Consider the following 471,780-nt stretch of genomic DNA (forward strand, 5'->3'; position numbering starts at 1 on the left):
GCATGGACATGCTGGGAGGGTCGACGAGAAAGTTTGATATTGATACGGATACCACTACTAGAGGCGGGCATTCGTCTCATCTCATGATGGCTCTCTTACCTTAGCTCACCTCACCTTGCTAGTCAATTAGAATTCCGAACGCAACACACGCAAGCAGCGCTCTTGCACTATGACCCTATACTGTCTAGTTCATACATGCAGTGTTAGTGCTAGTACACATGTAGACGCAAAGACAAAGCCAGCCATGAAGTGCAACGAATGATGATGACTGGGAACCGCTGGTCAAAACCAACCATCACGGCCAGACACGAGACCAGAGGGAAACAATGGGCGACTGTTACTGGGTGCTAGAGACGGCCACTCGACCGGGGGTTAGACAAGCTAACACCCAAGCAAGAATTCACTTCCATGATGCATTGGGGTCACGTCGTGTTTGATCGGATCCTGACACTCCAAGGACTGGACCCCTTCAACGCCAACAGGCCGGACCCCCCCCACACCACCACCCCTCCTACTACGTACACTAAGTCTGGGCAAGGTCGCAGACTCCCACCCACCACCCGTGCCCGGGCCAACAACCCCCGTCAGTTGGTCCCTGTCGCTAGCATAGGCTGGTCTGGTTTGGGCTTGACAAGCCGTGGCGGCGGTGTCTTCAAACATGATTGGCGTGTGGCCATGGTGCCGCCTTATCGAGCCTGTCAGAGGCTGAGAAGCTTTCCAAGACCCCTACCGGTAGCGAAAGAGAAAGAGAGAGAAGGAGAGGCCTTCCACCAGGAAACTCGCGTATGTGGGATTTGCCATGCTTCTTGTAATAGCGCAGCAGTCACGGCATCCTTTCCTCCCCCACCGCTCATCCTAGCAGGCGTGACACTGTCGCTGTCGCTGTCGCTGTCACCGTCGCTGTCACTGTTCCGAGAGCACCTTTGCCTCGGGGAGGTGGGGGTTCGGTGTGATGTCTTGTCTGCCAGTCAGTCAATTTTCGCAGACGCGGGCGTATCGTGTTGCCTGTATGTGCATGTGTCTGTGTGCGACCCGATGCATCTTTCACACATGCGCTCTCAACCACTGGCATCAACAGAAAGTGTAGATAAAGATATAGTGCAGGGCAAGGATAGGATGGGGGGGGGATAGCCAACCAGTGTGGCAGCCGATCCGATGATGCGGATAATAGGGTTGATATGGGCAGACGCACACTCTGCATCTAGGTAGCTATCTAGTCGATACACAAAGCGTCAAGCCATCAACAAGAACTAGCGCACCTCGGCGGAACAAGAAACATGGCAGATACACACATGGAGGAGGACGCCCACTCGGCGGTGGGGGTTTCCAGAGTTACGGCGTCCTGAAAGGCTGGAACAAGACGAGGACGAGAAGCAGGGGGGGGGGGGGGGGGGGGGATATATGGCCATCTCCCTTACACCCCGGTTCGAGCTGAAGGAGAAAGGGACCTCTTGTCAAGCCCAAAGTAGAAGTGCAGGAGACTGACTACCTAAGCTGTGCCGTACCTAGCGGTGGAGGTACCTTCGTTTCGACGTTGGTTTGAAGGAGGTTCCCATTCGCGTACGCACACGACGACGACAATCTTTCTCACCATGTCCATCCCATCCATGCTCACTCACCACCCCCCCGGACCATCCAGTCTAGGCCTGCGGATCCAGTCTACACTACGAAGTATCCGTACGGAGTACACACACCTGCTTCCCTGCCTGCCATTCCTACTTAACCAAAAGTCCACCCACCCTTCAGAAAATTTCACCTTTATTTTTTGTCTGCAGATTTTTTATTTTTTGACCCCAGGCCCCAAGTCTTCTCTTGCCCTGCTTCATTTCCCATTTTTGTTACGGATCGTGCCCCCAACTTGCTGGACCAAGGGGTCAAAGAGAACAACCAACCACCCGGGCCCTCCTGTACTTCCCTATTTAATCCTTTCAGCCTCTGCTTCTCCAGCCACCCCGTTCGTTCCACACATCCTCGTCCCCTACCTCTGTTCGAAACTTGGGTACGGGATCCCCGACGACTGGGTGCGCGGGCTATTATTCATTCATCTCTTCGTCCGAGTGTGGGTGCAAGTCCAACGGCCGACGCAACCAACAGACCGTCCAAGACCAACAGACACAGACCAGACCAGACCAAACCTTGCCGGCGATAGCCACTTATAAGCCAACGGCATAACGCAACGGTCAACGCATTTCTCCCCCGGAGAATCCAGCCTCAACCATCCCCGCCACCCATCATCCTCAAAACCTAAAGGTCAAGGACGAGCAACGTGCGGTGACGTTTACGCGCCGTGCCCATCGTCAGAGCCCCCCCCCAGAGGATATATAGAACGAACCGACGGTCCATGTTTCGACCCCTCCTACCGTGACAGGGTCTCTCTCGCTCTTCTCACACATTATACACCATACACACCACATACACGCCAAAATCTCGACTTATACTCACGACGCCAGCATCCATCCGTCTTCTATCCAGACCTGTCGATGCCGAGCCCTCCTACGCCGCGCTTATCGTCTGTCGCCAGCTGCCGCCACTAAAAAGCCAGCCACCTCCAACCTTTTATGTTTAATTTTTATTCTTGTCTCCCATTTGCAGCTAATCAAGCTGCTTTTATTGCCCGTCCCCCCTGCCACAGGCGCTTCTCTCTCGGCAGCAAATAAGGCGCTTATAACTCGCGAAGCGAAGCGACCTTCCCCCAGCACCATAATACGCCTAACCCCATCGAATTGGACCGACCCGATTGAACCGGCAAGCCAATAAGATGGAGTCGCAGCACCACATGGGCATTCGCGAGCTCAATGTGAGTAACTGGCACTCACACAACGCCCTTACCGACACCCTCAACCATGCCGTTCCAGCTATCAAGACAAGTGCAGGTAAGAAGAGCCAGTCCACTTTTCTTCGTCTTTTTTATTGTCTTGCTTTGGAGCCTCTCCCCACGAGTATTCTCTCCTTTCTTTTCCTTTGGCCACTTGTTCTTCAACACCTCCCCTTGCTGCATCTTGGCATGTACCGACATTTGAGCCGCCACAAGCCGAAAGCCGTCATCGTGTAGCACCGTTCCAGCGCTTGGGCAAGCCGTTTAGAACCTTCTTCCGAGTGCTTCTGTGCGTGGATTCTGCGTCAAAAGCGCCGAAAGTTTCCACCGCTCTCCCGGCTCCGCCTGTCGGCTCTTCGGCGACTCGACCAATCTAGGAGTGAACCTGGACGTGATCACGCACACCTCATCTCGTCCGAAGTTTCGACAAGCTTTTCATCCTGTCTTGCCACTACACATAACCCAGGCCTCATCATCCTAGCGCGCCTCGATTTACTTCGACTTCTCACGTCCTTGATTTGACCTGCCTTCATCGACACAACTCTCTACCTGACCTCAACGTACCGTACTGACAGCTGCCTCAGCATTCTTCACTTTTCTGCGTGCCAACCTGGTTTTGAACCCCTCGGCAATGTCATCCCCAGTACTCCAGCCCACGGCTAGTGCTGCCCACAACAGCCACCGACCCGCCGCACCTTCTCCGCTGGCAACGTCTCACACACTTGAGCCTCTCGATGACATTCCTCCTCTGTCACTCGAGGTCCTTTCCACCCGCGAGGACAAGGCCGAAGCGCTGCGCCTCGTCGCCGACTCCGTTGCCCAGCAGCGCCAGCAGGCGTCCTCCGCTCTCGTCTTCCACCCCGTTCCACTGGCCGGCCTTGCGCTGGCCCTCGCCGTCGCCTATCAGTACTCTTACGGCCGGCAACGGGACATTGGCATGGCTCTCACCCTCCTCAGCGGTATCATCATGTCTTACCTTCTGGCCATCCGCTGGGTGACGAGCGGCTACCTGCCCCTCGCCGAACAGATATCTTGGTCCTTCATCCGGCCTCACCCGGACGCCTCTCCCGACGAGGAGGACCTCGTGCTCGGCACCCGCTTCGGCTCTGAGATCATAGGCGCCCTCGTCCTGCACCTCGAGCCCGCCATTCCTCTCGCCGCCACGACCTTCAGCAGCAAGCGTAGGAACAAGGCCGGCAGCTTCCGTGGCGGCAAGGGCATCATCCGTGCCTGGACGACCAAGCTCCGCTACCGAGGCAAGGGCGTCGGCACTGACATGCTCGACGAGGCCGTCCGCATCGCCCGTGAGCGCTGCGGCAAGGACGCCGAGGTCGGCTTCGCGCTCGAGCATGCCAACAGCCAAATGGTGCTGCCCGAGTTCTTCAACGGCACCTTCAGGAAGAGGGAGCGCTGGGCCGCCAAGACACTCGACGGCGTGCTGGCCGAGCGGGATATGGCCAAGAAGAAGAGGTGAAAAACCCACAACTCTCTCTCGCCTTGAGCTGTGTACTCGGACCTGGTTTGGAATGATACATATCTAGGGCTGATATTGCTTGCTGCGGGTTGTTTCTTTCTTTTTGTGGCGGAATGGCGGTGACGGATTGGACGGCGACGTCGGATGGAACGGTTATACCCCAGGATCCCGTGCAGGGCAGGCAGCCACTTCTCGCGGCATCTTTCTTCGTGTCTTTCGAACTTGATTTCTTCGACATTTTTTTCTTTTCAAACGATACCCCTCGTTACTGCGGCTGCCGGCGGTGTTAATTGATTTTGCCTCACATGAGAGCGGAAGGTGGAACGGGAAACATCTCCGTGTTTGATTTCGGAGATACAGGGATGGTCGAGAGATACCATTAGTACTACTAGATTTGCAAGGAACGTAGAACGAAGCTCGAGAGCTTCCTGTTCTTCTTCGCCTTGTCTGCCTAATTGGATCCCTTCGTTTGCCATGCTGGCCTCTCCGCCTACCTAGTTCGCTTCCGTGACGCTGACGACGTAGGTGTACCCTCCCTCTTCTCCCCAGAGCCGATGGATCTATGCCAGCCGGCCTGCTTGAAGATCAAAATCCGTAGAACTGGGGTTGGGGAGTGCTGTACGGGACGGTATGTGGTGCCGAGCTGGGGCCTCGGTGCTGTTTAGCCGACGAGGCAGATTCTGATTTTGATCCCCCTTCCTCGACGCGCTGGGTTTGTGAGGGAGATAGTAGTAACGGAGCTGGCTGTGAGTCAGGATCAGGCGGTTTTCACAAGACCGGGGCACCGGCCTATTCGTAAAAGGTCCTATCGGCTAGGTCGAGGTCCGGGACCGGAATCCCAAAGTCGGCGGCAGACCTGGCCCGTGGGCAAGGGTCGGCCGCCTGGATGCTTCGGCGGCGCCGTGTTCTTCTTGCGGAGAAAGAGAGGAATTGCGTTGTGTTCAGTGTTGGGCAAAAAGCCTGTTGCCCCACGCCGTTTCCGCCTGCGCAGGCTCCCGGAGGGACCCAGCCGCCCCCGGCTACGTATGTCTGCGAGAGTCGGGCAGATCAACGGAAAGCAGACGCTTCGTTTGCTCATTGACCTATCCCACGTCATCTCCTCTCCAACTAGCACGTGGGTTTTGCGTCCATTCCGGTGCTCAAACTATGTCTCTTCTGTTCATTTTTGCGTTCAATGGGCCGAACACTGTCACTCATACTGTGAAGAGATATCGTCCCGCTTATCCCAATCCCGATGTCCTTTGAAGCCCTGGTTACCAGAGTAGAGCCCCGTTGGCTTCCGCCCAAGCCCCCCTCTCGACGTCTAGCCTACACAGGCAAAAACATACATGCAGGACCTGTGCTTTCTCTGTCAGTGATGAGCAGCTCGGTAACTCTGTTACGAGTTTCATTTTCAAAGCCGGTAACATACAATCGTCGTTTCCGAGACAGTTAAGCCATCGAGGCGAAGATAAACCGTGGTTACAGCTTCCATCCATCCCCTTTTGATGTCCTTACGATCGAAGTTCAGGGTCATCTTCCCCAGACCAGAAATTAAAAATCGACACATGTCATTGTGTAGCCACCACTTTGCCCTCGTGTTATCGCTTGCGAGGCCCATAACTCCAAATACGCCATGAATCGAGGAAGAATCGAGGAACAAACAAACGCGGCGGGTTGTCAGAATTTCCGTTGGTATAGGCAAGGCGCTCACTCGCCGCTCGCCGCCGCTGCCTTGCGTGTCTTTTGTTCGACAAACGTATCTGGATCGAATCCATAGATCGGCGTTCCTTTACGTCGGAGTGCGTGAAGAACCTGGTAATGCGTTAGCAGCATGACTTGACGTACCCAAGGGTACTAGGATGCTGTTTGTCAACTCACGTCATGGATGGTGACAGTCTTGGCACCACGATGCTCAGTGTAGACCACGCAGTCTCTAAGAACCTGTAGATGATGTCAACTGTGGCCCATAATATACGTCTTGGTTCGCCAGGAATTTGGCGGTGAGACTTACACCTCTCAGCCAGGCGTCAAGTGCGGATCGTGCGTCGTCGTATATTGTGGCAGAGATACGTTTGACACCGCCACGACGAGCGAGACGACTAAGTGAGGTGACAGTTTAGCACTCTGTAGCGTTTGCGTTGAAGAAAAAGAACGATACAAGAGAGAGGGGTTGAATTAAAATGTAATGAGGCAACAATGGGGTGCGTGAGCGAAGAAGGCCGGAAGGCTAAGACCAGACAGATCCCGGTGAGGCAAGTAGGTAGGATTGGGTTCTTTCTCCTCTTCTTCATTATATAAGAAGACAGAGATAGACCCATTAACGAAGGAGTATGGGAAGCAGTAGTGAAGCCCATTAAGAGCTTGATAAACAAGGAGCTCCTTGAACATACCGGATAGCGGGTTTAGCTATAGTGAGGTCAGCGTGGTTCGGTTCATATATGTGTGTAAGCTCCAAGTGGATCAGAATTACTCACTGATACCCCGGATGCAATCCTTGACGATTTTGCTATTCTCCTAGTCAGTAGCAAAATCCCACTTGGGAGAAGCGAAAACCTGTGAGGAATAACTTACCGATGTCGCTTGGCACCCACTGCGCCGTGAAGTATCGTCTTTCCTTTGCCTCCAGCGGGCACTTTAGACGCAGTACCCCGTTTAATGCCGCTGGGGCCGCCGCGCGAAGGTATCATCGGCGGCATTGTGAATGATGGTCAGTTGATACCAAGGTTTTTGTAGGTTGCTATGTTGACGCAGAAACAGTCGTGTTGCACGTTGTTAGGCCTAGGCGCTGGTAGGGTATTGCGTGGTGGAGGTAGGTGTGGCTTTGGGGAGAGGGCAAGGAAGGAGGTGGGGAAATCAACGTTGGAAGGCGCGTGCAACACACACCTACCTACTCCGTACAGTGTACCCTGGATAGGTAGATATCCTTATCGAGCTTATCGGAGGCCCTTGGCCTGTGCTTGGTCACCTGTCCCGTGCAGAAACACCGTGGAAAGCGTGGTTGGTACAGGCACTCACTGTACTGTACGCCAATGTCGCGATTCCATTGGCAGGTGGTGTCGTCTCTGCCTGTCAGATGTCTTGTTTCAAACAGAACCTTGGGGCTGGGCTCAGGGTCTAGGAGATCCCCCGGATTCAGGCACAGTCACGCCGGAGGGGCGCCGTTGTATTTCTGTCGCAAAGAAGCGGTACGGTGAACAATTTAATCAGAACATGGAAAGTGTTTATTTGTTATTAGAACGGTTTTATAGAACAAGGATACGTGTAACCAAGGAACGAGTGACCATAGAGCCACCGTCTAAACGCCTAACCAGACCGGCAACATCTACCCAAGCAGTTGCCGTCGTCAATTCATTATTCAGGTCTATTCGGAGATGAAAGTGGCTTCACTGAAGCAAAGACCCTCCTCGGAGATCTCCTGGTCTCCAATCTTGAGCTTCAGGGTGAGCTTGTTCTTGGTCGGGCAGTACTGCAGCTGTTGTCAGCAGATTCTACACAACTTGGAATGGCGCAGAAGGTGGCTTACCTGGTAGATGTAGGGCTTGGTGCCGGCCGTGCCCGCTACAATCTTCTTGACGAAGCCAGGAACCTCGGCCAGGACGTCCACTCTGTCGAGGCGCTCTCCCAATGGGCCCTCGATGATGGCCTCCACGGCCTTGCCCTCCTTGTCCTTGCCGGACCACGTGAACTTGATCTCCTCGGGCTCCGGCCACTCGTTGACCGAGTCGTTCTTCGCCTTGGTATGCGTGGCCGTCTGGGTGACGCCGCCGTAGATCATCTCCCCGTCCTTCGCTATACCACCAACGCTGACGACTGTTGAGCCGTACGAGGGCGGGGTGGTGTACTCCATCATGACGGCCGAGTAGTTGGGGCCCTGGAAGTCAACAAAGTTCCACTTGGCCGCCGCGTGGTGAGGCTTCATCCCCTGCAGCGCGTAGACGTAGAACGCACGGCCGGTGAAGTCAACAGGGCCCTCCTTGGTAGTGATAGTGCCCTCGACGACGCATCGTGGCCAGAAGGCGTGGCGCATCGTGCCCCAAGGCTTCGACAGGTCGGTGCCGAACAGTGTCTTGCCCGTCTTTCCGGCGTGGAAGCCTGGCGAGGTGCGGGTGACCTTGAGGTTGACGATGGCGTTCTCCGAATTCATGCTCTTGATCGTGTAGTAGGAGCCGTCCTCAGACAGCTCGACGGCGCAGTCATCGGCGTAAAAGGACATGCGGTCCTCACTGACCTCGTGGTGGTTAAGCTGCGTGGTCTCCCAGAGGGTGGGCTTCGACTTCTCGGGATAGAAGATCTTGGCATTGAACTGGCATGTGGTGCGGATGCCGCTGTTACGGGGTAGGAAGGTCAGCCAAAACAGAAGACATCATGATTGCTGAGAGGCGGAAGCTATCCCGTACCCGACGTTACTGTAGATGACCTGGGCCAGTCCAAGGTGGCCGTTGTCAGCCATCAAGTAGAAGCTCTGGGTCTCAACCGAAGTTGAGTCGGCTGCGATCCACTTCAGGTCATCCTTGGTCGTCTCCGTATGTGTAGTCGTCTTGGCCTCCTCGGCGACGGACCTGATGGCGGTTGGACCGTAAATGGGCTCTTGGGTACCAGCCACATCGGCGAGCCTGAAATTATTGAAAGATTAGCCTTGAAAGACGTAAGAGAGGACGGCAGCAGATGCTTTACTTTTGTTGCGCCCACTTAAACATGTTGGCGGCAGGACACGGGAGAGGGAGAGAAATGGACAAAAAAGGAACGGAGTGGTTCAAGAAGCGGTTGTTCGGCTGTGAAAGAGCAACGAGTCTATACAGTTCACAAGGAAAACAAGCTTCTCGATGTGTTCTTAAGAGAAAAACCCAGTTGAGAGAGGAAGTTGAATTGACCGCCCAAAACAAGCGCCAGCGGAGGGGCGAGGGGCCGAGGGGTCATCCCAAGACCCAATGACGGTGAAGCTGTGGCTAATGCAATCACGGTGGGTCCAGCGTTCCCCGGGCACCCCGGTCGCTTGGGCCTCTGGTGCGTGGCTAGTGCATAAGGCTCCTAAATTTTTCCACATCCAAACACCCGTCGTTCGATTGAGGGAAGCTGTCAACCGCGGCGCATATACTTGCCTCACCACCCACACCCACATCCACACCCGATTCCCTTCTAACGACCAGAGCTGCTCGCACATACGCCATCATGTCGAAACGAGGCGCGGCTATGGCCGACCAGGTCGTGAAGCTCATCGTGGGCGCTGGCCAGGCGAGCCCGAGTCCCCCCGTCGGTCCTGCGCTGGGTAGCAAGGGTGTCAAGTCGATGGACTTTTGCAAGGTGAGTCTCCTCCTGGGGCACGATCAACACATGCCACCCTCTGCCCAACATCTGTGCTTTTTAAGGGGCACGATTATGCCATGGCCGATATCAATGCTAACATGTCTTTGCTCACTATAGGAATTCAATGCAAGAACAGCACATATCACCCCCGGCACGCCGATGCCGTGTCGAGTTACCGTCCGAGGTGACCGATCATTCCACTTCGAGATTCGTACGCCGCAAACATCGTGGCTTCTCCTCAACGCCGCCGAGGCACCCATAGTTAAGGGCAAGCGGAAGGGCGCAAGCAATCCCGGGAAAGAGACGGTCGGAACGATTAGCTTGAAGCACGTCTACGAGATTGCCAAGATCAAGCAGTCCGAAATGCGCCTGTCAGGCCTGAGCCTGGAGTCACTCTGCCGGTCTGTCATTTACCAGGCCAAGTCGATTGGCATCAATGTTGTGCCATGAGAAGGTGCCCGTCCTATGGGAGTCCATTTTCAACCATGTATAAACACGGAGTCAGGCGCAGAACGCATCCTCTTGTATACCATCTCCAACGAGAAAAGCGCGCCTTTTATGTACTATAACTGGGAGGTTAGAGGCGAGGGCAAAATAGCAGGAGGCATTGTACGATGAGAATCCTAATCGCCCAGCCCAAAGGCAGAGCACGGCACAAACGTTCGTACACTAGCGTCGCGTGGTCAGAACATAACAGACCAGAAGAGATGCATCATGCACCCCATAAGTCCCAGCTGGGCAGTGGCGTCGGACGTATGGTCTCATTTGGAGACGAAGTCCGTTCTCACCTTTGACGTTTGTGCGAGACAGTGGGTTGTCAGCCGCCGTCCGTGGGTGAAGTACGGGAACTGGCGGTCTGATCGATGCAAGTCAAAAGTCGTTGAACCGAACGTAGCCTTCTGTACGGGGTAGTCATCGCACATTACACAATGACGAACAACAAGCTGCAACGCCATATTTGGAGGATATCTCGAAAGGGTTTGTCCAGGCCTTGGTGTTACTGGGCCGAGAGAGGTTGGGCGAAAGGCGTCATCGTGCCGCGTTGAGCCAATGCGAGAAGTTGGATCAATGGTAAACACACACAGTCACACAAACACAAAGCGTTGCAAGCGGCCTGGGCCAGCGCATCAGTGGGGAAGGTCAGGCCTGGCACAAAAGAAGACGGGACTGACACATTAACACCACCTATACTATTACAAACAGCATAATATAAAATAAATAGATATACTTGTATAAATTAATTGAAATCAATACCAGGCTGTTTTACTCACTGGCAAGTACGTTTTCCCCTCTATCGTGATTACATCTTGTAGTCTAGTTACTATTAGTATTTAATTAAACACTTGTTAATAGTCTCGGGGTGGATGTGGTATGGAAAAAGTACTTAAGGCGTGCCAGGTTTTTCTTTCTGGGGGGGGGCTGGTCAAGTCTTTAGAAACCCTCGCCATCGAGATCTACAGGAGGTTGATGCGAGTAAGAAGCTTTGATAGTCAGCCGAAGCTCCGTGTGCTGCGAGATGCCAGACAGCAGCTCCTTGCCCTGCGTCGCAAGACTTGGTTTAGAGCCTTTGTGGTGCAGTGGCGTTGGGGTCCCGTTCTTCAACACATCAGCTTCCCCGCTGGGTGCGACAAGCTTGGAGTCCAGATGCGGGTGCACTGCCAGGCCATAGCAATCCCGACGGATGGCTTGTCCACCTTTTTGCCCTTGAACAGCGGCCTTCTTTTGCATCGTGCCTGAGTAAAAGGTTCCATCGAAGCAGCCTGTCATATGCAGCAAACGCCCCCCAGCCTCATTAGAGTGGAAACGATGCGATGCCGGTGAGGTGACGGAACGTCGACCGTTTTCATGCTGCAGCTGCAGCATACCAGCATCCACACCACTGGGCTTGTCGGTCTAAGAGCGGAAATCCGGCGGTACTACGGAATGGCAAGTGAGGTATGTCCCGGCATGTGCTCTGAATGAGTGCTGTCTCGGCCCAAGGAACATTTGAGAAGAGGAGCAAAGCTCAGACTTCTGATGCTAGTCATGTCGCCAGAACACCCTCCTGATTGCCGAACCTGACGGAAAGCTGGTCTTTTTAAGCTTGTGTAAGCCGACAGATGGTAGGATGTCAGGCGTGCGTTCTCATAGGTAATGGTTCCGTTTGTTGTGGAGGGTGAAGACGGGTTGGGATTGGATTGTATTTGTTTCCTGGCGGGCTTGACTCGTTCGTCCCGATCTAGGTAGTGCATTGTGGAATTAACCGGCGGGCATTGGGTGTTTGCTGACGTGTCGGACGGGATGTGCCCTGGATACTGTCGGGAGTTGGGATTCGGGAGGCGAGGAACTGAAGGGGGGAAAAAAAGATTTTCTAAATAGGGAAGAGTCATCTGCCTTGTGGAGATCGGGCTGCGTCCGAAGCAGGCCGGGCCATTAAGATCCATGGAGTTTGTTTCTTGGAGGTTGGTTTCCCTGCGAGCCTGTGGGATTCGTAAAAACGATGAAAAAGTGACTAAATGAAGTGGTTGAATGGCGCTTCATTGCCGTCGCATGTGGCGGATGCGAAAGCCGAGAGCCATAAACCCAACCCCTGAACCATAACTACACTGGGCATTTCGTAGAGCAGACGGCCGACGACGGCATGGACGAGTCTAGAGCCGGGGTTGGACAAAATAGAAGATTCCGATCATCACAGGGACAGGCAGGGCCAGGAGTGGCCGGCAGGGGGCCTTTCTACCAGGTTCCTGATGCAGATATGCTCAATGCATCCATGATTTTGGGCGTGCTGCCAAGTATCGTTTCCCATTCCCAGGCGTGCCAGGTCCTCTCCCAAGCCTCAAAGATCTCCTGCCCACCTCAGTTAGAGGCAGTGTAGCCCCCACCTCTTGGGTCCCCTCTCAGCGACCCAGATGTTCCAGTGCGATGTCACGGTGCCTTATCCGGTCTGCCGCTTCCCCGATGAGGCATGGGCAACTATGGCGTCGACCAGTCATATTGCACCCTTTCCCTACCAAACCATCCCGCTCATGTATGATGTATCCTTCTCTTTCCGGCGTGAAATCCCGCGGCGCGAGTTACGGGCAGCAAGAAGAGCGCCCGCGAACAGCCTCCTCGTCCGCCTCGCCCATTTACGATTCTTCTCCTTCTTCTCCTTCTTCTTCTTCTTCTTCATTTTATTCTACCCCTAGTGCGCAGAAGGATCCTGAGAGGCCGACCGGGCCAGCGGGAATGGTAGAGACAAGAGAAATATGAGCAAGAAGCGGTGCGGTGGTAGAAGTGATCCTGTTCGCAAGGGCCTTGGCCTTACCTCATGTTTTGAGACGCTTACCCATGCGGTGCATTTTAGCTGTTGTAAGAGTGTAGTGTACCCAGTGCTTTTGCCCCACCATCCGCAATTGGTGGCATCCACTGTCTGTCCTGGGTAACAGTACTTTTCTCCCTCTCTCTCTCCCACAAGCCCGACTTTCTGTCGTTTGGTTTGAATTTCTTTCCTCCTGTTACTCTTTCCCTGCCGTTATCACCATTTCTTGACGATAGACGACCAAACACCCACAAGCAGCTGACCAGCGTCATTCCGTTGGGGCCATGGCTCCCCCGTCTCCCTCCCGCGATCCTCTTAAGGAGGAATCACGAGTCCCAGGTACAAAACGCCCTACTTTCCGTCTGTTCCGGCGCAACCCCGCCCTCGGTTCGTCTGTTGCGCATGTCACAGACAAACACTATCGCCCAATGTTCCGCGTCCACGCTCACGCCCCCCCCCCCCCTCCGAGCCCACACCCACATCCTCATCCTCTTCGCCAACGCAGATCTCGTGCTGACCGCTGCTCTTGTCGCAATGCACAGAAATCTCTTGCAACGCCTCTGATAACACCAATGTCAACCGAGACAAGATGCCCCCTCAAGATGCGCCCGCCGTCCGCTTTGCTTCTTCCGTCCAAGAGATCGCCCCAACCGTCACCACGACATCACCGACAGATACCCAGTCTCCCACCGACGCCGCTACCGGAGCGTCCTTGGCCGAAGTTACGCCTGACGAGCTGAGAGCCCTATCCAAATCCCTCCAAGGTGCACCGTTGCAGCAGCGCCGGATGAATGTCTTCGGCTTCGAACCATACTCGCTACCTGCATCTCGCGTATGTTTTCCGTCTCGTCTCTTTGTGCTTGGCCTCGGCAGCCTCGACGCTGTTTGCTTTCTGCTTAAGCGTTTTCTATGCGTCGCGTTTCACACTCTCTGCCTACCCCCCCAGACTGAGCAACACCGCTTCAGTGTTTAGACCCCTCTCCCAGTCCCCCTTCCAAACACCTCGTCTACACCACGATTATTCGGGCTTCCTCTCTATGGGGGCTTCTACCCGGGGGCTCCATTGATCAGTCTCGTGATCGTCCCAGGTACCCTACACACCTGTGATGACAACTCAACTTCTTCATTCCATCGCGCGCGCCAGCCTGCACAACCCGCTCCGTTACTGACGTGTCACTTGCAGGTTTGCTCGCGAGAGGACGAGTCCGATAACAACAGCAGATTACCAACCCCGAACTCCAGCGGGCCAAGATCGCCGCGTTTTGGTCCGTCACATCCAATGCAGTCACCTCCTTTGACACCGGCGGGGACTGATCCTTCAGATCCGGCAGCAAAGAAGAACGAGGATCAGGATGGGGACAGGAAAGCTTCCTCAAGCGAGCCCTCCGTCATCACTCCTCAAGCATCGTCCTCCCGTGATTCACCACCATCGTCGGCAAGAAAGTCCATGCCTATCCGAGGCAAATCGAGCGAGGAAGTCGCTACACGGTCAGCGTCTGCCGAGGAACGAGAATATGACACGAGGTCCCACAGGAAGGGCATGTTTTCTATCGGCGCAGGAGGATCCGTTCCTGTCTCGCGAGAGTCCAGCCCGTCTCGAGCTTCTCTGTATTACTCCAAGCCGATGACGCCCGGTGGGGACGCCAACGATCCTTACGCCGCCCACAAACGCCAACCGCCGCCGTCGAATCCGCAGCGGGGCCAGATTGACTCGAGATTTGTATTCTCGCGTAGGAAGAACAAGCATGGGTCGCCGTCTGGTTCTACGTCGAGCTTGGGCCGAGCAAGCGACAAACGACACTCGGGCCTTCTGGGTGGCCTGAAGGGCCATGGCGATGAACTGCAGGTGCCTCACGACGATTCAGCTAGTATCTCAAGCAGGCAAAGCTCATTTGCGGACCTCAAGCGGTTCTTCAAAGTCGGTGGGCATAACAAGATGAAGAGGGAAGCTTCGCCCTCCTCTGTGAGGTCTGGTGCTAGAACCCCTCCTACGAGAGGGTCGCAACACCAGCTTCCCTTTGGGGATGACCATGGTCTTTCTTCCAAGTATGGAAAGCTCGGCAGGGTGCTCGGGTCAGGTGCTGGAGGCTCTGTTAGGCTGATGAAGCGAAGTGACGATGGCGTTGTCTTCGCTGTCAAGGAGTTCCGGCCGAGACATTCATACGAAACCGAAAAGGAATATGTCAAGAAATTGACGGCCGAATTCTGCGTTGGATCGACTCTGCACCATGGCAACGTCATCGAGACGTTGGACATCCTCCAGGAGAAGGGCAAGTGGTACGAGGTCATGGAATACGCTCCGTATGACCTTTTTGCCTGTGTCATGACGGGCAAAATGACGCGTGAAGAAGTCGGTTGCTGTTTCTTGCAAATCCTCAACGGCGTGACATATCTCCACAGCATGGGCCTTGCGCATAGGGACTTGAAACTCGACAATGTCGTGGTTAGTGAGCACGGTATCATGAAGATTATCGACTTTGGTAGCGCTCATGTCTTCAAATACCCCTTTGAGAACGACATTGTGCTCGCCTCGGGTGAGTATCTCTTGCACTTAGTTTGAGAGACAAGACTGATGAGTTGTAGGTATCGTGGGATCCGATCCATACCTGGCACCCGAGGTTTATGACGAGCGAAAGTACGACCCCCAGGCGGTCGACATCTGGTCGCTTGCCATCATCTTTTGCTGTATGACCTTGCGAAGATTCCCCTGGAAGGTCCCTCGCATGACCGACAACTCATTCAAGCTCTTCGCGGCGGAGCCGACACCGGGTCACGACCCCAAGAAGCTCATCACGCTTTCTAAGTCGACCAACGATCTCGAAAACACTCCGCATCGAGATTACTTCGAGGAAGGCAAGCATCAAGCTCGTAAGCAGGAGCACAAGGAAGCTGAAGGTCGGGCATCGCAAGGAAGCTCAGCACAAGCATCAACTCGTGCCGATGGGCAGCAAACGGAAAAGAAAGAGGTCATACGGGGCCCTTGGCGAATTTTGCGCCTGCTTCCTCGCGAATCTCGGCACATCATCGGACGCATGCTTGAGATCAAGGTTAAGGAGCGCGCAACGATGCAGGAAATATTGGATGAGCCATGGGTTGCGAATACGGTCATCTGTCAGCAGCCAGAGCCTGGTCGTGTGATCCGCGCCGAGGACCACGTCCACACCCTTGAGCCACCTCAACCACCCAAGTAGGTCTTTGATGGCTACGTGGGATAAGAACTTTAGATTGCATGTTAAATGGCGTTCCGGTTGTCAAGGGACTAGGGGTGGGAATAGCTGGGACGGAAGGGGGATGCGGCGGATTATCATGATACGAGCGTCTGGCACTGAGAAAAACAGCGACGCCGCTCCCTTTTTTTCTTTTTTTTTCTTTTTCTTTTGAGCGATACAGGAGTCTCCTTCGAGATATGTAGATGCCACACTGTCGGCTCAAAATAGGTTGTATCAGGCGATTGAAGACTAGGTAGAAAGGTAGATAATGTCATTCGGTACAAATCGCACGCCCTGCGTCACCTTAACTCGAAATTGACTAGGACAGACGCAACGAGAACCGAGGAAGAATAAAGTACGAGAATATGCTCACGCCTCTTGTTCGTCAAGCGAATGCCGTGTTATGGGATCAGTATTCGACATCGACCGGACGGGTGAAGCAATGGCTGCATGAAGCGTACCCAGTCCACAGTGCTTTCGGCCATCACATTGCATATATGCACGGTGGTCTACGTGGGGCATCGGGAAATCTTTTGACCGATCGGCCCAAAAAATTGTTGACATTCTGGAAGCTCTTGGAATAGCTTCAAGGCTTAAAGCTCGCTCCTCGAATTGACTTCTTTCTCGACTGTCTGTCATCCGCCAGTTTCTCTCCACAGCCAATTCTTGCGCATCCATCCCCATTCAACTCTACAGTCACAATGGTAGGATCATGTCCTCAAGGTCCCCCTTGGGCCAGCTGCCAGCATCCTTCCCTGACCGGCCGCAGTACTTGTACTCGGGACCTCGGTAATCGCGGAGTGATGCTACGTTGGCCATTAACATCTTAGCCACTGCGATATATTCTGGTCACTAACTCGAAGTGTGTTTGCAGGCCACCTCCGTCCGCTCTATCCGCGCCCTCGTGCCCCTTCTGGACCGCGTTCTTGTTCAGCGTGTCAAGGCCGAGACCAAGACCGCCAGCGGCATCTTCCTTCCCGAGTCCAGCGTCAAAGAGCTCAACGAGGCTAAGGTTCTCGCCGTCGGCCCCGGTGCTCTTGACCGCGACGGCAAGCGGTTACCCATGGGCGTCAACTCTGGCGACCGCGTCCTGATCCCCCAGGTATGTCGAGATGGATGAATACATCTCCTCCTCCCCCCCCTCCCCCCGCCTTTGTAGTTACAAAATGCACCTGCGACCTCGGGACTATGCAGGTCGCCTAGAACGACGCATTACTTGTCAATCCTTTTCACGCATCTTGCTAGGGAGAATTGCCAAGTTGATGGGAGGGACGACGAGGAGATGGGGCGAAGACGAGTGAGACATTGAGACTTTGACGGCTGACGAGATAAATGCAGTTCGGCGGCTCTCCCGTCAAGGTTGGTGATGAGGAGTACCACCTCTTCCGCGACAGCGAGTAAGTTTGAACCCCCCCCCCCCCCCCCCCCCCCCAATATACAATTGTGGCGCAAAGCTGCGGCTTCCCATGCCCTTAGGAGATCAGATGAGCTGATTTATGTGCTTTCCCACAACAGGATCCTCGCCAAGATCAATGAGTCGGCATAAGTCCAAGGCCGCTAGGGCCGTAATAGATACCCACGAGATTTTGGCGTGTACAATACCGTGTATCAAAAGAAATTACAAAACATAAAAGCGAAAGGGACAACAAGGCCAGCCGTTGTTTCGATTGGATAACGTGAAAACTGTCTCTGGAGGAATTGGAAGAGGGCAGCTTTTGCATAGACCATGTTGTAATCTTTAAGCGTGTATTCTCAGAGTTACGATGACGCCGGGAGACGAGGGTAGTGGGCATGGCCTCGAGGGAGAAGGGAGGTTACTCCATTAGTCTTCGCTGTCGCTTATGGCCACGCCATGTCTCAATTCGCCGGGGTTTTTGATTCACGAAGAAACCTCTCCTCTCTGTCACTTTGCAAGCACCCCATTAGACAACGTGTCATCTCGGCGTGAGGCTACTTTGAATGATGTGCTGGGCGTTCTGCATATTTGCAGCATTGGGCCGATGAATGATGTGGGGCGAAAATGTCGGGAACCCATGTGCTCTCGTTGATAGTTTCAAGCTAGAGTTTGGGAGAATGTTGACACCCGTATGATGGCCATGGACGCTGCTTCTATCCAGACATGCTAGATGACACCCTTGGCGAGGGCGTGCAAGCCCGTCGTCCTCTGCACACCCGCCCGACAACTGACCCAGGAAGGGAGACAAGAAGAGGGTCAACTGCGGGTGTCCCTTTCGAGGGTGGAGACGCCAGTGCCTCGATATAACTGTGGGCTTTGCGAGATGCGAGCTTGTAGACATAAAGAGGATCAGATACTTACAGCTACTCGGTGTGCGCGTGCGTGCGTTTGTGTGTTTGTGTGTGTGTTTGTGTGTGTCTGCCCGTTTCCACAGTCTCCGTCGGGCCCGAGACGGAGAGACAGCCAAACAGACGCAAGACAACCTCGCCAGAGACGGGGTTGCTCCGATGGACTCAGATGTCTGGTGGCCACAACATGATGTACGTCAGCTACTCACTATACTAACGGCCTGTCCCTTTTCGCCAAGGCAGACTTGCTGTGCTTCTACGAAGCGCACCACAGCGTTTCTCTCCCTTGCAGGTGCACGCACATAGCCATTGTTGTGTTATGTCTGAGCGGGCTGGGCCCTCCCCGGGACCCGCGACTATGGGTAGACAGGACCACGGACGTCGGCGGCCAGGCAATCAATCAGAGTGCATGTAAAAAGAGGTTCGGCCAGTGGCCGAGCAACTCCTGTTGTTTCACTACCCGTTTTTTTTTTTGTTCTTTTTTCCCTTTGGCATGTTCCTCCTCGCACGTGGGTTCTTGCTGGAATGAGGGCCTAGGTGGAATGATGTCGAAGGTGAGTGGCGGTCGGTCCCTGGAACAATGGGATTGTGAATGGATACACGGAATGGGGGCCCGGATATTGGAAGCTAGGTACGAAGTAGTCGGCCATGTTGGAGCCTGAGGTCCTTGTCCGTGCCCTCGCCCAATACCAAGGCAGCACTGGGGGATAAACAAAACAGTTACGGGGGGTATATAGCCAATTTCAGGAAATCAGGGAAGAAGCAACAGCAGGAGATTGTGTATTGTCCACAGAGATGACAAGAACTCCGGGTCAGAGGGGATGGATAGCGGACGGATCCCAAGAGGACGGGGAGCCCAGCCGCTGAACAGGACCCCTGACGAGATGCCTCTCAACCCCCTTTTTCTCTTAACCTAGTGAATAGAGAGGCCAGGGGATACGATCCATGAGGGAATTGGAGGGAATTGATGACATGATTGTGGAGAATGCGGCTGGGCTGCGAGATTTTCGGGATCTTGTTACGATCAACGGGAGCGAATCGATTGGTGACTCTCTCTTCCCGTTCTGATTCAGGGGAGGGGGCGGCGGCTCATCTGTAACAGAAGAGCGGAGTTGCGAAAGCTTGTTGGTGTCACTGCATGCAGTAAGATGTGTACGGAGTGTTTGTTTGTAGGGTCTGGAGGCGGCGGCTGCTGGCGACACGGCGGCTGCGTATGCGCCATGTGAGTGTTTCCCAGCTGCCAATCGGAGCAAAGAGGCGTCTGTCTGTATGTTGATCCCGTGAACCCCCCCCCCCTTCCTCCCCCTTCCTCCCCCCTTCTCTGAAGAGACAAAGATGGAGGAGTCCTTGTCTCTGGCTCTGACAGCGCGGCGGCACGGCATATTTGGGACGACCCAGTCAGTGTGTTTGCCGCGCGTGACTCCTGGTCGCCAGCTAGGCCGCTGGAGAAACAGAAGCAGAGGAAATGGGTGAATGAAAGAAAGAAAGAAAGAAAAGAGAAAGATTGTTGCAACGAGGTAGAGAAACAGGGAAGGGATGTAGACGGGAAGGAAGAGATGGGAACTTTGTTTGCGAGGGAGGATCAGGAAGGAGCCCATCTGATCGTGGATCTGGTTTCTGGTTCCAGTCCTGGTCCTGGTCCTGGTCCGGGTGTCTGAAACTCCCTTTTGCCCCTCCTTGACCTGGTCTTTGCTTTTGTAGCTTGCGCAACTTTGCAGTCAGGCTTAAGGACGTTATGAGTGCTTAAGTGTGCTTAAGTGTTCGTTTCTAATTGTTTCAAAGCCGTTGGTTTAAGAAAAGGATGTGCAAACTATACTGTGTTTGTGCGTGTTTGGGGCCAATTAAGGTACGGATGGATGCCGTAAGCATGCGGCGGATATGCCTGGCGGGAGCCCAGCCGTCAGCCCAGAAGCGGGAGTTAATTGAATGTCTTGTTTCAATACTGGAATGGTTCGTCCCGTCATCTTCCCACCTCGATGCAATGACATGTGCTTTCTTATTCTTCGCTACCCCTGTACTCCGTACTAAATAAAGTGAACCGTCGCGACTTCAGACCAACGAAGACTAGACTAGACTAGACCAGACCAGATGTCGATAGCTTGCCTATCCAGGAGACAAGTTTCTCCTGCCGACACTATTATCAACAGACCAAACGCCTCATCTCGGCACAACGACGCCAAGTGAAACCCCAAAGCTGGGGAGGTTGGAAGCTGGCATGGCTAGCGGCGCCTCTGGTTCCAAACCCCTGGCTCCTCCCGTTGCCTCTATCGATTTGATTTGACTCGTCTCATTCCACGAGCCTGGGCCATGCCGGCGCTGGCATCAACTAGGCCAGCTCTACTCAGTAGTACCCAGGGAGATCGGCAAATCTTAAACCCTGATTCAATTCTGGTTTGACATGTTCCCTTGCCTGCTCAGACAAACACACAGAGAGCATCATCGTCATCATCGTCATCATCATCCACATCATCCACATCATCCTCTCGGGACGAAAAGAAAAGGATGAAAAAAAAAAATCGAATTCCTAGCGCGGCATGGCCAAGACGACTCCATCTGCAGCTGCCGCCGCTTCGCTTCCTGGGAAAGGAAGTTTCCCATACAAGAGCGCAGACCGTTGTGCGGGTTGCCAAGTACCGGTATACGTATGGAGGCGCTCGCCTGGCCCCCACGTGTACAGCTCCTCTGACCCCTAGGTCGGAGGAGACTTCCTCTTCTCCATCTGGAATACGTAGTGATAGCAACAGTGCGCGTCTACACTACCTAGGTAGTCCGCTATCTCGGCTCCTGGTCGATCCGTTGCTTCTCTGGTTTGCCCTCTGCCTTGGAATGCCACCCACTAATTCCCCGGCGGGACGGGCGACTCGGTGCCACGCCACGTTTTCTAGGGGTAACGGGCAAGGGTAAGGGTGGGTTGGGACGCCATCCGTAGCGCCGCCCACTTTCGTTTCATGTTGCCCGCCCCGTTTGTTTACCCACTAGCGCACGCCACGAGGCCCTGCAATAAGAACATATTTCGGCGTTTGCCAATGCTGGCCGTCTTGGCAAAAGGCACACAAGCGGCAGCATCCTTCCAGTCGGCCAGGCTTCCTCCACCTCTCTTACGAGCGAGCGCTTTGCTCTTCTCATTGCATATCCCCTGTATCCCGGCCGTACCATGGCCTGAAATCCTTGGGCCGGTTCCTCGGTTAGGCATAGCTGCGGATGGCGACATCTATCACTCTCGCCCCCTTGCCTCTTGGAACGTCGCCCAGCGGCGACAATTTTCCTTGTCCAAAGCTTGCCTCTTCGGCAGAGGACCGCGCTAGCGCCGCTCCATGTAGCACCCTCCTGCAAGGCGGGAACCGGTGCGGAAGCCCAACGCACCATCAGGGGGAGAAGAGAAGAGGGGAGGGGAGGGAGATAGGGTAGGGTGAGGACCCGGACAGCTGCAAGGTACCAGAGGCGCCAGAGATGAAATGGATAAGGGCTGACCTGCAGGAGCGGAGCTGTACGGATACATCCAATCCAGTGTAAGGAGGGAAGGGGGCGGGCGGGCGGTTGTGCCTTTGGCGCACAGCGAGTTGGGGGTGAGAGTGCCACTATTCGCTGCGCAAACCCCAGCTAGTCTTATTTTTCCTTCCAGCAGGATGACGGAGCCTCGGAGGGGGCCAAGGGCCACGGACAAGGGGGCAGAGGGAAACGACCTCCCTGCTTGGGTCATGAAGGGCCGCGGTCTTGAACGGTTGGTTGGTTGATATAAATCCATCTCTGGCCCTCGATAACGGGCCTCCCTGTTTTGTTTCTCAACCCCATCGCGTTCTGTACACAGCTGGTCGCTGATCCACACTCCCTTATTGTTCGCTTTCTTTTTGAACGAACCTTCCATTCCTTATACCCAGTTGAGCCTCGATATCTTTTTGAGTCGTTGCTCCCTTCAGTCTCTCGTCCAGCACGAAGTTACTGTTGACCAGTCCGTTCCTTGACACAGGCAAAGCCCAGAGCTTACACCTCGAAACCAACTACATTTCAGTCCTTCTAGACCGGTCGACTTCGCCCTTTTTCGAAACTCTTATCGATTTCCATTGATCTCGACTTCAGCAGGCCTGCTTTCAGTCGCATACAGAAACGCCTCCGTTCCACGCAACCAGAGAGCAAAACACTCACCAGGATACCCAACTCTCAAACAAACCATCAAGATGAAGTTCTTCACTGCTGCCCTCGCCTTGGCTTCCGCCGCCAACGCCCATACCCTTTTCTCGGAGCTCTACATCAACGGCAAGTCCCAGGGCGATGCTACCTGCATCCGTATGCCCAAGGATGGCGCCACCTCCACCTCCCCCGTCGCCGGGCTGACTAGCCAGGACATGGCTTGCGGTAAGTCACCCATCCTCATGGCGTCATAACGTCCGGACTTAACCCCCTTATACTCATCCTTCTCTCACAGGCAAGGACGGCCAGATCGCCGCCGCCTACACTTGCGCCGCCCCCGGCAGCGCCCAGCTGACCTTCGAGTTCCGCCAGTGGCCCGACAAGCGCCAAGAGGGATCTATTGACCCCTCTCACAAGGGCCCTTGCGCCGTCTACGTCAAGAAGGTTGACGACATGACCTCTCCCGCCGCCGGCCCCGGCTGGTTCAAGATCTGGGATGAGGGCTATGACGAATCCACTCAGAAGTGGTGCGTCGACAAACTCATCGACAACAAGGGTCTTCTCACCGTCGAGCTCCCCTCCGGCCTCCCTGCTGGCTACTACCTTGTCCGCACTGAGGTCCTCGCCCTCCACCAGGCCGTCAGCCTGAAGGACCCCCAGTACTACGTCGGCTGCGCCCAGATCTACATCCAGAACGGCCCTTCGGGAGCCCTCGAGATTCCCTCCGAGTACGCCGTTAGCATCCCCGGCTACATCGATGGCTCTGAACCCGGCAACAACTTCAACCTCTACGATAACCCCAAGTTCCCCTACCCCATTCCCGGCCCCCAGTCCTTCAGCCCCACCGGCACTTCCTTGAGCGTCAAGGCCGTCTCGTTCGAGGATGGTGTCCCAGGCGACTGCCTGATCAAGAACGCCAACTGGTGCGGTAAGGCCGTCGCGGCCTACAGCTCCGAGACGGGCTGCTGGGCCGGCGTTGACGCCTGCTACGCTCAGGGTGATGAATGCTTCAACTCGGCCCCGCCGACCGGCGCCAGCAACTGCTACATCTGGAACGACAAGATGTGCAAGGGCCTCGAGGCTCAGTGCCGGGCCAAGAACTTCAACGGTCCCCCCGAGATCGAGATGGAGGCGACCACCTCCTCCCCGCCTGGCCCCATCCCCGCCGCCGTGAACCTCAACCTGCTCGGCGGCTCTTCCAACTCTAACACCGGCTCCGCCGCCGCTTCCCCTGCCGCCGCTTCCCCTGCCGCCACTTCCCCTATCGCCGCTTCTGCTCCCTCCAAGGCCGCCGTGGCTTCTGCTGCCGCCTCCTCCGCCGCTGCCGCCACCCCCGTGGCCGAGTACGCCCCCGAAGAGCCCGCTGCTACCAGCAAACCCGCTCCCACCTTCGCTGCCGTCTCCTCTGCGGCCCCGGTCCCGGCTACTTCCACCGCTGCCGCCCCTGCCGCCCCCACCGCCTCTAACGGCCTCAAGATCTCCACTGACGGCACCTGCGGTGGCGAGACCGGTCTCACCTGCGAGGGCAGCAAGTTCGGCGCCTGCTGCTCCTCCAGCGGCAAGTGCGGCAGCAAGATCCTTCAGTGCAGACCCTCGTGCGGCTGCCAGAGCAAGTTCGGTCTCTGCCTCGAGCCGGCCAGCCTCCGCAAGAGCACACACTAAGAGAGAGGCCGCGCCGCTCTTTTCATCACATCACGACAACAAGAGAAAAGACCGTGATTATGACGATTATGAAAAAGGAAACAAAATCACAACCGAGGGTCTTTTCCATCGCCGGATACCTTCTCTTCGCTTTGAGATTTCTGTTTTTGCAATTGTTTGCAGCCCATAGTTCTTATGGGTTCTACTAGGGGAAGGGAATGCCGAGACTGGTGAACATATCACGGCTAGGGGTTTTAGGAGAGCGGTTTATAAGTGACGGTGTGGGGGAAAAAAGGCACCGGGACAAGAAGTCATGGTCATGTTTGGGGGGTCTTTTCGCTGGGTTTGCTTTTCTCCTGTAACATTCTTGTATATAGTCTGTACAATTCTTTCCAACATTGGATTTTGAAGCTGCGTCTTTGCTTGCCATCACCGTTATTTGTCTTGTGTTTGCTTGGTACCAGGCTCTCCACCTTATGAAGCGGACACCTTTGCCATTGAATTCTCAGGATGAAATGCAGTATAGAAGAAATCAGATGCCTGAGATTGAGAGACGTGTTCCTGAGGCCCTTTCGCTTCTTACATGCGAATCTACATCCCATCAGCTTGACTTTGAATCACATATCATGTGGACCATTCATGTCTTCCCGTTTTTTTTTTTTTGAAAGGATGAACAAGAAATGTCCCTTATGCCAGGCCAAGAGATGCAGAGCAAACATAACGCCATCGATACGGGCGCTGTAAGACTGTATTGCATCAAGGCCCTCCAAGGCAAATTGAACAAAGTGGGCGTGAGTTTGGTTCCATTGCCGGCTAGTAGCTCGACCGTAATCGAACCTCTCGAATTACCTGCTTCTTAGACGGTTCTTGATCTGCTGACTTGTCCTTTGTGACGGCCGCTCGATAGAAGCCGTTGGAGAACGTAAGCCTCCCGTCAATTTCTAGTATCAACCAACAAGAGGATGACCGTGGCTTTCACCTAGCCGAGGCCCGTTTCACCATTCAAACCCGCCTGAATCCAACTTGATTTATTTCTATTCTATGAGTATGACTGGGCACAAATCCTAGGTCGGTTTCAAGTGCTTTTGAGAGATTGCAGAGCTCAGACGTATGTTCTTCCATGTGGGATGTGGTGCCGAGACACTGAATACCGATATACTGCCTGCAGATTAGGATATGGCATCCAGAGCTTCCAGTGTATTTGGTAGGACCAGCATCGAAAAACAGACCATGGCTCAAGGTTGGGTATCCAAGCCCGCTTAAATTTCGATGTGGAATATTCTTCACTTTCAGCCTTCGAACCAAACCGTGTTTGGCTTCACACCGCGATGGCTTCATTATCTGAGGATCCCTACCTTCTACTCCCGCGTCCCGAAGACTAGAACCCAGATAGCCAACCACACAGTTCACTTAAGCAGCAGACCAGGGACCCGTCGCTTCCTACTGATGAGCTCGTCGTCAGTGCACGCGGTCCCACGTAATGACATTGGCCCCAGTGATTGTTCTCCTCCTCATATTCCCCGGTGACGTTCGGCCGGGTCACCACCAACTCGTCAAGATCTTCGACATCTCGGCCACCCCCCTGAGGATTTTAGCCTATTGATCCGGGACCACGGGTGGCCGGAATCCCCGGTCTCTCGTCTCGAAAATGAATAAATAGGTCGATCCGGAGCACCCTGCCTCCTTCGTCGCAGTCTTCTCTCATGGAAAACAAAAATCCATGCGAATCGAGACACGCATGTCATCTGAACACGACGATCCCCACAGGGGGTATCCTTATCGCGACCCGCCAGTTGCAAAGACAGCAAAAAAAAAAAAAAGAAAAAAAAAAAAAAAGGACAAACTTTGGACGCAAGAATTACGGTACACTCCAACCTCCCCCCAAAACGGCCTAGTAGTGGCTTTCCCTGCCTGCAGCCCCCGCGATTCACCTTGCCAGTGGGAGGGGAAGGGGACGGTCGGAATTACCCTTCGGCCTATGAGCTCATCATAGTCGCGGGCTGCCCCCACCCCCCCTTCGCCAAGCTTATCTGCCCTCCCTTGCACAGGTCCCCTGGAAGGGATGAGATGACAACCAACCGCGGAAATTCTATCTTGCCAAGTGTCCCTGCGCTTGCGAGAGAGCTTTCCGAAAAAACACAACACTACCCTAGTAAACCGCACCTCGGATTCCCGCAGCCTATTGACGATCCCAAAAAGCTCCATATATATATATATCGAAGTACGCGGAGGAATAAAAAAAAGGGACAACAAAGAATGGCTCGTTCTTGGAAGCCCGTCTTCTGGGCCCTTTTCCTGCTGGTACAGCTGGGCATCGCGTCGTCCGTGGCCGAGAAGCTTGGCTTCTCAGGCAAGACTGTCGCCGACCTCAGTCTCGAGGAGCTCGACGAGCAGCTGCAGGTGAGAGATGGCTTGCCAATGGGCGCCGCATTCACATTGCCTCGCGTGCAGAAGCAGGAGAATAGGATTGATACGCAGGCATGGAATGCTAACTACCCGTCATCACGCAGCAATGCTCTGTGGTCCAGAGCCTCACGGCCGATAAGCTGTCCAAGCTGAACGACACCCCCTCTCTTCTCTCCCGCGCCTTCGGCGTCCTCTTCCCCGGCTCGCCCGCCGTCAACGCCATTCTCGCCACCCTCTACATCTCCGGCCCGCCCAACTTCCTCTTGGCCCTGTGTCCGCCCAACATCGACCCCTCCTCGCTCTCCGTCATGGTCGCCTTCGCCGTTGGCGGGCTCATGGGCGACACCCTCTTCCACCTGCTGCCCGAGATTTTCCTCGGCGAGGATGAGCCCGAGCGCGCGCGCCTGGTCCTCGTCGAGCCGAACCGCAACCTGCTCCTCGGCGTCGCCATCCTCGTCGGCTTCATGACGTTCGTGGCCATGGACAAGGGCCTGCGGATTGCCACCGGCGGGGCGGGTCACTCCCACGACCATGGCGGGCACTCGCACGCCGAGGCAAAGGCCGAGGGTGCGTCGTCGGCTGTGGAGAAGACGGGCGAGCTTAAGTCACGGAAGAAGAAGGCCAACGGCGCCGGCCCCACCGGCGTCGCGGCGGACAAGACGGACAAGGAGATGAACCCCAGCGTCAAGCTCGCAGGTTACCTCAACTTGATGTACGGCCTTCCTCTCTCAACTCCTTGCCGCGGGCGGCGACTATGTCACCGATTATGGGGCCTCGGGCAACAGCCTACCCATTTCTTGAGTATTCGACTAACCTCGACCTTTTAGCGCCGACTTCACGCACAACATCACCGACGGTCTGGCCATGTCAGCTAGCTTCTACGCCTCCCCAACCATCGGCGCCACCACAACGGTTGCAGTCTTCTTCCACGAGATCCCTCACGAGGTCGGCGACTTCGCTCTGCTGGTGCAATCCGGCTTCAGCAAGAAGGCGGCCATGGGCGCACAGTTCGTGACCGCGCTCGGCGCACTCCTGGGGACCCTCATTGGCATCGCCGTCCAGGAGCTCGGGAGCGGCTCCGGCGACGGCGCCATGGCGCGCAACGCGGGGCTGTGGGGAACCAGCTTGGTGAGTCCAGCAGTTGTGCTAACGCATACGTATATGGCCATGATGCAACGTGCTAACGATGTCGGCAGACCTGGGGCGATATGCTTCTTCCCTTCACGGCGGGTACTTTCCTCTATGTGGGCACGGTTGCCGTTATTCCCGAGCTGCTGGAGACGGGCCCGAACAAGATGGCCGAGCTACGTAAGACGCTGGTGCAATTCGCTGCCATCGCTGTGGGCGCCGGTATTATGCTGTATATTTCGTGGCATGACTGATCCATCCCCCTGCACGACTTAGATGTTCCGCAAATAGACGTGCCTAGGACACTCCCGACGGTGAGCAGGTTGGGAGGTCAACAGAATAGAAGAGCCGGATTCCGCTTTCACGCCTACGGCGCAGTAAGCTTAGGGACGCGTTAATGGCTTGCACTAATCAAAATGGTGTAGACGTGGCAGAGACCGCGTGGACGGCGCCCCAACGACTTGGTTGAAGGATTTTTCTTCCTAACTGTCTTTGGTAGAAAGGTGCGGGCGCAAAAGATGGCTTTTTCCCCCCTGGAGAAGTTGGGGTAAAGTACACCAGGTAGAGGGACATGTAAGCTCGAGTACCTTGGCCGGAATAGCGATACTTGGTGACACGAAGAAACAAAAAACTTGCAGAGACTGGCGGAATGAGTTCGTGATGAGGATGCAGTGCTCCGACGACGCCTTCTTCGCAATGGCTGTTAGGCGAAAGACGACAACATCAGGCTGGCCCAACACCCTCCTGGGACTGCGTGTAGATGGATGGCATGTCATGAATTTTTAATTTTTTTGGCAGAGCACGCAATAAGGCCAAGCAAATTACTGTACTGGCGCAATGCGGCCCCGGGTATGATGTTTGTTCCAGCCACCTACCTAGGAGAGGATTATGATTCCCGGGCGGGCAAGGCACCCAGCACGGATTGATAATGATAGGGGTCGGTCGGTAAGGCTATTGTTGACTCTTTGCGACTGCCACCGGCTTAGACAGTTGGTCCAAGGTGAGCATGTGAGACCGACCACCCACACTGTTGCTAGTGCTGCAACCCGATTGACATGAGGCGCCCGGCAGGGCGCGCACTGAACAAAAGTTGCGTCGCAAGGCGGCTTAGTCAACAAAGAGGTCAGCGCTTGTTATTGAGATCAACATGAAGGCATCTCTTCAAGAAGTCTGGGAATGAACTAATTAGTGAGCATACCTATATACCGCTCAGTTGGCTCTCCCGTGCCTCCCCTCGGTTGAAGACGGAACCCATCATAGGGCGGTCTAGCCATAGACGTCGAGCAATCAGCCCATGTTTGCGGAAGTGCCGCACTTGGGTAATTCATCCAGCCTTTCGTTCCGGGTATGGGATATCAACGGCGCGTTGGTGCTCTAGTAAACGTACATCGTGGTTCGATCGACGATCAGGCTTCCTTCATCTCAGGAGAAAGGAGACTAGAACTCGCCAGGGAGGGGGAGGCTTCACCGCCGTCAGACCTCAAGACATCTTGACAGAAGATGACGGACACTATTATGCCGCGGCCACCCACGGTTTCGTTTGTCGTCGGCTGAAAGTGGATATACAAAGGGATTGCACCAGTTTAAACTAACATGGTCCCCAAACCGACTGGGAGAGCCCACAATTATCTCCTGTTTTCCCAGACGCATGTATGCTTCTGTCCCATATGCACCCCCCTGGCTCGGGATGGGCAGTCGACAAAGCATCGCAGCTTTAGCTGCTGCTCACTTCAGAGCCGCAAGGTATGCAGCGATGGGCCGTGTGCTGTCATCTGAAGAGCCCCATCTTGTTCCGCGATGGAGCCGTAACCGTCTGAAGGTCCGTCCGCTTCCGTGCCTTGGCCTGGCGTGCCTGGCGGTTCCAGAGTTCCATCGGACGTTCCATGCCGTCTAGTGTCGTCACTCAGATGGATCTCATCAGTCAGAAGCTCGCCATGTTGGTGCGGATGCCATTTGGTGAGACATCCAATTGCATTCCTGGTTGGCCACAACGTGGTCGGCTGCAGGCCTGGGTGGAGCCTCCTGCTGCCCCCGGGAAGGTAATATAGGCGATCGGCGATAAAAGGGCTCTGGTGTCTTTTCTCGTACGTGTGTGTACACGTGTGAGAAGAGAGAGAGAGAGAGAGAGAGAGAGAGAGAAAGTCATGCAAAATCCAGGGGGGCGGCGTTGAGCAAACTAAAAGGTGTCGAACGTGGGATGAGTCAAATTTTCACTTCATGATGGTAATTGTCGCAACTTGGATGGATCTCATTACCGCCGGTTTCCCCTAACGTTAAGAGTTCGCGAGGCACACCCCATCGGCGCATCCTTGGGGTGGATCGTGCCACCTCCAGACCACCGGGGCTCCACCGGCGTGACAGAGCGTAACGACCGCTAACGGGAGGCCGAACCGGGTCGCCGATATGTTTCCGCCGGCGGAACCCACCCTCAACCGTGTACGTTAAGGGGACCCGATGGCAGGGGTGTCGAATAATGCCAACGCGCGCCGCCAGGCACCTAAAGGCAAGGCGCGGCGCCCCTGGATGGATCTCATTAGACATCAATTCCGTGTACGTAAAGCCCAACCGGTTGTCATGTTTTAGTTGGAACTTTGCATCTCAATTGGTTTTTCTTTCGTCGCCTGCCTGCTGAATTGCGATATCCATCCACCCTTGCGGCTTGTTTGAGTGTGGAATCCATTGACCGAGACCGAGAGGTAGAGGTACATGCGGTACTTGTTGCACACGTCGTACTTTGTACCGTTCAACCTGGCCAGGCTCGCTCGCCCTTGGAGGGCTTGTTTTTTTTTCTCTTTTTCTTTTCGGGCAACGAACGACACACAACACGCAAGGTTGGCCCTGCGCTCAGGGGTGGGAAGCCAGTTGGTCGTGCGTGTGACATGAAATGCAGCCGTGACGAAGCAAAGAGCAAGGGGAAGAATCTTGCCATCCTTGCTTGCAGTTGTTGTGTAGGGTGACGACCCGTGTTGAATGGTTTGGAGTCGTGGCCAGCGCTGAGAGTTTCCTCGGGGGCAGGCCGGCTAGTGCGGTGATGCTACTGCGTCGTGCGCGCCTTATCACCGCGCACTGTTGGCCGGGAATAGTTGGATAGGTAACGAGAGACGGCTTACAAGAGACGTTGGGAGGCTGGCGTGCCGCAGTCATTGGCAGATGGAAGATGGGGTCGTAGATCTTGAACCCATCACGGCTCCCCGCGTGCCCGCATCCTCTCCTCGGGTTGAGCTGCATGTTGCGTGGTGTCGCGGGGAGGGGGGGCGGCTGTTCTAGCTTAATGCCCCGTCCAAAGACAACAACAGCCGGAGTCTGGCACGGCTCCGATTGCACTCCAAGATGTCATGTCCCAAAGTCCAATCTGATCGACCAGTTCATTCAATCAAGCTTGTGGACTCGCCTGTGGTTGATGAAGAGATATCATGTACTATAATATTCTTTTTGGTGCTTTTTGATGTTTGTCGGATAGCGACGAGAACCTGCTGAGGCAGTCGAGGCATGGTTTATCGAGTGGCATGGACATGCATGCAGGAGATGGAAAACTTGATTATCGGGCCAATTGAGCATTGAGGGGAACTGCAAACAGACCTCGGCCACTGTTGCAGCCAAGGGGCTCGGTGCACTGCTTGTTGATTCTCGTCGTTCACGGTGTTTCCTGTCAGTCAACGATAATCAGACAGATTATCGCTTCCAAGAGTCCTGGTCATCGCCCTATTGGTAGGCACTGGTAGACACCAATGTCACTGGAGCGAGCAACACCTGAGCGCATTGGGATGTCAGCAGCCACCCTGGAGAGCAAGAGAGAGAAAGAGAAAGCAATAGGTACGCTTTGGCGACTGACGGGAGATTGGCGTGTCAGACAAAACAAAGTCGGTGCGTTTCGAGGGCATCATCGGCAAACCGAAAGTTGACCGTTTCGCAGCGATCCCGATGTTGGCAGCTACCTAGGTAGGTACCTACCGCAGCTAGGTGAGTTTGGGAGGAGTCGGCAACAGGAGCTTCGAGGGAAGGGCCTCAAGCCGTGAGCACCTGCCGACCATCGGCGCCGTCCTCAAGGAGAGGAAGGTCCAGTGACACACAGAAGAAACAGGGTGTCATTGAAAAGCGGGTCCTACGCCTTCCCACGACTTGGGCTTGACATGATGTCTCTCCGGTATTAGCGACCAAAGTGCGTCGCGCTACTGGGTTGGACGAGTTGATGGATTACCAATCTGAAGAGATGCGAAGCTCGTTTGGAAAATGCAGTTCACCTGCATTAACGAGAGCATGGATCTACGGTAGGTGAGATGGTCAGACAGAAATTAGCGGTCGGACGCCGCCGTTGAGGGATGATGCGAACTGTGACCATAGGCAAGAAGGAAGCCCCAGCTGTAAGTTTGACCTGAAGGGCGTCAGTTGCCTTTTCGCTAGCGCATTGCCATTGCCGGTGTGCGCCCGCTAGTCATCAGTCATCTACCACCTTATGGGGATTCTCAGTATCTTTTTTTTATAAGTGTATTTGGTATTTTCTTCTTCTTTCACGTTGTCCTGGTCCCCACTCTTCCACCACACACGCACTCACAGATAGACAAGGAAGGTAAGGTACCTTGGCTACGTATCCAATGTACCTTCTTCGTGTACCGGTACCTTTTCCCTCCTCCCTCCGTCTCGCGGGCTGATGATGAGCAGCCCGCCTTTTGCAATTACAAAGGCGTGGAGGGTTCGTTTCCGGCACCGGCTGGCGCTTGCTCTGCCATGGGTTTGATCAAGCCGAGTCGAGACCAAAGTCTTCTCGTCCTGGGGGGGGAGGGGGACCTGCCCATCCTCGAGACAACCCAGCCTTTAATAAGAGAGCCGTCTCGCCCTTCCTTCCTTCTCTCAAGGATGAAATTGTCTGTATCTCTCTGCATATCACTCACAGGCAGGCTTTTCTCTCGATCCGTCCCCATCACATCACTGCATTTCCAACTCCACCACACAAGCCAGCCAAAATGTCGGGCCGCAGCGACATGAGCTCGGTCATCACCTTCGCTCGACAGCCCGCATCCTCCCGGAAGCACAGCGTCGAGGTCAGGATTAACGACCACTACCACTCCAAGGTTTACACGTCCGGCGACCCCATCTCCGGCGAAGTGACCATCACCCCTGGTCACGACAACCGATTCGACTATGTTCAGATCATCCTAATTGGCACCTCGAGAACCCGCCTGGACGCCTTGCAGATTCCCCAACTCGCCTCCCACACTTTCCTCAAGCTGGAAATGCCCATCCCCGACTCCGCTTATCCCGTGCCCCGCATCTTCGAGGCCGGCTTGACTTACACCATTCCTTTCAACTTCGTCATTCCCCACCACTTGACCATCAGCGCATGCGCTCACAAGGCCCAGTCGGACTACATACACGACTACCACATGCGCCTCCCCCCGACCATGGGTGGCTGGGAGAGGGACGACATGGCTCCTGACATGGCCCAGGTCCAGTATGCCGTCAATGCTCGCGTTGTGCGACAAGACGAACTCGGCGGTAAGCCCACGAAGCTCATGGAGGGCACCCACCTCATCAAGGTCCTTCCCCGCTCCCCCGAGGACCCCCCTTTGAACATCACCAAGCATGACGGGGCCTACGTTCTCAGCAAGACCAAGGCCGTTCGCAAGAGCCTCTTTTCTTCCAAGCAAGGCCGCATCACTGCCGCTACTGCTCAGCCGAGCGCTATTCACCTGACTGCCGACGGCCGCTCGGCCTCCGAGGGTTCTATCCTGGTGAACTTGAACTTCGAGCCCACCTCTGCCGACAACTTGCCCCCCAAGGTGAACACGGTGTCTGCCAAGCTCCGGGCTCAGACATGGTACGGCGCGACCCCGATGACGAAACTGCCCAACATGGGTGACATCCAGGAGGCTTTTGCCATGTCCCAGTATCACGTCTACACCACCTCGACCTCCTTACTCTCAACGTCGGTGGGCAAGGTAGCCTGGCGCCAACAGTTTACTTCGGCCGCCCGTCGCGATTCCGGGTACTCTAGCGATGGCCTGCGCGAGAGCGGTCACTCTGACTCGGATAACCAAAACCACAGCCAGAGCCGTCGTCCGAGCCGGGACCTATCGTCTCCCATCTTCCACATGGCCGCCCTTCAGATCCCATTCAAGCTGCCGACGTCCCGAAAGACTCTTATCCCGACCTTCTATTCCTGTCTCGTCTCCCGCACCTACGCTCTGCAACTGACGCTAGTGGTTGCCGACTCCAAGATCAACTTGAACGTTCCCTTGCAAATCGCCCTCGAGCCTCCCGTCCCGCAGGATCTCCTGGATATGGGCCTGCCTAGCTTCGATGCTGTGATGGCACAGCAGGAGGAGGCAGAGGTGGATGCGTTTTTACAGCCCCGGCTGTTGCAGCAGCCGGCACCCGGGTTCCAAGGCAACGCTGTTTTGCCCAACTACGGCGATTTGGCGACGAGACGGTCGGGTGTCCCCACTGCATGATGCAATCGCATTGCGGCAATACTTTTTCTATAACGAGTTATGACTGATGGAGAGTTTTGCATGCGATACCACACACTCCTCGATTGTTTCCTCACTTCTATATAAAAGTATACATTTAAAGCCCGTGGATGTAGCTTAGACTACATCCGGTGGTCTACGCGGCATGTGTATCGCGCATCGGAGTTTGGGACAACAAAAGGGACGATTTATTGTGAGGGAGTGGGCGTTTTCCCCCGAGAGTTCCGTCAGTGGCTCGTCGGCATTGTAGATACCCAAGAGAGCAAGTGCAAAATTTGATACACACAACCAAGCAGTTATTATGATGAGAATATACATGTAACTTTGAGAAGCTTCAGCGCACCTGTGCCGTATACCGGCCACCATGAATTCCGACTCACGACGGCGACGGCCTGTTTCCGGCCGAATCAAGCGGCCGGAGGGGAGTGGAGAACTCGGGGGTCCGACAAAGGGGAAAGTGGGGAGCAGAAAGTTCTGGACCATCACGGTGCCTTTTCTGTTCAATTGCGGTGGAGTCGCCTTTCCCGCTTTTTCCTCCCTGGCCCCCGATTCCCCAGAGCTTGGACAGGAAGGTCATTGTCAATGGGTAGATGGGTGGGGAGAACAGGTGCATTGCCACATTGCAAAGCATGAATGGCCCTTTCGTGACATTGAAGATGGAGATGTGGCTGGAGTGGGCATCAGATGACGGCATCCTGGTTTCACCCGCCAGACCACCCCCTCTCCTGATCAAGATTGCTCGACGTGCCGTTGGATGTGAGAGAGAGGAAGAAGTACTCCGTAGTGTAGTGGGTTACTCCCGGCATTTCTATTGATACCGGTAGTGGGATTGTACAACGGCGTAGCGTGGGCGGGAAGCAGGGTGAGCGCCGATCGTGTCCACTTAAGTACCAACAGCAACGTGCGTAGGTCAGCCTTTGTGTTCGACTCCTGGAGGATTTCGAGGGATGACATTGTCCCCTCCCTCCCCCCTTTGGAAGGAAATGGCACGTGATGGCGCCAACCCCCTTTCATCTTGGCCTGCAATTTGAGCCACCAAACACTCCGTGTCGGTTGGATTTAGATTCCCAACAGGCCGCCTTGATTGGTGCCCTTGACAGCGGGCAGCGGCAGATATAGGGGCCAGAGGAATTGCTGCACTAAGTGATGGCGATAAGCATCCGCCGCCGAGTGTCTTGGGAGCAACATGGTGAGATAAGCAATCCTTGACCATATGAGATGCTGAATGGACGAGGGTGGAACGGGGTACTCGATGCCTACGATGGCAAGTACGACATCTCTGGACAAAATGTAACCGACGAGCTGCACTACACTAGTTATGCCGTGACGGTGGTTAACACACTTTACCTTACGGTAAGGTAAGCCTTGGACCGTGCGCCCGCCCCCGTATCCGTCCAGGTCTAGCTCGCTCGTTCTTCCAATTGCCTCTTCTTCCTCATTCCCTCCCCGTCCCATCTCTTGCGCCATTCCGTCGACTGTCATTCCTCTCCTCTGAATGCAGGTTGCAAATCCGCTCGAGGTTGATCCTGCCTCGAGGAACATTTCCGTGGCCGAGTAGTGTCATTCCGAACGATACTGCCTTCTCAACTTCGAGCTTGACACTTTCCGACTTCTTTTTGGTACTTGGTACCAGTTCCACTCGTTTCTCCCACGCAACCCTTTCGTCTTCTCCCCAAATTCTCTCTCCTCTATATCTCTCTCTCTCTTCCTCTCTCTTCCTCTCCCCCTAGTCTTTGGTGCTCCCCTCCCCCCATTTGCGGCGTCGTGGCGCGGAGAGACACCCGTGCAGCCACCACGGACCTTCGACTGAAGGCGACCCATCGTTTTACCTCTATTTCGATCGCGTCCTTGTCCTCAATCCCTCCAGTCACTTACCATCACCCATTGAAGAACCAGCCGATAAGTCGGCCATATTCATTGCAGACACTCGTCTTTTCTACTGAGAGCTGTTGACTGCGGTACATGCGAACACAGCCGACGACTCGCGACCAGACACATCACGATGCGACAGGTGCTCAAGGCAGGCTTGGGATGCATCGTCTCCCTGCTGCTCGCCACACCGGCTGACGCCTTCTACATTCCAGGTTCGGCGCCTCCCCCCTAGGAGTCACGGACCATGACATGCCAAAAGCAACGGTGCTGACTATAACGGACAACAGGCTGGTCGATCAAGAGCTACAAGGACGGCGAGCAGATACCCTTACTGGTCAACAAGGTCTACTCGGACAACACCCAGCTGCAGTATGCCTACTACGACCTCCCCTTCGTGTGCCCACCGACAGGCCAGCGGAAACCCGGCACTGGCTTGCTTAGCGGACAGAGCATCCCTCTGAACCTCGGCGAGGTCCTCCGCGGCGACAGGATAAGGACGTCCGACATTGACCTTGTCGTCGGCCAAGACAAGCCGTGCAACTTGCTGTGCAACCGCGAGATCAGCAGGAAGGAGATGCGCAGAGCCAAAGAGATGGTACAAGATGGCTACGTCACCGAGTGGATCGTCGACAACCTTCCCGGTGCGACGAGCTTCGTCACGGTCGATAAGAGCCGCAAGTACTACGCCGCCGGCTTCAAGGTCGGGTTCACCGACTACTCGGCGAACAGCGGCAAGCCGCGCTACTTCATCAACAACCACCACACCATCGTCATCCGCTGGCGCAAGGCACCTGGAAAGGCCGGCGAACACGGCGGAAAGGTCGTCGTGGGATTCGAGGTGTACCCCAAGAGCATCGGCCCCAGCAACAAGCGCGATGACAAGGGCTGCCCCGCGGACCTGCAGAACATTGACCAGAACTTTGAGCTATACCTCGCCCCGAACAAGTCGTCCGACACGTCGAAGCATAACCTCGATTCCTCCTACTACCCCGCAGCCGAAGAAGACCTCGACGACGACGCCAAGCTTATCATCCCCTACACGTACTCTGTGTACTTCCGCGAAGACAACAACGTCGAGTGGTCGCGACGCTGGGATTTGTACTTTGTGAACCAAGAGGAGGGCCAGAAGATCCACTGGCTGGCCATCGTCAACTCGCTCATCATCTGCGGTCTTCTCACCGGCATTGTCCTTATGATCTTGGCTAGGACGATCCGCTCGGATATCAAGGGCTACAAGGAGGTCCCGCTCGAGGACGGCAAGCCGAGGCTGAAGCGCAAGAAGACGGGCAGCAGATCTCCCAAGCTGTCGGAAAAGACTGGGGGGCTGCTCGATCAGGGAAACGACGTCGAAAACGACGCGGATGTGTCTTCAGACGACGAGGCACTGGAGGATGTCACGGGTTGGAAGCTTCTGCATGCCGATGTTTTCAGGACGCCCCAGTACGGATACCTCTTGGCGCCCCTGGTCGGATCGGGAATGCAACTCCTTTTCATGGCGGTGGGGCTCGTTCTGCTGAGCGCGCTGGGCATCCTCAATCCCAGTTTCCGTGGTGGATTCATCAGCGTGGGTGTCGGCCTCTTTGTCTTCGCAGGCCTCTTCTCCGGGTACTTCTCGGCGCGGGTGTACAAGACGTTTGACGGACAGGATTTCAGAAAGAACGCGCTCGTCACGGCCGTCCTGTTCCCAGGCCTCCTCTTCGGCATCGTCTTCATCCTCAACCTTTTTGTGTGGGCACAAGCTTCCAGCACAGCCATTCCGTTCGGAACCGTCGTGGGCATCGTCTTTCTGTGGCTCTGCATCCAGGTGCCTCTGGTCTACGGCGGCTCCTGGTTCGGGTTCGTCCGCGGCGGAAGCTGGGAGCACCCGACCAAGACGAGCACGAACCCCCGCCAGGTCCCACAGCAGGCATGGTACATCCAGCCGTGGCAGTCGGTGCTCCTCGCGGGACTCATTCCCTTTGCCGTCATCTTCATTGAGCTGCTGTTCGTCTTTCAGTCGGTGTGGCAAGACAAGAGCGGTTACTACTACGTGTTTGGGTTTCTGGCCGTCGTATCGGTGATTCTCATCCTGACGATTGCCGAGGTGACGGTGGTGACGATCTACGTTCAGCTCTGCTCGGAGAACTACAACTGGTGGTGGCAGTCGTTCATGGTGGGCGGCGGCAGCGCCGTGTGGGTATTCCTGTACTGCGTGTGGTACTACTTCTTCAAGCTGCACATCACCGGCTTCGTGAGCAGCATGCTCTTCTTCAGTTACAGCTTCATGGCATGCTGCATGTACGGTCTCCTGACGGGCACCATCGGGTTTCTGAGCGCGTACGCATTCGTCAGGAGGATCTACGGGTGAGTTGTGTCGTGTCACTCGACCCCGGATTGTCTAGGCAAAGCTAACACGGCGACAGTGCCATCAAGGCAGACTAGACTAAGCCACGACGTCGGCCATGTTCGGGAGATTGACGTGCCCTAATGTTGGCCTTGGCACGAACAGGGGACGATAATGCATTACTCGGGGCGTCAAAATGTAAGGGATGGGAAAGTCCAAGGGAACGGGTAGGCTGGCGTTTACTGGAAGTGAAAGTGCTCCCAGGCCCCGGTTCGGGGCGGGTTGATAGATTATTGAACAAGGTACATATAATGAACGGGAGCTTGACGGGCGAAAGCGTGGCACAAAAATTGAATAGGTAGTTGCGAGTATATACTTAACAAGAGTAGTTTCGTGTGCCTACCTTGGGGGACGACGTGTTGTTGATCAGCCAAGAGGCATGCCGAATGTGTGGCGATGAGGAGGGACGAGCAACAGCAGTGCCCGATTCTTCTAGGATAATAGTTTCGTGGTGGCTCACGGTTTATCCAATCAGATGAGAACGAGCAGGACCTGCCTCTTTTGGGGGAGGCAGACGAGATAGATAGATCCCTGGCGGCTGATAGCTGAACCACCACCCCCCGCCGGTATTGGAGTGTTGTGGGCCGCCGGACACAGTCTGACAGAGAGGCAATATTTCACCATATCTGATGGGAAGATGAATGAGTTTGCGACGGCGGGGGATGCTGGGTTTGACGGGCAAGGTTTCGCGTAGGCCATCACACGCAAGTAATTAATTGACCGCCAACTGATGAATCGAGGCGAAACACGAACAGACGTGAGACCCGACAAGAGACGGACACGGGCGACCAGGGACGAAAAAAAGAAAAAAAGAAAAAAGGGTGCGGCCCTCGTTAGACAACCGGCGGCTGCCGGGGCTCGGGCTACGTGTTTGTGGCTTTCTGTTTCACACCGCATATTGGAAGAACCATGATGCTTGACTGGGGAGAGAGAGAGAGAGAGAGAGAGAGAGAGAGAGAGACAGATGTTGGAGAGAGGTTGGTTGGCCGTTTACATTGGCCTTTCCCTTCATGCATCAGGTACTCCAGCTTTCGCCGGATCCAATGGGAAACGACCCGGAACGACAAGCCACCGCGGGAGCTAGGAAAGCGGTGGAATGTTGCAGGGGGGAGGGAAGAGAGAGAGAGAGAGAGAGATAGAGACCGCTCACCGTTTCAGGCACTCTTTTTGCTATCGTGGTCTTGCTCTTGGGGTGAGGGAGGAGGGAGGAAGCGCGATATCGGAGGGGGATGGGTTGAAGGGTTCCTGAACAATGGGCGTTTCCGGCGCTCACCGATCGAAACCTAGCGTCGATTCGTTGGCATCTTGGGTCTCTCCAGAAACACTGCACTACACTGCACCACGAGCAACGCAACACAAAGACAAGACAAGACAACACGCCGGTGCCGCTTCCGAAGTGTCTGGGGTCCACCACGTACAGATAGACCCCACTCCAACCCCCACCCAGCGGTCCCGAGCCCGGCAAAGCTGCTTCCGCGCGCGCGCGAGAATTGTGTTTTGCTGCCGCCACCACCACCGCTGCCATGTTCGTGCCCAGTCGCCTCGTAGCAAATGCCAGGAACCGGACCCTCCCCCGGGCGACTGAACTGCACGCGACGAAAGGGGACGAAGGCATCCACATCGGTGCCTGCCTGCTCGGCCGGGGTAGCCTAGCCTGGCCTGGCCTGGCCTGGTTCGTCTGCTCTCCTCATTCCACTCCCCTGCTGGGGTGCTTGACAAACCCCCATCGCTTCCAAATCCGACCGTCTGGGAATGTCCATTTCACCATCTTCAACACTGCTCTCTGGACGTCATTCTTTGGAAAATCGTTTCTCTCTCTCTCACACGCTGTCTTTTGGGCTGTCTTTGCTTGTTACTTGTCTTCTTGCTTGGCCGTCCCTAGACCAGACCATAGACATCACTCGCGTTTAAACGGGATTTTTTTTGTTGCCATACATACATGCCATACGTGCTTGCTCTCTCCACCAAGTCGCTCGCTCATGACGTGCTCGTAGCAAATCAAACAGCAAACCCGCCCTACTCACTCACATACACATCGCGAAACCGCGAGGAGTCCGGGGACACACGCACGACCTGGACACACACCACGGCGCCTCAAGGGTCTTCGCCGTTCCTCCGATGACGGTAGCGATGGACTTCTTCTACGAACGAGCCTTTGTGCTCGCAGCCGTGGCGCGCTCGCATTCCCAGACCCTGCTGGTCAATATCCAGAGGTAAGTGTTTACTGTGTAGTTTTTCTTTCTTTCTTTCTTTCTTTTTTCTGTCTTTTTCTTTTCGTATGAGTTGTACCGGTGAAATATCCCAGGCCAGGGTCGGCGGCCCATTGCAGCCGTCGCAAAGCTTTCCCGCTGGTTATATGGCATCTATGGATGGGCTTTTGCCTACCCGGATCTCTCTCTTCAACTTCGAGGCGCATTGCGCATTAAGCGCGCACGCGCAAAGCTCGCTCACTCACTCTCACCCTCACTCAACACACTCTACCCCGGATCAAAATCCATGGGCTCAAACAAACTGACAAACCCCCAAATAGCCACGGGCAACTCCCCTGGGTTGACGACGTCATCGAGTTCACCGACTCCGGCTACCTACAGGTGCTTATCCTCGTCCTCTCTGCCGTCTGGACCACCTCCCGCCTCTTCCGCCGCCGCCACGCTAGGCCGTTGTCGTCATTACCATCACGGCCCTACATCCGAGCCGCAGCCATTCGATGGCCCTGGGAGCTTGCCGCCCAACTGTCCCGCGCCGCTGCCCTTGCCTTCCTCGCCCTCGCCGGCGCTCGCGGCCAGACCCCGTGGCTCAACGCATTGGTCGTGGCCTACGCTTTCGTTCTCGGCCTCTCGAGACTCGTCAACGACCTGCAGTGGCGGCATGTCGCGCTGTATCAAGTCAACTTTGTCGTCTCGGCCGAGGTATTGATTCTAGCCGCGTCATCGGTATTGCCGTGCATTGAGGCCTCAAACGAATGCGCCATTGCGACCCCGGTCCGCGGCGGTCTCGTGAGCTTGGCAGTTGCCGTCGTCGTCGCCATCACCACGCCGCGGGAATGGGTACCTCCGTCGCTGATGCACGACGTGCCCGAAGAGTTTGCAGCTCGCGGGCCCGCGCCCGAGGAGACCTGCAGTTGGGCGACGTATTACCTCACCTTTGAGTGGCTCACGCCGCTGCTGTGGAAAGGCATGCGGAAGGACATTGTCCTCGAAGACCTACCCCAGCTGCCGTGGTATGACGAGCCGCTGCTTCTCCTGGAAAGGATCAAGAAGGCGAGGGCCAAGGGCGTGACGACAACCTGGACCCTCTTCTACTTCCTGCGCAGCGAGGTGACGCTCATGGCCTGCTACATTTCCAGTGCGTACGCCTGCGAGCTCATTGCGCCTTATGGTCTGTATCAGCTGCTGGCATATCTTGCGGACCCCAAGGGCGCTCTCATCCGGCCGTGGCTCTGGCTGGTGCTCATGTTCTGCGGCCCGCTGTCGCGTTCTGTCTTGTTCCAGCAGTACGTCTTCACGTCGACTCGCTTGGTGGTGCGCCTAAGGTCCGCCCTGACTCAGGAGCTGTACCACCGGGCCATGGGTTCTATGGAGCTTGAGGAGGACATCTTCGCTCCCAAGGAGGATTCCGGAAAAGCCCAGCAGAAGAAGGATGGGAAGCCGGGCCGGTCCACGACCTCGGCCGGCCGCTTGGCCAACCTCATGGCCGCGGACGTCCAGGCCATCTTTGGCTCCCGGGATATCGTCATGGTCTCCATGGGCGTGTCCACAGGCACCGTCATCGCCTTTATTGGCCTCTACAAGATGCTCGGATGGCCCGCCCTCGTGGGCACGGCTATCCTGTTCCTCGCCGCGCCCATATCCGTGATCGTGGCACAACTGATGGCCAGACAGACCAGAAAGGCAAGAAGGGCGCAGGACTCTCGCATCTCGCTCGTGTCCGAGTACCTCGCCTCCATCCGTGCGGTCAAGTACTTTGCATGGGAGGATGCCATTATCAAAACCATTGAGGAAACGCGTGCTAACGAGCAGCGGGATCTGTGGCGTGTGTCGCTCATCTACGTGACCCTTAACCAGATCACCGCCCTCATGCCCTACATTGCCATGATTGCCATGTTCACACTCTACGTGGGCGTGTGCGGGCAGCCCCTGACAGCCGCCACGGCCTTCACGACGACCTATCTCGTCAAGACCATCCGTCGCAACGTGACACAGCTCGGCTTCATGTCGAGGAACATCACGAGCGCCATGATTGCCATTGGCCGTCTGGATCAGTACTTCGAGACCACGACCCCGCTGGAGGAGTATCCCGAGGGGGCTCTTGAGATCCAGGACGCCACGTTTAGGCGGAACAAGACGGCCTCGTTCCAGCTCAGGAACATATCGATTGGTTTCGTAGAGGGTGGCGTGAACGTTGTGTCGGGCGCCAGCGGCAGCGGCAAGACGACCTTGCTGCTGGCGATACTGGGAGAAACGATCAAAGAGAGCGGCACAATCACCCGACCGAAGGACGTCGCGTTTGCGTCACAAACGGCATGGCTCCAGAACGAGAGTATCAAGGACAACATCCTCTTCAATAGTGCCTTTGAGGCGGTGCGCTACAACAATGTCGTCAACGCATGCTGCCTGCCGGTCGACTTGAGGGAGATGGAAAGCGGTGACCAGACCGTTGTCGGCGAGAACGGTGCCTCTCTGTCGGGAGGGCAGAAGGCCCGCGTGGCCCTGGCTAGGGCGCTGTACTCCAAGGCGCCGCTGCTCCTTCTCGACGACATCTTCTCGGCCCTCGATGCAAAGACTGCCGCTTCGCTCTGGGAGCGGTGTTTCTGCTCCGACTTGCTCAAGGGTCGGACCGTTGTTTTGGTAGCGCAGCAGCCGTGGGTAGCCGCGCAAGCGGAAGTTGTCGTGACGTTGGAGAATGGCGCAATCAAGGACGTCCAACAGAACATCGGCGTAGCCAGGCACCCCGTCGCTGTCTCCAAGGACATTGAGGGCGACATCACCGACGGGTCCGACAACTCGGATACGGAAGTCGAAACGCAAACAGATTCTCTCAACGACAGGAGTAAAGTCGCGGACGACAAGGGGGCCAAAGACGCGATGACTCAGGAAATGAATGCTAGCGGAAAGAGCGCGCGTTTGATGTGTAAGTGTTCTTGTTAGCATCTCGAAAGGTCCAACTGACATTGGCGAATAGTCTTCAAGTACATGACCTACTTCGGCGGCCCATGGTACGCCATATTCTGCATGTTCATGATGCTCATCTCGCAGCTTGCCGTCATGGGCGGCTCCCTCTGGCTCTCTGTTTGGGTAGAGGCATATAGCAAGGAGGTCGCCGTCGACATCGCCTTCTATCTCGGCATCTATGCCGCCTTCACCGTCGCCGAGTCGGTGCTCTACGCCGCCGTCTTCCTCGTGTTCGAGAATGGCGCGTGGCACGCCGCCCGCAAGCTGCACAACGACTTCATCCGCGCCGTCATGCGCGTCTCGCTGACGTGGTACAAGAAGACGCCCGTCGGCCGCATCATCAACCGATTCTCTAGCGATATGTCGTCCCTCGACCTGACGGTAAGCCCGCAGCTCCGCGCGTTCCTCGAGTGCGCCATCTCGTTGGTGATTCGTATCTTCGCAATCAGCTCCATCATGCCCGTCTTCATAATCCCCGCGGCTGTGACCTGCGCTATCGGCATCGTAGTGGGTGAGATATACACGCGCACCGCAGTGACGATCAAGCGCCTGGTGGCGTCGTCGCAGTCGCCCATCTTCTCTCAGTTTGCGGATACGTTGGCCGGGCTGGCCATCATTCGTGCGAGGAGCGGCATGCCGCAGATGTTTGGCGACGCGTTGGCGGACAAGATGCGTGTCTGGTCGCGGGCGGCGGAGGCCAACTTCAACTGTAACCGATGGGTGGCCATGCGTGTGGACGTGGTGACTGCTCTGGTCGGGCTGAGCGCGGGCATCATCGCCGTGTCCAAGGCCGGTCTTGTGGGCGCCGGGCTCGTGGGGTTCTCCCTACAAAACGCCACGGGGTTGAGTCAGACTATCCTGCAACTGGTTCGCAGCATGAACGACCTTGAGGTTGAGCTGCAAAGTGTAAGTGACAGGTGTAACGATGGATGGCTATCCAAGCACTGACAAGGACTAGTTCGTCCGCATCAAGGAGTACGCCGGTCTCGAGGCCGAGGAGAAGACAGACGACTCTTACCCCGAAGAGGGCGAGTACACAGATAACCCCTCACACGTTGTGCCCAAGAAATGGCCGTCAACCGGTGAGATTGAGTTTCGCGACGTCACGATCCGATACGACGAGGACGGGCCCAACATCCTCACCGACGTCAACCTCAAGTTCAAGGCCGGAGAGAGAGTTGCCATCGTGGGCCGCACCGGCAGCGGCAAGTCTACGGTACTTTCCCGTTTCCCCTTGTCATACACCCCCTTCGGAAGCCATGCCCCCGACTGACCCTCTGCCGTAGCTTGTACTCTCCCTCCTGCGCTTCACGCACATCGTCTCGGGCCAGATCCTATACGACGGCATTGACATCACCAAGATCCCGCGCCGCCGTCTCCGCGAGGCGCTGACCATCATACCGCAGGAGGCCGTGCTCTTCAACGGAACGCTGCAGTCGAACCTCGACCCGACGGGCAAGATCGCCGCGCCGGTGCTCGAGAGGGCGCTAGAGTCGTGCCAGGGCATCGCGTCGTTCCAGTACCACTCGGAGGAGGACGCCGACGCGGCGGCAGCGGCGGCAGCGGCCACGGCGGCGTCGGAGCCGGACGCGTCGGGCCTGGCGCTCTCGACGACGGTCAACGCCAAGGGCGAGAACTTTTCGCACGGGCAGCGGCAGGTGCTCTCCCTGTGCCGCGCGCTAGTCCGGGGGAGCCGGCTGATGCTGCTGGACGAGGCGACAGCGAGCATGGACTACGAGACGGACAAGGGCATCCAGCAGGTGCTGCGGCGCGAGGTCGACGACGACCGCACGCTGGTGACGATCGCTCACAGGCTGCGGACGATCGCGGACTACGACACGGTGGTGGTCATGGGCGCCGGGCGGGTCGTCGAGGCCGGGCGGCCGGCGGAGCTGTACGAGGCGAGGGGCGTCTTCTACGACATGGTGTATCACAGCGGCGAGAGGAGGGACCTGGAGGCGCTTTTCGGGGACGCGAAGCAGTAACGAGGCCGCACGGCTGCTCGGTGAGACAGAGAGCCAGGCGGGAAGGGGGCTGTCGCTCTGCGGTGATTGGAAACGGCTTGGGCTATGACGAAGAGACGCGACGACGTATAAACTTTAGACACTGGGAGGGGAGAGGCGCGCTTTTAGATGAGTGGCTTGGCAGTTGCGTCTGGCAGCCCGAGACAAGAAGAGCATATGAGGGGGTTTCCAATGTTGGGTTTACCATGTTAGCCCAGCAGTTAGAGAACGGTCCTTGTGATTACTACTTGATTACTATTATTTCGTGATTCAAGTCATCCGCAAGACCCCCCCCCCCCCCCCCCCCCCCGTTCTGCTCGAGTATAACTGAAAATTCCATGGCTTGCACCAGTAACCGCAAACTCCCGGCCGAGTTGCCAAACGTGTTTTTACTTGTTTCCCTTCCCTCCCCACCCCTCGACTCACAAGATGCTGAGCCTGATGTTCTTCTTCCTCCACCTCGACGCCTCGGAGTCCCAGATCTGCCTCCGGAGCACGACGGCGTCGCCGTCGAAGACGATGCGGTCGGCGTTGGGGCTCTGCTCGCCGCCGCCGATGATGCCGGCGGAGGCCGCCTTGTCCAGCCACTCCATCATGACGAGGAAGGCATGGGTGTCGAGCAGGCTGTCGCGGCGCGGGTACTCCCTGAAGAGGCGGACGATCTCGCGGCGCACGTCGGGCGACGTGCACAGGCGGTACGAGCAGGCCAGGGGCCAGGTCAGGCCGTCCTCGACGGTGAAGACCTCGCCGTCGCCCGGATCCGACTGCCGCTGGGCCGCCTGCTCCGCGAGGAAGCGCCTGCTGAGGGCGACGATGTCGCGGAAAGCCGGCGTCAGCCTCGCCGTCTCGGCCGCGTCGGTCCAGCCCGCGCTGCGCACCCCGGTCCAGAGGCAAAGGTAGTGGATCCGCAGGTTGAGCGCCTTGAGGTACTCGGCCGGGTTCGCCGCCCTGCCGGCCTCGGCCCTGATCGCGAGCGGGGCGAAGGCAGCGGCCCACGCGTCCAGATAGTGCATGAAGGTCCGGATGCGCCTCGCGTACTCGGGCGAGCCGTGCCCGCACGGCGGTTGGTCCACCGCCGCCGTCGTCGCTGCCTTCCCGGGCGGCGAGGACCCCTTGACCTGGAAGTTGTTGTATAGGGGCGCGCGGTGCTCGACGTGGTGCCGGACCTGGTTCCACCACCAGTTGGCCCACTCGAGCGTCTCGAAGGCGGCCGGCATCTCCTGCACGGCGTACCGCGCCCGGCGCCCACGGCAGCACCACGGCACGCGCTCGCCCGTCTCCTGCAGGCGGACGCCGTTCATGGCCCAGGCTTGGAAGTTGAGGTGCCGGAAACTGTCGACGAGGGTGGTCGGCAACGAGACGAGCGGGCCGCCGCGCTGGTGGTGCAAGCAGTGCTCGATGATGCGCACCCCGTGGTTGACGTGGATCAGCGCCGCGGCCGTGCGGCCCCGGACGCACTCGAAGGCCATGAACAGGATGCACATGAACAGGAACCTCTCGGGGGAGACGGGCACCGAATTCAGCAGCCGCAGCGCCTTGCCGTAATGCGACAGAGCGGCCAGGTGGGCACCTCCCTTGCCCAAGATGCGTTGCTCCCGCGTGGTGTTGCTGAAGACCGCCGCACCGATGGCCAGCGTCGCGTGCCGGACGGCCGAGTCGTTCCAGAAGAGCTGCGGGACGATGTGGGAGAGGAGCTCGCAGTGATACAGGGTGCTTCTATCTATGAACCTCCGCCAGCACTCGAAGTGGTCCCTCTCGAGCTGGTCGGAGAAGACGAGGGATGCATACTTCGGGCGCCGCGTCATCAGCCCGTCGCACTCGGCCCGGTCCGCCACCGCCGCTAGCTTGGGGAGGAGGGGCCGGCTCTTCTGGGCTATCGCGGTGGGTTGCGTCTTGCTGGCTGGGTAGCCAGGACAGTACCCTTGATACTTGAGGCATGTCGCGCAAGCCGGCTTGCCTTCATCACACTTCTTGCGGCGGTTCCTAGCGGCAGTGAGTTTTACGTTCTTTTTCTTTCTTTTTGATTTTATCGTGGGTTTTCTTTTGTTTTTGTTTTAAAAGGCGCGCGCCGGCATCATGGGGTCGAACATAAGCTTACCTGCAGGTGATGCACCCGGTGCGGACTTTGGGGTTGCTGGCCCTGGTGAACCGCGGCCTCTGGTTGAGGATGAACCTCGTCGTCCCAGGCAAGCTATCGCTGACCATGCTAGTCCGCTTGGCGCAACTGAGAAACCGGGGGCGGGTTTTAGGTAATTGTAACGACTGTCTGGAGTCTCGGTTGTCGAGGAGAGTCTCGGGGTTCTCTGATGCGATGCTATGCGAAGGGGGAGAGGGGGATCCTGCATCCTCCCCGTGTTGCGAAACGGGCCGGACTTTTTCGAAGCGGGATGCTTGGAAACCTCTAGAGCTGAAGCAGGACAATGTGGCATTTCTGTTCTCAGCCTTGTCGAGATCATGTTTTTGCTGGATTGGTTGCTGCCTATCTAGCACGTGCTGCGATGGGAGGGAGCAACCGGAATAGGAGTTCCCTCAGGCTGACCTGCCACAGCATGCATGCATGCAAGGCCCCCCCTCCCCTTGACCAGAACGGGCTATGCTTGATAACAAATCTCTGAGAAAGCAGGATACAAAGATCATAACGCTCCCGGCCAGCAATGGGCGGGGGTGTTGTTGCCGCTTCTGCCCTGCGTTACCCAAGGTATTGTACTCCGTATAGTCAACGTGATATCAGTACGGATACCGGGCGAACCGTGCCAACTGCCAATCACCTTCAGACAATAGACACATGCCCCAGTAGTGGTGCACAGGGACTGCCAATACGGAGAAGGGACATGGGGGATTTGGCAAACGCCCGCGGAAAAATACACCGCCCGCCTAACCCCCCCTCTCTTCCGGGCCAAACTTCTCAACCCCGGCTCTTTGAGGCCCATGGCTGGCTTCGAACAAGGACGGATAGAAGCCCGGGTATGCAATCATGTGCGGCGGGTGTGTCTGCTCCAACGACTCGGCTCATCGTATCCGATTGTACCAGTGCGCAGACAATATGTACCTCACTGCCTTCGTCTTTCAAGTGGCCGACGATGGTCTCTTCAGCACGCGATAGAGATCTTTGGTTTGGTAAAGGTCAAAAACTTTTCATTGCTTCATTCGTGGCGTCTAATTCGCATATGTAGGGATGCTATGTACCTCGAAACGGACTTGGTGCTTACGTCCAACTGACAATCCTGAGCTTCGTCCACCCCCCTCAGCCCCGGGAAAGCTCTCTTTTCCCCTCAGCACATTCTTAGGCGTGTAATTCGGCCCCCGCAGCTGACCATTGCAACAGTGTACAGTAAGCAGCTCAACGCTGTGGACGCTGAGAGTCAGATGCTCCATTGGACCGTGCCAAGACCTCAGAACATGGCGAGGGCAATCATGCCGGCAAGAATAGCCATGCTGAAGCTTGTTGCGGCGGCATTACTGCTAATGACGGCGGTGGGTGCCGTTGTCGGGACGCTAACGGTGGCATTAGTACCGGGGCGGTTAATGCCGGAGCCAGAGCCAGAGCCAGAGCCAGAACCAGAGCCAGAGCCAGAGCCAGAACCAGAGCCAGAGCCGGAGCCAGAGCCGGAGCCAGAGCCGGAGCCAGAGCCGGAGCCAGAGCCGGAGCTAGAGCCGGAGCTAGAGCCGGAACCGGCGCCTCGAGAAGCAGACGGCGCGGCGCTAACAGTAGCAGTGGCGCTTCCGTCGGGGCCAGAACCTCCGGTTGGCACGGCAGTTGCCAGCGTGGTAGCAGTGGCTGCGGCGGAGCTTACTTGGCTAGAGTTCGAACCGGAGCCGGAGCCACCGCCAGAGCCACCGCCGGTCGTAGTGACAGAGGCAGAAGACGCATTGCCGTTAGCTTGAGAAGAAGCAGTGGCGGCGACAGTCGTGGCGGGCGAGGCAGAGGCAGAGGAAGACGAGGCGGTGGCTGCCTTGTCGCACGAAAGGTCGTACAGCGGCTTGGTGGTCAGAGTCGAGCCAATGACGCCGAAGCTGGGGTTGGGGGTGGTGGGAGAAGAGTCCTGGAAGGTGTACCACCAGACGTTGGTCTTGCCGAACATGGGGCAGCCGACATCGTCCCAGAACTTCTTGGCGTTCTCGAGCGAGGGGACGGCGGCGCCGACAGTCTTCCCGCTGACAGGCCAGCCAGTCTCCGTGACCCAGACAGGTTTGCCGCCGACGGCACCTTGGGTGGCAGCCAAGGCCTCGGCCCAGCGTTGCTTGCTGTCAGAAATATCATTGGGCTGGGTGTTCTCGAAGTAGGGGTAGGCATCCATTCCGATCCAGTCACAAGCGTCGATGACTGCCTTGTTGCTGCCATTAACCCAGGCAGTCCATGTGTCGACGTGGCCGAGGGGAGCGGTGCTCAGGGGCGAGCCCTTGATGACGTCGCGGACCTGGTCAAGGTACTTGACGAGAGTGTTGGGCTCGGCGCCAGAATATTCACCGTTGGCAATGCCGGTGGGCGAACGGCGGTAGAGATCCTCGCTGCCGACCGAGATGCCGGCGACGAGGCCGTCGAGCTGGCTGCCGTACTTGTCAACCGTCTTCTTCAAGGCCTCGAGCTCGTTGGCGAAGGCAGCGTCGCCGGCGGAAGCCCAGAGCCCGAGCAAGAGGGTCGTCTTGGTGGAGATGGCGGCGGGGATGGCTGAGATGAGGTCGTTGGTGGTTCCGCCCTGGACCATGGTGTAGAGACGGGCAGAGGTGAAGGCGCCGTTGGTACCCTCGAGACTGGCTGCGGTCTTGAACTCGGATTCGAAGTCGGATTGTGTCTTGGCACGGCCGTCGGTGAAGGTAGATCCGTAGTTGAAGCCTTGGAAGGCAGTGGCGGTGGCGGCGGCATATACAGCCGTCAGTGTGAGAGAAGTGCGCATGGCTGCGATGGGGGGATATGGTGTGCTGGGCCAACCCAGGTCTTTTGGTCGTTTAGCAGAGAGGAGGAAATGCTCGGGGTTGGGGTTGAAGTGAAGAGATGTTGGGGTACTGTTTCAAGAAGAGAGCTGACGGTATAGTAGAAGAGGGATGGTGTATTGATACCCAAAAGGCCAACAAAGCAAACGGGCAAGCAGCTTCTAGGATGTGAACGAGAGGCGGGTGGATGGTATGCCGTAGGTACAAAGAAGGCGGAAGCTGTGAATAATTGTGTTAACAACCTAGGTAAAGAGAGGAGGTGAAGAAGAAGAGGAAGAAGAAGAAGAAGAAGAAGAAGAAGAAGTGAACAATGGCGGGTGATGAAGGGGTAAAGAAGGAGAAGCTGTGGCAGCCAGTGAGTGAGTGCCCATACATACATACACACAAGAAAGAAAGAGCGAGGCGCTCGGTCAGATCACATCACCCGGTCCTGTTCCTTTAGACCCGGTGGCGGAACTCGTCTTGCCATCCTCGTCACTTGTTTTTGTTTCTCATCCCAGTGTGTGTGCACATGCCCTCAGAAAGCAAGTACGTAAGTAAGTAAGTAGACAGTCCGTAGCAGGCATTTGAACTACCTAACCAGGTAAAGTACGTTTCTACATTGGAGTCAGTCTTGGTCCAATGAAGAAGTGGTGGGCAGTGCAGCAGCAGGTGGGAAAGGTATGGAAACCTTGAAGAGTGGACGCGAAGAAAGGTCTCGAAGAGGCAATTGGGAGGAGTGGCTGCATATTCTTAGACAACCTAGACAGTCAGGTACCAACCATGCCTTCCAATTACGATGTACATCGTATAAGTACTACATATGCTAGGCGCATAGTAATAGTACTTTGCAACGTATGTACAGTAAAAAGGGGTAACTACCTAAATACCGTACCTTTACCAGCTTACCTATGCATTAACCAGGCGTGTCCACGTAATCGACCTAGTGTACGGATAGTGTACCGGTACCCAGGTCAGGTCAGAGGTCTCCATAGCTCCGTCTTGTTTGTTTGTCCGGCCATGCCGTGGCGCCCCTCCCCCGTATTTTCCCAGCAACCACCATGCCGCGGCTGAACCCTCCCCGTTCCCCAACCAGATCCCACCCACACTGCATGTGTGACATCCACGCTGGCCGGCCGGGGTTATGTCTTCATCCACAAGCGCAGCGTGTATGTGTGTGTGTGTGTGTGTGTGTGTGTGTGTGTGTGTGTGTGTGTGTGTGTGTGTGTGCTCGCCTTTGCAGATACGAGTTCTTGACAGACTAGATCCACCTTTTAGTACTAGTACTGTGTAAATAGTTCGTAGCCCACGTCTGATCCGAGACTGACCAAAATACCAACAGACGGCTGAGGCAATGTGTTGATGCGTCCTCACGGTAGGTCGTGACGTCGGTGAACGGACCCTCGGCATGACAGCTGCAGGTACCGGGTCTTTCGTCTCATTCCTAGAAATCAGTAAAAAATAAAATTAAAAATAGACTTGAAAAAACATTGTCCGCATTCCAACGACAATCTCGGGGACACACACACACACACCTCTTCCGGACCAAGTCGTGTTGCAGCCGTACAGATGCCGACTTAAATCTAATCTTTCGAGAGACCACTGCGCGCTTGTCGAGATGGACCATCAGGACTGGGCAGAACAACCCGAATCACAAACCACCATGTTCCCGTCCATACCTGCTACCTATAGTCATGTTACCTAGGTAAATCAGCCAACTTACATTATCTGGTAGGTGGCTGACTAGGTAAGCCGATTGTATTATACGTAAGCGAATACGCTTCATTGTCAGCCACCCAACCAACCGCAGCCGTCGCCAGCTGCCTGATTTGCTTGATGCTCGTTCCTTCCGTCCGCCTCCTTCGCGTCTGGTCAGCTTTGCCACGACCAGTCATTCATCGTCGACTTGTCGCCAACGACACTAGCAAGAGGCAAAGGCCCAAACAAACATGGCAAAGCTCAAGGAAATCCTGCCTCTCAATAACAAATCGTAGGACATGCTCATACTACCAGAGTATAAGCTGCGTTTCCGAGTCTGACAATGTCCCAGCTTCGCCTCTCCTGAGCCAGGCAGCACCAGCTCGAGGAATGAGCCGACCGGGGGCCGCAAACCCAAGCTGTCCCGCGCAAGCACGCCCAAAGTACGGACCGGCTGTATCACTTGCAAAAAACGCCACGTCAAATGCGACGAGGCAAAACCCCGCTGCGGTAACTGCCTTCAGAGTCGACGTCGGTGCGAAGGTTACTTTGTAGGCCCCAGGAAGAATACCTCGGCCCCTGGTCAAACCTGCTGGGACTCCAGACGAGTCGTCCGCCGAGCCCATGCCCCGTCACCAGCGGCACAGACGAGGCTGGACACCAGTGCCCGAGACTTCCCGCACGACGCTGGCCTGCTCTACTTCCAAGAGTTTGTCCACCTGCTCAGAGGGCCTTGGATGGGCGCCGCAGCCGGTGGTGACTTGTGGCTGGTTATGTTGCCCCAACTCGCCCGCAACAACACCACCCTTCGCTCTGCTGCCATGGCCATAGGCGCCCTGAGCGTTTGGTATCGCCAGTCTGCGTTCGCATCTCTTCGCGCCGTGACTGCGCCTGATCACCCGACTCGCCAAGGAGATGCCCATTATTTCCAGGCCGTCGCCCACTACTGCCACTCGCTCAAGCTACAGAGAAGGCGGTCTTCCCTACAGGACGCCGTCTTCTTGTCGGTGCTTTTGCTCTTCTTCGAAACGCTCCGCGGTGACCGAAAGGCTGCCTTGGACCATGTCAACCACGCCCTGTCTCTGCTGCTGGCCATCGTGACGGATGCAGATGCCGCTACCCATCTATCCAATTTGGCCCCCAGTCCGAGACCCGTCATCGGCGCCGTGGCAGAGGTCTTTAACCAACTGGCCAGACAAGCTCGCACCGTCTTTCGAGGGAGAATAATCGATGGCCCCCCCCTTCCCGACTTTAAAAGGAGCTTAAGGAACAAGAAGCAAACCATGGAGTCTTTCCTGGTCCTCCTAAGCCAGATGAAAAGCGATTGCTCCACCGAGAGCACGGTGCCCCTCGTCTTCGGGAGTCTAGATGAGTTCGAGCAAACCTGGCCTGTCGTGCGACGTCACCAGGCTGCGTTGAATTCCATTATGGAAGACATCGTTCGCATCGCGGATGTCAACGGCTTGCATGACGACGACCCATTTTCGCGATTCCAGGTCCATCTTCTCGAAAACCCTCATATCAGGGAGTACTGCACAAACTTCCAAAACTTCATGGACAGGTTGGACGCCGCGTTTCAGCCCCTTTTCAAAAACATCCTCTCGTCCGACATCGAGTCGCCCAGCTACTTACGAGTCGTCCTTCTACGCTTGGAGTTCTTGGGCGCTTACATTTTCAATAACGCAGTCTCCTTTATCACAGTCGACTCTGTCGCAGCTCTGGCCCCCTTGTTCCGCGAATACCTCTCCCTCAGCCAGATCGCACTAACAATGGCCAAGGAGGAAGCCCGGAAAAACCCGGCGACCCAGATGTCTCTGCAACGCGGACTGGCATGGTACATCCTGTTCACGTCGCTTTTCAGCCTCGACCCCGTCATCCGCGACGAGGCCGTCTGCATGCTGAGGGACTACCCGGGCCAGGACGGCCTGTGGAACACGCGCGCCCTCTACGCCCTCGCCTTGAGGAACCGTCACATCGAGCGCCTGAATGCCGTCGAGGGCACGCCTGAAGAACAGTGGCAGCGGTTGTGGCGCCGGGAATTCATGTTTGAAAACGGCGGCGACCGGGTCGTGCTGCGGTATAAGGACAGGGACGAGTCGACGGGCGCGTGGCATCTGGTGGAGGAGACGGCCGAGATCCAGGGAGAGGACGAGGCCGTGCAGTGGGAGCGTCAACCCATCACGGGACACAGCGGGCTGCTGCTTCTTGACCTGTACACGGCGTCGTCGCAAGACACGGCAACGGTCCTGCCGTCGTGGAAGTAAGCAGCAGGCACAGTCCCTCAAGGAGCTCAAGGAGGTCACGGGGGCAATGCCGAAGTCAAGGTTGGTTCTTCTAGCTACGACCCAAGCAAGCTTTCTAAGATGCTAGCGTGATACCCCCATCAGACGAGAAGACATAATGGAAAAAGGAAAAAGCAAAAAGAAAACTAGACAAACAGGGCACAATATAACGCCTGATGAGGATGATTGTGTCGAGGAGCTTCTTGGTATTGCTCCATTTACATTCGGCTTCAACATTCTTGCCAACTTCCCCCAGCAACCGTTTGATCGGCTGCCTATTGGTCCAGAGCCTGGCTTTGGCACTACGAGCGTTTGTTAGCATGATGCTCTTGGAAAGGATAGGACGGAAGGAAAGGAAGGGGGGGGGGGTTACCATCTCCCAGTAGACACCCTGTTTCCTTATGAGCTCGTGGTGAGACCCCTTTTCCACCACCCTCCCCTCGCTGAAGACGAAAATAACATCGGCGTTCTGGATGGTCGATAGCCTGTGGGCCACGGCCACCACGGTCCGTCCGTCGCGCGCCCTCTCGAATGCGGCTTGCACAATCTTCTCCGACTCCGAGTCCAGCGCCGACGTGGCCTCGTCTAGCAGCAGGAGCTTCGGCTCGCGGATCAGGGCGCGCGCGATGGCGATACGCTGCTTCTGCCCGCCAGACATGGACACGCCCTTGGCGCCGACGTCGGTGTCGTAGCCCTCGGGCAGAGATACAATGAAGTCGTGAATAAAGGCCTCAATGCAGACCTCGTGGATCCTCTCGTCAGAGATGGAGCTGGGATCCTCGATGCCGAAGAGAATGTTATCGCGGACCGTCCCTCGGAACATGACGGGCTCCTGGGCGACGAGCGAGATGTTTTGGCGGTAGTCGTACACGTCAAGGTCGTGGATGTTGACGCCGTTGCACAGGATTGACCCGTGGCCTTTGCCCAACTCGTAGAAACGTTCCAGGAGCGAGATGATGGTTGTCTTTCCGCACCCAGAGGGGCCTACAAAGGCCGCGTATTGCCCCTGTTCGATGGCGAGGTTCAGCCCCTCGAACACGACAACGTCACGTGTGGGGTACTTGAAATGGACGTCTCGCAACTCGACCTGGACGCCGCCCTCGGCTCCGGCTATTTCCTCACAGCCCCTTATCGCGGCTTGGCCGACATCAGCAGACTCCCTGACGTCGAGGATGCGGTCGGCTGCCGCCGCCGCCTGCGCCGCGCTAGGAGCCACAGCCAGGATCTGGCTGGCTGCCTCCGCACCCTGAATGATGGCCATGAAACAGACGAAAAAGGCCTCCATGGAATACTCGCCACTGGCCAGGAGCCTACCGCCGTACCAAAAGACCAGCGCCTGACACCCGAGACTTACGCTGTCTGCGAAGCCGTAGAGCACGGCCGTCCATTGCGCTTTGCGCCGCGCCGCCAGGATGTGTCCGCTGAGGAGCTTTTCGTATCGAGCATTGATGGTGGATTCCATGCCGAGGGAGGAGACCGTCCTGATGGCCCCGATCGCTTCGGTGGCGAACTGCGAGCTCTCCCCAAAGACTGCCATGTTCATCTGGTCGAAGTGCACCTCGTGCCTATACTTCCATAGCCCTGCACCCAGCATGATTGGCATTGTGATGAACATGGCGACCAAGCCGAGCTTCCAGCCGAAGATTAGTGCGATGGTGACGCATCCGACGACGGTGAAGACGCCGGAAAGCAGCATCGCCAGGTTCAGCCCCAGTAGTTCCTCCAGTAACTTTGCATCGCCCGAGATTCTAGCGCTTAGCGCACCGTGAGAGTTCTTGTCGTCATCGAAGAAGCTGAGGTGCTGATGCAGCATGTCGGTGAGGTATTGCTTCTTGTACGCCGCGCTGACGGAATACTGCAGACGCAGGCCAATCCAGCACTGGGCGATGTACGCCAGACCAACGCCCCCGGCGAGGGCAAACCACATCAGCCCCCAGAAATCCGACTGTCTCTTTAGGTCGTCGCCGGTCAGGAGAAATACGGAGAGTACCTTGGAGAAGAGCCACGCTTGTATGGGTGTGCCTGCTGCCGTCGCCATGCAGGACAAGATGACGGCCACGTACGAAATCCAATTCGCTTTATGCTCGTAAAGGAGCTTTCCGAAGCTGCGTACCAGGCCACGAGACTTATGGGATACGTTGTTCTCTGAAGTGTCCGCGAAGGCTGCCGTAGGGCGATGGTCTTGATCCATAAACACCTTATCCTCCATTTCCGAATCGAGCCCCGAGGCAGAAGCCTCAGACACCGACTTCTCCGGTGTAGACAGATGCAGCGCTTGAGCTCGAACCAAGGAGCTGTAGACGCTCGAAGGATCGCTCAAGAGGCCATGGTGGGTGCCCTGCTCGACAGCCTGCCCTCGTTGAAGCACGACAATGTTGTCGGCCTTCTTGATTGTTGATAGCCTGTGGGCGATGGTTATGGTGGTACGCCCATGAGTGACTCTGTCGAGCGCGGCCTGGACAATCTTTTCGCTTTTGGCATCTATTGCGCTAGTTGCTTCGTCGAGGATGATGATGCGAGGCTTCTTGATGATACTCCTGGCGATTGCGAGACGCTGCTTTTGGCCGCCGGACAATTTGGCGCCTCCATCGCCAACCCGCGTATCGTAACCCTGGAGGATCCGGATTAGCATTCTACGGAGATAGATCAGGTGCAGCGTTATATCCGCTAATTTGAACTTACGTCGGGCAGTCTGCTGATGAACTCGTGGGCGTAAGATTCCTGGCAAGCGTCACGAACAAGCTCTCGCTTTACGGTTTCGGGCTCGTTTTCCCACTCGGTACCGATGAGGCCATTTGCGACGTTGTTAAAGATGGTGTTGTTGAAAAGGAACGGCTCTTGCTGAACCAGGCCGACTTGAGCTCTCCACCACTTGAGGTCGAGGTCCTCTATGTTTACACCACCAACGCTGATGGTTCCCGAGAGATTGGGCATAATGAGCGACTTCAGCTCCTCGTTGACGCACTCCACTGTTTCGTCATGCGGCTTTTCTGATGACTGATCTTCAACCACCCGTGGCAACGCGTGTTGCTCTCTCAGGGAATACCATCGCTCCAGCAAGCCAACGATTGTGCTCTTACCGGAGCCAGAAGGACCAACGAGAGCTATGTTCTGGCCAGGCTGGATGCGGAAGTTGAGTGAGTTCAGGACCTTGACGCCGACTCGGCTGGGATACTCGAACGTCACGTCTTCAAACACAATGTCCTCCGAGTCGATTTCAGGCTTGAGGGTGCCAGCAGGGGGCAGAGGGGCATCGATCACCGTGAAAAGCTCGCAAGCGGCTACCATGGCCTTGCTGACGGCGATGATTGGTGTTGAAATCCGCTCCAAGGAGGTTAGTATCATCATGACGGACATGAGCACCACGACGACCACGCCGGCGTCGTTGAGGGCACCGGCGATGTACCGCTGTGTGCCATACCAGAAAGCTAGACCGAACGCGCCGAAGACGCCAAAAAACTAGTCACCACGTCAGCACTCATGCTCGACTCGCGTTTCAGGTGATTGAACAGCAAACTTACGATGAGGCCAAACTGAACCGCCACGACGGGAGCGGTCCTCTGAGCTCGTTTCATAGCTTCCTGCACCCAGCCCTCATAGCGGGAGATGATGTGGCTCTGCGCACCGCAAGCCATGACCAGCCGGACGCCCCCAAGGGCCTCGCTGGCGATGGCAGTACCCTGTGCATCAGCCTCGCTTGTCGCGGTCTCTCCCTTGACGATGATGGGCATGACCACGCCCAGGACGACCAAAATGTACAGGATCAGTGACGAGGTCACCAAAGTGAGATCCCAGCTCCAAATGAAGGCAATGACCAGGGCGGCCCAGATCGTACCGTTGAACTGCAGGAAGGTTCCCAGGCGGTCGGAGATGCCGATCTGCAACACAGCCGACGTTCCAGTGATGGCGGTCGCCGCGGCGCCGGGGGGCATCGAGTCGATGACGTGAATGGGCTGCGCGAACAGCGACTGCAGGTAGTGCAGGCGGATGGCAGACGAGAGGCGGATGCCAATCATCCTGAAGCAGAACTTGTTGATGGCGTTGAGCGCCCAGCGGCCGACGAAGAGGGCCATGATGTAGAGGGCCTGGCGGTTGAGGATGCTGTCAAACTGGGCGCGGGAGATGGTGGCGTCTTCACTGAAGTAGCTGCTGAACTGGCCGACGAGCTGGCCGAATATGATGTTCATGAGCGGCAGGGTCACGCCGGCGGCGACGGACGCCACCGACGCGATCACGTACACGCAAAAGTCCCATTTCGTCGCGTAGGTGAAGACCCTGAGGTAATCCGTGAGCTTTGGTTTTCGCACCGGCGTTGTTGTTGTTGTCGTCGTCGTCGTCATCGCCGTCGCCATCGTCCCCTTATCCGGCGTCGAGGTCACGTCGGTCCGGAGCGGGCTTTCCGCCATAGCTATTTGGGGGGGGGAGGCGTGTCGTCCTTGTCGTCGTCGTCGTCGTCGTCGTCGTCGTCGTGCCGTGGGTCCTGCTGTTGAGGCCGGTCTGGTCTAAGTAGATTGTAGCACGCCCTTCCCCGTGTAAAGTTTTGACAGCTGCCTTCTAGACCTTTTTTGGGGGCAGAAGGAAGGGGGGCTACGCTTTACATTGGGGGGGCCGTGGTGAGGGAAAGGGGGGGGGGGAGGGGAACGGCCGAATGTTTTCCTCGGAACCGGTTCGTTCATCGACTGGTGTTTTGACGTCAAGAGGTCCGACCTCGTGCTTCAAGGAGACAGGACGCTCTTGGGCCCTCTGCAGAAGTGCATGCAGCAACATCGAAACGAGGCACTGCTTTGCATGGGTTCGTGTAAGTGGAGTGGAGCCCCGAGAACACTTGAAGATGAGGCTGTGGGAAAGGGATGTGATGACAGGCAGATGCAGATGCAGTGCAAAGACTTACATACGCTGGTTTCGCCTTTTCATCCTGATCTCCTTTCACGTCGAAGGAGGAGGACCCATCCGAGACTCTCGACGGCCATACGACCCGGGGTTCCTATCACTATCCCTTTCCAAATGGCTGCTTGCACGACGTTTGTTCCCCTCCCCATCGACGATATCTACCCACGCCACGACGAGGAGCCGTTGCATTAACGATTGCCGCATTCGGACGGTCACCAGCCATGCGTTCGGAAGACCCGGGCGCGACCCACTGGTCCGGGCTCGGATCCCTGGGGCGGGGGTCCGGCCAATCAAGTGGGCCCGTCTTGGTGTCCGAGTCTCCGTGTACTTCGGCGGCGCTATATGGAGATGCTGCCGCAGGTTGGGGGGCATGTACTGTTTGTAACCGACATTGTTTATTTTTTTTTCTTTCTCTTTTTGGCCTCTAGCAGGGTCAGGGTGCCTGCTGGTGGGAGGCGGGGGTTTGCTGCTCGCTGTGCGTCTCGCGGCACTTACCTGCGACATCAGCCAGTATTGTGGCAGTGTCGCCGGACATCAAATACACCCGCGTCGCCGTAAACGCCGCCCCACCCGCCCCCTCTCTCTTGTTGTGGCGCGGTGAAAGGGGAGGGGGGTGGTATCGATGGAAACCTGCCGCGTGTAAGGTCTTCGCGACTGCCCTTCCAAGGAGCCGGGCGGGGAGCGGCATGATGTTTTTTGTTTTGTTTTTTTGTTCTTGGGGCGTCCTTGCACGGTCGCGTCGCGTGGCCGCGGGGGCGTCTAGGCTGAGCTGGTTTTGGGTGTGTGAGCGGACGGTAAGAATGCACGCTCACTCAATGTCTTTTTCTACAGGAAACTTTTTTTTGAACATTGGCGCCACGTCTGCGCAAAAGATTACATCCCCTACCCTCGACATGTTATGTTGGGTGAGGGAAACGTCAAACCAGGCGGCAAGAAGCCGAGATGGATGCAGAGCTGTCGAGCAAGTCATGTTCGAGGCATAAAAGTCTTCTATGAGGAGCCACCACACATATGTTCATGCCAAGCCCGATGGAGGGCTTGGGAGGGGGAACCCGAACAAAGAATCACGTCACAGGTGTCAAGACGTACGTCGCTGACATAGCGGATCTCTCTCAGCCAATTTTTGAATTTTTAAATCTAGGACCGTGCTCGAATCCGGGTGACCCTAACTCTGATGCAATGCTCCTGAACGGGATAGAACCGTGTTGATAACAAATGAAACGTTTGAACGGCGAGCGGCTGTCCTCAGCAGCACTCGTGCTCGACCTCGACGTGGGCCTTGCCGTAACCTTTGATGCCCTCCTTGCCGCCGTCCAGCTTCTTCATGACTTCGGACTCGAAGCCGGCGGCAGCGTACTCTGCGCCGTCCCGGCCCAGGCTTTTGCCGTTTGACAGGCCGTACTCGGGGGTCGAGGAGCCGTTTGATGAGAGGCCGTTGGAGGAAGTGGCATCGTCGCTCGCGACGACCTTCTCAACGCCGTTCATCCCCGTGCGCGACTCGTCCTCGACGGAAGCGCCGTTGATCGTGTAGCCCGTGTCGCTGGCGTCGACGTACGCCTCGAGACCGGCACCCCCGCGGGGGTACTCCTTCATGAGGTTCTTGTGCACCTTGAGGGCGGCGCACATGTCCTTGTGGGAGACGTCGTTCAGGAACACGCACTGGCCCAGAGGCGAGGGCACGGCGGCGCGCAGCTGGCCGTCGCGGGTCTTGAGGATGGCCGACGTCGCCTTTTCGAGCATGTCCTCGTCGAAGAGCGGGTGGTCCATGGAGAGACCGGCGCGGGAGAACAGGTTCAGAAGGCGGCGGTGCTCCTCGGAGGAGAGCTTGCCGAGCACGTGGGCGAGTGTTGCGGAGAAGGCCATGTCGATGGAGATGGCATGGCCGTGGCGCAAGGGCACGTCAGGGGAGAGCTCGTGGAGGGGGGACCAACTGCATGCGGGTTAGCTCCCGGGCTCTCGTATGTAGCTTAGCTTCAGCGAGGGGCAACTTACGTGTGGCCGTAAGCAATGACACGGTCTAGCATGATTTCGTGCAGGTTGGGGGTCTCAAGCTTCAACATCTCGTGGATGCCGTTGCGGTTGATCTTGTCAGCGGCTTCTCTGACATCCTGGCTGGCGCCATCGCAGCGCCCGAAGCCGGTCTTGATGAGCTCCTCGCAAAAGCGGTCGAGCAGGTCGAACGTCTCAAGGTGCGCGCACGTGGAGATCTTGATCAGCTCGGCGAAGCCGTTGCGGATCTGGGCGGTGGGAAGTGTACGCAGGAACGTGAAGTCGAGGAAGGTGTGTGTAGGTGCATGATACGCGCCGAGACGGTTCTTGTAGTTGCCGTAGTTGACGGCGACCTTGATGGAAACGGAGGCGTCAATCAGGCCAATGACCGTGGTGGGAATGCGAATGAAGGGCGTGTTGCGGCGGTAGGCGGCGCATGCGAAGCTGAAGCTTGTTAGTAGGACGCCGGGGGGGAGCAAGATTGGACGGGAGGCTAGTCGACGTACCCAGCAACATCAGTGACGAGGCCACCGCCGACAACGAGAACAGGCTCCTTGCGGTAGACGCCAAACTCGGTCATGGAGTCGACGATGCTCAGCAGCGTCTCCATGGACTTGGCCTTCTCACCAATCATGGTCTTGTGGATCTTGAGGTCGATGCTGTAGTGGTCAAAATACTCCTTCATCTCCTTGCCGTAGAGGTTGAAGATGTTGAGGTCCATGACGGCCAGGCACCGCTTCCAGCGCGAGTAACAATCGGCCAGCTGGCTGTTCTGCTTGTTGAAGACGCCATCCAGAAACTCAAAGTCATACTCGATCTTCTCGTAGCCGCAGACGGAGAATCCCTTGTTGGTGGGCTCTACCGTCGCCTTCATGTCGGAGGCCATCTTGAATGATGGGGGTATAAGAAGGGGGATGTTAGGGGTTGGGTGCTACGGGAAGGGGATAGAAAAGGAAGGAGAGAGAATGATGGTGGTTGTCAAGACGGAAAGATCTTGAGAGTTGTAGAGTAGTAGTGTGTGTGTGAGTGAGGACGAGAAGGACAAAACTCCTCTCCCTAGGTGCTTCCAACACCAGGCTTTTGAATAAATTGCTTGACCATGATGAGCATCGGGGCCACACCGCACCCGAATGGGACATTTGGAAGCTTCTTTCCGCAGTCATACACTCTAGTCCGCATCGAACTGCCCAAGAGGGTTGTCGACATCATCACTTGCGCCTCGAACGTTCGCCTAGGTCCACTCCTCGAAGCATTGACCGACTTTCTCCATCCTGGGGAGGGATCGAGTAGCAGCAGCATAATTCCATCGCGGACGAAAACGAACGACCGGGGAAAATACAAGCAAGGTCAAGGTCCATGTCTTGTTTCGAGCGTTTAGAGCCTTGCGGAGATGAGTCAAGGTACAGTCTTTTGCCTCCTTTGACCGGCGGGTGAGGAAACGAAGGCAAGTACCCTCGACTCGTCATCACCTTCAGACTTTGGTCGCATAATGGTGTTTTCGGTACAAAACGTCAGTCCTCGTCTAGTCTCTTCTCCCTGTCGAGTCTCTCCTGGGCACGCGGTTACTGTGTCGCGACAACGGGTACAATGGTAAGACAGGGCCATGAGATGCATTATTGACCAATGAACCCAATAGCAATCGTCCGGAGGCGGTTACATACTCCGATGACTGGTGCCGGTCTAGACTAGCTCTGCATGCCACGGGGTGGTGCCTCTCTCGGTGTAAGAAGGAGCCAATGCGGCTTCGCGGACTAGGTAATTAATGTATTGCGTGCTAAATTCGGAGTGCAATGCGTACGTTTTCCCCGCAGGCAAACGGGGCAGAAGCTAGAGAAATCCCATGTTTCACCGTGCGGGAAAGGGGGAAAAAAAAAAGTCGATATCATCATCGATATGCGACTTCTGGGTGCAAGATGCGTAGTCTAGCGATGTCTGGTTAGTCTCGAAGCCAATCAACAACACGCAAACCGCCGGCGGACTACCCGGCCCATTCTCATCTCAGCTTTCCCAGTCAATGATCGACACGAATCGTGAGATCTAGATACTCCACGTGGGGAAAGATGAGAACAAGACCAGGGGGGTGGGGTTGGTTTCTGGCGGGCCGCATACGGGGATGACTGACACTTAGGCAGCCCGTCCACGTCGGCTGGTTGGCGAGGAGAAGAAGAGCGAGGAATACCAGCCCGGTATGTACCTTGGTTCATCGTATCAGTCGAATCTGGCGGTGGGTATGTGGAAACATGGATCGGATGAAAGCATAATGTCACCGAGATTGGGTTGGCGGCGGTTGCCCTCCCCTGGTTCTGTGCTATCCGCAGCCTTAACCTTTTTGACTCAACCATACAAGCATTGCAAGGAAAGGTCCTAGAGTCGGGTAGAGAGAGAGAGAGAGAGAGAGAGAGAGAGAGAGAGAGAGAGAAAGAGAGTGAGTGAGAGAGTAAGAGAGTAAGAGAGGAGGGAAAAGAGGGGTCTGCGTGGGTAAAAATCAAGCCACATTATCGAAACGGTTTGGTGAGGTATTGTTGGCGTCATGACTTGAAAGCGCCCAGCCCCGACGGTCGCTTACCGCGTGTCAGCACCCGCACCCGATCGCGAAAGCACCTGACATGTACCTCCGTACCGCCGCATTTAGGTAGGCCACCTAGGTACCGGTATGTATGTAGTCTTTCACCATCTTTTACCGTGGGAGGTACCGGGCTGGCGCCGGAGGTAAGGTCCGGTCCCCTTTACCCCGCCAAGATCTTCGGGGCTACGTACCTCTCTCCGCGTGGCGCCTTTACCTTTCGATAGCTGAGAGCTCCTTTCCCGCCAGTTTATTTTTGCATTGGGATACTGTGTGAGAGGGACTTTGAATGGAGGTGGGGGAGCGTTTGCAAAAGGTCATCAGGTTCGTGGCCATGCCATTGCTCGGGCTGCTTTGCTTGCGGGGACGAGGTTGGCTGCTGGGTGGGATGCTGGGCTTCCGTTCCGTCCATCGTGATGATAACTACTAGACCTTTCTTCTGCCTTTAGACGGCTGCCCGACCCTTGCGTCTGGTCGATTTCCCTCTCTTATTGCTTCCCTCTTCTCAATTCCTTGCATTCGTAGTAACTCTTCCATTCGAGACACGTCGAGGCGATTGAGACAAAAGAACAACTGCAAAAAGAGAAGAAAAAACACCGTGACACTGTCGCGTCCGCAAAGAATAGCACCTCCCCACAAGATGCCTCACTTTGACGAAAGCAAGGCGTACGCCGTCCAAGAGGATGTCTTCTTCGACGACGGTCGTGAGATCGAGCTCCTGCACTTCGTTTACAGCCAGCCAGACCTCGACGAGATCCGGGGCTCCCCCGAGCGCGTCCTCAAGGCCATTGACGACTTTGGCCGCACCAGGAAGTATCTCATGAACGTCGGTGAGGACAAGGGGAAGATCGTGACGGATCTGATTGCCGAGGTCAAGCCAAAGGTCATGGTGAGAAGCCCCCCCATCCCAACCCGCAGGTCCCACAGTCACAATTGAGTTTGTCCATCATCCGATGATTTTCGGCTTCAATCTGAAAGCCGTGAAACCCCCCCGCCCGCCCCCCCGGTATGACCTTGAGAAACTTCATCTAATGTCTGAACCGTCCCTTCCCTGCCAAACAGGTCGAACTGGGAGGCTACGTGGGCTACTCCTGCATCCTCTTCGGAGCCGCAGCCCGCGCCGCCGTCGCGGACGCGAAATACTACTCCCTCGAGCGCAACCCCGAGTTCGCCGCGGTGATTGGCTCCCTCGTCGACCTCGCCGGCCTCTCCGCCACCGTCAAAGTCGTCGTCGGCCCTAGCGACGCCTCCATCGCGCGCCTGCACGCCGCCGGCTCGCTCCCCAGGGTCGACCTCATGTTCCTGGACCACTACAAGCCCGCCTACACCACGGACCTGAAGCTCTGCGAGCAGCTCGGCGTCGTCGGCCCCGGCTCCGTCCTCGCCGCCGACAACGTCATCAAGCCGGGCAACCCGCCGTACCTCGAGTACGTCCGCAGTTCGGTTGCGCAGAAGCGCGCCGCTGCCGCCCGGGACGTCGGCAAGGCGAGGGGGGGGCTGAGCGGGTGGCACGACGACCGCGCGGCGAAGCAGTACGAGAAGCGCGAGGGCGAGGAGAGGCTGGACTCGTCGCGCATCGGGAACCCGAACCTCGAGTACGAGAGCCGGCTGGTCGACAGCTTTGAGCCGACCGGCGTGCCTGTGAGTTCGCTTCCTACAGCCCACCGCCGCAGTTCCCCCTTGCTGACCATGTCTATCTAGGACGGCGTCGAAATAACGAAATGTGTCGGCGAGGTGAAGGAATGAGGTATGAATCATGAACAATCATTTCCTTAAAGCTAGCTTAGCTGTAGCACGCGCGCCACCCGCCGAGGAATGCGGTTGAGAGTACCTTGTGCAGGTCAGCAACGACGGTGTAGGTAATAGGAGAGTCGGACCACGCATGTAACGGAACAAATACAATTGCTTATTCAACAATTGCAGTATACAGTTAGCCGCCATTCTAGCGTTCCATCATACTCCTGTTCCCGAGAGACTGCTCCTCTAACGGCGTATTTCATAAAAGTAAAACCAAAAAGAAGAGCCCCACGAATGCTTGTTTGTTCCCAGAGTGTCCCAACAACGCCAAGCTCAAAACAGTCTTCGCAACAGGATAGCTGGTCTAGATTCTGAGCCACATTTTGGCGCGCTCGTACGTGTAAAAAGCCACTGCCGCCATTGGCACCACCTTGACATAGCCGATCGTCAGGCCCACAAAGAACCCCGGCAATCCTCTCTCTCGGAAAATCATGGCCGCCGTCTCGCTGATACGGAGTCGGTGGCCGTCCCCGACGGCGCCGCCAACCTGCATCCGCCGGCGAATGACCTCCAGAGGGTACGACGCAGTCTGAGATACGAGACCGGCGACACCGCCGGCGAGGAGCTCAGCCCAGGACCGCAGCGGCACGGCCTTCCCCGCGGGCGAGTCCTTTGGCTGAGGGATGGTCGTCCACTTGGCGACACTGGGGTGGCGGAGAAGGTCGCCGGCGGTATCGTGCGTGAGGAAGGACATGCCGGCGTAAGGAAGCATGCCCAGCAAAGTCGGCGTGAAGCCTCTGTAAAAGTTGATCAATCCTGACCGTGGCGCGACGGCGGCCACTGCCGAGGCGACCGTCGCCTCGGTTGCCGGGGTACTTGCCGTTTGTGCTGCAGCGGAGGCCCGCACAAAACGCTCGTTGTAAATCCGGCGGCAAATGTTGACTAATGAGGAGCCGCCATGTTTTGTCTCGAAAGCCAAACGGACACGGATGACTTCGAGGGGATATGTGAAGAAGACGGAAGTGACGCCAGCCATGGAGCCGCTGATGAGCCGGCGCCAAGGCGTCTCTTGGTCCTTCCGGCGAATGACGAGGGAGCGTATTTGTTCATAGGCAAGGAACTTGATGCCGGCGTAGGGGAATATTCGGATCAGCGTCGCCGAGTGCCCTCTGAACAACCCTGTGAGGCCTTCGTGGGAGCGGATGTCCTTCATTGCCGTCACAACGCCGAACCACGAGCCCGTATACTTTGCGAACTGGGGGTTGCTCGCCTGGAACAGGATCTTGACTCGATCGAGAGGTGCGACAACCGTTTTTGCCTGCAGTGTTGGCCAAGGTCAGAGAAGCCGCCATCGTAGGTAGGGTGTTGAGAGATATAACTCCGTGGGTTTTCTACTTACTGCACAGCCCGCCAAGCCTCCCGCGACGCCGGACCGCCAGATGTAATCAAAGGTCCGCGTCTGATTCCTCGTCGCTACCGTCCCGTCATCGTCGGTGGGGCGTACGGGAGGCGCCCTCGGGGGCATGTCCGGCTTCAGTCGCACAGCATCTCGTTGTTTGTTTGGTGCTATCTCCGACATGGGGGCATGTTCCAGCAGCGCTGACGGCATTCCCTGGTTAGCACGATCGGCGGCTCTCGTTCGTTGGTAATTTGTGGTGAGGGAACAGCCCGGTGTTACTCGAGAAGCATTCCACTGCTTGCGTTGTCGCAAGAGTACGGTACAGTTGACGGGTGGTTCCGGGGTGTCGAATCGGAACAAGACAAGAAAAGCGAAAAGGGAGCAAGCAAGCAAGCAGCTGTACTGGTACGCAAGCAGGGTAAGGATCGTGGGGTGGTGAACGTGGAGAAAGAGCAATGCGGGAAGGGATGGGAAAAGGTCTTAAGCCGAAATGCGATGGGGGCGGGACGTCATAAAGGCGAGGTTTTGAAAGAAGGCTCCCTCTCATTGCACTGTTGTTCCTTTGGGGGGAAAGCCGTGGGCCGTGGCGCACGAGCGGTAAATTGGGGAACTTCTTGGGGCCGCTGAGCGGGCGGGTGAGGCCCGCTGAGTTCTAGTACAGGGGTCTGGGCCACGAGCCGAGGATTACCGAGCGTCAACAACGGGCAAATGGTCACTTGAACTCTTCAACGACGACTGATGTCCTTTGTGTCTTAGTCAGCTTTCGTTTTATCTTTTTCTTTCTTTTGGGTCCGGAGTTAGACCCACGATACCCACGATACCTCCGCATCCTTCAATTGGGTCCCCGACGCAATTTTACAGGCACACAGAAATAAGACGATTTTACGCTGAGTGACTAGTCGTTGGAAGAAAACCAATCCCTGACCGCCTTCTCCCGCAGAGAAGGCGCCAACGCAGGACCTCGGCACCAAAGTCAAGCCACCAAGTGGCACTTGGACAGGGCCGTGCCGCGGGACTCGTCTCCGGGGAAGACGCAGCTACTATTCGTACGTGACTGTCCAGATGTGTGCTTGCGCCCTGGTGTTAGCTAACTAAGCAAGCGTTCGGCTTGCCCTGCGCTGCGACCTGCATGAATTTCCCGCGGACCCAATAGCGATCCCACGCCAGCCATGGTTGAGACTCCTTTAGAACTTTTTGGGGGCCGACGTAGCAGGAATGGTGGTACATGTCAATGTGTATGGCATGTCATCGACTGGAGTACACCAGAGCGGTTCGCTCTCGGATCCAGAAGAGCCTAGAGAGGTCTGTCGATAGCTCTGCGCAACATTCGGACTGCAGACGAGTTCCGGTGAGATGCCGTCGCCATCATAACGGATCGCCTGCTTCTGACTAGTGGTCTCGTCATGTGATTTCAGGAATACGTCCTTGGCTTCGGTCTTGGACATCCGTGGCTTATGTCTGTGCTGCAGTCGATGCGTATTATCGCTGAAAATAAGAAACAATGGAGAAAACCAGGAGACCGGGTCTCGGTGCGTTGTGCGTGTCTCGACAGACCGGATCATACGTAGCGTAGCTAAGCTACCTCCCACGACAACTTGAGGTCGGACAGATGCGTCACTCGCAGACGATGCCGTTGTTTATCAACAACCAGGATCACGCAGGCATCCTGTTGCCGCCTGGAAGCAACAACAACTGGGTTAGGGATGTTTGACCTGAACCATTGCAGTGGATGGCCACCGATGACGTGGTGTTTAGACTCGTGTACCCGAGTGGTGTACTCCGTAATTGTACGACATAGCTCGAACGTCGTATTGTTGAACCCCCGTGAGACAGAAGACAGGGAGAACCCCCGGCGGCTGGCAGAGCCGTGGCGCCAGGTGCCAAGGGTGCACCTGACATACAGCCATCAGGACCAGGACGCGGGCAAGGGTTGCAGCGTTCCGAGAGTGGATCCCCGGCATCTCGTTGGCCTGGCAACATTGATTACGCGAAGCTGCATATCAACAAAACCCTCCGCCCGCTCTTGCCTGGCTTTTTGAGCTGCCAATCTATCCATCACAGCATCATGTAAATACACAACAACATAACGCACGACAAAACCTCATTATACTAACCGCCAGCAAGAACTACGCGACCTCTTCTACTCCATCTTTGTTTCCTTTTCCCCTGACTTTCACACACGCACACACACACCACACAATGGAGCCCCAATCGCCCCCTAAGCGCATCACACGCTCCAGAGCTGCAAAAGTTGGCGAAACCACGACGAGCACGAAACCCACAAGAGTTGTTACTGCTGCGGCCAAGGCCAAGTCAAGTGCCACTGCTCCGACACGATCCACTTCAGCCAAGAGGAAGACCCGAGCCGACGATGGCGAAGATGAAGAACACGATGAACAATCGCAACAGCCAGAAACAGCTGCTCGTCCTACAAGAGCGACAAGAGGCCGTCCAAAGAAGGTCACAGAGGAGCCTGCCGAATCAACGGCTTCATCATCATCAAGCGGCGCAGCAGGTAGGGCCACGCGTGCACGAGCTGCTACTCGCAAGGTCTCCACCACAGAGCCTGCCGCCCCCAAAGAAGAGCCTATGAAGCCCACTCGCGGTCGACCCAGAAAGACGGCAACTGCAGACGCTCCCGCCAAGGAGGAGGAGCCGGTGAAGAAGACGACGACGACGAATCGTACTCGCACAGCGCCGGTCACAACAGCAAAGCCCGCCGTCAAGAAGACGGTAACATTCCAAGAACCCGAAAAGGAAAACATCGCTCCTGACGCAAGCAAGAAGACGACCGAAAAGCCCACGACTGGCACCGGCCTCCGAGGCAGACCGGTACGAAAGCCCCCCGTCCCCAAGGCTCCTCGTATCATCAAGGCGCCTGCCGCTGCCACCTCCACCTCCAAGTCGGAGAAGACTCCCCTGAGCCCTAAGAAGGTCACACAGGTGTCTATGCCTCGCGACTGCTCCGACGACGAGTTGGCCGGTCCGGACACGCCCCCGAGACCCCTGATGAAGAGCCCTGTGAAACCCCCTGCCAGCGCCCTTGCCTCTTCCAAGAATCTCAACCTGTTGCCCCTCGATAAGGCCCCCGAAACTAGGAATGCCGAGGACAACGAAAATAGCACCAAGTCAGAGGCCCAAGAGGATGAGGTCACCAACACCCTCGCCTCGCCAGCCAAGAGACTGCCTACCTCGCCCTACAGAGATACGATGAAATCTCCGGCCAAGCGCGCCGAGGGCGTGTCACTGCTGAAACCCACTTCTTCCGTGAACCCCAGTGCTGAAGACGGCTCCGCCTCGCCCTTGAAAGCCTCACTTCTTCATTCCCCTGCCAAGCGCCCGCAGTCTGCCATGAAGGCCTTCACTTTGCCCCCGGCCAATGAGGGAGAGAGGAAGATCTCCAACTTCAAGGCATCTCTGCTTCAGTCACCGGCCAAGCGGCCGCTTTCACCCATCAAGGGTATGAACATGAAGCCCTCGGAGGTATCAGAGCAGACGCAACCCTCCGCCACAAAGTCTCTGCTTTTGTCGACACCGACAGCTCTGCGTCCGGTGAAGCGCTCATCCGAGAAGCTCATGGCCGAGGAGTCGAACGCTCACGACGACGACGACGACGGAGACGACGAGCTGGATGAGGTCGCGGAAGCCATGCTCAACGAATCCATCCACCTGGAAGAGCCCATGCAATTCCCCGGCCGTCTTTCAGCTGTTCTTCCCAGGCATGCCGACCCTGTTCTGAAGAAGAACATGCCGGTTTTTGAGGCTGCCAAGGAGCAGGCGCAGCAAATCAAGCAGGACACATGCTCTCAGCCAACCGGCTTGGTTCTGGAGTCCGATGTCTTCACGGACAACAACCTTGCCGATGATGCCGAGTTTGACGGAGAGCCTATGATGGTTGACGAGGAGTCGTACTTCAAGTCCCAACCACAAGAGGCTACACGAGCTGCTTTCAATGCACCCAGCGGTCTTTTCGGTCTGCGTCAAAAGGACATGGACCCGTACAACAACATAGACTCTGATTCAGACGACGAGCTTGCCAATAGTCCCCGCGTTTCTGCAGCTCACAAATTGATTCCCGCTACTCCTACCCCCGCCAAGTCGAGAATCTCCAACATCGGCTTTACCCCTTTGGCACAGCAGCTGAACGCTTGGTCTGCTGCCAGTCCCGTCAAGACACCCAGGTGCGCCGTCACCCCGGGGCGCTCGTTGGCCCAGGCACCTGAAGGACTTACTCCGGCTGCCGGGGCTCCTCGCGTAGAGGAATCCCCTCTTCGAAGCACTTACTTCGAGGATGAGATGACTGTCCGAGCGGACATGGATGCGCAGAACGAAATTGAGGCCGCTATTGATGCCGAAATCGAGGCTGCTGCAGACGCAGAGGACCCGGAGTTCGACGACCTCATGGTCACCGCCGAAGATATGGCCTTGGCCGCTGAGGCAAACGAGATGTCTCTGCTGGAGCCCGAGGAGCTAGACGAGATCGTCAACACTTCCAACAGCTTCGACGACACTCTGTCAGAGGCGAGCCAAGAATATGGTGATGAAAACGAGATGCCCGTTGATCCTGCCATGTTCAATGTCGATGCTTCTGTTCCGCCCATGACTCCCAACCGAGTCATTGCGCGCGAGTTCCATACCGTTTCCAAGGTTCCTCTCAAGGCCTCAGACGAGTCCACTCCGCGCCCCAAGAAGAAGCGCGCGGCCAGCATATCCCGACTTCCGGCCAGCCGCCCGAGCCTCAACCGAAGCGCCACTGTCATATCCTACTCGCCCAGCCGGAAGCACAAGGCCGAGGAGGGGCAGGAGCAGGAAGACGAGGAGGAGAGCGAGGAAAACCAGGCTGAGTTCGCGCCCGTCACACCGGCCAAGTCCGATGTCTGGTCGAGTCTGGGAACACCAGCTCGCACTCCTCGCAGAGACCTCAACCCCAGGCTCCTCCGCGGTGCCGTCGTTTTTGTCGATGTGCACACCACGGAGGGTGCGGACGCCAGCGGCATCTTTGTCGAGCTTCTCGCTCAGATGGGAGCACGATGCGTCAAGACCTGGACATGGAACCCCAGCGCTACCAGCAGCTCGGATGCCGCCAAGATCGGCATTACCCATGTCGTGTTCAAGGATGGTGGCAAGCGTACGATGGAGAAGGTCAGAGAGTCCAACGGCGTGGTGCAGTGCGTTGGTGTCAGCTGGGTCCTCGAGTAAGTGCCTCCTCTCGTCCGTTGAAAAGAATGCCATGCTAACCAAACATGCAGCTGTGAGCGTGAGAACGAGTGGCTTGATGAGGCACCTTACTACATTGACACCTCGTTGGTTCCCCGAGGAGGCGCACGCCGCCGCAAGAGCATGGAACCGAGGGCTCTGGCGAACCAGAATGGCATGCTCGTTCCTACACCCGTCAAGGCTGGCCGCGAGGCCAGGACGGCGCCGAACACGCCCATGAACCGACGTGACAGCACCGTCTGGATGCACACGCCTTCGGACGAGGCCGAGGACGACGAGGATGACTGGCAGGGACTGATCTCTCCTGTTCCCGCCACGCCGGCACCGGAGGCGCTTGCTCGCTATGCTGCCGAGACGCCCTCCGCATCAACCGAGTATGACTCGTCTCCGACCAAGGCGCTGTTGATGCAAACATGCCCACCCAAACCAAACAACTACGCTCAGATGGGCGATGGCATCCTCAACAGGGACAAGGACGAGAGCGTCATGCAGCGCCTGATGGCGGCTCGTAGAAAGAGCTTGCAATTCGCTCCCAAGGTGGGAAGCCCGTTGGCCAAGGCCTGGAAATAGATAGCTGTGTTTTTTGTTATTGTCCACCCCCGGCTGTCGGTTGAGCAGTGCGGGCATTGTTTTATTATGGCGTTGGTTTGTTTGCACACGGACACGGATTTAACGGTTGGGTACGGCGTTGAGGTTACTATTAGATTGGTTGTACATGGCACAGAATGCGATAGCAACGTCGCTAAGTGTACAAGGAACTTGTTTCGAATTGTTGTTCCTCGCAAAGCCATTTTGATGGGGTGCATACTGACTGTCCGTTTCCCATGCTTTGAAGCCCGTCAGACAGATCCTTGTCCGTTTCTGGCAAGGTGATGCATGTTGCCGCGCGTTCAATTGATTGGACCAACCAACTCCCGGGCCAAACTTGCCTTGAGTCGGGGCCTTGATAAGGAATTCTATCGGCACACATGAGACCAGAGCTTGAATGCTTCGGTCGCGGGTGGCGAATATATCATTCCAGAGTCGCCTCTTGTTCAATTCGCGCATGATATTGCCATCACGATGTATCCAAGCAGTCTATTGTTGTTGTTAGCGAGCAGCGTACTCGCGGCGCAGCCGGCCCTTGCTGAGGCCGGTTCGCAAAAGCGCCTCGGGGCTTTCCCAGACGCCAAAACGCCATGGCCAGCCGGGGCGGCACCCATTCCGTCGTGGCACGCGGCGAGGCTGAATTACTCGTCGCCGGGGCCGCACCTGTTCGCGTCGACGTACGGGCTCCTGCAGCAGTGGAGCAACACCGTGTTTCCGAACGGGCACACGATGGCGGCGGTGGAGATACCGGCCTTCACGCTGTTTTACCACGGGCGGATGGACGAGAAGGGGCCGCCGAGCCCCGAGTGGCTTGCCTTTGATTTGTGAGTCCGGCGCTTCCTCGCCTTGCCCGTGTGCTGCTTGGTCGTTTTGATGCGCGGGAGATTTGAGACCAGGCTGTTCTGCGTGCGGTAAAGGGATATTACATGATTTTCAAATCGTCCAAACGTCTCCTTGGGCAAACATTTGTATTGCAGATAGATCCCTGAGCTGACACAGCGAATCGCCGCAGAGAAATGGCCTACGGAATCATGGGAAGCACACGCCAGAGCTTCATGCTCACCTACCAGACCACGCGGCCCGTCAAGGCGCTCTACTTTGACGGCGAGTCCGCGACGCTGATGGGGCTCGGCCAGCTGGACACGCAAATGCTGCACCTCTACGGCAACGTCTCCGGGCCGGGCCGCGGAGACGGGCGCTGGCGCGGGCTGGAACCCGAGTACGAGAGGGCAATGGGGCTCTGCGACTGGCTGCTGGAGAGGCGGTTGAGGGGCGACGGGTGGGGGATCGAGGGCGTGGTGAGGATGAACGCGGGCTTCGAGATGATATGGTGCAACTTTGCAGGCGGGAGCCTGAGGCTTGTCTCAAAGACGAACGTGACGGCGCCACAGACGAGGAAGATAAGCGGGAAGAGCGGAGGGGGGAGTGGTGGTGGGGACGAAGAGGTTCCGGAACGGAGCGAGCAGGACCGGGAGACGGCGCCGACGTCGGCGTACCCCCTGCCGGCGCAACCGACGTTGACGGACCGGCCCGTGAGCCCGTCCCGCCCTCCGATGCCGCCCAACTGGCGCGGGATCATGGGCCCCGTCGACCGGGAGCCGTTCCTGCAGAGCCAGGGGTGGGGGTGGTTCTCGGCGGCGACATGGCATTACGGATCGAACGGCGACGGGGCGGGACAAGGGGAGACTCGGGCCCGGGTCCTGAGCTGCGGAATCGCGAGCTGGTACTCGAAGGACGCCTGGGGCTCCATCGTTGGCGAAGAGAAGGAGAGGCTGAACCTCACCGGGGAGGGGTACTGGGCCGGAGGCCAGGGTGGCGGCGGCGACGAAGACCGGGCGGTGGCGATGAACGAGCTGGGGAGGCGGCGTCGGCTGCATCACCTGGAGGGTGCGACGGCGGCGCAGGCGGCGGGCATGAGGTTCGAGACGGAGGTGATGCTGCGGGAGGCTGTGGCGGGCGGCGGTGGGTGCAGCGGGATGGACTGGGTCAGGACGATGGGGGAGATCGTGCAGCGGACGGCGGGTCAGCTGACGGCGCTCGAGCAGGGTGCTCGGTTCGGCGGCGACTGGGGCAACGGGACGGCGGTGGAGGAGTGGCTGTACCGGGTGCGGGGGCAGAGCCACAGGTTCCTCGTCTCGTTCCTCGAGTACCCGCACGAGGTGGACGCGGGGACGTGGGACACGTCGGGCGCGGTTTTCGGCGAGACGTACTCGCTGTGCCGGTACCGGTACACGAGGCTGCTGGTGGGCGTGCCGCTGAGCACGAGGGAGCGGGAGCTGAGGGGCGCGGCGGAGGAGGTCATGGGCAGCATCTGCGGGGTGCTGCTGGAGGTCGGCTTCGGGATCGAGGGGGCGTGGTACGACCTCGAGGAGGGGCGGCGGTCTGGGCTGGAGGCCAAGGCGGCGGGGTGGGCGGACGCCGTGCGGCGGCTGCGGGCCTGGGTGGGATGGGAGGGGGAGTTCATCCGGTGCGGCAGGGTGTGCGGGTGGGACGAGCGGTGCTACATCCCCATGTGGCCGCTGGTGAAGTCCGTCTGGGGCGGCGGCGGCGGCGGCGGGAGGCGGCCTAGGCCGGCACCGGAGTATGGGCTGGGCGGGAGTCGGGGAGGGGATCACACGGGGCCTGGTGGTGGCATACCGGGGCGGGGCCGCTGGTGGATGGGGGACGAGACGGACCTCTGGGAGCCGAAGTGCGTCAAGATGGAGAACGTGATGCCGCGGCGGCGGGGCGAGTAAGCACATGTCTGTTCAGGTTGAATAGGACCAAAAGGCATTCAGTTCCCGATCCGATCTATGGTTCGCAAGACGCGCTGGTTCGGGGTGGTAGGTTTACGATTGGCTTCCACATTCTCGGGAAACGAGTTGATTTAGGTGTCGTTGTGTCGGGACGAGAACCCAAAAAAGAAAAAGAAAAAAGAAAGAAAAGAAAAAAAACCTTACGAACAAACATTACCGATGCAGAATAACCACAAACCTTCATGTGTGTTGGCTGGAGATGCCTACCTAGCCTCGCAGGCTTGCGTAGACGGAACTCTCCTGTCCACGGGACTCAACGATGGGGTCCGGGGGTCTCGATCTTCCGAAGAAGCAAGCCATCTTGGTGCTCCCCTTTCGCCGTAGCTGGCGAAGGGCTCGGCGTGGAAAGGTCGCGCGATCGTATGAATGAATGGCGGATGTGCACACCGTCATCCCGAGAGCCGACGCAATAGACGGGGCTATGGCGGTTTCACAAGGCACTCTTGCTTCCAACACCTACTGTGGAGCGGTGTTGTGTTTTCTTGTCCTGTCGGGTAATTATCATGCAGACTTGACGATGATGAGTCGACAAGAGGGGTTGGTTGGTACCCTCCGGGGGCATGATGGCGGTTCCCGCACAGCCGAGGTAACCGAGAGTAGACTGTCTAATTACGTGCTGCACTGAACCTGGGGAGAAAAAAAAAGAGAGAGAGAGAGAGAGAGAGAAAACCGTTTTGGCGTATCCACAGCCAGCCGAGCAGCTTCATCGTCCGGAGTCGAAAGCGGAGTAGTTTAAGTTGTGTAACGATGAAGTATCGGATGGGGATAAGGGATGGATGGATACGTAAAGGATGCCAACAGACACCGTCATGGGGCCAGAGAGCAGAAAGCCAAGGTCTCACAAGAGCGGCAGTTTGGGACGAGCAACCAGGGATGTAAATGCAATGGGGGCCGGCGGCAGACATTGAATGAAGGCTGGAATGGGCATATTGTACGGATACATACGGTACATCGTACATGGCAAACTGCCGTGTGCCCACATCATCTCGCTTGGGACCGGGCAAACCAAGGAATTTTTCAACTAACTAGTCTTTATTAACGAGCGGCTGTTTGCTCAGGTTAGTGTAAACTGCCACTAGTCAATACGTTTGTCATATGCACCCCTGCCTATGGACTGATGGCGATGCGCAGCCCCCTTCTTGGTCTCCACGCAGCAAGGTTCCGAATCCAAGTTATGTTATCCGTACGGATGCTAAACGAGGTACGCTACTTACGACTCCAAAAGGGCGTTTCACGGGTCCCGCGCGACGCCCTAACAACGCGACGTTCAGCTCGTCATCATAAATCACGAATACTATGTAGTACATTGTAGTAAAAGGGGGCGGTGGAGTGATGCGACGGCCCCCTGCCTGCACGTGACAGAATCTGCTTGCCTGCCTGTCTTGCCTTGAATAGGAGAAGGACCCAAGTATAGTGTAGGTATGTATGTCTTACTGTGTGTCCTTCAGACTGACCGTCGTTCTGTATGTGTGTGTGTGTGTGTGTGTGTGTGTGTGTGTGAGACGAGATGCAAGACGGAAAGCTTGTTTCGGCCGGGTTGTCCTGACGGGGAACGGGCGTGTCGTGTCTACTATATTACTACTTAGTCTATCCGTACATGAGATGGGTGCCGTCCGCCGACTCCAGGAATATACCGGTACACGCCTTTACCACGTCGGACGGGAGATTGATTGGCTCATCGCGGGGGATCGAGTCAAGCCGCGCCCCTGTGGGCTGGGGAGGGGAAGGGAGCGGAAGAAAGTGGCAATCTTCAATGGAACCCGTCCTGTCCACAGGCACGGTACGGCTACTTCACGTAGAAATAAAGTAGGTGAATAAGGATCTTCCTCGTGCAAGGCAGCCCGCTTGCTGGCTGGTCGTCTGCTCGTATTCCTAACTGGGAAGCACTTGGCAACGCTTCTCGCCCAAGGCGCCCAGAGCTGAAGCCACACTAGTAGTAGTTAATGCTGCAGGGATCACGATCAGGGGTCATGACTGTCGACCCGTCACAGCCGTATGGGGAACTTTCTAGCTTTTCCCAGCTCCTGTCACAACACACGCGCCTGGGCATCTGCTGAGGTGGTAACCAATCTTTTACGTTGCCGCAAACCCGGGCAGAAACAACCCAGATCCTCACGGCCCCGTCCGAAGGAGCTGGCTGGGTAGCTGGGTAGCTGGGTAGCTGTGTTGTTGTGACAGGCATCCAATCCATTCATCCATTCATTCATTCATTCATCCATCCATCCACCCAACAGCCGCCGCCGCTCACAGTGTTGGCGGCCGAGCACACGCACAATCACCATCCAACGTGACTGGGGGGGCCCTTCCATCATGACTGGGGGTGGGGGGGGGGAGGGAGGCTTCCATCTCCTTTTCTTTTCTCCATGCCTCTTTTTGTATTTCATCTCGTTGCTGCTGTTGCTGTAACTTTCCCAGTTTCCTTCTTTCTTCTCCTTGCTCCCCTTCCGTCGTCTTGTTCCCTCCCCGCCCGTTTCGTCGTGAGAGGAAGCCATGCCAGTCATCTTTACGCTCATTGACTGATTGTTTCTTCTTGTTTGTTGCACTCGACACGCCTCTGACCAACTCTCTCGCTCTCTCTGTCCTCCCTCCCCCCTCCCTCCCTCCCTCCCTCCTCTCCATCTCACCCTCCCACAGCATGCGCCTTGACTCTCGACTCGGCTACTCGTTGCTAGGCCCTGAGAATGGTCGTCTAGTCAAGGCTGCGGCCCAGCCGCTGCTGTGGTCTCGACTGTTGGTGTCTGGTCTGGCTTCGCGCTTCACCAACCCTCGTTTTGTCTTCAGCTTGGCCGCCCTCGCCGTCCTCGGTGCCAAATTCATCCACATCGGCAGCCACGCCTCTGCCATACCGACGGTGCAACTGGTGCAATGGGGGTACTCCTTTTTTGCTCAGGACTTGGTCTTGCTGGTCGTCCTGCGGCTGCTGCTCGGGGGATCGCTCTTGTCTGCCCGCAGCGAAGGGTTTCTGCGCCGTATGGCAGCCGTGACGAGCTGGATCTTCGTCATTTTCGTCATCAGCCTGAACGTCATCCACATCTGTTTCTTTGCCGTGGCCCGCTCCGAGATCCACTGGCAAAACATAGGGGTTGCGGGCGACGCCTCCGGCCGCGCTCTTTTGCTGACCGGCATGGTCTCGTCCATTCTGGTCGTCGCCGTCATGATCCTGGTTGCCTGGCCCTTGAAAGACATATTGTTCGTCGCCGTGGGCCTTTTGGCAGATGTCGTATGCTGGCCCCTCGCGTCTGTAGCGCGCCGCTGTCGCCTCCGATCCCAGGACTCCCCCGCCGCAACATACCTCAGCGTCCCTCAGCAGGATGCTGAGCACGGTATCAAAGAGGAAGGGGACGGGGAGCAGAAAAAATTCGGCTTCCCTGGTGGCTGGGAGGACATCAAGAACTGGCCCTGGGTACGCTTCTTCTGGATCGCAGCGTACGCTCTGGCTGTTGCTGCGCTGCTCGCCCAGGCCATCCTGTGCATCATCCGTCCTCGTGAGAGCTCTCTGATTTTCATGTCCTGGACCCCGGCGCTTCTTCCCTTTGTTGACTTCAAGAACTCGTCTCCGAGCCTGGAAGAACTCGTTCCCCACTACAACTCTGGGATCAACCACAATTGGGATAAGCGGACAGCCCTCACCGACCCAATTCCACTCTCCTGGCTGCCCAAGGATTCTGTTCCCCAGGGCTTCGAGGATTGGTACAACAAGAAACCACACTACAATGCGGCGGCAGACCCCCTCAAGATTTCGAACCTCGACAGCGACCTGCTTCCTGAGCTAGGCAACCTCAAAGACACGGTACCGATACGGCATATCGTGACGATCGTGCTGGAAAGCACGAGGAAGGACCTGTTCCCCATCAAAAACGACGGGATCAACAAAGCACGCCTGCAAGCCTCGTGGGAAGACGGCAAGATGCCCGAGGAGGCACTTGAGCGTCTCAGGACCCTGACTCCCGTTGCCAGATTCTTGACTGGCGACCACGACGACGGCTTCGACCACGGGAGTGAAGAGAAGAAGAGCAGGGGCGGCCTGAATTTCAACGACGCATACACGACCTCGACGTACACCATTAAGAGCCTCGTAGGAACCCTCTGCGGTATCTCACCTCTACTTGCCGACTTCAACCTCGAGTACGAGCACCACATCTACCAGCCGTGCTTGCCACAAGTCCTCGACGTCCTCAACACTCTCGACCAAAGCGACGCCCCCGGTTTTACCCCGTACAAGTGGAACTCATCATACATGCAGTCCGTGACGATTACCTTTGACAAGTACGACAAACTGTTGCCCAAGATGGGCTTCCCCGCAGACGGCCTGATAGGCAGCGAGTACCTGAGGAGCGCCGCCGCCAAGTTCGGCCGAGTCACCCTGAAAGACGTCAACTATTTCGGCATGCAAGAGACACCCCTCGAAGACTACATGCGGGACCGGTTCGAGACAGCCAAGAAGACGAACGAGCGAGTCTATATCTCGCATCTCACGAGCACGAGTCACCACCCGTACGGAATGCCCGCAGACGAGAAGTACGTGCCGCTGGGGAGGGGCCTGGACGATCTGTCGCACTACATCAACGCCATCGGATACGACGACCGGTGGCTCGGCAACATAACCAACATGCTGGACGACCTCGGCGTGGCCAACGAGACGCTCTTGGTTCTGGTGGGAGATCACGGCCTGTCGATTCCGGAAAATGACATTCTCGCGTCGTACTACAACCCCAACATCGCCAGCAACCACATCCCGTTGGTCGTGTCCCACCCCAACCTTCCGCCCATCACCATCGACGACGCCGTATCAGCTCAGCAGATCCTACCGACGATACTAGACCTCCTCATCGAGACGGGCTCGCTATCGAAGCCTGCTACCGACGCAGCCAGCGACCTCCTCAAAAACTACGAGGGGCAATCACTCATCCGGCCCGTGAAGAAGTCGCGGCCGGGAACGGCCTACAAGGGCTCCCCGCTGCCACCGGCCGAGGTGGGGAACTGGCACTTCACCGTCATCAACCCGGGCCGCGCCATGGTCGGCGTCCGCGACGCGCGCCGCAAGTCATGGAGGCTGGTGGTCCCCGTGGTGGACAACATCGAATGGCGCTTCACGGACGCCGAGAAGGACCCGCGCGACGTGGACCCGGTGCTCGGGTTCGAGCTCACAGACTTCCTTGCCAAGGTCGAAGAGGCCCACGGCCCGGAACCCGCGCGCTGGGTCGAGGAGGCGGCGTTCATAACGCGGTGGTGGGTGGAGGAGAACAGCAAACGGTGGCGGTACGGGCCGTACGCACCATATTAAGGGACAAATAGATGCTTGGTCCCATGCTTTTTCGTCTAGTCTTAGTAACGCCTTTCTAAGAAACAAATATTCCCACCATGTTGTAACATTTTGCAGAATAACCGGCCGTCTCAACCGCGAATGGGCAAAGAGAACACGGCGACCTTGCATTATTTCCATATGGTCAGGGGCCATACATAGTTGGGATCGGAGATTCGGCAGTGGACAGGCTTCGTTCAGCACTAGGCGTTCAGGGACCGAGACTTCTTGTTTTTTACGAGCCCGTTTGACATGGGTAGAGTAGTATCATGCTGACTCGACTTGACCTGCATCTTCAGCAAACGGAATCCAGGGGCAAGCCCTCACCCCTGTCTCGCTAAAAAAACAAGCGATGTGACTCTAGTGAGTGGGTTGGAAAAAGCTGGTAAACAAGGAGAAGAGACGAGAAAAGAGAAGAGAAGCAAGTCGTATACCGTATCTCCTCGTTTAACTGACACTCCACCTTTTATTTAGGTTGACCTATCAAATGCTTCTGTCAGCATACGATGCGGATTTGCTGGCTCTTTTCGGTAATTACCTTGCCTATCATCGTTGGCCAGAAAAGAAGTGGAATGTCAGCTAAACGAGTGTACCGTATACGGCAGAAGAAGTGAAAAAAGCAAAGCAAAACCTGGGGTAAAGCAAACCAATAGCTTGCTGAAGAAATCATCCCTTTTTGATTCGCGTTTCAGAAGGCACACACGTCCGGGGATTGAGAAATATCTCACCTGGGACGATTTAAGCCTTGATGAAGCGAAGCTTGGGGGAGTAATGGCATCCCCCCCTACCCCATGTGTTGTTCTTTTGGACCGTTGTGCAGGCGGAACTGCTTCATGTCTTCACTGCTTAATCAACACCATCAGGTTACTTGCGAGCCAGCCGCCCGTCCGTCACCACGCACGGCAGGCGAATACAGGCAAGATGGTGGGTGATCCAGACGGCGGGGCTGGAGGCGGAGCTCGGAGACCAGTAGTTGATGAACAGGTTAACAGTTGACAGCCCATGGCGAACCCAAAAGCTTTGCGAGACGTACTTGCTTGCTGTCGTAGTAGCTCATCCTACCGCCGGTCACCGGGAGGGACATGTGGACCTCGGCGATGACGGTGGCAGTTCCGTAGACCAGTTCAAGACAGAAGCAGGTTGATATACCATGAGCACACACAACGGGGAAAATCGTGCAGTTTCGCCCATCGTCGGTGATTACACTGACTTGGTATTGTTTGAGACACTATCTTCATGCATGCTATACTGAGATGCCGCGTCCGATAAGCTCGTCCGGAGAGGCAAGGGGGCCACTTATCTCCATGCTTGGAACCCCAGATTTGGGGTCGGTGTGGGAAATTGCCGGTTTCTTGGCAGCCAAGTGAGGACGGCTGAGATCCGATGGCGAGATTAGCTGGCGTTTTGTCACCTCGGGTCGGCAGATCTGCTGCAAGTCCATCAGAGCCGGCACCGACCGAGTCATGTGGGGCCGAAGGAATGACCCCACCGCGCCGATAGCGCTGTGCATGACTACGTGACCTACGCTATCTATCTTATCATTGACCGACCCCTTCCCATAGTTATCCCATCTCCTGACGTTGCTGGCCCAGGCTCCATCCAGCTTGTTCGCCTCAACTCCCCGTGTTCCTTGTCTTGTTGCCCCGTACTGCCAAGGCCCGAGCTGTCGCTCTGAGCTCTTGTGAAAACTACCCAAGACCTGGAGTAATGTCCGAGGGGGGCTCCGAAGGCAATCGTTCCGCCAATGGCCTACCCAAGCAAGAGCCGGGCCGTGGAGGCCGCACTAGGCAAAGGAGGGGATGCCTCACCTGCCGGCATAGGTACGTGCAAAGCCGAAGGGGGCAACCTCCCCCCTGTCTAGAAAGTAGCTGATAGCGTACTCGAGGGAAGAAGAAGTGTCATCAAGAGCACCCCATTTGCAGCCATTGCCCCCGCTTGAACCTTGTCTGCCGGTGGGAAGGACCCCGCGATCTGCAACCTGACGCACCCGAGTCACGCAAGATACGTAAACCCGGGAGTTCGGACGGTATACAGCGCCCCGACCTGGGGCACCTCGGCATCTACGATTCATTCGCCTGTGGCTCTGCCATCGGCTCTGATGCACGTGGAAGCTCGGGCGACATCGTCGGCAGCCGCCGGATGATGCTTCGCTACTATACAGCCAGCCACCTTGGTGTTCATGTTGACAAACAATGTGCACAACAACTGCTTCTTGTCAGGTAGTAATGATGCGATACTGCCCTCCGTACTCGGCGGATGCTGACGTTGCTGCTTTGCTCAATGGAATCTATATCCTGCGGGACGGACAACTGGGTCCACCACCTCTCTGGGGCCGCAGCGTGCCTCGAGGACGAGAGGGACGAGGACCGGCAGCCTCTCGGAGGCTGCCAACCTCGGGCAGAAGATCCTAAAAGCGCGCTTCTGCGGTGCTACGAGGGGCGCTGGCTTCTTCGAGACTTTGCATACCATGACATAATCATGAGCGTCTCGCTTGACCGCAGGCCCATGATCGGCGGAGACGACGGAGCATGTCGAGGTCATCAGGGGAGGGCTCTGCTCTCTGGACAGCCATCGAAGGTTCCGCAACGTGGATGCCTGCGTAGACGTCCTCGACGAGGTCTGGAGGCTGGCGGCGGCCAGAGCCCGGAAGCGGGATTCAGAAAAGGTGGACTGGCTGGATATCACAAAGTCTCGCGACTGGAAGCTAGCGCTCTTCTAGTTCGACTACTCGGCCCGTCTGCTTCTCTTCCGGTCCCTTTTTGTCCGTTTGGCTTGTAGCAATATTGTTTTGCAAGGTGCATTGATGTATGTCCAATTCTTACATCTCATTGATCACGCTACAGAGAATAAAGACCCCTGATATCTCTCAAGTGGAGTTACTATTTAACAATTTTCTTTTTTCTTTTTTCTTTCTTTTTCTTTTCCCTTTTGGGAATTCTGTCGTAACCCCTCAACTAGAGTCGAGAGGCGCCGCTGGTGCTCGTCAACGCCTCTATAACCTCGGCAGCAGCACGCTCTCCGCTCCGGACTGCACCCTCCATGTAGCCCTTCCACTCGCCTGCCGTCTCCGTGCCTGCGAAGTGCAAATCTCCGCAAGGCTTCCGGAGACTGTCCCCGCCGAGTGTATCGAGCACGCCGGGCGCGAGGGACGTGCAGGGGCAGCCCCAGCCGGACCACTCGTCCTTTACCCACTCGTACGTGCTCATCCTGACGAACCGGCCCTGGATGTCGTCGCAGCCGAACAGCTGCGCCAGCTGGCCAAGGAGGCTCTTCTCCCTGGCCGGCGTGTCGAGCGCCGCCCACGCCCTGCCGCGGTCGCCCGCCACGAAACACGTCAAGACGTGTTTGGAGTCGGCGGGGATGGACGTGTCGCGGATCACACTGGCAGGGCCCACGAACGACTGCGCGAGCCCGCAGAAGCCACCATCAACCCAGAATGGCGATTCGAACTGCATCATGGCCTTCGTGTAGTACCCGTAGTTGAGGGACTCTATCCACGCCTGTTTGGGGAGTGGAAGGGCCGGCCGGAAGCTGATGTTCTTGAGGGCCGGGCCGGGGATAGTCGTGATCACCTTGCGCGCAGCCAAAACCCCCTCGTCCGTCTGGACCTTGACGGCATAGGGGCCGTCTCCGGGGTGGCCGTCCCGGACAACAGCACGCACGGGCCGGTTCAGGCGCACGACGCCCTCGGGCAGCGACGAGGCCAGGCCTTTCGAGAAGAGCTGTGTGCCCTGGCGGACGCGCAGGTACTGGCCGCCGTCCTTGCGGTCGGAACGCATCTGCAACAGGCCCCCGCCCGATTTGCAGTAGTTCAAGAAGTAGAGCGCGGAAACGTCGGTCGCCTCCTGGCCCAGCATGGCGCAGGTCCACACGTTGGCCGTGGCCATGGCCACGTCGTCGGCGCCTCGCAGGCGCAGATACGCCGCAAACGTCAGGCTGTCCAGGCTGGCGTCTTTGGGCTTCCATGTATCGACGGCCTGGCAGTCGGCCTCGACCATGTCGCGGATGCCGGCCAGTGCTTTGCGGGTGGCCTCGTCAAACTGTGACCGGGTGAGTCTCTAATCAAAAAGACCGCTTTTCTAGTACGGAGCGCTGTTCAAGACACCCCCCCCTTGGCTTCGTGCTCGAACGTGATAGGGAACGGGGGAGGCGGGTGCTTACAAAGGGAAGTTCCCCGTAGGGGAAGGGCGAGCACTTTCCATCAAAGTCCTGAAGGACTACGTTCCCGTTGGTGTTTTGCTCAATCAGCTCTGCCCCGTACTCCTTGGCCAAGGCGTAGACCCGGCTTTGGTTGGTGTCGTTGATCCATGCCGCACCAAGGTCGACGGCGCCAGGCTGCCCGTCTTGCAACGGATCGCTCCACGTCTTTCCGCCGACGCGGTCGCGCGCCTCCAGCACGACGCAGGAGAGGCCGCTCCTCAGGACGTCCCGGGCGGCAGACAACCCGGCCAGGCCGGCGCCGATGACGACGACGTCTACCGACTCCTTGGCATCCGGCAGGGCAAGGCTACGCGCGGGCGCCGGGGTTTCGGGCACGGCGAGGACGGCGTCGATCTCGAACAGCCATGACGAGACGGCCAGCTTGGACACGGGGACGAGGGTGATTGCTGGCCGGTGACCGCCCAGGAAGCGCTGGATGTGGCGCGTGTGCTTGCGGGCCGAGCTGTCGTAGTCGACGATGAGGAGCGTGAGCTTCACAACGTCCTTGACCGACGCGCCCGCGACGAGGATGATCTTGCGCAGGTTGAGGAGCGCCAGGTGGATCTGCGACTCGTAATCTTCGGGGACCAGGCCGTCCTTGGTGTTTCCGGGCTGGCCGGAGACATGAACCAGCTTTGCGCCCGGCGGAGCCACGGTTGCTGGCGCGTAGTATGCCGTGGAGGTGTTGTCCAGATCGAGCGCGCGGACCTTGGGCGCCATCGTGGAATGTGAGTGTGTGGAAGCACGGGTGTTGCAGGATGCCTTCCAAGAAGATGGTGCTATCTTGCAGAGTAGAGTGAGAAGAGAGAGAGAGAGAGAGAATGTGTGTGTGTCGGGTAACGGTTTGTGCAAGAGAGTCTTTAGATTTCCGGGCAGATCTTTCTCAATGGATCGACCAATTTATGAATAACGTTGAGTTTGCATTTCACGGTGTAATAGACAGGTTTGGGGGGGACTCCAGACAAAGTTGCAATCGACTCCCTCCCAGCTCATCCAGCTGTCTCCAGCTCAACATACATGATATGTCACCGGTATGTACGATGGCTCCACCAGAACCTTTGATACGCACGGTAATCTACCTATCTCTGGCTCCCTATCTGTCTATTGTTTCTCCAACAGTATCCCGGCATGATCGGGGGACCGGGGTCGAGTGCGGGCACTGCGGGGCAATGCACGGCGCTATCGGCGGCGTGGGGCAATCGATAAGAGACTGCTATCTCCGTCCTTGCCCGCGCCCCGGCGGTCTAGATCCGATATCGCGATGAGCATTACGTCGGTTTTGGGGGGGGGGGGGGGGTTTCTTTTTTTTTTTCTTTCTTTTTTTTCTCAACTGCCAGGTTCCACGTAAACCTGAGTTCGTCTGTTGGGAGGTAGGCTGCCGCAAGCTGCGGTGACATGCAATCAGGCGTGCCCTAGGTCTTGACATTCCGATATCGTTGTGCGTGCAGGTGGCCGTTGCTTTAACATGCCACGATTCGACATCACCACCCAAGACTTGCCTAAACCCATGTTCCTACAAGTGAAAGGTGACACCGCGTTACTGTATGCAACAACATTGTCTTACTCTGTGGTTGAACCCCTGAGGCCGTACCTAGCTCCCTCGTTCAAAGTTACACATACATAGACATCGCTTTCACTCTCTCCGACATGGCCCCTGTACCTCAACTGAAGGATGAGACATTGCTTGTCGGCAAAAACTTCATCAACGGTGAATGGACGGGCTCGGTTTCCGGGAAGACGTTCGATGTGACTGGTACGTCCATGTTCTTCGTTCGCTCTCCCTCCCCCCTTCTCATCATCACTTGCCCCTTCCCCGGGGTTTCTTCCACCTGCTGACTGAAGCCATAGATCCCGCCACGGGAGACCTGATCGGGTCGTGTCCCGAGTCCGTTGTCGCGGACGCCGATCGCGCCATAGAATCGGCGGCCGCGGCGCTGCCGGGATGGCGGTCAAAATCCGGCCGGGAACGGTCGCGCATCTTGCGCCGCTGGTACGATCTCGTCATCGAGAACAAGACGGACCTCGCCACGTTGATCACCTGGGAAAACGGCAAGGCGCAGGCGGACGCGGCCGGCGAGGTCCTCTTTGCCGCCAGCTTCCTCGAGTGGTTTTCAGAGGAGGCGGCCCGCGTCTACGGAGACGTGGTGCCGCATAGCAACCCCAACATGAGGATAACCGTCTTGAAAGAACCCGTGGGTGTCTGCGGCCTCATCACACCGTACGGACCACTCCTCTCTCTCTCTCTCCCACTCCTCGACTTCTCGGGATATTGAAAAGTGCTGACATGCGGGGCTGCGCAACAGTTGGAACTTCCCGGCTGCCATGCTCGCCAGAAAAGTCGCGCCTGCTCTGGCGGCGGGCTGCACGGTGGTGGCCAAGACGGCCGGAGAGACCCCCTTCTCCGCCAACGCGCTGATGCTCCTCGGCGAGAGGGCCGGCGTCCCGAAGGGTGTCGTCAACATCGTCTGCGCGCTGCAGAACACCCCCGAGATCGGCGCCGCCCTCTGCGGGTCGAACGTCGTGCGGAAGATCTCCTTCACGGGCTCCACCCGCGTCGGCAAGCTCCTCATGCAGCAGTCGAGCCAGACCCTGAAGAAGCTGAGTCTCGAGCTGGGCGGGAACGCCCCGTTCCTGGTGTTTGACGATGCCGACCTGGACATGGCCATCTCCGGCGTCATTGCGAGTAAATTCAAGGTCTCCGGGCAGACTTGCGTGTGTGCCAACCGTATCTACGTCCAAAAGGGCATCTACGGCGCCTTTGTCTCCAAGTTGAAGGAGGCCGTTGGCCAATTCAAGCTAGGCCATGGGTTCGATGGCCATGTTACACATGGACCTCTTGTAATCCAAGGCGCTGTCCGGCGAGTCTCCGAGCTGGTCGAAGATGCCGTTGCCAACGGTGCCCGAGTGGAAGCAGGCGGCAAGGCACGCCCGGATCTTGGTAGGCTCTGACGGGGGGGGGGGGGGGGGGGGGGGATCCCACGCTCCGCCGAGGGTCTAAAGTAGGCTGACTCAAGCTCCCAGGTCCCAACTTCTTCGAGCCTACCGTCATTAGCAATTTGAGCCCGACGGCGAGGATTCTTCACGAGGAGATTTTCGGCCCTGTGGCACCGATCCTGTCCTTTGACACTGAAGAAGAGGCGGTTGACGCGGCCAACCGGTGCGACGTCGGCCTCGCGTCGTACATCTTCACAAATGACCTTGGACGCGCCGCGAGAGTTTCTGAGCTGCTGCAATTCGGCATGGTGGCTTTGAACACCGGTGTTATTTCTGATGCCGCTGCTCCGTAAGCCCCCCCCCCCCCCCCCCCTTTTTTTTTTTCTTTTTCTTTTTCCACCTAGATCTCGTTCGTTAACGTGGAACTATCCACTGCCAGATTTGGAGGAATCAAACACTCTGGGATGGGCAGAGAAGGAAGCAAGTATGGGATTGACGACTATTTGACCACAAAGACGTTGGTGGCGGGCAATGTCGAGGTTGTTCACCGGTCGCACCTTTGAGTTTTTAGACCAGGTGGTCGATAGCCAGCAGCTGGCCTAAGAATGACGAAAGCAGTGGGGATTATACCAAACTTGCTGGCGACGAAGACGTTTCATACAAGACTGCCAACCGTGTTAGATGGCTTGAGCAGTGGCTTCTATATCTGCTTGATATACACAAGTATGTACTGTTCGGCATTCAAGTACACTAGGATACCTAACTGAGGCACCGTTAAGAGAGCAGGCAAGCTTGTGATCATTGCGAACTAGCTGGAGCAGGTTGTGGAACCCAACCGTCCTTTACTTCTCACACCTAATCTCCCATCCCACTATTCGCTCACCCACCCATCTCAGCTTGCCAATCACTCCAGAATACAGATCGTTGCAACAGCAAATTGTGCCACATAACATAAGGAGCTTTTTGGTCATCTGCTATGGCGTTGTAGTTAGTCTTATAGCACGAGGCATCTGAGACATGGGGACTTGACGCACCATTGAATAACATGTAGAACCGTCGGGAATCTCAATAAACACAACCTAAGCTTTTCTTTTTGTTCCGGTGTCTATAAACAACGCCAACCACCATATGCCTAGTCCATTCATGAGCGCAGGTATGCCTTCATCGCCTTGACCGCATCTCCGTCGTTGGCCTTGAGAAGCTCCGTGGCCTTGGGCTTGGGAAGCTCGAGCTCGTCGACCTGGCCAGCTGTCAGCATTTCCATAGTGACAATAATCTATCCTCTTCCCCGTGGCGCAAACGGCTGGGTTTTCTTTTGCCGCATGTCACTCGGGGGTGGGGGGTGGTGACTGACCAGCAGGGCAACGTCGGCAGCGTCGACCTTGACGTTCTTGACCTCCTTCTTGGCTGCGGTGGCGCCGCCAAGGCCCTGGATGGCCTTCTGGGCGGCCTCGGCGTCGACCTGGGTGTTACCCGAGTCGTCACCGCCGGCGTCGAGGCTGGCGAGGGCGGAGGCGGCCTTGCGGTCCTCGGCGGACTTGGCGGGCTGGACCTCCTCCTCGACGTCACCGGCGGGGGGTTGCTTCTCGGACATTGTGTGTGTGATTGTGAGATGGCTTTCGTTCGGCGGATCGGGTTGCTTGGAGGGGAGGGGGGGGAGGGCGTAGGCCAATGCGGACTCGGAATGGTGGTTCGGTCGTGTAGAGGGGGAGCTGTGTGTTGGAGAGATAGTCGAGCTCGATCGCAACAACTGGGGGTGCAGTGATGGGAATTTGTGGTGGGGCAGGTCAAGGTGGGGGCGGGGAGGGGGAAGCTGCTCTCTCTCACTCTCTCTCTCTCACACTCTCTCTCTCTCACACTCTCTCTCTCTCTCACATACATACACACCCACCAGCGCTGAGACTGACCGACGGTGAGCATGTCGGTATGCATCGGCACAAGATACTTATACATTTGTATGTAACCTACCCAAAGTAGGTAGCAGAACAACTCAAGGGTCTAACGGATGGACTGGTTCCTGAGATGCTTTTCATGGTGCTATTTCTTCGGCAGTCATTGGTCAATGCTGCTTTTGTGATGCCATTGTCCCATTCTTAGCATCGGAGCGTCCTAATTCGTTCACATTGTTCCCTGCACAGACAATTAAACAACTTTGGAGTTGACTCACCACCTAATACTACAGCTGTCCCCTTCTCTCTATTCTCTATTCTCTATTCCATACACGGTTCATTCCGGAAAGCTCTTCCAGCCTTCACTTTCATCTTGTCTCACTTTTTTACCGTTCCGGGCCTTGACAGACAAGGCCGACACTGTCTGTCTCATCGCTTCTAGATTTGACCCGCCACAACATCACATCATGTCGTCCCCCGCCTGGTCACCCGATTCCTGGCGGTCAAAACCCATCAAGCAGGCGCCGGACTACCCCGACAAGACTGCGCTCAACAAGTCGGTCAAGGAACTCTCACGCCTCCCGCCCATTGTCCACCCCAAGGAGATTGTCGCACTGAAGCAGCACCTCCGCGATGTCGCCCGAGGCGAGGCTTTCCTGTTGCAGGGCGGTGACTGCGCCGAGCTGTTCGACTACTGCGAACCCAACGCCATCGAGTCCAAAATCAAGCTGCTCCTGCAGATGAGCCTGGTCCTCGTCTGGGGTGCCGACAAGCGCGTAGTGCGCATTGGACGCATGGCCGGTCAGTATGCGAAGCCGAGATCGAGCCCGACCGAGCTCGTCAACGGCGTCGAGCTTCCCTCATTCCGCGGAGACATTCTCAACGGCTTCCACGTCGACGAGCGCGACATCGACCCCCAAAGACTCGTCAAGTAAGTGGCCACATCCGAAAGAGAAAAGGAAAAAAAAAAAGCACAGTGAACGAACAGTGTGCTAACCGCCACAGGGCTTACCAATACTCATCGGCAACTCTCAACTACGTCAGAGCATGCCTCTCGTCAGGCATCGCAGATCTCCACAGGCCGCTCGACTGGGGGCTGGGTCACGTTCGGGACCCCGAGCTGAAGAGGAAGTACTCCGAGGCCGTCCTCTCTCTCACCGACATGCTCCGCTTCCTTCACACTATCGGCGCCGACAGGAGCGACAAGCTGGACACTGTCGATCTCTTCACGAGCCACGAGGGCCTGCTCCTCGAGTACGAGCAGCCGCTGACCCGCCTGCTGGAGACGCCGCCGCCGCCGCGACCCACAACCAACGGCGCCAGCAACGGCGACCGCGACAACAAGCCGGCAGAGACGAAAAAGGAGTACTACAACACGTCGGCCCATTTCCTGTGGATCGGCGACCGCACTCGGCAGATCGACGGCGCCCATGTCGAGTTCTTCCGCGGCATCGCCAACCCCGTCGGCGTCAAGGTCGGCCCCACCACGCCGGTGGACGACCTGCTCGCCCTGCTGCGCACGCTCAACCCGGACTGCGAGCCCGGCAAGATCACGCTCATCACACGCTACGGCGCCTCCAAGGTGCGCTCGCTGCTGCCGGCCCACATCCGCGCCGTCGAGGACAGCGAGTATCACCGCTGCGTCGTCTGGCAGTGCGACCCCATGCACGGCAACACGCTGTCGACAGGCAGCGGCATCAAGACCCGCCGCTTCCGCGACATCTTTGAGGAGCTCCGGGAGACGCTGCGTATCCACAAGGAGCAGGGCAGCTACCTCGGCGGCGTGCACCTGGAACTCACCGGCGACGCCGTCACCGAGTGTCTGGGCGGCAGCGAGGGCCTGGACGAGGATGACCTGTCGACCAACTACACGAGTTTCTGCGACCCGAGACTGAACGAGAAGCAGGCGCTCGAGCTGGCCTTCTTAATTGCAGACCATTACAGGAACGAGAGGCGGCCGGTTTTGTGAGTGCCGTTGCTCGGCGAAGGGCAGACACGAGCAGAGTACGGACGGGAACATTGGGCAATGATAGCGATGCTAAAAAGCAGTCTGTTTGTAAATAAATCCATCTGATTTTACCTCGACACTTGTGCCACACACACACACACACACACACACACACTTACGTACTGATGCCGGGCACGCTTGTTTCCACGACATCGTCATAGCGCAACCTGGCGGCGACAAGCCGCGGATGCCAGGCCTCTTGCAGGTTCTGGCGGGGAACGTTCGGCTGGCTGTCTCACCGTTGGTGTCCCGCCAGACTATTGTTGTTGATGAAACATGCGACCGAGCCTGGCAGCAGCAGCAGCAGCAGCAGCAGCAACAGCAGCAACAGCAGCAACAGCAGCAACAGCAGCAGTAGCAGTCAGTATCTCGATCGCATCTCGGCTCGCATTCAACTCACACCGACCGACTTTGAACTTTGGGAACGAGATCGGGTGGGGCCCCTGCTGTGTGTTAACGGCAGCAGGGAAGTTTCAGGCGGGTACCAGCGGGCCAGAGATAAGGTACATGGTGCTGCAGTACGCCTACACGCCCTTGCGCCCTTACGCCCTTACGCCCTTTTACCCCAGCGACAGATAAGGTGAGAGAGCGGGGCTTCCCCGCGACTCCAACAGCGAGCGGCCCCCTCTCCCGTGACCGTGTAAGTACATCCCTCTCTCTCCCTTGCTTGACTTGACTTTCAATTATGCATCCTGCATCTTTTTCACACTCTCACTCTTACGACTCACCTCAATTGATGCTTGTACTGATGAAGTCGAGATAGCTTCAAGTCCAACGCTTACCCCACCTCCTGCTGTCACATACACACTGCATGCCAAGATGGTCTACCCGTTCGACTATCTCCAACACCGACGTGACTGGTCTGATACCCCAATGCCCCAAACGTTCGTTACCCGAAATGCGCCTAGGTTCACTAACACCAACGCTCAGCCAATTTAAGCAGTCTGAACGCGCGGATAGGATCCGCCGCCTCACATCATACCATGGCCCCTTTTCGGCCCAGGACCGTCAGATCCTGGACCGGCCTATCGAGGAGCTTGTGCAGGATGTCCACAAGACGGTGCTGAAGCCCATCGACATCCTCAAGACGTACGGTAAGGTCGCCCTCAAGGCTCACGAGCGCACAAACTGCCTGACCGAGGTCATGATCGCCGACGCCGAGAAGTGGGTCGACGACGGCTCCATCAACATGAAGGGCCCGCTGGCCGGCATCCCCGTGAGCCTCAAGGACACCATCGTCGTCGGCGGCTACGACACCACCGTCGGCTTCAGTAGCTTCGTCGGCAACAAGACCCCTGACGACGGCCCCGTCGTGCGCCTTCTCAAGGACGCCGGCGCCGTGCCCTACGTCAAGACGAACCTGCCCATCACTCTCCTCAGCTTCGAGTCCACCAACGACGTCTGGGGTCGCTGCAAGAACCCACACAACACCCGCTACTCCCCCGGCGGCTCCACCGGCGGTGAGAGCGCCCTCCTCGCCATGGGCGGCCGCATCGGCATCGGCAGCGACGTCGCCGGCAGCGTGCGCGCCCCCGCCCACTTCTCGGGGTGCTACAGCCTGCGATGCTCGACGGGGCGGTGGCCGAAGCTGGGCTTCTGCACGAGCATGCCCGGCCAGGAGGGCGTGCCGTCCGTCTACAGCCCAATGACGCGGACGCTCGACGACCTGCGCTACTTCACGCGCGCCGTCGTCGGCATGCAGCCGTGGAAGTACGACTACAGCGTCCACCCGATGCCGTGGAGGGCCGACGCCGAGAAGACTTGGCTCGAGAAGCCGCGGTTTCGCGTCGGCGTGATGCGCACCGATGGCGTCGTCGACCCGAGCCCGGCCTGCCGCCGCGCGCTGGAGATGGTGGAGGCCGCCCTCCGCAAGGAGGGGCACGAGATGGTCGAGATCGACCCGCCGTCGCCGTACGAGGGGCTGCAGATCGCGTCGCTGGCGCTTAACGCCGACGGGTGCCAGATGTTCAGCACCTTCTTCCGCACAGGAGAGTGGAACGACCCGGGCGCCGCGCAGATGAAGTTCCTCATGAACCTGGCGAGCCCGCTGCGGTACCTGTACTACTTGTGGGTCAAGTACATCCGCAGGGACGAGGTCTGGGCCGGCCTCGTGCGGGATTGGCGCCCGCAGAGCGCCTTTGAGAACTGGAAGCTGGTGGCGAGGAGGGAAGCGTACCGGGCGCGGTGGTTCAGCTGGTGGGACTCGGCGGGCGTGGACGTCCTGATCACGCCGCCGAACGCGACGCCTGCCGTGCCACACGACGGCATGAAGGACGCAGTGAGCAGCTGCGGCTATACGTTCCTGTTCAACCTGGTAAGTTCGCGCTGCTGCTGATCGCTTGTCTTGTTAAAGTCCTCGGGCTAATCACGTCACCAGCTCGACTACACCGCCGGTGTCCTCCCAGTGACGCACGTGGACGAGAACCTGGACCAGCTGCCCGGTAACTTCAACATAACTAAGCTCAATGGCGTCGCCCGGGGCGCGTACAAGCTGTACGATGCGGAGGACATGCACGGCCTGCCCGTCGGCGTCCAGGTCGTCGGCAGGAGGTTGGAGGAGGAGAAGGTGCTGTCCGTCATGAAGAGGATCGAGGACGCTCTGGGCGATGACAAGTACAAGCTGCTGGAGGTCGATTGAGGTTCGGGTCTCGGGACTTGGAGGGAGATGCACGTCGTTTGGGCAGTGCAGTAGCTTTGATAGGCTTAATCGCGGCCCTTTGACTCGGCATGGCATGGCATGACATGGTACGCCGATTTCGCTACGAATCGGCAATGGCAAATAAAACATTCGAGATCAAGTGCTTAGAATCGACATCGTCCTGGCGAGCATGAATGCGATCAGGTCCCTTGTAAGTCGGGTCTTTGGTGCCCGTAGACTTGTTGGTTGGCAGCAATGCGGGGGACGGCTGCGGCGGCTAGGTCCGAGATCGGACAGCCGTCGCATCCTTGGATTTCATATCCCACCTAAATAAAGGATTGCGTGTAAGTCGTCCGGGAAGAGTTCTTGACAAGAACATAAGAAGCAGCGCCCGCTTCCACAGTGCATCAACTTCATTCTGGTCATTCTCATAGAGAACCCAATTCAAAAGCCTCCCACAACCTAGAAAACCATGGCGGAACAGAAAGAAGACAAGTGGTCGTCCGAGGTGCGGGCTCTCTTATCTCATACGCGCTGGTAGTCGTGCTTTCCGATCGTGACTGACGCAGCCCAGGCCTACCAGCACTCCGCCTCTTTCGTGCCCAAGCTGGCCACCAAGGTGGTGCAGTGGCTCGACGTCCAGAAGGACGATGTCATCCTCGACATCGGCTGCGGTGGTGAGTCGGAGCCCCCGGGCTTTTGCTCCACACTCAAGTTCCTCTTCCCGAAACAGTCCTAGCAGATATGGCGAGAGAAGACGTTGACATATGAGCAGACGGCGTCCTCGACGTCGAGTTCGGCAAGATCCTGGCCCAGGGGACAGGCTCCCTGCACGGCATCGACGCCTCGCCCGCCATGATCTCGGCCGCGAAGAAGGCGGTTGAGGGGGCGGGGCTGTCCAACTGCGAGTTCGAGGGTAAGCTCACACAGCCCCCCCCCCTCCCTCCATCCATCCATTCATCCCCGCCCTCACTCTCTCCCCGACTAACACGCGCGCGCAGTCCTCGATGCGACCAAGATGGCAACGTCCCCGACCCCGGCCCTGCACGCGCCCACCTTCACAAAGGCCTTCTCCAACGCGGCGCTGCACTGGATCCTCCGCGCGCCGGGGTCGCACGTGCCCGTCTTCTCGTCCGTCCGCGACGCGCTGCGCCCCGGCGGCGCGCTCGTCCTCGAGATGGGCGGGCTCGGCAACGTCCTCGAGATGCGGACGGCCCTCGTCATGGCGGTCGCGCGGCGCGTCGACGGCGGCGTGGCGGCGGCGGCGGCGGCGGACCCCTGGTTCTTCCCCGACGAGGCCTGGATCACCCGGGCGCTCGAGGAGGACGTCGGCGGGTGGCGCGTCGAGCGCGTCGAGCGCGAGTGGAGGCCGACGCCGGCGGACCGGGGCGGCGTCGAGGGCTGGGTGCGGCTGATGGGCAAGGACCTGCTGGACGCGGTGCCGGCGAAGGGGGGCCAGAGGGAGGAGGCGGTGCGGGAGGTCGTCGAGGTCCTGGAGCACGTCTGCAGGACCCCCGAGGGCGGGCGCGCCATCGGCTACGTGAGGCTCAGGTGCTTGGCGAGGAAGCTTTGATCACGGCCGGGAAGTGGAGGGCGAAGGAGAGGGGGGGAACAGGTACGATCCGTGAACTGCTTGGTCTCGGGCTGAATGAAGTAGTTCGACGGCGTGGTACTGGCAGCCTGTCTGGCGTTAGAGACCGTGTAGAAAGTCTAGCAAGGAACCGCCGTGCGTGTTCGGTTGTCAAATGACCATGGTCACATTCGGAGCTGATTGGCAACGATTCCATTCAGAGGTCGAAGAGAAAAGAGCATAACGTAAGGCATTAATTCATATCTATCATCTATATTGGAACCAAGAGCCTTCCCAGCATGCGACCCAGCGCCATGTACCACTGGGAATCAACGACCGGCGTCCGTTACAGTGGCTTGGTCGCAAACCCCAACTGATTATTGCCGCCGTGGAAGACGACGAACTGCGACTTGAGAAACACGTCCCCGTAGATCGCAAAGGGCAACTGGCCGACGCTCTGGATTCCTCCAAAGCACATGGACGACGTCTCGACGGTCTGCCCGTCCACCGGCGCAAACTTGATGAACTCGCCGGGCACGACGGCCTTGTACGTGCCGAGGTCGACGGTGAACGAGGGGATCTGTTGCTGGCAGCCGAAGACGAAGCCGCCGTTGGTCGCGTCAAACTTCGCGCCGGGAATGTTCTGGTAGTACGCCGAGACAATGGCGTCGGGCAGAAGCATCAGCGTCGTGCCCGTGTCGGCAATGGCCTGGTGCGGCATCGCGGTTGTCGCGCCGCCGTCGCCGACGCCGAAGCCCTGCGCGGTGAACTGCCAAAAGCCGGCAGTCGCGTTGGCGGGGATGAAGTTGATCTCCCCGGTGAACTCTGTGGTATCCAGGAAGCCGAAGTTGTAGCTGCCAGCTAAAAGATAAAAAAAAAGGGCTGTGAGTGTTCTGGTCCGGTAAAAAGGCACGAAGAAGGAAACAGGAGGGGGGGGACTTACCTGCGCCCTTTTTGAGGTTTGCCGTGAAAAGCGGCATCGCGAGGTTGGCCATGGCGTTCTCGAAAAACGTCTTTTGCTTGGCCGGTTGCACGGTGTTGATGGTTCCAAAGGCGAGGCCAACCAGTCCAGACTGGTTCGCGTTTCTGGTGAAGGAGGCAGATACCTGGGTCGCCGATTCGATGGCCTGGCTCTCAACCGTCACGCCGCCGATGGTGACGGTGTCCATGTAGACGTTGCCTTTCGACGAACTGCCGTCACCGTAAGAGATGGACCATGTCGCGCCCTGCAGGGCTTTGGCACTTGAGCTGGCTTGAATGTTATATATAGTCTGTCCCGCCACCTCAGTCACCGGCGTCTCGCTGCTAAAGACCCAGAGATCCGAGGACCCGGTGTCGAAGTCCAGGTTCAGCGTTTGAGGCGGAGTGCCGATCTGGACGGGGCAGAGATACTCGCTGTCGAACTCAGCAGGGATCGCCGCGACCTCTCCTTGATGATTGTGAGCTCGAATACGATGCGGACTTGGGCGTACACAAACTTACCCTTTGGAGGAGTTGCCGTGCCGTTGCCCTTTTTGCCGCCTCCATCCCCCCCTGGCGCCGTGGCTGTGCCGTTGCCTTTCGAGCCTCCAGCTCCCGCGCCTCCTTTGCCTTTTCCGTGTCCCCTGTGTCCACCGTTCCCTCCATTGAGCAACCCAAGTTCCGCGAGAATCTGGTCGATGAGCGAGAGTAGTTCATCCGGGATTTGCTGTCCAAACTTGGAATAGGCTCTGGCCAAAGCAACGGGCCCTCGACGAGAACCGTAGTAGAAGTTGGGGTTAGGCACCTGTTCAATCCGAAAGGCCGCGCCGCCCAAGGTGGCTATTTCAAACTTGACAGGTTTAGCATCCGCTGGATGGGCCACAAAAGGAATGAATGCTGCGACTGCAGCTGACAGCCGCATGATGACTTGGAGAAGGGAATGGCCTGGCGAAGGAATGAAGCCAGGAAGAAAGCTCGCAGAGCTGTATAATGACAAGACCGGAGAAAATGACCAAAAATCGTTCAACGAGTTTAGAGAACAGAAGGCCCATAAGAGTGGAGGACCATCGGGAGTTAAGCAAATCAAGCTTCTGCCAAGTTCGCTCTTCTCTGTGGCAGCGCATAGATCGACCAAGGGGGCCGTTTCGAATTGCGCGGAAACTCCATCGCGAGTTGGATCGCCAACCAGGCAATGACGAATCACAAGGGAAAAGAGGACATCCCACTATTATGGGGGTGCGACAACTGGATCTTGACTTCAGCCCCGGGAGCAGCATCTTCCGATCTTTGTTTTCCCGCCTCGTCCTTCCGCGGTTACGGGGCGAATTGAACTCGAGAAAGAGATTCGCGTCAAAGTAGAGGACCTGCGACAGTCGATCATTCGTATCCTCTCAGAACGAGACCGTCCTGCGGACACTGTCCTGTACAAAGAGGTGGCCAGCTGGAGCGGCCGTACACTTGGTCCGAAACACTACGAGCCAGACATGCGACCCCTGGCGAGAATCTCGTGATGCCGAAGTTCCGGGGCCGGGGTGAGAGCGCCGCCTCAGCCAACATTCTGTCCGCGGAAATTGACGAGGTCCATGGAGTAGAATCATGGCCATCGGTTGATACCGAAGAAGAATGGAGGCAGATACCCATCATCTGAACTCTGAATAGAAGCGAAAAGTTGCGATGAAGGCGGTTGGGTCAAATGTTGCCCTGCTCAGCCAGAAGCCAATCAGCACAGCGTGCACAAAGCCCGATGGGGAGCCCGACCGCAACTGTCCGACGAAAAAAGTTGGTCAGTGTGCGTGGAGGTTCATGCGGACTGAAACACCATCAATCCTCAATGGCCCATGTGAATCAGGACACCTCCTTATACCCCTCCGACATCCTGAAATGTAACGGGAAGCCATCCATGAACGTCTTAGCAGAAGTTGTCCATGGACACCGGCTACCCCCGAGGTTGCTTGCTATATGATATGGCCTCGGCCCCGGGGCTCGAGCTGAGCGTTGTACCTAAGATGCTGTCAATCCTCGGCGTAGCAAGGGATGTCGTCGGAATTGAGGCCAGGAACAAGCAAGGGATAGATAGTGCCATCGCTTGGCGGAGTCGATCGCTGCAAGTTTAATCTTTCCAACATGCCGCTGCCTTGATTTTGCGCCCAAATCCTACCCATCCTACCCATCCTATCATGTATTGGCCACTTCCTGAGTAAGAGCCTCGGTTGAACAACCAATAGCTGTTGCCGTCGGGGATTCTGCTTGATTCAAGGTTCAGAGTGTTGTTGTTCGTAGCCAAGGTAAGCTAGAGTTTACAGGTCGGTTCAGTAGTCCCGGCAGTGCACTGAAGACAGAAAAAGAAAGCCCCAACCAACTGGAGTCTGAGGCTGTAGCTTCCAGAATCTATGAGCTCGATTAGTCATCGACTGCCTGCCCCGCCACCCCGCCGGGACCTTTGTCGGGCCAGCCAAGACCTACGAAGCCAGTGACATACTAAGCCTCGCCGCCCGATTCAACGTCCTATCTCCGAAAAGGCATCCAGTCTTGTTACGCGTCTTCGTACGTGTCATTCACCACTTACCATGCGAATAACTTCATATCCGCTCTTCCCGGCCATCTACCCTCTGGCGCTTTTCTTTCTCTCTCCGATGCCCCGCCGTCATCTGTGACTTCATCCTACATTCTCTCCTGTTCTGTTCTTCCCGATTTCGGATATTGTTCATCGCACCTTTTGCTGCTGACGACAACACTACAACACCAAGATGCCGGAGCACGACGCTCTTGTTGCGACATACTCCCATTTGGCGGACTTCCCGCGCGCGAGCGATGCGCTTCGATCGCTGAAGAAGGTGGCTTCTCTGGTGAAGCCCATCATGCGAGCGCGAGGATGGAAGGTGCAAGAGCTTGCCGAGTTCTACCCAGAGCAAGCAAACCTTCTCGGTTAGTGTAAGAATGTGGCCTCCCTTGACTGGCGACTAACTTTGCTCTAGGTCTCAACATCAACAGGGGCCAAAGGATCCTGGTCCGTCTGCGATACCCCGGTGACCGATCCCTCTTCCTACCTATAGAACAGGTTGTCGACACCATGCTTCACGAGCTTTCCCATATTGTGTTTGGGCCACATGATAGCAAATTTCATGCACTTTGGAACCAACTAAGAGACGAACACGAGGCACTCGTACGCAAGGGTTATACAGGTGAAGGCTTTTTGTCAGAAGGTCACCGGCTGGGAGGCGGCCGGATACCCATGCATGAGGCTCGCCGGCTTGCTCGGATGGCCGCTGAGAAGCGTCGTTCGTTGACAGCCGGTTCGGGACGGAAACTCGGTGGTTCTGGACCTAGTATAGGCTCGGACATCCGGCGAGTAATAGTTGGTGCCATCGAACGCAGGAATAGCACTCTTCAAGGATGTGGCAACACCAACCACAACGACCGAGAAATACAACAAATTTCCGAGACAGCCACAAGAAACGGCTTCCGCACCCAAGCCGAAGAAGATGCAGCCAACGAAGCTGCCATCGCGCAAGCGCTGTGGGAGCTCGTACAAGAAGAGGAGCGTCAACGCTACGGCGGTTACTACATCCCGCCGAGCGCACAGAACCCCACCGGTAATGGCGGCGGTTCGGTCATGGGAGTTGACGGGACCAAAGGCAATAGTGTACCGCCTTCGATCCCGGGACCGGCGACTAGGCCTCCGCCGTCGCCGAATCCTCCACCATTGCCGAGACCCGAGACCCGGCCTCCTGTCGTTTCTGCACCAGCACCCCAGTCGGCTCCGCAACAGGGTTGGACATGCGGGGTCTGCACCCTTCATAATCCCGCAACGTTCCTCTGCTGTGACGCGTGCGGCACAGAGCGCGGCCAGGATGCTCAACGTCAGGCGTGGACGCCAAATGCCGAAAAGCGCGAACGTCAGCGGGCATCAGTAGCCGCGACGACGAGAAAGTCATCAAGGCCAGAGACGATCGACCTTACAAGCAGCCCGCCAAGGTCAAACGGCACCGGCAGGGCAAACGGCGGTATCCGTCAACCCCTGGGCCCAGCTGTACAAAAACCGGCAACTTGGCAATGTTCATATTGCGGAACGGTGATGGAGCGACAATGGTGGACATGTTCGACCTGTGGAGTCATGAAAGACAATTCACGCTGAAAGAGCGGGGATATCAGAGGAAGCAAGGGATGGATGAACTCGGAAGGCAGGAGAGAAGGGGGTCGGTCCACCGCTGGGTCCCTTCAGGGTCCAAATGACGACATTGTCGATGATACCCCTTGCGCGTGGAGGAGATGTAGTCCATGCACGCAGCATCAACGTCGTTTGTATTGTCGGAAACACGAAACGTAGGGCTGTGTCGCCAACCCGCGACGAAATGACATAAGAATCGGGCGGCCCGAAAGAGGAGACCGCACGTTGTGACCCTTGTGCCATGCTGACAAGACTAGAATGAAGGATTGCAATAAACACGAGTCATTGCGCGGGTGTGACATGAGTGGCATCTACCAAGCACGTGCATGCCAAACAAAGCGGCGCCATCGCACGGAAGCCCTCGAGTGGCACAGGTTTTCTCCTACGGGGCTCCGTGTGTCTGTGAGGTTGGCGTCTCCCAAGGGCGGATTCTGATAGTTTGGCGGCTGAACGGGCACGTTCAAGTATCGAGGGGTGGGCTTTGCTTATGACATCATGACGTCGACGTCTGACAGAAGCGCTTGGGCAGAGCCCGTGCAGTCCGGATCGATTGGTCTCAAGCCCAGGGTCAGATGATCTGCGTTACGCCATGGAGCTCTGGTGGCACTGCAGGCGCGCCGGTATGGAGAAACCCACCAGGGGCCCTGGTCGGGGCCATCGGCCATCCCAGTCTAGGCGTCTTGAGAGCCTGCAAGCTAGACCTGTTGTGGTGACAGATCTACGATCCATGGAGAGACTGCGAAGTCTAGACGCAGGGCAAGTGTCGGCAACCCGTGCGTCCTCGGACGGGACAGAGCCAGTTCTTGCGTTTATCCGGACACAGCGTAGCAGGCACGACCTTCCGAGTATGGGAGGGCTTGTGAGTGGACGAGGGATGCTACAAAGACTCACCAAAAGATGTGATATATGCGTGTGTGTATGTGTACAGAGTATGTTCCAGTCATGCGCTGGAGAAGAACCCAAACGAAGCGGTAACGCGCTGCGGATATGCAACTAAGCAGCACAAGGCCTTGCGAGCACAAAGTCGAGAATCGATGTGCGTACAGAGTACGGAGTACCTGGCAGGCGACAGCATACGCAAGAATGATGGGATCGCCATATACGTAACGTTGATCGCGCTTTTGCGACAGCTGGAACGGACGAGGACGATGATGGGAACCAGCGGCGTAGGACGGTGTCCCTGAACGGAGATCAATTCTCATTTGATGGTGTGTTTGCGCCCCGTTCGAACCATCTCTCTTCCGCTACGAAATACGATACGGTACCACAGAGTGTTGGTCGGGCCTGCTTGGCTCGGTGTATGTCGCATTCACAGCCCCGATAAAGAAAAAGGGCAGAGAGCAGAGACACAGTGAGAGACCGAGACCGAGACAACCCTCACAGGAAACAGCCTAAGGAAAATGGCAACCGGGGTTAAAAATTCTGGCGGTTAGGGGACGCCTATCAGACTAGACAGGCCTCGCAGACCGGGCTAGGCACGCGGATCGCAGCGGGATGAAGGAATGATCAGCGAAATGTCGCCCTCGGCGAAAGAAAAATGCCCCGAGTGCTGGCCGTAATGCGGTGGGAGATGCGACCTCAAGAGGGGCGCCTTTTATTCGTACCTCAGTGGGAGAGCTCGCCTGGTGGTGGTGGTGGTTATGGTTGTTGGTGTATCTTTGGCCCGTCGGTCTGCACTCCGGAGCGATATGAGTGTCCTAGTCGGGGAAAGATGGGCAGTTGGGGGGAAGCCCGTTTCCTATTTTCCCAACTCATTCCCCGACTTTCCAACCCGGAGAAAGCACGCTGACTGTTGTTGAGGTTTGCCTCGGCGACTGGGGATTCCTCTATTGCCGTCATCGCGGACGGACAATTTCCAGACCCATCGCCGTCGTCACGCAGCAGCAAGGCAAGACCAAGTGTATGTAGGCCGACCCACGCAAGATTCTGTCGTGTGCTTGGCTGGGGGGTTTGGGCAGCATGGGCAGAAAAAAAAAAAACACAGAGGGAAGCCCGACGCCCTGGCAGTCGTGCAGTGTAAAACGAGGCGATACATCGGCGGAGGTGCCCTGCGGATGCACAACTCCCTCCTTCCCCGTGGTTGGGCCTCTCATTTCTACCACACCACACCATGGTCGATTCTAGTGTACAGGCCTCTCTCTCTCTCTATTGTGGGGTATTTGTGGGTGTTCCCAACGGATATCATCGAAGCCGTTCCATGCAGAGCAGGCGAGGCGGTTTAGTACATACGGTGAACTGTGTGTGGTGTGTACGTTCCATGCCACAACGAATGGGAGACCCCGGGGACTGCAGCATCTTGATCGCCTCACCGGCGAATCAGGCAACATGGGGCGATTCGCTGGCAAGACATATGTACCGTTGCGGCAGCAGCACCAGCAGGCATCTCCAAGCGACCCAAGCTTCGAAAACCAGTGTAAGGGGGTGAAGAGCATTTTGGTCCCGAGAGGAGCTTGGGGCTGTTTGCAAGGCGAAAAAGAAGTGAGGGACCCCCCTCCCCCCCCCCCCACCCCACGATTCGGAGGGAGATAGGGTTGAAATCGGGAGGCAAGCCGGTCGCTGGCGGCGTCTGGTGTCCCGAACAGCGTCGAAACCATGGAAGACCCCCGTCTCTTCGTGTCCCTCGACGCTGAAAGGAAGTTGGCACGTCGGGTGGTTGAATGGTAGAATTGGACTGACGCAGGCAGTGGGCAGAAAAAAAAGCGAGAAAAAAAAAAAGCCAAGAAAAGTCTGCCCTCGTTATGGACTAACTTATGAGGGCAAGGGGGACGCTCCTTGACCGGAGGCATGACCCAGGCACGCGGACTCAGGGCAAGGTCAGAGTTTCCAGCGGTCAGCACAGGGTTACGGTCCACTGAAGCATAGTGGGTGGGGGGCTAGACACGGCCATAGTACGTACCTACCTCACCACAGAGGCGCATACCTAGGTATTATCTATGCTTGATAGTTTAACATTAATTGCTACAGCATACGTATCGTAGTACTCCTGGATCATATACCAGGCGAGGAGAGAAACGGCGATATTTGGTGCCAAAGAGGGGAAGAGGAAGCAAAAAGAAGGGTTCGCCGACTTCGCCTGGACTATACGTGTAGGTATCAGGAGGGTGGTAGCCAGGCGACTTGGGTAGGGGGGGGGGCTACGTACTTTTTTGACCCCATCGACGCCTTTCACCAATTCCATGTTGTCCTGCGCTCGACTTGTGCATCCGCCGCCCACTTTCCCATGGGCGACAGGTCGGGAATGCGAGTCCTTGTGCCTTTGTGCCTTTGTACCCCCCCTTCCTGGTCATCTCGGATACAAGGATACCCTACGTACTACCGTACCTTACATGATTGGTAGGTAAGCTTAGTAAGCTAACGCGTTTTTGTGTATATGCAGAAAAGGGAGACACACAATGTAGCCAGTACCAGGCAGTTTAGCCCATCGCCTGCGGTTGCATTGTGTCAGTGTGGCCACTGAAGATCCCTCCTCCCCCTTCTTTGGAATGCTGGAACGGAATGGATGGCCACCGGCTCGGTGGAACACTCTGTCTGAGATACTGCTCATTGTCGCCTCCCCACGCCCGCCCGTCGATACCTAGTATAGTGTAGTGTAGGTAAGGTACCCTGGACTGTGGATTCTGGACTCTGGAATCCTTCCTCGCTTGACCGAATCGGGAATCGGGGACATTGACCCATGGAATGGCGAGAAGCAAACGGGTCAAGGTGTGCGGGTTGTAGTGTAAGCCTGCAAGGCGAGGACGAGGATGAGAGCGGCAAGATTTGCCTTCGCGATGCGTCTCGTCCCACGGTCCGAGCAGAGTCCAGATAACAGAACGAACAGAACAAGAGGACAGAGAGACCAGAGGATATACGTCGTAGTAGTACGGATACACTACCGGTATGCGTACTACGAGCCACCACCCGGCCGAGCTTGGCCTCCAGATTTGGGAAACCCTCCCCTCCCTTTCTCCTCTTTTTTCCCCTTGCTCCCTGTCCTCCCATGAACCAGAGCCACGAGCCCAGTCCGGTTCTGGCCCATTGTTCCACATTCTCTTCCACCGCCGCCGAATCCCCCATCTAAGCACGCAGAGAATCCGCAATACGTGGGCCATTGTAGTCCCTGCCCAGTCACTCACCGCGTTTAGGTGCCTAATGTACGTAAACTACACGGACTGCGCGTGTGTGTTGTACCACCGCCCCCCCCCCCCCCCCCCCCCCCCCCTCCATCCCAGGTCACATACCCCCCAAGGCCTTTGCATGGGTTCGGCCACTCTCTCCTGCATCCCCTGATGCTTGATCGGTGTCGACGGGGGATGCAGCGCCTTCACTCTAAACAAAGTTTGGACTATGACGGTCCCCGATTCTGTTCGAGGACCTCTCTCTTGCTCTCTAGTAATAAACGTATACCGCATTCTTTGCGCTTCGATTTCCTAATTCCCCCCATCTTCCTTCAAAACCACGCTCCCCATGTTCCGATCCTCGAATCGTACACCCAAAGAAAAAGAAAAAGAAAAAAACCACCCACTACTACTAATCACCTACTGGCCTTGGTCTGGTCTTGGGCGATTGAGTGATATTTTCTTCTTTTTACCCAACGTGAGTGTGTGTGCCCGGTCCCTCCGTTCGGTTCTTCCCCGTTTCGCGAATCCTTCCGTTTTACCATCATCGCCATCCATCCATCCATCCATCCATCTACCTAGCCAGCTCCACTTCACTTCACTCTACTCTTCCACTTACCTACTCTGTAATCTTCTCCTCTCCCGAGAGCCAAGACCAACGGCGTAATAAGACTGCTGCAGACTTACTGCTGCACGCCGGCGTCTGAAGCTTGAGCGGCAGTCGTCTTTTGTATACCCCACCTCCATCTCTTCCCACTCCGCTGCTCTGCTCGTACGCCGTGTACATGGCATATCACCTGCTTTTCTGCACCTTCACCTCCTTCCGCTTCTGCTTCTGTTTCTTCCATCTCCCCCTCCCCTCCTCCTCCTCCTCCGCCGCCGCCGCCGCCGCCGCCGCCGCCGCTCTTAGCTCGCCACGTCTTCCTCGTTTCTCCTTCTCACATGGTTGTTGCGCTGCAATCTTAGACCTCTCACCATACCCCTTCCGGATCCAAACCCGCCATCCGAGCATTTTACTTTCTCCGTCGAGACAACCGCCCATCTAGACTAGACAAGACGGCGAGGTACTGACACGGACACACCCGCTATTTCTTAGTAAGCCGCTGCTGCTTCCTTGCTCACCCTACCTTGACCCTTCCTCCTCATTCCTTCGGCCGCTTCTTGTCCCCTCGACGACGCCACCGCCGTTTGCAGCTGAGCCTAACTTGTTCGAGAATCCTCTCCGCGGCGCCCCAAGTCTCATCTCCTTTCACCTCGACCGCTGCCGCAGGCCGTCTCGTGCCTGCTTGCGCCTCCCTTGTCAAGCAAGCCCTGACGGCTCCGATCCCAGCCGCCGTTGTCGCTTCCGCCAGTGCTTGATCCTTTGATCCAGGCCATCTTGAGAGACGTGCGGACTAACAGATAGGAATAGCGGCGCCCGCGCACACCTTCATACTCAATATCTTGTAGTGCCGAGACCGAGCCTAGGCAGTACACAATCACACCGCATTCCCAGCGAGCAGACCCGTCCGGAAACCGGTCCAGAATACGGCAGTCTAGAAGACCACACGCCAAGGGAAACTCACGCAAAATCGACTTGAACCATCACAAACGAGGCGCCGCGCCATGCTCTGCTCCGCCTCCTACCCCCCCACGATCCTCTAGCAACCTGCTTTGCCGCCACCGTAGCTGCTTCCTTCCTCCCCCGCCCACTCGACGAACCCGCTGTCTGACTTGGCTGCAATACTCGCCCACCACCTCGAAACCTCCTCTCCGCACATCCCTACCTTCCTACCAATTCGCCCTCACGCCGACGAGGTTCACCTGCGAGCCGCAGCTTCCCATGCGCGGGCGAATGCCGTCATGTCACCCCTCAAACCTCTCGTCGCCAACAACCACGCTCGTGGCAACGCTCCCGTAGTTGCCCCCCTCAAGACGGCTCTGCCGCCTTCTTCTGGAGAAAGCGGCTTCAACTTCGACACAACATCGCAACCCGAGATCGGTTCAATGCGCAGCGATGGCGCACCAAGCACGACCAGCAGTAGCGGTCGCTTCTTCCGCGAGAACTTGAACCTGGCAGCCGCCGACGGCAAGCGCTCACATTCTGCAAGTCCGTTTCGCATATCCATGCCTTACATCACCCCTGGCCAGCTCGCATTCTCCGCCATGCAATATCTTCCCGTCCCGTTGTTGGTCCTCAACAATCTCAAGACCGTGGTGCTTGCAAACGAAGCAATGGGCAGGATGCTGGGCATGACCGATGACGCGTTAGACGACAACTCCTACGTCGCCGAGAGGTTGAGGGGGCAATCGTTGTCCCAGGTGGGTATCGACATGATCCAGGAAGGGCGCCCCGTGTGGGTTGGGTGGGAAGCGTTTTTGGACTCCCTCGTAGTCGAAATGGGCGCGAGACAGACTTCCAAGGACGCCGCCGACCTGTTCGACCAAGGTTACGGCGGGGAAGCGACGCCGACACCCCATTCTCTGGCTCCGCCGTTGCTGGATACCCAGCCGAGCCCGTCGGCGGTCAAAGATGCCGTGGTCGATGTTGTCATTTCCAGGAAAGAGCTTGGTAAGCCCGGATACGATTCTCGGAACAGGTCAGGTGCATCGGAGCATCAGGTCTATGCCAAGATGATTGTGACGATATGGGAAATCGAGGATCACCAGGTCTACTTCACCCTGACCTTTACGAGCTCTCAATCACCGTCGTCATCGCTCGTCTCGAGTCGCAAAGCCGTGGCAAAGCCCGCCATTTTGGAGCAAGCGGAACGCAAGACCATCTCAAATTCGAACCCGCCCTCCGTCAGCTCTAGTCACGACTCGAGTTCGCCGTCGTTCCGTATAAGCCCTAGCGCGGTCTCGCTGTCGTCGAGCCCGTTTCCTCCCATGGGCCCGCCCTCTACAGCAGCACACGCGGGCACGCCTTCTATTTTGCAAAAAATGATTCTCATGAGAGACGCCCTGCTCGACAACACAACGATGCCCATTCTTGCCATGTGGAAGGATGGCAGCGTAACGTTTCCCAACCGGGCCGCCCGTGCCCTCCTGCGCCACGAAAGCGATTTGGAAAAGTCCGCGGATGGATTCGACCTACTTCCCGGGTGGACAGTATACGACGCTGAGTTTTCTAGGGAGCTGGATGTCAGTGAGTACCCCATTTCCGTCCTCCTGCGGACGGAGAAGCCGTTCAGCAATATGCGTGTCGGAATGATCGTCGACAACGGCGAGAGGAGGGTTTACGACGCCTTGGGAGAAGCGATTCGAGACGATAGCACGGGCGAGTTTTTAGCCGGCGTGGTCACCTTCCGAGATGTCACTAAGATGACGGAAGAGATTACTGAGATAAGGGAGCGGGACGAGGAGCGTTTCAAGCTGATCTGCGACACTATGCCACAACTAGTATGGACGACGCGAGCAGACGGCTATCACGACTTCTTCAATACTCGTTGGTACACTTATACGGGCCTAACACCCGAAGACTCTTTGGGGCTTGGGTGGAAACATCCGTTTCACCCGGACGACATGCCCGAAACCATCAAGAGATGGAGACACTCACTAAAGACAGGCGACCCGTACGTAACCGAGTATCGGTGCCGCAGCAAAACTGGCGAATGGCGGTGGATGCTGGGCAGGGCTCTCCCGCTGAGAAATAAGGAGACTGGCGAAATCGAAAAGTGGTTCGGAACCTGCACAGACGTGAACGAAGGCATCGAGGCCAAGCTCGCGGCCAGGAGCACCAGGCAGCAGCTGCTAAGCGTTCTAGCGCACTCCCAAGTCACGATTTTCACCGTCAACACCAACCTCGAACTCACAATGTTGGAGGGTGCTCTCATCTGGGACAGCAACGGAGAAGGCAGCAAGCCTCCTCACTCGAGCTGGTTCATCGGACAGAACATGTACGAAGCCTTCAACCATCTCAACCCTCAGCTCAAGACCGGGGAGCACCCAAAGTTTCTGCGGCCCGTCGAAGACATCCTGGCAGGCGGGAAGACGGAAGAGGTTGCAGAACACGGCATGGATGGCCGTTGGTACCGCACGCGGTTCCTGCCGATTCTCGGCAAAAAGACCAAGGAAGGCATCAGCACCAACGAGACGTGCATCGAGGGCGTCATCGGTGTCATCATGGACGTCAGTGAGCTCAAGGAGAAGGCCGAGGGTCTCAAGGAGGAGTCCCGCGAGAAGAAGCAAGCGATGGCCAATGAGGCGGCCGCGAAAGAGGCCAACCGACTGAAGAGCCAGTTCCTCGCCAATGTTCGTGGTAGCCTATCCCGATCACAGAAGTACGCTGACAGCTGCACAGATGTCCCACGAGATTCGGACGCCCATCACTGGTGTGATCGGCATGGCCGAGCTGCTTCGGGACATGGAGCTCGATGCCGAGCAAACCGAGTATGTGGAGAACATACAACGGTCGGCCAACGCGCTCTTGACCGTCATCAACGATATTCTCGACTTTTCAAAGGTCGAGTCGGGACGCCTCGATATCGAGGAAGTCCAGTTCTCCCTGTCAGTCATCGTGACGGACGTGAGGAAAATGCTGAGTTTTGCTGCCGAACGGAAGAATCTCGACTTCCGTTCAGATATCTCCGGAGAGGTAGAAAACGACTTGGTTGTCATTGGAGACCCCGGCCGCGTACGCCAGATCATCACGAACCTATTGACCAACAGCATCAAGTTTACAAACCAGGGCTATGTCAAGTTCTCGGTCCAGAAGGAAAAGGAAACATCAGACAGCATCGTTGTCAAGTTCATCGTCGAGGACAGCGGCATCGGCATCGAGGAAGAGGTTCGGAAGAAGCTCTTCCAGCCATTCAGTCAAGGGGACGCATCCACAGCGAGGAAGTTTGGCGGTACCGGCTTGGGCCTGACGATTTGCAAGAACCTCCTGGAGCTCATGAACGGTAACATGACTTTGGAATCTACGCTGGGCAACGGAACCGTCGCGACATTCTGGGTCCCGTTCAGCAAGCCCCAACAACAACGTGGTGGCCCCTTGGTGCAAATCGGTTCTATACCGGACAGGCTGCAGTCCGAAATGAGCGTGTCATGCAACAGTTCTGAATATGAGCCACTGCTCAATACACCCCCCGCGTCTGGCGACTCTTCACAGTTTCTTTCGGACAAGAGCAGATCGCCCGCTCGACGGCTCTCCGTTCGAACGCCACCAGCCTCGGAAGAAGAGATGCTGCCTCATTCCGAACGCGCCAAGATCCGTGTCCTGGTGGTCGAGGATAAGTAAGTTATCCCTCAGTCCGTAGTTGCGCGTCGTGCTCTAACCTTAGTTTTCAGTGCCATCAATCAACAGATCGCCACCAAGACAATCATGAAGCTTGGATTCAGCGTGACGGCCGCATGGAACGGAAAAGACGCTCTCGAATACATGGCGGCAGCCAAACAAGGTAAGCACGCCAAGCCAGACATCATCCTCATGGACGTCCAAATGCCTGTCATTGATGGCTACAAGTGTACGCATCTATTGCGGCACCACGTGCCATACAAGGCGTACTTGCAAGACGTGCCCATTGTGGCAATGACGGCCTCGGCAATCCAAGGCGACAAGGAGAAGTGCACCAGGGCGGGTATGGATGATTACCTTGCCAAGCCAGTTAAGAGCAAAACACTGGAGAGGATGTTGGTTCGATGGAGTTTGGCCAGGAGGCCACAAAGACCCGTCGTCAATAAAGGCTCAGACAGCTCGATGTCGGACTGCTCAGACACGGCCGAACACTGCAGCAATGCGGAAATTCCCGGTGTCGGGCACGATCTGCCGGATTCGACGTCGCCACTGAAATCGACGCAAGCCGCCGCACATTCGAGGCGACAACAAGACCAGAGCCGAGAGGCAGACGTGGACAGCCGGGGTGATCCGGTGACGCCTCGGCCTCTGACCAGGAACAACTCGTATGAGCCGTCGCCGTTTGATCCCCCGACTTCAGGAGACCCCATCAAACCGATGCGACGGTCCGAGACGGATGAGCTCGCTTTGCAGGCCCAGCAAGGGAAGCTTATGGACGCTGCCGGGGACAAGAAGCTCCCGCGGCGAGGAGAATCGTTTCAGACGGTAGTCGCGGGCGATTCCTTGACGGAGGAAAACGTCGAGAGATTAGAAAAGGAGGAACATAATCGAAGATGATAACCACGAGGAGTTCGAACAGCCTCGTATCTTTCTGTGTCTACCAAAGACAGCCAGCACTACAGCGAGGCGCAAGGATGACGTGCCTCTTTTAATTTCTTTAGCAACACAATAGGACTGTACATATGGGTAGAGGAAATAAGGGAACAAAGGGCCGGAGCGCGGCAGGTCATGTTGCAATTTGGCATTTCGATCAGCATTATCATCATGAGGGGCAGGTTGGGATTCCCCGGTGACCGGATCGCACTGTGGAAACATATACAAAAACGGAGTGCCATCTTTTCCTTTTCTTCTCGGAAAACATGCCTATTTTTTTTCATTCTATTACTTTCCCCCTTTTGGCAAAGGAGAAGGGGAGAAGGATAGAAGCGGTTTGAGGCGAGGACCATTTGAGGGCTGGCATAACAAGGAGGGAGAGGCGCGAGGGGATGGGTCTCATGGCACCGAGCGGTTTTTTTTTACTGTATGCGTACATCTCGGTAATGCGTGCCGAGACAGGCCATCGATTGGGGATTGGCAGTGACGAGACTCTGCTTCCTGTTGCTCACGAGCTCAGGCTTTATTTTATTCAATCGAAAATTGTAATTTTCCCTTACGATCAAGACGATGCGGCTCGATTAAGACTCGAATCTCCAAAGATTAACTATGTACGGCCGAACGATGACTTGTGTTAGTTACCTCGAGCTGTGTCACCAGTATGGGCGCTTTGCTACCTACCCGGGAGGGGGGTTCTGGGCAGTGGCCAATGATTATGACCGGATGAATATACTGTACATTAATTCAGCTGGTACACATAGAGTAATGTGTCTGATTTTATGTCCCTTTTTGTATCTAGATCCACTCTCTTCTCCAAGTCTTTAAAAAAGCCTGTTAATGTGGTTTAATATTAGCTTGGTCTGAATGACTACACATAAATATAAAAAGACAACAATGAAGAGAACAGTCAGAGAAGGAGCTATAAATGACAGGAGTGATATACACGGTATATATATCTGGTACTTCCTATGTCAGGCGGGCAACGCCTGACCCCTAAGGTCACTCTAGGCATATTATGATGGGGCACTGTCTAACCCCCCCCCCCTCCTGCGTAGGTATGTAGCCTCCCACATCTTCCAGGCTCTATAGAGTGTGCTTATTTCTTTCCCTGCAAGTCAGAGTGGTCAACGGAGGATGCCCACGGTAAGGAGTTTCGGGAGTTGGTTGGTCAGCCTCCAGGCTACGCTGTCTGTCCTACCTCATTCCAACATGATATCCACTCGATCTTGCTTGCCAGAGAGAACCTCGCTATCCATTATGCCACTGACGTGGGCGTCTCCGATCAGCTCGTACATGCCCCGTCTCGTGGGTCTAATGACAAAGGGGACCTCGAACCCGAGCAGGACGCAGATCACGTCGCCCACCCTCGCCTCATTCGGTGACATGCAGAGCCTGCTCTCGGCCGTGAGGCAGAGCCGCCGCAGGACCCCGAAGCCGAGGATGCTCCTCTCGATCGACAGGCCGGTGGCTATGACGTTCAAACGCGCCTTCTCCGCCTCGCCCGGGTCCTCTGAGGTGAACCACGTGTCCATCCCGGTGACCATTGCCTCGAACTGCTCTGATAGGTCGACGTCGATGCGGTCGCTCAGCTGGGCCCGCTCGCACGTCAAGGCCTTCCACAGGGACGCAAGCCGCTCCGGGGCCAGGTCCCGGACGTTCTCTGAGCCCGAAGGCGACGCCAGGCGCACGCACGCCCTGTAATAATCGAGGTGCTTCAGCACGTGCCGGGCGGTCAAGGTGTTCATCTTGTCCAGCGGGTGCGGTATCCGTGCGGACTTCGGCGGGAGCGGCAAGTCAAACATGAAGACGCCGCGGTCCTTGACCATGTCCACCACGATTCCACTGCAACGGAGAACCTTGTCGTCAATGACTTGGATGGTCCCGGCCTCGGCTCCGCCGCCCGAGAACTTACCGTATCTGAAGGTGTAGGCCGGCAGGGTTTCGGCCTCCTGGAGGCGGAGGTCGGGCACCCAGGACGGCAGGCCGGGCAGCCGGCGCTTCTGCCAGCGGACGTAGGGGAGTCACCACCAGGGGTAGGTGGCGGTCGAGTAGACCGTTTGCGGCGCGAACGACAGCACGGCGAGGCTGCGCCTCTCGAGCCTTGGCGAAGCGGAGGTAGCACTCCTGGACGGGCAGCGAGGTTGTCGCGATGAATGTCATTGTCTCCCGGCCTGAAGTCTTTACGAATTTGCAAGCGAAAAATATTCAAAACATGACCAGCGCAAAGAATATCCGGAAACGGCCTCGGGGACAAACCCCTCATATCGAATGCTCGCCTGAGGAAACGCATTCTGCCAGCTCAAGTCCCCAAAAGCGATTGCATATGCAGAGAGCAAACTCTCAGGAGGCCCGAAATCTATATTCGAGTACAATGGTGTCGGTTCTTCACCGTGCTCGGTGCAGAGGGCAGGCGAACGGCCATACAAGCCACGCTAAGGACACTGTGTACCAGAATGTCCCCCGTCTCTTCAAAGAAGACAGCAAGGCAAGTTCTTTGAGGGGCAAAGCACCCCTTACTGGCTTTGGGAGAAGCGTGGAATCTTACAGGAGCGCCAATCTTACCATTCTTCGACTATACGACTGCGAATTGTTCCACAAAGATGTAGAAGACCGCTTTACCCGAACCCCATCACCATGCCTGGACCCTCCGATCCCCAAAGATCTTTGGCCTTATTTTGATGTTCTAGACGACGACGACACGGAACTCGCGACCTCAACGAGTGAAGATATCCGCATATCCAAACAGCTTCGTCAAGCGATGGAGGCTTTGGCAAACGCCGAACCGAAGTTGTTTCCCGGATGGGATGAAGAGCTTCGACCTCCTTACGTGCAGATCCATCACGCGAGCTCTTTCATCTGAATGAGGGCAGATACTGGAGATCAAAGCCGGCATGCCATTCAGTTGGTGGACTACGTAGAGGACACGTTCGGGCCATTATACGCCGAGGCTGAGCTGCTGTTTTCCCAAGGGCTGATGAAGAAAAGCCACATGAGGATGCTTTTCCGCCCTGACGAAGCTGTTGTCAGTTTTGAACAGGAACGGCCAAGGGGATTCGTCACTTCTGGAAGCTTGCTCACGTCGAAAGTCCCCTGGGAGCTGTGCTACTTCAGCTGGGAGTTCGACGAGGGTTTCACTAAATAAGAGAGAGTCTTCAAACTTGAATGGCCATCAAAAGAGGAGGGTCCCCTGAACATAGGAGAACTTTCAATGTACCCGTTGCGGTTGGATCGAACGGGTTCATTCGAGGCTGCATTGAGGAGATCCGGCGAAAAGTTTTGGTCGTGTCGAACGCGAAGATTCGTTGCCTACGACGCACCAAGTCCGCAATTCGAAATCCGTGCGGTGGGAAGCCCGTGTCTCGTAATATCAAACCATTGAAAGCTGACACCACACAGTCTAACCCAAGATACATGGTCGATATGGAAATGTACAACACTCTTCATTCAAGTGACGATGAGCAGGAAGAGGCCCCTACAAGTACACAGACCTTAGCGTACGAAGTCATGTGCCGAGATGAGCCTCCAAGTGGGCATTTCTTACTGCTACTGCCGCCAACGATTCTTGGTTTTGGCATGCATGACAAGAAGTGGAGTGAGTTGTGACCAGTAAAATGACGAGTCTCTCAATGGACGTGACTGATGAGTCTTGACTTCGACAGGAACGTTGCAGGTCGAGCACATCAGTGCCATCGAATGGAACAAGAACGCTTTCGAGCAGCTAGTACTAGATTACACCCATAAAGAGCTCATCGAAGCTGTGGTTCGGGGACACGTCTCGTCGGATGCGTCTCCTGATATTGTTGAAGGCAAAGGGAGAGGCGTCTTGCACTCATACGGTACAGTCGTTTTGCTGGATGAGAGTGATATATTTCTTGAGGAGCGCGAAAAGATGGATCTGAAAAGGAACGCTCTGGTGTCTGTTTTCCTCCGTGTCTTGGAGTACTATGAAGGTATCCTAATATTGACTTCTAACCGAGGTATGTGCTTGGCGACAGGAAACTGCCGGGCCCCGATCAGTTTGAAACCTTTATATTGGAGACTGCTAACCGGTACCAGTTGCCCATTTCGACGAGGCTTTCAAATCACGCATGCAGCTTACCTTGCATTACCCACCCATAGACCTAGGAGGTCGCAAACAAATCCGGGATAACTTCATCGATCTCTTGAAGCAGAAGGAAGTACTAATTGAAGCGTCACATGGCTCTGACCGCCCTGAAGGTGAAAAGGTTAACATTGCCATGTTGAAAGCAAGACGAGACGCACTGGCCGATGCAGAGTTGAATGGTCGCCAAATTCGGAACGTCGTTTCGACCGCACGCCAACTCGCCAGATTAAGAAACAAGGCAATGAGCTTTGGACATCTGCAAGCAACTATCAAGACCGTCAACGCTTTTGAAAAGCATGTGGAGCAGACACACGGCCATAGCGCGGAAGAATATGCTCGGTCAATACAATCACGGCTTGAAAGACAAGCAGCGATGAATCCGGCAATGAAACCCAGTTTCCGACGCTCTGGAGCAATTGCAACGTGCTCTGCGTTCGATTGGACCACAAGTTTGTTCTTGGAGCGAGAGACTTGTGCTTGATAAGAGCGTCTTCTGGCGAGCGTATAGGTCTCAGCACTCCTAGAACGTGACTGAGATGCATGTCTTGCAGCCGTGGTTTCATGTCTCCAATATCCAACTATATCCCTCTGAGACTGGCAGTGTCACCTATTCAGCTGGTTAGAGTGTGATTCTTGACTTAAGGGTTGGAGAAGAACAATGTTACGTTGCGCAATTTGCAGTACCAAACCAACCATGCCTGCTCCGAGACGTTTGGTGGTATTGGATTTCTACTTTTTGGGTCGCGTTCTGCAACTCATCCAAAGCTGTGCATTTGGCCTTTTGGAGCCAAGCACTCGCCTGCTCATCTCCATTGAGTTCTGTTTCCAGGTAGCGAACCGCATCCTGATATGCCTCTGCTGCGATATCTCTGGACCTATTACTACGTATTAGCTTCTGAGATGGCCATCTTGCTACAGGCAAACGTACATCTTGGTCGCTTTGAATGAACCCGAAGGCACCACGCGGCGGTTGACATTCAATAAACGCTATTGACTGACCAATGTGAGGTTAACGACAACAGGGATCTCCACGAAGAGTCACTTGTGGAAGCTAGGTCCCATTATTGATACCACAAAATTTCGGCCAAAATTGCCGCGGATCAATGTATCCAGAGGCCGTCTGAAGCTGGTTGAACGGAGATGTCTGCTGCAGCTCATATTTCGCCTGTATGATTTGGGTTATCGTTGGCTCGCGGGCCGGATTGATGAATATCTCGCTACCGACGCCCGAGCCGGAGACGAGTACCTCTCCTTTACCGACATGTATCTCCACCACATGGCTACGGAGCTCGCGGCCGCGATTATGGCCCGCCGGAAGTTGAGACTTGGTAGTATTTGGCCCAACTCGAAGCCTAACGCATGGTACCGCGCTATCTTCGTATGGTCCGACCGGGACGAGGATGGGTTGCAGCCACCGGCAACTTGGGCTTTTACATCGGCAAGGAAGGCCGCTGCTGGCTCACAGGCGCTTGACCATAACGACATCGACCGCCACGTCTCTCTCACAGTCGATGCGGAATGTCTACAAGGGGGCGGCGCGCCTCAACTTCGCGTACGCGGGTGGCTTCTGGGCATGTGCTTCTTCAATGGCCGTCCACGTACTAAGGTGGTCTTTCCATGGCCACGAGTGCTGTGGGAAGTCAGACCGTAGCTTTGGAGAAAGCTGGTTGTTTCTGCAGCTACCATGGCTGTGAAACGCTTTGGATACCTCCTCTGGAACCAATCATTGTAGCTGGTTGTGTGCCTGTTGGAGAGGTTTATGGACGATGACTTCCAGAAAGCAGTGGGGAATGAAGACGTCGAAGTGCTCGGCTCCACTTGACGTCCGAACGACGTCTTCGAGGTGGAGGAGCTTCTCAGGTACTCGTTCACCTGTCTCCGCGGAAGGAAGTAGCTCATCGTCGACAGATCAGTCGCAATCAGCGAACGTCTCTTGCAGTATGTATTCATGGCAAAAAATCAACTCTATTTCGATCATACCAAGTACAATGCTAATTCTGGAGTCGAGTGTGGTGTGAGTCACTCAGGACAGCCAATCGTAGGTCGGCTAAGCCGCGCGCCGTTCCGGGCGATTCGCCAGGGCTGAACGAACGACGTTGGTGGGATGGCCTGTGGGCAAAGATCGACGCCGGATGGAGCTCCGGTGCGGGCAGCGCGACAAGAGGGGTAGACGCACAGACCGCAGTAACCGCCGGGACTACTCTCAGCGGAGACCATGTGTCGTTTAGCCGCCGACCTTGGACTAGGGGTCTGGAAGATAAGGCGGGTGACGGGGATGGAGAAGCTTATAATCAGTGGCAGACGTCAGTCAGCCCACCAGTGTTGTACAAACTCGTAGAAGAGCATTTTCGTTCCCAACCGATCCTCCGTTCAAGAGTCACACAAGCCAACAATCAGTCCGGCCGAAAATACGGCGTCAAATGGACCCACTTTCCATCGGGAGCGGCGTTCTAGCCGTTGGAAGTTTCGCCTTCACGGCCTGCACTACGCTCCACAGCCTCATCCGCAGCTTGCAAAGTCAGAACAAGGACGCCCGCGCGCTCAAAGCGGAAGTCGGCGACTTGGCCGGGGTCTTAAGCTCGCTTCTGGAGACAATTGCGAGCAACCCAAACCTCGACTTTGAATTCCTCCAGCAGCCGCTCCGACGGTGTGGTCAAGCTTGCGAGGAGTATGGCAAAATCATTGCTCAATGCACAAAGCATTCCAATGACACATCGCGACCCAGCGTACGCGACTGGATCACGCAGAAGTATCTCCAAGGAGATATCAACGACTTCAGGGCCATGCTTGCCGCACACAAGTCGACCATTAATATCGCTCTTGCGAATGCCAACTTGTGAGTGAAGCTGCGTTGATTTTTGGACATCGCGCTGACCTCTGTCATCTCGCAGACGCATCGCCGCCATCTCGCCCGAGGTTCTCGACAGTTACAAGGACATGATTGCCGACACCACCAACGATCTGCAAACTCACCTGCAGGATATGCAGGAGAAGATCGACCGCCTCAAGGCTGGGGATGTTGAAGCTGTTGACCAAGTGGCACTAGAGTGGCATGCCTTGGCGGAAGAAAAGGAGAGCACCAAGCAAGGCCTCGAAATGTGTGCTCGCTTGTCTGCCCAGATCAATCAGTTCGAAGCGGCTTCGGCGGAGTCTGCTCAGTATGCGGAGCGTCCCTCGGCACACAAACACATCAAGACCGGCCTGAGTCAAGCTGGACAGTCCATTAAGTCACTCGTAGACCGGCTGCAGTCCCATGAGGCGCTCATCAGCAGCCAGCTGGAAGCGATGACTCTACAAGGGGCACTATCTGAGCCCGTCGCTTCCCAGCTCGAGCGCCTCCAGCAGACAAAGGAGAGCCTCAGCCAGTGTATCCGCATCGTGTCCGAAGCTGGCGAGCTAGCCAATGAACGCAGCAACGTCTTTGAGGACCTCACCTTGGCAGATAATAGCTACGCCTTTTCTGTCTCGACAGTGAACGATCTCGTGACAGCCCGGCGACTAAACCTCAGCGGGCGGTCTCGGCACTTTGGTGGGCAGGTCACAGACGAAACTGTACAAAAGTCTATAGACGCTCTCACACAATTGGACACGGAGCATCTTCGATACTCAGCCGGGGTGGATGGCCCTCGAAAAGCGACATATTCTGCCACGACAACAAATGGCTCGACGAACTCCAGGACTTTTCGTGATCGTTTCGGGCGGGGAGTCACACTAGCAGCAAAGAATGAATAAGATAGCGTCCAAGGTGTAATCCCGATCATGATTGCAGTTTGACACACTTGTATTTCATGTTTATACAACTACACAATACTTAGCATGCTTCGGTCCAAGCAGCCGCCGCTAACCTCCAGCACCTATTTGAAAATGACTCCCTGACACGAAACTCTGTCCGGACCCCAAGGCTCTCAGCAAATACGGAGGGTTTCTTTTGCACCTTCCCTCTGCTGCCTGTTTGGCACCTGCCACTTCCACGGCAACCACGAAGCAGCTACAAGTACCTGCCTAGGTTAGGTACTTCATGCCTCAGGGTGTACCTAAGTACCCGTCGGAGGTACGTACCTTACTGATTGCGCGTACCTAGCCTGTGTGTAGGGTACCTATATATACCTGCCCATCCTCCCACCTTTTCAACCTTTTTCTCTTCTTCTCTTCTTCATACTTACCTTCATGGGGGTGCTGGGGATCAAGAAATCCGGCATCCAGAGTGGGAGGCCTGCATTGCACATCGCGGTGTCGACCGCTCTCGATTGTCCTTCGGGACCATCGCTGTGGCAATTTTTGATATATCAAAACTCGAAAAGTTTTTCATTGTGTCCGCTTGCCTGGTGCAGCGATACGAAGAAGGACGCGGTGGCTTGCATGGCACCTCGATGAGGGCTGTTGCTGATGCTGCGGAATGAAGTTTTAAACCTGGATTGACGCAGTTGTTCCAACAATGAGTGCACACTGGTTCATTTGGCCCGTTTATCATGCTGAAAACGCCAGGCAGATTTCTATTGAGCGCGGAGGGGGCCCTCATTGACACAACGGTTCTATGTTGACGAGTCAAAGACACTCATTATTGTGGCCGGAAAACGCAGCGGTCCATCAGAGAGACACCTGCGCTCAAATGCGACCGAGGATCCGTTAAACACAGCCCGTGATAATATTGATGTCTTTTGAACATCTAGGTGGTTTGATGCACCCCAGTGTAGCTCACTTCGCGGGGAACAGCCCAAGTGGAACGCTGGAACGTCGCCCCGAAAATTGCATTAGGCGCTGGCGCAGAGTGCTAGCTTTGGAAATACTGAGCAGAGACAGGTGTTTGACGGTGTGCAGCAAGGCAAAGATTCCCTTACCGAGAGGAGGTCCCCAAATAAAACACTCGGTCCATTTTTTGATGACGATGTCTCTTCGTCCGTTGGCCAAGACCACCTTAGAGCGAGCTCTTATCTTAATATCGTGTCCATCGTCGTTTCTTTTTACATAGCTAGGCACCTAGCGTTCTAGATTTCAACTCTGCTTGTGTCGCAATATCTTCGTAGACCAGATTCTGACTTATGTTGTCACGTGCAGCTTGCAGGCCTGACGATCGCCTTCCACACCTGCCTTGCTAGCTCAGCTTTGCATCTGAGCCACCTCTCGGCTCTCACATTTCCTCGTTCAACCAATCCATCTCGCCAATTTATCTCGCGCGATTCGTATCTTTCTCACCGATACCAATTGAAACGGTGCTGGCTAATTGTCGCTGAGTTTTACTCATTTTCCTGCCCTCAAATTGAATCCCACATCCGGGCCGGCTTCCCAAGTTCCCCTCTGTGACGACATTTACAATGCTCGGCTGGTGAGCCTCATCTCAGCCCCGGTTTCATCAAGGATGTGTCGCTGAAGCATCAATTCCAGGTATCGGGCAAGACTCGCGGCTCGTCCGCTGCTCACCCAGAGCATCACCACCGGTGTCCTCTTCGCGACCGGTGACATCACCGCCCAGCAGCTCGTCGATAAGCGCGGCCTTGAGAAGCATGACCTTTCCCGCACTGCCCGAATGGCCCTTTACGGTGGTGGTATGTTCCATTTACTCCATCGTCGTCAATCGTGATGTCTCAATTGCATTGGGTGTTAACTATCTCAACAGCCATCTTCGGCCCCATTGCCACGAACTGGTTCAAGTTCCTCCAGAACAACGTCGTTCTCAAGAACAAGAACGCCGAGATCCTCGCCCGTGTCGTCGTCGACCAGGGTGTCTTCGCTCCCGTCATGATTGGCGTCTTTCTGTCATCCATGGCCACCCTCGAGGGTGGCTCGGTCCAGGAGAAGCTCGACAAGAACTACAAGACGGCGCTTGCATCAAACTACATGCTCTGGCCTTTCGTGCAGATGGTCAACTTCAAGCTCATCCCTCTTCAACACCGCCTCCTCTTTGTCAACGTCATTAGCATCGGGTGGAACTCCTATCTCAGCTTCTTGAACAGCAAGTAAGACGTTTCCTTGCGTGTTGCCTGGCTCGAGATGGGCAATAGGCCGGGAATGCTCATCTGGAGAGAGGGAGATAAGAGATCTTGGTTTAGGTTCAACATGGATCTTGCATTTTGTTAGCTCGGGTTTGGGAGCGTTAAAGTCAGCATAGACTGCATTTGGGGAATATAGATGGTCATGGGCACGACCAGCGGGGACATATTGCAGCATTCTTTTCTGCGCAAACTGAAACGACGATGTCTCCGAGTCATATTTCAACTATCATCTGGCTGATGTTGTAGACTGATGGACCCCGCAAGGGAGCGTGCCAGCCCAGCACCGACCAAACTCTGCCAGGCCAATAAGCTTGAAGGCGGAGCAACTAAGAAACACCGAGGAATCAATGATGTTTCCTTCTTCAGTTCTTGGAAAAACAACTTCATAGTTGACAGTATTGATGAGTGCCAAAAGACCGAATCAAGCCTCCGATTTAGCTCTCCTATCAAGACAGCCAAGTGGGCACTTCCGGCATAGCGCCCCCGTATTCCTTATCTCAAGTCGGACCATTTGCTGCAGCAAGACCGCCCGCACCAGACTATCCCTTCCACACCCCACCTTGGACCGGGATTCTTCCGCGACGGAGTCGGGCGTTGCAACGTTGCAAGCCAACCTGGTGCCGGCCTGGGAACTTGAGGGATACTGTCCCGAGAGCGGCTTTTCATAACACGCAAGTCTCACTTTCTTTCCAGCATTATTTACCAAAACGACCTATCCAACATGCCGGCTTCTAGTCTTCTCGACCGCCTCAACAGAGATGGTTTCGCTATTGTTCCTTCGATCCTTACGGAGGAACAGCTCACGAGGCTCCGGGACGCCACCCAGCAAGCCACAGCGCTGGCCCGGGCTGGTAAATGGCCGAATGTCCGGACTCTTCCGAAACAGTTCCCTCCGTGGCCTGTTGCTACACCCGAAGCACCCCCCGAAGGCATCTGGGGAGTGCAGGGCATGATGCACCCAGACATGCCCAATAGCGATGTTTTCATCCAAACCTACTTCTCGGATGCCGTCATCGAACCCACAAAGCAGCTGTTGCAATGCACCGATGATGATCTTGTCATGGAACTGTTCAATCTACTTGTCCGTCCGGACCAAGACTTTGAGCTTCGATGGCATAGAGACGACATTCCGGCGACAGCTACTGCTGAAGAGGAGATGGATCGCCTGAACCAGCCCGCATACTCGGCGCAGTGGAACTTGGCCCTTTACGATGACAACAGCCTCATCGTCGTTCCGGGTTCCCACATCAAAGCCAGAACGGACGTGGAGCGCAATGCAGATCCGTATGAGAAGGAAATTCCTAACCAACTATTCGTTGAGTTGAAGGCAGGCGACATAGTCTTCTATAACAACAACATCCTGCACCGCGGCGCGTACGTTGCCAGCAGGGAGCGCATGACGCTGCATGGAAGCGCGGGCCATATTAAGGGCAGCACCCTGCGAGCACGCAACGTCCTCCAACATGGCCTCAAAGGGTGGGTGGATAAGGTCGACTTGGGTGTGCTAGGTGAGAAGGAAAGGACGAGGGCAGAGAACATGCGGAGAATGCTTGTCAAGATGGGACAAGAAACGGGGGAGGTGGGATACTCTCTTGAGGGGTAAGATAAGCAGATATGGGTCCTTTTACGAAGTCAGCGTGGTGGTGTTGGTCAAGTTAATGCAAGAGATGCGGGAGTTTCCAAGGACAAGAGTCTTGGGGTTTGCCGCGGGCCTGGCGGTGTGTCATAACCGAGCGGTGAATTGCGTGAATTGCAGGAGTCACGGTCATGGGTTGTCGGCGCTTAGCTCAGTTCCCGTGACAAAGGATCCCAAGACCGTTTCGATCCCGCGGACGGACAATAAGAAGCGTTTCCGGCGTCGAGGTATTCTGGAACGCCAAACAACGTCATTCTTCTGGAATCAATACCTAGTTCAACGGACGAGAACGCTGTTTCAACGCAAGTCTATCGTCCATCTCAAAGCCTGGGGAAAGTGCGTAGTTGGCCTGTGCGCAGCTGATGCCTAAGTAACGAGGTGTCTGTGGATCCCCCGTGAGCTTTTCCTGTGGCGCGGCCAAATTCGGGTTTGACAAACATCAAACCGACTCTGTCGGCAACAAAGCGTAATCCACAACCACCTCCAACCCCCCTCGCAGCCGCCTTACGACTCCTCGAACTCTGCACCTGGCGACAATGTTGCCCTCATCGGTGCGGCGCGTGGTCGCCTCGGTGCCGCAGTCTCCTATCGTCTCCTCCCTCACTACCTCCGCTCCGAGAGCGGCTACGGCGACCATCACCCTTCACCCAAGACCTGGCGGCCACCAGAGACGATGGTCCTCCTCAAGCCCGTCCAGTCCGAACAACAACGGTTCCAAGGACATACCCGGTCAGGGCCAGTCCGTTCACGCTTCGTCGTCGTCCAACTCTAGCAACAGCAAGTTGACCGGCGAGAAGCGGAAACGGAAGAGCAAGGATAGCGTCGAGAAGGAGGTCGCGCAGAAGCTTCCCAGCGTGCCCAGCACACAACACCTGTCTCAAGAGGGTATGGCCCATAAAAGAGCCATCGTATGATGAAATCACTGACAAAAAAACGTGCAGCCCTGGGGTTGTCGACCTTTTTCTCGCTCCATCGACCGATATCTGTGACCCACAGCATGCCCAAGTCTGTGACCGAAGAAGCCTTCGCCGCCATCTTCAAGCCCCGGACCAAGGCGAACAAGGCCACCGACGTCATCTCAACACTATCGAGGACGACCGACGATCTTGAGGGCGCCATGGCTAAGATGACCATGGCCAGCCAAGAGTTGGATGCATCAGGCGAGCCCGTTCAGAAGATCGACCTCAAGCACCCCGACGGCAGCGAGTCAAGCGTCTACGTCCAGCTCAACGCCATGGCCGGACAGTTCATTCCCTTCCGCCCACCTCCCGCGCCCGAAGCCATGGGCGTCGCCGATGCTCACGCCGAGTCCGCCATAGAGGATGTCCTTGACGAGGCTCCCCACCACCGCGTCTACAAGGCCATGTTCACCATTGAGGAGACTACCGATGCCGACGGCCAGGTCCAGGTTCTTGCCCACAGCCCTAGGATCATGCAGGACGAGGCCCCCCGTTCGTTTCTTGAGCGCATGGCCCTGCGCCAGATGAAATTTGACGAGGCGCAAGGCCACGACACCATGCACGCGCTCAGCGTCAAGCGCCAACGCAAGTTGAAGATGAAGAAGGCGAAGTACAAGAAGTTGATGAAGCGCACGCGCAACCTGCGCCGCAAGCTGGACAGACTTTAAGTCGGGCGTGGCTGTATATACTAGCCCGCGGTTTTTCTCACTTTCTTCTCGAGCATATTTGGGCAGACGCTTTCTCTCATAATTGGTGTTCTCGGCAGGGCATCACTGACGGTTTCATATCTTTTTTTCTTTTGGCCAGTCCTTGGGCTTCATAGAGAGAAGAGAGAGACAACTTTGCATCAGATAGCAATCGTCCAACTGTTTGCATCCAGAGCCTTCACTCATGACCGTGCTGCAACCTCCAAAGAGACTCAGGGCCCAGACGGTGTAACAGAGAAAGGGAGATCCTGTACAACACAAGACTAAGAGTGTATTACTAGTTCTATGGGGAAGGAGAAAGGAATATTTCAAGTCGTAAAAGATTCCCCCCCTGATAGTGTCTTGAGATTGATTAGTTCCCCTGTGAATGTTGGTGATCGGCGAAGGGCGTGGCGATAAGTGAGCCGTGGGGTGGTCATAGTCGAAAAGGTTCTTGCACCCCACCAAGGTGCAGCCGCTTCTCGGCTCACCGCTCGGCAGAAAATGTTCTCTCCGCCAAATTTTTGGATTTCCTCGAGTCCGAGAATTGTAAGTTTGCGCCGCCTTCAGCAAGCCCGTACCCGCCAACTTCTGCTACCCCTCGCCAACTGCGAGCTCTGTCCAAGATGTCGCGCAAGGCAGTGTATGTTATGCCGCTTAACCCCGTCATGTGATTGAATCATAATACTGACGTTTTCGTACAGAGACCAGCGGATCCCCAACCTCATCTACAACGGCTTGCAGGAGAAGAAGCGCAGCTTCTTCGTAGTCGTTGGAGACCATGCCAAGGATGTTATTGTCAACCTGCACTATTTGATGTCTCAGAGAGACATCAAGCACAACAAGTCTGTCCTGTGGGCATACAAGAGCAAGCTCTTGGGCTTCACCAGGTACGATACGCTGCTCCGAGGCACTAATACAGGACTTGAAGCTGAAACCTTTTCCCTGCTAGTCACCGCAAGAAGCGCGAGAACAAGATCAAGAAGGAGATCAAGCGCGGCACCCGCGAAGCCAACGAGTCAGACCCTTTCGAGCTCTTCGTGTCCCTCCATAACATCCGATATGTCTACTACAAGGAGACCGAGAAGGTGCTTGGAAACACCTTTGGCATGTGCATCCTGCAAGACTTCGAGGCCATGACGCCGAACATTCTCGCCAGGACGATTGAGACGGTCGAGGGTGGCGGCTTGGTGGTTCTCTTGCTCAAGGGTATGACCAGCTTGAAACAGCTGTACACCATGTCCATGGACATCCACGCGAGATACCGGACGGAGGCGCACGACGACGTCGTCGCCCGTTTCAACGAGCGCTTCATTCTCTCCCTGGGAAGCTGCGACTCGTGTCTCGTCATTGACGACGAGATGAACGTCTTGCCCATCTCTGGTGGTAAGAACGTCAAGGCACTTCCGCCGGCCGACAAGGACATCGTCAAGACCGAGACGCAGCAGGAGTTGGAGGACATGAAGGAGGCCCTACAAGATACCCAACCAGTCGGCTCCCTGGTTACCCTTGCGAAGACGGTCGACCAGGCCAAGGCGCTGCTGACTTTTGTGGATGCCATTGCCGAGAAGACCTTGAGGAGCACGGTTACGTTGACGGCCGCCAGAGGACGCGGAAAGTCTGCGGCCATGGGTGTGGCCGTTGCAGCTGCTGTGGCGCATGGTTACAGCAACATCTTCATCACTTCCCCTTCGCCCGAGAACTTGAAAACCCTCTTCGAATTTGTCTTCAAGGGCTTCGATGCGCTCGGCTACGCGGATCACGCCGACTACTCGATCATCCAGTCTACGAACCCCGACTTCAACAAGGCCATTGTCAGAGTCAACATTCACCGGGCGCATCGCCAGACGATTCAGTACATCAGACCTCAGGATGCTCACGTTCTGGGCCAGGCAGAGCTGGTCGTCATCGACGAGGCCGCTGCTATCCCCTTGCCTCTGGTTCGCAAGCTGATGGGACCCTATCTGGTTTTCATGGCTTCCACGATCAACGGCTACGAGGGTACTGGCCGTTCGCTGTCGCTGAAGCTGATCAAGCAGCTGAGAGAGCAGTCAAGACCCGGAGCGAAGACGAACAGCGACACAGAGGTTGCTGATCGCACAACAGGCAAGGCGGCCAAGGACCAGGGCTCAAGTCACCAGGCCAGCCGCTCTCTTCGTGAAATCACACTCTCCGAGCCCATCAGATATGCCCAGGGCGACTCCGTTGAGAAGTGGTTGAACAAGCTCTTGTGCCTGGATGCCACCCTTCCCAAGGCTAAAGCTAGCAGCCAGGGCTGCCCCGACCCGTCCCAGTGCGAGCTATTAAAGGTCAACCGCGATACTCTGTTTTCCTTCCACCCTATCCCCGAGAAGTTTCTGCAGCAGATGGTGGCCCTTTACGTTGCCAGTCACTACAAGAACTCTCCCGACGACCTCCAGCTGATGAGTGACGCACCTGCTCATGAGCTCTACGTGCTGATTGCACCTACATCGGACGGAAAGCTTCCCGAGCCTCTGTGTGTTGTTCAGGTTGCCTTGGAAGGTAAGATCAGCAGACAGAGCGTCATCAACAGCCTCAGCAGAGGACAACGTCCTTCTGGTGATCTGATCCCCTGGCTCGTGAGTCAGCAGTACCAGGACGATGAGTTTGCCTCTCTGTCGGGTGCTCGCATCGTGAGGATAGCCACAAACCCAGAGTACGTGTCGATGGGATACGGGACCAAGGCTCTGCAGCTTCTCACCGACTTTTACGAGCAAAAGTTCACCAACCTGTCCGAGAACGCCGATCTCGTTATGGAGGAGACGCTGCCGAGAGTGACGGATGAGGAGCTTGCCAATACTTCCCTGCTCACCGATGACGTCCACATCAGAGATATTAAGAAGCTGCCGCCGCTGTTTGCGAGATTCTCTGAGATCAGACCCGCTGCCTTGGACTACGTCGGTGTCAGCTACGGTTTGACGCAGCAGCTCCACAAGTTCTGGAAGCGTGCCTCGTTTGCCCCCGTCTACCTTAGACAAACTGCCAACGACCTGACAGGTGAGCACACGTGCGTGATGCTCCGACCCCTGGAGAACACTGCAGACCAGTCATGGCTCGGTGCTTTCGCCAGGGACTTCCAGCGTCGCTTCCAGTCGCTACTGTCCTACCAGTTCAGAGAGTTCCAGTCGGTGGTCGCGCTCAGCATCGACGAATCCGCCAACTCGGGCGCTCAGCTCGATGGCACAGAGCCAACAGCTCTTACGAAGGAGGAGCTCGACAGATTCCTGACGCCTTTCGACCTGAAGCGTCTCGAGTCCTACGCCAACAACATGCTGGACTACCACGTCATTCTTGATCTCGTTCCCACCCTTGCTAGCCTGTACTTCTCTGGTAAGCTCAAGGCCGACATCAAGTTGACGGGTGTGCAGCAGGCTATCCTGTTGGCCATTGGTCTGCAAAGGAAGGATATGGACGTCATTTCCCAGGAATTGTCTCTCCCGTCATCGCAACTGCTGGCCATGTTCATCAAGATCTTGCGCAAGATTACGACTCACTTCGGCGGCTTGGTTAACGCTGCTGTCGAGGCTGAGCTGCCCAAGGGCGATATCATTGGTGTCAGCCGGGAGAACGCGTCCGGTGCCCACGATGATGAGGTTGTGGACAATAGGTTCGCTCCTCTCGAGACTTCTCTCGAGGACGAACTTGAAGAGGGAGGTGATGAGGCTCTGGCCAAGCTGCGTAAGAAGCAGCGCGAGCTCATCGACTCCCTTCCCCTCGACCAGTAAGTTTCAAAACACCCCACAGCTCTTGTGCGATCCCGGACTGACAGGTTCTCAGATACGAGGTAGAAGGTGACGCTCCCGCGTGGGCGGAGGCAGAGCAGGCTGTCAAGGAGGGCAAGACGGGCGTTGTCAGCATCAAGACGAGCAAATCGAAGCGCAAGGCCGGACCGACGGCGGCGGAGATTTACGAAGAGGCCTTTGGGGATAAGAAATCGCACAAGAAGGCCAAGAAGTCCAAGAAGGACAGGGACTAAAGAGCTGCATGAGATGGGGGGACGGTGTGGCATAAACAAAAGTGTAAAAGCATTCTCACTGAGAGAAGGGTAAATCGGGTTTTGTCCCACCATTTGGGGCACCTCTTGTACGGAGTTGGCTCGGCTTTTTGTTATTTGTTCAAATTTGAGAGGGCTGTTTATTGTTCTCAGTTGACAGAAATGAACGGCATTGCCATATGAAGAAGCATCAGGGCCCTCGTGGATCCGGTGAACATGGCGACTGGTGACAAGTGGCGGATGACTGACGGAGCAGGGAGTGCAGTTCCCAATGAGGAAGGAAACGAAGGTGAGTTGTAGATGTGCGCCTTCCCTCGCCCTTGCCTTCCTTACAGACTTCAATACGAAGTAGCAATGGCTCATTTTCCGTCCGTCAATCTAGTCACTCCGTCACTCGAGTCTCGTTTGCAGAAAGACCCCCTTCTGCGTATTTGAAGCCTCACCAAATACACCGATGTTGAGCTTATTTTACTGCCGATCCAACACAAACCACACGATCGCGTTCCCTCTCCCATCACAGCGAAGGTCCCATTGCAGCCCACAGAAGAAACCACGACTGGCATACTCTCGGCGTACCTGCGGACTCGTGGTACAATCGTCGATATCCAGAAATGTGCCACGAAACTACCGCCCTCTGCGGCAGCTGCGGCTTCCAGAGACACATACACTACCATCGTTGCATGGCCTGGCTATGGAGCTATCGCCAGATCAAGTGGGGGTTCACCACCCCCCTCGGCTCGATCCCGAAACCCAAGAACTGCCCGTTCCTCGACGGCGAAGTCAAACTCGAGATCCAGCCCGGCCGTTGCCCCAATATGCAATGTCCGGGCCACATGGTCAAGGTGGAGATGGACCGGGTGTCGACCGACACGCGAGCAGCCGCGGACAAGATAGAGGAGCAGCGGATCAAGCTAGGCCTGAAGATGAGGACGAGACCGCAGGGGTTCCAGGATCCGCTGGAGGTCGGTCGACCACATCAGCGGAAAATTCCTGTCGTCATCTTAGATAGACGGCCTGATGAAGGATCGGGGAACAGCCAAGGAAAGCAGGGGGTCGAGGAGGAAGAGGGACAGGAGTCGCAGAACGAGATGTCTGGTCAGGAGCAGGAATACGCTGGAGGAGTTGGAATCCCAGTAAGGTCTCCCGTTACTAGAGCATCGGCCACGAGACAGAGGATTTTCAACGGGCCAATGATTATGAGGCCACACTGAGGCGAATGCCGAGAGAACTGCGACGCGTATATCAGGAGGGGGGTTCGCCGGCATGCTGGATGACACCATGCGTAATGAGAAACAACTTTGGGGAGACCGTTGATCCCACCCCACCAGCAACACCGAAATGGGATTAACGGCATTGATACCAAGCATCAAGCAGGCGGTTTGCTTATAATGACACTACCCTAGTTCATCCTCTTGTCCAGTGTTGAGAAAGTGAAGACCAAAGTCGTGTAGGTATTTGTTTAACGTTGTTGGTCTTGTAAGACATATGCCTGCACCTTGCTTCCAATTGACCAATCAGGCCGGTCCAGTCTGGCCCGTTCGATCGCCTGCCTCGACCGACCATGTTTCTCCCTGTATTAGCGTAGAGAACCGGCAGGGTTCGATTCAGTCCGTCCAGGCCAAAGCGCCATCTAAGCCAGTTTCCAACGCCCAATCCCATGGAGAACCAATTTCGGCAGTGGGGACCTCCCCCTGTAGACAGCCAATACGGCACCCCCACAGCGCCCAAGCTGTCTGGAAGGATCATGCACGTCGCTTCCGCGACCTGGGGTAACATTTCTTAACCCCCCCCCTCGACCTGTTCGTCCCTTGCATGTAAACATTGGCCCGTCCAATCTTTTCTTCTCTCCTCTCCCTCAATCGCGATACGTTCATCCGCTGTGGACGAGAGCACCCTCACTCTCGTTTTCTGCTCTGGTAAATTTTGATTTGATCTCGATCCCTTCATTGCCGATCTCCTCCCAGCACTGCGTTGAATTCACCTTTTCCTCTCCCTATCGCCACGATGCACGCGCTCAACCTCGCCGTTCCGGCCGCTCTCCTCCTCCAAGGCGTCGCTGCCGTCCCCGCGCCGACCCTCGTTGCCCGTGCCGATGTCCTCGCTCCCACGGCCGCTTGGGTCAGCGTCAACGACAAGGGTGTCCCGACGACCGTCACCCCCGTGCCGACCACCATCTCCGGCACCCCAACCTTCGCGTCCGCCGCGCCCAACGCACTGACGGGGAGCGTCTTCACCATGACCGACTTCCGCCTCGTGCAGGTCACCACGAGCACAGGCAGCCCGCCGCTGGCTACCGCCGACAGCAAGAGTGGTGCCGGAGCTTTCGCCCCCTGCAACAACGCGAATGGTGACTTTTCACCCTTTTGCGATCCTGTCAAGGATAGTCAGCTCTTTGTCGATGGGACGTACTATGGTAAGCGACTCTACTGGTCTTTTGCACGCCAAAAGACCCAAGATGCTGACCTCCTCTAGTGACCTGGGACCCCACCGTGCTCATCAAGGGCAACAAGACCAACGTCCACGTCAAGATCCAGGGCAAGGCGGTCAACGGCACCACGGTCGGCGACACCGTCCTCAACGACGACACGGACAAGACCAACCCGGCTGCGTGGGGCTACTACGCCTGGAACGTTGATGGCAGCCTCATCCCATCCGGCCAGGATAACGCCACGATCGAGCTCGTCATGTCGTACACCATCGACAACGTCGCGCAGAATGACATCACGGGCCCCCGCGTCCTCGTAGTCAAGCGCCCGCAGTTCCACCCGCAGCCAACCAAGCTCCCCAAGGGTGCCGAGCTTTACATCGCCCTGCCGGCCGTCTTCGGCTTCATCGTCATCGCCGTCATCGGCGGCTGCCTCTGGAACCGGAGCACCCGCAAAATCGGCCTCGGGAACGTCATGAGCCGCTCGCGCCACGGGTACGGCATCGGCAAGGCGCGCGCGCAGCGCCTGGGCGCCCGCGTGCGCCAGAGCGTCTTTCACGGCCACAAGAACCGCGGCATCCAGCTGCGGGAGCGCGAGATGAACCTCGGCGACGACGGATACGTGTACCGCGACGAGCCCCTCCCCGGACAGCGGCCCGCCGGCCGCCCCAGAAGGGACAGCGACTCGCTTGGCAGCCTGGCGAACAGCCCGATGTCCACCCACTTCCAGGAACAGGATGTGCGGGGCGCCGGCGGCGGTAACGCTTTCCGCGAGGAGCTGAGGCGGCAGGAGAGGGAGAGATTTTAGACGAGGCGGTTTCTTAGCTCAACGCGCGCTGGCGAGACGGGAAGGAGAAAAAAAGGAGTTGTTGCCGGGAGGACCTTCATGGGACATGAGGAGAAGGATGTGTCAACAATATTTAGACGACGCCAGCTTCAGGGATGACGATGAAAGGTCATCTCTATGTAATGTGTAACAATAATGAACGCATGAAGTCAACTGCCAGCGCTATGTTTTTCTACGCCCGTCCTGGCAGACATGATATCTTGTCTTCTGATAGTCGTATTCGGCGGTGTGTTTGTTCAACAAAGACGGAAAAGACTCGGTCGACTTCATAGTTATTCTTCATCATACTGTGCAATCGAGTCTTCTAGAAACGCACTATTGGGGAACAAGCTGCTCACCGGTCCCGCTTATGCATGGGAACATAGGATAAACCGAAGCGTATTGCGGAACATAGTGATGCTGCGGCAGCATTGGCGGAAAACGAAACTTTGCACTTGTCATCGTTTCATGCTAGCTTCCTTACCTGATATATCTTACCAGTTGTGCCGACATTGTCTCGGGAATCTTACCGCCTCAAGAAGAAGATAGTGATCGCTCTTTGTAAGGCCACTTGACTTCTTCGACGTTCACAATGCCCTGAGGGCAAGGAGGATACCGCCGGCCAAAAACCCGGCCAGACTCTAGGGCTGCTCCAAACATGGCTTCATTGACGTCAGCATTATGGGATTCCAAATTCCGTGGAAGAAGCTGATGTGATTGATAAGATTCAGCGGTATGAGTGAGAACCCTTGTGGACTTGCGATCGGCTTCCCAACACCGTACTATGACGATGGGCTGTCGTTGCTCGGAGCACCGAGTTGTGTCACTCGGAGGAGCCTCGGTAAGTGGAGACAGACACACTGTTGGCCACCAACGGGACGGGGGGGGACTCGGTGCTTAGTTAAGCCGGACAGGACGGCAAAAACGGCTCTCCGATCGCGCAACACGCATGGCATTGGATGGCACCATGGGCTGGTAGGCTGCATACGTGGGCCACTGAATCGCGCGGCTGCCCAGAAGAAAAATCTGGAATTCTGGAATCCACCACGGAAGCCGAGCAACGAGATCCCGGCACCATTAGAAATCCAACCGCAGAGACATTGCTTGCGCCCACTTTGGAGTCAACTGCCGTCCACTGAGAAGCCGTCCCTGGCAAGCCCAGCCTTTTGTAGCACATCCATCCAGTTCGCCGTCCCCCTCCCCCCCCTGGTGTACCCGTTGACGAAAGCAGTTCGGCGAGTCTCGTAGGGCCTTGATTGGAACCAAAGCCCGCAAGTCCGTCACCGTCGCCGCTCTCCTTTCCGCGTTTTACACCGCGTCGCCCCCCTTCCACCCCTCCCACGCCCCCCTCCTGGTGGCCGACCCGCCCCCTCCCCTCCCGTACATATAATCTCCCTTTTTTTGATACCCCGCCATCAAAGAGGATAGTGCGTGTTCCAAACGCGCATATCACCGCCAAACTGTTCTCTTCAACCTTTAGACGAACATTTCTTCGCTCGAGTGCGACAGGACTGTCCTTTGCCGCAGCCACCACTTCCCTCAAACAGAACACTGCAAATCCTGCCGAATTAAAGATTAGTGCCCGCAACATGCACAGCAAGGTCGTCAGTATGTCATGTCCCCCTTCCACGTCACCGCCCCCTGCAAGCCATCTCATCTACGATCGAGCTACGATCGAGCTACGATGGCCTCACCTTGCACTGCGCGCACCTTTACTGACATGGCCACACAGTCATTGGCTCCGGGCCTGCTGCCCACACCGCTGCCGTCTACCTGGCGCGCGCTGAGCTGAAGCGTAAGCATCCCCTTGTCCACTGTCCCTCCCGATTCGGCATCACCAACTGACCATCTCGGTCGCAGCCGTCCTCTACGAGGGCTTCATGGCCAACGGCATTGCCGCCGGCGGCCAGCTCACCACCACGACCGACGTCGAGAACTTCCCCGGTTTCCCCAAGGGTATCATGGGTGGCGAGCTCATGGAGAACATGAAGGCGCAGTCCGCCCGCTTCGGCACCGAGATCATCACCGACACCGTTTCCAAGCTCGACCTCTCCTCTCGCCCCTTCAAGTACTCGACCGAGTTCTCCCCCGATGAGACCCACACCGCCGACGCCATCATCCTGGCCACCGGTGCCTCCGCCAAGCGCCTCGACCTTCCCGGCGAAGAGAAGTACTGGCAGAACGGCGTCTCCGCCTGCGCCGTGTGCGACGGTGCCGTGCCCATCTTCCGCAACAAGCACCTCGTCGTCATCGGTGGTGGTGACTCGGCCGCCGAGGAGGCCCTGTACCTCACCAAGTACGGCAGCCACGTCACCGTCCTCGTCCGCCGCGACGTCCTCCGCGCCTCCCAGATCATGGCCAAGCGCCTGCTGAGCAACGACAAGGTCACCGTGCGGTGGAACTCAGTCGGCAAGGAGATCAAGGGCGGCGCCGACGGCCTCATGAGCCACCTCGTTGTCCAAGACACCGTGACCGGCAAGGAGGAGACGCTCGAGGCCAACGGCCTGTTCTACGCCATCGGCCACGAGCCTGCGACGGCGCTCGTCAAGGGCCAGCTCGAGACCGACTCCGAGGGCTACGTCGTCACCAAGCCCGGTACTCCCCTGACCAACATCGAGGGTGTCTTCGCCGCCGGTGACGTTCAGGACAAGAGATACAGACAGGCCATCACCAGCGCCGGCACCGGCTGCATGGCTGCCATGGACGCGGAGAAGTACCTCGCCGAGCTCGAGGACGGCGATGCCAAGGACCCCAACAACAACCCCCAGTGACTAGATCACCACCTTTAAGCCGCAATAGATTTCGGAGCTGCTCAATGCGATATAGAAGCCCTTCTAGACTAGATGAACGGTGGAAAACATAGACTTTGAATTCAAGCGTTAAAGAAGATGGCCTTTTTTCTTTCTCATTGGTCAGAGCCCTGTCCGAGCTACGCCGAAGCAGATCTCGGAAATGTCTTTCGCGAGGGCCGGACCGACTACCCCACGTCCGAACCGAACTTGGGGCGATCCAGGGTTGCCTTCCCTTGCTTGATTACTGTAAGCAAAACGTCAGAGTTTGGGGCACAAGGTATTATTCGAAGAGCCGCTGCTCCCCGCGCATAAATCCAATTGCCTCAAGTCCCAACTTTTCCCAGAAAACGAGGGCACTGATCGTCAGCCCCCCCTTTTGACATACAGTACATACATTGCAATATCGCATTCGACTTCTCCCTCCACCTCTCAAGAACCTACTTGCTCAGGAGATCCGATGTGCTGCCAGGCTTGGAAACCCCCCCCCCCACATGAAGCCTCGAACCACCGCACCTCATGACAAGAACCCCGGCCCCCCCCGGATGCATGACCGGCTGCCAGCGCATGCTTCCCCCCGACTCGCTCGGTCCAGAAGATGCTTTCCGCGGTAGGGCCGCACGGCTATATATGTTATTAGTATCGACATAGCTATCTCCCCCCGCCGTCCCCGTCCAATCTTTGAGTTCAATCAAGTCCTTTCAAGCGCCCAGGGGCGGGGTAGAGATACGTTTCAAGATGCGCGCACCACAGTGATCAGGCCATGTGAGATGGAGAATTTCCCTCGTACTTAAGCTAGCCTGTCCCATCTCCGCTTGCGTCGAGCGTCGGAGTTCTCGTGCTCACTCTTACACTGCCTTCATCCTTCAATGACTTGATCCAACCTCGCGCTATCCCCCAAAGATCCGGACAGTAGGGATTACCCACCCCATACCGACGATATGGCGAGCAGCAGCAGCAGCTACGCATACACGAGCTCTGGGTCCAACAGTCAGGTACCTAAACTTCCCTATTACCCTTCCCCCACCGAAGCTTGCTTTCTTCCCCTTGGGAGCTATCTTAGCGCAGTGGAAACTTACTGAGGAGGTAAAAGGGTAACCCTATTGGCGCCCGCGATCAGGGCAGCCGCTCTTCGAACCCAAACTCCTACTCCTACCACTACACCAACACGTGAGTATCTCGTTCTCGCCTCCCCTTCGTACCTACATTATTTCCCGTTGAGCGGAAGAACGGCTGACATGGTTCACGGACAGAAGCGAACCGCTCCACTACAACAATCCGAGGAGCGGCGCGTATTCCAACAAGAGCAACGGCCGGACGACGTATACCTCTGCCAGCGGGTACCGAACATGCTCAGGGTACGGCAAGAAGTAGGTTCGCTGAAATTCGCAAGGAACAAACCTCTCGATATGCTCCGTAGTGGCCTGACCGAGGCTAACGTCACGATAACAAGTGTTGGAATGAGATAAAACACCTCGAACGGCGACGACGACGACGACCGGACAGGCGAATGCGATCATGTGCGAGACATCGACCGAGGGCACTAACTAAGCTGGAACCCTGTAATGCGTTGATTGCAGCTGCAGAATACGTGGAAGAGGCCACGATTGATGCCGTGTATTGGAGATGAGGTCCAAGTGAGCTGCATATAGTCAGTCGATCTCTCCTGCTGTGGCAACTGACTCAATCCCTCGGTATTTGTTACGTGGAACCCTACGAGCGAGGGGATTTCGGCAACTCCTGACACTTGCATCTGTACGTTATATTATTCAACACTTAGCCATTGTCGTCATTCATCGGTGAAGACATGAGAAGTATAGCCTTGGATGTGGAGAGGGCCTCTCGGGCCAATAAACCTCATACTACAGTTCAATCGGGCGTCTCCCCCTCCGGATGTTTTTGTTGAGTCAAAAGCTAACGCGTTTGAGCTTGAGACTACCACTGGGCCTACGTGGATAACCCTTGTTCATCCCACGATGCTTTCAGTTTGCAGGACATGGGTGAAGACGAGAAAAAGCAAGCTGCCCGGCCTCATGATTGCTACTTCGCCTGCGGCTCCCAGCACAAAACCTGCTTGTTATTGCGCATGCTGGCCAATAAAGTGTCTTGATTCCCAGACAGAAACGCCTAGTAGTAGATGGGGACGTGAGCTTAAAGCACCTTTGTCAACCAAGAAGGATGCGGTGTAGCCGAAGCAACTTCCCGCCTATCTCATTTGCCCCGCATGGACAATCAACAACTTACGATGCGGGGCAGCAAGGAAGGAGATTCGAGACACCCAGCAGGCGCTCCTTCCTTCCCCTATTTAACCTCTCACCCGTCTGCCAAACGGCCTCACCTTACCCTCGCCCTTCTTCCCTTCATCACCTCATTACCAAAAAACCTCTTCCAAACCAACTGCCCAACCAAGCACCTCCCACCCAAACACTCACGATGCCTAGCGGATACGAGTACAAGAGCTCCGGCACCAACAGCCAGGTACGATCTCATCTCAATCTTCAGAGTCCGGTGACTCGGATGGAATAGCTGATTGGGCACAGGGCAACCACTACTGCGCCCGCGACTACGGCAGCAGCGCTTCCAACCCCAACTCGTACCATTACTCCAACACGTAGGTCCTTTCTCGTGCAAGCAATCGCCAACTGATTGCATACCAGCCTTACCTGCCTCCGGTTTCAGCTTCTGAGACTAACGCCGTGTGCCGCAGCGATGGATCCTACTACTACTCTAACCCCAACGGCAGCAGTTACTACAACAATGGTGCTGGGGGCTCGACCTACACCTCCCCCAGTGGCGACCGGTCCTCTTCTGGCTACGGCTACGGCTCCGGCTCTGGCAACTCCGGCAGCTCCGGCAAGAAGTGAGCTTCTGACCTGGCGGTCATCCTGGTGACCCTCACCTTTACACAATGGAGTCTGGGGTTGGAGTTTCGACGGAATGGGCCGGGGTGGCTTTGAGCGACGGATCGGGATACAGACGAGTCTTTGGGGAAATGACGATGACATGAATTGACTAACGCTTGCGAAAACGATGACATGATGAGACCGTATCGTGTTCGATTGACATTTTGGCCGTTCAATTGGGATTGCTAATGACTTTTTGGTCACGCCCTCTGCCCTTCGTGATTGGTAGTTACTAACATGCCGGAACTGTGTCGTGGAACATGAGACGAGCCTCGGGAATACCGTACCGGCAAGCCCCAGCCAGGAGCCCACTTTCATATAACTTTGACACAACTTTGGCGAGATGGCTGCATGCACTGAGAATTCCCGACATCAGCCCAGGCTTAACAAAAAGCTACAACTTTTTCAATCCGCCCAAAGGGGTTGTCTAGCCCGGGCTGACAAGTAGCTCTCTGCAGCAGATCAGACGTCTCATTCAGACGCCTCGGCACAACTCGGCAGTTCTACGCTCATGCTGTCCAGTCTGCGTGGCTTCCTATGGGGACGGTCCTGAAGTTGAATATCATCTTAACAAGCCGCAACATTAATCAACATGGCGGTTCCAGGTCAATGTTGCAGCTTCAACTTCAGTTATGAAAAACCTTGGACGCTCTCTACAACGGCTCAGTTTGCGTTTCTCTATATGGCGATTTTAACTTTTCAAGATGGGGCAGTTCTCTAATAGTCAACCCCTACTTAGTACAATGCCTAGACTTGCCACATTCCAGCTCGATATTACATGCACCTATAGCTTATACGTAAGTGTTCTCCGCCTGGAGTCTTGGATGGATGGTTTTTTGTTCCCCTACTACAGGGAATTGAACAATAGGTTTAATCGCCATGCGGTTATCTAAAGACAAGACCAAAACGAGGGTTCATGTCCAACTGGGCTTTCCGTCGTATCGCCACATGCCATTGGCATGCCAAACCTACCTACCTACCTGGTAAGCCAGAGATGACAATGGCGCTGGTAAAGTCCTAAGGGTGTCCCTGAGTATCCATCTTGCTGGTCTCGCCGGTCCCGTTCTTCAGATAGCAGTACTCCCCGGGGAGCTTGATCATGGCGACGGATCGGCAATAGCCTCCGCCCGCCACGTTGCCCGAGGCGAGGTTGCCGCTGTACGCCTGGTTGTACGCTGCGCACAGGTCCATGCACTCCCGGAAATTCGGGACGTAGAACCTTGAAGACGTCGTAGAGATTCGGGTTCCCGAGCTCGGCGCTGGACGGGTAGTTGACCTCGCAGAGCTGCCGGAAAACCAGGGCCGAGTTGGAGCCGACCTTGACCGAGTCGCCGTTGGCGTCGGTCGGCGTGTAACTGGTCCGGTTGATGTTAGGGCAGCCGTCGTCGGTCGGGGCGGGGCGGACGCCGGTTGGTGGCGGAATGTATGCGGACGACGCCGCGGTAGATGCGAGAGGTATGGAGCCGGAGCCGGAGCCGGAGCCGGAGCCGGAGCCGGAACCCGCCTCGGAGGCTGTGGGTATCGGCCGAGACACGACTGCGGCCGTGCCTGAAGGCGACGGAGCGCTGAAAACCGCTGTTAACACAATGGCATTTCCTAGCAAGGAGACTTGGAAAGCATGCTACTTACGCCGCCGAGCTGCTGTTGGCTTTCTGTGCCGCCAACCCACCCGCAACCCCTCCGGCCATTCCTCCAGCCAGGATGACAACCAGAGCGGTAACGAGGGACCAGAAAACAGGCACAGTAAGACCAAGAATTCGTCGTCTTTTCAATGGGGTAGCGGGGGCGTCGGGGTATGACTGGTGTGAGGTCCACGCTGACTTCTCCGTGGGGTCGTACGGGATCGGCAGGGTGGAGTGTCGAATTGGCACTGCCTCAAGGCCAGGCTGGTCCAGCTGGGCCGACCGACCCTCATTCACGGGACGTATGTGGTCAGCCATCCCGTTGTGCTGTGTTCTGCCCACTGAGCAAATCCGCAGCGTGGTGAGCAGGAATTTGATGCTTGGAGGAGACGAATAGCGCGCCAGCGAAGGCCGCTCGTGAAATTGACGATCCGCCGTAAGGGCCGGAAAGACAAGACGCAAAGCAGAGAGAACGTACATATGCAATCATACTATATTAGTATTCTTGAGGCCCTGACGCCGTATCCCCTGAGCTCCATGCAGTACAACGCCAATCTTACTGTAAGCAGGGGTGGTGTGAGCGGGTACATGCTAACATTACGGAGTATGTTGTCCAATGTGCTTGTTTGGTGGCCGAAGCAACTAGTACGCCCTGACTACCTACTTAGGATGGCTGCAGGCAGTATCTTTAGGCCGGTTCTAACTCGAATCGGTGGGTTGAGGTGTGTGAACTTTGATTCCAAGAGGCCGACGAGCGTAGTGCGTAGTGCAGTGGCTGGCACTTGTCGCGATTGCAAATCGCGCCGTTAGGCGCCACACGTGGTCGAGAGGGCCACGCCTCAGCCCTGGAACTGTACTAGACCAAAATTAGAGAGACATTTCGTCCTTCCGTCACACCATCATTACAATACCAGGAAAGGCGAACCGTCACACTGGCAGCGTATGCATGTATGCCAGCCTGTTCTATTGGTATATGCCGCTTCAATCCCGGCTGGTCGCCGTAACCTATAGGAAACAGACGATGCCGTCATTTTCTTCCTTATACAAACCGTTTCCGTCTTGATAGTTCGTTGGTTAATTGCTTCTGGGTTGCGACTGTCCCGCGAAACTCATGAATGGGACAGATCCCTAGTAGCTGTTAAGCAACGAGACGTTGAAAATTCATACGCACGTGTGGAACATTGGCTGAAAGTGTCATGTATTATCTAAGTGAGGCTTTCAACCCTAAATTGTGTTTTATAGTGGCTTGGGTAGTAGTGAGTCCTTGTAAGGCTATCATGACAGTCTCATATAGTCCGTCGCATTTCCATATCTACAAAGCCGCGGACGATGGCCTCTTGTGGGGTCTGCAGTGACACCATTCGATCGCATGCCGGACGAGTGCTGTCTCCCCTGCCCAACACATGCCATGGTTGTCCGTCCCACACATTCTCAGCTCTCTCTCTGTCTCTCTCTCTCTCTCTCTCCTTGGTCAAATCCAATTCTGAAACCATGTACGACCCCAGGGCTCTCTCCTTTCAGGAAAGCTCGTGTCTACCACGGTGGTCGCTGGGCAGTTCGGGTGGCGGTGCCTGGGTTGGGATCTCAACCGGCGCGTAAGTCGTGTGTTCGGATTTCGCCCACGGCGAAGTCGGGGCGATTTCGGAGTACACCGGCCTCGACAACGCCTGCCTCGTCTTCTTCTTCTCGCGCAGCAGCAGGACCGTGAGCAGCCCGACGGCGAGAGCCAGCGGAGCGCCAACGCCGACGCCGATGCCCGCCGCCGCGCCGGTTGAGATTCCGCTGCTGGCCGCCGCGTCCGCCGGCGTCGATGTGCATGTCGCTTCGGTGGCTCCGCCGGCGCCGTCGCCGACGCTCGTCGCCGCCGTCCCCGTCGCGGTTGCGGGAGCCGTGCCGGCTGTGCTGGCTGTGGAGGCGGTCGCGATGACACCAATATCCGATTTCAAGTACAGGTTCGGCAGCATGTTTCCTGCGGGCACTTCGAAGCTGTCGGTTGCGCAGTTGCTCGTTGATTGGCACGCATACTGCTTGTTGGTGCATTTCGCAATGCCGGCGTGAGCGCCCCGGACTGCGAAGCAAAAAAGTATCAGTCATTGCGTTCACCAGTTGGAAGAGAGAGAGAGAGAGAGAGAGAGCTGTCATTTACCAGCGCCCGCGACATCTTCTTTGTCGCAATACGTCGGGCAACCGCTTGTCGACCAGTCCTTGGCTGTACAGGCGCCACGGTAGAAGCTCAATTCGGTGTTGGAGAAGCAGACGCCGTTGCTCATGCAGTAGTGGCCCGCAAAGCAGCACGCGGCCGCCGTGCCGTTGGCGACGGGACAAGCCACAAGACTCGCGTCATTGCCGTTGGGCCAGTAACACTGCTGGCCGGATGCTAGCCCGACCAAGATGCCGGTTGCGAGAGACCAGCGCGGAGGGTGCATCGTTCACGATGGTTTCTGAAGACGGAGAAAAGGGACGGAGATCGCACGGGAGGGGGGCAACGCCACGCGGGAGAGACGACGATAAATACTTCTAGCCGCCGGGCTTGGCCCAGCTCGCCAATGCCAGTAAGCCTGCCACTCAAGCTTCCCTGGCCGTGTTTACAAATTGCATTGAGTGAGATGTGATTTGTGTACACCGAACGTGGGCTGCGAAGGATCTTGGCCCCAACGTGGATTGCGAAGGATTCCCCCACCTGATTGGGTGCATACCAGCAGTAGGCAGCACTAGCTGCGCCCCTCATGCAATTACTCTACAGGGCAGATTGGAGGTCCTTGTTGTTCCGTTGCTTGTGCGGCCTTACTCTTGCTAGGCACGGCCTTGGCGACGCATCTTGGGGTCAGCAAGTCGCCGTTTTAAACCTGCGCAAATATCCTAGCCGAATGCTGACCGTTCGAAACAGGGGTGGATGGTTGGTCGGCTAGCTTGGCTACCTTACCAGGGGTTGGAATGGAGCCTCGAATCCTGGCGTATTTCAGCTTGGGGTTGGATGGCTTGTGGCTTACATGGAATCATCGCTAGCTTGCAAACACATGGAGCAAAGGACGGGTGTCTCAGAAGCTGCGGATCATCTTCGACACGTGGAATGATCTTCTCCATCAGCCAACACGGCTCATCGTTCATATTCATTCAACTCGTGCGCTCGCTATCTATCCAGCTTTCTTTCCTTTCACCGGCTTCCATTCCATGAAGCAAGCCGCGATTGCCGACACGCCAGCCAAGGGAATCGCTGCCGTGAACGCTATGCGGAGAGCCTCGTTGTACACGGTGAGCAGCATCGGGAGCGCGCTGGCCGGGACCACGTCACGGAAAGCCGTCGCCCCGACCTCGAGCACCGCGCGAATGTCGACGCCCGGAACCATGTTTTGCGCCGAGGCCTGGAGGAGGTGATTCTGGAACAGGGTGTTTCCGACGGAGACGAAGATGGCGCCGCCCAAAGACTGCGAGGCCACGACGGCCGCGGTTCCGATGGAGATGTCGTCGGGGTGCAGGATGGCCTGGACGGCCGTGAAGCCTTGCTGAATAGACATGCCAAAGCCCGCCGACACGAGGATCTCGAAGCCGATCCACTGTGCCGTCGGCGAGTCCGGCGACAGCAGCAAGAAGACGCCGCACCCGGCCGTGGCGATCATGCCCCCGACCACGGCCGGCGGCACGAAGTAGCCGACGGCGGAGACGAAGACGCCTGAGAAGAGGGAGAAGAGGGCGTTCGTGGCGGCGTACGGCATCATGTCCACGCCCGACGAGATGGCGCTCTCGCCCTTGATGGCCTGGAACCAGAGCGGCAGGAAGTAAGAGTGGATCAGCAGCGCCCCGTATGTGGCGAACGCGCCGACGCACGACGCGGCCACCGTCCTCTGCGTGACGACGGCCGGCGGGATGAGGGCGCCGTCCTGCTTCCACCACTGCCATGCCGCGAAGACGGCCGCCGTCGCGCCGGCCCCGGCGAGCAAGCCGGCTACCCGGGGGCTCGACCACGCCTCCCCCTGCGCCGTGAACTCTAGCGCTAGGAACAGCATCACGCAGGCGCCGAGCAGGAGCACGTTGCCGACGATGTCGAGGTCCATGAACCTGTCGAAGAAGGTCTGCTCGTGGCGCGGGCGTCGCTTGGGGTGAAGGAACAGCAGAAAGACTGCGACGGTGACGCCCCCCACGGGAAGATTAATGTAAAAGCACCATCGCCAGGTCTGCCAACCGTTTAGTTCAGGACGCCATGACGTTATTCTGGGGGACTACTCACGACTAGCTCTGTGAACACGCCTCCAAGTAGAGGACCGACGGTGGCTCCGAGGCCAAACCTGGAGGGTGTTAGCGTCAAACATTTGGGATGATTCTCTCTTTTCAGAAGAAGAGAAGAAGAAGAAAAAAAAAAACACTTACGTCAGACCGACGATGGCGGTGTAGATAGGACGGAGGCGCAAGGGCACCGCCATCGCCATGACGACGAAGCTGCCGGTGAGGACGCCAGCGCTCCCGAACCCGGCCACGGCGCGGCCAACGATGAGCGCCACCGAGTTGGGCGCGAGGCCGCAGATGAGCGATCCGGCCAGGAACATGAACATGGCCAGCATGTACGACCACTTGACGGAGAAGAGCATAAAGACCCTGCCAAAGACGGGTTGGAAGGCGCAAGCTGTCAGCAGATAGGCTGAGCCGTACCACCCGATGTCCACCGTCGACTGGAACTCGGAAGTGATGTGGGGAATGGCCTGCGTTTGTCAGTTTCAATAGACCCCCTTTTGCTTTGCGTGCGGAGTCGGGGATTTCTCATACCGTCGTGAGGATGGCGCGGTTGACGGATATCAAGAACACCACGAGACAGATGCCCAGCAGGAGGAACGCGAGCGGCCACCCGTCGACCCAGTCTTCCCTCTCGCCCTTCTCGTCCGCCGTCTGGGTCAGCCCCGAGTCTTGTTTCTCGGCCCGCGCCGTCTCCATGTCCATCACCTGCCGCCGGTACCCCGAGCCGTCGTCCTCCTCGTCAATGTCCGGCTCGAACGGCCTCGTGAAGCGGCTGATTCGCGCGCCGGCCTTGCCCGGGTGCCTCTGCTCCGCAATGGGCGTAACGCGCTGTTCCGCGCTCGTCGCCGTGTCGGTGGACAGGGAGCCCCTGAGCGACGGGTTGCTCGCAAGGTGCCGCAACGGCGTGGCGAAGATGGAGGATATGATGGATGCAGTTTCCGAGTGCGGCTCCGGGGAGTGGGCGCCCCCCTCCTCCTCCTGCGCGCTGTGGAACGTCTGCGCGTCCGACACGGCCTTGGAGGGGACGCTCTTAACGGACAGGGGGAAAGCGCGCTGGGTGCTCAAGGGTGAGGGTGGTCTTGTGCGTGGGAAGAGAGATAAAGATGCCGGGCGTCCGAGGCAGGATTCGTGTTGATGCTCCGTGGGCAATTGCGTTCCGTTTCCAAACGTGGTCGAGGATCGTATGGAATCGCGGCGGTAGTGGCCGCATTGCGAGCAGCGGGACCCCGCGGAAGAGATCCTGCTCCCCCGCTTTGGCTTATCATCTGCCACCGGCTCGTTGACTTGAGTCTCCTTGCTCTCGTCAGCCGCCGCTGCCGGCCCCGAGGTGCACTCCTTGGGTAGCTGGGCCTTTTCTTGCCAGGCCTCGGTCAGCCACGCTGGGAGGATGGCCTCCCCGTCATCGTCCTCGTCCTCGCAGTAGGACGACAAGGAGCCCTCGTCGACAACATCCGGCAAGGCGATCGTGCTCTCGTCCGAGCTGGGGCTGATGATCGAAATCCGCCATTTTTCCTCGCCGAGAAATTCAGAGGACGGCCTCTCACCCATGGAGGGCCGCTGCGGGACGTCTTCTTTTCTGGGCGTTGTGTTATTGCCACCGCCTTCCGGCTTCTCGGGGTGATTATCGCCTGCCATATCGGGCCACCGCTGTCAAAATGTTTCTTGTCTTCTGGGAGCAACGACGTCTCGAGCGCCTGGAACGTCTCTGCGGCATCACGGCGACGACCGTGTCGGGCTGGAGGTGCGGGGTGAGGCTTGGTAGATATGTTTGGTGATGGGCAGTTGGCTTCTTTTGTTCCGCTTTCAAAGAAACAATCCGAAACAACCAGACGACCTTTTTTTGGCCAGGTTTCCGTGGGCGCCAACCAGATCCCCGGTGTCGGGTCGTTGGTGGCGCCCGAAGACCACCTCAGCCTACGAGACGGAGGCATCGTGCTAGCAGCGATCCAGCGTCGGTCTCCTCACAAGACTGAATACCAAATCTAAGACAATCGTGGCCTGTAAGCTAGCAGAGCTGCGTCGAACTCTGGCAGAGCAGCTAGGCAGTGAATAAGCGCGCTGATTGGTGGTGGCCCAAGAGACGCAGCGCGGCCCGGCCAACCGGACATCACTGCGCCGACCTAGAGCCCGTCTGATAGTCTCGCCGGGGACTAGGGTCTCCGGTTCTGGCATGGCCGAGGAACTGTCAGCTCTGCGGGGAGTGGGGTTGATGTCATTAAGACGGATTTTTCCAGCCGAGGACGAAACAAAGGGACACAAAGGGCGAAGGGGTAGACGCGCTAGGCGATGGTTGAGGGGATGTGTGGCGGGAGGTCTGGGGAACGAGGGGGACTCTCGATTCTGAGACGCGAGAACTATCACTTAGTGCCTGCGGTTGTTCAGAGATGTTGCAACGCGAGGAATATGAGACATATGTTCTTCGCGTGGTTAGGCGATCATTGCGGGAGACGTTCAAGGTGTGAGACAAGAGAGGGGTTTTCAACTGCTTAGATGCTCATGATTATAAAGTTTGACTCGACTAGCTCAGCTGCTACATATCTTCTGCTCCGGAATCCTTGCGAATGAAATCGTTACTCTATAAATACCATTTCCTCCTTAGGCCGGCCAGCTGCAGCAGCGTGAGGACCACACCGGCGACTCCTGTCCCGTCCATGTGCCTTCCGAGCACCTGACCCCTCACTGTCGTGGAAATCGGCTTCGAGTGCAAGCTGCTTTTCCTTTGCCAGCATAGACGCGAACTTCAGCCCGCACTGGCGCTGTTCCTCGATGTCCTGCAGCTCGCTATCGGCCTCTTCGTGTGATTCATCAGACGAGGCGCCGTCGTCGCCTTTGGGCACGGGGCCGGCCATGCGCAGCATATCCCCCGGAGAGACAGTATTGAGGTCCGATTTCGACACGAAACGGCTCAGGGCCGCCGCGTACAGATCTCTGTCCGCCTTGAACGCTCGGCGGCGCCCCGCGGGCTACGGTCAGGGTACAGGCTGCTCGTGCCTAGCAGTTGGGCTGTTGGTTGCGTTTAAACTGCTGAGCCCGAGTATGTCCGACATAGTTATGGACAAACATAAGAAGGCAGGGGATTGCAGGGTGAGTGTTCCGGAGTATGATGACCACCCTGTCTTGCTCCATGCTCTTAAAGATATGCGTCTAGGCACCCGTTGACGGTGATGTTCTCGTGGAAAACACCAACCGCTGAGCCATTGACGGAATCTCACCACCGGTGATCGCTGGATGATCCTGCCTTCATCCAGGTAGTATCACGAGCGAAACAGAGTATGCGTACCGACATTGAATCCGCGATGAAATCTTTGGCGTTCTTGCGTGGAGATTCGATACGACCGCGGAAGCCGGTTCTTCGACAGTAACCCAACGCTATGGACTCCCCAAAATGGGGGATCATCATCGCGGTAATTTTAGGTTGCTTATTGTTCACTTGCAGCGAATTGGTTTCAATGATACGAGTTACGGATAGTGAGAGCGTATGATTAAGTTCAATTTAGCCTGCGGCGTAGCGTCATCATACGTATGTTATGGTCTCTGGTCTTGCCCGGGCTCAAAGAGGGAATGTGTGTCATTCCGTTAATCTGGTAGATTCTTGGCATGTAAGCTGCCTGTCTGGCTGGAGAAGGGCTTATTTGAAGTGAGGCGTATTCTTGCTTGTTGGAGTGGCAGAGTCCAGAAAACGGATGGTTAAGGCAAGTTTCTGTCGTCAAATCGAGACCCTCGTCACGCACAAATGCGGCAAGCCAGTCAAGATTGTAAGAATCGTCATAGGTGGCTTCAACATCCATTACAGACTCCATTTTCAAGGAGAAGAGCCGTCGTTAGACGTCATGGTGCGAGTGCCTTGGCCATCGACAGTCCAGTTCCCGGGCGAAAAGACTCTTTATGAGGCAGCAACATCCGAATATCTAAGACTCAACACGTGTGTTCCCGTTCGACAGGTCCTCCACTATGACCAGGAGTCTAACATTGGGCCAATCCTCATCATTCGTCATGTTGAGCACGGAGGCGACATGACGGATTCTCTTGCTGTCCATGGACGAGACCCCGGCTTGACTCCAGCTTTGAATCTAAGTTTGCCGGAGAGCAAGCTCAGAAGCCTGTGGGGCAAGATGGCATGGATTCTGATGGAGTTGGCGAAACCGGAATTCCCTCGCATTGGGTCTCTGCTAGAGGTGGATGGATCTTTTCAGGTTACTGGCCGGCCACTGACGCATAACATGAGCAGCCTGACGCAGCTTGCTCATATTACTCCGGCCATCTTCACTGACGAAGGCAAAACTTTGGCAACGGCTGATGAGTGGTACCTGGAGCTGTCCAACATGCATCTGGCGCAGCTGCTCTTTCAACACAACGACCTTGTCGCCAGTGAGGATGACTGCCGGAACAAGTACGTCGCCCGCCATCTCTTTCGCAGACTTGCCAAACAGGGCCGTCTATCAACCTTCGGCTTCGTACAAGACAACTGGTCCACTCCTGGTTCCACGAAGATGACGCGCCTAAGAATTCCTGCCCCAGACGGGTCGGCGGCCTTCCGCCTCTGGTGCGACGACTTCAGGCCGACCAATGTCCTTGTAGGCGGCTCCAGCCCTGACGGTGAGGTCGAAGTGGCTGCTGCGATCGACTGGGAACTCACGTACGCGGCACCAACACAGTTCGTTCTCGACCCGCCCTGGTGGTTGTTGTTCGAAACGCCGGAGATGTGGGAGCCGCCAGGCGTCGACGAGTGGAGCAAGGCGTATGGGCTGCAACTGGAGATATGGCTGAAGGCTTTAGAGGAGCAGGGGAAAGGCGCTGTGTTCCTGGATGGCGTAAAGCTCTCGGCGCACATGAGGGAAAGTTGGGAAAGTGGTCGCTTCTGGCTGAACTACGCGGCGCGGAAAAGCTGGGCTTTTGACGCTGTCTTCTGGTCCTTGACGAGCGCTTTTTTGGCGCACGGGACTCGAAGATGCCTGATGAGGAGCTGTGGAAAACAAGGCTGGACCTCTTAGGTCGTAAAGAACAGCAGGCTATGGAACCCTTTGTGAAGCGGAAGATGGAAGAGTCTCGGGAACGCATCTTGGCGGAATGGGAGCCGGCTGAGGCGAGACGTCAGCTATCACTGTTGTTAGTGGAACCCATTACGTGAGGGCGTCGGAGTCCTCCATCACTGAAGCCGCTCGCTGGAGGCTTGGCCTCAGTCTGGCGCCTTTTAGTGCGGTTGATCCTCGTGCGGACCACGTGCTGCCAGACTATATAGCTCGGCGTGTCATCATTGGGTTACACACAGGGAATATGAATGAAGAATAAGTATGGCCCCTTTTTTACATGTGATCTGCTTGTGCTCTCTTGAACGATGTGCAGCGACATGTGCAGGTGGATGACGAGGATCGACGGCTGTTCTCGTTCCCAGAACGATGGAATCAGTACAAGGATAGATCGAGGAACCGATGACCCACGCGTGAGCGAAATGGATAAATGAATAATGCAAAACCCAGTAATGAATAGGGCTTTCTGCAAAACAGCATTCATGGAAAAGAGGGGATGGAGCGAGGAAAAGGTGCTGGTCGAGAAGAGGGAGGAGGAAAGAGAAAATCCCCCACCGAAGCGACCGGTACGTACCGTATCGCGACCATACCCAATCGGGCTAGCGCCATCTTACCCTTTGGTCCCCCGTGCGTTCCCGCCGCGGGTGCGCTAAAATGCGGCTACGCAGGGGGGACCTGGACTGCTAGGTAGCTTAATTCCATCGACCAGCCTCGTTCTGCTCCATGCACATGGCATTTCACTTTCGCATATACACCACACCCTTTTGACTTCAGATCAACGATTGGATCTCTCTCTTTCTACTGCGTCAACTTGCTTTCCAAGCCGAAAGTAACTGCGCCTTAGTTTCGGCCCAGCCTCTTCCGCATTAAAACTCCATTGCTCCCTCCGTCCGTTCAAGGCCACCCTCCCCCCGAAATATGCCACCAACGTCATCATTCGTCCGATAACGCTCTACTCAGCTAGGCCTTCTAGGACGTTCTGGCTCTTCGTCGCTTTACTCAGCGAATCATTCTTGCTCAGAGTAAGCGCCCTTTACTCTCCAACTCGGCCCGTGCGCTATTAGCTGCCACTGCCGGAAACGACCTCTTCTCGCTGGGCACGGCCGACTTGGACTTTTGCGCGTCCCTCTGACCGGCCTTCTTGTAGGTCGAAATGTAAAACATGATGAATAGGACCAGGTACGACGTCAGGATCGCGCCGCCCGTCACCGCGGCAAAGAACTCGCCGCCACACCGGCCGACGTGGGGCAGAATATCCTTGAAGTAAGTATCCGCGAAGACATCGTAGAAGCCGAAGTAGACGAATCCTTGAAGACGAACGAAGAGTCAGCAAAAGCATCTATTCCGTACTCTCGTTGTAGAGAGGGCCCAACTTACCCAGGTCAAGCACGAATTGCGCAATCTGCAAGCGAGTGATCCACTGCTTCCACCACACCTTGACACCCCGCGCGGTCTGGAAGTAGTACCAGTACATGACAACATGGACAGTCAAGTTGAGCGTGATGGGCACCCAAGAGAGGGGCGTGCCCCCAATCATCTGGGAGAAGCAGAGAAGCGCGGTCGCCGGGTGGTGGTAGCAGTGCAGGAAGGTGAGAGGCTTCTTCTTGACCATCAGGAAGACGGTGTCGATGAGCTCGTAGTACTTGGTGAGGTAGTTGATCTATTTCTCGTCGTAAGCTCCTGCTTACGTCCAATTCCCACACGGTTACTTACGTAGTACAGAAGAACGAGTGGTTGAGTCCAGCCCGAAACCCCGCATATGTTCTCATAGAGGCCGCCGCGCCACAGGCTTGGCACGATCTGCTCGATGAACAACACCAGCAAGGCACCGCTTAGAAGAGACAGAAAGAGGTTGTGTATCTTGAAGAGCGTATTCAGCTCTACCGGCTTCCGGTTGCGCATCAACTCACGGCCACCAAAGATGACCACCAGGTAGAGCACAACCATTCCCACGGCTCCGCCCAGGGTTGAGAACGGCGTGTGGCCAGGAACGAACTCGAAGTCCTTGGTCGGGTATCCCATGACTGAGGTAAAAATGCTGTCGAACGTTTTCCATGGTGAAAAGGGCGATGCGGAAACCTGCCTTGCCATAGTCAAGGGGAAGGTGGTGTTTCCTGTGGCGAAGTTGTCGTTTAACATGTTTGGGTCTCGTAGGATTTTCGGGTAAGATATGCGGAGAGAAGTCTGTTGTCAGAAAATGTAGATGGTTGATGCAGATGCAGATGCTAATGTAGATTGACGCACATTAAACATACCAAGACTGGACGACGGGTCAGGCTCGTTATACGCTCCAAGCTTAGCCATCTCGATTCCTTGTTTCAGAGCGCAACTCAATTGCTTACAATGTCCCTCGATGACGGAGCCTTTCACATCTCCAGCCATTCTTTAGGGTGGCCAAGCGGGAGTCGCAACTCCGCCTATGGGCCGCCGTAGCAAACAGTCCGGCCTTGCGGCTTTTCGAACGGCTGTCGTTTCCATCGCTTCATTTGGAAATTGCACATGGACGTACCTCGCTGTCAGTGAGACGTGGCTCGAGCCGGGCATCTCCTGCCATATTGTCTTCGCATACTGGAGATGTAGGTAGATAACCGGTGGCCACCAGAGCATCTACTTACTGACCAACCTCCCACAGACGTCTGTCTACGTGAGCGAGGATCTTCAATCCTTCTTCCCGCAACATCTGGTATGTAATAATTCAAAATCACCAGCTGCCGATGGATTGGCGGTGCCGGTTCCTCCCATACCAGTGCGCCTGGAAATAACGCCGTTTGTCATGCAAGACTGTGCTAACAACAATCGGTCTCGTGAGCCGAGTACTGTCTTCCGCGGGATTAATGTTTCCGAGGTCGACCCATGCACGATGCGCCTAGAGTCGGCGCCTTGGATGGAATATGGCTAACGGCTTTGGTGCCATGGCCTGCTCCTATCCATATTCCCAATATATCACAACGGCGTCAATCTCATTTCCGACGACGCGATCTGCGAAACGCTTCTAGCGAGGACATGGCGATGACAACCATCGGCGGGATGTCTCTCTTCCTTCTTGGTATACAGATCTAACACAGAGATCTACACCTCTGACTCAACGTTATCGATCCCTTGAACCAGACCGCCGATATTGTCCTTGTTTTCGAGGCTCAATGAGGGGTCGGCGACCGACGTCATGATGCATCCTCCCTTTGTAAATCGGAGACCAACAGGAATCATTCCTGGTTGAATATTGTATAAGCTTACAACCTTGCACGTATAAAGCTCAAGCTCATCAATCTGTCGATCCGGGCCATTCCGAACGTCAGTACCGAACACCACTGAAGAAGCAACAGTAATCTTCCGTCGTCGTGCCCTTCACAAGCATTCTTCCATCTTACAGTCAACGTTATCATCCCCGTTCAGCCCACATCTCCTCTCATCTCCCTTTTGGTCCCGGAATCACCTACTCTTCCCCCCCCCAACTCACCCTCAAGATGGACAAGATCTCGTTCGGGTCAGTGATGGTCGCCGCGACAACATTGTGTTTTCTTGCTGCTCGTATGCTAGAACACAGCTTACTCCAAACAGTCGGCATCGCCTGGGCCACCGTTATCCCTGTTTATGTCGTCGTCTGGCAATGTTACATCTTCCCCTTCCATGTCTCTAAGATGCGGCATATCCCCACAGTTGCTGGTTTCCCACTTTGGGGCCAGTTCTTTGAGATCATCTCCTACGAGGTCGGTGAGCCCCAGCGCAAATGGCACAACCAATACGGCCCCGTCATCCGCTACTTCTTCCCCTTTGCCGCCGAGCGTCTGTCTATCGCCGACGACGAGGCCCTCAAGCATATGACGCTCAAGAACCCATACAACTACCCCAAGCCTGTCCGCGCAAAGCTCTGGATGGTCCGGATCCTCGGCGAGGGCGTTCTCCTGGCCGAGGGGCAGGAGCACGTCCACCAGCGCAAGGCCCTGGCCCCCGGTTTCTCTATCCAGTCCATCCGCGCGCTGACACCCATCTTCTGGGAGAAGTCACTCCTGCTAGCCAGATGCTGGCGGGAGGAGATGCGCGCCGACGGTATATCGACCAAGTCATTCGAGGCTCTTGACTGGCTCAACCGCACGACGCTCGATATCATCGGCAAGGCGGGCTTTGGCTACGATGTGAACTCCCTCGAGAACCCGGATGCGCCCCTGCGCGAGGCCTACCGCCTTTGCTTTTCCTTTGATATCGTCTCTCGCATCCTCATCGGTCTCCAGGCTTTCAGTACCATCTTTAACCACCTGCCGTCCAAGGTCAACCACGACTTCATGCGGTCGCGCTCCATCATCCTCGGCAAGGCGACCGAGATCATTGCCGAGAAGCAAGAAGAGGCGGCCAACAATGTCGGCGGCAAGGACATCCTTTCCCTCATAGCGTGCGACAACAAGAAGCTCAAGGAGGCCGGCGAAGCGGGCCTGTCCTTCGAGACGATGCGCGACCAGGTCATGACCTTCCTCGGCGCCGGCCACGACACCACCGCCACGGGCGTCGCCTGGACCCTGCACCTCCTCTCCAAGCACCCCGTCATTCAGTCGCGTCTGCGCGAGGAGATCAAGGACCATCTGTCCTTCCTCCTAGACAAGAACATGCGCTTCGACCCGGACCTCATCGTCGCCGCGGATGCTGACCGGCTCCCCTACCTCGACAACGTCTGCCGCGAGGCTTTGCGCTTCATACCGCCCATCCCTATGACAGTGCGGCAGTCGATCGACGACGACGTTCTGGGCGGGTACAAGGTCCCCGCGGGCACCGTAATCTACGTCCTCGCCAACGCCATCAACCGGCTGCCCATGTACTGGGGCGACCGCGCGGACGAGTTCGACCCGGACCGCTGGGACGACCTGCCGACAACGGCGACCCCCAACGCTTTCATGACATTCCTACAGGGCCCGCGTGGGTGCATCGGGCGTAAGTTCGCAGAGACGGAGATGAAGATCCTGCTATGCTGCCTGCTGAGCACGTACGAGTTCGAGCGGGACTTTGACACGCCTGATCCCGAGGACTGGAAGATGTGGCGGCTTGTGCTGAGGCCCAGGGACGGTGTCACATTGAGGGTGACAGCCATCTGATGATTGTTAAGCGCGGATGTCGATTTAACCCAAAGGGTTTGAAAACAGAGAAAACACAATCTTATGTTACTCCTGCCAGCATGGTTTCATTCACATTCACCAATCATGCTTTGCTTGGATGTTCTTATTTTGTCGGGTGTGTCACCAGGTTTGTGGGGAAGAATTGCCAACAGAAGAAATATGGAGCGATGATGACGAAGAACCGAGTATGAACTAGAAACGCGAGTGTAGACGTCTATCACTCTGCAACATCGAAAACTCTGCCGAAACCAGATTTGGAAAACAACCGGTGAGGTCTTCAATAACAATAGAGCGATATTCGCAATCTCTAGGCTCATCACATGCAAAACTAAGTCAGGAACTGGGTAGCTTTCATTTGGGCCTTGTTTGGCCATCTTCCGTCGAAGAGTCTGTTTACTGTGAAGCCCCCCTGATGTTTAGCGCAAAGTCGACTCAGGTTTCTCAAAGCATTGCTCTTGGTTCGAATATAAGCAATCGCCAACCGGATTCCTGCTGAGCAGGCCAGCTCTAGAGAATATGAGATTTCCAGGGTATGAGCTGCTGCCATGGAGGGCTACCTTGGGTACTCCTAATCGAGCTGCACAAACATGAACCGAGACAAACAAAGTGTAATAATGACCGCTTTGCCTTCTCCGACTCCCTAAAAGTTCCTGAGATTTGCCAAAGTCCACTGCCGGCTTGTTCCTCCCGGACCCGGCCGGCTTGCATCAACCCCACTTGTCTCCATCGCTCGCCACCCGAGCGGAGATGGCTAGGGCACAGCTGAGACTCCGCAGCTCGCCCACAACCTCAAGAAGACAGCAAAAAGAACTTTCTGCCATTGAATGGCTGATGATAAACTCCTCGACGGGGAATTGAACCCCGGTCCCCTGCGAATCGTGAAATTGACAAGCAGATATCCTCACCACTAGACTATCGGGGAATTGGTGGATGTGTTCATCCAGTGATAGTTGGTTGACGAGACTGGTAACAAGAGCCTTTATAAACCCTTTTGCTTATTTTATAGAACAACCAATGGATTGTTTGAAAAGCTATAGCTTTCGGGAGAAATGTCGAAGGAGACATCTGCAGTACGTTTACCAAGTCGTCCGGGTACCGCATGGGACCGACAGGACTACTCAAGCGCCAACCTTCCCAGTTGTTCAGCAAGGACAGGTTTTGACGCAAATTGGCAGCATTTCAATCCATTGTTTCCTTGGAGCTGAGAATTTTCATTCCCAGAATCGAGGCCGGGTTTGGGTCTTGTTTCCATCGCCAAAGTAAGGGCCAAGCAGACTCCGAAGTCAAGCGAGTTTCCGATTCTGCTGTGCAACAGAAAAAAAAAAGCTATTGATCAACGATGAAGTATCCCTAGAATGCTGTAACGATCAGATTCCTTCCTCTTAACTCTCCATATTATGAAGCCGCCTCACCCTAGTTTACAGTAACCGGGTTACAAGCCACAATACCGACACAATCCAACAGCCCTGGAAGAGTCACACTGGGGCTGAGAACCGGCGCGACGTTGATCAGTGAGCCGCCTCCGTCGGATCCCGCCTGCTGCTGCTGCGGCGGCGGCGGCGGGTGGGAGGCGGCGTTTGTTTAGGCCGGCTCAACGGATATGGGCTTTGGGTCCCGTTGTCCACCGTGGCCGGGTTGCAGATGGCAATGCCCAAGCAGCCGACCACGCGGCTGGGCGAGCAGATCTTGGGGTTGACTTTGGGATAAACGCTGACCTGGCACCGCGCGATTGGCCGGGCGGTCGTCGGTGCCAAGAGGAGTGCGATGGAGACAGGATGCATCTTGTCTTTGGGATTGGTTAATGGGAAAGACGTTGGTTGGACGAGAGACGAGACAACGACAGATAAGAGAGGCTCGGACAACGACAGATAAGAGAGGCTCGGACAATGGGTAACGAGACTCGAGAGACAGTTGCGCGCGCGACATACAACTCACCTCCCAGAATCTGTTCTAACTGAGTGGTCGACTTATAACTGCCGACCCGGCTGGCCCACTGACTCTCTACACCCCAGCACTTCTAAGAACGGAGCCTCATGACGTACAGACGGCGCGAGCCTAGCTGCCAGCCTCCCGAACGGCGAAGCAGTCGCGCGTCTAGCGGCTCTTGGAGGCCAAGGCAAACAGCGGTCCTGCGGAGAGCCGTCATCCGAGGTGAGGCTTGAGCCAACCGGGACCCATGTTGGCCGTGGAACGGCGTTGTGTTCTGGCAGATCTTGGCGCCGGCAGTTATACGCCAGTCGTCCTCGATCAAAATAGCCTGGCTGGCCCCCAACCCTCCCACGACAAAGGCAGCCGTGCCGAGGCTCGTACACTGTTTCCTTTGCCTTGTTGTTCCCCCCCCGGAGCTGTTGTTAGACCTGCTAGGTACTTCGTTATTGTTGCCATTGTTGTAGTTACTTGGGGTAAGAGTATCTTACTCGGGAACCAGTGGGATTTGACGGTCTGTCAAGCCAAACGAGCACTAACTACTGTGGCCGTATGGCTGTCTTTTAAGGAATGCAGCTGAACTTCTTCCCCAAGTTCGATGGGCTTGCGGCATACAACCAAAGGTCTCGCAAGTATGGATGAGCTTGGAATCTTCAAAATTTTCAATGTCGCGGGAGAGATAGCAAAAAAGTGGACACATCGTCGCGAGTTGGTGAGCGTACAGAGATTCGAAGGTCCAGGTCAGTCAGGCATTGGAACACGGCCGAACCTAGGAATATGTCACTGGCCTGCATAAATTAGAAAACGAAGGTGAACTTTCAGACTGTTGTACCCAGCGACCCATGTCGTCTCGAAGTCTTTTGATGGCGAGATTCTTCTTGCTTCAGACACCGCTGATTCCTTGCTGCGAAATAATGTTGTAATATGACCTCTCGCCATATTGAGAATATCCGAATGAGTCAACAACCAGAGCCTCTGGATTAAAGAAAAAGGAGGAGTGAGCCGACTCTACAAAGCATCAGGAGCACATATCAAAAAGAACGGCAAGAGTGATCTGACTTCCAAGTGAGGCATCTAGTAGTATTGACGCCGATTCTTTCAGTCAACAGGTGGTCAACGAGCATCGTAAATATCCAGTCGCTCTTGTTTCAAACACCCTCTCGATAGGTAGCAGCGGTTCCTAACGTGTAAGTTGATTAGCGATATGTCAACGTTTCCGGGCAATAAAGTTGATGCATGCATACAACACAAGACATAACGCTAGAAGCTAGAGTGAGGAGTGCAGCCTCATCGCCGAGACCTACTGGGCTTCTTCCTCTTCTTATTCTTCTTCATTTTCTTCTTCTTCTTTCTCCTTGAGCTAAGGAGCCTAGATACAAGTACAAAAAAGAAAGTACACATCAGTGCAAGGCAGTTAGTGACCTCGCTAACGTTATTAAAGAAGTGAGAAGCTGATAAAGGAAGAGTTGGATTCCTTGAGCTAAAGTCTTTCGGCTGGAAGACATTACAGCTTGCCAGGGAACCTAATAATTCATCGACTTTACGTAACCCCCCCCCAAACCATCGGAAATACTAAAACAGTTTGCGCGTTGTCTCGGTTCTGCCAGAAGCATGATTCCATCGTGGGCGCCAAAACAGGGGTGGAGTGGACTTTGACTGTACAGTTCTGTCAGGAAACGGAACGAGGCGTGTCCGTGTGACTTGGTGATATACCATTGGAAGAATGTGAGAAGTCGCGAACTGTAAGCAAACAGACGAAAGCCTCAGAGGGCTGGAACCGGACGGGGTAAGCCGCATCAAACGAAAAGGCCAATGAGACCGGCACGTTGACGGAGCAGCATGCGACGTACCAGACACCTTGATCTCCTCTTTCTTTTTGATACTGCAACATGATTCCCCTTCCGTCATGCGAGAAAAAAAGTCTCTCCGGGCCGAGCTTTTCAACCCAAACCCATGTTCCCTGGAGCAAGCACCGAAAGCGTAGATGAACAAAAGGTTGTGGCTCACGAGCGATCTGGGAAGGTCTCAGCCAAACTTTCATGCTCAGGCTGGTATGTCGTCAGAACCGTAAGAACCCCCCTTCCAACCCCTCCCCCCTCCTCTTCCCCTCCCCCTTCTGAGATGAGACAAGTGATGTGATGTCAAAACCTGACGAGGCAGACGTGCGAAGTTGAGGCGTTGATAGGTGCGATCAAGCCACAGGTGCGTTCTGCTGGGCAGGGATCCACCTTCCCGCTTTATCGACCTCTGACGTCACCCCGCCTCGAGCTCACCTTGACGTTGCTCCCCTCCATCGTCCATAAGAGGGCCCTGGTCGAAATCAACTTACACGCCTCTCTCCTCCATATATAAAGATACCAAAAGGAATCCTACACTTCATGCCAAAAAAAACATACCTCAATCAATCACTGAAGAAGAAAAAATATCTCTTTCGTCCCCTAACACAACCAAACAACCCATTTAAAAGACCATCCACCATGCCTGTCGGAAACAACGACCAGAACACCGGTGTCACCGGCGGCGCCAAATTCGTCACCTCGGCCCTCGGCAACACCGTCGGTGGCCTGACCAAGACGGTCGGCAACGTCACCAGCGCCGCCACCACAGGCCTCGGCGACACCATCACGAGCGCCACCGGCTCGGCCGGCCGCCCCGTCGGCGACGGCATCACCAACCTCGGCCAGGGCCTCGGGGGCGCCCTCAACCAGGTCGGCAAGGGTGTCGAGGATGCCGGACAGTGGAAGAAGTCTTGAACAGCGGCGAAATGAGCACGGTGAATGAGGAATAACTGGCGAGGATGGATTGGGAGATTATTTACTTGTATTATTAGGAGCGTTAATGGAACAGGGACTCGGAATGGAGTGAAACCTCTGAGAATGATACCTAATTTGATCTGCTTGGACATACGTTATGACTACTGGTGATATGTCATTGCTTTGTGTTGGAATACTGGGTACAAGACACGTGAACTTATTCCATCGTGGGTTAGACCCAAAGAGAAAGAGACAAAACATGTTGTTGCCTCTTATCATCTATTTCTCTATACCCGCGCCGTAATGATGCATGAATGTAGTGTACAGTATATTACAGATATGTGACGGTTTGGTACAGCAGACGATGGAGTGGAGTTGGCCGTCCAGGCGCCTCATTCCTTCTTGCGGAACTGAAGGTTATACGTCTCGAGCTGCTCTTTGGTCATCTTCCCCGGGCCTCCGGCGAACTCGTCGACGCCGTTGTTGTTCTTGGGGAAGGCAATGACGTCCCTGACGGACGACGAGCCGCTCAAGACGGCGACGAAGCGGTCGAAGCCGATGGCGAAACCGGCGTGCGGCGGGCACCCGGCACGCAGCGCTTTGAGCAGGTGGGAGAACTCCTTGATCTTGTCCTGGCTCATCTTCAGGATGTCGCGGAAGATGAACTCCTGGATCTCGGCGATGTGGATACGTCGGCTGCCGCCGCCGAGCTCGACGCCGTTGAGGACGAGGTCGTAGTGGTCGGCCTTGGCCTTCAGCGGGTCCTTGAAGAGGAGCTCAAAGTCCTCCTCCGAGTGTGGGGCCGTGAAGGGGTGGTGGGTCGCCGAGAAGCCCGAGGCCCCGCCCTGCCCGACGTCGCCCTCCTCTTCCGGGGTGAACATGGGGAAGTCGGTGACCCAGAGGAACTTGAAGCTGTCGTCCCTGTCCAGAAGACCGGCCTCCACGGCGGCGTGGTACAGCGCGATTCTCGTCTCGCCGAGCTTGGTCGAGCCACCTTGCTGGGGCTGGTCCTTGCGCGCCTGGAACAAGATGATGTCGCCGTTGTTCAGCTCCGAGAAGCCCGCGTCCTCTGGCAGAGCGCCGAGAATGCTGTCCAGTCCTTCCGGCCCCAATGCCGAGAAGCCGTTGAGCGGCTTGCTGCTGTCAAACACCAAGGCCGTGGGTGCGCCGTCCGGGTTCTGGGACAGGCCCTTGGGGAGGTTTTCCATGAAGTCGATCACAAACTTCCACACGTCTCGTCTATCAACGTCTTCGTGTGGGCTGATTTTCCAGACTTCGACAATCGGTGACTCGAGGTCCGTGATCATGCTGACAAAGTTCTTGTTGAGGTGCTCGTCAACCCGGCAAATCTAAGTCATGTTAGTAGCCGATATTATATCTGCTATCGAATGGGACTGACTCTGTTTGGGATGCGCAGGTCCGGTTTGTCGGATCCGTAGAGATCCATGCAGTCGGTGTACTTCATCCTCAGGAAGGGCGTAGAGATCGCGGGGTACTCTTGGTAGATGGGCGCTTTGGCGTCGTCCTTGGCGCTGTCCTGGATGCTTTGCTCCCAGTTCTGCATGCAGTCAGATTCGGCGTCAGAAGCCACGGAACACTCGAAGATACGGACTTGCAATGATGCTTTCCTGACTGGCGCGAACGAGTCTTTGCCCACTTCCATGACATATAGTTCTCTCAATGTGTCCCACGCACGACCCACGACGTACTCGACGTCCTCCATGATGGTCACACCCGTTGCGAATGACTTTTCCATATCCAGCTGAATGGACGACGGGTTAGCAATGGGATTGGGATTCGGATGATGTACTAGACGCATACCTGAGTAAACTCGGGCTGACGGTCCGCGCGATGGTCCTCGTCGCGGAAGCAGCGCGCGAACTGGTAGTAGCCTCCCATGCCAGAGGCCATCAGGACCTGTTTATATTGCTGGGGGCTCTGCGGCAGGGCGTAGGCGTGTCGCGGGCGCCTCGTAGGAACAATAAACTCTCTCGCGCCCTCCGAAGTAGACTTGAAAAGGATTGGCGTCTCGACGTCCATGAATTCTCGATCCACCATCGCCTGTCCCATAGTGGACTTGAGCTGGGCACGGAAGCGGAGTCTCTCCCTCAGCTGCTGGTGGAATCGCAACTGCAAGTGACGCTGTTCGGGGGGGAAAACGGTATCGGGGCCGATGATGATGTCCTTGGGAAATGGGTTTAGGTACTGTATCGACTCCATGTCCATCTCGAAGCGTGCGGCACCTGAGGCCTCCGTCACAACACCCTTGACCAAGACGGCGCTGAAGGGACGTATCTTGGCCAGAACAGCCGCATTCTCGCCTTTGGCACAGATCTGCCCGATTCGTTCTCCATTGCGCTCCAAGTGGGCGAAGGCTAGGTTCTTGCCGACCTTTCTTGTTCGACCGATGTGTCCGCTGACAACAATTTCGCTACCTGGGTTGGTCCAAGTGTCCGGGGAGGACATCTGAGGGAAGGCGACTGTTTGAGAGAGAGAGAGAGAGAGTCAGCAAGACGCTTCCCAACTAGCCTGCCATCCTTGAACTTGCTCACAGCACTCCTTGAATTCCCCCGATAACTGTGTATGCCTCGACTCGTCTTGGACATTCCTCGTTTGTGTTGTTGACAGACAGCGTGCCCGGGGGCTCCGCGAAAATGATGCGCTACATGACGGTTTCTGTAGGAGAGAGGTGCATCGGATGAGGGGTTGCGACTGCGGTACCCGGGGTTGCAGGGCAGCCAAAGTTCTACCGCGACAACATTGGCGAAGCATCTGGAGGGTGGGACAGAGGCGGGGATGGGACAATCAAAGGCGCAAGAGTTTCCGTTGAAGCTAAGGATGTACGGCGACCGCCTCTGCAGCTTCAATGGTTTCCAATGGCGAGGATCAAAGTCGTTATGGCTGGCTCAAGATTAGGTGCGAATTTGTGACATTGAAGCTATCGCAGCTCAGCCCACTACTGTAACGAGACCCTGCAATGATTTTTGGATCCAATGGGGCAGAGGTGGATTGCCGCTGTACGGCGCTTCAGCTAGATCGGTAGAAGGGCACCGTTAGTTGGTGCTTGCAGGCTGCACCTGAGGCAGCAGGCAGGCAGGTCCCCACCAAAAAAAAAAAAGTGATTGGCGCGGGGCAGATGTTCGATATAAAAGTCTTTGTCGCGAGCGAGCTCTTAAAACTTTCTCTCCTTTCCTCTTTATGATTCTTCCATTTCAAAAAAGTGTACGTTTGGTCTCCCCTCACCACCAACCACCCTACGGCAACCAGTGCGAAGATGACAAGCTAACAGAACGGTTTCCAGGTGATGATAGCCACGTGGATAATATGATGCAGCCACCTCCGTCTGAGGCATCCGAGCTCTCCCCTTCGGGCGGCTTCAGGGCAAAGGTGCCAAGGGCGGAGGGGGCCATGAAATAGGCGTTCGACACGACCTTGTTACAGCATCGGACGCGATGAAAGGCAACTCTGATTTTTTTCACGAAATGGAAGATTTTTATGTGGGGTCTGGGGGATTTTCTACTACAAGACGTCTGTCGCGGCCATTGGATATCAAGTGATGTCGAGAGTCTCGTCAACGTCACCTTGCATGAAGGCGCAGCCTCGGTGGGATACGTCGATACGTTTTTCCCTGACGCGGCACTGCCCAGAGAAGGCGGTGGATTGCAGCCACACAGTTGAGATGGTCGGCAATTCCTTTCGAGCTGTTGGAGACTGCGTGGCAGACAAAGAATGGAGAGTCTATCCGAGACTGAGGCCCCGGTAAGAGATGGCCACAGGTTCTGAATACGCACGTGTACAGTAGAGTGTTTAGTCTCGTCGATGCATGTACATGGACGAGGATGGCGCCCTGAGCGGGCTGCCAGTGTCTATTCCTAGACTAGAAGAAGCATCAATAAGACCGATGATGAGAGCAAACGACAAGGTCTGTGCTCTGAATGCCGTGCGATTGCGATGTCGCTGCATGTGAATGGAGATGATTCAGCGATTCAGCAAACCCCATGTCCCCCCAAACTGTTTCAATGTCACGGTTTTCTGTTAGATGGGCTATACATGCCCCTCGCGCTGTTGACTGTGAGGACGTAGGGCCTTCAGGCATTGGATGGACAATGGCCAGCATGATACTTGGCCGATTGATGCTCTTATTTTATTTCCGATGAGAGAGGCTCTCTCCGAAGGGCCAGACATGAATGATGAACCGTTACTGAGTGCTTAGAGGCAGAAACGGAACAGCAACGGCAGGCAGACGATCAATGGTGCCTCTCCCGGCCCTCCCCACACACACCTCGTCAGGTCGTTGGAAGACCCCGGCTCGCCGGACCTGCCAATTCTCGCCCGTGTCATGCCGCGTGGGATGGTCCATCTGTGTACCTTGACTATAGTGATAACACTGCCTCAGTGCTCCGTATCCGCATAACATGATGGAACATTCGACATTCATTGAAGACATGCACTTCGCGGGTGACTGTGCCTGTGCTTGTGACTATGGTGACAGACACGAGCCTCAACTCAAGTGTTCGGGGGGGGGGGGGGGGGGTTCACGTCGCGCGGCCCACCTCGCTCGCAGAAACGGGCGCTAGATTCGAAGGAGCATCGCCCTTTACCATGTACTACTTACTACCTATTTTGGAGAATGTCTTCAGCGGTCGACTTTTGGTTTTGTCGCAGATGCCCTCTCTCACCGGCTGGCGCAAATGCACAGACGCCGGAACCACCTTTTGTTCTGATGGGATCGCTGTGACAGTGACGGTGTGCTGAACTCCCTGCTTGTCACGACGACACTGCGAGCGAGCCCGTCAACGCAGGGTTCCCTACCTATCGCATCAGGTTACGGCCGGCCTAACCGGGGAGTACGTACCTGTACCTGGTACATCATTCATTTGCGCGGACTGCCTGTCTCCCGTTGGTTGAATGCACGGCGCCTCGGGCTTGTTTGCAAAGCCAACACATCAGAGAAACAGATAAGGACATAGCGAAACGGACAGACAGAGGAGGGAAAGAGGGAGAGAGAGAGAGACAGGACACTCACGCCCACACACACATCACACCAGGAGCACACCTCGGCCCGCACCCATTCACCTACATACCTACACTATTACCGCGGTACCACCATCCATCCCATCCATCAACCAAAGCATACCTACCCATCTTCTTACCTAGCAACAGGGTCGCCTTACGTAGGCTCAGCCCAGCCCAAGCCCGACCAGTCGACCTCTCCAAACCAAGACCGTGGCCCGCCCACACACACACACTTCCTCTCCACCCAACCAGCCTGGCCAACGTCGACGCTGACGCTGACGCTGTCCGTCCGTCTGCCCGTCCGTCCTTCATTTCCCGCCCACCCAACGAAGCAAGTCAGGCCTACATCGCGAAACCGATATCCCAATCCGTATCTTTAATCGAAATCAATCATTGCGACCGATCCGACGCCCTGTCATGGCCCCAGGTTCCAACTCCGGAACCGAACCATCCCTCCTGCATTAAAGCATTGAAGCTCCTCGGGGCCCAATTTCGCCCAGTCGAGGGTTTCCCTGGCCTGCAACCTCCGTCGCGCCCCCGTCACCGATACGTCTCCACCTCGCCTGTCACCCACGACCCGAATCGCACCTTACCTACGTCGCCACCTCGTCTTGCTCCAACTCTGTCGAGGAAACCCAGGTTGATCGCGATACTTCACCGAGGCCCGTGACGGCACGGCCAGTTTCTGCGACCGCTTCAGTGCGGCTTTCGTCCGATCCGCCAACGACAACTAGCTTTTCTTCTGTCGCCAGGCTCACCGACTGCCACGAGATCCTCACCTTCTCAGACCGCCCCCAATATCCGCCAACATGTCGAGCTCATTTGAGAAATCAGTCAAGGGGGCCACCAAGATAAAGGTCGGTTGAAGAGAGGGCTCTGGTTCAGCCAGCGCCCCCGTGTCACTCTCCCCGTCGTGTTGCTGACTTTGCATCTCCAAGGCCGCGCCCCCCAAGACCAAGTACATCGAACATATCCTCGTCGCGACACACGCCGGCGAAGCTGGCGTCGCCGAGGTCTTCCGCGCCCTGCAATTCCGTCTCCGAGACTCGATATGGACCGTCGTCTTCAAGGGCTTGATTACCGTCCACCTGATGATCCGTGAAGGCTCCCCCGATGTCACGCTCTCCTTTTTGGCAAGGCACCCGAATACGCTTGCTATCAGCACCTTTACAGATGGTGAGTTCTAGCCTTGTCCTCACCCGCTATGCTGCCCCCTCATACACTCTGATGCTGACGTGGTATTGCAGCCCAGACGCAAGGCCGGAACATCCGCCATTATGCCAACTACCTCAGCGCGAGAGCCAAGGCCTACCGCGAAACGAAGTGCGACTGGGTCCGGACCAAGGAATCGAGGTTGGAGAAGCTCTCGGTGGACAAGGGCCTCCTCCGAGAAACCGAAATCCTCCAGACTCAGATCACGGCACTGTTGAAGTGTGATGTGAGTTTGGGATCCGCTGTCGCTGAGTGCGACGGCTGCTGACCCTCGCTAGGTCCTCGAGGGCGAAATCGAGAACGAAATCACGGTTACCGTCTTTAGACTGCTTGTGCTAGACCTCTTGGCTCTCTTCCAGGCTCTAAACCAGGGAATGATCAACATTCTTGGTAGGTTGGCGAGGTCGCTTCTCTTGTGACAATGACTGACACCAATAGGCACATTTTTCGAAATGTCCAAAGTCGACGCCGAGAGAGCCATGTCAGTCTACCGCAACTTCACAAAGCAGACAGATTTTGTCGTGCAGTACCTCGGTGTCGCGCGACAGTATGAGCATCAAACAAGAGTCGAGGTCCCCAAGTTGAAGCATGCGCCGGTGAACTTGGGTCGACAGCTGGAGGAGTATTTGCAAGACCCAGACTTCGAAATCAACCGGAGGCAGTACATCGCCGAGCAACAGGCCAAGAAGAGCGGGAAAGGAGGCATCTCAAAACCGTCAAGCAGTGCGTTCGACTCGAAGCCGACGCCCGCAGCCAACAACCCTTTCCCGAGCACCAACGGGTCTGTGCAACCAAAATCAGAGACCGCCAAGGGTCCTGCGCCAGATTTGATTGACTTCTTCGAGTCCATTGAACAGAACCAAACGACGATGGCTTCCAACCCCCAGCAACACCAGGAGAATCAGCAGCAGCAGCAGCAGCAAATGCCTATGCAGACCGGGTTCGCATCCAACAGCCCGTTTCAGCCGCAACCTACGGGTTTCCAGCAGAACGGCTTCGCACCACAGCAGACCGGCTTTGTACCGCAACAAACGGGCTTTGGTGGTAACCCGTACCAGCCGCAGAGCACAAATCCATTCGGTCAGCTTCAACAACAGCAGCAGCAGCAACAACAACAGCAACAAGCGCCGCAGCCGCAGCAACCCAGCTTTACCGGAGCTGGGTTCGGCGGCTTCACCCCTCAGCCAAGCTTCCAGCCAGGCACGCTTGGCTCAATACCTCAAGACTCGGTGGCAAGCTTCCCGACGGGCAACACGAGCATGCTGAGTCCCCAGCCCGGGCAGCAAAACACCAACCCCTTCAGGGCATCCATGATGATGGCCCAGCAGACGGGCATGTCCAATAATACCGCGCTTTCCAACCCGACGAGTTCCAACACCCAGAGGCAGTCAACGAACCCCTTTGCCCGATCATCACCACAGGCGCAGCAGCCTTTCGCTCCCGCCCCTAGCAACTCGCCCTTCCAGTCGCAGCCCCAGCAACAGCAGCAGCCGCTGCAGCTTCCCCCGATGGCTCCACTGCAACCTATGATGACGGGTACTAATCCTTTTGCGAAAAGCTTCACCGCATCTCAGTTACAGCAGCAACGGCCCGCTACTAGTTCCGGAGCCCTTGCCCCGCAGCCGACAGGGACTACGAATCCTTTCCGTCAGGGCGCTTTCGTTAATCACCAGACTGGTATGGGTTGGCAGAATAATCAGCAGCCCATTGGCGGCGGTCTGGATAATCTCGAGACGGTACCCGTCTTCCCGCGACCCATGCAGCAGAGCCCGTGGCAGACGTAATAGCATAGGCCCCCAACTAATTGGCCGTCCGTTCCGAATACACTACACCTGTCCATTAAGGCAACCTATTTCAATATTTCGAATCAAAGCGTGGCGTTTACCAGGGTTTTGCTTGTACACTTGAACTACACGTAGTAGACGGCGAGGGCTTGTCACCAAGACAAGAAAATGGCCCCACGACCCGGTGGTGGGACTGGTCTAGGCCGGCAACCATCAAAGCAAGAGTTTGAAAAGAAAGAAAAAAAAATGTATTATCTAGTGAGCATATTCAAGATGTAACTTCTTGCATAGTGGGACTATCGTTCCCCCTGCGCAAACATTCCTGGTGACTTGCCGGGTTCCAGGATAAGGGCAGTAGCCTTTTCTAGTCGTTGTCTTGAAGTTAATTCACATCACATCCCGTTGCCCAGATAACCCCGAACGCCTTCGCTATGCAACCCATGTTTTATCTCTAACCCCCCTCCCCCCAAAACCCAAGAGGTGAGGCGGCAGTCGATCACCTAAAAGACGTCGTCCACGTCCATCCTCTGGGTGGTCTGGCCCGTGGTGGCCACCTGCGCGGCCTCGGTGGTGGCCACCTTCTCAGGACCCTTCTCGTCCTCGATGAAGACGGCCAATCCGGAAAAGGCTTCGAACATGGCGCGGCCGAGGTACTCGTTGGCGCTGTATCCACCGACGACGATGTCGTCCTTTTTCCTCGCCTCGTCGATCCAGTGATTGCGATACTCCTCCGGCGGCCCCATCGCGTACCTCTCCATATCGAGCTTGAGGCCGCCAAATGGATCGTACGGCCTGTTCTCCTCGACGACGCGCTTCTTCTGCTGCTTGAGGCCGCGGATCGACAGACCCGGGGCCGTTGTGGCGTCGGACAGGGACCCGACGGCGGAGGCAAGACGGTTCTGGCCCCGCTTCTTGAGCAGGACGCGGTTCAGCGTCTGCTTGGCCTCCCCGGCGTCGCTGCTCGCCAGGCCGTCGAGCATGGCCTCGCGCAAGCGTTGGCCCTGCTGCTTCTCGGCGGCGTCCTCCTGCATTGCCTGCATGCGCCGCAACCGGGCCTCCTCCTTCTCGGCCTCGAAGCGCGCGACGCGCTCGGCCTCGGACTCCTTGGCCAGCCGCCTGTTGCGCTCGATCTCGGCCTTGTGCGCCTGCTCCCACTCGATGAGGCGGGCCTCGGCGGCCTTCTTCTCGGCGTCGGTGCCGGAGATGAGGTCGAAGGTGAGAGTCTCGACCCATTCGAGGTAGCCGTTGTAGTCCTCCAGGGTCTCGAAGTCGTCCTCGACCTTATTGAGGACGGCGGCGACGCGTCGACGGATGTCGACCTCGCGCTCGACGGAGAGGTCGCCAAAATAGGCCGACTTGAAGCCCTTTTTACGCAGCGTCCGGTGGCAGCCGGCGTAGGGGCACTGGTTGGGCCCGTCGGAGAAGATGCGGGCGACGCAGTTGGCGCACATGGGGTGGTAGCACTCGGGATTGATGAGGAACTCGAGGTCCTTGTTGAGGTAGCGCATGGTCTTGCATACGGGGCAGATGTCGTTCGTCGAAGTGGGCGCGACGCTGGCGGTGTTGGAGGCGCGGCGGGTCGCCATGATGGCGGCGGCGGCGACGGCAGCGGTTGTTCGTCGTGTCGCGGTAGAAAGGCGGGACGGGGGTTTCGAGAATGATTCGAGGAGAGTGGTGAAGATTGATCAGGGCGGCATTGGAAAAGAAGAAGATGTCCTGCACGATGGTTTGCTCCTTCCGACAGGTGTCAAGAGGCAAGGCTCCTTCTTGCTTGCGTTGGAGAGGGTTAATTGTATTCTGAGAAATATCGCGTGAGGCCCCCCCAAGGTTCTTTGATGTAGACGTGCAAGGCTGACGGACAGATTTTATTAAGCGGGTATGATTGGCTGGAGCTGTCGAACCAGGTGCAGGGGCCTGGGTCAGGGGTCTTCGCAGCTACCCCTCCAAAAGATTCCATCAGCCTTTCTGTTCCTTGCTGTTTCCACAGCTTTCGACCTTACAAACCCCCACCGTCTCAGCAAAACAACGAGAAAACATGGCTGACAACGACAAACCCGGTGCGTCGCCCATTCTCTGAGATCGCTTCTGAATACCGGAAGCGCAGACGGGACGTGTAGATTCTTTGGAGCTGACGCTAACCGTGGGCTCTCGACAACAGAACCCACCCCCGCCGAGCAGGCCGCCGCTCGTGCCAAGGAGGAGGAGGAGCAGAACGCGCTCCCGTACAAGTGGCAGCAGACCATTGGCGACGTCGACATCACCTTCAGCGTCCCCGGCAACTACAAGAGCAGAGACCTCGTCATCGACCTGAAGAAGACCAAGATCTCGGCCGGCGTCAAGGGACAGGAGCCCATCATCAGCGTTAGTTGGCCCCCTCCCTCCCCCCCATCCTTTCTACTCCTCGGCCCAACCGCCAGGTTGTTTCCCTTCTCGAAAGAGCGTTTCTCTCCACTCTACCCGCACTACGAATCCGCAACGTCAGGCGCGTGCGTGAGACTGACGCAAGACGCAGGGCGACCTCTCCCACCCCATCACCGTCGACGACTCGACCTGGACCCTGACCTCGGCCCCGGATGGCACCAAGACGGTCGAGATCCACCTCGACAAGGTCAATAAGATGGAGTGGTGGGCGCACGTCGTGACCACGGCGCCCAAGATCGACGTCTCCAAGATCACGCCCGACACGAGCAAGCTGTCGGACCTCGACGGCGAGACCCGCGGCATGGTCGAGAAGATGATGTGGGACCAGCGCCAGAAGGAGCAGGGCCTGCCCACCTCGGACGAGCAGAAAAAGCTCGACATACTCAAGAAGTTCCAGGCCGAGCACCCCGAGATGGACTTTAGCAACGCCAAAATCAGCTAGATGGCTTGTCCCATTTGGAAAAAAAATAATAATACACGAGAGATACCACGCGAGTCCGTTTTGTGCCCACACCACTGAGACGCATGCAAGTCACGATATACAGGAGTGTGCGTTTGAGCTTGATCAAGTCGTCTTTATATTGAGTTGCATCATCTAATCCAGCCCGCGACGGACAGAACTGTCATGGGTGAAACGAATCGCCAAAACCACGGGATGAGCAAAAGCTAAGGGTAACGGCGTCAGAGAGCCCATGTGGAAAACCATTGCTCTTGGATCCGCTAGTAATGGTGAAGCAGATTGAAAGCTGCAGCCCATCAATTGTCAGATGTAAGAAGCGGTCCGTATTTCCGACACGGCCAGCAGTAGCCAAAGCTTTAAAAAGAAGAGGCATACGGCTCAACACCTCACACACTCGTCATCACCAAGAGGCTGCGTGTAGATTAGTAAAGCAATAGCAAAAAAGTCTGAGAAAGCAAGATACGCCAGGCAGGATCCATGGACTACAGAATCGCTGACCCGCACGAGACCCAAACATGAGGGTCTTCTCTATCAATCCATGTTTTCTATCCGCTCTATCCACCCTTTCACGTCCAGATGGATGGCGTGTTGCGGGAACAGATCAAGATGAGGAGGCGGCAATGTGGTCGCCACGCAGGGACTCAGTTGATGTGGGGAAATCACTTTTACCAGAGAAACTGCCAAAGTACGTTAGCCACGACATCTCCCTGATTAAAAATGCAAGCAAGGGGGTGCAATTGGCAACGAGATCAGAAATTAGAACCATATCCACACAGAATGATTGAGATAGGGATAACTGTATAATAAATTGTCTTGGTCATCACTTCGAAGAGGGGGGGTGTGCGAAGAAAAAGTGCAAATCTTACCTGTGCATGACGTGTCAAGGCGATTTACCACTTCAGATACGGCGCGCTGCCTGTGAGGTGAGACCGAGGTGGGTGAAAACTGAAGGATGTGTTAGCCAGACTTCTAGGTAAGAATGCCAAAAGGAGTTGAGCAGTGAGTCCAAAATCAGAAATTAGAACCATATCCACACAATGAGATTGAGATAGGGATAACTGTATAAAAAATGTCTTGGTCATCATATTGGAGGGGAGAAGGGAAAGCGAAAAAGGAAGAAAAGAAAAAGCCTTTTACATACGTAGTGTTTTCGAGGTCCGGCCCGGTTACTGCCTGGAGAGACGAGCAGCCTTGAACTTGCTGATCCGCTGACCACCGTCAGCTTCGTCAAGGGGCCGGACCACAGACGTATCTTCTTGCAGAAAGCCGCCTTGCTTCTGGATGAAATTACGTCGTTGACGGTGGTACTCGTCAGCAAGGTCCTGGTCGATGAACTCGTCATCATAGGCGTCTTGGTCGTGAGGCTTGGGCTCCTTCTCGATGATCGCATCCGCCAGCGTCTTCCCTTCAGGACCAGTCGGGGCCGTCGGTCTGTCCTGGTCGAGGAACCGCGAGGGCACGTCGCGCGGGCCCATGGGAACAAGGCCGTCCTCGACGACAGTCGGGGCGGCCTTCTGTTTCTTGAAACGAGACACCTTCCGGTCGGACTTGGCTCCTGTCTGCTTCGCAGGGCCAGAGCGCTCAACAATGTCGCTCAAAGGCTCCACGAACGGCTCGGGTGCAGCCTGCGCCACAGCCGGTGCCGCGGTAGTTGCCAGGACTTCTGTATCGGGGGCGACATCCAGGCTCCGGGAAAATCGAACACTCTTTTTTTTGTCGTCCGCCTCTGCCGGCGCAGTGCGCAAGATAGATGAGGGGGAAGGTGGTGGCTTGGCAGACTCCACCGCCTTGCCCTTGTCGCCGTGGTTCACAACAATGCGGCCAATGCCTTGCGTGTCGTCGTCGGACTCATCGGCCTCTGCCTCAACTTTCTCAGTGAAGCGAGACTTGACTCCGAGCCGCTTCTCGAGCTCCAACATGCGCTGGTGGTATCCCTCGTCGAGCACGCTAGTCTTGGACCGTCCATACTGGTCCTCTTCGTCGTCGTCGTCGAGGTCAGAGTACTCGTACTCCCAGTCGTCGTCATCGTCAGAACCTTCCTCGAGGTTGAGTTCGGCCACCACTGCTCCTACTTCTTCCATGCCGTACTTCAACATTTCTCGACGGAGAAAAGCATCTTCCTCGGACTCGTCCTCGGGTATAACGGGCGGCTGGCGGCCAAACTCTTCCTGAGCTTTGGCGGTTCGCATGATTTCTTCCACGCGCTGCGCAGCCCTCGGAATCGGCGGCTCCGTCGGTGGCTTGGTGTTTTCGGCGAAAGACACAGACTTCTTGACGGCGACAGTGTCATCCGCCTTGCTCTCGGGCTCCGCTGCTGTTGCAGCCGCGACATGCTCGGCTGGCGCAGTCGTCGCGGTAATAGATGTCTCAGGCACCTCAGCGGTGGGCTCGTCAGAGATATCTTCGACGATGGCCTCCTTCTCGGGTTCTCGAGGCCCCCCAGCGGGAAGATCCTTGACACCTGCCTTTTCTAGGATCTCCTTGAGCTGGGCGCTGGAGTCGCCCGGCCGCTGCAAGCGGCTATTGATGACGTTGCCCTCTTCGTCAAGCTCCTCAATGATCTCCGTTATAGGCAGACCATCTTCGTCCCGGACATCTGGGTTGCTGACAACAGTGGCAGCAGCGTGCTTCTGTTTGGCAGACTCGAGCTGTTTTTCGAGCGTCTCGATGTTCTTGGATACGTAGTCGATACGTCGCGACAACAGGTTGACGATCTGCTCGGCTGGCTTGAGATCGATGCGGCCAAAGAGGTCGTTGATTTCCTTCTTGTCAACGACCTCGCCCTCGAAGTCCCTGCGAATGCGCGCAAGATCCTCTCGACTGGCAGGTTGGGGGACAGACTCTATCTCCTCTTTCAAGGACTCATACTCTGCATCCCATTTTTGCCAGTGCAGCAAGGCCTTCTGCAGCTTGGCAATGTTGTCCTCCAACTGCAAGCGATGTCTTTCGAGGTCGAGAAAGCTATCTCTGACTGCTGCCATGTTGAAGAAGAGGAATGAGGTTGAGAAACGAGACGGGGGGAGCAGAGAGGTAGCGAAGAAAAAAAAATTCCTTGGACGGTAGGGGTTCGAAGCTCGAGGAAAAATTAGGTAATCGATTGACGGAGCGATCTGCATTAGGTAAGCGAAGCCTGGTGGGTAACTTCGCTGACCTCGGACCTCTTCGTCCAGCATTCCTCCTTCATCACCAGGTGGGACAAACTTTTCCCAGGCTTTTCAGTCAAATGCACCGTTGAGGTACTCATTCTTTTGGCAAAATCTCCTGTTTTGTCACAAATTTGTAGAGGTCCAGGGTTTTCAAACCAGTCCTTCCTTTAAAAAAACAAAAAAAAAAAAAAAAACACACACACAGAAAATAATAACAATAACGATTTAGCCGCTGGTCACTCCTTTTGACACCAATATCCTTACACACAAGCTCAAGCAAGCCGTTCTCGCATCTTTCTATGTGTCGTGAGTATAACGGCCATGGTTCCAGCTGCAATTAGACGCCGTTCAAGTGGCTGTCAACGTGTCTCTGACTGCGTTTCATCTGATGAATAAATAGGCCGCGGTAGCCCAGCGACCATGAGATCATTACCTGACAAAGAAAGGCTTACCCACACGTACAGTTCTTAAAACTTCAGCAGCACTTTGTTGATCTATTGTATTAAGCACCAGTCGGCTCTTATGTATCTTCCTTCCCGGCCAACCGTCTAAGATATTATTTCTCTTCACTAGCCAAAGAACACGGTGCCTGAGATACGAATCATAGCTCGGTATGACCATGAAGCCCCGAAACGTCACACCTAGTCTTTTTCTCTTTTAATCTTGATATCTTCTCCTGGTTATTCAGCCGTTGATGAGTTGAGCATTTTGTTTGAATGGCTGACTTGAGGCTGGCCGCCAAGGAAGCCTACTTTACCCATCTATTAGGGATTCAGGGTCATATACCCCGGGGTCTACGACAGGTCTAGACTTGACGCCAGTCTAGGATCTGGAAGATTTGCCACAATCATATCCGACCTATAGGCCGGGTTGAATGGTGTTCGGAAGAATCGGCAAGTCGATTCGGTCCAGCGTACGCCAGCAGCGAACGGAAGCCCCAAGTCCGGCGGTGCCCACCAGTATAGTCCTTGCTGCGGATTATGTCTGATTTGGCATATGCCGTAGTACATGGATTCGACGTCCCTGGTCAAGCCGTAGAATTCGGTGATGATCTTTGGAGTGTACAGCAATCGATGGTCTGGCTGGGTGAAGAAGTGCTGGCACCACTGTGTGAGTCGTCCGATCTCTTGATGGTTGAGGAGCATCACCAACTTCGGGCAGTCTTGAAACGACGTCGTGGACAAGGGTCCTATGGGTTGCTGAAATGGAGCCGGATTGATCCAGTGACAGAGGAAGGTCTCCAAGTTTTCTGGCTGTGTGACCTCCGCAAAGAGTGTTGCTGCAGAGTTCCCACTCAGCCTCGTGCCTGGCGGGCAGGCCAGAAAGACGAAATGCTTTGGTGTTTGGTTCATCATGGGTGTTCGTTAGGGTGGTCTCGAAAGATGGTTATATGAAGTAAAGGTTCTATGTTTGCGTGATGACGGGGGTGTTGGGATCTGCTGATATGGTTTCTGGTGTGCCTTTTCTCCGATGGCTGTGTGCGCAACAATGCCTTTTGATGCTTCGCGAAGGATGCAACAGCAGTATATTTCTTAACGCAAGTTCATCTTATGAGGGGCAGCAAAAACTGTTCGTACTTGCCATCGTCTTATGATTTAGTAGTTCCATAGTAACGACTGCGGTTATGTTGAACCTACCGGCGACATACGAAAGCATCGCAGACTGCCGAGAATCAAGCTTTTCTTATTTGGAAGATTTTTTTCACGTGGGATATAAGGTGTTAATCACTGCCTGTAAATAACGGCCTCTTTTTCGCGTGACACGTTTTGCCATGATTACCGATAGTTAATTGGTTTTGAGGGGGAGATACAAACCACCCGACTTTCAGATGGCAGTTGTAAGGCAAGTCGTTGAAGTGCATCGCTCTCTGCCAAGACGTATAAGTGGCATTTACGCTTCCAGATTGGATTGGCAAGCAGGTCTAGGCAGGAATGAAGGCTGCTCGTCACTGTTTGGGGGAAGGGGGATAGACAACCGGCTCGTTTGGGAAGAACAAGGCAAGCGAGCAGCTCTCACCCCGGCTCTGCGAGTGTATTTCAACGATTATTACGGACCAGAACCCAAACTAGGTCCTGGCAAGCGATTGACTTAGGCGCACGCGGTCTCGCGCTTCTTTTGGGGGAGAGACGGATAGACGGATAGACACCCCATGGGGTGACAGAGCCGCGCGCCGTCGGCGAAACTCCGCAAGACTCCGCACTGATCTCCCATTTCGTCACTGTTCGTTTACACGTATGTAAATTGTATGCATGCTCCGGCCGGCTCTTTTGTCTCGCAGCTTCTGGTCACCTTCTCAGGCCAACCATTTTCCATCTTCGCCCCCCCCCCCCCCTTCTGGATTAGCCTTTGCGGGGAAGCTTAGCTACACCGCAGTGCGGTTCGCCCCTTGTCACATTCAACATGGGTTTTTGCTTGCTGCGAGGCAAAAATCAGCAGATATTCGCTGTTTACTGGGCTGTGAGAGTTGCGCTATTTTGCTCCGATGACAATGACGCCTGATAATGACTGGTTCAATTGGCGGCGATGGAAGGGTATAAGAGAGGATGATAGTATGACGTTCTGGACGACTTCGATATGGTGGCTCGCCGCACTCATCGCCCTCTCGCAGTGTCTCTGGATGCTGTGCTCGATCCGAAATCCTAGAAAGCCGTATGGCAAAGCAAAGAAGTGGTACAGCATGCCCGCCCGCGCCCCTGTTCTCCTGTCGGCGGTCGCCATCATGGCGCTCTGCGCGATGGCGAGAGTCGAACCTCCGCTTGCACAACAGTACCTGGCCTCAATCACGACCAGTGACATCACTGCCAAGTTCACAGTGCCTGCATCGGCAGACGAGGGAGCTCTTCTCATCCCCAACGTCAAAGATCCCGAGGCAGTTGACCCGCAGAGTGTCTGCCCGGGCTACACTGCTTCAAACGTCCAGACGACCTCTCATGGGCTCACCGCCGAACTTGACCTTGCCGGTCCATCTTGCAACCTCTATGGGAATGATATCGAGGCATTGTCGCTCGTCGTGGAGTACCTGGCATCGGACCGTCTCCATGTCCAGGTTCTGCCGCGATACATCGGCACCGAAAACTCCACTTGGTTCATCCTCCCCGAAGAGCTCATTCCGAAGCCCGCTGCAGACGGCAAGGCGAGCTCTGACGGATCAGACAGCGACTTGGAGTTCAAGTGGGCGAACGAGCCGACATTCGGATTCAAAGTCTCCAGGAAGAGCACAGGCGATGTCTTATTCACGACGGCTGGGACAAGGCTGGTGTTCCAAGACCAGTTCTTCGAATTCGCTTCCCCGCTCCCCAAGAACTACAATCTGTACGGACTTGGCGAAGTCATTCACGGCTTCAAGCTGAACAACAACCTGACCCGTGAGTCTAAACCCCCAACCGAAGGACTTTCTTTCCGCTCACTTTGCTAGGAACCATCTACGCAGCGGATGCCGGTGACCCCATCGATGGGAACATTTACGGCTCCCATCCCGTCTATCTCGACACGCGCTATTACCAGGTCGATGCTAATTCCAAGGAAGCCGTCTACGTTGCCGAAGCCACCGACAAGAATGCAGAGTACAAATCGTACACCCACGGCGTCTTCCTACGGAATGCTCACGCACAGGAAATCCTGTTGCGAGAATCCAACATCACCTGGAGAGGACTCGGCGGCACCATTGATTTGTACTTCTATGCCGGCCCGACTGCGGACGCCGTGATGAAATCGTATCACAAGACCACCGTCGGGCTACCCGCGATGCAGCAGTACTGGACTTTCGGCTTCCATCAGTGCAGATGGGGCTACACTAGCTGGGACAACTTGCAAGAGGTTGTGGACGACTTTGCCAAGTTCAAGATCCCGCTAGAGACGATTTGGGGTGAGTTGATATGCACAGGAATTGAGAGAGGATCAATGCTGAACCACGAACAGCCGACATTGATTACATGAACCAGTACCGGGATTTTGAGGACGACCACAACTCATGGGGCTACGAGGACGCCGCCCGTTTTCTCGACAGCCTGCACAGAAACGGACAGCATTTCGTGCCCATCGTCGACTCCGCCATCTACGCCCCCAATCCCAAGAACGCGAGCGACGCCTACGCGACATTTGACCGCGGGGTCGACGCGGACGCCTTCATGCTCAACCCCGACGGATCACTCTACATTGGCGCAGTCTGGCCCGGCTACACCGTGTTCCCCGACTGGGTCGGCGCCGTGTTAAACGGAAGCAGGACGTTCGAGTGGTGGAAGTCGGAGCTGATGGCCTGGTTCCAAAAGGTCACGTTCGACGGCATCTGGATCGACATGTCGGAAGTATCATCCTTCTGCGTCGGCAGCTGCGGCAGCGGCAACCTCACCCTCAACCCCGCCCATCCCCCTTTCTCTCTGCCCGGCGAGCCCGGTAACGAAGTCCTCCAGTACCCCGAGGGCTTCGGCAGGACAAACAGCACCGAGGCCGCCGCGGTGTCTTGTCTCTCCTCCTCCCTCGCCGCCGCGACCCCGTCGTCGCCTTTTTCCACCACAACGTCTTCTTACCTGCGCACGACGCCGACGCCCGGCATGCGCAACGTCAACTATCCGCCCTACGTGATCGACAACATCCAAGGCGACCTCGCTGTGCACGCCGTGTCTTCCAACGCCACGCACCACGGCGGCGCCCAGGAGTACGACGTCCACAACCTCTTTGGCCACCAGATCCTCAACGCGACCTACCATGCCCTCCTCTCCGTCTTCCCCGGCAAGCGCCCCTTCATCATCGGCCGCTCGACCTTCGCCGGCTCCGGCAAGTGGGCCGGCCACTGGGGCGGCGACAACGCCTCGCTCTGGGCCTACATGTTCTTCTCGATCCCCCAAGCGCTCAGCTTCAGCATCTTCGGCATGCCCATGTTCGGCGTCGACACGTGCGGCTTCGACGGCAACACTGACATGGAGCTGTGTTCCCGGTGGATGCAGCTCAGCGCCTTCTTCCCGTTCTACAGGAACCACAACGTAATAGGGGCGATCCCGCAGGAGCCGTACAGGTGGAGCGCCGTCGCGGATGCGTCGCGGACGGCCATGGCGATCCGGTACGCGCTGCTGCCGTACATGTATACCGCCTTCTACCGGGCGCACACGTTGGGGGACACGGTCATGAAGGCGCTGGCGTGGGAGTTTACGGACGAGCCGTGGCTCGCCGGTGCGGACCGACAGTTCCTGCTCGGCCCGGCCGTCCTGGTCACGCCCTGCCTCGAGCAAGGGGCCAGCACCGTCGACGGCGTCTTCCCAGGCATCGGCAAGGGCACCGTGTGGTACGACTGGTACAACCAGTCTGCGATCACGGGCGTCTCGGCCGGACAGAACGTCACCATTGACGCTCCCCTCGGCCACATCCCGGTCTACATCCGTGGCGGCTACGTGATTCCGACGCAGGAACCGGGACTGACGACGAAGGAGAGCAGGTCTAACCCCTGGGGCCTGCTGGTCGCACTCGATGGCAAGGGCGCCGCCACGGGCAGTCTCTACGTCGACGACGGCGAGAGCCTGGACCAGGAAGCCACGCTCACAGTGGAGGTACGTTTGCTTTATCCCGACCGCAGATACTTGACGCTGACCCCTTTTGCGTAGCTCTCCGCTTCCGATAAATCTTTGAAGGCCACCCCGTCTGGTGGCTACAAGGACGCCAACCCTCTCGGTACCGTCACGGTCATGGGAGTACAGGGCGATGTCTCGGCGGTGACTCTCGACGGGCAAGATCTCGACGACGCAAACTGGTCCTTCGACTCGGTCACCCGCGCCCTCCGAGTGACTAACCTGGGGCCGCTGACTTCCGAGGGCGCGTGGTCGAAGCCCTGGGGGCTGGCCTGGTCCTGAGAGTGGCGTACGAGTCTCGGAAAGCGCGTTGCGGCTCTCTTTGTGCTGGACAACGAATAGGAGCATGCGTATTTGGGGAGATGCGCTAATGTAGTCCGCCAGATCACCTGGGGATAGTGCGTGACTTCGGCATTGAGGGCAGAGTGGAAGCCCACAGACTGGCCACTTGTAGCTTCTCACGGCGCCATGCTTATCTTTACGGGCCGAAAAGGTTCCAAATACAATACGAGCATTACTTTTGTAACAACTTGGATCTGCGGGGTGTATTCGGCGGGGGTCCGCAATCTATTCTAGGCCTCCAACGCCACCCGCAAGATGGGTGATAACGTAGCTTCTTTGCCAAGAGCCTCATGAGTTTGTATTGAATAGACGCCAAGCCTAGCCGGATACAAAATGTAGTTCAGGCCAAGCTGCACGTCCTTTTGAGCGCGCCGTGACATCAGGGCCCCGGGCAAGTCAGGTCATGGGTTCCATGTCTCATATTATGAGGGAGCGAGTGTTCAGAGACCGGCGGCTTGAATCTTCCTCACTATCTGGGAGATACTATACATTCTGATGTGCTTGCTCAGCCAGTCCCGTGAAAGTCCGTCATTGCCCTACAGCTTTTGGCTAGCCAGTCCTGCTTTACGGCAGGTCGATGTGTATACAGACTCGGCGTGCGGGTGAGCAAGTTGAGGAGATGCTTCGGGGTCACTACGTGCCCATCAGACTGACGCTATCAAACTGCCTCTCGAGGCGCAGCGTCTTATCATAGCGATACAGCATCCATCCGTTGAGAGGTAGTCATCGTCATTGAAAAAAAAATTGGTATCATTCAGCGTGCAACGGTCCTGAGTCTGTCCATGCTGCTGTACTTCGCCGGCAGCTTCTCCCGCCGTCATCCACGCTGGTTCGTGCTCCTCACGTGCAAAGCTGGAGGGGGGGAAGAAGAAGCGGAAGCCGTGAACCCAAAGACTTTCTCGGCACCACCTTTTCCCAGCGCCTGCCTGCCTGCTCAGTGACCTCGTCCGCGGAACCTCCGGTTACCCCGGTCGCGCCACTTGCCTCCGCCGCGACCGGCGTGTCTCCGATCCCCGTGCCCGCGGTCATCGTGCATGTCCCTCTGCCTCTCGCGTTGCTGCTGCTGCTGCTGGAACGCCTCGCCGTCCTCCCTCTCGCCCTCCTTCTTCGCCTCGTCCTCGCCCTCGACCTTGGCGCTCGGTTTCTCCAGGTCCGTCCTCCACCGCGGGTGCGCGCCGTGCTTGCAGCCCGGGCCCTCGGGGCAGAAGCCGACAAGGTAAAACGGGCACAGCTTCCTCCTGACGTGCTTCTTGCTGCAGCGCGGGCCCAGGGGGCAGAAGCCCTTGTCGTAGTGGGGGCAGGGCGGCAGCTTGGACTGCGGGTCGATGTGGAGGTACAGGCACTCCTCGCCGTTGGAACAGTAGCCGTTGCGCATGAAGAAGTTGCACTCGGGCATCTTGCGCAGGTTGTACTCGTGCAGGAACTCGCACGACTCGCCCTTCTTGCAGAGGCCGCGGAGCCAGTGCTTGCAGACGAGCGAGGGCCCGCCCGACGGGTTCGACGAAGTCGAGGAGGCGTGGCGGTCCGGGCAGGAGGCGCCGAGGGGGCAGTGGCCCGCGAGAAAGGACTTGCATTGCGGGCGGTCGGAGGAGAGCTCGTGGCGGTAGGTTTGGCGGAGGAACGGGGTGAAGGAGAAGGAGGTCGCCGTCGGGGCGTGGTTGAGGATCTGGGCTGTTTCCGGTCTGGAAGCGACGGCCGCCATCTTGCCGTTTGGTGCCCCGGTGGAGCTTTTTTGTACGCGCGAAGGCGATCTGATCTGTCTGTTCTGGTGTGTTGTCGTCGCGGCGAGCCGTGCTTGGGGGGGGGGGTTTGGTATCGGAGTCGCGTGTCGTTGCGCTGCTTCAGTAGTTTGCGGGACTGATGGTCGGGAGGTATGGTTTGATTATTCGGCAATTAATCAGGCGATATGTTTTTGGGTTGGTCGCGCTACTACTGGAATTCGTGCTTGATCCTCTTCAGGTTCTAGAGACTCTCGTGTTGGGAATTATTTCCAGCCCAAGACGATTTGCGAAACTCGGCCATTGTCGTTGAAGCTTGGGCCTCGAAAATATTAGTCATCACATCTGCTTTGGGAATTGGAGCTGTGGTGGGGCTCAACCTCTTCACGTCTTGCGCAGTGGCCCAGGCCCGTTCATGTTCCTCTTCAATTATCAGGATCCACGGGGAGGCATATTGATGTTTAAGAGACCGATATTACTTTACTCTGCAGATTATAAATGACATGTGGCGGCCGATATCAGCTACCAGCTTTGCGATCTGAGTGGAAAGCCAGTATATCATGTTTAGGGTGAGTAGCCCGCCTCTGAACCTTCCAGAGGCACAGCGCCCACAACAGCCATACAACGAACGCCTCAGCAACGCCGACGACTGCCACTTTTATGAACTTTCCGACAATGCTCTTGAGCAATATTTTTATGGGAACCTCTTCAATCTCGCACGATTCGTTATTAAAGCCGGCCGCTTCAAGACAAGGCCCCAGATCCAGACGTTGTTCCACGGCAGGCCGATGCGCGGAAGGCTTGGCAGCTCCGAGGTACGTCGGACTTGAACAACTCCAGCACATGCAGCCCACGCCAGACTTGACCTGAAGAGCCCGATTTGCCATGCGTGGCCCCATCGACTGCTGCGTTTCGCCCACTGCAATTCTTCAACGGCCTGCTGATAAGCTCAAGAACAGGGGTTATCTGCGGAATGGGGCACACTGACTCGTATGAAATGCCTTTTCTAGGACACGATCTAACTTGCTGAAGACAAGGGCAACGGAAGGCAGGTGAACAGAATTGTACCCGTCCCCAGGCAGCCAATCTTCGTGCTCTACATCACCAATGTAGAGTTGGAGATTGGGGGGGGGGGGGGGGGGGCTGCATCCTGTTGCATGGGAGACATGAGTGCGTGTTACGGTAGCTTGACCACTTCTTTACCAGGGTTTACTTGGTTCTTAGTCAGAATTGGATTGCTTGAGCTGAAGTGACCTTCGTATGCTCTAATGCCTAGCCTTTGGTGTCAGCACGAGAAGTAGACATGGTCAACTTCGAGGACTGCTCGCTAGTCTCTGTTCCGATGCCGAGTATCCTCTGACGATTATGTCCAACCGACTAGTAGACTACTACTAGTGCTCCATGCTGACGGTTCGGGGCAACTCCGAGACCCACGCCCTTCTCTCGCAGATGGTTCAAGGCAACATAGGTAGCCGGCGGGGTATAGACATGGATACCTGGCTATGGGCTGGGAATCCACGAATTTATCAGAATAATAATCCGTTGGCGAGTGCCACACTAGATATAACGAATCCTCAATCGGCATTGGCGGCATTCTACGTTGTCGAAGTACATGCAGCATTGGGATCCGGCTGCTGGGTGGCGGGTGCAAGCAAAAAGCGGGCGAAGAGACCGAAGGACGAGGTCTGCAACACATGTAACTGGGTCAGAGTTGCGACTCGATCAAGTCTCAGCTGGTTCGCGACAGTACTTGGCTATGATAATGAATGGTGTCGAGGGCAGGCAGACAGGCATCCCGGAGCACCTGAGAAGGGCATGCTGGTATGCCTCGAGGTCTAGCTATTGCCGTTCGCCAATTGTGTTTCGTTGCCGATGGCATAGTTGCATAGTAGAAGACTTGAACCGTGACCCCCAAGACGATAGATATCTAACTTGAGTCTCAAGTAGGGCGAGTCGATCGGAAGTAAGAGCTGTCCTTGACAGTGCTCTCGTATGGCAGAGCATGGCCGAGTCAAAAGTGGAGAAGGTGTATATGGGCGGGTCAGGTTGGAGTGGAGGATCTACTTGGAGGGGGGGGAAGGAGGAGGAGGAGGAGGAGAAGAGGAAGGAGAAGAGGAGGGAGAAGCAGAAGGAGAAGGAGCACTCAAACGTGGTCAGGAAGGACCCACGTTCTTTTGGCAAATAACCCTTTTAGTTCCTTCCTCATCCACTTAGTAATACCAAAAAAGGTAAGTACCCTACTCATACTCGGCCCGCCAAGACTGCCCGATGAGATGCGTTTTACCAATCTTTTTCCTTCCTTCCATTTTTCCTTCTCTTGCATTGAATTGACATTGGGTGTGGACCCCCAGCCGTCGGCTTCTGCAACCCCTCCTTTCTTTCGGTGGGATCCAAAACAAGCAGGCAAAGGAGGGGCCTTTTCTCCATTCTACTGCATTTCTCCTCCACCTACCTTGTCTTTACCTACCTACCTACGAGGGCATGTCGGCAAGACATTCCGCTGTTCCTTCCCGAGTAAAAGCCATGCAGTTGTTCAAAGGCACGCCACGTCAAGTTCCTGCCTCTGGAACGGCAGGAAATGAATGACATGACGCTGCACTTCTCGATCGGAAACAGCAATAGACACTCTTCCCTTTCTTCTTCCTCTTTTCCTCTCCGTCATCCCTCAATCCGTCTCGCGCCTCTCATTAAACATGAACCACAACGGCTGGCCAATTTCTCCTGCTAATTTCGGTCCTACGTTATGGCGGTTCTAGCGTGTTTCTTCCACCTTCCTGCCTCTGTCCGAATCAGTAGCTTAGGCCGCCGCCAGCTCAAGCCGTTCCCGATACCCGGGCCGCCCGGCCCTCTCTGTGTGTCGAGCCTAATGGCATGCATCACTTACCGACGTGCAGATGTAGCCATGATGCATGGCGATGCTTGTCGACCTCGACTAGACTTTGCTGATATCTTTACACCCAACTGGGAAGTCTTCTAAGCCCAATGGATGGGACTCGACTGCTGCGACTAATTTACATACCGAGTTTGCCCGCATATCTTTGTATGCGGAGGCTAGACCATATGGGAATACCAGGGTGCTGTTGCACCCACATATGGCACGCACACGGATACAGCATGCAGCCACAACACGGATTAACGACATATCAACATTCGGAAAAGTCAATCGACCTGTTTGGGTGGGCAAGGGCATTCGTGGATGGGTATACATCTCCTGTCTCGTGGGACCGATGCGACCAAGATGGCTCCGCCGAGACCACACCAGACTAAAGGCATAGCAAAAGCCGACATACAACGCCATGCGTGTCTCAAAAAGTCTACCCGCGCCATTGATCGGCTGCCATTTGCGCCCTCAACGAGCAAACAAGACAACAATGAACGGCCCATTACACCATGTAATGCAGGATCTTTCGTCGATACCAACTCGATCCTTCCTTGCGCAATGACCTCATCCGTCCAGTTCGTCGGATTCTTCTAGGTCCCAGGGCCATTTCCAATGTACGACGGTCATGTGCTGCCAGCGTGGCATGCAGCCGTCTGCACCTGTCCTCCACCTCAACCCATCGACTCCGTCGGCTGTTTCCATCCTTTGGCGGGGCACGCATACTGTATGCAGCCAAGTCCGTGGTGCCCTGTGCCCCCTCGACTTGCACTCCCCTACCATTGGGTCTCGTGCACATTGTACCGGCAGCATTGTTCAAAAAGGCCAACACCGAGACGGCCATTTCTGCTCGCCATGTCATGGTGTCTCGATGGTGCTCGGAAAACGATGCTGTCTGCCCAGGCCGATTCGCTTCGCGTCGAACCTCACCGCCTGGAGTCGATTTTCCATGCGTGTCCGCGTGTGATTCACTGGCTCCACCCCGGTTTCTCAGCGCGCGTGAGCTGGGATCTCCCCACTCCACAGCGCCAGACACCGCCGTGCTAGTTTACCGCCCAAGGGTTTCAGTGCATACCAGCCCGCCAGTTGGTCCACTCTTTGCACGTCAGTGTTACGGGCACTGTCTATAAACTGCTCAGCTTAAGATTCCTACCTCGTCGTCGCATTGAACCGGCAAATCGCTGGATAATAGCTGGGGCAATCCCCACAAGATTACGAGATTGCGAACGGATGGCAGACGCCGGTCGTTGGAAGTATCGTTGGGTGCACGTCCTACATTCCGAGCAATGTAAACAGCTTACTTGGCCGAGAGAAACGACATGTTGCTTTAAAGTTGGTGCACTGCTCCAGGCAGTGTTCACCACCTGGCCCCTTCGCAGCGTGTTGTCTCATTTAGCATGGGACCGCCTCGTGGATTCTCCAGATAGGCTTTCTTTTCTCACTCCGGGTTGGTGCGTGCTAACCTGGGACGGATGGGGCCCTGGAATGGCAACTTCTCCGCTGGTCTTGAACTCTTCCAGCTACTCTACCACCCCCCCTCCTCAGGCCCAGGCACGGCCCCAGTTCAACCGGTCTCAAAAAGCAACTTGTCGAGTTCTGCTCGTCAACGTTCTTCATCTCAGGCTCACCTTGCGGCTGAGACTAGCCCGTGTCGAGACAAGGACTGTATTTGGAAGAGGGGGAACTATGTCTCGAGCCCTGATAATATCCATTCAGGAATTGAAACCGAGAGCCCCTCGTCGCCTCATCTCGTAGATGGAGGTTGTCTGTCCCGACGGCCAGCGAACAAACACATCGTCTCTCTTGCGACGGACATATCTGCCCGGCCTGTGATGGCCAGAAAAAAACGAGCACTGTACGTGCTGGATCTCCCCCTGCAAGATACGGCAGCGCCAGGATAGCCGTCTCCGCTGCCGCGGGTCCCCACGCCACGCTTGCATTGGTCGGGCAAGAGAAGGCGTGGGAGGAATGCGGCTATCTATCACCAAGTTTAGGAACAACAACACAGAAGGCACAGGCACGGGCGGCGGTAGCCAGTAAGCTTTCGAAACGCCACCGGCTCCTTTCGATGCTTTACAGCTAAGACCTACACGCACGGCCGGGCGGGCGTGTCGAAAGCGGCTGCAGGATGCAGAAGAAGTGGGCAAACAACAGAGGAGGGGGAGGAGCGAAAGTAGCGGTGCGGTGCACATGGGTCACTGCTGTCCCCCTCCCCCACCACCCCTGCAACCCTGATCGTCAACTGCCGCCAAGCAGCGTTTGCTGTGGCCGTGGCCAACGGCCCTTCAAGCTACGAGGACAGACTCGCGCCGGACTAACAACTCAGACAAGAGAACCGGGACGATAGTCAAAGCAGTGGCGCCATAGTAGCGCAGTAAGGCGGCCGCGCCCGACTACGATGCCTTGCAATCTCTCGCATTGCAGCCCTCGTCACCTCTCTTCCGCTCTCTCACCTTGTCTTCTTCTCTTCTCGAAGGTGGCGACTCGGGGCTCCTCGTGCGTCCAAGATCCTCATATAGGTAGGTATACGACTTGACAGAGAGTCTCACCGGCATCCGTCCACCTCCCCCACCCCCCCTGGCAAGCGCAGGCTGCATCAAAGTACCGTCCTCACACCCCCATGATCCATATTCCACCCCCATCCCAATTATGTCATGCATCGTGGCTTCAAAGTATCCTGGGCCCTTTTGTAATTTTGATACCCCGTTGCCCCCACCGCTTCGGGCAAGGCTTCTTGCTAATACGTTCCCTCGCCGTAGCATCTCCTTGTCAGTCCCGCGCTGTGGTGTCTAGCTAGTCATATAGACCATTCACCCTCCGCGCTGATGGAGCCACAGAGGTTCGCGCTTGCTGCCCGAACGGACGGCTCAGCTCATTGCTTAAACATGCAGCCTTGGGTCCAAGTCTTTCCCTTCATATACCGACTGTCCTTACCACGTTCCCCTTCCGGCTTTGACTCTACGAGCTTACTTACTCCTCTTTTCTGCCATCTCATTTTGAATCTCGTCTGCTTCCGGCCATTCCATGGCAACCAAAGTCAGGATGAGTTTGTCATCGTCGTCGTCGTCGTCCTCGCGCAAGTCGCGCAGAACAACTAGCATCTCCAATGTCATGTACACCAACGCAGTCTACTTCCCCAACGAACGCATATACCAGGGCGATACGCCCGCCGCCATGAACTATGGCTGCATCAATCATGTATACTACGCCTTTGCAAACATTTCGCCCGACGGCGGGGTTTTTGTGAGTTTTGCAACCATAACAGCATATACCCCGACTGACCGGATGATATTTTAGCTGAGCGACGAGTGGGCCGATGCCCGCGCACCGGTTGACGGCGTCCAAGGTGGTCTTGGCTCCCTTATGCATTTGAAGCAGAAGCACCCGCACTTGCAGGTCATCCTCTCCATCGGCGGCGGTAGCTCAAGCGCCATCTTTCCCTCGGTGGCTGCCAACACGTTGTATAGAGACAACTTTGCCAGGTCTGCGAGGGGTCTTGTGGATGCGTCGGGCCTCGACGGCATCGACAGTAAGTTTGCCATCTTGCAGTAGTGGGTGAGCTTCTGACGTCTCTGGGCCAGTCATGTGGGAGTATCCGTGTGACTCCGAACAAGGCCACCATTTCCTCGCCCTCCTTGCTGCGGTTCGCCTACACATGCCGGAGAGCCATTACCTTCTCACGGCTGCGCTTCCCGCAGCGAGAGCAGTGCTGCAGTACATCGACCTCCAGCGGACGGCGGATTATCTCGACTACCTCAACCTGATGGCGTACGACTTTGCCGGCACATGGACACACAGGAGCGGGCATCACGCGCAACTGTACGCAATGAGCAAGGACGAAACTTCGGGTGCCTCGGGAGTTCAGTATCTGGTTTCACAGGGCTTTCCCTCGCAAAAGATCCTTCTCGGCATCCCCCTGTACGGCCGCAGCTTTCTGCATGCCACCGGACCGGGCCAGAAGTTCAAGGGGGCGGGCGGGAGCAACGGCACTTTCGAGTACAACCAGCTGCCCCGCCGCGGAACGAAGGAGATTGTGGACAAGAAATCCATCGCAGCTCAGTGTGTCGGCGCGGACGGCGGCTTCGTGACGTACGACAACCCCGACACGGTGAAGATGAAGGCGGCGTTCTGCAAACAAAAGAGCTTGGGAGTATGTTTCCGGCAGCATGCGTGGAGTGGTTACACTGCTGACATTTTCGCCAGGGGTTATTCTACTGGAGCGGGCCAGCAGACGCGAAGGACAGCTCACGGAGTCTGATAGCAACCGGGTTCAGGGCACTGCACAGCTCCTGATCGGTATCCCGTCGGGGCGATCGACATGGGATACTCTCGAGACACTTAGCAACAGCCTGCCGTCCTGCGTCGGCAAATGTCGGCCTGACGGGCCGGCGACCAGCTACAGAAGATGAACTGCATTCGCACGGCGCAAGGAGGGGTCGACAGCATCTGACAGGTCACACAACGCATTTAGTTTGGGCGGCTCTCGACATGGAGTTTGGCGTTGTAGCTTGGGGTTGTTGGGGTTTTTTTTTTTCTTTTCTTTTTTGCGGTCGATCCCGTTGCATTTTGCATGGAAGCATCTCGGATAGCGTGTGTAGAGAGATGTTTTTATTTTGAAGGGGGGAGGAGGGTTTCTTTTTTTTTTTTTTTTTTCCACATACCCCCCCTCGTAGGAGGGGAAGTTGCGGGGGGCCGATCAATTATCAAAATTCTGGAGCAGTTGAAGATATCCCGCATGGACACGAAGGTAAACAACGGGCGGTGTGGTGTGGCTTGCTTTTCTGCATGGCATCATTTGGCTTGGGTTGGCTATTCTTCATCATCCGTATCATGACTCACATTATAGATGGGTGAAAGGAGAATCGGAAAGGAGGTTTTTTTCTTCTTCTTCTTTTTTCTTGTGTAACTTTGGTAAGCATCTATCTCCTCCGTCTGGGTCGACGGAAAACAACGTTGTCTGAAGGAAAATCGCACGAGTCACGGGTCTCTTTATTTTCCATGTTCAGAAACTTGGCTTGATTCGTGGACCTTTGCCTGATTCAGAATTCCCGCCCCGTTGCTTGGTCTGCCCGTGGTGAGAGTTTGGTGTGTGCATGTGTCTGGGGCGGGTTGGGCTACCGGTACCACTGCGGTGGGTGTGGATTACTGAAACTGCGCGTGTGTGTGAGGGGGGGTGTGGTGGTAGTAGTAGTATTCTGTATGGGGTGTGCGAGAATGCGAGGTGAGTGCGGTACGGTACGATACCATGTACATAGTAGAATGAACCCACATCGATGACGGGTACCCTGCGTGTGGTATGTGTGTGGTATGTGTGTGTGTGTGTGTGTGTGTGTGTGTGTATGTGTGCGCGCGCGCGTTGGTTTATCTGTGTTCTCATTTTTCATATTTTTGGCCCGGCACACGGGTGGGAAAGTGAGATCGGAGCGCACTCCGAGTCCGAGATACGGGATGCGGAAACTACTCGGTGCGGCGGGCGGGTGCAGGGCAGGATTCGACTGCCTATTCGGGGGCGAGGGAGCGCGGACCCCACTCAGCAAGTGTGGGAAGTTGTACGATTGATTTCTGGGGGCTGGCGTTGGTGCTGTTTGTTCTGTGTGTTGTCTTGTCGTGCCCTTCCCCGAGGCGTAACGTGCTGTCGACTTACTTATTGCCTATCGTGTCTATCCTTGGGGGGGGGGGGTGCGGTTGTGGTTGTGGTTGTGGTTGTGCCCGTTCTGGAAAGGAGGGGGACATGATTGGGTTCTTTTTCGGAAACAGGCCCGCCCAATGAGGCGCCGGGAAGGACTATGCAACACGACCGATCCGGTATGTGATCCTATCATTATTACAGATTCATTTCGGAGAGGGTGTGCGTGCGCGCGCTGTCTCTCTCTCTCTCTCGTATTTTTCTTACTGCCTAAATCGGACATTGGCCGTTGTTGCGCATATTCCGCGCATCACTCGGATGAAGCGAAGAGGGGTCCCGGGGCGACGGCGCCGTTCTTCCTTGATTTGACGACATGTGGCTCCCCGTCCGTCCCGCGCCACCTGTGGGGAGGGAGGGAGGTGGGGGGAGGGTACAAACGGTTCTTGTTTGTTGAGTGATCGGTATCATGTTCCGATTCATGACCCTTTTTTGATCTATTCACTTTCTTGTTTTGTTGGCCGGACAGTCAGTCGCCTTGGACTGGAGATGGGCAGAGTCATGATACTGCATGCGAGGCTTGCATCTGGTTCATCACTCCCAGGGGGGGGGGGGGGTGTCGCTGGGATATCTGGCGGCGGATCTAACTCAGCAATGCCAGGAAGGGTAATTCGTTTGGGCAAGGGGGAGTGGCGGCCACCTGCAGGACTCCCATGGTATGGGGGGGCGGTACATGCGCAATCTTTTGGGCATTCCAAGTCTTGCATCGAGGCGGAAGACGGACGAGAATGTGCTTTGCATCAAGACGATGGCGGGATGCTGGATTGAGACGGTAGGTGGTAGCGAGACTGGGGCGGACTCAGCCTGCGAAGGGGGGGAGGGGTCGTGGCTAACGACGGCATGAATAGGATGGGTGTGCTGCACACGTGGGATAGTATCACGAGAACAGGCACGGCAACATGGGGGCGATGCAGTAGTGCCGATGACGGTGGCGGTGGAACGGTGAGGTTTCGGTGAAAGGCGAAAGGGGATGAGGTGAGATTCTACCATCCTTTGGCCGTTAGTAACAGGAGGGTTGTGGTGAGTTGGTTGATATGGGACGTGATGAATGCTGGTCCCTGGTCCATTATCACGCTAGTCTTGCGCGACCTAGTCACATACACAGCATCGCGTGCCGGCAGGCATAGACCTTGAGGTGCCGGGTGTGCCTAGCGTTGGCGTCCTCCCCGTGAAAACTTGTCAGGGCTGCTTGCTGTAAGTAAGTCGTTTGCCGAGCCACGTCCGAGCGTCATCTTGGGCGATCCAAGGCGAAAGTTTCTTGCTGCGGCACGGGGCTAGACATTTAGCCCCCCAAGGAGATTGGCTACTTGCAACGCAGAAGACGTGTTTTGGCAGGTTTTTGGCAGCCCGATGCTTTGCATTGCTATCGGGAGCCCGATATAGCGAAACATCGGGCTCCCACGCTGGTGAATGAATCCCTGCTTCACAAGAACGCCTCACTTCTCCTCCCGCTGGGCCCTTGGGGTCGCCTCCTAGGTACTGGCCCCTAGCTTTACTAAACCAGAGGAGGGGGTGTGTGCAGCCCACGAGCCGCCTTGTGCTCATTGGTAGGCCGAGAACCGCGAGGGAAGGAAACCGAGGCGGGTACGCACTGACTCGGTGGGCTTGTTGGATGGGCTGTCGAATGTGTTGTTCTCCACGAGGTGCGACGGGCCGTTTGGTTTGGCAGCAATGCATATTTTCGTCGATTGCATCCCCGAGGGGCACATCGCGGTGAAGTATTTGGACGGGGCTGTTCTGCTGCGGCAGGTGGATTTGCAGTGTACCCGAGGTGAGGGTCGGTGGAAGGGAGGGTGGTCATAGAACGTCGCCATCTCGGCAGGTAAGGTCAAGGCGCGGTGTACGCTACCTATGACGGATAAGATGTACGTGTACAATCGGGCGGTGGCCGCCGGCGGTTTTTCTTGGTGAGGCTGCGGGATGAAATGGGGGGATCTACGGCGCTTCTCGGGCGAGAGGGGCGGGGAGGACCATGACCGGGGGTGAGGATTCCATAGGTTACATGACTCGGTTATCGGAGAGAATGATGTGCTGAAGAATTTCTCGGGAACGGCTGGCCAACGCTTAAACTGACGTAGGTGTAACGGGCCCGGTAGTACAGGGCAGGCGGTTTCAAAAGAGCATTGTGAACCAGGGGGGGCAGAGTGGTGCTGGCATTGAGAATGGGAACACTTGGTCCGGCATGTTTCGCTTGGTTCGCTGTCAGAATTGTGGAGGAGGGAGGTTTTCAGACCATCGTAGTCGATAACATGCTCACATGCCCTTGGAGGGTGATGAGGGTGATGTCGGATCGGAGGGAGGAATTTGTGTGCGGTGCTTACTGCGATCGATTGCTAATCATCCGCCTGGTCCGAGTCGGCGATGAGAATGCCGAAGCTGAAATATCGGAGGTCACGAGGCGGACAGGGATCAAGCCCATGCCGAGACGAGCCGGGCTTGGAGGCTTCTTCGAGTACGCAATGTGGAGGCTGAGCAGCGACTCAGCCAGAGTTGCCCGCTGGACGACCAATTCGGCGTCAGGTTGCAGTGAATGCAAATTCAAACAAAGTTCTGACAAGTCAGCACAGTCGTCATCACGGGCTCTTTTGGGCCCAAGCCTATGGACGAAACCCTTCACGATCCCGTGGGCTGACGTGTCATGGAGAAGACATCCCGGCCTTGGTGATCATCTGGGTTATGTAGGAGGATGGCATTGGGGAGAACCTGGTTTTGTCTGACTGACATGTCTTCTCTGATGCACAGTAGGTCATGATTGGTCAATCACCAACTCGCATCATCCCTGCGGAATGATCTGATTCAGGGTTTTGACCGTCTTTGGCTCGGGCAGGGATACCCAGGTGAGATGTCGGATGATATGGTTCGTTATCTGACAAATGCCAACCCTAGGTTGGTCGGTTGGCGACCGAGATGACTTGTGATTCATGTTCTTGGACAGAACTCCGCATGTGGTTTGCTCGTAGCGGCAACTGCAAGCGTAAGCTGGGTCGGGGGTTTCGATCCATTGGTAAATGATGTCAGGGGAACTGCAGCGCAATCTTGAGGAACGAGGCGTGGCCGATCCACGCAGATGTCATACTGTATGGTGTGGTGGTGGACAGAAAGATCCATCAGCTAACGAAATTATCGGCGTAGGCTGTGTAATCGACCGATAGAGCTAACTCCGGTATAGGGCACATGTGTGTGTATGTGCTCCGAAAACCGGAGACATCGATTCGGCTTCTCTGTCTTGGAGCTGTTTCGCACTGTATGTCGAGAAGTTTGTTCACCATCCAACAGTCCGATATCGTAACGAGACTATCGCTTGACTGTTATGATTTATCTTGCTGGTTCGGCCTCGGGCGGGCCACCGATTCAGAAATGCCTTCTTGGGCCGGCCGACATCTTCAGTGAAGCCGAGGACTGAAAGAATGGCGGATTCAGAGATCCCAGCCGTGTATAGAACTGCAATACCTGCGTCGTAGAGAGATTTGTGCACCCGTGAGACGATACTTACCAATAAGGTGCCAATGTGGTAGAGCGCACCGTATCCGCCAACCATCTCACCATGTCGTCCTTGACCGGCGCAAGTGTCTATGGCCCAATTCCCTTCCCAGTCTTTGTGTCGTTGGAAAAGCGACAGCCTAAAGAGAGCACATGGCTACTTCCTGGGACGCTCGGGATTTGGTACCGGCACTCGGCCGAGACGGCACTGAAGATTCGGCCGAGGCAGCAATTATTGGCGATCCAATCGCTGTGACGGATGAAGCTAACAACATATGTGCCAACAGCTTCTTGGCGCGCTATGAGGCATCAGCTTTGCTCTGATCTGTTCGGATATGACATTCTGTCGGGCTCACATAGACAAGCAGCACCCAAACTGAAGCGGTGTCCATAATCTTGACAATCGGCAAATCGTGCCATCTTGCGTGGCGAAGAGCGTAGTGACCCAAGAAATCAGGTTGCCGGCTCTCTCTGTGTCTTTTCCCACTGCACCCAATGGATGATGAGCACTGGTGAAAGGGAGAGAAAACACCCATGCTCACTGGAACGTCATCTTAAGGTTTGGCTGAAGAAGGAGGAAATCCGAAATCAGATGTTCCCCAGACTCCCCAATGTGGGATGACCCAAATTAAGGAAAAAATGGATTGAATGGGACTTGCTTCCAGAACATGATAGGATGGCTCGGGACGTAGGCCGACTGGTCCGGCAGATCCCGTCGCAGAATCCCTGCTTCGCATCTTGACACGTGACGACATATCGACACGGAGCTCGGAGCTCAGACACGCAGCCCGGTTTCGGGAATCTGACACATGCAGCAAACCGTCCGATAACTAGCAAAACATTGCACTGCGACGATTTGCACTTCCAGCTTAACGTGGTCAGTATGAACGGGACATCAATTGGCGGGAAAACTTCCCTCGATGCTGGTACATTACCCTGTCCACGCCCCGCGCAGCTCACATCTGACTTGAGGCAGCCGACTACGATCCCATCGACCACCTCAATCAACTCTTCCCGCACCCGTCGACCGTGAACTCGGTTAGCCGTGTCTCCGATACTCTTCAAAAACACAAAAATGATATCTCGGTCGAGATATCCGAACTCGAGGTCGCCCAGGCCTACGGGCCCGACTCGAGCCTCGAGCGCATGCAGTCCGCCCAAGCCGAACTAGCCCAGCTCTTCCGCAAGATCGAGACGGTCCGATCTCGGGCGATCCAGACCGAGCGAAACATCACCTCGATGACGGCCGATATTAAGCGACTCGATGGCACCAAGCGAAACCTGACGCTGAGCATGACGGCGCTCAAACGACTACAAATGCTGACGACGGCATACGAGCAGCTGAGAGGCCTGGCCAGGACGAGGCAATACAGGGACTGTGCAAGTCTACTGCAAGCTGTGCTGCAGCTTATGAAGCACTTCAACAGCTACAGGAGCATCGACCAGATCGCCACTCTGAGCAGGGGTGTTTCGGAGCTGCAGCGAGAATTGTTGGAGCAGGTCTGCGAGGACTTCGAGATCGCTTTCGCCAAGGGAGAGGTCGCCCAGCGGAGAGGCATCCTCGTCGAGGCCTGTCTCGTCATGGATGCCCTCGGCGACATGGCGCGGACACGGTTGATGAACTGGTACGTGAATACCGAGCTCCGCGAATACCGTTCTGTCTTCAGGGGCAACGACGAGGCTGGGAACCTGGACAACATCGGCCGCAGGTATGCGTGGTTCAAGCGCATGCTCAAGACCCACGAAGACGAACATGCCGCCATTTTCCCGCCCCATTGGCGCGCCAACGAGCTGTTGGCGATGGCTTTCTGTGATGGCACCAGGGACGACTTCAAGGGCATCCTCGAGAGGAGCATGCGGAGGACGGATGGGCAAAAGATTGACGTCAATCTCCTGCTGAGCTGCCTGCAAGAAACCTTGGACTTTGAGCACGGTCTCGAGAGGCGTTTTGCCAACGAGCCCCGGGCTAGCATCGACACTTTGAGCTCTTCCGATGACAGGGCATCAAACTTCCACGGCTCCATATCCGCCGCGTTCGAGCCTTACTTGAGCCTGTGGGTCGAGTCACAAGACAAGCAGCTCGCCAGCATGATACCAAAATACCGCAATCAGCCCTTGCTTCCGGAAGACGAAGAATTCTCGTCGCAGGCCGTCATTTCGTCTGCCATTGAGCTCTTCCACTTCTACAAGGTCACCCTGTCACAATGCGCAAAGCTGTCCACCAGCGACCGGTTACTGGACCTTTCCAAGATCCTGATGAAGTATCTGGACGAGTACGCGCAGCAAGTTCTCCTACATATTCTTCAAAGAGCGGGGCCTCAAGGGCCGCCAATACAGGATGTCATCTTGGTCTTGAACACGGCCGACTTCTGGTCGACAAACACTACCCAGTTGGAAGAGAACATCAAGAAGCGCATCGACAACGAGCTCGCCGGCAAGATCGATCTGTCATCACAAGCCGATGCATTCCTCGGTGTGGCTAGCGCCGCTGTTTTGACACTGGTGCGCAACGTTGAGATTGCGTGCGAAGGCTCGTGGCGCGAGATGCGGAACACGGGCTGGAGCACAATGGAGAGCGTGAGCGACCAGAGCTCGTACGTCGGCGAGCTGCTGTCCTCGGTGAACAGCAAGACCGAGGAGATCATGGGCCTCGTCGTGAAGCAGCAATATGCCAGAGCATTCTGCGACAACCTCGTGGATCATCTTGTCAACGCATACATCAGCAACATCGTCCAGTGCCGTCCCGTGTCCGAGGTTGGCGCTGAACAGGTAGGCCTTCATTCCTCCCATCGCATTTGGCAACCGCTGACCATTTTCAGATGCTGCTCGATAAGTATGTGTTGACAAAAGCGTTCGAGAATCTCTTATCGTACCACAACAAGTCGTCCACGACGACGCATACAGCACCGGCAGGATATGTCAGGAGGGTGAACCAGACAATGAACCGTATAGACCCACTCCTAAAGACGCTGCAAGTCCGCCCGTCGCCACCGGAGGGTCTCGTGCAAGCCTACCTCATCCATATCGGCGACCGCTCCGACACCAACTTCAGAAAGATCCTCGACCTCAAGGGTGTCCGCAAGGGTGACCAAGGCCACCTGGTCGAGCTCTTTGGCATCCACCGCGAGGGCAGCATGAGCGACAAGCTCGTGCAGCAGTCCCCGCTGCTGACGCCGCTCATGGCAACGGCGGGGCTCGGCAGCTCCAGCCTGGGCGCCATCAACGCCAACACCGCTCTCACGAGCGCCAGCAGCGCCATGCCGGGGCTGCCGAGCAAGTTCGACGCGACGTCGCTGGGCGAGAAGCTGCTCAGCGCGGCCAGGGACCTGGGGCAGGGGGCGGGGCCCGGCGGCATCGCGGGCGCGGAGAAGGCCACCATGAACGAGAACCTCAAGAACTTTGGCAAGTTCTTCCGGAGGGATCTCGGAGGCTTCGGGGCGAGGTTCGGGAAGAGGGACGAGAGCGCCGACGGGAACCGGTGATCTGGAGAAGGGTTTTCTTCCCCCCCCCCCCTCCCCCAGCGACCAAGGCTCTCGGAATCGAGTTCGCGAAAGATGAATATACTTGAGTGACTTGTTTCCCCTCCGCACTTGCTCATGATTTTATAGTAATGGGCGAAAGTTAGCTATGTTGGGTATTCTTCCAAATGAGCGGGTTTGAGCGGGTATCGCGACGGGTTCCCAAGGCTGCTTCGGTGGTAGTCCGGTGGAGTGTGTTTTGGTTCAAAGGGGGCGGGGGGGCGAGCCGCTCTCTCCGTTTTCTTGCTTGGAGCTCAAGTCTTCTGCACATGGAAGTCGGGGGAGGGAGCTTTCTTCCCGTTTTGGCGAAAAAGTCTGAGAGGATGGGATCATTTGAGCAACGGCGGTTCAGGCAGTTCAGGCAGCGGCAGGAGATGCGCCTTTGATGAGCCGCAAAGCCACAGGTTTTCACAGAAGCTAGAGCAAGATCCGGGAACACATGGTAGCTGGGAGTCGAGAGTGTACACAGTTATCCCGGTGTTGGTCGAGGTTTCAGACCAACGGACCACGATTATTCGTTAGGCCAATTGCTCGAGAAAGATGAAGCTAGACGGAGCAATATCGCGGAATACTCAGGCGGCATGTTCACACGCAGTGCAACCGGTTTGGCGCAACCGCGACATGGCACTGCATTACTATCGTAATCATGCTATTCCAACGGGTCGCGGACCCCCTTCCTTTCGAGTGGAGTCATCAATCATGTGCTTTTCACGGCACTAATCATGCCGTTTACAAACTGACCAGAGTGGCGTCTTCCCCTCCGAGGTACATCATGCCCTCGGTGTCGTCGGCACGACCGGATGGCTCATCATCCTACAAATCGTTCGAAACCCGGCCGCCTCCGCTGCCACTGTCTCCGTCCGTGTGTTGTAGACACTCCCGCGTCGTGGGGGGAGTCTCATCGGACTTTTCGTTGATAAATGCCGTCATTGTCAGACGGCAGGGGAAATTACCTCCGAGGTCCTTGGCTTGGGGTGTCGCCTTCTAAGATGACTTCCACACGTTGCTATCCAGCTTCTCGTCTGGCACCGCAATGAAGTCCTGGCCATCCCCGCTCTCACTGCCGTCGAGCGAGCCGTCGTAGGAACTAGTCTGCCATGCCGACAACTCGTCGACGCGACGAATGCCCATCATCCACGAGACTAGACCGCGCGGCACCCATCGGCCAACGAAACCGTACACGCTGGCGCCGAGGCCGACACGGACGGTGCCGCTTGTGATGGAGCCGTCAATGACGTCAAAGACGGCGTTGTGAAGATGACGAAGGGAGCTTCCCTTTAGACCACGGATGCGGCCGGCCGAGATGGCGGAGGTGCTCTGCATGACGAAGTTGCGTCCGTAGGCATGACGGGCGTTTTCGGGCCACATGAGAGTCTCGGTGGCGTCGGCATCGATGCCGGGAGCGCCTTCGAGAAGGCCTCTTTGCGAAGGATGGCTGTGTTTCGCGGGCTGGAAGCCGGTGAAGTCAAAAGTGCCCAGCTGCATGTGGGTCACTGGGATGCCCAGAGGTCGCAATTCCGCCGTCAAGACTTCGGTGAAGGCCGACAGGGCGGACGAAACGGTAGCCTCGGGAGCGTGGAAGGGGGGGTTGATGGAGGAGATGATGGACGGCGTGAAGACGAGCACCTTTGGCGGTGTCCACTTCTCTCCGGGCGGGCTCAGACGGGTGGTCAGGAGCGGCAGGAATGCCTGGATGGTAAGGATGGGGTGGAGAAGGTGGGTGTTGAAGAGGTCTGCAAAGCTGGAAGGCGGGATGGTAGCGATGGGTGACGTCTGGTAGTTGAGCGAGGGGATGAGGATGACGGATTTCAGCTGCAGATGGTTGGGTCTCGTACGAGGTGCCGGGGCGTGGGGTGACTGGAGGTACTGGGCGAAGCTGTCGATGGCCGCGCCAGCTCTGGGGGGCTGCGTGATGATATGTCAGTAAGAGGCGATACCCCCAGTAGGGCATCTGTGCAACTCACATCCGTAGTGTCAATGGTCAGAGGCAGGATATCCGGTCTGGCCAAGCTGTGCACCATGCTCTCGTCTTCTTGGGCGTTACAGACGATGTAAACGATAAATCCCCTCCTTTCAAAGTCCAGAGACAGTGACCTCGTCAAAGGCAGAGCGGGCGATCCAGCAATAACAACAACCTCGAGGCGTCCACCGTTCCTAGCCCGTTTCGCGCGGCGCGTCTTCTTGCAAAACCTGCTGCTCCGGTAGGATCGGTAGGCGACGACTCCCACGACGGCGACGATGACACCGGTCAGGACCTTGTTCTCCTTCACCCAGCCGTGAACCCTCTCGAAGCGGCCCATGGCTATGACCTCGATGGGGACATGACGGACTGGAGGCTTCGGTCGCACCGAGTCGGGCAGCCATTCTGTGGACGCAAGGGTCTCCCGCACCGCTTGCGCTGCCTTATCTACGTGCGGGTTGATGAGGTTCGCGAGGTCGTCCGAGTACCGGCGGATCTGGTTGGGCAGCGAGGACAGCTGTGGAGGATGGTAGCGTCAGTAAGAGCCCTCGTGATCACAAGCTTTAAATGGATAAGAGGGGGGCGCCTACGACGTCCAGGAACTGCTGGTCGTCCGCTGACATGGTTGCGGTACTGCACAAGCAGGTATTATGTAGAGAATAACTGTTTTGTGAGGAGACGTTGAGGCCCGAATATGACGCTGGAAGACCGGAATCGACCTTTGCAGAAAGGTAGGTAGGTAGCTCGAGGCAAGGTCGGTCTACGTTGACAGGTCGGTAAGTGGACTTGCGGCCCGGCAGGAAAAAAAGGGCAGCGGCAAACCAGGTTCGCCCTTTCCCTTTTCCGCCAAAGAAATGTGGAGAAGTACTCCGCCGTGTGGGGCTAGTTTCACTGGCTGCCGGTGCACCGAATTCTCGCGGCCCCGCCCGCCGCCAAGTAGTGATTGGTCGACGTCATCACCCTGCCCACCTAACTTTGTTTTGTTTCTGCCCGCAATGTCACTATTACCGATTTCAGTCGATATGCTCAGTCGCCAAACCCCCCCTTTACGTCCTTTTTTCTGCTCCCATGAAGCCGGTGACGATCGTGGCGATGATGTAAGCTGGTTCCCAGTTGTCCGGGGTCATGTTAACGAGGGGGAGTGACAATTAAAGTTACAGGACCGTTGGATCATAGCCGACTTGAGTCACGAAAGATGGTCATCGTGTCCGTTGTTCCTTGGTTTCTTGACTTACAGCCCTAAAAGCTCAGGATGTCCGCATCATTGGCGTTAGCATACATGTCTGCCACATACCAGAAGTTCGCCCCTAGATGAGTAGATGAGTAGTGCGCAACGGAATCAGCATGGGGCAAGCCTAACAGTGACAGACATGAGCCAGTTGCTCTGGTATGAAGGGACCCAGCCAAGCTCTGGTTTATATTCTGGTATCGGAGACAGATACCTGAGACTCTGGAGTAAGAATTTGTCTGGGACAGGTCGTTGTTGCCGATCCTCAGATCTCTTCTTGGTGTGCTTTACCCACAACACCGGCAATCACCGGCAGCTCTTCACGGAGAAGAAATAAGGCCGCTCTAGAAGCAAGCGAGCTACCTGTCTGTCGGCCCAATTCACGCTGCTGGGCATCGAGTCAACATCGCAGCCAAACTACTTTGAGACCAATGGTACTCAATCCACAGAGGCGTGCTGCATATAGGCAACAATGCACATGTCGGGGTAAGACACCTGAACAGGGTGTCGCTTACCGATGGAGGGAACACATCCCGCCTGACGCATATGTGCTGGACGTTGTTGTTTCATTTAACGCCAGTGCTGTTCCTGAGTATATATGCTGGACGTGGCAGACGGATGTGCACATTTCGCATATTTACAAGACTTTCAAGCTACACAGCCACCACGGTACCATCGCAACTATCCCGTCCTCGCGTCGCAAACATGTCTGATCCCTATAATTACACCGTCGGCTGGATCTGTGCCACCCCCACGGAGCTTGCTGCTGCCCTTTCTTTTCTCGACGAACGACATTCCGACCCTGAAGGGATCGCTCAGAATGATAGCAACTGTTATACTCTCGGTACAATGGGCAATCACAACGTTGTGTTCGCCATCATGCCTAAGAATGAGTATGGAATAGCAACAGCCACTGCAGTAGCCGTACATATGGTCCACAGCTTCCCAAACGTCCGTGTCGGCTTGATGGTTGGCGTAGGTGGTGGTGCTCCCAGCCAACAACACGATATTCGGCTGGGTGATGTCGTTGTCGGCAGTCGTATCATACAGTGTGACTACGGAAAAGCAATGCAGAACCGAGCGTTTGTGGAAACCGGGTTTTTAAACCAGCCACCGCCAGTATTGTTAAACGCAGTCGCGAGACTCCAGATTGACTACATGAGGGAGGGCCCTGGACTCAATGTCAAGGTGGAAAGGGCCTTGAGTCAATGGAATCGACTGCGAAAGACGCATTCCCGCCCATCTGCGAGCACAGATCAACTATACAGATCCGACTTCGTACACCCCTCGGATTCATCTGCAGCCTGCTCCCAAGAGTGTTCTGCCAACATTCCCAACGTGGTTTTTCGAGACGAGCGGGGCGACAGCCCCGCCATACGTTAGGGACTGGTTGCTTCTGCAAGCCGTGTGATGAAAAACGCCGAGACATGGGACAAATTTTCAAGGGAAAGGGGAGTCTTATGCTTTGAGATGGAAGCCGCCGGGGTGATGAACCACTTTCCCTATCTTGTTTTGCGGGGTATATGTGACTATTCCGACTCCCACAAGATCTAACTCGCCGAATCTGACCTAACAGCCTTGAGGCCTAAAAGAAGATCAAGGAAGTCCTAGAATATACTACGTGGTCGATGTCTTTACTCGAGCAAAACTATATCTAACGATGATAAGTGAATGAATCTTTGGCTTTCATCGGATCAACTATAGCCGAAATCAAGACTCAAATTGACACTATGAGTTCCAACAACCACATCCAGAAACTCAGACAGTGGCTTTCGCCCCCTGACACATCCACTCATTACAATATTGCGAGAGAAAGCCGACACGAGGGAACCGGGCCATGGTTTCTTGAGAGTGCTGCCTTTAGAGAATGGGTGCATGGATCTCGTAAGCACCCTGTGGCTCCATGGGATACCTGGCAGCGGCAAAACCGTTCTCATCGCTACTGTCCTTGATCATTTGGCTCTGATGGATGACCTGATTACGCTCGAATCTTTCTTCGACTTTAGCGACACAAGCAAACAGAAGCCGGAAGACACATACCGGTCACTCGCCTTCCAGCTCTACACTAAGCGCATCGGATCAAGAAAGCACCTCGATAGCCTATTAGTATCTCATGACGATGGTCGAAGACAACCGACGGCGCAGGCCCTTTTCCAATGCCTTCAGGCGATTATACAGGCGCAAGGGAGACTTTGCATCGTACTCGATGCTCTAGACGAGTGTATCAAGAGATTCGACTTACTCAGGTGGATAGAAAGCGCCATTTCTAGCTCGCATCTCCCCCATGTCCAGCTTATTGCTACCGGTCGGCCAGAAAAAGAATTTATGTGCGACTTTCGCAATTGGATTGGCGAGAGTTGTCTCCCACTTGATGTAAAGTCTACGTACTTGGATATACAGTCCTACATCAGTAACAGACTCACAAGAAGCAAAGAGTTCAGCCGGTGGGCATCAACGGCGCATATACTGCAACATATTCAGGAGGAAGTAGGGGGTAAAGCACAGGGGGTGTAAGTTTTGACAGCATGGTTCCGAGAAGCAAGCGATGTACCATCATGATTCTAAAACCAATTCCGGGTTCAAGTGGGCGGCATGCCAGCTAGACAGGCTGGAGACATGTCTTGACCGGGAAAAGCTTGAAGCCGCTATGGAGCCTCTACCGTCAGATTTGAATGCGACCTACGCCCGTATTCTTCAGAGCATCCCGCAGAGACGGCGGAAGAAGACAGTTCGACTACTGCAATTTCTCGTTTACTCCGAGCGGCCCCTGACTCTTAGAGAGTGCATAGATTTGATGGCTATTCGCGTCGACGGGAGACGATCCTTCGATCCAGGAGACCGAGTGCCTGACCCTATGGACATTGCCAGATTTTGCACAAGCATGGTTGTTCTAACAGAGACTCCGGACGCTGCTTGGGGAGACTACTTGCTACAACTGTCTCATTTTCACAGTCCAAGAACATCTTTTACATCACTACGTCGAAGGGTTCCGGGGGGCCGAACCCCGAATCAGCATTACAGAGACATGCTTATTCTATCTCGCAAACGTAGAAGAGATGGAAGCGGCCGAAATGAGAAGGCTGTTTCCACTGGCGACATATGCGGCAGACAATTGGATGAACCATGCCAGGTTGGCCGAAATCTCAAGCGGCACGGCAGCAGCAATCGCGAGCTTCCTGCAAAACGAAAAACGACGACGAGCATGGCTTAAGCTATATCATAGTAGTCGGCGAAATTTTGATTCGGGATCCGCCATCGCGTCTGGGTTGTACTACCTACGCGTGTCTCATGGAGCTCACGGCAACCGCAAGAATCCTACTGTCAGATCGGCCAAACGTCAATGCCACGAGCGACGTGAGGTACTGTACTGCTCTGCAAGCCGCTTCAATAAGGGGTCACCGAGGGGTTGTTCAATTGCTCATCTACGCAGGAGCAAACGTTGACGCCATAGGTGGCGAATGCAATATTGCCCTCCAAGCCGCTTCAACAGGGGGCCACCGAGAGATTGTTCAGTTGCTCCTCAACGCAGGAGCAAATGTTAGTGCTAAGCGTGGTAGTACTGCTATTCAAGCTGCTTCAGCAAACGACGACAAGGATAGTTCAAATGTTTCCCAACGCAGGAGCAGTCGTCAATGCACAATGCGGCATGAGATGGAGTAATGCTCTTTATACAGCCTCGTCGAATGACCACCAAGAGGTTATTCAGATGCTTCTAGGCGAGGGAGTAGACGTCAAGGCTATAGCTAGCACATACAACACTGCTCTCCAAGCTGCTTCCTTTGCAGGCCACCAAGAGGTCATTCAGATGTTGCTCACATGCAGCTGTCCGAGGCAGTCGTCGTACGAGGTAACGGTGGGGTATCAAGAGGACAGTTGCGAGTAGTGTCTCCCAACTGCAACTCGTCTCCCTAAAACACCGTTTGCCCATCACGGATAACCGCAGTCCGTCTAAGCCCAGCAGCCTATAGAACCTTGCTCCGGCATGACCATGATCGGTCGTCCTAGGCTTACTACGAGCGTGTACGGGGCAGCCGACGAGGCTGAGAGTGAGGAACCCAGACGGCCAACAACTCGGCTCCAACTGGCTTTTCGCAACAAGCGCCGCTCAACGTCGACCAGCCAGCAACTCCTTGCGGCTGGACGTGCCCGGCCTCCCTGTCGAGTCTCGATCATACACGCACACCGTACACGGCCATCCCAAACCACGATCTCCGCAGTATAGACTTCTCACAAACCGCTTTGCCAACGTTGACCAACCCCGTATCCGCCACCGCGTCCTCTCGACACGTCAACCGATACTTCACATCTCCATCCGCCCAACAACCAATAACGGGATCTCTTCCCATCAATGCGTTCGATAGTTCCGAACATGTACACGCACCCCCCCGCCTCTTCGCGGCACACACATACACCCACACCGTGTACGGGGCTATAGCATAACTCCGGATCTAATAAGATCAGACGAACGATCAACACAACCCGTACGCGTCCACCTCGTCCCATCTCCCGCGCCGCCCTCGACGATAACAACAAACCGCAGCGTCCATCCCCGTCACCGTTCGGACCAGGGTGAACGCCAACACACACAAACACACACGGTCCATCCCCGCCAGCCTCCGGAGCAAGGCGGACCCCTGGACCGCACATATCCGGCGGCGCATGCAAAGCGGGAGGTCTTTAATGAGCCACCTTTGCAGTAATCATCATCTGCACACTAGGACCACACAAGTCCCATTGAAACCTTCAATGCTCGGCAAATCGACAAATAAATAAAAAGCCCTCCCCTCTCGTCACTGGCGGGACACACCGACACCTGCCTTTCGTTCTCCACGCCCGGCCAGAGTACCGGACCCGCGGGGGGGGGGGGGCCGATCCAGCCGCATGACGGTCGTCAATGCACGATCCGCCCCCCGCCCCAAATCGAGGAGGGACCAATGGTCGAAGGGAGAAGCATCAAGCATAACCCGGATCGCCGAACCGCTCATCTCAAAAGAAGAAAAAAAAAAAACAGCTCTGAGCATTTGATGAAGTAGACTCGTTCGTATACCCAGTTCACGGTACGACCGACCCCCCTGTTCTTCCGCCCCCATTTCATGCTCTCTACCTCCCGCAGCCCCCCTTTTCCAAAGCTCCCTGCCTGTAAACGGCATCAGCAACATGCGGTGAGGTTTCTCTTGGGTGGTGGTCTACCAGAAAGCCTCCCGCTTGGCTCCGGGACCCGAATTCCTTCTTGAACAAATCTCGCCCAAAGCCGTTACATCAGAGAGATAAAAATAAAAAAAAAGACCGTTACAGCACAGGATGGAGATAGCATAGTAGTAGAGAGGCTTATTACACTTCCCAACCTCCCTGTTCCTCCCCCCCCCCCCCCGGTCATCCTAAATCTGCCCCAAATCTCAATGTACCCCCGTACCGTCCCATCCGGACCCGAAAGTGGACTAGCCCCCTCATAATGGCGCCCCACACACACGACATCACCTTTACCGCCCCCCCCCCCACATCGGGGTCACTCTGTCTCAAGCTCCGATCAACTCCATTCAACGATGGAAAAACCCTCTTCCCAAAAGGTGCAATGAACTCTCGAATTTCACGTTAGATAGATGTAAACAAAACAAACAAAAAAAGGGAAGAGAGAAAAATACTAATAATAACAATAATCAGCATCCACAGCTCCTTTCCCCCCTATCCCCAGACCCCAAAGGAATGTCCAAAGATGAATGGACGGCCAATCCCCCCCCCCCCTTATCGCATTGCTGTGGCTGCTGCTGCTCCGTCCCGTCACGTGCTGCTCGCTAATGCATCGTCTTTGATTAGCAACTGCCTGATCAGGGGGGGGGAGGCCAGGCAAGGGAAAGGCGAGATGACTTCCCGTCTCGTCATGCTGTTTCTCGTCTTCGCTGTGTGGGTGCAACCATTGTCATTTCGGACTTCACAAAAGGCAATTCACCATTGAAGCAACATCAATCACACCAAACAAACACATAGGGGGGGGGGGGGGGGGGGGGGGGCACACACACACCCATCACACATATCAATGGACAGGCGAGGGGTAAGGTTTGTTAGGATGTCGAAAAGTGCAGAGAATTTTGTCTTTTGTTGTGCCTTTGTACTACCTTACACAAGGAGGGAGTGCAAACGCGGGTGTACGAAAAGTCTCGCTGGCTCTCTCACCTCGGCTGGGGGGTATCAGACGACCTGAACCACACAGGCCATCCCCTTTTACACATCTCCGTGCCCATCCAGAAGTTTCCTTCCGGCCAATGAGTACGAGAGAGCAAAAAAGAAAATCCAGCCGTCTCTCCAAAAATAACACTGTGACCCAAACCAATCACCAACCCCTTACATCCTTCATCCGTATCCATTGTTGGGCCCATTAGGGGATATCCGGCCTTCCAACGACACTAGGAAGAATGGGGAAGCGATCTGGTCCGTCCACCTAATTCCGGATCGGGAACAACCTCGAGGTGCAGACAATGAAGTAAAGACCAGTCTGGAGGTCTTCGTGTGTGCGCGGGGGCCACACATGTCCCTGCCTTGGACCGACCAGAGGAGCCTCTCTTTTTCGTATGGTGGAAAATTCGTCCAAGCCTGGTCCATTCCGTCAAACGAAAAAGACGAATTTCACTTCTTTTTTTTGTTGCTCCTCGAGGTTGCCCATCCGGTCGGGTCTCTTCTCGAGACCCTACAATCTGACCCTCGCTGGTAGTCGGGTGCAGTCGCAATCGTCAAGTCGGGTCGAGGTGTCGATATCTCGTCTCCTGGATCCGTCTTCCGATGCCGCAAAGATCGACCGCGATATTTCCAAATTCACACCCTTCCTGGGGTGACCTTCTCGCGAACGTAAAACTCTTTCGATGGGGAGTGTTGTTGGGTAATAAAAGCCGCTGAATGCTGTTCGAAAAAAAGGAAGGAAAAAAAACGACTAATTGGGGTAGGGGGTTTTTGGGTATGATCCGTATTCCTTTTTTTGGGACACTTCTGCTGAGTGAAAAATAGACTTATTGCATTAAAAATCAAATCGCTCGATGCCGTGGACGTGTTGATAAGGAAAAAAAAAAAACCATTCTGTATGCATGCGGCAAACAATCTTCTTTTTTTTCCTCTTTTCTCTTCCGCTTCCTGGGGGTCGCTCAAATGCCTTGCCCACTGGGGTATTGAGTGGAAGGCTTCGATTGTCCGTACCGCTGCGGAGACTCCCTGCAGGCGGGCCGATAATCAAGTCAGCCCCTGGTATCGACTCGGGTGGTCCAAGTTAGGCCAGGTGTTGTTGGCCTGTCGTGTGTTGGTGTACAAACGGGGCGTACTGTTGCTGCACTTGTTGTTGCACAAACGCCGCCGTGTTGGGCTGAGGGGTGGGGGTGACCGGACATCTCGGGGGCAGCGGGTAGGCGTCCTTGGAAACGGTGCCGTAAGCGGCGCCGTCGGGGGTGATGGGAGGGGTCATGTATCCTTCCACTATTCCCTGGACGGCGTGGCCCTTGTGGGGGGTGCTGTAGATGTTTGCGTGTTTTGAGGCTGACTCAGAAGGCGGACTCGGAGGCCCCCCCGACTGCGCGCGGGCGATGCTGGCCTGGTGGGCCATGAAGGAAGCGAGCTTCTTGGCGACGCCCGAGAGGTGCTGCGAGGCGTACTTCCTCGCGAGGGCGACGGAGGGGCTGTGCAGGTGCTGGGACAGGGTCAGGAGGGTGACGTTCTCGACGTGGTCCCACTCTCCATCGTTGATCTCGGGCTCGCCCAGGATCGCTCTCGCCAGTGCCAGGGAGGAACGGGCCATGATGGACGGCTTGGTGGAGACGAAGTCGCGGTGGTATAGGGCGATCTCGCAGATGTACGATGCCATGTGCTCGACCTCGACCTTGTCATGCTCCTCGGCGACGATGAGCTGGGTGAAGAAGTCGACGGTCGGGTGGCCGATGGTCCACTCGAGCGTGTTGAGAACGTGCATCTCCATCTGGGTGAACATGCCGGCGTCGTACAAGCCGCAGCACATGTTGTTGAGCTCGTGGATCTGGGGCACGCGGTCCTTCTTGTCTCCATACTTGGCAGCGATCAGCAGGGCAGCGCAACCCACGAGCTGGTAGTGTTGCTTGTAGACGACTCGCTTCGAGCAGTACCTGTCGAGGAGGTTGACGGTGAGGAAGAGAGTCTCGGGCAGGAGGGCGAAGGCGGCATGGGCCTCGATCAGGAAATCGATGAGGTAGGGTCTCATGTACCATTGAATCTCTCGTTGCATGTCAATGAGGTTGGCATCAGGCATTGTCTCGTCCTGGATGTGGTTTCATTGTCAGCATTAAATTAACGACCAGCGAGGCAGGCAGTCGCTCCCGTCCGTTCTTGCTCACCTCCATGTGCCTCATGTGCTTCATGATATCCTCGAGGTACTCGTCGCCGGCTATCCGGGAAAGCTCGCTGGCGATAATCTCCTGCCGTTGCCTCGCAATCATCTTGGCGGCGTCCCGAGAACCCATCCGTGGCCGTTGGGGTTCATCGTGGCCCTCTGTGAAGTAGGACGGATCCGAGTGCAGCTGCTGTTGTTGGTAGTACGCCATTGTGAGATATGGTGTGAGAACGAGTCGAACCGAGGGTGTGAAGGGGGGTGGTTGGATAACCGAGTGGAAGTTCCGTAAGGGTAAAGAATGACGATTAAGTTCTCCAGGAAGCTTTTTTTGGTGGTCGGAGACGGAAAGACTGAGGGGGAAAAAATGAAAAAACGAAAAACTATCGAGATCGGTTACGCAGAGAAAGAGTGGAATTGGGCGAGACCGAAAAAAAGATTAGAATATTAGTATTAGAAGGAGCGTGGTGTTGAGAAAAAGGCGAACAGGGTCGGGCAAAAGAGTGACTGTGGCTGGGTGAGAAGCCGAAATGGTGCGAGACCGGGTTCCTCGTACGAGAGGACGGAGGGAAAACGGTGGCAGGGAGACTGGTCGTTTAAAGGAGAGGTCGACTGGGAGGGCTCTGGACAAGGGGAGATTTGTTAGTTAGCGTCTCGAGGTTTCTTTCAGGCCACTGATAATACGCGGTCCAAGCAGGTTAGAGCGGTGGGCGGTACGAGACACGCAGCTGTCGGATGCTGGCAACGGGGGCTTGGTCCAGGAGCAACGGGCGCGGTAAATATCGCCGCAGTCGATCCAAGGGGGAGCCGATTCGTGAATTCAAACAGCGTCGCCCTGATTCGACCACTGGGCGGCGGGGACGGGGTTGGCACGAGGGGAGATGGAAGAAATAACGGGATTGGCGTGTGCCGGACGAGGGAGCTTGGCAGAAGAGGATCCAAGGGGAGGAAGGGGGTGAAGAGAGGGAAAGGCTGAAAGATGCGGGTCGAGTGTGCAAGTGATGGCGAGGCTTAACGCCACGAAGGGTGAGTGTCCCGCTGTCAAGACAGACAAGATGAGACAATTCCAGAGGGCTGTACGGAGGAAGCAACGAATGAACGGATCCCGCTCGCAATCCTCACCTCAAATAGGGTTTGGTTTGAGGGCGTGGTGAATGTGGGGGGAGAAAGAGTTGGGTGTTTGTTTGGTCGTGGACCGCCGTAGATATTGACGGCCCACGCAAATCTGCGAGGGAGAAGGAAAGGAAGTGAAGTTTAGAAGCCGAACATGGGCCCTGATGGCAACGGGGGGAAGGTTTGTGCTGAAAAAAGGAATATGGTTTGGACGGAGCTCGGGGCAGGGGTTGGACATGGAGATGGAGGTTCATCCCGTTTTCGAGGCCCGACGGCGGCGGTGGCCTGGCCGTTTCTGGCGTCGACGGATAGGCTTGCTCACACACATATTTCATCCGAACTGCATGTCATTGTCAGAGAACGTACCTTCACAGACGATGCCCTAAAGGGACGGGGTGACGACGGATGATTCTGACGGGATCATGTATGGTGTCTTCTCGATGGTTGGCAAGGGTCGAAAAGGCGATGACGAACCGAGTCCAGTTCGCTTCTTCTTTTCCGTCCTCTTTCCTTTTGTCGTGGGGAGGAGACGGGATCCAAGGTAACACGGGTGGGCAACTCTCGGATTGGAATGCGAGCGGAGAGAGTGGGCGTCGGAACGAAAGGGAGCGAGTCGTCGTCGGGCGAATTGGGTCGTGGGAGTTGCACGGCTGAGTCGAGTTCCTCGTCGTGGGAGCGAGGAATTCTTCAGTGGGTGGTTGATTGGGTGGGAGTTGACGTCGTCGTCGATGCGGGTAAGGCGGACGGTCGCGAGGGAGATGCAAGGAACGTGGAGGGACGTGGACTTGTTCTTTTGGGGTTCGATAAAGAGGCGAGGAAAATACCAGTCAAGGTCTTCTTCACTGATCTTTATCTCTTTTTTTTTGTACTTTGCTTGTGCAAATCCAGTCTCTGTTCTTTTGCAGACTCGGGGGGGCGTGCAGACTCGAAGAGCGTTGACAATGAACCCGATGGCGAGAGAGTCGGAGATGGAGGGGGGGTGTGTGGGCTGCAAAGGTCGAAGCTAGTCGTCCTTTGTGACTTGAAGGTTGGTGGGTTTGGTGGTGGTGGTGGTGGTGGAAGCTGGAGTCGAGGTAGAGCTTTATTTGGAGGGTCAGTCGTCTCGGCAGAGGGAGGACAGTCGCCAGATCAAGTCTCTTTCGTTCCTTCCTCTTTTTTCCTGGTTCTCTCGGGTGGGAGATTAGAGAATGGAAAGACCCTTTATTCGATTAGGACGAGCAAAGGAGTCAGGAAGGTTCTTGACTTCGCAGGAGGGGGGAGGGGAGGAGGGAGAGAGGAGGAGAGGGAATGAATGGATTGAGAGGGACGAGGAGGAGGAGAGCGAAGGAAGGGCAGAAGGGGGGGACGAGAGGGTAGGTAAAGGGTTGGAGACGAGCGGAGGAGACGAGAAAGGATTGGCAGAGAGAGAGAGCAATGGTGTTTTAACCGGCCAATGTCACTTTTGTGGTCGGCGCGCTGTCGGAAAGGTGGGAAGGGTGGGAAAAGGTACATGCGAGTGAGTGAAGGAGAGAGAGAGCGAGAGAGAGAGAGAGAGGAGAGCGTGGGGAGTGGGAGTGAGTGGGAGTGAGAGTGAGTGGGAGTGGGAGTGAGTGAGAGTACGGAGTACCTACACCTAGGTACCTACCTAGTAAGAGTGTGAGTGGCCCCATAATGAGAGACCCAGCCGCTCTCATGCAGCAAAGACGCACACCACACACCACACACCACGCTACCTGTATCTAACTGTGCTTGACTCCGGTACCTCCCTTGAATGCTTGGCAGAAGTAACCGGAGGACGTAGGTATCTACGTTTAGATACAGCTTTGGCTCTTTTTTTTTTTTCTTTTTTCTTTTTCTTTCTCTCTCTCTCTCTCTCCTTCTTGTTGCTTCCTGGAACTGTAGATAGGAGAGAGAACTGGCGGAGCACCCGGGTCCAACAGCAAATGTGAGAGTGAGAGAGTGAGATAGGAGGAGATGGAATGGGACGAGTAGCAGGGGGGACAGAGAGGCAGGGCGAGAGTTCAGAGCTGGGAGCTGGTAAGGAACTGGGGAGGGGTGAGGGTGAGGGTGAGGGTGAGGGCGAGGGTGCCAATGCAAAGCCCGCCCAGTGCAAGTGCAAGTGCAAGTAAGCAAGCGATTACATTGTGTACACACAGAGCACGTTATGTACGGCCTACGAGTATTGCACTATGTACGGATAAGGAGCACGGAGTAATGACAATCAATGTGCTGGTGCAGGTGGATGGAGACGTGTAATTCCCGTGCTAAGGCGATATCGACAGGGAACAAGCTCGAGCAGCAGCCCGGTCAGGGAGGGCACCGAAAAGAAAAAAAGAAAAAGGGGGGGGGGGGGGGGGATGTACCTGTCACGCAGGCCATGTATGGCGAGATACATGCGCGCCTAAAAGATACGTATCTTTCGCTTGATCGACCTAGGTACCTATCCTGTCCTGGCAGGTGGTGGTCGTGGCCTACTGTGGCCTGTGTGCCGCGCGCTGAGGGAACGCGTTGCTGATGCGCTGATGCTAACCTTTTACCGGCTTTTACTGGCCAGAGAGAAGATGTCTTTCCCTGATGGCTGTGGCGCACCGCTGCCGGGTTGGCTTCCAACGGGCATGGCCAAGAAGGCAACTATGCCTTGCAGACGCAAGCAGGCTGGAGTACCCGCCATCACAGGTAGGTATTCCACCTTGTAGGTACAGCGTAGGTAGTTAGTTACTTGGGGCTGCAGCGACTGACGATGGACGGGTAATGATGATGATGATGAATGTATGGATGGATGGATGGATGCCCGCCTACAATGGCCACCGCCTGTCTGCCTACCCGCTTCTCGGGCCCTCTCTCTCTCTTCGGCTGTCCGTCTGTCTGTCTGTCTGTCTGTCTGATTGTCGGCCTCGCTGCAATGGCGCCCGCCTTGTCCTGCTACAACCCGTCCGTCTCGTCTGGTATTCCTGTCTTCGGAGCTGCTGCTGCTGCTGCTGCGCTCAGCAAGCCGGATGGATGCCTGTCGACAATCCCCCGTCCCTCTGCCTCTAGTGGGCCGACCGTCGATCGGGTGCGTTCGAGAGGTACAGCAGTGGTCAGACAGACACAGCTGGCAGGCCCTGTTGGGACTCTCTGGCAAGAAACTGGGAACAAACCCCCGTACTTTGCATGTATGTGTGTGAGTGTGCTGCCACTGGCCTACAACGATACAATGTCCGGTTTCGTGCAGTCATGCCCGCCGTTTCCTCCGCCCCTTGTTCTGCGCGTTGCTAGCCTCGACGCCCGACGGCCACGCACTATACCTCGCTACGCCGAGTCGTCTCCCTCTCCCTTTGTGTGTCTGGGAAAGATGGTGCGTTTCCGCGATAGGAACCGTCAGCTCACCACGGCCCGGCACAGCGTGAGGGGTGTGTAACCCCGAGACTTCAGCCCCAACGTCTCCTCCTCCCCCTTTGCTAAGAAAGAAAGTTGGCCAACAAGAGATCGGCCAGTGGTGCCTCGCCCGCCCGCTCGCTCGCTCGCTCTCTTTGTCGTCAGCCTGTAGCCCGCAACAGTGGCGTAGGCGGGCTTGGGGCCGTTCCGTGGAACAGGGGCGGTGACGAGACGGCTCAAACTGTCGTCTATTCCAAAGGGCCCCCCCCCCCCCCCCCCCCCCCCCTTCCTCCTCGCGAACTGATTGGTCGTCAGACACACCGGCCAGGACGAAGAGAAGGGCAGGGTGGTAGTCGCGCCGGCGGGCGGTGATTGGTGCGTGCCGACGTGTGGAGGACGATGGCTGAGCCGGCTCATGCGCACAGAAAGGATAAATGTGTAATCAACTGAAGCGAAGCAATTTGAACCATGCTGTTTGTCATCATTGTGTATTTGCTATATGCTGTGCTGTGCTGTGCTGTGCTGAACAGCCATACCAGTGGGTGTTCAAGAGTGGAGATTTCAACGCATGGTATTAGCACTATGCAGCATATGTACGCATGTATGTATGTATGTGCTACATAAACCATACAGTGTGGTGGTGCATGGGCGTGGGACTGGCGGGGAGAGTATCCGCCGGTTCCTCGTGTCCTTTCTCTCAGTGCTGTGGATGTCTTGGAACAGGGCTGGGTGCGAGATGGAGATGCTCGTACATAAAATGAGAGTGCAATAAGGCGCCCGCCTGTTACGGGGCTCCTGCGTGGGATAAGCGTGTCGTGGTGCAAGGGTAAGGAGGAGCCCCAGCAATAAGTAGCGTGTATGTGCGCGCGCGGTGAGTGTATGCGTCGTGTGTCGTGTGTCGTGTGCGTGTATGTGTGTTCGTGTGTATGCGCGTGTGGTGTTTTTGATTTTACTTTATTATTTTTATTTTGGCTTTTTTTTGGTGATGGTGCTGGGGGGGTGGGGGGCAGGGATGGACGGGAAGCAGCACGGCGCTGGCTGTGATTGGCCCGCGACGCGGTACCGCTCTCGCGGGGGGTGCGTGTGCGTGTCTATGTGTGTGTGTGTGTGTGTGTGTGGATTCCGTGGACGTGTGTGTCAAGGTCCATCCCGTGAGAAAAGAGTGCAGATTATAGATTATTCCTGCCGCGTATCCCCGAGACTTGGGAATTGAGCACCACCCAGTGAAGGAACCCATGCAGTACTAACGGTACTATGCGAGGTCCTCCAGGGGGCCTGTCTGCATTGACGGGAAACACACTCACACATGGCGGTGGAAGGTGGAAGAGTAATCAGGAATGGAATGAATATTGGCACGTTCGTGGAGCAGGTCCTTTTTTGGCGACATTAGAGGGGGGACGGGGCGATGACGACAACGATGCCTCCTTTGCCCGGACAATTGGGATAGGCGCGCGTCATGCTTTCATGGAGACAAGTGCGGCGGAGTAATGTAAAGTGCAGAATAGAGAAAAAGGTCATGACACTTGCGTTCGAGACAAGCTCCTGGACAATTTGCTGCCGATATTGAGACATGGACATTGACATGGACATTGACATGGACATTGACATGGACGTTACTCCGTATCATTGACTTGGGGGGGCGGCAGTAACTGCATTTGACAGACAGCATCGACATGGACATGGACATGGGACATGGGACATGGACCAGGCAGGAGGAGACGTGGAACCTGGTTAGACGGCGCGAGGAGTGCGACATGGAAAAAAAGACAAAAAAAAAAGACAAAAAAAGAAAAAACGGAAAACGGAAATGCAACCGACTGCGGCTTGTGTGCCGTGCGGACTGGCCGTACCAAAACTACGTACGTGCTGGGCTGCACCGTCGCGTTTACCTACGTAATAGTCACGGCGCATGGTACGTCCTTTTCGCCGCTCGAGCACCCGGGTCGCAGCCGTGTCAGGCGTGTAGAGTGTCAGTCCTATCGTGTAGCAAGGAGGTGATGGAATATCGACTCCTGATATGCAGCACATCGTGGGTTCATCCATCCATCGCGGATGGACGGACCCGGACCATCCGCCTTGTTTGTTGACGGCCCATTCATCTACACCTTCACCTCCGCCACCTCCTCCCCCTTTTGCCGTCACCGCTCGCGCAGAGAGTCCGGGCCTCGCCGGGACGGGCCTCCAAAACAGCAGCGCAGCAAATCACCACACGCGACCACGGCCCCTGCATGCACACAGCGCACGTCGTCGAGTGTCAACAGGGAGACCGCACCGGCCGGCCTGCCGTCCGCGCCCCGGTCTACCCACTCAGAGGCCGAGCTTCTAGAAGGAATGGCCGCCGACCGTCCCAGCCTGGTGGGCCCCCCGACCAATGAGTGGGTGAGCGATCCATCTTTCTCTCTCACTCTCACTCTGACTCTCACACACTCTCGCTCTCACTCTCACTCTCACTCTCACTCTCACTCTCGCTCTCACTCTCACTCTCGCTCTCGCTCTCACTCTCACTCTCACTCTCACTCTCACTCTCACACACTCTACCTCCTTGGACAGTTGGGACAGCCGAGCGTCGTCGCCAACCGAAACAAGCAATTGTACGCTTTGCCGACACGACACGGCCGCGTGCGAATACGTGATGATCGCTGCGACATGCACGCAACACCACGATGCAGGCCGCCATCGGGGCCGCCTAACCCACGCCCGTCCCATGCCGCGGTGCGCAGGACACACATGCCAAAGTGACAACTGCCTACTTGCCGTTTATCCCTTTGCTTTTTGATTCCCCCCCTTCTCCCTTCCCCGACAGAACGGGGGAGCCGTCGTGGGTTGTGGCGGCAGGGGTCGTCTAATGTGTCTGATGTCCAAGGCCTGGTGTCTGATGTCTTGTGTCTGATGTCTTGTGTCTGGCTTCCCCCCCTCCCGACTGCGTCGCGGCGTCTCTTAAATCTGTCGGTTCCCTGCCGAGATGCGTGCGTGCGCGTCGAACCCACTGCACGCGCGCGTTCGATACTTGGACACACCTCCGGGTTCGGCCTCGGGCTCGAGCAGGGACGGTGCCCCGGGATTAACCAGACGGGGAGCCCGGCCCAAGTTTTGGATCTTGGAATCGCTCGCCGCGGATCTACCGCATCATCTGTCTTGGATCGACGTCCGACCAGCCCCGGCGAACGCGCGACCATTTCGTGCTCGCGTCCCATCCCATCCTATCCCATTTGCCCATCTTCATCCCAGCCCGTCCACCGCGTCGAAACCGAGCCTTTGCCTCTCCGATCCAGCCCGAGACCCGGAGCAGCAGGAGGCGTAATGCGACCACTTACGAGTCGCATGTACAATGACGGGAGTCTATCGGAACCATTACTATTGCTCCGTGACGAGAAACAAGGCCAAACACACACACACACACACACACACACACACACACACACACACACACCTCTTTTTTCCTATCCTCTCTCTCTCTCTGTGCACGCCCAGTCAGTGGAGGAGGAAGCGCTCTTTTGATGGGCCAACGGAACCCAAGACGCCCGCCCCATCCTGTTCAATTTTTTTTTTCTCTCTCACTGGCCGAGATTCGCTCTGCAAGGGTGCGACTCCCCCCCCCTCCCCAGACAGATGCGCAGGAAATTCAAGAGAGGGACTGGCAGAGCTTGCCAAAGCAAGGCTTTTGTGAGCTTGGGGCCTTGGAGGGCGCCCTGCTGATGCATGCGACATGCACGCCAGAGCAAGGCATACGCATACGCAGATGCATCGTGCATACGATCCATCACCATGATTGTTTCCGTTTCCATCTATCCGTCCGCCCTGCATCTTCCATCATCTCCTGTCGTCTCGTCCGCCCCTGTCTCTCTTTTCTCGATGGCCTTTTCCAGGCTCTTCCGATGGGCGATGATATGGAGCTCCCACCATCGGCACACATACACACACATTTAAAGCCGGGTATCCCATCCATACAGCCCATCCACCATCCAACACCCCGGACCCCTGTCCGTATATGATCCCAGGGCTGCCGGGGACGGGGGGGAGGCTTGCCTGCTTGCTTGGAAGCTCGGCGAATGTACTCCAAGTACCTCGCTGTGCTTGCAATGTCCCAAGCACGGCGCAGCTTTGCCGTGTTCCACCGGCGCTAGGTACTTTTGGCTACATTCCCCATTCGCTCTTCTCCCCTTTCGCCCTGTACGTGTGTGTGCCACGTCCACTCGACGGGCGTGGCCCAGTCGACGTTCTCCCACCTCGAAAATGTTCAAGCCGACTATCGAACGAGCTGTCAATGCCGGTTTGTGCTCAGAGGAGGCCATGCGCTAGCTGGGAAGAGGCTGGGACGAGACCTATACGTGGTGACGGGCGACATATATCGAGATGGCGTCAAAGGAGTTGACACGAAACAAAAGTTTCGAGGACGGATAGGCGGGCCAGCCATCAACGCTCTCTCCACCGTGCTTTTTTTTTTCTTTTCCTTTTCTTCTTCTTTTTTCTTTCTTTCTCCTGTCTCGATGAGCTCCTTTCGGTGCATGTCTCCACGTCGAGGGACCCCCCCAGCCAGCATTTTTTTTTCCCTCTCTTTTCTTCACTTGTCGCCCATGTGTTGTCCACTCAGCGGTAGTTCCGCCAGTTCCAGTCCCCGTCATCCATATGTGTTGCGTATGTGTCTCCGTATCCATACCCATAGCCATAACACAACCCCCCCATACGCGAGCTCCTTTTATTTTGTCGCTCTCACGAATTCGCCATGCTCCCCTAAACCCCCTTCGAAAATGATAATCTGAGCCAAGAAACCAGGAACAGCATCACACTGCTAGGAATAGCCACACATCCCTTGAGCCGCGACCTCGTCGAAACCAGGGGCCCGGACAGGAATATACACGCTTTCCCTCTGCTCCCTTTTTTTTTTTCCTTTGCTCGCTTTGCTCGGAACCAAATGTCATGCTACACACTGCCAGCCATGCGGCACCAGGCACACCAGGAACCCTACCAGGCCGACCAATCATGAACCCGTCCGAGCAAACCACCAACACCCCCCGTCGCAGACCCCGGCTTCCCGAGCCCTCGGTGGTCGCGAACCACGCCAAACCGTCCCATCCATTCCATCCATCCCATCCGCTCCCCTGAATCTCCAAAAGATGACCATCCTTTCCCCACACCGCGACGGACCAATCACGGACCCCTGAAGACGCGGGAGCACGCGAACATCCAAACGGGAAACGGTACGTACAGGTAGGATGAGCGACGGGATTTTCCCAGATTTCAATTTAACATGTTCCAGATGCGCGTCTCTTTCGTGTTTTCTGCGAGTAAGAAGGCCGGGTCTTGGCGTTTTTCCCTACACGCGCACACACACCAAAAAGCATTGACGCTTTCGGATGAAGCAAATCTCGCCTCGGGCGTTGATCACAAATAGGTAAAGGAGAAGTAGAGAGAGGACGAGGAATAGGAAGGGGGGAAAGGAGAGAGGAATCCTCGTCCTGGTTATCCCCCTCCCCCCGGTTACCGTGCATCTTCAATCATGGCGGTCAGACTCTCAGTCCCTACGCAGCCGAAATGGACACACAAACACACACTCGCTCCATCGGCCACCAAGGAAGTGAAAAAGACGGAAATCTACCCAAAAAGGAGACGGTTACACTGAGATCCGTTTTGGGGGGGAGACCCATCCGCGATCCCCGATGCCTTCCCCTTACTATATATTTCCATCTCTGATGGCCAGACAACGACCGGGGGGCAGCAAGCCATCCCCATCCTCTTCCATGACGAATCCAAACCTCCCGACGCCAAGCAGCCACCGCGGGTGCCCGGAGCGACGGGGGGGGGCAGAGACGGAGGGAAAAGCAAAATACCGCGATACCACCGTGACCCAGATCTCCGCGTCGAGAATCGTGTTGCGAGTGTCGTCGCCCTGGGTAGTTTTTATTTTATTTTTTAAGGGCTCCGTAGAAACCACGTTCCATCGGGTGGGCGAATCATAACCAGTCCTGTTGTCCTATCCTACTCAGTCACCCCCCCCCCCCCCCGCATATACGCACTCGCACACACAGACGCACAACCAACGTCACCCACCGTGTGTACATGTCTCTCGCTTCTGCTACACGGCACTCCTCGACGAGACATTCACGTCCTTGCTTCGTCTTCGTAGCCGCATGGCTGGGCCCAGCCGACAGGAAACGCTCACTCTCTCTCTCTCTCTCTCTCTGCCTTGCTTGCTCCTCTCCCCGCGCTGGGGTCATGGCCACATCACATTGACTCTAAGCGACCACAGGGAGAAGGGGAAATGATACTCTAGGCTAATTTAGGAAAGAAGAAGAAATAAGGGTAGGTTCCCACTCACTCACACACTCACACACACATAAGAAAAGAGTCGCCGTACCCGCCGGCAGGCCAACGGCGTATCCTACAGCTCGGGAACAGAACAGGAGGATACACATCTACCTGGCCTAGGAAGAGACGGCTCAAGGGGGGACGGACTTTGAGAGTCCAAAATGGCACGCACAAGCGACGCCAATCACACACCGTTTTCCGAGCTATGGAAGGCCGGACGGAGCCCGTCCGTCCCGCACATCCCAGCCCGATCGCGATCGTCGCCGGGGCTTTTTTTTTTTTTTTTTTTTTTTTCCCCTTCTCCAATTCTGTTCTGTCTTTTGATCCTCGTTGCGAAACCACGCAGCGACGCCACGATCTCATTGTCCCTTTATCTAGTGCACCTCCTTCCCCCCCATGGCATCGAGGGGATACGCTCGGCCTGCGGGATCGTCGTTCTCGAGTGCGCAGCCCAGCAGGATTGGAACATGAAAAATCGCCAAATAGCCAAGCCATCGCAACCCACTGACTCGACCATGTATCGTCCCCCCTTTTTGGTAAAACACTGCCCGTTGATACCTGCGTTTCCCCCTGCGTTGGGGGGGTGCCTTCGGGACAAAAATACTACGTGACCACCACATGCCGTCGCGGGTATACGGATACTTTTCTCGCACCTGGCCAAGATTGTCCCCCGCGAGAGAGAGAGACACGAATGATTCAATAGTTACCGTCTCCCAGGGCTACGATGCATTCCTCCAGCCCGTCCCTCATCCCCCGCGCGAGACATGCCTACCTACCCGCAGGGCTCGAAATCGGCCCCCGGTGGACCCCTACGCCCCCGGAGAGTGGGGGGGCCGGCGGGTGGTTTCATTGGGGGACTGAGACGGCGCAGCTCCACGCGGCCGGTGCTTGCTTATCCCGATGCCACCGCTTCTTCTCTTCCTCCCTTGCCTCGATACCCGCGTTCGCGGGATGACGGGTGGAGGCGGGAGAGGATGTGGCGCTCGTCACCGCTTCGCGACTCAAAAAAAAAAAAAAAAAAAAAAAAAAAAGAGAGAGAGAGAGAGACATCCTGCGTCTGCAGAGAAACCCTTCTCAAAGGGATGGAGAAGGGAATTTTTTCTATTTTAAAAAAATACCTCCCGCACGGGGGGAAACGAGTAAAATGTTTCCTCGAGGTTTTAACAGCTCCCCCCCTATCCCGATGGCCCACCTGTCTCGCCCGGGACGCCGGCTTGGACACCCGCGGGCCGGGGGGAAACAGCCCTCTGGGTATCTATCGTGTTTGTCCGTCCTGTTGCAGATGATCAATATTGAGACTCAGACTCATCCTAGTGCGCGGGATGAAAAGCCTCAACCGCATCCGTACGTAAGAATCGCCCACTCTCGGAGCTCTGCTCCGTCGTCATCCCCCACAGTTTTTTTTTTCGGGGTTTTGGAGGGGTTTTTTTTTGGGGGGGGGGGGGGGAGGGAGGGGGTTCGACACGTAGTTCTCATCGCTATCATACGCGACTCATACCGCCACAGAGAGGTAGAGATCTCGATACTATTTCCTTGCCACACGCACACGAGAGAGCGAGAGAGAGAGCGTGCACGTGCCCCTGCTTCCTGACGGTGGAGAGGGACACACAGCCATAGACGCAACCCTCCGTCCGGCCCCGGCGTCTGGCGTCTAAATCGAACCCACCCGCGCGCTTCCCCGGCGTCTATGCACATCCCAATACGTCTATTGTCCTACCATTCCAGGTTATGCGACGCCCTTTGAAGCATTCCAAGCCTCCTCCTCCCCCCCCCCCCTTTTTTTTTTCTTCCCCCCCAAACCAACGCGCTTATCAGGCCTCTGTCCCCCATCCGCCCGTATGCCTATCGTCAAGGGGGGAGAATCCGAGCCGTAAGATTGATGATTGATTAACCCCCCCCCCCGCGGTGCCGGGTTTGTATACTCCGCGTCCAGTGAAGGGGGAACGGGGGGACACACGCACGAGACACGTTGTGCCAGTATCCGATATCGTACGCAATTAGAAATGATCCGTCCCCTCCTCCCTGCTCAATGGACGTGCACCCAATTTCGACATCACATCCACTTTCCTTCCTTCCTCCTCTCCTCCCAGCATCGTCGGAACGCCTAAACGACACTGTTAGTCTGTAATGGAAAGCTGTCGGGTCCGAGAGGCACGCAGGACCTTCGGAATGACGTCTATCGATCGCCCTCTGATATGTCAAAAACGCCTCTCTGCTCGCCCCCCCTCCCCCGTGACTCGCGCTTCAGCCCTTTCGTCCCACCGGCGCGCGCGCGCCCCGCCGCCTAGTAGGTAAGTAGCCCAAGGCTGGTGGAGGAAAAAGGAACGCCAAGGACTCGTCGCGACTCAGGACACGCTGCTTTGTTCCCTGCCGTCCCAGCCGTAGGACACACGCGCGCGCGCGCCGCTGCTTACTGCTAGTTAGCGTGCGAGTGACGATGACTGCGTCCGTTCCTTTCATCCTTGGCCCCGCCTCTCCCGCCGCCGTCGTCGCCGCCGCCTCCGGGCTACGGTAAACCCTCGACTTGACAAGGACGTAAATAAGCAGATAATAGAACCCCTTCAAAGCGGGAAAGTGGGGAGGAAGGGAATTGGCTTCAGACGTGCTTTCTAGAGCAGTTTCGCTTCCTCTTCCCGCTTTGTTCTCCCACTTCCCTCACCCATTTGTCCGTTGTAAACAAGGCCCATCGCCCACCTGTAACGTCAGACGGACAAAGGTCAGTGCCATGGCCATTGCTTTTCTTTTCTTTCTTTCTTTCTTTCTTTCTTTTTTGTTTTTTGTTTTTTGTTTTTCCTCTTCCGTGCTTCCCCCCTCGTCCCCCTTTTCCCCCGCTACAACCAAGACCTGAAGCACCCTAAAACTAGCCTTTGAAGAAAGAAAGTCGATGACGATGCCCTTCCCTGTCATCCTCCTCTCTCCTTCTCTCACCCTTAGCTGGGTGGGGACTACCCCTAGTGAAACATGCCACTTTACGCGGTCCTGATTACCCCTCAACGCGCGATGCGTCTCCAACACGTCTCTGTAGTTTAATTATCGCCGAGTCTCGACGTGATCGTCCTGCAGTTGCATCAAGCGCGCCGGGCCTGTTCGAGACATTTGATGCGGGGACGGGGTTGTGGGAAAGCCTCAGTCTCTCTTCGGCGAGAGTCGTGTGTCCAATCCGTTCCTTTTCAGCTCTGTTTGATGCCACCATCTCCGCGACCGCATTCGAGGCCTTTCCACCCCTACATCCCTAATGTACTCTGTAGATCGGCCGTCATCAATCCCCCCGTCTCGGGAGTGCTGTCGTTCGACCGTGTTCCCGCGGCCGCCCGCCACCCATCAACGGTTGTCTGCGTGTCGGCCCTCCAGCGGCCTGTCTTTGTCGTGCCTTCGTCGCCAATTGAGCAGCCACACACACGGCGCCGTTGAAACCTTGGGCCCTCCCCTTCCCCGCCTCCTGCCAACGCAGCAAGCGAGTTGGCGTTGGTAGCCAACTGCTCGGTTACATTGGCTGGTTGGATGGCTTGCTGGCTGGCTGATGGTGAGCAGCTGCAGGTCGACTCGGTCACCCTTACTAAGCCTTGGCCCTGTCGGTTCGTGCAGGGAGGCTGGACGAGTAGAAGCGCGCAGACGCCAAATCCCCCGAGGCGATGGGTGACAGGGGCCCTTGTCCCGGCAAGGAGCATGTCCCACGTCTTACCCCTCACCCGGCCGGCGACCAGCACCAAGTAATGTAGGTAATACTACCACACACTCTCTTCCTCTGCCCAATTCCCTGACCTAGAGGGATCCGGGTGGGAGACGCTGGTCTCCAGCTCAGGAACGTCGCGAACCAGCGTCAACCTCCCTACACCATCTCCAAAGGGCCGGGCGCGCCAGAATCCGGGAAATGGAGATGGGCAGAAGGGAGAAACACGCAATTATCTTCCCGAACCGGATCGCACGCGCCAGCCACGCGCGCCAGTCAATCCTGTCTGTCCGCTGTTCTGGTGCCACGCACGCAACACCCGGGAGGGGGCGGGCCGCGCAGCTGATGGCCGAATGCAATTCGATTGGGCCGAGGTTCTGATGACCGAATTCCGCGAGAATCCCACTTGCTCGTTTCAATCGCGAACTCTGGTCGTGTCGTGTTGGTCCGAGCAAGTATAGCCGTTCCCACTCCACCAATTCAAACAAACTCAGACACATCCCCCCCCCCCCCCCCCCCCCCCCCCCTACCTCTCGCGTCATTCAGCCAGCCTGGGGGGGAAGGGGAGAGAGAGGGTTCCCTTGGCCGGACCGTCGATGATTCATGCTGACCGGCCATGATGGGCACATTGGCTCATCGCCACGCGGTTAAAACAAGGCCAAGGGGAGCCAGGCGTGCTGGGTTTTGTGTCGTGTCGTGTCGTGTCGTGCCGTGCTCCGTTCGTGCGTATGGACTGGCCCTGTCGTTACCCTCGACGCAACGCCAACAGCCAACCTCCACCCCAGTCGGACGCCGAGTTGGAAGCGTAAATCATGAGATGAAGTCCTGCCCCGAGACGCAGACGCGCCACAATACGCGCCCCTCGAACCACCCCCACGCGACGGGCGACGGCAGACGGCGATCTTGACAGGTGGAGGGCACGCTTTTGCCCGGAGCACCGGGTCCGCGGAACCCACCCCGACCCCCTTCTTCTCAATACAACGTGACGACACTAAGTTACCTGTCATGCTGACGCTGCTGCTGCTGCTCATCTTCAAAAGCCCTGGAGGATCATGGAGCTAAGCATCCGTCTCCTGTACGTTTTCGGCCTGGTTGTGGCTTCGGGGCCAGCTGGCTAGTCCGGCTATCATAAGGCACGCAATCCCGCCCGGCGTGTCATTGAGACCGATCGACAAGACCTTCCAACATCCATCTTTGGGGCCTGAGTCGGATTGGCTCCCCAGAACCTATCCCGTGTCCGCGTCTCCGTGCTCACGCGTAAACCTCGCATCTTGTAACCATCCCCCTCATGCCGAGTGGCTTTGTTTTTCCTTCTTTGGAAAAAAAGAAAAAAAACTTTTTTTTTCTTCACGTCACTGGGGCTCCTGCATGCGAGCTTTTTCGACGCATGCACGAGCCAAAGTGGTTGCATGCACCGTCCTTTTTGTCTATCGTGTACACCCCCCCTCCCCTCTCAAATACCCTTCCGAGCTCCACGCCCACGGCCGTCATTTCGTGCGGCTGTGGATCGCGCGTCCCTTGGGATCTAGACGCGTCTACCGGCGACGGTCGTCCCGGAAGAGAGGGTTTCTTGTACAGTCGAGTCTCCCCCGCAGCGGATCCCCCCCATCTGCCGGTACCTATCACGAACTGTAAGTTTTCGAAAGCTTCAAACCGGGGCCTGGACCCTGAGTTCCTTCCCCCCAGAGAGACAGTCTTCACGGTCTGTTGCAGTGCGTATCGGTGGTTTCGAGGCTCGCCCATCTATGTGAAGCGTATCCTGTCTTGCCGCGGCGTGCCGAGTCTGAGCTAAAGCATGCATGCCCTTAAATTCTACCGCGAGTCGAGAGTGGAGTGGCTCTTTGCTACCAAGCCATCAGTCGCTTCTTCTCCCCGACTTGCTGGAATGTGATCGCCACGAAGGGCCGTCTGAACTTCGGGCAAACAATGCATTCAGAATTTTTGTCGTGCAGACCGTCCTAGGCCATCTTGACTCGCACATCCATCACCGCTGGTTGCTCTCGGCCTCTCGGCTGCACCTCGTGGGCGACCATGGAAAGAATCTGAACAGGACTCCGTTTTTCCCTTCTCTCAACCCCGCCACTGCCCCTCCTAACGGGTACCGTTCGTCCTACGTAGCAGGTTCAGCAAGCTTCGGCGATGGTCTAGACGCCAGCAGGCAGTCCCCGGCCTGCGCTTAGTGAAAGCATGTAGCAGAGAGGAGGTCGGCCGGCGTCAAGAGCCACTTGCCAATTGCGCCGTGTATGAAGGCGAGATGACTCGCGGAATGACCTCACGCGAGCGGGTAGCCGCATCGTGAACCCCGGAGGTTCGGAGCTGCTAGAAGGGAAATCAAGCCGTCTGGTACGTCGGCACGACGCAAGGCAAAAATGGATAGAGACACAGCCCGCCGTCCGCCGGTCACGACCCTTGTCCGCCCCGCGATCTTTATGCCGAGTCCCGCACCGTGACGCCTCTCGAGCTCCTCTGCTCGCCATCTGCTTCAACGTGATTTGCCGATGGACCGACGGGGCCCGCGGCAGCTGCGGCTTAAGTGCAACAGTGAAGCTCCGATATCACGTAAATTTTCCTTCTTCGATCTCCTCTTCTCCATTGGAAAAAAGAAAAAGAAAATTCAACTGTCTCGACGGCAACGGGACGACATGAAAAGTTTGGAACCACCGCCCCGCCCCAGCACTGGTACCATTACTGATGCCGAGACTCGGAAATCCTCCTGCCCTGTTGCATGCTGCGGTGTTTTGACCGCCCCTCCCCCAACCTCCTGGACCCTGGTTTCACCGCAACACCACAAGAGCTGTCCACTTGGGCGATGAAAACGAGGTGCAAAAACCGCAAGAAGTTTTTTGTTTTTTAGATTTTTTAGAAATTTTTTTTATTTTTATTTTTTTGCGGGTCAAAACGAAGCGGTCTGCCCGTGAGACCGACTTTTCGATTCCAATGTGGTTGCCGTGGAGGCACTGCACTGCACTGTGTGAGGTTGCCCTGAACACCCGCTGGGTCTGGCAGAATGATGGAGACGTCGCTTCCTTGGAGGTGTCTGACTAGGATGCTTTGAGGTTACGCTTGCCGATGTTCATGTTCCATGCCGACATGCTGGTTGGGTCACATTGCAACTCTGTGACGTTTCGAGGTAGTCGTCGGATTTAAGCCGCTTGGCCAACCGCTTCGGTTGTATCGACGCATCAGAGTGTCGGTCCCGGATTCGTATGGGGTAGCAGGCTGCGACTGTCATGGATGATTAGAGACACCACGACGAGCCGGCTACACTGCCCGGACCGCTCGTGGCCAATTGCTGATAAGGCGGCGTCGGGCGGTCAATCGTCGAGTCTCAGTTGAGCATGCAAAATCTGCCCCGGGGAAATCAAAAGCGAACACCCGGCGGCGGCCATGTTCAGATGCGTGTCCATCCTGAGACGCTGAGCGGCATTTCCGAGAAGGTAAAGGACCGTGGGCGTTGATCATTTGCCATCCATGACCCGCCCAGCGGATGGCACGATGGGATATCCGAGTATCTCGAGCGGTGCTGAGCACGACAAGCCCACCCCGTCTGGGCCCATCTGCCCTCAACCGTTGACTTGACAAGGTTGCTGCATTCGATAGTCTGTCTCTTTGTTCGGTTGTCGTCTACCCAGAAACGAGAGCGGTGACGGGGGAGGGGCCAACACAGTGGACATCCGATGCTCGACAGGATTCGATAAGGGGGGGATTTTGCAGATTGTCCTGGAGTTCGTGTAGAAGGTTTTCGCTGTTTTCCCAGGGGATAAGAGAGATGCGAAGGAAATGAATATTCCGTACAAGCACGAATTCGCACATGGATATCGCACCCATCTACGTACCGTAGTTGGTACGGCACCTACCTTCCTATACAGTTAGTTGTAGGTATGCAGGTAATTCGTACCTTCCGTACCTATGAATAGGCAGGTAGGATGAGGCTGACACTTGACTGCACCTGCCAAACGTGACGATAGCCCCACTTGACCGTTTACGACCCACCACACCAGCCACAGACGCCCTGGTGCAGATCCACCCTGCACAAAAAGCGACACGAGGGTTGAGGCGCTAAAGGAACGTCGAAAATTCCGATTGCCGTCCCCCCGGTTCCGCCCAATCGGCGTTGCCTCTAATCCGTTCCGGGACTAGCGCCAGATCTTGTGCACGCTGTGTTCCTCGCCCATGCTCGAACCCTGGATGCTGTGTCTTAGTAATGCAAACCTTATCCTTTGCATTGGGAACAGTGTCTTGTGCGAATAAGACACTTCTGGCACGCAGTACCTGCTGTCTGTCTGCCTGTCTCTTGACGGTCCGTCGCCATCAGTCAAACCGGAATCAATGAGAACGAAAGGCCTAAACCCACTCACTGTCTGGGAAACCGTCACCGACGCAAGCAACCTCCTTGCACTCGTATGTCCCAAACCGGTTCGTTTCCCGCCCACGGACGTTCTCCCTGTTCCCCTATCCACAGACCGACAGAGAGATAGAGGCTGACCGGCTTCTGTTGCTTGCTGTAGCTGCAGCTGCCATCGCAGCTTTGGGTTCGTCCCATGACCTCCGACACACGTTGACACCAAACGTCCGGCGTCTCTCTCACCCCCCCCTTTTGCCCCTTTGGCATGCCGCAGGCCCTGTCCCGGTAGCGCCTCCTCCCGCTGGAGCTCTGACGATGATATTTCCGCCTCCTAGGCCAAGGACCGGTTCCTGTTGTGTGTCAAACCTCAACCACTTGCGACTCCATTGGCACCTCAGAACAAATCGGAGTGCTTCGTCGCGAAGAGATTTTCCCCGCCTCAATCTTCCCCTTGCTGCTGCACTGTCTTTCACAATATCCCGCCCATTTCGTTTCTGCCGGGGGCATGGTCATCCGGCCAATGCTGGGGGGGCCTGCAGAAAAGAAAAGAAAAAAGGGAAGAACGCCGCCGGCAAACGATGCTTCTAGAGCTTCAGCTCGGACCTCTCATCCTCGGTAATGCTCGTTATTACCGCTATTAATGCTCTCACGGCCTGGTTCACACGAGCACCGCTTGCTTGGTGGACGAGTTTGGCGGTATCCGCATTAGGGGTCGAAATCGCATTAGGGGTCGAAATCACGATTCCACAGACGGACCGTCAAACGACACCCGACAGACATCACTGTTACATCTGGACTACCACATTGCAATCGACGCCCTCGTCAGCGTCGGGCAACCGAGATATTGGCATTCGTCTTGTCGCCGTCTTCCGGACAAGTTCGGCATGCTCCTCACTCATTTTATCACAAGCATCCCCCATGCCGCGCCGCCTGCGGGGTCCGTCGTCAAGCCGCCCGCCCAACTTCCCTGAATCAGAGCAATCAATACTTTCTACACTATAAATCCCTTGTCCCTTGGCTGAAGGCCCAGTGGATTAGCTGCACATTGATCGCCTGCCATCCCATCCACTGCAACCATCACTAACCTAACTTGAGCAGGACTGGAAACTACGCTCTGTCCTGCCTTGCTAGTCTATGTGCGTGCACCGCCTTGAGCAACAGGAATAGAAGCAAAACCAGGGCCAGAACCTCCCCGCGTGGTCGCTCAATACCACCACCGCCGCCCGCGCGAGCCCGTGTGGTGGTGAGGAGACAGAGCAAAGCCCAATGCAGTCTGCCAGCCTGACCCAAACGTAGCATTTGCCGCCCTCGCCGCTGCGACTATTGTCGAAATCGTCGAGTTTACCAGTGTTTCAGACCTCCTGCGCGTGTCCAGGAAACATCGCCGCAAACTCTACTATGTACGAAGTAGCATCGCCTCTCTCCCCCCACTGCCGTCTTACGAGGGGGAAGTTTCGCCCTCCATCGGCCCATGAAGTCAAGTCGCCAACTGGACACTTGTTTGCCGCAGCAGAGAGAGCGAACAACCCGGCAAGCCTTCGTCAAGTTGATTGCTACGATGAGGGCCTCAAACGTTGGAACGGGCCACACGGCATTGACAGGAGTTGCGCGCCCTTTTGGAAAGCACACTGCTCTAAGTAGCTAGTCGGGCCAAGCCACGCTGCAAGGTACTCACAAAAACGAACCCCCCGGGCTCCGTGTCAAGCACAGCTCTCTCTGCCTTTTCGTCATCTCAGGCCTTGGTGCCTGATATGACAGATCTAGCAGCTGAGTCGCGTGGCCGCGGTAGTGATCGTCGCTTTTGATTCAGGCACAGAGCTCGCTGGCCAACGAGGCCAGAGGCCTAAATCGCAGCTCGCCCGCCTCACCCGTCACTAAGCCCCATTTGACGCGGTTATGTTCAATCGCAATATCCCGTCGCCTGAGGAATGATCAGTCGCCCTTGCAACATGCACTCTGTGATGGATTACGAAAGGAAATGAAGCCTCTTTTACTAAACGAACTTCAGAAACAATCGAGCTGCAGGGTTTCTCCGGTTCAGACAGGGTAATGCCGCCACATGTCATGAAGCTGTCAAAAAAGCAAAGACTTGCCGATGGACCATTGCCTTTAGCAAGCTGCTCCCTGTTCAGCCTGGGAGAGTTCATGTCATGACGCGAGGCTGCATGGAAGCTCCCAGCCTGTTGCCTAGGTGCAGCAGACTCTATGGAGGAGCTTTGTGCCACAACACCTGCGCTGCTCACACGGCTTGCCGCCGTATTATGGAAATTTTGTTTCACCACTGCCTTTACAAATACGTAGTTCACCTCGGGGATCAGCGTGTGGTGGAGAGTTTCGTCAGAGACAGCTACGCACAGGCGAAGTGCCTATCGGACTTTCAACCGCCCGAACTGTACTCCGTGAGTTCTGAACCGACGCTGTTGCCCCATGCCGGCTAAGGCGTCGATAGCGTGCCGCTCCAAGCAGCCATCGGCATCCAAATGGTCGGTCGGTCCATATTCGCTCGCTTCTCACCACGGAAACGGTAAATGAGTTTTCTGTTCTGTTGCCCCATACCACGTTGCCCCAGGCTGGATCCTGGCATCAGGAAAGAAAGCCTCCAACCACCTCCTCACTTAACGACGGACGGACAACCGCTGTAGAAACCTGGTTCGCTGTCATCAACTCGTGACGTATGGTCTGTTGCATTTACTAGTGTTCCAGCTGCAGATACGCACGCCTCAAATCAAAGAACCCGAGGACACGTCCCCCATTCCAGCCCGGGCGGCAAACAGGCACGCACATATCATATCGCGCCGTCTCGGAGAGGACCAGCCGGTCAAGCAGTGGACTCTTGGTGGAACGACACAGAGAGTCCTGAGCACGCCCAATATGGCAGAAACACTTTCCTCCGGCATAGCCTTGGTCTTGGGTGCATACAGATACAACGTCTCGGGTTCCAAGGAAGCCTGTTGGTCGGCGTCATGCCATTCGCTGCGGGCCAAGGTTCAATCAAAAAGACATCGTCCGCCCCCGTCGACTTGCCAATCCGGCTCCCCACCCGGTCCCTACGCTCTCCACAGAAGTTATCACGAACCGGTCTGAGCACCACTCAAATCACAGCTGCCCGCAGCAACAACCGGCTTTCCGGCTTCGCTCTCGGCATGCTGCTTTGCTCTACGTGAACCCATCCTCTGAGCAGGTAACCTCGCGTCCGGCGACGCACATGTCCGTCTTCTCCCCTCCCCCCCGCCAGCCTAATCTGGAGATATCTTTCCTCAATGGCGACTTGCATTTACCCCCTGACTGCTTTTCTCCGACCCTCGAATCCTGCAGGACAAGTTGCATCCCCCCTGGGCCGATGTCCCCACATATGGGACACCGGGTGCGCCGACCGGCCTGCCTATTCCGGGCTCTTTGGGAGGGCGTCATACCCCGGGCCTATACTAGGTGCCAGAGGTAACATCGTGTATAGCTCGTACCAGGGGGGGCATTCGCCTGGGCGAATTTGCCTCGGCGGCTGCAACGAAGCAATCGGCAGGGCCCTCATGCAATTCGAGGCGCACACTGAGGGATTGCCAGGTGGATAGCACGCAGCGAGCTGAATGTCTCGAACTGGTGCAGGATTTCAGCCCAGGAGAAGCGGTTTGCAACGCCAGCCAACGGTAGCGTGCCTTCGTCGCGTCTAACAAGAACAACAACGTATGTTGTTGTAGGGGGAGGCTGATCGAGTTTCGAAACACAAACACGGCCTGGGTTCGTCCTCCGTCTGTGGCAGGGCCATTCACCACTCGTTCGTTCGGACAAGCGGTGTTGCAGCGCCTGGATCCAAGACATTATACTGCCATACCGCACAGACACAAGGAAAAGGTGATGGGACATGGCTTGGAGGGGCCTTGTATTGCCGAAGCATGGTTATCTCAGTATCAGTCGCTTGGTGTTTCCACAGGTGCAGTAGGGTGATATCCGTGAGCGGCCTCTCTCGATTGAGACACCGGTTATCAAAACATCTGTCGATTGTTTGTTTCCATTTGGCAATGTTGATCGGCAGCCCTTACGGTTCGCGCTGTGGACGTGTTCCCCTTAGCCCTCGTCTCACTGTCTGAATCCAAACAGCACAGCATTGCCATCGACAACCGAGAAACATGCATGCATATACGCACACAAGCACATGCTTCTATGGCTGACAAGTACTCGGTTTGATTGCCATGTCTGCCAGCTGTTCAATATTCCCAGGGGTCTCCCCTCGAGATCTCGGATGGAGATTGGAACTAGCTCGAACAGCCCGATCCCATGCCCTCAACCATTCCTCGACCGAGCTGCGACACACCGACCGAACGCTAAACATGGCGGACGGACGAACCTTTCCCCCTTCCCTTCCCTGTTTCTGTATCTCTGTCTTTCATCCCATACAAGAAGAAACGCCGAACGAATAAGGTAAACCACTTTACGCGTCTTCCCCCTCTCCCTCCCCCCTCCCTTTCGCGTGACACGCCTTTCGCAGGGCCGAGTGGACGGCGCCCGGGGGCCGGGGGGGGGCCTGTAAAACTGGCATATATGATATATCTCACTCTCGCATCTGCAAGCCATGCGCACGCCCGGCTTTTCGCACCCTATCACCCCTCCCCTTGCCACCGTCAGCATGCACGCAAAACAAGATTTGGCGCGCGAGCGGCATGCCCTGTTAGAAAATAATGTATGATGGCCACATGGGAAGCTGAAAAATGGGCATTCATTGGCTGGAGACCGACCTCTCCCGTCCCTCAGACCCGGCACACTCGCGTCAATGGCCTCTCGCGGGCCACAAAACATACATACACAACAATCTCATGCGCCTGTGAGGGAGACAGGTTCTACTCCGCTATAATTCTCCGACTGCGCAATGTGTTTTGTTAATGCCTATTCATGATCATCCGGGGGTGGTGAGAGGTTCGAGGGCCCCCTCACCCCCCAGGACGGGCTTTTGGCTGACCCATGGGGTCGGGGAGATTGAAAGTGGATTGAGACCCATCAAGTCGTTGATCGGCTTCGCCTTGGGGATAGCCGGACCGGGGAGCGACTCAGGGGACCAGCGATTTCGTATTTCCAACGACAGGCTTCTCCAGTGCGTTCTCCGGCTGAACAGGCCTTGTTTGAGGCCACTTTTTTCCCTTTTCTTTCCGTTGATGACTCGAATCGGCTGTCGCTGGGCCCCGGACATATCGTGATGGGCGACTTGTCAGCACATGTCGAGAGTCAAGTCAAGAGGCCAGGCCAGGCCAGGCTAGGCTAGGCTAAGCCAGGGTCTGTTGGGGCGGCGAACATATCAGCGTCAAATCAGGTCTTCATTTCCGTGCCCCCCTTCTGAGCTCGCCCGCCTTACATCCAGGAAATGTCCCGAGGGAGCCAGTGGCATGTGCCGAGGGGAGAAGTCCCCGAGAGGGATGAGGCCTAAGGCAGATAGATGTAGGTACCAAAGAAAGCCGGCCTTGTTCCTCCGTGCAATGAGTCGCGGGCTGCTTCAAAGTCTCTTGCCGTTTTGATCGTTGATCATCCGTCCGCCGGCGCCCCGTAACGGTGCCCGGGAGCGGGAGGGCGCCGCGAGCAAGGCGACGGCAGCGGCGGTGGAGGCGGTTGCTGATGTATGTTCGGTATTCTGCAAATCAAGAGCAACTATCATTATCTCTGTTGGTTCCTTCGACGCATGGCCAGCCTCGCTTTGCTTCGCGGCTTTCCCGCCGATCCGAGACTTGCAAACTCTCCTTGTCTACTAACGTTGCCCGACTGGCAGGCGAGATGACGAGAGGTGAGCGAGCGCTGCCGAGATGTAGGCGTGGGATATCAGGGGTTGGCGATGATTTGGGCCAGCACCGTCAACGAGGCTTCGCCGATGGTGTAGGACGGCAATATGGATTATACGGATCAAATTGGTGATGTCCAATGTCGGAATGTGAAAGTGTCAACCTGGGCCGGTGTCGAGGCTGGCTAGTTGCGTTCATATCCATTAGATTGCGTACATAGTTGATGGTAACTATATCCTGAAGGTTGGCTCAACATTAAGCTATGATATTTAATGAAGTCAATGGACAAAGGCAGTCCCATGTATCACTTGTGCAGATAAGTGCTCCGCCATCTATATGCTACCTGCACACGGGTGTAGTTATGTACAGGCATCAAAGTGACCACTATCTATAACTTCAGGACCAGAACTACAGCCTAGTGTCCTCCGTCAACAGCTTCGAAGCCAGAAAACCCCCGAGGTCTTGTGTGCAAGAAAATTTCCTACAACAAAACAGTGGACTTTGCAAGCAACATGTCAACATGTCTCCGAGAGAATAGCCTGCATGCCGGCGAGCGCCCCGTTCAAGTCGAATGATATCCCCAGTTATATCCAACCCATCTCAGTAATCCGTTTTGTGTCTCTTGACCTGCCTCGAGTGTGGCTGCTGCTCGAGCAACCTCCTGGGCTCAATGATATGTTTCCTCCTCACCCCGTTCTTGTCCACAACCAGCACTTCACTCCGTCCCTTCCAGTCCTTCTCCTCGACGTCCACCATGCGCACACCTTCTTCCCCGCCGTCCACGACCGCCCCCTCTTCGTGCGCCATCCGCAACAGCGCGGGCCTCCCGCCGTCGCCTCCGCAGACGCTCTTCCACAGCTCCCGGGGATGGCCCGGGTCGCATACCCTCCCTGTGCCGGGCGCCCAGCGCATCTGCCCCGGCATCCGCTGCGCGCCGAGGACGTCGCGGCGGTCCTCGCCCATCCAGATGGTGCGCAGCCCGGGCGTCGCCTGCACGTAGCAAACCTTGAACGGCAAGAGCCCCGAAAGGCGGCCGTAGTCGCGGCCCTCGGCCTGGTCTATCAGCCGCCTCGCGTCCTCGAGGAACACCGTATCCCCGCCGACCGTCTTCGCCACGGCGTCCGCGCCCCCGCACGGCGACGAGAAGGTGGCGGCGGCGCCCGGCGCCGGGGCCGGGCGGGTCATGACGAGCGTCACGCCGCCGAGGGCGGGCTCCTCGGCCGGCCAGACGGGGGACGCCGGCGAGACGAGCGGCGCGCAGGTGCGCGTGTCCACGACGGCGACCTGCATCTCGTACATCCAGGCCGACAGCGCGCCCGGCGCGGCCGTCTCGACGCTGACGCGGGAGACGGCGGCGTAGGTCGCGCGGCGGATGCCGAGGGCGCGGGCGTCGCGGTCGTAGATCAGGGGCAGCGTCGCGCCGCTGTCGAGGAGCATGCGGAAATGCAGCGTTGGGGCGGCGTGGTCGCGCGTCATGCGCGGGTGCCGCGAGGGACGGCTTGCACGGAGGGCTGGGGAAGGGGCGGGCTCTGACGAGATATTGTCTGGCGCGTCCGAGTCTTCGTCGGAGAAGTAAGCCGGCCAGCTCTCTCCGGCTTTTATCATCCCTTCGTTGTCATCGTCGTCGTCGCTGCCCCGGCTGAGACGGTCGAGCTTCCTCTTCCCCGACGCGTCCGCCACGGGGGCGCCGCGGTAGACGAGGTTCTTCATCCGCCGGAAGGACATGGTGACGCTGTAGTGGCCCATGTCGTACGAGGAGTCGTTCTCCGGCAGGAAGGTGCCCCTCCGCGCGGAGAAGAAGGTCGGCCCGCCGGGCTCGCGGGCCAGGGGCGGCTCGATCCAAAGCCAGCCCTCGCCGTGGAGGCGGGCGTAGCGGTCGAGGCGGTCGGCGCGGTCGGCGGTGAAGGAGGCGTAGGTCGGGGCGAAGTCGACGAGGTGGCCGGCGTAGAGGAGGGCCCAGTTGGCGGAGTAGGGGATGCGGGCGGCGCGGTAGAGCGACACGGCGGCGGCGATGTTTGCGCGCTCGGGCGGGAAGTGGGAGTCCTCGAGGGAGTCTGTGAGGAGCTCGATCCGGGAGGCTATGGCGGCGGCTTTGTGGGCGTCGAGGGAGTTGAGGGGGGTTACGACGGGGTCCTGTGTCTCTCCGAGGGGGGATGCAGAGAGCGAGGAGGCTTGTTGCTGCTGGGCTACGAGGGCAGCGAGTTGGTCGCGGGCTTGTGTGAGTTCCATGAGGATGGGAGAGGCGGCCTCGGGAGTTGATTGGAGGGTGGACTCGTGAATTGCTTCCCATTGGGAGACGAGACGACTTGCCGCTTCTATGGCTGTCAGGTTCTTCCCCAGCGGCGCGCCGATGATCAGGGGTGGTGGTTGAGACGGTGTCTGCTGAGGTTGCGGGTTGGGAGACTCCGTCTGTAGGCGTCGGCGCCAGGCGGACTCTCGGTCCTGGGCATCTAGTTCGACGCGGACCTGTTCTCTGAGGTGTTCCTCATGCCCCTCGATTGCAAGCTGACGAGCTACAGGGTCGGAGCTGGCATCACTTCTTGAACCATCGTCGTCTTCTTCAACTGGGACCGGGGAGCTGGATCGACGTTGCGAAGGCTGAGCCGATGGAGATGTCTCTGGCACCGAGCTCAGCGCAGGGTCACCGGATGAGTTGCCTGTTTGACTACGACCAGCGATGGTGGGATCGGTGTCTCCGTAGTTTTGATGGTAAGACATTGAGAATATCGTCGAGAAGTTGCTGTACAAACATCAAAGCATAGAGCGAGTTCTTCCTCGGAGGCTCTATATCTGCAGAAGTCTCTGGAAGATGCTCTCTACTTTTGAGGCCGACTTAATCATCTCATCAATATTCCAACGAGACAGCTGCGGCCGAGCTCATCACTGTGCCCCCTCGGATGACATGTTACAGCCCAGCCGTTGGAAACTTATCAACTTGGGCCAAGGCTCTGTCACATAATTCGACATAATGGCTGTCGTTGTGTCAACTGATGAATGTAAACGCCTACAACAAAGACAGACCCAGAAATCTACCGGAAATGGCAAACCATTGAAGAGAGCACGGCCGAAACCGTCAATGCAGCTTGTGCTCCGAATTGTATTGTCATTGCCACGGAGCTTTGGCCGGTTTGTTGATTTCCTCCCTTTGTACCGCGCCGTTTGTACCGTTGCCGTTGGCGGCCTTTATGGTAACCTCTGCCTCAATGCACCCCTTGTGAAGGATCCTTTCAATAGAACAAGAGAGGAGCTTTGGATCTTTGAGGATGGGAGGAGCGGGAGAGGTGGCCTTTCAAAATCGTAAAATGGACCCGTTTCGCAAGTCGGGGCGGTGGAATGGTTTCCTTCAACTCTTGCTTCACTGAAGTTCCGGATACACTCCTTTCTCTTGTCAACCTTCTCAATGTCTTTTACAGAAGCTGGGGGTTTAGTTCTATCGCTTGTTTCTCATTTGTAGCTCTCGTTTATGCTGGAGCTTGGACTTGACACGGGTTTGTGTTGGTTTCCTGTCGATTGCAACTTCTGTCTCCTGGTATCAAAATCGCAAACTGCCGTTGGAGTGCACTGAGCACAAGAGCCAACAGCCATCATGGCTCAAAAAAGAATGCGTAAGCTGCCTGAGATCCCATATCTTCTTGGGTTCGTCTAACAGCTTCTCCAGCCGAGCTAGCCGACATGGTCAGCAGGCAGTATCATATATTCCCGACGGAAACATTGGAGCTCACACGGAAAGCGCTCGAAAACCCTGAGCCCTACCGTCTCTTCCAGCACATGGAGAACCTCATCGCCATGCGTAAAATTGATGATGTATTGAGGAAGAACGCGGAGTTCCGGGGCCTGCTGGCTGATATGTACGGCACGCGGTACGAGTGGCTGCGCGATGCGGACCTCGGAGGGGCCCGCTGGCAAGATTCCCGCGAGAGTGCGACCGCAACCCTGGCCGCGCGAGCCAAAGAGTCTGAAAAAGAGCCCGCGGCCGTGGAAAAGACCAAGAGAGATCTCATGATCGAAAAAATCGTCGAGGGCGGTGATGATGTCAGCAGGTGGGCCAGGATCTTGGGCTTCGTAGGCGTTCCGTTCTCGCAAGCCGAGATCCAAGCGGCCGCGACGAGAATGAAGATCGCGAGCGCTGGCCTGATCACCGAAGATCGTGCTGGGTACGGAGTCGGCGAGGCGAGAGAGGATGTCGGCGGAGTAGACCCTACTGCGTGTCCCGACGGACCCGAAGGCACATACGGCCCGTCGTCGCACATCGGCATGGCAAGGCAGCTCGCGGCGATGTCCAAAGAACACAAACAGCCTCCTCCTGTACCAAGGGCACCAGCAGAGGGCGGGAAAGCGCCAAGGAACCCTTTCACGACAGAGTGGCGGGCTCGCGACGCACCGGACGGCTGGAAGTTCCCGGCAACGTTCGACCCCTATTACAACAGCAACCAGTACATCCGTCGGTCCACGAAGTACAAGCCACCAAGAATTAATCAAATGATCGACGGCGACGATGACGATGACGATGATGGCGAGGACCCCGGTGACGAGGCTCCTGGGCCAGAAGACGATGGATGTGAGCACGCAGGTCTGTCGACGGTTCCGACAGCATTGGCTGGACTTGCCACTGCGACTCGGCTCAAGCCCGTCAGGGCTACAGGTACAAGAGTACGTAGTGATGGGAGTTCCAGGATACCGATTCCCAGGAATATCAGGATACCGGTGAGTTGATCTCCTATTTGAGCACACGAGAAGGCGGGCTGACACTGCGGCCAAGGCTCGAATGCCAGGAGGTATGACGACCTCTGCAGGAAATCATGAAAACACTGAAGAAACAGGGACTCCCAGTGGGGTTATACACCTCACCGGGTCTTCGCCTCCACAAGCTCAACAACCCCCGTCCAGCGTCGACACGCGGGAGAGATCTCAGCATGAGAAGACGACGGCTGTGTCGACTGGGCCTCCAATCGCCCTTACCTTGCCCAGCGAGCACACGATACCTCTTAGCCAAACTCAGCAAGAAACCAACTTGCCCACATCAACCCTTGCCCCTCCGCCCATTGACGGCCGCATCTACACGCCCCCTCGAGAACAAATACCGCTCTCTCCGTTGACCCCCGACCTCCCCGGTGGGGCATCCGAGGAAGAAGACGTCGATATGGTCGACGTCGGCCCCGAAGACGCGGATGCCGAGGCCGACGACGAAGACAAGGTCATCGAGGAAACCTACGGCGACGGCTGGATCATCAACTGGTTGAAGCGCGACCGCGCGACCACCGACGAGGACTTGCACATGATGGACTACCAGGGTTGGCGCATCCACTCGCCCAAGGTCCAGCTCATCCGCATCAAAAACTTCCTCGCGGATGAGGACATTGACCGCACCCTCGACTGGAAGCGCAAGTTCGCCGAGATTGGCGAGTTCCTGCAGCACTGCCTTGGCTTAAAGGGCGCCAGAGGCAGGGACTGGTGGGTCGACCTGCAAGAGTGCATCAACATGCTGCACACGCACTGGGTCTTCGAGAAGTACCACTACGGCGAGAGGAAGCTCGTCGTCGATTTCCCAAAGTACTTGGGCATCAGCACACGCCTACCGCCCCTACCGGACGGGCGCGCCATCATCGCGGCCAAGAGGCCCGAGGACCCGGTGCGTCCCCGCTACCTCCTCCACCGGGTGCCCGAGTCCGTTCAGGACGTGGACTACCAGATCCCCGGGCCGCTGCTGCGGACCATGTTCATGACGTGGTTCCGCCAGGACGGCAACCTCGTCTGGGCCGCCGACCCGAACGGCCCGAGGCCGGGCTCGGGCCAGCGCGGGGCGGTGTTCCAGTACCAGCCGGACTTCAACATGGCGCTCACGGAGGACGAGTGGTTCGCCAAGTGCATGGACGGCGGGCCCGAGGCGACTTCGGGCGCGCTGCGAGGCGAGGCCAACTTTTACCTCTTGCACAACGAGTACGTCGCCGGCGAGGTCGGCGAGGTCGGAGGCCGCCGCGGCAGGCCGCACGCAACGCAAAAGTTCTACCCCGAGGGCGAGGCCCAGCAGCGCTTCGCCCGGTACCGGGGCGCAAAGCGCGCGGCGCTGCAGCAGTGCCTCTCGCACTTTGACGGCGTCGAGAACGTGGCCATCCAGAGCCCCTTCCGGAAACTCGTGCTGCCCCTGACGAGGCGGCAGAGGAAGCGCGCCGAGGCGGAGGCCAGCGTCAACATCGTCTACAAGCCGCTCGCTGTCAAGGCGCCCCCCGAGGACGCCAAGCTCGACCCTCTGGGCTTGGTGTACTGGCATGCGAAGCTGCGCGAGAACCACGCCGCGCGCGCGGCCGGCCTGAGGGAGAAGGTCGTGGCGTCGCACCGGAGGCTCGCCGAGGAGAACGACACGGTGCTCCTGCCGCACAACTTCCTCGGCCCCGTCACGCCCTTCCACCTCCTCCGGGAGAGCGAGCAGCGGCTGGTGGCGCGGCACGCGCTGCTGGCCACCCTCCGCGACAGGCTGAGACGGGCGTGGGCCCGGAACCCGCGGCAGATGCTCGAGGGCGTCATCAAGAACATGGAGCTCGGGCTCGAGGGGCGCCCGTCCTGGAACCTGGAGGACGAGCTGGTGGCGCACCGGGAGAAGCACGACGGGTACCTTGAGATGAACGACAGGGAGCTGTACTGGGTCGACTTCGTGTGCGGGCCGTCGACGAACGTCAAGATGCAGCGGGAGGCGCTGCCGAGGCTCGGGCGGGCGTTCGAGGTGTTCGCGGCGCGCGTGCAGGCCCTGCTGGACGAACCGAGCCAGGAGTGCCTCTTCGCCGTCCAGAAGCGCGGCGTTAGCCTGCAGCAGGTGACGCTGGCTCTCAACGCCAGCCTCCGCCATGGCGACTATGTCTTCAGCGAGGACATGGTGAACATGTACAGCCGGGTGCTCGCCGACCACGGAAGACTCGGGTAACCCCCCCCCCCCCCCCCCCTTATTGAAGCTTCGTGCAAGATGCTGACTGGCTCACGTCTTCCCAGGTATGAGCGCACCGAGACCGGGGAAGTGAACATTAGCCGGCCCGAGTGCACATGGCACCCGGAGCACCGCATGAACTGGCCCGTCGACGACGACGACTGGGACCCGATAACCAACCCCTGGACCGCGGCCAACGTGCCGACGCCCGAGCACACGTGGGACTGGGAGACGGCCTTCGTCAACGTTGACAAGGTCGACGCGACGCGCCGCGCCACGAAGCGGATGCTCTGGTCGGCGGCTTACCGCGCGGGCGTCGAGCTCAGCGCGCTGGCGCAGCGGCTCGCGGACCTGGACCGGCGCCTGAGCAGGCCGGCCAGCTGGGACTGCGGCGCCGGCCAGCTGCAGGCCATGGCGGGAGAGTGGCAGAGCGAGTTCGAGCGCCCGAAAGAGAGGAGCGCGCGGCCGGTGTCGTATGCGAGCGTCGTCAGGCAAGGGTACCCGGGACGGTGGAAGAAGGGGATGGCGGAGGAGCGGGCGGTCGAGATCGTCAGGCGGGGCATGATCGACGAGCTGTCGGCGGGCAACAGCACACTCTGGCCCAGCCGGCCGCGTTTCAGCCAGGCCGACGGCAAGGACGTTATGACGCTCCACCGGGACCACGTCTGGGCGTGGGCGCGGCCCGAGGCGGCGGGCCCGAAGGAGGAGAAGAAGAAGAAGCGCTTTTTCTCGGTGAACCGGTGGCCGGTGCACCTGCAGAGCGAGAAGACGCAGGCGGCGATCAGGATGAGCCTGGCCAACGAGGAGGCGGATCGGGACAGGGAGGAGGAGGAGGCGAGGGCGGAAACGGCGAGGGCGGCGTCTAGGGCGCGGCCGACGCTCGAGGAGCTTCAGAAGGCGGAGGTGGCGAGGAGCCTCTCGGTGCCGTACCACGAGGTCAACGACGCGCAGACGGAGTTCTTCCCCGGGCACGGAGAGTACTGGGAGGGCGACACGCCGTTGCAGAAGGGGGTCATCAAGGCGCATGTGCAGAGGGTCATTCAAGGTGAGTCGGTGCTGTGCATCGTGCTGCACTCGACACAAACAGAGATGTCTAAGCAACTGACCTGCTCATTACAGAGGAACTCGGTCACAATGACGGCAAAGCCCCGCGCGGGACCAGCTGGCTTGGCGGCGGACGCCCCAAGGCTTCCAGCAGCAGCGGCAGAGACGGAGGTGGTGAAGTCTTCGGGCTCCCGGATGTGGAGCCGGAGGTCGTGCCGAGGAGCGTGCCGGCGGGGTCCGCAGTATCCGCGACAGGGCAGGTGGCGGCCGAGAAGGGGGCACTGCTGGACAGGCTGCCGCGGCCGACGACGACGCCGCGGCCGAGACTCACTGAGAGGCGGCGGCCGTTGCTCTCGCCCCGATACCCGCCGGGCCAGGAGGGCCAAAGAAGGGTTCGGTTCCAGGACGAGGAAGGGGAGAAGTGATGGACCTAAGGGGGTTGTGTGTTTAGTGTTGCCTTTTGGTTTTTTCTTCTTCTATTTCTTTCTGTCTTTTGACATATTTGGATAAGGGGAGTTTGCCTTTTTCGAGATACGATTACATTCAAACATGGTCTTGCGAGAGCTTATGCCGTTTGATGACGGGGAAAACAAAACCTTCTGGTGCGTGGTGAGGGTTCGAGATTGATGCTGTGGAACGTATTGCCCAGGACGGTTGTGGCGAGCAGGGCTGACTACGATGCTTCCCGGTATCTTGGACCTTGCTCACGTCGGGCCATGAGCGACGAGTACAGTTGAACGTGGGACAAGAAGACAGCCGCGAGGCACCAGAGACGCAGTCACATGGGAGAAGTTACCATGTAAGTTGGGAGAATGTTGACTCGTGGCGTTTCGACCAGGAAGCATGGCCAGGAGCGGATGCTTATCAAGCCTCCTGGTAGATGATTAGATCCTTGATCAGCACCACGGCGCATGAGCGGATGATGCTGAATGGAATTGCGCGTTTGCATCTTTCCTTCGGCTGGATGGCGGTTGGATGAGGCCAGCGAGGTACTATTTCGTCTCTGTCCTGTCACGGCCACTAGCCGTCTCTGTTCAGCCCGGATGGACTGTTTGACCCATCTATTCGATGTTTCGCCTTTGCCCCACGTCTACCAACGACATCGATCCAACCATTCACGCACCATGAGCCCTCCGACTTCCTCCATAGCCATTGCTTCCTAAGCAGTAACTCCCGTTGCACAATCCATGTCGGAAGTACTAGACGTTGAGCCTGGTGGTTGACGCGGGGTTAAGTCGGCGGGTTGCTCTAGAAAATCGGTCAGTCGTCCAACAGTCAGTCAGTCACCATGCCCATGGTGAGGGTCGCCTCGGAGTATCGTGAAAATTCATGCCCATAATATTTCTTTCTGAAAAACCCGTCGGCTGCATTCAATGATCTTTATTTTTTCAGATCCGGAGCTAGTTTGCCCTTAGCCTTAATGTCATGCCCTGGCCAACCAACGATGCAGTGTAACACACGCAACTCCATGAAGAAATCCCGAAGCCGACACAAGTTTCTCTTGCCATCTCCTCACAAACCCCGTCGTTCCTCGCTGCTCTAGTACTTCTTGCCCTCGCGCAGGGTGTCGGCGAACTCCTCGAGCGGGGATCTGATGAGCTTGGTCTCCTTCCACAGGTTGGGAGTGAGGAAGCCGTAGGTGTTGGAGACGGCGACGAAGGTGGCCTTGAGGGTGTTCTCGAGGGTCTTGGTGGAACCGGCGGAGGAGGTGTAGGCATCCTCGACACCAGCGAGCTGGAGAAGACGCTTGACGGCGGGGGAGGCGACGAGGCCGGTACCGCGGGGGGCGGGAATGAGCTGCAGAGAGGCACACGTCAGACAACCAGTTCCACACATAAATCCAGACTGCGGGGTATACATACACGAACGGTGACGGAACCGCACTTGCCAGACTCCTTGGTGGGCAGGGAGTGGGGGAGACCGAGGTTGGTGCCCCAGTATCCGCGACGGACGGGGATGACGCTGAGCTTGGCGATGATGATGGCAGCGCGAATAGCGGTAGCGACTTCCTTGGAGGTCTTGATGCCGAGACCGACGTGGCCCTCGGAGTCACCGATGAGGACGATGGCCTTGAAGCGCGTGCGCTGACCGGCACGGGTCTGCTTCTGGACGGGCTTGATCTGCAATTGGGGAATAAGACACAACGAATTAGCATTCCCCTCTTTCTCTCGGAAAACCGGGGTTTGGGACAACAATCCCAAAGCCAAAACCGAAACCATGACCCAAAGACCGAGAATCTCATCTCCACGGGCGATTTGTCTCGTCGTCGTCTGCGGGAATCGATCTCGGCCCCGGCGGTCGGAGGGGGGGAAGAATTGTGTGCGCGCACCTTCATGACCTCATCCTTGAGCTTGGGCAGGAAGAAGTCGACGATCTGGTACTCCTTGATGGGCAGGGAGTGCAGGTAGATCTCCTCCATGGACTGGATCTTGCCGGCCTTCACGAGACGACCGAGCTTGGTGACGGGCTGCCACTCCTTCTCCTCGCTCTTGCCGCCGCGGCGACCACGACCACGGCCGCGTCCACGACCACGGTCACCGCCACGGGATCCGAAACCACCGCCGCCACGGGGGGCGCTTGCACCACGGTCAGCCATAATGTGTCGTCGGGGGGAGAGAGGGTGTGTTGTTGGAGGTTGGGTGTTGCGCGCGCGCGAGTGAAAAGACTGCTGCTCCGGTTAGTCGGGGGGTGGTGGTGGTGGTGTTTCGAGGGGAGGAAGTTATTTCGAGATGCACTCACAACTTTTTTTGCGGGGGTCTGGTTGGTGGCCGTTCAGGGCCGGGCAATTTTGCGCAGTTGCCCAGTTGTGCCTTCCCGCGCTGCTCAGGACGGGTTTGGCGAGCCCTACTGGCCTGAGCTTCGAGGCAGAAACTCAAGGTGAAGAAGGGTGGGGGGACCGCCGTTGTGGGGGTTGTGGCTTGTTCACCGATTCACACCGAGGAGGAGCACAGTGTGTCGCTGGGTGCTGATCCCAGATTGAGTCAACACCCCCCTCTCTCCAATTGAGTAGCCAAAAATGAGCCCAACATCGATTCACTTCACCAGTATATACCATAGCCTTGCGCATCGGATATCGTCGATTGTGCTGTGGGTTTGATCTTGTGCTCATTGTCCAGTATGCCCATTATCATGATTCAATTATCGTGGCCTATGTACACCAGGCCACCCCCCTCCTCCCTAAATGAAGAAACAAGCTGACGGACGTGCCCCGATGCGCAATGCAAACTCCAAAGCCGTAATGTGCCGGATATCGTACAATGAAAACCAGAGGAAACCAGAAAGTGGGGTGGTGAGGGTATCGCAACTAGAAGCAACTCGACGCTGCGCGCGCTCTCTCTCTCTCTCGCTCAATCTGTTTGTCACTCGTCCTTTCTGATGAGCGAATCGGACGGCTTCACCCGCTGCGCCCATTCGCTGCAAGGAAGAAGAATGAAAATTAGCATGTGAAAATTACGACGAGGTCAAGGAGACGGATGCACTTACGTCCAGCTTCCATCGTAGACTCTGCGCTTCTCAGGAGAGCCCCATCCAGCCACCTCGAGAGCGGTCTCGATGACGCAAGCGGTCACGCCGGTACCGCAGCTCGAGATGATGGGTTTCTCAGGGTCGACGCCCTTCTCCTGGAAGATCTGCCTCAGCTTGTCCGGGGGGTAGAAGGCCTTGGTCCCGGGGTCCAAGACGGCGTTGAAGGGGATGTTGATGGAGCCCGGCATGTGGCCGGAGGACAGACCAGGTCTCGGCTCGGGGTCCTTGCCGGTGAAGCGGCCGGGCGACCGCGCGTCGATGATTTGCACGCCCTCGGCGCCCTCCTTGTTGTGGTCGAGCGCAATCTCGCGCACCTCTTGAAAATCGGCAACCTTGCTCTCGTCCATCTTGGGGATCGGGTAGGTGTAGCACTCGACGCTGTAGAGCTCGCCAGACTCGGTGGGCAGGCCCTCGTCGACCCAGAGCTTGAAGTTGTTGAGGACGTGGACCTTGGGGTGACCAAAGATCCTGAGGGTCCAGCCGACACGCGGGGCGCTGAAGATGCCCAGCTCCTTGCTGTCGTAGACGACGACGGTGTCCTCCTTGCGGATGCCCAGCTCGCTCATGGCGGCGGCAAAGTCCTTGGGCGAGGGCAGCATGTGCGGGTACTCGCTGTGGCGGTCGATGACCCTGTCAAGGTCGAAGAAGCGGGCCTTGGGGATCCGCTGTTGGCGGAAGACCTCGATGCCGGTGCGGCCATCGTTGGGGAGGAACCAGGAGGCGCACAGGGGGATGGTGCGCGGCTCGGGGCTGATCTTAGGCGGGTTCTTCTTGAGGGCCTCGTCGAGCTCCTTGGGAGTGACGAGGTAGGAGGACAAGGAGCGGCGCGAGGAGGCGGCGGCAGCGGCGGCCTTGAAGGAAGAGCGCGCATTCCACGATGACTGCGCGGCGGCGCGCGCCGGTCGGAGAATGGCAATAGTCACCATGATCAATGGCTACGCAGATATCGTCTTGGTTTCTATTCCCTGGACCGGATGATGTCGGGTTAGTTGGAACAGCAGGAAAAGGAGCCAGCCGAGTCGAGCGGGAGTATCGGTCGATATCGGGTCGGTCGGTGATGCCAACAGCAGAGGGCGGAAGCCCAGAACGCTGGGGGGGGGCCTGTGATAAAGGTGGAGGGAAATGGAAAAAATCACGGCGAAGGCTAAGGAAGGTGACAGAGGCATTGCATGTGGTGGTTTGTGTGCGGGGTTTGGGGCGTGGAGGGAGGGGGAAGCTTGTGAAGGAGGCTTACCGTCACAACCGTTTTCTTTTCTTTTTCTTTTCCTGCTTTCTCTTTGGCTCGTGGTGGTGGTGGTGGTATTTGTCTCTGTCTCTCCGACGGTCTTTCTCCTTGTTTGGCCGTTACCGGTGGTGGTCGGGTTTTTGGAGAAGCGGTAGTATTGTTATCAGGCCTGGCCAGAAACACAAAACAGGGGGGGCGCTGCTCACTGGTTCCCAGTCATTGATAAGCGGGAAGAGGAGGAGGAGGAGGAGGAGGAGGAGAGAGGAGGAGGTCGGGGTCCGGGTCAGTCACCGATAGTCTGTGACTCCTCCATTCACTGTGGAGCGACACACATGCGGTGGGAACGGTTGGTTTGGTAGGCGCGATGCGAGGAGCTTGGGCCACATGTCGCCATCTTTTTATTTCGACATAATTGAATGGCTTGGGGGCACTGGCCTTTTAGCTGCCCCGCAGTCAACTGCACGTCTCGCGTTTCCCGACTTAAACAAACAAAGGCGCAAAACCACTACAACCCAACGAGATTACTTTTATGCGGAAAAAAAAAAAAAAAAGTGAAAAAAAAGAGAAAAAAAGGAAGAGACACAGCAGCAACTGAGGGAGCATGAATTAAGGCCGACTGCCAGAAAGGCACATACTCCCCGCCACACCAGACCCTTTTGAGAAGACAAAACATACAGAGCCACAACAATAGCAACAGCAGCAACTCACCAATAACAGCACTTATAATGAAGGTCAAGATTACCCGCTGGAATACCGTCGCGACGTGGCGGTGGGACATCCCCGAGGACGACGTCTGTGGTATCTGCCAAGTCCACTTCGATGGCACATGCCCGACCTGCAAATACCCCGGCGACGATTGCAGCCTCTGTACGTTCCGTCATTTCACACCATACCATTATCATTATATGCAAACTGACAATGGCTAGTGTCTGGCAAGTGTGGACACAATTTTCATATGGTAAGCAGCCTCGTCCTAACCGCCATGACCGTCCTCTGACCGACCCCAAAGCATTGCATTCTGGAGTGGATCAAGCAGGACTCGGCAAAGGGCCAGTGCCCCATGTGCCGTCAAAGTAAGTTTCGTCCCATGTCGCCCAAGGAGCATCTCGTTGACAGCCTTCAGAATTCGAGTGGACGGACCAGACGAATGAGACCGTTGAGGCCTAGTATGTGCCGCTGTCTCCCTTCTGATACCTCTGGCTTGCGTGGCGTTTGGCGCATTGGTTTATGAGATGCTCAGGATTCATGGGTAAAAGGGCAAAAGGGGTTCCACGCTGACACCGGGACGTACGAAAATAAAAGGATGACCGCTCCCCTGTTACCGGCGCTGAAGCATGCCAAGGCATACTCTTGGAGAAAAGGTGAATGATATAAAGGCTTGATTCATAAAGACATCTTTCGGCCTTGGTGAGACTCCAACAGTGAACATTATTGGTGACAAGTGCAGCGTCTCGGTTGGCTTCGTTTATTTCCTGGGTCTTGGGCCATGAACCGTGGAAACCACAGCTTAGTTCTGGAAACAGTCGAGTGCGAACCAAAAGAGACCTACACTCACTTTATATAAGCGTCGCAAGCCACTCATATATATATTCCGAGTTTGAATATGGAAGGCAATCACTTATCCAGTGTCTATCATGATTCGAGACCCCCGAAGCCGGAGATCCGCCCGGATAGATCATCAACATCACATGCCAGATCATGCTTTCTCCACAGTCACGTGGTGATAACGATAAGCTCGTCCCCGGCGGCTTGGAACCCGCACCTCCACTATGACACTCAACAGCTCTAGCTTCCGTCCCTCCCTGCACCCCATCGCCGAGACCCCAACTGCAGCTTCCATCTCACCCCGGGAAAAAGATGCCACTGACCGCGACGCCAGGGATCCCGTCAGCACCAACGTCTCGTCTCGCTGCCCTCGCCCTGACCAACCTCCTCCTCCTCCTGCTCTCTCGAGACGGCTCCCCTTCAAGAGACACGCGGCCCCTCTGGCACTCTGCCGCCTGATGATGCCGGACGTCCCGACGTCCCCGCGCCCCGAGGCCGACCAGCCCGCCACGGCGTCTTTGTCCTCGTCCCTGCAGCATCAGAAAGCCCCCCGCGGTAGCTCGCCGGGCGCCGCCGCCCCGCCCGCCATCGTGCCCGACCCTGCCCCAGACGCAGACGCAGACGCAGATACCGCAGCCGCAGCCGCGGCCGAACCCGAAACCGAACCCGCCCCCAAACTCGACCCCGCTGGCTTCTTCACCCTCGTCTCCAACGCGACGACCAACTCGACTCACCACCCGACCGTCAAGTACATCTTCCTCGACGACGACCCGGATACCCTCACCGCCGCCCTCGCCGCCCACCACGCCGCGAACCAGGCTGCGCCGACCCCCTCCGCCTCGACGTCCAAGCCCGCCGCCCTCGGCGGCAAGAACCCGCCACCGAGCGCCGTCGACCGCGCCGTCCTCCTCGACGTCGTCCCCGGCGCCGACGGTCAGTGGACGGTCGCCTCCGCCGCAAGCCTCAGCGCCGACTTTGCCGTGACGGACGCCAGCATCGCCCGGCAGGAGGGCGAGAAGGAGGGCGGGCTGGTCCTCAAGATCGAGGGCGTCGAGAGCGAGGGCGGCGGCGGCGGCGGCGATAAAGACAGGGACCGCGCCGAGAGCCTGCCCAGCTCGAGCAGCGCCGTCGCCAGGTCGGGCGGCGAGGAGTACGGGCCCCTTTTGGAGGATTTTGAGCGGAAGATGAGCGTGCTCCGACGGGTCGTCAAGGCCGGCGAGGGCAGGGCCGAGAAGGCCCGCGAGACGAAGCCCGCGTCCGACGACGCCGGGCCCAAGAAGGAGACCGAGGAGTGAGGGGTCTCGACACACGGCGTTTGTTGACATGTGAATCGGCTTATAGCTGTCGTTTCTAATGCCTCTCCTTGGCTTGTTACATAAGGAGGATTCGAAAGTTTGTGCTATTACAGGGAAAAGGTAACAACACCGTCACACACCCCAACGTATCTGTATCCTGAGGGATGACCACTGACATTTGGTTAGAAACGGGGGAATGACCGGCTCTTCCTCTCTCCAGATTGCAAGAGGACTGCTGGGCATGTATGATTAACGACTCATGAATCACGAAAGGGGGGGGGACCTGTTACATAGACCATATTTCTCACTGTTTCAGTCGGGAAAACAGAACGACCTGTTTGATAGGTAGACGGGTCTCGCGGTTTGTTTCCATATACACAAGGCTTCAAATGAACATGGCATTGTCCCCCCTTCCACGGCGTCGCACGTAAAAGTCCTGCTCGAAACTGAGCAACTCATTCCTACCCGACACGCCGTGTGTGATCGCTTCAACGCCTAAGACCTTGTCAAGCTCCCAACACAACCGTTGCTCAACGGAGTTGGACGAATGCTTGGTGAAATACCAAGGCACTTTGCGAACGACCAAGACACACCATCCTTCTCATCGCAGATGGACTCGGCAACCTTGTCCTCGAGACTCGGAGCCTGCGTGTTCTCGGCATCGAGGCATTGGGAAGTTATTGACGGTCCTGCAAAATGCCGCGACGTGGTTCTTTTCTACGTCCGAGAACAAGGAAACAGAGGGAATCTGGACAGTCACTTAGAGGGTCCAATCCCGGGCTTATCCGTTCCCAAAACAACATATACAAGTGACCCAGGACGATAGCAGATGATGTCACAATCTGTTCGACGATGAAGGAGAGGTAGTTGTGGGTGGACTGCTTTCTGTGTCAGGCAAAGCGGTCCGTTGGACGTTTCCCGGTAGATTGCGCAAACTAATCGTATATATGGCCATGCTGTGGCTACCACGATGACAGCTATATAATCCGACCTAAGCGTAGGTAATCCTAAATATAGTATAGACGACCGAGCAGCCTGAGCCTCTTGCTTCACTCCGGAATGTGCTCGATGGTTGGCATCCGGAGCTCTAGAGGCCGGACCTGCCAGGAGTTCGTTGTGTCTGGAAGGCTCCTCATCTTTGCATGCAAAAGGTCTTTCTTTCACCGCGCGGCGCAGAAAGACGTTCTGCCCCCTCCCCCCTCCCCCCTCGAGGGACTTGTCGGGCTTACATTGGCAAAGCCTCCTGCGAGCTCTTACGACCAAGCGTTCGGACGTCATACCCAACGACAGCATATCCTGCGGCCTCCCAGACAGAGACCATGAACGCAAGAAGGCCGGCTGAAATTCAAAACGGACCCTTTTTCTCACCTTGTCTATTGTCCCCTCCCCCCTTCCCGAAGCGGACCGTGCCGAAGTTTCAGAAGATGCGCCCCTTTTTGTTGTTGTTGAGACGAGACCCGGGGCTCATGTGGGATAGGGGTGCTGGGTTGGCAGACTCTTTTGTCAATCCTGACGCCCGAGGGAAAGTATACCGACGTAATCTGAACCTTGCGAGTTTATGACATTGGCAAGTTCAACTGCCCAACACACACACACACACACACACACACACACACACACACACACACTCACACACACACACACACTCACACACACACACGTAATTGGGGAGGATCACATGCGCGGTTTTGCTGGATGCTTCGGGAAACCGAGAGAGGCCGGCTACGTTTCCAAAACCCAAATGAAATGTACCCAACGCGCGCCGAGAAGGCGCTCAACATGGGGGGGTTGAGGCGTGGACGAGTGAGCGGTGTCTTCCCACTGTCGGTCCAGATGAGCGGTCCGACGGATGGATGGAAGAAACCAGCGACTTCGGACTTTTGGGTAATGAAGACGCACATTTTCGGAAAATGCTGTTCCCAGCCTCGGTCACTTGTTTGTTCGTATGCCGCGTGGATCAGACGATGCTGTCTATCGGGAAGGCTTATTGGCGTGGCTATCAATCAACACCGAAAAGGGTTACTACTCAGGGAAGACCAGGAGTTTTGCAGCACGCTCTATAGCCCAACACCGTTCTGCTTTGTTGTTGACGGGTGGGTATATCGAATTCCAAAAAACACTGGCGACAGTGGTCGGCGAGCATGCTATCACTCAGCAAACGGAACGACGAACCTTCCCTAAACTGCCCTTGCCTCCTCGGCGTTGGTCATCCTTGGCCTCGTCTCCCGTATTCATCGGGGACATACCGCGCCGGGGGTGCAGGCGGACGATATGGGGAGGATAGGTAGCAGGGGAGTGGTTCTGCCGCACCACGGCCACAGGAGGAGCCTCGGCGGCGGTGGTGGTAGTGACGATGTATTTGGGGGGAAGGGGAGGAAGAGAAGACGCCATTGTATTTTGCCGCATACGACTCGGCCAAAGACCTGAACTAATTAATGTATTATGAAATACGTGATCGTCCGCCATTAATGCCAAGCATCCTCCCATCATACGCAGGCTGGACAAGAAGGCAATATCAGAGCGGGATCGGGGAAGATGACTGGACTTGCCCCATCTTCCAAGCATATTTTGCATCTTATTTCCGAAGAAATGCTTTTTTTTTTCCCCAACCTGCACCTCGGAGAGACATCGTGATCACGACGGGAAACCCGTTCCCGTCGCCTGAATCCAGTTTTCGTCCTGACGGATTTGTCGCCCCATCCCCCCCCCCAGGCTGTATAAACCCGCCCGCGACGTGACGCAGTCGTCAAAATTCAAGTCACGCACCCAAAAGACATTCACACCCGAAAGACAGCGATGAGGGATCGGGGAACTGGGACCACCGTCGGGAATTAATAAAGGCGTCAAGTTAAAAAAAAAAAAAAAGCTGACTATATTTGCGAGCATTCATGCCAACGCCCTTCCTGATGCAACAGACGGAAAACAACAAAACAACAGCAGGCAGAGTAAGTCGTGTGATGCCCCGTACACACACACATATAAGTGCTCCAACGGTATCTTCCTCCTCAGAAGATGTGAATCCAAGACGCACAGAAGGGGTTGGGGGGACACGCAATCGGCGAGGATACTTGTGTCAACAGTAGATAAAGTTCCGAATTCGGGTAAACGGGGGGAGGAGTGAGGCAGTGAGGAAGGGGGGGACATCCTCAACGGGAGCCGTTTCCCACCGTTCCCTTTTCCTCCAGGGCCTGGGTTCCCAGGATTCTTCTCTTTGCGATTTTTTTTAGGGGGCTCCATCCCCCTCCGACCAGCAAATGAGACGACGTATACCTTCCGTGATCCGTCCGTCTATGTTATATATAAAGAAAAAGGGGCGACGAGTGGTTCGTATAATGGTGACGGCAATGAGAAATCGATCCGGACATCAAGTCGGAAGGACAGGGTGTGTTCGCGATTTGAAGGTACGCCTCCCTAGATGGGGTTTGAGGCAAATGTGGTTTAAAAAGGTATGGTGGGTATTTCTTTTGTACAGGCTCGAACAACGGACGTAAGGGAGATGGCACCCCCTCGTCTTAGTGTCGGACGGCGGGCATGTCGACCTTGCGGCCGAAGCGGCCGGCGACGGACATTTCTTGCGCGTTGGCGTTGGGCTCCCAGCCCACCCCCGGCTGGACGATACGGCGTACGACGCGGCTCGGCGTCTTGAAGGTGTGCAGGGACGTGGCGCCCGTGCCAGGCGGCACTGAGAGGGAAATATCGGGCAACTCGAGGCCGCGAACGGCGACGGCGCGCTTGGTAGCGGCGGGTGCGGCGGGCGTTTGGCCGGGCTTGATGATGGCGAAGTAGACGGCGACGATGGCGGCGATGATGACGATGATGAGGACTGTGAGGGGGTTGCGTTAGCGGGCCTGTTTCTTTTGGAGTCCCCGCGTCGCAATTGTCGCAATCGCGGCAACGGAGCTAATGATAGAGAGTTCCTGCCGTAGTCGTGGCACAAATGTGAATGAATGACAGTGTGCGTGGACTTACCGCAGATTCCCAGGCACCACCACTTCTTCTTGCGGGTCTTGCGGGCGGTCTCGACGGCGACGCCAATTTCCTGGTTGCCCTTGTCGAGGTTCTCGACGACCTCCTCGCCCTTCTGCTCGATCTGGGTGACGGCGGCCTCCTGCTGGACGACGAGGACGTCCATGTCCTGGAAGAGCTGGGCGAGCTCGACCATCTGCTGCTCAATCTTCTGGAGGGCGGCCTGGCGATCCTGGACGGCGTTGAGGACGGCGTTGGCCTGGGCCTGGCGGCCGCTCTGCATGACGGCCTGCTGGAAGATCTGGGCGCCGGCGCCGGCATCCTCAACGGCCTCGCGGACCTCGCGCTCGTCGGCGTCGGGGCGAACAATGCGGTACTGGCGAGCCATCTGGTCCTGGGTGCGCTTGCGGAAGGCGGACTCGACCTGCTGGTACTGCTGGATGGCCCCCTTGAGGCGGCGGTCGACGCGGCCGACCTGGGGCGAGTTCCTGGCCGACTGGCCGTCGGGGCTGGACTTGACTGTGCGGACGCGGTCGGTGAGGGAGCGGTACATGGCCATGGTCTCGGAGGAGAGGGCGTCGAGCTGGCGGGCGGTGGAGGAGTTGGCCGAGGTGTCGGCATCGGTGAGGGATCGCTCCTGCAGCATGCGCAGCTGGTTCAAGTTGGACTCGATCTGGTCGATGCCCTGGTCGATGGAGCGGCACTCGTTGAGGATGGCGTTGGGGTCGGATTGGCCGAAGCCGCTTGCGTTCTGGGCGAGGGATTCCATCTCGACGTTGGCACCTGTTTCGCGGGAAAAAGAAGCACACCTGTCAGCACTCGGAGCGCGAACGACCGGCGCGGTCAGGCCGTACCGTATTGGTCCCTACCCATAGTTGGTCCCTGGTTGTTGTATCTGTTCCCGCCGCCGTAGGGGGCCTGCTGAGGAGGGCCTCCATAGCCTCCCGAGCCTCCATCCCTCTGGTCGAAGGGGTTCTGGCGACCACCGTATCTACCCGAGTCTGTCAGTAATCCGCGTTCCGAGAGGTCGTACTCGTCGTCGTCGTGTATCCCGTCGGCTCCGCGGGAGAGAGAAACATACCCGTACTGCGCCATGATGTTAGTTTCAACGGATAGCGGTGGTTCGATTGGTGTTCAGGTCAAGCGGGTAGGGAGGGATGCCGAGGAAAATGCGCAAAAAAATCGTGAGAAAAAGGGGGAGGGAGGGAAAAAAGGCACAACGGGCTATTATGCAACGCAACCAGGCTGAAGCAAGTATGATGTTTGTGCGAAGAAGGTAGGTGAACCGCTGCAGGTACAAAAAATAAAATCCAAGTACAAAATGGAAAAAGGTTGCGGGTTGGGGTAACGGGAAGGATGTACAAAGTAGCAAAGTAGCAGATTGGACTTTTGTTGCTGTCACTCGACTTCGAGACGTTTTGAATCTTGTAGAAGAAGGGGTGTGGGGGGATAGGATAACAACAAGTTACAGCAAGGTGCAATTGAGGACGACGATGACAGGGTAAGAATGCAAGGTCGGTAAGGGTAGGACAGCGCAACGTGCAGCGTGTAGGGCGAGAAGAGGGAGATAGAGAGAGAGGGACAGGCGGGCGAAACACTAGAGGTTGCGAGGATTGGGATGAAACACTGACACTCATGTTGCTTCTGCGAAGCGCGTAGGCTTCTTCCTTGCGCGACGGCGATTGCGGGCCTTGGGTACTGCTGGGCGCTCACGGGCGAAACGACTTTTGTATGTATGTGTGGGTATGGGTAACGGATTGATGAATCGTCCCAAGGTTCGTGAGCGTCGCACAGTACAGTCGACAGGCAGGCAGGAAGGAAGGAAGGAAGGAAATTGAAGCCTTTGGGTTGATTTGTTGTTTTTGGCAGAAAAGAAGCAAGCTGAGTACGGGCGAAGGAAGAGGTGGGTAATGGGGAGAAAAAAGGGCGAAGACGGAGTAGGGGGTGGTTTGGCGGATGAGACGAAATCGGTAATGTTGTAATGGCGAAAGTGACGGTCACGGACACAGAACAGGCCAGGCTTGGGCGACAGAAGTCTCGGGCCTCTCTTGTCTGTCTGTAGGTAGTACACTAGGTACGGATACGTACTATAATGCTACGTATCCGTAAATTCCCAGTCTTTGGGGGTGTCTGTCGATGGACACGGGGCAGGGGGGGGGGGGGGGGGGAGAGCAACAAGGGAACCAACCCTCCTACTCTGTGGATGACGGTGTGGATGATGGGGAGAGAAGCGAGACGAGGCAAATGGGCCACGGAATCCACAGGACGCAGGGCGTGTGTGCGTCACTATGTGCGTGTCTGTGGCTTGAAGAGCTTCTTTGTAGCAGAAATTCGAATTGTCTGCTGGGGACGGGGGCGCGGTGCTCGGGGTGCCCCTGGCGTGCAGAATGATCGCCGTTTAGGTGGCTCCAGTACGAGAGATGATTGGAGAGGGGGGGGGGGTGTTGGGCGTAGCGTCCCTAGCGCTGGTAATAGCAACACTGAATGAAGTTGTATCTTGTCTTTTTTTTTTCTTTTTTTCTTTCTCTTTCCGTGGGAGAGACGGACGAGTCTGGGAGATTAATGGCTTGTATGTAGGAAGTGCTTGGTTGTAAGTGCGATCGATGAGAGGTTGGCTGAGTAAGGCGACGACGAAGACGACGACTGCGATGGTGGTGATGAGTGTAGAGGTGAGATGAGATTCAGAGTGAGATCCAAGGTCTAATGAGATTGAGTGTGAGCCAGTGAGTGAGTGAGTGTCCGAGGTGTGGCGGCTTAGCAATGTACCAAAGGGCAACAGACGACGGTGACAGCAGGCAGGGGCCACCGATGTAACCAAGAGGAAAGGGGAAGCTCTTTCCTTCCCTCTCTCTCCCTCTCTCTCTTCCTCTCTTTCTCTCTACACGTGTGGTGTATATTGTTCGTCTCTCACCGCTTGGAATATCGACTCGAACGGGCGCGCGGTTGGAGGCTGATTGGATGAGGATCGCCGACGAAGGTGCCTGCGTCTGTTACAGGCGGCGGCCGGTGAAGGCAAATGAAGTTGACGTCGAATGGATTCGAATAAACTTGCCGGAGATGACCTCACACTATGCAGAGACTGTGCTGTGCTGTGCAGGCTATTCTCCTCCCTGCCCGTCACTTTCCGTCACTTTGTTTCTTTTTTTACGAAGCTCGCTCGGACTAAATCGTCTTTGCGCGCAGCGCAATGCCTTCTTTGCACTCTTACGCAGTATGCGCCGTTCTGTCGATGACCTGGCGAGGGGGGCACTGTTCGCTGCCAATGCAATGCAAGGCAAGGCAATGCAAGACAGAGTACGGAGTAGAGCAGACTGAAAAGGCTAAACCTTGGGATGCTGATTGATACACCTACAGCCCTTCGTCTGCGTGGCTGGTTGACGCCTCAAGACGACGACGACGACGACGACGACAACCACGATGGCGAGGATCGACAGGGATGCTGACGGCGGCAGTCGTGAGCCAATCGAGTCGGGATCTTCGGCTTTTCCCCTTTCTGCGCTGAAAGCGGAAGAGAGCGTATCGTTCGCGGCGGTACGGTACGTGTGGGTGTGCGGGTGTGCGGGTGTGTGTGTGCGTGTTCCACAAGCTTGCGAATACCTGACACGGCCAATCAACCCACCCGCTCGATGATACAGCAGATTCGCTCTCCACCCTTTTCCCTTTCGCTTTGGGACGGGGGCGTTTCGTGTTACTCTCTGCTGCTACACAACACTCACTATATGTGGTGTATTTTTGGGATGCTCGTCTTTGTGCTTTTGGGGTTTTTTTTATGGATTGCACCCGAACCTCCTGATGGAGACACGACGTCGATCAAATTCCACGTGGACCTTTTCGTGAAGTGAACCTGTCGAGAACCTCTCGGGTCAGACACAAACGAGGAGGATGCGGCGGCGACGACGACGACGACTCGGTCTTGGATGCGAGTTTCTGTCGGTGACGCTCTTGCGAGGAACGACGCTCGCAGCAGCAAGTCTGAGCGAAGACGGCGCTTGAGCAGCGCGCCTAGAGTCTATTATATAGCTTTGGACCGTTTGAATGAGAGGGGTGAGGAGGAAGGGAGGCTTCTGGACAAGAATTGGGCAAAGATTGCAGAGGGTTCACGATCGCGACCGGAGAAACGGGAACCCGTGCCTCTTAAACCAAAATCACAGTGAATCGGATTGGCATCGCTCACCTCACTCGCCCACCCCCGCTTCCCCTCGCTCGTCAGCTTTCATGTGCCGTCTCGAAAGCGAAGAAAGGCTAGCTGACCCCGATACACATGCGGCTGCAAGCCTCTTCCTCCTCTCCTCCTCCTCCTCCCCCTCCGTCTCCGCTAACTCGTAGCTCCACGCCCCAAGCTTAGCCGCAGCTCCCAGCTCCCAGCTCCCAGCTCCAAAGTCCAGCCCGGCCCGGCCAAGATACCTTAAATAGACTAAGCCCCTGCAAGCCGTAAGCCATCGTCAGCAGGCTGGCAAGTCCGTCTGTCTGTCCGTCTGGTCTGCCGTCTGCTCTCTGGCAGCCGGGGGATACCCACAGAGTAAAAAAAAAAAAACACACACAACAGCCAAAAGACAACCCGATCCCAAAGGATGTTCGGGGCATTCGGAACCCCGGCTGCCTAGCAGCTTGCTATGTCCCATCATTAATCGGATGCCCCAGCTGCCCATCTCCTGCGAAAAGGAGCAGAGCATCCACCGAGGGGGGAGGGAGGAGAGAAGGGACAACGACGAGCTCGAATTCGGTTTTGCCAAGCGCGTCCAACTCAAAAACAAGCTACAGAAAGTCTTTCCTCGCTCCGCCGACTACGGATATCTAGTTTTACAAACCCAACACACAGCCCCTCGCCCATTTTCCATCGCCATGCGCCGCCTCGTCCCGTCTTTTGGAACCAAATCCCCGCTCCCTCGCGTGAGCCCCCCCTCCCCTTCAGCTCCAGGATGGGATGTCTTCCGTCCTCCCTTGAGAGAACGCACTAGGTGCCTACTAGACGGAGCCAATATGTTTTCCTTCGCAATCCGATGCCCGGCCACGTAGCTGGGAGGGACTAGGCCCGTGAATTCTTTCTTTCGTCATCCTCCAACGGGAAATACCCCCCCTCCCCCTCTACCTACCCCCCCTTCGCTCGTTGGCGCAACACCCAAGCCAGTGCTCCCTCTCTCCCTCTTTGCGTTCCTCACTCACATGCCATGCGATGACATGCCACCACGCCCATGCTGCGCGGGCGGCGGGGTAACCCCGTCCTGAAGGATGGCACCGGAATGGCTTCATGGCGAAAAGCTTCCGCCCTTATCATTCCGAGGGAGAGGGGGGAGGGGGGTGAGAGAGAGAAACAAACTGCACCTGCTGCGGCGGTGATGTGTGTACCGGTATGTGTGTGTGGTTGCATGTCAGCTTTCGCCCAAAACGGCCATGCGAAGAAAGGCTCGACGGCATCCCACACACCCCCTCCCATTCCACTCCCTCCCCTCCTCAACCTTGACGTTCACGGCACCGCGCCGCACAGCCGGCCCCAGGGAGGGAGAGAAAAAGAGCCGGTAGGGGCTGTGCTGCCGAGCACGCCCAGGATAGACACCAAACCCGCATCGACGCCGTTCCGGGGCCGGGAACCAGGCACAACATGGGAGAGGGGAGAGGGGAGGGGAGGGGAGGGGGGCCCTTCTTTGCCTCCGGCCGTGCTGTTCGGCTCCGCTGAGTTTGTCGCCGCTTCAATGCCCCCTCCCCCTCCAGCCTATCAGTAGCTCTCGAGAGACGAGTCTTTTTGCCGAGAGACCGGCGAGACGTCAACATCAGACGTGAGGCATTATGCGTACACCGATGGGCATTATTAAGCCAGCGGTTTTACCTTTTCCCGTCCGGTTACTGTTACCGGGATGCGTGTGTGAGAGAGAGAGAGTGTGTATGTGCGTATGCATATGTTGTACGTGTCTTTGACCACCAGCACACCAGACGGGGATGATGTCAATAATTCTCAATTTCAAAGCGCCAGAAGCTATCGAGGAAGCTTTTTCTATCCATAAACCATCGCCCTGTCATGGCAAAGTCAAGGTGAACCCCCCATCTAAGCATCTCGAAAAAAAACATCGAAAAAAAAAACATACTCCTCCGGTTCACGTCACCGCCCCCCTCCCCAAAGCGCCCTCCCCCGTTCCAATCGCAGCCCAAACATTCACATAGCAACACGCGTACCCCATGGTAAACTGATACATACATCCGGAAAACCTTCCACACAGGCTCAGACACGCACACACACACTGCCCCTCCCCTTCATGGCTGTGACAATGACATCACGGGCGATGATATTTAAAAAAACAAGACCCTGTGAACATTTTATACCACGGCGTACGCCGAGACGTAGCTCACGCTCGAGTCGCCCGGGCCCGTGACCAGGCTGCTGCGCTGGTACTGGATGAACTGGAAGCGGTGCTGCTGCTGCTGCTGTTCCTCGTCGCCCAGCTCCTCGAGCGCCGCCATCGTGACCCCGATCGGGTGGCGCCCGCACACCGTGTTCTTGGTCTGCTTGAGGTTGTCGTAGAAGGCGCTGTGCCGGCCCGTCTTGATGGCCTCGATCGCCAGGTCGTCCACCAGCTTGATGCTCTCGTGGATCGGCGGGCCGTCGGGCGCGGGCCCGTAGGGGGGGAGCTTCTGCATCTTGGTCACGTCGCCGTCGGGGCAGTAGACCGTGTAGTCGAAGTGGCTGCCCCAGTGGCAGAAGTCGGAGCTCACGATGAAGGCGTTCTCCGGGTCCCGGAGGTACTCGGCCAGCCACTTTCCCACCTCCTTCTCCTCCGCCTTGTTGTTGTCGCCGACGAGGATGGGCACGACCGGCGGGAAGTTGTCCGGGGAGCCGAACGTCTGCTCGAGCCGGATCCAGAGGTAGGGCAGGTGCATCTCTAGGGAGTGCTCCTTGTTGTCGTTTACAACCGGGATCTCGGGGATGTTGTGCTCGTCGCGGAGGCGGGACACGATCTGCCGGTCCACCTTGAGGCTTCCCCACGGTGTGCCGTAGTTCGAGTACCCGGAGACGGCGCAGCCGGCGAGGTAGAAGGTGTGCGAGGGTCCGAGGAGGAAGACGCGCCTCGCCCGGCTCAGGTCGAGGGCCTTGTAGGCCCAGGCGGCGGTCGCGCCCGAGTAGCTGTAGCCTGCGTGGCTGTTCACGTAACCAATGTCAGCATGGGAAGGCTTGTTTTCTTGTCGTGTCTTTATGGCGCTACGGGGCGAGCTGGAGAGAGAAGAGGAATGGGGAGACTGACGGGGCGATTATGACGCGGGCGCCGGGGACCGGAAGCCCTTGGCCGTCGATCTGGTCCGGGACGTCGGAGAGGAAGTCGTCCAGCTGGACGCGGAGGAGCTTGGGGTCTCCCTCGTACCACGAGCCTGCCTTGCCCGGACGGCGCGTGTCTCGTTGCGACATGGTATGAGGAGGGGTTTCTTTCTATGGAACTCGTTTGGGGCGAACGTTTTTAAACAAGAGAACTGGTGTAGTGACAGGAAGATGCTAGATGTCTACAGATTATAAGTAGTTGTTGAAAAGAGAAGGGAAGAGAGATTGGCATGAAGCTTGGTGACGCTCTCCTGCCCCGCACCAAGGTAACCAGGAAGCTTCGGGCGGGAGCAGCTTATGAGGGGCCGGAGGGGTAAGACTTCCCCACACTGGCTGGCGCATCATTCCCGGCTGGGTTTGTTGGCGCCCGTGGGCCGGGGCCGAACCAACAGGAAATAGAAGCAAGTCTTCATCATTGGCATTCGCTTGCGAGTTACACTTCAAGTTCCACTAGCTTTGGAAACTACTCACTGGTGCAAATTGTATTCTTCATGTGTTGTTTCCCAACCGTTTTGAGTCGTTCAAAGGGGAGGCACAGGAAATAGTAGGAAAGCTTTTGAGAGCTTCGGGTTGCAATGACGTGCATCAGGGCGGTAAAGACCCGCCGTCTAAGCGCTTGGTCCGCAGGCATCTTTATTCTATTCGCTCCCGCTTGGGAAAGTGTGAAGTGTGTGGGTTCCGAGTCCGTTTCTCGAGGTTGATGTCTCCCCTTCATCTATAACAACGAAGCGCTAATATAGTTCACAGGTCAACGCCACTTTATTTAGGATGATGCAGTCCTTTCAAGAGTCCACCCAAGATCCTGGCATAATCGACTGCGGCCGTCCAACACCTTCCCAGAACTCGGCGGCAAACGCCTCAAACTCGGGCGCCCACCATAGCCGCCAGTCCCTCAGTCGCGGCCCGTAATCCAGCCCGACGATGCGGACAGGCAGCCAATAGAGGTCGCTTCTCGGGTGCTCGTCGTCCACCATCTGCATCCACGACTCTCGCATCCGCAGAGAGCTCCGGACATGCCTGCGCGAGGCGGCTATGGCATCGGCGTCAAATGCGCCCTTGATCTCAGGCGCCGTATACTTGATCTTGAGAGCCTCGGCCCTGCCGTACTGCAAGAGGTCGACGTCGGCGTCTCTGAGGTCTCGCAACCACTGGTTGAGCACGCCCCTGAAGACGGCATCCCATTTGCCCCACGGAAGATCGGGCGAGATTCGACAGAGGGCGCCGCCGAGGACGGAAATCAGCGGCGTGCCCGTCCACACCGGGACGCGGTACCAGTCCCAGGGAACGACGGTTTCCAACCCGTTCAGCTGCTTCCACTCGGCGGCTCGGAGGGTCTCGGCGAAGGTGTAGCTCCAGCCTTCGGTCCATGCCCGGAACCGCACCATCAACACCCTGCGCCCCTCCGACTCACCATCGTCTCCTTCCACCGACGCATCTTCGTCGTCGTCGTCGCGGCCGAGGCGCGGGTTGAACTGCATCTCGTGCGCGAACCGCTTCCCCAGTGCGGCTGCGGCGGAATGCACAAGCGAGAACCCGGCCTCGGCGGACGCGCGCACGTCATCCTTCGTGATCACGCCTTTCTGGTTCAGCAGCCTCCGGTACACGGAGACGTCCTGCGTCGTGAAGGCGCCGAGGCGGGTGGCCTCTGCCCTGTCTCGCAGGGGAAGGTCGTGATATCCAGGGAGAAAGTTGCGCTGGAAGATGCGCAGCCAGTCGTCAGAGTAGGAGCATTCCGTCTGGAAGTCGAGCATGCGCTCGATTGTGAGGGTTGGGATATTGGCGCTGCGGGACTGAAAGAGGGAGACTAGAGCGTGGTGGGCTGAGTCGGGTGTTGGAGCGAGACTTTCTCGAGACTTTACGAGTTCGCTAAGCGGGCTCCTTTTTCGTTATCTGGTTAATTATGGCGCTACCGAAGGAGACCAGAAGAGGGAAGGGGGAGCTGACTCTGATGACCCGCCGTTGTCGTCTATCAGATCTTCAAGGCCGAGGTCGAGTAATGTTCGACATACTTCGACTTGCCTGTAGTCTGTGGCATACTGCATAACTCTTAGTCTGGGAATTCCCACATGTCCCACGGCTTTTGAGACTTACATATAATAGGTTTGAACCCTTCTCGTCTCTATCGAGTGGCGAAGCCTCCCCTTTACTGAACATAGCCATCATACCTTTCACGTCGCCCTTCTTCACAACTGCGAAGATGGCGCTGTGTTTCGACCTCACACTAAAAGATCGTAAACTCTGCTGCCAACCCCCTGTCATGCTCCAGCAGACCTGTATCTCCCAAACGGCTCCCGATATCCAATCAGGAAGCTGAAGGGACAGGCCCCATTCGCTTCGGTCCTTGCGGGAGGCCGCCGCGACCTGCCCCGTTGGCGTCGGCTTGTACGAGGGCAGTCTTGGACCCCTCCATGTTGTTCTTGAACGGACGATGACGTACTCCGTCTCATTCTCGCCATGTAATCCCTGGGGCCTCGGGGTCTGAAGCTGTTTTTCTATGTTTTTCAACTGGGTTGATACGTCTAGCGAAACCCTTCGTACTATTCTGTCTTCAAAGTCTCGGTGTAGTAGCTTCTGCTCGTTGACGACTTTCGCGGCCGTCTTTTCGGCGATCCGATCTTGAGAAGCTAGCATAATTGCCCTGCCATGCACAACCATGAGTAAATGTCATTGGAAAGTAGGAGTGGAATGTGGTCTCATCCATACTGACCTGTCGTAAGCTCCGATACACATCAGCACCAGCCCCACCGCCGAATCCAGCCTCCTCTCTAGCTTTTCCAAATCGCCCTTCCTTAACGCTGCCCACGCAAGTCTCATTTTCCTCCTCGTCCGACTCTGCAAGCTCTGCTGCGGCAACGTCTGCAGGCTGGACTGTAACTTCCTCACCATCTCGTCCACGGCTCTGCGCGCCTTGTCGGCGTAGACAACGCATGCCCTGACGTGCTGAGCAGGCAGTTCCAATTCCGATTCTCCATACTCTTCTTCGCACCTCGAAAGCTTTTCGACCATATCCTGCAGAACCGGACCGAAGGCTTCGAGTCGGTCGACGGCGTCATTGAGATCTAATGGGAGGTCTTCGATCGAGTGCCATAAACGGACGGCCTTGGAGATGCCGATGCAGAGTTGGCCGAGGGCTATGCCGCTCGCAACAGCGCCGATGACTTCCATGAGGGGAAACGGCTGAAAATGAGAAAGTCTAGAGAGACGCCGAACACGCAGGGAGTCATGGATGGGGTGACTTGTCGAAGCTGTCTGGATAACGAAAGCAATGGAGATGGAGGAGGCAAGCAAGGAAATCTATTCCCGTAACCTCGTGGGACTGCCAGCAGACAACCAGCAAGTCTAGAATGTCCAAGAGCGATTAAGAATACCTGAAGAATCGGCCCATCGACCCCTGTTACACAGCCCTGTGGCACAGTATCGCGGACGGGACGGGCCTGGAGTCTCGGCGGCAAACTGCATGTTGTTGCATGGGTTGTGGCCACTCAAGGCCGGGGCTCGAGGGGCGGCCGGACTAGCAATCCAATCAACAGGATCCTGATGTGCCACTCGGGGGAGATGCAGTTTGCGTCCCCGCAATTGACTGTGTCTTAAACGAAAAGCTCTCGAAATGGCCATTTAGTTGGTTCTGGAGTTGATGTGACCATTGTAGATGACGATACGATGCGGCCCAAGTTGAGCGACGGTGTAGAATTACGAAGGTAATAACTGTCTACTGCTATTGATTAAAGTGCCGCAAACTGAAGATAGTGGCTAGACCGGGGGCCGAATCTTGCGATACTCGGACCAAATCAACAGCGTGCTTTCATTCTCCAGCCACATATCTCCTCTGCGCCTTTCTTCCCGTCTAAAATCATCGTGATCCCAAGGTTCGTCCACCCAGCCCCCTGGCATCTTGAAATCCTGATTTTCGATCAAATCCCAGAATTCCCCTGCATAATCTTCGTACTCCCAAGTCCACCAGAGTTTCCACTGCTCCGGCCGAGAGCCATAGGTAAAACCAAGGAGGGAGAGCCGAACTATTCCTGACAAACATACCCACCGCACGCATCGTCGTCTATACCACGTGGAACCCTCATCGCATAGTTGTCTCTCCTGGCGTCCATAACTCAGAAGGTCAACGCCGCAATCGGCCAACATCGCGATCCAAGCGGTGAATACTGACCCCAACCCTGTCGCAAGCCGTCTAGCATTTTGCTGCCCAAAGAGTTTCGGACGTGAGTAGATTCCTGAGTCGAGAAAAGACCACAGAAAAGAAAATAATGGAGAGGATTCGATGAATCCATAGTCATAGAACCAAGTAGGCTCGAGGCGATACAAGCTTATAGAATCTTGGCGAATACATGAGTCGATGAGTTTGCTCCACTGCTTCTTCTCCTCAAGCCTTTGCTCACCATCCGGGCGATTCACCCATATTTTCAATTTTCGTGAGAATAACAAGGTAAATGAATGAAGAAGTGAATGTTCTTCCTCCACAGAAAGCTTGATAATTTCATCAGTGAGCTCTTCAGTCTCCGGGATGATCTGTTTGATCTCATCTGGGCTCCAGTAGCTACCGCTCTCTGCGAGGCCCCTCAGGCCCCAAAGTCTTGTCCTGATAGGTAATAAAGCATAACCGAAATCATTACGGTTGAGAAAAGCCCGAAAAGCAGGGTAACTGGCACCTTGCCCGAGTAGAACCCCGATTTTGTCCGCATGGTCGAGAACATCGTCTAGACCGTGATCTGCGAAAAGCTCGAGGAACTGAAGGTCTCGAGGTCTGGAGCCGGGAACGTTCAACACAGGCAAATCACTAAGTAAGAGAGGCATACTAATGTAGAGTGTATATTAGATCTTGCTTTTTATGTTTCACTGGTATGAACTAACCTAGTTCTTGTGCTGACTGGCTCGCTTACGTAGCTACCAAGACCTCGTTCTAGAAGCAGTTTTGTCGTTGTGAAAGCCTGGAATATCACACAAAACTTGACGATGGGATCATAAATTAGCCAACCTGATTTCAAAATTCTTTTTGGATTTGGTATACTCACCTGAAGCAAACTCATACCGTCCCGATCGCGTATATGGAGAGTGATTTTATTCTCATCCAAGCATCGAAAGAAGCCAAGATAATCGTCCCTTTCAACACAGACATACAATTCTCCGGGAAAATCTTCAGTCAATTCATACGCTCTTAGATTCAACTGCCACCCTTGGATGCTCCTTTGTGCTACTATTGAGTACAAAGTTCCACTGAGCCAAGTTGGCGTGAGAACAGAGAATTGGAAACTGGAGTTGGCACCAAAGCCAAAGCGGAAGGTGGGTAAAAAAGAGTTTGAGTATGGCATGTCAACGGCGTTTGCTACAGTAGAGTGAGCATAACTGGGCTTTCTCCTTTTGATTATGTTTTGTTTTTCTTCGTCCACCTCGAATGAATCGCTGTTCCCAATCAGTGATTGACCTGGAATTTTCGTTGATCTTGGCTGCTCTTGTATGAAGGTCGTGCAAAAGGTTGACATTGCCCTGTAACTACTATTAGAAATGTATATGATGAGCACTCTAAATTGCACTTACACCAAGTACTGTGTCTGTGTTATCGACAAAAGATACAGTGACGAGTCGAGGCTTTTTTCCAGAGCATTCCATTCGTCCTTTCGAAGGAGCACTTTGGTCGATGCAAACTTCCGCTTGAAGCCCCTTTGATCAGCATTGACCTTGGCCTGCAAGTGGTCGACCATCTCTTGGACGTCGGTCAGCGCACGTCGGGCTTTGGCGATGTGTTTCTGCAAGCGAGCCATATCGTAAACTGCTCTGGGGAGCTGGTTCTTGGCTATTTGACTTTCGATATCGTCGAGAAACTCTTCGAGGTCCTTGATCCGTTCGGCCTTCTCCAGAAGCATGACCGGGACTTCCTTGACTTCGTTCCAGAGCCGCATGAGCTTGAACGAGGCGCTGCCGGCCTTGCCTGTCATATCGACGACGGCGATAATGCTTGCCGCCAAGCCGAGTGCTTCCGCCATTTTTACAATGTGGTCTACTCTTCAACAGGTGTCCTCTTCGAAGAGATGAGGTACAGCAATAGTGGAGTTGAGTGATGACGGTTGCAAGGAGGGTGACAAGATTGGGGGTGAAGGTGGGTTTTCAGAGCTTCGCGAATTCTCGAGCGTGATGATAAGAAAGAGGGGTCTTTGATGCGGATTCTAAAATGACAGTTGGTGTCCTTGAGGCTGTGTCGAAATCATTGGCCAAAACCACTCGCCATGCAAGCGACTGCATCTCGATTGCTGATTCGTCTGCCCGTCTGCATCGCCACCATATGAGTGTGGCTGTAGCTGGCAGGTCACCAAGACAACTGATGGGTGCCCGGCGGAGAGCCTTATCAGGCGCGACTGAGATGGCGAACACTAGGCGGATTGGTCCGCCAGGGCAGCCTGGTACGAGGAGTATTTTGCGTATAAGTGGCTTACTGTGAAGCCTGCATTTTATCCCTCGTGCCGACATCGGAAGCACGTTGAGCTACGGTAATAGTAATCTTGAAAATACAAGTGGATGATGGAAAGTGAAAGTTTGATATCTAGTGATTGTGTCGATAATATCCACAGGACTGGAAAGATACTTATCCAAGACGGCGAACAAACTGGTCAGTGGTCTTATAAAGTATTTACCTCGCACAAAGGAGAAAGCCCCAGCCCGGCAACTAAGAACGGAATTGTAGCGCGTACCCGAAGAAGACTGACATGCAAAAGATAGAAAATAATGGTGTAAATTCATTCAAGGATATTCGAATTGCCGCAGCTTGTCCTGGGGGCGGTTCTTGGCAGTCAGAGGAACATCAGGGATGTACCAGTTCTGTAATCTTGCCCTATTGAGATATGAGCGAAAAGTCCCGAAGGGCTGATCATGGATTAGAATCAGAATAGGTAATTAAAAGAGAGCAGACAAGTCGAACAGCCTCGAATTTCCTCATTAAAAGGACGCGTGTGAGACACAGGCAGGAGGACGCTGCAGAGTCCAAATGGAACTATGATAACTTTAGATGCACATCTAGTAAGCGCCAAGTAGATTATACACCAGCTGAAAGACAAGCCCAGGCCACTCCAATTTACAATATGGGCATTTTGTCTGTTCATCAAGCACACGCAAGCTGCCTATAACCTGCAGCCTGATCCGATCAATGACGTAAGATGCCGTTAGACCATGGCTTTGGGGGTAAGGCAGCAGCATAAGCACCCGATTGAATTACTAGATTCGTGTTTATGGTTACACCGCGTCTAGCAATCTGCAGGTTGTAATCAATATTAGGTCTGCGGTCCCCAACTCCCCAGCAGCCTAACAAGGGCCATGTCAGGGCTGTGCAAGATAGTGATGTTGAACAGTTATCAACCCATTTAAGAACATGATTAGCATCGAGGGTTAACAGGCTGGCAGCAGATTCCTCCATTCAATTCATTGGAAACATCCAGAACTTCTTGTATCATTACAGGCATAGCCAATTTAACAATCACTCTTAGTGGATTCGAGTGTATTCCAATGGCCTCGACACAATATGAAATTGAACTACGTCAACCTCCCGGTGTCGCGCGGGTACAGCAGGCTCATAATTTTCCAAGTAGTACGTCATCACCTGCAGACGTAACCCATAACGGAGACCCCCGAGGCCACCGCAAGACGCCCTCAGCGACTGGGCGACCCAACGATGACGAAACGACCATTGATGCGCCACTGCTTTCGCGTCAAGCAAGATCTCCAGGGGCCATTGAAGGAGACAGTTGGGGTTACGAGATCAATCGGGATGGCAAATATGATCAGTCAAGCAGTCCAGCGGAGCATACGCAATGCGATGGTGCAGGACGTGGAACGAGCTATCGAGAAGACCAGCAAGCTACGAAGTCAACACTACCCGGCGTAAACAAGACCGCCAAAGTACCAAAACAAATCACTCGAAGTAGCTGGACTCGTCACCTTAATGGATGGGTTGTTCATATACCTGCCATAGTGACGACTGTTGCTATCCTATGTGTCGGCTCTATAGGGTTCTATTGGTATCCAGAGGAGGGGCCTCTCGTAATGGGTTATCGTGTAGATGCCGATACCATCAGCAACGTTCTCCAACTTGCGGCCAAGCTACACGAGCTCCTCATTGTGGCATCGCTGTCTTCCATCGCACTATCCATGTTTCGACGGTGTTTGGTGACAAGTGGTGTTCGGTTAGGATTTCTTACGGGCGGCTATCGAGTCGGTGACCTTGGGTACATCTGGACGACAGCATTCCGGCGCCAAGGTCTTGATACCACGAGCCTCTGGGGTATACTGCTCCCGGGGTTTGTTGTCTTCGCTACCATCCTGTCAACCGCTGTCGGGCCAGCATCTGCTGTATTGCTTGTGCCAACTCTCGGCTGGTACAAGATCGACAACTCGATTGCATTCGGAAACATCACGCTCCCCCTGAAGTATGCGCGGAACAGTGAAGACGTTTGGCCGCCGGACCGGCGCGATGCACGTTCAGAATGCAAGACGGTTAAGGGCATATACATTGACTACTGCACAGCAGGAGGTTTCCCACAGATATCGAGCTGGCTTCTGGATTTCGCAGCCACGGACCTGACGAACAGCCTTACATTTCATTCCACGTCAGCCGATCTGCGACGACACATTGTTTTTACCCACGTCAACGACACCGAGAGCACCAACTCAACCACGCTGTTAACCACTCCTCCACATTTCCTTACGGGTAGCATTGGCCTGTTCGAGAAGTTCATCCATAGCTACAATGTGGGCGCGTTGTCAAGCGAGCCTCGTTACAGACTCAACACCACAAGAGCAAACCCTGAGAACTCACAGGAAGAGTCGATACTGTATCAGCCATTTGTGCAGTCGACATGCAGGGTTCATGACAAGCATACGTTGATTCAAGACAAGCAGCCTGTCTTTTATCCTGTTGAATCCCTCAACTGCTTCCATGATGATGACTGTGAAAATTCTCAAAGGAATTCTGTCCCATTCGACGACAGTTGGCTGACGGACCCGGATCTCGACGTTGACGTGTCAATTTCCACAAGTTTCTTGATCAACAAAGAAAAATCGTCCATTCTTTTCCTTAACGGACAGATCCCAGATGATTCCTCGGGCGAATCCAAGGACATGGTCTTCCTGTGCAGCCTAATCGGAAGCTGGGCTCCGTCGCACTTCTCTGTCGACGCCAAAGTCAGTGACGTACTGCAATCTTCTCTTAGCCAAAACAGCACGATGTCAGAGTTGTATCGAAATACTTCCACGGTTGACGTCCGCACCCTGAGGTTCTCCAGGGATTGGTTAGACGCTCTAACCCCAAGTTGGTATACCACCAACAAAACCAATATTACGGCGCTGCAACAGCTTGTTCAAACTTTCTCCTCCACGGAGAGGCATAACGGGACTACCATGCCTGTCTCAGCACCTTTCAGCCCCGACAATAAGACCGGGGCAGAAATGTTTCTGAGCAAGGTATTCGGCGTTTATCTCACCGAGGGTCTTGCTCAAAGCACCACTAAACACCAGAAGACGCGTGTAGTTCTGAACAGTAGCAGCGACGAGTTTGCGTATATCAACCTCAACGAGCAGCACGGCTTTCGTCGCGGAGAACACAGGGTGACCCCCTTGAGTTCAACTCGTCGTCTCGACAGATGGCGGGGCAAAGACAGACGTCTCAAGGGAACCTTCAATGAGTTTAAGGCAGATTTCCGGAAAGATCTGCCCATATACATCGTCGCTGAGCGCCACGGGTATGGATCTGGCCAACAACGTCGCACGTTGCACTGGGCCCAAGCTACGATGGGCATCTACCTCGGCACCGTGGCCATCTATGCATTGGGGGTGGGTGCCATGAGTGTCCTCGAGTTCTTCGAATACGAGCCAGGAGGGGTGCGGGTTCGCGTTTTAAGCATCGTACCATGGTCGGACCTCCAAGACCTGATGATACTCGCGCTGAAAACGCCAGTCCCCAGCGACGAGGATTTGGCGGATGCTGGAGCGGGTGTTACCTCGAGCCGAGTTTGGAAGAAGACTGTTCGGGCTGGAGCAGACGACGAGCGCAATGCGCAATTGGTGCTTGGAGAGACAGAAACCACGAGAAGATTAGACTTGGATGGTCGAGAGCGGTATTATTAGAGTCAAACAAGCCGTTGTATTTTCATTGTACCCTGGAAATTTACAGATGTAAATCATTGATCGTTCGTTGTACACGATATTGAAACATCCTGCTTGTCTAAACGGTTCCACCCAGCTCTTCTCTTTTGCATATCCCCTCAGTTCTCATGCCAAGAAAAAGATGTATTTTGCAAAGCATTAAATGGTGTCAGAAATGGTGATTTTTGTATGCGTTCTGTTAGTGTTTGGTCATTATATGGCATTTGCTATACAGACGTTACACACACCAGGTTAGCTAACATGAAAACACATGGATAAAAGTTGAGAAAAAGGGAAAAAGATTCATCAATATTGTTAGTTAGTTAATTAGCTATAGTTCCTGGCTTCTCCAAATGTGGTAACACAGTAAAAGAGAGCAATCCAAGTAAGACAAAGGGATAGAAAAACATAAGAAAACCCTTCAAAAGCTCTACCAATAAAACCACTCTGCACTCTATTCGATTTCCATCAGTGGAGCCATGAAATTCTTGGCTCTCGATTGATTAATCATATGGCGTGATATGCGGTCTTCCTTCTTGATCACGTACCCCTGAATGTTGACTTCCTTGCTCTTCCACTTTGGTTGGAGCCTGTTGCAGTCCCCCTTTTTCGGTTCTGGGATGGGCACCAGGGAGCCTGGTGTGTAGTCAGGGCGCTCACTCATGCGGTAATAAACAGAAGGATGGATCATCTCCTTTGTGTCACTTCCCTCTCGGAACTCGTCTTTGTAGTGGCCTGGCGTCCTGTCGGTATACGTGAAGGGTAAGAGCTTCAAGAAGAACACGAAGATTCCAAATATGTAGAAGCTCTCAAAGATTTTGAAGACGTCAATGATATCTCCGGTGCCCCAGATATCGGCTCCACCGTTATTGTTTGTGGTCGCAGGTGCGAGAGATGCCACTGACTGCAACTTTCGCCGTAAAAATCCGAGTAGGCCCGAGTTTCTTTTCTGATCCAAGCCGAACATCAGGTAGTTGCGTGCTTCGATCTCGCGATTGGCAAGGCTCGAGAAGCTGTCTGGTTTGCCTTCTACCTTCCCGTCGTCGAGGCCGATAAACGGCGCGATTTGATCGCACATCCAGGCGAAGGTGATGAGAGCGATTTCTGTTTGGGAACTTGCGGTCAGCGGCCCTGTGCGTCAGCCACGTACGGAACGAGCTACTCACGTTCGAAATCATATGAAAGGCCAACCAGGCTGGTCGAGTTGCCTCCTCCGATGTTGACATGGCCACCGGGAAACCAAACCTGGCGCAATTCAGGTGTGAAGTCTTTTGGATTCTTCGCCATGTGGACCTTGACCACGTCATTCCACGCATCATTGAGGTCTTGCTCAGTCGGTTCTTTTTTGATTCTACCATTGGCAAGGTCTTCGAAGTAGTACTTGACCTGATCCTCATTGAGAGACTTGTAGCTCTCCAAACCTTGCTCCTCTTTTTCATTCTCTTCTGCGTTCGGGAGGTGCCAAAGAGTAGGTTTAAAGGGCGCCATATGTTCATCAAGAGCCAACGCGTGAAATGCATGCTTGGTGTCTGAACTCATAAAATTAGAGCTGGTCAGCAAGGCCGAAAATCCATGCACAATCTAGTGCTATAAACACGACATGAACGTACAGTTGCTCAAGGACGTTCTGTGAAATCCTTGGTAATCGATACCAATCCATGGGAGGCGTAAGGCGATGAAGTTGAGAAGCCCTTGGACCCAAAAAAGGCCAGGAACTCCCAAGGCACCAACAGTGTCGAAGACGCCCTCGACTTCTATGACTCTGCTCGATTCCGGAGGGAGGCTGTGTCCTTTTCTAATCTGTTGCCCTCCCTCAAATTTGCCGGTGATCCACTCTCTGTAGGCCGTGGTCTGGCGGAAGGTTGGGCCGTCTTTAACGCGGTACTGCCGGTGTAGTCTGTATAGGTCCGGAAAATCGTTCATCTCTTTGGGCTGAATGATGCCAATGTCTGTGATGAGACCCGCCACCGCACGAGCCGTGAAGGCGCCCCGGGAGAAGCCGAAGCAGCAGATCTGATCCCCCGGGGAGTAGTTCATGACAATGAAATTGTAGGCTTTGATGACTTCGGCGACAAGGCCGTCGCCGAAGACGGCCTGTCTCAGATTCTCAAGTAAGCTGACGCCAGCACCCGCGCCGATGCCTGAGCCGTAGTACACGATCTGAGGACAAGCGAATTCCTCGTCGACATCTTCTGTCGTTTCAAACTCATTCCCAATCTCGTTTTCAATCTGGTTTTCCTTCTTCTTCTTCATCTTCCCAGTGCGCGCAATGGAACGAGCAAGCCGTGTGACGTTGGAGGGAATGCCCCACCGCCCGTTCACGGACGACTGCCAGGTGCCATCGCAGCATATGATGATGCGCTTGGGAGTAGGCGGAGGGAGCTTCTCTTCCTCCGAGTCTTCCTCCGGCGCCTGACCGTAGTATCGACGACGTGGGTCTACTGCAAGTGAGAAATACTGGGCGCCGCTGGCTGGAGAGCCGTAATCCAAGGGGACGGACCCTGGGGGCTTTACTTCGAAGGACGTCCAGAGGTCCGAGGAGTTGGGGCTCAAATTTGTCATCTTCTTAGAAAGTGGAAAGGTGAACGTTGAATGATGACATGTGCTGGCCTGTGCCTTGGCGAGGACTGGGCAATATCAGCGGAGTGGCTTCGGGTTCTTATAGAAGACGGGGTCTATTGTTAGCCTCGTCTTCTGACTTGTGCTGCTATGCGATTTGATTATTGTCTTGGTACTTGGTTTTTGGACCAACTTTTGGTTTAGTGGTATTCAGCTGGGGCTGACTCAGGCGGAATGGAGGAGATGCTTTTGGTTAACAGCACCGCATGTGGCATAGTACCTGGAATGAAGTTATGCCAATCTTACAACCGGAGGGAAAAACATATATTTCAGCTGGGATTTCGGTCGGTAAAGCCATGAGTCAAGGTCTCGGTTGAGATGTGTGGTAAAGAATGAAACCAAGCCGCATGCAAATGGAAACTCCACGAGCTGTGTTGAGACACTAAGCTAGGTAAGACAGGTAGGTAATGGAGACCTAGCGATCAGTTCGAGACTACTATCCCGTCAACTCACGCTAAAAGTCGATGCATGTATCTTACTTCGCAGTGCATGTTGCCAGTCGCGGTTCTCGCGTCCGTGAAATCCTATTAGAGAAACCGTTACCGTGGATTTGCGACGTTTAACCAAAGCAAACACGAAGCTTTACAACGTTGGAGAGGTCTTCCTAACCATAGGGCAGCCGGAAATACCAAGGTACATCGTCCACAGAGATACACAACGGCAACAAGGAATACGACGGTACGCCAAAGCCAGCTCGCTGGATCCGGGCACACACCAGTTGGTGATAGGTGGGCGCATGATGATCAGAAATGACAACTCCGTGTCATTGGCCGAGACCGAGATTGGGTGGCCGATAGCGGCAACTATTCCCTCCCACCCTCCCCACCGAACGCAAACTCAATCTTCAACCTTATAGTCAAACAAATGCGAGCCGCCTCACTGGAAGAAATACGAACAAAATAGGTCATGTAGCCTTTTGTATCTACTCTATCAATCCTGTATACAACAGAACCGGGCGGCACCCATTTCCATACGGGGGCACCGAATCCATGATTTTACGCAGACATTGATCTGCCCAGTCAGACAACACCCGCTATACAGCTGGCCCCTCCTCGCACCTCTTGCACCCGCACTCGAAGCCCCAATTCCTCCTCAGCGTCGACATCCTCGTCTCCCTCGGCATCGCCTTCTCCTCTCCGCCCAGGTAGGTGATGCACAGCTGCTCCCCCTTGCCGACGTCCCTCGACGCGCGGAACTCCCACGCGCGGCCCTCGCGCCTCTTGTTGACGTTGGGGCCGCACGAGTGGTTGAAGTAGCTGGCAGCGGGCCAGCAGCCGTGCCCGAAGAGCTCGGACCCCTCGTCCTCGAGCGACCGGATGCCGAAAGCGTTGTGGCTGTCGCGCGAGGAGAGGGTCAGCAGCGACTGCGGCGTCGTGAAGGGGAGCAGCTGCGGCGGGAGGACGGCGAGCAGGTGCAGGTAGGTGCGGGTGAAGGCGCGCAGGTCGTCGGCGCTGGAGTAGGGCGTCGGGTCGACGGCCAGGGAGAGTACGTGCTCCCACCTCTGCGGGGCCTGGTACTGGGCGATGATGCCGCTGACGCAGAAGCCCATGATGTCTGCGTGGACGGGTTGTTGGAGCGCCTTCTGGACGGCTTTGCGATGCTGCTTTGTGATCGGCCCGTTGCCGTTGCCGTTACCGTTCAACGTCAGGTTCCGCGGTCCGCCTTCGACGTCGTTTGCGAGCTCCGTCATTCTGAACGTCAGTATCAGATCCGCCTGCGTCTTGGTAGCGTCCCATGCTTGCGCAATCTCCTCTGGGGTCGGTCGCGGCAAGTCAATGTCCACCAGCTCGCTGTCCTCTTTGCTCTTCCTCTTGGCCAGCTTCTTCACCTCGGCCCAGGCCCGGACACCTACCTCACCATTCTCTTGCCGCCACGTCCCCTGGCACTCGTCCGAGCAGAAGGCGAAGCCCACGATGTGGTCCTGGATTCTCAGGTCTCTGCCGTAGTTGTAAGCAAAGCACTGCCCGCAGACCTCACGCCTGTACTCCTGCAGGAGGGAGGACACGGTGAGGTCGTCTGAGCGCCATAGCAGGGTGTTCGCGGCGATGTCCCTGGCGGCGAAGACGGCGCGGCCGGCCGTGGGGGTATCACAGATCTCAAAGTGCACAGAGGTGGCAGCGCCCGAGAGCAGCGGCTTTGGTTTGCCGTCAAATGTTGCTGCTAGAGAGGGAGCGGACGAGGCGGAGGACGGCCTCGAGGGACTCGATGCTGGGTAGTCCGTCAGTATCGTCGAAGCGTCGCTGTCGGTGGAGTCCATTGAGAGTGATTCCAGGTCAGCCGTGGCTTGTGAGCCCAGTTGCTTTTGTGTTGGAGGATCAATTGGAACTCTACGATGAGACGAGTTGAAGAACTACGGCTTCACATTAGAACATTGGGTGACTGGGGTTGATCGAGGCTCCTCGGAGGCACCTACTGATGATGTAGGTGTCAAGGTCCAAAGGCGCGTGGGTGAGGGTCTGTGGTCAGCTTCTTATATCACAGATAAGGTTGTTGAGAGTAAAAGTTTCAACGGATGCCATGCTGCAGCTCTGGTTCCTCTAGAATACGGTTTGTAAGTAGCCAGATGAAGAGTGAACCGAGTGAGAGAGTCGGTGAGGCCGGCGGCCAGAATACCTTTAAATATTGTGGGTGGGTCAGGACCCTTAAAGTCGACGACTCCGGACTAGTGCGTGGCGGCAATTTTGTGATAAGCAAGCGGCGACAGCATGTGAATCGGAAATTTTCCTTCGCATTGACGTGAATTATTGGTCCAACATGCTTTGTAGTCTGACATGACTGGGTCTCCCACAAGATCCTCAACTCAAGTTGGTATTCCTGTAGCGTTAATTGCTACTTGCTTCTATCATGCCCTCGAGTACCCGAATCGCCGTTCGGCACGATACTTTTTCTGTTATCAGACCCTTGAACGCCTAGTCCATGTGTCCGGTGTCTCGTTACCAGGTGTCTCGGCTTCCCACTTTTCTTGTCCCTGCACTGCAGATTAGCCAACCCTGGATCATCTGGCTGCCACGTTCCTCTCGGACAACTGTGGGGAAAAGATGGGGTCAATCGGTGTTCAAAAGCTGGCTGCCCTTGGCCGATGGGATCTGGGTAAGGGCAGTAATGTCTTGGATGTCGAAGAGCCGGTGAAAAGGGGTCTATTGGTAACGCCTAATCTGGATGCACGATCAAGTGCAGTCCAATGCAGTCCCAATATGAAACAGCTGCGATAAGAGCTGACGAGCAACGTACTTACACCTTGGACGTGGACGGGCACGATGTCAGCAGCGTCCGGGACCATGTAATTCAGCAGGTCGAGGCACTTCCGGTATGCTCAATTGAGAAGTATAACTTCACTTTTCCCACTGCCTGACGTGCTCTGGTTGGTTGGCTCTGTTTGACTTTGTCTCTACCGTTCCGCCTTTGGCGGTTCCTGCATTTTATAAACCTTGCAAGCGACAGCCGATTGCTCGCACGAGTCGGAAACCTCATTCGTCATTTTGCTGTCAACATCCCTCCTGCACTATCGAGTTTCTTTTTGTCCACTTGGCTATAAAGCTCTAGTCCAGCAACCCCACCCTTCCACGGTCTCCATAGCGTCATTGGACATTAACCCCAACCCTAACCCTAACCCTACCCTATTGAGAAAGTGGTTAGTCAAACAACTACAAGACTCAGAAGAAGTAGCCAGCTACGTGCACATAGGACTTAAGGAAAGTTATATACAGTAGTAAATAATATGTCCGAGAAATTTAAACAGAAATTAAACAACTAGGTTCTAGTGACAATATAAGGAGTCAAGAAGTGTCTAAAATAAATAAATACATACTGCCTAGAGCTTAGATACATAGGTTGACAACTATGATAGGCTAAGTAGGTAAATCTCAATATATCTATAAAAATATAGTATCTACAAGTGTAGGTCACTGCAGAGTAGGAAGCTATAAGTGTAGCATCTGTGCTGACTCATCCCTCCCTGCTACCACGTGACAGACAATGTGTATAAAGAAAGGCTACGAGAGATATGCGTCGTCTCTCGACGCAATCCCCTACAAAGATTCCATCCATTACGCATAGGCGTAAGAGAAAACGCTCGTAGAGAGCTTTCGGAATGTTGTTAGAGATTGATCTCGAACGCCGGCCTGTACATTACGTCATTCAACCGCGATGGAAAACCAAAGCCTCGGAATGATCCAGATCGTCGAAACCGAACTCTGGATTCTGCTGATTAGCTAGCTTCACCTACCTGGGGCAACAGGAATGTGTTCTAATGGTCGGAGAGCTACGACGGCTCAACATGAGCGTTTTGCATCTTGACATTGTGCCGTAGGCACGATCAGTACGGCTGCAACAACTCTCTTAAGACGGGCTGAATAGGCGTCGTGGCCTTGAGGCTGATGTTGAATGAATTTGGATTGGTTCTTGAAATCCTCTGGTATTATCCCGTGATATAACGCCAATGCATGGAAGCCATCTCCGCCAATCAGTAACGCCGCTCTCCGCAAATCAGGCAACGCCCGAAAAATGAAACGTGATGCATCCCATCGATGCAACGAAAACAAAAGCCCCGAGAACAATCCAATTCGCCCCAAAACCGGACCCTGAACCAAGACACCTAGAAAAAGCGCATTGGCGAGGTCGTCAAGGCGGGACCACTCGTCGTTGCCCCCCAGGGCGTCCGTCCAACACACTGCAAGCACCTCCGCTGCGCGCCGAGGTTTGTGATGGAGCAGTGCGAGCAGACGTGCCTGCCGCAGGCGCCGCAGGAGTGGTCCGCCTCGAAGCCGTCGCCGTAGCTGCACGCGTCGTCGATGTCCATCCCGTCCGCCGCGCCGTCGGAGGAGCCCAGGCCGGTACCGCAGTCCTCGCATCTGATTGGGGAAAGCGCCGCCCGATCGACGGACGGGGCCGAGGAGGGTCCCAGGCTGGGCGGCGGCGCGGACTTGATGGTCCAGAAGCTGTGGAGGGACTTTTGCGTGTTGCGTGCGGCGGCGGGTGTGGGGAAGGGTTCGGGGTCGGCATCGCGGGCTTGGTTGATGGCGTGTTGGGGCTGCTGCTGCTGCTGGGCGGAGTAGAGCATGTTCAGGGTGCGTTCTGTCGACGAAGGTAAACTCGGTCAGCATTCTCTTCCGAGTGGGCAACGGTTAGAAGACCGCAGCGGACAGGACTCACGGTGGATCTGGTTGTCGGACGGTCTGTTGTCGCGGAAGCGCTTCATTGTGCGGCTGGGAAGATGCGATGGCGTCACGTAGGCGCGGGGGTACATGGGGCTCGGGGAGACGGGGGAGTCGAAGGACTCGATGCTCGAATCGGAGCGAGCGGGCGAGGTGAAGGAGGTGAAGAGCTCGGATTCGGAGCGCTTGCGCTTAAAGGCCATGTTGGGTTCGTGGACGCGGGGGTGTGAAGATGTTGAGTGGGGATGTCGACGTCTTCGGAGGACAGGAGGGATACGGCGTAATGGCTCGTTCGAGAGGAATTGGAGACGCTGTGATGGCGAGGTAGAATGTCGGTGCAGAATTCGAGGGGTGATTGACGATGTTATGCTGGTGGAATAATGTGCAGTGGTTAGATGGAAGAAGGATTGTGTCACCACTTTAGCCTGGCGCGTCGCGTTCGCGTGGCTGTTTAGGTGGGCAGTGGCGCGCGCCAGGTTCGTGACAGTCAGTCCCCCGCAGCGTGTTAATGGGACCCACTAACCCTGCCTAAACGGGCTCAGCGTTGTTCCTGATCCCATACTTAGTTGCAGGTCATGCATGCTATGCAAAAGGCCTTCTCGTAATTAACTAGCTTGAGGGGTTAATCTGTTTAGGCATCGGATCTTGCATAGGGGAAGGTATCGTTGGAGAAGAAACACGGACACCCGGCCCCGTTGCCCGTGCACCGACAAGCCGGCCGTCTCGCCGTCCGGAGTCTCCACTCGCCGGGCCTCTCTCATCCCGCCGGCTCCAGTCGCCATTGGTGAGGGCCCCCTCCAGCGAATGAATGTATTGGGAGGTGGCTACGTAGGTAATAAGCATTTAAGCTTCTTTCATGCCACAACTTTGGCTCCAGTGGCTGCCACACGTTTGACATGTCCCATCCAGGAACGGGCGGAACTGGCTGGGTGCCAGATGAGTTTAAGACGTAAACTATCAACCCCTCGGGCCCGTTCCGTCATGGTAAACTTTCGGCTCGGGCGGATGGCTGGAGGGTTACCGGCAGTCTGGTACATCATCCCCATTCCTAAAAGGACGTCGCCGCGTTCCGGACCTTTTGGCAGCGTACACATAACCCCGCTGTGGCCGCGCACCAGCAGCATTAATGGGCAGAGGATGCCCCCCCCCCCCCCCCCCCTCTCCCCTACTACGTAGAGACACAAGACACCACCACGTCTTCCCGGAGAGATGATTGAAATGGCTGCCCAGCGCCTTTGCTCCGCCACTGTAGCAGGTAATTTTTGAGGTTTTGAGGTTTTTGAGGTTTTCGAGGTTTAACCCAGACGGGCCAGTCCCACGAACCACGTACGTCCACGCACGCATCCTCTGCGCCTTTACCCCCCCATAGACCAGTGGGAGTGCCAAAAGACAAACGACAGGGCAGGCTGGTGATTCGGCTGTGTGTGGCGGTCTACGATGAGGCAGCTAAGAGGCCACACCCCATCCTCAAAAAGAATGAACCTCAAATCCACCACGCGCGTGTCCTCCAGCTAGCCAGATGATTCTTTATTACCTTCAGCTCCCCCCTCGGTGTTTAGTTTTTCTCCCTTTTGTTCTTTTGTCCTATTCTCTCAGGCTCTTTACTCGTGATCCGAGTCACAACCGCGCTCGGAAGCTCTCGACCCACGGGAAAGCCTTATTCCCGGCCCGGATCTTGGGCGTTTTAGTAAGTCTGCTATCCCTTCAATGACAGGGAATCCTGTTGCTGACGGTCGCCCCAGCCATTTGATTGCACTGCCCCTTATACGAACACCGCCCGATCCTCCAGTCTCCTGGGGAGCCCATTGTTAGCATGAGCCACGATCAGTCGCGCTCCCTTTATGGCGAGACCGCTGGCCGTGACCATGACGATGGTGACTTCACAAACCATCCTATACTCTATCCCATCAATCACCCGATAAACTACCCCATGAACAATCCCATAAACCATCCCCCGTCGACCTATGGTGGCTACCCTGTGATGGAACAACACCCTTACTACCCTCAGGTGCTCGACTTTTCTGAGGCCGACTCTGGCCATGTGGATTACCCGCAGACGAACATGCAGTCCCAGTACCCCCCGCAGGCTCCGGATGTCCAACAGTCAGAACCCTGTCAGGCGTGGGCGGATGTGAACGCCAAGCTACACACCATGCCCCGCCCCGGAAATGCAGTCCTTCTCGCGCCCCAGCCCATGTATTTGACCCCGAGCAGCATTGCCACAGACAGCCAGTATTCGTCCCCGAGCCTGATATTCGATCAAACCCACCTGAAGCCTTACTGGGCATGCGACACTGTCAGCAACACCAGCGGGCAAACGAACAACTCGAGCCGCCACGAAACATGTTCTTCCTGCGGGGAGTCAGTAAACTCGAGGCAGATGCAGCGTCACATCCAAGACCGTCACCGGCAAGAAGGCGACCCGCATTACGTGTGCAAATGCGGCCGCGCACACCCGTTCCAGCGCAAATGGAACCACATCCGGCACCTGGACAACTGCAAGCGGAAGGGCGACCCCGGCCGGGTTTTCACCTGCAGATGTGGAAATTCACTGAGTGATCTGCTGGCTCACCTGGACCACATCGAGCACTGCGGGAACCGGAGACCCGGGCGGCCTCGAACAATCAACTGAGCCGGGGGCGTTGGCCGACTTTCCGTCTCGCTGCGGCCGGATTTTCGGGACCAGTCGCGAATGCGATCGCTAAGGCTCGACAATGGCCCTTTGCGCTTTAACGTGATCCCGATCCTCTCATCTAGGGGGGATCTCGGCGCTGAGAGTTGATAATAGTAATAAATACCTTTCGAGTCTCCCGTCCTGCCGTCCATAACCCACCTAATTGTATCCCTGTCATGGGATCCTTGATGCTCTGATTGCGTGATGCCCGCACGTCCACTGTATAATAACTAGTCAGTCCACGCAGATACTGTTTTCCCCTCTAAGCCATTCCAGAGCAGATGTGATCTCCTGCTGGTAGATCCAATGGAGCGGCACATGCAGCGTTATTGACAGCGCGATGAGCCATGTTCGAAATGAAGCTTCATGTTCATCGACGCGATGAAAGAAGAATTAAAAGAACAGTTGCCCATACTTTATATCCCATGAATTCTTCTGCCTAGAAAGAAACAGACCTGACCCCATAACCTTCGTGTCAGTCGTAGCACATGGCGGCCTCCATTAGGATCCTCCAACCCTTCTATTAATACCCGTGCAGCTGCGTGATTTATTCCTGGCCCAACTGCCTAAGGGAGTATCTCATGGTCTCCCCAAGCGCACACAGGCGCACATCTCATGACTTATGGCTTATCAGTTGCATTTTTTCTCAGCTCGGAAGAGGGGGCTGGGCCTGGTTCGGCACTCTTCATTCCTTACGCCTTGGTGTTGAGGTGCATTTCTGCCTAAACTCGGTGAGACTCGACACAGCCATTGGCCCTCGCCTCATTGTGAAGCTCAGTTCTAGAGCCGAAGCGAGATCTCCCCCCTCGCATTTTCTTTCCCTATCCTGCAATTTCGAGGATAAATCTTCCAACGGGTACTGATCACCCCACCGTGAGGGTTCATTACTCAATCGGGAAAGGCTTGCAACCTCATAGCGCGCCAGACGCCTTGTCGCCTTTCTGCTGCCTAGGGGGCTAGGTATTGGAATGGCTTCCCAGCGCGGGTGTTCATAAACGCGGCGCCTCGCTGGGAGCATCGATGGTTCGCCAATGAACCCTCATGACAAAAGAGCTACGGTCTCGCTTTATCGCGATGAGGTCCACTTAGATGCGCTCTTGCAGGGTTGTGACAGTGTGGCACATTAACGCATCGGAGCCTTGTGATGATGCTTTTATGGATAAAATGTAGTCATTCCAGACCCCCATAAGTGGTCCAGTGCACTTCACCCGGTATATGAGAACCCCGATACGTAGACACTTTACATGGAGAAGCAGCTTGCTAGTAATAAGTTTCATGCTCAGCGAGCCATTCTTCGTCAGTTCATCTCCATATCGGACTGCAGAATACCAGACGACAACATTCGAGTTCGTCATCTCCAATCCCTGACAACTCAGATCTCGTGATATCTGACAATCTGACTACAAGCAAAGACTCGCCCGCTTACGCATCAGTCTATCACTCATGCGCTGGTCCGGCGGCAGATCCGGAGACATGACACTTCACCAGGATCAGGCTGACTCCAAGCTCGTCGGGGAAAAGTACGAGATCAAAAGCCACAAAGTCAGTGGCGAGTACCTCGACGTCTACGTCGTCACCGACGCGCGAGGCGCCTGCTTCGAGGCGCAGGCCTTCGCACCCATGGCGGAGATGCCGCGGGAGCGGGAGGGCCTCCGCCAGGCGCGACGGCGGCGCATGCGGCGCATCTGCGGCTCGCCGAACTTCGCGGACGAGTTCGAGCACGGCGGCCGCCGGTTCCTGGTGTCGAGGGTGGAGAGGAACGGTAATGAATGGCCGTACCTGCAGGGCCTGTGCCAGGGCCGGCGGGCGTGCGCAGAGCGGGAGGTCTTGCCACGGGAGCAGGAGGCCACCTGCGGAGAGCGGCAGAGGGGATACGAGTGTCGGGGTCCGTCTGATGAGGCGTTGGACCAGCAACAGCGACGGTCGAGCTATGCGGAGGCGGCTATGTCGAACAAGGTGGAGGTTTCGGGAGGTATAGATGCGCACGCGACGAGGAAACGTATGTGCCTCACCTTGGGAAGTCTCACAGGGTTCAAGAGATATTCAGTATAGAACGGGGACGAACGGCATCATTTTATTGTTCCACCTGATGCTGTTCTAATCATGCAACATGACGTTTGCCTTCTTTGTAACTGCAATTCTTGTTGGTTATTTGATCTGTCTAACAGAAGGACGTACTTACCCTCTCGATGCATTCATTCCCTGGGGGTGTTCTCACCGACGCTGACTGGAGCCGGCGGGATGAGGCCCGGCGAATGCAGACTCGGGACGGCGAGACAGCCGGCTTGCCAGTGCGCGAGCAGCGGAGCTGAGCGAGTGTTTCCCCCTTCGAGTACCATAGCGCAAGCCACATCACGTGCGTTATTTATATGTCTGCGTTAGATACCCATCATACCAGTCATCATATCGTGTCCAGGCAAACAAGCTGCAAGCCAATGATACTCAGGAGAAAGTCACAAATGAACATGAGTAAGTAATCTGAGGTATTCAAGGTGTATATGAACAACACCGCAACAACGGTCGAGACTCAACTGAGTCGCAAGAGCGAAATCCGGAATGAAAGGCACTTGCACCAGTTAGCTGATCATTTTTATTAGTTCGTACAACCCAGAAAACACTAGCCCCTATAGACGGGTATCTTCGTGACGTTTCATCAAGGTCTGTGATATAAGACGTCCAATAGCCTCTGCCTAGCCAGATACAGACACGATGGTATTCTTGTTGTGCCCAACGTTTGATCAGTCGACAAGGGCGGCACAATAGCCTTGAACAGCTAACAAACTGATACCAGACAGCTTTTGAGGTCGGTCTAAATAGAATACTTGAGGAAACGCTCAAGCTCGGGCGTCCAGTTGCGCTGAGGATCCCAAAGAGCTATGCTAAGCCCATGCGGCCCATCTGGAAGTACCAGCACCTGAGCTGACCGACTGTGGGCGGCCATGGCCTCAGCGAAGAGGAGAGTGTTCTGCACAGGAACCACGTCGTCGTCGGCCGTGTGGAACAGGAACGTGGGAGGCGTCGTCGCCGAGACGCGGTTCTGCGCCGACAGCTCGTGTTCCAGCTCGGGGCTCGCGTTGGCGCCGATGAGGTTGTCGCGCGAGCCTATATGGGTGTAGTTCCCTTCGAGGGTGATGACCGGGTAGGCGAGGATGCCAAAGTCTAGGCGGGCGTCCGGGTTGGTCAGGGTCACCGCGGCGAGGTGACCGCCTGCCGAGAAGCCCCAGATGCCGAGCTTGGTGGTGCGGTTCTGCCCGCGGATGTAGCTCAGGGCGTCGAGCGCCTCGTTCTGGGGCTTCGGGTAGATGGGCGGGGTCGCGTTCGAGGCCGTGGTGTAGTCGAGAACCCAGGCATCGATGCCCAAGCTGTTCAGGAACTTCGCTGGGATATACCCCTCATTATCAATGGATACCATAGCGTACCCGCCTCCAGGGCACACGAGAACACCGGTGCCCGTCGAGTTCGCCGCCGGAAAATATGTGATTTGAGCCGTATCGAGCCTACGATAACAGTCAGGGTTCCATGACTCTCCTACCAGCTCGCCACGAAGCGTCGTCGGGCCTGGGCGCTTGGGACTTCTCACCTCTTCACAATTTGATGAGGGGATCCGTTAGGAACCATTTTGTTGGCCTCATATGAGACTGCAGACACGCCTTGAAAGAGGAAGCCTGCGGCTAGTGCTAGTATAGACCTCATCATGTCTCTTGGGACCCGGTTCAGATCGTATTGGGGGCAACAAACGTTGAGGTTGGTAACTCCCACAATTTCGGTGCTGTCTGGGCTAGTTATAAGACCCGAAGCTGCCGGGTTCGTGACGACATATCCGCAGCCGGCTTTACTTATCCGTTGTAGCGTAGCATCGCTTCATGAGCATTTACCCCATCCTAGAAAAAGACGGAGATGCTGTTGCTTAGTCGGTAAGCTTGGTAAAATCCACGAATGAGAGCAGAATGCTACGTATGTAGCAGGGGGCCCCTCGCTATTGACTCGTCGAGAATCCCGAGAGTGTATTGTGTTCGTGACCAAGGATTCGGGCAATAGTTAACAACAGTAAAGGGGCCCTGGGACCCCAGCAAAACTAATGATGTAAACAGAGGTCAGTCACCTGTTCACAAAATCTTTACGCTTATTGCACACTAGTGCCAAAGCAAGATGAGATGCAAACCTTATTTCTTCCAATGATGCGCTTCTTCCGTACAAATTATCAATACCGGCACTAGTTAACGTAGTTTCATGAGTATAAATCCCTCGAAGCGTATTTGAACGTCTCATTTCTCATCACACATTACCATGCATCTGTTGGCCGGGTATAAACCACCCTTCTGCTCCACTACTGTAATCATTTTGATTGACCATCGTCGGTAATAATACGTCAACGCAACAATACTTATATCAGCCAAGAACACACAGCACATGGAAAGTTTTTTTTCTTCAGTAGTTTTTCTTTTAGTTAGGGTTTTTTTTTTTTTTTTTTTTTTTTTTTTTTTTTTTTTTTTGCGACGTGGCTCTGTCTGCGACGTTTACGGCGACATTACCCTTACCAGGCTGCGAAGCCTTTGAAACGACGGGGATGGCTCGAACACGGCTTACGTCAGGGCCGTACGCGTTTATCCAGGGTCCGTCACAATTGACGGTGGCATTACCGTCTTGGTTAGTCAACTGGTCCTGTGAGGCTCTGCCAGCTCGTCTGAACGTATCATCTTAACACGTTCCCTCCACTTAAAGTTGGCTGGGTGGAATTGCAAGCGCTTGGAGCGAACTCGGAATCATGCATCCAGCCTGATTCTTGTATTCTGTGATTATTTGTTATCAAGTCAAGGGTCGTATACAACGGTAGTTTACAGCGGTAGCATTGCTTCAGATAAGCGTATGCACATTGCCGCTCTAAAAACGACGCGCGTTAATTGCAGGCAGCAACTAACACCTTGTATCACTTCACCTTATCGTGACACACATCATTCAACCAGCTGCCTAATAGCGTAAGATTGGCAGCATGCCTGCCGAGTGATAAGTCGCAGACCGAACGGGTTTGGTGTATAGCGCTTTTGGGCAGGTAATATAATAGCAGTCTAATATGGTAGCCGAGATACCAGGCCAGACGTGAAATTACCTGGATATATGCAGCGAACGTAGCATACTAAATAACTATTGCAAGCCGCTACAATTGTCGTGTTACCGATAACTGTATCGAAAGATGCAAATATGTATCTTTGCCATAATGTCCACCATAGATAGTTTGAATATGGGCTTGTCTTCTTTAATATTACGGACTAAAATTGTTCTTACTTGGTTGGATGGGTTACGAGTATGTGTATCCTGGAGAAGTCAGCTCAGGGTATCACTGACCTGCAAGCAAGTGGAGTTATGACCCAAAAACAGATTAAACGCCGGGGGTGTCTAGAACGGCGACCGAACTGATATAAACACCGCTGTCTCGACTCTTAGTATTTGCCCTAGCCTTGGTTTCTCTTAGTTAATGGAGGCTTTGAGAGGCGGCCCGACGATGTCGAAACAAGCATAGCGACACCCGCTCAGTAGCGCATCTTGATGGTAGCCATGATCTCAAGGAATTCCGTGGAAGACCGGTGGGTTTGTATCTCCATGTAAAGAAAGTCGAACAACACCAACTAACGAGTTGTAGCAGCGGGTCCGGGGTTGAACTGCTGGCAGTTACCGCAAACCAAACAACGACACCACCCTCGCCCAATCCCTCGATCGAAGATAACACACCCCTGGTAGACGCCATAGACGACACAAGGAGTGTGTCCAGTTTCAGGGCAGCACGTTTCGCCGACGGAGACCTCTTATCAGGATGGTTTCCCCAAATCGAACGCGACGAGAACAGCAGTTGGAGCATGTGGTTGTCGAAGAGAAGCCGTGCGCTCATGATCAAGATTGGCATCATCAGTACCATCTTCATCACGAACCTCGTTGTGACAATATTCGCCTACTCGAGTTACGGCAGCAAGAAAGGAGTGGGACTTATCTACCATGGCGACTGCTCGACGGTAAAACAACTTGATCAATGGATACATCTGCTCATCAACCTTCTGGGCACGGGGATGCTGTCTGCTTCCAACTTCTGCATGCAGCTGCAAGCCGCTCCTACTCGCGAAAAAGTCGATGCTGCGCACGAAAAGGGCAAATGGCTAGATATTGGCGTACCCAGTCTTCGCAATCTGAGGTACCTCGATAACTGGCAGCGAGCTTCTTGGGCATTGCTAGCCCTCACCTCTATACCAATACATCTAATGTGAGGCACTCAACTTCATCTTTCTACAAAGAAGGGACTAGGCTGATGAGCCGTTAGTTATAACTCGGCAGTTTTCCAGTCGCTATCGTCGCACAACTACACAGTGGCAGTCGTCAAAGACTCTTTTCTGAACGGTAGCTCTTGGAACCTTGAAACAGCTGAACGCAATCGTGCTGGAGACTGGGGGTGGAACGATACTCGCGTTAACCCACTGAACCTGGATTACGAAAAGGTCATCCAAGACATGCAGCACGCTGCGTCAACGTACGAAAAACTGAATATTTCTGCTTGCTTCGACCTCTACGACGATTATTGGAAGCCTCAAGGAAATGCAATAATACTGGTTAGGAACGAGTCGGTTCAGATCACGCCGGATGACAGCCTGCTGATGTATGTCTCCATCGTCCCACGTTTGGACGACTGGGCGAAGAACATGTGGGCGCTCGGAAATGGCAGCGGTGTTTTTCTGGCCAAGTCGCCGCCGAAACCTGTGACGAAATGGCTCCTTGGGCCCAAACTATACGAGGTTTCTCGGTGTCTTGTCCAACCACCGGCCAGTCTTAGCACAAAGTGCCGGTTCGAATATTCGCCACCGATCATGTTCACGATTATCCTCATGAATTTGATCAAAGTCATCACCATACTATCAATATGGATAGCTAGGAGAAGCCAAGTGCAAAAACAGCAGGATAAGGCTCAGGAAGTGTTATATACTCTAGGTGATTCAATTGCTTCCTTCATGAGGGAACCCTGCAAGCAGACCATTGACATGGGCCTCGCGACAAAGTACGACTTTCTGGCTACAAGTAGCTTGTTCAGGAGGCGCCCTCCACACGGTGCCCGAGTTCCACCGGCGCCTCGTACCTTCAAGACCGAGCCTAAGCAGTGGAGATCGGCGGCGGGTCTCCTACAATGGGCACTACTACTTTTGATGTACTACGACCCAGTTGTCTATTCCATCCAACACTCAGCTGATCTCGCTATAGGTGTTTGATTATGGTCATTGTTCCAGCCGCCCTCCTTTTCCGGTCATTTGCCAGTTTACGGCTTCGAGAAATGAAATTCAGCATCCCAGAGCTGTGGAAGCTCGGCTTTGGAGAGTTGACGCCTGTTACCTATATAAACATCAACATGCCGCGCACGGATCCGGTAGGCCTTATCGCCAACGTTATCCTGGTTAATATGCCTCAACTGGTTCTCTCGGTACTATATGTTCTCTACAACACTATGCTGAGTACCTTTCTGGTACAAAGAGAATTCAGCCGACTGTGTGAATACAGATACCGAAAGCCCCTGCGGGTTTCAGAGCCCGTAGGCATTCAGCGATCGAGTTATTCCATCTCGCTCCCTCTGAGATATGGAATTCCCTTGTCCGCCAGCTCGGCCTTGCTGCACTGGTTGGTCTCGCAGAGTATCTTCCTGGCACGAATACGAGCGGTCCTACCGGACGGGCGTGATGATGAAATCAACTCATTCTCCACCTGCGGCTATAGTCCAATTGCGCTCTTCTTCAGTGAGTTTGAGACCTTCCATTGTGGCAGCTGTTGACGTTTTCTAACTCTGGCCAAAAGCGATGATTGCTGGAATTGTCCTTGCCCTCGTCATAGTTGGTCTTGGACTTCGTCGTTATGATGGCACAATGAGAATGGTGTCGACGAACAGCTTAGCTATCAGTGCCGCATGCCACGTGTTGCCAGAAGACCGCAAATATGGATATATGCTTCCTATCCAGTGGGGCGTTGTGGAGATGAAGGGCGGCGTGGGTAAATGTGCCATGACGACAGCCGCAGCAGGAACTATAAAATTGCCAAAGTTTGGGTTACGATACAGGTAATGATGTAGAGAAGAAAAGCTGCGTTGATAATAGTAAAGTGACATACTTATTGAGTGCGGATTACTAGTCATGACTGGCTTGTTTGGAAGGCTTCTGGCAACCATTCCCCTTTTCTAGAGTTATTCATCAAGTGAAGTCCTAGGTGTTCTCGAGGTGAAAGAAAATTAGGGGTTCAACTTGAAGAATCTGAAATTGAAATCAAAAGACTACCAGTAATATCGTGGTTTGATTGTTTGAACCTCTCAACACTTCATTACTGCTACGTTTTGAGAAGACAGAGAAAGTAACGTAAAACAAATCAATCCAGAAAAGTTTGGTACAATTTGAGGAGAGAGTTGATTGTGAACATCATTCCTCCGCCTCGCCCTCCTCTGCTTCATCGTCCTGCGGTTTCTGAGCATAGACCACATGGCTGTGTTTAGTATCGTTAGCTGACATAACTGGAAACATCCAGCAAACAGCAAGCTTACATTGCGGTGTGCGCATGAAAAACCCCCGACTTCAGCTCCTTGCGTACTTGAGCGAGCATCACTATGACCTCTTCTCTATCCCACCCAAGGATTCCGCAGAAAGTTCTCAGGCTGAAAGCATCCAGGCCATCTAGAAGCTGAACAAGATTGATCATACCGATATCTTTGTAATGTGGATCTTTGGGCCAGGGTCTGATCGGTAACTTGAATTTCTGATGGAAGACGTCGACGAACCCGGCGTCCCTAGTCCATCCTTCAAGCTTCGGTCCGGGACACGGGTCTCGGCCTACCGTCCTGCAAGCCTCAATCAACTTCTCGCCCCATTTTCTTGTCTCGTGTTTCTCAGTTAGGGTATCGTCATCCGAGGCAGGAGTTATGTCATAGTCTTGAAATTCTACCCAACCACCAGGGTTGAGGTTTCTGAAATGGGGATTAGTGTTGTACATATGGGCAAAAGCGTTTTTGGGGGGTGTACTTGTATATATTTCTCATCAGCTTTGGCCAGTCTACAACTGACCCGGCCATGTAACGGCAGAAGATAAAATCGTACTTCTTTTGATTTACCCAGGGGCTCTCAATATCGTCGATCTCAAACTTGACATTTGGGGGAACACTGTGGTTTCTTTGTTAGTCTTGAACTTACTCTCATTAAATGAGAGTTATATGCGGACGCATAGTTTGTTACCAAGATGGCTGGATGGCACTCAGATCATTTCCAACAATCTTAACCAACATTAGCGTTTCATGATGCATACTACATCGGGAAAGTTGATCTTTCAATACCTCAGCATTTGGAAAGATTTCTGCTGCTTCCATTGCCCCTGTAGCATTTCTATGTCAAATATGCTCAAGAATAAGTCCCAAATTGAAGAAGAAGAAAAAACCCATTACTTACATATGCCAGTACCAGTACCGATATCAAGGATTCGATGTGTGCTTGCCTGCGGGACTGGGGCTAGAAAGAGCTTTCTGCCAATTGCCTTCATAAGTAACAGGTGGTTCAGATCAAGTCGATCCATTTCGCTCTTTTTCATGCTTAGTCGACTACTTTGAATGCCCGGAAATGATCGCGATTGACTTTACCTCATCATTGGGTGCCAAGTACGCTGTTTAGTCGTTAGTTGCGAATCAGAGCCTGCGGCATGCCATATACAAAAGAAGCATTGCTGATCTGGGGGCGTATAAGTTGAACACTCACATCCTGCGCGAAAAGCATGGTAACGGCGGCCGTACTCGGTGGGATATTCAACCGCACTCGAAGTCAGAGAAGCAGTATACGTGGAACTGGGTTATCAGCTTCTCCCCATCCAAATACATGAAACAACAGTAAAGAAATGGCGAGTAGAATTAAGAGAGAATGAAAATCGACACATATTCCCATAATAGCAGAAGGAAAACAGCCGAAACCAATAAACATCCTCACATTCGATCGTCAATGTTAGAGGTAGTCTCGTCAAGCTGGTGTTCAGGTTAGTATACCGCTGGCTGAAAGCTGCAAGGATCATACATACACTAGCTAAATCGTAGACTTCAACGTTGGCAGAAACATTCACTGATGTATTCAAGATTTCTAATACCGGTGGTGTGGTTTCCGAGTTGGATGTTGGTGCCGAGGCCTGGGCCTGCGAACTGGTCGATGAATATGCCATTTGCGAGTTCTGCCGTTGAAACTTTGTGAATCACGTCGCCCAAAAGAGTATATGGGAACTATGGTATTTATTGCCGAAGTACGGCTTAACATGGTCTCTTCTGGTCATTTGGGGGCTGATAAGAAGAGCATTTTCGGCCGGAGAAGAGCCCGTTGTTGGTGCAGTGACCGACGAGTGTACTGTCACATGATTTTTAAGGTTCCGCTGATTTGCATTTGACAAGAGTCTGGAACTTATCAATGACTTCTCAGCGGGTTATTGGCGGAGCAGCTTCCTAATATGTACAGTGGTGCATTTGACAATCCACTTAGCACCAAAAGCACTTTCGTATTCGACAAAGCGTCATGCAAGCCAGGGTAAAAGATAACTCGGCCATGCATTGTTTGCTTCCTCATACCTTGGCATGTTTGCAAAGAGACAACGGTGTTGTGCATTGAGGGGTCAACCCGCTGATCTCTACTTAAACCTACGAACTTGGCAATAGTCCTGGCAATGAGGATTAGAACGCATATGACTGTATGGTTTATGTAATCAATCCAGTTCTCACTTCTCCTCCAGAAACAATAGCAGATGTTACAGGTTGAAACTCAGCTGGGAAGTCGAGGGCTTTTTATGCCTTCGAGCTTGGACAAGCATGGACGAACACGCGGCCGGGCGGATGGCAGCATCGATCGGCGGTTTCTGTGGGGCTTTGGCGGCTTCGGCGACCGGGACCCACCGAAACTGCCGAACGGCACGGCCCAACACTACGGCCCAACACTATGGCCCTTTGGCGTGTCTTGAAGTAGGTAGAACGAGACGATGCAAGTAGGCGCCCTTTCGGAATTTCCATCTTAAATCAGATTCAGTACCGATTTTCGTCGATAAATTCCCAACGTGTATCGCGGTAAAGAAAACCCCCAGCCTCTTTACTCCCTCTGCCCTTTATCGACTTTGGTGGCAGGGTGAGTCAAGGGGGGCATTGGCCGCCCTGCAGAAACTGGGGAACGTGACCGAAATAGTCGGCACTGGCGGCTCCATTCGTATTGGGAGCGGATTCTTTAACGGCAATAATATTGATTCAGAACCCCCGACTATGTCTTCAGAATTTCTTTTCTAGCACTTGCACTGGTGGCAGGGCCGCAAGAAGCGGCTCAATCACGATGGAGGGGTTGCGATCGCATCTTGAATGGCACGGCAGAACTGTATCATTCAGCGGCTATTTAGAGAAGCAATTTCCCAAGAGGTTTCGAGACTGGGAGGATAAACCAGACCCTCTTTGCCTCTTCAATCGTTCTACTTCCTTGCCTACACCATCGTCGTTGGACCTCATACCCGCGTCTCCAGGTCTCCTGGGCACCTTCGCGGATTTTCTCGCTTTCAGAAAGTTATCACAATTTTATCCGATCCCGGGATTTCTAGTCTGTTGTAGCATATACTGTTCGAAAAGGCCGTCTTTTAGTTTTTATCTTCTTTCTGTCTTACCTTTGCCAAGTTTTCCTGTGCTCAGATACTTGCTACCGCAATGAGGCTTTACTTTCCACTAGCCATCCTAGGCATTGTGGTCTTGGTTTTCGGAGCCTTCAGCCCAACATCAAAGAATAATGTGGTTGTCTACTATGTAAGGCCACGGCGTTGAATTGTCTAATACGAACCGAAACCAGAGCTGACTGTGTCATAGGGACAAGGTCCGAATCAGGCCGACCTACTTTACCACTGCCAGCAACCCGAAATTGATGTGATCGTACTTTCGTTTGTTTATCTTTTTCCAGCGCAAGCGAATGGCTACCCAGGAACGAACTTTGGAAACCGATGTGGTAATCAAGTCTACCCGGGCCCTGGCAACGATCCGTCAAAAAACCAGCTGAAATCGAATTGCCCAACTCTCAATGATCAAATTCCTCAGTGCCAGCAACAGTACGGCAAGAAGATCTTGTTGTCTCTTGGAGGCGGGGTCACAGCCTACCAGCTCACAGGAAAAGCCGAAGGCGAGCTCCTGGCGACATATCTGTGGAAGATGTTCGGTCCCAAAGACCCTAGTTGGACCGGGCCCCGCCCCTTCGACAACAACGGACAGACTGTTGAAGTTGACGGTTTTGACATGGACATTGAACATCCATCAACAGGTAAGTCTCTGCATGCTCATTTCCATTGTGACGACCGCGAGCTGATGCCACGGCCAATAGACAACTCCGCTGGCTACATTGCCCTCGTCAGTCTCTTGCGAGCATTTTACGCATCAGCGTCGAAGCGATATTACTTGACCGGCGCTCCCCAGTGTATTGTGCCGGACGCCAGTATGGCGGCCATGATATCTAACGTCAAGTTCGACATGCTCTTCGTCCAGTTTTACAATACTCCCAGCTGTTCAGCCGCCACCTGGGTCTCGAGCAACCCGTCCTATGTCCCTGGCCAATCCTTTCAGGGGGGTGGGTTTACTTTTGACTCATGGGTTCAATGGCTATCAAACACGCCGAGTCGAGATGCAAAGGTGTTTATCACATTGCCTGGCTCGCCAGACGCTGCCAACCCAGGAAACTATATAACCCAGAGCCAAGCCAAGAACCTCATCAGCGCATATTATTGTCGGCCGTCCTTCGGAGGTGTTGCTGTATGGGAAGCGACACGAGGAGCCAGTAATCTATACAACGGCAAATCTTTCCAGGCCACAATGAAGTTGTGGCTTCAGGGAGCTGCAGAAGACACGCGGCTAGCAAGCTGTCAAGTGAGTTTGTGAGTGGAAAAGTGTAGTGGTCGCCAGCTGACATTTAAGGAGGCCCCGGTAACATCGTCGTTGCCATCATCTGTGCAGCCGACCCAGCCGACCAGTTCGGCCCGGCCCAGTCCGAGCCCCAACCCTCCTAATCCCGGCCAGCCCGGCCTTTGCGGGGCCGGCGTGCAGTCGTGTGGCAGTGGATATTGCTGCAGTGCACACGGCTATTGCGGAACGACAAGTGAGTACTGCGGGAAAGGGTGCCAACCAGCCTTCGGCACATGCGCGACAGGAGGCGGAAACGGAGGCTCGGGACTACCGACCTCAACCGATGGATCGTGCGGCGCCGGAAAGGCGACGTGCAAGGGTAACGGCATCTATCAATGCTGTAGCCAGTGGGGTTTCTGTGGAAACTCTAACGGGCATTGTGGTGCCGGTTGCCAGTCCGGATATGGTATTTGTAGTTGATGGACGACGGGGACAGTTGATGCAGCAGAGTACATAATATGTGATGTCGGTGTTTGTACATGAACGCATAGGGAGGATTAGTGTAGGTATTACGAGAAGACGACAGTGATGAATGGCAACGAAAGAAACATTGTATCTCCTAAAGTCGGTCACGGTATCCCGGCAGTTTGATGAAGCTCATGGGTAGCCACCAAGAGACACGCCTGGGCCTGGTTCGTGTTTTTCCTTTCTTCTTTCTTTTTGTTTTCTTTTTTTTGTTTTTTGGAAACCTCGACATCGCCATCCCTCCGACTCGTCTGATTTGTCCCTCAATGTTCTAACTCTTTTTATTTAAGCAGGTACCCTCAGTTCCCTCGTTCATACATACTATGGTACCAGGCCGAAGTTTTATCGCCCCTGTCAGGTACCCCCCTCTAGTCCGTAAGCTGTCGACGCTATTTAGCTATTACGCATCACCTATCACCACCACTATAGAATTCTATAAGAGATAGGTAGGGTGCTTAGATACTGTGTGGCGATTTACTATGGTATGAGGCCGAAGTAAAAGCTCCCTGTTAGGCATCTAATGTTCATCCCCATACTCTGTTGGTGAATATTCCCCCTCTATAACGATGTCAGCTATGGGGAGTAACGTCACGGGGAGCTTTTACTTGCCCCTACCACCCTGTACATCACTAGGGCTATCCCTTTAGTTGCGAAATGACCTCATTATCCTCTGGGTGGATCCCCCTCCACTTTTACCCCAATATTTCGGAGATACATGACAATACATCGTTCTAGAATGTTATTTTGTTAGCAACCACTACTAATTTTAATATTATTACTAACATCATTATTAAAATTTATAGTAATATTTATATAGAGTTCTAGTAGGAGGACCTAACTATTACCTGTCTAGATGACTATATCCTAGAGTAGTATAATAATGTAATAGTTTAGCTTAGTAAAGGACCTAATAGGGCTACTTAGACTATAATGTACTGTTATGTAAAGGTAGAGATTGCTGGTACCTTTGGAATAGGTAAAACGCTATAAATATAAGTACCTTGAAACTATTAGCTTTCGGCGTTAATTACTGTGACCTGATTTGCTCCTACCCCTCACGGAGGATAATGAGGTCATTTCGCAACTAAAGGGATAAACTTTCCCCCTGTACAACTTTCCTAACAACTTATACGGACCTCTATCTGGTATCTTACATCATTGTTTGTAAATCACTCAAACTCTGTGGAAACATAGCTGAAATTCATTCCTCAACCAGTGAAGCTTAGCACAGGTATCGCTCAACGACACGGGCGCACCTTTGCACGGGCACACCGGAGCGGACGCCGGTAGCTGTTAAGGGTTTGATTGGCCCTGCCTACACGGCTTAGGCGACTCGGCCAAATCCCGTTGTGCTTGCCGTCCATCAGATCAAACAACGCACGACACCTGCGGGGGTTAAACAAGCTTGATCCGATACCTTCTAGTCTGAGTTTACGCCACAAGCATGCCAGAAGAAACTCTCTTTCGGTTCCTTTACTGGCTTGACCTTGGGCAAATGTCTTGTAAGGTTGCATCCAAAGCCTCAGTCCCAAATCTACTTTGTGGAAAAGCAGGCTTTTGTGCGCTACCTACCTTATCCGATACCTGGCCATTCCCGCAAGATGGTGTGATCGAGAAGCACTTTCATGGGATTCACGACCTTCTGAAAAGGCTTTACCCGAGGCTCATGTCCTGTACTTTCATTGAAGTCCTCGAGTCCCTTGAATCATCCACGGCCCGCAGCCTGCAGGTCCGATCGGTGTCTCCGGCATGGTGCAACCCCGCACCCTCAATTCGAGGTTTGGATCACGGGCCGAGCCTAGCGAGCAGATGGAAAATGGTGAGTTCTCGCTGCATCCTGAAACTCGAGCTTCGGAATGGTTAAAAGCCAGCATGCCAGACTACAAGTCCTCCAGAAAGGGTTGTCTATCGGCCTGCTTTCCGGACACTCCGCGCGGACATCCCCCCGCAGCGCCGGCCGCCCACCACCCCTCTACGGGATTCCGGCGTCGTGCCAAGCCCGCGGAGATCAACAATACGGCCTTTGGTAGTCTTTGAGGATGATCCCTGACATGGGAAGATGACTCATAAAACACCACCGTTTCTGATTCTGATCCCGGCAATGCGCCGACGCCCGGCAATTGGGCTTGCACAGACATGCTTTCTAGAACTGTGAACGGATAGGAACGCACGTCGTAGAGCCATATGCCCGGACAACTGGCATCTCGCATGATCATTGCGCCGTAGTTGTTGGGCTACTTCCGTTGATTCTGGTTCAACAAAGTGCCCAAGAATTGAAATTTTGGCTTATCGTCTAACCTAGATCAAGCCCTTGGGTCACACTACGACAAATACCAACCTGGCTTCCCGTGACCCTTCGCGAACTGTACTGGCACCGGGCCTAAACCTGGTGCAAAGAGTTTCAATCTCGATCTCGCCGAAGAAAGTGGCACGGCAAGTTACATATTAAACCTACGCATATCCCTGCGAGGCGAGGTACGGAAACATTGCAATCCATTAGCGACGGGCTAAGGGGAAACAAATCGTTTTCTTATGGGGCGAGTCTGGTAAAGTCAACCGACTCAGCATATTCAACAGCTTCTCGATGCCCTTACCCAGCCCTGGTCGAGACACCCCCTCCAGCCATCGGGAATAGAACGGGCTCGAGAGGGGTTTATACGAAGGGAAGCTCCAGCATCGAATAAAGGTTTCGACCGAAGCTTCAAAAAACTCATTATTGTCCCCGAGAGCAAAGTGGTCATCCGGTTTAGTTGTTCCATTGGTCAGGACTATTGCCGGGAGACAGGCATATCCAACCTTGAATTGCACGTGCCGCATACGTAAACTCAATCTCTCGCCCTCTCGGCTGTTGTTTCCTGCCTCGGGTAAAGGAAAACTTCGAGCGGCGCAATATTGCCCACTTTCTTGACGTTGAGATGCTAAGATAGCCGACCTCACCTCCACTATCATCTTTCCCATGTGGTTCAGTGATAGTAATCTACATTCTATAGCACGCTATAACACTCTTTAGTTTCAGTATCGAACTTTTCCATCTGCTAAGCTGTTGACTACCCCGCGCTGCAGTTAGCTATGGACCATTCTCTACGGCCTATGTTATCAGCAGCGTTTCCCGCTGTGAAAACCGTCACCTGCTGCTGCGAATGCTAAACGGTTAAAGTGACAATAAGCCGACAGGCAGATACCCAGAAGCTTATGGTTCTTGTCTCTCAGCCGGACAGCCTGCGCCGCTGAGTAACTTCCAGCGTGCCTCCGTTTAACCCAAGTGAGCGGCGCTGCAGGGACGACGAAGCCGCTGCGGCAGAAGGCCGTTTTTCTTTTCCCAAGTGTTCTAGGGTGGGCTTCCGAACGCAACGCCCACACCGGTGGGATGCGGACTCTGCGCGCACCGCTTCCCTGACTCGCTCGTGAAACACAACGTCCTTGGGGGGGGGGACGCGGCCTGAAAACAGATCGAGGCACTGATACATAGTAAACAGCTCGACTGCCTGTTTCCCCATTAATCCCTCGATTTCCTCTTGCGGACGTGCATGCGTTTTTGTGTTTGCTCTCCATCAACCATGCTTCTCTTTTCGTACGTATTGTATTTCGTCCGCTTCCCCCTCCTCGTTCCAGCTCTGCCCCGTATTGGTTCAAATAATGCTGACTTCAGTCCTTTCTTTGTGCGATGAAGAACTTTACAGAATAACCTGTAGAACGCTCCAGCCTCTTACCTGCTATGAGGTTCTGGCTGGTTCACCATGAGCAACCTTCTTTCCCCGCACTTCAAGCTCGAAGAGGTCTCTGAAAATGATATGGTCATTGCATCGCTGGCCTGGGGCTTCACCCTCGGGTTCGGCTGGCTCACAGTCTGGACTGCCATCAAGCAGACGACCGCGATGTATAAACGCCAAGGCAGCCGCATATACCGGAATGCCTATATCTGGATGATCTGGTTAGAGATTATCGTGTGTACCATTTTTAGCGTTATATGCTGGCTGTATCTAAGAGGCGTTATACCACCAAGGTAAGGCCCACTGCGCATCTCGGGTCTGAACGACACCAAGATTTTACGCTAATCAAGCAAAATTACAGCTTTCAATTCTATTTTAGCATATGTATGTCCAATCCTAAGTTCTCCTGTTATCGTCACATTTTGCGCTAACATCTAAAGTGACGACATGGGCTCTCCAGGTTCGGACACCCCGCATGTTTCTGTTGGTAATCAATTTTCTGACTGAAGCAGGTCCAATTTTTGCTGCAAATCATCATCAACCGCTGTGCCATCTTACTTAACAATCCAAAGCACTCCTTGAGGCTCAAGGTCGGCGTCGCCGTGCTCATCACTGCCGTCAATATCTCAGTCTACAACATATGGATCCCGGCTCGGCTGCAAATATCCGACCGATACGTCGAGATCAACGACTGGTGGGACCGCTGCGAAAAGATCATCTATCTCATTGTTGACGGGGCGCTTAACATTTATTTCGTCCGCATCGTCCAGAAGAACTTGGTTACTCATGGTCTCACCAAGTACAAGCGACTCACGCGATTTAACATGTTCATCATCGGCTTCTCGCTGAGCATGGACGTGCTCATCATTGCCATGATGAGCCTCAAAAACACATTTGTGTAAGTGGTTCCTCTACGGAATTTCTTTTTAAATTCGACGTCATCTCTTCTGTGGCATCAAGATCCCATCACACAACTAGCTAACACATTGAACACAGATACATGCAGTTCCATCCCCTAGCCTATATGGTCAAGCTCAAGATTGAGATGTCTATGGCCGAGCTAATTGGGAAAGTCGCCCGTAAACGCGACCTTAGCGTATTATCCGCGCAGAACTTTGATACTAGCCAGGGTTCCTATCAGCCTTCGGAATCCAGCTTGCCATCACCCAGCTTTTCGAGAGGGCGGCACTTATGCAGCATCGATGTTGTACTCAACAGCATTTACAGGAACCCGATCGAACTCACCATGCCGTGTACAAGAGCACCAAAGCTTCGAGGTGCGAACGGGGCGGCCGTCAGCTCAGGCCCCAGCGACCGAAGGGCTTCTGTCACTACGGCCACCATGACCGAGGACGGGCAGCCCAAGATGGCGATATACCGGACGAGAGAGGTGGTTGTTGAAGTAGAGACCGTACGCGATGAGGGGCACCAAGCGACGACAAGCCAGACGAGCCAGGCCGGCTTGAACGATCCACACGAGACGAAAAAGCACGAAGACGACTCTTACGTCAAGAACCTCGGTGCCGTCCAAAAGTCGTTGGCGCTGCCAGAATACCATGCTCCATGGGCTGCACAAGAATTCTGTCCAAAGATCTGGGACGGAACGAATTATGACGAAGACCTCAACCTGCCGACGTCGGCTGCGAAGGTTGGTGCGCAACGGTAAACCAGGTCGTGAACAGTGCCCCTGTTCATACGAAGGGGCTGGCAAGATTAAGGATGACAAGAGAACGAGCGGGCGGGATCCGATGAGGTCTCGTCTCAGCAATGGGAGTGCTCGGGCCGAGACCTACAATATAGCTAGACGGGGACGAGCGGGTGTGACGGGGCAAGGCTCGGACGAGGCGATGAAGACACGCCACGCGTCAGGCCGTGGCGGAATCGCTCAACAATTCCAACCCCGTTCTGCTTACGGTTGCCTAACTCGACATCTTAGGACTAATAGCCGGGCTTATGCCGTGCTCTCTGGAACCACCCATAGATTCGCCGCTCCCCCCTCTTCATATAGGTCTCGGATATATCTCTCCCGTGTTCTCCAAGTTGATTGAGGGCAGATATTTTCCGCCGGATTACACACATCAACAGGATCGATTGTAACATGGCACGCGCCACACTTTCTAGCTGTGCCGGAGGCGAGCATTTCGACCGCAAGGTTCCGGACCACGCTTATATCAGAGGAAAAGTTGTTTTTCAGACGCGTTCGAGATCTGGATAACTCCCGAAAGAAAATACGAAGAGGACATATTAGAGGCGAAGGGCCGAGAAAGACATTCAAATGTCAAGTTGCACCCCCAATTGCGATACAAACTACGGATTTTTGGATACTTCATGAGAGCGTGGCATTTTAATGGCGGGATAGCCTATAAACTATTATGTGACCAACTTTGGTTGGTCTCCTTTAATGATTTTAGCAGGAGCGAGCTCTTTTTAACTCTATCAGGAATACCCTTGGGCTACATAGCTATTAAAAATGGACATCTTTATCAACATGAGACCTGTTTATGATACCCTCATCCATGACAATGACTGTTACACCCAATCGCTTTACAAGATATCTAATCCGGTAAGCTACTGTTTTGAACAAGGTACACTGGCACTTATCGAGGGTTGATATCTCAGCTCTCCTGCATCGGAGATGTTGGCTGATGCTACATATTTCGACTAATCAAATGCTTCATCTCTTGTGTCAAATACTTGAGAGATAGAAGGATAACCACGCCTGTAACGGCCCGTTCCTTGAAAGTAGATACCATGTGGCCCGGATGGCTGTGAGTTACAGGTTACTCATGCAGTTTGTGGGACTAATACTAAGGCTGATGGGAAAACCCGATCTTTCTTTAACTTTTTGGCTCTCTAGATATGCTCTATAGTATCCATTACCCTTTCCGATGCCTTGGATTGGTTACAACATACCGAGCCAGTGCTAGGGAAGATCGAATCCCACCCACCTTTCCAAGCAGCCATGGGAATATTTTTATAAGTCGGGCGAGCTACCGAATATCTTCACACTTCACTGGGCCTCCTATGGATGTTGATCATTGCGATGACAGGACTTACTTGCAAGGTACAATCCTCGTTCGGTCTCAACCAAATCCTACGTCGTCAGTTAAGCCAGCCATAGACAGCTGCCAGAAGCAAGGTTTCCATGATCCTGTCCGGACACAGTTACGCGCTCCGACCTCAGATATCCGACCCTCGCTGCCCCGTCGCATGATCAATATCGTAAGCTGCTTGGTGCTCACCATGTGTGCAATTCACCATGCCATTTCAATCCGCCGTCGTCCTTTCAATCTCATTTTCCTAGTTGCGGGTTTTACATCAAGTTGTAATTCTCGAGTATCCTGATATCTGAGTGCATCCTCCCGCCGCGGTCTTTGACGAGAAAATGCGCACAGCCAACCACCCGTTACCTGCTAAACGGTCAACAGCAAGGTCGTCGGTCGAATGCAAGTAACAACAGCTCATTGGTGAAGTCACAACTTCGTCGTATTACAATGACATGCAGATAGCTGTATAGGAAGGTTGCGTGGTCCAGATTTCACTTCGGGCCCACTGGGGCTACAATCTAGGGCAAGGGGCCTAAAAACAAAGGACTGGTATGATGAATGAGAATGATATTTGGCATTACGGTGGCTGCATATCTTTTCTTTTCTCGCTGAACCAATATGACCGCTTGGTTTCCAAATACTTGGGAAGGGCCTCATACGATCCGTCGCGTCCTGGCGGCTCCGCATGCTGAGGCAGTCATGCAACTTGGAATGACTACATATGTGCCAGTTGAGCAAGACAGACTTCAAGATCGAAGTTCCTTCCCGTCGACCCAGTTCCCGTGCAGCCCGGCCCTCAACCTCATCGGAACCTTGACCACGGCGACGGGCTCCGCAAAGCTTCTCGTGTCGACGACGTGCAGCTCCCTCGGCGGTGTCCGCGCGCCGCGGCCCTCCGGGGTCTCGTAGGCGTTGGTGGTGTGGCCGGGGAAGGCGTTTGGCGCGCGGAACCACTGGAGAGAAGGGAGGGAGGAATACCAGTTTGACTGGGCTTGTCTTTATATGAAGATGGGGACGTCCGCCATGATACTTTGACATCTCTCCCTTTGGCTCCGCGGCGGGGGAGGACACCGAGGTAGAAGGGCACGTTAGGGTCCCATTGCCAGTGCTCACCGCCGGCCTTCAGCCTCTGAATGTCGCAGATCTGAGGGATGATGGGGAACAAGACCTGACACAGCTTTTAGCGAGGATGAGAGAAAAGGGGGGGGGGGGGGGAGAAGAAGGAGAAAAGGAGGGGGGAAAAAAAGAAGACGCAGAACCACAAGAGGTTCTGTGGTGCGACACTCTTACCCAGTTCTCGGTCACGGCGAAATCATGAATCATCCCACAGACGGGGGCCACGAGCCACACCGTCTCAAGGAACGCGCCGTCGGGGCCGATGGTGAAGTAGCACACGTCGGGCGGACCATCGCCCGTGGCCTCGTAGCCGAAGCACACGAGCTCGCCCAAGACGGGATCCAGCTTGGGGTGCGCGGTGAAGGTGCAGCTCGGCAGCTGGCCGTCAAAATCGCAGAGACCGAGGGTCTCGAGGGTGTCCGGGTCCAAGCGGTACGGCGGCGCGTCCTCCTTCATGGCGAGCAGGGAGCCGTTGAAGTACAAAACGTTGGTGTTGGCCGTGGTGCGGACCTTGAACTCGACCGCGTCGGTGTATCTGCTGCAGTAGGCGCCTGAGGGTCCATGTCAGTCGTGGGGGAGAGCCTTACAGGGAGATGTGCGAGGGGCCGAAAAGGGGGGGCGCCGACCTCCAAGAGCCCGGTTTGCCTCTCGTTCTCTGACAAAGTTTTCTGTCCGCGCAGACTTTTGCTGAAAGTCGACGTTGCCTTTAACCCTAAGCGGAAGGCCGACACGTTCCCGTCGCCGTTGAACCACTAGGCACCAAACGTCATCTGAGTCGCGGCGCGCCTCTAACAGTGTAGATCGACCGGCGATTCGATCGGATTTCTCTCGATGCAGTCGGGAGACAAACAGGGGTCGGGCAGACGGGGCAGACGTACGGGGTCGTCCTCGATGAAAGGCGGAAACTGGGAGTCGGGCATGACCCGGTAGAACGTGCCGTCCAGCTCGGCGGGGATGGAGCCGACGATCTCTAGATTCCTGACCTCGCCCTCGAAGCGGCATGGCTTCATGAAGCCTGAGAACTGGGGCCGGTCCGGGAAAGGCTTGCGGGGTGGGTCGGACAGCAGGTCGCGGAAGTGGCCGGCCATTTGTGGACGGTTCCGAGCTACGCAGAGGGTTAGTATATATGTGTGTGTTGATGGCATTGGCTCGTGCAGACGGGGATGTGCGATAGGGACAAGACAAATATTGTTTTCTTGTCTAGAGACGATGCGGAGGAGAATGGATAAATATCCTTGGCCTCCGACTCCTCATGGTCGGCCAGTGAAGGCGAGATGTCCAAAGAACCTGGCACCATAATACAACGTACCCTAGACAGAGACGCCCACCTCTCCCGCGTCCGGAGAGCTCCGGGTAGCCTCGATTGGCTGCGCTGGGCTCATCTCCCCGGGACAGCTCCGCCAAGTACCCCGCGTCGACATGTTTGTCAGCGAAAGCGGCATGTTGGGGGACACCGAACGCCGGAGGTGGTATGTGCATAAGTCTGCGGTCAGTCGGCGGTGGCATCATCATCTCCAGATCTTCCTAATCGTCGTCGTTTCTGGCGTTGGCGGACGCCCGGCTGATGCGTGGCGTGCGTCACATAGAGGTCCTCCGGCCCTCGTTTCATCCGGTCACCTCATGCGGAACCGCCTGAAGTTGATAATGCCAGTTGGTTAGGAAAACACGCGGATGAAAGTAATCCACAATAGCTTATCTTGGGAACGTCTGCCCAACGGGTGTTGAGATCCAAAAAGCCAGGATTAAAGGATTGTAGTCATAATTTGAATTCGAAGCTGTTTGCGTCAAGTATAAATGCTTCCATACGTACGTCTTACCGTTGACGAGCTCTTTCGTCGCGCATTGGTAACGCGATCTTATGATATACAGGTTTGGGATATTATATGGCATGTCCAGGCTTGACAATTATGTTGGGCTAGTCTCCTTTTACGAACATGGAAATCCACATAATAAGTCTATCGAAATGATATATAAATTAGCCGGAGACACGCATCTAACAACAAAACCACCAATAACTTATGGTGGCTGTAGTCGATTTACTGTGGGAGAAGTTTTCCTTTTAACATACCCACTCGTATTCTGACTTTGAAGCAACATTTGATAACCGTTGTCGAAATCCAAAGCATACCCTCTTTTAGGACACAATACAGCTCGCAGGGGCGTCTTCCGCACGGTTGGAAAAGTCTTGTCAGCCCTACGCTCCATGAACGTCTGGGGGAGAGACTCCTAAAGTACTAGCGAACGTAATATAGTAGACCATTGCTCAACAAAGAGAAAGGGAAAAGAAAGGGAAAAAAAAAAACCAGAGAGGGAGAGAGAGAGGGAGACAGGGAGAGAGAGAGAGAGAGAATACATGAACAGCTCATCCGCACTCGCCTAACGATAAGAGCCCGTATAGACCGGCATGATCGGCCATCCCGGTCCGCCCCCCTTTCACCTCCCGTAATCGGACTAATCGGACTCCGGCCCCCGCCCCGGCCTGTCCGCCGTTACCCACCCCGCCGCCGCCGCCGCCCAACCCCGCAGGCCGATCACACGTCCTCCCACGAGCGTCTCCCGCCATTTTGGACCTCACATCTGGCCTGGTCGGCGCTTCTCTAGCGATCGAGAGAGGGGCGGCGAAAAACCCTAGCGCTGGGTTAGAAGTCGAGGATATACCGACTGGGGCTCATTTTTGTTTTGTTTTATTTTTTATTTTTATTTCTGAGCAGCCGCCCCTGGACAGGAACTCCCTCCCCTAAGGCTAACATCTTTATCACTCTCTCTCCTGTGCTGTTCTGCGGTTGCATTTCATCGGCAATCCGGCCAGGCTTGGCACTTGGCGCATTCATTCCACCCTCTCAGGATCACCGCCCAAAGCATTGCTAGCCAACCCACTACACACGCAGCGATCCACGTCCACTCCCCCCCCCCCCCCTTTTATTTCCCCCTCCCTTTTCTTCTTCCACTTGTCTGTCCAGCCTGGCTGCTTTCGGACAATGCCCGTGGAATTATTTGAGAGACATGCAGGCATGATGATTATTCGTCCCCCACCCCCACCAAGATCGAAACCGTGTGCGTTTCTTGGATTGTCCCGTTCCAGTTCCTCTTTGAGTAGGGCTGTAGTGTGATAAATGGACCAACCGAACCCAACCCAACCAACCCCCTTCCTACTCCCGATGGGGGTTGGCTTGCGTAGACAAACGTGCACGACGTTGAAAAGCCGCAAACCACAGACTTGTAGTGACACACCCATATGTTACCTACTCTACAGATACATAGTTCACCATGTGTTCCAGCAGAGGGCATCTCTCCCCTCTCCCCCCCACCCCCGTGCAGTTGCACCGCCGGAATGCCAAGGCGCCAACCCGGCGCCGAACACCCATCATTCTTTGTCGACTTCACCTCTCTCTCCTCACCCTTCTCACTCTTCGCAGTCCGGTTTTCGTAGTCCTGTCCGATGATGCGCCGAACCTCTCCTGTGCTACCTGACCTAACCGCCCCACCTCCAATGATCATACTTAACCCCCCCCCCCCCCCCCCCCCCCGTTCTCCTCGTAGGTAAAAAGGGTTGGTCTGACCAGGTAGGCCAGCCTTGCCTAGCCTAGCCTTCCGGCAGTGCTCTGAACCCTTGCCCTGCTAACCCAGTTTACCGAGAAAGGCCCCCTCCACAGAGCCAAAAGGACTCTTGGGAGAAACGCAGTTAGACGTACGGAGTGAAAGAATCCCATCTGTGGGTAATCTCGTTCCGACCCCCGCCGGCTTCCCGGGCGTTGACTTCTCGCGGAGCCGAGGCTGGCTGGACAGCCGCCGCCGCCGTCGCAACCCCCTCGCCCCCCCCCCCCGCCCGGGTTTTAACCCACTTTGATGTGTCCTCGTCGTCATCGTTGCTCACTCACCGACATTGAGGCGATCGATGGACTCGCACCCGCACCACGCCGCAGTTCGCCCATCGTCACGAGAACATCACGATGCATGTGCAAAGTCGAGCATCGAGTGTGACAGTTTACACGGTTGGGTTGGAATTGCTTCTAATCCTGCCTGTGCCGACACTGGCTTCCTCAAGCTAGCCGGTCCGTGGCCCTCGTCTCCGTCCTCTTATCGTAAGCACGCACGAGGGAACGAATCCTGTGCAAATCAAGACTTTTACAGTCGTCAACTCCACTCGACCAGATACAAAAAAAGGCCCCTCTCTGGTGCCTTCCATCGCTCATGCAAAACCAAAGACTTCGACATGTAACACATTCCAGCATACATGCGAAGCTTGACGGAACGCCTACTCCCACGCCCGCCGAGACGACAGCTCGGCGGGTGGATGAGCCACCAATGTCCTTCGGCCCCAACCCCGCTCGCCGGCTTTCCTCTTCCCTTGCGGCCCCGTGTATCCCACGGGGTGCGTTGTGTACGAAAGTCACCAGGCAAGCCCTGCCTTCCCCGTAGTTGCGCCTTGTACCGCCGGTCTTCGGCGAATATCCAACGCGGCATTTTTGAAAACAAAGAAAATGGAGAAAGAAAAAGAAAAGAAGAATTGAGGTGGTGGTAGTTACAGTCCGTACTCCGAACCTGAGTGACCCGTGGGGTATCAAGAGACTGAAGATAACAGTATAGATTCGGCGGAAGAGTTAGTTTGGGTGAATATGTAGGGACGGGAAGCGCCCATCTATGATGCTGGTTGTTTTTCCCCTCTCTCCATGTTTCGGATCGAGGTAAATTAGACATGGAAAATATTATCATTGCCTTGATTGATGGTGCACTTGTCGTGCGCAAAACAAAAAGCAGTTGCGCCACCATATGTGGCAAGCGAACTGGCCACGACCTCGAGGCCGAGAAGAGGGGGGGGCCCTGGCATCTACTGGGTATCTTGAAAAAAGTAGTAGATGTTGCCAGGACGCGGAAGAAATGGCCTCGGGTCGGCGGGATGATGAGGGAGGGGGGCCAAGGCGAATCGGCCGCCGAACTCGTTGGGAAAGTCAAGACGAACACATGCCTCCAAGCTTCAAGGCAGGTCACGGCGGTGGTTCGGGTCATGTGGGGGAAACTGGTGGTGCCTCGCGTTGGCTTGCGCGGCCATGTACTCGGCGGATCCCGTCTGGCGACCAGGTTGCTCGGCAGGTAGCTTGGTGTCCTCGCGTCTCCTGGGCGGGGCTGCGGCGGGCGGCGCGCTGCCGGACGGGCTGGGCATGCCAGGAACAAGATCGGTGACGGCCTGGGCAATCGAGTTGATGACGTATCCACGAAGCTCGCGGTCTTCGCGGCTATCCTCCTTCTCGAGTCGGAACCTTTCGTCCTTGTTCATGTTGCTGCGCCGGATGCCCCTGATCTCGTTCAGGATGTAGAGCAGGACTTCCTCGGGGCAACGGTTGCGCTCGGCGGCGAAGTCGCTCTTGCGGACGTATCGCCGGGTGACATCGGTGGCGCCGTCGATGGAAAAGGCGATGCAGTACGACATCTTTTTGCCCCAACCCTCGGTGTAGAGGCGGGGGTTATCCCATGCCTCCTCGCAGGCGTCGACGTGAACCCAGCGTTTCTGGTGCTCCGAGTAGACCTCAGTCCAGACGTGGTCTTCGGCATTCCACACCCAGCGAACCCTGCCTCCGACGGCACGGCAGAGCATGCTGAAGCAGTTGGCCCATTCGCCAACACGTCCTCGACGGGTGTGGATGAGTCGCCACACGTCGCCGTACCGCGGGAATCGTTCGTAAGCGCCGCAGTCACCGGCCGAGCAGCGGTAGAGCTCGACTCTGAGTGCGCCGCAAGCGCTCTCGTCGGGCGTCGGGGGCGTCATGCCTTTGGCAATTGTGGGCGAAAGGCAGACAGGGCACGGTGGATTGTTGATCCAGGTGAAGAAGGATCGCTTGAACCATCTGAACGTAGTCGTCAGGACGGAACTCTTTTACGTCGCAGGCAGGGGACAGTGGAAAAGCGAAACTCACCTCAAGAGCGCTCGGATGACGCAGTCTTGGTAGCCCCAAGTGGCCTTGCGTCCATCTCCCATGCTTTCGGCCTCGGCCTGCATGACTTGACATTCCTCCTCGGCCTCGCCGTATATCCGATCGAGTGGTATACATTGCAGGGCCTCGTCCAGCAAGCCGGGGTTCTCGTACTTGGTCGGGGTCAGGGAGAGGCTGATCAACAGGTTGCGGAATTTTTGTGAGTCGCGGTCGTTGGCGGCGGGAGGGGTAGGGATCTTGGGTAGGTGACGGGAGTAGGCGGGCGGTGTTGGCGGTACAGGTGTTGAGCCGTGTGATGTCGAAGGGCGACCGGGGCCGGGTGAGGCGAGACCACGGAGGTTGGTACTACTTGTACTTTCCCTGGGCTGGGGGCTATTTTGGCGAGAGGATGCTCGGAGGTCGTTCATGCGCTTGTCACGGAGGAGCGACTCGAATTTTACTCTCAGGTCGCGAGCCCATTCTTCGCCATACTCTCCATCGCCGTTAGGGGGGCCTTGGCCCGGCGGGTAGCCGTGACCATCCATTTCACTGTCGTTGACGGATTTTATTGCGTCTGTGTCAGTGTCGTCGTCGTCGTCGATGATGAGATGAATGACAAAGTCGGGTATGTCGCAAGGAGTGGCGAGTGGGTAGGTATTAGGACGGAACCCTCGACTTGGGCAAGTGGTCTAAGAGTTGTGTGATGGTATCAAGACGGCGGTGCGAGTTGGTTTTGTGTCGTCGTGGTCGTGTTCGTCGTCGTCAGCGTGAGTGGTCGTCAGGAAGATTCGTAACGTCGTCGAAGATGTCAATTGGCACTCGAGACGGATTACTGGCGTGGATAGTATTTGGCTTCCCAATGTTCCATCGATCAAGTCTAGGCCAGGCGAGGCGAGGCGATGCTAGACCTTCTCTCCTGCTAAGTGGCGTTATCGAGGTCCTAGCCCAAAGTGTCTTGGCTTGCGGATCGGTCGAGTCTTCCAGACTCGGGTCGTCGTGGGGGAGTCGGGTGTTGCTCGACGAAGCGATCGCGGCCTCTCGTGAATGGTGTTTCTTCGCAAGATTTCCGGCGGCCTATCGGTCGGTAGAAATCAAGAGTCGAAATCGCAGACGGGCGAGGTACGGTGGTGGTGAGAGGGAAGGGATGGGGAGATGGGGGTGTTGAAAGAGGTGATGGTAGCGGGCGGAGAGGAGGGTGCGACTTGGATTTGGGGCGTGGGCCGTGCCAGGGGGTGGGGGGGGATGGAGGAGAGGAAAGTGAATGAAGAGAGAGTAAAGGCAGATGCAACGCAAGCAACGCAACGCGAGGCAACGCAACGTAGTGTACGCCAGCAGTACCCGTCAGGTATAGGTAGGGTAAGTGAGTGCGTGTACAGTACTAGAGAAGAGTGCGTAAAGGGGGGGGGGGGCGGGGGGGGGGGCAAGCAGCAACAATAAGGTCTAAGGTGGGAAAACCGTCGAGCGACTAGGTACACGTAGACACGTAGTAGAACTTGGACTAGGTATCTGGACTGACAAAGAGGGAGAGAGAGAGAGAGAGAGAGAGAGAGACAAGGGAAAAGTGGAAGGGGTCAAGGTTGATAGCAAGGGGGGAAGGAGGGAAGGACGACGACGACGACGACGACGACGAGGGGGGGCGTGGCAGAGAGGAAGGAACGCATACGCACGCTGCTGCTTCCTCTGACTGGCCTCTCTCTCTCTCTGTCTGTCTCTTTCCTGTACGGAGGTTTACGCGTAAGCTGCGCAACTCGGACCAATGACAGGGGCAGCATCAGCCCAGAGGGTGGGTCCCGCTCAATCCGCCCCGGCACGTACCACCGCACCACGACTCCAACGCTCTTTCTCTCCTGCTGCTCTTGCCTAATGTAGACAGGTATCGGTACCTATCAACCTGCCTCGACCTTGGGTACCTACATAGTGCCCGTACTATGTACTGCTTGCTCTTGCTTGCTGCGAGAGAGGGCGAGGCGAGGGAAGGGAAGGAGAGCACCAGTCCACGACAGGGGAGGAAGGAAGGCCAATATTGGTACAGTACGGAGTACTCGCACGTGTGTATCCGTACACAGACACACTGCTCCAACGTCTGTCTCTTTTGCCATCCGTCTCTTCGTCCACTTCTCCGCTAATTCGCTCGGTTCAACATTTCTCTTGCCCAGAACTCCAGCCAGGCACGCTTTTGCACACGTACGGATACCGATGCCGATACCTACCGATACCGATACAGAATATTCGTACACTGGCGACGAATGCACTCAATCCAATTTGCAGTAGCCTTCCCTTCCCAGCAATAGATGGACAAGCTTATCGATAAACCTTCCGCTCGCCTCCCAAATATTATCAGACCGATGATGCCAAGCCTTTGTTGCACTGTCCAGAGGGTTGGGACTCTCATGTCTTGGATGCTTATCGTACAGCCCGCTCTCAGGCCCTTTGCCTCCCAGAGCAACGCAAGCCTTGGCAAAAAGTATCCGGACAAGGCCAGGCACCGGCTACGTTAACGCAATCCAACTGATGACGACTGACCTAGTCAGTAGGTCGGTCATAGGCCATTCATTAATTACACCAACTACTCTGTAGACTACTACTACCTTACTTTGGCAACGCAAACTGGGCTAGCCAGCAGGTCCATCGTGTCTGGCTTGCCGAGTAGACGTTGGGGGCGAATGCTGCCGCCGTGGCCAATCGGCCAGTATCCTCACCTTCATTCGGAGCGATAGCTGCGCACGACAATGGACGACAATCGAGAGAGACGCTCAGGAAGATGGATTTCTTCCCATCGGTGTGTACTCTACGCTACAAAAATACTACAAATGCTATTGCGGTACGTACCGCTTACTCACTCGTCAGATTCACCATAGCTCGAAGTCCGGACGACGACGACGACGCACACGACGACGGCGGTACCTTGTTGATGTACCGGTACCTCTCCCACGAGTATGTATACCTACCGATCTACCTAATTAAAGCTGCTGTCACTGGCCTGGCCCCCATTCTCATGGGTTGTCAAGTCACACACACACACACACACACACACACACACACACACACACACACACACACACACACACACATCCCCTCCTCCCCCCACACACACACTTACTCACGCTTTTTCCTCACTGTGACAGGAGTTCCGAGTCTGGCGGCCCCGAACCGTGATGACGAGGCGTGGCTGACGGCTATTTCCAGCGTCTGCCCAGGCCTCCAACTGTGTGGCTGGCCGAGACATTTACGCCCTCTCGTACAAAGATGCGCGTCCTTGGATTGGCCACCCTCCCTCGATCCCGGACCTGTGGCTCAGCTATACCCCCCTCGAGCTCGAAGCTCGAAGCCTTGCCTCAGCACCAGCTCCACACAGCACCACACCGCACCGCAGCACTGCACGCACGGCGCCGCGCTCTGTTCCCGCATCCTGAGACAAGACAGACTTGCATCTCTCCGCCCTCTGTAACTGGAACCAGAACCTTGGGGAGGGAAGAGGTCTACGGAAGACCGCTGCTCCGGCTCCAGGCGTCGATGCTGACGACGAGCCTTCGCCGACAACCCACCCCCTAAGGGCCCAAAGGAGCCTCCCAAAACGCTTGCTACACTATGCATGCCGCCAAGAGCCATCGCGTCCCCCCGCCCTGAAGCAAGGCGAAGCATTTGCTGCTGCTGCAAACGAATCTGCCGTCGAGCGCCGACCGAAGCTCCGGGAACAACCAACAGACAAAACGGCGCCGTCGCCGAGTGCCGAAAGTCAAGACGACATACACCCGAGGGCGACGCTGGCGACGACGCGCGACTTTAGGTACAAGGGCAAGTTTGCTCCAGCACCGTGCAGTGGCGATGGGTTGTTTTTTGTCGGCTCTGTCTGTGCCAGGCGCAGTTTCGCTGCCTCGCCTATCGCGCGTCTCTTGCGGTACTTTCGAACCCCTGAAACTTTTTCTCCTGTTGCTGGTCACCTACTATTATTGTAGGGTTTTCCTCTCGGCCCTTGCTAAATCACCCTTCTCGCCCTGGAGCTTGAGTCGTCTGTGACCGGTGTGCTTCTCACAACCAATTTAGCGCATCCCAGACCTTGAAAAGCACAACAACGATGACGACTCAACCCCAATAAAACGTAAAGGGAAGAGCCAAACAAAACAAAAGAAAATCTTCAACGTGATGCGACAACCTCTATTTTACACTCTGTTTTCTATATACCACATTTTATTGGTCATTCCCTTCCGGCGAGGGCGTCGCAGGGGGCTCGATGGCCGTTCGCAACTCTACTGCAGCCAGGCACACACTCAGAAGTATTCGGGATCTCCTGGTTGTCCACCAAGAAAACAACACCCCTGGGGTTCAAGGTTTCTGCCTCGCCTCCCGCTCAGCCTTGGTTTCCCCTCCCGACCCTGGCCCCTACCTGTCCCTACCTCCCAAGTATCTGTACGAATGCCTAGCTATCCCGTCACGTTTCTCCCGCATTCCTGACCGGCCTCGACGTTGAAGACTGGCTATTATACCCATCCCTGGGACATCCCTCACTGAAGCCGAGCTTCTTTGGGCGGGCCAGGTCTTGCCAAAATCTTCTGCCGGTCGCCCTCTGGGCCGTCAACGATGAGCTCTCTCTCTCTCTCTCTCTCTCTCTCTCTACAAGAGCCTCGCCCGTATCAGTCCGATCTCACGTCGTGTCGAGTCCTCCATACTGTTACATGGGCTTGCGTCAACGAGTGGGCTCGCCAATCGTTCTTGCAAAGTCAAAATGCCTACTGACATGACTACATGCCAACGTCCTGCTTAATTATCTCACCTCGTACAGGCCGAACGGCCTGATTGGCTTTGATGAGACGAACCATACGCAGGCCTGATTCCTTCAAACAACACTCTCGCCAAAAAAAAAAAAAAAAAAAAAAAAAAAAAAAAAAAAAACCATCCGTCTTCAGGCAGAATGATGACGAGTCAGCGCGTCCTACGTGCTGGAGCTGAAGCCCCCAAGGCCGTCGTCCCTACGCCCAATCCGCTCTGTGTCGGGGGCGATCGGTCCAACCAAACGTCAGCACTCGGCGGTCAAGTTTAAAGATGGTTGATACCATCGTGAACGACAGCAAGGATATCTGTTGCGGACGGCGTTCCGACTGATTCCAAATCGCACACTGTCTTTTCGGGGGAGGGGCCAGCTTGTCGGATCACTCCAACGGCCCAAATGCGACTCGACTTTCCGCCGTCTGGAACAGAAGATTTGATCGACGACCACGATGGTCGTCTCTTACAGTAGGTCTGGTGCGTCGTCGATGCGCCGACGCCCCTGGGCGTGAACCTTAGCGGCTCGGTGACGCGTCATCCCCCTTGTCTCACGTCGGCGCTCCAATGGTGGCTTGCGTGTTGTTTCCAAACCCCGTTGCCACCCCACACGAGACTGCACTACCGCTCCCCCCGTCTCCTCTCGAACTGCCAGGCTGCCACAGACTCGCCGAAAGACTGGCCCACGATTTCCCACATCGCGTCTTACTCGCGAATCAGAGAGCAACAAGACACGGCCTGGCAGCTACCGGTATCTCATTCCTCACTCCGCGACGGATCTCGGCATGCTTGCCAATGTGAACTGCATCGTTGCTGCCCCCCTTCCCCTCTGCAGAAGTTGCACGTTGTTTGAATTCTCGGTCACGGTCTCGAGTGATAGTTTGAGAGACGAATATACATACGTACGGGCTGCATTCGCATAGAGCGACCGGGTCGGCATAATGGAAACGAAACGACGAAGCGGTTCGGTGCGCCTACGGAAGCCTTGTCGTCCCGTTAGACTGCTTGACGAAGACAGGCCCACGATGAGACGAACGAGGACGTCCAAAGAATTTGACACGCTCTTGCGGACCACCAAAACTTGACAGACATCCAAACATTTGCATTATAACCGGTCTCCGAGACGGCAATTATCGCCTAATTTCTCCTCGGGCTGGCCGGATCGTCTGCAGCTTGAATGAAGAGCCGGATCCCGAACCGTAGTACGCATGCCATTTGCTACACCAACCCAGAGCACGAATCCCTCCCTGTTCGTCCATCATTGTCTCGTCGCAGACGCCGAGGCATCGACTCATGTCTGCAACCCTGTATCGTCTACCAAAGATCTTCATTCACATCAGACCCGGCCCTGGATTGCGTACACCAACGGCCTCTTGGCCCCCATTCTGCCCCTTCCTTGAACAATGAAACCGGGTGATTGGGATTCCTAGGGCCAACACTGATGAACGTACGCCACGATTACTGGCCCTCTGCGGATATTGCAATTTTTTAAAGAAAAAAGTCAAAAGACGGCTTTTATTTGCTCCGTACTTCCCTCAGCTGCCCCGCCCCCAACTTACCGGCTCTGGCGAATCTTTTCCCTTCGTTTGTCGAATCTTACGAGCATCCCCAGCCTTGAGACGGGTTTCCCGAAGCCAAGCACCCTACCGTTTTCTCCCTGGGTGCCTGAAAGAAACGGCAGAGAGTATTCGCTCTCAACAGATCTAAACTAGTACTCTGTATCTCCTACGCTCCTCCGCGTAGTGCTGCTTGTGCTGTTGGGGTTGCTTGCGTAGTCTGACCCGGGCCGGCGTTGTTTGTGCGGAGGGGAGGGGGGAGTGTGGGCAGAGAAACCTCCAGCGGGACGCGCGTACCCTGGACCCTTCTTGGCCTCTGACCCTTGCAGATCACCACTTTGGAGAACAGAGACTGCTGCCAAAGCAGGGCCGACTTTCCGGCTAGCGGTGTTCGATAACCCACATTCTGAACTGCCCAAAGCCTTCTTCTAGTCCCCTGGCTCGCTTAAGTCCTCCAGCAAGGTAACAAGCATGTACGGTATTGATACCTCCAGGCAAAGGATCTTCCTGGCCTGCGGGCCACATCCGGGCATATATGGGCCCTTTCCTCTGGTCTTTGTCGTTCGGCTCCTTGGCGACATCGACAGAGCCTGTGGCTCCTCACATATCCGTCCCTGCTGTGAGCGGTCGGCGGGTGCTCCATTGGCACCCCGGCCAAGACACCAAGTGGGTCTTTGACTCTAGTGTTATCAGAAGATGGACGCCAAGTCGCGCGCGCGGCTCTTTGTGGCCGAGTTCCTGGCCCAGTGGAAGATACACGTACCACGAGGCGGCTTCCGCGTTTAAGTCGTGTGTACGCAGCACGGGTCGGTCCCGGCGCCTCAAGATGACGACGACGCACACCGGACGACGGGCGGTGGGGGCACATTTCTCCGATCTTTTGTGCGCTAGGTAGCTTCGGAGGGGATTCTGAACGGCAGATGGGGCCAAAACAACAAGGTATCGAGATTATCGGCATGTGGGTGGACCGGACCTACAAGGTAACAAGGCTCATCTTACGCCTACTATGGGTTAAAGCTTAAAGTCGTAAGCTCGTCTGCAGTTGGCTGTACGGATTACGTGGGCGTCCTACGACAAGGTTGTGTACAGTCGCCCGCACTCTATACCGGTCTCAAAGAGCCCCTACAAATAGGCCTTGTGGGATAATTCGGGTTCGGTTTGCGGGATCCCGGACTGGGTAACTTTTCTTTTTGTGTGTGTGGCTGGTATTGCGGAAGGAGTGAAGCGGACGGGTAGGTGGGATGTTGACGTTGCCGGTCATTTGGCCAAATACAAATTTCTCCGGGCCACAGAAATACGATTCTTACGAGGTCTTCACTCGACGCTTCACCAACTGAGGTTCTATGTCGACGCGTGGTGGGGGAGGGGTGTACGCGTGCTATTCGCCGAGAACGAGACGAACAATCGACCCGGGTCCATGGCTGCGCTGGCACCCCGCACGTCTGTCATCTGTTGACGCGTTGCTGACCCTCGACGACGCCATGGGACGAGAAGATTAGGTGGAGGAGGATGTCTCTTGACATGGCAAGATGGGTCTGTCTTTGCTTTCTCTGCGTGGCGTGGCGTGGCGTGGCGTGTGTTCCGCCGGACAAGCCTTTTCTTAACTTGGCCTTGCTGGTCGATGGATGGGGGCCAAGAGAACTTATCTAAAGGGATAGGTGGAGGGGAGCGGGGTGGGGGGGAGTAACATAATAAAAACATCTGGACGGACGACTTCCTGGGCTCCGGAGCGCTCTCGGATGTCCTTAACGAGTGGAGAGCTGAGCCAAGATGTTCATCCCAGGAGGCAGAGTGAGGGGGTTCAATCACGTCTTTGGATTCTTCGTCCTCGTCTACTTCCTTTTGTCCAAGCCTGAGGACGGGCGCAAGCATGTCATTGATGACTGATGATATCCTCTCTCTAGATGGGAGGGTGAGGCGAGACTCTTTACCATACGTCTTGCTCGTCCTTATTCCCGGTCCTCGGAAAACGAAATCGAACCGAGGGTTATATATATATATATATATATGTTTTCGTATCTAAATGTTGTATCGAGACGACGTGTTCCAAGGTATCTGGACATATGGACGCGCGTGCGAACGTCTTGGAACGTGGAGAAAACAAGATTGTGGCATGATACTAAAGTAAAGATGAAATAGATATGCTAAAAAAAAACCAACTTTTTCTAGTTCCGAAAACCTATCCCGTCACACCCCTTTTTCTCTGTTCCTGGCTATATATGATAGAGAGAGAGAGAGAGGGTGGGGAGATGGGGAAATGTAGCCGGGCAACACGCGCCGGAGAGTGTATAGACATGAAATGACATGACGCACACACACACACACACACATACAACATTGAGCACGTCTGCTGACACTGAGCTCTAATGGTGGTGAAGATGAGAACAAAAGGAGAAAAAAAAAAAAAGAAAGGAGGGAAAAGGGGGCCGTCTTTCACCACTGTTCGCCAAGACATTACGGGGGGCGTGCGCGGCCCTTTCATCCTCTATGTCTCTCTCTTTCTTTCTCTCCCTGTCTCTCTCTCTCTCTCTCTCTCTCTCTCTCTCTCTCTCTCTCTCTCTCTCTCTCTCTCTCTGTATACCTAGACATCTCCCCCGATCTCCCCGACCCTGATCCATAGCTTGCTTCCTCAAGTCTCCGCGGCTGTGTTCGGTCCCACCTGGGTTGATGGTGATGCCCAACAGATTTAGTTCCCCTCTTGGAGTGTGTCCCGTGCCTTCGTGAAAAGTGAGACGGGGGAGACAGTGAGGCCGTAGATGGCGCGTCGCGCCCGTGGGTGCCATGCAATGCGTGATAGGAAAAAAGAAAATGTACATTGATTGCCGTCCTTGAATTCCTGAAAACCTTTTCCTCTCTCCCCCCCGTGGTGAAGGGCGTGTGGAACAAGGGGATGAGTAGCGCCGAGAAGGGCCGGAAGTGACGCGCGGACTAGTAGTCGGTGCTCGTGATGGTATCAGGAGCGAGAAGAGGGGGGGGAAAGGAATCCTCAAAACTTCCCTGGCCATCGGGCCGATGAGATGTGATTCCCCCCCCGTGTGTCTGTCCCACGCCTCCTCCCTCGCCTGACACTCTCAATCGCGCCCAGTACACCGTCTCCCTCCCCTTCGGCGTCTTCTGGTGGGCGGTGACGCGGGCCCCCGACGCCCCTTTACCGCTCCCATTCGTTGGCGCCAAAGTACCGCTCGGGGAGGTCCACCTCCCAGATGGGCCTCTCGACGAGGACGGCCTCGAGCGAGGGGGTCTTGCTGCCGGCGTCGACGGCGGCGGCGGCAGGGCCCGAGGAGAGGGGCGCTATGCCCAGGATGGGACGGTACTTGTACGTGTACCACCACCGCGTCTTGCCCTCGGTGCCCTCCTCGGTCTGGGTCTCCTGGTTCCGGGTGCGGAGGGCGGCGAGCTCGCCGCCCTCGCCCTCGCTGCCGTCGTCGTGGTCGTCGGAGTCGTCGGCGGAGCCGTCGCCGTCGACCTCCATGGCGTCGTCGTCCCGGGCGAGCTTCTTCTCGATGTCGTCTTGCCACTCCTTGGAGGCTTTGGAGCCGACGAAGCGGTCGACCTGGCGCGGGGCGATGGCGCCGACGGCCATGCGCGCGCCGGCGCCGCTCTCGGGTCCCTTGCGCTTGCGCTTCGTGCCGGCCTGGCGCTGCTGCTGCTGCTGCTGTCGGGCGATGGCGGTCTCCGGGTCGGTCGTGGCGCCCGTGGGGGCGGCGAGGTCCTGGGAGAGGTCCAGCATGAAGAGGAAGGAGACGCCGTAGATCCACACGCGCGGGCCCTGCCACAGCAGGCCCTTGGCGAGGTCGCGGGTGTCGCGGATCGTCGCCGGCAGCCTGGAGACGGGGTTGCGGCGGGACCACGAGGTGAGGGAGCCGGCGGCGGGGTGGAAGGCGAGGATGTGCCACGCCGTCGTGACGGCCACGAGGGTGTACTCTGTCGCGGCGGCGGCGGCGTCGGTGGTGATCGTCTCGTCCGAGAAGGAGAGGACGACGGGAGGCGCCGGGAGCTTGGGCAGGAGGGCGGCGCGGGGGTTGCGGACCCAGCGCTCGTCAGCGGGAGTGGCGGCGTTGTCCTCCTTGCTCGAGGAGTCGTCGTCGTCGTCGTCTTCACTGTCGGAGGCCGACGCGGCGTCGTCGGCGTTGGCGCCGTCCTCGGCGCTCTGAAGCACCCAGGTGTCGATGTAGCCGGCCAGGTCCGCGGACGCGAGCATGCGGCCGTCGGGGGAGAAGGCGAGCTGGGTGATGCTCCTCTCGTAGTTGCCGAGGCCGCCCAGGGCCTGGTTCTTGGGCATGTTGCGGCGCAGGCGGTTGATGAAGCGGGGCTTCTGGATGGTGACTGTGGCGCCGTTGTCGCCGTCGCGGGCGACCTTGGCCACGAGGACCTTGGAGCCGTCCTGGACGGCGGCGAGCCACGCGCCGTCGGGGGACAGGACGACCTTGGCGGCGCCGTGTGCGGCGAGGGGCTTGGGCACGGCGACGGAGGCGAGCTTGACGTCCGAGGGCCGGGTGGGGTTCTGGTGCTGCAGGTGGAAGGCCTTGACGTCGGTGCCGGTGGCGGCGACGAGGAAGGAGCCGTCGTGGGCGATGGCGGCCGAGGTGATGTTGGACTCGCCCTTGACGAGGATAGTCTTGAGGAGCTTGCGGTTCTTGTCGAGGTCGGCGGCGTTGCCGTCGTACAGCCCGTCAAAGGAGCTCTGCAGCTTCCAGATGTGAATCTCGCGGTCCCACCAGCCCACGACCATCCTCGCCGACGGGGCGCTGGCCAGGGGAGGCGACTGGGGCAGGCTCGAGAGGGTTCTGTGGTTCTCGCGGCCAAGCTCCTTCAGGGGAAGGACGACGGGAGATGCGTCGGGGCCTGGGGAGGTTTTCTGTTAGCTGGTGGACCAGATGTGTAGACGAAATGGAAAATGTGAGAAAAAAAAAGAAAGAAAAAAAAAAGAGTGCTTACCTCCCGAGACGACGACGCTCATCTTGCTGCTCTCGAACGAGGCCATGGCCTTGACGTCGTGGTCGTGGTATTTCCTGCTCCAGACCTTGCCCCATCTGGCGCCGGAGCCCGAGGTCTTCTTGTAGAGGACGGTGCGGCGGTCCATGCCGCCGCTAAGGATGGCGGAGCCGTCGGCGCTGACGGCGAGACTGAGGACGTCCTGCCTGTGGCTCTGGATGCGCTGCATCTGGGTGTAGGTCTTGCCGTCCCAGATGCAGACCTGGCCGGTGGAGTCGGCGGAGACGATGTCGCCGGAGGGCAGGACCTTGACGCTCCAGACGATGATGTCCTTGGCGCCGCCGGCGAGGTCGGCGCCGAGGGCCATCTTGCGCAGCATGGAGCCGTTGCGCATGTCGTAGGCGCGGAGGGTGGAGTCGGAGCAGCCGACGACGACGACGTGGCGGGACTGGAAGGCGATGCTGACCATCTGGGCCTTGCGGGTGGGGGACTTGACGAGGAGGCGCTGGAAGCGGAGGTCGCCGTCCTCGAGGGAGTAGAGGGCGAGCATGCCGTCGATGGTGCCGGCGACGAGGCGGGTGACGGGGTCCTGGGGGGAGGCGGGGGGCTGGGCGGCGAGGCACCAGATGTCGCCGTGCTGTCCGCTGGCGTGGCGGAGGGGGCGGCCGGCGGCGAGGTCCCATTCGGTGACGGCGGAGGTGTAGCCGATGCTGAAGAGGCGGGCGCGGTCGTCCTCGGGCTCGTTCACCCAGACGAGGCCGTCGACGGAGCGGTCGGCGCCGGAGCGGAGGACGGTCTCCTGGTGCCAGGCGCCGGCGAGGGGGTTCCAGATCTCGACGTCGCCATTTGCGCGGCCGACGGCGAGGCGCGAGAGGGCGGCCTGGTTCTTTGAGCGGGCGGCGGGGTGGGAGAAGGCGAGGGCGTTGATGGCGGAGGGCGGGTAGGGCACGAAGCGACAGCGATGGAGATCCATAGCGAGCGAGGTGGTTTGGTATGTATGTGTGTGTGTGTGTGTTTGTGTTTGTGTTTGTGTGGTGGCCTCGAGGCCGGACGGACGGTTATTCGTGTAGTCAATTGGGGGGGGTAGGATGAGCGGGTTCGCTGGCGAATGGGTTGGAAAATCAAGTCGCAATGAGGACCAAATCGAGGTCGTCGGCGGTGGGAGAGGGCGGGAGGAGGAAGAGAAGGAGGAGGACGAGGAGGAGGTTGTGGTGATGAGGCTGACGAGAGTTGGCGGTGGCAGCTTGTTTCTCTCGTGTGTCTCTCGTCTCTCTCTCTCTCGCGCGCTCTGCCAAAAAATTCGCGGCTGCCAAAAAGTTTTGTCGGCGGTCGGAGGATGGAAAAAATAAAAATAAAAAAGATTTAAGGTGTGGTCTGTGCTCTGGGATGCCCCTCCACCCCACTGGCGGGAAGCATCTGAGAGGACGAGAGGATAAGAGCGCCAAAAGGGACGTTTTGCTCCTGTGGTATATGTATGACAATGAAGGGCCCAACGGCGTTGTTGATTTAGATTTGGGGATCTTTCGTGTTTTTCTTGGTTGTTTTTATTTTCTACTCTTTTCTCCTCTTCGTTTCTTTTCTTTGCGTGTCTTTCTCAGTTGTCCCTGTCAAGTCTTGCACTCACATGGGTGCATGTCATGTGCAATTACATAATAGTGCATTAGGTAAGCGGGTAGGTAGGTACCTATGCTAGATACAGTACGGAGTACGTACCCTCTCTTCTTGCCCATCGGCCGCCGCGTGTTTCACCCGCCGATAAGCTCCCAAGAGTGTCAATCAAGCATCCAAATGGCTTGAGCACCTATTGGCTGCCACAACGGATGGACCCCTTCTTGCCCTTCTGCAGCGGACGCTTGGATTCGCGTCCGTTCGTCTCTGCTCGGCAGGCTTTCTGGACCAAATTCTGGAGAACGGTTGCAACAGGAAAAAAGAAAAAAACAAACAACATTTTTATTATCCGCATCCTCTGCCAGCTTTCGAGTTGCCCTCTCACAACATTTGTTCTGCCACCCTGATAGCGCGTGCCTGCATGCGTGTCTGGGATTCATGGCCCTGTCCCCATTGTTTTGAATCTCAACTGCAACGACTGCATACGTAAAGTAGCCGTACGACGTCGTGCCTAAAACTAAAAACCCATGTCGTTGAAACTCCCGCAACTGGTGATCCCTGCTAGCTAGCTTCCTGCCAGTGTGTGTGTGTGTATGTGTGTCTGTCTGTCTGTCTTATCAATCAGTTCTGCTACTTACTGCTGCACGACTACTCAGACTAACTCCCGGCAGACACAATATGGTACTGATAGAGTACCAAGGTAGGTATACAATAATAGCAACACAGCTAAAATAACTCGTTCCTAAATCGAGGGATAGAAACGCAGTACAATGGAATGTCGTCACTAAACCTCTCTATCCGCCAAGGCCGGCAGAGCTTTCGGGGTCCATTAGTTGCTATACCTAGCTAGTGCTTGTTGCTGTGTCTGTTTTGCTGTCTGTTTGTTCTTCACCTCGTCACATCATACTGACAGAGTACGGTAACCTGCATAATCCAAGCTCGCGGGTTTTAGACGTGTCGTAACGCTGCAATAGTCCCGCCGATTCGTCATCCTCCCTCTTTCAACCCCTCCACATACACACATCCATCCCTTTGCTCCCCTCCCCCTCCCCCTCCCCCTCCCGCCCCTCCGAGCTTTGTCACGATCGCGCCCGCCGGTGACACGCGCATTCCGACCTCGCCCGCAGACTCTTTTCTTTTCGCCAATCGCTCTGCAACAAACACACGCACACGCATAGCATACATAACGCCCACGCACTGATCGACCTTTGCGGCGCAATCGAGACCGCCAATCGGAAAAACCAGCAGCCATGGATTTCAACAGCTCGTCGCCGTTCCCCGAGGGCGTCATATCCTTCCTCGACACCGATCTCTACAAGCTGACGATGCAATGCGCCGTCTTCAAGTATTTCAAAGACGTCCCCGTCACCTACGCCTTCACGAACCGCACCCCCGAGAAGAAGCTGTCGAGGGCCGCCTTCCAGTGGCTGCAGGACCAGATCCAGAGTGAGAAAAGAACTCTGCCCCTCCAACCCCTCCAACCCCTCCAAACCCCGCCACAGCAAGGCGCCGAGGGGTTTTTTTTTGTTCTTTTTTTTTCTTTTCTTTTCTTAGTTAATTTTATTCTATTTTATTCCAAAGGGCAAAGATGATGAAAAGCTCCCACTGACTCACCCCGCGCACGATAGAGCTCGGCAACATTTCCCTCTCGGACGAAGAATACCGCTTCCTCAAGACGCACTGCGATTACCTCGGCGATGAGTACGTGCACTTCCTCAAGGACTTCCGCCTGCGCCCGCGCGAGCAGGCCGTCGCGACCTTCCACCCCGTCGGCGACGACACGGGCGCCGACTCGGACGTTGGCGACCTGCACGTCGAGATCAAGGGCGCCTGGCTCGACACCATCCTCTACGAGATCCCCCTGCTCGCCCTGACCTCCGAGGCCTACTTCCGCTTCATGGACACGGACTGGAGCTACGAGGGCCAGGAGGAGCAGGCCTTCGCCAAGGGCATGCGCCTCCTCGAGGCCGGGTGCACCTTTTCCGAGTTCGGCACCCGCCGCCGTCGCGACTACCACACCCAGGCCCTCGTCTTCCGCGGCCTCGTCAAGGCCAGCAAGGAGGCCGCCGCCAAGGGCTTCGCCGGCCGCCTTACCGGCACCAGCAACGTGCACCTGGCCATGCGCTTCGGCATCCCGCCCGTCGGCACCGTCGCCCACGAGTGGTTCATGGGCATCGCCGCCATCCACGACGACTACAAGGCCGCCACCGAGCTGGCGCTGCGCTACTGGGTCGGCTGCTTCGGCGGCAAGCTCGGCATCGCGCTGACGGACACGTTTGGCACGCGCGAGTTCCTGCGCGCCTTCAGCCAGCCGGTGCATACGATGGACGGCGACGAGAGCCGCTTCAAGACCGCCGACGGCAGCAGGCTGCTGACGTACGCCGAGCTGTTCCAGGGCGTGCGCCAGGACTCGGGCGACCCGGCCGACTACGTCAAGATGCTGCGCCAATACTACGACAGCCAGGGCATCCGCGACAAGACGATAGTCTTTTCCGACTCGCTTAATATCGAGCGGTGCCTCGAGTATAAGGAAATTTCGGAGAAGGCGGGCTTCACGCCGACCTTTGGCGTGGGCACCTTTTTGACCAACGACTTTACGCACCTCAAGACGGGCACCAAGTCGGTGCCCCTCAACATCGTCATCAAGCTGAGCTCCGCCAACGGCCGGCCGGCGATCAAGATTAGGTGGGTTGCTATCCTCTCCCCCTCTCCCCTTACCTCTCCCCTCCTTCTGGGGTATGGCTGCCGGAGCGAAAGGCCAAAGGGTTGCACTAACGACGTTTCCAGCGACAACATTGGCAAGAACACGGGCGACAAGGAGACGGTGGACAAGGTCAAGAGCCAGCTCGGCTACGTTGAGAAGGAGTGGAAGGGCGGCGATGAGACGCAGCGCTGGGGCAAAGAGGAGGACAAGGCATAGGGGCGTGCTGGTGCCATTTAGAGCGCGCCCGGCGACGGGCTGGGGGGAGGATTTTTTCAAGGAGTTATCCATGATGGCACTGCAGAGCCCGGCATCATGACAAGGCAGGGCGGCAGGGGCAAGAGGCCTCTCATTTTGACGACGGCGAGGTATAGACTTTTCGTAAGATACCTATTGATTGATACAGGAATCGAATTGGCCGAGTGCCGGCAGAGAGAGAGACCCTAGATGGTGCTTTTCATGCGACACCCCCCCTGACAGTTTCGATGAGGGACAGTTGAGGGAGCAAGCCTCGTATCGTCTGAACAGGCAGGCAGGCATTGGCCACGGGTGAAGCCTTGATAACAGGCGCCTCATCAGTTCCCCCCCGGCAGAGTCCACAATGGTCTTGCTAAACTCGCCTCTCATTCACCACTGGTAAGACAGACATCACTGCAAGAGCCACCTCGAGCGAGAATGCCACGAGAAGCGAGAGAAACTCGTTGTATTACGACTACGAAAACATGAAGCAGGGAAGATGGAAAAGGTGGGGCGTAAACATCGGATCCGCGGAAGTTCCGGCGGCAGGAAGGGTCTTCCGTTCGTGCCTGCGTCGAGAAACATCTTCGCTCTTCCCTCTTCCGCTATGGTTCGGAACCGGCAAGGAGGACGACAGCTTCCTGCCCCTCTTCACCGACATCCACGGAAGTTGGCAATTCCTATCTCACATCATCGCTTTCCTCTCCGCATCGTTGCCTTCCTTCTCATATCCCTCCTTTCATGGAAGCAGCACAATGCGGCCGGCACGTCTGGCCATACCTATCCTCCCCCCTCTCCCCTCCTAACCTCAATCTCTTCTTCTTCTTCTTCTTCTCCTCCTCTTCCACACACATCTCCATCTCCTCACCAACATCATCCCACCCTCGCTTCAGTTTTGACTCGTTTTCTTGGACCTCAAGTTTTGGAACCTTCATTCCCTCTCTCTCACAGTTCTCTTCGAAACGCATCGAGAGTCATTCCACTCATTCTATTCCCCGGCTATTCTAGCAGAAAACCCTCCATCATGCGGCTTTGTGGCCCTTCAGGACCCTCACAATGGCAGAGTCAGACGATGGTCGGCGTAGGCCTCGTCACTCTAACCTTCTTCACGGCATCGGCCGTCTCCCAGGCATTGCCACGAGTCCGGAACGACAATACCGCCGACAACCTGGCCAAAAGAGACACCAACGTCCAGGCCAGGCAGCTTCAAGGCGCTCCCTGGGGCCTTCCTTGGGGTATTTTCGACGGCGGTCAATCTGCCTCGCCTGTCACTCTCGCTCAACCGGCCATCACCACGTCTCTGCCCTCCGCTGCTCCCGCTGTACCCAATAACCAGCCACAGGTCATTCCAGGGGTGCTCGCTCCTTTGACAGCGGCCATCGGAGGTGCCACACCCAGCAACGTATTGGCCTCTGCCCCCAACGCTGTGTCCACACTACTTCAGCCTGGCGGTCCTCTCAGCCTTCCTCCCGCCGTCCCGAGCGGTGAGGCGGGACAGACCCCGAACGGCGGTGGACTGCTGAATCCCGTCCAGAGTCTCGTCAGCATTATCGTTGGCGCAGCAGGCAATGCCGGTTCTCCTATCTCTCTGTCTGGCGTCACTGGTGTTCTCAACCCTTTGACAACACTAATTGACGGCGGCAGGATTCCCGCCTCGCAGGCCACTGCAGTTGCCAATAACGGAGTTCCTGTCGGTGGTGGTCTCCTTACGGTTACTGCTCTCTCAGCAGCTATCGGCGTCATCACAGCTGCCCCAGGAGTTCTAACCACTGCCTTGCCCATCTCAAACGTCATCCCCAGCTCACTACCCGTGTCAAATTTGAATGGCGTCCTTGGTTCCGTCTCAGTCATCTTGCCAGATGCAATGCCTTCGGTCGATCTTGGTGGACTCAATGCACCTCAACTACCTACCGACTTGGCTGCCACTACACCTAGTCTTATTGGCTCACTCATCAATCCAATCATCCAAGGTGATGCTTCAGTCTCTACCGCCGGAGGTAATCCCAATCAGGCTACAACTTCTCCGGTCTCGGCTGCTTATTTCCCTTGTACAATGGTCGAAATCGCCAATGGAACCCCCACATTCATCTTCACAACCTGTTCTGCTGGTGCTTCTGCTGCACGCCCTCAGCCAGCCGTGTCCACGGCCTTGAGCTCGCTAGCTGTTCCGGTCTCATCATCAACAGTCGGCTCATCCAGCTCCCTTGTTCCACCCGGAGTACCGTCCACATCCTCCGTTCTATCCGCAGGCGGCGGGACAGCCAGCCTCCCTGTGTCTTCTCAAGCCACTCCTTTCGTCGCCGCAGGAAGCTCACTGGCAGGAACTCTACAGACGTCATCGACTACCGCACAACCTACCGCTGACATTGACAATGGTTCTCCCGTCAGTGCGTCTCCATCCCAGCCCGGAGCTGGAAGCCAAGGAAACAGCGTACAAGGTCAGAGCCCCAACTCAACAGGCCAGTCCCAATCGCCTACAACGAACTCAAACGCTTCATCAAACCTTATCCCAGGTACGTCAGCGGCAGCTGCCGTCTCTTCTCTCAACTAATATGTCTTCTCAGTCATCCAAACGCCTGCTGGCGCTACCCAGCCTCCCAGCCAGCCGAACGGCGGTGTTACTGCTCCTACGCCGCAAGCCCCAGCAGTCAGCATCCAGACGACTATAACCGTTGCTGCCGGGCCACCAGCTTCGCAGCCCAGCGAGGCGCCATTGAGTAGCAATGGCAGCCCCACCTCTTCTCCTACACCGTCCGGTGGTTCAATATTCGCCGACGACGGACAGGGCTCTTCGCCCGGCGGTAGCGCCCTCCCAGGCACGCCGGTCATCCCCATTTCCGACTGTCCCGCTGTTGTCCAATGCCCAGCATGTTCGGCACCTTCTGCAAACCCTCCTTCAGGATCTGGCCCGTGCCCGGGCCGAGGCTATTCGTGCTCAGAGTGTCTCAACGGCTGGTTTTGCCCCCCCCAGGAAACGCCAATGCTACCCGCTCCTTGCGGCATGGGTTGGCCATGCTACCACTGCAAGGGCGGCTGGTACTGTGCACCTGGTGGTAACGACGGAGCACCTGTAGGCGCAGACAATCCCCCAGCGGTCGTCATCACAACTGTCACGGCTTTTTTCGCGCCTCTGCCCACCGGGCCTGCCAATGGTGCCACTGGCGGCAATGGTGGTGGAAACGGCAACGGAGGATCCGGCAACGGTGCGGGCAATGGATCTGGAGATGGTTCGGACAACGGCTCCGGCGGCAGCGATGCTGGCAACACCGGAGGATCCCCAGGAAATGGTGTACCCGCCAGCGTCGGTTCGGGCAATGCTGCATCAACTCCCTGTACTACCACCAGCAATACGCATCCTCCTAGCACGACCGTTCCTGGAGGTGGTAGCGGCAATGGTAATGGGTCTGGTGACGTGACAGGCAATGGATCTGGAAACGGCTCGGGCAATGGCTCCGGCGGCAGCGATGCTGGCAACACCGGAGGATCCCCAGGAAATGGTGTACCCGCCAGCGTCGGTTCGGGCAATGCTGCATCAACTCCCTGTACAGCTACCAGCAATATGCAACCTATCACCTCGACTGGTTCCGGAAGTGGTGGCGGCAATGGCAACGGAACACCCAACAGCCCAGGCAATGGAAGCTCTATCAGCACTCCTAATGGCAACGGCCCGTCTCCCACGACTTCACCAACTGATCCCAACACCGGATCAGGCAGCCCCCCTGGGAATGGTTCTCCCGCAAATGGTGCATCTCCAAACAATGGCTCTGGAAACGGTTCAAATAACGGGCAGGGGAGTTCGGGCTCCGCCAACCCTCCATCTGGCTACGGAGGCTCTTCTTCCGCAAGCCCTGCTGCCGGGAACCCCAGTAACGACTCCGGCTCAGGGGCACCAAACGGCAATGGCGCACCCGGCCCCAGCAGCCCCGCAGCTGGCGGCAACGGAGGCGCCGGATCTGGCAACCCCAATGCCGAGCCCGGCGGTGGATCACCCAGCAATGTTGCCCCCAAAGTTGCCCCCGAAGTCTCTGGCTGGACGCATCTTGGCTGTTTCAAAGACTCTCCCATCCGGACTCTGGACTGCGACCCATCCAAGTATTTTGCTGGAAGCATGTCCAATGAGAAGTGCATCTCATACTGCGCTGCGCAGGGCTTCAGGCTCGCCGGCACAGAATACGGAAAAGAGTGCTGGTGTGGCAATGCATTCCAACTGGCCGAGCGCATCCCCCAGGAACAGTGCAACGAGGTATGTGATGGACGCTCCACCGACATTTGCGGCGGTGACTGGGCTGTCACCGTCTACAGTGCCAATGGCCAAGCCCTCAGCGTCCCATCCGACGATGATGCTGGCAACGGCACTGGCAACGGGAACGGCTCTGGAAACACGGCCGGTTCAGGATCTCCATCAAACCCCTCCGCCGGGACGCTTGCTTCTCAGAGTCCTCCCCCCCCTCAAACAAGTTCCCAAGGCCAGCCGTCTCCAGCTCCTGCAGGAAACCCTCAACCAGCCCTTACTCCCTCAGCGGCGCCCAGTGCACCGACACAGCTGCAGATTGATGTAGTTTCACTCATCAAGAGCATCATCAACTCTCTTCCCAAAGGAAGCCTGGATGGCGGATACGGCAGCGGTCTGGGAGCAAGGGACTCTGGGGCGTCTGACAACAATGGAGCTGGATCATCAGGCAATGCCGGCGTTCCTAATGCTAGTGCGGGAGGCGCACCCCTGATGGGACCAGGGCCTGTCATCCCGACAGCCGGTCTCAGTGGTTACGGTTCCCAGAAGCGTGACATGGCAGGCCGGAGCGTGAAGCGGAGCAGCATCATAGGACGACGTGCGGTCGCCAAATCCGACATGGCCAATATTGTCGGAGACGCAGACGGATGTGATAGCGACTGTGTGGTCGAGATTTAATTTTCGAAAAAGGGGTCTCGTCATCATGACCGTATCATGAAATATGTATTATGATGGTTGTTGCTGGATGTGGTAAGTACTGGTGCTAGCTGGGACTTGGGGAAACAGGCGACGGCATGAGATATCGCCTTAACTCGGGTAATATAATCAAACATGGCTATGACAATTGTCTTTTGGCTCCTCAGTGACAGTTTTGGTGCATAAACAGCGAACATAGTGGTCCTACGAACGGTGGTAACCAGGCCACGTCACCTAGTTTCCTAGATGGGACATGGCCACGTTGGAACCAGTGCTCGACCTTGGTGTTTTAATCAAAAGAAGTGGTGAGATTTCTGGGCCGGAGACACCTGTCAGCTTACACGCACACACAAACACACATTAGACGGCTATGCGGATTATGACGAGACTTGCAAAGGCCATTGGGTGGCCGTGGATACTTTGATGATGGGGTGTATCTAATTCATTATGTTCTGTTGTGCCATACGGGCCTAAACATGTTTCCTACTTTTGATTCAGAATGGATATCTTTCGGCTCCTTTCCCGTCCCGCCGCTGTTGCATTTCGTGAGCTGTTTTAGACTGTGCCATGAACACCAAGTGTGGTATTCTTAAGGGGAGTGTTACGATTGGAGTTCATTATCTTTTGGTCGGCCGTTGTATTATTATTCCCGGGGCCGCTGATGGCCTGGGCATGTTCTCGTCGCTTTCTGGCCTTTGGATGTGGGCCATTTCCCGCCTAGATCTGGAGAGCGCCAAAGGTGGCGGCGGACAAGAGGAGGGCGCCGATGGTCAGGCCGAGGGTGCTGACGCCGCCGGGGGCGTGCAGACCGGCTGAGGCGGCGGCGTTGGGCGACGAGGTGGAGCTGCTGGCGGCGGCGCCGCCGCCGCCCCTCCCGGTACCGCTGGGCGAATCGCCATCGTCGCCGTCGCCGGCACCGCCGGAGGCGACGACGCTGGCTTGGGCCGAGGCCGGGGGCGGGACGTTGCCGGTGGCGGTGGCGGAGGCGTTGACGTCGCCGTTGTCGCGGCAGAAGACGGCGGTGTAGCCGGCGCCCTGGTCGAAGAGGCAGTCCTGCAGGTCGCGGACGGACTGGCCGAGGGCGAGGCAGTAGATGCCGCAGCCGTCGTAGTAGGAGACGACGTCGGCGTCGCGGCAGCAGGCGGACATGATGTCCGTGTGGTTGCCGGCGAGGGGCATGGCGCACACGCGGTCCTGGCTGGGGGTGTCGTAGAGGTTGGAGGTGCAGACGGGGGCGGTGGAGGAGGGGGCGGCGGGAGCCGCCGAGGAGGCGGAGAGGGCGGTTGAGGACATTGTTGCGGGGGTAGTGGTGGTTCTTTTTTCTCCGGTCGAGGATGGTTGTGGGTATCGTGATGGGGTGCTTGGCAGAACAGACGGCAGATGAGCGACTGTGAAGAATGAGGGATGGGATGGGGAGGGAAGCAGTAGAAATAGGATCCAAGGGGGGGAGAGGGGGGGAAGAGGAGAGGGATCGATGGGTTTTTGTTTACATACGACGGATACAAATCCCAAGAGCAGCATCCTTCGTTTTCTTCTTCTTTCCTCGTTTTCCTTTGCAGGTTTCCCACCCCTCCCCCAGTCCTGGGGGCTTGCACGCCCAGGCCCCCTCGGTTTCTGTCACCCCATTGTTTCTCGATTGAACACGAGCGAATGCCATGCGTATGTGTTGTCCGTCTGGCCCTCTGTCCAAGAAACTCCCTTCGGGGATCCTGATGGCTCCAGTCTGACGTGTGAAAAGCCGCCCCACCTGCGTTCTCCCTCCCGGCAGTGCCTCTCTTAGCGTGTCACCCAGCAAGCTAGCTGCAGAATTGGCAGGGTGGTGAGCCCCGGCAAAGCCAGCGGGAAGGCGGGCGATCCTGTCAATATCGGGGCCGGTTGGTTGGGGAACCGGCCGGGGTGCGTCCAGCAGCGTCGCAGTCGATCTGGCAGAGGAGCATTTCGTGTATGGGGACGGCGTGCCTTCCCACCCCCCACCTTTCTTCCTCCTCTCGTTGGAGAGGCTCTGTTGCAAGCCAAGCCGACGGCGTCTGGCTTGGTGTGTGTGTGTGGCTAACGTATGATGTACTTGCTGAATGGGCGGGGAGTCACGGCTGCCTAGCAACCGTGGCGCACAAATCGCATAACCAGGTTTTTCTCCTCTCTCTTTGTTCATTAGTCCATAGGGTGCTAGGCGGCGCAGGGAGGGGCAGCTTCGATGGATGCTGTGCCACCACCGGATTCGCCCGGTGCAATGAGTGGAGAGAGACTGATGGTCAGGCCTCTCCCCCATGCTGACGGGTTGGTTGGTCCTAGTCTGATATCGTGAGAGAGCAACGTCGGTAATGGTGTGCACGAGGTGCTGAGACAGACATGTGTCGAATTGAGGAGCTGAAGTGGGCGTGGCCAATCGGGGGAACGGACGGGAAGGGCGCGCGTCATCTGAGACTAGTGTCGAGTCCGAGGTTCAGCTGTTTCTTTGTCGCATTGATTGGATTCGCAGCAGAGTGGCCGGCCATTGGGTGGCCCGGTGATGCGTCGTGCCTGATATTACCGAGTTCTGGTAAAGGAACACTGGGGTTGCGTACCGTAGGTGTCGCGCGACGCGACGCTCGGCCGATGTGGCGTGTGCATTTGGGATATCCTACGCGACCTGCTTGGGCTGGTAAGATGAGCAAGACGAGATGTAGTGCCGCCGGATGATCCGGCCGTAATGTGATTATGGGCAGCTGGACGACCCGTCCGGTACCGACTTCGGGAGGCCAAGTGGGGCCGGGTCAGACTCCGAGTCGGGAATGCGGCGGGTTCCGACTCCAACTGTTGTTTGTTCCTATCTGTCTCCTAAACTGTTGACCCTTGAATCTTCTGATCAGTGCAGGCTTGGGTGATTTCCGCGGCCTAATATATGTCACACTTGGCCCGATCGCCCAACCCTGTTCCACGAGTTTATAAGTAAATATGTCACACAAGTAAATAGGTTACGGTCCCAGGTTGCTCTCAAATGCCTTCTTAAGTGAGTCATTACTTAAGACTTAACCGCTCACCCACCTATCGGTTTCCTAAGTAAATGTTGATCCCGCAACGACTATTTCAATTTTACAAATATAATTGAGCTTAACACAAGCAATGAAATTTGCACAGGAATTACAAGGAGCTTAACTAACAATAATCTTGACCTCCCGCAACGGCTTTTGCTTCCTGCATTGCCGACTGAATGAATTTTCCGTTCCACAACCAGTAGTTCCGGTGTTGGGTAGGTGATGTTCAACAAAATATGCCACAAGTTGAGCCTCGGCGTGGCATGCGTTGCAAGTCTCAGTCGGCATTCGTCCATCGAGGGGGTGACGTGGGAAAGGCAGATCAATCTTCTTGGCGAAATCCTGAGCCCGAGCCGTCCAGTATTTGGCATCAAGCTTGTGGTGTCCATTTTCTAGGCAAGGTTCTTTGTCTCCTGAGCCGGACCATCCGCTTACAGCACAAATGATGTCAAGAGGCTCACCTCGAACCAGAAAAGCAACTGTTTTAAGCTGTCCCTAATCTTGTCCCTAACTTGCCTCTCACGCGTTATGCTCCTCTTACGCGTTATAATAGGCATCTAATTGTCCTGCAAGTACTGCCTCACAAATGATAGTGGCATTGGGAATTCGTTTAGTAATTCGTCAAGTAATTCGTCAAGTGAGCGATAAGAGGGTGGTCGGTGCCAAAGTTCTGAAGTTCTTCCAATCCGATCCACCACAGTTTCAAGTGCTTGGGTGAAGTGTCTACAACGGACAGGATTAAATTTTCCATCCAGAAGTCTGGCTTTGTGGGTGTAATGACGACAGGGAGCAGTGCACTCATGAGTTGACTGTGTTTGACTGATGAAATCCCCGAAGAACCTCAGGTAGAGAGGATCTGGTTGCAGGTCATCTGAATAGACAGTGCCATTGCTACAGTTGTCGGCTTCGGAGGAACCGATGCCAACGGAAAGATCGTGAAGAGCATTTGCCACGCGGAAATGACAGGCTTGGTGATTGTTGTCGTTGCCGTTGACTTCAAGAAGAGCTTCGATAGCACCTCTGACGATTTGATGCTGATGGCTGACTTTGAGTGACGAGGCAAACGTGAGTCTGCTGTAAAGTGGCTCGAACTTTTCCAAGAGATCAAAGAAGCTTTCAAGAGCATCTTGCATTCCATGGAGGCAACGGTAGTGTGTGAACTCAGCAACGTTTGAGCCGAGATACGCTGGCTTGAAGCACATGTCTGTGGCCCCATAAATTGGGAAGCAGTCTTTTGATGCTAGACAATTGGTACCAATAATGTGTAAAGCGTCAACAAAGCCGCGTCTGTCAGCCTGCGACTGTCTCACAGCTTCCAAGGCGATTCCCGCAAGTGGTCTTTCCTTGCAGTAATCGTGTGTTGCTAATAGCTGTTCCTCGTCGAATGAATGCCTCGGTAGCTCTGAAAAACGTTCTTCCAGTGATGCCAGTGGGCTTTTCTTATAAAATGAGCGGCGTCTGAGAGGGAATTCAAGTGATTGCGGGACCATAGCAATCCCAAGGTATCGATACAGCTTAGTGACAACAAGTCTTTCTGCTGAGTCTGGGTCGACGAAGAGTTCTTTCATTCGCGAATTTCCTCTAAGGAAAGTCCTCACTGTTTGGTGGGAGAGCTGCACTGTCCATGTTGGCTGTGCTGCTTTGTGACTTGGAGAGTTCATATCCATGGCGGTTTGCGGATCTTCCAGAATCTCGATCAACGGCCCGCAACAATGGCGAATATTGGAGCAGAATCCGTCCCAACTGGTGAACTCGAATCTGTTTTTCGCTATCGTCTCGTGGTTTCCGTATTCATGCTCATTGTCGGGTAACGCAATTGCCCTCCATAGATGTTGAAGTTGAAGTTCTGTCCATCCCCTGCACCCAATGATCCATTCCAGGACCCTGCCCATGTCCTTCATTTTCTCAATTGAGTTGGATGCTCTGAACTCGTAAATGAATGCGCGGTATAGATCGTCGATTTCATCCGGCATTGCGCGAAGTAAATTAGTCCGGGACATAGCTTTCAAGCCGTCGACTTTGACAAGCCGAAGGAGTCGGTCGACAATAAGTCGGACCCAGAGCACTACACCGTTCGCGTCTACAAGAAGATAGGTCCGAATCTCGGCAAGAGCATTTCTGTCTCAAAAGGAGAAGATGTGGCGAATGAGAAGTATGATGCTTTGCGTTGTACTTCAGACGATGGCCCAAACCACATCTTATTGAAACAATGTACAGGCTAATGTCGCTTGCAGTCGTTGAAGGGCAGCTCCTTCGATACCATAATATTCTCGCATCAGATCCATGGCTCGCTTCTTGCAACCAGCTCCGAGATGCTTTACAATATCTAAACCACAACAAGGATGGGTCGAATTTCTTGAGATTAGGTGGGCTGGAGCTTTTGCAAGCTGATGTCGCGTTTGTGATACTTTGCATTGCGTTCTTGAGACCGGCTGCGGCAATGACGTCCATGGAGTCCAGTCTCACTAGAACAGCAGATGCTTTGACTTGGTTCTCGACAGAGAGAGTCCAGTTTCCGCTGAGAAGCCAAGCGAATATCCCCTGATCCGTGGGTTGACAAACGGCCTAGAAAATCTAGGAGGTCGGAGATTCCGAACCACTCATTGTCTGATACGCAGGCTTCCAATCGATCGATTATGAAAATTGTACAATCGTCTGACTCAGTAACCAAGAGTGGCCAGACATCCTGTAGAACATCTTGTAGCACTCCAAACTCAAAAGATGTACCCTTGGCTCTTTTCAACCGACTTCCGCACCTTGTCTGCAAGTCTCTTGGACAATTTGTGTGAGACCGCTTGTTATCTAGCAACATGCTGACCAAGCCTGCCAGGACAGTAGTAGCTGTCACTGGCAGTGGGAGTGAATTGCTGGGCGGTTCGCAGAAAAAGTAAGCGACCTTCGGCCGACCGCCTTGTCTGGAAGATGTTTCAAGCTCGCGAGAGTCGATCATTTTGGAGAAAAAGGTAGCAGAAGCCAATCCGGGGTCGTCTTGAATACAAAGGCAGCTTTGCTTAGTTGTCCCTTTCAGCCACTTGTCATGTTCTGATCCGAAAGTCTGTAACAATTGAGATCTAACCGGTGTATCCTAGGCTGAAGTAGTGATCGGAACTGAGGCGGGCGTAACCGGCCTGATCGGAACAACGGTAACGATCATCCAGAGACTCATTCGAGCAAGTAAAACAGTGGGTGGAAACAAGAACCTACTTGATCACGTCTATTCGACTCGACAAGCTGTATCTGGCACCGTCGAATTGGTGGGACAGGAACTACAATTGCAGACAGTTCAGGTGGAGGTCCAAATAGAGGGAGTCAGGATGGTTGCACTCGATCCAAGAGCATTTTTTGACACAATCAAGGATCGGCAAGATAAGGGAAAGTATCGCAGCTTCATAGACAGCATGATATGGGGCGATGCTCAAGACCGGGAGCTACATAGCCTTCTGCACCGTCTTCGAAATGAGAGGCAGGAGCTCCATACCCGGATCTCAGTTATACACATTGGGCTGACAGGCAACCTGCAAGATGGGTTTCAAGTAGCCTTCCGTATTTTGATGGAAATCGACAGCAAAGTAATGGAGGGTATAGGTATGAATCTCGCCCTCGCTGAGAGACTGCGAAGCAGAGAACTGCAGTGGGTCGGTAAGGCTATCCAACTCATTCCTGAGTTATCGATCCGCCAACATGCATGTGGTGTTAGACAACGACAATGTTCTTCTCGAGCCTGATGACATCGTGAACTTGAGGCTGGACAGTGGACGTTCGGGTACCTCCGAAGATTTGGCTCCGGAGAACAGCAGCGACCAGGAGGAGATCGTGCTTGAAAGACTTACATTCGTTAAGAACAAAACCGGGGACGTTCCAAAGTTCTTTTGCGGAAATTTAGGTGTTGGAGAGGGTCATTAAACAAGAAACTCCAAGGCGAATATTAGCGAGAAACAATTTGGGAAAGGGGCAACCTTAATGGTTGGAGACGTGGGCGATGAAGCGGCTGCAAACATATCAAAAACTTTCTTTCTATAGTCAGGCCACGTTCTGTATGATTCAGTAAGATAGTCAAGAAACTCTAGTAGTTACTGTTAACAAAACAGTCAACATATAGAGATGACTATCACATAGAGAAGGAAAGAAACTATATAGAGCGCTAGTAACAGAGCTAAAAGAGGTGAATCATTAATCAAGGAGCTAAAGTAGTGCTATAACTGGTGGCGGCTAGATATATAGGCTGTCGCCAGGCGGGACCAAATAGTGCAATCTGCTTCGTACTGATATGGCAGTATAACGGGGCCGAATACAACAGATTGAGTTGTCAACTCATAGATCTCAAAAGTCTGGCGGGCTTTTTTCACGACTGTCGCCGAATGGGACGGTCGACAACAGCACTGAAACCGGTTCTAAAGCAGCTGGGGTCACGGCATCGCCGGTCGATCCCAAACTGCCGCCAAACTCGGCAGTATGAGCTTGGTCCAAGGCAACCCCTGAGAAGCCAATCTCTTCACCGGCGAGCTGAGGTTAGCAATGCTCAATGTTCCGGACGAATTGGCCCATAATTTACCATTAGCATCAAGTCATGCCGGGCCGGGTCGGAGCCACGATCTTCCTACAACTATCACACGATTGGGCTATGCAACGGCGCCGGACCACCGGCGATATATTAAGATACAACCCGCTCAGCCCCGATAGGCTATAGAGAGCATCGCGGCAACAGTTATTCTATTTTGGCAACTGCATTGATGATGGGCATTCACGCCGACGATCCGCGCATGATGAAACGTGGCGCTTGCGGCTGCTCTTCACGGCCTTTAACGCTCCCTCATATATACAACTTTCCCGATGATTTAGGCGTCTGTTGTATCTACTAGAAGCCCGGGTTCAAGCAAGACTTTCCAGTCAAATTCGGACCGGAGTTCCTAGCCATTTACGTCCTTGCGACTGCCGTGAACCTCGCAACAGATGTGGGATACTTACTCTACCATTGGGGTGGGCCAGGAGGGCTTGTCGATGTTTCGTATCGTCAATTTTTCATCCGCGCGAAACGTGTGCATGACACATGTCAGTCGCCGCCGTGGATCGACCAATCATTTTGGCAAGTGGGAAAATGACCCTTGCAGACGTCGTCCGAAAAGGATGAACACCTCGTAAGGCCAATTGGGTAATCGTCCAATATTATTGACCATCTGTGGACCAGGCCCTTGCGAGAACCGAATCATCCACGAAGCTGGGTCGCAGGGAAATAAGACCCCAAGGTAACGAGACCCGTTCGTTCTAAAGGAACGACCTCCTAGCCGGTTGGGAGTGTGATGCTGCGATGGGTCTACAGAAGACGGAACACGGATCAACAGAAACAGCTCTATCGGAGCATTCTGAAGCCTGTGACGATCGATACCCTCCCATGGGATTTAGTCGCGTACGGCCCGCAGCTTTCTCGTTTGTGGCGTCTAGCATGCTGCATGTCTAGAGCCTCAGCTCATTCAAGTGTGTCGCCCCTCAGCCTGGTGATGCCTGTGCATGCTGTCGTCTTACCTGTTTACCATTGTTGTGGCATTGGCGGGTTTGAAAGGCCTCTCCCCCTTGGTCGCATTCATACCTTATTCGACTCTCTCTCTCTCTCTCTCTCTCTCTCTCTCTCTCTCTCTCTTCCGGGCCCTGTTTGCGAAATTTAAGAGTCCATCCCCCGGTACCTGACAACTCGGGGCTGATATTACCACGTGAAACTCGCGACATTAAGGATCCACGGCGGTAACCGAACTGAACAGGACGATGCCATTGGCGCGCGTCCCAGGGAGTGCGTGAGCTTGGCCGGGCTATCCCCACACAGGAACCCCGGATCTCAAACGGCATTGAGCCTTACGTGGGGAGCGTGACTCTATTTTCGGCCGTCTTTCCACCGACAGGACCACCCTTCCTCATCCCCTTCATCCCCCTCATGAGGTCACATCGAAGGAGAGTGTCCGCTGCGCCGGGCCCCTCGTCGGAAGAACAAAAGCAGACCGTACGCGCCCAGTTGTCGTATTGCTGGACCTGCATGCGCTGCCGGCTCACCACCCCCAACACGGCCAACTGAACTCTAGTCCTCTCGAGGAGCGGGCTCCGATCACACCTTTCACGGGTCACGAGAGCAATAAAAGCAGGGCATCGAAAGCATCGGAAGCTTGGCTCCTACCACTTCGAGCGTCGACGTCGTCCTCACTGACGTTTTTGCCTCGGCGTGGATATCGCGGGCCGCAACCCTCTGAGAGCTCACCACCGACGTATATAACAAACCCTACATTTCGAGGATTGCCGGCCGGATCTGCTTCCTCCTCAAGGCACTGGACTGACTTGACTCCCTTTAACCTCGCCACTCTCTTCTCGCCTCCCAGCTTCGTTCGGCTGCTAGCTCGGCTCGCACAAGACCGCATCATGAAGTTCCTCCGTGCCGCCGTCGCCGGCATCGCCAGCCTCCTGTCTCTCCAGGTCGCCGCCGGCCCCGTCGCCTCCCCGGTCGAGGGCCGCCAGGCCTCCGGTACCATCTCGAACAAGGTCATCTTCTCGCCGCCTTCCAACGCCGGCTGGGTCGACCCGCGCGTCCTGTACGCCCGCGCCGTCCAGCTCTCGTCCGGCGACCTGGTCGCCACTTGGGAAAACTACTCCCCCGAGCCCCCCATCGTCTACTTCCCCATCTTCCGCTCCCAGGACGGCGGCGCCACCTGGTCGGAGATCGGCCGCGTCCAGGACACCGTCAACGGCTGGGGCCTCCGCTACCAGCCCATGCTCTACGAGCTCCCCGCAGCCTTCGCTGGTCTCCCGGCCGGCGCCCTCCTGCTCGCCGGCAACAGCATCCCCACGGACCTGAGCCTGACCAAGCTCGATGTCTACGCCAGCACCGACGGGGGAGTCACCTGGAAGTTCCAAAGCGCCATCGCCAGCGGAGGCGAGGCCCGTCCCACCAACGGCCTGACCCCCGTCTGGGAGCCCTTCTTGATGTAAGTCTAGAAACGATACACAAGGACGGACCGTCTCCTTCTCGTGAGCCTCAAGCTGACCGGCCGAACCCGACTAGGCTCCATAACGACAAGCTCATCGCCTACTACGCCGACCAGCGCGACCCCAAGTTCGGCCAGAAGCTCGCCCACGCGACGACGACCGACCTCAAGACCTGGAGCCCCGTCATCAACGACGTCGCCGACACGACCAGCTACGAGGCCCGCCCCGGCATGCCCGTCATCACCAAGCTGCCCAACAACGACTTCATCTTCACCTTCGAGGTCTGCGGCACCGACGGCTGCCGCGTGCACTACCGCGTCACAGCCGACCCCGAGAACGTCCTCGCCGCCGCCGATGTCGCTCTCGTCTCCGACAAGGGCACGCGCCCCGTCAGCTCCCCCTTCGTCGTCTGGACCCCCGTGGGCGGCGCCAACGGCACCATCATCCTCAGCGGCGGCAGCCAGGCCAGCATCTTTGTCAACCGCGCCCTCGGAGACCCGGGCGCCTGGGTCGAGCTCTCCGTGCCCCAGCCCAACGCCTACTCGCGGTCCCTGGCCGTCCTCGGCGACGGCAGCAAGGTCGCCATCATCGGCGGCGGCTGGCTGCCGCCCAGCGCCAACAACCAGGTCAGCGTCAGCGTCGTCGACCTGAAGGCCCTGCTCAAGTTGTAGATGTAGTCAGAATTAGCTAGTTGTAATGTCAATCAAATATTAGATTCGAGTTGACGACACACTGGAGTCCACGCATGGCCAAAGAGTCCCCATCAGATAAAGGAGTGGTTTGTGATGCAACGCACCCAGGAAACCGATCAGCTCCGCCATATGCCAGGACGGATGTTGGCATTTCCCTGGTAGTCTCCGAGACAACTTGCTTGTTGTCTGACGTGTTCATAATTAGATTATATTGCTTTATGCTTGTGCCGCGGCTTCAGAGGCTTATATAACGTCCAGAATATGCCCAACCATCGCTATCGCCTTTTCTTCCTCCAGTCGGCGCGCGACAATCTGGAGGCTGATAGGCATCCCGTGCACGGCAGATGGATCGTCTACGCAGATGGTCAGCCGAGCCCGTCTCACTCGAAAGGGGAAATATCCTTACATTCGGACCGGATGGCAGCGCAGTCGGGTCCTAGAGGCTCTCCAACAGAGTCGGAGAATACGTCGGTACTTTCGTCCGCCGACAACCCCGTGGGGAACGACACGCAGGAGTAGTCCAGCACGTTGAAGACACCGGTGTATCCAACTAGAGAAGAGAGGAAAATGTTAGGCTGGGCGTCTGTAACAGCAGCGTCGCAGAAACAAGAACTTACCATGCCTGAACTGGCCGTTCTTGGCACTCGCAAACGGCGTCGTGGGGCAGAGGATGGCGTCGATGCCGGCGGCGTTCCAGCGATCCAGATACCGCTTCTGGAACCCCGTGCGCTCGATGTGCAGCTGCCACATGTCGTACGTCCCGAGCTCCTTGGCCTCCTCGTACGCCTTCATCTCGGGCCTGAAGGGCTCCCCGGTCTTCTCCAGCTCCTTCTTGATGGAGATGCCGCCGTCGGCGACGAACATGCGACCCAGCAGGCTCAGCCCCTGCGCCTGGTCCCGGGGGTCCCAGTCGACGACCTCGTGGCCGGCCGCCCTCAGCTTCTCGGCGGTCTGCCTGAGCGCGCGGGCGACGGGCGGCGTGGGCCGGACCATGCCGTCGTCCCACATGACGGCGATCTTGAGCTTCTCGGGCAGCCGGACGTCGCGCCAGGGGATCGGGACGCAGCGCGGGTCGTGGAGCCATGTCTGGCGGCCGACGACGGTCTTGCTGTACAGTTCCAGGTCCGTGATCGTGCGCGTCATGGGCCCGTTGACGGACTGGACGGCCTCCTGGCCGCCCATGCCGGAGCGGCAGCCCAGCGTCGGGAAGCGGCCGAAAGAGGGCCGCAGGGTGAAGATGCCCGTGCATGCGGCGGGGATGCGAAGAGAGCCGCCTGCGGGTTTGTCAAAATGAGCTCGCGGGTCTCACATCGCATGAGAGGCCGGAGGGGGGGGGGGGAGGGGGCTTACCAATGTCGGTCCCGATACCGAGAGGGCTTCCCTTCATCGTGATGAGCGCGGACTCGCCGCCGGAGCTTCCGCCGCTGGTGAGGTTCCTGTTCCGCGGGTTCACCGTCCGGCCGAAGACGTTGTTGACAGACTCGGCAATCATCATGGCCGTGGGTACGTTGGTCTTGACGTAGAAGACGGCGCCGGCATCCTCGAGCAGGGCGGCGAGCGAGGCGTCGTACTCGGCAGGGCTGCCGACGTGCGACGCGAAACCCACTGTGGCGTCGAGGCCCTTGAGGTTGAAGTTGTCCTTGAGGGAGATGGGCAAGCCGTGGAAGGGCCCGACGGGCTGCCCGGTGCGCTCGAAGTGCTCGTCCCTGGCCCGCGCCGTCGCGAGCGCGCGGTCAAAGCAAGTTTCAGAGAGGCATTTTGTCTACGTGGAGGGGAGACCGGGTCAGAGAGGAGGCCTGCACGTCGCGGGAGAAAAAAAAAAAAAAGAAAGTCTAGAGCACCCTCGACTCACCAGTTGATGGGCGGCAACCGCGCGCTTGCAGAAGGCCTTTGTGACCTCGAGAGATTTCAGCTGGCCGGAGGCGAGCTTCTGGATGAGCTCGGCGGCCGTGCTCTCAGTGATGGCGAGCTCCGCCTCGGTGAACCAGCCGGACGTCTTGGGCCAGGCCGTGACGTCCGCCTGGGACGCCGGGGGCAGCAGATCCTCGGGAACGAGCCACTCGGAGGGGAACGACGCGACGAGAGATTCGCGCTTCTTGGCGGCCGCCAGCTCCCAGGTCTCGGCTTTCAAGCTTCCCATCATGAACGAGCGTGTTGTCTGTCCGCGTACGTGTAAAGCAGGTTGGGGATAAGATAGGACAGGGGACGTGGGGGGGGGGGGGGGGGGGGGACGACACAAGAAGTAGACAATACTCAGAAGCGACTGGAACCGAGCAGGATCTGTTAAATTATATACTATTTACATGCTGCGACTAACGACGGTCTGGGGATCGTGGCGCAGAGGTGGCCGGACCGCATACCAACCATCGGTGATACGGGTTCCCGACGTCGCACGACGCCGTCGCATCGCACGAGGTCGCGGGGAGAGAAGAGACCGAGTGGCCAGGACGGCGACAGTGCTAACTGAGCCCGCGGGAACTGTAAATGGTGGGGTTGATGACAACGAGGAGGGGGATCGTTCAATAGATAAGATGGCCCGGAAAACATTAAGACTGCGGCGCGCAACACCCATGCGGAACACCCGCTGCTGCCCGCACCAACACTCATCATCGATAAGCGTCTGGTCTCCGGTCCGTGTGGCACACTGAGAACCCCGATGGAGGCGGAGTCGTCTCCGAGTCTCTGGATAATGACATCCAGAGACTTGTCACAGTCCAGCGGAGGGGTCGAAAACACACCCTTTCGAACAGCCGGGGTGACGCTAATTCCCTTTCCGCGCCAGCAAGTCGGATCCGTCCAAGATAGCGTCTGGTAGACCATGCCTATCTCACTCAGGCGCGCGTCATAGGTGCCGTCCGGCGGTTCGGCAGCGGTACCACGTGTTGTGAGTCAAGGGACATACATGGCAGACAAGCCAGCAAGAGTTGGGCTTCGCTGCTGCGCCGGAACCAATGTAGCACGTTCTCTCGACGTCAGCATCGCCGGCCTTCTTTTCCCGTGTGTTGGGGGAGGACGATCGATGGCGGCTTGCATCTTTGGAGATGGGCACAAAAACATAAGACTCTGATGAGAATTTCCCCCTTTTTTCCCCCTTTTTTTCCTTTTTTTTCTTTCTTCTCCATATTCACATGAGCACGCTCGCAAAGTGGGACGCCACTAGCGAATTTCTTCCATTTGTAGTCCAGCGTTAAAAAAAAAAACTAAAAAAAGGAAAAAAAACTAAACTCTGTCAAACCATACCGCCAAACTCCAGTTGCTTTCCAGACCACCAACGCATCAAGAGTCCGTTCATTCATCCCGACCCACGTGTCTACGCCGGTACAGCGCGATACCTGTCCCTATCCTGGAAGCGTATCGGGCGTGCCTGGAAGCTCAGGGGAAGGGGTCTCGTCCCTGCGAACTGCGAGCTGCAAGTCCCGGCCTCGGACGACGTACCCTCCGGAGGATCTGGGTAAGCTTATCATCCCATCCCGGTCCGTTGCCGGGGGTCCAACCGACCGTGGGCAGCAATCTTTCTCGGCAGCGGCCAGATAGGATACAGGTGTTGGGAAAGCTCACAGTGCAACAGGGGCCCATCCAATCAAGGTGCATTCCGACGGGAATCGGCACCAGTGGATATCAGCCCTCGACCGTAATCAAGTGTACGAGATAAGAGCAGCCACACCCCTGCTATTTATTCCTGTGACCAAATTCCTTATCTCTTGGGCGATACCGGCCTCAGTTCAAGTCGCGTCGGCGTCGGGAAGCCAGCTCGCAAACGGGGCCTGGGCTTGGACGTGCTTTACTCATAAGAAGCCGGTCAGACTTCAGCTCAACGTCCAAGGTGAACGGGGTGTGGTGACCGAGTCTGCGCAGTTCCGCCGCCAGTTGGTCGAAGCGATAGTGTAATCCGGCTTTTGCTAACGGGAGGCTCATTGACCGATCGTCCAACATGGCATTCGACAAGGTCCGCCAGTACCTGAGCGCTGAGTATGCGCCGGGAGAGCGCAAGCTCCTCCAAAAGTGTGATTTCTTCATTTTGACGTTCTGCTGTCTGAGTACGTCCACCTCCTCTTCCGTGCCGTGTCTCGAACAGAAAGGCTAACAATTGCAAGGCTACCTGGTGAACTATGTAAGTATTGGAAAGTGAAACCACCGTCCTGGTTCCCCCAAGCGTCGTGCAGCAATGAGCATGTTCTGACCCGGCTGCAGCTTGACCGTTCCAACCTCAACAATGCATACGTCTCTGGCATGAAGGAAGAGCTGGGATTCGTGGGAACCCAGCTCAATCAGATCAACACGTGCTTCACTGTCGGGTAAGGAAAGACGCTGCATCCTCTGCGTGAAGTCTCGTTTCGTTCTCGTAACTGAACCGCCAGTCCAGCTACGTCATCGGACAGGTCCCGTCCAACCTGTCCCTTCACTATGTGAAGCCGAGGATCTGGTTCCCGCTCATGATGGTCGTCTGGGGCGCCCTGACGATGTGCACCGCCAGCGTCCACAGCCCGCAGTCGATCATGGCCATCCGGTTCCTCCAGGGCATCGCCGAGGCGTCGACCTTCGTCGGCACGCACTACATCCTGGGCGCGTGGTACACGGAGCGCGAGCTCGGCAAGCGCAGCGGCGTCTTCACGGCCTCGGGCCTCGCCGGCACCTTCTTCGGCGGCTTCATCCAGACGGGCATCCACAGCAGCATGGACGGCCTGCACGGCCTCAGCGGCTGGCGCTGGCTCTTCGTCATCGACGGCCTGCTGACCATCCCCGTGGCCATCTACGGCTTCCTGTGCTTCCCCGACACCCCGCACACGACGACGGCCTTCTACTTCACCGAGGAGGAGAAGGCCCTGGCGCGGTCGAGGGTGCCCGAGATCCAGGAGAGGTCCCCGCTCACGCTGCGGTTCATGAAGAAGGTGCTCACATCGTGGTACTGGTGGGGGTTCGTCGTGCTCTGGGTCATCGCCGGCGAGACCGAGTCCTTCAGCACCAACGCGCTGCTCGGCCTGTACATGAAGAGCCACCCGGTGAGCAAGTACACGGTGGCGCAGCTCAACAACTACCCGACGGGCGTCGCGGCGGTCGGCATCGCGTCGACGCTCTTCTGGGCGACGCTGACGGACTTTTTCGGCGGCAAGCGCTACCTCGTCGCCTACTTCATCGGCGTCACGGGCGTGGCGACCTCGGCCATGGTCCTCGCGGCGGCGCGGGACCCGACGAGCGCGGCGTCCACGTCGGTCGTGTTCGGCGCCTACTACTGGGCCGGCGCCGTGTACGCGTGCCAGGCCACCTTCTTCGCCTGGTGCAACGACGCGATGAGGTACGAGGAGCCCGTCTTCCGCGGCGTCGTGCTGGCCGGCATGAACCTGGGCAGCAACGTCGTCAACAGCTGGTGGAGCATCATCTTCTACGGCGCCTCCATGGCCCCGTGGTTTACCGTAAGTCGTCCCCCCGGCCCTCAACGAGATTGCGTGGCATGGGACCTTTACTTACCTTTTGTGTGCAGAGGGGCATGTGGGCCATGATCGCCACCTCCATCGCCTTGGTCATCTGGACCATTGGGCTCACCTACATGGCGCGCCGAGAGGAAAAGCGGAGAGTGTTGACCGCGGAGGTGGGCGAGTCGGGGTCGATCACCAAGAACATCGATGCAAAGGACGACAACGATGCTGTTTGATGGCTGCGGCTAGGGATGTAGGATTAATAGAGGCCTACCTAGGTCGAATGAGCCATTCGGAACTCATTATTTGTAAAGAGCCAAAGCTCAACGGACCGTGTCCCGAATGGGACTGCACTGGTGTAACCCAAAGATCCAGCGAAACATGATAGCTGGACTACTGCTGAGTCGAAGTAGGCTGGTAAAGCACCTCTAAGTCTCATTAATGGAAGGAACAGCTCATCAGAGTACATCTTCATCACATAACGCTTAACCCAATGGAAAAAAGTAGTATGTTGAGGAATGGCACGGTGGGAAACAAACCCCTGAGTTGGTCAAGATTCAGTTCTGCGAGATTGCGCACTTGCACGGCGGGGTTTGATGGAGGGAGAAGAGGGTATCTCGAACCCAAGATGGAGTAGCAAAGGCGGAATAAGGCCCGCACTTAGTAGGAAAGATGCGCGGACCCCCTCACCACATCCAACTGTCCTCGAACCGGTGAGTCTCCGTGTCGGACGAGGCCGACATGAGCCTTGATGCAGAGGCTTGAGCACCGAGGCCGGTAGCGTTTGCTCCGCTCCGCAGCTTTGCGGATGCCGGAACCGGCACGGAAAGGACGGAGACGACCCACTGGGCCCGGATAGACTAGCCAAAGCCTCGGAGGGCGAGCTACACTTTTCCAACTTGTCCAAGGCAGCTTGAATGCGTCCATATGATTGCAGTCTTTCCCAATGCCAGAATTAGTGGTTAGAGCCAGGACATGAATCCGGCGTACATGAAACGGTTGCCCCTCAACTAGGCAGTGTTTAAGTGTGAATGCAAGGGTGACGCTACCAAAAAGACTGCTTTTTAACGTTTTCTCTCATTCAGAGACTCTCCGCACAAAAGATTGATGGTTAGCCGAGAGCTGTTAACAACTGCGGGAGGATAACAGACAACCGCCAGGGCGACGTTTAACTTTCATCTGAATAGCTGCCAGCGAGGTTAATCCTGCAGTTGTAAACTTACCTGCAAAGGTTAACCCAAGTTGCACAAAGTCCCCTTCCGTCCACCAGGTAATCATTGACCCTGGTGTTGCAATAATCGCACCATATCCCGTTGCAGACCCCGGCGACTAGACCGACAGGGCGCCGAGTGACCCGGCACCTATGTTCGGAGGGTATTCAGGGTATGGCTATGCGCTCCGCCGAAACGTTGCGACAGGTTAGACGGTATTCTATCAAAATGCGATGCTTCGTCTGGTTCTCTTTTCTCTTTTTCCTTGCTGCCACTCCCCTCAAGCTTTTGCCTTTGGTAGATAGAGATCACTCGGCATTGTGCATCTTATTACAACATTAGACAGTAAACCCGCACTCATTCGTCCGTTCTGATACAACTCGCTCCGATGGCTCCTGTACCATCAGACTACAGTGAGCGTCCGGTCGCAGTTCTCGGGGGCGGGGTCCTAGGTCGCCGCATCGGTGAGCAACAATCTCTGAAATCCGCCTCGACGCGACGGCAGCTGACACAGAACGATAGCTTGCACATGGGCCTCCGGCGGCTACAACGTTCGGGTCCGGGAACCCGACGTCAAGCAGCATCAGCCCTGCCTAGATTACGTCAAGCAGAACATCGACAGCTATCCAGCATCCGGCAGCAAGAGCCCGGGCACGGTCCAGATCTTCGAGGACCTCTCGCCGGCCGTCGAAAACGCCTGGCTCGTCATCGAGGCCGTCCCCGAGAGGATCCAGATCAAGATCGACGTCTTTGCCGAGCTCGAGGCCGCGGCCCCCGCGGACGCTATCCTCGCCAGCAACTCGTCCTCCTACCGATCCTCCGAGATGCTCGCCAAGGTCGGGGACGCGACCAAGACGAGAATCATGAACACGCACTACTACACGCCGCCGACCAACATGGTCGTCGAGCTCATGACGGACGGGCACACGAACCCGGACTACTTCCCCTTCATGTCGGAGAGGCAGAGGGAAGTCGGCACGAGACCGTTCATCGCGCGCAAGGAGTCGACAGGCTTCATCTTCAACCGTCTCTGGGCCGCGATCAAGAGGGAGACGCTGTCGATCCTGGCCGAGGGCGTGTCGAGCCCCGAGGAGATTGATACTCTGTTCTGCGAGCTATACAAGTATGGCGTGGGGCCTTGCAAGCTGATGGATCGTAAGCCTTCCTGTCATACCCTTTTATCGAGTAGGGTGGTGCTGATGCCGCAATAGTGGTCGGTCTCGACACAGTCGCCTTTATCGAGGATCACTACGTCCGTGAACGTGGGCTATCCCCAGAGAACACGGTCGACTTCCTGCGACGCGAGTACATCTCCAAGGGCAAGCTCGGCAACAAGTCAGCCAAGGGCGGCCTGTACCCGCGTCTCCCCAAGCTCCTTGCCCTCGACCTCGCGCTTGCGAATCCCGACGAACGGACCGCGTCCGGGAAGATACTCCAGCTCTCGTCGGAAGGCGACGTGGAACGCGTGCTCGTGGACCGACAGGACGTCCCCGGCGGCATCGACATCGACACGAAGAGCCGACGCATGTTCTGGACTTGCATGGGAACGCCCGGCGAGCCGAACGGCGCCGTCCTCTCGGCGAACTTGGACGGCGGCGATGTGCGGTCTCTCTTCGCCCCCGGGGCCGTCAACACGCCAAAGCAGCTCGTCGTCGAGCCCACGTCGGGGAAGATCTACTTCTGCGACCGCGAGGGCATGCGGGTCTGCCGCGCCGACCTGGACGGCAGCGGCCTGGAAACCCTGGTCGCCGCCGGCCGCGACGCTTCGGACCCCGCGTCTCGGTGCGTCGGCGTCTCGGTGGCGCCGACACTGGGCAAGTTCTACTGGACGCAGAAGGGCGCGCGCGAGTCGAACCAGGGGCGCATCTTCTGCGCCGACATTGAGATGCCCGCGGGCGCGACCCCCGAGGCGAGGGGAGACGTCGCCTGCCTCCTGGAAGACCTGCCCGAGCCCATAGGCCTAGAGGTCGACGAGGAGACCGGCGCCATCTTCTGGGCGGCCCGCGGCGAGACCCCCGGTGTCAACACCCTCAACCGGGCCGGCATCGACCCGAAGACGGGGCTGCTGAGGGCTGAGGGGGCGGACAAATACGAGGTCCTGGCGAGGGATCTCAAGGAGGCGGCCGGCGTCACTCTGGACCGGGAGAACGGCCACGTCTACTTCAGCGACAACGAAGGCAGCATCTACCGCTGCAACGTGGACGGAACGGACAAAAAGAGGGTTTTCTCAGATGATAAACGGACTATTACCGGCATTTCGGTTCTGCGTATCTAGATATGATCTTGGAAGAAGGGAGACTAAGGAGGCGGCTTATTGGTTTGAGGCGGTCGGCAGGGCGTGACGTATAGGTTATAGATATTGTCACGAGTTAGAGCACACAGCAGGGCATATGAGGATTCAGGTCTAAAAGGCTTATTTCTATGTAAGTGTAAGTAACGAAAGTGAGGTCCTATATATAGGGAAGTGAGTGTGAAACACCACGTGCCACAGCACCTGACAGGGCTATTACAGAAGGTGGAAATGCATGAGGCTATCGTGACAGATATCTCGTATAGATTAGACACGATGATTTATGATTCTTGTTGGACTCACAATCAACTGCCTTGGTGTCTCTTGCCCGTCATGCGCCTATGCCTTTCTTTGAGCTGACTTTCTACATAATCTCTAATGGGTTCCCTCTCTGCGCGCCCTCTTCTTGTTCGCCAGCCTGGCTGCTTGCTGACCACCACCTATCAGGCTGCACAAAGATGCAAGGGTTATGGTACAAGTAGAAATAGCCTGTTGTATTTACTACATACAGCGTGCATTCTGTAGTCGGCCTTCTCAGTAAAACCTTGATAGCAACGCGCCGAGAAGTCCGGATACATAAGTAAAGCTCATAGGTTTTATACCACTCCGGCGTCTTCCATCCCATCGCCAACGTCAACGTCATTTTCGTCTCCCATATTTCTAAAAGCAGATGGAGTCCACCGCACAAAACGCTCTGCATTACCAGACTGACCTCTCGTCCATGGGATGGTTCCACTTGCTTATACTGGAACCTCCAGCCGAACGTCGAGAACCTTTGGTCTGCCGTCTCGTGACCCAAAAGATGGGCCAATCTTTGGCATACGAAGCTTTGTCGTACGCCTGGGGCGACTCGAAGATCTACGAGTCTATTATGATGGACGGGCGGCCTTTTCTCATTCGAAAGAGCCTCCACCAGCTACTTGCGGCGCTGAGAAGCGTCTCCTCTGAGCGCAAGGTCCTGTGGGTGGACGCGATCTGCATCGACCAGGGCAGCGTCGCCGAGCGGAACCTCCAGGTCCGGCAGATGAACTGCATCTACGCTGGCGCCGCGCTCGTAGACGTGTGGTTGGGCGAGCCCGCACCGGAAGGCTCCGGCCGCGGAATCGACCTCCTGCGCACCTTTGAGAAGGCCTCCCCGGATGGATTGGGGCCCCCCGGGGGAAGAGAGCATGACTGTTGAAGGGTTCAGACGCCTGCACAGCCGCTTCTTGGCGGCACTCGGAGACGACGTGTCAACATCGGGCCTCGGAGACGCCCTGAATCTCCTCCAGAGGCCGTGGTGGACGAGGATGTGGACGTTGCAGGAAAGCGTCCTGTGCCGCAACGTAGGGTGCTGGTGCGGCCAGGATCCACTGCCGATTTGCTGTTTCTGGGAGTTTGCGTGTTTCATCTACGGCTCCATGGACTTCGGCATCTGGAACGGGCCGGCCATCGACGCTTTCCCGGTTGCCGTCGTGGGTTCCTGATCTCCAAGGACACTCGGAAGCCGGGAGCGACAGTTTTGATTCGTTGTCGAAACCCGTTTGGACCAGAACGAGAAAATGTTTCGACGCATCGTCATCGTCGACGTCGACGACGACGACGGCCGATCACCCGCAGTTTGAAACCCAAGCCGACGACTCGATACTCGTCGTGCAAGGGATAGCGTTCGACAGAGTCAAAGCCATCGGTGACAAGAGCCCGGGTTGGGGCTCGTGCCTTTCCACTGGCGAGGCCCACGGGCCGTGGAAAGAAGCGATGCGGGCATGTTTACGCCGCTGGCGGAGCACGATCACCCAGGGAGACGGAGGCTATCTGACCGGCGAGTCTCGGGTGAGGGCTTTCTGGAGGACGGTGTTTGTCGACCTCAAGCAAGGGAGCGCTGACGGGTGCCGACGCCTCGGACCTTCTGACTTGCTGTCGCTGCCGAGGTTCGAAACCGACCAGGGCTTAGCAGACTTGTTGAAGGCGTGGGAAGACCCGAGGCGGCCCAGCTTACGACAATTACGACTCATTGAACGGTTGAACCGAAGGTTTTTCATCACCGACAAGGGATACTTCGGGCTGGGGCACTTTTCTTTGGAACTCAGAGACGCAGTGTGTATCATATGTGGAGGGGTTGTGGTTTACGGCCTCCGGGAAATGCCCAAGGAGCGCTGGCGCTACGTGGGAGAACGGTGAGTCGAGAGGACGGGTTGAAATGCTGGCAGAAGCAAGCGATGCAGCTTTCTTACCCTTGCCAACTCTCCTGTATTCCATTCGCGTACCGATGCTGACGAGTCTTGCAATTATGTTGATGGTGTCATGGATGGAGAGATTATAAGAGCCGCTGCGTTCGATAGAACACCCTGTCAGACGTTCGAGATAGAGTAACAGAGTGCTTCTCGTAGGAAGACTGCTCAAGGCTACGTCGAACACCTTGTTTATTGTGGAAGTTTATACAGCGTAGAGAAGCAAGCATCTAACAGACATCACGCCACTTCTGCATGTGGATGTGCGATGCTTTAAGAACAACGCCTCTGCACTGGGCGCACGTCCCGGTCGATTGTGTCTATCATACATGGCTTTCATTACAAGCAGGCCAGCACAGCTGACCACGAGCACGCCACACGCCGTCGCTTCATTTCACGGCATAGCTGACCTTGGAGTTCCCCTTGCTCCTCGAAATCTTCTTGACCACCGTCTCCCCGCACAGGTCGGTGGAGTCGACGTGGGTGCCGCCGCAGGGGTACACCTCGGCGCCGACGATCTCGACGACGCGGAACTTCTCGCCGGGCGGCGCGGGCCCGCGGGCGGCGGGGACGAGGCGCCCGAGCCCGCGGCGGTGGAAGTCGTCCTCGTCCCAGAAGGCGACGCGGACGGGCATGGCGGCGGCGACGTAGGCGTCGACGCGGGCCTGGATGGGCGCCCTCCAGCGGCCGTCGATGGAGCCGGCGAACTCGCACGAGGCGGCGCCGGGGAAGTGCGAGGCCTTGAGCTCGTCGAAGCCCTCGACCTCGGCCTCGAGCAGGTGCCGCACGGCGGCGCCGAGGACGTGGCCGGCCGTGTGCAGCCGCGAGTGGAGCAGCCGCTTGTCGGCGTCGATGGCCTGCTCGACCTCGTCGCCGGCCCGGAAGGGCGCGGCGCCGCCGTCGCGGAAGCGGCCAAAGTGCAGCACCCGGCCGTCGCGGACGGCGTCCATGCGGGCCGAGGCGACGGCGAAGGACGCGCCGGCGGGCGTCGACATGGCGCCGACGTCCGAGGGCTGGCCGCCGCCCTGGGGGTGGAAGATGGTCTGCTCCGTGACGACGACGTGGTCCTCGTCGCAGCCGTCCTTGTAGAGCTGGCGGTTGGCCTCCTCGAGCTCGGCGAAGGGGCGGACGGCGGTGACGACGGTCTTGAGCGTGTGCAGCTTGGCGTTGTGCTGGAAGGCGAGATATGTCCGGGCCGCTGCTGACGCCATCTTGCGCAACGAGTGATGCGAGGTTTCTCTGGCCCTTGGAATCGCCTCCGTCGTCAGACTCGAGGTAAAGCAGATGTCTATATATGCCGCAGTATGTGTTCCTGCTGCTCTCGACTGTTCCAGCGGCTTCTACTGCATCGTTTGACACGAAGGGCGTAACATGTCAAGTCGTGATGAAATGCGGTCCAAAAGGGCGCATCGTCAAGCATTCGAGTGGGTCCATTGATGGCTCGTGCACTTTCCCGCCAAATCCGCCATGTTGTCGTGAGGACAAGACACCTTCTTTTCAACAACGCCTCATGACCACGCAGCGTTGTGGCCGTACTGGATGAAGTTGTGAGAAGATTTTTGAGATGCAGGTTCGTTTCTATGAGATGGATTGCCGGGTAACCTTGGGACAGTGAACAATGCCAGCCTCGCTGTTCCGCTCTCACGACAAGAGCATGCATGTTTCAAAACAGGTACATTATTCATGATCCATCACTCGACTGCTGGTTAATTATAGATGGGTTGAATTTGATGGAGCATCGGCCGGAGAACTCGCCACTTGGTTTATCTGATCGCGACGAGCCTGTAGTTGTGACAGCGTTGGTAGGTCTACCGAGTTATCTCACTCTTCTCTCACATGCAGCCGCAGTCATCAGTTACCTTGGTTAGTATTTTCCTTGCCATGGTTGAAACAATGCATAATCTGCAACCATGAAGGACCCGTTGATACAAGCCCTTACTCATTTGATTTTATAACAGCCAGACCTTCCGACCATCGCCAACGTCAAGCTCCCCCTCCATCATCTCGTCGTCCTGCCCGCAAGCCCGTCGTAAACACCGCCAACTATCCGCATCAAGCTGACGGAAGAGCACGACGCCAACCCTTCTAAAGCGATCCTCCCCGGCCCTCTCGACGAGGAGTGCGCTTCCCGAGTAGTGCGTGCCGAATATGTCCTCCTCCTCGAGGTACCCCTCGTCGGGGACCCAGTCGCCCAGCTCGTCGCACACCTCCTTCGAGACCGCCAGCAAAAGGAGCTCGCACGGGGCGCTCTTCTCGCGGGGTCGGGAGTCCGGAAAGGCTTCCACGACGGCGTCGTCCTGCGTCACGCCCTCGACGGCCACCGTCCACTCCCCGTCCTCGGCAGCCGCCTGCTGGAGGGTGCCCTTGCAGATGTGCGCCCGAACGGCGATTTCGTTGCACAGAAGCTCCGACGGTATGTCTGCGTTGCGCCCCTTCTTCGCGACATCCTTGCTGCCGGGACCTGGGTTTCTAGACCCGGAGTCCTTGGGTTCGTCCCTTCCGATCCCCGTCTCGGTCTGTGCAGGCCCTTGGAAAGTGTCTTTGGCGTCCGGTCCTTTGATTTTGAGGCCCCCCTCTCTCCCCAGACCGGGCTGCTTATCCAGGTCCTCGTGGTCCTTCACGTCAGAAGACTCCTCCGGGATCGGAGCAAAGGCGATGGTGGCCTTCGCCGCGACCTTCCTGGACATCTTGGTCGACGTCTCCTCCAGCTTCCTCGCCATAATTACGAGCTCCTCCTTCCACGAGGCCGAGTGCTCCCCCTCGAACCGTCCAAAGATGGCGTTCTTCAGCAGGAACCTGAGAGCGCCCCCATCGTGCCCCGACGCGATATAAAACCGCGGCAGGTCCGGGACCGGCGGCGCAACCTCCACGGCGCCTTTCGCAGACGCCCACGACCAGGACGGGAACCCGCCGCCGGCGCTTCCTCCCTTCTCGCCCGCCTTCCGGCCATCTGCCACCCGCCACGCGAGCTGCTCGTGCAGCCCGTTCGTCCACAGGCCGGCGCCGTACTCCTCGCCCAGGGCGTCCCGCACGAGCTTCGCGACGCCCCACACGGCGGCCAGCCTGTCGCTGGGGAAGGTCAGGTCGCAGCCGGTGTAGGCGTGCACGGCGTCCGTCCAGAAGCCGCGGATCGAGTCCGCCGTCGAGCCGGCCAGGGACGGCACGGAGAGCGCGGCGTCCTGGAGCTGGCGGCGCCAGCTGCGGTGGGTGGCGGCGGCGGCGGCGTCGTCGAGGGCCGCAGGGAGGCCGTCGGGCAGGCTCTCGGACGCGCTCAGCGCCGCGCAGTCCCAGAACACCTGGCCCGCGCCGAAGTGGAGGAGGCGTGGGGAGAGGAGCCTTTCTACGAAAGGGGGGGGAAAGGGTCTGTGAGCGATGTTTCGCGCGGCCTATGTGACCGAGTGGGAGAGGGGGGGGTAGATCGACGTACCTTGGAAGACCCAGCCGCGGGTATAAAGATGGCGGCTCAGAAGGCCTCTGTCCCAGTGGTCGTGCTCCAACACCCTCCAGACCGCGTCGCCAAACACCCTCGACGGCGCGCGGCCGGCGTAGTAGACGGGCGCGAAACCGGGCCGCCGCGGCCGCGGCCGGAACAGGCCCTCGGTGTGGTTCCTGGAGTCGGCGGCGGCGATGTTGCAGAACGAGTTGCGGTAGACCTTGTGCATCAGCGGCGCCTCGGCCTTCCAGTCCTCGACGTGGGCGCCCTCGGACCCCTTGCCCTGGATGATGCAGAGCGAGTCAATCCAGACGTAGCGCTGGCCCAGCTGCCGGACGACGCGCAGCGCCTGCGCGAAGGTGGCGTTGCTGCTGATCCCGCGACTGCCGCCCTCGGCGTCGTCCTGCCACGGCACGCCGCGGGTCGTGAAGGCGGCGAGGTTGGCCTCGGTGAGCTGGACAAAGGCCCCGTCGCCCCAGCAGTGGCTCAGCGTGAGGTAGGGCGCGCGGATGGGGGTCTCGTTCGTGTCGACGACGCGGACGTGTGACGGCGGCCAGGCGGCGGCGGCGGCGTCGTCGTCGTCGTCGTCGTCGTCGTCGTCGTCGTCGTCGTCGTCGTCGTCGTCGTCGTCGTCGTCGTCGTCGTCGTCGTCGTCGTCGTCCCCGGGGGGCCCGACGTCCAGGACGCGCGTGGGCACGAAGTCGCGGCTGGCGTGGCGCCTGGTGCACTCGGGGTGGTGGTTGACGCAGTCGTCCATCCACGCCCTCATTTGCCTCAGCGTCTGGTCAGAGTCCGTGCCGGCGCCTAGATTTGTTTCATCAAGGTCCGTCTCGAAGTCTGGATCATGCTTATGATTAGCGCATTTGGGTGGCCACAGGAGACATATTCTTTTTTTTTTTTTAATAATTTTTCCCTCTCCTTTGTTTTTTGATGAACTGGGCCGGCCCCTCACCATCTTTGGGATACATGTGGAACTGCACATCTGGGAGATGTTCGCTCCTCTTGGCACCATCACTCCTGCCGGGCACCGGCCTGAACCTGACAGAGACGTGGCTCTGCGTGTCCCTGGTCCTGTACGCCTGACGGATGTTCCAGCGGTACACGGCGTTGATGTCGTGGTCGCTGTCAAACCAGGGGCTCAAGCTCCCGAGCTCCTCGGCAAGCCGCGTGCAGAAAAGGCACCCCGATCGCACCGAGGCCTCGAAGGAGGCTGCGTGCCGGTGGTGGTAGTCCCATCTCCGTTCGGACTCGAGCACAGTGGAGCGGCAGAACTCGCAGATCATCTCTGATGGGAGTTGTCGCGAGTGGCGGCTCACGGGAAGAGGTACACGAGGATTACCGTGTGTCTAAACCCGCGAGTGCGGGGGTGAAGCAGCACGGCGCGAGATTTTGAGTCGAAGCTGACGAGCAGGCAGACGTGGTGTTGAGGCAAGTAAGCAACGCAGGAGTGGGGTTACATAAAGAGTCTCTAGCAGGGGTTGTAATTGGATGGAGGACTACGGCAAGGGGGGGGAGGGGTTCGACACAGACTTTATTCTCGCGATGCCGCCTCTCTTGAACATTGTCACCTCCTCGGCATGCGGTAGCAATTATGATATTTCGGTAAGCTAACGATCGGTGGGATATGAACAGTGGGATTGTTGCCAACGACGGCCTCTGGACAAGACAAATCCGCTTGCTACGTAGTAAACCGAAAGTGACGTGCGGTAACATGCCGGGTCCTAATCATCCCATCGGTGCTGTCGCCTCGGCTGAAATCGATATCTGGTGAAGGCAATGTCTTCAGAAGCCCAGCGGGCCGATTGGTAGTCCCGTTGCGATAAGCAGAGAAAAAAAGAAAAAAGAAAAAAAAAAAAAAACATGCGTACGCGCGACTTTGCGGTCGGGTATGAAACCAATATCCAAAACAGGAGACGGTACGGTCTTATTCATCACATCTGCATATGTTTCCTGCGCGATGCTCTCCCAGTCAACTCAAATGGTGGGAAAGCGGTGCTATCCCTACTTCTCCATCATCGTCATCATCATCTCTCTCAGTCGGAGACCGGCCCGGATGAGGTCCAGAGGGTGACTGGACCAGGTCGCGGGGAGTTCCCGGACAACATGGGCCGGGTCTTCCTCTCGGCATCTGCTTGCACGCATTTTCATCATGCAGTGAGGGCCAGCATGGACAGAATGCACGCGGCGACGCCGAGTGATGCCGAGGCCGAGAAGGTGGACCCAGCGGAAGCGCCATTGGGCCCCGACGACGACTTGGTCTGGTTACAAGCGATGAAGCCGTTGCGGTCGGTGGCGCCGCTGTGCGTCATGGTGCCGACGTAGACACAGCTTCCGCGGTAGTTGGGGTCGAGGATGACGCGGTCGGGGCCGGGAGATCCTGAGGGCACGTGTTAGCAGGTGCGATCGTGTTGCAACGACGTGCACGAAGGAGGATCGGGAGCAAAAGACCTACGTCCGGTGTAGTTTCCAGAGGGGATGATGGGGAACTCCTGGTAGGGCCCGGCGGTGGCGAGGACGAGGTTCTCGCGGTTGTTGAAGCGGTGGGGGTACTCGCTGGTGCCGACCTGCTCGCCGGCGAAGTAGAGGCGGCAGCCCTCGGCGGTGGCCTCCTCGATCTGTTGCCGGGTGTAGCTGTTGTCGCCGCAGATGGCTTTGCTGATGGAGATGACGCCCTCGCGCTTCTCGAGCTCTTGGTCGGAGGCGAGGACGGAGTCGGCGACGGCGAAGACGGCGCAGAGGGAGAGGAGGAAGGCAGGCTTGAGGCAGACCATGATGGGCGACGGCGCTGTGCGTGTATGTGTGTGTGTGTGTGTGGGTGCGTGGGTGCGTGTAAGAGTGAGGTTCGTGAAGAGTCAGGAAATGAAGAGTGAGGTTTGTGAAGTTGGTGAAATGGACGAGCGAGACAGACTCGTCGTGGATGAGATGCCGGGATATGAAGGCGAGTCTCGTGCCGCGGCGAGGACGTTGACAAGCGTCCGAGAAGGTTTTGCCGATGGAACGGCTCCGTCAATGCCGCGATGGGAACAAATAGACGAAGGAGGAATATAAGAACAATCTGGAGGGGAAACAAGGGGGAAGAGGGCCGGGCCGCGATACCAAAGAACGACGAACTGGCCTTGTTTGTTTGACTGACGAAGAGGGTGGGGGGAGGTTTCGAGGACGGAATGAAACTTCGAGATAACTGCCCGGATTGGATGAATTGAGTAACTTTGCTCGGCACGGCGCCCAATTGCCGTCCGCCAAGTCGGGAGATGCTCCGTTCATCTCTACATTCAACAATACACACCAGATACAAGCCCGCTTCAGATCCAACATCTGTTATTCTTGTCTTTCAGGCGGCCAAGGCCTGATGCTCGCATGCGAAGCCATTCTGGGCTCGAGGAGCAATGCAATGCAACAAGACAGAGAGGGATGGATACCTAAGGCCTGATGATTTACGGTGCATGAACCTGAACCCGAACCACAACCTGAGTTACATTACCTACATCGTAGTTACTTATGTACGGTAGGTAACTAACCAAGGGACCAAAGGCGACACATGCTGGGGTGTCACGTGCACCAAGGTTCGCATTGAACCGTTGCTTGGCTAGGAATAATAAGCTTGCTTACGGATATTTGCAAAGGAAAGAAGCGATGCGATGCTTTGCATTTTGGATTTGCAGAGGCCGCCGACCCCCACTCTTTCTCGTAACTGCGTGTGCTCTTATTGGCCCTTGGCCCTTGGCCCCTTTCTTGCAGCGCTTCTTTCCTGGGGAGTTCTGGACGAGCAGAACGGCAGGAGCCAATCGACTGAAGGCAAGCACTAGTGTCCCATAGCGAGGACGGAAGGAAGAGGCGCAACGGAAGAACTAAGCTGCCAAACGTCGATTGGTGGGTAGTAAGTAGTACAGGTACGGGTTCAAACACGTTCCTTCCTTATGTACAATGAACGACCTTGAGTGGGTCCGCCTTGGATACGTACCTTGGTGATTACCTTCCTTGGTACTAGTAAATGCCTTCCTTCCTTCCTACCTGGTCAGACACTACTTGTCTTGGGAAACTTCCACCAACGCCGCAGACTCAGCCTCAGCCATACCCGTCGACCTGAACGACAGGCGCGACGGGGTTTGCGTGTTTGTCGTTCCTGCTTTTGCTGTCTGCACCTCCCCGCTGCCTCCTCCCCCACCCCCACCCGCGCGGAGTCGACGCCACACAGTGCGTCGTCGCCAAACACGGCTCTCGACGCTGGCGACGTCAGTGAAGCAGCGCTGCCTCCCTCGTCCAAAGTTTCCATCTTCCGTTTGCGACATCGCCATAAAGCCGCCATCGACACTACTAGCACCGGTGCCGCCGTCAGTCTGTCACATCTGTCGCCTTCACCTTCACCGTTCCAGTCATCCTTCATCTCAACTTCTTCTAACCATCCCGCGCATTCTCTCTCCTCATTACCCCCCCACCACTCAAGATACCCCCAGAATGAGCGTAGATGCTACCATCGCGGCGCTGCCCGCCTACAAGACTCTCGACGCCTTCGTCAAGTCCGGTGCTACCGACGGAAAGGCCCTCGACGACACGGTCCAGGAATTTAACACCCTTGCAAAGAGTTCCCAGTCCGACATTGAGGACTTCCTCTGGGACACGTATAATGCCGTCTTTGCTGTCGCCAAGCAAACCTCTCCCGAGAAGCAGGGTCCCCTGGTCCATTTTCTGCAACGCCTGCGCAACACCACGGTCACCGCCTCGGACGGCCAGCCTCTCAAGCTGAGCAACCAGGTTGTCTGGAAGGATCTTACCACCTTTGGCTGGGTCGCCCGTGACTTGTGGAACTTTGGTACGTTGCTCATTTAACACTTTTCTCTCAAGATACTCCATTACACGACATTAATGCTTGGCACTCGTCTTGAATAACCAAAGGCACTAACCATCTGCTAGACGCTCTTGACACATCCGCATCCAAGGACGAAAAGACAGCCTGGGACAACCTCTCCGCCCTCGCCGCCCAACTGACGGCTCGCGCCGACCTCAACAACCCCCAGGACCCCTTTGACTTCTCCCTCTACGGCCTCTGGGCCCTGCGCACCGCCTTTGAGGAAGAACACCCCGCCGGCGCAGATGTCGCTGCCGCTGTGAGGCAAGCCTACCTCTGGATCACCTACTCCGGTGATGCCCTGCAGAATTTGAGCGCCAAAAACCGCAACTTCGAAGCCAAGTCGGGCAAGGCCGGCGCCAAGTTCGGCGACCGCGAATGGAAGGGCTTGAACGAGGAGAGGTGGAGCGCATGGGCCGAGGCGTTCGCATCGGCGCACGCCTCGCTGGGGGACGAAGAAGTCAAGGGTCTTGCCGCGAAGGCGGCCGAGCGTATGAAGAGCAAATGAGCGGCTGAGACCACTGGGGACTCTGAAAGAAAATCAAATAACTGGAAATACAACCAACCAAGCTACGAAAATAATGAGACAATACCCGCATATAATGACTCCATTTATGTCTCCCCCCCCGCGAATCGGCGATATGCTCACAACAGAGTAATAGGAATGTTCCGAGAATCTTCCTACCGTCGCCAGCCGGATTATACATAAAGCACCAGCCGTGCTCATCCTTCTTGAAGCTTCCACATGGAAGCAAAGAGACCCCCCTTCTCGAGCAATGCCTTGGGATGGTCAAACTCGGCAACTCGTCCGTCCTGAAGCGTCACAATCTTATCAAAGTCTGCGACTGTCTTTAGGCGATGGGCAATGACCACGACGGTCCACCTTCGGAACTCGCTTCTGATGAGGTCTTGGACAATTCGCTCCGTTGCTTGGTCGAGACTATTGGCATGTTAGCATGCATTATCGCCCACTAACCAAGCTTCTGAGAAAATTTCACCTGCTGGTCGCTTCGTCGAGCAGGAGAACACGGCTGTCCCTCAGCATGGCCCTCGCAATGCAAAACAACTGCTTCTGTCCCGCGCTGAGCCAGTCCATGTTCAGGTCCGCTTCCAACCCTCCCTTATCCTCAAAGAGGCTCTCGAGCCCCGTCTTCTCCAGCGCGCCCCAGACGGCAGCGTCGTCGCGGGCACCGAATGGGTCGAGATTTCGGCGCACCGTTCCGGGCAGGAAGAGCGGGTCTTGAGGGAGAGCCACGAGGGACTCGCGGAGCTGTTTGACGGGCACGCTCGCGATGTCCACGCCGTCCATCTCGATCGCTCCCGTGGACGGCTCGTGCAGCCGGAGGAGAAGCGCCAGCAGAGTGGACTTGCCGCTGCCTGTGCGGCCGCAGACGGCCACCTTCTCGCCCGGCTTGATCGAGAGGTCGATGCCGCTGAGGACCCGGTGGTCGTCGTAGGCCGCCGAGACGTTGATCATGTCGATCTGCCCCTTTGGCGGCCATTCCCCAAAAGCCCCCAGGGTCTGTTCGTCCTTTTCCTCCGAGGGCGTCTCCCTCTCGAACTCCCTGATCCTAGCCACGGCACCCAGGCTCGTGTCAAGCATCGCCCAGTTGCCCAGGAGCCCCGTCAACAGCTGCCCGAAGCCCGTGACGCTGACGAGCGCCACACCGAGCAGGCCGGAGTCCACAACGTCGCGCAGTGCCACGGCCGTGGCGACGAGCAGAACAGCGAGCCCAGCGACGGTGAGGTTGAGCGCGAGGAGCAACCACTTCTGCAGGCTCCCCATGGCGTAGAAGGCGCGCTGGGAGCGGTCGAGCCGCGCGAGGTTCTCGTCGCCGGCACGGCCGGCCCAGCCGAGGGCGCGGACGGTGACGAGTCCGGAGAAGGAGGCGACAAAGTGCGAGAAGATTGGCGCCTTGGCCTCGAGATCGAGGAGGCGCACCTGACGCGAGGTGCGGAGGTAGACGTGCTGGATCGCCCAGAGGACGGCGGCGAGGACGGGCACGGCGAGGGCAAGGTAAGCCGTTGCGGCGCAGGTGAGGATGATGTCTGCAATGGTCATGGTGAGGGCTAGCGCGTAGGTTAGCATCTGCGCCTAGACCAGTTGTACAGGCCATCCGGGGACAAGAGAGGGGATTCCTTACTGTCGCTTGTTAGGAGGAACGCGATTGGGAGCGGCACGTCGATGAGGTTCATGTCCTGGCTGAATCTGGTGGGGGAATATCAGTTCAAGAGATCCTGAAGCGATGCGAGGACAGGAAGGGAGTACCGGTTGATGATGACGCCCGTATCAGTCTTGACGAAGAAAGACAACGGCGCGCTGGAGTCCCGGGTCAGCCATAACTTGCAATGGAGGGGCGGCGGGGGGGGGGGACAATCCGGCACACACCGTCGCCCAGAAGAATAGAAGAAACTTACGCAAATGCGGCCTTGAGAATGCGTAAGTGAAGCCCCTTGGCCGAGTGAGGGATGATGACGACGAGGAACCAGCTTGGAGAAAACAAACGCCCACCCCGTCAGCACACGCTTCGCATCGAAAGGGGGATCCCCGGTGTGCTTTTTGTTTTACTCACAAAATCTCGGCGGCGACGGCGGCCTCCGTCAGGACGCCCCAGCCCACGTACATGCCCGCCCACAGGGCCAGGTTCTCCTCGCCGCCGGCCTCGTTGGCCGCGACCCAGTACTTGACCCAAACCCCTTGTTGCGAAAAGGAAAGTCAGTTCTATGCTACGCGACTGGGGAGGGATTTCTGGACATACTCTGCATGGTACTGCAAGACGTCTGGAGAAGCACCATGACGAAGAACAGGGCGAACGAGGACACCCCCATGGACTTGATGTAGTACGCGAGGGCGCTCGTGTTAGCGGCACCCCGAGCGTTGGGCGTCTTGGAGGCGTCTGGCGCGGCGGCTGCGGCTGCGGCCGAGGAGGAGACGGGTTTGTCGCCCACTTCGCCGGCGCCGTTCTCCTCCGCCTGCCGCCCTCCTTCTTGCTGCGAGACCTGGAGCGTGCTGACGTACCCCCCGCTCTTGCTCAGCTCTTCGTACGAGCCCCTTTCCGAGACCCTGCCGTCGCTGCCGAGGGCGATGATGGTGTCGGCGAAAGGGAGCAATTGCGCTGCGGTGGTGCTGTCAGTGTTTCGAAGCTCGAGGGGGGGGGGGGGGGGGGATGAGGGGATGGGTATGCACCGTTATGCGTCGCGAACAGGACGGCTTGATTCCGTTCTCGCAGGAGGCCGTCGGCGCCGAACAGCGCGTCGAAGCACCCGGAGGCGGTGTTCGAGTCTAGACCCTTCAGGTTATCGTCCATGATGATGACTTTCTTCCCGCTGTAGACCGCTCTGGCGAGTGCCTGCCTCGGCGTAACCCCCGTGTCAGCAAAGCACAGCATCCGTTATTGTCGATAGTGGGAGGGGGGGGGAGGGGCGCCTTACGATACGTTGCTTCTGTCCGCCGCTGAGGGCGGCGCCCGAGCTCCCGACGAGCGTCTCGTCGCCCCGGGGTAGCAGGCTGAGGTCCTCGTCCAGCTGGCATGCCTGGATGACGCGGCTGTAGAGGACGGGGTCGTATTCGGCGCCGCCAAAGATGTTGTCCTTGATGCTCTGGTTGAGGATCCAGGCGTCCTGGTCGCAGTAGGCCACGCCCGTGTCCGCGTCCGCGTCCGCGCCGGCGGCGGTGGTGAAGTACTCGACGGACCCGGCGAAGCGGTAGGTCTCCCCGACGACGGACTTGAGCAGGGTGGACTTGCCGGACCCGACGGGGCCGATGAGCATCGTGAGGGTCGACGTGGGCACCTCGAGGTCCACGGCGTGCAGGACCGGCGTGGCGCTGTCCCAGCCGAAAGACCCCCCCGCGACTTTGATCAGTAGCCGGGGGTCAGCCGCGGGTGGTTCCGACGCGCCGTCCCCGTGCGGGGCGGGGTCTCGGGGCGTCTGCGGCGTGAACCGGCGGTAGTCGTCCCGCTTCTCCTTGGCCAAGAACTCCTGGATGCGGTCCAGGCACCCGATGACCGACCCTAGGTTGTTCGGCAACGTGACGAGCTCGCCGACGGGGTTGATCAGCATGCCGAGCAGGCTGAGGGAGGTGAAGGCTTGCACCACGTTGAGAGGCTCCCCGCCGGACAGCTTCTGGACGATGGCGAAGGCCGCGAAGGTGATGGGGGGCGTCATGATGGATGGGAATCTTGCTAGGCGACATCAGCCATCAATGAGAGAAGCCGGGATGTTCAAGAACCAAGTCGAAAGGGAAGAGGGGAGACGGTCGGCAAGTGTGACTTACCGACGGTCACGTTGAGAATCTGCATCCTTCTGAACTTCTTGGACTCGTCCAGCTCGAAGTCGCGGAGGCCCTGGATCTGGTCCTGGGCCATGGCGGACAGGCCGCTCATCTTGACGCCCTTCATCGAGCCGACGATCTCGGTGGTGATGCCGACGCGTTTCTGGATCGCCTGCATCCATTTGCGCTGGAGCGGTGGCACCCGCTGGCCGACTCTCAGTCCGAGGAACACACACGCTGGTCACGGATCAGTTTTAGCTCCCTTCCCTTCGTCATCGAACCCCCCCCCCCCCATCCTGGGGGGACGGCGGACTCACAGGCTGCGACGACCACGGGCGCGACGCTGACGCCGCCGAGCTGGCCGCCGAGGATCCAGAACGCGAAGCCCAGATGGAGCAGGCTCGGGACGATGGACAGCGTCCACTGGCCGGCCACGGTGATGCGGTCCACCTCGGTGCTCATCAGGGACACGGCCGCCTGTGCGTTGCCCGTCTCGGCGCGGAGGGAGAGCATGTTCTGGTAGATGATGGCGATGAGGGCGCCCCGCACGCGGGTGATGAGCCGGTTGGTGAGCTGCTCGTACTGCTGCGTGGCTATCTGCGCTGGCCTTGTCAGCTCTGTTGATGGCCGCGTTGGGTCATTTGCAATGCTTTGGTTTTTTCGGTTTTTTTATTTTTTACTTACGGCTAGTCCGACGTAGTTCAGGGCAAAGGCGGCTATGAGCCAGCGGCCGTAGCTGGCGGGTTTATCTTCATGGTTCTGGATGTATGTGAGGGTCGTCTGCACCAGCAACGGCTGCGAGAGGCCGAGGCCGACCATGATGAGGCGGGGAATCTGGATGGCGAGGATCTCGGCCCAGAAAGTTCGCAGGACGGCTATGCCGAGAGCATGGTTTCGACCCTGGTTCACTGGCCGGTGAAGACACTGTTGAGCGCTTTTCGTTTTTTTTTTTGTTTTTTTTTACGCCTGGGAGAGAGACGGGGAATGGGCTGACGAACCTTTCTGCCAGGCCGAGGAAAGCCTCCCCAGCACTTTGTCGCCGGACAGGGGCTCATCGAGCGGCTCGAAATCGTCGACCGTGAGGTCCTTGCGCCATCCCAACGCCAGCAGCGGGTTCACCCACAGCGCGAGGCCCTTACCGAAGATGCCCGCCACCTCCTCCCGGGAGGCCCGGCGCGCGGGGATGGCGACGACGGCGGCCTTGGCGCTCGACTCGGCGAACAGCAGGGCGACCTCGACGAGCAGCCGGATGGCGAACAGCCGCCCCTCGTCGAAGATGGCGACGCCGTCGATCCAGGCGCCGCCGACGCGGGCCGCGTCCAGGACGACGGCGACGAGGAGGAACGTCTGCAGCAGGGCGGACGGGGCGAGCGACCGGCCGTGCTCCAGGGCCGAGACGGAGAGGAGCACGAGGCTGGCGCCGAAGGAGAGGGCCCACGTGGCGATGTTGACGCTCATGTCGGGGTAGCGGTCGCCGCCGACGACGGCGATCCCGATGGAAGAGATCAGGCCGGCGAATTGGTAAGCCACGAGGGCGTGCCAGAGAATCTGTGTATAAAAAAAAAACGCGGCGTGGTGAGCTCGGTTAACGACCTTGGGGGGGGGGGCATTTGTCAGATAACGGGTGCCGCCCTTACCATTTTATGCGTCAAGAGATGCGAACCTTGCGGCGAGGACACGGGTCGGTCAAGTCGTCGAAAGGAGACGATGAGCCCGGAGGCGAGGACGGCGGCGGCCGGCACGACGGAGAGCTGAAACGGCAGGGTGAGGCACAGCAGAACGGACAGGACGGCGCAGCCGATGAGGAAGCGCGCGGGGAGGATGGACCCCTGGGCCACCGCTGCCGCCACCACCGGCTGCTTCCACCGCCGCGCGCACCGGTGCAGGGCCCAGAGGATGGCGACGGAGCAGGGCACGACGGAGAAGGCGATATCCCCGAGGCCGCCGAAGTCGAGCCCGGCGGCAGTCCGAGCGCAGTGCGTCGGGCCGGGAGGTGGGACCTCGGGGCACCACCACCACCACCCGTGGACGCCGACGAGGGCCTGCGTCGCGCCGGTCATGCTGGGTGGGAGGGACGTTTCGGGAGGCCGCGCTGGTGGGCTCTGGGCCGCCATCCGGGAGACCATGGTCGACGGTGTTGGTATGCTCAAAGGCTCTTGGGCTTCAACGGATGTTGTTGTTCATGATGGGGCCGCGATGTGGGTACGGGTTGTCTGTCCAAGTCCATAACGTGCCGCCGCGGCGATCCGTGAGGCCGTTGCTGACGTGGGGGGGGGGGGGGGGGGGTTGGCAGTCCTGCAGCCCACACACCCCTGACGGATCGGGAACAGCCGCCGGTGGCCCCCGTTCATCTCTCGGGCGTGCTGACGACGGAAGACAAGGACTTGCTACGCTGCCTAAACGAGACCCGAGTGCGTGCGCGGCTTGGGTCCCGGGATGTTCGTCAGCGCGAGATTGCAACTGGTCAGCTTTCGAGGATCGCGTAAGGGGTTAGACGGACTATCTCGGCGGTAAAGCCGTGGTGGAAGATAAGGGCTGGTGGCCCCGAACATCCTTTTTTTGGTCCCGAACACTCTTTTTGGCAGAAAGAAGGAAAATGGAAGAGGGCTTGAAGGAGCTTATGATGAGAGTAGTATTCTTCATACAATAGCAACATGCATTCCGGCCTCGATTTGAGCCGCAGCGTCTGCAAATGGAACAATGCCAGGGGCGTCTACTGTGACAAAAAGATGAGGTGACTTCATGAGAGTATTTATGCCCGTGCCGCCGATGTTGGAAAAGCCGTCGCAACGTAAGCGACAGCCGACCTTTGCCACATGTAGTGTATGCGATCCCGAGATTGAGACCGACCGGTGGGATCATTGACTCTAATGGAAGCTAGAAGCACGCCTTGTAGTGCGGAGTCGGATTTAGGGGGAGGCCGTCAAAGGGGTCAGCTTCCCCTTCGCTCAAGGAGTACGCCCGCCTTCTGTGCGACAAACCCCCGATTGTTCCAGCAGCGATCTGGGACGCAACGGCAGTTGATGTGCTCTGAAGAGGGCATCGGCCGACTGCTCGGGGTCCCGGTGATGCTTGGGGGTCTACCTGATACGATATACCCCGAGGCCTGTGCCGCCGTGCGTGGCCAACAAGAGCTCCCGGGTCGCCATAGATCTGACCTTTCCTGGAAGCGAGTGGACTCCTGGAGGATTCCGATCAAGTTCTCTGGCTCACAGCCAATACGGTTCGATTCCGCAAACGACAGAGTTATCCTTGGGGTTCCAACGGCACATGGTTCTATCTTCCTGCGTCGACCGCGGATGCTGCCCATTCGCGCACGTTGTCGGTGCCTTTGCTGGACGAGGCGGCATCTTCATGTATGTTCCGACATCTGGCTCTTTCTATCGCGGCCAGGGCAGAATGCAGGCTGTACCGTACGGCAACGGCGACTGCTTAACCTCCAAGGCGGACGGAATCCACTTCGCTCGCCTTCGTCACTGACGCGCCCGCAGCTGAGGCCAGTTCGAAGATTGCCACGCCATTGTGCTGCTGGACCGCAGATGCGCGGACACTGACGCGCAGCAGCAGCAGCAGCAGCAGCAGCAACGGTAGAAGCCGGTGGAATAGGCCGGGATGGATAAATACTCTCCAAGGCGTCCTCGTATACCAGGCCTAGTTGATAAGTCATGCTCGCAAAAGACAAGTAGTAGCTGATTACTCCAAGAATCTTGGTTTCCGTACTCTTGGATCAAGATGCCAGGACGGTAAAAGTGGAGGGGTGTGGTTTGCGTACATGCCAGATGTCTACAATTCAAGAATAGAATAACAATCGGAATGAATCCTGTTTCTTTGAGCATATGCATGTGATGGTGTGCGAGTGATTAATTAATGTGGCTAATTATAGCTTTCGTACTCCTCGGTCTTATAATAGTAATGACCCCTGCCGAGGAATCTTGCCGTGAGAAGCGGGTTAATATCCTGTCAGGTAAGACTTTCGCAGATATTCGAGGACATGCTGCGTCGTAATAGACATTAGTGTCTCCTCAGAATTTCTCCAAAGTTCAAGGGGGAAATCACAGTGTTAGAATATCCTATGCCCTATCTGACGGAATCAAAGCTCTTTTTCTAGAATATCCTTGGAAACGCGGGAAAACTTGGCTTTTCTGCGACTCTTGCCGCCTCTGACCCCGCAGCATAATAACCTTATCCCTCCAGTAGTTCGTCTCAAAGACTCGGGTTATTCTATGGCCAAGATGGAAGACGACGGGCCGAGAGATTCATACTATTATTATCATGATTATCATCGGAAGAAACAAACTCTGATCCAGCGCCGGACGGATCATCCCACATCGCTGAGCATTGACTATTTCATCGAAAATATAATTTGCGTATAGATGGATGGGTGTGATGAGCCGCAGCGTCTGTTAAGGAGAGTGTAGAATTAGTTGTACTATCTAGAACAATTGAACAAGACGATGCCGAGTAGAAATACCATACGAAGTGGTCTGGTCGTCTGGCAAGCCGCACCTGGCGTTTACAGCTGGTTCTGGCCACACAACGCTATCCCAGCTTCACGACAGTGAGGCGTAAGGTGTTTTTCTCGCAGGCACATCGTCGTACATGCTAGCTGGGTTAACTGGCGCAAAGCAACTGGTGGTGGTTATCGTGAATGAAAGGACTCATCTTCTCTCGCTGCCATAGTCGTCGATTGGTGTTCTGTCCTGTTCTGTTCAACTGGAGGATCATTCCAATTGTCACGACTCAGGAATTCACGGTGTATCATTCCATCCTGTCGAGCAATGTTATGATGTTACGGCATGGCTTTGTCAACATATCACCACTTTGAGCGAAAAGGGTCCCGGATTCATTGGCAAATTGATTGTACACTCCCGCCACTATCTGCGCAAGCACCTGAGCTCTGAGCTTCAAAACAAGCTTGCTCGAACTCATTGCCACCAAGCGCACCTATATACCTCGCACGGCCATTCTCATCCGGCGCGATTGCCGCACAAACCTGCATCTTGGTGTGAGCATGGGATTCCGAGAAAGAAAAAAGAAAAAAAGCAATCCGACATATGGAAGCGAGGGGCTTGCTTACATGCCCATACAGCACTGTGATGTTGACCTTTGCCGGATCCCCTTCAAATATTGGTTTTTGTGTCCGGTAGATGTCGCATGCCTTTGCTGTGAGGCACTTGTTCGAGACGTTGTTCAGTTTACAGTAGCACTTCCCGTGCACATTCGCAGACGCCCTGTTCCTGTTAGACGCGAAACTTCATCGACGGATAGGTGGACGTTATGCCTACACCGGAAAGAAAAGCAGTGCCCACGAAAGGCAGAGACACAGAAAGTTGAGCATCATCTGATCGACGATGGGACCAAATGTGACGTTGGAAGAGATGCTTGAAGGACGAGAGTGAAGAAGCTCCGGGGCGTCAAGTTGGAAGCTTGGACTCCTGGAGAAAGGGGACTCCTTTTGTCCTTTACGTCTGCATGTTCGAACCCTGCCCGGGCCTTAGCCGAGTTTAATTGCACTTGGAATGGGGTTAAACGCGGGGTTCAGGAATGGGGGATCCCTTGACGTGGGATAGTGATCACGTTGACAAAACGCAAAGCACGCAACTGCAGGGGTGATGGCTGCTGCGCCTTGAAAATTTCTCTGGAGATTCCCCATGCCATCCAATATTAATATCCACCCTGGCCTTATGATACTACCAGAATGGATGACCGCGGGGTGCAGCGGATACTTCCGTCCAAGTTGGCCAGCTCTCATTCGAGAGAGAACCGAGGGGAAGGGTGGCTGGACCAGGCCGCCGGCAAAGCTGGAACCGCGCGAGTCAACGCGGCTGCTTCTCGTTCGTCTGGAGCGGTCAGAAACTGGGGATCGTTAATTAGTGGCTGTCATTGTCATTAAGAGAGTTACGAATATGTTGGGACAAATTACAGCTGCCGAGTCACAAGACCCGGCACGACCACCCAACCTGTTTGTTTAGAGGCCCGAGGGTCTGGCCTACTCCGCAGTTTGTCTCGATGTGTAAACGTTTTGGCCCCTCACGTTCGCTTCGTCAATACCAAGCATCATCAGCCAACGTGGCAGCGCTGTTGCGCACGGCTAGTCTTGGAAGACTTTACGTAACAGCCTGCCATAAATCTCTCAGGGAAGTGAGAAAGACTGGACATGGGGACATGGTTCCCCGGTGACGTGGGCACGTGGAGTGGTTGACAGCATGCCAGGGAGTTGATCAAGCAAACGAATGGAAATAGATACCGTAGGAAAGCCCAAGGTCTATTGACCCGCTCTAGGTAGGCAAGTCGGCTGGGCTTGCCAGAGGCTGCGCGATTATACAGAGCAACTGAGTCGACGTAGGGTCAGTGGCTATTGTTTCAATCTGCCTTCCGTCTTTCCCTATGGAACCTTGGCGAGGACTCTTTTGTGCCCCGTAGCTATAAGTTGACCAGAACCGGCCGGCGCCACTGCCGGCGCCACTGCCGGCGCCATTGCCGACGCCATTGCCGGCGTCACCCCCCTCCCCGGGGTTCCGACATGATTTTTGACATACGGATACACTTCAAGTATGTCTTGATCCGTTATACAAGAGTGCACACATAGCTTGTGGATGCCGCTTGATAAGGATGTGCGAAATACCAACGAAAAATGCGTAGACTGAGTAATATCAAGACTTTTTGTTTTGTTTGTGTGTGCATATGTCTGCATGGCGCTGAAATCGACTAACTACCCAGATGACAATCCCTTACTCTTCTCCATCAATCTTGCATCATTTTTGCTATTCTGCTGGCTCATAGATTGGAGACGACATATTACCCTGCACATTGTTAGGACACAGCTTGAATAACATACGAAGAAGCCCCTACCAGTAGGCGCCCGCCTTCTGAGGCTAAGCAGGAATATCCCGATTGCAGAACTCCATTTTCTGGGACATGATCAGGAAGTCTTTGAACAGGTACGCTCCCCATCCCTCCCAGCCAGTCACAACTTTGTCATTGGGTAAAGGATCGCAGCTCGAGGGGTCGATGCCGATGCGGAACTGGAATGGCTGGGTGTTACTGCCGAAAGTGAGGTTTGTGACGGCTTGGATGTTGCCGTTTGCATCTTTCGAGTTTTCGACGGTGCAGTTTGTGCCTGGTGGAAATGTGCCGCTGAGTCCGCATCTCACGACTCCCGCGGGTTCGTCCCATTTGAGATCAAGCCAGCTATCAGCCCACATGACGCCCCAGCAACAGCTTTCAGCTACCGCAGAGGCGATGAAGGCCGAACATGTGAAAATACGAATGAAAAGTGCCGATCGCATGGTGTGATGGTTGAACCGGGCAACAAACTCTTCGGAAGGTCCAGTGGTGATGTTTGGTGTGGTAAGGAGTGATCATTCGTATAATATGCTGCAGTTTGCAACATACATACGTACCGGCTGGATTGGTATTTGCACGAAGCAAGGACTGGACGAGCCGCTCCGAGGAGATGAGACCTCCACGAGGGCTAAGAGAGTGAGCTTAACTTAGAACCCTTCTGATAAAGCAAAACCAGGGTCATAAGAGAACGTAAAAGAAACAGGAATCGACCCAATCGGACGGCGCCTACCATGGTCACGCGAGGCCTCTAATGTCATTTCCAGGCTCATTTGGTATATAACTTGCCCTAAGCACACTGTCATTCCCAACTTTGGAAATCCTTTGCCGATCCCCACCCGCCGCCCCCAGCACTGATTCATGCTTTCTGTCAACTTAGACGCTGAACAAGGATCAAACTTGCAGAACGACGTTGCGTCAAGACCTTGTCCCTGAAAACTGGGTCACGACGGCCGTAGTCTGCGGAGACCCCGGTGCCCCCCACAATGGTGGCCTTGCCTACAGACTCGTGTCATGCGAACATCCTCCTCGTTGGGACCATTGGCAACTGGCAAGATGTGGCTCGCGCGATTCCCCATACGTAGCTATATTCTAGATTCTTTCTGCTTTCGCCGCCGATGATTTGCAAGCTAGTTGTCCGGAATGTCTTTCGCGCGTTTGGTATGCAGCTAATATCGTTTGTGCGGTCACGATGCTCCTCCTGAGCCTTGTCACACTTTTTGCTTCGGCGGTCGGAGCGTCGCCAGTGGTCTTAGAATCCCGTCGAGCGGGCGAGGCTTTGGAGGCACGAAACGCAAACACCACCTACGAACAATGCTCTCCGTTCTCTCAGGATGGGTACGGCAGCGCCCTCCATCTCTCTCGAACGACGGCCTGCTAACTCGATGTGCGACCAACAGGATCCAGCCGGGCTGCTGGGAGACTCTCGAGATGAACAAGCATCTCAACGTACGTACGGACTTATCTCATCCTCTAAAGCACCTCTCCGTAACAAACCGGTTTAGGATTGGTGGTCCGCAAATTCCGCGAGGTGCAATTCGAAAAATAAGGGCTTCGCCCGATGCTATCTGGATACGGCGGTATGCAACTTCCCAGCAGTACTACCAGTTTCTCTAACTAACCTACCTGGACACAGGGGCTAATCACATGGAATTGCGACTTCGTTTCTCTCAACGGGTGCACTCCGCCCCCCAGCGGACGTGCGGATGAGTACGCTTCTTATCAAGAATTCTACGTAAGCAGGACTCGCGGATCACTTGTCCTCAGTAGCTACTAACCACTTATTTTTCTAAAGGTTATTTGGAATATTTACGGTTAGGCAATTCTAATATGCCCCGTTTTTTGGGCACGTCGCTGATCTTTCTGGCGCTCAAGCCATCAACCTCTTTTTCACCAACTACCACCAAGCTCTTCTACAGGGCCAGGCATCAGCCATGTATGTAACTCCTTAAGTGTTCTACACATCATCTAATGTATCTAAACAGCGGAGCGGTTGCCGAAATTGTCAAAGTTGTCGCACCGCCGACGAAGGAGAACCCGAAAACTCCACTCTTTGCTCCCATCTTTGGTTCTACGCTAGCCCAGTTTGCGGTGAGTACGGACCGGAGCATACAGAACTCGATGGTTGAGACTCTGACGCACGTGGGCATGACAGGCTTTAGGTCCTCTTCTCGGTAGCTCTATCGGAGCAAGCATAATGTTTGCGTCTCTGACGGGCACTCTTGGCAACACGGCTGGTGTTTACAATGCCTTGTTTCCAGTCACCATGGTGTACCAAGTCTCTTGGGAGCAACTTTCTGCTGCCTTGTCAGACAACGTTAATGAATACCAGAAGCGAGTTGGCGAGGCATTGACAAAGATACAAACAGACTTCACCTTATTCTACGAGCTCACTTCAAACGGCGCGTTTAGCCAGGTGAGTGGATAATGATTAAAGTCCACGGCATTGATTCAACGCGATGATACTAACGACTGGTTGCCAGCAACTCAGCAACAACCTCCCAAAGAACACGGACTTCATGTACCATAACCTTTTGAAGTGGACCCTCAACCAAGCGCTTGCACAAGACGATTACTTCGCCGTGAAGAAGTTGGTTCGAGCCGCCTCTAAACCCATTGTCACTAGCTAACAAGACTGCAGCCCCGGCGTTGACCCGCGGAAGATTCCCATCGATCAATATGACTGTTCCAAACTTGACGAATACGGCACTTGTGGGCCGGTTTGGTACGACGGAAAAGACTCGTATGGGCTTGCCAGAGCCAACGGTATGATATGTACCGTGCATCCAGGCCATTGATAATTAGGCTGACCGTATGACAAAGACATCGGCATGGATCGTATGAAAGACATTCTTGACGTGGCCTTCAAGAAGAACTGGACTACCCCGAGTGAACTCTACATTGACGCGCAGTCATGCCAAGGGAAAAATGGCTCCGAAGCTTTTGACGTAAACAACCTTTCTCTGAGCTGCGTTGTAAGTGTTGTTGTCGACTCTGTGGCTCACCAGCTTCGCGGAAACCGCGCAACTAACACGGCATACACATAGTCTAATCTACCGGTTTGCGAGTTTGACTTCGATTACAACCCGTATGAGATGATGTGGCTGCACCGCAGTCCACCACAGTTCAAGAATTGCCCGAGCCAAAAAGGATGGGGTACTCCCCCATACTGGGGCATCTATGCGGGTGTTCCCCTCCCGTATCTAGGCCCGTTCTTGGTACGCTCTATCATTCTTGTCTCCTCTGCTTGAGGAATACGAGAACAATCCTCGCCTAAAGAAGTTCGATGTACTAACAGAACAATCGACAGTTGTCTGGCGTGGTGTATGACGAGAGAAGTGGTTGAGAAAAACCGCTCTCGACATTAACTTCTATGTAATGACTGCCCCGCGAGGGGCCTTTGATGTCCTCTTACGTTAGTTATGATCAACATGAATGTCAAAACACTCAAAATAGGCATGGAATATGGAGGTCCAAGGTAGCATACACTTTGCTCCAGACTAGAGGACTAACTGAATGTATAATGTATTGAACGGGTCGAGGATGACACATACCACGCTGGCTTCGGAAGCATGTGTATTACTTTACCCGAATGCTAATTTAATACCGGCTACACACACCCAACAGAGGTCTGCTCTTCTATCCGTGGCTGAGCCGATACCCTCCGTTGGTAGTCAAAATGAGTTGAAAAGATCTGAACTGTCAGTCCGAGGACTGCATTTTAATCTGGATGTGTGTGACGTTTCGAATGAATGGTTCCGATGAATTGCAAAAGCTACCAGGGTTCTGCTTTCGTTATCTTGAAACGTGACCTGACTGATCAGAATAACGATGGGCTGCTGCGGGACAATCACGAACCTTTCAACATAGCAGATCCAATACTGCAAGACACGAAACAGAAAAGAGAGGTGAAACATTGAGTGTCTTTGTATGGATTACCTCGTACCGTTCGTTCGGGCTGGAATGTAGTCTTCCTCGAACTGTAACTTTCTATACCAGACCATGGTCTAATAATTTGTCATCGAAAGTGTAATTGATTTGACCATCAATCTTGAGACTTTGAGGCTTTGGAACGATGTGTAAGATGCAGCGGCCACTAGCTGGTCGACGTTTACCAGAGTGGCGGAGATATTTATAACGGGAAAATAACGCATCGTCCTGGTGCAGGCCGTTGATGTTTGACTATTAGACATTAGTCATTTAACCTTGAGAATACCATTTGGCAAACTAAAGCGCTATCCTTCGAGAAGGGATAGTAAGGCATGGTCAATGAGGCGTGAAATAACTGACTGTCAGCGTCACCAAGTGAGTCCATTCCGCTAACTTCGGAGCTCGGGAGTCTGGAGACTTCACCCTTGCCAGCAGGTGTCTAGGTACTACTCGGTCGGGAAGGCCACCTATACGCAATACACTGAAAATAAACCAAAGTACCACTATTTAATTAATATTTGAGAAGAATATCCGAAAGTCAAAATAGGTACATATTTACTTTCCGAAGAAGAGAACAAAAAAAAAGGTCAAAGTAAAAGATAGTAAGCTGACAATATGCCTGATAGCATTTCATATAAGAATCAATGGTTACATTACTTACGCTATAAAAAGTACTTTGACACATTACGAGCGCGATCTTTGCTGATCCAAAGCCAAGGCTGACAGCGAGGGTAACTATCAGAAGGCTACTCGAAAGCGATATCCGGCTGCTGTTATTTCCCAGTCCTGATATGTAGATTACGAGGATTGAACAGAGTAGTATCAAACGTCGATTGGCGAAGTGATGACCTACATCCATCAGGTTGTAGGGTCTGGCTCGATGACCGCTTCGGACTACTGTTACATGTACGCGTTTCCATCGCCCGCGAAAAGAAAAGGTAAAGCCGAAAGCTTGCTGGTCATCAAAGAATTACCGGAGGAAAGCTGAAACAGAGTTAGGCCGCGCTGTTGTGTTCACTTTTACCCTCATCGAGACCAAATGTACCCAACCGTACTCTGTGGCTCATTGTTCCTGACCAGCCTGGGATCACTTGAACAGCAAAACGCAAAAACAAACCAACTGTTGGCCCGGCTCTCCTGCTAACCCCTTGAAACAACCGTCGGACTACGAGGTCTCAACCTTGAAGAAAGCCATTGAGTTTCTCGGCTTCTTGATAAGCTTATTGCCAAGTCTTCTACTGTGCCGGAAACCTACCTAGGTCAACTTTCATACCAGGTAAAGTTATTCGACCCTGGGCATGGCTATGAATCATTGTACCCATGGCGCTTACTTGAGAGACCGCCTGGACCTATTTGACGTGAACCTTGTGTTTCCGGATGAGATATCGGCATATTCCTCATTGGAGGAAGACATTTGCTTCCACATAGTCGGCAAGTACATGGGACACGGAGCTTGCCATGATCTGAGATCAACCCGAAAACTCTTCACGGCTGCTCACTGAGGCTATGCTGGGCCATTCCCACCAAACTTCACCCCGCATTCTGCCTATAAGCCAACTGAGATTGGCAGAAAGGAACAAAACGCCGCAATCTCCTGACGGATAACGTTTAGATCTCAAACTGCCCTCATCAAAACGATTGTCAAACCAAGGTTTTCAGCTGCCGATCACGCTTCCGGGGAGATTCCTGTTCGTTTTCGCTCGGTAACGATGGCTGCCGGCCTCCCCCTGTGCTAGCTAGGCTTGTTGGCAGGACTCGCCAGGCCATCTCTTTGCGCGACTCTTCCTGACGCACTGAAGTCGGCGTCCGAACTGTCAATTGGAACTGTTCAATCCGATGTGCCAATACCACGTTCTGAGACAGCTTGTGTGACAGGGGACCTCTGTGCGCCGAGGCCATGTTTTCTGACGAGGCGGAAACTGTAAGACGGGAATCACCTCCCCTTCTCACATTTGCACCAGTCTCTCGATGCTGTTGCGGGGCTGGAGTTTTACTCGCAGGTTCGGGGGACCTTTTGAAATTCTTCGCAGTTTTGGGTTGGCCTAGGCCACATGCATATCGCTGATCATATAGCTGATCATATTCGAGTACCGGTAGATTGAATGTTGGCGTGCATGCACCATGGAACAGCGGCATGGAAGTGAACCTTGAGACGTAAAGAGTAACTTTGCTGATCTTGGGCGCCAATAGGCGAGTCCCATGAAAATCGCGGCTGATTTCCTATTTAGGCTGAGAATCGATCGAGTGGCGGTGCTGAAGCTACGAGGCATATCGTCTGGTGTTCCTGCACACCTCACAGCGACATCATAGACCAGCAGGTGGGGTTTCCAGCTGCTCCGTTTTCGAGAACTCATCATAGAATGGGTTGATACTAACATTTAATGGGGGCCGAGTCGGAAAATTACTTGCTCCAACCTGGTCCTGGTCCACCTTGGCTTAGAATTGAGGGTTGCAGGTCGTGTACCAGGAGTATCTGGATGGGGTTCGTGAAGCAGTTGCAATCAACTTACAAGGAGAAGCCGAATTCCCTCCATCTTTCTACTCGGGACGAGGCCTCTGCCACATTCTGCTCGGCAGTAACACGGCTCACATGAGGCTTACACCGAGGTCAACATTCAGACAGAAGGATGGAGAGTGTACAATGAATCAAAATGAATTATCGACACTGGAAAGTCGAAGTTGGTCTATGCATGAAACACCAAAACGCCCCGTCCCGGGATATCTTCCAAGTCTTCTACAATTACGCTTGCCCACATGCCACCGTTCCACCCCGTCAGGTCCATCTCACCTCAGTTGACTTGAATCAACCCAGGGCCTGCCAACGTTGATTTCGCAACGTCACCAGCGCTGGCGTAGTTACTCTCATAAGTAAGAGCCGCAATCGACAGGCCGAACATGCTGTTCTGCTCAAAGGGGAAATCGGCATTGAACGTGATTTTAGACCCTTCCCACTGCGCGTTTTGAATGGGAACGCTGAGTGGCACGTTGAGTCCGCTCAGATATGTGACGAAAAGGGGTGCGTTGTCCTTTCCCAGGAATCTGCCGGCCGTGATGAGCTGCCTCAGGTCGACCGAAAAGCCGAGTCTCTGGTTCATGGCCCGGACCTCCCCAGCATCCTCCATCTGCTTGACCACCAACGGGGCGAAGATGGGAATGTCGATGTCTGTCAGCTTGAACGGACACGAGTCCTTGACGACAAAGGCTTGCAGCGCGGAGTAGGCGAATGGAGCGATCGAAGTCGTGAGGAACGGCTGTGACGACGGTGGGCGTGACAAATAGCTGCGGTAGAAGCCGTTCTGCTCGCCTTCCTGGCCGATGACTGCGCTCACGGCCCGGACGGGACCAGCGTCCCCGTTCTTTGCTAGCAGCTGGTTGGCATCCTGAAGGGTGCCCAGGACGACGGATGTGAAGGTTTCGGCAAGCGCGACGGCGTCCTTCAAGCTGTCCGTCGGGAACTGGTACTGGCAGGGCGGGGGCGAGAAGGCCTTGAAGTGATCGAGGACGCCTTTGGCGTCGAGCGCATGGAGCTTTTCTTGCTACGGCAGCAGTCAGCATCGATGCGGACACCCAATAAGATGTGCAGTAAAGATCACTCACAGCAACCACGACTTTGAGCGCTTCTACCAGCTTTTCCTTGTTCGGAGCGTTCCAACCATTTCCTCCATTAGTGACGTTTTCAAGCATGGAGGAGAAAAAGGCGACCTCAAATTGCTCGTTGAACTGAATGAGTTGAAACGCTGTCAAACTGCTCTGCTCCAGCTTTGCCGGCGGCGCCGAGTTTGGTAGAGAACCACGGGCGACTAACTGGACCTTCCTGATATCCTCCGGGCTGGTTGGGAGAAGGGCGGAATAGGCTCGACGCTCGAGTGGTGCCGCTGCCGAAAGGCCTGCAAGCAGCGCCACGGCGGCCGTCAAAGTATCTGTGAGTTGCATGTCTCCTCCTGTGAATGGGCGAGCGTTGTGATGTGATATACGGTGCCGAATAATCTAGTTCAATTTACACAACCGAAGTGAAGTAGGTACAAGGAAAAGATGCAACTTGGGGAGCTCGACGTGGCACAGCAATATCTAGAGGAAACATAGTACGGAGGGGTGGCCGGGACGGAGTATTATACTCTCGAAGCGTGGTTTCGATACGCCCTCTTGAAACCGGTTTCTCCTTTGGCGCACGTGGACTCACGACTTTCTCGGGGGAAGGGGGCGGAGGGTGGGAAAAAAACGCATACGCTTAAACATACACACACCAACACACACACACACACACATACACACACACATACACACTAACTGCATAGAGGCACAATGACAACAGGACACAGGCACATCAGATTATGTGCACCCAAGCGTCCTACGGAATGGTCCTGGGCCGACAGAGCTGCCCACAGGTAGGGCTGGTTTCGGAAGAAAAGGGCACCACTTGCTCAAACTGCCACGTTGCAGGGGTTGGGCTAGATGACGATCTCTGGAACGGACAGAATGGTGCTCCGGGTTCCCCGGACCATCTACCAGGACGTTGAAGCAACGGCAGGGAGACAGACACCAGGGCCTACAAGAGCGCCAAAACGTTTTGTCAGGTCAAGAATGCAACCAAGATCCGTCTGTCTGCCAGCCATTCGGGCCGTCGGCATGCGTCGTTGGGTTCCGTCCAACTGAACCTGACACATGCTCAAGCTTATTTCCAGGCGCTGTCTTTAACGGCTAACCCCCCTGGAGATGTATGTGTATGTCTCCAAGAGCCAAACGTGTTGTCTCGAAGGGAATGTTTCTTTCTCCTTTTCAGGCCCGAATCAAGAAACATTTCAACGTCGCGAGCATCCTTGCAAGTTTCCAGTTTCCCGTATAGAGTCGACCCGCTTCTCCGCATAGAATCCACACTAGGCCCAGCTTGTGCCTCTCCTCTGCAACTTGAAGCTTAGATCACGTTCAAAGTCGGCGATCCGGACTGGTTTCCGCCCACTATTAGCACCGGCAGAAGCACCAGCCATTGCCGGTATGGACGATATCGGGGTCTGCCTATGCGCTGCCGCGCCATCGTCCTGAGTCTGGAGAGCAGAGGCAGAGCCAGCAGCCACCGTATCGGGAACAATGCGTCCACTCGAAGCAGCGATGCTCTCCCCGATCCTCCCATCGGTGCGATTCCTGCAGTCGCCTCCGGCTATACGGCCTTTGTGTTCCTGCAGGAAAGATCTTTGCGCTGCCGCTTGGTCCCTCTTCTCCACACCATGCACGACGCCCGTCCGCGACCGCCTCATCACCCTGTTGCCGGACGCGGCACAGCCCTTCTCGCCCCCAAAGTCGAGCTGCGCGTGCGCCCAGACAAGCGACTCGTTGTAGTGCTCCCGCGCGTAGGTGTGGAAAGACTCGCAGAAGGCTACAAGCGGCCGGTTCTCCTCGTTCCTGAACACCAGGAACCCGCGCGCCGCATGCAGCATCTCCTCGAGGCTGCGGTGAGCCACGTGTGATGTTTCCGACGCCGGCATTGTTGGCCTTCTCCTCCTCGTTGATACCGTCGGCGTTGACGTGGTTCTCTTGGCATGGGCCCGGGCGGGCGTCTTGGTAGACCGACGTACGATGACTTGGAGATGCTCGTACTCAATGCCTAGAGCATAGTCATAATGCGCGACGGCGGCAATCACCTTCAGGCCGAGGTCTCGCTGGGACGGCGGCTGCTCCTCGATGCGCCCGATGCCGACGTCGAAGAAGTCTACAATGTTGGCCGGCAGCACATCAGACCTGGCGAAGAGGGCACCCATTGATTGAGTTTGGTGCACGTTGTCGAGTCGGAGACGGGCGAGACTGATGTTCCCCTCTGCCTGGCTCCTGACTCGATCCCGCAACCTGTCGAGGGCCTCTTGGTTTCGGGGGTCGAGAAGCCGTCTGCCAAGCGCGGATGGCGGGGGTTTGTCGGGGTTTTCACTGCCCAAACCCAATTCTCCGTGCTCCATCTCCAAATCCCAGTCGATGAAGCGTGCAACAGGCTGCGTAGCTGAATCGACCTCGAGCTCGACGTGATCGAAAGGTTGGACGAAGTCTGCGGCGTCTCCGCTTCGTATTCGGCTTGCATGTTAGTCTTTGTTGACTCGAGCCCCGACTGATAGGTAATACTAGACACGAGGCGCACAAAATAAATTTTGATTTACAACGGATAATCGCGAGAATTGAAGCGTGTAAAAGAGAGAGAGACTGGTTGGCTTTGCCGCTTACATACCAGTTGATGCAGGTCCCGCCCGCGTCTCTGCAGCGCTGGCAGAGGATGTGAGCCGGCTTTGCTTTCTTCTTGCAGCTCTCGCATCTCCAGTACACCGAGAGATACATGGCGACCTCCTCGTCGTCGCACGAGTCACAGTACTGCCAAGTCGGCATCGTCTTGAGGCACGAGACGCGAGAGGTGATGAGGACCTTGAGCTGCGACCCCCTCGCCAAGAGGGCCAACTCGTTCTCGAGGAACAAGTCGACTGCCGGACTGCACCTGTCAAAGTCGTCAATGACAAGGAATGCACGATCGAGCATGCTCAGACGCGACAGCAGCGCGTCTCGAATGAGTTGGATCCGGAACATGTCGCGATGGCCGTGCTTCCTAGCGTCGAGGTAAAGTCGATACTTTGCGACATGCGCTTCGTCCTCGTCTTCCTCGGCACCCCGGATGCACAGCTGGTGGAACACACTCGTCAGGACGTCTTCCACGAATGCGGTACCGGCCGCGACCACGTGCTCCCGCACGAATACCGCGGCCACGGCGTCCTTGTTCCCGGTGTATTGGCTTCTCAGCCATTCGGCTACCATCGCGGACAAGGTCGTCTGAAATATCTCGAATCAGTGCATGACTCTCACCGGCATGATGCATCGCCAACCAGTGTCTTGGCATCCGAAACCCCATGGGACGATCTTGAGGGCCTACGTATGACTAGCATACAAACACCTGCAACACCATGCAAACATGGTGGACGAAGGGGAAAACAGTTGCGTAATTACCTTCCCTGACCCTGGTCCCCCAACACAGCGCAGCGTCCATGTGTAGTCGTTCCGCTGCCAGCTCCGGAAGATGTCGTTCGCAAGCACCCAGTCCCATAATGGGTGCCAAATGTCCGCTCCTGGCTCGTGCTGTTCGCTCAGTGCCGAGTGCATGTCAGAACGCTTCTTGAATAACTCTCTCAGGGGTACGCGTGCTCCCTCTCCCTTGGCATCGTCCATGTTTTGAGGTGCTCGGGAGAACAGAAAGGCTAGCCGAGATGACGCAGCGGCTGCTGTACCTTGGCCCTGACGCAACGCAGAGGCTCAAGTCTCAACCCAGACGGCGCGCTTCCGGGCTCAGGATTATCGAACAAACGGTTGATGATGACCTCAGGTTGGCATGAGCCGCAACGATACCTAATACCACCAACCACTTTGGACCCAATCCTAACGGCCTCGAGGAGCCTTACACTTATCGTCGTAGCTGACACCACCCTGGTCTCATTAGCGCCATAGGCGCAGGACAGCGGTGCAGGCCTTTCACGTCTGCCTAACGAAGGCTGCATGAACTATTTTAAATAACTCACCTTTTCGGGAGCCTCGTAATATTGCCAGACTGTGCGATCCTGTGAGGGGTCGCCTTGTACTGACACACCAAGTAACATTGCCAGAGTGTTTAGCGGCTTTTCATCGAGTGAATCATGCAGTTGCAGGGGCTGCTCACCTATCAATCGCCTCGATCATCCGCCTAAATCAACGCCACAGTAAGCTAGAGTGCTGACATGCAGCTCAAGCGCGCATCCTTCAGTCTTGGGCCCTGGCCCTCGTACCTAGTCGTTAGACATGGCATGTTGTGGCCACATGATAAGCTTCCCAGCCCTAGAAGCAGGTCCTTGCAAAGTGTGGCAACGGCCCGAAGCCATGGAATCAATGTACCCTGTCCTCTGGAATGCGCTGCGTATTGGATGGCTCATACAGCATATTCAAACGATCACACGAGAGACAACTTTTCCAAGAGATCTGGAAAGACTGGAAACCAGAGGCTCAAGCGAGTTGCCTCAGATAGTGATGTTGTATCCCAGACCGGCAAGGAAAAAAGGGGGCCTCACGAGAGAGTAATGAATTCGTGCAGTTCAAGGCCTTCTTATGCGGGAACTGGGGTCACATCGATATTCCTGCAGCCTAAAATTTGGACCCGAAATCCTGGTCATCAGGCTTCTCAACATGGGCCTAGTGCCATTACTTGCCTGCCAAGGGAGTGAGGCTGAATCTAATCTTATCCTGGAAGCCGTATTAACCGCATCTGCCTGTCGTTGCTTATTCTCTTAGTCGCTGTGGAGTGGAAGACGTGTTGCTTAAGATGTAAAAGGCCAGCCTCGCCACTCGGCGAAGACCTCAGAGCAGCCTCCAAGGTCATTGTGCGTTGTTGCTTTACCCTTCGTTTTTGCTCGAAACTTACACGATGTTGCTCGGTTACTCCGCCCTGTTGCTGTGTGTGTGGCTTGGAGGAGCTCTGGCTCGGCCATCTCGAAGTGCGAAGCCCATGTCACGCCGGCAAGATGGGTCAGAGGGGTCTGCGCGTCCGGAAAACATTTGTGGCGAAATCATTGAGGCTGTTAACGAGGGTGAGCTGAATGACCGAGAACTATTGTGACTTTGCATGCTGATTGCAATGCGTTTGACAGGATATCGTATCTTCTACGCGTCCGACGCCTATCTTTGCTTGAAGAGCGTGCCCTTCAACGACGCCGTCGCCCTCCGATTCATCGAATACTACAACACCACGATGCAGTTCCAGAGCACGTTGGCATATCTCAAGAATCCTCCGCAGGGATATCAGCAGCCGGCATTCGACCTTGTCGAGGGGCTGAGCAACCTCAAGCAAAACGTCACATCTGGCGTCTACAAAAACCAGTACGATTTCGAGGCTGCCCTGCAGTACCTGGTTTACTCGGTGCATGATGCGCATGTCGACCTTTCCTCTGGCATTCTCTCGGCATTCTCCTTCGCCAGTCCATTTTCTCTGGTCACAGCATCAACCGATGGCAAGGAGACCCCCAAGGTCTATTTCGAGAGTAAGATTTCCGTCACCCAAGCGGACAAACAAGACACTGACATGGTCACACCAGGCGATGTCATCGATCATCGAGACAACGGTACCGAGATTTCAGCCATCTCCCACATCAACGGCGAGCCGACAGTCGAGTTCTTGACACGTTTTGCTGCTCTTAACTCGGTGGGCATGCTCGAGCCCCACGCAGACTGGAATCAAATCATGGGCAGCCCCATACAAGACATTCAGGGGGCACTGAACATCTTCGCCGGCAGCGCCACATTCTACCCGGGCGACTCCCTCAACTTCACCTACGAAGACCCAGGCCGTGACGACGAAGAAACCTCCTGGCTCGCCATCTATAACAACCCCGAGTTCAGCGGGCCGTTGACGACAGGCGGCGACTTTTACAATTACTTTGTACTCGGCCTCCTGCCCGCCTCATATGACGAAGTGCCACTGCCGCCAGCGTTTGCTGGTAATGCACAAGAAGACTCGGAGGTCATTGAAAGCACCCCGGATGGAGAGGATGGGAGCCCTAGCTTCTTCGAGGACAGTCAGCATGCCTTCCCCAGCAACCCCGATGTAGTGCAGGCGCGGTTGGATGCCGCCGGCGACGGCGGCGTCGTGACGGGCTACTTTTACGAAGACATCTCGACCGCGGTTCTGAGCATCCCGCATTTCGACCAGTACGGGTCGGACATTGGCAACTTCAGCGACGCCGTGAACGAGTTCGTTTCGGGCGCGCAAAACAAAAGCCTCTCCCGCCTCGTGATCGACCTGTCGGGGAACTACGGCGGCTCTAGCGGCCTTGCTTTCCTCCTTCTGCGGACATTGTTTCCGGGCATCGAGCCTTTCGCCGGGAGCCGGCGGCGCAGCCACGAGCTGGGGAACGTCCTTGGCTCGGCGTCGACGAGAGCATGGCAGGATCTGCCGACGGGCACCGATGAAGAGTTTGCCGAGAAGTTGAGCCTGGTGGCAGACGAGTGGGTCATTGCCACGCGGCTGAACGCAGATACGGGTAGAAACTACTCTTCGTGGGAGGAGTACGAGGGGCCGCTGACGTACAACGGCGATAACTTCACCCGAGTGGTTCGCAACCCCATTTCCCATGCTCAGTAAGATGGGCCATTGAACTAACTCGGAAGTGTAGGAACGCTACGACCTTGCGAATCCCTCATTCCACGAGGCGGCTTTCGATGGCTGGCAGATGAGTCGATACATCGACAATGCCGATGTTGGGGAACCCGCACCTTGGAGCCCTGGCAACGTAGTTATTGTGAGTCCACCTAAGCGCAGAGCTATCTATCTTGATGGTCGGAGACTAACCCAAGACATAGCTTACCGATGGGTCTTGTTCTTCCGCGTGTGCCCTCTTCGTGGAAATGGCCACGACCGAAGCCAAAGCCCGTACCATCGTCGTTGGCGGAGCGCCGAAGCCGGGCCCAATGCAAGCAGTAGGCGGCACCCGCGGCGCCCGTCTATACTCGAGCGACATGTTGGATGAGGAATTCGATTGGGCTAGCGAGAAAAACGAAACTGCTGCGTCTCGTCTGCCCGCTGTCCGCGAGAGCGGCATGTTCATCAACTTCGCCGCGTTCAACTTGCGGGACCAGCTTCGCAAAGACGACACAAAGACTCCGCTCCAGTTCCGCTACGTAGCTGCAGACTGCCGGCTCTACTATACCCTCGATAACGTCTACAACATGACAGCTCTCTGGAGAGACGCTGCCCGTGCGGCGTTCGAGGACGAGAGTCTTTGCGTCGAGGGCTCGACTGGATACACCCCCCGCGACGGCACGACGCCAAAATCGCCCCCCAGGGCCGTGGGCATCCGGGCCCCTGCACCGGAGGCAGAGACAACGTACACCGTTGACCCTGATCCATACAATCAAGACGGGCTGCCTGATGCGCAGGGGCAGAGCAGTAAGCAGGTTGTATCAACGCTGTGCAACCTCAACGACGGCAAGCCCTGTCCGGGTGGCGGTGTTTGTCAACGTATTCGCCTCAAGTGCTCCAACGGCAATCTAGGGAATACCGTTACCGCTTGTGTGCCGCAGTGCCAGCTCGGAGAGGCGAAATGCCCGAGCGCGAACCAATACTGCAAACGAAACAAGAGCTCGGGGGAAACAAAGACCGACACCTTCACCATCACTCAGAGCAATGCTGTCAGCACTTTCAAGAGTGGCAAGGTTACCTCAGGGGTCTGCTTGCTGAAGGTCGGAACGCCAAAACTGGGATGTCCGCTAGTATAGCCAAGTCAACAGCAAAAGCGAGGGGCTCGCTCATGCCCCGCGAGTAGAACGAAGGGGTCATTTACGTTAATGATTTAATGATACAATAATAATATCTGGTCGAAGCTTGCCACCGGCCTTCATCGGATGAAGTTCGCCATGTTATGTCCTCGCTCTGTGACGGTTTACCTCCGGGATACGATACCCACTTGCCCTCTCCCTCCTGACATTCTGCCAGAAGTCATACCCGCGATCCATTTTCCTCGTTCTTCTCTCTTCCCTCTCGGCCTTGTTGACGCGCCTCTTCTCCTGCTTCCTGCGCGGCATGAACTTCACGACTGCCGACCCCAAGGCCTGGAGCGCCTTCTCCCCGCCCTTGTACCCGGTCCTGACGAAGCCCTGCACGCGGCTGCTGAATGCCGCAACGAGCGCCGTCGCGATGATGAAGGCAGACGCGGGCAGCGAGACGGCACCGATGAACCCGATCGTCGGGAGCTGTCTGTCCCACTCGACGGTGTTCATGCCGAACAGGCTGCTGAAGAAGGACAGGGGGAGGAAAATGACGGTGAAGGTGGTGAAGATCATGACGGAGAGGTTTTGCGAGGATGCCAGCTCGGTCTGGAGGCGGGACCAGCGGACTTCGTCGACTTGGGCCTTGCGTTGGACCATCTCGAGAAGTTTTTCGTACTAGACATGAGAGAGTAACTGTCAGTCAATGTCGCTCGGAACCAAGAACCAACCCGTTCGTCCGCCGAGTTGGGACCGGAACTCACATCAGTCCTCGTCGTGTCGACACGCTTGAGCATCTCCACCGTCTGGCTCTTGTACCCGTCCACCTTGCTCAGCGCCTCTTCGAGATACGCCAGGCCGTGTCGGGTCAAGTGCTTGATATCCTCCCCTTCGAAGATGGACTTCATGTTCCGGACGACGACCTCTTGGGTCTCGAACAGCTTCACCAGAGACTTGAGCTCGTCCTCCATGTCGCGAAGCTCCATGAGAGCCGACGTGTTTTCGCGATTCTCGCGTTCGGCTTCCTCTAGCTCTCGCTTGTGGCGCTTCTTGATGGACTCCGGTCTGTTGCTGTCCGAGTCCGAGTCGGAGCCGCTCACGTCCTTGAACGTTTGCATGCGGAAGTGCTTTAGGGAGGAAGTCATGCGTTCGGTCTGTTCAACTGTTAGTCCACGGGCACACAAGCAGCCGGAACAGGGAACACTCGCCAGCATGCTGATAGCCTCTTCGAAGATTCTGAAGATCTCCAGGTCTGGGTGCGAGGCCCGATCCAGCAAAGCGGTGATCGCATGGAGTACGATAAACGCTGCTAGGTCCAACGCGTTCTCGCAACGCCCTGTCAGGTCTCCATTGAGTTCGTTATAAACACTATTTCTGAGGTCCGACTGCTGAAATAGAGGCCCTTCTTTTCGTTTCGACTCTCTGCGGTTGAAGAAAGTCGACAATGTTGCTGGAGACAAACGTTGGCATGATTTCCTTCCTCGCACAAGGGGGAAGTGACTCACTTGTGTCAATGGCCCATAACCATAACTGATCAACCATTAAGACCTTTCCATCCTTTATGGTCTCATCCAGGTCGGTCTCTTCGTCGTCTGTACTCGAGGTATCCTCCTCCAAGAGGCCTGTATTTGAGGGGCTCAGCTTTTGCACAGGACTCCCCGTTGAACCGCTCGTCTGTCTCCTCTGCAGCATGGACTGATCTCGATCCATCACGTTTGGGGTGCGGTCCTTCGTCAGCTTGTACAGCATCTGATCATCGTCTCGGGCCCAGGTGTCCCTCAACGATGGGTATGCAAACTGGTCTAGAGTACGACGATAGTTGAGTGGTGGATCATAGCCGATGTACTCCCAAATCATCCTGAGTTCTGGAGAATCCAGATCTGCGACATCAGGAGGGACAGGACGAGCACGCCCGTGTTGCATGCGGCGCTTGATAAAGTTGCGCCGATGGAGGATATCTATGTATGTGTCGAAATGAAGGAACGGGAGATACATGTAAAGATAGCCCGACGAAGGGCCGCTGCCAGAGATAGTACGGACAGACAGGTTTGGGGACGCATGAGGCGACGGAGCTGCCCAGGACGTTAGCTTTTGATATTTGCTCAATATATTCTTCAGATTCTCACTTGATCCAGGGGGTATATAGTTGCAGGATGGCTTGACAAAAGGTGCCTGGGACTGAGAATGCCTCCCTATGACATGCTTCGAGGCCCAGTTGTCGTTGTTGGAAAGCTTTATGAAGCTTGGGTCGTGAGGGTTCGCCAGAACTACGAGAACATCCTGGTCTACGTCAGCATAACTCTACCCGGCGACCGTACCAAGGAGACTGATGATCTCACCTTCACCCATGATGGGTTCGTGAATGGCGTATGAATCCACATAAACTTTCTGCTGGCCGGATCAGGCCTCGAGAATCCCGCCGTAAGGTCGTCGAGCGCCGATCCTCGCGAAAGTCGATCTTGGCGCCTGGAAAACGGCTCCGAATGGCGTTTCCCCACGCCCAAGGCTGGCAACGGTTCAGGATCTACAGCCTTTGGTGACAACTCCAGGTCGGTGGGGTCTGACCTTGTGCTCCCGGCGTTGCTGCTACGGCTCGACGGACGATTGAACCCAGGCGGGGAGAGAGGTGGCACCTTCAGGCTTTGCATTCTTCGAATGGTTTCAACGGGCATAGAATGCGAGGCCTCCACTACGGAAGGACGGGTCACCGTGATTCCCGGTGAGCCTTGGCTTTCTGAATCGGGGGTCTTGGGCCGGCTTGGGGAGTCTGACCGACCTTGCCATACCTTCTGTCCGAGCTCTTGAAAACTGGACAGGATCCCGATGCCTTTATTGCTCTTATGCGGATCTTGGGTCAGGTGTGATGAATCCGGGTCGGAGTGCGGCCTCAAAGCTGTCCTCTGCAGTCGTTGTTCAAGACATCGCTCGGGACCTTGCTCCAGGAACTTTTGAAGATGAAGCTTGGTGAAGTAAAGGCGTATGGCAGACTCCATCTCGGCATCAGGGTCTTCGTAGAAGCCAATGATTTCGACTTTTACGCGTTTCTTGAGATTCAAAGGAGTGTGGATGTACTGGGAACTCAGTTCCATCGCCCTCTGCACAGCAAAAGTGAGCTCTTGTAGATATGTGTTCATAGTCTCCGTGTTCCCCACGCCGAACGAAGCGCAGTTGCTATGCTCGCTGTCCAAGGAGAAGACATGCTCCTGCCGCACGCCAACCATTGATGATTTGATGGAGGCGATGGGGGCGCCAAAACGGACCTCCTTCGCCCGCCCTCGACTTGTGGAACCGGAGCCTGACAGCTGGGAGTCGATGGTCTCATAGAAGGTCCAAATCCTTAGCTCACTGGCGATGGTGGAGAATTCTTCATGCATTTTTAGAAGCGGCTTGTGCCCTAATCTGAGATAGTCCGAGATAGAGCGTGGCAAAGGACGTTGAAGCCGAAGGAGACGACGGATGCTATCCTCCAAGTTTTTCATTGACAGGTAACTTGAACCTCTATGTGGGGTTGCTGTTTAACAGTTAGACAAGACACCGACAAGGCTGAGTATCGAGAATGAGGTCCAACTCACCGAAAAATGAGACGCCGTGGCAGTTATACATGAACGGCTTGTATTGCTCGGTTCTGGAGGCATACAGCAGCGCCAGCTTGACAACGAGCCCGCCAACGCTGTGCGCGATGAAGAACAAAGGGCGCGAGCGTTGCTAAAGTCCAGTCAGTTTCGGGTCTCCTCTTGCTTTGATTTAAACGGGCGGCACTCACGATGCCATATCGCACGTTCCAGACCTGCTCAATAAGGTCCAGTGCGAGGTCGTCCAATGTCATACCCTCAACCAACTCCCGGTGGCGGTAGAGCAACACGCGTGCCTCGCTGACTTCCTTTCGGATCCCTTGCCTTACCCAAAGATGGGTCGCCATCGGGAGGTGTCGGTTGATCGTAGGCGACAAGATGCTTGCGCCCGCAAGCTCCTTTACCGCAGTTGTCGATACGTCGCCGGGCCGCCCGAAGTAACCCTCTGGGAGCGGGTCGCGGGCCCATGTCTCGACGGGATCAGCACCCGGGCACGGCACGCAAACGATGTCGACCAACGTCTCGTTGTACCCACGGCCATTGACATCACCGTCAATGTGTACAAACCCCGGAAGAGGGTTCCAGTGCGACGTTGGGCTTGACGGGCGAGGAGACCCGGGACTGTCGACCTGCGTTTCTTCTGAGGGCTGGGCAGGGAGCGAATGGCGCGGTTCGACGCGCTCCGGGCTGTCACTCTGAGCCGCAGCTACTTCACTGAGCACTGCCATCTCGGTCTCCTGCGTCCAGTTCTTAAATTCCGACATGGTTCCTCATTGCTTCTAGGGTTCTCAGGCAACTTTTTGTTCGTTTCACAACAGACACAGGCGGAGAAAGTAACCATCTAAATAGGCCGGTTCTATGAGAGTACACGCTGTGCCCAAGGAATTGCCAACGCAGTCATTAGTCGGCCGCCTGTTTGCTTATGTAGCCAGCCACCCTTAAATGCGGTCACCGAACAAACCCATGCGCGTGTCTGCGTGACCTGCCGGCCAGGCTGCATGATTATTGCTCACCAGCCTCAATACCCCCTAGCTTCCGCGAACAAGCTACGGGACCGAGCCTTCAGAACCATCAGCTCGGATTGGGTGTTGCACAGGCAGCCTGCAGGAGGATCAGCGGCGCTAATCTGTTGGTCAGATCCCATATCACCTGAGCAAGATGAGCCACAGGCACCCGCGGCTGTGAAGAGACAGGGTGGTATTTCTTACGCCCGCCTTGGGTGACAGGGACAGCACGACTTTCTACACAATCCAAAGATTGCCCGGAGATGCGCCTGCAATCTTGAGCCTCAACAATCCTCGGTGACTGATGAGCAGCTTCTCCCACGAAATCCATCGTTAAGGCCGGTCTCAAATGCGTTGCATGCTAAACAGGCGCTGAAGCCAACTGTGCCGTTTTGCCGAGCTTCTACAATCCCTGCTGGGTTGTCACGTCGTGTCTCTTGGGTCTTACAACCGCCTTTCTCGCGGCTAAGTATTATTCAGTGAGTGATGTATCATAATGTTTAGCCAATTACTGATTCATCTGGTTCTACTGCTGTCTTCGCTGTGCCTGTGTGAGCGCTGCCTAGGTCGTTGTACGTTGATGGCTTTACGCTATTAATGGTCTCTTTTCAGTATTGCCGTTAGTGGCGGACCGGGGTACATTACCATCCTCGGCCATGCTTGGAACACCCGAAAGCAAAAGATAAGAGGACGGTAACTCGGATACATACTTCCGCCGTTCCCCTCTCAGGTAACAGAAAACGTCTTCGGCCGCGGGGTTCTTAGCAATGGGCCGCGGGGCATGTGGTACAATAACAGCTTCATCTCAATGACAACAACAAGCTGCTACACATAAATGGCCAATCTCCCATATGTTCGAAGACCTGATTCTTTGAATACTTTCCGTTTCTTCGCTGGCTCGCCGGGCAAATGCCTATTAAGTCTTTAAAATGACATCCTGGTCCGAGAAGAAGTCGCAAAACCGCAGCCTGCAGATTCTCCAGACAGCAACCGAAGGCAAATATGGAGTTCTTGCCGCTGTCGCGTAAGTAAATGGAGGGTAAAATCGCTACCCAGGGTTAAAGAATTATCAGGTACAACATTGAGCATCTGACTGCCTTCGTAAGGGCAGCGGAAGCTAAGAAGTCGCCGATGCTCATCCTCCTTTTCCCCTCAACGGTAAAGCAGCTTCCCACTCTGCCATGGGCTGTCGCCGCAGCCATCAAGTCAGCCAAGGTGCCCCTTGCGCTGCATCTCGATCACGCGCAAGACGAGGAGGAAATTCGGGAAATCGCAGCGACAATGCCGTTCGACTCCATCATGGTGGACATGAGTCACTACGATCACGAGGAGAATCTTGCCAAGACAAAGGTACTTACCAGGGTCTGCCACGACCATGGCATCGCCGTGGAGGCCGAGAGCGGCCGTATCAATGGTGGTGAGGATGGTATCGCAGACACCGGAGACTTGGAAGGTGAGATATGCGAACCGCGATCGCACGTCGGGTGACCTAACAGAACCCAGCTCTCTTCACAAGCCCAGGGGAGGTTGAGGACTTCATCGGCGCCGGGATCGATCTCTTGGCGCCTAGCATCGGCAACATCCACGGGGACTATGGTCCCAAGGACCCTGAGCTGGACTACGAGAGGCTAGCGAACATCAATAAGCAGGTTAACAACCGGGTCCTGATGGCGCTACATGGCACCAATAACTTCAGTGCGGATATTATGAAGCGATGCATCGACAATGGTGCCATCAAACTGAACGTCAACAAGCTACTTCTCGAGGTCTGGAACACCCACCTAAAAGAGAACGTCAATAAGCCGTTCTCGCAATTGATGGAAGACGGTATGAACATTCTGCAAGAGGAGGTTGAGCGGTGGATTGACATCTGTGGAAGCACTGGAAAAGCTTGAAGTGTATGCTATGGTAGCATTACACGCATGGGCAAAAGTTAGTGTGTGTGTCTATGTTCTTTCAGTCAAGCTTGCGAGCGCAGCAACATCCTCTAAACAAACTCTCGAATACAAAAGAAGAGATGATAAGGGTAATAATGAAAGAAACCTCTTCAAAAAGATATGCCATGCGGCCAGTGTGGATTGAACACACGACCTTCAGATTAAGTGATTGAAGTTGACTTCAGTCTGACGCTCTCCCAACTGAGCTATGTCCGCCGCTGGATGATGATATCTGAGCAAAAGTTCAAATTATAAAACTTTCAGAATAGGGCTCCAAACCCTCCGTGCCGGAACGGCCCCTCCAGACCCCTGCTCCCGGACAGAGATTCTAGGACTTCTTCGCATTGTGGCGAATTCATAGTAGTATGGTAACTCATGCAAACATACGCAACAAGATTTGTATATAAAAATTCAAAACTAGGTGTCTGTAGGTTTCAGGAAATTCTCAGAATCGATTTGCTGACATACCTAGAAGATCAAGAACATAACGATTGAGGAATGAAAGTGGGCTGCATCCTTGCTTCTTTTCCTTACCGCATATTAAACTCACAACGGGAATGTCCTTGCATAGGGGAAAACCCTCAAAGAGTCTTCAGACAATAGCAACTGTCTTTTCACGCTGCGCCAAAACGTAGCCGAACGCCTCATCCAGTAACCTCAGCCCCTCCTCGATCTCGTCTGCGGCCACCGTGACCGGAGGCGCCAATCGAAACACGCCGCCCATGCCCGGCAAGTTGACAACGTTACAGGAGAGACCCAACTCCATCGCTCGGTCAGAGACGGCCTGGCCGAGATCCGGCCCGGGCGCCTTCGTCTTGGCGTCGGAGATGATCTCGATGCCCTGCAGAAGGCCGCGCCCGCGCACATCACCGATGCACCAGTACTTCTCCTGGAGCTTCAGCAGACCGGCGCGTAGCTGCTCGCCGCGCTCCGTGGCCTTTTGGCAGATGTTGTCGCGCACGACTATCTCGAGCACTTTATTGCCGACGGCGGCCGTGAGAGGGTCGTTGAGGTGCGTCGTCAGCCACAGGAAACCGGCCTCTTTGCATCCTTGCGCGACTTCGGCGGTGGTGCTGACGGAGGCCAAAGGCAGGCCGCAGCCGAGCGTCTTTGACAGGGCGAGGATGTCGGGCACGATGCCGTCGTGTTCGAAGGCGAACATCTTACCAGTGCGGCCGACGCCTGTCTGCGCCTCGTCGAGGATGAGCAGCATGCCGCGCTTCTTGCACTCCTCGCTCAGGCGCTTGAGATAGCCTTTGGGGAGGTCGAGGACTCCGCCGGTGGAGAGGATGGGCTCCATGATGAAAGCCGCCAGGGATCCGACGCTCTGCCTGTCGATCATGGCCCATCCGAAGTCCATTTCCGTCTCCCAGTCGTAGGAGCCGTCGGGCTTCCGGAAGACCGAGCGATAGGCGTACGGAGCGGGGAAGGCGAGCTGGCCGGGCATGGCCGGGCCGCCGTTCTTTCGGCCGGCGGAATAGGTCGCGGAGCCGGAACCCTGGGTGAGGCCGTGGTAGCTTGCCGACATGGCGACGATTTCGAACTTGCCGGTGTGGAGCTTGGCCATCTTGATTGCTGCCTCTGTCGTCTCGGAGCCGGTGTTCAAGAAGAAAGACTACGAGAACAGACTTAGCAGCTTTTCCGTCGCTGGCGGTGCTGCGCAGCATGAGAACTCACCTTCTCAAGGGGGGCGGGGAGCAGTTTTCCTAGCCTCTCCGCAAGATCTGCCACTGGCTGCGTGATCATGTTGCTGAGCAGATGATCCAGCTCGGCAACATATTTCTGAACGACCTCGACGATTTCCGGGTGAGAGTGGCCCAGGAGAGAGCTCATCTGGCCGGATGTAAAATCCAAGATCTGACGTCCCCCATCATCGTAGAGCTTCGTGCCTTTCGCCTTTGTTATGATGATGGGAGAATAAGGAACACCCGTGGACATCAGGTACTTGTCAGTTTTCGCCCAGAAGGCGGCGGTGATGTCGGACCCCATGACTGAAAGTTTTTCAACAAAAAGGCCTCTCAAATGTAGGTGGTTATAGTAGATGAGATGTGATTGAACTTGTCTTCGTTGAAACGACTCCGTCCGAGACCTTTTTATCTTGATGGGAGAGTGGCCTTGAGGACTTTTCCGCGGGCGGCGGGGTTACGTGGGAACAGTGCTGCCCGAGGTCAACGCGTTTCCCGCGGACGAAATCCAAGCGACTGACTGTGCCCTCCGCGATAAGATGTTTTGGCTATTTGAGATGAATTGAGAAAAGAACCTTTTCTCGGAAGATTATACTCTGCTTCTACCATGATGCAGTCAGGGTTTTTTTCGTAGTTGATATGTGATAGTTCAAGGTTAGGCGAATTATTCGTCAAGCTCTTGGGCTATGTTGACGACGCTTCTCCCATAGAAACATGAGGTCCATGACGCTAATAAAGCAACCAACTTATTTCATAGCATGGCTTTTTTCTTGATGCATCCTGAAGTACATTCTCAGGTGCTTTGGGCTCACCCATGTTCAATCTAGCGCTCATACATCACGCTTAGGTAGGCTTAAGACTAAGCGTGAAGACACGGATCGCTCCTTGTTCTTAATGATGCTCTGATAGCCGACCGCTCCCAATCATATATCCATAAACTTAACAGAAGTCTAGTATTTAAGCTCGTATGTCGAAGTCGCCTGATAAACTTCAGAGGTGTAATATACTTCATGACTGTCCCAAAGGAGGTTTTGTTTCTGGAAAACGACGAATCTATGTTTATTCAGCCGTCCAGGCGGCCTTCCCTGCTGGTATCTTGCGTAGCTTCTCGGTAGAGATGAATGAAACTTGGATTCAGTAAAAAGAATTTAAAGAAAAAACAATGACAGGATAAGACTCGGTCAATTTTTCTGGCTTCAGTAGGTCTCGCGTCAAACTTGCTGCAGTTATCGTTGCTGCCCAGCGTCAGAACCGACGACGGGCACACAACTCATCTTTTGAAATTTAGACGTGTTTCAACTTCCACGCAAGAAGGAATATACGAATCAGAATTCCCTATTAGCTTTCATTCACTGCGTTGAAGAAAACGGGACAAGAGGTGTGAGCTCATGTAAATATGTATTCTGCCTCAACTATCAGTCTCGCGTTATATTTTCAACCCTCCTTAGGAGCTGGGAACAACGAGCTGGTCAACATCCGGGCCCCAGCCTTCAGATCTCGAGAAGACCACGGTGTTTTCACCCTGCTGGAGATCGACATGAATAGCGCTGCTCCCAGTGGTGGAGAGATGAGACGTGGACAGAAAAGCTACAGACTGTTCCTTGCCGTTGACCGATACCGCAGCATGCCGAGAAGCGATGTCGCCGTTCTTGTGGTTGACAATCAGCGTTACACGGTCGGCCTGGGTAACGCTGAAGTTGAAGGTGGCGGTCCCGTCAGTATCTCCGCCCAGATATCCTGCTGCCGATGATCCGCTGCACTGCGAGCAGGCGACAACGCGAGCTCCGTTGGACAGCTCGGCGGTCTCGCCTTCAATCTCGGTTGTGACTGTTGACTCGGACCAGGCGCCTGCCTCGACATCCACATTCCAAGAGTCATGCCAGTCGAGCTTTGCAGTGGTGCCATCGATCTGCAGAGGAAGCCAGATGTAGGTGCTCGCGGCAAGATTCGTCGAGTGCCATCTGTCGCCCATGTAGATCGCCTTATCTGTGCCTAACGGAAGGACGAAGCTGACTTGACTTCTATAGGTGGTAGAACCGACAGGAGCAAACTCGGTCCATTCAGACCAGGGGCCGGAAAGGGATGTGGCATGGCTGTAGACCTATGGGGCTATTAGCTGGAGTGCTCGTCAATCTAGGCGCGAAGAGTTTACGTTGTCGTTAGGGTTCCAGCCTGTGAGGTGGGAGCCGAAAATGAAATATGTGCCATTGCGCTTGACGAGGGCAGGCGACTCGGCGAAATACTCCCAGCCGAAAGTCACCTCAGCAACATCCAGATAGTCCTCTGTAAGCTTGATGATGCGGGTTCCGTACTCGCGCTGGCGTAACGTTAGTGTCTCGGAACTATTACTGCCCATGCGAATTGTTGCTTACGTCCTCAGATAAGAGATAGCCAGCGCCATCATCGTCTTTGAAGATACCAATGTCACGGCTCTGGAAACCAAGCGGGCGGAAGCTCCGGATGTACTCATACTCGCCGCAGACAGTGTCACCTGTCGCAACACCGACACGCGCATCCTTGTAGTCTGACGAGTCGACATGGAGATGTAGGACGTATTTGCCAGTGACATCGTTCTTGGTGACCTTGGGCCGCTCGATGATACGATTGGGGCCGAGATCGCCAGCTTCTTCAGTGCGAGTCAGAAGGCGTCCTTCGAAGCTCCATTCGACCAAGTTGGTCGACGAGTAACAGTTGACAGCCTGGAACAGCGCGCCGTCGGTCTTTTCCTCTCCAATCATGTAGTAAACGCCATTCTCCTCGCTGCTTTCGATTAGCCCCAGTCTGATCTGACAGACGCGCGTTTTCCTCCGCAATTATCCACTAATAATAAGGGGCCCTAGGTCGTGTTGAAAACCTACATGATGCCGGCTCCATGGGCCTGTACGTGTTCTCCAGTGTTTGTCTACGGACCAATTGTCAGGCCCGAATTACCCTGGCTTTCCCAACGGTCAATTACTCACAGCTGTCCAGGTTGCCCCGGGAACAATACTCAGAGCAGCATTTACGCTACCCAGGGAGAGTGATGCGGCTAAGGCAAGGGTTGTGGAACGCATGGCGACTTTGGATCTCGAAAGGTTGAGTTGACTGTCGTGGTTAGGAGATTTGCCGATTGAGCCTTGAGGCCAGAGTCTCTTTTTTAAGTCGAGCATCTACCGATGCTCATGGGCGTCACCATTGTTCGATCACACCGTCTTGGCGATGGTATGTCTTGGCGATATACTCCTACAACACACCTTACTGAGGTAAGGGTCAAGGCATATTACGTAGGTGATCAGTATGAGGAAGTCTTCTGGTTGTTGCGCGTATAGGGACCATTGTTGCCTCGGGTCAGTCCCAGGCGAAAGAAGCATAATCATCAAGTCAGCCAGGGTAGCATCTGAGTTGCGACATTCGGTTAAGTCTCCGGCCAAGAAAGACAAATGGGGATCTCGGAGCCGAACATGGCGGTGTATTGATGGTACCCTTAGCGGTGATGGCTCCCAAAAGAACCCTGCCTTTTGGCTGGGAAAACCTGCTGATCCTGGGACCCAAGCGATCGTAAAGGACGAGATCAGCAGGTACATGCACCCCAAATGAGGGGAAGAGTAGCTGCCAGTCACGCGTGCTCTCGTGTTAAGCGGCAGAGGAAGTGGTCGTGTACCCCATAAGAACATCGGTATTGAACGTATAAACATGTGAAAAGTGAAAAAAGACGAGCTCAAGCTTTGATTTGGCTAATGACAACTAAATCCCAAGAGTAAACCATGAATTTATGTCTCTATTCACCCTAAACTGGTGCATCCCCGCAATGGCTATCGGTTAGTCTCTTGGCAACAAACTGAGCTTTGCTTCTTGTAATAAGCGGTTCCTGTCCTAGGGCATCAATATAGACGAGTCTAGGACTCTAAATTGCAACCTTAACTCTGAAGGTTACTCAACATAGCGAATCTGATGTCCTGGAAACATGTTTCTGGACGTTGTTCTGTCATGCAGGGCTTCTCCCTTGACACTAATTGTCACCAATGCTGGCATTGAAACCACCGCAATTTAAGCTTATTTTATCAAAGAACCAAATATCTATCTGCCTGCAGTGTCAGACAAGCAATCTGGCCTGTTCTGACTCTGGGGCTAAACCGTCCAGGGATGGGTTCAATATCACGGCCCTACGGACTCGGATGAAGTGGTGTGAATTTGACGACTGTCGCCTCGATTGGTGTGCTGATGGTAAGTCAGGCCCTGTAGGAACACTGCACAAATATCATCTAGGATGGCCCTATCAGGGTTGTGATTACAGAAAAGCGAAGCTCGGACTGGAGCCTGCCAACCTTGATAACGTTTCATAACCTCACATGGACAGCGACTTGTACAACATCGGAACCGGGCATAACACAGTGATGAGTTAATTTATTTGTCTTGAAACAAAGCGTTTCAACTATGGTACAGGCATTACTCCGCCCTCAGGAAGCCCTCATAGGGGTATCAGATGTATGCTGCATGTGTAGTCGTGCTACTCTATTTGGCCTCCTTCTTGGCCTTGCTGGCAATCTCCTCGGCCTTCTTGGCCTTGTTCTCGAGGACCTTCTTGATCTCCTCAATCGTCTCCTTGAACAGCCTCTCACCCTCGTCCTTGTGCTTGTCGGCAACCTCGCGCAGTTGCTTCAGCTTGGGCATGATCTGGTCGCCGTCGGGAATCATCTTAAAGTATTGGTCGAGGCCGAAGCTCTCGCTGAGCTTGGAGCCCTTGGACTTGGCCTTGTCGACGGCGTCGCCGACGTAGCTCTCTAGGCCACCTAGGTCGCCCGACTCCACGGCCTTCTTGGCCTTTTCGAAGAGCTCCTTGGCGTTGCCTTGCTTGAGGGCGTCGGCGTTCTGCTCGACCAGCTCCTTGACCTTGGGGTTCTTGTCGAGGTAGGGCTTGGCCTCCTCGAGAGCCTTCTTCCAGGCCTCGTCGCCGAGCTTGCGGACCTGCTCGACCTTCTCCTCTATGAGCTTGCGGGCCTTCTCAAAGTTGCTGGAGGTGAAGCCACCGGCCAGAACGTCCTGGATCTGCCTCCATGTCTCGTCGACCTGCTTCTTGGCCTCGGGGCCGTACTTGGCTCCCATGTCCTTGAGCTGGTCGACGTTGCCGCCGAGCTTCTCCTTGAGCTGAGGGTGATTGTCGATAATGTCGGAGATGGCGTCGCCGCCGAGGCTGGCGATCTTCTTGGAAATGTCGGCCAGGACTTCGTAGGCCTTGTGGACGGCTTCAAGGCTCAGGCCAGCCTTGGCGACCTCCTGGAACTGCTTGTAGGCATCGTTGACAATCGCGTCGGCCTCCTCCTTGTGATTCTCGCGGACGGTCTCAAAGTCGTTGAAGGCAGAGTCGACGTAGGCACGCCCGCCGGGGATCCAGGCGACGTAGGAGTAAGCAAACTGCTTAATGTAGTCGATGGCCTGGTCGGCAGAAGGAGTGTTTTCTTGCAGCTTCTGGGCGGCGGCTGTGTATTTCTTCTCGGCCTCCTTCGCAGCCTTGTTGACCTTGGAGGCGGCGCGACCCGCGGGAGTGAACGAGTAGATAGCGAAGAAGAGACCGGCACCAGCGATACCACCGGCGACGCCAGCTCCAAAGTGGGAGTTGCCCGAGCCTGCGCTGCCTGTTGTCGATGAGGAGGTTGTGGTGGACTGGAAGCGGATGGGCTGTTGGCGGGGAACGCGGACGGCGCGCGATGCTCTGGGAACCGAGCGAACGAGGGGTCTGGCGGACATCATCTTGGCGGTTTGATGCGTCGGCAATTGGCGAATCCAACGAGGCGTTCAACAGATTATGAAACAGGAATATGCTCGTGGAGGCGGTTCGGACGAGTAGAGTAAGTAGAATAAGCAGATGATTTGGGTATCAAAGGTGTGGTGGTCGAGGGGAAAAGGTATGCTGAGGAGAGCAAAGACACGTAAGCGGACAGCTGGCTGATTTTGAGCAACGAGGAACGAGGAACGAAGGACGGGATTTTCCTTCTCGGCTACGAGATTTCCAGGCTAAGATGCATCGGAAACCCTGGTGGCGCACACGAGCAAACAGGGAAGACATTCGTCACACGTGCTTCCCTCTCAACGGCAACTGAAGTCAGGATGACGAGCTATTGGAGCTGAACGCCAAGGCTCAATTGACTCCCGTCAAGGGGGGGACGGGGGGGAGCTGATTTGTTGAACCATCATCATCTCACCAACAGAGCTGACTCCGTCGATGCGCAGGAGCTGAAAACCGGGACTTGCACCTCAGCAACCACAAGATCTGACGACGGACGGACCTGGACCGGGAGAGAGAGGAATGAAAACTCCGGTAGCAATGACCGGTTAGTGACGTCAACGGCGTCCATTATCAAGGGGTAGCTGTTTTCCTCTTCGGGATACGCGCTCCGCAATGCCCTCGAACGCACCAATGAAAAGGAGATACACGAAGACAACAGGACGAGAGATGAACGGCCCCTGGGAGAGGGTCGTCTAGCCCCAAACTGTCAGCGGGAGATCGCCGATCGATTGACTTGTGGGGAAGCATACTCTCGGACAAGGAAACGCCCTCGTCATCGTGATGAGCTGAGGCGCCGTTGCCCCATTCGAGCTTTGCTGCTTAACGGGAGTTGACACGGCTGACGACAGTTCCGTCTTGCCAAGGCGTGGCTCGGAGAGGGATGGCGCAGCAGTGTAACCAGTTAAGGTCCGTGCAAGAACATGCAATGAAGCCCATGATGAGAATGTTTTGCTCAGGCGCGGCGTCAACTAGTCACATGACGGGAGCATTAGAAGACATGCAATGCGATCAACAGTTCGCAACGAAACTCAGATGGTTTCACATCGGTCACTGTTGCTAGCCATGGACCATTTGTATTGATTTGTCTCGTTGAGCATACGGCGCCACCTTGCCCTAGAGTGTATTCTGGTGCTAATCAAAGAACCAAACTGTTAGCCGTCTTATCTTCTCGCCAGCTGAGCCTTGCAAAGCTTAACTCATTGAACACTTCGGAGCGTTTGAGTTGAATGGCTATGCTTACCGTTTATTCTAATACGTTGACAACGTTTGAAGCCGCGTGTTGCGACCCGCAAACAGGAGTGTTCCTCCGCCATCCTCATCGTCGTCACCGTAACCCTTGTCAGTGTCACCTTGAGTAACCACGCTCCAAGCATCATCGCCAATGCGCACATCTCTTGCGGCATCAAAACGAGAAGCTTTTTCTGGACTGGCAAGAGAAATGCCCTCAACTAGGGACGCCAGTCCGCCAGGATTGGTTGAAACGCCCGTGACGGATTGATACGTCGGCCACGACGGGTATGTGTCCGAGTCGAACCTCTTGCGCTCAGAAACCTTTTCACTCAGCGCCTGGAAAACATCCTCACGAATCTTTTTCAAGACAGCATCGATCATCTTGACTTTGTACTGCGAGGTCTCCCCCTCTACCAAGACATCGGGCACCACCCAGTTGGCGTACACGTTCCGGTGAGAAGGCCGGACCCTCACGCCGCTGTTGTGCGCTGCGAAATAGTACTCACAGAGGCGGCACGTGGGCTTGCTGCAGCCTATGTATTTGATGCTGTTGTAGAACGGTATCGAATGTGTCTCCTCTGCAAATTCTGTCCGGAGCCACTCCAGAAGGAGCACTTCGCTGTGGGCAATAGGTCGAAAGGTTTGCTTGCAGCATTGATGGGCAATCAGTCTGTCAAGGTCGCACCGCTGGAGTTCGTTTGCGTAACGTTGATACATCTCCTGGTCAGCCTCGTCGGATGTCATCCGAGAGATTATGACGCCCGCGGAACGGACCGTTGTCCTTTGGTCCGGTGGTAGACCAGCCTGAAATGCGTTCATGGGGTTTGGGATAGGCCTGCTGGAATTTATGAACCGGATTTCTAAATCTTCCGTGTCAAAGAGCTCAGGGTAGCGTCTGCGTGCCCTGAGAATCGCCTGAATAGCCCTGAAATAGGACGAAAGACGGCCGATGAAATGTTGTAGCTCACACCAATGCCGGGACTCGTTAATCTTGCCTGCCTTGCCCCTATCGGCTATCTTTTCGAACATTGGCGACTGATGCAAGTCAGTGGCTGCTCGTACCAAATCCTCGTCGCTCGGTGACACCACTGTGACAGGGTGGTTAGGAACATTTCGCTCTTGAAATTGCTACGAGTACTCATACCTGAAGCATCATCTTTATCAGGCTGGATTTGTTGGTCTAGCGCAGTTTGTTGAAGAGTAAGAAGCACCGCCCTGAGCGAATCACCTAGTAGTCTTCAGCCCGGCTGCATTGTGATCCCAAATGCCTATTGAACAAAAGGACTTACTCTCTTCTGACAAGAGTATCGTACAATCTACCAAGCATTGAGAAAGGCGATCCAGAAGACTTTTTCGATACCACCGAATCCGTTTGTGGTTGAACCTGAGAATGGTACGAAGAAGATGTCCAAAGGTTGGAGAGCTTTCGTCGTCTCTGCAACTGGGTTTTGCGAATTCTCGGTTTAGATAATCCAAAACACTGAAAATAAACTCTCTGGCTTCCTGGGCATCCTCTGAACGCCTTTGGTTGGATGCGAATACATAGAGCAGCTTGTCAGGCGGTCGGACAATAGCTAGGGATGTGACAGTAGGCCCGTGGCGCTTATTATCACAGATTTGAGCCAGTTTGTTGATGAAGCATTCTAATGTTCTACTGTGGTTGTCTTCTGCTTCTGAAGTGTCGCTAAGAGCCTTTTCTCGAATGTCTCGTCCGCAGGCCTGTTGTAGGCTAGTGAGGAAGGCCAAGGCCTCAAAAAAACGATTGAGCCTCTTACAAAGCTTCAAGCTTATGGCATGGTCTATTCCATCAGAGACAACCATTACTTTTGTTGTATCTTATTAGTCAAGCCATCCGATCAAACTTTTGTTTATTGCGTCCCTCACCTGTTCCTGGGGCCTTGCCTCCGTTGCGTTTTTTGGTCCTTGACTTTGTCATGATAACAGATGGCGGGGGCTTTCGAATGAACCAAGTATAGAATAAAATAAGAATCCAGGGAGACCTTCGATCTTCACGAGTGTTTCCCGAAATATTGACAACAGTAATCGAACTAGAATGCTGTGGAGATATATGAGGAAAGCTGTTTTCCGGTGTGGAGCAATCCTCTCACTTCAGCTTGATGAATGGATCAAAGATGCACCTAAAGGGCAGGCTTCCTCTATATCATGTATCTGCACAATCACACTCACAGGTACAATACCAGTTGTCTTGACCAACATCTTGGCTAACCAATCGTTTTATCTCCTGGTCATATATCTGGCCGGCTGATGTGGCCCCAAGACATGCAATGCAATGTCAGAGGGCGTTGGAGATATACAGAGAGACTTTATTGGATCCGCTGCACATCTATCCAATGCTAGAGGCTGCGGTCCACAAATTTAGTGTTCAAGGCGGAGTCGGTGACAATGAATGCCCTTCCCAACGCAAGGCTCTAAGGCGTACTGCAGGGCAAACAAAGGTGATATGTGCGAGCAAGGTCGTCGGCAATCGTGTGTAAGGCCGCAATGCTTTATTAAAGGTTAGGCATCTATTCCTAGATTGGTTAGAATGCAAAGTACTGCATAATTCATATCATGCAGTCGTGGGCATTGTTGGAGGCTTGCATATGTGGCCGAGTGCTGACGCGGTGTTCCCCAAATGTGCACTCCAATCAACACATTCGAACTCACCGAATAGCCCATAACATACATAGGCAAGACTTCTCAATACCATGTACGTTGGCCCTTGGTGCTTGCCATTGGCTGCCTGCTCTGCATGGCACATGACATTGGCCCTGGGCCTTGACAAATAAATCTGCATATAGCGCGTTGGACCAACAGCATTCTGCTGAGAATGAGGAAGAAACTCAAAGAAAGTCGGAATACTCAATTTAATCGCAGAATATGACAGCCCCAAAGGGTATAATAAGAGCTTGTGTGTATAATCCTTTTATTTCCTCCTCTACTCTATTGTTGTACGTGGATACGCTTTACCCATCACATACAGATGCCGTCTCTTTGAATTCCGAGTTGACATAATTTTACTCGGATCTTTGAGGGATGATTCTTATCGACTCTTATTAAATCTTTGGAGGAAACTTGGGAACTGGGGCAGCCAAAAGTGTCGTGAGCCGGATTCTGTCCACCTTCGTTGTGGATGGTAACGCCAGGGACCCCGTCCAAGCGATTACGCAAGGTCGATACAGGAGGGAAATACATCCCTTTTCTGTGTTCTTGATCCCCAGAGGTACCTTTTCCCCTATAAATTATTTGAAGATAATCTTTTCTTTGATTTTTGTCTATTGGGCAGTCGAATATTGTGCGATGAAATGGGTGATCAGACCATATCTAACGTCGGGACAGCGGTCATGCACCACATCACAAGATCCTCCATGCCCACCCAGGCGGCATACAGCCTGTCTGATACAGGTGACCCTGAAGACTATCCCTCCACCCAAAGAGGATATTCTGATGCCATTGTCGACCCAGCTCTGCTACACCAACTCGACTTGAGAGCAGATGATCAATACCAAAGCATATCATATTCTCAGTCTTCCGCAGCCACAGCAATTGCAACTTTGGGACTGTAGGCTCCTGAAGCTCAATTGTTGCATTCGGGCGATCCATCTCTTGTCCCGCCGCCACGCAGGTGTGCAGAGTGGGACGATGATGACGCCAGGATGGTTGCGGGAGAAGTTTTGCTTGATTCTGAAGGCTTTTATGGTCCATATTCGACCCATGAACTCGGGGTAAACTCAACCATCGGTTTTCAGGACAGGAAAGAGGGTTCCAAACGCCAGGCACAAGGACCATATGCCTGCGAGATATGCAATAACAAGTTTTACGACAAGCAGCACGAGCTTAAGTAAGGGAAATTCATCAACAACAACTCTTGAAACCTATGGTGGTCTGACTCCATTGTGTAGCAGGCATATGAAAAAGCATATCAAGCCGTTGGCGTGCAAGTCGGAAGGTTGTGAACATCGATTCGCCGAACAGAGGGACTTGGGTCGACACGAACAGGTTTATCATTCTTCCCAAAAACACCTGTTCAAGTGTGATGAGTGTCTCAAGGATTTCACAAGATCGGACAATTTAACGCGCCATCAGAAGAAGCCATGTAAACGCTAAGTGCTTCAAGATGGGGGTGGTATGGCCAAAGAATCTTCTTGTTTTATTTCAAGCCATTCCCCCCCCCCCTTCCCTTTTAGCTATGTAATGTTTGCGGTCTATTAATTTTTGTGTTGTGCTATGTATTTGTTCGAAATTTTGGTGTTTTGTTATTAAACGTGCACCTAGCAGTTCCTTGACTACTTGGGTATCCCCAAGTTCTACCATGCTAATTCCTTTGACCACATGCAACACTAGATGTAAATTCGGCAAGTCGAAGTACACCGCATCTGTCAAGATTATAGTCGCCGCTCTGCAATGAGCATGCTACAAACTCGACATCAAGCATGTCACGGCTCACGAGCTATTAGCCCAACGCCGTGGACTCCGTCTCGATCATGAAGGCGGTTGTTATGGCTCACAGTTTCAGGGAGAGAGGCAATGTCATATTCCCGCACAACGTCACCAAGCTGCCCAGTCTCTAGGTTGTGACTTTCCTTCATCGTGGGGTCTCGAATGCATTTCAGTGCAAGTTTGTTCATTTTCCTAAGACGCAAGTGGAATGACAACTTCTCATGCGGCATCAGCCGGCCAGGAATGAGCGCTGGAGTGCAACGCGGATTCGACACTGCTGCGATAGACGGCGGACATAACTCCACAGCAGATAAGTTCCCCAGAGACCTTGACAACAACGGAAAGAAGGTGCTTTTGGGACACAAGGCCCGCCGCACCTAGGTGCAGCGAGCGAGGAAGGTTGTCAATATATTCTACGGCCTAGCATCTGCATTGTCATACATCAGGCACATCCGAAGGTATGCAACAAGACCTAAAGGCCGCTAAGCTCTACTTGACGCAATTATCGGGCTTGGTTTCAGTAAGGTGCTCAATGCCCCGGGCATTAACGCCGGGCCCGAGGGTGAATGGGGCGCGCCGCTAGGCGACAAGCCTAATGAAATGCCTGTGGAGTGTTTGAAGAACTTTGTCTTCAACAATGCTGGGTTGGCGTGGTCAAAGTATAAAAAGACCACCGCGGGTTGAATAAAGGATAGCAAACCGGCCAACCGGACGCCAACAGCGTGGTTCTCAAGCTTCAGCGGCAACACCAAAAGTTAATGTATATCAATACCATGACTAGGTCGCTGCCCATGTCTCTGACACTGTCTTTAATTATCACCGGAACTGGGATACCGCGCAATTCGGCAGTGACATCGAGGGCGTTCATGGCAGGTTTCGCCTCTTCCTCCTCCATGGTGCCAGACACAACATGGCCGTCAACGCGCCGTGGTGCATTGGTGGAATGAGCGAGGTAGGGAAGCTCAGGCGGCGGCAAGTCTTTAATTCAAACCATTAATCAATTATATAATGATGCCTTACAGGCTGCCAAGCTGTGGGTTGGCTAAGGAGTCACAGATCAGCCCGGAGTATCCTAACTCGGCGTTACAGAAGCGAATTGGGAGGGATGAGCAATCAATGTCAGAAACCACTTCTACTATAGCATAAGAACAAGAATGAAAGGTAATGGAGGAGCTTAATACTAAGACTATATACCAAATTGAAAGACTAGCGGAGGTTGGACGATACATGTAGATATGTCTGCATAGTTGCAATAATGCTTAATGCAATACTCTGGATCATTCTCTATATAAATAACCACCGCGATAAAGTCTCACGTGCCATGCCATGTGACCTCGCGTGCTTTTGCTGACCGAGAGAAAGACGCGTCGCCACCCGAACAGGAGGGGCATTGTTCATCATCATAGCCCATCCACGTTCCCTCCCAACAGGCACACCTGCGCACCTCTGCACCCTAGAGGCATCACAACTGTCGACAAAGAAGATATGCACCACACTACTCGGCTCCTGGCCTCGAAACGTGCCCCTCGGACAGCACCTCTGCCTCTCCGACAGTCATGACGACACCCCCGTCGCCGCTTCCTACCGACGACTTGTCGGAAGATACCAAAGCAACTTCAGACAACCGGACGCTAAAATACTCTCTGCTGGGCCCTTCCTTGACCAAAGCTGGACAAGACGCCGTTGACCAGTCAAAGGTTGGCCAGATCTGAGGAGCACCAACAGACTACGGGTTCCAGAATGCTGCTAACACATGGCCGTCGCAGGTGTCCGAGATCATATACAATGCATCCAAGGGTTCCAAGTTCTTCAATCGAGAAGAGGAGCGTGACAAGATCCTGACGAAGAAGATCGAACAAATCCTTCACAAGAAACGTGACCTCGAGAAGCAAGACCTTAGCCGTGAGCTGCGCCTTGCCGACCAGCTCATTACTCAACTCGAACTTTCCCGGGACTTGACCCAATACATCGTTCATGTTGATTGCGACGCCTTTTACGCTGCCGTCGAGCTTCTCGACCGGCCTGAACTCAAAGATGTCCCCTTTGCTGTCGGAAGCGGCGTTCTGACGACGTGTAACTACGTCGCACGGAAATATGGTTGTCGAAGCGGTATGGCTGGGTTCGTAGCCAAGAAGTTGTGCCCCGAGTTGGTGATGCTCAAAATTAACTTTGAGAAATATACTGCCAAAGCTCACGAAGTACGGGAGGTGTTAGTAGAATACGACCCTCGATTTGAAAGCGCAAGTATAGACGAGGCCTATTTAAACATCACAGAGTACTGCACAGACAAGGGCATTGGCCCAGCGGAAGCGGTCGAGCAGATGCGCCGAGAAATCTACGAGAGGACTAAAATTACCGTCTCAGCCGGGATCGCAGCCAATGCAAAACTTGCGAAGATCTGTTCGAACATGAACAAACCGAACGGCCAGTTCATCCTGCCCAACGATCGATCCGAGATTTTGCGATTCATGGCAAAGCTGCCGCCCCGAAAGGTCAACGGTGTGGGCCGCGTGCTCGAACGGCAGCTGGCCGAGATAGGAATCAAGACATGTGCGGACCTGTATCCTCAGCGGCATTTCCTCCGACCACTGTTCGGTGAAAAGGCGTACGAGTTCCTGATTAATGTATACCTCGGCCTAGGCCGTACTCGGATTCAGCCTGCAGAAGAATACGAGAGAAAGAGCGTGGGCACTGAAAGCACGTTTCGGGATATGTCTGATCCGCAACAGCTGAGAGAGAAGCTGAAGTGGACGGCAGGAGAGTTGGAGAAGGACATGAAGAGGGCGGAAGTTAAAGGTCGGACACTGGTGCTCAAGGTAAAGATGCACACATACGAGGTTTTGACTCGCCAAGTCGTGCTGCCCAGAGCGATATTTCTAGCCGACGACTTGTACCACTTTGCTCTTCCGATTCTGGCAAAGCTACAAGAAGAGATGCCGGGCATGACGCTACGGTTGATGGGTCTACGTTGCACTCATTTGGTCAGCACCAAGAAGCCGGATACAATGGCGTTCTTCGGGTTTCGATCCCGTAGATCCGAGTCAGGTACATCCCCAGTGAAGCCTTTGAAGGACAATGTCAACGCTGGGGCCGACAGTGCGCTAGACGACGACGGCTGGGAACAATGGCCCAGAGAGGAACTCCCGGGACTCGACGATGATCAATACTTTCAGTCCAATGCCTTCCAGGAACCTGTTAACCTTGACGACGACAAGTTGAGCCCGGTTAGGAGACATGGGAAAGAGATCCAGCCGAATCCGATACGGGAGTATGCCCCAGTCAACGATGAAATGTGGGATTGCCCCATTTGCAACCGTCCGCAGGCACCAGACGAGAGACAGTTCAACGAGCATATCGACTTCTGCCTTTCGCGGCAGACGATTCGTGAAGCTGTGCACGGAGATGTTCCTGGCCCAGCTCCGAGATCGACAACGCCGGACATGAAAAAGGCCAAGGTTGGGGGCGAAAAGAAACGCGGCAGACCACCAGCACGACCGCCAAGTGATGACCCTCGTCAAAAGAAGCTTTGCTTTGGGTGACGACGCTTTACTTCGTATCGCCAAACAGAATTCATAATACCATAACATCACATGACTCAAGCTGTATGCCGGGTGTGGAGAACGCCGCCCCGCCACCACAAGTCGAATGTGTCTGACCTTGAGGCCGACGCTCTACCTATCCATTTTCAGACCCCACGCGATGTGCCGGCACTCGGACGATGGCTAAGGCGTTTGCCCCAGGCAACTGGCGCACAGTGACGGGCGGTGCTGTGACTTGGCCCAAGGCGCCTAAGTAGTCCATAGCCCAATGAGACAATGACCAATGAAACAAAGTTACGAGGTTGAGTGTAATATTGATGGACGGAACTCGGCTGCCCCGGAGTGCTCCCCCATCTCTTTTGCAGCCTATCAGCCTCTGGGGAAATCAGTCCAAGATCTCGGACATTGCACTCTGTGCATTTCTTGCCAACGTCACTTTTCAGTGTCTTATGAAGTCTACATTTCATCCGAAGGCGCTCCGATGCAATCCTTTGCAGATGAATCACGTCACTCAATTCAAAACGCTATGTGGGATTGTGACCATTCGTTTCGGATATATCTACTATTAGGCAGGATCAACACGGCAATACCTTGGGTAGTCTCATGAATTTCGATGCCTACCACATATCTGAAAAGCAATTTGACTCGAGATACTCCAAGCAGGTAGAGATTTTCGCCGGTTCCACGTGTAGAAGCTTAACAGTGAGCTACGTAGGCAGCAGGCAACGGTCAGATTAGGACCGGTTGCTCCCTTGCAAACTGTCGGGATCCAGGAACCAAAAGTTTCGGCGCTTATCCCAGGTTTCTACTAGTACTGTACAGACCATGGGTTGGACCCCTTGGGCCCTGACAATGCCATATACTGTTGTTTCTCGCCGGTCGCTTTTGCTGTCAGTCGAGGTTTCTCAACGAAGAGAAGATTCGGTCCCCAGAAGTTCATGGAGAGAAAACCCGGGTTCAGAGTGTCTAGGCCTACTTCAGCCATCGACCATATTACGTATCTTGCCTCGTTAAATCGATTGGCTGAACTGTCAAGACCGAAAGAGATTATATCAATGAAGGATTGGCTGACGCCATTAAGCTCGACAAGCGCCCGATTTCTCCTTGGCGCCTAATAAACGGATATACGTTGAAGCTAGTGCTATTAGTCTTCATCTTTAGGAAAAGCCCATGCAACAACATCTCAACTCGGGTGCATTCAGCTTGGCAAGTTGGCATATGTCTTAGCGAGCTACGCCTCTTCGGTAAGATCAACGCCTCTAATGTGAAGCCACCAGACTTCCTGCGTCTAAATTCGCCATAGCGCAACAACTTCGGCTTGGGCGATAAGGTGTAAGGGCATAATTCAATAAAAGTCGCAATCTCAATTCGTCACCATAGCCTAACCCAGTCAGCTGGATCTTCTGAGATGTGATTCACGTCAGGAAAAGCGCCATTGTTGATGTGGACAAGGATCTGCACGACGGCTTCGCCGTTGACCGAATTACACATGGAAAAGCATTGTGAGAAGGGCCGACGGCTGCCGGGGGGATGCCCGGCCCGTGGACTATTATCGCTTGAGGAGATTCTGCGTTTTCCGGAATCATGTCTTCCGGCCCATCAACATTCCAGCATATAGCTCACTAGAATTCCCGAGACGCTGAATCACTACCATCTTGGAATTTCGTCACGTTCCTGCATCTCTCACCGACCATCAACTCCTATTTTGCGTCAAGGAGCAGTGGTAGACCATCAAAGATCAACAACCATGGATTCGGAGACCGAACACACGCAGGAGCCCACGCCGGCGCCCGCCTTCAACAGCGAGCCGGCGGCGGTATTCTTGCTTGTCTGGACCGGGGTTTGGACAGTCACCCTGTTCTGCGGCATGGCATTCCTCTTCTTCCACCGCAAAATGCCTTTTTTGAAGATCCGTGGCCTGGCTTTGTCGTTTGCTGCCGTCATCATGCTCCACCTGTACTGGGTCGCGGTGCAGGTTACGCTGTCAATACGCGAATTTATTCCCAAGGGCTTAGAGTTCTGGGTCATGAGCCTTTACTTGCCATTTGGCATTGCTCTGTTCCACGCCTCCAACAGCCGCTTTCTCTACATTGCCAAGGCGCAGCGCAAGTACGCCGACAAGCCACTTTGTGAGAAGTCCGAGTCACAGTCACAGTCACCCGCCTGCAACTGGAGAGACAGGACCATTGCTGGGAGGCTTCGGGAGCTAGACTACACCACCAAAATGCTGGCTGTGGTCAGCACGGGCATGGTCGTCCAGGTATGTGACGTTGGCCCGAGCAACGGGACGTGCTTGACAGCTTGGCACATTTCTGACATGCACGGCGATTAGCTGCTCCTGACAGTCGTCATGTATCTCGTCTCACGCAAGTATCACCCATGGTTCGGCGCCCCTGGCACGGAAGTCAAGGGCACCCCCACGCAGCAAAAGGTCGAGATGACCCGCGGGTGGGAGTGGTGGCCTTCAGTCCTTTGGCAGTTCGTCTGGGCCTGGGTAGTTGCACCTGTCATCCTCTGGAAATCGCGCGAGATCAAAGACACACAGGGGTGGCGACTCCAGACCATTGCATGCTGCATCGCAAGGTAGGTGGTGGAATCAAGTCTAGCGTTCCGTCGTCCCTAGGCAAATTCCTGCACCCACCACTAACGAGTCTAGTCTGCACGCTACTCCGATGTGGCTTGCTGCCTTATACGTACCAGACATGGCGCCTGTCAACAAATACTTTATTGCCCCCCAATGGTTAGTTATATGGACCATGCGCGAGCACCCCGCTCGATCATACTTACACAATCCAGGATTTGTCTCTCCATTATCTTCATCGAAATATTCACAATCTTTATTCCGTGTTGGCAAGTGTTCAGGCACAAGTCACTCGAACAAGAGACGCTCGAGGCCATCGCCCTTTGGGAAGCCAAAAACAAGGCCCGTAACGGCAGTGATTCCATCTTCACTGACTCAACCAAGGCTGGGACTCGCGACTCCATCGCCTGGCAGTCACTCTCGCAGCTCGAAAGGGGTACTGGGCGAACCGAAAGTGTTTATACAATGAGCTCTCTGGAGTATATCTTGGACAAGAACCCCGAGCCCCTACGCAAATTCTCGGCCCTCCGAGACTTTTCTGGAGAAAACATTGCCTTCCTGTCGGCGGTTGGGGAGTGGAAGGCATCGATCCCGCGGACTCCAGAGGCTCAGGAAAATTTGTCCGAACTCACCCGTGAGCGATTCAACCGTGCCCTCCGGATCTACACCGAGTTCATTAGCCCCCACCACGCCGAGTTCCAGATCAACATCGCGTCACAAGACCTCAAGCGTTTGGAGAAGGTCTTTGGGGACGCGGCCAGGATCCTACACGGCTACAGAACGGAGCGGTTCATGGACCCCGTGGTCCCCTTCGAGCACGTCCCATTGGGCCAAGGTTCTGCCTCGGACGAATCAGAGGGAGACATCTTGGCACGACATGACCGCATCACGGATCGCGTGCAATACTGGGGGGATATTCCGGAAGAGTTCAATGCGGGGGTGTTTGACGACGCGGAGGCCAGTATCAAGTATCTGGTCCTCACCAACACGTGGCCTAAATTCGTCAAGGAGAGGAGGTACTCGCTATGCTCCGAGGATTCGGGGGAGACCGCCGACACGGAGCACTCGGCCTCGGCGCTGTCGAGGTTCGCGAGGTATATCAGGGCTATGAGGACTGTATCGTAGCGCTGGCGCGCTTTGGGGTAAGGTTGTTTCTTTCTTCTGCGATGATATCCCTAGTCTCTATACCAATTTGTAATTTCCTTTCTAAGATGCCATTCAAAACTTGGTAATATGAATCTGCGTCCAGACCCGACTCCTTGTGAGTCCAAACTGATCACCCACGCCCTGGTGCCGGTAGCTCCGCATTTTTGTCGGAGCTCCGTCGCCCCGGCGCGTTTCTTGCACCCCGTTGTTGCCGTGGTACCGATGTATGACGGACGGCTGAGTTACGGAAACGGCAATATCCCTGGTCTCCCAAACTGGGGCGGCGCGCTAATTTGGGCTCAACAAAGGCAGCTGTTGGACTTACAAAGCTTTCCAGCAGAGATAGGTCCCAAGTTGTGAGACACGGCGAGACGCTTTGCAGCCAAAAAGGCACTATGACCAGCAGTTTTATCGAAACAAAGGGTAGGGACCAACTTTCTAGGCTATTGCTAGCCTCGATAGACGTTGCGATACATCCAATTGCGAAGAAATGGGCATCGATACTCTAGGACGATGATAGGCCCTGTTTCAGTGAACTAGGTGGTAGAACTCAGGCTTCCATTTTCCATAATGTGTCCTAGGCTACTGGTATCTATGTTTCTCAAAATTCGGTGCAACGTCATACCCCTTTATAAGACCACTGGCCTCAGCGACGGCCCTAGATGTTTAAAGCGGCACCCAACTGCCGGTGCGGAGCAGCCTAGGTACTTTAGCTGACCAAATATTGCACAGGGCCCCAAGAGGGGTCAAGGAGCCCGTTTAGTGGCGTGATATGACACACTTACGACACTTGACAGATACAATAGCTGTTCGTTTTCTCAAGAAAGGTTAACAAGAAAGTGATGTACCTGTTGAAGTATATCAAATTCATCTAACAATGGTTTGATGACAAAAGCGGATCCGTAATTGCCACTGCGCAATTACGGCTTATATCACGACAAATGGATTGCGTATTTATCATGAAAACGTCGTAGTTCCAGTTACACCAAAGACCGTTGGGAGGTCTAAGTACTCTCCTGTCCGTATACCTCATCCCTGATGCTACACATATCCCTCAACTCTGCTTCAGAGCCAAACATGACGCTCACAAACAACCTGGCCTCGGCACTGCTATCCGGCTCTGAGTGCACCGGCGCATCGGATTCTCCCCACGTGAACCTAACAATCTGTCCCGCGTGGAGTTCGACGAGGGGGATCCCCTCCAGCGCCTCAGCCAGGTCTGCGCGCTCCTTCTCCTCAGATTCGTAATTGTAGTCGTTTTCGCCCTTTCCCAAGCCGCGGTACTGTGCCTCCACCTTGCTCACAGCGGCGTCGACCGTCTCCTCTGGCCAGAGCATCCGCGTCGGCGGGCCGAGCAGCGTCATGGCATATTTTGCGTGCGGCCGGGGCGACGCGCACACGCAGCCGAACATGCGACCATCGCGGTGCCATCGGGGAACAGACCAGGCATCCGTAGGCGCGGTAATACGGACGCACAGCCAGGTCGAGTGGGTGATGCTATCTTGGTCGGTAGAACTGGCGTGTTGCCGGGCGTGGGCAGCCGCGTGATCAAGAAAGGAGGAGAGGGCCCGGACGAGGCCGTCTTTGTCGGCAGTGCAGTGCTTGAGGATGAAGTCGGAGGCAGAGACAGCGAGGCGGGGGGTGGAGGCTGGACCGTAGAACCCGTACGTACCCTCGCGGCGGACACTTGTAATGGGGCTACGGAAGCCGGAGGGCGGAGGGAACACCTCGAGAGGTTGGCTGGGATGAGACATTCTGAAAGCAGCCGTCTACTGTTTTGACCGCTCTACGAAAAGGTAATTCCAGGAGATAAGTTACACATTACATATATCCGTCAATAGCGCGTGAGACATATCAAATGGGTACGAAAGCCAGAGTCTTAAGAGCTAGTTCAGCTGTGCCACTTATTGAGAAAACACTAAGCACTAGCCAGGCCACAGCGCTTTTCAGTCAGAACAACGCTAATTGTTGAGAATATAAACAGGCCGCCATGGGATCAGCTGCCGCCAATCAGCGAGCGACTCATAGGGGTTCGCCATGAAACCGTTTCCGTGCCCTGATTTGAATGAGTCATCTGATGTGGTGGAAGACGTCTTGCCTAACGTGTAGAGTATGGAAGCTGGCCAGCTCCCGCCACATGGAATCCTAACAAACGCAGTTTGGCGCTGATGCTTCCTCACCGTTTCAAATTCAGTTGAACGACTTGGTTGGACGCGGTCATTTGGCCCCCGTCTGCGCCGCATTTCAGCCTCGATATCGGCATCCGCGGCCATCGATATACTTCTTATCGTACGTTAGGAATGCTCAACTGCTCCGCATTTAGGCAGCCGTTTTGTTGATTTCTGCATCTGATTGCCTGTCTCAACTTCTTTGCATCCACAGCAAGCTACAGCTTACACAAGTACAGAATTGTGGTGATACAACATTCAATTAAGAAAACAACGTTCCATCTGTCATTCCGTCCCGAGAAGCCAGCCCACTCCGAACGACGACCAGCCTCACGGGGGCCGAGGCCACCCTGGCTGAGCGATATCGTTAAACACGTCCAGTACTGATCGTCTGATAACTCACGTGACATATAAAACAGACTGTGTATAGCCCCATGTATCCAAAAGCGTAATACCTCCTCATTAACGCACATTCGATATCTACTCACTCTACGGCAGCCTGCAGGACGCACTGGTCCAAAAGTCAACTTGGGTTGCTACACCTACCCCTTTGCAAAATTCTTAGGTCTTTACTTTGATTGGCTCGCTTAGAGTGCACGGGCTAGTGGCAAAGTCTAAATTTTTTCTTTAGAGAGATTATAATTCTAAGTATAAATAATAAATATTAAAGAATATAGTATAAGTAAATATAAGAATTAAGAATCTTTAATTCTTTTAAGATAAATATAAGTATAAAGAAATAATAATATAGTGTATACTCTTAATAGTAGGCAGGCGCTGGCAATAGTGGGCAGGCGCTGGTAATAGTGGTGCACGCTGGCAACAGTGGGCAGGCGCTGGCAATAGTGGGCAGGCGCTGGCCTACGGAAATAAGCCGGAAGTTGTAAAAGACCAGGATCAGGGCTAAGCCTTTTATGGGCCTATGGGGTGTAGTAAGATTATGTAAGCATTATCTTTAAACCAATTAGACCTTATCAATAGAGATTATAAGTGGGTCTAGATGCACACCATACCGTATCTATATTATCTTTCTGTCCTAAAGAGGTAATTTCTGACTTTTGGACCAGTGCGCCCTGCAGGCTGCCGTATCACTCCCCTACGGCGGTCATCGCAACACTTTTCTTCACAACTGGATAAGACATCTTGTGCTTAGAACAAAACATTTCTACCTCGTTGTTGATCATAATGGCCGACCTGTTCTTGATTCCTGCACTTATCGCTGCGGTCTTTGTGTTTACACGCCTTGTATATGTCAGCCTTCTGCCCAAGCCAATCCCAGGGATTCCATGTAACGAAGACTCGAGTACGCGACTTTGGGGGGATTACAACTACTTCATTGAGATTGAAAAATCAGGAGGTTTCTGGCTAGAATTCTTCACGGACCTGCTTTCGAAGCACAAAACGCCGATTGCCCAGTATTTTCCGGGCCCTTTCGAAAGCGCCCATGTCGTCATTGGAGATTATCGTGAGGCTCGCGACCTTATGACGAAGCGCAGCAAAGACCTTGGTAGGGGTTACAAGAACAACGTGTCGTGGCGAGGGGTGCTCCCCGAGCATTTTATTGCTATGGATAGTTTCCAACCGTCTTTCAAAGAGGCTTCATTTCTCACCAAGGACTTGATGACACCGAGTTTCTTACATGGGGTAGGCTACTTCTGTTTGCATTGCCCTGCAGCACAGCTCTCCATCCTGACCATATGTAGGTATCTGCACCCGCTTGCTACAAGACGGTGCTCAACCTTATCAAGTTGTGGAAAGTCAAGGCAGCCATGGCCAATGGGTTGCATTTTGATGCGGGTGAAGACTTGGAGGGCTTTACCTACGACATTATGATGACTTCAGCATTCGAAATAGCGGAGCAGACCAGTTATACAATGGACCGGCTACGGGCTACTAAGGAAGCCGAGAAAGCCGACTTTGAAGACACCAACCCGTTTCACCCCGCCGACTTTCTACGCGTGGAGAAACCCGAGCTACTCACTGCCCTTCATGTATTGAACGACAGAGTCAGCGGCGCCCTCCAGTCAACATTGCCGAAGACTTCTCTCATGCTTAATGGACTACGCCGTTCGGTTCGCCAAGCCTTCAAATCCAAGAGGACAATCATCCAGTCCCACGTTGACCTCGCCGTTGAAAGACTATCCAGAGGAGGCTCAAAGGAGAAGTTTCACTCAGCAGTGGATTATGTCGTATCCCGCGAAAAGTTGGCCGCTGAGACTGATGGACGGCTACCCGTATTCAACTCTCCGCGTATCAACGACATGCTATGGGGTTACCTGGTGGGCGGGCAAGATTCGACTTACAGCACTCTGTGCTTTACCGTAAAATACCTCACGGCACATCAAGACGTCCAATCGAAGCTGCGTAAGGCCCTGCGCCTCGCTTATTCTGAAGCAGACGAGCAAGACCGTCAGCCGACATTGGACGAGATGGTGAAGACGCAAGTCCCCTACCTGGACGCCTTCATCGAGGAGACTCTCCGTATATGCAGCCCCGCTGGGGCGATCGCGAAGGAGGCACTCTGCGACATGACAGTGTTTGGGCACGTGATCCCAAAGGGTACTCTGATCGTATTCATGCTGGCTGGCCCCACAATCAATATGCCTGGGGCGGAGGTTGAGGAGACGGAACGCAGTGAACTATCGTATAAGATTTCTAGCGCGTGCGTGGATGACTGGTCCCATAGTACGGCAGCCTGCAGGGCGCACTGGTCCAAAAGTCAAAGGGTTACTACACCTACCCTATTAGTTTCTAGAAACACTGCATATTATTAATCTAACCTGTACATAACTAATCAGTCTTTTAAATAAATTATCCTTTTAGATATATTTATATTACTTTATATAGCCTAGAATATTATAGTTCTGCTTACCTAGATACCTTAATTATCTAATTAGTCTATAAATAGGGAAGTGTGTGCCCTAGAGTATATACCTAATAGAAGTATATACCTAGGGCTAATTGTAGGCGCTTTACCCTAACTATAAATATATTTCCCTCTACTTCTAAACTTCTCTTCTTTTTCCTACGCCTAATTTAGAGTATATAAGTGACCTCTAACTATATACTCCTATTAACTTTTATTTAATTTATTTATCTTGTGTACTTGTTTATTTTACTTTTTAATTATTACTAAACTAATGTTTTTTTTTATAGATTTTTATATATTTATATATTCCTAGAGGTGCCTAGTGTTACCTTATATATTTAATAACTTCCCTATATATCCCTATATATCCCTATATATTACTATATATTACTATATATTACTATATATTACTATATAATCTAATAGGTCCTTATACTTCTGTCTACGCCTATTATTAACTATATAACTTCTATATATCTATATAGACTTATATATTATAGCTAAGCTTATCTTAAAAGAGATTAGAGGTATATAGCTCCTAGTAAATAACACTATTCCTATATAGCTTAGTAATAATTCTACTAATATAGAAATTACTGTATACTATTATAAGTGTATATATATATTCTTATATATTTTTACTCTATTTTATACTAATCTATATAGTTGCTATTAAGTATACTTCTTAGTAAGTTATTACCTAGTTCCTTAATATAGAAGACACTTTTATAAGTTTATATATATATTCCTTTTATAAGTGCTAACATCTATATAGCCTTATATACTTAATCTTTATACAAAAGTGTCTAATAGCATCTATACTAAGCGTAAACTTAAGTATAAACGCATATAGAATAGTAACTTAATCCTAATATAGGTGTATAGAACTATATGCCTTAGTTTAAAAGCTTACACTAATTACTAGAAGGGTAATAGTCTATATATAACTTATATAGTTATCTTAAATACTACTACTTATACTAACTATACCTATAACTCTAGTGTAAATACCTATAGCTTTAGTAAGTTCTATATATTTCTAGCTAGTATTTATATATACTTACACTTATATATAGTTCTAGGTAATTATAAGTAATTTAGCAGTAAGCTATTTACTCTACGTAAGTCTAAGGCTATTAAGGCCACCTATGCAAAGATAGACTTTCTTATATAGATCTATAGGCTTAAGCCTAAGTATATACGCTATATTAGTAATACACTTATTTCTATAGTAGATAAGCTTAAGTCTATAGGCTATTATATATATCTATATAACCTTAGTCTTTATTTATATATTTACTAACTTTTATATAGGTGCTAATAATCTTATTAACCTTCTAATCTAGTCTAATAGTAACAGTAATAGTTATACCTAATCTATATACATCTATATATATCTTAGCTAATTTAACACTTTTATATATACTTTTATAGTAGTAGTTAAGAGGATAACAGAAGACATAGGGGTTTACAGAAGGATATAGGCCCTTATAAAAGGATATAGGAGTTTATAGGTCTTAGAGGGATATATATATTTAGGTAATATAGTATATGCCTAGCTAGTTTTTTACAGTAAAGCGTAAAGTTTAGTAGATAAGGTTAGGTTTTTATAGACCTAGGCACCCTTATATACTCTTGTATATTAGTTTTAGTTTACCTAGGTCTTTATATTTCTAGGTTTTTAGATACTTAATCTTATAGTTCTATATATAAAGATTTTTCCCTTGTACACCTCTGTATAGACCTATATATCTTAAAATTTTTTTCTTTAAAATACCCTAGACTAGTTGCCTATTATATAACCTTATATAGTATTCTACACTTATTTAAGAAAAGTTAAATTCTAGATAGACTTATATAGTAATTATTATATACTTATTAAAAAATTATTAACTTTAAGTTTCTTTTACTACTTTTAAATAATTCTTACTTTTAATTAACTATTACTATAAAGTCTATATATAATTCTTAGTTCTTTTACTTTAATATATTTTTAAGCTCTTTTTTAACTACTGTCTTTTTAATTAGAATATTTTTACTACTTTATATATAAAGGGATTTTAAATCTTATAATGTAGCCTTAAAGATATCTAAAGATACTATTTACTATAGTAACACTAAACACCTAAATAGCTCTAAGCTATATATTATAGTATAGTTTAGTACCTTTTATTAGAAGATAGTATAGTAAATATAGTCTAAGACCTAGGCTATAAGTTTCTTTATACTTTTATATACTAATATAGCTATATTATTAGCTAAGACGTCCTTTATAAAGCCTATTATTAAGTTTTTCTTAAAAATATACAAGAATATCTAAAAGAGCTCTAGTATTAACAGAAAGGTTAGACTATACTAAGGCCTAACTTTATCTAGTTAATTAATACTTATAATAAGCTACTTCTGTTTAGGTTTAAGATATATACTACTATTAATGTATACTCCTAGTATATTATATAGTTTTATATAGGGTTCTCTGTATATACTACCTAATCTATACTTACCTAGTACCTCTCTATTATTCTTAAACAGAAGTATATACCTTTTACTATTTATTTAGACTATAGCATAGAAGTAGCCTTTACTACAAGAGGGCATTAGTATCTCTTATAAAAGCGTATAAAATATATACTATCTTAACTAGATATAAATATTCCTATAACCTTTTATAATTATTAGGTCTTTAATAAAAGTATCTATAACGTTAAAATTAAAAGTTAGTAAAATTAATTATATTAAGCCTAATCTATATAATAGAAGGTAAATACTTACTTGTCTATATATATATTCTAAGATGCTTACACTTTATATAGGGATTCTTTTATTAACTATAGTCCTTATAACTCTTTTCTCTAAATTCTCTTTCTAATTAGATTACCTTACTTTTTATTTATATACTACTCCTTTATAAGGACTTTTCTAACTTTATACACCTCTAGAATAATTATTATATCTGTATATAAAAGAATTAGCCTTATAGTGTCTATAGCTAGCCCTAGTTACTCTTTTACTAGCCTAATTAGACTTCTATAATTAATTTTATATAGAAGGTTAATCTCTTAAAAGTACAAGAAATACTTATAGTACTTAAATAGGATAGTATAGATCTTAATCTATACTTATCTATATAGATAATATAAGTCTATAAAGATATTCTTAGTTCTAGAAAGACTTTTTTACTTATTATAAAGTTTTATAGTTTAAAGTACTTTTATATTAAGGTATATAACTTCCTATAGCAATATTTAGAGATATATATTATCTTAAAGGTATCTCTAGAGGTTTCTTTATTAGAGAAGTAAGGTAGTAAAGTTAAGTAGGTAAAAGTATAATTTATTACACTTAGGATTAATTTATAGTAAATCTTTATAAAGTAGTTAACTTTATTCTAAACTAGAAGGTAAACTCTCCTTTAGTTTAACCTATATACTCTCCTATATATCCTTTATCTAATCCTTATTCTTAATACTATCCTATATAGCTACCTCCTAATCCTTACTTCCTGTATTCTCTACCTTTAAGTATATATACTTTTATAATTTTACTTATAAGCTTACCTCTAGAGCTTTAAGTATTAGTTTTTGTTTTATTTTAGTCTAAATAGTGCTAAAGTGTATAGGTGTAGGCTAGACTTCCTTTTATTATATAAAAGTAAGTAGCTTTAGCTAGTAGTGCTTAAATTATTATTTTTTTAAAACTTAAGGCTTAGAGATAGGTAGTTTAATTTATATTTTAGATATAAGTGTAATAGTAAAGCTATCTTTTTTACTAGAAAGTAAAGTCTTATAAAGAAATATTTAGAGATTAAGGGCTTTGTATATAGTACTATAGAACTTTATAATATCTAATAGGTTCTTTACGTTAATTAGAATTACCTTCTACTTATGTCTAAGAAAGGCCTTATCTAAAGTAAATTTTATAATAAGGCACTTTATTATATTAATATATAAAGTATACTTTATAGTTAATAGGAATTATAACCTCCTATTAAACTTCTTAAGGTATTATACGTAAGTGTATATATAAAAACTAAGGCTATTAATATCTACTTTATAATATAAGGTAACCTAAAGACTAATATTAATATAGACAGTTAGGTCTTAAATTAGCTAGTTCTTTATTTATTATATACTTACTTTATACTCTTATAAGCCTTTAATAATTACTATAAGGAAGCTTATTAAAGGTTTTATATCTAGGATATATAGTGTAGACTTAGTTAAGTTTACGTTGTTTTTAGGTAGTTATAATTAAATACTAGTAGAGAATTTTAGGAGTTTAAAGATATTTTTATTAATTAAGGTAAAGTTAATTATAGGTAGTTCTTAGAGGATAGTTAAATTAAGAGAATAAAAAAAGTAAAAGTGCTACTTATAGAGTAACTTTACTATAAAATAGTTAAGGCTGTCCTTTTTAGGACACTTTAATACTATCTTATACTAAATAGTATATATTACAAGTGTACAAGTCTATACGTAAGTGTACATAAGCTATATAGATTTTATCTTTATGTAGATAGGGCTTATAAATGCTGTATAGATAAATTACTATCTATAAAGTAATATTGCTGCTATCTGTACACTAGTGGTAGCCCTAGTACTAATCAGTAACCTAATTAGGCAAGTTCTGACTTTTAGACCAGTGCGCCCTGCAGGCTGCCGTACCATAGCCCATTTCCGCCAGCAGAGTTCCACCCCGAGCGTTGGCTACAGGCTGACGCAGCTGGGAACATAAGATTTAACAGTATAGCCGGGCCGTCCATGTCTTTCAGTACTGGACCTAGGGGCTGTTGGGGTAAAAGATTAGCGTACCTTGAACTCAAGTTGATCGTCACGTTGCTAGTCTGGGACCTGGAGTTCATGAAATTGCCTGGAATGAAAGACGATGGACTTGTCGAAGGACTGTTTACGAAGCCCATGTGGTCCTTCGTCAAACTAAAGAGCGTTACCGGCAGAGCTTGAAGATATTGGATCATGGAATTTAAACACGTTTTCTGTGTGTGTTCTCAATAAGTACACGGTTACTAAGCCATATGAGTGTCTATATGATCCGGTACTGGCTCCCGACCGGATGGCGAGCTGACGAAGCAGCCAGCCACATGGAGCAGGACGAACTGGCAGCGCTGCAAACGCAGGCTTTTGGCCAGGCGTCCAGGTTTGAGGTGCTCAGGAAGGAGGACGTCGAAGCCCTTTCAGAGGTAAAGACACACATCCTTACCTCGCGCACCATGACGGGGGAGCAGGACTAACGATAACCGCAGGAACTTCGTCAGCTCGACGAACGGACCGAGTACCTTCGTCGCACATACAACTCGCCGCTCTGTGATGGTAAGGAGACAGCTTTGCTTATGACTTTGGGAGCGTCTCGGCTTATTTGACTGTCTCTTTCCATTACACAATATCGATAAGAGGTCATGGATTGTAATATACGCTGGAAATAAGTAAACACAAAAGCGTGATAGAATATCTAGACAAGATAGTGTTACCGCGGTCTAAACTCTATATCAAAACATCCAACCTCAGAGCGCGAGCCCATTGCATCTGGCTCTTTGTATATTAGCCACACAGTAACCAGTCGTCGCATTTCCCTGAAATTAGATGACATGATTGTACCCGGAGCGCCCATCTTCAACCCCATTATAGCCAGACCTCCCATCTTCTTCCTCACGGCGATTATATCCGGACCTGCCGTCAGTCACACTGTTGTATCCCGAGCGCCTATCCTCAACACTGTTGTACCCGGAGCGACCGCCTTCCTCTCGTCGGTTGTAGCCCGACCTTCCGTCTTCTTCCTCTCGGCGGTTGTATCCGGACCGGCCATCAGCAGATAGAGCAACATCTGCTTCAGAAACAGCACCGTTGCGGCGTCGAAGAGAGAACGAGTTTTGCTTGCCAAGAGTAGAACGTGACTTGATCTCGGGGGGCAAGATTACCCAAGTTTGGCTGGTAACTTCAAGGGAGGTATTTGTTGGCTGTGAAATTTCCTGCGAATGAACGTGGCTTTTGCAGACCACTGTGCCCTTATTGATCTAGGTAGATATTAGACAACGATGCGCACTAACATAAGATATACATCTCTAATGCAGCTTGATGGATGAACATACTGCTGAGAAGATAGTTTCGTAGTTGAAGAAGGATAAGATCAAGATACAAGTCATCAAAGAGACCATAATAGAGCGACAAGTTGAGATACGGGAGGTAGTCATCTTTGGGACTGGCGCATAAGCCGGCAAGATGGCTTCTTTCGACATTGCGGAAGATGAAATAAGAATGACTGATAACTTCAAAGCTCAGAATGAGAAGATAGCTGGGGAGTAGGGCTTGGCTGAATGAAGATTTGACCACACCAAACCAAGTAGAAGGGCTTCAAACACCGTTGTACTCCTCTTGACGGCTGAGCTGGTTCAACTCAAACTGAACTCCAATTATCAGAGGAGAACAACAAAAGAGCTGGGAGGTGGGCGGTGCTTTTAAAATACAAAACCAGAAAGAGGCAGCACGCGGTTTGAAGTTCACATGTTGGAGGGCATAAGACGATGCATGGGGGAAGTGTCATCAGCGGAAATACCTAATAGCCCCCACAGCGCATCCACATCGCCGGTACCCATGTAGTACAGGTCTCGGCCGATGGTGATTTCGGTCACACCGCATGAGAGCCATGCCTTTCCGGAAATAGTCGCCAGTGCGCCCAACAACGAAGTCCGAAGTCAAATGGTGACGGGGTGGTGTTCGTCACTCATCACGCATATAGCTTCATTCACAAGCCCAGACCTGTTCTCATAGGTCACTTCCTCCAACGTGTTACCAACAGGAGCGGTTAGCCCTGATATGATACGTTGAACGGCCCTTGCTTGAAGATAATGGGTGTGTTATCGGTACCACGTTAGCGGATTCCTTTTAACTCTTTTTGGCACGTCTGACCCGGGCGCAGCTTACCGAAGGCAGACTAACGGCTCCAACGGCCCCCAAAGCAGGACCCTCGGCGACTATACAGGGGGGCCATCGTGAACCCGTTGGAAGTCGTTGTCGCTTCGCCCGCCTTGAGGACGTCTTCCCGGCCTGTGCCGCAGTCGGCCTGTCGCCCTCCGCATGGGGGAAAAAACAAATGCTTACACATTCCGAATCAGGCCGGCTATCACGGCTCGGTGCCTACCAAAGATGCCTGGCTTGCCGTGCTCAGCCCGGTCACCTTGCATTAGGCAGCGACGAAAACCAGGTCTGGATTACTCACGAGATTGTCTTGAGAGATTCTAAGATTCGTGCAATGACAGCCTTAAATTTGGGCCACACGAATGGAATCAAGGAACACCAACTTCATTCGCGTAGTTTTTGAAAACGAACATGCGTATCACCTCACCCTGTCAGAATCTGGAGGTGTGTTACAATGGTGGTGATAAGCGAGATATGATTAGTACTGGTGCGATGACGCCCCTCTCATCGTTGGCGGGCTGTAGCTGAGCTTACTTACCCACCAAGAACTTGTGGATATTGACTTCCGGATCCGGTATCAAAGGACGAGGTGCAGCCAGTACCTATAAAGATAATATATAAATTTATTTCTATCTCAGTTAGTGTGATCAAGTGAGCAGGCCCAGTAAAACTGTTCTCGAGGGCAGGTAGTTGCCGTCTGTATGCACGCAATCAGACTTTTGGCAACCAAAGACATCTCTTTTTCCAACGAACATCGGATCAATATGCCAAGATAGGTTCAATATTTCCACGTTATCTAGCCCTCCCATACGAAATTCTGCTCGATACCGGGAATGAGTGGCCTTAGCGCCATTCCGTAATCTCCCGCGTTTGGCGTTCGAAGGAGAGTGTGAATGTGGAATTTGGCCGGCTCCTTGTTGGTTAAGAAGACGCCAGAGTGATGATCAAATTCGACGAGGATCACCGGGCTCTGAATCCGATAATAAAATGGATCCGCATCACCAAAACCTCCTATCCAACTGAAGTACGTTTCATGAAACCAAGACCTGACCTGGTGGATCCGTATCTCTCTAGCCTTGCGAGGGAGGTAAATGAGATACTGTTCGATGATTCCAACCACAAGCTGTTGCTGCTCGGAATCCATATCCTTCACTAGAATGCCCTCGTACGGCACGACGCGGTTGTCTCGGTATGCGCCGCAAAGGTGTCTTTGGTCGTCGTGGTTCCACCTTCCCTTTGGCATCGCTGGGTCTTTGAGCAACTTGTAAGTCTGCGCCTCCTGTTGGAGGCTTGCAGGGAGTGATTGCATCAGCCGCAGGCCAAGCCGCTCCTCTGTCTCCAATATGCGGGTTCCTTTATAGGGTCCTTGGTCAATCAGGTTCGGCTCCGCTCCAGTGAACCACGGCGATGACACGATCTGACCCTTGTACAGGAAGATATTCAGGCACAGATGATGGCCGTAAAAAGAGAAACCCCATGGCCGAGTTACCGAAGGTTCTCCGAACAACACAAAGTTGTAAGAATACTCGTTGCAGATTGTGGGCGCCTGGACTAGCTCACCCAGGAAACCGTTAACACGCATGGCGCCAAGCGCTTTGGCATAGCCCTCCGGCGACAGTGCGGCCTCAAGAACTTTCAGGATGCTGTCTCGGAGGTTCGAGTCGAGTTCGTCGAGACGTAGACCTTTGTCGCTCAGAAGGAATTCTGGGTTCGACCACGAGCGCCACTCAGGCGAGTCAACGTGGTATAAAAGAGTAGACTTTTGCTTGTCATCAAGCTGTGATAATACGACGTTGGTGGCGTCGACGATCTCCTGGATTGGTACGCCTTCATCTGCCAGCTCGAATAAGTCGTGTCTCACGGTACCTAAACCCGTTAGCCGTTTCCCCAACTACTCAGTCTACAACCCCCGCGACTTACCATCTGTCGTGATGCCGGTGAACGGCTCCTTGAAGAGCTCACGCCAGTGGCGATACAGGGCGTGTAGCCACGGTGGGTTCCCACCCTTTTTGAAAGCTTCCGCATATTCGTGCGCATTCTGACTTCTCATTATCGTGAAACGCGGGATGCTAGTGTCTGGCAGATGTTGGCGGTATTCGCCGCCATGGGGATGTTGATCCTGGACTCCGGACATTACGGCGGTCGTGAGACGGATAGCCCGATATTCTCGTCTTATGGAACACTCTGAGCGCGATATCCGTGGCAGCAGTCAAGAGTCTTGCCGTGCAGCAGTGTTTCGAGTCTGGGAGCCGTTCCACATGCAATGACCCTGACCAACGTCTTGGATGTATTGCAGTCCAGCTTTTAAGTTAAGGTTCATTGGGGATATTCGCAATCAAACCACAGCTTCGCGTTAGATGCCCTTTCAGATCAGACCGTATCCGACGGAACCGCGATCAAATACCGCAGTTACGAATACATGCAGGGATCGGCTCCTCACTTCTCGGCCCCTCAATTCATCGTCACCTTCATCTTCCCCTCATCCTCGCATTTCCCCCACAGCCAATGGCAGCGCTCAGACATTGCAACTAAGCATGAACTCTCCACCTACTCGGACCTCCGAAAGGTCGGCGCCAGAGCGGGGTACCCCTATCATCGCTCCAGTCGGATTCAATGATGGGAAAGCGACCTCTCCTTGTTTCTGCTTGCAAATATCATCCCAGCTTCCATTTCAATACGGACTTGTTTAAGTTGGAATCCCAGAGCCTTTTTCTGCACACCAGACTTTTGGCCCAGCTTGTGACAAGATGTCTTCGGAATTACAATCGCCCTTCAGCCGTGAGTCTTCCTCCCGAGTCCCTGTCTGTCGCGACACTTGACGCTGAAACAATAAAGGCCTTGTGCGATTTGTTCCGCGGTCTGACCCGAACAAGATCCTTATTGGAGAACCCGAATCAGACTCCGTCGACGTTGGTGTTGCGGTGCGCAACGGCGAGGAAGTTAAGGTTGTGGTGTGGTCGGGATCTAGCGTTCTCAAGCCGGGTTCGAAAACAGATGAGCGGGCCATCATTGACCGCATTCTGTCGCCCGTTTCTGTCGATGAGATTGGTACCATCCGATGCATTGGTCTAAACGTAAGTAGCCAGCGATCAGATGGCACTTCCAATGTGCACATTGAACTCAGCTAATGAGTTGTAGTATGTCCAGCACGCGAAAGAGGTTGGCGTAGCTTTGCCTGATGTGCCTACTGTGTTCCTGTAAGCATGGTTTCTGTTCCCGTGGTTTTGACCCGTGAGATTACTGACCATTGCAACTTCCAGGAAGCCAAACACAGCCCTTGGGGACCCATGGCCAGCACCTACAGTCCTTCCTCTACTGACCCAAGCGGATGACTGCGGCGATTACGAGTCTGAGCTTGCAGTTGTTCTGGGAAAGACAGCTAAGAATGTGTCTGAGGCTGATGCTATGGACTATGTCCTGGGTTACACTGCTTGCAACGATGTGTCTAGCAGAACATACCAACTGAATCAATCCCAGTGGTGCTTCGCCAAGGGCTTCGATGGCTCGTGCCCCTTGGGTGAGTCTTGAACATGGCTGTTATGAAAATACGTCAGGTCTAACTCGGTATCATGCAGGCCCGGCTCTAGTTTCTAGGGACCTCATTCCGGACCCAGCCAAGCTACATATGCGAGGACTGAAGAACGGTGATGTTCTCCAGGAAAGCGGCATCGAGTAGGTTGTCTCTGTAGGACGGGATCCTATATTAGTATACTGACATTTTCCACTCAGTGATCTCATCTTCAGCGTCCCCAAAGTAATCAGCTTCTTGTCCCAAAGCACGACCCTGCCTGCTGGCACTGTCATTATCACCGGCACGCCGGCTGGCGTAGGCTTAGGGCGCAAGCCCAAGGTAACGTTGAAGGATGGCGACGAATTCAGGGTCGAGATCCTGCCGCACATCGGAACACTTATCAACGTCTTCCAAAACGAAAGTGCTACCACTGTTGGGCACTAAGGAATGAATCAAGATCACTAGACAGTCGGATTTAATACACAAAACGGCGCTAAAACCGCAAAAAACAAAAAAAAAAAAAGACCCCGATGCTTTTGACGATGACGCACATTCCGGCCTCGATGGTACGGGCAACGCGTTACTGGGTGTAAATCAGCAAGTTCGGGCTGGTGATAAAACGAGGTCAACGTGAAGACAGCTGTGGTGGTTAGACTTAGAACTCATGGTCAGTGATAGCAGTACCCTCTCAGCAAATCTAAAATTGGGTTTTTTGAGGGTTCAGAGTCACCTAATGATGCACACCCCGTCCAATAGCCGAAGATTGCTTAAGGATTTGTTGAGTTTCTATTACTGCATAACATCATCATGTCCATCAAGCAAGAATGATTTTTAAACACGTATGTTTGGTGTGCTTCGACAGACTGCGACGCGTTTCTGTACAAACACGAATCTAGCTATCGATTATCTGCGGAACCTTTTCGAGAAGATGCTCAACAATGGCGTCCGGCCCTTTTTCAACCTGCAGGCCATGCGGGATCACATGGGTTTTGATGCCCGGCCTCAGTGACCTCGCCGTTTTGAGGATCTGGTCGGCCTCTTCCGCGGTCCACATTGATGCACAGAACTGGAAGGGGTTTGTCAGAAAAGAAATTTCATAGTAAACGGGCTAACAGAGATGGCTTACTATGATGTCTGGCTGATGTTCCTTCACCTTGCCCTCGACTTCGTCTATCTCTTGGGGGGGCGTCAGCGCCTTGACTCAATCTTTGAAGCGAACGAGACCGCGGTACTCACTATCGCAGTTTGCGACGTGCTCGATCGTGTAGCGATCCTTGAGTTCTTCGACGACGCGTCCAACAAGGCGCTTCGCTCGCTCGGGTGCAGTGTTCACCGTCACCAGCTTGTACGGACCCTTGGGTGCCATCGCGCGGGGTTGTGTTCCAGGTGACGAGTAATGATGCCGTGGGTATGCGAATGGAGTGACTAGTAGCTTGCCGAAGGGTCCGGCCTGCGTTGGATGAGAGTGTGCCAAATGGGATGTTATTCGATGATGCTTGGGGAGAGGAGGCTGTGTATCAGTGAACCTTTCGATGATCTGCCGGTCATCGTTGCCGGTCATCGTTGCCGGTCATCGTTGCCGACGCCCACTGATTGCAACCGTATACCCTGGCCATATGCTGTCGGACAGGTGGTGCCGCATATCGCGCACAGATCGCACCCAATACCCGCTCGTGGTCATGGCTAGATTGACCCATCTTGGAAAAGGCGTAATATGCTCTCGGATATCTCGGCCCGTTCATTCACCTGCCAACACGCTCGTCAGTGGCGTTCATTCGATTTGCAGTACCCAGTGGGATCCTCCCCCGCTTCTTCCGGTCCGATGTGGGGGATCTTCGGAGGGGGCATTAAGGAGTCGCCGGGAACTTCATCCAAATCATCGGTTGAACTGCTGAACTCAGTTGCAACTACTCCCAAGGATTCTTTCGCAACGGACTTTTACCTTCGTGATTTGTTTTTTCCTTCCAGGTCCTAGATTCTCCATTTGGTTACGCCGCATTCTCCTTTCCACATCCAATCCATCAGCAGATAGACTCCCGTGACTCGAGACTCCAACGTGGTGAGAGAGGAAACATGACGGCAAGTGCATCGAAACCCCTTCCCACCCTCGGAAATACTGACGGATTGGGTAAAGGTGACAGAACACATAAAATCGGCCGTCCAGCTGGACATCATTGTTATCGGCGCTGGCTTGAGTGGCTTGGCCACCGCAGTGGCAGCTGCACTATCGGGGCACCGCGTGACGGTGTTCGAGTCCGCCAGAGAACTTCTTGAGGTATTTCCTCATCACATCCCAGGCAATAAGAAGGAAAAGCGATATTGATACCATGCAATAGGTCGGAGCGGGACTGCAAGTGACGCCGAACTCGACACGGATCCTCCAGAAATGGGGCCTACCCGACTGGAAATCTGCATCAGAGCCGACAGCCTTGGTTGTCCATAGGTTCTCCGGAAAGGTCCTCGCCAGTGAGGAAAACTTTAAGGAGAAGATCCGCGCGAAGTACCAAGCACCCTTCATCGACCTGCACCGCGTTGACCTGCAGCTTTCACTCTACGAACGCGCCAAGGAGCTCGGGGTTCAGTTCCAGCTGGGCCAAAAAGTCGACAATATCAACTTCGACATACCGGAGCTCACAACACAGTCCGGGGTTAAGGCTAGAGCAGACCTCATCGTTGCCGCAGACGGACTGTGGTCACGTTCGCGTGCATGCTTTCTGGGAAAGGAGGACCCCCCGCTGGCGACGGGAGACCTGGCGTACCGGGTAGTCCTCCAGATCGATGATGTCACAGACCCTGAACTGAGAGAATGGATATCGAATCCCCAAGTACACTTCTGGATTGGACCTGGAGCGCATGGTGTTGGCTACTCGATGAGAGCCGAGAAGATGTACAATCTCGTGCTGTTAGCGCCTGACGACTTGCCTGATGGCGTGAGCCGCCAAGCGGGAGATGTTGAGGAAACGAGAGTTCGATTCAAAGAATGGGATCCCATCGTGAGAAAGATAATCGGTGCCGTCGACAGCATTGAGAAGTGGAAACTTATGCACAGTACGACCTATGTCTTTCCGAGCTGCGAATAGCCTGGCTAACACTTGGTTCTAGGAGAGGAGATGAGTTCTTGGGTAAACGACAAGTCCAATCTAGTCTTTGTGTAAGTTCGGTCCAACATGGATCCATGGTTTCAGCACTCACTTATTGCAATCCAGTGGGGATGCATGCCACCCAATGCTACCATATCTCGCCCAAGGTGCCAACTCAGCTGTGGAAGACGGCGCTGTACTGGGCTTGTTGCTCGGCCACCTCACATCCAAGTCACAGCTTCCGAAAGCTCTGAAGATGTATGAGAAATTACGAAAAGCCAGAGGCGAATCTATTGTAAGAGAAACGTTCAAACAGGTAATATTTTCTGCACCGTTCCCAAGCTCGTTGTCCCGACTGCCATCAACTGATTTCTCAAATTTCTCACCTCAGCGCCACGACTTCCATCTATTTGATGGCCCCGAACAGGAAGCCAGAGACCAGGTCTTTCTGTCTCAGCTAGGAAAAGAGCCCAAGGGAGCGTTCCCCAGTAGATGGACTTGCCCCGAAGTTCAGCCATGGCTCTATGGCTATGACGCATACATGGAGGTGGAAAAGGCTATTAAGACTGACCCATTCAGCAAGCCAAGCCTGTAATGCTGGTATAACGACACCAGATAGTTATCAAAGTTTATATATCGTTAATTCAAATATTCTGGATGCATCCTCGTTGGTTAGCATATTACACCATAGCTCTTATTTTATCAGTGACAGCTCAGGCCATTCCGAGATTACACCTTCTTATAAAGTTCAGCAATTTGAATATTGCATCTATATAGAATGAGTCATCTTGGCTGTTTTTACGTCAATTATGTCAGTCTCTTGTTTTGTATACGAAGATTGCAAATAAGAGCTCCCCGATGGACCTCGATCTTGATATTAGATCTTATTTTGGGTTATGTCCTAAAGAGTGCAAGATGATTCATGTATTGATATAATTCTCAGTCAGGTAGACTGTTCTCCCGCCGGTGAACAGAGTCTGCATTTAGGAATTGATCGATAGCGAGTCCAGTATTGCTTCAACATGCTCATGTGACCCTCATCTATGGTAACAGCCCTAACCCAATCTTAACCAAATCTACATGCTACTTTCGGTTGTTGAAAAGAAAGCAGCCTAGATTGTGACTTTGTTATTAGAACCTCTGACTTAATTCCAGCCAGCAATCAAATACATTTTCAATCGCAACCGTGCTGAGTCCCACAGCTTGGACTATAGACTCTGGCCTGTAATTCGGACACAGTTTACAACCCCCTTTGCTCTTTAGCCACAGAAACAAAAAAGGAAAGGAGAATGACCCGATATCAGGGTTCAAATATCATCTCCTCTTTTACAGTCTGAACACTCACCATCTGTAGCCTCATGAAATGCGTTCTGTAAGGCCTGGATATTTTGTAGGGTAAACAAGACGTCTTAGTTGTATGTACAACGGGTGCATTTCTTGCGGCCTTAATTCACAAGACGGCGGCTACCACTTCCGATCGCCAATTGCCATTCGCTTATCTAGGCAAGGCAGACACGCGCTGCAGCATATCATCGACCAATCACTAGGGTATAATAGAGCAAAAAACTACATTACAGCTATAATCAGCTTCATTAGCTGAAAGCTGCACAACGTTTATCATTAACCGGAGTCTCTGGCCTTTGATTCAGTCATAGTTTAATACAATTAACACCTTCCTAGAGCCTCTTCCTTCAGCTCTTTGGCTGCAGAACTGCAGTACTAGGCCAAAAGTCTGGCCACAGCAATAAGAATGGCCAATCAGTAGCTACATTAGGTGGTGGAGATACAGGGCCTTTGGTGGTGCACTGTGAAGTGACTTTGAGTTATTAATAGGTCTCTTCTTCGACTCTTTGTTACATGTAGGTAGGTTATCCTCATCGCCGTAGCCAGACTTTTGACCTAGTACTGGAGTCACAAAAAAGGGGGGGTAGGGGGGAGAGAGAAGCAGCAGATGAAGAGCCCGAGTTTCCACATTTTATTTCCAATTGCAAGGCCTGAATACTTCGCAACGTACGGATACCTATCTGGCTGTATCCTCGAAGAAACCGGGCGCATGAATCGCCCTTCCTGTGTCAGCACTAACCTAACTAGTCATATGTCATCATCGTTCATAGTTAACTCGGCTATGCTATGTTCCAGAGCTAGTCCGCATTAGGCAAATAGAAGTCGACGTGATCAGCCAATCTGTTCGTTCAATGGCCAGAAGAAGAAAGGAACTCTTGTCTTGGTTCGTAGGAATTCTGCCAAGTTGTGCTGCGGGCGTGGACCCCCTTGCCCAAACACCGTTTTCCTCAATGAAATCATCTCCCTCTCCCCCACACCTGTCTAAAGCACTGTAACATCTGAATATTTTCGCCGCAACTTGCTACATCCCAAAAGAGATAATGGCATACAGGCAGTGCGAGTGATCTTAGTGGGCGTTTGGCAAACGCCATCATATGTATATCGCTTATCACTGCCTCTGTCAGCACCGAGATGGAGTCTGCATTCGGGACGACGATTGGCACTGAGAGGCATTTGGTATGTTTATCTAAACAACACTGCCAGCTTGGCCTTCGTGTACAAATACTCGCAGTCGTTCGGTTTCGCCTTTCCTTTGGGATTTTTTATATTCATCCGTTCATTTCCTATCATCGGCAGCTCTCACGTTTGAGGAGGCCAAAGCCTTTCCCTCCTCCTTGGTGCCTAGTCAAGATCGCATACACAGACACTCGATAATACGGTCACGTAGCTCCCCAAGATCTTCAGTTTCGTCTGGAAGATAAATTACACTTTCAGCAACGCCATGGCGGCACCGAGGTCAGCAATATGGCGCCAAGTCAGCACTCTCGCAACGAAGAATTTCATCATCTTAATCGCCCGCCATCCTGCTTCAACTATCTACACCGCTGTCCTCCTTCCAATTATTCTCACTGTATATCTCGGAATCGGGAAGAACCTCAACAGTCCTCAGAACGATTATGGAATTGCAGAGCCACGACCAATTCGATCGCTTCAAGATGGTCTTAGCGCCGCTGGTGCATCTCGCAACGAGGTTGTATTCGTCAACAACGGACTCTCTGATGGTGCTATCGATCGGGTCATAGGCTCTCTCTCGGAAGAGGTGACGAGAGCAGGGAAGAATTCGACGACAATCGAGAAACCGTTCGACATCAGTCGCATCTGCCGCTCTTCTCTTCGAGCGACCACGTCTTGCTACGGCGCCGTCATCTTTCATTCTTCACCCAACGAGGGTGACGGTGGCATTTGGAACTACACTCTGCGCGGGGACGGTGCGTTAGGATCATCGTTTAAGGTGAAGGACGACAACAATGACGTCCAGATATACACTCTCCCCCTTCAAAGAGCTGTCGACTCTGCTATCGTGCGTACGAACTCTACCGAAGCCGACCCGTCGCCTCTTAGTGATGTCAGAGAATGGGGCTTTACTGGTGAGTCCGAGGAGGAACGTCAAGCTAGCGCACGGAGAAAATATCAGCAGACAATCATCGATTACCTCGGCGTCTCATTTGTTCTCGCGCTCATTGGCGTTAGCTACCACCTCCCCGGGCACATTGCAACTGAGCGCGAGAAGGGCTTGTCCCAACTAATCGACTCCATGATGTCAACGCGTTACGAATGGGAAGCACAAGTTGTCCGCATTCTATCGAGCTTCTACCCATTCGCATCCATCTATTTCCCGGGCTGGGTCATTGCTTCTGTCATCTCATGGGGCATGATCTGGAAGGAGTCAAGCGTTGGCATCGTGTTGGTCTTCTTCGTCTTGGGTGGTCTCGCCCTTACATCCCAAGCCATTCTCGGGGCTTCTTTCTTCAAAAAGGCTCAGCTTTCCGGCGTCATCAACTCTCTGGTTTACGTGCTCCTAGGTGTCCTTGCGCAAGCTCTTCCCAACGAAAGTACCGGTGCAGTTACGGTCCTGAGCCTGTTGTTCACTCCTTGCGCTTTTGTCTTTTTTATCAAGTCGATTTCCCGATACGAGGCGGACGGTAAACCAATGAATCTACTACGGGCTCCGCCCAACAGCGCCTCCACTCTGCCCGGAATCGCTATTTGGATCTTTCTGATCATCCAGATCGTCGTTTATCCGCTCCTTGCAGCCTTTTTTGAACGTCAGATACACGGGGTCGGTTCCGAGAGTCGCAAAATCTACAAAGGCAAGGGTGTCCAACCCCAGCATGCTGTTACCATCAATGGGTTGACCAAGGTCTACTTGCCGAGCATTTTCCGACGTGTCCTTTCTCCCTTTATCAAGGCAAGGCCTTCGACCGTTGCCGTCAACAACTTGGACCTAACGATGAAGCGAGGAGAAATCCTAGCCCTTCTCGGAGCTAACGGGAGCGGCAAAAGCACTGCGCTAGACGCTATTGCTGGAATCAGTCGATTTAACCAGGGCAGCGTCCATATTGATGCATCTGGCGGCATCGGCATTGCGCCCCAGAAAAATGTGCTCTGGGATGAGCTCACTGTGGCGGAACATATCAGCATATTTACCCAACTCAAATCTCCATCCAGCGTGGCGGGCAAGGAGGACCAAAATCAGCTGATCGATGCCATTGGCCTAGCAACGAAGCGCAAATCTCAATCCAAAACACTCTCTGGGGGGCAGAAGCGTAAACTGCAGCTCGGCATGATGCTGACGGGCGGGAGCGCTGTCTGTTGTGTCGATGAAGTTTCCTCTGGAATCGACGCTCTGTCTAGGAGAAAGATCTGGGATATCCTCCTCTCAGAGAGAGGCAAGAGGACCATCATCTTGACAACCCACTTTCTTGATGAGGCAGATCTACTGGCCGATAACATTGCGATTCTCTCCAAAGGCAGTTTGAGAGCCGAAGGCTCCTCGGTGGCGCTCAAGAATGCCCTCGGTGACGGCTACCGGATCCACGTGCTTAACGTGAGGGATGTCAGAGCCCCCCCAGAAGTCAGCGGTGTCGCTTTAACGGCATCTTCGAACACCATCGTCTACACTGCACCATCATCCAGCCTAGCGGCTGATGTTATCCGAGCACTCGAAGCCCACAAAATCCCCTACAGGATCTCGAGCCCCAATATAGAAGATGTCTTCCTCAAAGTCGCCGAGGAGGTACAAGGAGAAGATCCCCAATCCCTTCAGCCTGGAGCTCCTCGTGTATCAACCGCTTCAGGACAAGAACTCTCAGAAAAGTCCATGATTAACCAAGGGGAAAGAGACACTCTGGGACTGCAATCTGGCCACCAAACGGGCTTCTTCAAACAAACTCGTGTCCTTGTTCACAAGCGCCTGGTCTTGTTCAAGACGAATTGGATTCCATACGTCATTGTATTCATTACTCCGATCATTGCAGCTGCTATCATGCAGTTGTTGATCGCTAAGGAAGGCCCTACGAGCTGTGACCCCGCCGATTTTACCGGATCAGGAAACCTGGATAGCTATAGAGAAGCTTTCACAGAGGCCCATGTAGCTGCCGGGCCCTCTTCGGCTTTCTCGACAACATCAATTGGCGATATCTTTACTTTCTTGGATCCTACATCAAATGGCCCTATCGGCACGAGCAACATCTCTTTGAGTGACAGTTACCAAGATCTGGCCCGGTTTATCGAGGACAACAGACGGAACATCACCCCTGGTGGTATCTGGGTGGGCAGCCGAGAAACGCCTCCGACAATCGCCTATAGAGCAGACGACAACATGATCTCCGCTGCTGTCATCGTCCAGAACTTGCTCAGCGCAGTGAGAAGTAACACCAGCATCGCTGCCACCTACGCTCCCTTCGACAGCGTCATCCCAAGCTCAACACTCACGACGGCTCAGTTGGCAATCTACTTCAGCATTGTTCTTTCCATTATCCCTGCCTTCTTCGGATTATATCCTAATGTAGAGAGGCGAAATCACGTCCGTGGTCTGCAATATTCCAGTGGTGTTCGGTCGCTGCCTCTGTGGACATCCCACCTCATTTTCGATTTTGGGGTCATCTTCTTTCCACTTCTAGCCGCAGCCATCATCTTTGCTGTGTCTTCGGATATCTGGTACGCCTCGGGTTATCTCTTCCCCGTCTTCCTGTTTTACGGCATTACATCCATTCTCTTGTCATACGTCATTTCACTCTTCACCAATAGCCAGGTCGCAACCTTTGCTGCAATTATGGCCTACAACAGTGTTGGTTTCGCCATCTACCTGATTGCGTTCCTCTACATCATCACCTTCTCACCTGCCGTCGTTACGGAGCGGAATATTTTCATCGGCCATTACACCATCTCCGCCTTTTTCCCTGTAACCTCTATTTGTAGAGCCATCCTGATTGGCTTGAACACCTTCTCCTTGGCCTGCTCTGGCACAGGGTTTGGCTACCCCGGCTCTCTAAGCGCTTACGGGGGTCCTATCATGTACCTCATCATCCAGGCCATCATCCTCTTCAGTATTCTTCTATACAGCGACAGCGGCAATAAGATACCGGCTTTTCTCAAAAGGAAGAGGAGCCCTGCGGCTGAGTCGGTCCAGACCCACGAGGATCCGGAAGTTGCCAGCCAGCAGCTGCCGACGGAATCTACTAGAAATGATGGACTTCAAGTGAAGCACCTAACGAAGAAGTTTGGCAAATTTACAGCCCTCGATAACGTCTCGTTTGGCGTGTGTCATGGCGAGGTATTCGCCCTCCTTGGCCCTAACGGTGCAGGCAAGTCGACAGCAGTATCTCTCATTCGCGGTGATATTCAACCGAGCGGCAAAGGGGGCGATGTTTTCGTCGAGAAAGTCTCAATTACTGACCAAAGAGCCCTCGCCCGATCGAACCTCGGAGTCTGCCCCCAGTTCGATGCCATCGATTCCATGACAGTCGTCGAACATCTTCGTCACTACGCCAAACTCCGAGGAATATCCGATGTTGAGCAGCAAGTTCAGGCAGTTGTTTGTGCAGTTGGTCTCCAGGCCCATGTCAACGTCATGGCTCAGCATCTATCGGGTGGCAACAAGCGTAAGCTGTCCCTTGGTATCGCACTCACAGGCAACCCGTCCGTGATCCTGCTCGACGAGCCTTCATCCGGTCTTAATGCAGCAGCGAAGCGAATAATGTGGCGAACTCTCAGCAGAATCGTCTCAGGGCGCTCAATTCTTCTCACCACGCACAGCATGGAAGAAGCTGACGCTCTGGCCAATCGAGCCGGCATCATTGCTCAGCGTATGTTGGCGATCGGCGAGGTGGAACAATTGCAAAGTCGTTTCGGTGACTCACTATATGTGCACCTCGTCAGTCGCTCCGCTCCACACTCGAAATCGGAAGAGATGGAACATATACGTCAATGGGTCGTCAACACGTTCCCATCTGCCCGCGTTGAGGCCTCGACGTACCATGGGCAAATGCGATTCTCCGTGTCTGCGTCGGACATCTTGCAAAGAGTTAAAGCGAACGGCCGCAACAGGGGCACTTCTGAATCTGAGCGGAGCCTTGAGCTTAGCGCTATAGGTCAACTCATCATAATGTTGGAGGACAATAAGGAGGTCCTCGGTATCGAGCATCATAGTGTCAGTCCCACAACACTGAACGACGTCTTTCTCGCTATTGTGGGGCAGCACGATGTCCAAGAGGAGGGTTACGGAGCTCAACCGAATGAAAAGAAGAAGATCAACTGGCGAAAGATTCTACTCGGGTTCTAAGATGTTGAACCCTCTGGGGGTTTCATTGTTTGGCCATCATTTGCATACTTAGGCGGTGGATCCTTGAAGTTTGATGAGCGACTGCATTTCTTGTATTACTTGATGGATGTATTTGTGACGCCCATTCCTCCCGTGGAGAACAGAAGTTCCCATCTGCTTATTACTAGCCATTTCATGAGTGAACTTTGCCCAACCAGGCCTAGGATATCTCATCGACCTCAGACGATCAATATCTATCTCGTATAAGTGCAATTTAGTCCTAAGACTTGAGTGTAACGAGTCAACTTTAGTTTCTACGCCAAGCCGAGCAAACACGATGACGAAAGCATTCAAATATTCCATTGCCTCGATGCAATGAGGAGGAAATGCTCCGGACAGCGGATGCTTGGACAGAGCCGCAGGTTTTGCGTCTGATCGAGATCTCGGAGTGGGGATCGATTCGGCCCGGTGCATGACTGCGCTGTGGCAGCAACTGATTTACGTTTTTTTTGGTTTGTTTTCTTGATCATTTTTCTTCTTCCAAACTGCAGTGGATTCATCACAGCTTGTTTTAAGATGGGCAGCTGTTCATTTAAGGCCATCAGAATGTGCCAAGAGAGGCGTTCTCAAAATGACAAACGTGAATGTTTCAACTACCGTCAGGCAGTATTTACTAGCTACTAAAGTAATTCAGGAGCCTTCGACTTCCGACTTATTGCTGCAAACGAGACTAGATGCCAGTTCTGGTGAGCTCTGAATAGCGTTGAGGAGACTTCGTGCTCCACCTTTTCAGAGTTGACATCGCCCTGACGTCAAGATTTTGCATATAAATGTGTGGCGATGGTCACCAAAAGAAATCGTCCTTCACACTGAACTGAAAGAGGGAAAAGAGCTCCACAGAACCCATGCAAAGACATGGCTCTTTAGGCAGTCCACTTTGGCTGCTCAGAAAACTTCTTTTGCAAGTCCAAGGTGGCAAGTGATGGTGACGCCCAACTCAGCCAAAGCGGTCGATCTTGGAAACTTCAGCTGAGAGTAGATGCCGTCGGTCGACCCGCCGTATAACCTCGTAAACTAGCATACCGAGACGAAACCCACCGCCACCACGCCGAACCACCGATTGAGGCTACGAAATTGGGGATTGATTGTCCAGCCGGAAGAAAATGTCCGTTTCTCGTCTCCACAGGTCGCAGCTCTGAGGTCACAGTTTCATGGGTCCTTGTGGTCTCTATGTCAGTCGCCGTTCCCACATGAAGACGAGATCCGGAGGTTTTGCGGCGAGAAAAGAAAGGACTTTTGCAGCTTATAACTATAAAATATTGCTTCCCGCAGCAAAGAAACAATGAATTTTCACCAAATCCAAGACGAATAAGCCAAGCCAGTACACTTGCAACCGAGGGCAGCAAAGATGAACACCATCAACGAGACGAGCCATGCGCCCGATGGAGGTCGCGCTGAGCGAGACACTGAGCCACGAGCTCCAGATGGAAAAGATCGACAGCACTCACGAAATGAATGCCATGACAGTCAACCAGACAGTAGGCAACATGGGCGTCAAGAAAACCACCGAGACGACGAACCGAGAAGTGTGCTAGACAGCCTGGACACACAACGAGCGGATCTGGTTGGCGAATGGATGAAGTCCCGTGTACCGGAACACGAACCCCTTCCCTCTCAGTCAGTCAGCTGGTGGGATCCAACATTGGCATCGGTATGTCATTGGGTCTTCCACGCCTTATGTCTAGAAGAAAGGATTGACTGACAAGTGTTCAACATAGCTACGAAAGCACATCTCCATGATGTGGTGCAGGAACAGTGGGTCAAACCGATACCCAAACCTCGATTGACAAACAAGAGCTAACACGCTGCTAGCACTCATCATTTGCCTTACAATGTTCCTTATTCTCTGTCTGTACTGGGGAATTGTATTCCGCATCAACGAGAACCTGCCATCGCTTGTCTGCTTCGTCGTGGACTTTGACGGCCAAGTTGCGCCCTACGACAACATAGAGCCTCTCATTGGCCCAATTGTCACCAACTTGGCCACCGAAACGCTACGGAGTCCGATCCCGTCCATTGGATATCAAATCCGAACGGCGACCGAGTTCGGTTTCGATCCCCTCAAAGTCCGGGAAGCTGTGTATCACTTCGAAGCTTGGTCGGCAGTCATCATCAACCCGAATGCAACGGCCCTCTTGCAAGAAGCAGTAGCAATTGGGAACTCCTCGTATGACCCTACTGGCGCTGTTCAAATCATCACGATGTCCGGAAGAGATTCGTTCATGACCTTCAGCTATATTCTCCCCAGTATCACTACGTTCACATCCGATCTAATGGACCGGTTCGGGACAACTTGGGCAGAAATGCTTATGGCGAACGATACAATTACGAAGGATACTCTACGCCAGGCCGCAAGTGCTGTTAACCCTGGGGTATCACCTCTCATGCTGGACCTTCGGCCGTTCGGCCCCCCCTCAGCGATTCCGGCCGTCACCTTCGGACTAAGCTTTCTGATCGCCCATCTCGGGTTCACCTATTACCTTGCTGATGACAATGTGAGTTCCCATCTTCCTGTCTATGCGTCCCCCATCATCGGATATTTAAACTGACATTCCCTTTAGAAATGCATTGTGCCTGAAGGTCACCCCCCTGTACACTATTGGCATTATGTCATCCGTCGCTGGCTGTCACTCATGGCGGCATATTTCTTCCTATCACTGACATATTGTCTGATATCGCTGGTGTTCCAAGTGCCCTTCTCCAATCCGCCGGCATCGGCGGTAGAGGTAGCCAAGAATCCCAATGCCTACGGGAAAGCTTCATTCTTCGTCTTCTGGCTATTGAACTTTTTAGGCATGGCAGCTTTGGGGGTGGCTTGCGAAAACATGGCCATGATCATTGGTCCCCGCTGGGTCGGTCTCTGGCTGACCTTCTGGACTCTCACAAACACCCTGTCCGGATTTTGGCCTCCTGATATCGCCCCAGGCTTTTACAAATGGGCGTACGCTTGGCCATATCACCACGTGATTGAAGGCAGTCGCCAGATTCTATTTGACCTCCACTCACGCATCGGTCTGAATTTCGGCGTTCTAATTGCCTGGGTATGCGTCAACACTGTATTGTTTGTACCGGCGTGTTATATTTTGCGATGGAAGGACGAGAAAGAAATCCGCAAGAAGGAGACAAAGCTTCCTCACTTCCACCTTCATAGATACGACGTTGAGAAAGCGATACCCAAGCAGCCTGGCGTCGAGCCTCCCCGGAGAAAGAGAGGGTTCCTGCGGGCATTGTAACCTCTTCCAGCTTTAAAATTCACATTGGCGTTGGTTTTGAGGCTATGCTAGAGAAGCAAATGGTTTATTTGGGATCCCTTAGAGGGCTGCTGTTGTTTTTGGGTTCAGTTAGCGCAAATAGTCTTGATTAGATTACGACATACCCAATTAGTGATTATTACCAATACTCATGCAATTAACGCACATTCCAGTTTTTGATCATAGTTGCTTGGCCATAAACGATAGACTGGGTCCAGTTCGGTAGCAGAACAGCCACTTGAGTGCTGCATACGCAATAATTGACTCTGCTACCACATGTTTCAGTTGAAGTTTCTTGCCGGAGAAGCACTTACCGTGCACAAAACCTGCACTGGCCAGTAGGTTTCATCATCACGGCTTTTCCATATCTTTCGAAAGGAAAAGCGCCAGCCTTCATATGAAGCAGCAGACGCTAATCAGCCAACCGCCATAGGTATGCTCCCGAGGTGCTTGAAGGAACACTAGTGAACTCAGCAACCAAGCGAATGCGCCAGACAGAAGGTAACATCCAGTAGCATGGGCTCTCCTCCCGACTCGAGACTTTGAGAAAGACAGAACTTTAAAGAGCGGATGTTCCTGCAACGTCTAGAGTCGCGTAATCACTACCGGGCACACGTAGCAAGATACCCCCTAAAGATCGTGCTCACACTAACGATCCCTACAATTGCTACCTCCCATCTTCCTGGCTGAACGGCCTCCTCGCATTCACTCAATCGTAACTTGTAACCAAGCCTGAGCCCTTCCTCCCATACCCCGCGTTCTGTCCCGGTCGCAACATCCTAGCAAACGAGTTATGGATCACCGCACGATGGACAGCATAAGCTGGGGCCGGACCGGGCAGGGCACAATGCGAATAAACTCTGACGAGGCAACTCTGTTGTTTTCCGACTGTCCACCCCAATCATCAAGTGCAGATCTATTGCCTAGGACAATAATAAAGCCCACACTTTAACCCTCTCACATACACAGATAGGTTCCATTCCACAGTGTCGCATCGTCACACCAAGTTGGCATGATTCATCGCCTTCCATCATCTTTGTTGATACCCATCTATGTGTCCGTCGTCCTTGCCATCGGGAGCGAGTTTTGTTTAATAAAGGTCCCGGGCATCGGCTCGATGGTCTGTCAGGATGGTGCTCTCCACCATTCATGAAGTTGCGATCGAACTTGAAAAGAATCGTGAGCCACTGGACTCAAACCGCCCTGATTGCTTCAATCACCATAAACTGACTTTAACATTTGCAGCGCCCTCCATCGAGCCTACCATTGGCAATGAGAAACCCGAACCGGCCGTTTACGAGGAGTCGACAACGCCGTTCGAATGGACAGACGACGAGGAACGGGCCGTCAGGCGGAAGCTTGACTGGCACACAGTTCCATTGGTGACATTTTTGTATCTTCTTTGTGTACATTGAGCCCCCGCTTCTTGTGGTACGCGGATTCCTGACCGTCGGCGCAGTTTCTCGACCGAGTCAACATTGGGAATGCGAGAATTCAGGGCATGAGAAACGACATCGACATAGAAGGCTATCGGTTCAACTGGGCTCTGTCTGTATTCTACGTTGTCTACCTGTTGGTCGAAGTGCCAAGCAACATCATACTTCAACGTGTCGGACCCCGGTTCTACCTACCATTCCTCGTCGTAGGGTTCGGTCTGGTCTCTCTTTGCACGGCTTTCGTCGCCTCGTTCGAAGGGCTTATCGGCATACGCGTCTTTTTAGGGATCTTTGAAGGCGGCGCAATGCCAGGGTTCTCATTTTTCCTGAGCAGTTTCTACAAAAGAGAGGAGCTGCTTCTCCGGATGGGCATCTTCATCTCCTCTGCATCTCTTTCTGGCGCCTTTGGTGGGCTTCTCGCGGCTGGCCTCTCCCGCATTTCGCCATGGGGTTTGTCCAGCATGCCCATCCATACGTGGCGCAATATCTTTTTCTTTGAAGGGCTCTTCACTGTCATCGCCGGGAGTCTCGCGCCCCTTTGGATGCCTACAGGTCCGGCCACCGCGTATTTTCTCGATGACCGGGAACGCTCCATTGCTGTTGAACGCCTGCAGCGCCAGCAAAAAGCCAATACTGAAGCCAAGGTTAACATGCAGGACATCAAGAGTGCTGTCTTGTGTATTCACAACTACACGTGCGCTTTTGGCTTCTTCCTGATTAACATCACTGCCCAGGGGATTTCCGTCTTCATGCCAACGATTCTTGCCGACTTGGGCTGGACGGCAACAAAAGCCCAACTATATTCTGTACCGCCTTATGTCGTAGCCACTATAACCGCGGTCTTCGTCGCCTGGTACAGTGACAAGACACGCCAGCGTGGCATCTTCATGGTGGCGTGCTCGATACTTGCTGTGATTGGATTCGCTATTCTGAGATTCGAAACGCAAGCGCATATCAGGTATATGGCGTTGTACTTTGTAGCAGCTGGCATCTTCCCCTGTGGCCCTGGATTCTTGTGCTGGGCAATGAACAGTAAGTGAATGGCGTCCATCCTGCGCTGTGGTAAGGGTTCGTACGCTAAGAAAACCACAGACTCAGCAGGGCCTTCCGTTCGTGCTGTCACTAGCGCATACGTCGTATCCATTGGTACCCTAGGGGGTATTGTCTCCACGTTAGTTTAATCCATCAAAGACCCTACCGCTATTCGGGGATGAGCAAAGTATTTACTGACGAGGGCAACAGATGGACATACACTTACAAGGACTCTCCAAAGTACTTCACCGGACACACGATCAACCTCGGCGGACAGAGCTTGACCGCTATGCTCGCAGTGTTTGGAATATTTTACTGCATGTATGAAAACAAAACTAGAGCGGCTGGAAAGAGAGACCACCGACTAGAAGGCTTGACGAGTGAGGAGCAAGATCAATTGGGTCAGCGCCATCCTTCATTCCGTTACATGACTTGATCTAGCTTCTATTGTCACTTTAACACTATTCAATATATCTTCGTCATCATAGCCAACCAAGAACCACACGGAGAGATTCAAGACAGTGACACAGCGTGAGGTATTACACGCCCTGATGTACTGTGTTCAACTTACCATTACTGTCTAGTCAAGCCAGAAAGCTGTCTGCGATCCATGCTGGTGGCGTAATCGCCAATCAGCCTAGGTAAATTCCTTGATAGCTGGACATTTACTCCATCTTTACCAGAGTAGCTATGTACTTATCCATGCTATAACCGGAATGAAACAAACAACACAGCAATAGGTTACAACCGAGTTGCCTGGGAGAGTATTCGAAGCTCTACATGCTGCGACCGCTTTACCATCGGAGAAAGACGACTTATTGTCACGCATATAAGGCTAACTCCGGACGGCCGGACGGACCACGCCCACATTAAGATCTATGCTATTTACATGCCCTTCTCCTGCCCTAGAAGTAGGCTTTAGTTGATGAAATCATAGCGTCATATGAACAATCACGGGGCAACAGGTGTAGTTTGGTCAATAGACGAATTATGAACTAAGCTCTATACTAAACTAGTATGGTAACCCAGATAGTCCAAGCACCGAATGATCCGGATACAAGTCCGTTGCCTAACGAATAAAGGCCAGTCTCCTCTAAGAAACAGTTTTCATGGACTATGATGTCATCTTCACGGCCGGTAGGGCTCCTGTATGTGCTCGACCCAAGACAATACGTCATGAACCAACGAATGCTCAATATTACGCTGCTAATATACAAATATTGTTAGTGGCTACTTTTGTACATCATGGATTGTTTCCCACGACGCATCATCGATTCCGAAACTGGCACATTTGATGTGAAATCGCACTTTCCATATTATGTACATAAAGCCAAGACAATGCAAACAGGAACCAGGAACCTGATGTTCTCAACGATTACTGCATCGGGTGTGCCCATTGAGCTTGTTTCAAGCCACCGTAACCACCGAGAAGTCAATCAGGGGACGTTTCTTTCCACATCAAAGTCGATTTTTAATTTTGCAACAATGGCCAGTTTTCTACAGAAAGAGGCTCCAACCTCACCGACGCCAGACAATGTCGATCAAACGAAAGAAGATGAACAACATAATGAAGAAATTGGTCTCGGGCACCGGCATCGACAGCCTCATCATGCTGTTGGCTTTTGGCACCCATTGATGAGAAAAGTACGCGCTCATGTCATCCGGCTATGGCTGCGCACCATCGCCGTCCTATTCCTCTTCATCATTGCCGTCCTGTCTCTGTACTGGGCAGTCCTGTACCGAGCCGAAGCCAATCTCAGGTCCCTCATCATCCACGTTGTTGACTTCGATGGCCAGGTTGCCCCCTTTGAGTCTGTTCAGCCTATTGTCGGTCCCACGGTATTGCAGATCGTCCAACAGTCATTAAATAAGCCGGGGCCCTCGCTGGGATGGACGGTTCTACCCCCCTCGAGCTTCGATAACAACCCCATGGCCGTTAGGATGGCAGTATACAACTGGGAGAGTTGGGCAGCTGTCATCATTCACGCCAATGCGACCGCGGCTCTTCAGGATGCTGTCGCGACTGGTGACGCCAATTACGACCCAGCAGGTTCAGTGCAAATCATCATACAAACAGCGCGAGATCAGACAACCTACCAAAGCTACATACAGCAGTACATCAACCAGTTCACAGAAGAATTTGCTCAGCAGTTTGGAAAGCGGTGGGGCCAGACAGTGATGTCAAACTCATCACTGAGTCGAGACAACCTCGCGAAAGCATCTAGTGCGGTGAACCCGGGAATTGCACCGTTAATGATCGACTTGCGACCCTTCCGACCAGTCACAGCCACGCCTGCGGTCAGCATTGGACTGATTTATCTTATCATCACAGCGTTCTTTTCTTTTTCCTTCTTTTTGCCTATTCACTCTGTGAGTACTTTGCATGATGGCATCGAGGCAGGACTCATTTGCTAATTTATGCATAACAATAGAAATATATCCAACCGCAAGGACACCCACCTCTGCGCTTCTGGCAGCTCATTGTTTGGCGGTGGCTGGCAACTATCGTCGCCTACTTCCTCATATCCTTGAGCTACAGCTTGATATCCCTAGCATTCCAGATTCCTTTCAGCGCTCCTCCAGCCTCGCCAACCGAGCCGGCACCACCTGCGGGCGCGACGGCGTACGGACGCGGCACTTTTCCGGTCTACTGGATGCTGAATTTTGTCGGCATGTCGGCGCTGGGCCTTGCCTGCGAAAACGTTGCCATGATCGTAGGACAGCCGTGGACTGCCCTGTGGTTGATCTTTTGGGTCATCACCAATGTCTCAACGGCATTCTATACTATAGATCTGTCTCCAGGGTTCTACCACTGGGGCTACGCTTGGCCTCTCCACCACGTGGTTGAGGGAAGTCGGCAGCTGCTGTTCGACTTGCATTCGAGGATTGGGCTCAACTTTGGCGTTCTGTTTGCTTGGGCGGCAGTGAACACTACGTTGTTTCCCCTTTGCTGCTACTTTATGCGGTGGAAGACAGAAAACGAGAAAAGAAATGCGGAAAGAGACAAAGATCGGTATGTGGTTGAAACAGAGGATGGGGACAAGGAGTTGAAAAAGCCAGAGGGTACCAAGCCCCCCATCAGAAGGCATGGATTCATGCGAGGTGTTTGAGTTCCGGAGGTGAGGCTAGGGAACAAAAGTAGCTTAAACACGTTATAACATGCCTTTCGAGTCATTTACAGTACGCGAGCTAATTATTTGATGATATGCACCCCTGCCGCCTGTGAGTAGTACACCATAGAGCAATGGAAGAGACTGAATGTCACTCGTCTCAATCTTTATGTCTTCAAGAGTCAGAACATTGCCAGATTTCAGTACTCCAGCAGGTTTAAATAATGGCTGGTGATCTCGTTGGTTGGCCGTTTGAATCCATCAGATTGAATTACATTGAACATTTAGCATTTGATAGTGGGTGAATGAAGGTTCTTAGCTCTTCACAGTGACAAGTGCCCTGATGCAAGCAAATTCAGGGTTGCTACAGGGCAAAAACTAAGGGTCAGTCAATCTACAGTGTGGCGCTTGTCAGGGAACCCTGCACCATTCTGTAAGGGCGAAGCCATGCGATGAGATTCCTTCGATACCAGATGGTCCTGTCGATTCTCTAAGCCGCATTTGCCTGGGAGCAGTTTGAATGATGTCAGGTGCACCCATAATCTTTCTATATGATAGAATCAGACACCGAGTATTCTCAATCTCATCACTCAGCATCAGCATGTAGGACTTTGCTACCCGCACTCAGCGGCGCCTTTGCAATAGCTTTACACTAGTAGTTGTGACCGGTCCATCAGATGTTTTCACCATACGCCGAGTAACAAGACATGCCAATTATTCACCAAGTGAGAATGTCATGTTTGATCACAAGCATGAACCAACACTGGGATTGTGTGATGATCGCCTTCATTCATCAACACTTCTTATTATGGAAATGAGGCCAAAGCACCGTTTAAGTGCTCTGCAAGCAGTCAAGAACGTGGCTTTTTTCCCCCTTTTTACGACGCATTCTCAAAGTCTTGACGTCATGACTTATGAACCAGCTCCAAGTACAAAGCACACACACTTCATACCCCTTCCGCCTCTCGCTCTCTCTCATTTCCAAAAAAGGATCATCCTAATTACACAGCATGCTCTTGGTATCTTGGCGAAGACTCCATGGATTTCATTAAGCCGCCCATTGTGTTTATCCACGGGCTGTGGGTGACCCCTCTGTCCTGGGAGTACTGGATCCTGTTCTTTCGGAAAAGAGGGTTTGAAGTGCACGCCCCTGGTTGGCCAGGGGTCGACGGTCGAACGCATGAAGAAATCCATGCAGACCCGGAGCCTATCGCTCTCCATCGCATCGAAGACATCGTGGACCACTACGCGGCATACATTCGGAAGCTACCGGAGCCTCCCATCATCATAGGGCACTCGTTCGGTGGTCTCTTTGCTCAGATCCTTTTGTCGCGCGGAATAGGAGCTCTGGGCATAGCTGTGTGTCCTGCACAACCTGCGGGTATCATTTACGTCGCACCGACTACGATTAGAGCCGCGTTTCCCATCTTCACCCACCCCCTGCATTCCGACGCCACCGTCCCGATGTCCGAAAGCCACTTCCGCTACTGCTTCGGCAACCTCCTGTCGTCCGAGGAGAGCAAGAAGCAATGGAACCGGTACTGCATACCGGCGGATTCCAGGGTACTCTGGCAGTTGGCGACAAACGTCACAGCGGGACGGGCAGCGCCGAACTTTGTCCACTTCGACAAGCCTGACCGGGCACCCATGCTGCTCATCAGCGCCTCGAAAGACCACATCGTCACGGCCAGGACAGTCAAGTTGGAGTACAAAGCTTACAGAGGTCCTGCGATCGTGGAGTACAAGAATTTCGAAGGTTATAGCCACGGACTAATTTTTCAGGAGGGCTGGGAGGCCGTTGCAAATTACGCTCTCGAATTCATTGAAAGTCACAGCTAGCGCCTGGGTTATGGCACGAACACCAAACGCTGCGGACCAGCCTACGCCTTGCTTTTTTGATTTTTTTTGTGATTTCGAGGCCCTCTTGCGATCATGGGTCTCTCTTCCATTTTAAAGAAACGTTGATTTCATCTCCGAACTAGTAAGTATAATTATTAATAGATGTCGGCGGAACACAGAAGGTCTAGATTGGCATATTATAGATTCTCACATCAGCGGGAAAGAGTCCCAGGCTATCTTTTAACTTTAATATAAAACTATCAAGTCACGGATGTCAAATCTGGTCAAGCATCGTTTTAATGACGCTTGCTGATTGGCACATGCATCGACCATCACCAGAATACTCTACAGTACTTTCTGGAATATGTTTCAAAATCACACTAGGCAAGTATGCTATCTGGATGAATCCGTGAATCTTTAACGCGAAAGCCCGCAGTAACACTGACTGCTCCACCTGAAAATATGAGACTGAAATGCTTAGCGACGGTGCTATCATTTCTAAGCAACTCTTAGCATGGTATTTTTCTTCTTCTTGTTTCCCCCCCCCTTTGGTCTCCATCTTTAAGCCCCAACGAGCCGTTGGAGTACTTTGACCCGAACAAAACTTGTCATTGGCTACGGGCATTTCCACCACTCCAACGGCATTGGAACTACTTATCAATGTTGCGGCAGGTTATTTCCCGACACCCTGGTCCTGAGCATCCGGGCACCCTCTGCCAAGGGTGTTGCGACCTCTCAAACGCCCTCGGGGACTCCATTCTGAGGGAGTCCACCGTGGCAGAGTGGATTTGAACTCTGGGATTATTTATGAGGGGAGGGCCGCATCGTTCTGTTCTGCTTGACATCACGTCAAGACTAATCCTAGTAGTATCTGTATCTCGACCACCTGATTTAGCTCTTCCGTTTCGGTTTCGTCTGAAATCACACGAGAAATCACACGATCTGCGTGCTTTCTTCTTAAGCAATGTCTTCCAAACTTTTCCAGCCGCTCAAGGTTGGCCAGGCCCAGCTGTCTCACCGCGTGGTGATGGCGCCTCTCACCCGCTTCCGCTTCGACGCCGATCACATCCCGCTTGATATCGCCCTCGAGTACTACACCCAGCGCGCTTCGGTTCCCGGAACCCTCATCATCGCCGAGGCCGTCCTCATCTCCCCCGCCCACGGCGGCTTTCCCAATGCGCCGGGCATCTGGAACGAGCGCCAGATCGCGGAGTGGAAGAAGATCACGGACGCCGTGCATGCCAAGGGCAGCAGCATGTTCTGCCAGCTTATCGCGCCCGGTCGCGCGGCCGTCGTCCCCGTCTTGGAGAAGGAGGGTGGCCACCCCCTGCTGAGCTCCAGCGCCGTGCCAATCAGTCCCGAATCGCCCGTTCCTCGGGAGATGACGGCCGAGGAGATTGCTGCGGCCGTCGAGGACTTTCGGCAGGCCGGCAAGAACGCGATTGCCGCAGGCTTCGACGGGGTCGAGATCCACGGTGCCAACGGATACCTGGTCGACCAGTTCCTCCAGGACACGTGCAATAAGCGCACAGATCGATGGGGTGGAAACGTCGAAAACCGTGCCAGATTCCCCGTCGACGTCGCCACGGCGCTCGCCGATGCCGTTGGCTCCGATAAGGTCGGCTTCCGCATCAGCCCCTACAGCAACTTCCAAGGGATGAGGATGGAGGATCCTGTGCCTCAGTTCTCATTTCTGGCTCAGAAGCTGAAGGAGTTGAAGCTTGCGTACCTGCACGTTGTCGAATCCCGTGTCAACAATTGGGAAGACGTCGAGAAAGTGGAGGGGATCGAGTTTATCCTCGAGATCTGGGACAACGTCTCACCCATTTTTGTTGCTGGCGGCTTCACCCCTGAGTCGGCGCAGAAGGCCGTGGATGAAGAGTATGCAAAGTGGGATGTCGCCGTTGTCTTTGGCCGCCACTTCTTAGCGAACCCAGATCTGCCGTTCCGCATCAAACATGGCCTGCCGTTAAACAAGTACGACCGACAGACGTTCTACACTCCATCTATCCCCCGAGGATATATCGACTATCCTTTCCATCCCGATTTCAAGCCCGGCCAGCCCTTGGCCTAGATGAGATGATGACACGACATTTCATGACCGATAGAGGATAAATACGAATAGAAAGATAGAGTCCAGAATCTTCGTTGAAGATGTCATCTCTGTAAGATGAAAACATACGTTTCTTGACTAGCCGCTAAGACAAATTCCCCGGTGCCTCATAATCAGTTATGCAAGGGTATCAATGGTTGAAACAGCGCGGATCGTCCCAAGTGTGATGTTGCATCTTGCAACACACGCCTTATTGCCATCCCCTCGGCCTTAACAGGTAGCACCAGTGGTAAACATCCGGATCATTGGGCTTCAGCTTAGGCGTTGGGATCTTTGCAACCACTTCAACTTCGAATGGTAGGTTCTCGACGTCGAACCGACAGAACGAATAACTCAGCGAAATCCAAAAGCCATCGAGGGTCAGATGCCGCCTCACGCCCTCGGCCATTTTTAAAAATGCTTGCACGCCGCCGCAAGATACCGCATCCACCGTGCTCTTGTCGATAATCAGGTCAAACTTGTCAGCCAGGTGGAGCTGAGTCACGTCCGCTACGAGGTAGCGCATCTTGACATCACCAAATACTTGCTTTTCCAGAACCCGCCCGTGTTCGACCGCCAGTGGCTCGAAATCGACGTTGGTGATATTTGTGAACCCTCGTTGCCGGATATGGTTCTGCAGGTCGCTCGTTCCGAATCCCAGCTGCAGGATGCGCGCCGAATCGTCCAGATTGGCGAGGTAGGGATCCGCGATCGACATCAGGGTCGCCGACGGTGTGAGCCACTCAAAGTTGGTCTCGGAGGCAAACCGTTCGCTCCAGTAGCTCTGTTTATCGAAATCGGCGGGCATTATGTTACGAGTGGTAATGACAAATTTGAGTGTTGGACTTTGTCAATTGGTAAAGATGTCGGTAAATGTGAGGGTATTCGCAGGCAAAGCTGTGGTTTATCGTCTTATCAGACGATCCGCTCAAGAGTTTTCAGAAGCCCACATTTTCGTAAACCTCAAAAACCATGTGACATCATTGTCCTGGAAACATAAATCCTTGTTGTTCTTAGTCTTGATCAGTGCGTCCAGCTCCATAGATATGACTCATGGGTATATGTAGAGCGAGGTGACAAACAGGTAAATTAAAGGCTGGCTATGATAGCTTTGAGCTTAGAGACACGCGGCTCTCTACATAGTTGGGGCTTACTGTTAATCTTGAAAAAGGTATTCGTGTTGGCGTGTACCATCGTCGGTTTCTCTCCAAACAGCCGACATTTTCGAGGAGCGCCAAGACGCAGGTGTAGAAGCCATCCTCAGGAAAGTCCTTTGAGCACACTCAAACGGACTGGAGATAACTTCCTGGCTTCTCATATATGCAAGTACCGTGTGTCTAGGCCGCTGAGAGTCGCTTGTTCAGATCCTCCACAGCCTCTCGAATGTTCATTTCGACATCAAACCTATACACTTTGGCGGCAAGCGATTGGAGTTCTGATTCCAACTTCCGGAAGTCTTTCTTGTGCTCAGATTGAAGCTGGATTAGCTCGCCGGCTCGCCTGCTATTTCGAATAAGCCACTCGCCTCGCTCCCGACGATTTGCGTTAAACGCAGCAAAGGCTGCTTCGATGTCCGGACCGCCTCGGACTCTATCCACTGCTAGCAGCGATGCCATGACTGCGGCATCTTCTATGCAGATGCCAGCCCCAGCGCCCAGGTGTGGCGTGGTCGCATGGGCTGCGTCGCCAATGAGACAAATGCGGCCTTTGGCATATGTCGGAGGACACTCCCCAAGGTCGAATTGCCCCCACTGCACGAGTTGGTCAGATCTTGACATGAAATCAGCTTCGGGCATTCTTCTAGACCTACTCGGTCAAGGCCCTTCAGGGACAGAACGATCTTTTGAAGGCGAGGGCTAAGTCCTTTCACGTCTTCGAGGCAGCTTTGCAGGTCTGCAGGAAGCGTCAGCTGTGTCTCGCTGGGCCAATCCTCGACGCCGGTGCGATGGACAACAACGTTTAACATGGTGCTACGGGCGACCGGGTAGCTGACGAGGTTTACATCGTGAGACACCTGCCTTGGAGTCAGCATCTTCACTGCTTTGCGCTTGAATGCCGAAAGCGCTTCCATGCCTTTCCGCTGAAGACTCGAACTTACCCATAGTCCGAAAGTACCCGCCCTCTCCGCTCCTAAGATCTCTATAGCCTGGGACATTGGGACGAGTCCCCGATAGGCGTATTTGTGCGAATAAGTGCACTTTGCAGACGGATGGTCGCGCCCGACGACAATTCCACGGATCTGGGACTTGATCCCATCACAGCCGATCACCGCGTCCGTTTCTGCTGTAGTACCGTCGCTGAAGACCATTAGTAGTTTTCCGTGGGCGCCATTGGGTTCTTCAATCCGATCCAGCTGCTTCTTGAACCGGATTGTGCTCTCAGGAATTAACCCAAGCAACTCCTTCAGGAACTGCCCTCGATGACAACCCCTCAATCCTTCGGCCGTATCGCCAATAGATATTTGAGTGATGCTGTCGTCCGTCTCGCCTGTTCCATCGAGAAAGTTCCACTGGAACAGCGGCCCAGTCACTTTGTCAAAGGCTTCACGGATCGTAGCATCGCACAATTGCATGGCCCACAATGCATTTGGCGTCATACCCAAGCCGACGCTTTGCTCGGTGAACGCATGTGCCTGCTCGTAGATGACGCATGGCACGTTTCGCTTGATGAGGGAGATCGCGAGCACTATGCCGGCTATGCCGCCACCCACAATTGCAACCTCGAAGCTCTTGTCCTTCGTCGACATGTTTATATGGTGTTGTAGCAGTGCATGTACTCGGGCCCGAGAAGTCGAAAGACTGACAGTTTTTACATGAGGAAGTTGGAGGGGAAACGATATCATGGAGGTATTAAGGTTCTACCGGAGGTCTTAAGGTTCGACCGGGGGTCTTAAGGTTCGATCGGAGGCCTTCATTTCCTGGGCACATCTCCGAACCGGAATCAGACAACGGCACTTGCATGTACTCAAGACGGTCCCTCTCAAGGCAACCTGGAGTCGGGCCAGGTGGGTAGAAAAATTACGAAAACAAAAAAGGTACTGCATGATGAGATCATATCATGGACTCCAGTAATAACCAGTTACCCTCACACCTTCCAGCTAAGTACACATGGATTATGTTGTCTATAAGCGAGCCAAAAAAAAAGAAAGAAAAAAAAAAAACTAAGCTCGTTAAGTATTGCCAAGTGCAAGCTGCTAGCATCTCCGTTCCTTTGCTGGACCCGTATTTATGAGGTTTACGAGATAGTTGCCCCGATGCAGATGGTATGATCCTGGCATAATACAGCAAATTGGTCCGTCCTCCGGGCAACTCCAGGCACTATGGACAATTCAAGCTGTTATTGTTTTTAATGTTTGCTTGTTGTACCTCTTTTGGCCTCTCTGTAATTTCTACCCCTGATAATGCATCTTCGTATAGCCAGCCTTCTTCGTACCTGGCGCGACCTGAGGCACAGGTTTGACTATTAACTGGTCGACGGGGTCTTTGGCTTTGCCAATTATCTACATGGAGGTGGCTTCAGATAGAAATGCGCCGGTGACACCAACCGCCATGTTGTTGCTCATGTAACCCAGATAGGCACGATACTTGTACCAGGAACTATCAGGGGAAGCATCATCGGTATTGCCTTTCCAGTGCTTGATCAAGATGCTCACGTCGCTCGCTTGTCAAGTCTGCTAATGATTGTAGGTCATCAGAAGTTGGAGTCTGCTGTTTGGACGGATATTGACTCTGACATTAGACGTGTTATACAAAACGAGGGGCTGGAAGTGGTTATCAGTACCCTCTATTGGGAATGCCTGGGGAAGTTCGTTTGCTTTTTGCGGCGAGGATATGAATGCCGTAGTCTCACCAGACGTACCTGCTACTACAGAGATATCATCAGTGACTGGGTTGAAGGTGAGGTTGCCATGGAACGCAAATGCTGTAGTGAGGTAGGGCGACGTGACGAACTAGTGAGTTGAGGGATTACATTATAGCGAGCGGACAAGTTTCTGTCGAAACTGGAGATGACAGAGTTCTTCCTAATACTCTTGACATCGAGATTCTTGCGGTCTCATTGAGCAACACAGCGACGCCAACTTGCCTCAGGGTCTCAAGATTGCCATCCTTCTCAGCCACTGTGCGAATCTGCTCACTGCCTGGGCTAGACTGGAAAAGTATTTTGGTTCTCTCCAAGCCATCCTGTCTTGCTTGGACTACAAGGCCCCGAATCTTCGGGATGTTTTGGTACGAGCTGTTGGTACAGCTTCCGACTATGGCAGAGTTTTTCCTAGATGGACGAGAGCTCTCATCCATGTGCTGCTTGAACTCCGAGAGCGGATGAGACAGATAGCGTGTGAAAGGGTCATGTATGCGAGGTTGTCAAGGGAGTAGTCGGTCCACTGACGTCAAAGAGGATCAAGGCAAAATACTCCTTCCAGAACCCAATACGCAGCAAATGCAAGGAGCCGTCCGAAATGACTTCCTTCATAGCTGCTCCGACCATGCGCAGTCTTTCTAAATACAGTCATTTGGAGTCGTATTGGCCGATATTTTTGTAGTCCACAGCCTCGACCTGAAAGTTGCTCGCTTCACACGAGTCGCCAACGCCAACCACAGGAAAGCTCCAGGTGAACTCGGACTTGTCAAAGTCGGCTAGGAAATTCTCTATCTCCGGAACGTAGTCATTTGTTCCTGCTTGAAACGAGCCGTCGGGGTAAGTTCCATGCCAGTGCAGGGAATTCTGTGTGTGTTGCAATCCCACGGAAGACCCTGGTAAGTGCGGCCACGATGCGTCTGTTCCATTCGGCGAAACTTGCGAGAGATTCTGCTGGCCAGTTGAGTCATAAGCAAGCGCTCCCTCAGACTGTTCCATGGTATTATGCCCTTCCTCTGATGAAAGAGGAGCGAATAGGCGAGGATTCTTGTATGGCATATTGCCTGTATACAGCCTGCGGATGGTTAAGTCAACGATGGCACCAAAGCTCCTCTGTCCTTTTTTGACGGAAGGCCACCACTCACCGCCGACAGCCAAGAGGCCAGAGCACGCGCGCAGGCTTCTTGACAGGTCCGCGATGGATGCGTTATTTCGAACGGCCGAGCATGTCCAGAAGGAGTAGATTAGAGTCGCGCCAGCGGCGAAAATGTTCTGGACTGTCCGCCATCCGTGATGCACACCCTGCAAGTCGTGCAGCGTCTGGTAGTCCTGGAGTATAGATGCGGCGTTGTTGAAACAGACTTGGAGTGACTCCGGCGGTGGGTTCCGTATCGCCTGCGACGGCTGGAAGAGCATAATCATCGTTGTGTGATGCTTGATCTTTAGCTTCAGCCGCCACATGCGCCGATGGCGGTTGTCGAGACCTGGAAAGTTGAACGGCTCATCTGCAACCCTTTCCCACCAGCGAACAATCTCGTCTCTAATTCTGGTCTGCTGGGCCTCCGGGTCTGCTGGCAAAGCAAACCAAGCCGAGTCGCACGGAAGATGGTAGAATTGTACTTTGACATCAGAAACGATGCGATCCAGCTCGAACTGGAACCTTGCGAACCGGAGGACCGCTGCTGAGAAAGAAGAAAGCATTGGACTGCTCGTAGGACTGATTTGTCTTGGAGATTGTAATTCGGGCATCTTGACATCGAATGTCTCGTCTCGGAACCCAAGGGGCCTTCCCTGGATAGAGGATACCGACCTGGTGTTGTCAACATCAAACCAAAACGGAGAGCACAGTAATAGATGCAGTCTCACCTATCCAAGGAATATATGGTAAAAAATGCTAGGCGTCGGATTTGCTGGTACTTGATGTCATTCGGATCGGCGGCTGGTGGCGGCTCCCTGTGAATGCCCAACTCAATGCAATGGGCCAGCCCGATGTGAACGAGAGTGAAGAGGTTAACTTCCGCTGGTGTCATAATACTGTGGACAATCAGGGTAACCAGAGCCTGAATCGACGACAGCGATATTTGCGAGAAGCAATCCCTGGAGAAGTATAGCGCAGCCCGATAAAACCTCTCGGGTGGAAATTCGTAGACCCGTGACCTGACTTTGACAATAGCCGCAATGTTAAATACCATGAACAAGATGAATGCCACAACCGGCATGGGCACAGAATGAAAGCCTTGGCCATTGGGTGTCCTTTGTCTTCCGTTCCACCGGAAGGCTTGAACTGAACTGGGCCAGCCATTGGGTAGAGGATCTTCATCAATCGAGCATGGATATGTCGCGTAAAGAGCTTCCAAAGCACTAAGTAGAGAACTTGGCTCGAGGACTGGGTAGTCGGGGTGTATCCATCGGATGTAGGTGTGAACCAGCTTTACAGAATCTTCCTTTCTGGGAAGCTCCTGTAGGGAAAAGAATATCAGCGTCGTTCTTGTCTGTGGAAGGGACAAGCTCAAGGACGAACCTGTCTTAGAAAAACGTGCATGGAACGGTTATGCTGTTGCGAGACGTTGTCAGGCCCTGAGGCCGATATCTCATGCCATTCGGAAGATGGGCCTTGGGCTTGTACGTCATCCAGCAAAGCCGCAGTTGTCGACTCGGCACTAGAAGGAGACGTCCCTATGAGGTTTGTGAATAGAGCCCCGGAGCTTGACCCTAGGTAGTACTTTCGATTGGAGTCCGAATTCAGGGACAAAAACCCCGGGTTCATCGCGACTGAGTGTGTGGGGTCTGGAAATTGCTCATCGTGTTTGTAGGAACTCATGGTTTCCGCGGGCCGCTTGATTCCCATCCGTTGGGACCCAAGACTCAGGGTTTGTCGAGTGGGCTGGCAGCTTCCGGGACCGGACCGAAACGACGAGGTCGAGACGACTTCATCGTCCTGGTCCGCGTCAGCGACGTTAGCCGATCCTTTCGGGTCGGGAAAGGCGTCAATCTGCGGGCCTTGTGAGAGGTCGACATCAGGGAGGCGTTGTTTGATAATGTTTTCGAGCCATTGAATTCTAGCACGGGCAGCACTAGCGAAACTGTGCCCCGGGAGGTCGACTCGACCTGTCAGCGAGGGACTTTTGGATCAGCCCAACCATGCAGCAGGGATGGCTCCGACCGCTAGGTAAAGGCTCGCTTTGTGAACGTGGTAGATCAGGAACAGAGGTGTTATGCTTACTTGCGAGGAACCAGTAAGCCGGAATTCTGGCTGTCGACGTCCAGGCAAGTTTCGCCAGCTCTTGCGCAGTTGGTACACGCAGGGACTTCTCCGTCACACTAGAAAGGAATGAGCAACGCAAAACAACCAGACCGGAACGACGCGGCGGATCGATCCCAGCTAGATCAGGCTAAGAGCAAGCGCCGGCTGGATGGGAGGGCAGGCGATCCGTGGGGCGGGAAACGAGAGACAGCCCTACCTTGATGCGTCTTATGCGACAACGTCGACAGGCCAATCGGACCTTCTTGGGCGGATTCACCCGTGTAGCCATAAGTGGCAAAATGAAGGCGTGTTGCAGAGGTTGTTTGTGTTACCACGGCCGATGTGTCGAGATTTGAGCTGCTAGAAAGGCTTTAGTTGATGGGAAGATGGATCGAGGGCATGTGAATACGCGTCCCAGGCTTACCACCTGGCACTACGATGGCTTTTTGGGACTTTGTTAGGGGCTTGTCACATCAACACTCTCGCAATATCAAACAAGGAGACGAAGGTAGCGTGGGGTCCCCGCCTGGGGTAGAGACGTCTTGGTTCACGGCCGATACTATCCACCCGCAAACTTACAGTAGATGGGCCGGGATTATAGGTTTTCGGTAGAACTGTAGGGAAAGGGAGAACCTTCCCCCAGCGGTCATGGCAGGTTACAACAGCACTTGGGATGAAAGCGATGAGCAATATGTGGATTGACAGGCATGGCTTATCACTGTGCATTTATGCAAAATGCCAATCCGCATGCCAGATAGTCATTTATTCAACCCTCCTTCCCCCTACCATCTCATGTACCATGAGGGTGTCAAGACTTTCTGTATAATAAAGTTATGCCGGCACTGTGTCATCTCTTTCCCTGTCGAAAGTTCTGCCCGGACTATTCTCGTCGGGCAGACATCTCTCTCAAGGCGTAGGTATGCTGTTCTGTCGAGGAGGACATACGATCACGTTGTCTGTTTCATTTGGCGTTGTCCATAAACTATGATATTGTCAAATGTTACAGACCGCCCGTAGTATTGCTTGTCTTACTACTTGTGTCTTCCGACCCCTCTTCTGCCTGCTACTGTGCTTTTTTGTTTGTTGGAAGAATCTTCAAGCATCCTCATCGACAGTGAGGCTCACGGCGTCAGGGATCCCATGGTGTGAATATGAACTAGGCAGTCCCGTTTTACTCCGTCCGATATTGGTGTTTGCCAATAAGATCGAAGATTTCGGAGCCAACCAATGCCTTCTGTCTCAACTCACGCCCAATCGGACCATTCGAGGGTCGTGTCATTTCATAGACCAAAGGCTATTGGATTGCCCAAGAGAATTCCCCGAAAGATCTCCTATGTATGGGAGCCATTGCTGCCAGTTGTAACCTTGGAGTCAGTAGGCAAAGCCCCACAAACTGTAAATCTTTTTATTGTATTTGTTCAGACGACAACGATTGGCTCGGACTGTCTTGATCTTGGGAAACAGGTAAGCTAGAGCCAACGAAACGACTTGTGTATAGTAAAGATCAAGTCCCCTATCGGCGGTGCTCTGTCAGAATAACCCGATGATGGAACCTGCGTGATTTAGAGCCCGCCCATTCCGTGCGTGTGTGTGTGTGTGTGTGTGTGGTGTGTGTGGCTGGGCACTGGTGGTGCAACTGAAGTTGTCCAGAGCAAAAGATGCCATCTCGCCATAATGGAGCTATCCGCTTTGTGCGAATCGCAGAGATGATGGCTCTGCATAAATCCTGATTCCATGATCCGGATCCGGACAAGTTGGTGACTCAGTGGTGCAAACTCAGTTGTCTAGGGCCGGTTACATTACTTGCTGTTATTCCACCGTCTTGGAAATATCCAGCGTTGCTCTGTTGTTTTAGGCACTTGAGGCCGTTTGGGACATCCGAGAAGAATGGACACAACAGACATGCCATCTTAGGTTTGGCGACTGAAAAGATGGAAATTAGCTACCGAGGGAGGAGTCACACTGACGGAATGAGGTCCGCATTCCAGTGACTCTGTGGGCAGAAAAATACGATCCTGTTGCCTCACCGGGGGCGCAACAGAGAACTTACCGGTCATTAATCTCGGAAGAAGTGGCTTGGACACTTTGTTAATAATTGCCACGGCACTCACATGAAACGACAAAACGAAATTATAATCAGCCTTGTGTGGACCCCACCATCGTTGCTTTCGAAAAGCTTAAGAGCAAAGATGCGCTGTCAGAACCGTCTATTATACATGTGGCGTTTTGGATCATTTGTCAAAAGTTTGGGTCAGGCATATTAAACCCTGTTGGGGAGCCTTGCCTTTTTCTCCATGGATGATTGGATAACTAGTTTGGGTAGGGCATTAGAGCAAGTATGAAGCATGTGAATGAGCCAACACTACATCACCACTCCTATCCGAAATACATCTCTACTTCTACCAACCCTTCGACTAAATGCCCATAGCCAACGCACAGCGTCAGACCAGGGTAACAAAGCCAGTGTCCGGTTTCAAGCCTGGCCTGGGCACTCCGTTTTCTGCTTACTTACATATCTTGTATCTTCTGACACCGCCACTGCAATTTGAGTTCCGCTACGGGTTGACCTGTCATCTGCATAACCTAACGACCTGTCCCAAAACGAGATATTCACTCCGCAAAAGCAATGCGCATTCGGCCAGAAAGTTGACATTAACTGCTTGGTGTAGCGAGGTATATATATCAGTTGGTACCATTAATCCAGTTCCATTACACTCATCAGCCTCGAGAGCCCATTTCAGTGACTGAAGACAGGGGCTGTCGGAAACATCTGTAAGCCAGTCCCGTTTGCCCACTCTTCACCATAGCCATATGGCCGGATCCCTTAGCATCTTTGCTAACGTTGAGGTATAGGATTAAGAACAATCCCAGTCACCGTGGTGGTTTCTAAGTGTGGACCCGTCCTCGAGTATGGTGGCAGCGGACAGTCCGACTGGAAAAGATAAATTCCCGCTGCCAGGCGTCGCACATCATCCGTTAACCATACCCTTAGGATTTCTATCACCGCCATGTAGGCATCATGCACGATTACGAATTAATTTGGCAGTCTGCCTCTACATCCATGGTCCGACGCTTTCCCCCCCCACATACACGGACATCGTTCCCTCATCTCTCGACCTCCAGTGAAGCCAAGACGAACGCAGACTCTCCCAAAAGGCTGTTGGGCAACAACGGCTGGTTGGTATAATACTCGTATGACGCCGTGGAGTTGAGGCTGCAGACGGCCACCGTCTTGTTGTAGCCAATGGTCCCGTTCCCAGTGTCCACAACGAAGTTGCGCGTGGTGTAGTCGTAGGCTTTCAGGGCGGCCGTCCTGAAGTCGACGTTGGCGTCCGCGAGCATGCCGAGTCTCCCGCCCTTCAACAGGGAGAAGACGAAGAGGGCGGTGCTGGAGCTTTCGAGATAGTTGCCGCTTCGCCCGGGGAACGTCGTGAGCTGCCACCAGGCCCCGGTCTCCGGGTCGGCGTATCTGACCAGCGACGTGGCGAGCTGGGTCATCACCGTGCGGAGACGTTCGCAAACCGGTTCCGCCTCGGGCTTGCCCCTGGGACAGTTCAGAGACTCCCAAGTCTGTACCAGTCCCGCGACGAACCAGCCTAGCGAGCGACCCCAAACGTAAGGGCTCGCGCCCGTTTCCTTGTCCGCCCAGACGGCCTTCTTGGAGTAGTCGTACCCATGCACTAGCAGCGAGGTGTTCTTCTGGAAGCAGTGCTCGTAGAGAAGAGTTATCTGCAGGCTGATGTCCGTGTAGTTAGGCTGCGGCAGGGATGCCATGAAGGGCAGCACTGAGAACATGCCATCGAGGTAACTCCATTGCGGGTAAACGTAGTACCACAGCCCGCCCTCGGGGTTCCGGGTCTGAAGCGACAGAGACTCATTGATGGCGTTCGCCGCTGCCGAGACGGTAGTTGAGATTGAAATGACATCCGCCTGGGAGGGTCTTGCAACGGCATTTGCGATCGAGAAGCGATCTAAGGGCCGCGTCGCCACATAGGTGGCGTTCGCGAGGGTTGGTGTGCCGGATTCGAGGACATTCTCCAGGTAGGGGGCGTACTGATCCTCGAGGTCCGGGTACTGCGCGATGGCGGCTTCGAGGGCAATGGAGAGAATGCCGGTCTCCAAGTAGCTGCTCGATGCGCCCGACGAGATGATGCCTTGTTTCCGCGCCTTGATGCTGTCGAGCATCCATGTCGAGTACGGGCGGCCTTCGGATGTCGCCGGGGTGGCGGCAGCGAGGGCGCCAAGGGCGAGAAGCCCGGCCGTGAGGTGTCGCATGGCGGCCACGGAAAGGTCAACAAGGAGCCTCCAGAGTTGCTCAAGCCGGGAAGTGAGACTGCAAGCTGACATGAGCACGTTGTGCTGGCTTTATACTGCTGTCGTGACTCGAGCCGGCTGGCCGGTAATTACCGAGCCCGCGTACCTCCAGGAGTGCACCTTCGGGAACGCTATTCCCTGTATTTCTCGCCAAAACGTAAAATGCCGGTCGGTTGTTCCTTATTTTGATAGCTCATTTAGCGTACGGAACAGCCCCATGTTGCATTCCGGTCCACTCTCTCTCTCTCTCAGGGCGCCAATGCATGCTGGCAGCATATCCCCAAAGCACCACGCCATTGAGCGGATTTGGGCGAGTGCTGGAGTCAGCAGGGGTTATCAATGGACTGGTGGGACAAATAATGTCCAAAAAAGCATCGTGCCACAAAAGACTGGAAGCCGTGTGAAGTTATTGCAGCTGATGGTTACTTCTGGAACTGACAACAAGCAGCCCTACGTAGTCCTACGTATTCGGAGACCCGGGAAACGTGGGCTGCACCCTGCTAATGGCTAATTGAGCCAGGATCAGGGCAACGGTAGTAAAATTGACATCAGCACTGCCGCTGGCGGGAACGGTAAAGATGTCGGCATCGAGGTTGGTTTCGGCCCAGGCCACGGCGGCAGGGGAACGGACACGAGCAATAGTGAGCTGGGCGGTACCCGGCGAGAAGGTGTAGACCGTCCCAGCTTTGGCGTGGCCGAGCTTGCGCGTGACCTCCGAAACCGTGTTCTTGACGCTCTGTGTATGCTCGGCTACGAGGCGGAAGACGAGATGGAAGAAGACCATGCCGATACCCTCAATGCCCACGGTTCGAACGTACGCACGGAACAACCTGCTGGTCTGTTGTCAGAAGAAGTTCGGGTTCGTCGCCCAGGCAGGAAAAAGGGCTCGTCATCACGACACGCTCGCCGCTAGTCTCGTAGGCTCCGAAGACGGCACCCGCGAAGTCAAGCTCATCCTCCCGCGCCGTGATGATGCACGCTCTGGTGGGTGTCTTCAAGTGGATTTGTTTTCGAGGACGGGCCGAGTTGGCGAAAAAGTCATCGCCGGTGTAGCCACAGCTGTACGCGACCTTGCAGCCCTCACTTCATGTTCGCATCCACACTAAGCTACGACGGACGGGTCTATCCAAAACTTTGGGACCGACTACGAGACCGACGACACCAGCAAAACCTTGGGCCGTCTCCTAACGAAGCTTCGTTTGACAAAAGGTTTATCCTTAGCACAACCTGGTTTCGATCCAGGGACCTCTGGGTTATGAGCCCAGCGCTCTACCCCTGAGCTATTGTGCTGATATGATTGTGGGGAGATGGACTGAATCCACATTCTGCTTGTGCAATTTGCAGACCAAGACTCTTCAGCAGTCATCAGCAACTACCTCAATGGGTTGAACAACATGTCAATCATGTCTTTCACGATGTCCCTCGCAGAACATCCTGGGCAGGTTTCTGCTTGCTCTCCGTTTATGACTTAGTATTGGCAATAGCCTTGGGTAGCGTACCGTGGTTTCACTTAACTTTCGTGCGCAAGCGGCAGTAGGGTTTGTGGATCTTGGAAATCACCGAGTTGGATAGAGTTTTGCCACTCTCGGCGGTTTGGATCCTACCAGAGTTTGTTCGGGAACCTCTAATACGGGTCGTCTACACAGTTTACTCTCCCCTCTGTTACCATGTTGTGACTATTTTCGGTCACTTGCCGGACAAAGTGTTTCTGTGAAAAACAAAATCAACCCGTGTATGACTCGCATACTACAGTCTGTTGCGTTGGCAGCGTCTAAAACCTACTTTTTAGTCCATGCGTTAGCAACACTATCACAATAACTACCCTAGTTAGGGTCACGCAGGGGGGTTACCCTGCCAAGTGGCCACATACTTTTGAATTATTTTGCGTCACATAGATACTATAGTGTAAATAGCTTTAATTAATAAGCTTATTACTATTACTGTTTAATAATAGTGCTAAAGAAGAAAGGGGATACTACCCCTAGTAGTATAAAGGTATTACTAGTACTACTAGCTAATAGCACTTAAGCCTATAAGGCTACTTATAAAGGATTATTATTATATATAGTTATTAAGTGCCCTATAGTAGTAGTAATAAGGTTAATAATAGTTATTAAGACACTATAAAGGCTAATAGTTACTATAGTAGTAGTAAAGAAATTAATAATAACCTTTAAGACACTAAAGAAGTTAATAAAAGTAACTATTAATAAAGAAGAGGTTAATAATAATAATAATAATAATAATAATAGTAATAGTAGTAAGCTTACTAATAATAATAAAAAGCCTATATAATAGGTGCTTTTTACTTTTAACCTCTTTAAAACACTATTATAAACTCTATTACTATTATAGTAGTAATAAAAGGTAGCTACTACTATAGCTACTCTTTTACTACTACTACTACTAACTAAGGTAATAATCTATTTTACTTTTAGCCTTTAGTTTAATAGTATTATAGTACTATAAGTCTAGCCTTTTTAAATAGTATAGTAGTTAATAAGTTAAGTATTAGTAGGTATAATAATTAAGTTAAAGTAAAAGAAGTAAATCTTAAAGAAGATAAAAGAGTACTTTTAAAGGTAACTTAGTAAATAATACCTACTATTAAAGTTATAGATAACTATTAAGTTTAATAAAAAAAAAAAAACTATAAAGGTAAAGAATAATACTTACTATAGTAATAACTTTAGTAAAGTAAGTAGTAAGTAGCTAGCCTTACTATAGACTAAACTTAGCTTTTAACTAAGTAACCTAGGCTACTAGACTTAAGATATCTTCTTTAGTATAAAGCTTATATACTTTACTAGTTTATCTATATTAGTATTTAGTATACTATAATTAGTTATAAAGTTAATAAGTAAGTAACCTAACTATAGTAAACACTTTAACTATAGTAAGCACTTTAACTATAGTAAGTATTCTAACTATAGTAAGTAACTTAACTATAGTAAGTAACCTAACTATAGTAGCTAGCTATTATATATAAAATTAATAAAAAAAATAGTAATAAGTTTAATAAAAGATAAAATTAACTAAGAGAGAAATATAAAGAAGGACCTATAGTAAAATTATTATTAAGTAGTACGTTTAGGGGGTAATTTATATAGTTAAAAGTGGCTTATTTCTTCTATCTATAGTGCTATAATCTATGTTCCTTAAATATTGCCTTGCTTAGTAGATTCTGCCGCAAGTATCTATACTTAGGAGCAAGGGTTAGATTAATAAGCAACGTTGTTCTAGAGAGCAGTGTTAGTTAGTAATATCCTATGTAATATACCCCCTTAGGCGTTAGCGTAGGTCACTGTACACCTAAATACAAAGGAAAAATAGTTCTTCTAGTGTAAAAGGGCTAGTTATTATATAATTATAGGCTACTAGCATTAGGTGTTCTTATTAGTAGGGCTACTTACTATAAGGCTAGCCTATACACTAGTAAATATTTACCTTAAGGCTAAATTTATAGTTACTTTTTTTTCTTTTTCTTTAATAACTATAATAATAATTATAAGTTATATTATTATTTTTTATTATAATTAATTACTAACTTATTATTATTTTTTATTATTATACTACTTTACTTAATTACTAATACTTCTTTTTTTTTAGATATCTTATAAAACTATTACCTTTAGTAAAGCTTATATATATACCCTTATAGCTACTATAGGCCTTAAGGCTATAGTAGTCTTACTACTATATAACTACTATAGTTACTATAAGTGTACCTTGTCTTCTCTTAAGGAGAAGGAAAAGACCTTTAGTAAGTCTACAAGGGAGTAAGAACCCCCTATAGATAGGTCTTATAAGTATTATCTTATTACTAGTTAATTAATTTTAGTGCTAAAGAACAAGTGTAGCTCTTTAAAAGTAATAATAAGTAGTCTTTCTAAAGACTAGCCCTTTTAACTTTAGTTAAGAAGAGCTATATAACTTAGGCCTAGATTTACCTTTAACTAGTATATTACTACTTATTATTACCTAGTTATTTCTTAATTACTAACTTATTTTATAGATAATAAAGTAGTAGTAAAGTAGTTACCTTTTTACTCTTATATTAATAATAAGGAGAGCCTACTACTGTCTCCTAAGGTTAAGAAGGATTTAGGTAGTAATAATAATACCTTTATAAAGCACTAGAGTACTAGGAAGGTATAGTAAAGAGACCTACTATTATTAGCCTTTATAAGTGTTACTTAAAGAGTACACTTATAAGTTAATCTAATAGTAAGTATCTCTTAGGTCTTAGCCTTAAATATTACTAATATATTATATATTAGTATATATATATACTACTTACCCCTAAGGTTATTAGCCTAGCTAATACCCTCTTATATACTTTAAGTAGTAGAAAGGCCCTATATAAAGTAAGTTATTTCTTATTTATATAATAGTTACTTTTACTTATATATCTTTATTTTAGGTAATTATAGCTATATAGTTATATATATAAGTAGTCTTACCTTAAACCCTAAAGAAGAAGAAGACTACTTTACTTATAACTATCTCTTTTAATAAGGATAAGGAGGAAGAAGATAAGGAAAAAAGAAGAAAAAAAAGAAGAAGAAGGTATATAATAAAGTAAGTAGCCTTAAGGATCCCTTTATAGAGGCTATTACCCCTAAGTGTTCCTTTAGCTTCTTGTTAGTCCTTATATACATTATAGTGTCTCTATTAGTGCTACTTATATATAGGTTAACCTTAATAGCTTTATTAGTAAGCTTCTTTTATATAGGGACTTACTTTATGTTTTATTATCTCTTAGATAATTATATAGATGCCTTCTCTATTAATAATAGGCTCCTTAGCCCTTAGGCTATTTTTACTTTTTTAGAATATTAGGCTCCTTAGCCTATAGGCTATTTTTTAATTTTTGCTTTAGCTTAGGCCCCTTAGCCTTAGGCTATTATTTAATTTTAAGAAGTTTTTGCTTTTGCTTTTTTATTATTTATTAATTAGGTCTTTGTTTCTTCTTATTTACTGTATACTATATATCTTATAAGTTAAAGAGTACTCTAAAGTGCTTAAATTTAGCTTATAAGAGATTCTTAGTAAGTTTATTTACTAGTATCTTATTTATTAGTAAATATATAATATTAACTTTACCTCTATATAGACCTCTATAGCTATATATTCTAAATATTAATATAGTAAAGTTATATTATAATCCTTTTTTTTTCCTTATAACTAAGTAAATTATCTACTAGTTATTATATTATACTACCTATATATTATCTTTTAATTTAAGGTAGATATTATAAAAAGGCGTTTTAAGGTAATAAGCTCTTTAGTTATATAGTTAAGAGTAAAAGCTTAGCTTTAGTTATTAATATTATAACTATTACTTAGTAAGTTACTTTCTAATAGATTAGGCTACTAAAGAGATATATAATATACCCCTAGGATAACTAGTAAGTAATTATATTATTAGTAAAAGAAGTATTACTTACGTAAAGGAGTTATATACCCCTAAGATACTAAAGTATATTAATAAATATAGGGTGTAAAAGAGGTATTAAATATACTACTTTACTACTTAAATATAGTGTACACTTAGGTTTATTAAGTACCTAGAGAGAAGTAAGTAGGTAAATACTATATTTAGCTAGATTATTATAGTAGTATATAGGATTAATCTAACTATCTCTTAAAATAGCTTTACTTCTACTAGTATTATTATCCTCTTGTTTTAGAGAAAGTCTATTATTAGCAGTAGTGTTATAAAAGAAATCCTATCTATATATTTAAACTTTACTACTATATTATAGATATATTAGTTATAGTAAAAGTATATCTTCTAGTTAGGTCTATTATATATAATATAAATACCTAGATACTACTCTACTTCTCTAAGGTCTTTATTTTATATACCTCTTTTAGCCTTATAATAATTACTTTTTTTGCCTTCTTACTCTCTTTTAGGTATATAATAAGATATTATTAATATAAAAGAGTATATATATAGTATACTTCTTAGAAATAAAGAGATAGAGGTCTTCCTTTAATAACAAGAGCCCTAGGCTTTTTAGTGTCTTTATAAACTTCTTAAACTAAAGAAGAAGTATATTATATAACCTATATAAGGCCTACGCAATAGATACTACTTTTCCTTTTTACTAATAACCTAGTAGTAGCTTATAGTATACTAGTTTTCTTAATAGGTCTCTTTTAGTATTAAGAAATATATTAACTATATTAAGTTACCTAACCTTAAGGTTAAATTATATAGTAATAGCTATTACTATATAAAAGGTTTATACTATAAAGGTTACTATATATATCTAAAAAAGAGGGTCCTTTTCTTATATATCCCCCCTTATAATAACTTATACCTTACTATAGTTAAGATATCCTTCTAGATCCTACTTATATATCTACACCTACTTTAATAGAAGAAGCCTTATTCCTAGTAGTAAATCTTACTTATTAATTACCTTAAATACTTTAAGATGCCTTAGTTCTATAATTTTATAGTCTATTACTTATTATAGTAGTTAATAAAGGTCTAAAGGCATCTTAATTAACTCCTTTAGTGTCTATAGTAGTCTTATAAGATTATTATAATAATATTACTTCTTATTTAATATTTATAGTATATAATAGGTTATTAGCTTATATATTACTATATTTACTATAGTATATAGTGTATAGTGCCTATTACTTACTTTAGCTTTTACTTCTTATTAATTATTTAAGAAGGTTATAAAGAAGCTCTTAGGGCTTAGTCTTTTCTCTTAACTAAGGGACAAAAAGAATACCCCCTTAGAGGCTACTAGTAGGCACCTTACTCCTAGTCTACGCTTTAGTGTACTATAGTTAACTATACCTATATACACTAGAGAGCACCTTTATTATTAGCTTATTCTTGTTTCTTAGCCTTACTTCTCTTAGCTTAGACTATTAGGTTAATTATATAGCTATATATTAATTTATATATCTTTTACTATTTTAGAACACTAGTTATTATCTAGTAGTATAAAGGTTAAAAGGCCTCCTTTATATAAGGTTATAATCTCTCTTGTACTATAGTGCTTAGCCTTATTATATAATCCTACTACTTAACTATTATTAAGTATTACGCCTAGTTAACTAATTTTAGAGGATAAGGCTATCTTAGTATTTAGATTACTAGGGCCTAGTGTTGTCTTAGGAGTCTATACCTCTTTTTTTTCTCTTATAGTAATACCTTAGTTATATTACTTAATATCTTAAGTAATTACTTTAGTATTACTTAATAAGGGATTATTATTCTATATTATAGTAACTATTATTTTAGATACTATTATTATTACTTTTATTAACCTAAGTATATTTATTATTATATTTTACTTATAGTCTTTATCTTTAATAATTTTAACTATACTTTTTACTTTTAACTTTACTATTATATTACTTTTCTTGTTTTTACTTTAGAAGAACTTTATCTTATTAAAGTATATATTATATATAATAATTACTCTATATAGTAAGGTACCTAAATCTTATAAAGGTTATATATATTTTATATATATTTTACTAGGTATCTAATATACCCTTATAGTTTAACTTTAAATTATTTTTTCTAAATACCTTTCTTATAGTTACTTATTAATAAATAAGCTTAATATTTATATATATATATTTATCCTTAGTAAAGACAAAGGTTATACTATAATACTACTATATATACTAGTGCTACTAGTAAAAGTACTATCTAAACTAAGCCTCTTCTTTTTAATAGGCAAGGTCTAGTTATAACACTAAAGAGGCTTACTTATATATATAGATTACTATAAGCACTACCTTTAGCTATAGTTTATAGGGTAGTCTAGAGGACAAGAGTATCTTTACTATATAAGTAATAATTTCTTGCCTTACTTTCTTCTTACTACCTATAGGCTCTTTTATATTTAGTAAAAGGAGCTTTATTCTATCCTAAGCTTTACTGTCTACCTTTTATACTCTATATCTCCTTTAATACTAATAACTAATATATCTTTGTCTTAGTAAATCTTATAGATATTAACCTTTACTACTAGGTAACCTAAGTAATAAATCTATAGATAACTAGGAATATATTATTATAGGTCTTTCTAAGAAGTATAACTTTAAAAAGCTAAGTAGTATACTTATCTCTTAAGTATATAAGCTACTTTAAGTAGTTAAATCTAGTTAAGAAGTTAAAGAGATCCTAAGAGATATAATAATATAGGTAAATTAAGTAGTCTTTAGAGGCTTACTTTAAAATTACCTTGCTTATATAGGTAATAGCGTAATACTTATATTTAATACAAGATAGTCCTTTAATTTTTACCTTTAAGCGTTAACCTAGAGTATTATAAGCGCTTTAGGCCCTAGATACCTACTCTAAAGGTACTAAAGGTAGGCGTTATTACTATAGTCTACTAGTGTATTTATTAATAGGTAAAACAAGGTTATAAATACTTATATATTTACTAGTAAGGTAAAGCTATAAGGAACAAGGCTATATAATAGCCTAAGGTAAAAAGAGAAAGGTTTATATTTAAAAAGATAAGGTTACCCTTATATACTAGCTTCTTTATAGTTATATTCTTTTTAAGTATTCTAAAGTAAAGAGTATAGTTATATCCCTAATACTATACTTTTACCTTCTTAATTAGACCTTCTAAGGTAATATTAACGTAAAATATAAGAATAAAGGCTACGTTTTTTAGCCTAAGATCCTCTATGCCTAGCCCTCTTACGCTATTAAGGAGGTTCTTTATAATATATATACTATATTCCTTTATAGGGTAGGATATTATACCTAATTTAATATAATAATTATCTATATTTATTTTATAGGAGCTAGGCTTAAGGAGTAACTTATTATTTATAATATAAAGACCTCTGTAGTTATTAAGAATAGTGCTTTTACTAAAAGCGTATAGGCCTATAAGCAGGGTTAAGAATACGCTAAGAGTTAGAGGAAGTATAGCTAAGGTTTACTAAATAAGCAAAGGTTAATAGTAACTATAATAAGGGTGCCTTATAGGTAAAAGGGGTTAAATCCCCCTTTTTTTACTTCTTTTGTACTTTACCTCTAAGGTTTAACTACTTTAGCTTTAAAAGCTCTATAATAATAGCCTTTACTACTTACTTACTTAGGTTAGCCTAAATAATCCTTAACTTACTAGAAGTATATACTTAATATACCTATAGTTAATAGGTTTCTATAGGTAGTTAGACCTCTTATAGGGGTATTTAAAGTACTACCTCTTATTTTATAGTTTACTTTTCTTTATAAGGGTTATATATACTCCTGTTACTTTATAGGATTTTATAGGTATTATTTATAGTAAATTACTTAGTAACTTACTATATTCTCTTAGGGTTATTTACTGTCTCCTATATTATTTAGTCTTTATAAAGTTATTTAGCTTACTACTTACCTAAGAAGAAGTAATTTACTACTTAATAGTGTATAAAAAGGTCTTAATTAAGAGAGTACCTTAGATCTTAGGGATACTATATACTTTAGCCTTTATTAAGGTAGTATACTATTCTCTAAGCTAAGTAAATAGGTTATTTATTAATAAGGTATATATAAGAATCTTATTATAATTATTATAGTGTTAAATAGGCTTTATATATGTATATACTTAGTAAAACGTAAAGGTAAATTAACTTCTTATTAGGTAACTAAACAGGTCTACTCTACTATTGTTGTATAAAGTAGTTATATACTACTTAAGTATAACTTAAGTTATTCTAGCTAACTAAAAGGTATAATCCCCTCTTGATATAACTGAGGGCTAAATAACTAGTCTGTGCCCTTTAACCTTAAATTATAAACTATTTATAGTTAACTAACTAGGTGTTATATAATTATTAGTATTAATATTCTAACACTTACTTTTCTTCTTTTATGATTGTACACGCCCTTGCGTTAACTAATTAGATAGTCCTAATTAGTTCCTATGATAACTTTACTTTTAATAGCCTACTGTTGTACATAAAGTTATCTAAACAAAAACAAACTCTAAATATGCCCTTTCTAAGAGTAAATATAAAGTAATACTTACTAAGCTAATTAAATCTGTTCTTTTATGTATACCTCCCTGTTTAGTTATTTCTAAATAGTTACTTACTTATATAATAAGTTTTTACTTTACTTTTGCTTTTTCCTTTGCTTTATATTTATATACCTTTTTTCTTTTTACGTAATTAGTAGCCTTAACTCCTCTTATATAAATACCTTTTACCTTTTACCTTTTTTTCTTTTTTTTCTTTTTTCTTCCTTATGCTTTTTTTTTTTAATAATAATAAATAATATATAAAACTCTGCTAGTATAGTAACTTTACTACTTCCTTTTCTTTATCTCTCTTATATATTAATTAATTAATAACTCCTTTTTCTTTTTTTTTAACTTATTAATTATTTATTACTTTATATATATCTTCTTTTCCTTGTTGTTATTAACTTTACTAATTTACAATAGATCCTTTTTATATATTATAATAGCCTAGCTTAGACCTTAGCCTTTAGTTATTAGTTCCCTTAAGGTTTAATAGGACTAGAATAGTGTAACCTAGCTTTATGTCTTAATAGGTAACACCTAAAACTGCACTTTTCTCCTAGCTTTTGCTATTAATATACAAGGTTCCTTTTTCCCTATTATAGTTTATATATGCTAACTTTTATTAAACCTTTAGGATAAAGAGCAAAAGGTTATTAATATACCTTTGCATAATATTACTATTTGTCTTAACACTAACACTTCTGTCTAAGAGTTTATTGCTAAAGTAATTTAATATAAAGGCTACTTTTGTATAATACTTATTTAGTCCTATAGCTAACTTATATAGGCTTACCTCTAAAAGTATATAAATAATACACTTTACTACTTTACTAAATACTATTACCTAAATAACTATTAGGGAAAAGTATATAGTAAGTGTATCTAGATAAGCTATAGAGCTTAATGTAGCTATTATAGCTAAAGAAAAGTCTCTTTAGGCAATAATAGTAGTAATTCTAGTAATTAGTT

General features: G+C 54.3%; 173 protein-coding genes and 3 non-coding genes across 176 annotated transcripts; 90 read left to right on the top strand and 86 right to left on the bottom strand.

Moving 5' to 3' along the window:
* The first annotated feature begins 502 nt into the window (after positions 1–502).
* On the top strand, positions 503–1,136 carry LY79DRAFT_538763 (uncharacterized protein). The gene has a single exon (XM_060556771.1). It carries the CDS (start codon positions 676–678, stop codon positions 1,129–1,131), a length of 456 nt encoding a protein of 151 aa, XP_060419006.1. The 5' UTR covers positions 503–675; the 3' UTR covers positions 1,132–1,136.
* Positions 1,137–2,758: 1,622 nt separating this feature from the next.
* LY79DRAFT_506619 (acetyltransferase) lies at positions 2,759–4,289 on the top strand (the record flags this gene model as incomplete). The annotated part of the gene is made up of 2 exons (XM_060553741.1): positions 2,759–2,873; positions 3,400–4,289. 2 exons carry the CDS (start codon positions 2,759–2,761, stop codon positions 4,287–4,289), a joined length of 1,005 nt encoding a protein of 334 aa, XP_060419007.1.
* A 1,689-nt stretch (positions 4,290–5,978) lies between these two features.
* On the bottom strand, positions 5,979–6,967 carry LY79DRAFT_666069 (histone H4; the record flags this gene model as incomplete). Its single annotated transcript, XM_060563160.1, has 6 exons — positions 5,979–6,083; positions 6,150–6,212; positions 6,283–6,370; positions 6,662–6,677; positions 6,746–6,777; positions 6,843–6,967. 6 exons carry the CDS (start codon positions 6,965–6,967, stop codon positions 5,979–5,981), a joined length of 429 nt encoding a protein of 142 aa, XP_060419008.1.
* Positions 6,968–7,262: 295 nt separating this feature from the next.
* Positions 7,263–9,157, bottom strand: LY79DRAFT_538775 (oxidative stress survival, Svf1-like protein). Its single transcript, XM_060556772.1, has 4 exons — positions 8,946–9,157; positions 8,669–8,884; positions 7,795–8,596; positions 7,263–7,737 (listed from the first exon to the last, which is right to left on the bottom strand). The coding sequence occupies exons 1-4, from the start codon at positions 8,966–8,968 to the stop codon at positions 7,633–7,635; spliced, it is 1,146 nt and encodes a 381-aa protein (XP_060419009.1). The 5' UTR covers positions 8,969–9,157; the 3' UTR covers positions 7,263–7,632.
* Positions 9,158–9,440: 283 nt separating this feature from the next.
* On the top strand, positions 9,441–10,025 carry LY79DRAFT_586904 (ribosomal protein L11; the record flags this gene model as incomplete). Its single annotated transcript, XM_060560702.1, has 2 exons — positions 9,441–9,572; positions 9,693–10,025. The coding sequence occupies 2 exons, from the start codon at positions 9,441–9,443 to the stop codon at positions 10,023–10,025; spliced, it is 465 nt and encodes a 154-aa protein (XP_060419010.1).
* Positions 10,026–11,401: 1,376 nt separating this feature from the next.
* On the bottom strand, positions 11,402–12,237 carry LY79DRAFT_285468 (uncharacterized protein). Its single transcript, XM_060552154.1, has one exon. It carries the CDS (start codon positions 11,996–11,998, stop codon positions 11,492–11,494), a length of 507 nt encoding a protein of 168 aa, XP_060419011.1. The 5' UTR covers positions 11,999–12,237; the 3' UTR covers positions 11,402–11,491.
* Positions 12,238–13,316: 1,079 nt separating this feature from the next.
* Positions 13,317–16,504, top strand: LY79DRAFT_538784 (kinase-like domain-containing protein). Its single transcript, XM_060556773.1, has 3 exons — positions 13,317–13,687; positions 14,039–15,389; positions 15,439–16,504. The coding sequence occupies exons 1-3, from the start codon at positions 13,445–13,447 to the stop codon at positions 16,044–16,046; spliced, it is 2,202 nt and encodes a 733-aa protein (XP_060419012.1). The 5' UTR covers positions 13,317–13,444; the 3' UTR covers positions 16,047–16,504.
* A 431-nt stretch (positions 16,505–16,935) lies between these two features.
* LY79DRAFT_506170 (chaperonin 10 kDa subunit) lies at positions 16,936–17,465 on the top strand (the record flags this gene model as incomplete). Its single annotated transcript, XM_060553694.1, has 2 exons — positions 16,936–17,166; positions 17,403–17,465. Coding segments are annotated over 2 exons (294 nt in total), but the record flags the coding sequence as incomplete, so codon positions are not given.
* A 4,135-nt stretch (positions 17,466–21,600) lies between these two features.
* LY79DRAFT_285613 (uncharacterized protein) lies at positions 21,601–22,591 on the bottom strand. The gene has a single exon (XM_060552155.1). It carries the CDS (start codon positions 22,231–22,233, stop codon positions 21,670–21,672), a length of 564 nt encoding a protein of 187 aa, XP_060419014.1. The 5' UTR covers positions 22,234–22,591; the 3' UTR covers positions 21,601–21,669.
* On the top strand, positions 22,544–24,158 carry LY79DRAFT_506438 (glycosyl hydrolase family 61-domain-containing protein; the record flags this gene model as incomplete). Its single annotated transcript, XM_060553720.1, has 2 exons — positions 22,544–22,721; positions 22,792–24,158. 2 exons carry the CDS (start codon positions 22,544–22,546, stop codon positions 24,156–24,158), a joined length of 1,545 nt encoding a protein of 514 aa, XP_060419015.1.
* A 2,235-nt stretch (positions 24,159–26,393) lies between these two features.
* Positions 26,394–27,925, top strand: LY79DRAFT_506500 (ZIP zinc transporter; the record flags this gene model as incomplete). Its single annotated transcript, XM_060553726.1, has 4 exons — positions 26,394–26,537; positions 26,648–27,255; positions 27,371–27,671; positions 27,740–27,925. The coding sequence occupies 4 exons, from the start codon at positions 26,394–26,396 to the stop codon at positions 27,923–27,925; spliced, it is 1,239 nt and encodes a 412-aa protein (XP_060419016.1).
* A 4,707-nt stretch (positions 27,926–32,632) lies between these two features.
* On the top strand, positions 32,633–34,120 carry LY79DRAFT_506641 (arrestin; the record flags this gene model as incomplete). Its single annotated transcript, XM_060553743.1, has 1 exon — positions 32,633–34,120. One exon carries the CDS (start codon positions 32,633–32,635, stop codon positions 34,118–34,120), a length of 1,488 nt encoding a protein of 495 aa, XP_060419017.1.
* A 1,790-nt stretch (positions 34,121–35,910) lies between these two features.
* LY79DRAFT_285800 (endomembrane protein 70) lies at positions 35,911–38,636 on the top strand. The gene is made up of 3 exons (XM_060552156.1): positions 35,911–36,222; positions 36,298–38,362; positions 38,413–38,636. The coding sequence occupies exons 1-2, from the start codon at positions 36,141–36,143 to the stop codon at positions 38,355–38,357; spliced, it is 2,142 nt and encodes a 713-aa protein (XP_060419018.1). The 5' UTR covers positions 35,911–36,140; the 3' UTR covers positions 38,358–38,362; positions 38,413–38,636.
* A 1,627-nt stretch (positions 38,637–40,263) lies between these two features.
* LY79DRAFT_285808 (ABC transporter) lies at positions 40,264–45,861 on the top strand. Its single transcript, XM_060552157.1, has 5 exons — positions 40,264–40,606; positions 40,924–43,523; positions 43,575–44,470; positions 44,523–44,780; positions 44,851–45,861. The coding sequence occupies exons 1-5, from the start codon at positions 40,512–40,514 to the stop codon at positions 45,547–45,549; spliced, it is 4,548 nt and encodes a 1,515-aa protein (XP_060419019.1). The 5' UTR covers positions 40,264–40,511; the 3' UTR covers positions 45,550–45,861.
* Positions 45,862–45,989: 128 nt separating this feature from the next.
* On the bottom strand, positions 45,990–47,772 carry LY79DRAFT_506755 (uncharacterized protein; the record flags this gene model as incomplete). The annotated part of the gene is made up of 2 exons (XM_060553753.1): positions 45,990–47,550; positions 47,666–47,772. The coding sequence occupies 2 exons, from the start codon at positions 47,770–47,772 to the stop codon at positions 45,990–45,992; spliced, it is 1,668 nt and encodes a 555-aa protein (XP_060419020.1).
* Positions 47,773–48,122: 350 nt separating this feature from the next.
* LY79DRAFT_285836 (uncharacterized protein) lies at positions 48,123–48,911 on the top strand. The gene is made up of 2 exons (XM_060552158.1): positions 48,123–48,690; positions 48,741–48,911. Exons 1-2 carry the CDS (start codon positions 48,222–48,224, stop codon positions 48,860–48,862), a joined length of 591 nt encoding a protein of 196 aa, XP_060419021.1. The 5' UTR covers positions 48,123–48,221; the 3' UTR covers positions 48,863–48,911.
* Positions 48,912–48,959: 48 nt separating this feature from the next.
* Positions 48,960–50,462, bottom strand: LY79DRAFT_506695 (glucan 1,3-beta-glucosidase; the record flags this gene model as incomplete). The annotated part of the gene is made up of 2 exons (XM_060553749.1): positions 48,960–49,215; positions 49,435–50,462. 2 exons carry the CDS (start codon positions 50,460–50,462, stop codon positions 48,960–48,962), a joined length of 1,284 nt encoding a protein of 427 aa, XP_060419022.1.
* Positions 50,463–51,703: 1,241 nt separating this feature from the next.
* On the bottom strand, positions 51,704–52,333 carry LY79DRAFT_538823 (uncharacterized protein). The gene is made up of 2 exons (XM_060556774.1): positions 51,807–52,333; positions 51,704–51,739 (listed from the first exon to the last, which is right to left on the bottom strand). The coding sequence occupies exon 1, from the start codon at positions 52,103–52,105 to the stop codon at positions 51,923–51,925; it is 183 nt and encodes a 60-aa protein (XP_060419023.1). The 5' UTR covers positions 52,106–52,333; the 3' UTR covers positions 51,704–51,739; positions 51,807–51,922.
* A 94-nt stretch (positions 52,334–52,427) lies between these two features.
* Positions 52,428–54,440, top strand: LY79DRAFT_506574 (uncharacterized protein; the record flags this gene model as incomplete). The annotated part of the gene is made up of 2 exons (XM_060553736.1): positions 52,428–52,468; positions 52,529–54,440. 2 exons carry the CDS (start codon positions 52,428–52,430, stop codon positions 54,438–54,440), a joined length of 1,953 nt encoding a protein of 650 aa, XP_060419024.1.
* A 293-nt stretch (positions 54,441–54,733) lies between these two features.
* LY79DRAFT_586914 (ABC transporter) lies at positions 54,734–58,864 on the bottom strand (the record flags this gene model as incomplete). The annotated part of the gene is made up of 4 exons (XM_060560703.1): positions 54,734–54,760; positions 54,832–57,069; positions 57,141–57,917; positions 57,980–58,864. 4 exons carry the CDS (start codon positions 58,862–58,864, stop codon positions 54,734–54,736), a joined length of 3,927 nt encoding a protein of 1,308 aa, XP_060419025.1.
* A 346-nt stretch (positions 58,865–59,210) lies between these two features.
* Positions 59,211–60,049, bottom strand: LY79DRAFT_286035 (uncharacterized protein). The gene is made up of 2 exons (XM_060552160.1): positions 59,354–60,049; positions 59,211–59,240 (listed from the first exon to the last, which is right to left on the bottom strand). The coding sequence occupies exon 1, from the start codon at positions 59,850–59,852 to the stop codon at positions 59,385–59,387; it is 468 nt and encodes a 155-aa protein (XP_060419026.1). The 5' UTR covers positions 59,853–60,049; the 3' UTR covers positions 59,211–59,240; positions 59,354–59,384.
* On the top strand, positions 59,944–60,462 carry LY79DRAFT_285914 (uncharacterized protein). The gene has a single exon (XM_060552159.1). It carries the CDS (start codon positions 60,035–60,037, stop codon positions 60,329–60,331), a length of 297 nt encoding a protein of 98 aa, XP_060419027.1. The 5' UTR covers positions 59,944–60,034; the 3' UTR covers positions 60,332–60,462.
* Positions 60,463–60,593: 131 nt separating this feature from the next.
* LY79DRAFT_666082 (3-dehydroquinate synthase) lies at positions 60,594–62,223 on the bottom strand (the record flags this gene model as incomplete). The annotated part of the gene is made up of 3 exons (XM_060563161.1): positions 60,594–61,278; positions 61,341–61,781; positions 61,844–62,223. 3 exons carry the CDS (start codon positions 62,221–62,223, stop codon positions 60,594–60,596), a joined length of 1,506 nt encoding a protein of 501 aa, XP_060419028.1.
* A 912-nt stretch (positions 62,224–63,135) lies between these two features.
* LY79DRAFT_538847 (uncharacterized protein) lies at positions 63,136–63,756 on the bottom strand. The gene has a single exon (XM_060556775.1). It carries the CDS (start codon positions 63,677–63,679, stop codon positions 63,290–63,292), a length of 390 nt encoding a protein of 129 aa, XP_060419029.1. The 5' UTR covers positions 63,680–63,756; the 3' UTR covers positions 63,136–63,289.
* A 784-nt stretch (positions 63,757–64,540) lies between these two features.
* LY79DRAFT_506628 (S-adenosyl-L-methionine-dependent methyltransferase) lies at positions 64,541–65,646 on the top strand (the record flags this gene model as incomplete). Its single annotated transcript, XM_060553742.1, has 3 exons — positions 64,541–64,789; positions 64,963–65,541; positions 65,602–65,646. The coding sequence occupies 3 exons, from the start codon at positions 64,541–64,543 to the stop codon at positions 65,644–65,646; spliced, it is 873 nt and encodes a 290-aa protein (XP_060419030.1).
* A 355-nt stretch (positions 65,647–66,001) lies between these two features.
* On the bottom strand, positions 66,002–67,162 carry LY79DRAFT_576088 (mitochondrial carrier domain-containing protein; the record flags this gene model as incomplete). The annotated part of the gene is made up of 2 exons (XM_060559762.1): positions 66,002–66,955; positions 67,037–67,162. The coding sequence occupies 2 exons, from the start codon at positions 67,160–67,162 to the stop codon at positions 66,002–66,004; spliced, it is 1,080 nt and encodes a 359-aa protein (XP_060419031.1).
* A 1,930-nt stretch (positions 67,163–69,092) lies between these two features.
* Positions 69,093–73,014, top strand: LY79DRAFT_598825 (uncharacterized protein). The gene is made up of 2 exons (XM_060561813.1): positions 69,093–72,231; positions 72,286–73,014. The coding sequence occupies exons 1-2, from the start codon at positions 69,236–69,238 to the stop codon at positions 72,821–72,823; spliced, it is 3,534 nt and encodes a 1,177-aa protein (XP_060419032.1). The 5' UTR covers positions 69,093–69,235; the 3' UTR covers positions 72,824–73,014.
* A 301-nt stretch (positions 73,015–73,315) lies between these two features.
* LY79DRAFT_666086 (uncharacterized protein) lies at positions 73,316–75,576 on the top strand (the record flags this gene model as incomplete). Its single annotated transcript, XM_060563162.1, has 2 exons — positions 73,316–73,665; positions 73,854–75,576. The coding sequence occupies 2 exons, from the start codon at positions 73,316–73,318 to the stop codon at positions 75,574–75,576; spliced, it is 2,073 nt and encodes a 690-aa protein (XP_060419033.1).
* A 2,695-nt stretch (positions 75,577–78,271) lies between these two features.
* LY79DRAFT_506772 (sulfatase) lies at positions 78,272–80,920 on the top strand (the record flags this gene model as incomplete). Its single annotated transcript, XM_060553754.1, has 1 exon — positions 78,272–80,920. The coding sequence occupies one exon, from the start codon at positions 78,272–78,274 to the stop codon at positions 80,918–80,920; it is 2,649 nt and encodes an 882-aa protein (XP_060419034.1).
* A 2,972-nt stretch (positions 80,921–83,892) lies between these two features.
* On the bottom strand, positions 83,893–85,858 carry LY79DRAFT_506187 (flavin-containing amine oxidoreductase; the record flags this gene model as incomplete). The annotated part of the gene is made up of 2 exons (XM_060553697.1): positions 83,893–84,978; positions 85,100–85,858. The coding sequence occupies 2 exons, from the start codon at positions 85,856–85,858 to the stop codon at positions 83,893–83,895; spliced, it is 1,845 nt and encodes a 614-aa protein (XP_060419035.1).
* An 817-nt stretch (positions 85,859–86,675) lies between these two features.
* Positions 86,676–88,793, top strand: LY79DRAFT_286228 (succinate-semialdehyde dehydrogenase). Its single transcript, XM_060552162.1, has 5 exons — positions 86,676–86,891; positions 86,987–87,356; positions 87,442–88,076; positions 88,160–88,421; positions 88,512–88,793. The coding sequence occupies exons 1-5, from the start codon at positions 86,786–86,788 to the stop codon at positions 88,633–88,635; spliced, it is 1,497 nt and encodes a 498-aa protein (XP_060419036.1). The 5' UTR covers positions 86,676–86,785; the 3' UTR covers positions 88,636–88,793.
* A 420-nt stretch (positions 88,794–89,213) lies between these two features.
* LY79DRAFT_666090 (uncharacterized protein) lies at positions 89,214–89,666 on the bottom strand (the record flags this gene model as incomplete). Its single annotated transcript, XM_060563163.1, has 2 exons — positions 89,214–89,312; positions 89,427–89,666. 2 exons carry the CDS (start codon positions 89,664–89,666, stop codon positions 89,214–89,216), a joined length of 339 nt encoding a protein of 112 aa, XP_060419037.1.
* Positions 89,667–90,428: 762 nt separating this feature from the next.
* LY79DRAFT_506590 (3-deoxy-7-phosphoheptulonate synthase) lies at positions 90,429–91,930 on the top strand (the record flags this gene model as incomplete). The annotated part of the gene is made up of 2 exons (XM_060553738.1): positions 90,429–90,892; positions 90,967–91,930. 2 exons carry the CDS (start codon positions 90,429–90,431, stop codon positions 91,928–91,930), a joined length of 1,428 nt encoding a protein of 475 aa, XP_060419038.1.
* Positions 91,931–92,067: 137 nt separating this feature from the next.
* LY79DRAFT_286148 (uncharacterized protein) lies at positions 92,068–92,624 on the top strand. The gene has a single exon (XM_060552161.1). The coding sequence runs from the start codon at positions 92,246–92,248 to the stop codon at positions 92,546–92,548; it is 303 nt and encodes a 100-aa protein (XP_060419039.1). The 5' UTR covers positions 92,068–92,245; the 3' UTR covers positions 92,549–92,624.
* Positions 92,625–92,780: 156 nt separating this feature from the next.
* On the top strand, positions 92,781–94,607 carry LY79DRAFT_576096 (amidase; the record flags this gene model as incomplete). The annotated part of the gene is made up of 2 exons (XM_060559763.1): positions 92,781–94,283; positions 94,347–94,607. The coding sequence occupies 2 exons, from the start codon at positions 92,781–92,783 to the stop codon at positions 94,605–94,607; spliced, it is 1,764 nt and encodes a 587-aa protein (XP_060419040.1).
* A 348-nt stretch (positions 94,608–94,955) lies between these two features.
* Positions 94,956–96,180, top strand: LY79DRAFT_623967 (methyltransferase domain-containing protein; the record flags this gene model as incomplete). The annotated part of the gene is made up of 4 exons (XM_060562080.1): positions 94,956–95,115; positions 95,182–95,284; positions 95,383–95,523; positions 95,609–96,180. The coding sequence occupies exons 1-4, from the start codon at positions 95,080–95,082 to the stop codon at positions 96,178–96,180; spliced, it is 852 nt and encodes a 283-aa protein (XP_060419041.1). The 5' UTR covers positions 94,956–95,079.
* Positions 96,181–96,523: 343 nt separating this feature from the next.
* Positions 96,524–98,059, bottom strand: LY79DRAFT_506114 (eukaryotic aspartyl protease; the record flags this gene model as incomplete). Its single annotated transcript, XM_060553687.1, has 3 exons — positions 96,524–97,038; positions 97,121–97,606; positions 97,660–98,059. 3 exons carry the CDS (start codon positions 98,057–98,059, stop codon positions 96,524–96,526), a joined length of 1,401 nt encoding a protein of 466 aa, XP_060419042.1.
* Positions 98,060–99,611: 1,552 nt separating this feature from the next.
* LY79DRAFT_538880 (WLM domain-containing protein) lies at positions 99,612–101,708 on the top strand. Its single transcript, XM_060556776.1, has 2 exons — positions 99,612–100,062; positions 100,113–101,708. Exons 1-2 carry the CDS (start codon positions 99,885–99,887, stop codon positions 101,270–101,272), a joined length of 1,338 nt encoding a protein of 445 aa, XP_060419043.1. The 5' UTR covers positions 99,612–99,884; the 3' UTR covers positions 101,273–101,708.
* A 100-nt stretch (positions 101,709–101,808) lies between these two features.
* On the bottom strand, positions 101,809–104,615 carry LY79DRAFT_656064 (uncharacterized protein). Its single transcript, XM_060562679.1, has 5 exons — positions 104,448–104,615; positions 104,054–104,178; positions 103,662–103,761; positions 102,910–102,927; positions 101,809–102,485 (listed from the first exon to the last, which is right to left on the bottom strand). Exons 1-5 carry the CDS (start codon positions 104,481–104,483, stop codon positions 102,246–102,248), a joined length of 519 nt encoding a protein of 172 aa, XP_060419044.1. The 5' UTR covers positions 104,484–104,615; the 3' UTR covers positions 101,809–102,245.
* Positions 104,616–107,244: 2,629 nt separating this feature from the next.
* Positions 107,245–111,517, top strand: LY79DRAFT_506643 (hsp90-like protein; the record flags this gene model as incomplete). The annotated part of the gene is made up of 3 exons (XM_060553744.1): positions 107,245–109,635; positions 109,685–110,619; positions 110,674–111,517. 3 exons carry the CDS (start codon positions 107,245–107,247, stop codon positions 111,515–111,517), a joined length of 4,170 nt encoding a protein of 1,389 aa, XP_060419045.1.
* A 1,235-nt stretch (positions 111,518–112,752) lies between these two features.
* Positions 112,753–113,713, bottom strand: LY79DRAFT_666096 (uncharacterized protein; the record flags this gene model as incomplete). The annotated part of the gene is made up of 2 exons (XM_060563164.1): positions 112,753–113,553; positions 113,624–113,713. The coding sequence occupies 2 exons, from the start codon at positions 113,711–113,713 to the stop codon at positions 112,753–112,755; spliced, it is 891 nt and encodes a 296-aa protein (XP_060419046.1).
* A 52-nt stretch (positions 113,714–113,765) lies between these two features.
* LY79DRAFT_576103 (uncharacterized protein) lies at positions 113,766–114,413 on the top strand (the record flags this gene model as incomplete). The annotated part of the gene is made up of 1 exon (XM_060559764.1): positions 113,766–114,413. The coding sequence occupies one exon, from the start codon at positions 113,766–113,768 to the stop codon at positions 114,411–114,413; it is 648 nt and encodes a 215-aa protein (XP_060419047.1).
* A 151-nt stretch (positions 114,414–114,564) lies between these two features.
* LY79DRAFT_286389 (uncharacterized protein) lies at positions 114,565–116,228 on the top strand. Its single transcript, XM_060552163.1, has 3 exons — positions 114,565–115,145; positions 115,213–115,530; positions 115,610–116,228. Exons 1-3 carry the CDS (start codon positions 114,716–114,718, stop codon positions 116,137–116,139), a joined length of 1,278 nt encoding a protein of 425 aa, XP_060419048.1. The 5' UTR covers positions 114,565–114,715; the 3' UTR covers positions 116,140–116,228.
* A 691-nt stretch (positions 116,229–116,919) lies between these two features.
* Positions 116,920–117,309, top strand: LY79DRAFT_586930 (uncharacterized protein; the record flags this gene model as incomplete). The annotated part of the gene is made up of 1 exon (XM_060560704.1): positions 116,920–117,309. The coding sequence occupies one exon, from the start codon at positions 116,920–116,922 to the stop codon at positions 117,307–117,309; it is 390 nt and encodes a 129-aa protein (XP_060419049.1).
* A 651-nt stretch (positions 117,310–117,960) lies between these two features.
* Positions 117,961–119,832, top strand: LY79DRAFT_538923 (uncharacterized protein). The gene is made up of 2 exons (XM_060556777.1): positions 117,961–118,494; positions 118,550–119,832. The coding sequence occupies exons 1-2, from the start codon at positions 118,079–118,081 to the stop codon at positions 119,388–119,390; spliced, it is 1,257 nt and encodes a 418-aa protein (XP_060419050.1). The 5' UTR covers positions 117,961–118,078; the 3' UTR covers positions 119,391–119,832.
* Positions 119,833–120,970: 1,138 nt separating this feature from the next.
* On the top strand, positions 120,971–121,616 carry LY79DRAFT_666098 (Mpv17/PMP22 family protein; the record flags this gene model as incomplete). Its single annotated transcript, XM_060563165.1, has 3 exons — positions 120,971–120,981; positions 121,041–121,201; positions 121,273–121,616. The coding sequence occupies 3 exons, from the start codon at positions 120,971–120,973 to the stop codon at positions 121,614–121,616; spliced, it is 516 nt and encodes a 171-aa protein (XP_060419051.1).
* A 753-nt stretch (positions 121,617–122,369) lies between these two features.
* On the top strand, positions 122,370–124,058 carry LY79DRAFT_691298 (phytanoyl-CoA dioxygenase; the record flags this gene model as incomplete). Its single annotated transcript, XM_060564744.1, is given in 2 exon segments — positions 122,370–123,247; positions 123,261–124,058. 2 exon segments carry the CDS (start codon positions 122,370–122,372, stop codon positions 123,652–123,654), a joined length of 1,272 nt encoding a protein of 423 aa, XP_060419052.1. The 3' UTR covers positions 123,655–124,058.
* On the top strand, positions 123,821–124,911 carry LY79DRAFT_506203 (uncharacterized protein; the record flags this gene model as incomplete). The annotated part of the gene is made up of 2 exons (XM_060553699.1): positions 123,821–124,169; positions 124,226–124,911. 2 exons carry the CDS (start codon positions 123,821–123,823, stop codon positions 124,909–124,911), a joined length of 1,035 nt encoding a protein of 344 aa, XP_060419053.1.
* Positions 124,912–125,461: 550 nt separating this feature from the next.
* LY79DRAFT_538927 (GNAT acetyltransferase 2-domain-containing protein) lies at positions 125,462–129,132 on the top strand. Its single transcript, XM_060556778.1, has 4 exons — positions 125,462–125,572; positions 125,634–125,819; positions 125,882–128,671; positions 128,728–129,132. Exons 1-4 carry the CDS (start codon positions 125,556–125,558, stop codon positions 128,924–128,926), a joined length of 3,192 nt encoding a protein of 1,063 aa, XP_060419054.1. The 5' UTR covers positions 125,462–125,555; the 3' UTR covers positions 128,927–129,132.
* Positions 129,133–129,555: 423 nt separating this feature from the next.
* On the top strand, positions 129,556–130,155 carry LY79DRAFT_506524 (uncharacterized protein; the record flags this gene model as incomplete). The annotated part of the gene is made up of 1 exon (XM_060553731.1): positions 129,556–130,155. One exon carries the CDS (start codon positions 129,556–129,558, stop codon positions 130,153–130,155), a length of 600 nt encoding a protein of 199 aa, XP_060419055.1.
* Positions 130,156–130,834: 679 nt separating this feature from the next.
* On the top strand, positions 130,835–132,293 carry LY79DRAFT_286544 (uncharacterized protein). Its single transcript, XM_060552164.1, has 2 exons — positions 130,835–131,357; positions 131,417–132,293. The coding sequence occupies exons 1-2, from the start codon at positions 130,949–130,951 to the stop codon at positions 132,175–132,177; spliced, it is 1,170 nt and encodes a 389-aa protein (XP_060419056.1). The 5' UTR covers positions 130,835–130,948; the 3' UTR covers positions 132,178–132,293.
* A 1,325-nt stretch (positions 132,294–133,618) lies between these two features.
* Positions 133,619–135,373, top strand: LY79DRAFT_286595 (thioredoxin-disulfide reductase). The gene is made up of 3 exons (XM_060552165.1): positions 133,619–133,803; positions 133,928–133,990; positions 134,056–135,373. Exons 1-3 carry the CDS (start codon positions 133,785–133,787, stop codon positions 134,964–134,966), a joined length of 993 nt encoding a protein of 330 aa, XP_060419057.1. The 5' UTR covers positions 133,619–133,784; the 3' UTR covers positions 134,967–135,373.
* Positions 135,374–135,925: 552 nt separating this feature from the next.
* LY79DRAFT_666105 (uncharacterized protein) lies at positions 135,926–136,358 on the top strand (the record flags this gene model as incomplete). The annotated part of the gene is made up of 3 exons (XM_060563166.1): positions 135,926–135,979; positions 136,078–136,154; positions 136,238–136,358. The coding sequence occupies 3 exons, from the start codon at positions 135,926–135,928 to the stop codon at positions 136,356–136,358; spliced, it is 252 nt and encodes an 83-aa protein (XP_060419058.1).
* A 1,059-nt stretch (positions 136,359–137,417) lies between these two features.
* On the top strand, positions 137,418–137,848 carry LY79DRAFT_666106 (uncharacterized protein; the record flags this gene model as incomplete). Its single annotated transcript, XM_060563167.1, has 3 exons — positions 137,418–137,462; positions 137,525–137,595; positions 137,692–137,848. The coding sequence occupies 3 exons, from the start codon at positions 137,418–137,420 to the stop codon at positions 137,846–137,848; spliced, it is 273 nt and encodes a 90-aa protein (XP_060419059.1).
* Positions 137,849–138,904: 1,056 nt separating this feature from the next.
* On the bottom strand, positions 138,905–139,989 carry LY79DRAFT_576110 (uncharacterized protein; the record flags this gene model as incomplete). The annotated part of the gene is given in 3 exon segments (XM_060559765.1): positions 138,905–139,051; positions 139,062–139,452; positions 139,517–139,989. The coding sequence occupies 3 exon segments, from the start codon at positions 139,987–139,989 to the stop codon at positions 138,905–138,907; spliced, it is 1,011 nt and encodes a 336-aa protein (XP_060419060.1).
* Positions 139,990–140,688: 699 nt separating this feature from the next.
* LY79DRAFT_538953 (uncharacterized protein) lies at positions 140,689–142,154 on the bottom strand. Its single transcript, XM_060556779.1, has 2 exons — positions 141,656–142,154; positions 140,689–141,577 (listed from the first exon to the last, which is right to left on the bottom strand). Exons 1-2 carry the CDS (start codon positions 141,933–141,935, stop codon positions 141,027–141,029), a joined length of 831 nt encoding a protein of 276 aa, XP_060419061.1. The 5' UTR covers positions 141,936–142,154; the 3' UTR covers positions 140,689–141,026.
* Positions 142,155–142,643: 489 nt separating this feature from the next.
* LY79DRAFT_576112 (major facilitator superfamily transporter) lies at positions 142,644–145,371 on the bottom strand (the record flags this gene model as incomplete). Its single annotated transcript, XM_060559766.1, has 4 exons — positions 142,644–143,681; positions 143,735–143,792; positions 143,875–144,203; positions 144,268–145,371. 4 exons carry the CDS (start codon positions 145,369–145,371, stop codon positions 142,644–142,646), a joined length of 2,529 nt encoding a protein of 842 aa, XP_060419062.1.
* A 960-nt stretch (positions 145,372–146,331) lies between these two features.
* On the bottom strand, positions 146,332–147,136 carry LY79DRAFT_666110 (uncharacterized protein; the record flags this gene model as incomplete). Its single annotated transcript, XM_060563168.1, has 3 exons — positions 146,332–146,344; positions 146,410–146,699; positions 147,017–147,136. The coding sequence occupies 3 exons, from the start codon at positions 147,134–147,136 to the stop codon at positions 146,332–146,334; spliced, it is 423 nt and encodes a 140-aa protein (XP_060419063.1).
* Positions 147,137–147,566: 430 nt separating this feature from the next.
* LY79DRAFT_666111 (uncharacterized protein) lies at positions 147,567–148,727 on the top strand (the record flags this gene model as incomplete). Its single annotated transcript, XM_060563169.1, has 1 exon — positions 147,567–148,727. One exon carries the CDS (start codon positions 147,567–147,569, stop codon positions 148,725–148,727), a length of 1,161 nt encoding a protein of 386 aa, XP_060419064.1.
* A 222-nt stretch (positions 148,728–148,949) lies between these two features.
* LY79DRAFT_538962 (uncharacterized protein) lies at positions 148,950–149,254 on the bottom strand. The gene has a single exon (XM_060556780.1). The coding sequence runs from the start codon at positions 149,245–149,247 to the stop codon at positions 148,996–148,998; it is 252 nt and encodes an 83-aa protein (XP_060419065.1). The 5' UTR covers positions 149,248–149,254; the 3' UTR covers positions 148,950–148,995.
* A 526-nt stretch (positions 149,255–149,780) lies between these two features.
* On the bottom strand, positions 149,781–150,902 carry LY79DRAFT_586944 (GNS1/SUR4 family protein; the record flags this gene model as incomplete). The annotated part of the gene is made up of 3 exons (XM_060560705.1): positions 149,781–150,070; positions 150,141–150,423; positions 150,477–150,902. The coding sequence occupies 3 exons, from the start codon at positions 150,900–150,902 to the stop codon at positions 149,781–149,783; spliced, it is 999 nt and encodes a 332-aa protein (XP_060419066.1).
* Positions 150,903–152,227: 1,325 nt separating this feature from the next.
* On the top strand, positions 152,228–153,844 carry LY79DRAFT_576115 (cytochrome P450 78A3; the record flags this gene model as incomplete). The annotated part of the gene is made up of 1 exon (XM_060559767.1): positions 152,228–153,844. One exon carries the CDS (start codon positions 152,228–152,230, stop codon positions 153,842–153,844), a length of 1,617 nt encoding a protein of 538 aa, XP_060419067.1.
* An 860-nt stretch (positions 153,845–154,704) lies between these two features.
* LY79DRAFT_t36 lies at positions 154,705–154,787 on the bottom strand. Its single transcript has one exon. It is a non-coding gene; the product is annotated as a tRNA-Asp (tRNA).
* A 557-nt stretch (positions 154,788–155,344) lies between these two features.
* On the bottom strand, positions 155,345–155,651 carry LY79DRAFT_538968 (uncharacterized protein). Its single transcript, XM_060556781.1, has one exon. It carries the CDS (start codon positions 155,644–155,646, stop codon positions 155,374–155,376), a length of 273 nt encoding a protein of 90 aa, XP_060419068.1. The 5' UTR covers positions 155,647–155,651; the 3' UTR covers positions 155,345–155,373.
* A 1,180-nt stretch (positions 155,652–156,831) lies between these two features.
* LY79DRAFT_538971 (uncharacterized protein) lies at positions 156,832–157,890 on the bottom strand. The gene is made up of 4 exons (XM_060556782.1): positions 157,505–157,890; positions 157,353–157,447; positions 157,036–157,329; positions 156,832–156,971 (listed from the first exon to the last, which is right to left on the bottom strand). The coding sequence occupies exons 1-3, from the start codon at positions 157,830–157,832 to the stop codon at positions 157,315–157,317; spliced, it is 438 nt and encodes a 145-aa protein (XP_060419069.1). The 5' UTR covers positions 157,833–157,890; the 3' UTR covers positions 156,832–156,971; positions 157,036–157,314.
* A 378-nt stretch (positions 157,891–158,268) lies between these two features.
* On the top strand, positions 158,269–158,630 carry LY79DRAFT_666114 (uncharacterized protein; the record flags this gene model as incomplete). Its single annotated transcript, XM_060563170.1, has 2 exons — positions 158,269–158,499; positions 158,622–158,630. 2 exons carry the CDS (start codon positions 158,269–158,271, stop codon positions 158,628–158,630), a joined length of 240 nt encoding a protein of 79 aa, XP_060419070.1.
* Positions 158,631–158,936: 306 nt separating this feature from the next.
* Positions 158,937–161,010, bottom strand: LY79DRAFT_576116 (tRNA synthetase class II; the record flags this gene model as incomplete). The annotated part of the gene is made up of 3 exons (XM_060559768.1): positions 158,937–159,893; positions 159,944–160,306; positions 160,366–161,010. The coding sequence occupies 3 exons, from the start codon at positions 161,008–161,010 to the stop codon at positions 158,937–158,939; spliced, it is 1,965 nt and encodes a 654-aa protein (XP_060419071.1).
* Positions 161,011–164,369: 3,359 nt separating this feature from the next.
* Positions 164,370–166,556, top strand: LY79DRAFT_506233 (ANTH domain-containing protein; the record flags this gene model as incomplete). The annotated part of the gene is made up of 5 exons (XM_060553701.1): positions 164,370–164,417; positions 164,499–164,736; positions 164,808–164,998; positions 165,051–165,162; positions 165,211–166,556. The coding sequence occupies 5 exons, from the start codon at positions 164,370–164,372 to the stop codon at positions 166,554–166,556; spliced, it is 1,935 nt and encodes a 644-aa protein (XP_060419072.1).
* A 500-nt stretch (positions 166,557–167,056) lies between these two features.
* Positions 167,057–168,142, bottom strand: LY79DRAFT_506477 (CDK-activating kinase assembly factor MAT1; the record flags this gene model as incomplete). Its single annotated transcript, XM_060553724.1, has 1 exon — positions 167,057–168,142. One exon carries the CDS (start codon positions 168,140–168,142, stop codon positions 167,057–167,059), a length of 1,086 nt encoding a protein of 361 aa, XP_060419073.1.
* A 398-nt stretch (positions 168,143–168,540) lies between these two features.
* On the top strand, positions 168,541–169,496 carry LY79DRAFT_287169 (CS domain-containing protein). The gene is made up of 3 exons (XM_060552166.1): positions 168,541–168,613; positions 168,700–168,917; positions 169,069–169,496. Exons 1-3 carry the CDS (start codon positions 168,592–168,594, stop codon positions 169,417–169,419), a joined length of 591 nt encoding a protein of 196 aa, XP_060419074.1. The 5' UTR covers positions 168,541–168,591; the 3' UTR covers positions 169,420–169,496.
* A 1,107-nt stretch (positions 169,497–170,603) lies between these two features.
* Positions 170,604–172,418, bottom strand: LY79DRAFT_506517 (Prefoldin subunit-domain-containing protein; the record flags this gene model as incomplete). Its single annotated transcript, XM_060553728.1, has 1 exon — positions 170,604–172,418. The coding sequence occupies one exon, from the start codon at positions 172,416–172,418 to the stop codon at positions 170,604–170,606; it is 1,815 nt and encodes a 604-aa protein (XP_060419075.1).
* Positions 172,419–173,290: 872 nt separating this feature from the next.
* Positions 173,291–174,266, bottom strand: LY79DRAFT_287215 (uncharacterized protein). Its single transcript, XM_060552167.1, has one exon. It carries the CDS (start codon positions 173,936–173,938, stop codon positions 173,378–173,380), a length of 561 nt encoding a protein of 186 aa, XP_060419076.1. The 5' UTR covers positions 173,939–174,266; the 3' UTR covers positions 173,291–173,377.
* Positions 174,267–175,260: 994 nt separating this feature from the next.
* LY79DRAFT_576122 (family 31 glycosyl hydrolase) lies at positions 175,261–178,423 on the top strand (the record flags this gene model as incomplete). Its single annotated transcript, XM_060559769.1, has 4 exons — positions 175,261–175,948; positions 175,999–176,448; positions 176,502–178,123; positions 178,178–178,423. 4 exons carry the CDS (start codon positions 175,261–175,263, stop codon positions 178,421–178,423), a joined length of 3,006 nt encoding a protein of 1,001 aa, XP_060419077.1.
* A 994-nt stretch (positions 178,424–179,417) lies between these two features.
* Positions 179,418–180,185, bottom strand: LY79DRAFT_506508 (uncharacterized protein; the record flags this gene model as incomplete). Its single annotated transcript, XM_060553727.1, has 1 exon — positions 179,418–180,185. One exon carries the CDS (start codon positions 180,183–180,185, stop codon positions 179,418–179,420), a length of 768 nt encoding a protein of 255 aa, XP_060419078.1.
* Positions 180,186–181,325: 1,140 nt separating this feature from the next.
* On the bottom strand, positions 181,326–182,338 carry LY79DRAFT_539004 (uncharacterized protein). Its single transcript, XM_060556783.1, has 2 exons — positions 181,952–182,338; positions 181,326–181,886 (listed from the first exon to the last, which is right to left on the bottom strand). The coding sequence occupies exons 1-2, from the start codon at positions 181,993–181,995 to the stop codon at positions 181,565–181,567; spliced, it is 366 nt and encodes a 121-aa protein (XP_060419079.1). The 5' UTR covers positions 181,996–182,338; the 3' UTR covers positions 181,326–181,564.
* A 620-nt stretch (positions 182,339–182,958) lies between these two features.
* LY79DRAFT_287326 (uncharacterized protein) lies at positions 182,959–183,603 on the bottom strand. Its single transcript, XM_060552170.1, has one exon. It carries the CDS (start codon positions 183,497–183,499, stop codon positions 183,134–183,136), a length of 366 nt encoding a protein of 121 aa, XP_060419080.1. The 5' UTR covers positions 183,500–183,603; the 3' UTR covers positions 182,959–183,133.
* Positions 183,604–184,227: 624 nt separating this feature from the next.
* Positions 184,228–185,021, top strand: LY79DRAFT_287293 (uncharacterized protein). The gene has a single exon (XM_060552168.1). It carries the CDS (start codon positions 184,310–184,312, stop codon positions 184,832–184,834), a length of 525 nt encoding a protein of 174 aa, XP_060419081.1. The 5' UTR covers positions 184,228–184,309; the 3' UTR covers positions 184,835–185,021.
* Positions 185,022–185,715: 694 nt separating this feature from the next.
* On the top strand, positions 185,716–187,682 carry LY79DRAFT_539009 (family 18 glycosyl hydrolase). The gene is made up of 4 exons (XM_060556784.1): positions 185,716–186,322; positions 186,377–186,608; positions 186,661–187,229; positions 187,283–187,682. The coding sequence occupies exons 1-4, from the start codon at positions 186,104–186,106 to the stop codon at positions 187,370–187,372; spliced, it is 1,110 nt and encodes a 369-aa protein (XP_060419082.1). The 5' UTR covers positions 185,716–186,103; the 3' UTR covers positions 187,373–187,682.
* A 451-nt stretch (positions 187,683–188,133) lies between these two features.
* On the top strand, positions 188,134–189,007 carry LY79DRAFT_287297 (uncharacterized protein). Its single transcript, XM_060552169.1, has one exon. The coding sequence runs from the start codon at positions 188,353–188,355 to the stop codon at positions 188,812–188,814; it is 462 nt and encodes a 153-aa protein (XP_060419083.1). The 5' UTR covers positions 188,134–188,352; the 3' UTR covers positions 188,815–189,007.
* Positions 189,008–189,305: 298 nt separating this feature from the next.
* LY79DRAFT_287352 (uncharacterized protein) lies at positions 189,306–190,027 on the bottom strand. Its single transcript, XM_060552171.1, has one exon. The coding sequence runs from the start codon at positions 189,750–189,752 to the stop codon at positions 189,351–189,353; it is 402 nt and encodes a 133-aa protein (XP_060419084.1). The 5' UTR covers positions 189,753–190,027; the 3' UTR covers positions 189,306–189,350.
* LY79DRAFT_287373 (uncharacterized protein) lies at positions 190,028–191,644 on the bottom strand. Its single transcript, XM_060552172.1, has 3 exons — positions 191,485–191,644; positions 191,084–191,312; positions 190,028–191,024 (listed from the first exon to the last, which is right to left on the bottom strand). The coding sequence occupies exons 2-3, from the start codon at positions 191,179–191,181 to the stop codon at positions 190,304–190,306; spliced, it is 819 nt and encodes a 272-aa protein (XP_060419085.1). The 5' UTR covers positions 191,182–191,312; positions 191,485–191,644; the 3' UTR covers positions 190,028–190,303.
* Positions 191,645–193,125: 1,481 nt separating this feature from the next.
* LY79DRAFT_666123 (Vps53-like protein) lies at positions 193,126–195,724 on the top strand (the record flags this gene model as incomplete). The annotated part of the gene is made up of 3 exons (XM_060563171.1): positions 193,126–193,168; positions 193,219–195,011; positions 195,062–195,724. 3 exons carry the CDS (start codon positions 193,126–193,128, stop codon positions 195,722–195,724), a joined length of 2,499 nt encoding a protein of 832 aa, XP_060419086.1.
* A 630-nt stretch (positions 195,725–196,354) lies between these two features.
* LY79DRAFT_624024 (uncharacterized protein) lies at positions 196,355–198,538 on the bottom strand. Its single transcript, XM_060562081.1, has 3 exons — positions 198,311–198,538; positions 197,725–198,237; positions 196,355–197,665 (listed from the first exon to the last, which is right to left on the bottom strand). Exons 1-3 carry the CDS (start codon positions 198,341–198,343, stop codon positions 196,745–196,747), a joined length of 1,467 nt encoding a protein of 488 aa, XP_060419087.1. The 5' UTR covers positions 198,344–198,538; the 3' UTR covers positions 196,355–196,744.
* Positions 198,539–199,653: 1,115 nt separating this feature from the next.
* On the top strand, positions 199,654–202,831 carry LY79DRAFT_586957 (uncharacterized protein; the record flags this gene model as incomplete). Its single annotated transcript, XM_060560706.1, is given in 9 exon segments — positions 199,654–200,289; positions 200,332–200,467; positions 200,653–200,799; positions 200,813–201,321; positions 201,349–201,458; positions 201,556–201,899; positions 201,934–202,078; positions 202,260–202,504; positions 202,623–202,831. 9 exon segments carry the CDS (start codon positions 199,654–199,656, stop codon positions 202,829–202,831), a joined length of 2,481 nt encoding a protein of 826 aa, XP_060419088.1.
* A 227-nt stretch (positions 202,832–203,058) lies between these two features.
* On the bottom strand, positions 203,059–203,504 carry LY79DRAFT_539022 (uncharacterized protein). The gene has a single exon (XM_060556785.1). The coding sequence runs from the start codon at positions 203,449–203,451 to the stop codon at positions 203,176–203,178; it is 276 nt and encodes a 91-aa protein (XP_060419089.1). The 5' UTR covers positions 203,452–203,504; the 3' UTR covers positions 203,059–203,175.
* Positions 203,505–206,200: 2,696 nt separating this feature from the next.
* Positions 206,201–207,497, bottom strand: LY79DRAFT_666125 (cyclin domain-containing protein; the record flags this gene model as incomplete). The annotated part of the gene is made up of 2 exons (XM_060563172.1): positions 206,201–207,214; positions 207,291–207,497. The coding sequence occupies 2 exons, from the start codon at positions 207,495–207,497 to the stop codon at positions 206,201–206,203; spliced, it is 1,221 nt and encodes a 406-aa protein (XP_060419090.1).
* A 1,262-nt stretch (positions 207,498–208,759) lies between these two features.
* Positions 208,760–209,752, top strand: LY79DRAFT_287452 (uncharacterized protein). The gene has a single exon (XM_060552173.1). The coding sequence runs from the start codon at positions 208,968–208,970 to the stop codon at positions 209,685–209,687; it is 720 nt and encodes a 239-aa protein (XP_060419091.1). The 5' UTR covers positions 208,760–208,967; the 3' UTR covers positions 209,688–209,752.
* LY79DRAFT_287465 (uncharacterized protein) lies at positions 209,714–210,204 on the bottom strand. Its single transcript, XM_060552174.1, has one exon. It carries the CDS (start codon positions 210,067–210,069, stop codon positions 209,818–209,820), a length of 252 nt encoding a protein of 83 aa, XP_060419092.1. The 5' UTR covers positions 210,070–210,204; the 3' UTR covers positions 209,714–209,817.
* Positions 210,205–211,147: 943 nt separating this feature from the next.
* LY79DRAFT_539027 (uncharacterized protein) lies at positions 211,148–211,979 on the top strand. The gene is made up of 2 exons (XM_060556786.1): positions 211,148–211,767; positions 211,829–211,979. The coding sequence occupies exons 1-2, from the start codon at positions 211,155–211,157 to the stop codon at positions 211,957–211,959; spliced, it is 744 nt and encodes a 247-aa protein (XP_060419093.1). The 5' UTR covers positions 211,148–211,154; the 3' UTR covers positions 211,960–211,979.
* Positions 211,980–222,751: 10,772 nt separating this feature from the next.
* Positions 222,752–223,676, top strand: LY79DRAFT_287510 (uncharacterized protein). Its single transcript, XM_060552175.1, has one exon. It carries the CDS (start codon positions 222,997–222,999, stop codon positions 223,498–223,500), a length of 504 nt encoding a protein of 167 aa, XP_060419094.1. The 5' UTR covers positions 222,752–222,996; the 3' UTR covers positions 223,501–223,676.
* A 2,820-nt stretch (positions 223,677–226,496) lies between these two features.
* On the top strand, positions 226,497–227,253 carry LY79DRAFT_287516 (uncharacterized protein). The gene has a single exon (XM_060552176.1). It carries the CDS (start codon positions 226,672–226,674, stop codon positions 227,053–227,055), a length of 384 nt encoding a protein of 127 aa, XP_060419095.1. The 5' UTR covers positions 226,497–226,671; the 3' UTR covers positions 227,056–227,253.
* A 3,971-nt stretch (positions 227,254–231,224) lies between these two features.
* On the top strand, positions 231,225–231,960 carry LY79DRAFT_539044 (uncharacterized protein). Its single transcript, XM_060556787.1, has one exon. The coding sequence runs from the start codon at positions 231,652–231,654 to the stop codon at positions 231,943–231,945; it is 294 nt and encodes a 97-aa protein (XP_060419096.1). The 5' UTR covers positions 231,225–231,651; the 3' UTR covers positions 231,946–231,960.
* On the bottom strand, positions 231,950–232,715 carry LY79DRAFT_539045 (uncharacterized protein). The gene has a single exon (XM_060556788.1). It carries the CDS (start codon positions 232,617–232,619, stop codon positions 232,413–232,415), a length of 207 nt encoding a protein of 68 aa, XP_060419097.1. The 5' UTR covers positions 232,620–232,715; the 3' UTR covers positions 231,950–232,412.
* A 438-nt stretch (positions 232,716–233,153) lies between these two features.
* Positions 233,154–234,530, bottom strand: LY79DRAFT_500588 (uncharacterized protein; the record flags this gene model as incomplete). The annotated part of the gene is made up of 1 exon (XM_060553361.1): positions 233,154–234,530. A coding segment is annotated over one exon (1,377 nt), but the record flags the coding sequence as incomplete, so codon positions are not given.
* A 1,793-nt stretch (positions 234,531–236,323) lies between these two features.
* Positions 236,324–240,197, top strand: LY79DRAFT_691382 (uncharacterized protein; the record flags this gene model as incomplete). Its single annotated transcript, XM_060564745.1, has 3 exons — positions 236,324–238,724; positions 238,794–239,773; positions 239,848–240,197. Exons 1-3 carry the CDS (start codon positions 236,578–236,580, stop codon positions 240,195–240,197), a joined length of 3,477 nt encoding a protein of 1,158 aa, XP_060419099.1. The 5' UTR covers positions 236,324–236,577.
* Positions 240,198–241,311: 1,114 nt separating this feature from the next.
* Positions 241,312–242,368, bottom strand: LY79DRAFT_586961 (ribosomal protein S5; the record flags this gene model as incomplete). The annotated part of the gene is made up of 3 exons (XM_060560707.1): positions 241,312–241,569; positions 241,635–241,892; positions 242,102–242,368. 3 exons carry the CDS (start codon positions 242,366–242,368, stop codon positions 241,312–241,314), a joined length of 783 nt encoding a protein of 260 aa, XP_060419100.1.
* A 763-nt stretch (positions 242,369–243,131) lies between these two features.
* Positions 243,132–244,223, bottom strand: LY79DRAFT_586962 (rhodanese-like domain-containing protein; the record flags this gene model as incomplete). The annotated part of the gene is made up of 2 exons (XM_060560708.1): positions 243,132–243,186; positions 243,256–244,223. 2 exons carry the CDS (start codon positions 244,221–244,223, stop codon positions 243,132–243,134), a joined length of 1,023 nt encoding a protein of 340 aa, XP_060419101.1.
* A 758-nt stretch (positions 244,224–244,981) lies between these two features.
* LY79DRAFT_598920 (anaphase-promoting complex subunit 11) lies at positions 244,982–246,190 on the top strand. The gene is made up of 5 exons (XM_060561815.1): positions 244,982–245,389; positions 245,449–245,480; positions 245,532–245,595; positions 245,646–245,688; positions 245,825–246,190. Coding segments are annotated over exons 1-5 (282 nt in total). The 5' UTR covers positions 244,982–245,247; the 3' UTR covers positions 245,826–246,190.
* Positions 246,191–246,291: 101 nt separating this feature from the next.
* On the top strand, positions 246,292–247,531 carry LY79DRAFT_691386 (uncharacterized protein; the record flags this gene model as incomplete). Its single annotated transcript, XM_060564746.1, has 1 exon — positions 246,292–247,531. The coding sequence occupies one exon, from the start codon at positions 246,292–246,294 to the stop codon at positions 247,360–247,362; it is 1,071 nt and encodes a 356-aa protein (XP_060419103.1). The 3' UTR covers positions 247,363–247,531.
* A 3,343-nt stretch (positions 247,532–250,874) lies between these two features.
* LY79DRAFT_666133 (SNARE domain-containing protein) lies at positions 250,875–252,423 on the bottom strand (the record flags this gene model as incomplete). The annotated part of the gene is made up of 3 exons (XM_060563173.1): positions 250,875–251,185; positions 251,332–252,111; positions 252,183–252,423. 3 exons carry the CDS (start codon positions 252,421–252,423, stop codon positions 250,875–250,877), a joined length of 1,332 nt encoding a protein of 443 aa, XP_060419104.1.
* Positions 252,424–256,432: 4,009 nt separating this feature from the next.
* Positions 256,433–257,155, top strand: LY79DRAFT_287749 (uncharacterized protein). Its single transcript, XM_060552178.1, has one exon. The coding sequence runs from the start codon at positions 256,521–256,523 to the stop codon at positions 257,046–257,048; it is 528 nt and encodes a 175-aa protein (XP_060419105.1). The 5' UTR covers positions 256,433–256,520; the 3' UTR covers positions 257,049–257,155.
* A 405-nt stretch (positions 257,156–257,560) lies between these two features.
* On the bottom strand, positions 257,561–259,067 carry LY79DRAFT_287747 (memo-like protein). Its single transcript, XM_060552177.1, has 2 exons — positions 258,561–259,067; positions 257,561–258,457 (listed from the first exon to the last, which is right to left on the bottom strand). The coding sequence occupies exons 1-2, from the start codon at positions 258,719–258,721 to the stop codon at positions 257,638–257,640; spliced, it is 981 nt and encodes a 326-aa protein (XP_060419106.1). The 5' UTR covers positions 258,722–259,067; the 3' UTR covers positions 257,561–257,637.
* Positions 259,068–259,382: 315 nt separating this feature from the next.
* Positions 259,383–262,088, bottom strand: LY79DRAFT_287891 (uncharacterized protein). The gene is made up of 4 exons (XM_060552180.1): positions 261,339–262,088; positions 260,723–261,269; positions 260,576–260,667; positions 259,383–260,509 (listed from the first exon to the last, which is right to left on the bottom strand). The coding sequence occupies exons 1-4, from the start codon at positions 261,794–261,796 to the stop codon at positions 259,414–259,416; spliced, it is 2,193 nt and encodes a 730-aa protein (XP_060419107.1). The 5' UTR covers positions 261,797–262,088; the 3' UTR covers positions 259,383–259,413.
* Positions 261,971–264,339, bottom strand: LY79DRAFT_287829 (uncharacterized protein). Its single transcript, XM_060552179.1, has 4 exons — positions 264,181–264,339; positions 263,656–264,127; positions 263,495–263,589; positions 261,971–263,438 (listed from the first exon to the last, which is right to left on the bottom strand). Exons 2-4 carry the CDS (start codon positions 264,121–264,123, stop codon positions 262,382–262,384), a joined length of 1,620 nt encoding a protein of 539 aa, XP_060419108.1. The 5' UTR covers positions 264,124–264,127; positions 264,181–264,339; the 3' UTR covers positions 261,971–262,381.
* Positions 264,175–264,624, bottom strand: LY79DRAFT_666136 (uncharacterized protein; the record flags this gene model as incomplete). Its single annotated transcript, XM_060563174.1, has 1 exon — positions 264,175–264,624. One exon carries the CDS (start codon positions 264,622–264,624, stop codon positions 264,175–264,177), a length of 450 nt encoding a protein of 149 aa, XP_060419109.1.
* Positions 264,625–265,958: 1,334 nt separating this feature from the next.
* LY79DRAFT_539079 (uncharacterized protein) lies at positions 265,959–268,799 on the top strand. Its single transcript, XM_060556789.1, has one exon. It carries the CDS (start codon positions 266,135–266,137, stop codon positions 268,748–268,750), a length of 2,616 nt encoding a protein of 871 aa, XP_060419110.1. The 5' UTR covers positions 265,959–266,134; the 3' UTR covers positions 268,751–268,799.
* On the bottom strand, positions 268,792–271,456 carry LY79DRAFT_539081 (uncharacterized protein). Its single transcript, XM_060556790.1, has 3 exons — positions 270,379–271,456; positions 269,935–270,297; positions 268,792–269,872 (listed from the first exon to the last, which is right to left on the bottom strand). The coding sequence occupies exons 1-3, from the start codon at positions 271,328–271,330 to the stop codon at positions 269,223–269,225; spliced, it is 1,965 nt and encodes a 654-aa protein (XP_060419111.1). The 5' UTR covers positions 271,331–271,456; the 3' UTR covers positions 268,792–269,222.
* Positions 271,457–272,244: 788 nt separating this feature from the next.
* LY79DRAFT_700270 (uncharacterized protein) lies at positions 272,245–274,008 on the bottom strand. The gene is made up of 2 exons (XM_060564905.1): positions 273,801–274,008; positions 272,245–273,737 (listed from the first exon to the last, which is right to left on the bottom strand). Exon 2 carries the CDS (start codon positions 273,642–273,644, stop codon positions 272,421–272,423), a length of 1,224 nt encoding a protein of 407 aa, XP_060419112.1. The 5' UTR covers positions 273,645–273,737; positions 273,801–274,008; the 3' UTR covers positions 272,245–272,420.
* A 1,973-nt stretch (positions 274,009–275,981) lies between these two features.
* LY79DRAFT_506443 (uncharacterized protein) lies at positions 275,982–276,743 on the bottom strand (the record flags this gene model as incomplete). The annotated part of the gene is made up of 2 exons (XM_060553721.1): positions 275,982–276,460; positions 276,539–276,743. 2 exons carry the CDS (start codon positions 276,741–276,743, stop codon positions 275,982–275,984), a joined length of 684 nt encoding a protein of 227 aa, XP_060419113.1.
* A 1,727-nt stretch (positions 276,744–278,470) lies between these two features.
* LY79DRAFT_586971 (uncharacterized protein) lies at positions 278,471–279,172 on the top strand (the record flags this gene model as incomplete). The annotated part of the gene is made up of 1 exon (XM_060560709.1): positions 278,471–279,172. The coding sequence occupies one exon, from the start codon at positions 278,471–278,473 to the stop codon at positions 279,170–279,172; it is 702 nt and encodes a 233-aa protein (XP_060419114.1).
* A 1,515-nt stretch (positions 279,173–280,687) lies between these two features.
* On the top strand, positions 280,688–281,266 carry LY79DRAFT_506296 (uncharacterized protein; the record flags this gene model as incomplete). The annotated part of the gene is made up of 1 exon (XM_060553708.1): positions 280,688–281,266. One exon carries the CDS (start codon positions 280,688–280,690, stop codon positions 281,264–281,266), a length of 579 nt encoding a protein of 192 aa, XP_060419115.1.
* A 757-nt stretch (positions 281,267–282,023) lies between these two features.
* Positions 282,024–282,907, bottom strand: LY79DRAFT_506358 (endo-1,4-beta-xylanase B; the record flags this gene model as incomplete). The annotated part of the gene is made up of 2 exons (XM_060553713.1): positions 282,024–282,711; positions 282,795–282,907. 2 exons carry the CDS (start codon positions 282,905–282,907, stop codon positions 282,024–282,026), a joined length of 801 nt encoding a protein of 266 aa, XP_060419116.1.
* A 1,798-nt stretch (positions 282,908–284,705) lies between these two features.
* Positions 284,706–287,308, top strand: LY79DRAFT_700275 (uncharacterized protein). Its single transcript, XM_060564906.1, has 5 exons — positions 284,706–284,796; positions 284,853–285,464; positions 285,522–286,397; positions 286,451–286,977; positions 287,036–287,308. The coding sequence occupies exons 1-5, from the start codon at positions 284,759–284,761 to the stop codon at positions 287,296–287,298; spliced, it is 2,316 nt and encodes a 771-aa protein (XP_060419117.1). The 5' UTR covers positions 284,706–284,758; the 3' UTR covers positions 287,299–287,308.
* A 301-nt stretch (positions 287,309–287,609) lies between these two features.
* Positions 287,610–289,226, bottom strand: LY79DRAFT_691406 (methyltransferase domain-containing protein; the record flags this gene model as incomplete). Its single annotated transcript, XM_060564747.1, has 9 exons — positions 287,610–287,710; positions 287,769–288,188; positions 288,244–288,381; positions 288,454–288,491; positions 288,552–288,589; positions 288,664–288,793; positions 288,852–288,874; positions 288,967–289,052; positions 289,192–289,226. Coding segments are annotated over 9 exons (972 nt in total), but the record flags the coding sequence as incomplete, so codon positions are not given.
* Positions 289,227–290,921: 1,695 nt separating this feature from the next.
* Positions 290,922–292,577, top strand: LY79DRAFT_506126 (chitin recognition protein; the record flags this gene model as incomplete). The annotated part of the gene is made up of 4 exons (XM_060553690.1): positions 290,922–291,017; positions 291,078–291,522; positions 291,583–292,121; positions 292,173–292,577. The coding sequence occupies 4 exons, from the start codon at positions 290,922–290,924 to the stop codon at positions 292,575–292,577; spliced, it is 1,485 nt and encodes a 494-aa protein (XP_060419119.1).
* A 1,380-nt stretch (positions 292,578–293,957) lies between these two features.
* LY79DRAFT_288053 (uncharacterized protein) lies at positions 293,958–294,895 on the top strand. Its single transcript, XM_060552181.1, has 2 exons — positions 293,958–294,441; positions 294,502–294,895. Exons 1-2 carry the CDS (start codon positions 294,067–294,069, stop codon positions 294,670–294,672), a joined length of 546 nt encoding a protein of 181 aa, XP_060419120.1. The 5' UTR covers positions 293,958–294,066; the 3' UTR covers positions 294,673–294,895.
* On the bottom strand, positions 294,886–295,627 carry LY79DRAFT_288056 (uncharacterized protein). Its single transcript, XM_060552182.1, has one exon. It carries the CDS (start codon positions 295,578–295,580, stop codon positions 295,119–295,121), a length of 462 nt encoding a protein of 153 aa, XP_060419121.1. The 5' UTR covers positions 295,581–295,627; the 3' UTR covers positions 294,886–295,118.
* A 574-nt stretch (positions 295,628–296,201) lies between these two features.
* Positions 296,202–298,141, top strand: LY79DRAFT_288068 (uncharacterized protein). Its single transcript, XM_060552183.1, has 5 exons — positions 296,202–296,625; positions 296,694–296,716; positions 296,773–296,792; positions 296,845–297,230; positions 297,329–298,141. Exons 1-5 carry the CDS (start codon positions 296,360–296,362, stop codon positions 297,996–297,998), a joined length of 1,365 nt encoding a protein of 454 aa, XP_060419122.1. The 5' UTR covers positions 296,202–296,359; the 3' UTR covers positions 297,999–298,141.
* Positions 298,142–300,125: 1,984 nt separating this feature from the next.
* LY79DRAFT_666148 (retinal pigment epithelial membrane protein-domain-containing protein) lies at positions 300,126–301,583 on the bottom strand (the record flags this gene model as incomplete). The annotated part of the gene is made up of 4 exons (XM_060563175.1): positions 300,126–300,332; positions 300,410–300,547; positions 300,670–301,046; positions 301,346–301,583. The coding sequence occupies 4 exons, from the start codon at positions 301,581–301,583 to the stop codon at positions 300,126–300,128; spliced, it is 960 nt and encodes a 319-aa protein (XP_060419123.1).
* A 2,911-nt stretch (positions 301,584–304,494) lies between these two features.
* On the bottom strand, positions 304,495–305,844 carry LY79DRAFT_288135 (uncharacterized protein). The gene has a single exon (XM_060552184.1). It carries the CDS (start codon positions 305,500–305,502, stop codon positions 304,630–304,632), a length of 873 nt encoding a protein of 290 aa, XP_060419124.1. The 5' UTR covers positions 305,503–305,844; the 3' UTR covers positions 304,495–304,629.
* Positions 305,471–306,949, bottom strand: LY79DRAFT_506599 (transglutaminase-like superfamily protein; the record flags this gene model as incomplete). The annotated part of the gene is made up of 2 exons (XM_060553739.1): positions 305,471–306,338; positions 306,408–306,949. 2 exons carry the CDS (start codon positions 306,947–306,949, stop codon positions 305,471–305,473), a joined length of 1,410 nt encoding a protein of 469 aa, XP_060419125.1.
* On the top strand, positions 306,939–307,801 carry LY79DRAFT_288139 (uncharacterized protein). The gene has a single exon (XM_060552185.1). It carries the CDS (start codon positions 307,108–307,110, stop codon positions 307,567–307,569), a length of 462 nt encoding a protein of 153 aa, XP_060419126.1. The 5' UTR covers positions 306,939–307,107; the 3' UTR covers positions 307,570–307,801.
* Positions 307,802–312,874: 5,073 nt separating this feature from the next.
* On the bottom strand, positions 312,875–313,898 carry LY79DRAFT_288174 (uncharacterized protein). The gene is made up of 2 exons (XM_060552186.1): positions 313,794–313,898; positions 312,875–313,738 (listed from the first exon to the last, which is right to left on the bottom strand). Exon 2 carries the CDS (start codon positions 313,677–313,679, stop codon positions 313,167–313,169), a length of 513 nt encoding a protein of 170 aa, XP_060419127.1. The 5' UTR covers positions 313,680–313,738; positions 313,794–313,898; the 3' UTR covers positions 312,875–313,166.
* Positions 313,897–314,747, bottom strand: LY79DRAFT_288185 (uncharacterized protein). Its single transcript, XM_060552187.1, has one exon. The coding sequence runs from the start codon at positions 314,591–314,593 to the stop codon at positions 314,063–314,065; it is 531 nt and encodes a 176-aa protein (XP_060419128.1). The 5' UTR covers positions 314,594–314,747; the 3' UTR covers positions 313,897–314,062.
* Positions 314,748–315,869: 1,122 nt separating this feature from the next.
* LY79DRAFT_666150 (U3 small nucleolar RNA-associated protein) lies at positions 315,870–318,629 on the bottom strand (the record flags this gene model as incomplete). The annotated part of the gene is made up of 2 exons (XM_060563176.1): positions 315,870–317,566; positions 317,660–318,629. The coding sequence occupies 2 exons, from the start codon at positions 318,627–318,629 to the stop codon at positions 315,870–315,872; spliced, it is 2,667 nt and encodes an 888-aa protein (XP_060419129.1).
* A 1,610-nt stretch (positions 318,630–320,239) lies between these two features.
* On the top strand, positions 320,240–322,406 carry LY79DRAFT_539139 (nicotinate phosphoribosyltransferase). The gene is made up of 3 exons (XM_060556791.1): positions 320,240–320,710; positions 320,893–321,949; positions 322,052–322,406. The coding sequence occupies exons 1-3, from the start codon at positions 320,515–320,517 to the stop codon at positions 322,182–322,184; spliced, it is 1,386 nt and encodes a 461-aa protein (XP_060419130.1). The 5' UTR covers positions 320,240–320,514; the 3' UTR covers positions 322,185–322,406.
* Positions 322,407–323,180: 774 nt separating this feature from the next.
* Positions 323,181–323,748, top strand: LY79DRAFT_539141 (uncharacterized protein). Its single transcript, XM_060556792.1, has one exon. It carries the CDS (start codon positions 323,259–323,261, stop codon positions 323,532–323,534), a length of 276 nt encoding a protein of 91 aa, XP_060419131.1. The 5' UTR covers positions 323,181–323,258; the 3' UTR covers positions 323,535–323,748.
* A 4,098-nt stretch (positions 323,749–327,846) lies between these two features.
* LY79DRAFT_576154 (uncharacterized protein) lies at positions 327,847–328,422 on the bottom strand (the record flags this gene model as incomplete). The annotated part of the gene is made up of 1 exon (XM_060559770.1): positions 327,847–328,422. One exon carries the CDS (start codon positions 328,420–328,422, stop codon positions 327,847–327,849), a length of 576 nt encoding a protein of 191 aa, XP_060419132.1.
* Positions 328,423–330,570: 2,148 nt separating this feature from the next.
* On the bottom strand, positions 330,571–333,093 carry LY79DRAFT_656116 (uncharacterized protein; the record flags this gene model as incomplete). Its single annotated transcript, XM_060562680.1, has 3 exons — positions 330,571–332,223; positions 332,465–332,708; positions 332,962–333,093. 3 exons carry the CDS (start codon positions 333,091–333,093, stop codon positions 330,701–330,703), a joined length of 1,899 nt encoding a protein of 632 aa, XP_060419133.1. The 3' UTR covers positions 330,571–330,700.
* A 3,449-nt stretch (positions 333,094–336,542) lies between these two features.
* On the top strand, positions 336,543–337,777 carry LY79DRAFT_506248 (family 93 glycoside hydrolase; the record flags this gene model as incomplete). The annotated part of the gene is made up of 2 exons (XM_060553704.1): positions 336,543–337,105; positions 337,183–337,777. The coding sequence occupies 2 exons, from the start codon at positions 336,543–336,545 to the stop codon at positions 337,775–337,777; spliced, it is 1,158 nt and encodes a 385-aa protein (XP_060419134.1).
* Positions 337,778–337,909: 132 nt separating this feature from the next.
* LY79DRAFT_288239 (amidase) lies at positions 337,910–340,008 on the bottom strand. The gene is made up of 5 exons (XM_060552189.1): positions 339,651–340,008; positions 339,149–339,560; positions 338,416–339,072; positions 338,205–338,348; positions 337,910–338,151 (listed from the first exon to the last, which is right to left on the bottom strand). The coding sequence occupies exons 1-5, from the start codon at positions 339,939–339,941 to the stop codon at positions 338,042–338,044; spliced, it is 1,614 nt and encodes a 537-aa protein (XP_060419135.1). The 5' UTR covers positions 339,942–340,008; the 3' UTR covers positions 337,910–338,041.
* Positions 340,009–341,729: 1,721 nt separating this feature from the next.
* LY79DRAFT_666156 (major facilitator superfamily transporter) lies at positions 341,730–343,448 on the top strand (the record flags this gene model as incomplete). The annotated part of the gene is made up of 5 exons (XM_060563177.1): positions 341,730–341,835; positions 341,893–341,909; positions 341,990–342,093; positions 342,162–343,209; positions 343,278–343,448. 5 exons carry the CDS (start codon positions 341,730–341,732, stop codon positions 343,446–343,448), a joined length of 1,446 nt encoding a protein of 481 aa, XP_060419136.1.
* A 1,083-nt stretch (positions 343,449–344,531) lies between these two features.
* LY79DRAFT_624090 (3-hydroxyacyl-CoA dehydrogenase) lies at positions 344,532–346,826 on the top strand. Its single transcript, XM_060562082.1, has 3 exons — positions 344,532–344,887; positions 344,946–345,578; positions 345,635–346,826. The coding sequence occupies exons 1-3, from the start codon at positions 344,812–344,814 to the stop codon at positions 346,696–346,698; spliced, it is 1,773 nt and encodes a 590-aa protein (XP_060419137.1). The 5' UTR covers positions 344,532–344,811; the 3' UTR covers positions 346,699–346,826.
* A 931-nt stretch (positions 346,827–347,757) lies between these two features.
* Positions 347,758–348,376, top strand: LY79DRAFT_539153 (uncharacterized protein). The gene has a single exon (XM_060556793.1). It carries the CDS (start codon positions 347,853–347,855, stop codon positions 348,177–348,179), a length of 327 nt encoding a protein of 108 aa, XP_060419138.1. The 5' UTR covers positions 347,758–347,852; the 3' UTR covers positions 348,180–348,376.
* A 936-nt stretch (positions 348,377–349,312) lies between these two features.
* Positions 349,313–350,134, bottom strand: LY79DRAFT_506137 (Threonyl/alanyl tRNA synthetase; the record flags this gene model as incomplete). The annotated part of the gene is made up of 1 exon (XM_060553691.1): positions 349,313–350,134. The coding sequence occupies one exon, from the start codon at positions 350,132–350,134 to the stop codon at positions 349,313–349,315; it is 822 nt and encodes a 273-aa protein (XP_060419139.1).
* Positions 350,135–350,872: 738 nt separating this feature from the next.
* Positions 350,873–353,639, bottom strand: LY79DRAFT_506468 (heterokaryon incompatibility protein; the record flags this gene model as incomplete). The annotated part of the gene is made up of 3 exons (XM_060553723.1): positions 350,873–352,263; positions 352,351–353,193; positions 353,309–353,639. 3 exons carry the CDS (start codon positions 353,637–353,639, stop codon positions 350,873–350,875), a joined length of 2,565 nt encoding a protein of 854 aa, XP_060419140.1.
* An 864-nt stretch (positions 353,640–354,503) lies between these two features.
* LY79DRAFT_506175 (ribonuclease) lies at positions 354,504–355,127 on the bottom strand (the record flags this gene model as incomplete). The annotated part of the gene is made up of 2 exons (XM_060553696.1): positions 354,504–354,733; positions 354,809–355,127. The coding sequence occupies 2 exons, from the start codon at positions 355,125–355,127 to the stop codon at positions 354,504–354,506; spliced, it is 549 nt and encodes a 182-aa protein (XP_060419141.1).
* A 1,684-nt stretch (positions 355,128–356,811) lies between these two features.
* Positions 356,812–357,710, top strand: LY79DRAFT_576163 (uncharacterized protein; the record flags this gene model as incomplete). The annotated part of the gene is made up of 2 exons (XM_060559771.1): positions 356,812–357,166; positions 357,268–357,710. 2 exons carry the CDS (start codon positions 356,812–356,814, stop codon positions 357,708–357,710), a joined length of 798 nt encoding a protein of 265 aa, XP_060419142.1.
* A 215-nt stretch (positions 357,711–357,925) lies between these two features.
* On the bottom strand, positions 357,926–363,535 carry LY79DRAFT_506244 (ABC transporter; the record flags this gene model as incomplete). The annotated part of the gene is made up of 14 exons (XM_060553703.1): positions 357,926–358,142; positions 358,201–359,272; positions 359,347–359,411; positions 359,472–359,522; positions 359,621–359,692; positions 359,776–359,899; positions 359,962–360,318; positions 360,390–360,552; positions 360,635–361,382; positions 361,475–361,712; positions 361,793–362,072; positions 362,160–362,383; positions 362,474–363,023; positions 363,113–363,535. The coding sequence occupies 14 exons, from the start codon at positions 363,533–363,535 to the stop codon at positions 357,926–357,928; spliced, it is 4,584 nt and encodes a 1,527-aa protein (XP_060419143.1).
* A 4,721-nt stretch (positions 363,536–368,256) lies between these two features.
* Positions 368,257–369,033, bottom strand: LY79DRAFT_539187 (uncharacterized protein). The gene has a single exon (XM_060556794.1). The coding sequence runs from the start codon at positions 368,762–368,764 to the stop codon at positions 368,351–368,353; it is 414 nt and encodes a 137-aa protein (XP_060419144.1). The 5' UTR covers positions 368,765–369,033; the 3' UTR covers positions 368,257–368,350.
* A 477-nt stretch (positions 369,034–369,510) lies between these two features.
* Positions 369,511–371,664, top strand: LY79DRAFT_586991 (uncharacterized protein; the record flags this gene model as incomplete). The annotated part of the gene is made up of 13 exons (XM_060560710.1): positions 369,511–369,656; positions 369,719–369,767; positions 369,824–369,898; positions 369,955–370,053; positions 370,114–370,132; positions 370,194–370,254; positions 370,304–370,409; positions 370,474–370,734; positions 370,802–370,908; positions 370,960–371,084; positions 371,142–371,293; positions 371,366–371,536; positions 371,629–371,664. 13 exons carry the CDS (start codon positions 369,511–369,513, stop codon positions 371,662–371,664), a joined length of 1,407 nt encoding a protein of 468 aa, XP_060419145.1.
* A 3,373-nt stretch (positions 371,665–375,037) lies between these two features.
* LY79DRAFT_506164 (late sexual development protein) lies at positions 375,038–376,181 on the bottom strand (the record flags this gene model as incomplete). Its single annotated transcript, XM_060553693.1, has 2 exons — positions 375,038–375,784; positions 375,846–376,181. 2 exons carry the CDS (start codon positions 376,179–376,181, stop codon positions 375,038–375,040), a joined length of 1,083 nt encoding a protein of 360 aa, XP_060419146.1.
* A 941-nt stretch (positions 376,182–377,122) lies between these two features.
* LY79DRAFT_586993 (uncharacterized protein) lies at positions 377,123–379,439 on the bottom strand (the record flags this gene model as incomplete). The annotated part of the gene is made up of 3 exons (XM_060560711.1): positions 377,123–378,293; positions 378,457–379,046; positions 379,221–379,439. 3 exons carry the CDS (start codon positions 379,437–379,439, stop codon positions 377,123–377,125), a joined length of 1,980 nt encoding a protein of 659 aa, XP_060419147.1.
* A 432-nt stretch (positions 379,440–379,871) lies between these two features.
* Positions 379,872–380,507, top strand: LY79DRAFT_539194 (uncharacterized protein). The gene has a single exon (XM_060556795.1). It carries the CDS (start codon positions 379,982–379,984, stop codon positions 380,459–380,461), a length of 480 nt encoding a protein of 159 aa, XP_060419148.1. The 5' UTR covers positions 379,872–379,981; the 3' UTR covers positions 380,462–380,507.
* Positions 380,503–383,623, top strand: LY79DRAFT_539196 (peptidase S41 family protein). Its single transcript, XM_060556796.1, has 5 exons — positions 380,503–380,824; positions 380,885–381,274; positions 381,329–382,344; positions 382,406–382,531; positions 382,593–383,623. Exons 1-5 carry the CDS (start codon positions 380,662–380,664, stop codon positions 383,505–383,507), a joined length of 2,610 nt encoding a protein of 869 aa, XP_060419149.1. The 5' UTR covers positions 380,503–380,661; the 3' UTR covers positions 383,508–383,623.
* Positions 383,624–383,648: 25 nt separating this feature from the next.
* On the bottom strand, positions 383,649–387,831 carry LY79DRAFT_506243 (uncharacterized protein; the record flags this gene model as incomplete). Its single annotated transcript, XM_060553702.1, has 8 exons — positions 383,649–384,173; positions 384,260–384,649; positions 384,794–384,945; positions 385,001–385,567; positions 385,622–385,775; positions 385,835–387,006; positions 387,068–387,200; positions 387,259–387,831. The coding sequence occupies 8 exons, from the start codon at positions 387,829–387,831 to the stop codon at positions 383,649–383,651; spliced, it is 3,666 nt and encodes a 1,221-aa protein (XP_060419150.1).
* Positions 387,832–389,000: 1,169 nt separating this feature from the next.
* LY79DRAFT_666169 (fructose-bisphosphate aldolase class-II) lies at positions 389,001–389,966 on the top strand (the record flags this gene model as incomplete). The annotated part of the gene is made up of 3 exons (XM_060563178.1): positions 389,001–389,095; positions 389,145–389,524; positions 389,575–389,966. The coding sequence occupies 3 exons, from the start codon at positions 389,001–389,003 to the stop codon at positions 389,964–389,966; spliced, it is 867 nt and encodes a 288-aa protein (XP_060419151.1).
* A 168-nt stretch (positions 389,967–390,134) lies between these two features.
* LY79DRAFT_t35 lies at positions 390,135–390,224 on the bottom strand. The gene has a single exon. It is a non-coding gene; the product is annotated as a tRNA-Phe (tRNA).
* Positions 390,225–390,427: 203 nt separating this feature from the next.
* LY79DRAFT_656130 (aminotransferase class-III) lies at positions 390,428–392,056 on the bottom strand. The gene is made up of 2 exons (XM_060562681.1): positions 391,686–392,056; positions 390,428–391,623 (listed from the first exon to the last, which is right to left on the bottom strand). Exons 1-2 carry the CDS (start codon positions 391,995–391,997, stop codon positions 390,601–390,603), a joined length of 1,335 nt encoding a protein of 444 aa, XP_060419152.1. The 5' UTR covers positions 391,998–392,056; the 3' UTR covers positions 390,428–390,600.
* Positions 392,057–393,137: 1,081 nt separating this feature from the next.
* Positions 393,138–394,746, bottom strand: LY79DRAFT_624123 (glycosyl hydrolase family 43 protein; the record flags this gene model as incomplete). The annotated part of the gene is made up of 5 exons (XM_060562083.1): positions 393,138–393,794; positions 393,846–394,010; positions 394,066–394,453; positions 394,552–394,595; positions 394,654–394,746. The coding sequence occupies 5 exons, from the start codon at positions 394,744–394,746 to the stop codon at positions 393,138–393,140; spliced, it is 1,347 nt and encodes a 448-aa protein (XP_060419153.1).
* Positions 394,747–396,184: 1,438 nt separating this feature from the next.
* On the bottom strand, positions 396,185–397,420 carry LY79DRAFT_586999 (uncharacterized protein; the record flags this gene model as incomplete). Its single annotated transcript, XM_060560712.1, has 1 exon — positions 396,185–397,420. The coding sequence occupies one exon, from the start codon at positions 397,418–397,420 to the stop codon at positions 396,185–396,187; it is 1,236 nt and encodes a 411-aa protein (XP_060419154.1).
* A 1,136-nt stretch (positions 397,421–398,556) lies between these two features.
* LY79DRAFT_288579 (uncharacterized protein) lies at positions 398,557–399,778 on the bottom strand. The gene is made up of 2 exons (XM_060552190.1): positions 398,698–399,778; positions 398,557–398,588 (listed from the first exon to the last, which is right to left on the bottom strand). The coding sequence occupies exon 1, from the start codon at positions 399,714–399,716 to the stop codon at positions 398,706–398,708; it is 1,011 nt and encodes a 336-aa protein (XP_060419155.1). The 5' UTR covers positions 399,717–399,778; the 3' UTR covers positions 398,557–398,588; positions 398,698–398,705.
* On the bottom strand, positions 399,750–400,797 carry LY79DRAFT_288616 (uncharacterized protein). The gene is made up of 4 exons (XM_060552191.1): positions 400,572–400,797; positions 399,977–400,510; positions 399,832–399,923; positions 399,750–399,775 (listed from the first exon to the last, which is right to left on the bottom strand). The coding sequence occupies exons 1-3, from the start codon at positions 400,621–400,623 to the stop codon at positions 399,916–399,918; spliced, it is 594 nt and encodes a 197-aa protein (XP_060419156.1). The 5' UTR covers positions 400,624–400,797; the 3' UTR covers positions 399,750–399,775; positions 399,832–399,915.
* Positions 400,798–402,201: 1,404 nt separating this feature from the next.
* LY79DRAFT_288675 (uncharacterized protein) lies at positions 402,202–403,151 on the top strand. Its single transcript, XM_060552192.1, has 3 exons — positions 402,202–402,528; positions 402,593–402,813; positions 403,032–403,151. Exons 1-2 carry the CDS (start codon positions 402,344–402,346, stop codon positions 402,792–402,794), a joined length of 387 nt encoding a protein of 128 aa, XP_060419157.1. The 5' UTR covers positions 402,202–402,343; the 3' UTR covers positions 402,795–402,813; positions 403,032–403,151.
* Positions 403,152–404,518: 1,367 nt separating this feature from the next.
* LY79DRAFT_539213 (impB/mucB/samB family protein) lies at positions 404,519–407,121 on the top strand. Its single transcript, XM_060556797.1, has 2 exons — positions 404,519–404,824; positions 404,894–407,121. Exons 1-2 carry the CDS (start codon positions 404,684–404,686, stop codon positions 406,664–406,666), a joined length of 1,914 nt encoding a protein of 637 aa, XP_060419158.1. The 5' UTR covers positions 404,519–404,683; the 3' UTR covers positions 406,667–407,121.
* A 1,292-nt stretch (positions 407,122–408,413) lies between these two features.
* Positions 408,414–410,372, top strand: LY79DRAFT_666175 (uncharacterized protein; the record flags this gene model as incomplete). The annotated part of the gene is made up of 4 exons (XM_060563179.1): positions 408,414–408,926; positions 408,999–409,249; positions 409,323–409,406; positions 409,463–410,372. 4 exons carry the CDS (start codon positions 408,414–408,416, stop codon positions 410,370–410,372), a joined length of 1,758 nt encoding a protein of 585 aa, XP_060419159.1.
* A 904-nt stretch (positions 410,373–411,276) lies between these two features.
* Positions 411,277–412,256, bottom strand: LY79DRAFT_539216 (uncharacterized protein). The gene has a single exon (XM_060556798.1). It carries the CDS (start codon positions 412,145–412,147, stop codon positions 411,398–411,400), a length of 750 nt encoding a protein of 249 aa, XP_060419160.1. The 5' UTR covers positions 412,148–412,256; the 3' UTR covers positions 411,277–411,397.
* Positions 412,257–413,698: 1,442 nt separating this feature from the next.
* On the top strand, positions 413,699–415,361 carry LY79DRAFT_288711 (cytochrome P450). The gene is made up of 2 exons (XM_060552193.1): positions 413,699–414,205; positions 414,265–415,361. Exons 1-2 carry the CDS (start codon positions 413,747–413,749, stop codon positions 415,333–415,335), a joined length of 1,530 nt encoding a protein of 509 aa, XP_060419161.1. The 5' UTR covers positions 413,699–413,746; the 3' UTR covers positions 415,336–415,361.
* A 5,484-nt stretch (positions 415,362–420,845) lies between these two features.
* On the bottom strand, positions 420,846–421,962 carry LY79DRAFT_539223 (uncharacterized protein). Its single transcript, XM_060556799.1, has 2 exons — positions 421,534–421,962; positions 420,846–421,458 (listed from the first exon to the last, which is right to left on the bottom strand). Exons 1-2 carry the CDS (start codon positions 421,678–421,680, stop codon positions 421,024–421,026), a joined length of 582 nt encoding a protein of 193 aa, XP_060419162.1. The 5' UTR covers positions 421,681–421,962; the 3' UTR covers positions 420,846–421,023.
* A 1,025-nt stretch (positions 421,963–422,987) lies between these two features.
* LY79DRAFT_288759 (uncharacterized protein) lies at positions 422,988–424,604 on the bottom strand. Its single transcript, XM_060552195.1, has 2 exons — positions 424,280–424,604; positions 422,988–424,225 (listed from the first exon to the last, which is right to left on the bottom strand). Exons 1-2 carry the CDS (start codon positions 424,491–424,493, stop codon positions 423,156–423,158), a joined length of 1,284 nt encoding a protein of 427 aa, XP_060419163.1. The 5' UTR covers positions 424,494–424,604; the 3' UTR covers positions 422,988–423,155.
* A 502-nt stretch (positions 424,605–425,106) lies between these two features.
* LY79DRAFT_587007 (fumarylacetoacetate hydrolase) lies at positions 425,107–426,314 on the top strand (the record flags this gene model as incomplete). The annotated part of the gene is made up of 6 exons (XM_060560713.1): positions 425,107–425,137; positions 425,195–425,433; positions 425,498–425,556; positions 425,620–425,876; positions 425,935–426,031; positions 426,089–426,314. 6 exons carry the CDS (start codon positions 425,107–425,109, stop codon positions 426,312–426,314), a joined length of 909 nt encoding a protein of 302 aa, XP_060419164.1.
* A 448-nt stretch (positions 426,315–426,762) lies between these two features.
* Positions 426,763–427,236, bottom strand: LY79DRAFT_506264 (uncharacterized protein; the record flags this gene model as incomplete). The annotated part of the gene is made up of 3 exons (XM_060553706.1): positions 426,763–426,936; positions 426,997–427,046; positions 427,107–427,236. 3 exons carry the CDS (start codon positions 427,234–427,236, stop codon positions 426,763–426,765), a joined length of 354 nt encoding a protein of 117 aa, XP_060419165.1.
* On the top strand, positions 426,992–427,854 carry LY79DRAFT_288747 (uncharacterized protein). The gene has a single exon (XM_060552194.1). The coding sequence runs from the start codon at positions 427,403–427,405 to the stop codon at positions 427,763–427,765; it is 363 nt and encodes a 120-aa protein (XP_060419166.1). The 5' UTR covers positions 426,992–427,402; the 3' UTR covers positions 427,766–427,854.
* On the top strand, positions 427,566–429,617 carry LY79DRAFT_539229 (FAD binding domain-containing protein). Its single transcript, XM_060556800.1, has 6 exons — positions 427,566–427,949; positions 428,005–428,145; positions 428,207–428,918; positions 428,973–429,021; positions 429,077–429,266; positions 429,342–429,617. Exons 1-6 carry the CDS (start codon positions 427,944–427,946, stop codon positions 429,543–429,545), a joined length of 1,302 nt encoding a protein of 433 aa, XP_060419167.1. The 5' UTR covers positions 427,566–427,943; the 3' UTR covers positions 429,546–429,617.
* A 1,666-nt stretch (positions 429,618–431,283) lies between these two features.
* Positions 431,284–436,805, top strand: LY79DRAFT_539232 (ABC transporter). The gene has a single exon (XM_060556801.1). The coding sequence runs from the start codon at positions 431,736–431,738 to the stop codon at positions 436,575–436,577; it is 4,842 nt and encodes a 1,613-aa protein (XP_060419168.1). The 5' UTR covers positions 431,284–431,735; the 3' UTR covers positions 436,578–436,805.
* Positions 436,806–438,355: 1,550 nt separating this feature from the next.
* Positions 438,356–439,936, top strand: LY79DRAFT_691482 (MNNG and nitrosoguanidine resistance protein; the record flags this gene model as incomplete). Its single annotated transcript, XM_060564748.1, has 3 exons — positions 438,356–438,371; positions 438,429–439,111; positions 439,178–439,936. 3 exons carry the CDS (start codon positions 438,356–438,358, stop codon positions 439,847–439,849), a joined length of 1,371 nt encoding a protein of 456 aa, XP_060419169.1. The 3' UTR covers positions 439,850–439,936.
* Positions 439,937–441,016: 1,080 nt separating this feature from the next.
* On the top strand, positions 441,017–442,771 carry LY79DRAFT_587011 (major facilitator superfamily transporter; the record flags this gene model as incomplete). Its single annotated transcript, XM_060560714.1, has 5 exons — positions 441,017–441,046; positions 441,127–441,273; positions 441,327–442,335; positions 442,396–442,474; positions 442,546–442,771. 5 exons carry the CDS (start codon positions 441,017–441,019, stop codon positions 442,769–442,771), a joined length of 1,491 nt encoding a protein of 496 aa, XP_060419170.1.
* A 1,049-nt stretch (positions 442,772–443,820) lies between these two features.
* Positions 443,821–445,478, top strand: LY79DRAFT_646810 (MNNG and nitrosoguanidine resistance protein; the record flags this gene model as incomplete). The annotated part of the gene is made up of 2 exons (XM_060562472.1): positions 443,821–444,705; positions 444,768–445,478. The coding sequence occupies 2 exons, from the start codon at positions 443,821–443,823 to the stop codon at positions 445,443–445,445; spliced, it is 1,563 nt and encodes a 520-aa protein (XP_060419171.1). The 3' UTR covers positions 445,446–445,478.
* A 965-nt stretch (positions 445,479–446,443) lies between these two features.
* Positions 446,444–447,554, top strand: LY79DRAFT_539236 (arylesterase). The gene has a single exon (XM_060556802.1). It carries the CDS (start codon positions 446,484–446,486, stop codon positions 447,282–447,284), a length of 801 nt encoding a protein of 266 aa, XP_060419172.1. The 5' UTR covers positions 446,444–446,483; the 3' UTR covers positions 447,285–447,554.
* Positions 447,555–448,137: 583 nt separating this feature from the next.
* Positions 448,138–449,507, top strand: LY79DRAFT_539237 (NADH:flavin oxidoreductase/NADH oxidase). The gene has a single exon (XM_060556803.1). The coding sequence runs from the start codon at positions 448,249–448,251 to the stop codon at positions 449,356–449,358; it is 1,110 nt and encodes a 369-aa protein (XP_060419173.1). The 5' UTR covers positions 448,138–448,248; the 3' UTR covers positions 449,359–449,507.
* LY79DRAFT_539238 (S-adenosyl-L-methionine-dependent methyltransferase) lies at positions 449,487–450,393 on the bottom strand. The gene has a single exon (XM_060556804.1). The coding sequence runs from the start codon at positions 450,182–450,184 to the stop codon at positions 449,588–449,590; it is 597 nt and encodes a 198-aa protein (XP_060419174.1). The 5' UTR covers positions 450,185–450,393; the 3' UTR covers positions 449,487–449,587.
* A 52-nt stretch (positions 450,394–450,445) lies between these two features.
* LY79DRAFT_539239 (uncharacterized protein) lies at positions 450,446–452,173 on the bottom strand. Its single transcript, XM_060556805.1, has 3 exons — positions 451,475–452,173; positions 451,187–451,390; positions 450,446–451,127 (listed from the first exon to the last, which is right to left on the bottom strand). The coding sequence occupies exons 1-3, from the start codon at positions 452,120–452,122 to the stop codon at positions 450,714–450,716; spliced, it is 1,266 nt and encodes a 421-aa protein (XP_060419175.1). The 5' UTR covers positions 452,123–452,173; the 3' UTR covers positions 450,446–450,713.
* A 1,321-nt stretch (positions 452,174–453,494) lies between these two features.
* On the bottom strand, positions 453,495–457,059 carry LY79DRAFT_656148 (uncharacterized protein). The gene is made up of 5 exons (XM_060562682.1): positions 456,693–457,059; positions 456,455–456,552; positions 455,753–456,314; positions 455,098–455,690; positions 453,495–455,041 (listed from the first exon to the last, which is right to left on the bottom strand). Exons 1-5 carry the CDS (start codon positions 456,762–456,764, stop codon positions 453,883–453,885), a joined length of 2,484 nt encoding a protein of 827 aa, XP_060419176.1. The 5' UTR covers positions 456,765–457,059; the 3' UTR covers positions 453,495–453,882.
* Positions 457,060–459,580: 2,521 nt separating this feature from the next.
* LY79DRAFT_506389 (family 88 glycosyl hydrolase) lies at positions 459,581–460,750 on the bottom strand (the record flags this gene model as incomplete). The annotated part of the gene is made up of 1 exon (XM_060553714.1): positions 459,581–460,750. One exon carries the CDS (start codon positions 460,748–460,750, stop codon positions 459,581–459,583), a length of 1,170 nt encoding a protein of 389 aa, XP_060419177.1.
* Positions 460,751–461,465: 715 nt separating this feature from the next.
* Positions 461,466–461,678, top strand: LY79DRAFT_492644 (uncharacterized protein; the record flags this gene model as incomplete). Its single annotated transcript, XM_060553325.1, has 1 exon — positions 461,466–461,678. A coding segment is annotated over one exon (213 nt), but the record flags the coding sequence as incomplete, so codon positions are not given.
* A 329-nt stretch (positions 461,679–462,007) lies between these two features.
* On the bottom strand, positions 462,008–462,079 carry LY79DRAFT_t34. Its single transcript has one exon. It is a non-coding gene; the product is annotated as a tRNA-Met (tRNA).
* Positions 462,080–471,780: the final 9,701 nt, after the last annotated feature.

Source organism: Colletotrichum navitas, assembly GCF_030913465.1.
Source record: "Colletotrichum navitas strain CBS 125086 chromosome Unknown LY79scaffold_5, whole genome shotgun sequence".
Taxonomy (NCBI): Eukaryota; Fungi; Ascomycota; class Sordariomycetes; order Glomerellales; family Glomerellaceae; genus Colletotrichum; species Colletotrichum navitas.

What these genes read in the sequence shown, in the direction of transcription:
- LY79DRAFT_538763 (XM_060556771.1), top strand. Translation starts at nt 676, where the DNA reads ATGGTGCCGCCTTATCGAGCCTGTCAGAGGCTGAGAAGCTTTCCAAGA.
- LY79DRAFT_538775 (XM_060556772.1), bottom strand. Translation starts at nt 8,968, where the DNA reads ATGTTTAAGTGGGCGCAACAAAA. An exon ending in TTTAAGTGGGCGCAACAAAA is followed by an intron (nt 8,885 to 8,945) that starts GTAAAGCATCTG and finishes CAATAATTTCAG; the next exon opens with GCTCGCCGATGTGGCTGGTA. An exon ending in GTCATCTACAGTAACGTCGG is followed by an intron (nt 8,597 to 8,668) that starts GTACGGGATAGC and finishes ACCCCGTAACAG; the next exon opens with CGGCATCCGCACCACATGCC.
- LY79DRAFT_285468 (XM_060552154.1), bottom strand. Translation starts at nt 11,998, where the DNA reads ATGGATCTTAATGGCCCGGCCTGCTTCGGACGCAGCCCGATCTCCACA.
- LY79DRAFT_538784 (XM_060556773.1), top strand. Translation starts at nt 13,445, where the DNA reads ATGCCCCCTCAAGATGCGCCCGCCGTCCGCTTTGCTTCTTCCGTCCAA. An exon ending in ACTCGCTACCTGCATCTCGC is followed by an intron (nt 13,688 to 14,038) that starts GTATGTTTTCCG and finishes TGTCACTTGCAG; the next exon opens with GTTTGCTCGCGAGAGGACGA. An exon ending in CGACATTGTGCTCGCCTCGG is followed by an intron (nt 15,390 to 15,438) that starts GTGAGTATCTCT and finishes GATGAGTTGTAG; the next exon opens with GTATCGTGGGATCCGATCCA.
- LY79DRAFT_285613 (XM_060552155.1), bottom strand. Translation starts at nt 22,233, where the DNA reads ATGGAAGGTTCGTTCAAAAAGAAAGCGAACAATAAGGGAGTGTGGATC.
- LY79DRAFT_285800 (XM_060552156.1), top strand. Translation starts at nt 36,141, where the DNA reads ATGCGACAGGTGCTCAAGGCAGGCTTGGGATGCATCGTCTCCCTGCTG. An exon ending in TGACGCCTTCTACATTCCAG is followed by an intron (nt 36,223 to 36,297) that starts GTTCGGCGCCTC and finishes AACGGACAACAG; the next exon opens with GCTGGTCGATCAAGAGCTAC.
- LY79DRAFT_285808 (XM_060552157.1), top strand. Translation starts at nt 40,512, where the DNA reads ATGACGGTAGCGATGGACTTCTTCTACGAACGAGCCTTTGTGCTCGCA. An exon ending in TTGAGGTTGAGCTGCAAAGT is followed by an intron (nt 44,471 to 44,522) that starts GTAAGTGACAGG and finishes GACAAGGACTAG; the next exon opens with TTCGTCCGCATCAAGGAGTA. An exon ending in CCGGCAGCGGCAAGTCTACG is followed by an intron (nt 44,781 to 44,850) that starts GTACTTTCCCGT and finishes CCTCTGCCGTAG; the next exon opens with CTTGTACTCTCCCTCCTGCG.
- LY79DRAFT_285836 (XM_060552158.1), top strand. Translation starts at nt 48,222, where the DNA reads ATGGGCGGGGGTGTTGTTGCCGCTTCTGCCCTGCGTTACCCAAGGTAT. An exon ending in AGATCTTTGGTTTGGTAAAG is followed by an intron (nt 48,691 to 48,740) that starts GTCAAAAACTTT and finishes TCGCATATGTAG; the next exon opens with GGATGCTATGTACCTCGAAA.
- LY79DRAFT_538823 (XM_060556774.1), bottom strand. Translation starts at nt 52,105, where the DNA reads ATGGTCCATCTCGACAAGCGCGCAGTGGTCTCTCGAAAGATTAGATTT.
- LY79DRAFT_286035 (XM_060552160.1), bottom strand. Translation starts at nt 59,852, where the DNA reads ATGTCGCAGGTAAGTGCCGCGAGACGCACAGCGAGCAGCAAACCCCCG.
- LY79DRAFT_285914 (XM_060552159.1), top strand. Translation starts at nt 60,035, where the DNA reads ATGATGTTTTTTGTTTTGTTTTTTTGTTCTTGGGGCGTCCTTGCACGG.
- LY79DRAFT_538847 (XM_060556775.1), bottom strand. Translation starts at nt 63,679, where the DNA reads ATGGTTGAGTCAAAAAGGTTAAGGCTGCGGATAGCACAGAACCAGGGG.
- LY79DRAFT_598825 (XM_060561813.1), top strand. Translation starts at nt 69,236, where the DNA reads ATGGAGCCCCAATCGCCCCCTAAGCGCATCACACGCTCCAGAGCTGCA. An exon ending in GGTGTCAGCTGGGTCCTCGA is followed by an intron (nt 72,232 to 72,285) that starts GTAAGTGCCTCC and finishes CCAAACATGCAG; the next exon opens with CTGTGAGCGTGAGAACGAGT.
- LY79DRAFT_286228 (XM_060552162.1), top strand. Translation starts at nt 86,786, where the DNA reads ATGGCCCCTGTACCTCAACTGAAGGATGAGACATTGCTTGTCGGCAAA. An exon ending in GTCTGCGGCCTCATCACACC is followed by an intron (nt 87,357 to 87,441) that starts GTACGGACCACT and finishes GCTGCGCAACAG; the next exon opens with TTGGAACTTCCCGGCTGCCA. An exon ending in CAAGGCACGCCCGGATCTTG is followed by an intron (nt 88,077 to 88,159) that starts GTAGGCTCTGAC and finishes TCAAGCTCCCAG; the next exon opens with GTCCCAACTTCTTCGAGCCT.
- LY79DRAFT_286148 (XM_060552161.1), top strand. Translation starts at nt 92,246, where the DNA reads ATGCGACCGAGCCTGGCAGCAGCAGCAGCAGCAGCAGCAGCAACAGCA.
- LY79DRAFT_538880 (XM_060556776.1), top strand. Translation starts at nt 99,885, where the DNA reads ATGCCGGAGCACGACGCTCTTGTTGCGACATACTCCCATTTGGCGGAC. An exon ending in AGAGCAAGCAAACCTTCTCG is followed by an intron (nt 100,063 to 100,112) that starts GTTAGTGTAAGA and finishes ACTTTGCTCTAG; the next exon opens with GTCTCAACATCAACAGGGGC.
- LY79DRAFT_656064 (XM_060562679.1), bottom strand. Translation starts at nt 104,483, where the DNA reads ATGGAATTGGTGAAAGGCGTCGATGGGGTCAAAAAA. An exon ending in GCGTCGATGGGGTCAAAAAA is followed by an intron (nt 104,179 to 104,447) that starts GTACGTAGCCCC and finishes GGCCGTGTCTAG; the next exon opens with CCCCCCACCCACTATGCTTC. An exon ending in CGTCCCCCTTGCCCTCATAA is followed by an intron (nt 103,762 to 104,053) that starts GTTAGTCCATAA and finishes CCTTGCAAACAG; the next exon opens with CCCCAAGCTCCTCTCGGGAC.
- LY79DRAFT_286389 (XM_060552163.1), top strand. Translation starts at nt 114,716, where the DNA reads ATGGCCATCAAAAGAGGAGGGTCCCCTGAACATAGGAGAACTTTCAAT. An exon ending in CATGCATGACAAGAAGTGGA is followed by an intron (nt 115,146 to 115,212) that starts GTGAGTTGTGAC and finishes TGACTTCGACAG; the next exon opens with GAACGTTGCAGGTCGAGCAC. An exon ending in AATATTGACTTCTAACCGAG is followed by an intron (nt 115,531 to 115,609) that starts GTATGTGCTTGG and finishes AACCGGTACCAG; the next exon opens with TTGCCCATTTCGACGAGGCT.
- LY79DRAFT_538923 (XM_060556777.1), top strand. Translation starts at nt 118,079, where the DNA reads ATGGACCCACTTTCCATCGGGAGCGGCGTTCTAGCCGTTGGAAGTTTC. An exon ending in GCTCTTGCGAATGCCAACTT is followed by an intron (nt 118,495 to 118,549) that starts GTGAGTGAAGCT and finishes GTCATCTCGCAG; the next exon opens with ACGCATCGCCGCCATCTCGC.
- LY79DRAFT_538927 (XM_060556778.1), top strand. An exon ending in AAGCTCTTGGGCTTCACCAG is followed by an intron (nt 125,820 to 125,881) that starts GTACGATACGCT and finishes TTTCCCTGCTAG; the next exon opens with TCACCGCAAGAAGCGCGAGA. An exon ending in GACTCCCTTCCCCTCGACCA is followed by an intron (nt 128,672 to 128,727) that starts GTAAGTTTCAAA and finishes ACAGGTTCTCAG; the next exon opens with ATACGAGGTAGAAGGTGACG.
- LY79DRAFT_286544 (XM_060552164.1), top strand. Translation starts at nt 130,949, where the DNA reads ATGCACGCGCTCAACCTCGCCGTTCCGGCCGCTCTCCTCCTCCAAGGC. An exon ending in TGTCGATGGGACGTACTATG is followed by an intron (nt 131,358 to 131,416) that starts GTAAGCGACTCT and finishes GACCTCCTCTAG; the next exon opens with TGACCTGGGACCCCACCGTG.
- LY79DRAFT_286595 (XM_060552165.1), top strand. An exon ending in GGCGCGCGCTGAGCTGAAGC is followed by an intron (nt 133,991 to 134,055) that starts GTAAGCATCCCC and finishes TCTCGGTCGCAG; the next exon opens with CCGTCCTCTACGAGGGCTTC.
- LY79DRAFT_538953 (XM_060556779.1), bottom strand. Translation starts at nt 141,935, where the DNA reads ATGCACCCTCCGCGCTGGTCTCTCGCAACCGGCATCTTGGTCGGGCTA. An exon ending in AGAAGATGTCGCGGGCGCTG is followed by an intron (nt 141,578 to 141,655) that starts GTAAATGACAGC and finishes TTTGCTTCGCAG; the next exon opens with TCCGGGGCGCTCACGCCGGC.
- LY79DRAFT_538962 (XM_060556780.1), bottom strand. Translation starts at nt 149,247, where the DNA reads ATGAATGCTGTTTTGCAGAAAGCCCTATTCATTACTGGGTTTTGCATT.
- LY79DRAFT_538968 (XM_060556781.1), bottom strand. Translation starts at nt 155,646, where the DNA reads ATGCATCCTGTCTCCATCGCACTCCTCTTGGCACCGACGACCGCCCGG.
- LY79DRAFT_538971 (XM_060556782.1), bottom strand. Translation starts at nt 157,832, where the DNA reads ATGAAAGTTTGGCTGAGACCTTCCCAGATCGCTCGTGAGCCACAACCT. An exon ending in CTTCTCACATTCTTCCAATG is followed by an intron (nt 157,448 to 157,504) that starts GTATATCACCAA and finishes AGAACTGTACAG; the next exon opens with TCAAAGTCCACTCCACCCCT.
- LY79DRAFT_287169 (XM_060552166.1), top strand. Translation starts at nt 168,592, where the DNA reads ATGGCTGACAACGACAAACCCG. An exon ending in GGCTGACAACGACAAACCCG is followed by an intron (nt 168,614 to 168,699) that starts GTGCGTCGCCCA and finishes ACGCTAACCGTG; the next exon opens with GGCTCTCGACAACAGAACCC. An exon ending in GACAGGAGCCCATCATCAGC is followed by an intron (nt 168,918 to 169,068) that starts GTTAGTTGGCCC and finishes CGCAAGACGCAG; the next exon opens with GGCGACCTCTCCCACCCCAT.
- LY79DRAFT_287215 (XM_060552167.1), bottom strand. Translation starts at nt 173,938, where the DNA reads ATGATGAACCAAACACCAAAGCATTTCGTCTTTCTGGCCTGCCCGCCA.
- LY79DRAFT_539004 (XM_060556783.1), bottom strand. Translation starts at nt 181,995, where the DNA reads ATGCCTGTCTGCCTGCCCTCGACACCATTCATTATCATAGCCAA. An exon ending in CCATTCATTATCATAGCCAA is followed by an intron (nt 181,887 to 181,951) that starts GTACTGTCGCGA and finishes CATGTGTTGCAG; the next exon opens with ACCTCGTCCTTCGGTCTCTT.
- LY79DRAFT_287326 (XM_060552170.1), bottom strand. Translation starts at nt 183,499, where the DNA reads ATGGCGTTGTATGTCGGCTTTTGCTATGCCTTTAGTCTGGTGTGGTCT.
- LY79DRAFT_287293 (XM_060552168.1), top strand. Translation starts at nt 184,310, where the DNA reads ATGGCAGACGCCGGTCGTTGGAAGTATCGTTGGGTGCACGTCCTACAT.
- LY79DRAFT_539009 (XM_060556784.1), top strand. Translation starts at nt 186,104, where the DNA reads ATGGCAACCAAAGTCAGGATGAGTTTGTCATCGTCGTCGTCGTCGTCC. An exon ending in CGCCCGACGGCGGGGTTTTT is followed by an intron (nt 186,323 to 186,376) that starts GTGAGTTTTGCA and finishes ATGATATTTTAG; the next exon opens with CTGAGCGACGAGTGGGCCGA. An exon ending in GCAAACAAAAGAGCTTGGGA is followed by an intron (nt 187,230 to 187,282) that starts GTATGTTTCCGG and finishes CATTTTCGCCAG; the next exon opens with GGGTTATTCTACTGGAGCGG.
- LY79DRAFT_287297 (XM_060552169.1), top strand. Translation starts at nt 188,353, where the DNA reads ATGACGGGTACCCTGCGTGTGGTATGTGTGTGGTATGTGTGTGTGTGT.
- LY79DRAFT_287352 (XM_060552171.1), bottom strand. Translation starts at nt 189,752, where the DNA reads ATGGTAGAATCTCACCTCATCCCCTTTCGCCTTTCACCGAAACCTCAC.
- LY79DRAFT_287373 (XM_060552172.1), bottom strand. Translation starts at nt 191,181, where the DNA reads ATGGGCTTGATCCCTGTCCGCCTCGTGACCTCCGATATTTCAGCTTCG. An exon ending in ATGATTAGCAATCGATCGCA is followed by an intron (nt 191,025 to 191,083) that starts GTAAGCACCGCA and finishes TCACCCTCCAAG; the next exon opens with GGCATGTGAGCATGTTATCG.
- LY79DRAFT_624024 (XM_060562081.1), bottom strand. Translation starts at nt 198,343, where the DNA reads ATGTCAGCGGACGACCAGCAGTTCCTGGACGTC. An exon ending in ACCAGCAGTTCCTGGACGTC is followed by an intron (nt 198,238 to 198,310) that starts GTAGGCGCCCCC and finishes CATCCTCCACAG; the next exon opens with CTGTCCTCGCTGCCCAACCA. An exon ending in TGACCATTGACACTACGGAT is followed by an intron (nt 197,666 to 197,724) that starts GTGAGTTGCACA and finishes ATCATCACGCAG; the next exon opens with CCCCCCAGAGCTGGCGCGGC.
- LY79DRAFT_539022 (XM_060556785.1), bottom strand. Translation starts at nt 203,451, where the DNA reads ATGGGACGAGGTGGACGCGTACGGGTTGTGTTGATCGTTCGTCTGATC.
- LY79DRAFT_287452 (XM_060552173.1), top strand. Translation starts at nt 208,968, where the DNA reads ATGCGAGCGGAGAGAGTGGGCGTCGGAACGAAAGGGAGCGAGTCGTCG.
- LY79DRAFT_287465 (XM_060552174.1), bottom strand. Translation starts at nt 210,069, where the DNA reads ATGAGAGCGGCTGGGTCTCTCATTATGGGGCCACTCACACTCTTACTA.
- LY79DRAFT_539027 (XM_060556786.1), top strand. Translation starts at nt 211,155, where the DNA reads ATGGATGGATGCCCGCCTACAATGGCCACCGCCTGTCTGCCTACCCGC. An exon ending in GGCCCGGCACAGCGTGAGGG is followed by an intron (nt 211,768 to 211,828) that starts GTGTGTAACCCC and finishes TAAGAAAGAAAG; the next exon opens with TTGGCCAACAAGAGATCGGC.
- LY79DRAFT_287510 (XM_060552175.1), top strand. Translation starts at nt 222,997, where the DNA reads ATGCCGAGTGGCTTTGTTTTTCCTTCTTTGGAAAAAAAGAAAAAAAAC.
- LY79DRAFT_287516 (XM_060552176.1), top strand. Translation starts at nt 226,672, where the DNA reads ATGCTCGTTATTACCGCTATTAATGCTCTCACGGCCTGGTTCACACGA.
- LY79DRAFT_539044 (XM_060556787.1), top strand. Translation starts at nt 231,652, where the DNA reads ATGTATGTTCGGTATTCTGCAAATCAAGAGCAACTATCATTATCTCTG.
- LY79DRAFT_539045 (XM_060556788.1), bottom strand. Translation starts at nt 232,619, where the DNA reads ATGGCGCACGAAGAGGGGGCGGTCGTGGACGGCGGGGAAGAAGGTGTG.
- LY79DRAFT_598920 (XM_060561815.1), top strand. Translation starts at nt 245,248, where the DNA reads ATGAAGGTCAAGATTACCCGCTGGAATACCGTCGCGACGTGGCGGTGG. An exon ending in CGGCGACGATTGCAGCCTCT is followed by an intron (nt 245,390 to 245,448) that starts GTACGTTCCGTC and finishes GACAATGGCTAG; the next exon opens with TGTCTGGCAAGTGTGGACAC. An exon ending in GTGGACACAATTTTCATATG is followed by an intron (nt 245,481 to 245,531) that starts GTAAGCAGCCTC and finishes CCGACCCCAAAG; the next exon opens with CATTGCATTCTGGAGTGGAT.
- LY79DRAFT_287749 (XM_060552178.1), top strand. Translation starts at nt 256,521, where the DNA reads ATGCTGCGCGGGCGGCGGGGTAACCCCGTCCTGAAGGATGGCACCGGA.
- LY79DRAFT_287747 (XM_060552177.1), bottom strand. Translation starts at nt 258,721, where the DNA reads ATGTCGCAACGAGACACGCGCCGTCCGGGCAAGGCAGGCTCGTGGTAC. An exon ending in GCCCGCGTCATAATCGCCCC is followed by an intron (nt 258,458 to 258,560) that starts GTCAGTCTCCCC and finishes TTACGTGAACAG; the next exon opens with CCACGCAGGCTACAGCTACT.
- LY79DRAFT_287891 (XM_060552180.1), bottom strand. Translation starts at nt 261,796, where the DNA reads ATGGAAGTCATCGGCGCTGTTGCGAGCGGCATAGCCCTCGGCCAACTC. An exon ending in AGGGTTCAAACCTATTATAT is followed by an intron (nt 260,668 to 260,722) that starts GTAAGTCTCAAA and finishes AGAGTTATGCAG; the next exon opens with TATGCCACAGACTACAGGCA. An exon ending in GACAACGGCGGGTCATCAGA is followed by an intron (nt 260,510 to 260,575) that starts GTCAGCTCCCCC and finishes ATAACGAAAAAG; the next exon opens with GAGCCCGCTTAGCGAACTCG.
- LY79DRAFT_287829 (XM_060552179.1), bottom strand. Translation starts at nt 264,123, where the DNA reads ATGTCAACCTTTTGCACGACCTTCATACAAGAGCAGCCAAGATCAACG. An exon ending in ACGGTATGAGTTTGCTTCAG is followed by an intron (nt 263,590 to 263,655) that starts GTGAGTATACCA and finishes CCCATCGTCAAG; the next exon opens with TTTTGTGTGATATTCCAGGC. An exon ending in CCAGTCAGCACAAGAACTAG is followed by an intron (nt 263,439 to 263,494) that starts GTTAGTTCATAC and finishes ACTCTACATTAG; the next exon opens with TATGCCTCTCTTACTTAGTG.
- LY79DRAFT_539079 (XM_060556789.1), top strand. Translation starts at nt 266,135, where the DNA reads ATGGCCTCGACACAATATGAAATTGAACTACGTCAACCTCCCGGTGTC.
- LY79DRAFT_539081 (XM_060556790.1), bottom strand. Translation starts at nt 271,330, where the DNA reads ATGACAAATTTGAGCCCCAACTCCTCGGACCTCTGGACGTCCTTCGAA. An exon ending in CAGAACGTCCTTGAGCAACT is followed by an intron (nt 270,298 to 270,378) that starts GTACGTTCATGT and finishes TTATGAGTTCAG; the next exon opens with ACACCAAGCATGCATTTCAC. An exon ending in CCTTTCATATGATTTCGAAC is followed by an intron (nt 269,873 to 269,934) that starts GTGAGTAGCTCG and finishes GTTCCCAAACAG; the next exon opens with AAATCGCTCTCATCACCTTC.
- LY79DRAFT_700270 (XM_060564905.1), bottom strand. Translation starts at nt 273,644, where the DNA reads ATGGACTCCACCGACAGCGACGCTTCGACGATACTGACGGACTACCCA.
- LY79DRAFT_700275 (XM_060564906.1), top strand. Translation starts at nt 284,759, where the DNA reads ATGGTAGCCATGATCTCAAGGAATTCCGTGGAAGACCG. An exon ending in AGGAATTCCGTGGAAGACCG is followed by an intron (nt 284,797 to 284,852) that starts GTGGGTTTGTAT and finishes AACGAGTTGTAG; the next exon opens with CAGCGGGTCCGGGGTTGAAC. An exon ending in TGGGCACTACTACTTTTGAT is followed by an intron (nt 286,398 to 286,450) that starts GTACTACGACCC and finishes ATCTCGCTATAG; the next exon opens with GTGTTTGATTATGGTCATTG.
- LY79DRAFT_288053 (XM_060552181.1), top strand. Translation starts at nt 294,067, where the DNA reads ATGCCAGAAGAAACTCTCTTTCGGTTCCTTTACTGGCTTGACCTTGGG. An exon ending in TAGCGAGCAGATGGAAAATG is followed by an intron (nt 294,442 to 294,501) that starts GTGAGTTCTCGC and finishes CCAGCATGCCAG; the next exon opens with ACTACAAGTCCTCCAGAAAG.
- LY79DRAFT_288056 (XM_060552182.1), bottom strand. Translation starts at nt 295,580, where the DNA reads ATGGGAAAGATGATAGTGGAGGTGAGGTCGGCTATCTTAGCATCTCAA.
- LY79DRAFT_288068 (XM_060552183.1), top strand. Translation starts at nt 296,360, where the DNA reads ATGAGCAACCTTCTTTCCCCGCACTTCAAGCTCGAAGAGGTCTCTGAA. An exon ending in AGAGGCGTTATACCACCAAG is followed by an intron (nt 296,626 to 296,693) that starts GTAAGGCCCACT and finishes GCAAAATTACAG; the next exon opens with CTTTCAATTCTATTTTAGCA. An exon ending in TCAATTCTATTTTAGCATAT is followed by an intron (nt 296,717 to 296,772) that starts GTATGTCCAATC and finishes TAACATCTAAAG; the next exon opens with TGACGACATGGGCTCTCCAG.
- LY79DRAFT_288135 (XM_060552184.1), bottom strand. Translation starts at nt 305,502, where the DNA reads ATGACCCGAACCACCGCCGTGACCTGCCTTGAAGCTTGGAGGCATGTG.
- LY79DRAFT_288139 (XM_060552185.1), top strand. Translation starts at nt 307,108, where the DNA reads ATGGTATCAAGACGGCGGTGCGAGTTGGTTTTGTGTCGTCGTGGTCGT.
- LY79DRAFT_288174 (XM_060552186.1), bottom strand. Translation starts at nt 313,679, where the DNA reads ATGCCGATAATCTCGATACCTTGTTGTTTTGGCCCCATCTGCCGTTCA.
- LY79DRAFT_288185 (XM_060552187.1), bottom strand. Translation starts at nt 314,593, where the DNA reads ATGCTTGCGCCCGTCCTCAGGCTTGGACAAAAGGAAGTAGACGAGGAC.
- LY79DRAFT_539139 (XM_060556791.1), top strand. Translation starts at nt 320,515, where the DNA reads ATGGATTTCAACAGCTCGTCGCCGTTCCCCGAGGGCGTCATATCCTTC. An exon ending in GCTGCAGGACCAGATCCAGA is followed by an intron (nt 320,711 to 320,892) that starts GTGAGAAAAGAA and finishes CGCGCACGATAG; the next exon opens with AGCTCGGCAACATTTCCCTC. An exon ending in CGGCCGGCGATCAAGATTAG is followed by an intron (nt 321,950 to 322,051) that starts GTGGGTTGCTAT and finishes CGACGTTTCCAG; the next exon opens with CGACAACATTGGCAAGAACA.
- LY79DRAFT_539141 (XM_060556792.1), top strand. Translation starts at nt 323,259, where the DNA reads ATGGCAGAGTCAGACGATGGTCGGCGTAGGCCTCGTCACTCTAACCTT.
- LY79DRAFT_288239 (XM_060552189.1), bottom strand. Translation starts at nt 339,941, where the DNA reads ATGATGGGAAGCTTGAAAGCCGAGACCTGGGAGCTGGCGGCCGCCAAG. An exon ending in GAACGGCCAGTTCAGGCATG is followed by an intron (nt 338,349 to 338,415) that starts GTAAGTTCTTGT and finishes TCTCTTCTCTAG; the next exon opens with TTGGATACACCGGTGTCTTC. An exon ending in CGCTGCCATCCGGTCCGAAT is followed by an intron (nt 338,152 to 338,204) that starts GTAAGGATATTT and finishes CCATCTGCGTAG; the next exon opens with ACGATCCATCTGCCGTGCAC.
- LY79DRAFT_624090 (XM_060562082.1), top strand. Translation starts at nt 344,812, where the DNA reads ATGGCTCCTGTACCATCAGACTACAGTGAGCGTCCGGTCGCAGTTCTC. An exon ending in GGTCCTAGGTCGCCGCATCG is followed by an intron (nt 344,888 to 344,945) that starts GTGAGCAACAAT and finishes ACAGAACGATAG; the next exon opens with CTTGCACATGGGCCTCCGGC. An exon ending in GCCTTGCAAGCTGATGGATC is followed by an intron (nt 345,579 to 345,634) that starts GTAAGCCTTCCT and finishes ATGCCGCAATAG; the next exon opens with TGGTCGGTCTCGACACAGTC.
- LY79DRAFT_539153 (XM_060556793.1), top strand. Translation starts at nt 347,853, where the DNA reads ATGGATTGGGGCCCCCCGGGGGAAGAGAGCATGACTGTTGAAGGGTTC.
- LY79DRAFT_539187 (XM_060556794.1), bottom strand. Translation starts at nt 368,764, where the DNA reads ATGCGATCGGCACTTTTCATTCGTATTTTCACATGTTCGGCCTTCATC.
- LY79DRAFT_539194 (XM_060556795.1), top strand. Translation starts at nt 379,982, where the DNA reads ATGCAGCTCAAGCGCGCATCCTTCAGTCTTGGGCCCTGGCCCTCGTAC.
- LY79DRAFT_539196 (XM_060556796.1), top strand. Translation starts at nt 380,662, where the DNA reads ATGTTGCTCGGTTACTCCGCCCTGTTGCTGTGTGTGTGGCTTGGAGGA. An exon ending in CCCCAAGGTCTATTTCGAGA is followed by an intron (nt 381,275 to 381,328) that starts GTAAGATTTCCG and finishes TGGTCACACCAG; the next exon opens with GCGATGTCATCGATCATCGA. An exon ending in GCCCTGGCAACGTAGTTATT is followed by an intron (nt 382,532 to 382,592) that starts GTGAGTCCACCT and finishes CCCAAGACATAG; the next exon opens with CTTACCGATGGGTCTTGTTC.
- LY79DRAFT_656130 (XM_060562681.1), bottom strand. Translation starts at nt 391,997, where the DNA reads ATGGGGTCCGACATCACCGCCGCCTTCTGGGCGAAAACTGACAAGTAC. An exon ending in TCCCCGCCCCCCTTGAGAAG is followed by an intron (nt 391,624 to 391,685) that starts GTGAGTTCTCAT and finishes CTGTTCTCGTAG; the next exon opens with TCTTTCTTCTTGAACACCGG.
- LY79DRAFT_288579 (XM_060552190.1), bottom strand. Translation starts at nt 399,716, where the DNA reads ATGTTCGAAAAGATAGCCGATAGGGGCAAGGCAGGCAAGATTAACGAG.
- LY79DRAFT_288616 (XM_060552191.1), bottom strand. Translation starts at nt 400,623, where the DNA reads ATGACAAAGTCAAGGACCAAAAAACGCAACGGAGGCAAGGCCCCAGGA. An exon ending in AGGCAAGGCCCCAGGAACAG is followed by an intron (nt 400,511 to 400,571) that starts GTGAGGGACGCA and finishes ATACAACAAAAG; the next exon opens with TAATGGTTGTCTCTGATGGA.
- LY79DRAFT_288675 (XM_060552192.1), top strand. Translation starts at nt 402,344, where the DNA reads ATGGTTGCGGGAGAAGTTTTGCTTGATTCTGAAGGCTTTTATGGTCCA. An exon ending in GACAAGCAGCACGAGCTTAA is followed by an intron (nt 402,529 to 402,592) that starts GTAAGGGAAATT and finishes ATTGTGTAGCAG; the next exon opens with GCATATGAAAAAGCATATCA.
- LY79DRAFT_539213 (XM_060556797.1), top strand. Translation starts at nt 404,684, where the DNA reads ATGACGACACCCCCGTCGCCGCTTCCTACCGACGACTTGTCGGAAGAT. An exon ending in ACGCCGTTGACCAGTCAAAG is followed by an intron (nt 404,825 to 404,893) that starts GTTGGCCAGATC and finishes TGGCCGTCGCAG; the next exon opens with GTGTCCGAGATCATATACAA.
- LY79DRAFT_539216 (XM_060556798.1), bottom strand. Translation starts at nt 412,147, where the DNA reads ATGTCTCATCCCAGCCAACCTCTCGAGGTGTTCCCTCCGCCCTCCGGC.
- LY79DRAFT_288711 (XM_060552193.1), top strand. Translation starts at nt 413,747, where the DNA reads ATGGCCGACCTGTTCTTGATTCCTGCACTTATCGCTGCGGTCTTTGTG. An exon ending in CACCGAGTTTCTTACATGGG is followed by an intron (nt 414,206 to 414,264) that starts GTAGGCTACTTC and finishes GACCATATGTAG; the next exon opens with GTATCTGCACCCGCTTGCTA.
- LY79DRAFT_539223 (XM_060556799.1), bottom strand. Translation starts at nt 421,680, where the DNA reads ATGTCGAAAGAAGCCATCTTGCCGGCTTATGCGCCAGTCCCAAAGATG. An exon ending in ACGAAACTATCTTCTCAGCA is followed by an intron (nt 421,459 to 421,533) that starts GTATGTTCATCC and finishes ATATCTACCTAG; the next exon opens with ATCAATAAGGGCACAGTGGT.
- LY79DRAFT_288759 (XM_060552195.1), bottom strand. Translation starts at nt 424,493, where the DNA reads ATGTCCGGAGTCCAGGATCAACATCCCCATGGCGGCGAATACCGCCAA. An exon ending in CACCGGCATCACGACAGATG is followed by an intron (nt 424,226 to 424,279) that starts GTAAGTCGCGGG and finishes TAACGGGTTTAG; the next exon opens with GTACCGTGAGACACGACTTA.
- LY79DRAFT_288747 (XM_060552194.1), top strand. Translation starts at nt 427,403, where the DNA reads ATGATCTGCCGGTCATCGTTGCCGGTCATCGTTGCCGGTCATCGTTGC.
- LY79DRAFT_539229 (XM_060556800.1), top strand. An exon ending in CCGCCAGAGAACTTCTTGAG is followed by an intron (nt 428,146 to 428,206) that starts GTATTTCCTCAT and finishes ACCATGCAATAG; the next exon opens with GTCGGAGCGGGACTGCAAGT. An exon ending in TAAGAGAAACGTTCAAACAG is followed by an intron (nt 429,267 to 429,341) that starts GTAATATTTTCT and finishes TTCTCACCTCAG; the next exon opens with CGCCACGACTTCCATCTATT.
- LY79DRAFT_539232 (XM_060556801.1), top strand. Translation starts at nt 431,736, where the DNA reads ATGGCGGCACCGAGGTCAGCAATATGGCGCCAAGTCAGCACTCTCGCA.
- LY79DRAFT_539236 (XM_060556802.1), top strand. Translation starts at nt 446,484, where the DNA reads ATGGATTTCATTAAGCCGCCCATTGTGTTTATCCACGGGCTGTGGGTG.
- LY79DRAFT_539237 (XM_060556803.1), top strand. Translation starts at nt 448,249, where the DNA reads ATGTCTTCCAAACTTTTCCAGCCGCTCAAGGTTGGCCAGGCCCAGCTG.
- LY79DRAFT_539238 (XM_060556804.1), bottom strand. Translation starts at nt 450,184, where the DNA reads ATGCCCGCCGATTTCGATAAACAGAGCTACTGGAGCGAACGGTTTGCC.
- LY79DRAFT_539239 (XM_060556805.1), bottom strand. Translation starts at nt 452,122, where the DNA reads ATGTCGACGAAGGACAAGAGCTTCGAGGTTGCAATTGTGGGTGGCGGC. An exon ending in CGGGTACTTTCGGACTATGG is followed by an intron (nt 451,391 to 451,474) that starts GTAAGTTCGAGT and finishes ACTCCAAGGCAG; the next exon opens with GTGTCTCACGATGTAAACCT. An exon ending in CCCTGAAGGGCCTTGACCGA is followed by an intron (nt 451,128 to 451,186) that starts GTAGGTCTAGAA and finishes CAACTCGTGCAG; the next exon opens with TGGGGGCAATTCGACCTTGG.
- LY79DRAFT_656148 (XM_060562682.1), bottom strand. Translation starts at nt 456,764, where the DNA reads ATGGCTACACGGGTGAATCCGCCCAAGAAGGTCCGATTGGCCTGTCGA. An exon ending in GGCTTACTGGTTCCTCGCAA is followed by an intron (nt 456,315 to 456,454) that starts GTAAGCATAACA and finishes CCCGGGGCACAG; the next exon opens with TTTCGCTAGTGCTGCCCGTG. An exon ending in TGCACGTTTTTCTAAGACAG is followed by an intron (nt 455,691 to 455,752) that starts GTTCGTCCTTGA and finishes TTTTCCCTACAG; the next exon opens with GAGCTTCCCAGAAAGGAAGA.